General features: G+C 47.5%; 2 protein-coding genes, 2 long non-coding RNA genes and 1 pseudogene across 23 annotated transcripts; 3 read left to right on the top strand and 2 right to left on the bottom strand.

Annotated features, from left to right (window-relative positions):
* The first annotated feature begins 36,308 nt into the window (after positions 1–36,308).
* LOC111178129 (uncharacterized) lies at positions 36,309–78,673 on the top strand. Its single transcript, XR_002645591.3, has 9 exons — positions 36,309–36,842; positions 66,985–69,356; positions 69,923–70,054; positions 71,613–71,684; positions 71,789–71,868; positions 73,016–73,102; positions 73,881–74,017; positions 74,610–74,693; positions 75,498–78,673. It is a non-coding gene; the product is annotated as an uncharacterized LOC111178129 (long non-coding RNA).
* SVIL (supervillin) lies at positions 61,724–367,429 on the bottom strand. Of its 18 annotated transcripts, none has more exons than XM_089906349.1 (40): positions 234,340–234,362; positions 165,197–165,254; positions 159,505–159,596; positions 153,268–153,325; positions 153,002–153,153; positions 149,261–149,936; positions 133,738–133,818; positions 130,340–131,212; positions 129,809–129,979; positions 129,044–129,078; positions 128,401–128,462; positions 128,005–128,144; positions 126,538–126,633; positions 124,733–124,976; positions 123,536–124,112; positions 122,486–122,711; positions 114,299–114,428; positions 110,697–110,744; positions 110,094–110,171; positions 103,566–103,713; positions 99,744–99,833; positions 99,569–99,655; positions 97,705–97,882; positions 94,903–95,075; positions 93,221–93,376; positions 91,170–91,306; positions 89,870–90,017; positions 89,599–89,744; positions 87,869–88,044; positions 85,206–85,350; positions 84,602–84,878; positions 78,119–78,270; positions 75,742–75,847; positions 74,907–75,114; positions 73,365–73,498; positions 70,288–70,443; positions 68,555–68,698; positions 67,146–67,270; positions 65,185–65,340; positions 61,724–65,089 (listed from the first exon to the last, which is right to left on the bottom strand). In XM_089906349.1, exons 4-40 carry the CDS (start codon positions 153,273–153,275, stop codon positions 65,003–65,005), a joined length of 6,726 nt encoding a protein of 2,241 aa, XP_089762475.1. In that variant the 5' UTR covers positions 153,276–153,325; positions 159,505–159,596; positions 165,197–165,254; positions 234,340–234,362; the 3' UTR covers positions 61,724–65,002. The 18 variants fall into 18 exon arrangements, with proteins under 18 accessions (XP_089762475.1, XP_089762461.1, XP_089762459.1 ...); XM_089906335.1 differs by lacking the exons at positions 110,094–110,171; positions 126,538–126,633; positions 130,340–131,212; positions 234,340–234,362 and adding exons at positions 239,061–239,162; positions 261,012–261,110; positions 365,710–365,843; positions 367,239–367,429 and having other exon boundaries at positions 61,731–65,089; XM_089906333.1 differs by lacking the exons at positions 110,094–110,171; positions 126,538–126,633; positions 130,340–131,212; positions 234,340–234,362 and adding exons at positions 239,061–239,162; positions 261,012–261,110; positions 308,459–308,608; positions 308,934–309,067 and having other exon boundaries at positions 61,731–65,089.
* On the top strand, positions 307,393–309,871 carry LOC149749933 (uncharacterized; annotated as a pseudogene).
* Positions 367,430–419,515: 52,086 nt separating the features above from the next.
* On the bottom strand, positions 419,516–432,630 carry LOC149749932 (uncharacterized). Of its 3 annotated transcripts, none has more exons than XR_016391841.1 (3): positions 432,403–432,630; positions 428,028–432,020; positions 419,516–424,385 (listed from the first exon to the last, which is right to left on the bottom strand). It is a non-coding gene; the product is annotated as an uncharacterized LOC149749932 (long non-coding RNA). The 3 variants fall into 3 exon arrangements; XR_016391839.1 differs by lacking the exon at positions 419,516–424,385 and having other exon boundaries at positions 424,392–430,618; positions 430,843–432,020; XR_016391840.1 differs by lacking the exon at positions 419,516–424,385 and having other exon boundaries at positions 424,392–431,771; positions 431,940–432,020.
* Positions 432,631–456,749: 24,119 nt separating this feature from the next.
* LOC111177968 (large ribosomal subunit protein eL15-like) lies at positions 456,750–459,440 on the top strand. The gene is given in 5 exon segments (XM_089908319.1): positions 456,750–456,767; positions 458,720–458,987; positions 458,990–459,033; positions 459,068–459,315; positions 459,317–459,440. Coding segments are annotated over 5 exon segments (702 nt in total).
* Positions 459,441–480,925: the final 21,485 nt, after the last annotated feature.

The raw sequence follows: 480,925 nt of genomic DNA, 5'->3' as shown, positions 1-480,925 counted from the left end.
AGCCACTTAGTCTGGTGGCTAGAGGACAGTGTGTGTGGTGGGGCTTCCTCCCAAGGGGCTGTAAGAGGGCAGGGCTGTCTCTCTACAGCGTCACAAATCTTTGCCTTGAGACGGACAAGTTGAAATGTCTGTAAGGGAGACACCAGAGCAGGCCTCGTTACAAGTTACCCTGTTAACTTTTTCAAGTTCTTTCCACATACGGGGAAAAGAGAATCATTCAAATGGAAATCATTGTCATCTGCTGTAAAGTAACAACAAAATTAAAAGAATAGGCAAATGTGGTTTTACCTGGCTGCCTGGCGAAATGGCTTGAAATGCCAGGGAGGTAAAAGCAGTTGTTCCGTTATTAATGGCACAGTCCATAATACTCAGAAAAATACTGTTTTCAGGTTTAAATTTTAGTGAAGACTTTTTAATGTTTAGGCTCTAAAGAAGATCCTGTCTTTTTTTTTTTTTGGAGATGATGTGATTGAAATGACAAAGTGGTAAATTATGAATTTCAAACAAGGGCACTTCTGTCCTGGCCTCTGAGGAACAGTCCAGAATATCCCTAGATCTAGAAAAATGTGTTGCTTTTATGGACTTCAGGTATTTCTTTAGTTACCCTTCTTCCAAACCCCCAGGGACACTGGCTCAAAGTGTCTCCTCCGGCCTCTGTCTCCCCCCCTCACTCCAGAGGGGCTGAGAAATACAGTCACGACAAGATGTAACTGACACTCAAGGCTGGCGTGTGCCAACCTGGGGAGTTGGCTTTTTCTGGGGTTGGGACCCCCATCACTAGGAAGGTGACGTCCCAGGTGTTCTCTCTTTGTCGGAGGCCCCCTTATCTCCCTCCTCCCTTGATGCTGTGTCTCCATCCTGAAACCTCTTCTTCCTCCCCTCCCCCTGTAGCGTGTAGTGGGCAGGGACAGGGAAGTGGGTCTGGGGTCAGAGGGCTGGGATTCGGACCTGCCATTGTCATGCCAGTTACTGAACCTCCCCCGGCTTCCGGAACCTTGAACTGCAAAATGGGATCACAATGTGCCTTATCCGTTCACAGTTAAACCCACAGAGGAGGCGGGTGCAGTGCTGGGCACAGAAGAGGCGGGCGGGCTGTGTGGCCCCCGTTCCCAGTCTCTGTGGGGCAGGTAATTACCCTGTCGTCTGAACTTGTAGGGGACGTTCAGTTTACACTCCTGCATTACCGAGACCATCCCTGCGGGCAGAAACACCCCCATTCTGCCTCCGGTCCCCACCGCAGTCGTCTTCCCAGCTCCCAGCTGATGCCTGAGCCCCCTGAGACTCTACAGAGACCTTTTGCCTCTGGGTGACAGATGACTCTCTTCTCCTCTGGCCCAGGGAGGGGGACCACCGCTTAATGTTACCGAATGTGGTGAGTATTCAGATGTAGCGACCAAAGCCACTGCCTGGATCAGTTATTTTCCAGGGTTCTCGTGTATTCCCTTCTCTCCTACCCTTTCTTCATAGCCAGAAGGGGTGGAAATTCCCTAATTCATCTGTGCACTTCGAGGAGAATGAGAATGATGAACGCGCCGCGGTTCGTGGAATAAATAGCTCTTGTAAAGCGAGACTAAGTATGTGATTTGCAACACGGATTTTCCCGTCCGAGTTCTTAGAATCTGTTCCGTCAGCACATTCGGGCTCTGTGTCCAGACATGCATCAAGTGAACAGCATCACCTCCAGCCCCGCTCAGGGTGTGGGTAGGGCTTCGGTTTGTCTCGGAAGGCCGGGCTGAGGGATATGCAGGGAGCAGGCTCCGGATGGATGTGTGGGGTCGGAGAGTTGCCCGCCGGCCTCCTGCTGTCTGGAGAACAGAGCCTAGTACCCAGTGGTCCCCAGGCCTCCCTCCCACCTGCATCTAAGTCCCTCCCCTCCACAGGGCTTTGCACACAGCAGCTGTGAACCACCCAGCAGGCCTGCCTCCAGGGGACCACAGGTACCTCTGAGAACTCCCAGGGGACCTGGCCAGCCTGGCTGGGCAGCTGATGGTGGTGGGGGGAGAGGAGAAGTAGACAGGGAGTCAAACACAGCTTGCAATTTTTTTTAAAATAAATTTATTTATTTTTGGCTGCGTTGGGTCTTCGTTGCTGCGTGTGGGCTTTCTCTAGTTGTGGCGAGCGGGGGCTACTCTTCATGGCGGTGCGCGGGCTTCTCATTGCAGTGGCTTCTCTTGTTGAAGAGCACGGGCTCTAGGGGCATGGACTTCAGTAGTTGTAGCTCGCCGGCTCTAAAGCGCAGGCTCAGTAGTTGTGGCACACGGGCTTAGTTGCTCCGCCGCATGTGGGATCTTCCTGGACCAGGGCTTGAACCAGTGTCCCCTGCATTGGCAGGTGGATTCTTAACCACTGCGCCACCAGGGAAGCCTCAGTTTACAAATTCTTAAACAAGAAAATCTGCTATAAAATAGCCCTGCTTGGCTCTACAACAAGTGCCTCTGTAGCTCATTCTAGAATATGTAAGCTATCAAGAGCCAAGCCCCAGAAGGGTGTGGACAGGTGCGTGGGTGCTGCCTCTCCTTGGGCTACCTGCCCATGCGCCCCGTCTCCCTGGAGGGTAAGGCTGGGCTCTGAGCGCGCTGTGTGGAGGCCTCAACCCTCCCACCTTCCTGCCTTATGGGATTCTGTGCTAAGTTGTTGGCTCCATTGGCCAGAGTGTCACGTGCCTTCCTTTGCTTTGAGATGAAATGATGCTACAGGATGCACAGAGCGACACACGTCGTATTGGAAAAGCCACCTGTGACTTGGAGGGTTCAGGTTTGAGGTACCCACTTAATAAGTGACTTGGGAAGCTCACCTTGGACCTCCTGGGCCCTTGCAGGTTCTGCTACAATCCTGTCCTCGGGATCCAAGGCCACAAGGGCACCCTCTAAGCAGGAATATTCTTAGTGTCTCTGGCTGAGGTGCCAGAAGACCCCCTTCCCCTTGCACCACGTGCTCCACCGTCACAGCTACTTGGTCGACAGGTGACATCTGGGCAGAGACTTGGAGGCAGGGAGACGTGTGAATATCTGGAGACACTTTCCAGGAGGGGGATAGCCAGTGCAGAGGAGTGAGCTGACCCGGTGGAGAAGTGGCTGGCGGGAAGCTGGGGAGTGAGCCAGAGGGGTGGCGGGGTCCCACCTCGGGGCGCCTGAGGGCCATCGGAGCGCCACCTGCTTTTACTGGGAGGAAGAGAATGGGTGGGAATCACTGGGGGATTTGGAGCAAAGGAGAGGGCGATGCTCTGAAGACAGACGTGTGGCCTGTGTGCACATTCACACACCGAGGTGAGCACACCCAGGCCTCAGCGTGAGTCAGTCTGAGTCGCAGGACTGCCATCCAGCAGATGTGGCAGCTAAGTGCTACTGAAGGTCACTACTTGGGCACTTAGACAATGGTGGGACTGAGGTCACAGATGAGACAAGGCTGATGGCAGAGAATCCAAGGCACAGATCCACTTCCAAACTGCAGATGGCCAGGGTGGGAGACCCAGGCACCCAGGGGTTTCCCCGGGAAGTGCTGGGCGCCCAGCCTTCCTGTCCGGCCCGGGGCGTCCAGCCCAGAATTGCACCTCCTAAACCACGCCCTTGACATTCATGGCCATATAACTTCATTGTTCCTGATGGCAGTAGTCTGTTTAGTTAACCTTTGGCTTCCTTTTTTCCTGGTACTTTTATACATCTGGTTCTGGTAAAATAAAAAGATTCACTCCATTTACAACTGTACTTCCTGTTCTGGCCTGGGCTTCCCTCCCCCCACCCCCAGCTGAGGTGGACATGACAGAGCCCCTCCGGAGAGACCCTCCAGGGGCGGGACAGCGCCCACTGTGTCCCCCAGGACATCAGAGACTGCCCCTCCCTGGAACCGGCCACCGCACCCCCTTGGAAGTCACCACTTAGGAAGGGACTTTCCAGGACACCACACTGCAACATAGGGTCCCCTCCCAGGTTTTACCGGGACCCCAGGTGGAACAAGGATGCCTCCTGAGAATGTGGGTTCTTGGTCCTGTGTGGGTTTTACACTGGTCCCCCTTTATCCACTGGGGATACGGTCCATGACCCCCGGTGGAGGCCTGAAACCATGGATAGTACTGAATTCCATAGACACTATGCTTTTTCCTATACTTACCCACTACGATGAAGTTTAATGTATAAATACACACAGAGATGAACAAATATAGCTAAAAGTAAAACAGAACAATTATAATAATACAACATCTTATTGTAAAAATGTCATGCCTTCTCCATCTAAACTAAGCATTTATCACCCACTGTGACCGTAACTTTTGCAGTTTGAGGTGCCACAGCAGGACCAGCACGAATTCTCTCTTCCTTCTTCACAATTTCATGAATAGGAGATTTGTTCTGAACGTAGATCTTAGCAACCTCAGCGAGATTTCATCAGTCCTCAGAATGGCATGCAACTTAAAACACATGACTTGTTTATTTCTGGAATTTTCCATTTAATATTTTCTTTTTTAAGTTTTTATTTTATATTGGCGCATAGTTGATTAACAATGTTGTGTGAGTCGTACACCTGAAACTAACACAACATTGTTAATCATTTAATATTTTCGGACCACGGTTGACCGCAGGTAACTAAAGCCTCGGAAGGTGAAACCGTGGATAAGGGGGAAAGACTGTACTTACTGTTTCCTACCAGCTGCCGCGTTTGCTTGTGTTCAAGCAAGATGCAAACTCTTCAGTACAGGGAAGCCTCTGACCTGCAAAGGCTCACAGAGTCTGTATGTAGAAGAACAGGAAGAAGGATGCCAGAAGAAGGAGGGCCCCGCAAGGCCCGGGGAAGCTGCTCAGTGTGCAGGGGCCGGGGCCGGGGCCGGGAATTAGGACGGGGGCTACACACACTGCCCTCTGCACACACATTCCACACAGATACACAACATACACTCTGAACAGACACATGCCAATACAGACACACACACACACACACACACACAAATATCCATGTCCAAAAACATGACAGCAAAGCAAAAAGATCAAAATATTCAGATTGACTAGTGTTCAAAGAAATACAGTTTTTTAAGAAATATGCAAGTGGCCACATTAAACAAAGTGCTGCTCTGGTGTTGAGAGCACAGCCTCTGGCGTCAGGCTGCCCGGCACGAGGTGTCACCTCCCTGCTTACGTGCTCAGTGACAGCGGGCGGGCGAGTGAACCTCTGTCCCTCCTTCAGCTCTTCTGGGATGAGGGCCTGACAGCACCGACTTCCGAGCTGGGGTGTGAGGCTTTAATAAGTAAAAGTATGTGAGGTGCTGAGAACAGAGCCTGCCACGTGGGGAGGACCCCACACGTCCCTCTGTTGTCACCACGGTAACCGTTACGGCTGATGTGGACCAAGGGCCCAGCCTGAGCCCCTCATCCCTACTGGTGGGGACGTCTCTCTGGAAGGTGATGTTCAGACACATCAAATCCTGAAAAACCGTTCCACCACGTGACCCAGTGCCTCCTTTACCCTGAGGACACAGCAGAGAGGTGCCCACAGACTTGTGTTTAAGGATGTTCCCTGCAGCACTGCTTGTGGCAAGAGAAGGAAAAACACAGACTGCCTGAAGTTCCCACACCAGGAGGTGGGTCATGGGCCACCCGCCCGGCGCCCAAGCAAGGGACCTGGACATCACCCTTTGTTCCTTCCTCCCATCCAGTCCTCGGCCAAGCTCTGTCGTTTCCACCTCTTCCCTTAGGGATCTGACCGCTTCCCAGATTCACCCGTTCATGCCTGCGCTGGAGCAGGACTTCCTCAGAGCCACACCCTGCCCACCGAGGATGCCCGGTACACGCGGGGCGACGCTCTGTTCTTTCCCACCACGCTCACCACCTTGGCAATGACCGGATCCCCACTTCCTTCTCCCCCAAGGGCCGGACTGGCCGTCTCACTGAAAATTGTGTCCCCAAAGCCTGGGACAGCGCCTGGCATACTCCATGTTTCCTGACTGAGGAACAAGCCAGTGAAAGAAGGCATGTGATTCAGCCTTGAAGCCACATTCTCAACAAATCCATATGGCAAAATGCTCACCATAGAGTATTAGATGAGGAAAAAGCCTACAAAACTGGATCTGTAGCATGACGTTAACCTCATTATATACAGATACATGTGTAAAAACCCAGATGAAAGGCATTAAATTGTTAGCCGTGGTTATTCCTGGACATTTTAATTTTTTAATATATATAGATATGCCTGTCTTTTCCAGATATTGTGCAATGTCCATTTCCTTTATAATCATGAAAACAGTGGGAAAATAGATGGATACAGCACCGGATCCAGAATTTGGGGCATTAGCCATGATTGGAGTCCAGGACCTGGATGGTTGAGGCAGCCTGCGAAACGTCCACATTTGAACTTGCCCACGATGTCTATTAAAGCATCGTTTCCAGAGCAGCTCTGTACAATCACTGGTGATTCTGCTAATAACGGGCTCCTTCCTTTCTCGTGGGGACTCATTAGGCTGAGCGCATCAGAGGTGACAGGTACTGGTTTCAGAAAGATAACAGAAATGTTTTTCTTCTTCTTAACAGAAAATGTCAGGGTAAATGAGTTTTTTTTTTTTCTTCTTCGTATGTCATCATACTACACATTCAGGGGAATGTGGTCAGAGGTTCTTACAGGAGGACTTGTTTCTACGTCTATGTCTTTGTTTGCAGTAACTGTTGCAAGGTACCAAGGTGACAGCCCCACAGTCGGGCCATCGGAGCATCTCTAGGCCAGACCTCCCCAGGCTTGGGAATCTGCACAGTCCCAGGGACGCAGCACATAGAGAGGTGGCCCTTGGATGGACCCAGGGAGGATGGAACCTCGTGGGAGGGACATGGGTTTCAAGTCTTGATCTGGACCCTGGATTTCTTCTATTGCCAGATTGCTCAGGACCTTGGTTTTTCCATCAGTCAAATTGGAATGTGTGTGCATCTCTCTGAGACAGTTGTAAGAAGTAGTGAAATGTACAGCACTGCCTTTGGGGATATGTCCTCCCGACCTTCCGCCCAGAAGTCTCTCTCGAGAAGATCACCAAATGAGGAATGGAATGGAGAGAAGGAGGGCTGTTCAGCCTGGAGAAGAGTTTTTTTTTTTTTTTTTTTTTTAAGGACAGGAAGTTGGAGCATAAAAGGTGTCATATGTATGCAGGATAGATTTGTCCCATGTGGCGTCCCAGAGCAGAACTGGAGCCTGGGGTGCAAGTAATAGAAAGTAAGATTTCTGCTTCCCTTAAAAAAGAACCTTCTAGGACTTCCCTGGTAGTGCACTGGTTAAGAATCCGCCTGCCAATGCAGGAGACACGGGTTCGAGCCCTGGTCCGGGAAGATCCCACATGCCACGGAGCAACTAAATCTGTGCGCCACAGCTACTGAGCCTGTGCTCTAGAGCCCGTGAGCCAGAACTACTGAGCCTGAGCTCTAGAGCCCGAGAGCCACAACTACTGAGCCCGCACACCACAACTACTGAGCCTGTGCTCCAGAGCCTGTGCTCCGCAACAAGAGAAGCCACCACAGTGAGAAGCCCATGCACCGCAACGAAGAGTAGCCCCCGCTCGCCGCAACTAGAGAAAGCCCGCGAGCAGCAACGAAGCCCCAACGCAGCCAAAAGTAAATAAATTTATATTAAAAAAAAAAGAACCTTCTAGGAACAAAAAGTAATCCAAAGGGCTGTCCTGTAGGGCAGTACTGAGTCACCTGTCACTGTGAATATTTCACTAGGGCTGGTGATCACAGGGAAGTTTCGGGAGAGGGATTCAGCGTTAAGTTGAAGACAGGTAACCGCTAACATTTTTCCCAACTCCAAGAACCTATGTTTCTGCCACTTGGCCTTTCTGATTTTGGAACTGCTTGAAAATAATGTCTAATTCCTCCCAACCATGTTATCTAGGTCCAGCCAGAGCTGCAATGGCCAGAAGTTCCCCCTCCCCACTCGCCCCGGATGGTGGAAATCTGTCATGTTTATTACTCTCTCCCTCTTACATGAAGAGCTCACAATGAGTCCTGCCTTCCCAGAATAAAGGTCAGAACTCGAATTCCCAGCCTTCCCTGCAGGAAGGATAAAGGCTTGACCCCTCAAATGGTCCCATTCAAGACCTGAACTTGGAAGTGAATGACCTGGAGGGAAACAAGGTGAGGGTGGGGAGAGGAGGAGGGAGTTCCTCCTGGGGCCTCCATACTTTCTTAGAAGTGTTCTGGGTGATGGCAGAGACATCCGCCTTTCAGTGGTGGCGGCTGTTTCCCAGACACTGCAAGGTCAAGCCCTGGGACCGGAAGTTCCATTAGTGCTAGCAGAGGTGGCACGTGCACCCAGGCAGGCCTCTGGCATTAGTGGCTCCGAGTGCGGAGGCCACCGCAGTCTATCCTTGGAGCCTGAGGCCGGGATTTGGGAACGCTCCTGGAAGTTCAGCCTCAGCTCTTACCCGCACCCGTCCGTGATGCTGCGTGTTCTAACATCACCTGAGAGAACGGCTAGATGCTCGCCTGAGTCGTTTTCTCTTTGGCCTTGGGCACACACGGGGCTGGGCTGCTGGACTGCCTTTTCCAGGCTTCCCGGCCTTTGCGTGTGGCCACATGACTGTGCTCTAACTAATGGAATGTGGGCAGAAGTGAAGGACTTCCATGCCTGTTCCCAAACACCCCGTCATCCCACCCCCGTGCAGTCCTCCATGCTCTTAGCTCCCAGGATGGGGGAGAGACCCACTGGAAGACGCAAGATCCCTAGAAGATGGTGGAGCCAGGAGAAGTAAAGGAGTCCGGGGCCCTTGAATGCCCCCTCTCTGGACTCTGCCTCAAAATAAGCCTCTAATTGTGTTAAGCCACTTTGATTTGAGTGTTGTGTTAGGGTTAGCCCCTCCTGACTAATACACTTAAGAAATCCATTTTCTGCTGAACTAGTCAAGGTAGATTTATTTTTTATGACCAAGAGCGCTAAGTGTTTCACCTCCCTACCTGGTCTGCCCTCAAGAAGTCTAATGCGAGAGACAGTCACGCCCGCGGGCAAGCATCCCTCCGGCCAGGAGGCACCGGGCTCCACTCTCCTCCCCTGGCGATCCCCACCCTTCCTCTGGCCCAGGCCACAGAAGTCTCCCTGAGAAAGTCGGCTTCTCCTCCGCTGTGGTCTTGCCCCGCGTCTGCGACTTCACACCTAACTCCCTGCCGGACGCGGAGGGAAGTCAGGCATGTTCTTCCTGGCGCCCCTGAACTCGGCGTGAGGAATCCTGCCTCCTCTTTATTGTAAGGCGAAGCTAGCGCTGGGTCAGGAGCCCAGAGAGCCATCCATGAGGAAATTACCCTACGCCGCGTTAAAATCAGGCCTTTAGTCAGCGCAGTAGATGCCCTTTGGCACGCCTGGCCCCTCCCACGCCTTAATTCTCCCCTGCCCGCCGCGGGTGGGGGTGGGCCCATGGCAGCCATGTTTGTAGCATGTGACTGAGTCCTCACCGCGGATTGGGCCAGGGCTGGGCACGTGATCTAAGCGGGGCCAACCGGAGACTTTGTGCCTGAAAGCAGGAAATGCAGCCTCACCTGGGCTGCCCTGAGCCCACCTGTTGAATGGATCGTCGTATGTGCCAGGTAGACTGAGAAAGAGGCCTAGAGGAAGCCAGTCGAACAAAAAGCAGCAGAAATAGAGAAGAAAAGGTGAGTGAAGGAGAAACTAGGAACTTTCTGAGCCTGGTGCATCCTGGGTCCACTAGCAAACCCTCTACCTGTAAAATAAGCTTTCTCTAGTTTGCATAAGCTAGTTCAAGGTAGCCTGTAAAATCTAAACATGAAGGGTCTTAACTGATAAAGGAAGAAGTAGAAAAGGTCACCCCACAGATTGCCTCCTCATGGAAGCCAAGGCACCTGCTGGCTTGCCCTGAACTGGGAAGCCTAAAAGTACTGGGAGCTAGGGAAAATGCGGCAGCTGGAGAGCCCTCTGGGGATTTATCGTCAGCGAAACGTGCCCGACTGATTTTCCAGCCCAGTATTCTCATGTCAGAGCCGAGCAAACGCAGGGAACCCGGGGCCGGGCGGGAGCTCTCTGGATAAGTCAGCACGTGTTGCTAGGCTGGCGACGAGCGACGCGCCTAACTCCCTGGCCCCGCCGGTCCCCGCGCCGCGGAGACGCGCGCTCCCTGCGCACACGTGCGCACTCGGCCGGCGCGGGAGGGGCTGCGGAGGCCTGGCCTCGGGGGAGACGCTCGGGCCCCGCGCCCACCCCACCCCTGCGCGGCGGGGAGGGCCCAGCCCGCCGGGCCTTTCAGAGTTAATTAGCCTTCATGCATATGGATGGCACCGCCGACTGAACGCCGTGGCGGGGTCGCGACCTGACCCCGGCGAGGCGTGCAGAAAGAAAAGACTACACTCTTCCCAGCTCGCTCCCTCACTGAAAGCCCAGCTGCCGGGCGCAGCGCCGGGGTGTGATCGCCGCCGCCCCATTTCTCCCGCAGAAGAAGCGCTTGCGGGGAGGCAGGGGGCGCTGTCCCGGCCCCCATGAGCAGCCATCCCCCTGATCTGTCGCCGTACTGATATCAGCGCTGGGAGTTTACTCCGAAGCTTTCCTTTCCCGTGATGGTTTTCATTTCCTGTCATTTAAAGCTGAAGCCTTTATGGAATATCACATGGTTTTCGTTTACACAGGAAATCAGCTGCAGTTGTGAGATGCCGACTTACTTTTTCTGTTTGTTTGTTTTTTAATCCTTCCCCCGCCCTTAAAAAAATTGAGAGGGAAAGGGAAAAAAAAAGCCAGCTAGCAACAGTTTGTTTTGAAATCGTTTTCCTTTTTGATCCCAAGTCCCTGTTCTCCGCAGTGGTCTGCGAGTGTACAGAAAGCAGCCGTTTCTTTCTGACGCGTGGTAGTCACTTTACGTGAAGAAAGCCTAGCACCAAGAGATGCTTTTGCTTTATCCAGGCCAGGGATGGGGGCGCGGGCGCAGCTGCGCTAGCAGCTCCGCCCCCGGGATGCGCCGCTTGACCCGCCGCGATCCGCCCAGGGAGCCGCGGGCCCGGCTGTGTCCAGGAGCTGGGTTTACCCTCCTGGAAAGGTGGCACGTACTGCCCAGTTACCCATTCTGGGATCCCTCTGCTTGAACCCGAAAGGAGCAGTGTCCTGACCGACCCCGGCCCCCGGCCCCCCCCAAGGACCACAACAGAAGTCTGTCCTCGACCCGGTCCCAACACATCACGCCAGGAATCAGAGAATGGCAGGGCTTCAAAACGGGGATGAGGATGGTGTGGAAGAATTCGCGATTCGTTCTTTAAGCCCCGCCCTGCAGTTACTACTGAGTTAGGAACTGCAGACTAGAAGCAGCCCCGCCCCCCAAGACCGCACTCCCTGGTTACCCTCTGCACGCCCGCCCTGAGGGCAACTAGACGGCCCTGGGCAATAGCGCCACCTGGTGCCCAGCATCCCTCCCAGCGATTCCTCTTATCCCTTTCCAGGATGCTGCACCGCCTGAAGAAGAGATCAAGGGTGCCCAGAATGGGTTCAGAACTACAGGGGAGCTCCCACCTGGGGTTGAAATGGCCCCTGCCTCCTCCCGTCTTGTCCCTGAAGGAGCTTAAAGCACAGGGAACAGGAGGTGCTCCTGTCTCTACAGAGGCACCCACGATAACAGACCCACTCCTTTCATGGAAGGCTGAGCCCTCGATTAAATGGAAAATGCCCTTGAAGAGATGCAATTTAGGTACCTCTTTTAGAGTGAACCAATGTGTTACCTTCTCCCAAGGGTGAGCGGGCATCTAGAGAGGCGAGAAAGCAAAGAGGCAGGAGGCCCACCCTGAGGTCCGGGAGGGCCAGGGCCAGCACTGCGGCCGCCCTTCAAGGGCCCGGGGCATCCCTGCGGTGGGACTGGGCGGAAGGGAGGGACGGCTCTGGAAGGCTGGGTACTGACAGGGCCTGCGCGCACTTCATGGGTGAGCAGGGAGCCTCACAGGACCCAGGTGTCCCTCCGCGACTGCTGCAGCCCTGGCAGCTGAGACCCGTTTAACTGAGACTCAGGCAGCCCGCCCGTGACCGTCCTCACCGCCCCTCCCCCAGCCCGTAAACCAGCAGCCCTCTGTGTGAACATGAGCCCCACGTGTGTACGGGCTGTCTGCGGGGACGAGAAGGGGACAGGGCTTAGTGCTGCAGCCCTTTCAGCCTCCAGGTATTAAGCTGCGTGACGTGACCCATTCTCTGAAACCAGATATTTGCAAGGACACCCGGAAGCCACCTGGGAATTTCTCCGGGCTTCCACGGGTCAGCAGGCAGAGCTCCCCTCTGTTACGCAGGGGAACCGCCCGCCGGCTGTCACCGCCGGCCCCAGATCGGGGTGCGCAGCAAAGTCTGCAGCAGGCCTGTGAGCCCGGTGAAAGGAACCCTGCCCCTTTCCGCAGCAGCAGGCGGCTGTGGTCTCTGTCTGAGGCCCTGAGCTGTTTTCCTCCTAGGAAACTGATTGGCCTCCTGCTGCCTATTACCTGACTGGGGGACTGCGGGAGTCGGCGTGATCCTGCGTCCAGACTCTTCAGCCCCGGGGTGAGCTCCGCTGGGGAGACCAGTTCGTCCCGAGCCAACGCCCTGATTGGGTCCCTTGTGAGATGCACCTTCTTCCTCCATGTCCCACCCAGCACTCCTCTTTTTCCTCCCCTTTCTCTGGAAGCATGGAGTTTATTGGTCTCTGCACGGAGGACCGGCGGGGGGGGGGGGAATGATCTTAATTAAGAAAAGATCCAGCTCTGGCCTGGCTGTTTCGGTTTTAGGGCGGTTGCCAGCGAGTCACGAGGACTCTCATGTGAAACCTTCTCTGCTCAGGGCTCTTTCTGGTCCCCTTACTTGACCATCCGGAAGATGGGAGAGTTTTTGGAGGGAAGTTTGGGCAAGAAAAATCAGATGCGTGAAAGCCTCTTAGCCCCGCAGCTTCTGAGGATCCCCGCATTTCTGGCCAAGAGTGGGTCCTGCTGGCCCCACGCCCCAGGCTGCCTCCCCCAGAGAAGGCCTTCCCGACTCTGGTGAGTTGGCCCCCGGACGCAATTAACATTTCAATATGTATTTATTCCTGTTGCATAAAAAAAAACAAAAAAAATAACCTTCTGGTAAGGTGCCAGAATGAGATATATAATGATGTTGTTTATCCGCGACCGTGTCATTCGCTGTTGTTGACAGTCAAATAAATTAACACAGTAAACACAATTTGCTCAAAAACGGCCAAGGAAAAGCAGATGGTTAGCACATTTCAGCAGGACCTGTTGGTTCAAGTCTGCACGGACGTTTAGACTCTGCGCTGTCTGCAACAGATGCTCGCCTGGGTCCCCACGTGAAGGGCCCAGGCGACGCTTGCGCTGGCCCTTGGGGGCGGGGAGGGCAGCCCGCCCGCTGCGGGGCAAGCACCCGGCCCATTAGCATTCACAGCCCGTGGCCGCCCAGCGCCCGGCCTTTGTGTGCCGGGAACAAGCCAGCTTTCTTCCCCGGGGGGATGGCGCCTAAGCGCCCCACGCGGCTACTGCCTTCGAGCTTTCCAGTGGCTTTGGGGGCCAGAGGGCCTCGCTTGGCACTCAGAGTGGGTGCCCCGTGGTGCTCAAAAGAGAAGAAAAAGTTACTTTTGCAGCAGGAGGAGGCTGTGGCTCGCCGGTGCCAGGGAAGCCGTGGAGTAGTGGTGGGCGGGTCACTCCTGGGAGGGGACGGGACCAGCAGGTCGCTGCCATCCTAGGTCCTGGTGACCAGGCCCTGCTTCCGCCCCCAGCTCCAGTCTGTGTCTGGGGATGCCAGGGCTGTCCCTGGAAAGGGGACACTTACCAGGGCCCCGACGGGCCCAAGAAGCTCCTGGACATGTCGGCACTGCCGGGGCACTTCTGTATGCAGAGCCCCGGGGTGGGTGCTGGAGACTTCAGAGATGGTTCAGGCGTGATTTCCCACGGGAAGGTTTAGAGTGGGAGACGCAGCGGTGTATGAAATCACCAGGAAGAGGGAGGCTCTGATGTAGGGTGGCTCGCCTGACCGCTGCGCTGCGGCTTAGCTGTGTGACGCCGCACAGGGACCCAGAGTCCGTCTCCTCGTTCCCTAAGCGGGATTGTTCTGAAGACGGGGTATGGAGACAGTTGCAAGCGTGCTTAGCACCACGCCCCGCATGTGCTACGTGCCCACCAAACGGCAGCCACCGTTCATCCTGCCGGCAACACGCAAGGCGGCTGCGTGGGAAAGGCAGCACGTGCCCCGGGTCCGGGGTAATTAGGACCTCATCCAACTGTCTGATAACTTCCTCAGACAGAGCACAGCCAAGACTTACCCGTCTGCCGATTTGCTCCTGAGCGGCCCCCGACTGACCCGCCCCTTCCCCTTTGCTCCAGGCAGGATGCAGGATGGACCGCTCGACACCTCTGACCCTGCTCTTGGGCCGGGCTCTCCGGGAAGCCGAGGGGAGACGGAGTTAGAAGGCTCAAGGCAGCGGGGGGGGGGGGGGGGGGGGGGGGGGCGGGGGCGGGGAGGGCCGGATCTGGAGGAGGCAGGGAGAGCCTTCAGACCGGGATGCAGGTCTGACACCTGGGAAGGGAGAAAGGGAGGAAGGAAGATGGGGTCTCAAGAGCCTCAGACACCGGTGCAGCTCTAGCAAGCTCGCCCCGGCCCAGAGGTGCTGTGTGTGAGCCTCGCCTCTGCTCTCCTGGATGGCTTGAGCAAGTCTGATAGGAAAATCTAGTAGGGAGAGTGTTCTGGAAAGCTAGGGGCACCAAGTACCTGGCAGGAATTTATCCCTTATCTAAACATTTTAGGGTTTTTAGTATAACAGCCACTGTGACGTGCTAACCTGCTAGGGAAGGATGAATCAGAACCGACATCCCTTCTCTCTGGGTAGCCTTGAAAATCCTTTAGCCAAAAAGCCTACTTTCATTTTCTAGCCCAGGAGCCTGGCTCAACTGTTGGCAATTTAGTCATTACCAGCGGCCTTAGTTCTAGAACGTTCCAGAAATGTGCTCTGCGACTTTGAGCACTTTGCTAGCATAACTCTTAGGTTATCTTGTGGGGGCAGTGGGAGGGTCTGTCTGTACAAAGCTCTCCTTGCTGACGTTCATGCCCAGTTGTTTCCAGTTGATACACACCCGACAAGCAGCACGGCCCCTAGAACCGTACCCCGCGCCAACCTTAAGCCCCCTGGAAAATCCGATGGTCCCAGGCCCTCCCTCTTGACTAGCAGAGCACCGCGCCGTCAGTACGGCACGTCATCGCCCAATGATGGCAAAAATCTCCATTGGCTGGTGCAGCTGTGGCACAGATGTCCTGCACGGTGGTTAGAACATCGCCGGCGATCGATGAGCGCTGTCTCAGAGACATGGGCCACAAGCACGGAGCCAGAAACTGGGACAGCAAGAGCCGTGCGGACCCTTCGCAGGGAAATGGTCTCAGACTCAGGACCTGCGGCGGGCCCCTCCCACCCACAAGGAAGGCCTGCTTTCAGAGCACGCCGTGATTCAGGTGCTGCGTTTGGCAGGGCCCAGGCTCGAATCTGTGTGCCAAACTAGGGTGTGCACCCCTAGAGTCTGCTCCTGAGGATGGATGCCTGGAGTTTGTGCTAAACCCGAACCCCCCAATTTGTGGTCCTCAAGCCCTGGGTCCCGCCTCTGGCGTTTGTGTGGCAGATGGCTGCCAGGCTCACTCAGTACGCACTGCTTTGTGAAGCCGCTCGGGCTGTGCTGAGCTCTAGCTGTGGTAGGCCGCAGCCAGTTTAAAAGAAATTTCTCCCAACGAGATAGCATCCCTCCAGGGTCCCCAGCGCATGTGTCCCTGCGTTCCTTTCTGCCAGAATAGGCGGCCTTTAGGGATGACGGGCTGCCACGTGGACCCTCAAAACTCACCGAGGTTCCTGGAAGGAGGAGGATGGAGCAGTTCGCCTGCCCGTCAGCAGGAGGCGCTGCAGTCCGCGCCACTGGACTTGAGCCCGGAGGGCACCGAAGAGATGGCCCAGCCGAGCCCTCATTTTGCAGGTGTGGAAACCGGGGGCAAAGCAGCGACATGACTGTCCAAGGTCACACGACCAGAGCCGGACCACAGGCCAGTCTGATGTTTGGGTCTCACTTCCATTCACTGTGTTGTTCTACCCCATCTTTTCTTTTTTCTTTCTTTCTTTATTTATTTTGGTTGTGCCGGGTTTTAGTGGTGGCAGTCGGGCTCCTTAGTTGCGGCAGGTGGGCTTCTTAGTTGTGGCATGTGAACTCTTAGTTGCAGCACGCGTGTGAGATCTGATCCCCTGACCAGGGACTGAACCCGTGTCCCCTGCATTGGAAGGCGGATTCTTAACCGCTGCGCCACCAGGGAAGTCCCTACATCATCTTTTAAATGTAAATCATTGTGTGTATCTGCGGGGGAGAGGGTTAGTACATTCTCAATTAAAGGGAAATTCTTCAATAAAATCTGACATTAAAAAAAAAAAGAGTCAGCACAAAGCCATACCTAGATTCTGAGACCCTGAGTTGAAAGGCTCCTGACCCTGTAACATGGGAAGGACACAGGAGGAGGACGTGAGTTTACAGACGGACAGACTCCAGGGACAGTTGCCCCAGGGAGGAGGAGTCTAAGGCTTTGACTTGGCTCTGAAAGGGCTACGATTCCAGAAAGTCCGGTTTGCTCTGTCCCTGTCTCTTCCGGGGTGAGCAGAATCGCCGTACAAGTCAGAGCGCTGTGCGCTGCCCTGGATGTCGGGGTCTGCGTGGGCGCCCCCTGAGGCTGCTTGCCCCAGGGCCAATCTGAGTCAGGGACGGCCTTCTCAGGGCCCCTCTTCTGGTCCAGACCAGGTGGCAGTGTTCGTTCCCGACCTGGTGCACTCGGACTTGTCTCCCGCGGCTTCTGGTACCACGCGGAGAGCCACCTCTGGACCCCGGCCGATGTCCTGACCCCACCTGCCCCGCTCTGGTGGAAGCCCCCTTTCAAAGTCACCATTTCACTGGCATCGAGCCTTCTTCCAGAAGACATCCAGGTGGACCCTGAGGAGGTCAGGACTGATCACTCACTGGCTGTAGGGGTGAGGAGCCCCCAGCTTTGCACCCCCGAGGTCACCAGGGCCTCATAAACCCTGTCTCCAACAAGGTCCCACAGACAGCAGCGCCTCGTTCATTCTGATGTTTGTTCAATACTCATTTGCACAGTAACTCTTCTAAGGGTCATCCAGTGGGGACCATCCCTCTTAGGGCTCTGCAGCTGAACATTTACTGACATGCTGACACGAAGCTTCCAGGAAAAGAAAGAATTTCAGGACTTTACGGACCAGTGAGATTCTGCACAGTTCTCCATTAAGTTTCACTCTCCCTATTTCAAGGGAAAATCGTTTTCCCAAGTGACTGGGGGAGTCAGTGCCTGGTCTGGGGTCAACCCTTCCAATCCCGGCCACGGTCCCTCTGGCCTCGTGAGCAGCTTTAATGAGCAAGGGAAGCACCAGGGCCCACAGAGCAGCTGCTGGGAGGCGAGGAAGAACGGACACCCGCGTGGGGACGGCCCCCTGTCTGTCCGTCTGTCTTCTCGCTGATGACGGCCCCAGAGCGAGGGGGGCTTGGGCCCCAGTACCCTGCTGGTTGATGCTAAGACTCACGGAAGGCAGGTCTGGGAGCGCCTGTCATTAGACCAGCCTTTGTGGAGCATCTCCCACCTACCAGGCACCGTGCTGGGTGCCAGGGCCACAAGAACTGGGAAACAGGCCGCCACGCCCGCCCTGGGCAGATGCAGGAGGGCAGCTGTTTCTGGTCCATCAGGAAGTGCCCCGGGGCAGGGGAGGTGTGGTGGGCTTTACGAAGAGCGTCCCTCCGGGCAGACAGGGCCGCTCCAGTGAGCCTGGCAGGGTGGTGGATGCTGGCGGGCGAGGACGGGGACAGAGGTGCTGGCTGGGCTCCTCGTCACCCCAGTGTCTGGCCAGGTCTCCGCGTGTGCGCACGCCTGGCTGCTCCTCTAGCGCTGACGTCAGTACCTGCAGGCCCACGGGGCCTGGAGGAGGCCCTGCGCCTCCCTGGCCAGATGTGCCACGGCGGGAACGGCGCTCCCCACGTCAGCACCTGTTCCTCCTGCCCGAGCCCCTCCTGTTGGCTGTGCAAAAGGACACGCCAGGCGCACCCCTGCCCCAGGCGAGGCGCGCATTGGGGGTGTGGCTTTTCAGGCGGGTTAACTGTGGCTGGATTATCACCGTGACCCGGGGCCGGGCCAGGAGATGCAGCGCCCAGCCTTGCCCAGGTGTCTGGACGCCTCTCAGGTTCCTCAGAGTGGCCTGGGGAACACCCCCCCAACACAAGCCTTGTGGATTAACAAACGCCATTTAAGAATGATGAGAAATGATTGATAATTAATTTCAGGAGAGTAGCCCTCGCCAAATAAGCCATTAAACGGGCTCTCGCTGGCTGTCCGTTCAGCTCATTGTCAGGCCTCCAGCACTCAGGAAAAGCAGCACCAGGTTTTAGCCAAAGTTTCCAGTCCGACTCTGCTGTTTTCGGCAGCTTTCCTGATTCCTGGGCCCCCTGATGTCCCAGCAGAGTCCACCCTGGTTCTCTGCAGACCAGGGCTGCAGGGCGTTGGTCTTGCAGGTCATTGGGTGGGGGGCACCTTGGGTTTTTCTCCCAAGTGATCACAGGCAAAGCCCGAGAAATTCTCATTTTTATGTTTATGTCCGTCCTGATCGTTGTTCCCAGTTATCAGGAAAGATAAGGAACAAAGATCCGAGCAGCCAGGACGTGTGCCCTAAGCCTCAGCGCTGGTCCAGGGACAGAGCGGAGCTGAGGCTGCCCAGGGACTGCGGGCCCCTGTCCTCAGGGTTGACAGTGGCACAGGGAGTTCGCTGAGGTGGGTTTGCACCAGTGAGCATCTGGTGAGTGAGGGAAAGAGCTTGGAATGGGGGCGTGTGTGCCAGGGGGGTGGGCAGTGGCCAGAAGGGGGCAGCTGGGGGCGGCTGCATTTTCTGCCTCCTCTTTCCAGGCTGGCCGGTGGCTGGCTGTGCTTTTGTCAGATGCATGGCCTCGTGAGAACAGCCATGACCAGCTCACCTTGGAAGATTGAGATGTGAGCGTGTGGGGGACAAAAGCAACCAAACCCCTATTGACAGTGGCGTGTGGTGTCGAATGAGGGGTTTGGACAATGTAAACCCTCCCGTAAAAGGCAGGAGAGGGAGCAAGCCCTGCCGTTGAGATCTTGGAAATTCTTCACCCAGAAAAGATTTGAGCTGTGTCCTAAAAACACGGTAGGATTTGGAAGAAGGTGTGTGGGGTTCTGGGAAGAGGCTCGGGACAACACAGGTGCATCCGAGTCCGCCGGCGGCGGGTGTGGAGGAGAGTGGGCAGGTCCTGCTGGAGAGCTGGGTGAGGGCTTTGAACGGAAGACTTGAGTGAACTACTGTGTCCACTAGAAGGTGGCAGTAGTCATGTCGTGCCAGTTTCCAAACCCACATCTGAAGACAATGGCAGACTACACAGTCTCTAGGAATAGTCTCTCTGGAATAATGAGCTGTCAGGTGATGCCCTTGACTATCCTGACTGCCATGCTGGAGAGGCCACGTGTAGGGACTCTGGCTGACAGTCTCTGTTGATCCTGGCCTTCCTGCCATCTCCACCTACGTGCCAGCCGTGTGGCCCCCATAGACCAGCCCCCACACCAGCTGAGTGTCACCAACTGACCCAGTGGAGGAAAAAATCATATCACCCAGTGGGCTCCATCCAAGTTTTGGATCCACAAAATTGTGGAAAACAGTAAAAATGATTGTTGTTTTAAACCCCCCAAGTTTGGGGGTAATTTGTTATGCAGCCATAGATAACCGGAACAAAATTTAGTACCTGGAAGTGGGCTCCTGCCCTCACAAAAACCTAACACATGGCCTTGGCTTGGGGATGAAGCATTGGGCAAAGCTGGGAGGACCTTGGGAAGAGCGTTAATAAAAGCCAGAAGAACCTCAAAGAGACTTGATGAGAGCTTGGAGGAAAGTGAGGAAAATATTATTTGGAGGCTGGACAGAAAGCTTAGCAACACTGTCACCCTTAGCAACGTGGAAAATAGGATACGCAATGAACCCAAGGCCCTGGCTGAGGAGACGCCAGGCAGAAGATAGAACACGCCACTGGCTTCTTCCAGCTGCCTGCGATAAGCTGTATGAAGAGACAGATGGACTAGGGAAATATAAAGGGACCAGGGCTTTCTGGGTGTGATAACGAAACTGTGTCTCCTTGCCACTGTCTCCCAGAAAAAGTGACTCACAGTGAGACGTGGCTTTAGGACAAAGATAAAATCCAGGGCACTGTCTGCGCGGCATGGCCTCAGGGTGACCATCCCAAGGTGTGGCTCTAAGACTTCTTTCCAGACCTTAGAAAGATGTAAGGATATACCTTGCAGGGCTTCTAAGAGCTTTAAAGGCAGGCCTTGCAGACTTTCTCAGTTAGACAATGGGGCTTTTAAGAATTTTAAGGGCATTGCTCCCAACAGCTCCTGACTAGGAGCCACTGGGAGCCCCTCCCCAAGAGTAGGACTTGGCTGTAATCGGGGAACCAGAGATGTGGCCTGGATGGGTTTCCAAATTGCCATGGACCAGTTGCTGATACAGGCTTTCTCTCCTCCCTGCTTTGCATGGAGCGTGTTACGTGGAGCTTTCCTACCCTGATATCACATTGTTTGTTGAATGGGTGGGTCACGGCACTCTTTTCTCTGGTTCACAGGTCTTCAGAACAAGAGAAACTGGGCCTGAGTTGCTGTTCATGAGGAAACACCGAGATGGATCTGGACCTGCCTTGGGAAGCGCACTGCGGGACCTCGAGCCTGAGCCTGAGCCGTGATGGGGAGAGAGCTTCGGGGGTCTTTGGGTTCTGTGTGCAGAACGAATGTAAGTAATTCATGCCCGAGGGAGGTCTGTGGAGGGTCAAGTTCTTTGACGGTCGTGCTGTGGGCCTGGATCACAAACTGGCTGGATTTGAAGGGTGTTCACTGGAGGCGACTTTCTATTCCGGTTGAAATGCAAGCGAAAGCACAGCAGGTTCGTCCTTGGGGTCAGCACATCAGTTCTAGAAAGCCCAGGCTGGACTCTGAGGGATGATAAATGGGCGACATTCCACGGGGGGCTGGGGGCCAAGAAGTAAACAGGAGAGACCAGGCTCCAGGTCTGCTTGCCCGTCCGTAGCTTCCATTGCGGCTGTAGAGGGTGCCCCTCGCTGGGGAAGGTGATGCAGTCTAACGGACTCTGCTGTGACCCTCTCAGGGGTCACACGTGGAAGGACAGAGGTGGCAGGGGCCAAGGAGCCCGTGGTGAGATGCGGCTCTCTTGACAGCCCGTGAAAAATGACTTGACTGAGAAAAAGTGAGTTTTCCAGCTCTCTGGGGGTGGCTCCCGAGCTCTTTCGCATGGGAGGTCAGAGTCCCCGGGAGGAGGTATAGCCCAGGGACGGGGTGGCCCTGTGGGACCAGCTTCCACCCCTCTGCACGCTCCCCTTGCATTTTTCTTGTAGCTCTGTGACCACGTCAAGTTTTTTCTGCTCACCCGTTCTCCTGAAGGCACGCTCACTTCTGTCTCCCCAGAAACACTTTAGAAATGATGACTAAACCAGGCCTCCAAGGTCAGGGCCCACGTGAGTCCCACTGCGGGACAGGATGAACAAGTGCAGGAAAGAGCCCCCAGATGCGTATTTCAGGCCCCTCCCAGAAATTCCCTCTCTGCTCTGCATCTGCCAGAAATTTTGCATTTGTGTTCTAGGCTCTTCCTTTAAGTAACTGAACCGAATGGATTCTATTGCGTGCGATCATAATTGCCTCGAGTTAAACCATAAAAAAGTTTTACTGCTCTTCTGCAGTTTGGCTGTTATAAAGAAAGTAAATTGAAGTGTACCAGTTTAAGAGCTTGGAACTAGTTTCCTCTGGGGACAAAAGCGGCAGCTGTCAGACACCTAGCTGCTAAGTCATCACTGTGCTTCCCGTTGTAGGAACTGGGCCACCGGGGCCCGAGGCACTGCAGACAGGGATGCAGGGAAGGAGGACGCAGGGGCTGCTCCCGGGAGCGGAAGGCTGAGGCACACATAAGACCTGGTGCAGGGCTTCCCTGGTGGCGCAGTGGTTGAGAGTCCGCCTGCCGATGTAGGGGACACGGGTTTGTGCCCCGGTCCGGGAAGATCCCACATGCCGCGGTGCGGCTGGGCACATGAGCCATGGCCGCTGAGCCTGCGCGTCCGGAGCCTGTGCTCCGCAACGGGAGAGGCCACAACAGTGAGAGGCCCATGTACCGCAAAAAAAAAAAAAAAAAAAGACCTGGTGCAGGAGTCCAGGCCTTATTTTCTCTTCCTAATTTTTTCCTAAATGAGCAAATGTCCTGCTCTAGAAATGGCAAGCATTTTCCGAACGATGGTCCAGGTAGAGTCTCGCATTCCTGAGAAAGCACTTAAAACCAAACTTCAGGAGCAGATGTCAGCATTTTGGCCTCTCCTGACGTCAGTCGTTGAAGGTGCAGATGGCAGCTGACATGCTGAGTGGGCGGGGCCGGAGCTGGCGCCCTCCCACCCAGAGGCATTGAAAAGCACCATCCCCTAAAATACCCACCAGGGTGATGGGCCAAGCCTGGGAAAGGTGGGCCATACATTGGAAAACACTTGTTTTCACTCCAAGTTACGCGTGGAGCCCATCCTCAGAGGGAACAAATGATCGCAGGCTGCTGTTCAGGACGGCTGCTGATGGGTGACGGGGCCCGGGCTGCCCCGAGAGCCCTCGCCTGTAGCTCAGCCTCGCCCTGGTCTCACCAACCTTCCCGGTGGTGCCCAGGGACCCCAGCCTGGACCACGCTTTCCGGGCCACTGGGCTGCAGGAGCAGAGCTGTGTGGGCCAGCCAGTACCTCACCACACACGCCCCACCCCCCACCCCCCGTGTCCCCCACCACTCGCTGCCTTGGTGGGCTGTCCTGTCCCTCCGGCCAGGCCATGGTGGGCAGCGCGTCCCGCCCGGAGTGGGGGCTGGACTGCAGATCCTGTTTCAGGAAGCAGCTCGGCCTCCCGCCTAATTGTAAGGGTGGGAACAGAAAGGCAGCCACAGGGCTTTCCTTTGCCAACGCAAAGGCCGGAGTTGGGTCCTCCTCCCAGCTTTCATTTCAAAGAAGGTGGAAAAACAATCCGCTCATTTTGCCTGAGTGCTGCCTTCCCAGGGTGAAAGTGGAGACTTTGATGTGTCTCTGCCCGCCCAGCTCTCCAGGCCACCTGCCTCGGGGGCGGCCTCAGGGTGCCTGCCACCCAGTTCCAGGGCCCGGGACAGGACAGTGCAGGAGGCAGGCACCGCAGGGCCTGGGGCAGGGGACGCACTGGACTGTGGCTCCTCCTCGGGAGGGGCCGTGGACGCGGTGCGTGGCCGCCTCCAGGTCTGCCAGGGCCCAGCTGGGCACCTTCCGGGAGCACCGATCTGGGCTCAGGTGGGGCTCCTTTGCATGAACGCTCCAAGAACAGATTTCCTACTCAGGCCTCTGGAATTGGCCATGGGGTCTGATCTGGGGCAGAAGGAAGCCGCTCCTCTCACCCCATCGGCCCCCATGGGGCACGGCTGGGCCACAAGGCCTGCCTGACTAAGCTGGGCTGTACTATCAAAGGGGTGCTTGATTCATTAAAGCTGGAAAATTTTTAAACCCAGTCTTCCTTAAGGTTTTAAGCTCAGCTTTTAACAAATCTCGCATTCATTTTTAACTTGAAACGTTTCACCCCATTTTGAGCTGTCATCTTACCCAGCCGGTCCATTTAAAAGCTTGGAAGGCTTCGTGGATCGTCCATAAGAGTCTCAGCCTTACCCGCAGTTCAGTCCAAGCAGTTTTCCTCTCTGTCTCCCTTTCCATCCAAATGCCCCATTATCTTAAGGGAAAAAGTGACTTGGGAAATTGTCAGTGTTCAGATGTGAACTTTCCTCAAATGTAAATCTGGAGACTTGGTTCTCTGTGTACTCCATTTTGCTATAGGTGCCTTATGTACGTGGCACGTGGATTTTTAGAATCCAGGGCAAGCTGCCTCTTTCATCACTCAGACCAGAACATTTCAGCAAGAAGCCCTCTCTCTGTGTCTCTTCTCTTTCCATCTGGAAGACAGGCTCACGGCGCCCATTAAGGTGGGCTGCTGGCACTGCACACCTTGCCCTCAAAAGCCTGGTGGCCCATCTGGAGCACCTCCACCTCCGTCCATCCCTGAGCTGACCTGAGGGCCCAGCTCCATCCTCGGCCGCTTTGTCTCATCCCAGGCCTGCGGGTAGAGTGAGATACTTGCTCATCTGGGGTGACCCCAACGCCGCCCCAGGCATGTCCTTCCAGACCTCACCTCTAGACCCGAGCTCAGGTCTCTTATTCTGCACCTGAGTCCCATCAGCACGTGGCTAATCTGTTAGGATATCGCCAAGCAAATATTATACATTTCATAAAACTGTTTTTGTATCAGCGGATACTTCCACGGGAAGTGATTTTTCAGGTATGACTTGGAAGAAAACTTTATTGCTACAGAGTTAGGGAACCTTCCAAATTTAAACACACACACACCATGAACTTTGCAATAATAGACTATTAACAGAGTCTTTGTAGAGTTTTCAATGAGTCCCCTTCCCATGTTGTCTCTGGACGATAAGTGATGGTCATTAACAACAGCTGGGGGACTTGAGTTACCGGCTGAAGGCATCCCAGGTGTGCCCCACCGTCTAGGGCCTGAGCCCTACCAGTACCAGAGGGCTGGCCATGAGCAGCCTCGCTTGGCTTGCTGGAAACCAGTAGCGGTGTAACATTCTGACTAGGTAATTGGAAAGTTGCCCTTTGGGATCCATATATTTTAGTTTCAAGACCTTCATTCATGAGCAAGTTTACTCAATGAGGAACAGGCACGGGGGGGGGGGGGGCTTGTGCAGAGCTAAGAAAAATGTCCACCAGGCCAATTACACGCACTGGGGCCCTTTAACAGCTCTGGTGCTGGGGATGTCACGTCTGTAAGAAAGTGCATGGCATGGCGCTGGTTTGCGTGTGTGCCAGTGAGTTGGGATTTCTGCGTTCACTCGGATTGATTTTTCTTTTCCTTCGTAATTTTGCTAAAAAACAAAATCAAACCTCCCGTCAGCCTTCTGGAACTTCTGGGAAGGTCCCTTTGCTGAGGAGCACGGAACCTGTGCAGAGTTACAGGGGCAGAGCCGGAAACCCCTCTTCCGCAGCCCTGTCCGTCCTGGGCTGCGTCTGGGCGCCCACGGGCCCCCAAGGCTGCCGTGGGTGAGCAGGAGGCCAGTCAGCAAAATCAGCCCAACTAGACAGAGTTTCTGTTGGCGGAGGCACGAGAAAACCTCGCTGATGGTGTGAAAGGGCAGCTACATCGCGATGGGAATGAAATTTTCCTCCTCTCCTCTAATTACAAAGAAGAAAAAATACACACACCAAAAAAATGTTTAAAATATCTTAATATCGGTCCATACAACCCCAAGCCACCATCTTAAGCTTTGAAGGCCGAGTACTTTGAGGCGGTTTCCGATTGTAACTCCACCTCAGGGGGAGTTCCAGCGGTCGTGGTGACGATTCTGTTCTGGAGACGTGTCCTGCGGCCCTGCGTGCGGGGCTCATGCTAGGTGCGGAGCCTCGTAAAGACGAAGGACAAACGTGGCTGGGTTGGTTTGATCGGGGAGAAGCCGTGTCCCGGGCCTTCTTCTCCACTAACCACCAGCATGGCCCTGGCTCTGGCTCCGCCCCCTCGTCGGTGTCACAGGGGACACCCCGCGCCACGGCCCTTCGGGGCTCGGACCCAAGGCCTGACCCTGATAGGGCTGCAGGGGCTTGCAGACTCATCCTTCCTCACAGCTCGCTCCCTCGGGGGCTGCTTGGGCCATGGAAGGGGTGCAGACAGAGTGAGACCATTGTGGCCTCCAAGGCCTCCGGACACTGGGCTCTGTGTGGCCCCCTAGGGTGCAAGAACCTTCCACCTCTTAGGAATTCCCGTCTCTTGCCTTTCTGTGTTAACTCACTTGCACTGCCCTCGGCTGGGCCTTGAGGAGGCTGTAGGGGACGGGAGAAGGGACTTCCGTGGACTGACAGGAGGGGGACCTGGGGGTCAGTGGGGGTCATTCAGCATTGGCGCTGGCCTCTTAGGCAGGTAGGAGGTCTTTAAATGGTCCCTCGTGCCTCTCATTTCGGTATCCACGGTCGCCCCAAGGTCACCCAGCGCTCACTTCTGAAGTCCTGCCTTACTGGCCGTTGCTGCCCACGGTTCTCGTCCACACGGGGCGTCTCTGGGGTCTGTGCCGGATCTCCCATCATGTCCTGCCCATCTTTGCCTCTTTCCACCCTGCACCAACTCCCCAGCCTTGTAAGGCCCAGCACAGTTCTCTGAATTCTGAAAGTGAACAAAGCTCTGCTGAATCATTTACTCTTTTTTATTTATTTGATGTATTTATAGCCACCTTTTCTAGAAGGCATTTAAGATGACTCATAAGACACAGAAAAAACAGCTAGATGGACGAATTTATTTTTTGAGTAAATGAATTCCAGTTCTTTCCAGATATGAGAATCTGAGAGTTGACACATACAAGGTCCCTTCTGCATAAAAATACACACATAAAGCAGCAGTCCTGAAACATATGCCCAAAGAAGCGGTCCTGAAACATACACACAAAAAGCCATGGGAGGGACCATATTCTTGAGTCTGTAAAGAAGACCCACCTCCTGGAGACTCCCACCTGGTCATGCAGTGACTGACAGCATTTCATGCCTGTAAATCATTTTTCCTCACTGGAGCATATGGCACTTGAAGAGGGTATGGCCAGCTATGTTTGTGTCCACCAAAGGGCATATGCTAAAACCTAGGCCCGCAGGAGAGGTGTAATCGAAACCTTGGCCTGAATTGAGCCCAGCCCTGGACACAGTTGCCCATAAAGGCTACAGCAAACGATATAACATTTTCCTTACTCACCCCCGTAATGGGGCCAGTTGCTACGTGCCCTTAAGCCTTTTTAAATATGTGTAGCATTTAATGGGATATCCAATCTCTGTACCAATTAGGGCCCTGGATTTCAAGCCCAGAAACTGAAATTTCCTGAAAAGATAGGGTAGCTCACAGAATCTGCAGGAAGCATCGGGAATGAGACTCTGGAAACAAGGGGTCTGGGGGGGCAGGTCATCTATGCGGACTTGGTCCCATTGCTGCTGCTGACTTACCACTAGCGGGTCCTGCCCTTGTCACCCTGGAGTCACAGAACTGCCTCCACCCCCGCATTCTCACCTGTCTCACGGTGTGCCTCACTCCCTCGAGAACTAAGCCCAGGGATCCAGTCCAAAGCAAGTGACTTCACTCTGTCTTCCTGTCCAGATGTCCAGTTCCACTGCAGGCAGCCACGCCACCCTGGAATCCTTGAACCCTGGGCACCCTGAACACCATTCTAGGTAGACCCGGCCCAGTCTCCCAAGCCCTTCCCTCCATGAGCACTTGATTCCGGAGACCCCAGGCCATCATTCAGCTCTTTTCCCACTGTGGTTCAGAACCCCATCTCTGAGCAAGGGAACGGCTCTGCCCTCAGCCGGGCAACAGTCCAGGCTCCTCCCCATTTCCTTTGGAGTTTGCTTACTGGCAACCCGCTCACACTTGGCAACGTCTCCCCTGCTAGACTGTCGCCCTCAGGAAGGCAGACTTGGACTGATTATCCTGCCCATCAGTGTGACACCCTTGGCTAAAAGAATTGCCAGACAAGCAGCAGACGTTGATGAACGTGTTGATTCAATGAATGAATATATGATTTCATTAGCACTCCGCGTTGCAGAGCTATGCTCAGGAAATTCTTTCCTGCAATTCTAAAATCCTCCCTGCACAGCCAAGATTAGCCAAGAGCCACGTCTGGTTTCTTGAAGGGAACAGCAGCATCTGAAGTAGGACCCTTGGCTGCCTCTTAAAGGCTAGAGAGTAACCATCCCCCAGTTGTAACCCTCAGGCCCATCGGTGTTTCACATCAGTGATGGAGCGAGGGGTGGGTTTGATTATCTGAACTCATCCAGCCTAACTTGGGGTGGGGACCCCAGACTGGGGGCTTCTTCTAACTTAGGGTCCTCCGTGAAGCGGATTCAGGACTGGCCTGGACCTATAGAATTAGGTGCAAACTCTTGGGCCTTACCTGCTGAGCGATGGCCTCTGAGTGACCAACTCAGGTTTTTAAGAGGCTCAGGGTTTTGAGTATTTGAAATTGTGATTATTTTGCAGGGCACTGCTTGGAAATTTTTAGCGATAAATGATGGACTTAAGAGTTCTGTTGAGTCTTTGCTGATTATCTTCAAAGCATTGCTTAGAAATTGTCCAGACAAAACCCCCTCTGTTCCGAACACACGGCTTGTCTACGTACAGACATCACAAATAGTGTTCACAGGAGTTTATTTGCTGGTGTCCAGCTCCTCCGTTTCTGGGGCCACTAGTGAGCCGAGTACTAGCCAAGGGAAAGTGATGACATGTTAGTGCATCTGTGTAGAAAGCTGCTTGTTAGTCAAACGGATCACAGCCAGATCTGGAGAGTCTTCGAAAGAGCTGACCTGAAAGGGACCTTCAAGGTCATGCACTCCAACTCTTTTTTAATTGAACTGTAGTTGATTTACAATGTTGTGTTAGTTTCAGGTGACAGCAAAGTGATTCAGTTATACATATACATACCGATTCTTTTTCATTATAGGTTATTACAAGATATTGAATATAGTTTCCTGTGCTCTACAGTAAATCCTTGTTGCTTATCTAGTTTATATTTAGTGGTGCTCCAACTTCTTAACCTAGGAGGAATTGGAGGCCCCGAGGGAGCCTTAAAGGCCTAGACTGGGCTGGCACCCGGTTCGCCCCGCCTTGAGAGAACTTAAGCCCGTCGGTGCTGGTTCTGGCGCGGGAGGCTGAGAAGTGAACGCCACGACCGACCTGACGCCTGAATGTGTCTCAGCACCTGGGGATGTTCCTCGGTGTCTCCTCTTACGCCTTGTTTGCCCTTGGACGTGGCTGGGCTCTCTGGGGCCGAGTCTGCAGCTGGCCTTGGCCCACCTGTTCCCCCGCCTGTTTCCCGGATGCCCTGATGGGGAGGGGGGAGGGGCCCGGCCAGCAGCAGCACGGCAGATGGAATTCATTCCGGGGGAGCCCGGGGCGGCAAGCCCCGCCCGGCCCGAAGTGGAAACTGGTCCTCCACCAGATGGGGGCCAACTCCAGCCGCTCCACGCCTTCTTCACACGAGATGTTCTGCTTTCTTTGGAAAGTAACTTTACACGAGCCCGTCCAGGCTGAGGCGGGGAGTTGGAAGCCTAGCATCGGCCCATGGGGAAGCAGGAACAAAAGTCAAAACGGCACAAGATCCGGTCCTTCTGCCCATTCCAGCCCCGGTCCCATGGCCTCCAGCTGGAATGGCTGAGACAGCTGGGATTTATCAGCGGCCCGACATTAACCCATTGGCTCCGGGAGTTGGGATTTCCTGAACCCAAAGCAGTAATTTCCGCCATTTTTTTGCCTCTCCTCGCTGACTTCTAAGGAAGCAGGGAGCGCGTGTGGGCGAGGAGGCCAGTTTGAGCAGCAGGTTGTTTCAAGTGAGCTCGGCAGCCCAGGGAGGGAGGAAAATGAGCTCCAGTGGCCCTTGTTTATTGTTCCTGTGGGGTCCCCGCGTTCCTGCCCAATGCGGCCTTTCTGTCCCTGGCTTTTGGAAGACAAAACCCTAGGTAACAGGGACCCTCGTCACCCCTCCCTGAACTGATTACATAAACAAACGTGGGGCTCTTGGACCGCAGAGGTGACCCTCCCCCAGCTCGGGGGACGCCGTCGGGTCCCAAGTGAGCTAAGCACCCTCGTTCGGCTGGGCCCGGGCAGCCCGTGGGTGCAGGGGCGACAGAAGGGGCCCACTGCCTATGCTCTCTCACCCCCTCTTCCGAGGCTCGCCACAGGCCCGGCCGTAGCCGGACTGTGAAAGGAAGCCGACGCGCAGCGGGACTGGAGGCCCGCTTCCACCTGGCCAATCAGCTCCAGCCTCCCCACGTGGCGGCCGGGCGGGCGCGTGCGCACACGCACACGCGAGAAGCTTAACTCAGGGCCCGGCGCGGCTGAGGACGGGGTCGTGGCAGCTTCCTGCCGCCCCTGCGATATCTTCTTGGTCTCCTGCTCACGCTGACCTTTCCCCGTGAAGGTCCCCACCAGGTACGTGCGTGTCGGGTCCGCGGCCGAGTGGCTGCCGTGTAGGTAACCGTGCTATTTGCCAATGAGCTGCAAAGGTACGGGACCCAGGGGCCGCGTCTGTGCGTATCGGGCGCACAGTTCCCCAGTCCACTCTGCCGCCCCTCTCCTGCCAGCCCCCCTCTCCCTGTCGGCTGCCCGCCCCAGCCTGGGAGCTCAGAGGCCTCCTTTTCAGTAAGCACGTCGTCTGTGGGACCACAGCACCCTCCAAGCATCGCTCCAGAGCCCCGGGGAGGAGGGAGAGGCGCGGGGATTTGAGAGGAAACAGCTGAGTCACGGTACTGGCTTGTGGAATGGGTGGGGGGGGGGCCTTCATTTCCTCACAATTCTTGGGGCCTTTTCTAAACTGGTATCTGGGGTCTCGGGGCGTCAGCACCAGGGAAGGCAGCCCTCTGGAGACCAGGCCGAGGTGAAGGCAGGGGACACCCTGTCACCTGGCTGCAAGCCAGGGACAAGAAAGCAGGGAGGCCAGCGGTGTCTGCACCAGCGGCCGGGAGAGAAGAGGAGGGCGGCCGGGCACTGCCAGTGGGCCCAGAACAGGGGCTTCCGGAATGTTTCAAGTGCTGTCACAGACGGAACCCCCGACAGGCCTCCGTGCTGCCCTCTGTCTGGAAACGGTAGCGTTTGTTGTCCTAGCTGCATAGCCTTGTGTGCTGTGAAGGGCGAGTTCCCCCAGGAAGGCTGCGCTCTCAGGAGTTTATAGATTGGTCTCCTCCAGGACAGGAGCCCCTGGGCTGTTGACAAGCAGGAGGGAAGAAAGGAGAAGGAGGGTTCTGCCGTCGTATTTGGTTTCCTTTACAGTTATTCCCTGGGTGGCCCAGAGAGGAAACAGCAAAACAGTCTTAAAGAAAAGGAAGTAAATACGAGAAGGAGACGAGGATAACTGATACTCTTTCCCTTAGACCCGACTTTCACTTGCTTACGCACACCCTAAAGACAGCCCAGGTTTATGTAAACGGCCCGGATGATGCGCAAAACAGTGGAGAAGCAGGTGGGACATTGCAGCTCAGGCGGGCTTGGAAACATGAAGGAAACCAGGCTCACAGCTGCAGGGGTGGGGCGAGGAGGGGCGCTGACAGCACCCAATGCCAACAAGAGAAAGGGCACCCTTGTCGCCGGGCCAGACAGCTGCAGGGCGAGCCTTCGGGGCTGCTCCCAGAGCCGCCCTGACAGGTGATGGAAAGGACAGGTAGGGAGTTTTGAGTTTCGGATCAGGCCGCTGCCCGGTGCTCTGATCCCTCGCGGGCCTCGGCTCGTTTGTATGGCGAATAAATGACTGTTAACTGCGTATCACTTGGGTGAAAAGGGCCTGGCCCGCAGGGACTGGGCGCTATGGAAGTGTCTGTGATGGCCAGTTTGTGCCCGGTGGTGGCTCCGGGGCCACCTGGCAAAGGCGGAGCTGCGGGCGTGGTCACCGTGGGCAGCCAGACAGCGCGCCCTGCCGCCGGGGAGGGGGCAGGCCCCCAGGCCCTCTGGGAGGAGGGGGGGGGTCACCCATTTCTCCAGCAGAAGCCAGGCCCTCCTCCTAACAGATGCGTCTGCTCCAGGGCCGCCTGCGGGCTCAGCGGCGGGGCCTCTTCCACTTTGGGTTGGAGGGCTAAGGGGCCGCTTTACCGTTTGGCAAGCGGATGGGCAGGCGTCTTCCTAAGCGGGGTCTGTCGCATCATTTTCTTGTCCTGCTGTCCCTCTGGGCACTGTCTCTAGACCCACGGGCAGCGGAAGCCACAGGCCGCCCTCCACAGCTGGGTGGTACAGACACGTGCCGCAGTCACATTGAACTTTCCAGAGCTGTCACGTCTCGGGGTCCTCAGCGTTTGGAAGACTCTGCTCCCTGGCGTGGGGCATCCAGCCTTGCCTTCACGGTCCCCTTCGGCGTGTCCAGTGGCTCTAGCTCCTGACGTCCGCCACGGGCCGCCAGCGAGCCGTGCGGGGTCAGAGGGGGCCTGCCAGCCGCCTGGCCTCCGTCCCTGGCTCCCTTCCCCTCCCCCCTTCCTCGGTTCAGGATTCCAGCTTCAGGATGGCCAGCGGGCAGCCCCGCACAGAGACGAGACCCAGGCAGGGGCCTCCAAAGGCCGGCTGGAGCTCCGTGGGCCTTGGCACGGGCTGCGGTGCCGGCTCGAAGGGGAAGCAGGGCTTCCCGGCCCTGCTCCCTCCCGGCCTGCAGTTTCCTTCCGCTGGTTTTGTCGTCTCTGTGCCTGGCTAGGCACTTTCCACTGTCTGTGACTTCACCGTGGACACCAGCCTCCGTCAGTTGGCAAGTGGGGACGGAGCCAGCTGGCTTTCTGAGCAGCCTCCTCCCCAGTGTCCTCCGGCGGCATGGCACACTCGGCCGCGGCTTCCCCGCCTGCAGCCCTGGCTCCCGGCAGGCCTGGGGCCCCCTCTGCCGGCGGCCGGCCTCCACGGCACCCGGGGCGGGGCCTCGGGAGGGCGGGCCGCCCGCAGCTCTAGCAGGGAAGCCAGCTCAGAGCTGACCTGCACCTCTCTTGGCTCCTAGGGTAACCGACGATGGGAAGGGAGGACAGAATCGGTCCAGCTGGCCATGCTTAACTGGGGACGCCTGCTTTCCTAGGCTGAACCACCAGCCTTCCGTGTGCGCGTATCGGTTGAGATGCTCTTCAGCAAGGTGGGGCTGTCTGGCCATAATGCAGGGCACAACTTCCCACGATGCTCCAATGGGCTTTATCGCTTTAGGTCAATTTTCTGTTTGCTTCTCACCCCAGAGATCGTCCTGAGATCCAGTGTAGGGCCTGGAGCCCTGCTCCCAGCGGCCATTCGGGTTTCTGAGTACTGTGTGAGTGACTCTATGAACCAGTCGGGGACTGGTGTGTAGCTCTGGGACAGAAAGCTCTGGTCTCCCGAAATGTCGAGGAATGAAAAGGCCTGTGATCTGACAGCCCGCGGGGCCCGTCACCAACGTCTCTCCAAGGCTGTCCAGCCTGGGGCCTCCCACCAGGCTGCCCATCTGCACGGCCCGAGCTCCGTTAACAGCCCACCAGCATCTGCAAGCTGGAAATTTCTAGCATCTTCCTGAACACACGTCGGGTTGAAACTCTGCCCGGTGGACAGTGGTGGAGACAGGCAAGCCTCGGCCGGGCCACGCAGAATAAAAATAGCCCAGAAGGGCTTCCCTGGTGGCGCAGTGGTTGAGAGTCCGACTGCCGATGCAGGGGACACGGGTTCGTGCCCCGGTCCGGGAAGACCCCACATGCCGCGGAGTGGCTGGGCCCGTGAGCCATGGCCGCTGAGCCTGCGCGTCCGGAGCCTGTGCTCCGCAATGGGAGAGGCCGCAACAGTGAGAGGCCTGCGTACCGCAAAAAAAAAAAAAAAAAAAAAAAAAAATAGCCCAGTGGCCCGCAGGGGGTGTTTTCTTTTGGCTGTCTGTCGGGCCGGATTTCCTGAGGAGTGGGAGTGTGAGAGGCGTGAGCCTCTGTCACTCGCCTCAGGAAACCCTGACTCCCCAGATGGCGAGCAGACCCCGCCCCCGTGAGGGCCCCTCTGAGCCGGGCAGAGGCTCGGCACAGGCCCCGCTGGCTGTCCGTGGGAGGCTGGGGGCAGGTGACGGGCCGGTGTCAGGGGCATGTCAGCAACCACGGCCTCTGCGCAGAGCGAGGCTTGGGACCGCCGACCCGCCTGGTGGGCACTGGGCCTGCGGTGCCCACGGCCCCCAGTTCCTCACCCCGGTTTGTGTTCATGGCATCCTTCTTTCCCAGCCCGCTTGTCCGTGGTCGGCGATGACAGCCCCGTTGCCAGGATGACGGTGGCGGCCGGGAAGGCCCTCCTGTTGGCCATGGGGCGCCTGTTGTCCCAGACGGGTCTCTGCGCCCCGGCTCGGCCTGAAGGCCCCTTCATCCCCGCCCCGGCCCAGCACCTGCCCGGCCCCTGGGCCTGATTCCGCCCCGGCTCCAAGCTCCTGTGTCGGCTCCCTGAGGCCTGCGCGGCCCATCTGTCCTCCTGCCCCGCGCGCCTGCCTCCTGGCCTCTGCCTCTGGCGGCTCGTCACATGGCCTTCCGTCCGTCCAGGTTCCCTCGAAGGCTCTGTATCCATCTGTCCTGCCCGATTGGAGCCCCATCTCAACGCCCGCTTTGATGAGCCCCTGTGGCCCTCACGCCCCAGGCTCTGGGCCTGGCTCCCTGCTCCCCATGGGCCTTTGACAAGTTACCCCGCCTCAGGGGGTCTCAAATGGGGGGTAGCGTCGCCCCACAGGGGACACTGGCCACGCCCCGAGACTTTCTTGGTTGTTTGTCACGCGCGGGACGGTCCTCTGCTGGGTGGAGGCCCGGGATGCTGCCGAACACCCCCACCCCCTGCCCCCCCGGTGCACGGGGGAGCGTCCGCCCCAAATAGGGACGACGCATAGCGAGGAACCTGCCTCGGTCTGCCCACCTGTGAGAGAGGAAGGTGGTGGAAAAGGTGCCAGGACGGCCCGCGTGAAAGCAGATGAGACAGTCGATGCTCTTTGCATCCTGCCCTCCCCGCCCCTCCTGCAGTACTTCTTTTGGGGGGGGGCATTGGTGGGAGTTAACAGCCCGCGCCGCACGCGTGCTTGTGTGGGTGAGCCCACGGCGTCCTCCTGGAAACCCAATCGCACGGGGACTAGCGTGGACCCTACTTTCCGGAAGAGGAAATGGGCACTCAGAGCCGCCAGGAAGGAGCCGGAGGGCGCCCGCTCGTGGACGAGGAGGGCTTTCCCAGCCCGCACTCCAGTCCCTGGTCGCATCACCTCGAGACAGCGTCTGGAGCAGCATTCGAAAACGGCGAGACACTGTGCAGGTGTGCTTGCGATTCTCTACCTGTAGCCCCTCCCACAGGCTCGCTGCGGAGACTCAGACGTCCCAGCAGACGAATTCAATGTGCCTGACGCTGGCGGGTCAGGAGAGGCTGTGGTGTGGCCCGGAGGCCGAATCACCAGAACCTTGGAGAGTGCCAGAGGCTGGAGGAGGCTCCGTGGCTCCAGGGGAGCCTGAGACCTAGTGAGGAGTGGCCCCTCACGGCCCACGCCCGGCCTGGCTGGCATCTCTGAGGATGTTCAGCCGCTGACGCTTAAGCGGCACACGCGTGCCACTGGTGGAGGGCACTGCTGACCAGGGCCCGGGGCGGTTTGCCTTGTGGCAGCAGCACAGCAGCCAGGGCAGCGGTGCTCACCCCCAGAGTGGGGGGCGCCCCCAAGCTTGTCGGGGTGGGCAGCTCGCATCACGCTGTGACATCCATAGCACGACTCTGTCTCCTGTAGCAAGGCCAGGTTCTCTCTCGGGCACCAGAGAGAGGTGGCCAAGCTCCTTTGGGGACGCACGTCCAGGAAGATGGAAGGCCCAGCCTCACACCATCTGCCGAACCACAGTCAGCCACTGTCTTCCTGTACGTAAAGGGCAGCTCAAGTCAGGGTGGCTCGCCTCTCGTGACCTGGCCGGCTTTGGGGAGCAGTTGCTCATCTCCGTTATCATTTCCTCTTTGTTTTTCCATTTGGGAAGCAAGAGATTAAATCTGTAGGTGAAAACCTCTTTCCCTGGTTCTCCTCTGAAAATAATTCTGAGGTTAGGGACGGTTACTCCTCTGCTCTGGGCATAATGCCCGTAAGACGAGTGACACTGACAAAACTCTCCGAGCAACACACAAGAAGCAACATAATCCTTCTGGGAAAAAACATCAACCCAATAAGAAGATAATATATTGCCCGCTCCCCTGTAAGTAAAATGGGCCACGTCACCTGCCCGTGAGTGATGACCAGTTTATACAGTGTACGCTGAATAATGATTTTCCGTGGGGGCAGCAGCTCTTATGATAAAGTGTTACTGCTCTAGCTGTATTATTATAAACAACATCCAATTTATGGCGTTAGGAAGCAGTAATGTGCCACCATCGTTTAGAATGAGCCGTAAAATCTAGGGTGTCGTGTGTTTTCTGGCTGCACACTTCAAACAATTAATATTCCTATAACACAGTCCTGATCACAGGACCAATTTAGAAATTACTTGTTCAATATGATGATTAAATTGCAGAGCTGGAGCTTGCCGTGGCCAAAGGTGAATCGCCACATGTGACAAACCTTGTACAGCTTCTCAGACGGAAGGAACTGTTTGAGACATTGGGGATTTGGGGTGAATTTCAACTGAGGTCCCTTCACCTGAGGAGGATGCCACGGTCTTGCCTGCCTTCCAGAGGAAGATGAGTCACTGGTGTTTTCCTGCATCCAAATACCACGGCCGTTCCCTGGGCCTGAGTCAGTCTACGGAGGCGGCAGACACACACCCAGGAGGACCCTTCACCTTGACAGATGGCGGAATCTCTACCCTGCTGTCCCCGAAAGGTCTTAAATAAGGTCATCTTCTTCTTCCCCAGCTCAGGGAAGCCAGACAGAACTGCAGGCCTGGGGGACGCAGAATGAGCCCTAGGAGACATAGAGCTTGGAGAGATGCCCCTCTAAAATCTATGCCACCAACAACTGGGTGGAAAGAGTGACAGGTGATGGGGACATTGTCACTGACTAATAGGTTATTTTAAGTACGTGGGCAGGGCCAGGCCCGAAATTTTCATCCATACTGTGTCAGCAAAAGAGCGTCGTTTTATCATTTCGTTTGCAAAACCTGTTTCAGCATTCTGTTCACATGTAAACATGTCCTACGTTTCCTTGGTCATTTCAGAAGTGCTGTCTTTTGTGTATCTGTAGGTTCCCGAGGATGGAGGTGAATTCCAAAGACGAATTTCCCTGTATTCTGCATGGCCCACTGCATCTAAAATGGAAGAGCCAAGAAGAAACCAGCCACTCACTGGTGGTAAGTGTCTGGGGAAAGGGATGCCCGTACACATTGCTCGGGACGGTACACCCTGTTGGGAAACTCGGGAAAGACAGTGTGGCCATAAGTATCCAGACCTATGTTCTCTGGCCCAGCCATTCCACTTCCAGGAATTTATTCTCAGGAAGAGAGTCAGTGGAGGAGTGCTGAGCACAACATCCCTGCCGCTCCCGAATGCCCAGCGTGAGGGGATTTGTTCAGTGAGCTTGGGATCATCCATACGATGTAGTGGTAAACAGCCATGGAAACCGTGTTATGGAACACGTGGTTGATCTATTGCCCGATGCAAAGCACATCTCATATGACCTCAATTTCATATAAAAACGGATATCTTACACATGCTTGGGGGGGAAGGATCGCTAAAACGTTAACGCTGATTACCTCTGTAGTTGAGAGAGTGAGTGGGTGTCAGTTTTTCTTCTTGGCGCCTGGCTAAATATTCTAGAATAGACACGCATTACATTTGTTATCAGAGGAAAAGAATCCGTGTGATGGTTGAAGCACATTTGCCAGTTGTTAGCAGAATTCTTACAGAGACTGTAAGAATTTGTATGATATACTGTGTCCCGTCAGATCGTATTATACTATAAAGTTCTGTTCGTCACCAGGGGATGGGTCAGGGAACTTCTTGGCAGTTCCATTTATGATCAGATGATCTGGAGAAGAAGTGGGGAAAGGAGACCTGGGGCCTGTTGAACACGGGATTTTCTAAAGAAAATCATTTATGATGACCTCACCTTGGAAAGAAGATGTAAGAAGAGTCCTGGATACCTTTTGGTTTGGAATTCACCATACATTGGAAAGAAAGCGGTCAACTTATCCCATAACATAACTTGGAATCCTGGTAGCATTAAGCTGCCATCCACGTAAAATGGAGCAGTGAAGGCAAGACCAGTCATGCCGCCACCGCTCAGAGTGAGGTCCTGTGCGCAAAGCGCCAATAAGAGAGGAGCCTGGCCAGGGCGGCTGGAGTGGGTCATCGCCGTCGTGGCACCGTGAGAGCCAGCCCTAAGCCTCCAGTTTCCCCAGACGGAAGCCCTGGCGGGGAGGGCGAGGAGGACCGGCCCTGTGTAGGAGCAGCCGTAACACCACCTTCCTTGTCAGCCACAGTCCGTGCACCTGTGTGCGTGCACGCCAGCCAGAGTTCACCCACGTGCTGTGTGTGTGTGTGCACGCGTGCACACCCATGCATGTGTGCCAGCCATCATCCCGACTGTGAGGTCCTGCTTTGTTTTGGCACCAGGGCTGGTGCTGTGGCTGCCCTCGCTTTGTTCTCTGTGTCTTAATAAACAGCCACTTCCTCTTTCCATGGTAGTGAGGGCTAGAATCACGGGGGGAGCTTGTGTAGGGGGATATGTAACTGTATTATACCCTCCAGCACCCAGATTCCCGTCAGCGTTTCTCAACAGAGGTGCTGTTGGCACTGGAGCAACAAAAAAGTGTTGTTGCGTGGGATTGGCCCAACGCCTTGCTTCAATGTCTTTAGTTTTCCGAAAGAATTCCTCCAAAGGAATGCCGTTGGGGCCCTTTCTGACCCTGTGGTCACCAAAAACGCCCTCACCACTCTTCCAAAGCCACTGCAGGAGCCATTCTGAAATCAGAGGTTTACTCCCCGCATAGAGTCGGGTCGATTCTCAAACCTGGACCCTGCTGCTCTCTCCATCTGTGCCCGCCGCTCTGGGAGAGTGGCTTTGCATAGCCACCCGGTTTGTATGATGGCTTTCCTGTTTGTTATTCCTGGCTTTCCAATACCCCATCCCTCTGATGATTGGATGCATGGAACTTGTGGCCTTGACCTATTTTGTGAGGTCATAGATCTTGGAATATCAAAGATGGGTCAGGGCCCTGTATTTCAACTCACTCACTCATTCAGTCTATATTTGTAAAGAACCTACTACTGTTAGTTCCTCTGTTAAGGTACGGGTATACAGTAGTGATCTGAGAAATCAATCCAACAGTCACATGACTGATACGTAGTTGTAGACTGAGATGCATATTCTGAGGAAGGAAAAGAATGAGACTTCAGGGGAATTTGCTCTAAAGGACCCCCCCTAGACCGAGCAGCCAGGGAAGGTTTTTAGTGAAAAGATGCTTGAGCAGAGACCCGAAGGGGATGGCTGGATGGGAGGGGTGGCCGTGCATGCTGGCACTGGATCATTCCGGATGCAGGGAAGAGGGTGTGCATGGCCTGTGCGAGAGCTGCCAGGCCTGGGAGGAGACGCAGAAGCCAGGGTGGGCAGAGCACAGAGGACAAGGGCATCTGAGTAGCGGCCTGGGAGGCTTGTTAGAGAATTGTTTTCTCTTTTTTTAACAATGTTGTGTTAATTCCTGCTGTACGGCCGAGTGATTCAGTTATACGTATATCGTACATTCTTTTTTCCGTACTCTTTTCCATTATGGCTTATCGTGGAATACTGAATGTACTTCTCTGTGCCCTGCACTATGCGTTGCTGTTGATCCGTCCTATATATACTAGTTGGCGTCTGCTAATCCCAACTCCCACTCCATCCCTCCTCCTCCCCCCCCCTGGCAGCCAGGAGCCTGTTCTTTATATCTCCGAGTCTGTTTCTGTTTCATAGATATGTTAATTAGCCTCCTATTTTAGAGTCCTCATATAAGTGATATCATATGGTATTTGTCTTTCTCTTTCTTCACTTAGTATGATAATGTCTAGCTGCATCCATGCTGCTGCAAATGGCATTACTTTGTTCTTGTTCATGGCTGAGTAATACTCCATTGTGTATATAGACCACATCTTCTTTATCCATTCATCTGGCAGTGGACATTTAGGTCGTTTCCATGTCTTGGCTATTGTGAATAGTGCTGCTATGAACGTAGGGGTGCATGGATCTTTTTGAATTAGGTTTTGTCTGGATATGTGCCCAGTAGTGGGATTGCAGGATCGTATGATAGTTCTATTTATAGTTTTTTAAGGAACCTCCATACTGATCTCCATAGTGGCTGTATCAACTTACATTCCCACCAACAGTGTAGGAGGGTTCCCTTTTCTGCACACTTTCTCCAGCATTTATTGTTTGTAGACTTGTTACTGATGGCCATTCTGACCTGTGTGAGGTGATACCACACTGTAGTTTTGATCTGCATTTCTCAAATAGCTAGTGACGTTGAACATCGTTTCATGTGCCTACTGGCCATCTGTATGTCTTCTGCCCATTATTTTATTTTTTATTTATTTACTTTTTTTGCGGTATGCGGGCCTCTCACTGTTGTGGCCTCTCCCGTTGCGGAGCACAGGCTCTGGACACTCAGGCTCAGCCGCCATGGCTCACGGGCCCAGCCGCTCCACGGCATGTGGGATCTTCCTGGACCGGGGCACGAACCCGTGTCCCCTGCACCGGCAGGCGGACTCTCAACCACTGCACCACCGGGGAAGTCCCTTCTGCCCATTTTTGATTGGGTTGTTTGTTTTTTGATGTTGAGCTGTATGAGCTGCTTGTATATTTGGAGATTAAGCCCTCGTCAGTCGCATCATTTGCAAATATTTTCTCATATTCCATGGGTTGTCTTTTTGTCCTGTTTATGGTTGGCCTGGCCCCTCTGCTGTGAGATGGAGGCCTATATGTGTCTCTAGGAAGGCTCTCAGAGGCCCCTGCCCGGGGCCATTGATTAGTAAGATGGTGTTTGTGATGTCTCCCTCCATGTGTGGGGGGCCCCCTTCCGTTTCGAAAGTTTAGACGGCACGGTGAGTTCCGATGCCACAAGCTCCCTGAGTCTCCCGACACAATTCGTTGTTGGGCACTTCGGCTCAGCTCTGACCCTGACACCCCAGCCTCACAGGTTAAGGGCTGCGTCCTACAGGGCTGCTCCCACTTCAAACACCAGTCACAAGTCCTGGGCGTCCGCTACTTCCCACCAGCTGGCTGTCAGTCGGGTTCCTGTGATCATTTGCTAGAACACCTCCGAGAACTCAGGAACATGCTGCACTCCCATTTACCAGTTTATTACAAGGGATGCGACAAAGGATACAAGTGAACACCTATATGGGGAGAAACACAGGGCGAGGTCCGGAAGGCTCCCAGGCGCAGGGGCTTCTGCCCTGTGCCCTTGGGGTGCCCACCCTCCTGGCACATGGCTGTGTCCACCAGCCTAGAAGCTCCCTGAACCCCATGCCATTGGGCTTTCTGTGGAGGCGTCATCACGTGGTGATGATCGGTCATAACTCGGTCTCCAGCCCCTCTCCCCTCTCTTGAGGTTGGGGATTGGGGCTGAAAGTTCCGAGCTTCTAATCACCATTAGGTCTCTGGGGACCTGCCCCACTCTGAGCTATCTAGGGACCCAACAGCAGTTGCCCCATTAGGACAAGAGATTTTCCCATCACCCAGGAAGTTCCGAGAGATGGTTCCAGCGACAAAGACCAAATAGTAGGACAAAAGACACTCCTCTCACCCCATCACTTAGGAATTCCCGGGGGTCTCTGTATGAGGAACCAGGGACAGGGACCAAATACACGTGTCTTCTTATGCTGTAGGTGGCTGGTCCACGGCTGCCCCACCCTGGAGTAGGGCAGGGGCACTCCCGGGGAATTCTAGAACAGTCTGCAGCTGCCACCCATCCGCCAACCTGCCCTGAGCACCACCCTTACCTGCCGGCAGGGGGAGCCCGTCTCCGACGCAGGACCCACCTCTGAGGGCAGCGGAGGCCTCGGGACAGGGAGCGGGGCGGGGTGAGGAGGGGGCCTGCTCACGCCGCGGGCTTGTGCCTCCGGAGTGTGACTGTGTCATGCGGCTGGGACCTCTGCCACCACAGGCACGGGTCAGCCCCGAGAACGGGGCAGCGCTCGCCGCTCGCTGGCTTCTGATCTGAGCAGATCTTACCCGCGTTACTGCTCATCCTGGAGCCCTGCAGGGAGGCAGGAGCAGCCCCATCTTACAGGCTTGAGTAACCGGAGGCTCCCGGACGCCTGCAGACCTGCTCAGCGTCACGGTCTAGTGGCAGAGGCGGGATACACACCCCACCTGGTGGGCGCCAGTGTCTGTCGTGTGCGTTTTCGTGATGGTCGGGGGACAGAACCCAGACCCAGGAGCCGATCCCGGAGGCTGGCCACACCCAAACCACAGCCGGCTGACTTACCCGTAAGCTAAACCAGGGCGCCGCGAGCCCGGAGATGCCGTAGACACTCCCGTTCGCGGCTTGCAGCCTTCGCTAGGCCGCCAGGATGGAGGGGAAGTTCCTCAGCTATTTCCAAGCTCTCTTTCCGGTGTCTCTGGGACCCTATTTGAGAGGCTCCTGTGCATCTTCGTGAATGCAGGCTTTCCAGCCCTGGCATGGGCCCCTCGGGCACCGCGAGTGGGCATCTGGGCAGGACCGGGGAGAGCGCGGCGGCAGTCCACCGCCGCCGTAGGCAAGCCTAAAGCTCCGCGTACAAAGAGCTTGACACCGCCCCCCACCCCGGGGAAGGACGGGCCCGTGCTCCCCACACCCACTTTTCCTGCTGCCTCTCCGACCACTTAACTCACTTTCTTTGGCCAAAGAGACCGGTGTGTGTGTGGGGGAAGCCAAGTTGTGCCTTTGGGGCAACTCCGCTTCTGTTTTCAAACCCGCGGATGCTCCCACACCTGCTGAAGCGCCGTCCTCTCCCTTGCCAGCCTCTCCCACACCTCGCTCCCTCTCCGAATGCCCCCTGACCTTCCCAGGTGCACCATGATCTGTTCTAAACAGCCGGTCCTTAAGCAACTTGTTGGGGGAAAAAGCAAATAACCTGACGAGCGCTTTAAACTGCTTCCACCCCTCCAGGCCCCTCTGGACTCCCGAGGGGGACTTGACGTCTGTTTACCCATCACGGCAAACGGTGTGCACATGCCACCTTGCGACCTCCTTCTGGAAACGTTCGTTTCCGAGGCCCCTCTCCATGTATGGACATGAGCGGCACGCTGGCCGTCTCCAGCGGCTCTGCAGCGGGTCGTGGGGTTGCAGCGTTTCAGGCTTTGCTTAGTCATCACAGGGTGGCTGGGCGTTTGGGTTGCCTCCAGACCGAGGCTATTATAAGTAGCCTTGCTGCCTTCCAGTTGTTTTTTGCACCGAGTCACCCACTGCTTAGCTGTTTAGCTGTTTCCTGGGGAGGGTCCTCCCTCACCGGAGCAGCAGGAATGTGCTTTAATCTCTTGGGTCCTCCCCCCTGCCCGCAGGGGTGCTGAGCCCAAGAAGAGCTTCCTAACAAAAAGAGCCACTTCTTGAGCCTCTGCTCTCTGACAGGCCCCCGGGAAAGCACGTTCTGTGTATTTTCTCATTTAATCCTCAGGGCGTCCTTGTGCAGTAGGGGCCACTGGGATTCTCATTTTATAAATGGGAGAATCAGCACTTAAAGAGATCGGATAATTTCACCAGTCACATAGCCAAGTAAGCGAGCGGCAGGGCAGGGCGTGGATGTGACCCAGGCCAGCGGATCCATACTCCCCTGCTGGGCCCATCCCAGTGAATTCATCTGTGCCCGCAGGCAGGTGAACTCCTGTGCCCTCCCAGTGCGACTGGTGGCTCGTCCCAGGCTGACCTGCAGCTTGGGAAGAACGTTCCTCACATCAGCCCCATGCGGGATCCCGTGATGGAAAGTCAGTGCCTGGGCTGCTAGTTTCAGGTAGAAGCCACCTGCGGGGGTGTCTGCCCGGGATGCCTGTCTGTCCCACCAGGTTCACAGCGAGCTCCGTATCCTCACTCCAGCTTCTGAGCCCCCAGACTGAGTTTTCAGAACAGAAGATGTGGTCTTCCTCGGGTTCCCAGGGGAGAAGGCGGGCAGGAAGGACGTGGGGTTCTGCTCGCGGGGCTCTGGGCACCTCGGGCATCTTAGAGGCAGAGGACCACAGGCGTGTCCCGTGTCTGAGAAACCCCTGAGGGCCCGCAGCAGAGGCCCTGGGGTGAAGGAGGGCTGCAGGGCCACAGCCCCAGGAGAGGAAAGGACAGCAGCTTCCTCCTCTTCCTGGAACTCCTGCCTGGTGGGGCAGCTCAGGGCAGCTGCGGCCCTGGAGCGAGTCCTCGGCGCGAGACATGGAGAAGCACGCGGCCTCCGCCCTCCTCGCCCCTCTGGCCGGCTGGTCCTAGCCACGTATGTCCCTCTCTGAGAGAAGGGGCCTCACCAAGGTGGCTCCTGCGAGACCATCGGGGCTGGAGAAGCCTTTTAGATCGCGCCTGACCCGGCCCGCTGCCTTCAGACAGGTAAGGATCCGTGCTGCCACTCCTCCGCGGAGGCCGCCGCGGTCCAGAGAGGCGAGTCCACGGGCTGGGGGGCTGCTCGAGGCCGCACGTCCCAGGGGCCACGGCTGCGGCAGCACCACAGGCTGCACTGGCACGGCTCCCCAGCAAGCACCCGGCGTCTTTTAAGATAGCATCATTTTTCTTTCTGATTCAAAAAACAGTCTCTCATTTTAGAAACTGTCGAAAAAGGAAAATCAAAAGTGTCCGTTATCTCATCACTTGGCTGCGGTAACCAAGGATGAACACTTGGCTCTATTTTACATTCTTCTTCACGCACACGCTTTTTACATAATTACGTTCACTTACGTAGCATTTTGTGTAGCTTGCTTTTCTCACTTACCATTATCGACATTTCCCCCAGTCATTCAGAGATCTTTGTAAATACGCGTTTCATAACTACATACGTGTCGCTTGATATCATGCCAAACTTTTCTTAACTATTTCCTTAGATAATAGTCGCTCAATTCCAGTTTTCTGCTGTCGTTCGTAATTCTGGGGCTAACATTTTCGGAGTAAGCTTTGTCTGTATTTTTGCGAATTTCCATAGTGTAGATTCCCCAGGTGTGGAATGACTGGGCCCAGGTTCTTGGTAAATTGCTCTCCAGGGCAGGTGTGTCCTTTTATACTCCTGCGGCAGGGCCCGCTTCACCCCTCCGGTCTGAGAGTTCCCATTAAAAAATTTAAAATATGTAATAACGTGATCAAAGCCCATCAACGTCTGCAGTCATGACTTTCTCCACGCCTCAGCTCCGTCCGTCACGCGGCTGATAAGGAGCATGTCCCCTATACCAGACTCTGTGCTAAGTATCTTACCTGCTTTATCTCATGGGATCTTCCCAGCAACCCTGGCCAGGTGCTGTTACTGCCAGTGCTTTGCAGATAAGAAACCTGAGACAACAGAGAGGTTCAGCAGGTTGCCCAAAGCACACAGCTGGTAAGTGGGGAGACTGCAGTTAAAGGGTCTAACTCTTACCTGTCTCCTCCACCCACCCATCCCGAATGCCAGGGCCAAGCTGGGCCCAGGTCCGGACCGCTCTGCCCGGCACGGGTCTTACTGCTGGTTTGGAGTGAGGACCCCACGAGGAGCTTCCTCCCTGGTTGACTTCACGGCGTATCAAGGGCTAGGCCTGTCAGGGTCAAACCAACCGAAGCAGCCGTAGCCGTTCACACTGCTGCCAGACTCAATGCCGTGAAGCGCTGAGCCGTTCGTGACGCGCCGAGTGCTCTGCGGGATGGAAGGTTGGGAGAACATCCTCTTTCCGTCAGAAGTTTACAGATTAGTTGAGGGGTGAGCGGAAATACACAAATGGCCGCTTTATAAGATGGACTACGTAAGGGCCTTGAAAGAGAGATTTGAGGGTCTTGGGTGGTCAGAGAAGGGAGGGGCAGCTGGCTGGAGGGCTCCACTGAGGAGGTGCCATGTAAGCAGCATGAAGGGAGGGAAGAACTTCAGTTGGCACAGGTGGCAGGCGGGGACCCCGGGCAGAAGGCCTCACTGACCCAAGGGGTGGAAGGCTGTCGAAGAAGTGGTGGGATGTCCTGCGTGGGGAGCCGTGAGGGGCGGCGGTCGCAGGCTGAGGCTCTGCTTTTTCTCTAGTTGAAGTCGAGGGGCTTGACAGTGTTGGGTTCATTTCTGCTGCACGGTGGAGCGACTCAGTTACACACATTCTCTTTCATCTTCTTTTCCATGATGGTTCATTGCAGGATGTTGAACATAGTTCCCTGTGCCCTACAGCAGGACCCTGTTGTTTACCCATCCTATGTGTACTAGTTTGCATCTGCTGACCCCACACTCCCCCTCCCCCACCTCCCGCCCTTGGCAACCACAAGGCTGTTCTCTGTGTCTGTGAGTCTGTTTCTGTTTCGTAGATAAGTTCATTTGTGTCATATTTTAGGTTCCACATGTAAGTGATATCATGTGGCATTTGTCTTTCTCTTTCTGACTCACTTCACTTAGTATGATAATCTCTAGGTCCATCCATGTGGCTGCAGATGGCATGATTTCATTTCTTTTTTATGGCCGAGTAATATTCCATTGTATATATGTGCCACATCTTCTTCATCCATTCATCTGTCGATGGACACTTAGGTTGCTTCCATGTCCTGGCTGTTGTAAATAGAGCTGCAATGGCCATTGTGGTACATGACTCTTTTTGAGTTACGGTTTTCTCAGGGTATATGCCCAGTAGTGGGATTGCTGGGTCGTATGGTAGTTCTATTTTTAGTTTTTTGAGGAACCTCCATACTGTTCTCCATAGTGGCTGTATCAACTTACATTCCCACCAACAGCACACGGGGGTTCCCTTTTCTCCACACCCTCTCCAGCAGTTATTGTTTGTAGACTTGTTAACGAGGGCCATGCTGACCGTGTGAGGTAGGCTGTGCTCTCGACGTGGGCTGCAGGACCAGAGGTTGTGTCGCCGCCCAGGGGGACAACACCAGATGCCCGTGGGGCTGGAGGGGAGCTCTTGAATTCAGGCGGGAGATGGAGGGATAGAACAGTGAAGGTGGATGTGAGAATTGGGAGCAGGACACTTGAGAGTCTTTGGAGATGGAGTTGACGCGCCTGGTTGATGGGATGAGAAGGAGTGGCTCATGATTGCCCAGGTCCCTAATTCCTGTCTTTCCTGCCCGCCTCCGCCCCCGCCGTCAATCCTGTTGGTTCCACCTCTACCACACATCCTGGGGGTGTCAGTCGCCCCAGCTCCCCAGCCACCACCCTGGCCAGAACCCCGTATGGCTTGTCTTCACTGCATTCACTTCCAGCGGACCCCTCGGCTTCCACAACGGCTGTGCCCACGCCCCTCCCTGTGACCAGAGTCACGGGGGATCCTGTGATTTGTTGTCTGAACCAGGACACTTTTAAAATTGAAAGGAGGCACGATGATGAATTACACCAGGCAAAAGACACAAACCAGGACTGTCCTGGGCAAACCTGGACCTACGGACTTTCTAGCCAGAGGGGCCATTTGCAAATGTGAGTCACATCACGTCACTTCTCTGCCTGCCGGCTTCAGCTCTGCATGTCGTCACCCCAGACGTCCGCCCAATCTCTGTCCTCCCTCCTCTCTGCCTCTCCCTGTGCTCTGGCCACGTAGGCCCTTCTATTCCAAGAACTCACAGCTGCCAATCCCGATGCCGGAGCCCCCGCCCCCGGACCTTCATGAGGCTGGTTCCTCCCCACTCGTCACGTCTCTTCCACAGACAGCCCTCTCGTGACCGTGCGGTAACTCATGCCCATCGCCCCAGTCAGTTCTCCCGCACTTCATCACCACCCGACAGTAAGTTATTTACTGACTTTTGTTTCCGTACCAACAGGTAAAGAGTTTGGAAGTTCTCACTCCCATCCTTAACGATAAGAAGAAGCGGCCAAACTGAAAATTAACACCTTTTCTTTGACCCATTAGAGCAGCGGCCCCCAGCCTTTTTGGCACCAGGGACCGGTTTCGTGGAAGACAGTTTTTCCACGGACAGGGTGGGAGGGGATGGCTTAGGCAGTCATGTGAGCGGCGGGGAGCGGTGGGGAGCGACGGGGAGCGGCGGGGAGCGGCGGGGAGCAAGGGGGAGCAGCGGGGAGCGAGGGGGAGCGGCGGGGAGCCGGGGGGAGCGGTGGGGAGCGGCAGGTGGAGCTTCGCTGCTCACTCGCCGTTCACCTCCTGCTGTGCGGCCTGGCTCCTAAAAGGCCGTGGACTGGTACCGTCCACGGCCCGGAGGTTGGGGACCCCTGCATTAGAGAACTGAGGTTTCTGGGAAAACCACAGCCCTGAAATCTGCAGAGAGAGAGGCACGGCTGAGAGGTTGTTACCCAAAGCCAAAGCTGCTGGACCCGTGAACTGGTAGGGACACGTCAACGGCCGTTTCAGTGACTTGCTGGAGGCTGAGTATGCACTTGTGTGAGAGCACCCAATTCCTGGGGAGTGCGGCCTTCAGGGGACGCCCCCCCCTTCTTCGAGCTTTACCTCCAGAAACCCCACCGGGTTGTCCTGGCGAAGGTCTAAGGCTATGGCTGAAGTGAAGGAAGAGTGGCCCTTGTGAGATATCCCAGAGTGCCCTCTGTGGCTTCACCACAGCTAGCCTTGTCCCGGGTCTGGGAAGAGCATCCCTCCCCAGGCCTTCCTGCCTCACTACACAAAAAGAAACACTTGTGAAGGTCACAGACAAGAGGCACACCCCCTACAGGGCTGAGATTTAGTTAGAAGATGGCGCTTTTCCCCTCCCCTCCACTTTTCCACACCAACAGGGCTCCCCGTAACAACAATGGGTTGCAGCTGAAAGGGTTACAAGACACCCTCCGAGAAGGAGGATGTAGAGAAGCCCAAGATCAAGAGTGGAGACAAAAACCAGACATGTGGACCCCAGGGGGATCTAAAGTCTGTGGCGCTTATAGCTGCAAAAAACATTAAACAAAGCCAACTCCTAGCCAGATTATCATAAATCCTTACAGAAGAGGCCTCTTTGCCTCAGTTTCTATTACCCAGTGCAGCACGTCCAGCTTTTGACAAAAATAATCATAAGTTTCACCCCCAACCAAAGAAAAACAGTCTGAAGAGACAAAAGACGCATCAAAAAAGCAGACTCAGATGTAACACAGATGGTAAAAATGATCATTCAGGGAATTTAACTGTGATTAATTTGTTCAGGGCTCTAATGGAAAAAGTAGACCACATGCAAGTACAGATGGGAATGTAAGCAGAGAGATAAGGAAGACGTGAAAGGAAATGCTAGGAAGAAAAAAAACAAACAAACAGGAATGAGGAGTGCCTTTGTTGGATTCATCAATACACTCAACACAGCTGAGGAAAGAAGCAATGAGCTTGAAGATAGACCAATGGAAACTTCCCAAACTTAAATACAACAACAAAGAATTTTTTTAAAACATCCAAGGATGGAGACAATTATAAAAGGTGTGACACGCACCTGATGGGAATACCAGATGGAGAACTGAGTGGAACAAATATTTGAAGGAATAATGGCAGAGAACTTTCTGAAATTAATGACACAGCAAACCGCAGATCCAGGAAGCTTGGTACAATTAAACTAGCTCCCTTTGTGTTTGCTGCTTACTGCCTGCCCCAGCCCTACCGGGACCCCACGATCGTGTAGGCTCTCTGAGAGCATCCGTCTTCTTCATTTCTGTCGCTCTGGAGTCCAGACAGGGCCTGACGCACAGTAGGTGCTCAGTAAAGATTTGTTGACTGAATGAAGGAGTCAGGCGGGTTTTGAGACTGGGTGCCTCCAGAGCCTGGGCGTGTGCCCTGTGATCTCCTTGGTTCCTGGTGGTCACTGTGCCACTCCTGGCACCATGGCTTCCTACCTAGATGACAACAGAGGCCTTGGGACCCCTCTGCTGATTCTAGCTCTGTTTCCCTCCAATCCACGGTCCACGCTTCAGCTAGGGTGGTCTCGATCAACAAAAATATCAGTCCTTTCATTTTTCTCATTACAAATCCTTCCGCAGCTCTTTATTGCATTCACGATAAAAAACAAACCAACAAAAAAACCCAAAAACCCAATTCCTGGGCATGCGCACAAGACAGCTCATTATTTTACCTGCTGTCCTGGCCAGTGTACCTGCATGCCCCAGTCCCAGTGTCACCGACCAGGGTTCTTGGCTTCCTTAATCAGTTGAAATTGATAAGAGGCCAGACAAGAAATGCAGGCAAGGGTTTACTGGGGCCCCTGCTGCAGCAGGGGGAGTGAGAACAAGTAACAGGTTCCCTCGCTCGCTCCCCAAGCGGGGAGTCTGGTGCATACCGGGCCCTGCTGCTTCAAAGGCACTGGGAAGGCCTCTGCAACCGCTTCCGCTCGGAGCTGGTTTGGTGCCTTTCATTTCAAAGCGCCCATGCCTCCCACGCGACCTCATTTCTCCTCACAGGGTCCGTGCCAGGGCAGAAAGGGACAGGCATGTGACAGAGGGGACGTGAGGAAACGGACCAGAGGAGACGTGAGGAAACGGACCAGAGGAGAAGAGATGCTGTGGCCCGCCAGGCCCCGGAGGAGCTTGGGCAGGGAAGCTGCGGCCAGACGACCCCCCCACCCACCACCCCATGCTGCTGCTGGGCCCCCTGGGCTGAGGAGGAAGGGGACAGGCAGGGAGGAAGCCGAGCGCTAATTTGAAAATTCTGCCTCGTAGTCCTGACAGGTACAAAATCTATGCAGACCTGTGTTTAAGATGAATTTCCTGATCATGCCTTCTTCTCTGGTTAGTCAGCAAGTTGAATAGATGAGTATGACTCATTCCCCCCAAGCGTGGCTGATTAAATATTTGGTAAATAGAATTTAGCGCTTTTCACCCACAGAGAGCTTTCCTGACATTAACTAATTGCTTCTAAGAAGGGCGTCACCTTCCTTCTGTGGACAGCAAACCTGGCCAAGGGGAGACACTCACAGGAGCCCGCAAAGAAAACGTGTACAGGGGACAGACGCTGAGAGCAAGACGACCCGTGGCCCACGGAACCCCCGATTTGGGGCAGTTTCATTTAACCGTGAAATGTCTCACCGCAGGGCTGGCCTCACGAGGTGGATTTAATTCTGGGAAGGTTCCCTGCGCGCGGGGGCAGCAAGGGATGGAGAGGCGGCAGCAGCGGGATGGGAGCCCCTCCCCTCGGGTCACCGGATTCAAGTTCTCTGTGCTGGAAACAAATTCACAGGCAGAGATGGGGTCGCTCGGGGTCAGATAGGGCCCTGCGGGGGAGGTCTTAGCCCCAGCCCGACCCCGACCCCTGTGTCCAAGAGCGGGCGCTGCTGTAGGGACGGTGACTCGGGGCGAGGCGGGGTGGGGGAGTGGGGGCGGGGCGGCCCGGCTCCTCCGCGTCCGCTGCGAGCGACAGCGCCACCTGCTGGCCTCACCGCTCTTCGCTCCGCGCTGCGGGCCCTGGGCCAGACGTCCTTCTTCTGTCGTTTCCCTACTTCCTCCCCAGGCCAGTCCAGGCTCTGAGTTCTGGCTTTTCAGCCGGAAGAATGCAATTGACACGTTATTTCAAAATTAATATAAATTGGCCATTGGACCATTTGGATATAAACAGCAAACATCTCCCCCTAAGACATCACCCCTGGGTTAAATTCAGTGTTAAAGAAGAAATTTCAGGCTTGACTGGCCCTCGGGAATGAGGTCTCACCTATCCCAGGGGGCGCTGAAGCCCTTCCACCCTGGGGGGCGCTGGGGGAAGCGCTCTGTCTGGCTGTGGGTTTCTGCATAGCGAGCGCTGTTTTCTCCCTTAAGCTGCGCGCCTGCTTGGGGCTGCCGGGGTGGGGGTGGGGGGCCGATAGAGATGGCGGGCTTTGGCGCAGTTACAGGTCTGCTGTGCGAAGGCCCCCCGCGAGGCCTGGCTCCGCCACCCCTCCCGCCCAGGGTCTCTATTACCTCCTCCAAGTGCACAGAGATGAGAAGCCTCTTTTGTTCTCCGAGTTCTGAATTACTCCCCAGACTGACAGGTCCTTTCTCCTAGAAGGCAAGGCGATTCAGCTTCTCCTTCCCCCGCTGCTGCCACGCGGGAAGCACTCGCTGGCACGCAGTCTGTTATTTCCTACAACCTTATGTGGGGTGGGTACTGCCATCGGCAACCCCATCCTGTGGGTGGGAATAAAGCTGGGGCACAGAGAGGGTGAGGAATTTGCTCAAGGTCAACAGCTGTAAGGGGCAGGACAGGGACGGGCACCGGAGAGCCCGGGGCCTGCGCTCCTTGCCTTGGATGACCCCCCCAACTTCCCCCCCCCGCCCCGGGTACTGTGTTTCCAGCACCCACAGCCCCGCCGGGTATCTTAGCCTCCGACATGGAAGGCAATGGGTTTGGGGGACAGGTGGGTGAATTGGGTACTTTTTTTCTTTATTTTATTGAAGTATGGTTGATTTACAGTGTTGTGCTAATTTCTTCTGTACAGCGAAGTCACTCGGTTATACATATGTATATATATACATTCTTTTTTATATTCTTTTCCATTACTGTTTATCCCAGAAAACTAGGTATAGTTCCCTATGCTCTACAGTAGGACCTTGTTGATCCATCCTATATATAATAGTTGGCATCTGCTCATCCCAAACTCCCACTCCATCCCTTTCTGTACCACCCTCCCACCCCCCACACCCCCAGCAACCACAAGTCTGATCTCTCTGTGAGTGCATTTCTGTTTCATAGATAAGTTCATTTGTGTCATATTTTAGGTTCCACATATAAGTGATATCATATCATATTTGTCTTTCTCTGTCTGACTTCACTTAGTATGATAATCTCTAGATCCATCCATGTTGCTGCAAATGGCATTATTTCGTTCTTTTTCACGGTTGAGTAATATTCCATTGTATATATGTACCACATCCTCTTTATCCATTCATCTGTCGATGGACATTTAGGTTGTGTCCATGTCTTGCCTATTGTGGATAGCGTTGCTATGAACATTAGGGGTGCATGTGTATTTTTGCATTATACTTTTGTCCAGATATATGCCCAGGAGTGGGATTGCTGGATCATATTGGCAGCTGTATTTTCAGTTTTCTGAAGAAACTTCATACTGTTCCCCATGGTGGCTGCACCAACTTACATTCCCACCAACAGCGTAGGAGGGTTCCCTTTTCTCCACACCCTCTCCAGCATTTGTTATTTGTAGAGTTGTTAATGATGGCCATTCTGATGATGGCCAGTGTGAGCTGGTACCTCACTGTAGTTTTCATTTGCATTTCTCTAATAATTAGTGATGTTGAGCAGCTTTACATGTGCCTATTGGCCATCTGTATGTCTTCTTTGGAGAAATGTCTATTTAGGTTATCTGCCCATTTTTCGATTGGGTTGTTTGTTTTTTTATTGTTGAGTTGTATAAGCTGTTTGTATATTTTGGAAATTAAGCCCTTGTCAGTCACATCATTTGCAAATATTTTCTCCCATTCCAAAGGTTGTCTTTTCGTTTTGTTCATGGTTTTCTTTGCTGTGCAAAAGCTTCTAAGTTTGATTAGGTCCCATTTGTTTATTTTTCTTTCTGTTTCTATTGTCTTGGGAAACTGACATAAGAAAACACTGATATGATTTATGTCAGAGAATGTTTTGCCTATGTTCTCTCCTAGGAGTTTTATGGTGCCATGTCTTATATATGTCTTTAATCCATTTTGAGTTTATTTTTGTGCATGGTGTGAGGGTGTGTTCTAACTTCACTGACTTACATGCAGCTGTCCAACTTTCCCAGCACCACTTGCTAAAGAGACTGTCTTTTTCCCATTTTATATTCTTGCCTCCTTTGTTGAAGATTGACCGTAGGTGTGTGTTTATTTCTGGGCTCTCTGTTCTGTTCCGTTGATCCGTATATTCTGTTTTTGTACCAGTACCACACTGTTTTGATTACTGTAGCTTTGTAGTATTGTCTGAATTCTGGGAGAGTTATGCCTCCTGCTTTGTTTTCCCCCCTCAGGATTGCTGTGGCATTTCTGGGTCTTTTATGGTTCCATGTAAATTTTTGGATTATTTGTTCTAGTTCTGTGAAAAATGTCATGGGTAATTTGATAGGGATTGTGTTAAATCTGTAGATTGCTTTGAGTAGTATTGCCATTTTAACAATATTAATTCTTCCAGTTCAAGAGCATGGGGTATCTTTCTTCCATTTCTTTGAATCATCTTCAATTTCCTTTACTGCTGCAATTTTATAGGTGCAATTTTATAGTTCTCAGCATATAAGCCTTTCACCTCCTTGGTCAGGTTTATTCCCATGTATGTTTTTTGGGGGGGTGCAATTTTTTTTACATTCCGTTTCTGATATTTCATTTTTGGTGTAAAGAAATGCAACTGATAACTATGTTAATCTTGTATCCTGCTACCTTGCGGAATTCGTTTATCAGTTCTAGTAGTTTTCGTGGGGAGTTCTCAGGGTTTTCTATATATAGTATCATATCATCTGTATATAGTGACAATTTTACCTCTTCCCTTCCAATTGGAATAACTTTTCTTTTTCTTGTCTGATTGCTGTGGGTAGGACTTCCAATACTATGTTGAATGGAAGAGGTGATTGTGGGCATCCTTGTCTTGTTCCAGACTTCAGCGGGAAGGCTTTCAGCTTTTCACCATTGAGTATTATATTGGCTGTGGGTTTGTCATAAATAGCTTTTATTATATTGAGATATGTTCCCCCTATATCGCCTTTGGTAAGAGTTTTTTTTTTTTTATCATGAATGAATGTTGAATGCTTTTTCTGCATCTGTTGAGGTGATCATGTGGTTTTTGTCTTTTTTGTTTATGTGGTGTATTACATTGATTGATTTGTATATGCTAAACCATCCTTGTGAACTAGGGATGAATTCCACTTTGTCCTGGTGTATGATCTTTTTTATGTGTTGTTGGATTCAGTTTGCTAATATTTTGTTGAGAATTTTTGCGTCTATATTCATCAAAGATATTGGCCTGTAATTTTTCATTTTTGGTGGTATCTTTGTCTGGTTTTGGTATCAGGGTGATGGTGGCTTCATAGAATGTCTTTGGGAGTGTTCTCTCCTCTTCAGTTTTTTGGAAGAGTTTGAAAAGGATCAGTATAAGTTCTTCTTTCTATGTTTGGTAGAATTCCGCTGTGAAGCCATCTGGTCCTGGACTTCTGTTTGTAGGGAGTTTTTTTTTTTTTTTTTTTAATTACAGATTCTCTCTCACTTCTGGTGATTGGTCTGTTCAAATTATCTGTTTCTTCTTGATTCAGTTTTGGTGGGCTGTATGTTTCTAGAAACTTGTCCATTTCTTCCAGGTTGTTGTATTTGTTGGCATATAATTGTTCATAGTATTCCCTCGTGATTTTTTGTATTTCTGCAGTATCAGTTGTTATCTCTCCATTTTCATTTCTTATTTTGTTTATTTGGGTTCTCTCTCTTTTCTTCTTGGTGAGCCTGGCCAGAGGTTTGTCAGTCTTGTTTACCCTTTAAAGAACCAGCTCTTGGTTTTATTGTGCTTTTTTTTCTATTGTTTTTAATCTCTATTTTATTTTTTTCCTCTCTGATCCTTATTATTTACTTCCTTCTGCTGACTTTAGGTTTTGCTTGTTCTTCTTTTTCTAATTATTTAAGTGGTAGGTTAGGTTTTTTATTTGAGATTTTTCTTGTTTTTTGAGGAAGGCTTGTATCATTATGAACTTCCCTCTAAGAACTAATTTTGCTGCATCCCATAGATTTTGTATAGTTGTAGTTTCATTGTCATTTGTCTCAAGGTATTTTTAAATTTCCTCTTTGATTTCCTCTTTGATCCATTGGTGTTTTAGTAGCTTGTTGTTTAGTCTCCATGTAATCATTTTTTTCTCATTTATTTTTCTGTGGTTAATTTCTAGTTTCATGTCGTTGTTGTCAGAAAACATGCTTGAGATAATTTCTATACTCTTAAAATTTGTTGAGGCTTGTTTCGTGCCCTAGTATGTGGTCAATCCTAGAGAATGTTCCATGTGCACTTGAAAAGAATGTATATTCTGGTTTTTTTGGATGTAATGTCCTGAAAATATCAATTAAGTCTAACTGTTCTGTTGTATCATTTAGGATCTCTGTTGCCTTATTGATTCTCTGTCTGGAAGATGTGTGCACTGATGTGGGTGGGGTGTTAAAGTTTCTTGCTATTATTGTATTTCTATCAATTTCTCCCTTTATGTCTGTTCGCATTTGTTGTATTTGGGTGCTCCTATATTAGGGGTATATATGTTGACAAGTGTAAAATCCTCTTCTTGTATTGATGCATTTATCATTATATAGTGTTCTTCTTTATCTTTCTTTATGGCCTTTGTTTTAAAGTCTATTTTGTCTGATACGAGTATTGCTACCTCTGCTTTCTTGTCATTTTTGTTTGCATGAAATACCTTTTTCCATTCCCTCACTTTCAATATATATGTGTCCTTTGCCCTAAAGTATGTCTCTTGTAGGCAGCATATCGTAGGTTCCAGTTTTTTTTTTTTAATCCAGTCTGCCATTCTGTGTCTTTTGATTGGAGCATTTAGTCCATTGACATTTAAGGTAATTATTGATAGATATGTATTTATTGCCATTTTAAACCTTGCTTTCGCACTGATTTTAGACTTCTTCCTTGTCTCTTTTTCCTTTTCCTATTGTGGTTTGATGATTTTTTTTTATTATACTTATGTTCTTTTCTTTTTCGTTTTGTGAATCTATTTTATGTTTTTAATTTGTGGTTACCCTGTTTTTCAAGTATGTTAATCCCTTCCTATTATCTACTTGCCTTAGACTGGCAGTCATATAAGCTCAAACACATTCTAGGAAAAAAAAACTTTACATTTTCTTACCCTTCTCCCCCTCACTTTATGATTTTGACGCGTCCTCTTTTACACCTTCGTGTTTGTCCTTCTGCTGTTCATTGTGGTTATCATCACTTTCATAGAAATTTTTTGATTTGATTTTTGTTTTTTTAATCTGTGTACTGGCTCATTTAAGTGATTTTCTTTCCAATTGTGATTTCCTCTTTGGTATAGATTCTTACTTGTTTTCTGTTTAGAAAAGACCTTTCAATATTTCCTTTAGAACAGGTTTAGGAATTGCTGTATTCTTTTAGTTTTTGCTTGTCTGAGAAACTCTTTAACTCTCCTCCTATTCTAAATGATAATCTTGCTGGGTAGAGTATCCTAAGTTGGAGAATTTTTCCCTTTCAGGACTTTGAATATACCTAGCCACTCCCTTCTGGCCCGCAACGTTTCTGTAGAGAAATCAGCTGGTAGCCTTACGGGGGTTACCTTGTAATTAACTCTTTGTGTTTCTCTTGCTGCCTTTAGAATCCTCTCTTTATCTTTAACTTTTGCCATTTTTATTATAATATGTCTTGGTGTAGGTCTGTTTTGGTTTATTTTGTTTGGGACCCTCCGTGCTTCCTGTACTTGGATGTCTGTTTTCTTCTTTAGGTTTGGAAAGTTTTCTGCCATAATTTCTTCAGATACATTTTCGATTCCCTTTTCTCTTTCTTCTCCTTTTGGAATCCCTATTACATGTAGATTGGCACACTTTATATTATCCCATAGGTCTCATATTGCTTTCATTTTTTTTTTTTTAATTTGGCTTTCTGTTGGCTATCCTGATTGGGTGATTTCCATTATTCTATCTTCCAGGTCACTTATTCTTTCTTCTGCATTATTAATTCTGCTGTTCATTGCCTTTAGCTTAGCTTTCATCTCTGCAAATGGGTTTTCTAATTTTTCTTGCTTACTCATTATATCTTCTAGTTCCTTTTTACAGTAATCTGCATTTCTGTCGATAGCCTTTCTTAATTCCTTCAGTATTTTCATTATCTCCTTTTTGAAATTGGTGTTTATTAAACTGAAGAGGTCTGTTTCAATGTTTGTTATTTCTGGGGAATTCTCTTGGTCTTTTCACTGGTGTAGTGGTTCCCCTGCTTCTTCATTTTACTCATATTTCTCTTACTCTGTGAGTTTAGGAGAAGCAATTATCTACTGTGGTCTTGGAGGGCTGTTTATATTTGGGAGTGACCCTGTGTAGCTTGTGTGGGTTTAATATATTTGGCATGGAGGCTGTTTTTTTTTTTTTTTTTTTTTTTTTTTTTGCGGTACGCAGGCCTCTCACTGTTGTGGCCTCTCCCATTGCGGAGCACAGGCTCTGGACGCACAGGCCCAGTGGCCATGGCTCACGGGCCCAGCCGCTCCCGGCATGTGGGATCTTCCCGGACCGGGGCACGAACCCGCGTCCCCCTGCATCGGCAGGCGGACTCCCAACCACTGCGCCCCCAAGGCAGCCCAGGGCTGTTTTCAGTATTGATGCCCTACTTCCTATTGATGTCGCCTACTTCCTCAGCATGTACTGATCACTATCCCCTTGATCGGGGGTGTGCAGATGTGGTGGCTGGTGCCCAGTCCTGGGGTTCTGGGTGGCTGTGGAGGCCCAGGCCTGCCCCCGGAGCATGTGATGGGAGTGGAGGCGGCTCTCGACCACTCCTGGAACCCGTGCAGGCGGCGTCCTGCCCTCTGCGAGTGCGTGCACAGGGAAAAAGGCTACAATCCGGGTCCCACCCCTTCCTTCGTGCACCCCCCAAACAATCGCGCCTGGCCTCTAAGGCGGCCCATGCTTCCTCTGCCCACACCCTCAGTTGCGGTTGCACCAGATGCCAGCCTGCCCGGGCTGCTTCTGCACAGCCAACCCAAGTCCTCTCTCTGGGTCTGAACTCCAAAGCCCGAGTTCCAGCCCCCAGCCCCCACCTGCACCGGCGGACTCGCGCCTCAGGCTGGGGAGTGCAGCGCGGCAGCACTGACTGTCTGTGCAGTTCTCCCTCTGCTCTGGCAGACCGGCCGCCGTGCTCTCCTCTGAGGCTCTGAAGCTCCCCTGTGTCCTGGCTGCTCTCCCCGTCTCCTCTTCCATAGCTTCCTCCCCCGGGCACAGGTCCCATCCCGATTCCTTTCTTCCTTTCTTTCTTTTTTCCTACCCCGGTGTGTGGAGGTTTTCTCGCCCTTTCAGCAGTCCGAGGTCTTCCGCCAGCGTTCAGCGGGTATTCTGTGTGACTCGTCCCACGTGTTGATGCGTCGCTGACGTATCTGTGGGGGAAGGTGAGCTCCGCGTCCTGCAGCAACTCCACCTTCATCGCTCCCCCTGCACTGACTTCTTACAAGTAAAGGAGGAAGCAAAGTAGGGCTTTTTCTTTGGGTCAAATACTGTACCAATATATTCAGTTTCTGATTATTTCAATTTTCAGTTTGACCCTCCATTGTTTGCATTTGAATCATGACCTTGACGTGTTATTGTCCCCCTGACCCTTACTAGTCTCTCACTACACTGCTGATCTGCTTTGCACAGAGCCCTGTTTTGAGGCTTCTGGCCCTGACTCTGGATCTGGACCTCAGATCAAGAGCGGCCTTTGAAAACCAATCCCCAAACCCTCCGTCTGGGCCCTGGCTGGATGCCGCCCACCCTCTGAGGAGCACTGAATGCTGACCTGGGCCTTCACACTGCGCCCCGCGTGACCGCAGAGCCTCACACACAGCCGGTCAACATCCAGAGACCAGCGTCTGAGCGCTACTGCTGATGGGAGCAAATGCAAGTTTTCCCTTGGAAAAACCCCAAACGTGAGCACACATCTCTATGTTAGTTGATGTAAAGAAGAATCTGGAAGACTGTAAATCAAACCACTGAAGTACTTGTATATGGGAAGTGGTGATGAAGACACTGTCTTTGGCCAACTTGAGTCAGGCTACTCTGAGCCTGTCCTCGGGCATGGCCTCCAGGACAGGCCCACATGTAGCAAGATCCTCACCCTTGATGTCTGATCACCCTCGTTATCTGATCGGGTGTCTCCACCATCCCCCGAGGCGGTGTCTGGTCACCCTGACCTGCACTCAGCAAGAGTCCTCTTAGGTTGATATGACCAGATCCCCCCCTTACCCTGATGTTTCCTCTTAGTGATTCTCCATCCACTGATGCCCACACCCCACCTCTGCTTCCTCACTATAAATCCCCACTCTTCCTTCTGTATCTGGAGTTGAGCCCAGTCTCTCTCCCCTTCAGCAGTGGCCCCTACACCTATCATGATTGTTCTGAGTAACGTCTGCCGTACTGTCTTTTTTTGGGGGGGCGGGGGGGGGGCACAGCTCACAGCTTGTGGGATCTTAGTTCCCCAACCAGAGATTGAACCGGGGCCTCCTGCAGTGGAAGCACTGAGTCCTAACCACCAGACCACCAGGGAAGTTCCTGCCTTACTGTCTTGACCAGTGTCATGAGTGATTATTTCTTTAACAGCAAGAATAGCTATGATTCTCCATCCCTAAATTATATATCCTTACAATGCTGACATTTTCCACATAGATCAGTGCTACTATTTTTCTGAAGCAGCACCCTCGTGGCATGATATCATATGCGGTAAAATATACCTACGCGAGTGCCCGGCTCAGTACCTTCTAGTGCTTTTGCAGAGTTGTGCCGCCATGACCAGAATCCAGCTCTAGACTGTTTCCGTCAGACCCCCGCCCCCCAGAAAAGTTCCCTGGGGCTCATCCCCAGTCCCCTTCACTCCCATCTCCATCTCGAGCCGCCACTCATCTGTCTGAATGGGTTTGCCTCTTCAGGAAATTCCATATAAATGGAATTGAACAATATGTGGCCTTTTGTGTCCGTCTTCTTTCATTGAATGACGTTTCTTCCCCCCCCCCCCCATTTATTTATTTAAACGTTATGGAGTGTGGTTGATTTACAATGTTGTGTTAGTTTCAGGTGCACAGCAGAGTGGTTCAGTTATGCATCTACATGTATCCACTCTTTTTCAGATTCTTTCCCCTTATAGGTTATTACAGAGTACTGAGTAGAGTTCCCTGTGCTACGCAGTGGGTCCTTGTTGATTATCTATCCTATATATAGTAGTGGTGTGTGTCTGTTAATCCCAAGCTCCTGACTTATCCTATCCCTTCCCCCCATTTTTCCCTTTGGTAACCCTAAGTTTGTTTTCAATATCTCTAAGTCTGTTTCTGTTTTGTAAATAAGTTCATTTGTATCAGTTTTTTAAAAAAATTAGATTCCACATATGAGTGTATCATATATTTGTCTTTCTATGACTTACTTCATTTAGTATGATAATCTCTAGGTCCATCCAGGTTGCTGCAAATGGCATTATTTTGTTCTTTTTTATGGCTGAGTAATATTCCATTGTATATATGTGCCACATCTTCTTTATCCATTCCTCTGTCGATGGACATTTAGGGTGCTTCCATGTCTTGGCTATTGTAAATACTACTGCTATGAACGTAGGAGTGCAGGCATCTTCTCAAATTATGATTTTCTCCAGATACCTGCCCAGGAGTGGGATTGTGGGATCATATGGTAGTTCTATTTTTAGTTTTTTAAGGAACCTCCGTACTGTTCTCCATAGTGACTTTATCAGTTTACATTCCCACCAGCAGTGCAAGAGGGTTCCCTTTTCTCCACACCCTCTCCAGCATTTGTTTGTAGACTTTTTGATGATGGCCATTCTGCCCAGTCTGAGGTGATACTTCAGTGTAGTTTTGATTTGCATTTCTCTGATAATTAGCGATGTTGAGAATCTTTTCATATGCTTTTTGGCCATCTGTATGTCTTCTTTGGAGAAATGTCTATTTAGATCTCCTGCTCATTTTCTGACTTGGTTGTTTATTTTTTTGACATAGAGCTGTATGAGCTATCTGTGTATCTTGGAGATTGATCCCCTGTTGGTCGCTTCATTTGCAAATATTTTCTCGTATTCTGTGAGTTGTCTGTGTTGTTAATTTACGCTGTACAGCAAAATGATTCAGTTATACATATATTTTTTCATTTTCTTTTCCATGATGGTTTATCTCAGGATACTGAACATAGTTCCCTGTGCTCTACAGTTGGACCTTGTTGTTTACCCATCCTATATATAATAGTTTGCGTCTGCTAATCCCCAACTCCCAGTCCTTGAATGATGATGTTTCTGAGGTCCATGCATGTCGCCGTGTGGACCAGTGCTTTGTTCACTTTGCTGTTGGATAGTATTTCATTGTGTGGATGTACCACGTTTTGTTTATCTGTTTCTCAGCCAATGGACAGGTGGGCTGTTCACAGGTTTGGGTTATTATCAGTGATGCTGCCGTGAACATTTGTGTACTACAAGTCTCTGTGTAGACAGTGTTACTTTTTTTTTTTTTTTTTTTTGCGGTACGCGGGCATCTCACTGTTGCGGCCCCTCCTGTTGCAGAGCACAGGCTCCGGACGCGCAGGCTCAGTGGCCATGACTCACAGGCCCAGCCGCTCCACGGCATGTGGGATCTTCCCGGACTGGGGCACGAACCCGTGTCCCCTGCATTGGCAGGCGGACTCTCAACCACTGCGCCACCAGGGAAGCCCAGACAGTGTTACTTTTATAATCAGAAGGCAAGAAAAACAAAAGTGAAGGGCCAAAACGGATTCTCAAGCTGTTTCTGGAGTGCATCTCCTTTTACCAGAATGGGAGCTCTGCCACAAGTGGGGCTGAAGTTTTAAAATAAGGAGAGAATGAAGCGGGCTCCTGAGCAGTCTTTGACCCTGACCCGGGCACAGCCCGAGGACGACACATTGGGGCAATGGCTCCTGTCCTTTGGAACCTGCTTGTATTTCTGCGGGAATTTTTATTAAAAACAGTTGGTGTTTTCTTCATTTGCTGCTTTTGAACTCAAGGACTTTTAAAGAGGGGAACGGATATCTGGGTGGAGACAAGATGTCACGTGTGTCCTGAGGCTCTGGAGAGGGAGCGGGGAGGCCACAACAGTGAGAAGCCCGCGTACCGCAAAAAAAAAAAAAAAAAAATTACCCAGATGGTTTGCCTTGGAGTGGCACCGGAGAAGGGGTGCAGCCCAGGTGGTTGAGTTGTTGAGATTTAGCATGTCATATGTTCAGGTGGGGTCCTTTCCCAGGATGCAAAGGTCATGTCCTGCTACGAAGGGAAAAGGATCACAAAGCCACATACGAGAGGATCTAGTCCTGCGGGCCAGAGAGAGAGTTGGGAACAGCTCAAGAAAAGAGGCGAGAAGTAATTATGAAATGCAAGACAGGGTTCCCTGTTTACAGAGAAGAGGCGAGAGGCAGACAGAGCACAGCGCTGGGGGACAGTGTTTGGTACCAGTGGATGTACGCGGTTTTAAAGCATTTGGGACAGTTCGGGGTAATGGGTATTGCCGATGACTCTGTGTTATTCATCACACCTACAGCAGGCTGTCCTCTGGAAGTTCTTATCACAGCCCTGGTTACTTTCTGTGCATCTAAGGATCCAGGTGATTTCCTTGGACGGTCACGACGCAGGCAGCCCTGCCTCTCTGACACTCACTGGTTGTCCTCCTGGCTCTGTGCGCCCCCCTCTGCTCCTCTTTGCCTACTACCCATGGGACACACAGTCTGAACCCCTCTCTCTACTTTTCCTTCTACATGTTTTCTTTGGAAGGTTCCACTTGCTTGGGTCGAACCTGTCATTTCTAGGTGCGTGACTGTGTTCCTTAACGTCAACTCTCTTGCTTTCCTAAGTCCACTGCCATGACGGTAACATTGGTAGCAGTGGGGATCTAGCCCTCCTCGCCAAGAATCAATCCTGGGAGGTGGGCAGTTATAGGATTGATTTCTTTTCCTTAAAAAGAGATCGAGGTGGGACAGTTCCATGCCTGCCCAATGTCACACAGTCATCAAGTGGTAGGGCCAGAGCAGGTAGAGACCCCTGACCCGGCACAGTCCTGGGGCATGGCGGGGGTTGGTGCTCATGAGTCAGCGACGGAGTTTAAGGAAATTCTGTGATCGATGTGTGAACTAAGACCAAGGCGGGTGGTGGTAACTCACAGCGGGCTCTGTGGTCTTTGTTCAAAACCAGGGATTTGGGGTTTGACTGACTGAAGTACAGTTGATTTACAGTGTTGTGCTAGTTTCAGGTGTACAGCAAAGTGAGTCGGTTATATATATTCTTTTTCTTTTTATTGGGGTGTAGTTGCTTTACAATGTTGTGTTAGTTTCTTTTTCAAATTTTTTTCCCTTGGACCTAGGAGTTTAAGAACATAAGAGCTGGTGAGGAGTTTTTTTTTGTTTTGTTTTTTTGTTTTTTTTTTTTGGCGGTACGCGGGGCCCCTCACTGCTGCGGCCTCTCCCGTTGCGGAGCACAGGCTCCGGACGCGCAGGCTCAGCGGCCGTGGCTCACGGGCCCAGCCGCTCCGCGGCACGTGGGATCTTCCCGGACCGGGGCACGAACCCGTGTCCCCTGCATCGGCAGGCTCAACCACTGCGCCACCAAGGAAGCCCTGGTGAGGAGTTTTTAACGCTTTCTAAATGCCTTGTGTCTGCAATGTTTTAAAAAAGGCACTGAGCTCTTGAATTTGAGATGCAGCTACAGTTGAGGGTAAAGGGCTTCTGTTGAATGATGACTTGCAAAAATACGTTCTTCGGTGTAGGACTTACAGCTTACTTTACGGGCCGAATGTCTGTCTATTTAGCCTTATAGCCTCGTATTACATCTTGCCCTGAGCTAAATTAAGAGTTTCGGCAGTTAATACTGAATCGTGGAATATTGGTACTAGGTTAACATTTACAAAAAAATATTTTTCAGAAAGGAACTCAGTGTGAACTAATCAATTCATAGTCGTGTTTATTCTGAAGCTTTTATTTTGGAGTCTTCCATCGCCGAATGACACATTTAATTTTTACAACAGGTATTAGAAATTGAGATTCTTTTTAAAATTTCTACCATTTCAGCATAGAATTGTAGATGATGTTCCAAACCATCGTCAAAAAATGCAGAGCAAACTCTTCTGTATATAAACTGTACATAATACAAGGCACTATACATTCGGGGGCGATATTAAGGTAGAAAGGTGGATTTGCACAGATTCTTAAGAGCCTGTGCCTGGAAGTATAAATTCTTTGTTCATCTTAGCACCGGAAGCAGCACTCAGAACGAGTCCAACTTAACGCTGAAGGAGGCGCCTCTGAACGTGGGTGAAGGTACGCGTTGGTGGCAGAACTAATTCAACAGAAGCAACTACCTTTTAATATTATTTTGACACGAGAAAAACCCTTAAAAGTGAATGAATACGTATTGCTTTGTTAAATACATATTTGATTTATACGGTGTTTATATAAATATATATATATTTAGAATCCACAAACTATCAAAATAACAATTTATAAAGGGAGCCGCTTAAAAAGTAATAATAATAACAGGCAGCGCTTAGCAGGACCAGGAGGGCAGTGCCGTGGCCTTCGCTAAGGACCCCCTGCGTGAGCGCGCGTGGGGCTGCGGATGCCTTATAAACATCGTCTGCTCAATCGTGGAAGGTGTGTTTCCAGAGAGTTTTCTGGAACATTTACAAAATGCACAACTCCCAAACAAGCAGGAGAGCTGATTGCTTCAGGTCTCGAAAACGCAGATGTAAAAATATTTTTTAAAGGACTAGCCATACCCCGCTTCCAAAAACAAAACACATCCATTTTCCTGGTCCAACAGTATTGAAAGTGACAACAGAGGTTTCCTCCAGCATCTCATGACTCAGAACAGACCTTTTGCTTTCTTCAGGTTCACCTGCTTCCAGGCAGGCAGTGCATTGTATTCGTCTCGGGTCATGTCTAGTGCAAACTGGAAGGAGGGAAAGAAACGCCCTGAGTGAAAGGACCCTCCGACAAGCCACGCATGCTGTGTTCAAATGCTGTCCCACCTGAAGAAGCGCTTACCTCGAAGTCCTCGTCAGTGAGATAAATCTCCAGCTTCAGAGGGTCAACTCCCTCGGGCAGGGGCCTGGCTAGGAGGTCGGCCAGTGGATAAATGGTTTTGCACAGCTTGGCTAAGACATCCTCCACCAGGGTGATCTGATTTGAAACTTCCGTGTCCTGGAGAAGAGGAGGGGGCAGAGAGGGGGGACCTCCGTGTCCCACATCTGAACACGTTTCATCCTGTGCCTGAAAATATGCCCCCCCCCGGCCCACCTGCCCCGCAGCCTGGAGACCCCGCTCAGGGAGATGAGGCTCTGAGATGCCATCTCACCCTGCACGGCATTTCAGAGACATCAGGAAAAAGTTTAGGGACTATCACACGAGTGAATTAGCCAGAAGATGATTAAATGTGAAGTTGAAACGCTGGAAGCATGCAAAGAATGGAACTTGTTTACAAATATTTAAAAACAGTTAACCTTAAAAGGAATCACCCCCCTCCACCCCCTCAGACCCCATCTCTTAATCAACAGAAAAAGGAGGTAAGAAAATGCATCTAGAATTTGCTGGGGCTGAATTGAGGTCTTTTTTGTTTTTAAACCACTGTGTGCATTTCATCTGAACAGGTTATTCCGGGTGAACGCTCTTCCTCTGTTAAACCTGGGACCCCCCCCCCCCAGTGGGCCACCTCCTTTGGGTGGAGGTGTGTGTGGGGAATGATGTGAATTCAGCTGCACACAGACCAGGGATCGGGGGCGAGTGGCGGAGGGAACGCGTCAGAGATCGGGGCGAGCTTCTCCGCGTGTCCATGCCTCGGCTAGTTCGCCGGTGAAATGGGATAAGAAGCAGCTGGATCTTAGTGGACCCTTGTGAAAATTAAAGGCGAAGCTAAGTGTGGTGTTCGGAGCAGTGCCTGGCACAGAGCGGCCCTTAGTGAATTCTCATCACGACTTGCCCGACGGCAGACTGGCCGATGGCCCGCAGGCTGTACAGGCCTCCCCAGAGCCCCCCGGCCAGCCCCCGGGGGTCTGCAGGGCACACGGGACAACGGCAGTGATTCATGTAATTGAACTTGGACCGCAGCAATGGGGCTCGTAACCCATAGAGCTCTGAGGTGTCCTGGGTCACACGTTCATCATGGATAGAGCCACCCTGCCATGCCTGTCGGCTCCCGGGCGGCCTGAGCCCCCGTCTGTGAAGGTCAAGTCCACTGGGCTCCAGGGAGCGAGCTTAGGGCCACCAGCAGAGATGAAGCAGGCCCTCTCCGTGGTCGAGAAGCGGCACACTTTTTGCTGTTTAAACTTATCCAGACCTCCTATCAAATACCCCTCCACGTCATCTCTGCCAGGGAAGTGGCCCTCCTCCTACACAGTGAGAAAGTCTGAACGGAACAAACCTGTCTCCCGCAACACCAAAAATGCCCTTGGATTGCTACTGCAAGCAGCGTTCAAAGCTCATACACTGAGAAATTCTACATAGCGGCAGTAAGCTTCCTCTTTTCGGTGCAGTTGGAAAGGGTAACGCTCTGGCTCATAATGAGCCATATACCCCTCAGGACGGGCTCACAACACCTCCACTCCCTGACTCAGCCGAGCAGGGACTTCCCCACGGGCTTATTTCGCGTCTCCTCTGACCCAAGGTTAGGGTCTGAGACCCGGGGCGCTTTTGCGGTGCCTTATATGGACTTGGAGAAGCAGCGGATCTTTAGCTATAACAGGAGGAAGAGACGGCCGCTCCAAATTAATTAAATTCACCTTTGCGTTTAAGTGTTTGAACGTAAGCCGTGTGTAGATTACCAAAATATGTCCACTGACTTCTCCTTAGGCCCTTCCTCTTCCTGAGCTGATTCTGCGGAGACTGGTGAACGTGTTGTGACCAAGGAGACGTGTTCCCACGTGAAATGCAATTGGCTGCTTCTCCCAGGTGAGGTCCTCCCACAGTCCGGAAGGCAGGGGGCCCCCTGGACGGGGAAGGGGCGTACTCACCATTTCTGTGATTTCTGCAATGTCTTCTCTGTGCTCCCAGCTGGGAAACATGTTGGTGAAGGTCAGGGGCTCCAGACCGGCGTGGATGAGGTAAGACTTGGGGGGCGGCTTCTTGAGGTTTTTTCCTGCGGTCACACAGAAGGCAGATGTCACAGACCCAGCGTGGCCCCGATGGCCCTGGCTTTTCCCCTGTAATTTTTTCCCTGTTTGCATCTCTTGACTTAAGGGTTAAAATGGAAGTTACGCGTTTGTAGCCCCTCCCCGCCACGATGTTTACAAAAAATGTTAATTTCATGCATGTGACTGTGCATGAAATCGCATGGGATCGACCTGACTTTTTGAACTTGCTGAACCCAACAGAACACATCTGGGTCCCTGGATGGGAGAAAAGCAAGCCTCTCTCTGTGGCGTCTGGGTGCGACCGTCCCTCCTGGACTCACCTGTGAAGTATTCCTCTGATTGCCTAACCCAGCCTTGAGTTCGGTGTGAATTACCAGCTAATGGCAGCATTTTACAAGCTACTTTAGCTTAAACATTTGGTGGGAAGTTTATTAAGTTATTTTTTACGAAAGAGCTTTCCAAGAGAAAATCAGCTGTATATATTCAGTAATACTAATCAATGAAATCTTAAAAATTCAGGTAAGAAATTAATCACTGGCATCTTCGTTTTATATAAAAGACCAGACGTTTCAGGTGGATGGTATAGTAGAAGAGCCATGAATTGACTACAGCTCTTCCTTTTTACGGAAAACACTAAACAGAGTAACAGATGACGGAAAGGTTGCCATTGGCCCTCCAGCCCGCTTGGGGGCGCTCTCTGCTCTCCGACGGGGGTGACACTGCGTGTGGACAGTGCCTGGATGGGGCCTGGTGTCCCACAGCATGATTGACCCTGAGTGCAGAAGGGTTTTAACCAGGCCAGGCATCCCACAACTCGGCCGTTAACCTCGAGGGTGACAGGTTATTCGGCCTCATAATATAAAAGAGAAAAATGATATTCACTAGTTTGTTGAAGGGGGGAGGGGCCAGATAGGGGGAGTGGGTTAAAAGGTACAAACTATTAGGTATAAAATCTGCCACCAGGGTATATTGTACAACACGGGGAGTATAGGCCAATATTCTATAATAACTATAAATGGAGTACAGCCTTTAAAAATTGTGAACCACTACATTGTATACCTGTAACATATAATACTCTACATCAACTCTACTTCAATTTAAGAAAGAGAGAAAAATGAAATCTCATTCATGCTGGCAGCTGAGAATGTACTAATCTCACAAGTAATAAGCCTCAAAAGAGTTCAAGGGAAAGCAGTCGGTTTCAGGGCTGTCTGCCGGCTTTATCCAGGCTGCTGGCACCTGTGGAAAGGGAAGCGTGTATCCGGGCCCCCCCGCCGCCGCGGCCTCACCTCGGCAGTACTGCAGCACCGTCTCCATGGCGCTCTTCCGGTCCGAGGCCCAGCGGATGCGGGCGGAGCCGGTGATCTTGTTCTCCACGGGCCACCAGCCCTGCCAGAGGTACACCTCGTGGTGATTGTCAACAAGGAAAAGTGCTGCGAGGGCGGAGCAGAGCAGACGTCTAGTCAGGGGCTCTGCCCCACACCGAACCGACGCCTCCCTCCCTGCCGCCTCGGTCAGTGCGAGAATCCGCTCGGCAGGTAAACTCGGGGCCACAGGGAGGGTGCCCCTGATGTCTTGGCCCTTTGAACGGTGAAGCAGGAGATGCCTCGAGGCAGAGAGATGGCGTTGATGAGGTGGGCTCTTTCCTCCCTCTCCCCCCATTCCTTCCCCCTTTGCCCCTCCTGCAGCCGCCCTCTGGGTCCTGGCCGGTTGAGAAGAGTGGGACAGATGACACACGTGACCCCCCCAAGGGGTTGTCAGCGCCGCTGATCCCCAAAATGCGTACTGAACGTTGGGGAGTACATCACGCTGGCCCTTGGGTCATCAGTGGTCATGCCCCACGTAGGACTGCTCTGCAGGCGATCTGAGTCCATGGTTCTTTCAGGGAGGAATGGGCTTTGGAAATCGAGTGTTGCCCCCTTTTCCCTTCAGCAGACCGTCAGCCTGACTCTTCCACGTGGTCAAGGGCTCTCACACCCGCCAGCCCAGCTCGCCTGAGTCCTTTCCTAGCCTGCATCTCAGAATTCTGTGATAATCACATGCCTGAAAAGCCCAGCGGAGGCTGCCCCACCTGAGCCGCAGGACGGAGAGGTGGGTAGCAGCCCCTTTTAAGACACCGGCTGATTGATAGTTCCCCAGGATGACCCTGTGACCGCGTGCACCGTCGAGGTTTTAAGGTGGTGATCGGGGCTGCCAGGGTCCGGGAAGTTCCTGGTGCCGCTCCAGGCTCTTGTAATATGAGAGCAGAGATGCCGTGAGGCCGGGGCGGCCGACCTCAGCCTCAACTGTCTCTACTGCCTGGTCTCTGGTGGCTGTGACTGTCCCACGACAAGAGCGCACAGCCTCTGCCTTGAGGTGGCAGTCAAGTGGGTACAGCCCTGACCTTGGAATCAGAAGACACGGGCCTTGGCCCTGCTGTGCAGCATGGCAGACACTGCTCTTTGGCTCACTCCACAGATACTCCCAACCCCCTGCTCCTTGGACTCTTGCAAGGTTCCCTTGCAGCTGGGGGGCGGCCATGGGACAGAGCTCTGGCCAGGGGGATGTAAACGGAAGTCTGCTGGGGGCTTCTGGGAAAGCTTTTGCTTTATCTGGTAAGAGAGAGACATGGCCATCATTATTGCCCTTTTCCCTACTCTTCCTTCTGTTTTGAACAGAAACATGATGGCTGGAGCAGGGGCAGCCACATGGAGACTATGAAGCAGCAAGCTGGAGGGAAGGCTGAGAGAACAGCAGAGACTCATGCCCGACACAGTTGCGCTCAACCTACTCTTAACTGACGAATTTGGGTGAGTTGAGTAACTGAGGGTCAGCTTTTTACACTATAATATGTGACTGATGTCAACTTCCTTTGGGGGGGGGGAGGTGTGAGGATTAAATGAGATAATATAAAGATTAAGTGAGATAATATTAAGTGTACTTGGCAAATTAAAAACTGCTTACTAGATGCAAAAGTAAAAAGCCTTTTGGAAGGCGTGCCTTCTGCTGGCTCAGCACGACTACCCCCTTCTGTGGGCCATACCTGGTTGCGGGGCGCTGTACAGGTCTTCCTGCAAGAAGGGCATAGAATTGACCACGGAGGGGTCGCGGGCTGGATACAGGAACTCGGTGGCTGAGAAGTCGCCGGAGGAGCTACTGAGGATGAACAGGCGGGCTGTGAAGTTAAAGTTTCCAGGATCTTTGAAAGAAAAGAGAACAAACGCTAGAGACAAAATATGCACCGAAGTAAAATCCAGGTGGATTGGAGAATTAATGTTTGTGAGACGTGAAATGATCAAAGCATTGTAAAGTGCAAAAAGAGGTGAGGTTTATCTGAACTTGGAGGTGGGGAAGGCCTTCTTAATCATAATTACGAAAGAAGTATAATTCAAGGAGAAGAGATTTATGCATTAACAACATAAAGATGAAAAATTACATTATACAAAAAGCACCCCCAACCAAAGAAAACTAAAAGGCAAGTGACAAGATGGGGAATATGGAAACCTGTTAATATCCTTAGTAGTCTGTAAAGGAAGATAATAATGAAACAATAAATATCTAAAAAGTGTGAAGGCACAAAGAAAACATTCACCTAAACGGAAGTACAGATGGCTAAAAAATACATATAGAAAGCATTTAACATTCTAATTTAAAACATTAAATTATAACAGTGTTTAGATAGTAATTTCTACCATCAATGTTGGCAAACAGGAAAAAGTAATAAGCCGAGTGTATGATTGTGCTGTGAAACGTACACGTCTGTAAACTGCTGGTGAGAGTGGAATTTGGTGCCAGTGTTCTGGGGACACTTGCTGATCTGTAACTGTAAGGCTTTTATACTAACTTCAGCAAAGGAGATCATGTCTAGGAATTTACCTTAACTAGAAATGAATGCAGTTGATTCTTTTGAAAATTATTTGCAACTTTATTATCGTTAGAGGAAAACTGGAAAGAACTCAGCTCTCCAACTATAGGACACAGGCTAAGTAGAGAGTCGCAGATACACTCATGAAATACCCTGCAGCCATTAAAAGTCTAAATATTAAAATAGGATTTGGGAAATTGTTCACAATAAATTAAGGGGAAAAAGCAGGTTGCAAAACAGTGTGGATAAAGAATGCTATCCAAATTTTATTTTAAAAAATAAGTATTTATTGCATAAGGAAATGTTAACTCTGGTTCACATCTTTGAAAGATGTCATTATAAGGATCTTATTTTCTTTCTTAATTTCTTTGTACTTTCAAACATTTCCCATCATCAATATGCAGTACAGTTAACCCCTGAACAACACAGGTCTGAACTGCACACACAGGTCCACTCAATACATGGAGATTTTTCAACAAATATATTGGAAAAATTTTTTGCAGATTTGTGACACTGAAAAAAACCTGCGGACAAACCGAATAGCCTAGAAATATTGAAAAAATAAGAAAATTTAGGTATGTCATGAATGCATCAAATATATGTAGATACTAGCCTGTCCTTAGATAGGCATGAGGTGATAGTTGAAATAAAATGTGTTTGTTTTCTTACTGTTTTATAGCTTCGCTTTCAGACAATTACATTACCGTACAGTATGCCTCTCTCTAATTGGGAAAGCTGTGTATCAGCCTATCATCACGGGTAAGTGATTTTTATAAAAACGTAACAATGTTTCCAGTACTTTATTATGAAGAGGACTGTAACACCGTATGCCATAAAAATTTTATAACTGTTCATTAGTGTATAGGCTGGGCTGCTGTGAAGCAATTGTATCAGGGACACTGGCTGACTGTAAAGTAATCATATTGCTGCTTCTTTGTTACACCTGTATATAGGAATTTCTTTTTCACGTTATCTTTTCTTTTTTGTTGTTTAACATCTTTATTGGAGTATAATTGCTTTACAATGGTGTGTTAGTTTCTGCTTTATAACAAAGTGAATCAGTTATACATATACATAGAGGGAAGAGATACGGGAACATGTGTATGTCTTTTCACTTTTGATGTCTAGTGTTAGTAATACGTATAACATCTATAGTGTTTTGTATCATCTAAGAGAATACTGATGTAGGTACTGACAAATGATTCATTTCGTAAACAGATGATGTAAATTTACGGTATCGACAGATACGATACGGTAAATGTAATTTCTCTTCCTTATGGTTGTCTTAATAACATCTTCTTTTCTCCAGCGTACTTTATGGTAAGAATTACAGTATTTAATACATATAACCTACAAACTGTGTGTTAACTCTTTATGTTCTCGGTAAGGTTCTCGGTCAGCAGTGGGCTGTGAGTAGAGAAGTTTGGTGGGAGTTACAAGTTACATGTGGATTTTCGACTGTGTGTGTGTGTGTGTGTGTGTGCGTGCGTGCGTGCGGGGTTGGCCCTTAACCCCCATGTTGTTCAAGGGTCAACTGTACTTTAAAAACCTATGTAAAAGTTTGTAAAAGCTGAGAGGCAGTATGGTGGTGCGGTCATGAGGACATCCCACTGTTATCCAACCCGGGCAAGCTGGTTAACCACCCCAGGCCTCAGTTTCCCCATCGGTGACCAGGGCAGCTTGTTGGGTTGTGAGCACTGAGTGAGTGAACGTCCAGCAGGTGTTTAGACAGGGCCTGGCTTGCCTTAACGGCTTAGTAATTGTTAGCTTCTTTCTGACGTTATTCTGCACGTATGTCGATCTGTATCTTGTGTATTTAAAGACAAGACCGACCCACTCTCTCACTTAAACCCCACTATTTCCCTGCACCCTGGGTGCCGGCTACACCGAAAGCGTCTTGTTCCAGAGGTTCACGCTGTGCTCAGCTCGCTTCCTGGAATTCTCCCCCCTCCTTCACTTCTCTCCAAGCCACACCTACACCTCCAAGGCTCCGGTAAGTGCTGTCTTCCATGGAGCCCTGTGTGATTTTTTCCTGGAGGAAGAAATCTTTCTTTTTTAACTCTCCACCTCTGTCACCTGTACCTATTTTCTGACACACACAGCTTTTCCTTGGCATCATGATCAGTCATACGCATTATTTAGCCTCCTTGTCGGCCCCAGAGGAGTCGGCCTGGGTGTAGCTCCCGGTGTGCTGTACAGAGCACGTGTGCGTAAACGCGCACTGAGTGAGCTGGGGCGCCGGGGCCGGGGGTTACCTTGGAGCATGCAGTCGTAGGCCTTCCGGTCTCTCCTCCCCAGAGCGTCCCAGAATCCCAGGGGCTCTGATCCTTCGTCACACTCGTGAATTGTCACTTTGCTGCTACTGTGCAACCCGGCCTCCAGGGGACATCTGCACGGAGAGCGTCCGAGAGTTTGTATCAGGCCCAGAAGTGAGGGCGGCACAAAATTAGATCCCTACTAAATCTGCAGATCGGTTCACCAGCTCGCTCCTACTTTCTAACTAGAACAATTCTTGTAATGAATAAAAACACGCTCTGTAGTATCTGAGTGTGTGCAGCAGGGAGGCGTTGGCTTGGCCCTTAGAGAGAGGAACGTCGGATTACAGAGAAGCCGTGATGAAAACAATCAGTGTTTTTAGATGGCACGTACATACTTCCCGTTCCTCGGCCCGGGGTTGGGTGTGTCGCCTCGCACGGCCCTGGTCCCTAGATCTGTGCGTGACTTCAGGCGGCGGCTCGTCAGTGTTTGTTATTCATTTTGTTTTTTCTCAGGGGTCCAGGGGCGAACCTGATGGGCCTCAGTGCCACGTGAGACGTGGCTGAACCCTGTCTATCATCTAGCTTGCTGGCCCTCAGAATGATGACGGGAGATGAAGCATCTCGCTTCACAGCTGTCCACCAACTGAAAGGTACCCCCCCCACCCCCCCGCCCGCTCTCCACGTGCGCTGGGTCACGTGTGTGCCGTCAGGGGGAAGAGCAGACCCTGACCGCACCGCTTTGGTGCCCAGAGAATGAATTTTTACCAGATGGCACCTGGTGGGATGTGGCCCCGGGAGACTCTTCCTTTCCACCGTACGGGTGTCACCAAGGTCCTCCCAGGTCTCAGCTCGAGGGGGCACTGGGCTCTTTGGCTGCCCGAGATGCCCGTGCTGCCCGGGATGCACAGAGGCACCTGGGCAGGTGGTGGGCGGCACAGCTTCTTCTGGGCTCTCCCCGCCTTCCCCTCCCCAGGGTGGGTCCTCACCTAGCGCTGTCACGGTGTGCTGTCTCTGGGTCGTGGGCACCTGTGGGTGCCTGTCTGGGAAAGGAAGGGACCCCAGCACTCGGGCAGCTGCCTCGGATGCTGGGAAACACACTTGTCCCCGAAGGAGGGGGCATTCCTCAGTCTGACACAGTGGGTGGTCTCCCAGCTGTCTTTGGCTAAATGCCCTTAAACCTTCCACTGCTCTGATACAACCAACTCTGTCCCTAAATATTTGAAATTTGCTCTCTTTAAATAGCCAAGGACTCCAGGTTGCCAATTCAAAAGCCAAATCACACCTTCAGAGAAGCTGCTGGGGGTCCTGTGCCGTTTACGGAGGCAGGTAAGTCCTCAGGAAGCGGGGAGGCCCTCACGGGGGAGAGGTTTGGGCTGGACACGTGTCACATGAACTTGGACCTTCAGGGCCCCTGACCACGTGGGGCTCAGCTTCCCACGTTGAGTCCCCCTGGGCACACGGGGCGTCCACGGGGACCTCAGGATCCTTAGCCTGCACCCAGAAGCCCCTGGGAGAGGTGCTCACACACACAGCACTCACTGTTCCTTGATTTTATTGGCCGCGGTCCTTCCGACCTCCTTCGTGTGGGCCTGGGCTTTGCATCCGTGCCATAGGTAGATGAGGGCTTTGTGGACGTTGAGGACGACCATGGACGTCCTGGACCTCAGGCTGCTGCAGTGACAGGCCACCTCCAGCAAGTTCCCTTCCACGGGCACTTCTCCGCGCACACAGTACAGCCTCCACTCGCCTGCAGGGGGCACCAGTGGCACAGTCAGGACGTGGCGGCGCGGGGAGGGGGCCTGGAGGGAAGGGGAGCCTGCAGGGCGGCCCACGCCCCGCCTCCTTTCTGTGTCTGGAGGGGCAGGTGGAGGCGAGGCCAGGCTGCGGTCTTACTGAGTCCCAGGAAGCCCATTTTGTTGAGTTACAGTTAGAAGCGGGCTGCCCGGAGTGCACGATGCAGAAAAACCAGTTTTACATAATTTATCTATAAAGATCTAGGTAAGTCATAACAGGCATATTTTTTTTAAGAGGCTCTGAAACTATGATTTCTTTTTTGTTTTTTGGATGCTGGTCAACAAAAATCTCATAAGTTAGAAGAGAAGATCACTGGTTTTTTTTTTCCCCCTCCAGGATCCAGTTTAAGGTCGAGTCATCTTGCGGCCTCCTTTATGCAAAGCTGCTTTCTGAAGGCAACTCCATGATAGGAAGGGGGAGGGAGGCACCCAGGAAGCTGATTTATACGGCAGACATCAGGAGGCCTTCGCTGGTCAGGCCGCAGCTACGTGAAGAGAGAGTTACTCTAAAGCCCACGCCTATAAAAATACCTTCCCGGAGAGGAGAACGGAGTCGAATTCCAGCAGCAAAAGTGACTCACTCTGTGTGTTGTCTTCCTCCTCCTCCCGTCTCCCGGAGTGGACCACCATCCCTCCCTGGAAACACTGCAGAAAACAGGGGGGCTCCTTGCCCTGCAGGACCTGGACCTTCCGATTTAAACACATTACAGTGAGCCACGTGGCCTGGTTTTGCGGAGTCATAAAAATAACACATGCCTGCTGTCGAAAATCTGAACAATACTGAGAAGTACAAATAAAAGCCACTGGTACTACTGTGATTTATCGAGAGCGCTACTACAGTTCTGGCGTGTAGCTTTCCTATAATACAAAGTAGTTTTCAGGTATACATTTTTCCCAAATAGGATCGCCGTTTTTTATGTTGCTTTATCCCCAGATTTTCTTCAGCTGACGTTTTTCTGTCGTCACATAAGATTCTTAACATGAATTTTGATATTTTAATGGTAGTGTTCCACGGTACGGATATAACGTGATTAATTTAAACATGTTTTTAATAAAGAAAATCTCTCAGCAGTGAGAATGACTAATCACTGACTTAGTGACTCCGGGGAAAGGAACTGTCTCTTGCAGGCTCTGGTCCACTCACAGGGCCTGTCACTCAGCGGCGCCTCTGTCAGCACAACAGTCACGCATCAGCGTGAGACGCAGGAGAGTAACAGGAACGTGCGCAGGGCTGAGTCAGCTGACTCTCACTTTGCCAAGGTATATCCCCTTAAACGAGGAAGTGCTTACTGAGCCTGGCAGTCGGGGAGCGTTGAAAGGTAGGACACATTTCTCACCATGAGTTAACTTATCAATCTCAGGGCCCCTTCCGTGTCATTAAGAGCCATCCTGTGGCAGTGTTTTCTAGTTCTGCAGTGATTTTTCCATCCGTTGGATTGATTGATAGAAAAAATTAAATGCTCCAATTAGATTAAGACTCAAAACTCTAAGGATGATTTTGAGGGCATGATAAAACATATTCGTTCACAGCCTTTACGAGAAAAAAACAAACAGTTGAAATGATCCACTATGAGGAATAAATTAACAACTGTTTGTTTGTCCCTGAAAGCTATTTGGAAAATATAGTCCATAGTAGAACATCTGCATTAGACACTTTTTAGGGAAGAGGATTGGTTCTTAGGAACCTGGAAGGCTGAGTGAGTGTGGATCTATTTCTGGAGAAAATTCCTCTGCTCTCTTTCCTGATGTTAGTTTTAACTATTCATCCAAGATAGTAAAAGGATCTGCACAGGGTGTTATGGTCCCCCAAACCCCAGAGTTAACTCTTAATTACTGGTAATAAAGGAAGGGACAAAACATTAAAAAGAAATGCTTTCAAAACCTTGACTTGGGGTAGTGGTACCTGCCAGGCGTCATGCAGGCCCCAGTGGGGTTATAACGGTGGGAAAGACCAAGACAGACAGAGTCTCTTTCATGCTCACGGGGAAGACAAAGAATAAGTAAGTAAACAAAATGAATGTTGTTTTACGTAGGTATAAGTGCTATGAAAAAATAAAGCAGAGCAAAGGGACAGAGAAGGACAGGAAAATGGGGAGGGATGTGGATAAAACACGGAGGCGACATTCAAACAGAAACCCGAATCGTGTAAGGTTTCAGGGGGAGTGTTCCAGGCCGGGGAATCAGTGCAAAGGCCCTGGGGTGGGGGGGCGGAAAGAGGTGTGTCTAGGAACTGCAAGGAGGTGGGAGTGGCCTGACCAGGTGCAAGAAGAGGGAGGTTGGAGGGGGGTGCAGGGCTGACCCCCGGAGACCCTCGGATGGTAGTCCGAGTGTGATGAAGGACAAGGAGGGGCACCATCTGACGTGTCCTAGAAAAATCACTCAGGCTGCTGTGAGGAACGCAGGTGATGGGCAGACTCGATGTTTACAGCAGTCCCTGATCTCTCCTTAGGATGGGTTTGTGTAAGCGGAATCACTGATCAAAGTGTATGAGCATCTCAAGGTTCCTAAGCCGTGGTTGCTTTCAGGATGGGCATTGCAGTTTACACTTCTCAGTGGAAGCAGGCACGGGTACCCATCCTACAGAATCCCTGCCAGCGCTGGATCTGTTCTTTAAAAATCTCCGCCATTTGAGGCGTGGAAAATGGCATCTGTTTTAGTTCCTTGATGATCAGCCCAGTGGAAACTTAAGGAAAAACCACCCATGGGCTCTCTGCACTTGTTTTGTGGATTTACTATCTGCAGGTGTACTTTAAGGTCATATGGCGAGAGGTCTGCCTTCCTGTTAAGGGGGTGGGGAGATGAAAGATGAGGCAGACCTTGACACCTGGAGAAGCCAGACCAGGACTAAAGGGGCTTTGGACGATACTGTCTTTGTGTTTAGGGGACCAGGCCACACACCCTCCGGCTCCCGGAAAGGCCAGCTCCCTCCTTTCCGGCGCATCTGCCTCCAGGACTTACCTGGGCTCCCCTTTCCTCGTCCAGCTGCACCGTCATCAGAGCCGACGTGCCCTTCTCACTCACAGTCGACTGCCGGCCTTGCCAGAAGAAGTAGACACGCTTCTCTTTGCCGGCCACCCTGACCGGGTGCTCGCCCTTCTGCCGACTTCCCACTGCGGGCACACACAAGAGCAGAGTGCGGGGTGAGCAGCAGACAAAGCCCAAGGAGAGCCAGTGCCAGCTCAGGCCTCCAGGCCCTGTGAGGATGAACAGTAAAGGCGCAGCGCTGGAGAGAAAAGTCATTCACAGCTGGAGGGAACGTCCATCGTGGCTTCGGAGGAGAGAGAAACGGCCTTTCTTCTAGCTAACGGATCCTGAGCCTCCAAACTGGAGAAAAACGATCTCCAGGGCCCTCCTGATACCCTAAGACAAACACCTGTCATCCTGGGGGAGGTGGCAGACCATCCAAGTGTGTGACAGAGAAAAGTGGGGACGCCAGAGCAGGGTCAAGGGCTCCCGAAGACACAGACGCATTTTCCACATTACACCATCCTTTGGCAGAAGATCAGCTGGGGGAGAAAAGACACTGCAAACGACTGCTGGGCCAGCTTTAAGCACGAAGGGAAAAATGTAGTCTGCTAAGACTATTCTAGTAAAAAAAACCGCTTTGAAGTCTCCAAGTTGTGTCAGAAAGGGGAGAGAGAAATTGCTGACCTATGGCTTTCACAAAATAATCTGGGATTTAAATGATATCGGCCACCAGGGCTGTAGCCCGGATTAAGGGCTGGTTATCCTCACTGTCTGGGACCTCGCGGGCATTGGATACATGTCAGCAGCACACAGAACACAGACCCCACTGAAGGGCAGTCACGGAAAGTTCTTTGGGCAAGTGGTCGTTTCAGATGGTATTTCAGACCCCAAACTGCAACCTTTAGGAATAGATCTCTCTCCAGATTTCTCTCATTTCTTCATTCAGGAGATATTTACTGAGCACCTACTATGTGCCAGGGACTCTTCAGGATACTGGGGCTATGGCGCTGAGCAAGGCAACTTCGGAGGGTGGGAAGTGCCGTGAGGAAAAGACGGGATGTGACACGGGGCGGGGGAGGGCTGCTGCGAGTGCCTGGTGGGGGAAGACCTTTCCGAGGAGGTGCGTGAGCAGAGGCCCGAGTGGCAGCGACCATGGGGCAGAGCCTTCTAGGCCGAGTGGCATCCGGAGACTAAGTTCTCGACTCAGATGCCCGGGTGGCCCCAGGTGGGGGTCAACCCAGGGAGGATGCAGGTGGCTATGGTACCCACGCGTGTTAGCAATCAAAAATAATAACTGGGGCTTCCCTGGTGGTGCAGTGGTTAAGAATCTGCCTGCCAATGCAGGGGACACGGGTTCGAGCCCTGGTCCAGGAAGATACCACATGCCAAGGAGCAATGAAGCCTGTGCACCACAACTATTGAGCCTGTGCTCTAGAGCCCACGAGCCACAACTGCTGAGCCCATGCACCACAACTACTGACCCCACATGCCACAACTACTGAGCCTGTGCTCTACAGCCCATGAGCCACAACTACTGGGCCCGCACACCTAGAGCCCGTGCTCCGCAACAAGAGAAGCCACCGCAACGAGAAGCCCACGCACCGCAATGAAGAGTAGCCCCCGCTCACTGCAACTAGAGAAAGCCCGCGTGCAGCAATGAAGATCCAACACAGCCAAAAATAAATAAATTAATTAATTAAAAAAAAAAAGAACTGGATCCCCTGGTTCTATACGACCTCAGTCCTCCTCAGCTCCAGTCCCACCGACAAAGTCACAGCTGTCTTGAGGTTTGAAGGTAAGAAGAAAGTTCATTGTTTTCAAGTTCTTAAGAGGTCGGGGGCCATACTTTTGTGATTCTTTTTGCGGGGGCCCTTTATCAAAGTCCTCTAGAACAATTTTCACAAATGATTATGAGAATTCTTAAAGGATTCTGACCAAGCTCAGCCCTTAGTGCCTTCTACTGTGAACCTGAAGTGGTCAAGTTTGTGTAGTCTGAAGTGGGCAAAGTGAACAGGAACCATCCATGAATAGATGATACGTGTCCACTGTTAACCTGGAAGCCACTCCATTGAAACTTCCGCTAACTTAGGTAGGAACAAACATTTACCTTTGATTAGCAATCCCGCACTCTCATGTCAACTAGATTACTGGGGAGAGATATGCATGAAACAGATCACAGATCACAGCAGCTGACACGTATCTTGGAATTGGGGAGCACTTTGTGTAAATATACGTTCACGCTTGAATAACCAACCAATGTTTTACATCCTGACATTCAAAAATGGGCTTGTGTGTATATACCTAAAATAGGATATTTCCTTAAAAATATCCCATAAAAGTTTTCATGCATTTTCCTTGCAGTTTTCTTCAGCATACCCCAACTTTAATCCTATGTACAACTTACGTTTTGACTCATTTCTTTCGTTTTAATTTTAGCAAATTAAAGGCTAAGCTATATAGTAACAGCTGCTGGGCTATCATCTTTGCGGCCTGGCCCCGAGGCCGAATCGAGCGTGTCACTGCATCCCGCCGTCCACCCTGCTTTCAAGAGGAAGTTCACCGCCAGCAGCTGCGTTTACGAAGTAACAGAAAACCGAGGTACGAAGAGCGAGCTGCTCTTGGCGCCGTCTTGCAGCCGGACCCCATTTACCGACCCCCTACTACAGGAACTTGGCCCCTGGATGGCGCTCCAGCGTGGCCTGACGCAGTGTCCCTGGGTGTCCAGAGCTGCCTGTCTGCTGACCCTGGGGGGACACGAGTCACACCCTGCAGCGCCTGAGGCAGCCTCTGGGGCAGGACACTGACCACCGGGGCCTCTGGGCTCCCTAGTCTGGGGGCCACAGTTCACTTCCCAAGAGCAGGCTGCCCGGCATCTGCCGAGAGGGCGACTGCGCCGTGTCCCCCGGGACTGCTGTCTGCTGGGCCCGCCCCAGAGGGGCCCCGGGCTCAGCCCCGTTGGCAGGTGCGGCCCCTGTGGGGTCTGAGCAGCGTGAGGGCTGGACCAGCTGACACCGCGGGGCCGGGGCTTCCGTGACGACCACGGGGCAGCTGCGGATGCCATCGGGCGGCCGGCCTGGAATCTGAGCGCTGCCCGGCCTCACTTAATCCTCCGCAGCTGGGCCTGGTCAAAGCTGTCACTTCGCCCGTTACGGTGCTGCTGGATCAGGCCGTGACGTGTACCTTGTGTTCGCCGGGGAGAAATACAGCAAGCATTTGCCTGGGTCAGATCAGCGCTTCTTAGGGGTCTCCAAGTAAATAGTCAAGGAAGACCTCAGAAACCTGAGATCTGTTTTTAAAATTCATTCATTTTCATATCGTTTTAGTCATCCTTTCACTGACCATTACTTCTTGTTTTATATCTAACAGCTGAGGTAAGGAAACGACTGAATTTCAAACTGTAGTGCCCAGCGTGGTTTTGTAAAACACCAAGTCCCTTCACTTCCTGTATCTTAAGGAGGAGAACGCTGGGTGCAGGTCCACGACACCAAAGGTCAGTAGATCTTTCCCCACTAAATTCTCTCTTATCGTCTTTATTGCCAAGCGGTGCAGCTTCGTACTCAGCTTGCCAACTCTGCACACGCTCAGCAGCCTAAACCCACAACAGAGACCCTCTGAGAACTGCTGTCGTTTGGGGTGGGTCCACGTTATCTGTCCGATCTTCAGGTTCAGTGCAGGAACTATGCTTTGGCTGCTGAGAACGTCAGCGATGATGATTTCCTGTAGCCTCACGTAAGTAAGCGGTCGGCTCTGCGCTAAACATCACGCACCAGATCCTAGGACCCTGCGGGCTGGGTCTTAGAAGCTCTGTTTTCCAGGTGAGGAAACCGAGGCTCAGACAGGTTAAGTCACTTTCCCCAAGTTACACAGCTGGCACGTGGGGCCTGAGAGAAGACTGAGACCCAGGCTATAAGGCCTCCTTGGGTAGAAAAAGGGGCTTTTAGTGTCCAGCCCTGTTCTCTCCTAGCCGTGTGACTGCAGGGGGCGTTCCTTAATCTTGGTGTCCTGTTTCTCTTCTGAGAAGTTAGCGAAAGGACAGAACACATCCCGTGGAGCCTCCGTGAGGCACTCACCTAGCGCGGGTGGTGAAGCCCAGAGCGGTGCCTCTAGGCCCGCGGTCCGCCTCCCCACCTGCGATGCCTGCCCATCAGCCGCTGGGCTTTCCCACAGCCACCAGATCCTATTCAGGGAACGGAGCTCTCCTACCCCAGCAGGAGGCAAGCACCTCTTCCATACTTGCCCCCCGTCATTTACACCATATGCTTCTGGAAGGCAGGGCCAGGAATATTTACTGACACCCAAAAAAAGGGTCTTATTCCTTAAACATAAGACCGTAAAACTCCTAGAAGAGAACACAGGCAAAACATTCTCTGGCATAAATCGTACCAATGTTTTCTTAGGTCAATCTCCCAAGGCAATAGAAATAAAAGCAAAAATAAACAAATGGGACCTAATCAGACTTACAAGCTTTTGCGCAGCAAAGGAAGCCATCAACGAAATGAAAGACAGCTATGGACTGGGAGGAAATATTTGCAAACGATGTGACTGACGAGGGCTTAATTTCCAAAATATACAAAGAGCTCATACAACTCAACAACAACAAAAAATAAGCAACCCAACTGAAAAATGGGCAGAAGACCTAAATAGACATTTCCCCAAAGAAGACATACAGATGGTCAACAGGCACGTGAAAAGATGCCCAACATGGCTAATTATTAGAGAAATGCAAATCAAAACCACAATGAGGTACCAGCTCACACCGGTCAGAATGGCCATCATTAAAACCTCTACAAGTAACAGATGCTGGAGAGGGTGTGGAGAAAAGGGAATCCTCCTACACTGCTGGTGGGAATGTAAATTGATACAGCCACTATGGAGAACAGGATGGAGGTTCCTTAAAAACCTAAAAATAGAATTACCATATGATCCAGCAATCCCACTACTGGGAATATACCTGGACAAAACTATAATTCAAAAAGATACCTGCACCCCAATGTTCACAGCAGCACTATTCACAACAGCCAAGACATGGAAGCACCCTAAGTGTCCACTGATAGATGAATGGATCAAGAAGATGTGGTGTATATGTGTGTGTGTGTGTGTGTGTATATATATATATACACACACACACATACATACATACACACATATACATACACACAATGGAGTATTACTCAACCATAAAAAAGAACAAAATCATGCCACTGGCAGCCACATGGATGGACCTAGAGATTACCAAACTAACTGAAGTAAGTCAGACAGAGAAAGACAAATACCATATGATATCACTTATAGGTAGAATCTAAAATACGACACAGATGAACCTATCTATGAAATGGAAACAGACTCACAGACACAGAGAACAGACTTGTGGTTGCCAGGGGGGTGAGGGACGGACTGGGAGGTTGGGGTGAGCAGATGCAAACTAGTATCTATAGGATGGATAAACAACAAGGTCCTACTGCAGAGCGCAGGGGGCTCTATTCAGTATCCAGTGACAGCATATCTACGTATAACTGAGTCACGTCGCTGTGCAGCAGGACCTAACACCACATTGTAAATCAACTATGTTTCAATCAGATACATTTTAAAAGGTGTCTTACCCACAGAGATACATTAGGAAAGAAACCAAATGGCTCTAAGCCTGCAGGTGTTTGATCAGCTAACAGTGGCCTCCGCCCTGTGCCCGGCGGGGCAGCCACACCCGGACGGCAATGCGGCTGGAAAGAGGTGAACAAACTCCCTTGGCAAGTGAATCTCGGAGCCACCGAGTTGTGTCATAAACTGTCTCCTAAATGCGCCGGGCTGAGGGACACTGTGCACTGCCTGATTCGTGCTTTCTTCTTGGCAGGAAAAAGGGATTATTTCTCCCAAATCTGCTGCTGTCCGCCCTCACTGCCTCCAGCGCAGAGCACAGCCGGAGTGTGTTGTTTCGCCACGAAGAGCGCAGCACTCGTGGGAACCACGAGTAGTTCTGACCGTGTCTTTATTCCGCCAGATCCACAGAGCACGGTCAGCGCTCTCGGCCTCAGAGGAAATACGTCTTTCATTCTGAATACGGCTCCTGTGCGTGGATTTACTGTGACGTCATGGCACCCTTTTACTTCAGCTCTGACGCGTCGGCTCTGTGTTACTTAATGGCTTTCATTTCGGCAGCATCCAGCCACGTGGTGACCATCATGTGGGGACAGATCATCACGTTCCTAGGAAACCTCTGGGGACGGGGCAGGGGAGGGGCGAGGGCGGCAGAGAAACCTTAGCACGCCAGGCGGCTTCCTAGAGGGAGACGTCACGTCACAGCTGTCGGCCACGGTGGGGTGTTAGGAATCTATCCACGAGGTTTACGAGGAGGTTCTCAAAGGGAATAGGCCTCGACCGGTCCTCCGCCCGCGGCTGGGGCAGACACGGCGCGCGCTCCGTACCTGGCAGCCACGATCCCCACGCGGGGCTCGAGGGACACGCGAGTGGCTCACTCACCTGCCGTGCTCACGATGAACTTCCACTTGACCACGTAGGCGTCGCCCTCGTGGAACTGCCCAATGCTCTGCTTGGGGAGCCTGCTGTAGTCGAATTCCAGGATGTGCCAGACGTCCACCGACAGGCTGGCGATCTCCAACTGCCTGCGGTCGTCCCCTTGCACCAGGCCGTAGCCCCGGCCCACGTTGACCCCGTCTAGCACGGTGCCGGCTGTCGTCTGGGGCACCGGCACCATCCGCGTCACGTCGTAAGGCTTGACCTCCGCCCGCGGGTCGTCCTAGGAGAGAACGCAGAGATGCTCGGCGGCAGCCTGTCGCACTCCACACTGCTGCACTGGCGGTGGGACGGCCTCAAGTACAGCGCTCAGGCTGTCTCGGGGCACTTAAAGAAAGGCTGCGTTTAGGGGACAGACAGCCACGACTGTGAACGGGCCGCCGATAAACCTGGAGCCGCAAACACGGCTGCTTTCACCTCCTGAAGTCAGAACATGACTGGAGGCCGGTTTGCTGTCCTAGTAAAACCCCAGGAAGGCTTTTAGCATCCAGGCCCCTCTGCCGGGACCCAGACCAAGCCCTGAGGTTGGGGGCCTGATCGTCCCACATACCTTGTGCTGGGCAAGTTCGCTGGCGTTCTTCTCGTTAGGTCTCTTCAGTTCCGTCCAGTCGAGAAATTTCTCTTTGAACAAAATCGTCTCGTTGTGTTCTGTAAGTCTCCCAAATATCGCCCAGTCCGGCCGCCCCTGTCCTTTTCTGTCGGGCGGGTCGGGGAGGGGAGGGGATGGGAAAAGAACCAAGATCAGACAAGTCATGCCGAGCCCGAGAAGTCCAAAACCAACACGTGTGGCGGGTGAGAGGAACGCAGAATACGTAGGCAGTAGACAGAGTGAATGGTTCGCTTTCACTTATGTGGCCCAATCAGTGGCGTTTTGCTATTTTAGCCCAAAGCCTTGCAGGGCTTTGTGTCCTTGGAGCTGATGTGCCTGAATGTGATGTGACCCACGGCAGGACTGGACCTGCCTGGCGTTCCAGCAAATTCTCGTGTTGGGGTCCCCCGGGGGGCAGCACGCTCGGCTGGGAGCTCAGCACAGGCAGGAGTCACACGCGTGTCTTCCTCGCCTCCTTTACGCCACCCGTGCTCACCCGCGGGGGCTCGCCGCGTTTCCGTCAGGTTAGTGAACAGGTGGAGGAATTTATGCTCACCCTGAATCCTATTTTTAAGTCATGTTACAATGGAGATGTCCAGTCTCCAGGAACAGGAAATTCTCCTCTGTTCCCGAAGTGGACATACTCTCGTAAGTCATGAAGCGAATTTGTGCATGTTGATCTCTGGGCCACTGGACGGGACAGCGGGCAGGCAGAGCACAAAGACGGGGAAGGAAGCAGTGTAGCCCAGTCGGGAGGTCCGAACCGCTTCGGGAGCTCAGAGTCTGACGCTGAGCTCGGAACACAGCTCGCTCAGAAATGCGCAGAGCCAAGAAGAGGCGTGCCGAAGGGGGTGAGCCCTGAGGATAAGGTATGGGTATTTCCCATCCTTCCAGACCAACCCTGGCTTGTGGATTGGGACCATCAGACCGAGGGGCAGTGCTTCCTGGGCCCTGCGGTGGCCCCTGACGTGCTTCGTCACGTCCTGTCTGGTCCAGACCACAGTTTCTGGCATCATGGCTAAGGCACATCAAGGGGGGGCTGCCCGTTTCAAAGGGGACTGAAAGGATAAAAGGCACTGTGTGCAAATACTTCCACTGCCAAGGCTCCCGGGACTTAGGAACCAAATACCAGCAACTGTGGAAAATTCAGGGCTACCCTGAAGGCTGTGGTCCTTATCAGAAAATAGCTGAGTGACTGTCTTTTGTATAAATTCCACTCGGCAGACTTGCTAAGGTGCCTATAGAAAGACACTTGGTCTCAGATTAGCAATGCATCTTGGATGTGTGAGGTCAGGGAGCACAGAGGGCAGGTCTGCAGCAGGAGGGTGTGAAGCTGGACGCTCTCTACCTCCGTCCTGACTTACAGGTCTGAGCTGGGCTAGGTCATGACTCCTCGGTGAAGAAGGGCGGGGTGCTCTACCTTGGCTGTACCTTAAAATCCCTGGGGGAGCTTTTAAGATGTACTGACACACAAACCCCACCCCACCCAAACTGAAAACACAGCTCCTGGGCCAGGACCGGCACATGCATTTTTTTGTTTTAAAGCTTCTCCAGTGCTTCTGATCTGGGAGATGTTGAGAGCCAGCGGGTTAGGTGCCCACTCATCTACCTTCAGATCTCGGATGATGTCACGACTAAATATAAATCGTCCGTCACACAGATTTTATGCTTCAGTGTGTTTTTTTCTACTATACCAACTAGAACATTCTTTTTAGTCTTAGCTTTAGGCCTTACAAAACTAGTTGTTTCAGTACTAATTTTATGTTAAATGTGCACTCGCTTGAAAAGGATTTGAAACCTTTTCACCTACACTGACATCCTTTTGAATTGTTTCTATAATGACAATGAATAATAAAATCAATAATTGTATTTTAAAACAGGAAACTAGGTAGGAAGGTTGAAATCTGTCTGTTAGTTCAACTGAAAACATTACAAAGCAGTTTTAATGTGCCATTTGGCGGCACATCAATTTCTGACCCATTATGTGGCATATGCATAGTTTAAACGCACTTCTCTTTCTTCCTGGTAGTTAAGAAATAAAAAACCAATGATCCTTTGCGTGTAAGAATTCTTGTTTTCATGACCGTATTTCTGAGAGTTTTGTGCATCTTCGGCTGATTTGCCAAAATGACTTTTAAAAGTCCAGTAGACTGTCGGAAATATTACAATTACAGCCATTATTTCAATACCGCATCCTCCCTCCCCCCAAAAGCCATCATCTACTGCCAGATAAATGGAATTCAAGGGCTGGGCTGGGAAGCTGTGAAATCAGAAAGAGACGCATTGCTTTTGCACCTTCAGATCCATGGCTGAACTCCAGGACCTGGCAAGCTTTTCAGGTCAGCAAGTCATTTGTTTAAACAACAGATTATATGTGACAACAGCATCTGAATACTGCAGGTGCCGTCGATTTGCTTCCTTCAAGAACTGAAATATAACAGGAGCATCTTCCAGACGACTACACCATCCATATTTCTGTATTTCTTAGGGAAAAGCTAAAGCACTGTTCTCGTTGTGAATACTCGTGGTACTGCACTGCAATCATTTATGAAAACTAAAACCCCTGAAGGGTGATGCCTAAACACTGCGGTGGGAGCCTTGGCTGCCCAGGGCCCCAGCGGTACCTGGGAATGAGCGGGTTGCACTCTCCAGGGTCCAGGGGGTTGATGTCACAGTTCTCGTAGTCAAAGGTTCCATTCCATAAGTGCTTTGCCAGCTGAAAGGCGATTTTCCGTTGTGCTAATGTGACTTCTTTCCCGTGCCACACATAAACTTCGCTCCCAAAATCAAACACCAGGACCTGGGGAAATGGCACAGAAGAACGTGTTCACTTCAAGGACATGTTCTCGTTGAACCAGGGTCTCTAGTGACCGTGAGTCCAACAGGTGATGATTCAAATGCTAACGGAGCATTCAGTACAAGCACAGCCAAGCCAGCCTCTGCCCTGTGGGGATGAGTTCTGTCTTGTGGTCCTAAATGCCCAAGTTAATGCCCCTCCTCCAACACTCGGGCTGCCCAACACTTCTGATTCCTAACAGCTGTTTAAGCAGGTCTTCCTCCCTGGCCCCGCCCTTCCTTCCTCCTTTCCTCCTTTGTCATTCACTCACTTAGCTCATAAGGGCCGCTTCACATGGCACTGAGGACCCAGTGATGTCTTTTCTCCCCTATGCAATTCTAGGGCCCTCAAGGGCAAAGACCATACTGTACTTATTAATGTATTTACCGTCGGGCTCACTAAGTGTTTGGTGAATGAATACATGACCTCAGTGCTCTTATTTACATACCTGTTGGTTTGTTCTACGCTTTCTTCCTAGAATAATTCCTTTCTTCATTTCCAGCATTCCCAATTTTACTTAACTGCAAACTAGGCTCAATTTCACCTTCTCTTTAAAATCATTCCTGATTATTTCTTTTTCTGTGACATTTTTTCTCCATTTAAATTTGTCATACAATCAGTCTAGCTTTGGATTACATCCTTCCTGATATCCTTCTACCCAACGAAATTTAAAGTCCTTTTGTGTCTTCCCGTTTTTTTTCTCAACACTCAGAATACTTAGTGGTGGGACTTCCCTGGCAGTCCAGGAGTTAGGACTCCAGCTTCCACTGCCAGGGGCTCGGGTTCGATCCCTGGTCGGGGAACTAAGATCCCCGCAAGCTGAGCAGTGCAGCCAAAAAAAAACAACACCAACAACAAAAAACTTAGTGGTGCTGGAAATATATGTAATTTTGTAAAAATAAATATGTGCTGGTGTGAGAGGAAAAATGAGCATACTACTTGGCAAACCCATACACTATAGATACACCTACTTTTCCTGAAACTTAAGGACTGAAAGATATTTAACGTTCATACAAAAATCAAGAGATGGGGCTAAGTCATATTTCCATCTGGCCTAAAACAGAAAAGCCTTCAATGACCCATGCCTCCTCTGAACAACATTCGGAATACTGTATCAGCATCTAAGATGGCAGTAACGGTTTGAAATCACAAATCGGTAGATAGTCCTTATAAAGATGTCTCTGCATGTACACACTACTATATTTAAAACAGACGATCAACAAGGACCTACTGTATAGCCCAGGGAACTCTGCTCAATATTCTGTAACAACCTAAACGGGAGAAGAATGTGAAAAAGGATACATGTATACGTATAACGGAATCACTCTGCTGTACACCGGGAACTAAAAAAACACTGTAAATCAACTAGACTCCAATGTAAGATAAAAGTTAATAAAAAGATGTCTGGTGTGCAGCGAGTACCATCCCTGGCTAGCGTCTGTCGGTACTTACTGCCTGTTTTAGCGGGCAGCCCGGGGCCAAGGGCTTTCCTGCCGAAGGGCAGACCACTCACTGTACCTGTCTTGCCTGCAGGAGGGAGCACTTTGGAACCTTCCCCCAGTAGTCGTCATCAGGAACGAGTTTGTCATCCATTAGTCGGTAAATGCAGTTGGTTTCTATTATGGCCGTTTCATAGAGCTCATCTTCCTTTGGGTCTCCAGCAGCTTTGGGGTAAGAACGGGAAGAGGACATTATGTTTCCCACTGGAGGGAGGCTGGTTTGGAAGAAGGAAGCAGGCGAGGAGGAAAGGTAGGCAAGTCTCATTTTCTGAGATGCAGTAAACGCTTACACTGGTAACTGGTTTGGCCGCCCAGAAGCTTCCAGAAGTCTTTGGCTGCATGAGTGTGTGTGTTAATTCCTTCTTCGATAGTTTGGATATAAGTAGCTCTACAACCAAGTTCCCTCTTGGTCTGAATTAAACTTGCGAGTTCTGAGGCCTAAAAAGAGAGAGGAACACGGTTACCTGGGCAGACGAGCCCATGGTCAGATGGAGGGGCAACACTGAAATCAGAGCAGAGAGACAGCGTGTCTGGAAGGAAAACTTGTGACCACAGGGTCCGGGGGCACTGGTGGTTGGGGACTGTGTAAAAGCCAAGAAAATGTAACGAAAGGACTGGGGGTATCCATTCTTTACGGCAACACCTGTCCATCTTCACATTCAAAAGATCATTCGTGAAGCTTTTTAAGAATACCCGTCCCACTACTCAGCCGTATAAAAGAACACAACCACGCCACCGGCAGCAACACGGATGGACCTAGAGATGATCACACTGAGTGAAGTGAGTCAGACGGACAGAGACAGATACCACATGACATCACTTACAGGCGGAATCTAAAATACGGCACAGATGAACCTCTCTACAAAACAGAAATTAACTCACAGACATAGAGCACAGACTTGTGGTTGCCAAGGGCGAGGGGGCGGGTGGGGGAGGGATGGAGTGGGAGTGTGGGATGAACAGATGCAAACCATCATATAGAGGATGGATGAACAACGAGGTCCTACTGTAGAGCACAGGGAACTATAGTCAACAGCCTGTGATGAACTGTCATGGAAAAGAATATGAAAAAGCATATATATATGTATATATAGATATACACATATATGTATAACTGAGTCACTTTGCTGTACAGCAGAAATTAACACAACATTGTAAATCAACTCGACTTCAATTAAAAATAAATAAAGGGGAAAAAAACCCCAAAATAAAAACACCCACTCCCTGGTCTTTTCCCACTAAGTCTCATTCAATAGACTCATTCAATAGATCCATAGCAGGACTTCCTAGACACCTAGGATAAACAACTTGGAAGTGATGGGCCAGTTCTTTTTCTCCACAGAAAGAAGGATGAGCCAGAACTTTCAACCTGGAGGCCCAGGTCAGATTCCTTTTAAAACATCCCCCTTAAGCACTTACTAGGAGCTCGTTTCAGAGACCTTCTGGACAATAAACACGCCTGTCCCCCCTCGCTTGAATGAAACATTGGACGCTTAAGAAGCTTTCTAGGGATCTGGCCACTGGAAGAACATTCTACCTGTGTCTAAAGGAGATGCAAAACGAGACCACTTTCGTTCCTCAGATACCGACCTTCGCCTTCTCTATGACGTTGGCAAACTCTCCGACCCACAGGAAGCAGTGGTGGGGGGACAGCACGAGGAAGCAGTCCCCGCTGTTGAGGGAAGAAGCGCGAGGTTCCACCAGCCGCGTCTGCACGTGTCTTCTTCCTGAGCACGAGGCACAGGGTCACCGTCTCCCCAGAGACGAGCACTGTCCCGCAGTCCCGGCAGGGCCGACCGGGAAGCACCCGGCGTCCGAAGCATCCCCGCCCCCGACTTCCCATCCTGAACAGCCTCATCCGCTCACGTGAGCTCCCATGACCCGGGGCACCTAGAGGCACAGCCTTGTCGATGACCTTCCCTGGTGGCAGGTTCCCAGAGGTCACCATGTTTCCCAGGACCATTAGCAGTGTCCCTTGACAGCACGTGAATGGATTAATTAAGGTTCCCTCCCCCAGGGACACCAGCAAACACCTCCTTTCCCCTCCCCCACTCATCTCCTGGTCTCTCTCCACTCAGCCCACCTCCTACACTTAACAGCCTCTGCGGGCCGGGGCAAGGCGAGGGCCTTCAGGGAGCCTCTGCATCCTTGGGAGTTCTTCTCCAAACCGAAAACTTGAGTCTGGAGAGGACTCAGCTCAGAGGGAAGCACTGCCTTGTGCGGCTTCCAACTCCTCCTAAATGGTTTCGATCTTTCCACAATCACACTGATGGTGTAGTCTCTGCGCCACAACGTAGGAACGGAGGCGGGTGGTGTGCACTTTTCACGGGTCTTTTAAATACACTAGAAAGGACAGTGGCCATGCAGACACACCCTGCAAACCCCCAGCGAAGCAGAGGACAGGTAATGCTTTTCTTGAGCATTAATTTACAGCAGTGCTGCCCGAGGCAGCTAAGTGACTGGGGCAGAGCCAGAGCTCCCCTGGTTGTGGGTTTGGGCTCCTTGCTACAGAGAGATAGGGAGGGAAGGAAGAAAGGAAAAGAGATAGAGGAAGAGAGGGAGAGAGACAGGGAGGGAGGGAGGGAAGGGAGAGAGAAAGAAGGAAGGAAAGAAAGGAAGGAAGGAAGACAGGGAGGAAAAAAGGAAAAGTAGAGAAAGAGAGAAAGAGAGAGGGTGGGAGGGAGGGAGGGAGAGAGGGAGGGAGGGAGAGAGGGAGGGAGAGAGAGGGAGAGAGAGAGAGGAGGGGAGGAGGGAGGGAGGAGGGAGGGAGGGGGAGGGAAGAGGGAGAGGGAGGGGAGGGAGGAGGGAGGGAGGAGGGAGGGAGGAAGGGAGGGAGGGGAGGGAGGGAGGGATGGAGAGAGGGAGGGAGGAGGGAGGAGGGAGGGAGGAGGGAGGAGGGAGGGAGGGGGAGGGAGGAGGGAGGGAGGGGGAGGGAGGAGGGAGGGAGGGGGAGGGAGGGGAAGGGAGGGGAAGGGAGGGGAGGAGGGAGGGAGGGAGGGTGAGGGTGAGGGAGGAGGGAGGGTGAGGGAGGAGGGAGGGTGAGGGAGGAGGGAGGGGGAGGGGAGGGAGGGAGGGGAGGGAGGAGGGATGGAGGGAGGGAGGGAGGAGGGAGGAGGGAGGGAGAGGGAGGGAGGGAGGAGGGAGGAGGGAGGGAGTGGAGGGAGGAGGGCGGGAGGGGGAGGGAGGGTGCTGGAGCCGCTGAGACCCCCTGCCCCATGCTCCCTTGCTCCCTTGCTCAAGGACGGCCCTCTCTCCGTCCCGCTGCCCTAACTCCTGCTGACCCTGGCGAGGAGGACAGATGGAGGGAGCACTCTGGTGGCTGAGGGGGTGCCTGGTGACCGCACGCAGTGTGCGGCCGGGGCCACGGGAAGTGGAGCAGCAGCAAAAGCTGAGGTCCTGGAATCAGACAGACCAGGGTTCAAAGCCAGCCCTGCTGCTCAGCCGCTGCTGGGGCCGCAGGCGTAATGTTTCCCACCTAGTGGGATTTTGTGACGCTGATGTGAGATGAGGTGGCACCCGGTGGGCTCGCCAAAAGCACGCGTTCCCTTCTCCCTTCGGGCAAGTAGGGGGAAGTCAGGCCTCCCGATGTTACCAGACTAAAATCCCTGGTCGTGTGTAATTCTCTCTGCCGCTCTAAATACCTTTAATCTGTAACAGCATCAGCTTTTTGTAGGGCACCGCGCTATTGTTGGAATTCTGTTCCGTCAGGTTGACGCTCCGCAGGCTGACGTTGCTGAAGTTTTCTTTGCTGGCTAATCCCGCCAGGGTGACTTCTGAGAAGTTGGAGCTGGCGGACACTGGGAGGGTCAAAGGAGGAAACACAGTGCAGGGGAGGCAAGACATTCAGGAGAAATGACAGTGTTTACACCCAGCGATCACGCACAAGTGACTCACTCCTGTTTTCCTTTCAAGTTAATCCTGACGGGGAAAACATACTCCAGTCTGATTAACTATGCAGTGAAGCTTGTGTTAGGAATTAAACATAGGATTGAAAGTGTAAATGCTTGCTGAAGAGTGTCACCCTGGCCATGCGGAGAGACAAGAATTGAGTGGCACTGTGGACCAGCCACATCAGTATAAAATCAGGAGCTGGACTCGCGCTGCAATTCCACTAAAGCTGTTATCATTCCTAACAGTGTCAGATGCTGAAAACGCATTCCTAAGGGAGACTGTTAGACATCTTCCATCCAAAGTCTTTATATGCAGAAAAGCAGGCACCTTGTAAGGCACGGTTTAGTTCTCATCTCTCTCTGGAGGCCATCATGATCTCTTGAGATCGCTTGCTCTCAGATTTAAGATTGTAACAAGATGCTGGATTTTCAGTGTGGACCAACAAATGTATATGTGTCCCCCAAAAGTGGAGATACAGTTAAAGTACATAAAACTTGTGCCAATAAACCTTTATTTCTCCAGCTCATTGTTTAAGAAACTATGCATATGCTAGAGAGAAACTCAGAAAATTATTTTGCTGGGATGAGGTTCTAACACTGAAGAAATATAACACTACCTGACAACTCGTATGGCATAGAGATTTTGTAATATCTTATTTAGTAAGCCAGTTATAATGGAAAGACTCAACCACTTCATCCAAAGACTATTTCTAAAAAAAACCTTTAGTAAGTAGGTTTATGAGTGCTACAGGAAAATAAAAATGACAGCAAGAATCTTCAAAATAACAAGATTATGCATGCCATTAGCTCCGCTGGGAAAACCACTCTGAGAACCGGGGAGCCCCACATGACCGGGCAGATAAAAGCCGACGGTTTAGCCTGAAGTGGGATGAAAACCTCGGGCCTGCTCCCACGCTCCTTTCACTGCCCCATCCCAAGTCTCCCGACTCCCCCCAGCCCACATCCCAGCTCCAAGGAGCCCAAGGGTCCTGCCCAAAACAATGTGAAAAGCACCGGTTTCTGCATTAATTAATAATGTAGAAATCTCGGATTAGGCAAAACAGAGATTTGGGACACTTGCCCACGAGAGATCGAATCATTTGCTCTAGAATAAGATCAAGTGAAGAACTGCTGTGTTTGGAAATGGGTTGAATTGCAAAGCCCAGCAACCTCCCTTTCCTCCAACCTCTTGAAAGAAAACTCAACAAAACAGGATAATTTGATGTCAGTGAAGAGATGGGCCACACCGCAAGCCTTTCCGTTCCAAGCAGAGTTTCTGCAGGTGTGCACGTGTGTGTACAGACTTGTTCATTTTTCTTGCACGAGAGTCTCTGGGCGCTGTCATTGGCCTTTGCAAGGCAGGGAAAGGAGAGGACAGAGTCACCTGCTCCCCGGTTCCCGAGCGCACAGCTGGGGATGGCCCTGATACTCACTCTTTTCGACTTTCATACGCTTTGATTCCACGAAGGCCACGTTCAGTCTCTGCTCCGTGTACCCCTGGAGGAGATCTTCCCTTGCCGCCAGCATCTTCAGGGGGTTTTTGGAAGCCTGAACCCGGCGCTTGGGCCTCACCGCACGCTTGTGCTCAGCCACAGAGGATGTCAACCTAAGAGGCAGAGCAGAGCTGGTGTGGCCTGGGGCTGCAGTGTCACCCACGCCTGGTGGCTTACGTGTGTCTGAGCTGAAGCGGCAGGCGCTGCGATTTTAGTTCTTGACTTCGTTATAATCGTACAGTTCCTCCCCTCCCATCACCCCTCCACTGAGGATCTCGGAGGTGGGAGACTGAAGCCCATTTAGTTCCAGATACCAGCCCACGCCTGGAGCCCCGCTCTCACCACGCCCCGTGGTCTCCAGCTGGAGGAGCGGCCAGTGCCTCTGGGGCAGCCCATCCCCCTCCTGGACAGCCCTGAAGGGTGCGGTCCTTCCCTCTCATCGCACCCACAACACGCTGATCACTACTTCTCCTGCCGGAATAGGACCACCTCTCCTCCTTTGGGTTCCAGTAAGCCCTCCGTGGATGGACAGCCAGCCACTGCTTCTTGATTTAACCCTCTCTCCACCAGACTCAGCTTTCTCTCCATGCAAGTTTTCCAGTTCCCTCCCCAAGTTCCCCATCACGAGCCTCCTCTCGACCCCCTCTGGAAAATAAGCACGATTTTGAAAACTATATTGAAATAAAAGAGGCCCACAAAACCAACTATGACCCTCACACATACACTCTCAGCTCTCTGGGGCAGAAGACCAGACATCGGGAGAGGGGTGGACCCAGTCACATGGTTTCCCAGCAGATTCCAGCTGCTTTTAATGTCTTAAGTGCATGGATCTCTGTACCTGGAGATCCTCTTTCATACATAACGTTGTCGTGTGTGTGTGTGTGTGTGTGTGTGTGTGTGTGTGTGTAAACATACATATCAATGTTTAAATTACATGTAACCATGTAAACAATGACATTTGGGTGAGGAGAAGATTGAGCAGTGGTTCACTACCAAAGTATGCAAATACCCAAAATATTACTTAAAGGTGAGGAATGGAAAATTGTTCATTTTCTTAAGGTAGCAAATTGAAAAAAACTGAACACATTGAAAAATGCAAAACAGGTATCAGGAGCGGCTTAAGGAAACATTTATGATAACCACGCAGACTTCCGGAAGAGACGGGCACTGAAAAATTTGTGGGCAACAGATACACGTGGTGGATGGCCGTGGGGTTATCAGCTCACCCAGCACATTCTCCCTGCTTCTCGTAAGAGCTCCTTGACTTTCCTTTGGGGGAACCATCTCCCTCCATGCCCTGTCCCCTACCCTGGCTCAGGAGGGGGATCCAAAGACCACCCACTGCTGGCCAATCAGCATCTTCCATCCCCTTGGCCACAATGATGGCTGTAGGGCTGGATGCAAACCCAAGAAAATCAAGCCTGGAACTTCTTCTGGGAAGGCTGGGCAGGTCAGCTGCCTGCGCTGGTGGTGGCCAAGGAGATGGGATATAAATCCGGAGTGAGGGGTGACCATCTACCACGTGGTGACAGCCTGACTGAGAGGAAAGCCAGCCTAAAGGAACCAGGTGCGAGAGACCTCATTCTGAGCCCCTGGAACCTGAGTTCATGCCTGTGCTTTTCAAGGGGTGAACCTGTAAATCCCTCCACGCCTCTCTTCTGCTGAAGCCAGCTGGACTTGGCGTTCTTTGTGGCAATCACAACCAAGGGAATCCTAACACCATGAACACTCTTTGGTGGTTTAGTCACGTTCCTGCATGAAGAGGGACCCTGGGACATCACTGAGAAAACCCTCAGATCTATTGATCTTATCAATGATTGCAAATTAAGTAACACGTTTCATTGATTTTCTAGTTAGCCGTATTCATTAGAGCCCAGGTGATCCAAACAGTTTGCAAAGTTGAGTAAGAATCTGACATGTCAAATGAAGAAAGGCATAGAAATTTCTGCTAACCAGTGTTCATAAAGTCTGCAAAACAATATTCGAGTGACGTGATAAACACAGTCACTTTGTTTTTATGGACCAGGCATGTGGTGGGGATGCAAGGCTTTCTGCCGGAGGGGACGTCTGTCCTGGGTACGCAAGCTCTATCTAGCCCAGTGTCTGGTTCTAGAGAATAGCGATTTTGAGACGGGCTAGGACCTGGGACCTGAGACCCTTTGCTGCAGGGCTTGCACCTAGACACACGCCTCTTCTCAAGCAACAAAATACAAAAAACGATAAGGGACTAAAAATAACTGTGCATGTGCAATTGGGCCAAATTATGGACAAAGGATACAAAAAGACCAAAAAACCCAACTGCTGCTTCTGAAGAGCAGGGAGCAAAAACAGGGTACCAGGACCCAAAGCAGGGCACTGCCCATGCCCTATACACACACCACCACCAAAGGGGTGGGCAAGCCACCTAAGCCACGCCTCCAGCCTGACCCCTGGACCCACCCCTGCCCTCTCCCCATATAAGCAGCTCAACCCCCTCGGGGAGCGAGCAAGGGAACCTGTTACTCTCCTCCCTGCTGCAGCAGGGGCCCCAATAAAGCCTTGCCTGAGCTTCTTGTCTGGCCTCTTATCAATTTCTATTGATTGGGGGAGGCCAAGAACCCTGGTTGGTGTCAATCCGGCTGTAATGAAGTTCTATCGCAGAAGGACGTAACAGTGAGAGAAGATTCTCGAGGAAGTGCTGTGTGGAGACCAGTGAAGGAATCCGTTCTCCAGGGGTGAAAGATGGAAAATGAAATAACTCACTTGGGGGCATAAGGATCGAAAATGACATCAAAGTCCTCGTCCAGCTCCACGGGGCTTCTCGGTAGAGCGGAATCCATGCTGCGGTAGAACTTGGCAAAGGTTTCCTCATCGTCCGGCTTCATCACCTCTTTCACGGATTTCCCGGTGACGGTGAGGACCGTTTCTTGCATCCCACCAACTACCAACAAACAAGCAAATCAATGACCTGAGATTTGTGTAAAAACATGACTCCAACTATGCTTCACTGAATCTTAAAAATGATTTTCTTCCCGCTAAGGTCCAGGAGTGGAGCAAACATGACAAGGATGTCCAGGGTTCTGTAGATGCTTCCTGGGTATCAGCTGGCTTCTCAGGAGAGGACTTCCCGTCTGAACAGAGCGTGCACTGTGAGTGCTAGGAGGGATGGAGGCTCCAGCACACCGGGAATTTCTGAACCTGCTCTTTTTGCTCTTTTGGACGCAGAACTAGCTCAGCCTCGTTCTAGATCAGGGCTTGGTGAAAACTTTTCCTGCAAAGGGTCACGTAGTAAATATTTTAGGCTTTGCACGGGAGTCTATTTGACCTGTGTTGCCCCTTACATGACCCTGCTGCTATAGTACAAAAGCAACTATTACCAATATGCTAAGGAATGGGCACGACTGTGTTCCAATAAAACTTTATTTACAAAAAGGGGAGGTGAGCTGGATGTGTTTGCCGACCCCCGGGCTAGCTCACCGTTACATGTAGGTAATAAACTCTGACTCGTTTGCATTCTTTGCCTTGCCAGCTTTGTTGTTAATAGTACGCTTTTGTATTTCTGGTTTCAGGTGGTTGTCTGTATTATTTTCAACCTACAGGGGTCACTGTCAATAGTAGGGGCTCCAGTGCTTGGTATTTGATGAATTGCAAGTACTGGACATTTTCATTAAGAGATGAGGCTGTTTCTGCATGTTGCTCTTCTATTATATATACTTCATGGGCTTTTGTATTGAAATCTTTATCTATCCACTAGAAATTTCTTTTAGAAATCAGCTGCGATTGTAACAGCAGCTACTACCTTACTGGAAACTGACACATGCGGCTGAAAGTTCACCAGGCCCAAGTTCACGTCGATTTCGCGTAATAACCTGCTTCCGGGGTTAAGGGCAAAACTACCGACTCTACAGTCCTGACTGGATGACATCCCAAGGGTTTATTTACTTCGTTTTCATAAATTTATTTATTGATTGATTTTATTTTTGGCCACGTTGGGTCTTCATTGCTGCGCACGGGCTTCCTCTAGTTGCAGCGAGCGGGGGCTACTCCTCGTTGCAGTGCGCGGGCTTCTCATTGCGGTGGCTTCTCTTGTTGCGGAGCACGGGCTCTAGGCATGCAGGCTTCAGTAGTTGTGCCGTGTGGGCTCAGTAGTGGCTTGCAGGCTCTAGAGCGCAGGCTCAGTAGTTGTGGCACAGGGCTTGGTTGCTCCGCGGCATGTGGGATCTTCCCAGACCAGGGCTCAAACCCGTGTCCCCTGCATTGGCAGGCGGATTCTTAACCACTGCGTCAACAGGGAAGTTCATCCCAAGGGTTTGGATCCAGGAACAAATGGGTTATTGGGGGCTCCCTACTGAGTTCATTACCAAGTGGATCAGAGTTTGGTAATCTCATCAATGTTGACCAATAACTTCATTTCTTAAAACCTAACAACAAAGATAACGCTTACAGTAGGAACTGGTGACATAATAGAAGACAATTTAGCTGAGGAGAAAAAGCAATCCCACTTGGGATTTAGAGACTCTGAGAGCAGGGCAGGTGTTCCTAGGCTTCCTGAGCTACCCACTGAAACCCGAGTCACACTGGCTACAAGCACATGAACCCAAGCTTCCCTCTGGCTCCTGGCGTGTACCTTTGTTATTCAGCCTTCTTAGAAAGGTTTCCAGCCTGTCCAACTTGAGGTCTGATTCTAACTGCATGTCTGGTCTGGCTTCGATATCTAGGCAAGTAGAAAACACAGGTGAGAGAAGCACGGAGGGCTCTTCTGATCACAGACCTCTTGGCACGTTGGGTGCCTGGTGACTCACCTTCCAGGGGTCTGGAAACTGGCGTGGTGCCCCTCGTTCTACTGCAGATAGGGGACGCTACTGGGGTGATGGCAGTGGGGGACGCCAGACCTGCAGAGCAGACAAAGGAGCTATTGAGCATCTGAGGAAGCTTCCAGAAGTCCCCAGGACCCTGAGGGACGGCCACGAGTCCCAACGGAGATCTAACAATTCACAGAATTTACACACACGCATGGGACACACATATGTGCATCTGGCAGGGACCGTGCCCACACGTGTAGGACACCTGCCAATGGAGACAGGGTATCATTGTTTCTAAGGCCTGCAGCGGCTGTCAGGCTGCCATTCCATACTGAACCACGAAGACACGAAGGCAACCAGAATGTCCTCGAGCAGATGAAACGGTGACGTCTGGAGGCTTTGGGGGCAGTGGAGGTAGCTGAAGAGAAAGTATACAGTCGTCCCTTGGTATCCACAGGGATTGGTTCCAGGACCCCCTGTGGGTACCAACATCCACAGATGCTCAAGTCTCTTATACAAAACGGCATATTTGCATACAATCTACGTACATCCTCCCGTATACTCTAGATCATCTCTGGATGCCTCATTATACCTAAGACGATGTAAATGCTGTGTAAAGAGCTGAGGTGGCAAATTCTAGTTTTGCTTTTGGGAATTCTCTGGAATTAAAATTGTTTTTTGATCACGGTTGGTTGAATTCGTGGCTGTGGAACGCGAGGATGCGGACGGCCAGTTGTTTCCGCACCATCCCCGCAGAGGATGGAGGAGACCGGGCTTGCCACGCTGGCCGGGAAGTGCCCCGCAGTGTCCCTCCCAGCTGAGGGGACATGGGGACAGTCTGGCCTTTGGGGGCGTCACTCAGAGTGTGGTCCTATTAGGCAATAATGCAGAGGGTGCTAAGCTTTGTAAGAAAGGCACAAGAGGAACCATTTGTACTGATTTGTGACTGTTGGAGGATCGTACCCATGTCAGGTGTGGCTGGGAGCTAGGGACATGCTTCCACCTGCATGGATGGGGAATCTTTCAACGGAGAAATGGTAAAAGACACATGAGAGGGAAAGACAGACGTTCCAGCCTGAAGAAGGCATATGATTAGAATAAGAAACCTTAATAAAGACAAAGACGAGTATCCTTCCCTAACCTTAGGAGGGATTCGAAAGGAAAGTAATTAGTTACAAAGAACAAAATGAGACCTTAATATTCTTTGTCTCTGTTTGTAAGAAACGAGAAACCCTTAGGTGACGTTGCCACGTTAAGTATCGCTCCGAGAGCCACAAAGGGAGAATATGTAAATCACTGTCACTTACAGGGAAAAAGAATCACTGAAGTGAATGGATCTGCCCCTCCCTCCTGTGAGGTGGAGAGGGATATGCTACAGCATAAAATTTTTAAGGAAAAATACTGAAATGCAGTTTACAACTTAAATTTTAGGTGATATTCTAGAAGTACTTCTCAACATGTACGTATACTTCCTTAATGATGTCAACAACATTTAAAAAAATTATTTCTTTACCGGAACTGTAAAGGGTTTCTATCAGTGAGAAAGTCAACTTTCTTGAAAGATGCTAAAAGGATAAGTAAACTTTGGTATCACCGGCTGGGGCAGTAAACCATCACCTGCTAAGAGGGTGCGTAAGAGGCATGGGAAGATTTCATGAGCACAGAGGGTCATTAACTCTAAAGCCAATGAAACAGGCCTGACTCAAGCCGATCAGGACACCGGCCCCTCGTGCTGTCGCGGCGCGCCCCGCTGCCTGTTCAGGCTGCAGCGCTGAGCTCCCAGAGGTGGACCAGCTCCTTCCTGGAGAGATTTAGGGTTCATCCATAGTGGCGGAGGGCACACAGATTTAAATTTCACGATGTTAAAGCAAAACAAAGCATTCCCCACACCTCTTTTCAGTGAACTCTACAGGCAATAACCAGTCACCTGCTCTCTTCGGGAACATTTCACATCTCTCTTATTCAAAGGTGCACTTTGAGTACCTTCCTTCCAGGAGAATTCTAGAATACCACAGAAATCTGTGGCATACTCACTGTTATGCAGCGTCCAGGAATAAGAAAAAGGGAGACAGTCCTGGCGAGGCTGGGGAGAAGAGAGTGTTCTGGGGTGAGAGAGTGAAAATCAGGGTACGGCATGCCTCTTGGCAACTCGCAGGTACACGGTAACCCGAGGACATGGGAAACCTTGGTGGCTGCAGCGTGGGGACTACTAATTCTTTGGCGAGTGTAGGACATTGGACGCCCTATCACTGCAAATCCGAAAGAGCGGTGACCGAGTGAAACACATCACTGTGTAGGTGGTAACAGATATTAGAAAAACAGGGCACAGTTTTTCCATTAGATTGAAAGTACAAGAAAATTATTTCCTGAGCAAAGTCATATCGCACCCGTTAAATCAAGATCCCTGATTTATTCAGAAACACGTGAACGCGAGCTCGTCCACTAAGGGAGAGGAACATCTCTGACTTTACTCTCCAAACCTGCCTAAGAGCAAAGCTACTTCCTCTGACACTCCTGTGGACAAGGGCAGCGGTATCTGGTGGTAAGGGCCCGACTTCAAATAAATTACCATCTTTTCAGATGGAAGAGGAAAGAGGAAACCAAAGTTGGGCTAGAAGCTGGCAGGTCTGAGCTCCGGTTCAAGTTCTCAGCTCGAGTTCTTCTTAACCAACGTGGGCCTTAATCTGCTTTAGTTAACATAGGGATGGGGGTCACGTAAAGTATACAGAACATATTCAAATGCCACCTCATTCTGAGAGTAAATTATCTTCTGTTATCCTTGACAATTCCAAGAAAAGAATAAATTTGTTACAAAGGATTTTTCCACCAAGATCTGGGTTCATCTCAGTTCAGGGCTTTTCCCTCCCTCCTTCCCTTCCTTTCTCCCTCCCTCCCTGCCTCCCTCCTTTCCTTCTGCAAATATTTATCATGAGCCTACAATGAGCTAGACACTGTCTTTGAGCGAGGATCCTGAAAGGTTTTGAGGAAAGCGAACTGCAAACCTAGAAAGCAGACGTCAACGTAAGTTAACTCTACCTGAATGTGAAAACCTTTATCACTAAGTTAAGAAATTTGCTTAAGCCACAGCTTAGAAAATGAAGGTACGTGCACGCAGGTGAACAAGGACCCCAGATTTTAACCGTCTCCTACAGGATGTGGAGCCCCTCAGCTCTCTGGTGACTTCTAACCACGTGATGCGTCACTTTCATACATCTTTGGATTCCCCGCTGCAAATCAGTTCCAAGAGCTCAGCTGCAGGGAAACTGCCCATCTGTAGGGAAATCTCACTTCCCTGTGGAAGTGGATCCATCCTTTGGACAGCTATTAAAACATCGCTGGAAATGGGGCTTCTGAAGCCAGGGAACTCTGGTTTGATGGAAAGAGACCTGGGAATTACCCTAAAAGGAAGAAGACAGAAACTCCTCCTTCAATGAGAAAAAGGCTTATTTGGGTGAACTGACTGCCAGATGGCAAGAAAATGGAAATAATTTCAAAGCAATGACAGGAAAGGACTAAGATTTGTTAGCAGATTTGCAAAATCGCTCTTGAAACCTGGGCTCCATCTCCAAATGGCTGTTTTGAAACGTGACTAATTGCATTACGCGTCTGACGTCGAAGATGACGGTGTCGTAGGACAATGCTTTCGGTAGGAATATCTCACAAAACCTACCCAGAAAACGTGTGCACAATTTCAGTGAGAGTGAAAGCCAGAGCGGACTGCGGCCTCATTTTTTACACTGAGCCCTCCCCGGCCACGTCCCCTCCGTGGCGGGGGTGGGGGTGGGGTGGGGGGGGCGACGGAGCGCGCACACGCATCCTGACCTCGCTTCACCATCCTGCCGGCCACGGTAAACTGGGTGGAGTCGTTGGCTGCCCCTCGGCCTCTGGTCTTCCAGGCGTCCTCTCTCACGGTGATGAGATGCTTCCTCTCTTCAATCGTCATCTGGCTCTCTCGACTTTCTGTGACCCGCTGTTTACCCAGAAGAAAACAGGAGAGCAAATCACAGAGACAGAAGCGTTAGCGCGCAGCCCCCCGTGAGCTGAGAAGCAGGCAGAGAGCAGCCGTGCATCGTCCCCACACGTCCCAGCTGTTCTCGCTGAAATAGTCTGGGCTTCCCTATTTCCAGCTTGGGTTAGAGATCGCCACCACCAACGCGGGAACTGTAGGTTAGAACTTTGTTTTTCACTTATTTGTTTGCAACGCTGGAATATCAAAATGATACTCTGTAAAAAGAAACAAAAATAGACTTGTCTTCCTGCCATAAATTTTACAGGGTTTTAAAGTTGCTCTGTTTTACTTATCTAGTTAAACGCAGTTGACTAGGACTCTCTATCCATTATACTCACAAAGAGCACGGTGGGTCTAGAAAATCTTACCCCCTTAAGTTCACGAGGAACGTGGTCAATCATGAAGGAAGGAAAGCTGTTTAGGGGAGGATGTGCTATCAGAAGGCTTCCTGGAACTCGCGTGCTTTTTCCTAGAGCAACTATGTTACATGGGCAGTTAGGCAACCAGGTCAAGCCCATAAAAGTGACTTTTAAGTCACAGAATATCTGACACTGGGGCTGAGTTGTGCTATAGAGATAACCTACATACATAGTAACAGTTCTACCTAAAAAAGGCATTCAAATGCTTCTAATTGGGGTTCTGGAGATAGGTGCCTCTTCAATTTCTAAGCCGTTGGTGACACTCATTTGGCCTAAAAGGCAGAAGCTGGAGGTGGGGGGTGACTTGAGGGAGACCAGGAAAGGAGGGAGATGGGCAGGAAGGAGGCCGAGGACGGAGCCGAGGACCAGTGCAGAGGAAGGGGCGTGGCCGGGAGAGTGGTTGACCGTAGCAGGCTGACACCGGCCGGGAGGTGCTGGAATGCTGGCTGGAGAAAGTCTCCTTTCTCTCCTCCTTCACCCGTCCCTCCTTTCACTACAAAATCCCCCTGGGTAAGGGGGTCGGGCGCACAGGGGGAGGGCAGGAGCCGTGGAAGGTAGTGCAGAGGAAAGAAAAGCATCGTCCCCAGGACAGAGAGAGCTTCTATCTCCAGGTCCTTCCTACTCATGAGTGGTGAGATGACCCTAATTCCAAGTAATTCTCTGAATCACAGGCCCTTATAAACTATGAGGTGGACCTGCTAGGAAAACCTCATCAAAATTCAGAAAAGAGGATAAGTTTTCTTGGAAAATGAAGTTTCAGAAGTGAATTTTAATCAAATCAATAGGACACGAGCCTTAAAATATTTTCAAAAACATATAAAGTGCCAAGAAAGTTTTCTTCTCCGCAGATCCAGACATCAGCAGTGCTATGGTGAGCTCAGCGAAATCTCCAGAGCCCTGGTGCCCGGGAAGTGCGGTTCATGACTCAGAAAAATGGTGTCCCCGGATCAACAATTCCATTTCCCAAGGCACCTGGATTCTCCCGCAGCTCCAGGGAGAACGTGATGCACGGAAGCCCTGGGATGATACAGGTGTCCCAGGATTCAAAGTGTCCGGTGGTTTGCCAGATCTACGTTAAGGAGCACGCTTTTCACTCACCTCTAAATGATGTTGTTAAACATAAACGTTTTTGCTTCTCTAGAAGTTTCACCTTAACTTTGCCACTTAGTAGGGTTGGTCTAGAGGCCCCTGATTCCCCTTATCTGACTTTAAATGGTTCTATAATGCAGTAAGATATATATGATGTGTGTATATATATCTTACATATATGTATATATATCTTGTATATATATCGTATGCGTGCGTTATATGTACAAATATACACAGTTTATTCCCTTTAGAAATTAACAGAATGTATCACAAGTTGCTATTAAATTTTAGAACTCAAAATGTGAAAACAGGCAAGATAGACATCTTCGTCTATGTACTTTTTTTTTTTTTAGCTTAAAACTTCATGATTGTCTTGTCTTGCTTTTCCCTTCGAAGGCTTTCTTTCCTCATTTAGAGAAGGACATAACACATAGTATAGTAAGCACTGTGTCATTTTTCAGGTTTCCCTAGGTTTAGCTGATGGTATTTAGGATTGACTGGGAGAGTAAGGGAGTTGGGGCATAATATGAATAGAAGCCCTACCCAATCTATCTTTTACTCTTTCAAATATAGCTCTCATGAACGTGATGCAGAAAGATGGGGAGGGAGAGAGAGGGAATGAGAGAGAGAGAGAAGGAGAAAAGAAGAAGGAGAAGAAGAAGAGGGAGAAGAAGGAGAAGGGGAAGGAGAAGGGGAAGGAGAAGGGGAGGAGAAGGTAGTGAAACAGTTGGGAGGAAAGGAGGGTCTTAGGGATGGACAGAGACTCGGTAGGACACAGCTAGAAACTGTGCAAAGGGTTGAGCTGCAAGAATGTTTTCAGCTTACCACACTGCTACTGATGGGTTTGCCTCTGTACACCTGAGAAATCACTGTGCAAATCTCCCTAAGCGTTTCTGACACAGGAGGTGATACACGAGAGAGAACTAACATGTGTGACTAGGATTAGTGCAGATCTAAGGGTAAAATTCTTACCCTTAAGTGGTAAGGGGAGAGCTTCATAGATAGAAAATACTGTGATCTGAATTTTAAGTTATTTACCTCTAGTGAAACTACATCACGGGAAGAAATCACAGAATCATGTGTTAAGAGAAATAAGGTACAGTGACAAATCGTCACGTCTCAGTTTTCAAAAATGCTATCACCATTCCGAATCCCGTGCACCGTCAAGGAAATTGAGCTCTGCCATCTCTTTAAGTGATTTCCATCCATCATCAGTGCCCAGAGCCTCACGTGGCCTGAACAAAACATGGAAAAAGATCTCAACTAAGTTTGGACCTCAAAGTGACTATAATCTGACCTTGTCACCCTTTCCCAGCAACTAAGGTGAAAGGAAGGGAACAAGGAAAATCTTATTCTGATACAGCCCTGAGGCATGCGAGGAAGAAGAAAACGTGGGTTGAGGACTGACAAGAGACAAATAGTCCATTTAGACAGAGCTTGTGTGCTGTTTAAATGCTCTGTTTCCCTCTCTGAGCCCCTGCATCGTTGAATATTTATACCAGGACTGCTGGAGGAAAGGATCTCCAGGAACACTGAGGAGCTAGTGCCCCATCACTGGTATGTAAAACATTTATCTGGGAAAGTTGTCCAGAAGTAAAAATACAGGATTTTTAGGGCATTTTAATTTTGAAGTGATAAGACATAGATTGCCTCTGGTGAATGTTATTTTTCTTTAAACTTAAAAATATATGGAGAGATAGTCCATGTTCATGGATGGGGAGATGCCATCTTGTCAAGATGTCAGTTCTTTCCAACTTGACTTATAGATTTGGTGCGATTCTAATCAAAATCCCAGCAAGCTATTTTGTGGGTATTGATGAACAGACAAGCTTATATGGAGGAGCAAAAGACCCAGATTAGCCAACACGATATTGAAGGGGAAGAAAAAAGTCAGAAGACTGACACTCCCCAACTTCAAGACTTACTGTAAAGCTACTACAAAAGTTCCATTACTACCAAGGCAGTGTGGTACTAGTGAAAAAACACACAAATAGATCAAGAGAACAGAGTAGAGAGCCCAGAAATATACCCACACAAATATGCTCAACTAATCTTTGAAAGAAGCAAAGGTAATACACTGGAGAAAAGACAGTCTTTTCATAGTCTTTTCAACAAATGACTGGACATCCACAGGCAAAACAAAAGAATCTAGACACAGGTTTTGTACCCTTCACAAAAATTAACTCAAAATGGCTCATAGACCTAAATGTAAGATGCAAAACTATAAAACTTGTAGATCACATAGAAAAAAATCTAGATGACCCTGGGTTCAGTGATGACTTTTTAGATACAACACTAATTGCATGATCCATGAAAGAAATAGCTAATAAGCTGGACTTCATTGAAATTAAAAACTTTTGCTCTGTGAAAGACACTGTCAAGGGAATGAGAAGACAAGCCACACACTGGGAGAAAATATTTGCAAAAGACATATCTGATAAGGAACTGCTATCCAAAATATACAAAGAACTCTCAAAACTCAACAAGAAGAAAACAACCAATTTAAAAATGGGCAAATGATCTGAACAGACACTTCACCAAAGAAGATGTACAGATGAAAAGATGTTCAACATCCTATGTCATCAGAAAAATGCTACTTAAAACAACAAGATACTTCTACACACCTATCAGAATGGCCAAAATCCAAACCACTGACGCCACCAAATGCTGGCGAGGCTGTGGAGCAACAGGAACTCTCATCACTGCTGGTGGGAGTGCAAAATGGCGCAGCCACTTTGGAAGACAGTTTAGCAGTTTCTTACTAAACTTACTAAACTAAACATACTCTTACCATAAGATCCAGCAATCATACTCTTTGGTATCCAAATGCGTTGAAAACTTATGCCCACACAAAAACCTGCAATGGATGTTTATAGCGGTTTAATTCACAATTGCCAAAACTTGGAAGCAAGCAAGATGACCTTCAGTAAGCAAATGGATAAACTGGTCCATCCAGACAAAGACGATTATTTAGTGGTAAAAAGAAGTGAGTTATCAAGCCATGAAAATACATGGGGGAACCTTAAATGCATATTACTAACTGAAAGAGGCCAATCTGAAAAGGCTACATGCTGTGCGATTCTAACAATACGACATCCTGGAAAAGACCAAAACTGTGGAGGCAGTAAAACTATCAGTGGTTGCCAAGGGAAGGGGTGGGGGGAAGAGGCAGAGCACAGAGGGTTTTTGTTTGGTTTTTCTTTTTTTTTGGGGCCGCACATGGGATCTTAGTTCCTCGACCAAGGATCGAACCTGCACCCCCTGCAGTGCAAGTGTGGAGTCTCAACCACTGGGCCGCCAGGGAAGCCCCCACAGAGGGTTTTTAGGGCAGTGAAAGTACTCTGTGTGATGTTACAATGATGGATACACGTCACTATACATTTGCCAAAATCCAGAGAATGTACGACACCAAGAGTGAACCCAAATATAAATGATGGGCACTGAGGGATGACGACTTGTCAACTGTAATAAACATGCCATCCGGTGGGGTACGCTGATAACGGGGGAGGCTGTGTGGCGGGGGGGGGGGGGCGGTTAGGGGAAGTCTCTGCATTTCCTGCTCAATTTTGCTGTGACCCTAAAACTGCTCTAAAAAGTAAAGTCTATAAAAAAAAGTATACCATATATATATATATATATACACACACGACATGTGTATTATATAATATACATAAGTTATATTTAAAGACTTGAGCAATATATCTTTTCTTTTAAAGTTTCACAATGACTTATTTAGAAGCAAACAGGCATTTCCCCCCTTAGTGATGGAACAGCAGGTTCGCTCCAGATTTCAGCCTCTTTTCTGGGGTGGATCCCAGCTGGCAATGCAGGGCTGGGCTCCCACAGACCCGCATCCCTTACTTCAGAGGAAAGGCACTAAGAAGAGCGAGGGAAAGGCCGCCTTCGGGAGAGAAACGGGGAGTTTCTACTTGTGAAGATGCCAGATGAAGCCGGGAGGACCCACCAGACCCTTCCTCTGGCTGAAACCCTGTGCCTCTCCCTCAAAGACCTGTTCGGTCACCACTAGTCCTAAAGGAACAGAACGGTCACGAGACTTCTAGTTGGAGGCCACCTGAGAGGCGTGGTCCCAGGGCTGGTGAGGAGACAGAAACCCTAAGAGGGGAGTGACCAGCCAGGTCCCACAGACGGAAGGCAACTAGCACCTGGGGCTCGCGGCAAAGGGGATGCAGCCACTGTTTCTAGCTACTTTGACCCCAGGGACATTCCAAGGGGAATAACAAACAATCACTGGTATTTTTAGCTTTAAGCATCATCACATATTATGTACCAACGTATCATATCAGCCCAGGCTAGGTCTCCCTTCTGTGGCGGGGTTCGGACGGGGTGCAGTGGAGGTGGAGAGTGGGGAGGGAGGGCTGTGGTTGCCATGCCAACAGCACCATGGCAGCTAGCTCCCATCAGGACCGCCTCTTCCATCCTGTCTCTTCCACGCCCCAAAGCACCTGGGCCACCTCCTCCTACTTTATCAAGATAGCCCCGGGGTCCTTTCTTGGGCTCCTGACTCAATTTAGGATATAAACCTTGGAGATTAAAATGGGGGACTTTCCTCTTCAACCAGTTACGTGACTATGAGATGAATTAACACCATAGGTCTCCCTAGGGGTCTGAGCGAAAGCTGAGATGTGGGTGACTGACCCTAAATATATGAAGTAGCAATTACATCTGTGCGCGCACGCACGCACACACACACACACACACACACACACACACACACACAGAAATGCAGCAGGAGTTACTTCCCCAAATGAAACAAGTTTCTCCCTGCTGCTCAGAAATTGCAATGAGGCTTCATACGTGTAGGCAATTCCTCACCTGATTAATAGATACAAAAGACAGGTATTTATGGGCAGCAGGTATAGCAGGAGAATAAGTAGAAGCATACACAGGTTCCTATAGAGCAAAGCAAGAGGATTAGAGGTGGAAAGAGAAGATTTATCACAGCGGGGTGGGGAAGGGGGAGGGACAAAAACAAGGATTTCTCTCACAGAAAGTTAATTTACTCATTGCAATTTCAATTCGCTTCCCAAAAGAGTCCGTCCTACTTGTTTAGTTTTTTAGAATGCTAACAGAAATCCCCACACAAGCACAGTAACTAGACCCAAGTCAGCTCTGTGCAGTAATTGAGTTACTGGCAAGATTACTGCCGTTTACGGAAGATATTCCCTGCCATACAGGGGAACCCTGACTTCCATGGACCGTTTTAACATCGAATATAAAATATCTTCTTTAACGTCTTTCAAGTTTTTTCATTCTACGGTTGAAACAAAATTTCAGGAAACAGGATAGCGCTCCACTCTGGATCAAGGTGGCATCTTGCCTCGGGATAAGAAAACCAAACAGAGAGGGGCACCAAGGGGAACCGTCGCGAATGAGAGTCACACGTGGCGAGGAGATCTATGCGAGACTCAGGCTTACCCAGAGCAGATTAGAAACGGCATTATCATCTCTCAATGCTCCTTCTTCCTACAGGTTAAAACAAACAGGAGACGCTGCAGAGGGCTGGAAGGGCGGGGTCGGGCTATGATGTCACAATCATCCTCGAGAACTCTGTGCTGGGTTCCAGGAAAAGCATGCACACGCCCACACGATCGGGTGGCACAGACACCAAGCGAACTCACCACTCGTCAGTGGGATCATAATCTTTAACTTGGGGGCCGTACCAACAGCCTTCCTTGCCCTCTTAGCCTCGTTCCTTCAACTGACTTCACGCTCTTGAATTGTGATTTCGAATTTCAATGACACAGCCAATCAGGACACGAATGTGGCGGACTGATCTTCCTAGAATTTTCAAGGACTTGTTCTGGGGACAGCACAGACCTTAGCTTGATTCACTGACCTGACACACTGATGGAAGCACAGCCAGATTATCAAATCCTGGTCTGTGACTCAGATGTGGATTCGGGGCTGTAACCACAAACTCTACACAGGGTTTTTATTTCCTGAAGAAGTCTGAAACACGATGATTATCTTGACCCAAGGGAACAGGAGTCACGTCTCTGCCTTAAATACTGAAGATGCCAAAATGGGGTTGGAATTTTAACTAATGATTTGGTGCAAATACATAACTGCAATTTAGTTGAAACAAAGAGACTCCTGCCAAATCCCTTTTCTTTCGAACTTGGCTTCATTTCATCTCTCTCACTCTTGGGATGGGATGAGTTACTCTGAAGGAAGCTGTCCACATACCATGCTCCAGTGGACACATTCCCTGCACTACAAGCCTGGCCGTACCTACAAACCAATGGGCTTTGCCATCTTTAGAACTAATTCTATACACTACAAGGGCAAAAATGTGTAAGTCAGGTTAGCAATGCCCTAAACCACGAACAGGAGGAAGGGAAGAGGGGCGGCGAGAGAGAGAAAACCCAAGCTGTTTGTCGTAGGAAACGACAGCGTCCGCCAGGTAAACGATTAGCACTGTTAAGCTCCAAATCGTCAGTCCTGATTTCGGGGGGATAAATTTAGAAAGCAAGGAACTGATGTTAAGTGACATCAGCTCTTGAGACATGACTGATCTTTCAGAAGGGAAAGGAAAACTCTAACTAACCTAAAATCTAACCTCAAATCTATTCATGGACCAAAAGAGTATTTTCTTCCATATAGGACCCCGGTGAGATGCGGGTTAGAGCACCGAAACTTTGTTTTGTTTTGGGACAAACCCTTTGACAGAACCAAAAACTGTTTTAGATTTTCAAGGCACGCTTTACATCATTTTTTTTAACGTGGCCGCATGACAATCTCTAATTACTCGTGTGGCTCGCATTATATTTTTACTGGACAGCGTGGATTTTCACAGGGGAAGTGATTTATATAGAGGCCGGTCTCCATCTCCTGCTTCCTCTGCTTCTCCACAGGCTGTAACTCGTGGGACCCTGCTCACTGCACACAAAAGCTCGAGGAGGCCAAAGGGTAAAATGTTTCGTAACCACGAATATGTGCATTTGATGAACTCAGAAACTGTGCAGGAAGTGATGAGCTGACTGTAAATCTAGTCCCTTGTCCCTTGGTGCAAAAGATGGAAGGTTCCAGGGCCTGTGCCCCTAGCAAGTCTAGCTCCAGCCCAGGCAGCAAGCTCCCATCTGCATGGAGCACGTGTCATGAATGTCCTTCCTTCTCCAGAGAAGCGTCTGGACACCCAGCAAGCCCTGGCCATGTCTCAAGCACCTCCCCCCGCCACCAGCTGCCCCGGGGGACTGTCTTAAGGCAGATCAGGTTCACCGCAGCTCTCCTGCTTCATCTGAGCTGGCGAAGGCGTGGCTGAAATACACGGCCTGCCCTTGGGAAGACATGAAGCTAAGGGCTTATCAGAGGCCATGGGAAAACCACCCGACCTCAACAGAACTTGCGATTTCCCAATGCCTGCTACAAAAACTGAAAATAGGTGGGCTTATTTTAACTTCAAAGAGCTTATTGTCTTGGGCCGAAGTGAACTAGGTCACTCAGCAGGAGAGCGCCAGTGACTTCACTGCTGGTGCAGAACCCGCCGAGTCTGTGAGCCCAAGACACCACTTCCCACTCAAGCCAGGGGCAACCGCAGTCACCTCCTCCCATCTCTCGCCTCCTGAGAACCTCCGCCTAGTGTTAAGGCCATTCTGTTCTCACCCGCTACTCCCAGCCTCGGGTTACCCAGCCTCGGATGATCTCTGTCTCCAAAGTGGGCAGAGCGCTGAAATCGATTCCACTATTCACGAGTGCTCTACCTGGCTTTGTGTTTTGTAGCTTTACTTTTCACCGTGCCGTGCGGGACCTGCTAGGGAAGGTTTCTTTGCATCTTTCGACATGACCAAGAATGAAGCGCTAAAGTTATGTGTGAACCAATGATTTCAAATCAAGTTTTTAAATAAAGTTTGTGGGCAATGGGGATCAGTGATTTGAGGGACAGAGTTTTCTTTCACTTCCGGGTCTCATTCTGGAAATCCAAATTTCCTACATAGGTGCTGTAATATCCAATTAGATTTGAGAACTTTACAAATGGCTGAGCTTTAACTGTCTTTAGTCATTATCTTTAGTGTCACGTCTGTCTCAAAAAAGAGAATTCAGATTGCTGTTTCAGTTTAACCTATGAAAACCCAGAGGTGCCACAGGAAACAGTGTCAGAACTGTCTCCTCGCAGCCCTGTGGACACACCTCCTTTTAATGTAAGTTTCTGAACGCCTGAAGGTCACGTTCCACGGATGCGCATTAAATTGTTTTAGATTAGAAGGGGTCCAGGTGATCATCTGGTTGTTAAGTATTTTGTTTTCCTTTTTGTTTGAAGACTTTTGATCCTAGAAGTTGGCCAGTGGGGGTGTGTTACAGCGTCTACTTTGCCCCCAGCCAGCAGGTGCATTGGCAATCACAGGGCCATGCAGTGGGCAAGTCACCGTCCGCTTTCAAAGTGTGCACTGACTGGTCAAAGCTGGTCATCATTACTAGTAATTTAACAATTACATTTGCCTATGAAGAAATGCTTGCCCGTATCAACAACAGTGTATTACTTTTCTCGAAACTTGTAACATACTTTGCCGTACCTTCTCAATAAAAGGCTTACCTGCTCATCATGAAACACGTCTTCAATTATGAAATAAGTCCTCACCGACCACAATCATGTCCTTCTCTTGTATACTCCCGTTTTCAACCTTGGCATAGGACATTCAAGCCCATATTTTATATGCAACTTAGAAACGGTTAGCGGTCAATGACTGTTTTTCATTCTAAAGACTTTAATAACATTGTAAAGTCAGACTTCATTTAAGAAGGTCTGAAACCAAAGTAAAAGTGCACACTTCCAAATTTAGGAACTTGCCTGCTGATGTATTAGGTACGTGGTGCTGTTCACAGTTCTAGAACATTTCAGGACTTTACCTGGTGATCAACTGAAGCCTCTGTGGGACAGACTTTAAGTGTGGACCCTCGTGGCAAGAGAGTGCTATGCTTCCCGGGGTAGTAACCAGTTAAGTTATGCATGCTCGCCTGGCGGGTGCACGTCCAAGCGTGATGTTAGTTAGAATGCTTTTCCCGTGCACGGACAACGTTACCTTCTTCTTGAGCGACTGTCCCGTTTCTTCGATGTGCAGGCTGCTGGTGACGGACGCTTTGCCATACTCCTGCTTCCTGTTAAGTCTGTTTCTCCAGTCTTCCTCACCACTTTTCTTCAACAGTGCTAATCTAAGGGGAAGACACGCCGACCAAAAAGAGTTCAGCACCAGCCCTTCCTGGTAACAGGACCACAGTTTAAGTCACCCAGAAGTCTTTGCCCAAGAAATGACCACAGCTGCCTAATTTGAATCATTCTGAATGTCACTTATTCTGAAGAAAGTCTGTCTGGAAAAATAGTACAGATGACTATATCATGCAGATTATTATATTTTCTAAGATGGCCCCCACAAACTTAAAATCGGATTGAAATGCAAAGCTGAAAACTGACTTTCCCAGATAAAAGAGGCAACATCATTCTACCAAAGGAATATCTCTGTTTTTTTCCTTGCCTTTGGGCTGAGAGCAGGAAGGAAAATAAAAGTAAACATCCCCAGAGAAAAATGTCTTCGAGCGATCCCTTCTGGTCACTTGATGAATTAACATTTAATGACGAAAGCTGGATAGCAGAAATGGGTTTAAAAATTTAAAGCTATTGACAATCTCTGAATATCACATGTTTTAATTACAGGTAAAAGACGATGCTAAGATGTCCTGTATTCTAAGTCCTGTTCTTTTCTTCCAAATGAACTTGGTCTTTCCAATCTGCCTTCTTAATACAGAAACTTCTCTAGAAACCCATTTTAAAAATGATCATTTCAACTTTCCTCAGGGGAAAGCTATATACAAAAACAGAATCTAATTAACTGAGGTTTTTACCTAACCTACTTTAGTTCAACTATGGTGTGACTTGATAAAAAGCTGCTTGGATGTTAAAATCTATGAAAGGCTATTCTCACGGACATGAGGCTCTTTCAGTCTCGGGCATTTAAGTTGGACAAACCCAGGAAAGGTAAAAGGCACAAAAGTGGTGATCATTAAACTCATTTGAGCTGATGCTCAAACAATTTAAACATTAGGGAAAACAATGACTGGACTCCTTTCCCTTATGGTGAGTCTGCTGGGCTAGGTCTTTTAAACATTCATTAATGCGTGTCCGTAAAGAGTGTATTTTAAGCAACACATCAATGCTCATTTGGCTGTTAACTCCTGTCAAATAACCTGGTCTCCGTTCCTTACTGGTCACAGTGGGAACTGAACTAGATGGTTTCTAAGGGCCCTTCTACCGAGTGTCCTGACTGCATTAAATATTTGAATTGGAGATGGGATGAAATATATCATACTCCACGATAAAAGTTTAGCTAAGCAAATAAGAAAACAGATTTTGCAGTAAATGTGACTCCATGTACATCTACAAATTCATACAGGATCATACTGTATATTTGGATTCGCTCAGTCAAATAATGGAAAGCAAGCTATAAAGAACTCCCCAAGGAGTTCAAGGGGGGCAAGGGCTTCAAACTCTGGACCTCTCCCCTTTCCTGACCTCTTCCTTTTCCTTCCCTTCTCTCCTGCTATGTGACAGCAGTTAGACCCAATGTTCACTCCACAAAGCTGGTATAACGCCGCCTCATTTACCTGTGATATTGTGATTTATAATAAACATATACTTGGTCTTTGCCCCCTTTCCTGGCACAGAGCTACTACAACTTCTGGAATTTCCTGAATGATGAGAGTGGTAATGCTATCTTATGTGGATGAGGTGACTTTTGGAAGCATCTAAGTGTGGGCTTGTTGCCAGGAGAACCAACCCTGTGATCAGAGGGTTGGAACTTTCAGTCGCCCCCCTGCTGACCTCCAGGGAGGAGGAAGGGGCTGGAGATTAACTACATCATTGGCCATTGGTGATTCAACTCAATCAGGCCTATGTAATGAAGCCTCCATAAAAAAGCCAAAAGGACAGGGTTCCAAGAGTTCTTGGGATGGCAGACAGGCGGAGGTTTGGGGAGGGTGGTGCACCTCGTGAGGGCATGAAACTCCACACCATCTCCTCACACCTCGCCTGTGCATCTCTTCTATCTGGCTGTGCCTTAGTTACCTTCTTTGATAATAAACTTGAAGTCTAGTAAATAAATATATTTCTCTGAGTCCTGTGAGCCACTCTAGCAAAGTAATTGAGTGCAAGGAGAAGGCTGTTGGAACCTCCAGTCTGTAGCCGGTTGGTAGGTCAGAAGCACAGGTGACAGTCTGGACTTGCCACTGGTGCCTGCAGAAAGGGGGAGGGGCGGTGCTGTGGGACAGGGCGCTTACCCTGTGGGGTCTGATGCTGTCTCCGGGTAGACAGCAGCAGAACTGGGTGGAACTGTAGGACACCCAGCTGGTGTCAGACAATGGCTTGATGGTGAGGGAAAAAGTCCACACTGGAAACTAGAGTCAGAATCTTGTATCTAAGACCCTACTTGCTCTCAGTTAGCCCCAAAGTCTATAATCTATGACGCTTGGCAATACTCTGCATCTACAAGGGCTGGTTCATGTACTTGAAAACAGATTCTAATTTCCTTTAAGGGTTTCCATCTAAATGTCAGACTATGTAAGGACTAAGATTTATCTTTCCTCCAATTATTCTGAGTGAGTCAGTTATATTCTAACAGGAAAAAATAATCAAATAAAATCAAATCATGAAAAGAAATCATGAGTATTTGCACGCTGCAGTAGAGCTTTCAAAGCGTCTATAAAGGAGACTTCCAAAATGTAAGCATGCCAGTACCACCCAAATGAAGATGTATTTCCAATTCCTCATCTTGTGAACATGGACACTCATCTCATGGATACTCTCCTTACCGCTCAGAACCAGCTCTGACTTCACCCTTGACCTAGACCAGTAGTTATTTATCTTGGCTACCTTACCTTTGTAATCAGATTGGAGTCCAAGTGATTTCAGAGAAATTAAAAAAATCAAATGCAGCCTCAGAAGTTGCATTTATTAACAAGAATGCACTATGGTCTTTAAGGGCATTCTCAAAAATAAGGTCCCAAATGTCTGAAGCCATGCCAACATCATCTAAATAATCACATGGTTACCCTGGTGGCTGCACGGAGGAATGGAAAACTGATTTAGAAAAAGGCAAAGTATGGATCTGTAACCACTTTGTAGCCCACCGCGTACCCACTCTGCTGATCTGCTCAGCAACCTCTAAGAAACTGGATATTGTTGCTCCGAATGAGACATGGGTGCACACACAAGGCCAAGGATGTCACTGACCCAGGTCACCCTGCATGTCACTGAGGCAGGGAGCTCTGGTTCCAATCCCGGCACATCCTGGCTTGTTTCACCAGTTGTGTGGAAGCTGACCAGGCACGTTTTCGCTCTCATGCGTTAGGAACTGCACTGTAATTCTAGCTTTTTTATATATTTCCCCCCTCTCTTGGGATAGCCTTCAAAGAATTCCTCCATTCCGAGAGCTGGAATCTTGCTATTAGATGCGCTGGCAGGGTCATCCTCAGGAACTTGCAGAGACTACAGAGTAACCAAAATAACATGGAAGAAGCGGTGCTTCAGTTGAACCCACCTGGTATTAGGCCCAGCCGGAGCCTGCAGAGTGCAAGTGACGGAAAACAAGTAACACGCACTGAAACATACATGTATTATTCCTGTCCGCTTAGATTTCCGACCTGGTGTTGAACAAGCTGAGGAGGGCGGGTGCCTTCTCTCCTGCAATCTCATGACGCTCCTGAGTCCCCACAGACCACCGTGCACTGCAGAGGGCTGGGGTGGGTCGGGGGGCAAGCGTCTGGTCCTGCACATACCATAAATTACTGCCTAGGCAACTCAAACAGCTGTCAGCACTTTTAACGTCCGCCAAGTCCAAGTGCTATTTGCAGGGCTGGGATGTTGAGAGCCTGGGCATCTGCTTAGTCTGAGGCTGAGAACCCGTGAGTTATTCACCCCGAGGCCTGGCCGGGGCCACCATGATGGGTGCTTGCCAGGCCACTGGGGAAACGGCTCTCCCTCCAGCCACAGCCCCTGCTTTCCCAGCAGGGAATACTGGCCTGAGGCGGGCTGTTTCAGCATTAGTGCTCTGACAGCCCTGCTCGATTGCAACAAGTTTTGCAGGCTCACGGCAGCCAGGGCTGGGTCAGATACGGGCCCGGCAAACTGAGTGCCTCTAAGATGCAGTACTTTTTTCTCCTCCCTCCTTTAAAAAGGCCCCCTCATTTCAGAGAATCACAGACACCACACAGATAAGGCTGAACAGCACGGGTTGGTCCTTAGATCAGATCTTGGCCTTGGCTGGTTTATAGGCTGGAGGAGTGAACTAATATGTCTTTTATATGAGGTCAAATCAAAGATCAGAAAAGGAGGCAGCAAAGGAAAGACACCTCTGTCCGTAATGCCAACACAAATCTGGGGCCCTCCAGGGGCTGAAATCTCTGGGCCGCAAGGTAAGAACCTCGAGTCTGACTGGGTGGAAGGTGGGGCTCGCGGGGAACACAGGGGGACCCCAGCCAGGCCCTATAAGGCAGGAGTCTGCAGGCTCAGCCAGAGGCATGGGCGGCCTCTTCAACATTCCTGCGAGTTCAATACATCCTTACGCTCCATCAATTTCCCGGTGGAAGGACGGCTCTTCTGCCTTTTTTAGTCATCTTCTCCCCCCGAAAATGAAAACACAGAGCAGTTGTTTCAGTAACGGTGGAAAAAAGATTTCTAAAGGCCTGATAAACTTCTAAAGAGGTGTCAAAGGTTTTATCCCTAAATAACACAAAATATATTCGATTTACCATGGTTTTCAAAGACGTGCCCCACAAGGGACAATTTAAAGCCAAACCACGTAGGCAGTTATGAAACAGTGGTTTTATTAATCCAATGGGAAAAGCAAGATATATCCTTAACTTGATATTAGTTATGATCCAAACTTGACGCTCGAGATGTCGGAAAAGATGAAGAAAGAAAAGGACCTTTCAGATATGTTTCCCCGACCGTCAAACATATTCTAAAATAGGAAGGTATGGAGGATTTCCTCTAATTTCTCAGTTGCTACCCTTTCGTAAGTCTTAGTTTATATCTACGAAATGGGGATAGTATTGCCTCCTTCAAAGGGCTGTCTTCAGCCCTCAATAAGGTCACACAGGGGAAATGCCTTGGGCAGCCTAGGAGCCTCGGTGGTCCTCGGTATGGAGGACTTAAGATGCTCAAGTCCTGAGCAGGAAAGAGACAGACGCACAAGATCAAGGAAGGCAGAACCACATCCTCAGGCTGTAGCTGCTTAGAAGAAACGATGAAGGAAATTGACAAAGTCCCGTCACTACTTCCGAAGAGTCTGAAACATGAAAGTGAAATTTGAAACAAGTGATGCCAAGAACACGTGAGTTGAGAAAATTAGTACAGGAGGAGGGTGTACTCTTCCGAGCACTGCTGTCCAGTTAGAATTTCTGCCCTCTAACCGATGTCCCCCCGTGAGAACACACGTCCGTTGCTGAAACGCTGACCTGAACACACGGCAGCCTTGTCACGTGTACTGAGGGGAAGAGTTGACGACCAGCCCCTGGGGGTGGTCCTATTGGCCACGTGGCCCCAGAGGCCACTGGAATTCAACCTCTCCTTCCGCGAAATGAGGCGGTCAGAGGAATTAGAATAAGGTTTAAAAGTTCTGTTTTATATGTCATCTCAGAAAAGGAAAGCCCAAATGAATATAAGAAGAGAGTACTTATTTTTAATGGTCAAGCGTCATTATCTTATTTTAACAGAAGGGAGTAATAGAGACCCCCGCCCTTGGGGAAAAGCTATCGCATATGGACCGTAAAGTTATATAGCTTTAGCAAAGTACAAATAAAAGAACCATCAACATAAGGGGGGGGTGTAAGATCTCTGGCAATATATTTTGTTTTGGCGTAATTTATTACAAACATAAATGCTAAATAAAGTGTCCCTCCTCCTTTGTTAAATGTACAGTTTGACAATTAAACTGAATAGCTGAAAATTTAAGAAGCATTCTCACGATCATGCTTCTGGACAGGATGGGACCAGCAGCCTGTTGGATCTGTGAGAAGCGCTACCTCCCACCAGCCAGGAGGTCCGTGTGTAAGCAGTCGGCTTTGAACACCCCTCCAGGCAGCTCACAGCAACCTTACAGCCACCCTTCATCTCCTCAGACATCTACAAAGCCCGGGTTAGGGAGATGCACCTTTACCGCATCTCGCGTTCTTTAAAAATTACAATTTTACAGCAGGATTAAAACTGTTTTCAGAAAGAGAGAAACTAAAATTCACTAGAAACAGGCAAGTGAGCCAAGAATGACTGCATAGCAGATAGGACATCTGATGAAGTTTTTTGTCTAACAGACAGAATATACCCCAAGATGGGGGAATCTCTTTAAAAGCCTTTGAGAGAAGGGGTATATTATTATTTTCTACTGGAATTTTACCCCAAGGATGTTTTCTGATGGGTAAAGCATCAGAACTTGTGTATAAGTGGATACTTACCATTATTTCCCTTAAATGGTACCTCGTCCTTCTCACCTAACCAGTTATCAATAGTTGGGTCTCTGGAGGGTGTGGAGAAGAAAAGGGAACCCTCCTACACTGTTGGTGGGAACGTAAACTGCTGCAGCCACTATGGAGGACAGCATGGAGGCTCCTCAAAAAACTAAAAATAGAACTACCACATGATCCTGCAATCCCACTCCTGGGCATATATCCAGAGAAAACTATAATTCGAAAAGATACATGCACCCCTATGTTCACAGCAGCAGTATTCACAGTAGCCAGGACATGGAAGCAACCTAAGTGTCCATCGACAGAGGAATGGATAAAGAAGATGTGGTACATATACACAGTGGAATATTACTCAGCCACGAACAAGAATGAAATAACGCCATTTGCAGCAACATGGTTGCAGCTAGACGTTATCATACTAAGTGAAGTAGGTCAGACAGAGAAAGACACATATTATATGATGTCACTTATACGTGGAACCTAAAAAATAATACAAATGAGTTTATTTACAAAACAGACTCATAGAAAACAAACTAATGGTTATCAAAGGGGAAAAGTGGGGGGGAGGGATAAATTAGAAGTATGGGATTAACATATACACACCACTATATGTGAGATAAACAAACCCTACTGTATAGCACAGGGAACTATATTCTACATCTTATAATAACCTATAATGGAAAAGAATCTGAAAAAAATGAACATGTAACTGAATCACTTTGCTGTACACCTAAAACTAACACAATATTGTAAATCAACTATACTTCAATTTAAAAAAAAAAGTGAGGTATCTGGGATCAAACCCTCTTTGAGCCAGTTTCTGTGGAGAGGACTTCATTCCAGAATGGGCCAAACTGCTTCCCTGATCCAAGTGTCACTCCCTGTATTTAGCTCCACCCCTTTGGCCCCAACACCCACGCCTCCTCAGTCTGGTCAGTGCCGCTCAGAGCAAGAAAACTCCTGAACAGTGGAGGTGCTAAGGAGGGATCAGCGTGGCCAGAACCATACTTCTGCCAATCAAATTGGGAAATTCACGAGAACATTCCGGACCCAGTCCTCCTTTCGCTCACATCCTCCGCTAAAGGCTGACACAGGAAATACAACCCCAAATATTTCACTCCGATTCTTTGTATCTGTCCCCTTTATCTCCTCTGAACCCTCCGTGACTTCTTTGAATGAAAGGAGCGTTCAGTGTTATTTAATCCGCAAATGTAGTCTTTCATAGCTATTACCTGATAGGAAATGTCTAAATGCAGTGCGGAAGACTCATCCATTTTACTTTCTGTGAAATAAACAAAACTCAGATTCTAATCCCGAGGATTTCTGTCCTAAATGTTAATTTGTATCCATTCCCTCCACATATAATTTACACTGACAAACAGTCACAAGCAGTGGACACGTTCAATTTCAAGCCCTGTGTATCTGAAAGGGAAAGAGCCCAGATCTCTGCTCCCGTCACCGGCTGGTCAGAGAACCGAGTATAAAAAAAGAAAACAGAAGCACCAACAAAAGAAGCAGGCAAAAGCCTGTTTCTGTTTGTCTCCTCGTCTGAGTCTTGAAGCAGCATCTCCCAGCGTCAGGAAACCAGGCATGGGGATAAACGCGGTTTCCTCTCAGATGCCCTGAGCGCACAGTCCCTCTGGTAGCTGGATTCATGAGTTTCTCTCTTTGCCCATTCCTCAGATCTTTTTCTATAAGTAAGTTGTACGACGCCCTCCCACCAGTAGAGTTCCTTCTCAATCATTAAATCTCGTTACCTTTCTTTAATGGACATGGTTTTGCTGGGAGAGTCGAGGATGCCCTCCGCCGCTGGTGCTTTGATCTCTTCAGCAGCAAACATTGCACACGGACTCCGACAGCGCTTCTCCTGCGGCTGTTCAGAGGGATCTTGCTGCTTCCAGGACACGGGGGTTGCAGTCTGAGCGACCGGTCTCCCAGCAGCTGTGCCCGTCTGCTCAGCAGTGGGATCCATGAACTCTGCCGCTGGGAAGCAACGGAGCCCTGTCAGCACTTACTCCCCTGCGCAAGCATTCTTCGAGCCCTTCACCCCGACCCCGACCCCGGATGACCCGCACTTGGAGTTCAATCCGTGGGCACATGGCAGGCTACCCAATCCACTTGGATTTACGCAAATCTGGGGCATGCTCTAGTCCCTGAGAAAACCAAACTTCCCAGTGGATGACTCCACCCAGCGACTTCTTTTGTGACAACTGGTCTTTTCCTGCGTGCGGCACACAGGAAGTTGGTTTGGACTGCACGCTGCAGAATGTTTCTACGCCTCCAAGACAATACTTTGACATTTCACATGGGTCATACTCCCAAAGCAAAGCCACTATTATAACTGACACACTATCATTTTATGGAAATGCAGAAAGAGAATTACAGTCCCACGCAGCACGGCTTGCCAGTCTGCACGAGAAGGATCTAGGAAGAGAACCTGAAACCCAGAGACTGGGTTCCAGCCCTATCCCCTATATGCTCACCCAGCCCGGGACCTTTGGGGTCACCAATTTCTAAAAGGGGCCAAAAGAGCTAGGGGTTCACAAGGCTGTCGTGTCAGTTAACGTGACAAAAGTCATCAAAAGCCCTTATCAAGATGTGGGGAAGCGCTTCAGGTATTTTTATGGCAGAAACGTTGATGAGCCCGCCAAACAAGTCGGGTCCAAGAGGAGGGTACGATTCGCACTAGACTTTCAATCAACACTTAACACTTAGTTGTCAACTGCCTTCATAATTCAGTTAAAAACAATCCCAAACACATGCGACCCGCCAAGCAGGAAGGAAAGGAGCAGTAAGTGGTAAGCTACCTTTCAGTGAAAACTTCCTCTTCGTGACATTCTCCACGTCCACCTTCTCTTCAAAGAGCTGCCTGTCCTTCCAGTCCGGGCTCCCCTGTGCGGTGCTTTGTGCAGTGGAAAATTCCTTCGGTTCATCACCGAACTGAGCCGCGGGAGGATGGGCGAGCTCCAGGCTTCCCTTTCTCGGAACAGCATAGATGGGTTCCTTATGGCCATTTCCTTCCCGGACTCTGCTAAGCATGGGGTAGGATGGCTCTGCTTCCTCGAAGGACCCGTACTTTGTAACACCACCATCTCCACCTGTCAAGATTCCCTTGCTTTCTGTCTCTTCAAATTCTCTCGACATTCCTTTGCTCCCACCAGCCTCTACCGAAGACTGCCAGCCCTGGGATTTCAGGATGCTTCTAACTGGGGAGTCTGAACTTTCTAGCGAAGAAGGAAACTTCTGCTCAGCGGCACCGGAGCTGTCATCCAGTGGTGGCTTTGTCCGAAGATTCCCTGCGTACATGGGGGTGACGGTAGATGCCGGGGTGGACACAGATATGTTAACAGTGGGGCAGAAAGGGCTGAGCTTGCCACTTTGCACCTGGAAGGACACAGTTCAAAAGGAAAAGGCTGATTTAAAAACACCACCTAGGGAACTCCCTGGCGGTCCAGTGGTTAGGAACTCCGCACTCCCAATGCAGGGGGCCCGGGTGGGGGTGGGGGTTGATCCCTGGTCAGGGAACTAGATCTGCAACTAGACCTGCATGCCGCAACTCAGACCTGGTGCAGCCAAATAAATAAATAAATATTAAAAAATAAAAACACCGCCTATGTAAATACTGCTGTATGGATTGTCACGGATGGAGACACTACACTTGGGGCAGTTTTCCTGCTTCTCTGGGTGAGAAACCAATCCTAGACGTAGATGTACAGATGCGTCTCGTTAACCAAATCATCTGGGTGAAAAGCAGGTCATGCGCCCTATTTTTCTCCCCGAAAGGGACCCAACTCCAGATGATTTCAGCCATGATGCGAACAAGAGAAGAGATACATCCTTGGCATGGTTATATCCTCCTTAAGAACGAAGCTATTACCAAGTAACGACAGGTGACACAGTTTACAGGTAGACTCCCTAACTATACCGCTAACCTCAGAGGGACACCGTGTTCCCATATTTTAAGGACATACGTGCGAACTGGAGCTGGATCACAGGCCACCCACCTGTTCCACCTCTCCAAGCGTGACCGGCTGGGTTTGATAGCGAGCATTCATCCTCCTGTGTCTCACGTCTAATCTGTTCCGCGTTGAAATCGCTTTTGAGACCGGCTGGGACAGTTTGTTAAACAAGGCCAACTTCTCCGCTAAGCTCAGGGTGGAGAGGTCAGGTTCTCCTTGCTCGGCAGAATCTTTGCCCTCATTCGTCTGGTCTCTGGCTAACGCCTTCTGGTGAGCAGATGCCTGCAGTCTGAAAGGGGGGAAAAGTCAACCACACACAGGGAGACAAACAGAAGCCCACTGCTAGGTTTGCCTGTTAACTTTCTTCAAAGTGTCACTTCAATTGGAAAAAGGGCTTATTTTTCCCGGCAGCTGGTTAGCTATTAACAAGACGACAGCGTAGGCTGGGGACCCTCGCATGGTCAATATCACACAGAGCAGATTTTCAGCTCTCAATTATTTCTAAAAATTGAATTGCCTATTTAAGGAATTAAAGTCGCCTTGGTATACCTTATCTTGGAGAGCTGAGCTGTACTGTTAGTATCAACAATAAATACGGCTAAAGGGAGTCCGCAGACATTACCTATGGCATATTTAGACATTATCTAAAGGTGTGGTTCTGCAGGTGGTCTTTACATCTTAAATAATTAGGAAACAACGCAGTCATTCTATCAACAGCGCTATCTACAATGCAGGGTTTTGAGTTTCACTTGCTAAACACAAATAGCTTAATTGTAAAGATTCTCTCCCTCTTTTTAGTCTAGTATTTTCTCTCATGGGTTTCTACCTGTTTCCTGAAAGGTTGTTAAATCTGAAATTCCAGGTAACTTGCAAAGTGAAGGAAATGTCGGGGCTGATAAATCCCTCCCACTTCCAGGTAGAGGAGAAGGCTTCTAGTTACCGGGTCAGTTCATCTTCGAAGGTCTAAGACAATGTCCCTTCTGCCACTGGAAAATCTAATTCTAAATCCAGTGAAAAATATATTCTGCCTCGACTCTGATTAACCAGCGCCTCACAAGTTGTCCCAGGCGAGAGCAGTGTCAGTTTTCCAGGGCACAGTGAGGATGGGAGTAAGGGGACCTGAGTCTTGGCATCTTTCCTGAGGTCCAGCAAAGAACTAGGAATGATGGCAACCCGCTTCCCCAAAGAGAGCCCCACTTCTGGACGAGGCCAGCTCTACTTCTGCACTGTCATTTTCCTTCTTTTAATTTTAGCTTTAGCCTTTGCATTTGGCCCATAATAGTAAAACGGAGGGGATATTTACATGCCTTAAGGACATCATTTTAAAACACCACCATTGAAAACATAACAGTAAAACAGTAAAACATCTAAGTTCAGACACTATAAACTGTTACTGTCCCAATCCCCAAATATAACGGCATTGTCTCTCTATCCATTAGAAACAGGTAGGATTGTTTTTAAACATGTATTTATGTCTAGAAGTGTTTAAAAAAAACCTAGGTATTATCAGACTTTCAACATTCAGGTTAACGTCCTATTTTTCTGTTAATCTTTAGTAAGTGCTAGTGTTTTAGATGAAGAATGAAACTTTTTAGGGATGACCAGGGTTATGAAAAACAAACAAAACAAACGGATAAGTGGGTTAGTGGGATCCGAGTTCCAAGACATAATGAAAGCCCGTGGATGAAATGCTGTCATATACAGGCTGACGTGAAGTCCCCAGGGTGACAAAGCAAAATGCCCCACGTTCCCTGGGACAACTCCTTGTTTGTCAAACAAATGACAGGCATTGAAGACCTGAAGATGCACCTCTGCTCTCAGTGCGACATGCAGCTACTTCTGTCCAGTACCTGGCAGGCTGCCCGGGGCTCTTAGCTACAGTGGGACTAGGATGTCTTGTCATTACAGGGTGGGTGGCCACAGAGCACGAAGCAGGGGTAGGTTCGCTTTAAAAGCAATTGCCAAAGATGGAACATTCATAAGGAGAGAGAAGAAAAGAAGCATTAAGGAAGGTGTAGTTTTCAATTCAGAAACATTAAATCAAAAAATATTGGAACAAAATCCTTTGCTCATTTCTTAGGGAAAAATCACAAAAGAACTTGAAAAGCAATTACAAACTTAGGAAATAAGAGACAGAGGTGACCAAAGTCAGTGGAGTAAGAATAGGTTTTCAGAGCTTGGAAAGGATTTAGAATATTTAGAATAAGTTCCCGGTTTAAAAAAAAAAAAAAAACTTTCAAGAAAGCTAGTATTAACCAACCACCAGCAAAGCAGTAGGTTGTGTCCGTGTTTTACAATGTTGTCCTAAGCTATTTTTAAAGAGTCAGGGTCCTCGTATAACCTATAAGCACATCAAAGTACATTCAGCAAGTCTGACAAGGGGATAATTTTTGCTTATATTTACTGTTTTGCTCCCAGGGGTAGTTGCTTCTTATTTTACAATTGCCGCTCAAATATTAAAAACAAAAACAAAAAACTGATTTGCTAAGAGTTCCCAATGAATACAAGATGTACTTGTCCACAAATCCACAGAGAAGTGAAGGAAGTTAGGGCAGCTAAGTTAACAGCAGGTTCACAGTTGGGCTGTTGATGCCCTCGATGAGATGAACTTCATTTTTTCAGGAAGGGTGTGTATATGTGTGTGTCTGGGGGGAAAACAATTTTTAAAAAAACTGGTAAAAGTTTTCACTTTAATGGAAGCAGTAATCCCTGGATGAATTACTTTGGGAGATTCATTCTGAACACATTGGGACAATGCTCAAAACCTACCTCCCACGGTTTGGAAAGTTATCAAACTTCCAATTAATCTTTAAAAATTCGTGATTATTTAAAAAAAAATCAAGAGAACCCTTATCTTTTTGAGATACAGACTGAAATATTTACGGCTGAAATGATGCCTGGGGTTTGCCAGAAAATACTGCAGCAGGAAGTGGCATGTGGGTGAGAATACAGGTAGAGCAAGGGGGGCCGGGGGTTGTTGGCTGTAGGGACTGAGTGACGAGGACATGAAGGCTCATGATATTACCCCATCTACTCTTCTGATTTAAATTTTCCATTGCAAAGAGATAAAAAAAATGCACAGGCAAAAAAAAAAAAAATTAAACAAAATTCCTCTTCATGTTCTTCTAGGAGATACAATAGGTAACACATCCCTTTACAAAGTTCAGAGACACCGGAGCAAGGAAAATCCCTGAACATCTACTTCTCCGTGGCTTCTAACTGAACCGTCTTCCGACCTCCTCATTTTAAAAGTCTTTAAATCTTTCTTTAAAAAGAAGACCTTACAGCCAAGGCCCAGAGACCCCGGGGGCACTTACGTGGCTGCAATGACCACCTCCTCGGTGGTGACAGGCTGCGTGTGGGATCGGTCCTGCAGACGCCGCAGCCTCTGCTCTACGGCTGCATTCCTGGAGCGGCGCTTCGGGACGTTCTTCTCGTCAAATGACTTTTCCATTTCCTAAGATTGGAAACAGTGTGAATCCTGATAAGTTGGGGGAAAGGGAGTCGGGGCTGCAGAATGTCGCGACTCTGTTTCCCTGCAGGACCTAGAGGAGGGGCACCCCGAGAGGCAGCATCGGCGTCAGCAGTGCACACACCAGCCACACCGGAGGAGAGAAGCGCAGGTGGGCCCAGGGCCGGCGCAGGCAGCAGGCTGGCCGCGGGGCCGCCCACAGAGGTGACGGCTTCTCCAACAGCCCTTCAGCACATCTTACCCTGAAGAGCAGCCTCTTCGCAGCAACGCTCAGCCTGGCTCGCTCATCGACCTTCTCTTCATCTGTAAAAGGTCACAGGTGAAAACTGGATGTCATTAGAAAACGTAGGGAAAGCCTGTGAAAAGTTTCCCAGGGCTGACCTGGAAATCCTCTGAATGTGAGAATTCTTAGATATACTAAAAATGACAACAGGCAATATTTTCCCCTTGGCGGGGGAGGCTATCCTTCTGCTTCTGAAAAGGTACTAGTTCCCATCGCAATTAACCAAACGGAGCTCCTGTCTGGGCCATAATTTTCTACTATAATATTTGACTTAAGTATAGACATTATGGAATTAAGAAGAGATTTTATGGAAGGAACTTCTCTTCTTTATTGTTAAATAGTAACAAGAAAGCAACAAGAAAAATCTGCTTCTTCGATTCAAATCAGTTGTTTTAACATGGTTCACGTCTCAGCTCTCTCTCTTGGAACTAAGGGAAAGTTCGTGTGAAAATCTCAACTAGGCTTTATTGTATTCACAGGAAGAAAACCTGCCAGAAAGAACGCAGTATGTTCCATCATCTCATTCTTTCCAGAAGCAAAAATCTTATTATCTAAATCTAATCTGGGTGAGATGATAAAGAAGAAAAAGACAGATACTTGCCCTCGGCAGCTGGCATTTCTGAATTTGAAGTTGACCTGGGAAAGACATTAGCAAAAAAATAATAACTAACAATTAGCTGGTGGGAGTGGAAGATCCAAGGATCAAATTAAAAGTGAAAATAAAACTGCAATTAAAGTCTCTTAAAGAATATCCCCCGGTAGCAATTCTAGCTGTGGACACGCGTGGACAGCTGTGGACACGCGTGGACAGCTATGGACACACGTGGACAGCTATGGACACCGTGGGCTACGTGTGCACACAGACCGGCTAGGTGTTTCACCTTGTGCAGACAAACCAGGACCAGGTACGACTCATTAAAGACGACTGATCATCACCCTTTGGACGAACCCTTTCATTTCTCTGCATTCGCATACGATAAGATTAAAAACTCACAGACAACACGCAGGTAGACGTTTATAAACTGAATATAAAATCCCTTATTTTCACTGTAACATCTGGTGGACGGTCCATCTGGATTCTAACTTAACAAGGGCATAAAAATTTTATACCCTTAAATGAATAACGTTTCTCACTTCTTACCATTTGAACGCAACTGAAAACTACGTGGTGATACTGTCGTCATGGTCAACATTCTTTAAAGATACATTTACACGAGCCAAATAAATATCCCGTATAGCTTAGATGGGAGAATTATGGAGTCATCACATCCCATTGAAACAGTATCGGGACCATCCCTGGGATAGAAATTCCCATAGGATTTCTTCTAAGTTCCTAGACCAGGGAACTTGACAGACACATGCCTACCTATCTGATTCCTTTCGTTCTGCTGAGGTTATGGGTTGAGTTCTAAATCTCTCAGAAGTCTTTCTACTTTCACCAGGAGAAAAATAGCGTCTTGGTTTCCGGGACCCTCTCTCCCGTTCCACGCTGGTAGGCAAGCCAGCACCTTCGCTTGACCCCTCGACCCGTGAATGGCTTTTATAGTCGTGGGGAGAAGGTAGACAGAAAGGAGACGGGGAGACAGAGAGAGGGAAGAAAGCACAGGTTTATGCATCTCGGTGAGTCAAGGCACGAACACCGCCAAATCCCACTGCATGCCTCTACCATGCACGTCGGGAGATGGAACATTGCGAGACCCGACACTCTAGAGCTCCCCGTTAGTAGGCGAAAGCAGACTGGTAGTCGTGGAGCCATGTCCTGGATGGTCTGCCCTGCACACACTTGTGAGCTAAGCTAGTAAGACTCAAGGCAGGACACCACACAAGTCGAGAAGTGAATTAACTCTGCCAAGGACGTGCAAGTGACACATCGGGGGGACGCGTGGACATCACCTACAGCTCGGGTCTCTTGTTGGCCCTGGCTGACTGCAGGAACACATTGCAGAGCTGGGTGACGGAGACCTTGGTGTCCAGCAGGCCCACTTCCGACTCAGCCTTGGACGTCTGCGGCTCTGGGTCGCGCTTGGAAGCCGGGGCCGTGGCCTTCGCAGCCTGCAGCTGAGGCGGGCCCGTGTAGTCAGACAGCGAGCGGGTGAGGACCTTGCGCTTCCTCGTGGGCTCTGCCTCCTTCCTGTGACCTTGGGACACAGACTCGCTCTGAACATACACAACCATTTCGCTTCGACCCATCCTCTCCGTGGGCTGCTGAGCTGGAGGTGGGCGGGCCAGGCTTTCAGGTTCCTTCTGAGGTTCCGAGGTGACTGCGCTAGCAGCAGGCTTACCCGAGTCCTCGGTTCCAGAGGGGTCTTCCCGGCTTCTCCCAGGCCCACGATCCTCCAAAGCGAAAAGCGTTTTCCTGCTTTTCTCCAGAGCTTCAGAGAAGAGCACATCGTCCTCTGCTTTTGATTCACAAATATGGAGAACCGGGGTATCTCTTCTCTCACCTTCTAGAACCTTCGAGGGGGGAGGCTTTGTGACGGTCTGGGTGGCCGGCTCCACCCAGCTGTGCTCGGATGCGCTTTCTGGGGTGTCCGAGGTCGCCAGCGTGATGGTGTGACTGGGATCTGCCGGCTGGACGTAGCCATGGACGGGCTGTCGTGCAGAGCTGGCTGCCTTGCCCGAGCCCCTATCGAAGGCTGAGTTCTCTGACCGAAAGGCCAGGTAATGGCCTGGCACTGGCTGGTGTCTCCTCTGAGTTAAGGACTCAGGGGCAAGTTCAGGGCTGCTGCGAGCACTCTCCTCTCTCACCAGTTTTTCTCTAACTTTAACTCTTTAAGGAAGAAAAAGGATTTAAGTGCAGTAACTGCTTAAGGGGAAGAGAGCATGTGTGTGCAGATCAGGGATGCCCAGAGGATGGAAGAGCATCTTGGGGGCGGGGGCGGGTGGAGTCAGTGTCAGAAACCCACTACTGTTTGCCAGAGGAAGGAGTCTGAGTTGAGTTTCCAAATGCCAGACTCACCCTTCCTTCTGTAAAGCTAGGAGGGGTCAGATGCTATCCTGGGAGAGAATGGATGCCCTCCGACTAGATGACTACACAGAAGCCACAGAACGCTTCATTAATAGGCACCACAGGTATGCACCAGGGCACGCTGAGGCTGGGCTATGGATTGGTACATGTTCCACATGGACAGGCCCAGTGCAAGGGGCAGGGGCAGCTTCCAGGCATTTACAAGCCTACAGACCATATGTAATTTCATTGTCTCCTGCTCGACCTTGTTTACCGCTCAAAATTATATTTACATTCAGAAAAGCTTGGTGCTTGTTGGTCTGAGGTCTAAGAAAATTTTATTTGTGGTAGTTTTGCATTTATTGAAGATCAGTTGTGTGCAGACCTCCGGTGTGGATATTAAGACTAATTCCTACTTTCAGTAGTTAGCTCTCCACTCGTTTGTTCTAAGCTTTTTGTGGTACCTTAGCTAAATCCCTTTGCCCTAGCACCTATTCCCTCTTGTAAGTTAAAGCACAAACTGTAGGCATTTATGAGGTATGTATTGAAAGTGATATTTCTGTGAGCCCCTTCTATTTTTGTGTATAAATATGATTAATAAAAATTGTAGATTCCCACTGAAAACAAATTTCATTGTCTCCTGTAAATGTCAGAGCATTCGTGATTATTATTATTTTTTATTGAGCTCAAGATATATCAGACGATTACCTCTTTTCAAGCACTCAACAGTCACAAACTTTTTCATGCCATGCAGACTACATTCAATCATTCAGAAAACGTGTGACCAGTTAAGACACCACGACATCTAGCAATTCGAGCGCTAAGAAGAACGGTAGAAAAAAAAGATATTTGTTGAAAGAATTAAGGCACTGAACATTTCCTCCCCTCTGGAATTGCCATTAGGCCCTCAGTTGAAAACTAATCTAAAAAGGGAGGGCTTTGGTTGTTTCTAGAGCTATTTAAATATCTGAGAGCAAAACTGAAATCCATTTCAAGCTACCAACATTTTCTTATGACTGTAGCCAAGAGCGCTGGCTGTGGGTCCCAGGAGACCTCTTTTCAAAGCCTGACTCAGCCAGTTCCAGCTGTATGGTCTCAGGTAACCTACCTGCCCCAGCTGCTTTACCTTTTAAATGGAAATAATGTGATGTCTGCAAAGCACGCGGTTTAGTGCTTAGCGAAGAGTAAATGTCCAATAGTGCAAACTAGTTCTTGTTTTTACTCTTTTAAAATACCACATAGTGAGAAAGAAGAAACCATTCCGACCGCTTAGGAATGGATTCCTTCGTGGGGATAATCTTTAAAAAATAAAGAAATGCTTTTGAAGTGGGAAAAGCGATTTCTTGCGGAATGTAAGACCTTTATTTACTCAAGATTACTCAGCAAAGATAACTGCTTCTGATATTTTTTTTTGGAAGGGACTATCTCCTTAAATGACAAAGGCACCCTGCTAAATCTGATATAAATGCCTACATGTTTTTCAGCGTAAGATGCAAGGTATCTATCTATATTTCATTAAAAAAAAATCAAAGACACCTAAAAGGCAGTTACTATGAACAATTCAGAGGGGAAAGAAAGCATTCTGGGTTGTTACTCTTCCCAGAGACCAGCCAGTGCGGGATGTTTTCATATTTATAATCTTTGTTAATCAAAAGGCGGCTGAAACGTGGTTCAAGTTCTCCAGCGGAATGTGTGTCCTTCTCATCAGAGACAATCTGAACGTTGTCCTTGGCCAAGAACAAAGTGACTGTCAGAAACTCAATATACGGGTGTTTTGTCCGCCCAATGACTTATTCATTCTAACTCCTTCTGCCTCTCCCTGCCCCCAGCCTTAACAATGAAACGAGAGAGGGTTTTGTCTGCTTTGAAAACCACATGCCCTAAATGTAGCTGTGCAAATGAACAGATGGTTGAGGGGCAGGCAACGCGGAGAGGAGGAGGCTGGATGGGCAGGGCGGGGCAGGGGCAGCTGCTGATGAGATAGGACACTAGCCGGTTAGCCTGGCTCAGGGGAGCAGCCCAGAGATGCTGGTTACATCGTCACTACTGCCCCTTTCTGGCAGCACGTGACTGTGGGAAAGGAGAAAAAGCCAGAGGTGTAGCCAAAAGATTTTCCAAAAGAGAAGCTGAGGGAAATACTATTGACATTAGCAGGGATTAGGGCAGGAGAAAGAGAAAAGCAAATGATTGGAAGGTAACTTCCAGCAGCCCCTTTGGAACACATGACTTTTAAAAGCCCTGCCACCAAAAAGAGGGCAAAGAAGAGTTAGTTTCGGTGATGTGCGGGACATAAGGCAGCTGGACCAGAGATGCAGTCGCTAAACGCAGGCCGAGAGCTCGGGAGATACCTGGAAGGCCAGTTGATAAGTGAAGGTGTGTCCCCTTCGGAATCTTTCTGGAGAAACCACTCATGTTTGGGTTTCCCGGTACTATTGTGTACAAAAAACAAAACTTCAGGTAATGTCTATGAAAATGTTGACATATACACAGACTTAATTATTATAATTTAAAACTCTCAAGGCTGATTTTTCTTAAGTAAAGAATAATTCTGGCTTTTGAAGATGTCTAAGCACGTTTTGCCATGGGGTTTCTATTCAGTTCACGGAACTTCTAGGACGTTTGGTTCAGTGCTGAAATCAAGAGATCGACTAAGTATATCTGAAGCCACCAAATAAAGTGTTTTTTGGGTCATTTAAAAGTATCAGGAGTCACACTCTGCCCACAAATAGCAGACAATTCTCTTGTAAGAAGCTGGATTAAAAATATCAATTAATTTATCATCTATAATTGTGTTACGGTACACTGGTAAATAGCGAAATATAAAAATAGCGTCCATGGGCTTCCCTGGTGGCACAGTGGTTGAGAGTTCGCCTGCTGAGGCAGGGGACGTGGGTTCGTGCCCCGGTCCGGGAGGATCCCACATGCCGTGGAGCGGCTGGGCCCGTGCGCCATGGCCGCTGAGCCTGTGTGTCCAGAGCCTGTGCTCCGCAACGGGAGAGGCCACAACAGTGAGAGGCCTGCGTACCGCAAAAAAAAAAAAAAAAAAAAAATAGTGTCCATGCAAAACAGTACATATCAAATAAAGGTAATAAAGAAATTCAATAAGTTCATATCTTTAATTGCTAGTCTATATTTTCCTTTTATATTTGTCATTGAACAATGCAGCCAACATAACAGTTACCAAATACTAATGCAAGTCCATCTGATAAATGCTTACTGAGTTCCAACTATGTACAAAGCACTGAGCTGGGCTCTGAGAAGTAGCAAAGGTGAATCAGTACCATGCCAGCCATTAAAAAACTTACACCGTGCTAGGCAGGATAAAATAGGATTTATACATTCACTCCTCAACGCACAATCGAATATAATGCAAGCCTGAGTGTGACAAAGTAATAACGCCAGGCTGAAGATATCTTACCAAAAAATCATAGGCAAGGAAAACCTTGTGGTCATTATGTAGAGCAAGACACAGGAGGAATACTCAAACCACCGACCTGTACCCTCTCACAATGTAAAACGAAAGCATGGAAATTCTACAGGCTAGTTAAAATGTTTACCAGCTCAAAACCTTGCCAACCTACCTGTAAGAGTCCTTCAAGACCAGGCTGGAAACACATTTCAGATCAAAGTAATTTCCAAAAGAATAGAATAGAATAATAATTAAAATTCTCTTAATTTTCTAAAATCATTTTAATTTGGGTTTGGGTTTGAGCTCACAGGCAAGAACCTGTCGATCATCACTACCGTGCATTTTGCTGCGACCACTGAAATCTGTCACAACTAGGTGTGGAACTAGGTGTTCCCCAGTCTTTCTACACCCAAAGCAATTACCCCTCCACCCCTCCCCGTCTCCAGTATTATAGCCGGGGGTAAATAAAAAAAGTCAGATGTATGGGAAGCCATCTTATTTCCAACAATAAAGGGTCTAATTTCTCGACATTTATTTAAACATAGGAAGAGTCTGGCATATCCTCTGTGGCCCGGAAAGGAGGCAACGGATGTGGCTCAGGATACAGACGAAGAAGTGAGAGCGATGGATGCCTGCTTTGGAAATCATCAGTTAGTAACTCATACGCCTACATCCCAGAGTCATTTCAAGGCTCAAATGCTTTCTGTACGACAGAATGCTTTGCAAACTGTGACAGATGCTATACAACTTTCCGAATATAACCTTCATTGATCAGAATAAACCTTGGTCAGTATCGCCCTAAAAAATTATCAGGCCACGTATGAGACAAATAAGTTGTCAGGATGTAATGTACAACATGGTAAATATAATGAACACCGCTGTATTTTATATATGAAAGCGGTTAAGAGTACATCCTGAGAGTTCTCATCACAAGGAAGAATATATTTTTTCTGTCTCTTTGACTTTGTATCTATAGGAGATGATGATGTTCACACACTCAACTTACTCTGGTCATCGCGTCATGACGTGTATACGTCAACTCATGACGTTGCACACCGGAAACTTACACAGTGCTGTATGCCAACTATATCTCAATAAAACCAGAAGAAAAAAATAAAGATAAAAGCAAAGACAAACAAAAGCAAACAAACTTATCAGGGGGTTGTTTAAGAATATGTTGAGGTCAGCATTTGTAAAATGAAGTCATACCCAGACCTGGGGGATCTGCTGGGATCCATTTATCCATCACAACTTAGATGTGGGACTAGCCAAAAAGCCAAATAACCACTACCATCGTGGTGGATACTCAAAGCTTGACGCTTCACATATGATAAATACACATGTATGTGACAAGATGTAAACGAATGTGAAGACATCACGTGTTGACCGCAGTGAGCCCTTCACGATGCTGGTCTCCTCCTTGCCTTTCCTCTCCAAGACGACACAGCACTGCACATCTGTGAGTTCCTGGTGAGTCACCTCCCACATGTAAGGAGAGTGGGTCCAGCCTGAGTTCTCCCTAAGTCAATTCAAAGCAGGAGGGATTTGGAAGAGCACTTCTCCAAGTAAGGCTTTCAGGACCCTTGAGGTCGGCCAAGGCACTTACTAGGGTGAGGTTTTCTGCCATCAAATCCAGAAAGAAGGTGGGGCAGGTGGGGAGAGACCTAAATTTAATGAAACGTTCACTGTCCACAAGGCTGTCCTGGGCACTTGGTCTGCTCCGTGTCACAGAGTGTGGCTGCTTCTCCACCCTTCTCTGACTCACCCACTGCAGCCGGCGGTCGCCCCCTTCACCTGCCCCTCCTTCACTCCTCACCGTCCTTGTCGACTCTGCCTCCCCGCCTGCCCCTCTAAAGCTCAGGGGGCTCCACGGCTCTGCCTCCCTTCCTCCTCAATAATCAAGGCCGTGACGATCTCACCAGCTTTCACTCCCCTGCGGACCGTCTGCCAGTGGTTTCTCCCCATCCGCTCCCTCCCTTGAACTCAGGCTCTTGGGTTCATTTCCATTTGGGCACCTAACAGACACCTTAAAGTTTACGTGTCCAAACATGAACTCTCGATTTCCCTCCAAACTCAGCTTGTACTGGTGTCTTCCCTATTTCAGCAAATGGCAACGCCCCGCTCTGAGCTGCCCCGGCCAGAAAACCGAGACTCACCTTTAACTCCTCTGTTTCCCTCTTACGTCACATCCAAGCCATCAGCAAATCCTATTGGTTCCCTTCAAAAGATGACCTCTTTTCACGACCTCTGCTGCGTTCACGCAAGTTCAAGCCACCGCCCTCTCTCACCTAGATTACTGAGATGACCTCTTAATTATTCTACCTGTTCTCATGCTTGCCCACCTACCAGTTCCACAGCCACAGTCATCGTCTTAAAATGGGAGGCGGATTGGTCATTCTTTTCTTGGAAACCCTTATACGGCTGCACACATCACCTAGAGCAAAACCCAAAGCCCTCACGATGGGCAATATGTCCCCACTGATCTGCCCACCTCACCTGACACATCTCACCGATGTCACCCCATCACTCCACCCCCCTCCAGGCTCCTGCCTCACTGGTGACTGGGGGTTGCCTCAAACGCTCCACACATGGTGTCCACTCAGGCCTTTGCAGGGGCTGTTTCTCCCTGGAACCGTCCGCCTCCAGAGCTGCATGGCTCACTGCCTCTCTTTATGTCGGTCTCTGCTCCACTGCTATCTTATCAGAGAGACTTTCCTAACCACTTTAATATCAAATAGCAGCCCCAATCGCTTCCTTTTTCTTAATCATGATTTTTAAAAATTTTAATTATTTTCTATTCCTTGAAGTATAGTCGATTTACAATGTTGTATTAATTTCTCCTGTACAGCAAAGTCAGTTAGGTTTATTACAGGATACTGAATATGGTCCCCAGTGCTCTACAGTAGGACCTTGCTGTTTATCCATCCTGTAGGCACTAGTTTGCATCTGCTCACCCCACACTCCCACTCCATCCCTCCCCCAGCCCCCTCCCCCTCGGCAGCCACCAGTCTGTTCTCCATGTCTGTGTCAGTCTCTTCCTTTTGATTAAAGGTATGCCCTGGCTCCCCAAAATGGTGAACTGAAGTGCAGCACTGATCTCGCTAATCCACAGGCTCCCAAACCTAGGGAACATGATGGAAGTTTGGGACCAAGCTTTCCACCACGGAGCTAGGGGAGGCCCAGGCTCAGATGAAAAGATACATCATTTTATTAAGGGACAAAATTTATTTCTGGGGCCTGGGGGGCATTGTTTTGAAGACATAATAATAGCAGGAGAGTGTTTTAAAAGATGAAAAAAAAAAAAGATCACATCTGGAGAGTGGCAATGAAGCCAAGGGTTCTTTTCTCTTTGTTTTTTAAATCTTGCATGGATGTTGTTATTTTATGTCTCTTAACATTATGCTTAACTCTTTTTTAATAATTATGCTCGGTTAACAAGCTAACAGTGGGAAGGATTAGTGTCATACAAACATAATGAGTTGAATATATGACACTACCAGCCTATGTAGGAGAGCTAAGTGAGGTCCTTACAGAGTCAAGAATCGATGTAGGTGGAGAGAGGCACAGCGGTGACGAAACTTTTTCTCTCTAGACAGGGGTAATGCTTACACATTTCCCCAATTCACCAGCCTGTGTCCTTAAAATACTACATGCAGTTTGATGTAAATTATCCCTCAATTTAAAAATATATCACTGTTGGGGCTTCCCTGGTGGCACAGTGGTTGGGAGTCCGCCTGCCGATGCAGCGGACACGGGTTCGTGCCCCAGTCCGGGAGGATCCCACATGCCACGGAGCGGCTGGGCCCGTGAGCCATGGCCGCTGAGCCTGCGCGTCCGGAGCCTGTGCTCCGCAACAGAAGAGGCCACAACAGTGAGAGGCCTGCGTGCCGCAAAAAAAAAAAAAAAAAAAATATATATATATATATATATATATATATATATCACTGTTGGGACATGGAGAACAGACTTGTGGTCGCCAAGCGGGTGTGGGGAGGAAGGAGTGGGAGTGTGGGGTGAGCAGAGGCAAACTATTATGTACAGGATGCATCAACAACAAGGTCCTACCGTAGAGCACAGGGAACTATATTCAATATCCTGAGATAAACCATCGTGGAAAAGAGGATGAAAAAGAATGTGTGTGTGTATAACTGAATCCCTTTGCTATACAGCAGAAATGAACACAACACTGTAAATCAACTCTACCTCAAAAATTTCGTTTTAAATATCTCACCACCAGATTATAGAGTGAAGCTTTCTTGAGTAATCAAAAGGTAGAAATAGAGTCTTCTTGGGGCAGAAGCAAGATAAACATGTGAGATATAACCAATTTCTTCCAGGCTCCCTCGGCGCTAATCTCAGTGCTAAACGCCGAACGCTGCAATCTCGGCCAAGAAAGGGTGGAAGGACGGAGGGCTGAGGGAAGGGTTGAGTCTGCGGCAGGGGCTGGAGTGGCCTTCCGAGGGGGATCAAGTTTCCTGTTCCCAGATCCATTTGGGTTTCCACATCTCCTGCTTGGCTTCTAATGAAGTAACCAAGCAAAGTAATGCAGGGATTCAACTGCCTTGGTCAGAGACCAGCCTAGAATCAGCCTTTCGGGGCTGGAGATTGCATTGACAAGGCCAGCAGCTTGTCAAAGCAGCCAGCGGCTTTTTGGCTCACGTATCACGATCCCCACTCACAGCTGAACAGTACTTATGTGGACTCAAGACCACATATAAGGATTCTAAGCCCAGACAAAGTGGAAAGAGCCTGGTGGTATAAGCAAGGGCTACTCCGAGCCTACTCTGCTGACTGGGGTCACTGGTCCACAGATGAAAGGCTTGGACCAGAATGTAAATGACCATCCCTGAGTCTGCTGTGCAGTTCAGTGGCATCTTCTTCCCAGCACAGCTTTCTTGAGGAAGGAAATGACCCAAGACTTACATTCCTTGCAAGTCCCTTATACGTTGTGGGCTGATAAACCATTTGCAGATTGGCTATTTCAGGTGGCACTGCTATCGTCTCTTGACACTTTACGAAGACATGGAAAACAGCAGAACATTCATTCAGAAATGACTGATGGAGCCCCTTGGTATGTGTTAGATGCTGGGAAGGAGATAGGAAAGTGACTGAGACACGGTATCTACCCTTCCTGTAAGGCTTCTACTAAAGCAATGCTCTCACTGAGATCGTCCTTACCAATCTTACAGATCGACTTAATACCAGATTCAAGGCGCCATGTTTGGGGGACTCCTGACAAAATCGTGAACATCCTTGTCTGGGTGTGTCAGCTTTGTTGTAGAATGTTGGGCATTGAAATGTCCCTCTTCCTGAGACATGAGGTGCAGCTGAAGCTGCATTTGTGAGACACCTCATTTGGTTCCTGAGCTCTTTCTCTCCTCTCCCCCTTTTGGCAGAATCACCATCAACCAGAGGCCAGACTGGTAACACTAGGGCTCCCTGTACCAATTCAAGCTACAGCTTTATAACCGTGCTGGGAAAAGGACAATCTGATAATGAGAAGAACAGACTGCTTTGGGAATCTAAGCACCAGAGAACGTGTAAGAGACTCCCAAAATGACTCTTAGGTTTCTCCTAAGACAGACAAAAGGTTATACAAACTTGGAGAGGTCAAGAAAGCAGGCAGATGGGAAGGTGGACTCTCTGAACGTGCTCTCATAGGTTGATAGCCCAAGGAGAATGAGATCCCCAGATGTGATCTGAGCACTGCAGAGCACAGGTGGACCAGTGCTACCTGTGCTATTGACGGTTCATGTTCATTAATGTCCCCTAAGATTGGACTAGCCATTTAGGCAGTCAAATAAAGGACTTACTGTCAACTAAAAGTTCTAGGTCTGTTTCCCAGGAACCGCTATTAAATCAGGTTTCCCCAATCCTGAACTTGTACACTGATTTTTTTTCCCCTTCTAAATACAGGACTTTCTTAAATTTCATCTTGTTAGTTTCCAGCCATCGTTCCAGGTACATGTGCTCTCTTGCCTCCATGCTCATGTTCTCTCTTCCTTCTCTCTCTCTCACCCTCCCTCTAATCTCTTCTCTCTCCATCCCTCCCTCTCCCCTCTCTCTCTCTTCTGCTATCATCAAATTTATTTACACAGTCCCTCCTCTAGAAATCTGACCACCCTATCACTGGCATCTCCCAGATCATCTAATGAAATGCCAAACAGGACCAAGTTAAGGACGAAGCCCAACCTGGAACCAGAGACTCCATCACCTCATGCCTGGGTAACTGCAACCACCTCTTTAGTGACCTCCCTGACTGGAATCAATTCTCCTTCAGACCAATCACCCCCCACTGCTCCAGCGCTATCTTTCTAAAGTACATCATCGAGCATACTTGTTTTAAAATCCTTCAGACACTTCCCGCTGTACTGTCCACAAGGAGAAGGCCAAATGCCTTGTCGTAAGATGCTCTATGGTTGGTCCCCACCTGGCTCTCCTGCTTCATCCCGTCCCCCTCCTTCTAGGTCACCTGAAGCAGCCTCCCCTCCACGTCTAGCAAACTCACCACATCCTTAAGGACTTGGTTCAACTATGCCCGCTTCTCCAAGGGAGAAGGTTGAATACCTCATCTTGGTGTTCCCATGGCACCCAGCCTTGAGCTGTATAACCTTATCAACCTCACTGTGTTGTAGCTATATCTCCCACACTTAAAAAAAAAATGACATGCCCACCCAAGAGCACAGTGCCTGGCACAAGACAGCTTTCTTAAGCTACTTCAGAGCTGAAATTAACCCATAAATCAAGACTTCTGAGATCTGGGTGGATGGACAGATATCTATTGAGTTTGAGCTCCCCCAGACTATATGTTTTCATTTTGTTTATGAGGATGAGGCTTTTAAATACCTTATGTAAATCCACATAAGTGGTTTCTATAATATCCCTGACCTTCTTTCCTCAAGTTTCTAACCTTCAAAGGTCAAAAACAGCAAACCCTCTTTTCCACTATGATGGAAAATAGAACTGACATCAATAACAAGAGCAGCGTGTCATGGAAAGAACTCTGATGGACTCGGAGACCTTGAATGACCAGATCATGGACTCAGCTATATGGTCTTATATGGACCATATAATCTTCAGAGTTTTTTTCATGTATAAAATAGATTTTTAAACTAAATAATCTCCCGGGTTACTTCTGGTTCTGAGAGTTTAAAGTTCTTTAACATAGGATATCTATTTTGGGGGGTCCTGGGGTGAGCCAGCTCTCCATAGGGCAGAGGTTACCTCTCGGGAGAGGGCTATAGGATCACTGTGGATGCAACGGTGGCCTTGAGTGTTAACAGAACTTTTTAATGATGTGGCAACTGTCTGGCAGAGAACTGTATCACCAAGAAATAAGGATTCACCCAAAGCTGTCAAAGACAGGAGGTGCTCTGGGTTTGTATCCCTAAGTATACAATATGATGACATGCTTTAACTCCCAATAACCCCTAAGAGTTAACAGACAAAAAAGTGCTTCCTGCCACCAAAATGAAGTCAAATCCAGCACAGTAAAATTAGTTTCACCCTGTGGGTGGCCAGCTCTAATTATATAACAGCTCCTAATGATAAAACATGATTCAGCTTAGGAAGAACAGTTATTAACTTCGGCATCTCATTAAAGTTAAAAGTTTATTTGCTGACAGTTGTTTGTTTGTATTCATTAGCAGTGAATATGTATGCTACTATTCATACATGTTATGAATGTGCAAAGGCACAAGCACACAGGCACAATTTTACGTTTAAAAATCTGGCAGACTTTTGCATTTTTAGGACAAACCAGCTAGTATTGGGGGGTGACGCAGTCTTATTTCTTTCAATGGACAGAAATGGATACTTGCCAGTGAAAATAGAATAAAATGGAAAAAAATGGCAATGAGTTAACCATAAAAATAGCCCAAATTTAGAAGAACACGGCAAGGACTGATGTTTGGGGATACAGGGACTGAAAGGTGAAAGCGATCCTGTGCTGATACAAAAATAGACACGTGAGAAGTACCCAGCAGTCTCTTTAGAGAGTAGATCCTCGGAGATCTCTGTTCTTATGACATTCTGCCCTGACGCAGAGTCTCTGTTAGGAACCTTCCTGCCCTGGTAGAGACAGGAGCTGACCCAGGAACACAGATGGTCCAGAGGCAGGTGCCTTCCTCAGCATCTCTCTAATTAACCAAAACAATGAGCTTCAGGCTCTGGAGATGGTTTTTAGATGCAAACCTCTCACTGGGAGATGCCCAAACAATCAGAAATAAAGGATAAAAACTCTAATTCAAAATGATACGTGCACCCCTGCGTTCATAGCAGCACTATTTACAACAGCCAAGACATTTAAACAACCTGTGTCCATCGACAGAGGAACGGATGAAGAAGATGTGGTATATATATGTGTGCACACACACACACACATACACACACACACAATGGAGTATTACTCAGCCTTGAAAAAGAATGAAACAATGCCATTTGCAGCAACGTGGATGGTCTGAGAAATTATCATACTAAGTGAAGTAAGTCAGAAACGGAAAGACAGATATCATATGACATCACTTATATGTGGAATCTAAAATATGACACAAATGAACATATCTACAAAACAGAAACTGACCTACAGACATAGAGATCAGACTTGTGGTAGCCAAAGGGGAGGTGGGGAGGGAGAGGGATGGACTGGGAATTTGGGATGAGCAGAGGCAAACTATTATGTAATGTGATGGATAAACCACAAGGTCCTCCTGTAGAGCACAGGGAACTATATTCAATACCCTGTGATAAACCACAATGAAAAGAACACGAAAAAGAATGTATACATGCATAACTGCATAACTGAATATATGTATATGTATAACTGAATATATGTATAACTGAATGTATAACTTTCCTGTACAGCAGAAATTAACACACCTTTGTAAATCAACTAAACTTCAATAAAATTAAAAACAAAAGAAAACAAAACAAAAAAAGTCTTTTGAATTAAAAAGAAAGAAAGACTGCAGCGTAATCCCCCTTCCTTCCTAGTTGGCCAGAGTCTGCACGCCACAGCGTTGCAGAAACAGATCATTCTGGAGGATATACCCTGGCCTATCTTCCTGGCCAATGCTCCACTGCGAGGGAAGCCCAGTCTGAACCATCAAATCACCAATGGCGGCTGCCCCCGGTCAAATGTCAGCATCAGCTCTGCATGAAACCCCCATGATCGTTTTCTGGCCGCGAACGATACAGTTTGCTACGTGGGAGAAGGTGTGATGGGGATCCCAGTAGAGTAATAAACAAACAAACAAACAAACACAAGGGTTTTCCAGAGCAGGTCACCGCTAGGAGATTAGGTGTGATTCTCTTCCTTCCAGTCACGTAGGGAAGTATAGATGCTCAGAAGAACAGCAGCCGTGGGACGCGGGGCAGTGAATGAGTCCCTTCACGCACGGAAGTAACCGAGATGGTGCATCTTATTGCTTTTAATAGTAAGAGATACGCCAAGGAGCAAATTCAACAAGAGCTTTGAATTTAGGATTTCTAATAGAGCTCAGATTTTTAAATTTTTGAATAATAATTCATAGGCCCCCGATCCCTTTGAATTTTATTCTAAAATTCACAGTGGCTGAAGTAACAAAAGAATGGTTCGTATCAGTAACACCACCTCGTCAGAAAACATAGTTCCTGAAATCCCAGACTTAACAGGATTTGGCAGGATTGGGGGAATGGCGGTTGGGAGGTGTTTTATGCTCTATTACTGATATAATGTAGCATATATACACACACACACACACACACGCACACGCATATATGATGTGGTGTATATATACTGCTCTGTTACTATGTACATTCTTAGTTTGCTACAGAACAATGTTTTCACCCGACTTCCTGGGAAACTAACAGGGTTTCTGAACTGAAGACCCTGTGACTAACATACATACACATACATACATACACATACACACATACACATACATACGTCCTTTACCATATAAACTGAACGTTAAATAATTCTAAAATAAACTTACTACTCAGCTAAACATTGCCCTAGAGATTGTTACTGAGCTTATAATGCTTAAAAACAGTATAGCACAGTGTAAGGACTAATGATTATCCCGTGTGTACATACGTTTCTGCATTAGCACATATGAGAATATACAAAAACTATGCACTCGATATCTGGCTCACATTTGAAATTCAGGACACCACGGGCAGCCTTTTGATGTTATAGTTCATGAGTGATGTATTCCTATTTAATTAATGAAACAAAAAGAGCCTCTTTCTCATGAGCACAAAATGAAACGATGGAATGGGAATGACTTAATTCAGAGATGAATACTTCCAAATCCTGGTAGAGCTAGGTGATGAAAGAGTAAAATACAGCAGTGAGAAAAATACTCCATTTCAGCGATAGGACAAATCCATGATTAAGTATGGTATTCGATTGTTTTGTTATTTGTAGATAATTAGTTTTGGTCATTCCTTAATCTTCTAAACTTCTCTGTCACATATTTCCAGGTCAGACACCATCTTACCTTCACTTATGGTTACTGGGTCACCGAGGGTTCTTTGGTTACTGTTTTAGTTCACAAAGTAATTTTTGTCTTTCTTCTCCCCAGATGGAAGAGAGACAACAATGACCTTCTGACACTTGAATTTCCTGGCTCTAGAGGAAGGACAACTAGCAGAATGTTCATCCATTTAAATCCATCTTTAAAAGGTGAATAAATAGAATCATTGCCAAATAAATCCCAATGCTATTAACATCATACCTGTCACGCATTGTTTTCCATCCTTTTTTAATGTAAATACATCTGAGGTATTTTCCTTATGTGTATGAAGTGATTTGTGTTTCTCTGCCTGTAAGTCATGGAATTGTATGCCTTGAGTGGCTTCAAAAAAAATAAGGCACATGCTTCCTTGTGAACTCCTTTACAAGCATGTGAACTCCTTTACAATTTCTCAATACTTTTAAGCCTTTCTTCCATGAAAGTAAGGTGCTGTCAGGCTAAGGCTTACGAAAATTTCCAGGTAACATGCCTCTTCAAATAATCTAGAAGGAAATGGGCTCTTGAGATTTTAAGTGATATATATTTTTGAATATTGAGATTTTAACTCACAGAGAACTATTAAGAATCCTGTCATTTTACCTGGAATACTCAACATGGTTTTAATTATTATTACAACTGCTTCAAAATCTCATCTACTATATGTGATCTAGACGGTTAACCTAGACACCATGATAATAAACAGTTTTCATGATATGGCACTCAGAAATTAGATTCCTCATTATTTTTTAACCCATGTAATCAAAACTGCGATGTTAAGTTTGTCTGTCCTGCTCACACAGCCCATGAAGAGTTTGCTTTGACAGAGCGTAACTAACGCCAAAACACTGCTTCTTCTACGAAAAGCAAATTTCCCAAACAACAGACTTCCCTTTCAAAGTACGAGACAATAGGTCCCTAAATTTTAAGCAGTTAAGTTCGAAGGCTGAACAAAGGCCCTCAAAATACAATCAGGATCCATACTATTGAATTCTCTTAGAAACTAATATCCCTAAATATTCTAGTATAGATGATCAAGCAAGTGGTGACAGGTCTTGAGGTCAACATACTTCAATAACTAAAATAAGCTGCTTTAGATATACAACTGCCATATGAAGACGACCATATTTACTGCTCCGTTCCAATGTGGAATAAACAGGAGTATTTTCCAACATCCTTTTTTTTCTTCCAGAATAAATTTGCTTTATCTCGGGTTCTCATCCTTCCTCAATTCATCTGCAAAGCTAATGCCTGTTTGAACTGAAAAAATACATGTCGGAGTCTGTCTAGACAATTATCCCAAACCGTTATGTAGGATGTTTAAGTAGATTGCATTTTAATTGGTCATCACACTTATTAGATTTAAATATCTAAACTGAACTTAAATTTAAATTTAGATATTTAAATTGAGAAAGAAACACATATCCTCTCTGGCATCTGACTTTTTGATTTTATTCCTTTTCTGATTTTCCACAGGTTGACCCTATGACACAGCGATTTCTCCTACTGGCTGATCTTTTCAATGAGGTGCTCGTATACACAGCTGTTTTCTTAGCGTGCCAATATACTTACAAAACATATGTTACAGTTATATTCAGCGTATATTACAGTCACACTTCATACCCTAAACTGAGACCCAGTGGAAATTGGTTAGTGGTGTCCTTCTGCTTGGTGACTTTAAATGACTGCAACAAAAACAATCGCCCCAAAGTCTTGGGTATGACCACAGAAAAACAAAGAAAAAGACAGTTGTTAAAGGCGAGCGAGAAACACAGTAAGAAGAAAGGTCATGAGGAGGACCTTCAAGATGGTGGAGGAGTGAGACGTGGCAATCCCCACAAATACATCAAAAATACTTCTACATGTGGAACAACTCCTACAGAACATCTAAGACCTCACACTTCCCAAAAGGCAAGAAACTCCCCACATACCGGCCGTGGGGCTGACAGGGTCTTGGTGCTCTGGCCGGGTGTCAGGCCTGAGCCTCTGAGGTGGGAGGAGTTCAGGACATTGGACCACTAGAGACCTCCCAGCTCCATGTAATATCAATAGGTGAGAGCGCTCCTAGAGATCTCTGTCTCAACACTAAGACCCAGCTCCACCCAACGACCAGCAAGCTCCAGTGCTGGACACCCCATGCCAAACAACTAGCAAGACAGGAACACAACCCCACTCATTAGCATAGAGGCTGCCTAAAATCATAATAAGGTCACAGACACGCCAAAAAACACCACCAGAAGTGGACCTGCCCACCAGAAAGACAAGATCCAGCCTCATCCACCAGAATACAGGCACTAGTCCCCTCCACCAGGAAGCCTACACAACCCACTGAACCAACCTTAGCCACTGGGGACAGACACCAAAAACAACGGGACCTACGAACCTACAGCCTGCAAAAAGGAGACCCCAAACACAGTAAGATAAGCAAAATGAGAAGACAGAAAAACACACAGCAGATGAAGGAGCAAGGTAAAAACCCACCAGACCAAACAAATGAAGAGGAAATAGGCAGTCTACCTGAAAAAGAATTCAGAATAATGATAGTAAAGATGATCCAAAATCTTGGAAATAGAATAGACAAAATGCAAGAAACAGTTAACAAGGACCTAGAAGAACTAAAGATGAAACAAACAATGATGAACAACACAACAAATGAAATTGAAAAATACTCTAGAAGGGTTCAATAGTAGAATAACTGAGGCAGAAGAACGGATAAGTGACCTGGACGATAAAATAGTGGAAATATTGCAGAGCAGAATAAAGAAAAAAGAATGAAAAGAATGGAGGACAGTCTCAGAGACCTCTGGGACAACATTAAACGCACCAACATTCAAATTATAGGGGTCCCAGAAGAAGAAGAGAAAAAGAAAGGGACTGAGAAAATATTTGAAGAGATTATAGTTGAAAACTTCCCTAATATGGGAAAGGAAATAGTCAATCAAGTCCAGGAAGTGCAGAGAGTCCCATACAGGATAAATCCAAGGAGAAACACGCCAAGACACACATTAATCAAACTATCAAAAATTAAATACAAAGAAAAAATATTAAAAGCAGCAAGGGAAAAGCAACAAATGATGTATAAGGGAATCCCCATAAGGTTAACAGCTGATCTTTCAGCAGAAACTCTGCAAGCCAGAAGGGGGTGGCAGGACATATTTAAAGTGATGAAGGGGAAAAACCTACAACCAAGATTACTCTACCCAGCATGAATCTCATTCAGATTTGACAGAGAAATTAAAACCTTTACCGACAAGCAAAAGCTAAGAGAATTCAGCACCACCAAACCAGCTTTACAACAAATGCCAAGGGAACTTCTCTAGGCAGGAAACACAAGAGAAGGAAAAGACCTACAATAATAAACCCAAAACAGTTAAGAAAATGATAATAGGAACATATGACATAGAGAATGGACTTGAGGGCACGGGGAGGGGGAAGGGTAAGCTGGGACGAAGTGAGAGAGTAGAATTGACATATATACACTACAAAATGTAAACTAGATAGCTAGTGGGAAGCAGCCGCATAGCACAGGGAGATCAGCTCAGTGTTTTGTGTCCACCTAGAGGGGTGGGGTAGGGAGGGAGGGAGGGAGACGCAAGAGGGAGGAGATATGGGGATATATGTGTACGTAAAGCTGATTCACTTTGTTACACAGCGGCAACTAACACACCATGGTAAAGCAATTATACTCCAATAAAGATGTTAAAAAAAGAAAAAGGTCCTGAAAGTGTGTCCCCATGACACCTGTTCAATTTATTCTTTTAAAAAAGAACACACCAAGAATTATATAAATCAAAAAGACCAGGAAGCTTTCTGCTTCCGTAGAACCTGTGTTGAGACTGCGGAAATTAAAAAACCATAAATCGCATTATTTCTGCGGTGAGCCCAGACTTCCGCAGAGCGCTGAGGACCCCCAGATCCCAGACACAGCAGCGGCAGAGGGGACGCAGGTGTCCGCAGGTCAGCACTTACCTGGCTCGAGCCTCGGCAGGGAGTGGCAGGTCACCTGTGGAGTGGCTCGGAGAGGCTGGCTGCCCAGGTGACGGGCTGGGCAGGCTGTGCATTGGCTTTGGGGACCTTGGCACTTCACCGAGGGCGCAGTCTCGCCCGGAGAATGGGAAGGATGCGGAGCCGTCCCCCGCGGGGGGCAGGTCTTGGGCTGGCCCGGTGGCACTGGGCTCTTGACCTCGTCTTTGGTTTTCTACGTTGAGCAGCACCTCTGTGTCGGAAACACCAGCGCGCCGGTGGAGGGCATGGTCCTTGGACCCAGCCACGCAGCTCCTGAGCCCCGGGATCTCGGTCCGGGAGTAGGAAGCGCCCGAATCTTTGCTGAACTCAGCAGAGCGGTCACTTTTCCCTCCCCTTTTCTCAGCAGTCTCAGGGTCCTTCCTGGACTTGCTGTACCGAGATGGAGATTCGGCGTCGCCTTCCGGGTCCAGGGTGAGCCCATACTTTTCTGCCAGCTGCCGTCTCCTCTCTGCTTTGTATCTGGCGATCCTTTCGGCTTTGGATTCTAGGCTCTGGGTGTCCATGATGCTGGAACCGTAGGGGGAGTCACCATGGATGCCCGAGGATTCTGTGCAGTGTTTGGATCGAGTCTGCTTTTCTAAGGAAGAATCCAAAGTTTCTTCCTCTTCATTTGATTGGCCTACAAGAAGATCACACACACAGGTTTCAAGCAAATAATAAAATGTGGTTATTCTACTCTGTTCCGTACACGATATGCTCCGAGCGCCCAGGCTGTGAAGGTCCAATTTCTCACTTACGTGCAGCTGCCTAAAATGATTTACCTGGGATGCTGAAGAAGTTTGAGGTCTGCAGTGAAACACATAAAGGCTGTGGCGTTCTATGGGCTGCATAAGCTGGGTCAAGCATGGCCGCAGCTACAGCTCAGTCCCGACAGCCCTCGCTCTAGTTCAGTGCCTATTTCCCCTTATTTACTTTTCTGCTTTTGAGTTTAATGTTTCATGTGTGAGGCCAGAGGACGAGTTCAGACTCCTCTAGAAAAGATAACAGATATTCGAACTGCTGTAATTTGACGAGTGATGGATAGTGCTTTTCATGGGAAACCACACAGGATCTCATGGTAACCATAACAATAATGGTCCATGTCAACATCCGCCAGGTGTGGCTGTGGTTTTCGTTTTGTTTTTTTTTAACAGAAGTGGCTTTTTCCAATTATACTCTGCATGCTTGATGTAGAAAAGGTCTACAGGAAGGTTAACCCCCAAATCACCAATAATCACTAACATACAATAATCAGTAATAAATAAATGGGTAATTTGCTAAACTTTTCTATATACTCTTTCTAGTCTTTTATATATGTGATTTCTTCTTTTTTTCTATATAAAAGAACTCATATTTTATGTAACCTTAATGTCCTGCATAAAACATTTTTCTAAGTGTGGAAATCTTATTTTGAAGACATCATTTTAAGGCTTCATAATATTTCACACTATAGGCATTCCAGAATCAATTTAACCATTCTCATATTTCTGGGCACTGAAGTTGACTCTAACTTTTAATCCATCTTATTTTCTGATTACTATTACAAAAGATAGTTGCATGAAAGTGGAATTGCTTTATCAGTAGGTACATCATTCTAAGACACGTGCTAGACTGTCAAATTAATTTTTGTAGCGCTTGAATCGATTTACACTGGAACCTGCAATGTATGCTCTCACTAACACCGAATGTTAATTTTAAAACTCGCCTTTGAGAATATGAAATAGAATGTATGCATATGTATAACTGAATCACTTTGCTGTACAGCAGAAATTAACACAACATTTTAAATCAACTATACTTCAATTAAAAAATTTAAGAAAGCACATACGTAATATATAAAACTATACATGAGACTATCAAATAATTTATTATCTATCTGTATCTGTCGTACTTCATTTTTATATCTCTATTTTGGATTTATATAAATAGTTCCACTTTTTTTTTTTTTTTTTTTGCGGTACACGGGCCTCTCACTGCTGTAGCCTCTCCCGCTGCGGAGCACAGGCTCCGGACGCGCAGGCTCAGCGGCCATGGCTCATGGGCCCAGCTGCTCCGCGGCATGTGGGATCCTCCCGGACCGGGGCACGAACCCGTGTCCCCTGCGTTGGCAGGCGGACTCTCAACCACTGCGCCACCAGGGAAGCCCAGTTCCACATTTTTAAAAATGTTTATCATGATGTCCTGTTTCTCAAAAAAAATTTTTTTAATTAAATAAAAAATTGCCTTTGATTACTAGAAAAAGAGGATGCATGCATTTTTCAATTATTTAGTAGCCATTTGTATCATTATCTTTCTCTTCTCTGGAATATCTGGTCAAGCTTACTGCTCTATATTCTTTTGATTCACAGTGTCATTTTTATTGTTTTGTGTAAAATTTTATAGGAATATGAGCTCTTTATCTTCTTCACGGATATTTTTAAACTTCCTTAATTTTTTGTGAAGTCAAAGATTTTCTTTGAAGCACAGATGTTAATTATTATGTAGTCAAGTCAATTGACCTGGTCATTGGTGATTTCTACAGCTGTTTCAGTGTTTTGAAAGTCCTTTTCCATTCAGCTGGAACTAAATACTCCCCCTTGTTTTCGTGTTTTTAATTATTCTCTTAAAATTAATCATGTGGTTAATTGGACCTTATTTTTGTTTTGGGTAGATAGTGAGGAGGGGGCATAGCTCCTCCCCACTGCTATCCCATTTCTCCCATTACCAGTTTATTAAATAATTCTTCCTTTTCTTACTAACGCGATGCTTCAATGATCATATAATACATGGATTAACACGTTATATACACTGGGGTTTATTTCTGGCCATATATCTCGGTACCCTGTCTACTCTTGCTTCTTCACGTATGTAAAAAAGAATCTTAGTTCTCTAGTTTTCTGACCACAGAAAACAAGAAACTGTAGAGACAGGCAAACTTATCACATCACGAAGGGAGACCAGCATCTCTCTCTGACGAAGGAACCAGAAAACACCGGATATAAGAGAAGCAACACAGAGCCACAGAGCCGCAGAGCCAGGGACGGGGAGGGCAGGAAGGGCAGCCCCACGCGCGTCACCCTCTCCCGAGGTCACGTGGATTATCTGATGCTACAGCAACGTCTGAGTAACCAAGGAAAAGCTGTCATGTCTGACATGCTGTTTAACATGAAATAGATACACAATGCATTTAAAATTACACCTATTAAAATAACTTAAATAGGATGCTTGTTGCATAAACACACAGGGTAAGAGCCCCAGTCATTCGAGGTCCAGCTTTGCTCTTCCAGGCTCCCTGCCGAGAGCAACGCTGTCCTGTGCTGGGCATCTGGGCATTCTATTTAAACCTACTGTAAGAGATGCCTGTCTTAGCCCTTTCCCAAACAAACCTGAGGGTCTCTGACAGCTGGGGCCCTAAGCGGGTGGAGAGAGAGACACAGTTCCTGCCCTGGGATGGTCTGGGGCGGTGTGTGTGGGGGGTGGAGGTGCGGGAGACAAATGACTGGGCATCAGTTAACCAACTGGGGGGTCATTTCTCACTGCTGTGACACTGGAGGACCACACCTGGGGCGTGTGGCAGAGCTGACACAGGTGTTGCTGCTGGTTTGAACAAACCCACAGATTTAATACACATTTTACATCTACACAATTCATGCTCTTGGAACATCTCATTTTCCAGGAGTGCTGGATAGAAAAGGCTGATGACGGGCCACCAGGCCACAAGCTCACCGACGTGAGGACTGGCTGGGTCTGTGGCGCGCGTGTATCTGGGCAGGTCCTCCTCCAACAGATGATGGCTCACTAAGCCCGTGCAGCTCTGCAAGAGGATGGGCTGCGTGTCGGTTTCGATTCCTTCTAGGCGCCTGGCAATTCTTTCTTTTCTGTGCAAGACACCAGCAAAGGCGTGGTGAGCCACGGACATCAGTTCTCAGGCAACACTGGACACTGCTTTGCAAACTCTTCTACTTCCTAATTATGTACAACGAACGCCTTACCTTTTCATGTCTGAAAATTCTTTCCTCTTTGGTTCAAAGAGTTTTCTTAATTCTGCAACTAAAATGAGACAATAAAGAAGAAAAAGGTAGTCCAGTATTTAGTCGTCATGCGTTCATTTTATTCATTCATTCATTCATGCAACATCTATTTATGGAACTCATGCTTCTGTTCATGGCTCCCATGCAACAGTGATACACAAAACGGACACAGTTCCTGCAGACTGTCTTATAAGAGGGGGAGGCAGATGCCAGATGAATACGTGTACACACACACACACACACACACACACACACACGTCACAGGCTGGTCTAAGAAGTAGAACCATGGAGTAATAAGAGTGAGTTTTATTCCATCCAGGGGAGCCAGAGGAAGCCTAGCCCTGAATCTCTCTCTAGCCAGCACAAATCTCACTACCTGTTTTTCAGTTTTATTAGGTTTAGCACAGTAGTTCAAGCTTTCCATCGTGCAAAACTGCGAACGTGCAAAAGTAGAGACTAAAGTACTATGAACCCCCATGTGCCACCAGCAAGCCCCACCAGTCAGGAGCTCACACCACTCCTACGTCACCCATCACTGACCTGCAAAGATCTGTAACTACCTGGTGGGGTTTCTAACGGTGCATGACTGCACACCTTGATCAACTACAGTTTAGATTAACCCAGTTCCTATGCCTCCCCTTACAGGCTTTCCCTGGAAGGAAATCTTAACATTTGCTTCCTGGCTGTAATTCAGGTGGACGATGGAAAATGTAATGACCCCTACTCTCCCGGCAACGCCGGGAGATCAGACGAGCATCCTACTGATGCTGCGAGGGTCTCCCGTGACACTGGCCACAAAGATATCGCACTGAGAGGCCAATGGTTTCTCTGGAGAAATGGCCAAACTTGGCAGAGAATCGAGGTCTCTCTCCTCGTGTCCTCCTCAATCACGTGAATTCATAAGGGCTCGTCTGACCAGCTCCCACTGAGGTCCTAGGAACAGAGAGCTGTGACAGCCCTGGGGCCCACGAAACATTTGCAAGGCTGAGTCAAAGCAGAAACTCACAGGATAGGGTATGAATGCACAGAATTTAATTTTCAGCTGCTTCAATTTCCATTGGATTTCTTTAAGCGGTTATTTTTATTTTTGGCTCTGCCGCGTGGCTTGTGGGATCTCAGTTCCCCGACCAGGGGCTGAATCCAATCCACGGCAGTGAGAGCCCCGAATCCTAAGCACTGGACCGCCAGGGAAGTCCCTAAGTGGTTATTTTTAGTAGTGAGTCAAAACCTCACATGTGCGTGCACACACGACTTTTATACTGTGCTTTGACTGTGTTCAGAGATACCAGCCATCTTTCTATTTATTAACTTGTTTTTAAATGACGGCCACCTGAACAGTTAGCTGGATTGACTGTTTTCAAAGGACAGTTGGCTTCACAAGTCTGTCTGTCCAGTGGCCTTCACAGGCACCAGTAGCTGGGGGTGGGCGTCTGGCTTCTCGCGTTTGGTGTAAAAGGCAAGGGTTTGGTGATCATGGTACCTCCTGCCTTTGGAGGAAGTGTGGCTTAGAGCAGTGTCCCTGATCATTTACTGGGGAACAAAATAAGGTCATAAACCAAGCTATACTTTAAATGGGCCCGTGAGCTTGTTAATTCTTCGTGGAAATCTACAGTGAGTCTTCTAGGAAAATAAAAACATCCCTCCAGTAAATAAGTTACCTCTCCGTCTATATTCTTTCTAACAAATTAATTCTTGAGGACCAAGACCTGCCTCACTGCTACAGACACGAGACAACAGAGAAAAGAAATGGTGTGGAAGGCAAAAAGAAGGAAGAGAGAGACATCTGGAGTTTGGTTTCCCTTCTCCAAGTCTACCATTTAAAAGCAAACTTAGTAAACACACATGTAACATAATCACTCCGGTACACCTATTCCATGTGAAAACATGTCGGTTGTATAAAAGAGGAGGGTGCTTTATTTCAATGGCTGATGTGTGTGTGCACTTTTTTCATTCCTTTCCAGGAAACAGAACACCTTCATACGGGCACGTGCGGTCCTTATTAGGCACCCCACCTCCCGAGTTTTGGTTGGATTTATTATAAAACACTGGAAAAGAAGCTAATACTAAAAAATCATGGGAATTGCCCCGACTGTGGAAACATGTCATCACTCCATGGATCAGGTATAGAGACCACGGACTCTTCTATCATTGTTATCTTCTGCCAGTCCTGAATATAGTTTATTATTATTTATAATCTCCCAAAAGGTTTCCTTCCTTTAAAATTTTTATATAATTTCAGACTCAGAAAAATTAAAAGACATCTTTCATACGTTAACATTTGTCACTACATTTGATTGAGTTTTTGACCCTCTTTTTCTCTCTCCATATGTATATTTTTGTGTATATACACATGCGTACAAATGCACATATTTACATATTAATCTTTCTGAATCATTTAAGAGTAGGTTGCAGCCTGATGCCCTTTTTACCTCTAAATTTTTCAGTGTCTATTTCCTCAAAACAAGGAATAAGGACTTTTTAAAAATTAGATGCAAAAGCCATAATTCAATTGATGGTATGCTGTGTCATATGTATATAACTAAAACATGGTTCAGAAAACAGTGATATTCATCAACATAAATCCAGACAGAAACTAGCACAGCTGATCTAACTTCTGTTGTAACAAATTTTCTACTTTGCTTTCAAGTGCATCGAGACTTTTACCCTTTATACCTGTGATTTTAGTCTGCTGCCCTTGTCTAACAATATGGATTCTGTGAGTCTAGTTCTTCAGTTATTTCTGCTGGGCCTTGTGTTGGTCATTTTCCAAGTAAGGCAATTTAAGGGACTTTGACATCAGGGCTATAATACTTTATAAAAAATATTTAACTGCCTCATATACTTTGTAATTATATAATACCAATACTCAGGATAATTGGTTCTGTTAGGTGCTTTTTTTAGGAAACATGGTTTCTTCAGTTAGTTCTGAGGACAGGCTTTCTGGTAAAGTTATTGTTGAGTTCAGTCTCCCAAGCCTGAGTAGAGCAGAATCTTCCAAAGAAGTATAAGTGGCAGGGGGACTGCCAGGAACAGCTCTCTCCCTGCCTGCATTTGATACCATAGGCCAGATCCAGAATATTCTGAACACTTCTCTTTCTTCCCCAGGAGTAAATCCCCTTTAACTTAAACATGTGGATGGCAGCCACTAATATAAAGACCAGCAACTTCTAAAATAAGTCATCACACACCTAGAGGAATGAGGGGGAGACCTGATGGCTAAGAGAAGGGGTTTTTTGGGGAAAATAAAAATGTTCTAAAATTGACTCTGCCGATCAATGCACGATTATGTGACTCTACCAAAAGCCACTGAACTGCCCACTTTAAATGGATGAATTGTATGGTATAGGAATTATGTCTCAATGAAACTGTTAAAAAAAAGGAGAGTCATATATTTGGTCCATTTCGTAATTCCTTAATGGAAAATCTATTTTAATATGATAAGTTTTACACAGGTAAAGGGTCTTAATCCCTTGATTACCTGTTTGTGATACATAGTTAAAGGAAGTTCCTTACAGAAAAATCAATGATCATTTTAGAGCTCAATTTCACGGAAGCAAAAATCCCTCACTAAATGAACAGGAAGAGACTTCTGTAAACTTATAAACATACATGAAACTCCATGCCATTAAAAGTCATAATCAATTCCTACTTTTAACCTGCTATTGCTAAGAACCGAGAGAATAACAAACATGGAAGTGGAAAGTTCACTGGTTATACCTGGGTCTTTGCAACCACGCCTGCCCAAATTGATAAACAGTAAAGACTGTAAAATAAGACTATGGGAATTTAGATGAAATTCAGGGGAACAGGGACTCTGACACTTTAAAAGCATGTTTTAAAGGCCTTGTTAATTTAGAAACATAAATCTGGTGAGTACATAAAGTTAATGATCTTTGATTGGTGAAAATCATGATTTTTATTACCAATTATGGTAACATGTTTAATTAAACTGGTTAATAAGCTTATGCATTTTAAAATTTTGATATATGTGGAGTTCCAAGTCATTGAACCTTAAGGAATCTAGGCTCTCATACTGTTCTTAATTTTTATGATCTTAATATTGTCTATTATTCATCAAGGAACTGGGGGCAGGGGAGAGAGGAAGAGGGAAAACTTTAGCTTTATATAACTTTCCCTAATCAGTCAAGTCTAAGCTATTGCTAAAATCAAGTTGTTCATTCTTATTCTTTGCTTTGATCGTCTTCATAGACTTTTACATTTGGCTCAGATTACATTGAGTTTGTCTTTCACAAACAGTCTTAAAAAATCAGAAGGACCTTTCCATTTCATACTTGGGGTTCCAGGTGGGAACCCTTCACGGCATCTGTCCTACCCTTGACTACGTGGCTTATGACCTGACTTGAACAGTTAATGCAGAACGAATGAGATCACAATGCAGTGCATTTCACTTCGACGTACTGTGGACTATCAGAATTTTCCTTCTCCCACAAAATTTCACCCGCCTCCTTGTAATTCTAGACATTCTTCTTACTTTGGCCTCCGGAGCAACATAGAATAAGCCTCCATTTTAGTTGACAGTGTTGTTAAGTACTTGAAAACTGAAAAATTTCCCTGTTTGTTTCCACCGGGCCAGATCCCTGGGGTCCTTCAAGTATCCATCTTTGTCACCCTGTGTCCGGGCATACGACCCACTCAGTTCCTAATGATACATGCAAATTTGCCAGTGGGCCTGTATAAACTGGATTTCGTTTCTGTTAAAAGACTATTTTTTTTCTGGTCTAATTTCTTCTGGGCTTGATCTCATGTGTTTTGTTGCTGCTTTTTTTTTTTTTTTTGGTTTTGGTTTTTTTTCAGAATAGAAAAAAATTATGACTTTTCACCAAACCTGTTTCTTCTTTTCTTAATTTATTTTTTATTGAAGTATAGTTGTATAGTTGATTTACAATGTTTCAGGTGTACAGCAAAGTGATTCAGTCATATATATATATGACTTTGCAGACGCTTTTCTATCATAGGTTACTACAAGATACTGAATATAGTTCCCTGTGCTATACGTCCTTGTTGTTTATCTATTTCATATATAGTAGGGTGTATCTGTTAACTCCAAACTCCTAATTTATCCCCACCCCCCACCCCTGCTTTCTCCTTTGGTAACCATAAGTTTGTTTTCTATGTCTGTGAGTCTGTTTTGTAAATAAGTTCATTTGTATCAGTGTTTAGATTCCACATATAAGCGATATCTGATATTTGTCTTTCTCTGTCTGACTTCACTTCGTATGATAATCTCTAGGTCCAGGCATGTTACTGCAAATAGCATTATTTCATTCTTTTTTATGGTCGAGTAATATTCCATTGTATGTATGTACTGCATCTTCTTTATCCATTCCTCTGTCAATGGACATTTAGGTCACTTCCATGTCTTGGCGATTGTAAATAGAGCTGCTATGAACATAGGGGTGCCGGTATCTTTTTGAATTAGAGTTTTCCTCTTTTCTGGGCATATGCCCAGGAGTGGGATTGCTGGAAAAGCTGTTTCCTCTGAAGTAAGGGTTACACAGCTCATCTGGGATGAAAACAGCTTGTGAGCTGGCACTCCCCTGCGTCAGTGTTACATTTGGTAGAAACGAAGTTCAGGTAACGTTCACAGCATCTCACGGGCAGAACCAGGCACAGTGGGCTGGTGGCTGATGCACGTATGTGACTGCATATGCGTCTAACCCAATGAAAATACGAATTCGCCAAACGTGTGAGTACCTACTTGGGTGAGCAGAGAGATGTTTCCGATGCAGTCTGCACTGCTTGCCCAGTGTGTACCCCAGTTGGGAGCTGAAAGATATCAAGTGTAAGTGCCTTTCCTAGCACTGGAAAGCGTCAGGGGCTGGAAGCAGTGGGAAGGGGTGGAGAAGAAATGGGCAAATGAGTGGAACCCACCACCCGTGGAGAAGGCGAAAGGTAGGAGAGAGATGAGGCGAGGCTGATTCTAGAAGCCCTCTCTCATCCTCTGCACCAGCCTCCAGTGAAAACCTGAGGATGCCTGAAGTGAAAGGAGGGAACTTGTGGAAAGGTGAGGTCTAACCACGCAACAAGAGAGGTACTTTGAGGTTGATTCCTGGAAGAGACAGAAAGGTGCACAGAGGAGAGCAGAGCTGGAGGTTAGCGTAGGGGCCTCCTGCAAGAAAGTCAGGTCACACGACACTTATATGCGCTGTACACTTGTCAACCATCTAGAAGCCTCACCTTTAGGGAGGGCAGCTAAAAGCTGAGCATCGATTCCTCTTTTGTGGTTAGCAAGCGGTTCTTTGTCTTCAAGCAAGAACTCTTCCTGAAAGCTAAAAAGAATTCCATTAAGAAAATGTTTAAAGTCATTTTAAACCCTGGTATCTGATATGAACCAAAACAGTGCAGAACGTAAAAATTATGCTACTGTTATACATAGTTAAACATGTGTGTGTAGATCACAAGTGAAAAGTTTTATTTGGGGGAGTTAACTGGTACCTTTTTTCAATTATTTATGATTTTGCTAATATGATTTTTGGGTGCAGCTAAATAATCACATCAGCATAGGCGGAGGCGTGGCCTAGGGGAGTGAAAACATTGCTGCGCTGGGAGTCCGATGCCTTGGTTCAGACCGACAACCTCTTCAAGAGTCACCAAGAGCTGTGCAAGCTTGGATTACTCATTCAACCTCTCTGTGCTACAGCCTTCCTCAGAAAATCAGCAACTTGTCCAGGTGATCTACATGCTTTCCTCTGGGTTGAAATCAAAGTAACAAATGCCTTCAAACAAACAAGAAATCAAAGCATGGTGAAGAGGTCTGAAAGGTTGATGAAAACTTGTCTGGGAAAAACAAGAACCGAAAAGGGGAGACGAAGAAAGGAACTGAGCGCTTGCTTCGCACTTGCTTCGCACTTGCTTCGCACTTGCTTCGCACTTGCTTCGCACTTGCTTCGCACTTGCCTTCTACAGGAAGCCATCCCAGGTAGGAGCTATAGCTTCACAAGACCCTCTGGGGTGTGACCTCCTGAGCGCTGTGCCGGTGCAAGCTTAATAGCCGACTCCCTACTCCGCCCACCCTGCCCGCAGCCCCGCAAAGCACCTGTTGGGCAGCATTGGCTGGTGGCGTGAACATTCCCCTCCCCTGGCACTGCCACTCTTCCAGCTCCCCCGTGGCTCAGTGACGGGGGCACACTCGCTGGGGGAGGGGTGCGAGCCAGTCCCAACACCCCGGGAACTACTGCCAGCCTGGGCTTCCGGATCGCGAGACCGTTCGAGGCTTTGCTCAAGCGGCAAGAACTGTACGTGAGGCGCACATCTCGCTCAGGCTCCTACACTGTGTGCCGTCGCCCCAAGACTCAGTACCCCCAAGTTCAAGGTCTCCGTGGGGACGTGCCTGGAGCTCGGCGAGACAGAGCTGCTGCCTCGCAGGAAGAAAACGAACCTAGGGAAACAGGAAACTCATCTTCCGCAGCGACACGATCACCTCTGGAGAGGCGGCAACAGGTCTGCAAACACACCCAGCGCGAAGCCGACCTTCCCTGTTGACGGTCCCCTGTCTGTGCTTGTGCCTGGCAAGGGTGCGTGTCCACAGAGGCCCGAGGGGAGACTGAGGAAGTGCTGTGCGTGCCATGTGAGGGGGCGCGTGGATTACCTACATCCCATACGTAAGTTAAATTAAATTTCAAGGATCGCCTGCGCATTCCAAAATATGGCCATCCTGTCTTCCTAGAGCCAAGCTCATCTCAAACCTTAGTTATTGCTTATAAATGTGGAATGGGAATGGGTGATGAGTGCCACGTTCACATCAAGAGTCTTGAGAATGAGTAGTCTTTGTAAACCACACTCCAGTTGGCTTGAAGATCCTAAGATACCTGCTGAGGTCAGAAACTAGGAATTAGCCCTGACTTCTCAAGAGTGAATCGTAACGCAGTGACAGTTCTCAGGGTTTTTATCAGAGGTATGATGTAGTCTAAACCTAAAAATTTAAACAAGTGCAGAAAGGTACCCTACTTGAGGAATGGCACGCTATTTTAACTGACTGTTTAAATGCTTGGAATATCCGGAAGAAGTTCTGTACTGTCTTTGGGAAATGAAAATCTCAGGGAAAAAATCCTGTATTACAATGAAATGATGCAGCCCCTGAAATAGTCAGCTCCTGTGGCCACTAACCTTGGGGTACAAATGTATTATCTCATATTTTCAAAAATAAACATGTGTGCTTCTACTTTTCCCCTTTCATCTGCTCATCAAAAAGCTCAATGAAGCCGCTAATAAAGACTAAGAAACTACCCCCTAGTTAAACATTCTGCTGAACTTTTACAGAGTGGGGTTCACAAGCCATCACCCTACACCCCTGGCTTCACGCGCACTTACTTTCTTGAAACAAACTACAAATGTGTTTGTGCCGATGGGAAGGACAGCCTCTTACAGGTGGTCAGAAACCAGTGGAAAACCAGGAGCACATTAGGAAAATCTCTCCGGCCTCCTCGCGTGGTTCACTGTAAATGCTGTTTCCGTGTGAATTCTCACCTCTCCTGCTTCCTTCCATCCTGGCTGAGTCCTGCTTCTGGTCTGGGCCTCAGTTTAAGGTTGTTTCCTTAAGAAAGAACCCTCTGACCCAGTGTCTGTCCCACCAGAGCCGAGTCTATATTACGCACCTCTGTTATTTTCTCTCGTGTCATCCTGTTTTCCTATTTACAGAACATATTACAAGTGTCTCACTTTAAATTACTGATTTTAAGAATATTTTTAAAAAATCAATAAACGTATAGGGAATGAATGAAGGAATGGCTCCAGTAAAATATTTCAGATGTCTAGTATGACTCGCTCTGAAGTGTTTTACGTACACATTTTATACACTGCTGATGTGATGGGGCAAAGAGCGTTACAAATACTGAGACTAATTAGAAGGGCACGTATTCAATCACATCAGTTATAAGCTTGCTTTCTCCCTCCCTTCCTTCCTTTCTTCCTCTCCTCCTTTCTTCTTTAGAATAACATATAATTGGGAAAGCATCTCTCCTTATTACCTTTGCCCACCTGGCATGCACGTATGAAAATATGTGTATGTTTGCCTGCGTATGAAGTATTCCATTTTTCAAGTCTCCATCTTCGAGCTAAACTTTTCTTATTGGAATCCACATGTCATCGTCACATTTTGTTCTTGCTTCTACTGCCTCTCTCTCCTGTGTTCACCAAACGGCTGCTAACTTCTGAGGAAGTAGATGAGCAGGTCGAACGAATAAGGAGGATGGGTCGGAACCAATGACCCTGACTTGGGATTGTCACAGAGCTGTGACTGACACAAGATCCCCCAAATCGACGTGGAACCAGGTTTTGAAAAAGGTCACGTCTCTGCCCTGGACTTTCGACGCCTGAGGGTATGAGGCAGCAGTGAAAATGCTTGCAAGACACGCTGGTAAAGAAGTATGGACTCTTCATGAATGAGTCACCCCTTCTGATCACCACGGCCGGTGAGACACTTACAAAGGCCGCCCCTACCCCAAAGTCCTAACAGCAAGTCCTCTTGCTTTTCTGAATCAGAGGCACCCAGAGCAGCCTCACTGGTGGGGCCCATCCTCAGCTCACACAACTGGCGACTCCAAACCTAAGCTTCGGATGCTGGGTTGCTTTCTTCCTCATCGTCACCCACCCGGGGACCAGGGGTCTCTGCCTGGACAACCTCTGTGGGTCTTGGTGGGTTGCCACAGCTCCAGGTGGGATCCTTTATTTCAGCATGAAACTATCTCTCCATATATAATGAAGACATGCTACAGTCTTCATTTTTTGGAATTATAATTTAAAAAGCTTCTAGTATGAAGAAACACCTTTAATATGTCTTAGTTACCTTCATCTCCTCTGAAATGGAGCTCACTCTTCATGACTAATTATTTTCATGCTTCTAGCTCTTTCCGTCTGCTTCAGTAATCTAAAAAGAGCTTGCCCTTTGCTTCCATGATAATTTTTTTTTAATGTGTCCCATTAACCTACTTAAATGCCCAGCAATAGCAACAAGGGGAAATTTTATTAAAGTGAGAGCAGGATATTCTGCTGTCATTACCTCCTATCTTTTACACAATGTGGGATACAGTATTACAGTAACTGTTCAGTATCCACACAGTGAAGGGCTCCCCGACATCTGCTCACTCTTCTATTGCAGTTTAAGTTACAAGATAGATGAAATCCATTACCTCATATTCTCACCTCTGGTGTCTGGGTGACTAGATTTCTTTGAAGGAGGCAGGTATTTCCAGCCCAGTTTACACTTAGGAGCATAGCAAGGGGGCCACTGTTTTAATAGGTACACGTGAAATAACACCATTTTAGAACGGCTGTGTCCTCTGAGTCCCTCTCCACTGAAGTGACTGACCTGCATTCATAGTTCATACTTCTCCTTCCCAACTCCCTTGCTGTTGTTCCATTCTCTTAGTCACTTATTAGGTCTATTACAGCTAAACTAACCTGCTAGGGACGTATCGGGAATGAAGCTGCTGTGGTCTGAATGTTTGTGTTCCCCCAAATCCATAGGTTGAAATCCTGACACCCAAAGGTGATAGTATTAGGAGGTGGGGCCTTTGGAAGGTGATTAGGTCATGACGGTGGAGCCCTCATGAAAGAGATTAGCGCCCTTATAAAAAGAAAACCAGAGAGCTCCCTGGCCCATTCCACTAAGAGCAGATATAAGAAATCAGCAGTGGGCAACCAGGAAGAGGACCCTCACCCCACCACGGTGCACCCTGGTCTTGGACTTCCAGCCTCTGGATGTGAGAAATAAATTTCTATTGTTTATCAGCCACCCAGTCAATGGTAGCCTGGACGAACTAAGACATAAGCCTTAGCTTCTATTAAAAAGATGGAGAAGATGAGAAATACGGGAGATTGTGTCAAGCACCACAAGAGTGAGATTTCATGAGTCAAGTAAGACAACCTTACTGATAACTCTGCCTCCCCACCTGACGCTAAGATGTGCACGCAATTCATCAAAGCTTTACCCCGTCCAGTGCGTTCACAAGGCCAATGCTAACATTTTCAAATGCAGAGCCAGGCTCAGCCTGACGAGGACAGTGGTGACACAACTGTTTATCCCGATGCTACTGAAATACAGACTTTTTAAGTAAAGAAACGATGTCTTACGTAACACATTAGGAACAAGCACATCCGTGTGGAATGAGGGGTAGATCTGGGTTGGGTCCTTCTAGCATAATCAAGTGTATGTTGAAAGCCACACCTGGCTGTGTAAGAGATAATTATTTTGTGCCTCTGCTTGAAAATCTCAAAACCTGTTAGGGACAGCGATGTACTAGGAGGCACCTGAGATACAGCTGCCTTGTTTGGTACAAACTTTAATTTTTGTATTATCTCATATCAGTTATGACGTACTGCATCAGGTAAATCAGATTAGCACCCATAACATCCTGCAGCCAATGGAATTGAAGTGCAGAAAGGTTAAGAGACCAGGCAGCAAGAACTCACCTGGACAGGGGAGTTGGGTGGGTGGGTGGAGGGAGGGAAGTAAGGGGAGAAGAAAGGGCAGAAGGAAGGGAGAGAGAGAGGAGGAACAGGCTGGATCCTTTCTTAAAAAATGAAGAGCTCCCTTACTCGAGGGATAGACTGCGAAAAGGACATCCCATGCTTAGAGGCAGGTGTGAGACAGAAAAGATAATAGCCCTTGACAAGTTTGTAATTATAGAGATACCAATAGCCGGTTTTGCAAACAGTTCCCATAAAAAGCATTAAACACAAAAAGAATCTTTGCTAGCCGAGTGCACTAAGTCAGCTCGCTTCGCATGTTTTAACGAGTCAAACTCTGGGGAAAAAAACATTTTTTTTTTCCAAACATTTAAAACTCATGAATTAGGAATGTAGGAGAATAATTCCAAAAGCTCTTACAAATCTTCAAAACTTAAGATTCCTTGAGCAAAGACTACTTTACCTTGGAACTATTCTTTGACGCGGGAATCCAGCAAGGCTTAAGTTTTCCTTGTTCAAATCTAAGGGGAAAGAAATAATACAAGATTGAAATACCCACACAGTCAGTTAAGACCAAAAGAAAACACTCCAATGGGAAAAAAAATTCTTCAGCCTCCCTTTGAGAGCATTTAAGAAAAAGGAAACCATGAACCAGAAATATGAATACAAGAAGGACACCTTTATGAATCAAATTCCACCACATACATTTTACTTAGGCAAGTTTTTTTGGTTTTGGTTTTGGTTAATAGTAGCCAAGATACTCCATGGGTTAAAAAAAAAAAAAAATTCTGGCATAGTTCAATGCTATCATTTAAATTCTCTATGGCTACAAGAGTAACTCAAAGCAATTAAATACTGAAAAACATGGATATTATCCTCAGGAAAAAAAAAAAAAAAGGAGCGAAAAAAATTGAACAATTTTGGTCCAGGTAACCAGGAAGGTTGAAAGTCATCACTGCCTGATCTATTTGAGATGCTTTTAAAGAATGCATGGTGGGGGGCAGGCACGTGAGGGGTTGATGAACGGGGGGCGGGAGCACTTCAGGTGTGTTTTTATTGCCTTCATTAAGATCTAAATAATAACAATACATCGAATTCGCCACTTATTTATTTTTGAAGACAAGACATATATTATGTAAAGACAGCTGGTAACAATCCCATCCAGCAAAAACACACATTGAGTGAGCTGGTTAATGAAAACCAGGCACAGACAAATGTACAGCCAGCCTTGGGTAAGTCATCTGTTTTACAAGTTTTGGCATATAGCAACCGTTTGTCCACCCAGAAAACCACAATTAGACCACTTACAGAAATTCTTTCCCCCGTGGAAATTCCTTTTACTGTTTAATATTTGGGGGCAGAAGCTTGAGGAAAAGGAGGTACAAGATATACCAGATGCCGACATGTCATTAGTCATTAAAATACACCCTGAATCCCGGAATTTGGAAATTCCGACCAACTAGAGAAATACAATAAAATGAAACGTATATTGCCAGTTAAACATCTAGGCTTTTCTGCTAATTACACAAATATCTTTGTGTCGCATTTAGAAAAAGAGAACTCAGTTCGAAAAGCTATCAAAGCACAGGGAGATCAGCTTGGTGCTTTGTGCCGACCTAGAGGGGTGGAGGGAGGTTCAAGAGGAAGGGGATATGGGGACATGTCTATGTGTATAACTGATTCACTTTGCTGTACAACAGAAACTAGCACAGCACTGATTCACTTTGCTGTACAACAGAAACTAGCACAGCACTGTGAAGCAATTATACTCCAATAAAGATGTAAAAAAAAAAAAGCTATCAAATACTGTAGAAGAAAATTCCTGAATCTGATGCCTCAACTGTTCAAATAACCTCCTAATCGTGCATTTGGGCTAGAAAATGCTTTTGTAGACAATGGCTGAATTTCCAATGTGTCATTCAAGATAACCTAAGCATCTCCTTTTGGTTCAATCAGTGAACTGAATCTGAGCTGTCACTTCAGTAGTTACACTGAAAGCACATCTCTTCCTCTGGGGTCAAAAGGAAGCCACTAAAAAGACAACATTTTGTTCCAAACAGTCTCCCATGAAGATTTCGTAAAAAGACAACTGCCTACTGGAAATAATTTAGTAGATATAACATTTGGTTTAGAAAAATATTTTAGCGAAAGTACAGCACATCCAGAACTTAATCCAAAGTTTGGGCATTCCAATTTAATCTGCAGTGTTTCCTCCATAAAGGCTTTAGTGGTTTAGCAATATCTTTAACTTACAACAGAAAAAAAAAAAGTCATGTTTCTCAGCAATCACAAGATAAGCTAACTTATAAAGTCAATGAGACATTTAAGGTATCCTTTGAGAAAACCACAGAACCGTGTAACAGGGGCATCCAAGATAAGATGGAGAATGCAAGACGTTCCCGACGTTATGAAATAGACACTTCAGTGCATTTTGCATTTCTCTTGCCTTACCTTGTTTCTCAGAGAACTTGAAAGCTCCCAAGTAGCTAGAAATCCCTGGGCTTCTGAACATGGTTGCACACAGAAAGTTCAGGGACAGAGCCTGCTCCACAGCTAATTCTCAACCAGCCACGGCCTGCGGCCTGTCTGAGCAAAACTAGGTTGAGCTTTTCCCAGCGCAGGGCTACAGCAATCAGGCACTGGTGTCCTTGACAGTATAGTAAACGCAAAGCAAGAGACTGCAGGCTAGAAGAGCTCAAACCCCGTAATCAGATTACAAGCAGAAATTAGGCCTGTGGATGCTGAAATAGACTGGATTCCAGAGATGGGACATTTATGAGGTTACTACTTCAAAGCCATGGGCAAATCACAGCTTCCACTTAGGAGACAATGCCGTAACCTAACTACCATGGGGAGAGTCAGGACAACTCCTCCCTGCCTTAAAAAGAAACAAACAAAAACAAAACCATACAAAGCCTCTCAATGTACTGGGAAGAAGGGAAGACTCCTAACTATTCCCAGGCCGCTCCGAGTCTGGCTTTGGCTAAGTTCAATGAAATACTTTACCGAACAGGGAGCCAAAATCCCATAGTTAAGAGTTAAGATTATGAACAACATATGAGTGAAATTGTGGGAAAAGAAAGGACAGATATTACTAGAGGTTCAAAAATTTTAATTTGAGACAGAAGCTCTTAAGAATTACTTATTCTACTGACCCTGTTTATTTTACTTTTTAAAAGAACATTTTAAAATTTATTTATTATTTATTTATTTTTGGCTGCATTGGGTCTTCATTGCGGTGTGTGGGCTTCTCATGTTGCGGAGCACGGGCTCTAGGCGCGCAGGCTTCAGCAGTTGTGGCTCGCAGGATCAGTAGTTGTGGTGCACAGGCTTCAGTAGTTGTGGCTCATGGGCCCAGCAGTTATGGCTCATAGGCTCTAGAGCTCAGGCTCAGCAGTTGTGGCACGCAGGCCTCAGCAGTTGTGGCTCGCGGGCTCAGTAGTTGTGGTTTGTGGGCTCTAGAGCTCAGGCTCAGAGGTCGTGGCACACGGGCTTAACTGCTCCCCGGCATGTGGGATCTTCCCAGACCAGGGCTCGAACCCGTGTCTCCTGCATTGGCAGGTGGATTCTTAACCACTGCGCCACCAGGGCGTGAGAACTTCAGTTTTGTAGTAAACCCAAACCTGCTTTAAGGACATTTTTTAGAGCAGGTTTGGGTTTACTACAAAAGCGAAGTTCTCACATACTTCCCACCCCACATGTGCACAGCCCTCCCCATCTTCGACATCTCCCACCAGATGCTGTATGTTACCAAGGGTGAACCTTGGTAACACTGATACATCATAATCATCATAGTTTAACCGCAAGGTTCACTCTTGGTGTTGTACATTCTATGAGCTTGGACAAACGTACAATGGCACGTACCCATCGTTTTCTCTGCCCTCGAAATCCTCTGCACTCTGCCTGTTCATCTCCCTCCCTTGGAGACCACTGATGTTTTTATGTCTCCATAGTTCTGCCTTTTCCAGAATGTCATAGAGTTGGAATCATACAGTACGTAGCCTTTTCAGATCGGCTTCTTTCACTTTGTATGTAGTATGCACTTAAGGGTGCTCCACGTCTTTTCATGGCTTAACAGCTCATTTCTTTTTTTTTTTTTTTTTTTTCCTGCAGTACACGGGCGTCTCACTGTTGCGAACTCTCCCGTTGCGGAGCACAGGCTCCGGACGCGCAGGGTCAGCGGCCATGGCTCACGGGCCCAGCCGCTCCGCGGCGGCATGTGGGATCTTCCCGGACCGGGGCACGAACCCGTGTCCCCTGCATCGGCAGGCGGACTGTCAACCACTGCGCCACCAGGGAAGCCCCTGATTGTCGGATTTTATGGTAAGAGTGTGTTTAGTTTTGTAAGGAGCTGCCGAACTGTCTTCCAGAGTGGCTGCACCATTGCGCCCCCCCCAGCAGCGACGAGCGTTCCTGTTGCTCCCCAGCCTCTCGCCAGCATCGCGTGGTGTCAGTGCTCTGGTTCTGGCCACTCTGATAGGTGTGTCGTGGCATCTTACTGTTGCTTTCATTTCCATCTCCCTGATGACCTATGATGTGGAGCACCTTTTCAAGGGCTTATTTGCCATCTGTATCTATTCCTTGGTGAGGTGTCTGTTCAGGTCTTTGGCCCAAATTTTATTCAGTTGTTTGTTTTCTTATTGTTGAGTTTTAAGAGTCTTTTGTATATTTTGGATAACAGTTCTTTATCGGATGCATCTTTTGCAAATATTTTCTCCCAGTCTGTGGTTTTTCTAATTCTCTTGATATTGTCTTTCCCAGAACCGAAGTTTTTAATTTTAATGATGTGCAGCATATCAATTATGTTTTTCATGGATCGTGTCTTTGGTGTTGCATCTAACAAGGCATCAGCATACCCAAGGTCATCGAGGTTTTCTCCTAGGTAATCTTCTGGCAGTTTTATAGTTTTGTGTTTTACATTTACGTTTATCATCCATTTTGAGTTATTTTCCATGCCGGGTGTAAGGTCTGTGTCTAGATTCTTTTTTTTTTTTTTTTTTTACATGTGAATGTCCAGTTGTCCCAGCACCGCTGGCTGAAGAAACTATGTCTGCTCCATTGTTTTGCTTGGGAGTCTCTGCTCCTTTAGGTAAGTAAGACACGACTCCCTGTATCTGCCTGTATCGCTAATCTTAGAGGCAGTGGTTTGCTCCTCCCAATTCTTACGGACCCAAGAAGAATTGTTGATTTTTCAGTCTGTTCAGCTTTGTACTTGTTGTTGGGATGAAGTGGTGACTTCCAAGCTCCTTACGTGCAGAACCGGAAATGCTGGAGTCTGCTGTTGATTTTTAACCACAACGTGCAGCTGGTGGGGCTAAGCAGTGATAAGGCAACTCCAAGACAAACACGCAATAATTAGGGACTCTGACCATCTGACAGCCAAAAGGAGCACTGAAGAGAGCCTAGGACAATCGTCTCCTTCACAAGGTGAGGAGGAAACAGAGGGCTAGAGAAGCAACTTGTGCTGGGTACACACTTTCTGAGTGACGGAGCCGTAGGGTCCTGAGGGGAGGGGTGGGATGCAGACATGATTTGCCCCCATTCACCGCCACCCCGCTCCAGGAGGCAGCGACCCTGAGTCGGTCCATCTTTGTATGTTTAGTACTGAACACGTACCTGCTGCATAGCTGGCCTGCAGTGGATGTTTGCTGAACGGTCATAGGAAATAATGGAATACTCTTTTCCTAAAGGCTAGAGGTGCCATTCTAAAATGATTTGCGTTGAATTTATATGCTGCTTTCAAGCCAGACTGATTTAAAATGATTTCTAAGCGACAGACTTCACGTGGAAAGGAAGACTTATGCGGCAAATTCATTAAGGCGCGGCAACGGAAGGCACACTGGCCACTCCATGGGGCAGCAGTGGCATTTGGCATTTTCTCTTTACCGCTGATCACTCCAACTGTCCTAAAGTTGGGATGAAATGGCAAATAGGGCAGGTGAAGAAAACTCAGCAAGGAACAACAGAAGCGCTCTGGATAATCGAAGCGAAAACTTTATCGTCAGAGCATGGCTAAAGGAGGAGAAAGAAGGCAAAGGAGCTGTAGGAAAAAGAGGAGGGGGGACTGTAGGAGCAACTGATTCTGAAAATGAATAATTAGATAAGATGGAATAATGTCTGTATTTATAAATAACCCTTGGTAAAGAATTTAATTTATAAAGCACAGTATTTACATTCCTGAAAACTACTCTTCCTATAGTATTCTCAATTAGAATTATCCTAAGTGACTCTAAATGTTTCTTTCGAATTATTATTATGGAATAATTCTGGCTTAAATTTTTTAAATGCAATTCCAGTACAGAATAAAATGAATTTGGATATTCTCTTTAAATTGGTCATGGGAACTTCCTAGGATGACTTACCTCACCCATCAGTTAGGATACAAAGCACACAGATTTAAATACGGCTTCATGGTTAAAAAGAAAAAGCACAAAAGTCTTTATTAAACTACGGATATGCAACTTGACCTATTTGAGTACCCCATCCATATGAAACCAAAAAGGACTACAAAGAAAGCTACATCTTACATCAGTAGAAAGTGGCCATGGAATTTTTTCATTCACTCTCCAATAATTAGAAATAATATTATGAATAATAATATAATAATTATATATTTAATAATTGTTATGTTATTTTAGGCTGGCTCTTTCACACAGGGAGCTGCAAAGTAGGCAACCGTTTCCTTACATCATTTTGTAGGTGAACATGTTCTATTGATCTGAAGAGAAAGCTGTAAGTTGTGACTGTGATTTTCTTAAATTTCAGGGAGAAGATATCTTAATTTAAAACTGTGATGGTGCTGTACAGTAAGCCCCCTACAAACGAGCGAGTTCTGATCTGAGAGTGCGTTCCGAAGTCCGATTTGTCTGTAAGTCCAACAAAGTTAGCCTAGGTACCCAACTAACACAATCAGCTATACAGTACTGTACTGTAATAGGTTTATAATACTTTGCACGCAAACAATACATAAAAAACAACCACAAAAAATAAACATTTTTAATCTCACAAAACAGTACCTTGGAAAGTACAGCAGAGCAGCACAACAGCTGGCACACGGGGGCACGTTCGCATCTTTGAAAGTTCGCAACTCGAACGTTCGTGTGTAGGGGAAGTACTGTATTTCCTTTCCAGCAACATCACTGAATCACTGGTGGTACACGAGACACACACAATTCTCTACCACTAGGTCCACTGAGAAACACTTCTTTTCCTTTTTCAAAGCACTAAAATCTGCAATACTCAGAAGCAATTCTTTATGGAAGTAAAATATTTTATTGGATGTTTTTGAAGTTTTAATCTTGACATTAAAAAGGAATGAAGCCAATGCTTAAGCTTCCGGTAGATGAGCATGCAGAAAAGCTTTGGCACAAGGGGCATCAATGTGTGAATGGGAGGGGCGGAGGGAGGTCGCCATCGCAGGCCTGGGCACGTCGTGTCAAGACGCGTGGGTGGTGGCTGGAGGGGCGCTAGATGATCAGGAAGGACTGCGGATGGGCCACCAAGATGCCGACGTCCCACAGTGGAATCAGTAAGACAACTGAACAGGCCTTGGTAAACCCCAAATCTTGGAGTCTGGGAAAACTGGAGCTGAAGAGGCCTTTCTGATCACTTGCCCTTCTTTTTTATTTTCATTTTAAATTTTAAAAAAATTTTATTGAAGTATAGTTGGCTTATAATGTTGTGCTTGATTTCTGCCGTACAGCAAAGTGATTCAGTTATACATATACACACACTCTTTTTCATATTCTTTTCCATTATGGTTTATCCCAGGATATTGAATATAGTTTCCTGTGCTCTACAGTAGGACCTTGTTTTTCACCCATTCTATACATACTAGTTTGCAACTGCTAACCCCCAAACTCCCAATCCATCCCTCCCCGCCTTGGCAACCACCGGTCTGTTCTCTATGTCTGTGAGTCTGTTTCTGTTTAGTAGAAAAGCTCATTTGTGTCATATTTTAGGTTCCACATAAAAGTGATATCATATGGTATTTGTCTGTCTCTGTCTGACTTACTTCGCTTTGTTGATCATCTCTAGGTCCATCCATGTTGCTGCAAATGGTATTATTTCGTTCTTTTTTATGGCTGAGTAGTATTCCACTGTGTGTATATACATTCCCTGCATCTTCTTTATCCATTCCTCTGTCGACGGACGTTTAGGTTGTTTCCGTGTCTTGGCTATTGTAAATGGAGCTACTATGAACACGGCGATGCATGTATCTTTTTAAATTACAGTTTTGTCCAGATATATGCCCAGGAGTGGGATTGCAGGATCGTAGGGTAGCTCTATTTTTAGTTTTCTGAGGACGCTCCAGGCTGTTCTCCACGGTGGCTGCACCAGTTGGCATCCCCACACCTGCCTTTCTTTTTGCACAACGTTAGAGTACTCTCTCAGGGCCACACAGCTCGTGGTGTGGCAATGCCACGCTGGAAGTCCACACCCTCTCACTCTCCCCAGGATGAGTCCCGCATTAGCCTGGGCACAAAAGAACGGGGGCCACTGCTATGAACTCGTCCTGGACTGACGTCATGGTGTCCCCCAGCCCAAGAGCCCGGGTTGCCTTAATTGGCCAAAAGATCAGTCTGACCCCAAGAAGAGGAGGCAAGCCAGCTGCTGGCTGCTTTTTACAAATCTCACATGATTTCCTGGTCTGGTTTTGGTGCCACAGATGTTCATCGAGACCAGGGCTGTTGACTCCAGACATGAGTAACTAGGGCATATCTGAGACCCAAAGCAAAGACGGAAGCCAGTGTGCCTGGTGTGGGTGAGTGTCACGAACCAAGTAGGCGGCTGGTAAGTCTCTGAGTTCTCCTCCCCTTCCCAAGGCCCTCACCTTACGGCAGAAGGACAAGGTACAGATGTTATTAGCAACTTTGAAGAGTGTATAGAAGAGTGACTCGGGAATTCTACTTCTGGAAATGTACCCAAGGAAGGAGGAGAAGGATAGTTACCACAGTTGTGTTTATACACGTATAAAGCTGGAACCAGCCCACACAGGGGGCCGTGGAGAATGGGTAAACAAATCACACAAGAAAACCAGATCTGAAACTCCACTGGTGATCTGAACATTTTTCATGATATGTGAGATACACACACACACAGACCTTATCAGAAAAACAATAAACATCCCAAAGCATTAATTATCTCCCAACTCAGAGATAACGCTCTCCACGTTTTCCCCTCTCTATTTCCAAAGTTTCCACAATAGGCATGAATGGCTTCTATAATTACCAAAACAATTAAGCACAAATAAAGATGAAGGTAATAGGTCCTTCTGAGATCCCAAGGCTTAGAGCTGGCCTAAAAATCCAGGGCAAAATCATGATGGGAATTGTGCCCATGGGCCTATGGCACAAGGTCAAACCGCCCATTCCTTCTAAGCCTACTGTAAGCATTTCTTGGCTATAAATAAAGCTGACCCAGAGACTGGCCAACGCCCTCAATGACATGCAACACAGGCTTTCTCAAACTTGACCCCGGGTGGGCCCTCCTTGAGACTCCTTCTAAAGTCGTCTTGTCTTTCCTGAAACGTGAGGCTATTACGGGGAGCATGAATATGGGTGCTGGGGGAGACAGGAAGAAAAGGTCCAAGATTCTCCAGGGATGTCTCGTAATGGGAGAACCCAGGGAGATGATTCTTGTTGTACAGCTGTGGACAATGTCACTAGGCGGCCAGGTAAGAAGGGTCACCTCCTCCATTGCCAAGGTCCAAAGATAAGGTGTCGGATGACAAAGGATCAAGGTGGTAAACCCTGAGGGAGTGTGCTGCGTGGTCACGGCTGTGGCTAGACCGAGGGGCCGGCGGTCCTGTGGCGGGTTCTAGCTGAGGACATTCATGCGTCCCCGCAGGACAAGGGGCAGCTGTTCTTTGGGAGTCATCACCATGGTGGACGAAATGGAAACAAAGCCAGTGAAAAGGGAAAGAGCCAAATACCGCAACTGGCAACTAGCCATTTTTCTACCATACCCGGTGGGATGATGGGCAGAAGCTGGGAAGACCTGGCTAGCTTGCTGACAGCATGGTGGGGTGGGCGCAGTACTGAGTGCTCTAGGGCAGCGGTCCCCAACCTTTTTGGTTTCGTGGAAGACAATATTTCCTTGGCCGGAGTCACGGGGGGGAACGGTTTCGGGATGATTCAAGCACATTACATCTATTGTGCACTTTATTTCTATTATTATTACACTGTAATATGTAACAAAGTAATTATACAATTCACCATAGTGCTGACAGGAGGCGGTAACGCGAGCGACGGGGAGCGGCTGTGGATACAGATGAAGCTTCGCTCGCTCACCCGCCACTCACCTCCTGCTGTGCGGCCCGGTTCCTAACAGGCCAGGGACCGCTACCGGTCCATGACCCGGGGGTTGGGCACCCCTGCTCTAGGGCGCTAACTCATGTGGTTCTCTCTAGGAGATCCTACTAGTAACGCCCCCTGCAGATGAGAAAACTGAGATACGGTGTGATCTGGGAGAAATATGCAAGCCTAGATTGACCCTTTAAAACGCATCTCTAAAGGCAAATCAGCCATTCACTGGGCAGGCAGCCAAAATACAGAGGCGAGGTCATGACTCAGCGAGAAAATGATGCGGACGCACCCTGAACACTGGAACATGTTATTTAATCCATGCAGGGATCTACATACTGAAAAGACCTGCAGGTATAGGGCACAGGGCTGTGTGATGGCACCCTGCGTCTCTTACTGTGCTCCCTGAATTGCAACTGGGGCAGCCCCAGACCACAGGAAAGTGACCTGAAATTTAAGGCAATACAGGCCGGTGTGCAATGGTGACTAACAATTGTCCGAATACACACTGTTGTGAGTTATCAGTGCATTTCTAAAATTGAGAAGCGCCACACGATTTTAATGAAATCTACCATAAGCTACTAAATTCGATGGCTGGGCTGACATTCCAAAGTGAAGGATATACTTTTACAGCCTACGAAAGGAGTATTCTGTACGCTAGCAGCAGCTGTAAATGGTATTCTCATCTTCCTTAGTGGATTTTATTTATGTGCACAGACTCTTAATCTGGGGCAGAATTGCCGGCCATGAGGTAATCCCATCAGCGGGGAGACCGTTTGGCCCCTTCCATTTCCCTTTTATCACATACTGGTTATTCATGCATTCCAGATGCCTCATTTAGTGTGCACTGTGAAATGCTCTGTAAATTTTCGTCAGTGGTAATACTTAGGGCAAGTCTGCAAATAAAATTTGGTGTTGTGTGATTATGTAAGGTAATTTAATACAGGCCACGTATGCAGAGATGAAAAGGCAAAAGTACTTTCAACAATAAGAAATATTACCACTCAAAGATATTTCTTTATCAGATGTGTTGAAAGAACCATGCCAGGTCTTGCCATATTCAAGAATTCTTTTTTAAAGAAAAGGCCTATTGCAATCCCTCAAAAGACTTATTAACGCTTTACATTAAACGTTCAAACAAGTAATGTTAACATTTGTTGTGAGAATTTAATCATTTGAACTTCTGGCCGATTCTGAATCTATAGCTAGTGAATCTTGCTGGAAAACGATCCAACGAGCTTAGAGAGGATAATCAACTGTTTCTCAGAGCAAGAGAAAAAGCGACAAAGGTCAGTTTCGTGTTTAAGATACACAGACAGTGGCATATTATTATTCAGCCTTAAAAAACGGCATTCTGACACATGCTATGAACATGCGTCATAGATGTACCTTGAAGACCTCATGTTCAATGAAACAAGCCAGACACAAAAGGACAAACCTTGCATGATGCCACAGAGAAGAGGGAGAAGCAGAAGAGTCAAGTTTATAGACACAGAAAGGAGAGTGTGGTCACCAGGAGCTAGGGGGAGAGGATGCTGGGGAGTTCGTGCTTAATGGAACAAATTCAGTTGGGGAAGAAAGAAAGCCCTGGAGGTGGATGGTGACGATGGCTGTACGACAACGTGAATGTGCTTAAGGCCACTGAACGGTGCCCTTCAAAATGGTTAAAGTGGGGGACTTCCCTGGTGGCGCAGTGGTTAAGAATCTGCCTGCCAGTGCAGGGGACACATGTTCAAGCCCTGGTCCGGGGAGATCCCACATGCCGCGGAGCAACTAAGCCCGTGCGCCACAACTACTGAGCCCGCGAGCCACAGCTACTGAGCCCACGTGCCACAACTACTGAAGCCCGAGCACCTAGAGCCCGTGCTCCGCAACAGGAGAAGCCACCGCAATGAGAAGCCCGCGCGCCGCAACGAAAAAAAGTAGCCCCCGCTCGCCGCAACTAGAGAAAGCCCGCGCACAGCAACGAAGACCCAACTCAGCCAAAAATAAAATTAAAAAAAAGAAAAGAAAAAAAATTTTTTAAAAAGGTTAAAGCATTAAATTTTGTGTTACATATATTTTACCACAATTTTTAAAAATGTACACTGTAGGTAAAGCACAGACAGATACAAGATGTAGGCAGGTGCTGGACATCCAGGGCACAGTTCCCCTGAAGGGCAGGGGACCAAAGACGGATGCTGACCTGGATCGGGGAGACACCAAGGATGTTTCTGACCCATTAGGGCACCAACACACAAAGGGCCCTTACGTGGTGATGTGACGAATAAACAGACACTTAGGTGTTTACTGTATAAAATCTGAAGCTATCTCCTAGAACATCATAAGGTGTAGACACCCTTTCTTCAGAGCAGCAGGGGCCCAAGCCCCATCTCACTGAGGGGACACCCCATCCCGGGGAAGGACGCGGACATGGTTACAATGACCCAGGAAAGTCGGAGAATGCCGATCGCTCAGTACTCACTAGTGGATGGTTTTCACATGAACAGAAAGCTAGGAAACACTGGATCATCAGATGGGAGAATTTTCTAAGAGTCCAAACATCCAGATGGCAGACAAGTAAACATGTAAAATCCATGTTGATATCTGATAGATCCTAACTGTTCAGAGTCATGCCGGAGTGATTTGAGGGAAACAGCTCTGGGTAAAAGAACTTCTGGGCTTCCTTGTCCTCAGAAGGGCCTCTTGATAAAAGCAACACCATGGCCACCTCCACAACACTGAGTGTGAAAACCCAAGAAAAATGCAGCGATCTGCCATTCCCAGCGCCTCTAATGTTTCCCAAAGGTTATGTTACCTGGTACCCCAAAGACCTTGCCTAGAGTCTGAAAACAGGTTCCAATGCGTTTGCTGGTTGATTGGGGCCGGGGGGAAGAGGGGTGTCAGTGACACCTGACTGTTCATGGTGGCTTTTCCCTTGGCAAGAGTCACCGAGAAGGCAGATCCTGTGCTCACACATTGAGTGGCAGTGGAAGGTCATGAGAAAGACGTCGAAGACGTATTCTCCTCTGCTCGCAGAATGCCTACAGATGTACTTGAGTCAGTTTCACACCTGATAAAAGGCAAATGACGCCAAGCATGGGTGCCCTCAGAGTCACGTGGGGTGTTTGTTAAAAATGAAGGCCCTCCCCCATTCCCTGGAGGTCCAGTGGTTACGACTCTGTGCTTCCGGGACTTCCCTGGTGGCGCAGGGGTTAAGAATCCGCCTGCTAATGCAGGGGACACGGGTTCGAGCCCTGGTCCGGGAAGATCCCACATGCCACGGAGCAACTAAGCCCGTGCGCCACCACTACTGAGCCCGTGCGCCACAACTACTGAGCCTGCACTCTAGAGCCCGCGAGCCACAACTACCGAAGCCCACGTGCCACGACTACTGAAGACCGCGTGCCTAGAGCCCGTGCTCCGCAACAAGAGAAGCCACCGCAATGAGAAGCCCGCGCACGGCAACAAAGGGTAGCCCCCGCTCGCCGCAACTAGGGAAAGCCTGCACTCAGCAACGAAGACCCAATGCAGCCCAAATAAATAAATAAATAAATAATCTTTTTTTTTTTTTAAAAAAAAGGCTCTGTGCTTCCAATGCAGGGGGAGCGGGTTCGATCCCTGGTCGGGGAACTAAGATCCCACGTGCTGCGTGCTGTGGACAAAAAATTTTAAAAAAGAAAAAATATATATAACAGAGCTGTAATTATATTTTAAAAAAATAAAATGAAGGTCCCCCTGCCGCAGACGATTCTGAGATGGTCGAAAGTTCGGAAACCACTGGTCCATGCCATTTGTGATATGAGGAGATAGAATCAGAGGACGAGTTTGATGAAGGAAGGTTTCTATACAGTGACTGGTGAGCCTTGGGAGTGGCGAGGAGAGGGCTGGACATGGCAGGAGGAGGAGGGGACAAAAGCATGAGAAATGGGATGAGAACGATGCTTAAAGGAGGTGCGAGCTTAAATGGGGCCCCATCCAGGAGCTGAGAGGGGGCCCCACCAGGCCATTCAGAGGTAGGGGTTGCAATAGAGAGCCTCCTGGATTGGGATAGGGGAATACATGTGCTGTGAAGAAACATGGGAGCTGTCACTGCAGCCCAAGCAGAAAAAGAAATGTCGGGTCCCCTTCACAGCCGGACACCAAGCTGAAATGTCACACTGCACGGTCTGCAGGTGATGAGAGAACAAACCCTCTCTCAGGAACAGAGAGGGGCTGGCCGACATCTCCTAACATGCGGCCTGTGTGCCTCTTAGCATTTCAGCCTCTGAAATGGGACTGTAGACAGTGAAATGCAAAAGCTTCTACAAACCACATTTTGGGGATTAAGAACCTCAGGACTGTGATCCCCTCCCCAACCTGGCTGCCCACAGCGCTCCTGGGGCTTGGTCTGCGTTAGACGTGACCAGCCAGCCTTCACGTCCCAGCCACTTGAAGCCGGTGAGACAGAGGTTTTTAGACCTCTGGTCCCATCTCTTCTCACACAGGATTCACTGAGCAACTACTAGAGGTCAGGCACCAGGGCGTCGGTACCGTGAATCAGTTCACAGTCTGGATGAGGAAATCACCTACTCCATCAAGGGTGGATGCTTGTACATGGCACCACACTCCTTTTCCCCCTGGTATCTCTGACTCTTTGAAAGTTTCCCTGCTTCTTCCATTACTCCCATCAAGTACGTGCATTTGTCTTCCCAAGTACGCTACTCTTCCTGGGTCTAATGAGAGGACGTTCCACGAGCTTTAGACCAACCGAGAGCACAAGCGAAATTGAAGGAAAACAGTGCAGGGGTCCTGCAGGGACTCAGTCCCCATAACAGAGAACCGACGACTCCGTCTTCCTCCTCTTGGCCTTCAAACCACCCAGTGATGCGAGCTGAAGCATTTCCGCTGTGACAGAGCATGTAAGTAAGCACGTAACTGTGGAGCCCTAGACAAGTATAAATTATCATATGGCTTTCTACATATAGACTGATTTGGAGTGAAATATTTACTGTGGCTCCACCGTAGCTAATCACTTATTGAGGTGATCAAGGGATAATCAAACACAGTTGGTTAAAGCAGTATAATCGATGTGAGTCAGTGATTAAGTCATTTTCCTCCTCTTTGAAAAAGGCCAACACTTCCACTTTCCAAAACCAGTGACTATGCCTCAAAATCAAACACCCATTTATCATTAAAGCTATATCCATGTATTTTAAAATCAAATGGGAAAACTCAGTTGCCCACCCGCTAAAATTCTAACTTCCACATTCAACGTAACTAGGATGTCAAAGCTTCAAGCAATAGTCTCGGAACTTACGATGCAGTAGACTTTTGCGGCTTCTAATACAGAGCCTCACATTGCACGTTCTTACGGGAAGCCTCTTCCCTTCTCCCGACACCTTTGTGAGGCATAAAGAAAACATCCCCACTTGAGAGGCTTCTGTGCTCCCTCTCATCCTAGACACAGTTCATCTTCTTCTCTTTAAAATTTGAAGTGCAATATATACAATGGAATATTAGCCATAAAGAGAAACGAAATTGAGTTATTTGTACTGAGCTGGATGGACCTAGAGTCTGTCCTACAGAGTGAAGTAAGTCAGAAAGAGAAAGAGAAATACCATATGCTAACACATATATATGGAATCTAAAAAAAAAAAAAAGTGGTCATGAAGAACCTGGGGCAAGACGGGAATAAAGATGCAGACCTGCTAGAGAATGGAGTTGAGGATACGGGGAGGGGGAAGGGTAAGCTGTGACAAAGTGAGAGAGTAGCATGGACATATATACACTACCAGATGTAAAATAGATAGCTAGTGGGAAGCAGCTGCATAGCACAGGGAGATCAGCTCGGTGCTTTGTGACCACCTAGAGGGGTGGGATAGGGAGGGTGGGAGGGAGACACAAGAAGGAGGGGATATGGGGATATATGTATATGTATAGTTGATTCACTTTGTTATACAGCAGAAACTAACACAACATTGTAAAGCAATTACACTCCAATAAAGATGTTGAAAAAAAATGTGAAGGGCAATCATTTTCCCCCTGGCCAATGAGCTTGGCATCGAGTCCCAGGGTCTTATAACGTCCCGGCAGAGCTCAGCACCAAGCTAACAGGCCCCTTTTTGAAGAGGTCAGAGGTTTATGTATTAAGAAAAGTATCTCAAAGCCACAGCCCATGCCTTGGGGGGCCAATCAGTTAAGCAGTCCACAGAGATGGAAATGGACACTTTAAACAGGAAAAGAAAAAAAAAAGGATTTCTTTAACAGGAAGGGGAAAGTCATTTCACCCTTTTCCTGAAGGACAAGAAGCAGAGGTAAGTCGATGATAACAAGGTCAAACATGCCCTCTGCCCCTGCGGTGAAAGTCCACACACAGGAGCCCAATCTGACCCCAGGGGGAGGAGAGTCCCTTGTTCACAGAGGCGGCCGGTGAGCTCCTGGAGGGAGTCACCTGAGCGGGCGATGGGGCAGCTGGAACACCTGCTGTAGGTGCCTTCCTTCTTGGTGGGTGGTCTAGCGCCTGCATCAGGTGCAGACCGGAGAGAAGGAACCGGCTTAGACCAGAGACATGAACTTGAACTCTCCTCTGGCCAATCCCGCCCCTCCCCGTCCCCCACAGCTCTGGTTCACCAGCTGCTTAAACTCAGGAACGTGAGACACCTGAACAAAAGTTTCAGTATAGAAAAGTGCCGTCTTCCCTACTTTCTAGCTACCGCATCCAGTTTTGGGGGAAAAAAAAATGCAAAAGAGAAAAGATGGACTCAGCGTAAAAAGTTCAATCAAGTTAGATATTTCCCTTGGATGCTGAGCTGTGGCTACCATCCACCAAGGCTCATTAGACCTTATTATTGAAGAGAAACAAAGAGGATGTAAGGAACGTCATTTTGGAAGAGAAATTTCCATGGAGAGGTCATTTCAGAGCTTGTCAGTCAAACCTGCATTTTACAGGGAGCAATGGAAGTGACTGGTCCAAGGTCCTATGCCCGTTTGTGGCAGCCCTAGAACTCAGGTCCCCTGCTCCCAGGACTGTCCTTTGCACGGTGCCACCTTGCTGCCCGGTGACAGCTCCCCCATACGTGACCTCTCCCCTAGAAAGACAATAAAACGCCAGCAAGATTCTGACTTGCCAGAACATCCTGGACTTAAAGGAAACCGTTAAACGTTTCCTGGTTAAGTCCATACTTCATCGAGTAAGTCCTGACACAGGACTCGACAGCACAAGCTTCACAGTAAGTGGAGCACCAGGAAAACGAGCTATGCCCCTCTGTCCTTTGGGAAGTCACCTCCTCTTTTCCAGCCACACCATAAAGTGTGTCTGCCAAGGAGCGTGCCTGTTCTGACATCACTGCCCCAGAATTAATTGAGCAGTACTAGGCCGCGTCTCCAGGGTCTGGGCTCCTTACAGGACGCAGCCCACCGCCACCCGCTGCGCTGGCCTGTCCCCAGGCGCCAGCCTTCTCGGCCTGCTGGTCTGCCTAATGAGGCCGTGTGCAAGTTGACGGGCTGGCTGGCTTTTAGGTCACCTACTGTTCACCGTACAGACTCCGAGGCTCACAAGCAAAGCCAGAGCCTACCTTTGGGCAGACAAAGGGTCACCCTTTGCCAAAGCTCTTAAAAGCCTTGCCAGTTGGTCCATTTACATAATAATAGAGCCTGCTGCCGAGTCTGCCAGCCTCCAGATCTGATGGCTTTCTGGGCTAAAGGAACTTCAGCTGGGCCCTGGGGCCAGGGAGGCTGTGCAAGGGAAACCTCTTTGCCTCTGCCTTCCCCGGGCCCCTCCAGGCTCCATCAGAGAGCGTGCACCGTCTGGCTTTGGAGCAACCTCTGTGGTGTGCATCCTGACTCTCCCAGACACCCCGACTTCAAAAACAGCTGCTGACTGTCTCCAAATAGGTTGCGTGTCCTGGGTCCTTAAAAGGGGGTCAGTGGGTCAGGTGTAGGAACAACGCTTAGCATTCTGGGAAAATAAACTCCTGTATTTTCAAATAAAGAGTGTGAACTGTTAGCCAAGCCACACCTGAATACCAGCATTCCTTACTTCCATTTCTGTTCCGGTCTGGGCGCCTTGGACTCTTACGCATACAAGGACGAGACCGTGTCTGTGTGATTAATGGCAGCACGTTCACCCGTGGCTCCAGTTGCCTTTTGCTTTTAGCCATCGGTCTGTCCTTCAGAAGGTGGTCCACCTGCCGGCTCACCCAAATCTGATACGTCCCCACAGAGTTTCCAACGCTACCAGAATTCCGAGTTTCACCAGTGGACTGCCGATGCGAGATAAAGAGGGGTCAGGGAGCAGGAAACAGCAAACCTGGAGGACGGGTCCCCCCCCAACCACTCGTTCACACGTGAAGCCACCTACACAGCCGAGATGCTGATGGATTACGGCAAAGAGCACTAACCCAACAGCCACATCCTTCCACCCTCCCCCTTGTGCTCACGTCCAACGTGAACCTTTTCCCTGTGAACTTGGCCTCCTTTTCAATGGCTCAGAGCCCCAGTGAACACAGAGCAGCCGTCCTTTTGCTTCTCACAGGAATGGAGTTCGGAGGGGCTGAAACCAGAGTCACGAGAAACGGAGGCCTCGTCCGTGCTAAAGTGCTGGGCATGTAAATATCAGATCAAGTTTTGGTTTCCATGAATCCGGCGTTTACCTATTCAGTCCCCGGGGCGGGGGGGGGGGGGTGCCGGGATTCTCTAACAGAGATATTAGGAAATTCCTGTCTAGATATTCCTGGCAAAGAGCAAGAGGGCGGAGAAGGGTGATACTGAAGACGGAAAGCTTGGGAGCAGCCTTGGAATGCAGAGTTTAAGAAAGGACCATCCACCCCCATCTGGCCCTAACCTGCCTCTGCCCTCCTCGCAACCTGGACTCTGAAGGGACTGGCTCGCTCTCTCCTTTATGGCCTTGAAATCACGCAAAGCAGGGGAGGGCCAGGCAGGGCCAGAGCCTGGAGGGGCGGAGAGCTGCTCTTGGATCCCCGTCACCCCTGGAAAGGGAAGGCAGCCCGAGCTGGCAACCCCTGAACCGCTTGGCTTTTGCGATTACTTTACTCCCGTGAAGCTTAATTCCCATTATTTAAGGTCCAGTGAGAGAGCCAGGCCACTGCTGCACCCACCCCCTCCTCCCTCCAGCGCCACAGCTCTGCGGCTGTCCGATTCCGAATTAGCCCTCCACCAGGGACGAGGCCATGAAAAGAAAAAAGGCGAGAGGCCTTAGCTACCGGCCACATGCTCTGTCCACCGAGACCCCTTGCAGGGAGGACGTTGCAGCAAGAGGCTGGGGTGGCCTGAATCTACCCTGGAAAAGGTTAGGAGGCCACACCTCGGGACGGTCGGAATGATAAACTGAAGGCTGGAGGAGAGAAAAAAAAGAATAAATTTCTCAAATTATCAGCCATGACTACTGAGCCAATCTCACGATTATGCTAATTAAATGTAAGGTCATAATGAGAGAAAATCCCTCCCTCCCTGTTCCTGTGACCCTGTCCTTAACAGTGGAGACACTCCCTGACCTCGCCTCCCATGGGCACTTCTGTCTTCAGCGGGTTGTCCAACGGGTTTCCACACAAGAGGTCTATTCATAGACTTGACTACGTCAGGCGAGCAGCTGACACTCGGTTTTGAAGGTATATATTTAGTCAACAGCCACGTAGCAGAACTAGAACCACTGCATTTCCCCCCTGAAATCAGCAGAGGATGCATTCTTATCAGATCTTTTCTCGTTCAGAAGAGGAAAGAACATTCTCTTTAACATGCACATTACAGCTGTTTTGCTATTAGACCATATATACAATTTGATTGGGTGGCAGAAAGCGATTTGAAAACGATTAAGCACTAAAGCTTCACTTGCCACCTTTTCATAAAATACTTGATTTTTAAGCACATTATCAGGCTATTTTTATGGATATGTTTTTAACCTGGGCACACGCTTATCCCATGTTCAGCTCAAAATATGCAGATATAGCTTTAAACCTCCTCCTGCAGTACTGATGTACTAGTCACAGTTACCCACATCTACAAGTATCAGTTCAAGTACTCACCTCTCTTTGAAAAAGTCATTGAAACTGGATTCCTTAACTGCACTATGTCGTCCCCTAGTGGCCGAAAGGAGTTGATGCACTTTCCCAAGTCAATTTTACAAATACCGCTCTTCGTGGAAAGCCTGAAGTCAGGGCAATTTTGTTTATAGCGGCTTTAATGTCTCTAAGATATGGAAGGCTTAAATGTTAGCAAATTACTTCATTCAATTACTCAACAAATGTGCACTGAGCACCCTACAGACCAAGCCCTGTTCCAGAGGATACAGTGAGAAGGTTCCATTCTAGCAATAAACAACTAAAACCAAGGTCTGACATAATGTCCCACATGCCCAGTGGCCTTTTATTTTAATGTACATGAAACGTACGTTATGTGACCTAAATATCAAATACTCTGAAACGCTACTGGTTTTGTACTGCAGGTTCAACTCCTGGACTGTCCTCCCCACCTGCTTTTACCTCCCTTCTTCCCAGGCAGGCCCAGGACTTTCCACCTGCGACCTCAGTAAGTACCTGCTGAAGAAAATGACTGTGGACCGTAAGTACCCGTATGCAATCCAAACTAACAAGGCTTCGTGATCAGCGAAATAAAAGGGCTTTCACTGTTCCCAGCTCTCCTTATTATCAACTAAAATACCGAGAGCTAGAAAGCTGAGGTAGCTCATAAAAAAGTCACAGGTCTAAGGCAATAACACACCACAATCATATATTCTTTGGTAGATAAACGTTACCATGCCGGGGACACTGGGTCCAGAATCGCACATCTGACGAAACAATCATCATAAATTCCGAAGCGGCAGACGCTACTGCTTTATTCCTTCCATCCTCCTCTTCTTTTAAGCTGGCGGCGTCAGAACAAATGGTCCTAAACGTGTGAGTTCTTACAGAATGCGGGAACACTGGGTGGTACAGGACACACCAGGGCGGCCGAGAGCACGCTGATGCCACTTTGAAACCCAGGTCTTGGCTGTGTGAAGCCCACGCTGACACGGGGTCTTACCCAGCCGCGTGTGGGGAAACCCAGTGCTCTCTGGGTGGCTGCTGGCATCAGCCCTGGGCCCAGAGGGGGGGACGGGCAGGGTACCTGCCACACCACCCATCTCTGCTCCTTTATACCAGTCCTAGGTAGCACTCTAATGCTCAGGCATGTTAAGAGGCTTCTTGGAAACAGTGCTAACGTTTTTAAGTGCCTAAGTGCCACAGACACATATTCTCTTTTTCAACCTATTACATACCTTCAGATAAGAAAATAAAGCCACTTGAATATTTCACGAGGAGCAAGAGAGTCCCTTAGGAGCATAAACTCTCAGAAAAGCTGAGTCCAGGGAGATTCTCACTTCCGTCGAAATCCTACCTGAACTAACCCCAACCCTAACCCTAACCTGTTCAGCTTCTTGCCAAGATGGTTCCAGTGAAGGGTGAGGATGCAGATTTCAACGTCAAGGGGCCCACGGTTCCATCTCTGACACTTATGCAGGAAGGTGGTATTCTGCAAGACCTAACACGTGATCCAACTTAACCACACACACCGACAACCACTGTTAAAATACACAGTGAGTTTTGTTGGGTAAAATGCTGTCTTGGAAAAAAGAGCCAAGTTGATTTTCAAGCGAAATCTGTGTGACAATCACACTGCAAGTCCAAACAAACTTCAAATAATTTACTTAAACGTTTCTTTCATGGCTAAGGCCTAGGTTAAACTTCATTCTACTCACTTTGGATTCTGCCTCGTTTTTTACGGCTATAAAAGGGGTGGCTGGAAATAACGTTGAATTTCAACTCAGTGTCTATCTTGAAAGCAAAAAATCTCCCAGGTTTTAAATGATTGATTTGTTAAACTGAAATTTTAAATAATAGCAGGACTTTGGATATTTGAGGTCACACTGCAAGGCATCAAGTATGGTGATCCAGGCCTAAACATATCTGAAGATTATTTAATCTCTGTGTTACGGTTACGGTTTTCGATCATCTGTGTAGTTAAGAGGCACTTGCGAAAAAGGAGGGGCTCTGTAATTTTAAACTAAAACTGTATTATGATGCAACGTCTCAGAAAAATTTCACACTATTTTAGAAGTACAAACCAGGCACACACTGTGCCCTGGTCCCCTGTGGGCTCTGCCAGGAGCCGATGGCAGTGGGAGGTAAACTGGTAAGTACCTGAAGCTGGTCCTGAAACCTTTCCATGGAGACAGGCTTCTGTCCCTGAAATTCCCGAAGTATTTCAATTGGCAACCTGAGGGCTTCATCTCACGCTCTTCCTGCCCTCCAGGGAGGCTCCAGGGCAAGGGAAGCCATGGCGGGGTGGGGGTGGGGGGGGTCCCGGTTACCTGCCCATCACACTGAGGTCCTCAGAAACCCGGCTGTCTTCACTAACCTCTGGCCAGGCTGGTTATCCAAACCCAGACAAGCCAGACGCCTGCTCCCCTGGCTGCCCTGCTTCCTTTATCACTTGCAGGAATTCACAGCGCTTTTCACCTGCAGCCCAAACTCTCTAATGAAAGAACAATACATTATGGAACTGCCCAAATTAGCAACATGGTATCTTGGACCATGTGTCAAATTGCACTAAGAATATTTAATACCATCCACATATTAAGGTACAGTCAACATATAAATCCTATAGATTTTTTTTTTAAAAGACAGTATGTTGTTAAATGCATTGACTCCAAATCCTACCCCTGGAGATTCAAGAAGTCCTTTTATTCTTAATGCACACCCAGTTCTAAAGAGCTTGGCTGTCTGATACCCCAGCCCCTGGTGAGAAGCTGCTGAGAAGCTTCTGGAAAGTTAAGCCCACACCAGGGAGAGGGGAGGGGGAGCTGGTCGGGTGGGGGAGGACACCCTGGCGTCCCCTAAGGTTTGTCTTTGCTACCTGACAGCAGCTAACCCGGGACGTGAGCGTCGGCGCTAGATGGGCCTCCACCTCATGGATTCTTGCACACGGGGCCCCTGGAAGCAGCCCCCTCCACGCTTCTCGGGCTGAAGCCTGAGGCTACCACAGCTGCCCGGGAAGCAGTGCAGTGAGGTTCACCCAGAGAGCTGGCCGCCCCGGGCTCGGCTGGGCGGGCGTGCAGGGGCAGCCAGGCAGGGCGCCTGGGCTCGGCCCCTCCACGCCGAGGGCACGGGGCCCCGGCAGCACCGACAAAGGATGTTACGATATTTACAAAGGACGGTGACGTCGGAACACACGGGCCAGAGCCGTCCAGTCGAGGGGCAGAGCAAGCGAGTGCCACTCATCCTTCTAACCAGTTTCTTGATGGGGGAAGAAAAACAACTGATGTAAAAACAGAGCAAAACACGTTCTGGCGGGCCGACCTTTTAAACTCATTTTTCAAGACAAAAATACACATGGCAAGGGGGAGGCTACAGCTGGTCCTTGTTCTGCATTTCGGTGCTTCTCTGTTTCTGCCACATGGCTGGGTCTGCGCCCCACCGGGACACATGCATCCTCACGTGCCTGCTTCACGCACGTGACCTGCTGCACCCTTCACGGCCCCGGCCCAGGCGCTCCTGCTGTATCCTGCAGCCATCACCCGGGCCCCTTCACCCGCGCCGGGGCAGAGGCCCCTCGGGCAACGGTGGCTGCCCTTCCCGCCCGGTGGCCCCGTAGCCTGTGGACTCATCCCTGGGCAGACCGTGCTCAGCGAAGGGTCCAGGACTCCCTCTTCTGCGGGGTTAACTGCCCTGTCTTCACAGCGATGGGTCGGGCAGTGGGTCTCACGTCTGAGTGTACACAGGCTGTGCCGTGTGACCCTTCTTCTTGGGGGAGCCCCTCCTCCAGTCAGAGCTCGGCTGTGCTGGGTGCACCCACCTGGCCTCTGTCTTTAGAAAAGTCCCTTCCCGCTGGATGCAGAGCTCACGGTGGGAGCATTTCAGCAAGCCATCGGCGGTGGAGAGGTCAAGGGGTCTGGGAAGTGATGCCACAGCTAAAGAGGTATCGGGGTCCGGCCCACTGGCTGTCCGGCCAGAGGGGGTCACCCCATCCTCTCCCGCACTGCCCTCTTCCCTATCTCCTCACGTCTGGAAACCAGTTCGCACCCAGTGCTCAGCATAAACGACTAACCCCACCGTTTTCCACTGATACGGTCTTTAACTGCAGACACAGTGCTTTCGGTAGCTCATCTCACCTTCGCTGCCCCCAGGTGCACATCACAGTAAAGCGTTCTCTAATTTACAACGTGCTTAAGTGCACCTGCCTTCAGGTGAGCCTGCCGCCACGACGGTGGGTATCCATCCCCATATCACAGGTCACAAAACTGCCCTCCAGATGTTAAAAACACAGCGTTCGTTGAGAGATGAGGGAAACAAACAGTTAACCAGTGGGTTCTGTACATGGTGGAGGGAGCGCTGTGTGGTCCCTGCATTCCAGCTTGAGCTCTTAAAGGCAGAGATGACCAACCTGAATTGCAATCTCTTTCTTTCTCTCTCTCTCTCCCTCCCTTCTCTCTCTTTCCCCCTCACTCCAGCCTCAATGGAGACTTGCAGATACCTCAGAAAGGATGATCCCACGTGTTCTGAAACTCAGCAGCCACTACCTTTGGGGTGAGTGGGCAAAAAGGCCTGCAAACGTGTGTCTGGGGTGAGTGGGAGAAAAACCACCGTTTCTTCTTACGAATCATGTGAAAAGCCTGTTAGGTTTTATTCAAAACTGCTGCTTTGGAGTCTTGGCGATCATGGCTGTGTAGATGCTGGACTCTGACTGAGGAAAGGGAGAAGTGAGAGACAAAAAATTGCACAAGATTCTCACTACATTCTTCTGGTGACAGATTTGGAACATGAGCTAATAAAGCAACACAGCAGCCCAGCCAAAGCTGAAGGAGAACAATACTATCTACGGCTGCCTCAGGGCATCTTTCTGAGCACAAAATTTGCCTCGCCCTACTCCTCTCAGCAGCTTTTCTGTCTTTCTTCCTTTTTTTTTTTTTTTAATTGATGGGAGGGTGTGGATAATCCTTGCAAACCAATATGTCATTCCGTTTAGCTTTAGAAATATTTGATCACGCTGATGTGGCCAAGAAAAAACAGTGCTCTGTAAGCAGGAATATTTCATCTCTGCAATAAGTAGTTTCAGCAAGTCAGGGATGGGCCTCAGGCTGACTGTGAAGGACTGAAAACCCAACACTGAGGACGATGCTTCACTCCTCAGCCTCACTTTGACCCTCAGGCAAACTCACAGGATAATAGCTGTTTTTTTTTTTTGTTTAGCCCAGAAAATTTACAACAAGTTCTGAATCCCAAGAATCTCTGTCGTTTTCTTTTTTTTCCTCCAGTGTTGGCTCAGTCTTTGTTTTAAAATGTTTTTTTCAGTCCTCTGGTGGGAAGCAAAATAATAAAATCAATTCCCAGCAGGTCACATGGACAAGAATTGGGTTTCTCACCAGAGATGAAAGATCCCTGGCCACAGGGCGAATGTAATTTACAGCAAATGTAAGTTGTTAAGCAAGTATAGATCTTATGTGGGGTATTGTTGGTAAGTGTCCTCTTCTGTGTGGTTTGCTATGCTGAATGCAGGCAGGATTAGGATATCATTTACATGTAGCCCAGGAATGAACTGATAAAATGACACTACAAGTGGCAGAAAAGATGCTTCACTACTGAGTACTTCGGGCTAGGCGAGGTTCTTACAAGGATCACTGAGAAATTCAACTGAACTTTGGACATTAGTTATATATGACACAGGCTAGAAATCAGAAAGGGGCAGTCACATTCATTTAGGACCTCGAGGTCAGGTGACCTTTAGGGTTAGTCCTGGCTTTAGAAATCCTCTGGTTTAGTTTCTCCACTAGAGCTGAGGGTGAGACTCTTCCCAGGGTCTGGAGACTTTCCCGCCCCTGCCACACCCAGACTCATGGCCCCAGGATCTCTAGGTGGAACCCAGGCTCAGGGATCTTGTGAGGCACCCCAGGTGACCCAGGGTGCAGCCCAGGGTCAGAACCGAGGCTAACCGAACAGGCTCATTTGATGGAGGAACGTACAGGTTGGCCACGAGGGCAGCAGCAGCAAAATCGAGGCCGTTAAGAACTCAGGTTCTTTTTTTAAACACCAGCATCATTTTCATAGTAAAGTTTGTTGCATGGTGGTGCATTTAAACAAATATTATTAGACAATACGCGATTTGAATTTTATCAGTCCCAGCACTTGAGGGAATAAAGGACCTCACTCAAACATTACGGACTGGAATTACGAAAAAAACACAACCAATGAGTTTCCAGTGAACCAGGGAAAGGAGCGGATGAGACAATTCCAGGTCATCCTAACTAAAATCCCACTGTTGCATTGGCATACAGCCGCCTCCTAGGGCTCCATGCTGTGAGAGCCTTTGAAGGAGCTTTTAATTAGAATAACTGGCTGACCCAAGTTACATTAATGCATACTATGATCATGTTCTGGTTTATTTCTAACACTCAGATGGTAAGCAACTCACTTCTAGAAATCCCATATAATATAACCACAGGACGCAGGGCACCCCTGATATCTGCCATGTTCGTTCTTTAAAATCCCTTTCCCTGGCTCCGTTTCTGTCATTAATATACAGTACTCATGTGCTGACTTGAAAGGTTTATATTTTGTTGCGGTTTTCATCCTCGGTATCTCAGAAACATGTTACTACAATTATATAAGTTTGTCATCCAAGGAAAATCGCTAACAACACCAGCATAAATAAGTTCCCAAGCAAAGGCATTAAAAAAAAAAAAAATCCCCCCTAGAGTTTTATTTGTCCACTTTGTTTTCCAAAACGCCACATGTCATGTTTTAATCTAAAACCAATGCACATATCAGACTTCCCAAAGCCCAGAGTTGGAACTAAAAGCGATTATAAAGATCAAGATGGGCTGTTCTTGATCTGTGAAAAGGATGCTTCTAAACTATTATTAGGGAGAGTTGCATTGTAATGTATTTCTCCTAAAGAGGCCATGTATTCAGGCCCGCCATGCTCTACACTTTCACCCCAGCACGTGGCCCCTTCTGGCCCCAATTTTCGGAGAGCGTTAAGCTTGAAATGTGATCTGCAAGGGAATTATGAAGGTCTTGCCCTTGGCCCATTTCAGGATTGAACCCTCAGCTTTTAGCTCTGGAGAGGTGACCAATGACGTGCCATAGATGCCACTTAATGCAAAGAGCTGCCCGGAGGTTAAGGGTCTGGGCTCTTCAGACGGACAGGAGTTCAAACCCCAGCTCTGCTGTTCCCCAGCTATGGGACTCGTAGGTCAATTATCCCCTCAACGATGGAGGCCAGAAGGTTGTTCCAAGGATGGAGGACGCTCACGTCCAGAACAGAGCACTCGGCTCCGTGGAGGCTGCTGAGGTACCGTTACCTGGTGGCATCACCCACTGCCCCCTGCACACTCCCCTCTTCCCACCCCTCTCCATCTGTTTCTTCTCTTCCCCAACTCGTTTCCGGGGTGCGCGCATGCGCACACAGACTCCTGTCTACTTCACCACCTGTGCGTGTGAGGCCCGCTGGGATCCCTATTCCCCAGTTTGCTTCACACGCTTCTAATTGTTTCTCTTTTCACCGGTTCCCTGCCCGTCAGGCTCACTATAAACTCCACTTAGCCCAAATCAGTGACAGTGCTGGGGATCTAGGTGACGGATTTGGTTGTGTGCTTTCAAAACATGGGGCCCCTATTATTAGCTTCTATTCCACCCTTCTTGCTTTTAACAGTTTATGGAGCTATTAGCAATCCTAAACACCGATGAAAGACATGCTGTCCACGCCAACACAGTTTGGATTATTTTGCGATAACCTACAAGCAAGGAGAACACATTGGGGTGTTTCCTGAAGCGGCCCAGACTGGTACGTCCCCAGCACCACTGCCTTGCCTGCCTTGTCTTTGCCTCCTGCCTCCACCTGCCCAGAAGGGCTGGGAGCATCCATAAAAGGACTGGGGCAGGTTAAACGGTCACCACCAGAATGATTATTGGAAGAAAAAAATGCAAATGTTTCCACTAATGAATATAATATAAATGCTTGTGGGGTCATGCCTCCTAACGGAAAACCTGTAAATCGTGTGAATTTGTAAACTGCAGTTTTCCTAGCTTTGCAATGTAATGTCGAAAGATGCAAACTGTGAAGTCTGAAAGTTGACTAAATCTAACTTTCAAGAGGGGGGGAGAGATACAAAAAAAAATTTTTTTTAATTATTTAAAATATTTTCATTCCTAGTAAGATGACAAGGGAGGATGTCTTAAGGGCTAGACACCTGGGCTCTGCTCAGGGTACCTTCTTGCCCTTCCTTGGATGTGCCCTTCTTTGGACTTAAATAAAAACAAGTGCTGAGCAGGACAGAGTTGCTGACACGAATGGCCTTCAGTCCCAGGTGAAGGAATAACCGTGAAGCATCGCCACCCACCCTGCCCTTCTAGCTCAGTCTCTTACCTCATGCAGAGAATGAAAGCATGCATAAGATTTCTAACCCTCTCCTCCTTACAAAGAAAAAAGTAAATGGAGAGGAGGAGAGAATTTAGTAATTTTGTTTCCAGAAAGACTAAGAAACAGTCATCTTTGTCTTTCAAAGAAGGAGCTCTGTCTGGGGGGGGGGGGTAGTGATGTCAATAAAGTAGGTGCTAATTGGCAGCTTTTAAAAAAAAAATGAAAGGGCGTTCAGCAAGTAAATTCTTGAAGTCTCAACCCAAGTAAAAGGCCTCTGGCTCCAGGCAGGGGAAAAAAAAAACCCAGAATCATGACATAATTTATGGCCAGACAGTTCATTGAATTTCTTCACCTGTAGTTTTGAGACATACGTGGCATTCATATTTAACAGAGCAGCTGGCTGGGCCGGGGGCAGGTGATGAAGTGACAGAGCAATGGGCAAACGGAGCGGCATTCCCCTCAGAACAGTCACAGTATCTTACTTAATGGAAGTACCCATCCAGGGCCGGTCTGACCACATTCTGAACAAAACATATATTGAAAAGCACATTTAGTGGGCACCTGAGGCATATGTTTTCAAATGACCTAACTGTTATTTTTACTCAATTCATATAAAATTATACTGCTAATAGATGTCATATAGAAAGCCAGAACTTGGTCTGCAAAGGTGACTCTGGACTGAGCCCATAGTACAGTCTTTCCAAATCCAGTTTATGTTTCTAATTTCTGCATTCACGTGATTTGAATAAAGCTAAAAAGTGGGAGAAAGTTCACAGTGAAAAAACAGTCAGTTATTAGTTTCTTGTTTGTCCTTACAGGTTTTCTGTGTGCAAGCAAATATAAATAAATGCTTATTTTCCCTTTTATACCCAGTTGTAAAGTACCCTTAGCAATGGCCTCCTGGAGATCTTTCCATAAAGGCACACTGGACAGCCTCCTCATTTGCTACACAGTACCCCAGAACTTACTTAATGAGTCCCCTATTGATGGGCACCACAGTTTCTCATCTTTTGCTCTTTGCACAAATCTACAGTGTATAACCAGGAATGCAAATTTATCTGAAGTGAACGGCCAAATTGCCCCTCCCAGACACTGTATCGTTTTGTAACCCACAGCATGTGATCAAATTCTAGATCTTTGCTGCTTTGAGGTTTCACAGTCATAGTACATTTTTACTTTTCTTACTGAGTGAATGAGGTTGAGCATCTTTTCACGTTTTAGAATCATTTAAATTTCCTTTTTCTTTTTGTGTGTGTGCTGTCCATTTAGAAGTGTTGCTGATTTTTCTACAGTGTTGTTGATTTCTTTTTTTAGGATTTCTGTAAGGTTACATGTTAACATATTATTAGCCATATATCTGTGATAAGAGTTGAGAATAGTTTTCCTAGTTTTTTCCCTCTCTTTGGTGTTTTCGTTTCACAGTGCAAACGTGTCGTTATTGTTTTTAGAATCTAGTTGGTTTTTATCCATCTTTTATGTCGTGGCTTCTGGACTGTAAGCAGTTGGAAAGATTTGCCAAATCCACGGCTATTAAAGAATTCTGTTTTTGAAAAGATGCTCATCATGCTAATTATTAGAGAAAGGCAAATCAAAACTACAATGAGGTACCACCTCACACTGGTCAGAATGGCCATCATTAACAAGTCTACAAATAACAGATGCTGGAGAGGGTGTGGAGAAAAGGGAACCCTCCTACACTGTTAGTGGGAATGTAAATTGGCGCAGCCACTAGGGAAAATAGTATGGAGGTTCCTCAAAAAAAAACTAAAAAATAGAGTTACCATATGATCCTACAATCCCATTCCTGGGCATAAATCTGGACAAAACTATAATTTGAAAAGATACATGCACCCCAATGTTCACTGCAGCTCTATTCACAACAGCCAAGACGTGGAAGCGACCTTAATGTCCATCAACAGATGAACAGATAAGGACGGGGTATATATATACACACATACACAGAATGGAATATTACTCAGCCATAAACAAAATGAAATAATGCCATTTGCAGCGACATGGATGGAACTAGAGATTATCATACTAAGTGAAGTGAGTCAGACAGAGAAAGGCAAATACATGATATCACTTATATGTGGAATCTAAAATATGACACAAATGAACTTATTTACAAAACAGAAACAGACTCACAGATATAGGGAACAGACTTGTGGTTGCTAAGGGGGTGGGGGAGGGAGGGATTGGGAGTGTGGGATTAGCAGATGCAAACTTGTATATATAGGATGGATAAACAACAAGGTCCTACTGTATAGCACAGGGAACTATATTCAGTATCCTGTAATAAATCATAATGGAAAAGAATATGAAAAAGAATACAGATAAATAATTATATATGTATGTATAACTGAATCACTTTGCTGTACACTGGAAACTAACACAACATTGTAAATCAACTGTACTTCAATAAAATAAATTAAAAAAGAATTCTATGTTTTACTCTGGTACTTAATTTTTTTGATTTTGAAAAAACGTAAACCTACACAAAGTAGAGACAAAGCTACAATGAACTCCTTACACACCACTAGATTCAACAATTACCAAAGTTTTGTCATGCTTGCTTCTTCTATCTCTTCTCTCTCCACAACATTATTTTAAAGTAAACCCAAGATATCAAGTCATTTTACCCCTATATATACTTCAATAGGCATTTAAAAACATTATGGACATTTTCTTGCATAACCATCAAGATATTACCCTATGTAACAAAATTAACAGATTATTTGGTGTCATTTAATACTTGATCTACCCTCCAACTGCCTCAAAAATGTGTTTACACAGTTGGTTTGCTCAAATCAAGATGTATCTATGGTTTACTTTTTTTAAACATTTAACTCTGTGAATATTAGATCTATTAGAAATTTATCCTGATGTAATGGTACAATTTATTTAAAGAAATAAATTTATTCATCATTTATTAATTATTCTCTCACGTGGTCACCCAGTTGTCTTAACGTTTATTTAATAGTCCTTTTTTCCCCATTGATTTTAAATGATACTTTTTTTCCATTTCTTTTATTTATTCCCATATGTTCTAGGGACTCTTTCTGGTTTTCTAGTCTGTTCCACTGTCTGTTCACTCACATGCCAGTATCACCTTTTAATTACTGAGGCTTCACAATGTACTTAATAAGTGGTGGCTCGTTTATTTACCTACGTGAACTTTAGAATCCCCTTGCCTACCTTTTTTTCTTTTTTTAAGAGTTGGTATTTTATTGGAAATATGTTAAATTTAATAAAATTAACTTAGGAAGATTGGCGATATTCATGATCTTGAATTATCCTATTCTAGAACACGATGCATGCCTTTCCACTTTTTTTTTTCCAAATTCTTTTTGTATTCTTTAGGTGTATTGTACAATTTTCTACATGCAGATTTTACATATTCCATGCCAAGTTATTCCTTGGTACTTAATCCAAGGCTGTGTTGCCTTAGTAAATGTGCACGTCTCTTCCTCCGAAGCCCTTGCATGGGTCCTTGTTTGGAGGTGTAGCTTTTAAGTGTCAAGGTCTGGCTCGCCGCCTTGGAAGATGCTCAAAAGCCCAGCCTCGCCTGTGCTGTGACAACCAGGCCACACCCCCGAAGCAAAGCAGGGAGCAGTTCAACTCAGGCCAAAGCCTTCCCGTCCCGACTCCCATTCCATTCGTGGGCAGGGCTCAAGGAGCCGGGGATCTGGGGAAAGCAGAAGACGCGAAACAGCCAACTCTGGGGCCTGTGAGATTCCTTATCTCCTGCCAAGCTCGTACAGAAGCTAAACTTTCTCTAATCGGCAACTAAAAATTTGCTCTGTGATTAACTGTGCTGCAAGACAGGCACCTGCCCGATCGTTCTTCCAGGTTGCCAGGGCAGGTTATGAAAGGCCCCTGGCGGTCACCGCACAGCTCTGGACATGGCAGTCACCTCCGCAGCCAAATCCTTCCTGCTCAGGACACGGGGCTCCGTGTGCTTCCTGCTGACCTGGCGGACCTCCATCAGGATGCAGTGGTGGGGATGGAGAAAGTCGGGGCAGCCCTCGCCCTTTTCTCATGCATGTGCTGTGGCTCCCCGCGGACTTGAGGGGGTGGTCCCACATGGCCCCTCCATTCCTGCAGACCTCTATACCCAATCATCCCTCCAGCGCGGCCGTTCCCCCTGCGCCCAGCTCTGGTCCCTCCCTTTTTCTCCCTGGGGCTGTCATCGTAGTTTGGGACCCGCCCAATCCGAGCCGCCTCCTGACACCTCATCCTTCTGGCGGCCACCAGCATCTGCCCTGTCATGATGCCCAAGGTTTCCTGTGGGCAGTAAACACACCCCATTTACCTCGCCATTTAAGGCTCTCCACGGCCCAGTCAATGTCTGTTCCTTCCACCTTCCCTCCTGCCCACCAACCCCCATCGTTCCGCTTATCAAAATCCTCTCCAGGGCTTCCCTGGTGGCACAGTGGCTGAGAGTCCACCTGCCGATGCAGGGGACATGGGTTCATGCCCCGGTCCGGGAAGATCCCACATGCCGCGGAGCGGCTGGGCCCGTGAGCCATGGCCGCTGAGCCTGCTTGTGCAGAGCCTGTGCTCCGCAACGGGAGAGACCACAACAGTGAGAGGCCCGCGTACCGCAAAACAAACAAACAAACAAACAAACAAAAACAACCTCTCCATCCTTTGCATCTAGGAAGTTTCCCCAGACTCCTGCTGCTCTACCCCAGCGCACCCATCAGGCCGTGACCCTTTGTGCGCCTGCCTACGGCTCCCGAGCTGCCTGGGGTAGCTCTGCAGCACCCAAAGCACTGCTTGCTCGTAAAAAACTTCCAAGTTGCATTTGTGCACAAAGTGATCAGCCAGTTCATACTCGCCTACGTGTCTGATCTCTACTTTCTGCTCTTTCGATATGGAATATCTCACTTTCTGCCTTTGGGGATAATACCAAGTCACACTTACAGAACACCCACTCAGTGCCCGAGGGCAAGGCGCATCTCCATCCTTAGTCACGTATTTGCACTGGTGACAATCCACCATCCAGCTGTCTCCTTCTGCCTCGCCTGGATCCCTCTGACCGTAATGCTTGGTGTACTTCCCTTTGGTTACAAGGAAGCTCGTTTACTACCTTCTGTACACTGCTCCTTCCTATCTCTTTTAACGACTCAAAGCACTCAGTAGCCCCTCTTCTTAAAGGCTGTTTTAAATGTAAGGGCTGGACCCTAGGGCAGGTGCGGCTGCTAGGAACTGCGGTGGGGAGGGACCGTCAGTCAGTGTCAAGTGGCTACTCATCCCCAAGTGCCCTCATGCCAGGCAGGATGTGACAAGTCTCTTTTTAGCTCTGGCAGGCGTGTCCCTCTCACATATGACCGTTCAAATGCCACCCCTTGGTGGAGATTAAAAAATTACTTGACATTTTATGACATCCTGGGACGTTCCATAGAGGAACCGGAAGCAAGCCAAGGCCAAAGGTACAGAAGTCCTTGAGTTCAAGGGCCACCTGGAAGTTAGGGTTGGTGACCGTCAGATGCGGCTGCAAGGCGGCGGGTCCCAGGCCTGTAGCATCTTACAGGAGACGAACAGGAATATCTCAGAAGCTGGGCAACTCCTTGGAAAATGGCTGGTCACCACCAGTCAGAACTCAGAGTGAATCCTTCAAGGTGGCTGGAGATGGCTGGCTGCCTGGGACCCCTGCACTTGGGGGCAGCCTAGAGGTTCAAGGGCACTTATGGATATTATAAGCAAAAGGGGCCATGCCAGCAACAAAGGAGAACATGTATCGGTCCACTGACACTGAGCTCCAGGAATTAGTGGGAGGGAAGGGGCTGTGGAAGGGCGTGACATCTGCCAGCAAAACGTTGGTTCGTTTTTCTCCGGAAATATTCTACCTGTCTTAGGGGAAGGTTCAGGTGTTGGCAGGATTCACCTCCTCTGCTATCTATGAAAATATCAATCCTCAGCGCTCCTTCCCATTACAAGCAAAAAGAGAACCTGCTTGGACCTCGGGTGGCATGTGTGTGCCAGGTGGGCAGTGGGGTCACTGGAGCCAAGTTCCCAGGGAATCTGGAGACACAGGGACAGCACAACTCTGGCTACAGGTCCTTAGTGGCTGACAGAAATACATCCCCTTGTTCTAGTTGTTCTCAGGGGAAGATTTTAGAGCATCCTGCTGTTCTTTCACCCCTAGCTTCTCATGCGCCGATAATGACATCAGCTAACAGAGTGACTGAGAGTTCTTTACCTCATACATGACAGCGGTGATGGAGTTGGAAGTGAGCTCCTCCGTGAGCTGAATTATAGTTGAATTACTTGCAAACTGAAACATGATTCCCTACTTGAGGACTCAGGGTCCGGGAGCCATGCTGTACTCCCTTATGAGCTCTGCCCACATATGCTGCAGTTCAACAAATAATTTGCATTTCAAAGGAACTGCCCTGGAACTCTGGATCTAGTAAAAAATAAGAAGAGGATATCCTGCGTTCGCTTGGATTTTAAATGATTTTTTTCTAAGAGATGTTACACACTTAAAAAAAAAACCCACAAAAACTTAGCAAAGGAAAATTCAATTTTCAAAATAGCTTCTGATCCTTTAGTAAGTGTGCTTTTCCTGACCATACAGCTGAGTAGAGCAATGTTGACAAGGGCCCACAGCCGGTGTGTCCATTCCCACACCCGTGGCAGTGGGTGGCACTGGGCCAAGATGCTGCAGAGGGAGGGACAGAAGGCCAAAGGCCGGACCACCCACCGTGCTGTGCATCACAGCACCTGGGGGAGGGTAACAGCCCCGCCCCTCAGTTATGAGTAAACAGGCTGGGGTGGGGCTCAGTAAACCGTATCTGTGATTCTAATGATCATTCAATTTTTGAAAAATCCCCTCGATAAATTAACTATGACCTATTCAAACTGATGCTGATATGACTCTAGCTAAAATATTTTATTTCAGTTAATCCCAAATCTCCTCTGATGAATTATGCAACTATTCACTACAATTTCACATCTGAACCAAAACAAAATTCTCTTATTTTATGTGTTATTTTAAAAAGGAACCCACTAAAGGGTAACAGAATCCAGGTAATCATCTTACACACGAGTTCCAAAAACCCACCCAACTCCACATAAGCAGGAAAGTTTTCCTTTCCCCTGGTGGGATGTGTACGAGTTATGACCAAGGCGTTCTGGGTGTGAACCAGCTACAGAATGCTGGTTAAATGTGACGTACTGAGCACCACCTCCTGAGGAAACTGAGTTTGGAATGATCACCCAGGCATCAGAAGTAGTCATTTTCTATTACTGTTACTAAGATAACACATTTTTAAGCAATTTTTTAAAATTAAAGAATATTAAATAATTTCCCTAGATTTCAAGGGAAACACAGGCTCAAACCACCTACTTTTAACACCAAGGTTACAAAAATCACTGCAATAACTTTTTAGTTGAAAAAAAATCCTTACATGTAAATTGGCACAGCCACTATGGAGAACAGTATGGAGGTTCCTCAAAAATATAAAAGTAGAGCTACCATATGATCGAGCAATCCCACTCCTGGGCATATATCCAGAGAAAACTAATAATTCCAAAAGATCCATGCTCCCCTATGGTCATAGCAGCACCATTCACAATAGCCAAGACATGGAAACAACCTAAATGTCCATCGACAGATGAATGGATGAAGAAGATGTGGTACATATATACAATGGAATACTACTCAGCCATAAACAAGAATGAAATAATGCCATTTGCAGCAACATGGATGGACCTAGAGATTATTATACTAAGTGAAGTAAGACAGAGAAAGACGATATCATACGATATCACTTATATGCGGAATTTAAAATATGACATAAATGAACTTATCTACGAAACAGAAACAGACTCACAGACGCAGAGAACAGACTTGAGGTTGCCAAGGGGGGGGGGCAGGGATGCACTGGGAGTTTGAGGTTAGTAGATACAAACTAGTGTATACAGGATGGATAAACGACAAGGTCCTACCGTAGAGCACAGGGGACTGTATTCAATACCCTGAGATAAACCATCGTGGAAAAGAGGATGGAAAACAATGTATACATGTGTATAACTGAGTCACTTCGCTGTACAGCAGAAATTAACACAACATTGTAAATCAACTATGCTCCAATAAAATAAATTTAAAGAAAAAAAAATCCTTACAGCTTAAGGCTAACATCAAACCTCAGAGTTATCTTTGCTCTAATGAACATTAATAATCATAATCTCTCAACAAACACGGCCATGCTGCAAGCGCTGCTTTAAGTGTCTCTTAACAACCCTATGTGCCAGGCACATTATTGTCCCCATTTTACAGATGAGAACACTGAGACAGAGGTTGAGTTCCCTTCCCATGCTATTACAGGTACGGGTGACGCTTGGGCAACACGGGTTTAAACTGTGCGGGTCCACTTAGATGCAGATTTTTTTTTCAGTAAATACAACACTATGTGATCTGAGGTTGGTTGGTTTCGTGGATGCTGAAACTCGGATACTGAGGGCCACCTATGGGACTTGAGTATCCACGGATTTTGGTATCCGTGGCAGGTCCTGGAACCAATGCCCTGTGGATACCGAGGGAGGACCTTAGTAGCTAAATGTTGGAACTTGAACCCCAGCAGTCTGGCCGCAGGGGCCACACAGAGATGCTACAGTCACACATTAGGTTTGAACTTTCAAATAAATGAATCACATTAGCAAACGTTTGAAGGTAAAGGGCAGCATCTACAGTATTTAAGGAACATACCAATTTTTATACTGCTATTATTAAAAACTACCACATCACGATGATCTTAGCGCGCTGGCTTTAGATTTAAATAAGCCATTTTCCAGACATCGGCCACCTTGTTTTCAACCTTTTAAAATGATCCTAATTCAGTTATTTTTTAAAAAGTTCAAGAGTGTGTTGTCTAGCATATTTCCCCCAGCAACACACAAAGCAAATTCTGCACGGCACTGGATTAAATGACAGACTGGGTTCCAGTTTTATCAGCAGTATCTTCTGGGCTTAATTACTCATTTCGTTTAAAAGCTAAAACCGATTATTCCTCGCTTGTCACAGGCAGTATAAAAACGGAACTGGTTAAAACAAAAACCCGTAATTACCTTCCTTCTGGAGACGGCCTGAATGAGTCAGAAGTGTTAACACAGAAAATTTTCCCTCGGGAGCTCGGCAGGTGAGGACAGCAAGCTCATTCCTCATTCGTGTGTGTGTGTGTGTGTGTGTGTGTGTGTGTGTGTGTGTTTATGTGTGTGTGTGTGTGTGTCCCGCTCATCAACTTCTTCACTGCACAAGTATTTATTGATCACCTGAAGTAACAGGAGCCCTAAATAACAGACACAGCAATACCAAATGTAAGTATAAAAACATTTTCCAAACCTGTTCAGATATGCTTAGAAACACCTGCCACTCGGAAATACCCAATTTTCAGGATAATTAAGAGTTCACCATTTTGACTTAGTTTTTGTGTACCATGTGAGGTTTAGATTCTTTTTGTTTTGCCTTTGGGATATTCAGTTGCTCTAAAATCATTTGCTGAAAAGGCCATCCTTACTCCATTAAGCTGCTTTTACATCTTTGTAAAAAATTAGCTGGGTTCATTTCTGGGTTCCGTATTCCATTCCATCAATCTATGTGTCTATCCCACAGTACCACAGTGTGTTGATTACTGAAGCTCTATATTTCAAAAACTACCTCAAAATGGATCATAAAATGTAAAATGTAAAACTATAAAAGCTTTTGGAAAAACAGGAGATACATTTATTATTTCAAGATCTAGGACTTGGCAAAGAGTTCTTAAATTCGATACCAAAAGCACAATCCATAAATGGAAAAACTGATAAATGGAACCTTTTCAAAATGTAAAACTTTTGCTATTCAAAAAACCCCATTAAATGTATATCAAATCAAAACAAAAAGAGTTCACTGTACTTTCATCAAGTTTAAATCTAAGTGGATGGCTTCCCTACACAGTTTGCAACACCACATCATAGCCCACCTTAATAAGGAGCCTCTAAAGAAGACCAAATGTAGTCGTTGTTTAAATCCTGATCAACTCAAGGTTCTTCCAACATATAGGTTGGTGGCTTATTAGACCTTTTCTATTTGAGGAAACTGTGTTTCTAGCTTTAAGACAAAAACAGGTAAACCTGTTCCATAACTTTGCAGTTCAGGCAATTATGACAAGATATGTGTACAATGTTCTGAAATTAAATAAAATCTACAACAGACTGACCTACAAGACAGATCTCAGATAAGTAAAACCTCACAGAGCAAACCTGTCAATTCGCCATTAGGATTTGCCGTACTGCGTTGATATTTTTTATGTAAAGTGCATGGCAGGTCATGCGTTTCTCTAAAGAACAACAGATTTTATTTTAAGTTTCAAAAAATATGTTAGTAAAATCCTAAAATGACAGTACAGAGGACAGCCAGAGTGCACCCAAGTAATGCCATTCTTCTGTGTGGTCTACACTGAGGCCAGGGTGCTGGCTGGCTCTAGAATCTTCTCTCGTGTGCCAAGGCCCTACACAGGTGTGTGTGTGTGTGTGTGTGTGTGTGTGTGTGTGTGTGTGTGTACGTGCTGCATATATATGCATGCTGTTCTCCACGTTGCTGTCTATTTAAATCTAAGTCAACTGGAGAATTAGCAAGTTCACATTAAGAAATTCTGACCAATTAGGGAGCTATATTCAATACCCCGTGATAAACCATAATGGAAAAGAACATGAAAAAAGAATGGGTACCTTTGTATAACTGGGTCGCTTTGCTGTACACCAGAGATTGACACAACATTGTAAATCAACTATACTTCAACCAAAAAAAAAAAAAAAAAGGAATTTTGTAGGCTTAACTAAAAAAATCTCCAAGAAGTATGTGAAAATAAACTCTTTTCAGAGATTTCTTGGAGGGTTCCTCCTACGTGACCATGACGTGGGGTTTCTGTGTGTCCTCCGAGGTACACAGCATACTTGTTGCCAGTGGGCTCCAGATTCCAATAGGGATGAGACTTTTCTCAAATCAGTGTCTGTGCGGCTCTCCACGGAACGGAGGGGGAAAGATGGCCTGGACAGGCCAAATTTGGTAGCAGATGGGGAATACCTGATTTAGAAGACTGACGCCTGCTTGAATATTGCACAGTCTGGCCCAGATAGAAGAGGTTTTCAAGTCCTAGAACACAGTCAATGTCACAGGCCACGTAAAGTTGGCTCAGTAACCTGCAGACTATACACAGTACAATGACTGGGGCAGCCCACCTGGAGCCCTACGACGGCTCCCAAGGGGCTCGCGTGAGCGCGAGGGCAGCGGGCTGTTCTCCTGGGGGGCTGGCTAATGCAGCCCTCTTCAGGATGCAAGACAGAAAGCTCTAGAATAAGCCCCAAACCCAATAGCTGCACCGGCTCAGGTGAAGATTCAAGACCCCAGTACATAATTCTGAGGGTGGGGAGAGCTGATGGTAGAGTCTGTCATCAGGGGCCTCGGGCAGACTCCTTCTGGATTAGCATCTGCGGGAAGCAGAGTCAAAGCTCAGGCAGACCCCAGCCCCGCACGGCCCTGCCGCTCACACAGACCCACGATGCCCGGCGCAGCCCGGACCCCGTAACCAAACCCACTCGCAGACCCCGGGGCCTCCGTGACTCACGCGTGACCATCCAGGCGCACTGGTCTAGGGAGCGCCAGACCCTCTGCGGCCCTTCTCTTCCAGGTCACAGGCGTGGGCTTTCAGCAGACGCTCTAATGCAGAGCATCTGGGCCCCCGCGTGCTTGAAGGCCCCAGAAGTCTGTAGCGGGAGGGCGGGATTCGTGCTAAAAGCGGCGACTCAAGATACAGGCCTGAACAGCCTAGGATGGCAACCATCACATCCCCCAGGGGAAAGAAGATGAAACAGCCTCTAGAATCTAAACGGAGACTCTAGAGTGACAGATGTCCAAACCAAACTTACGGTTACGAGGGGAAGATCTGGGGAGAGGGATAAACTGGGAGATTGGGATGGACATAGACACACTACTATATATAAAACAGATAACTAATAAGGACCTACTGTATAGCCCAGGAACTCTACTCAATACTCTGAAATGGCCTATATGGGAAAAGAATCTGAAAACGAGTGGATATATGCAGATGTATACCTGACTCACTCTAACACAACATTGTAAATCAACTAGGCTCCAATAAAATTAATTTAAAAAATAATAAACTGAAACTAAAACTAATAATTCTTTGAATTCCCTCCTCAGAGGGCTGACAGAAAGCACTACACACAAAACCATATATATATATTTTTTTTCAGTCACCCATGTTTAAGTTCTTTTATATACTTCATTGGCTTAAGAATATAAATGGAAGGGGATTTTTCAATACCAGAGAAGAAATGTCTTCACATGGATAGTGGGTCACGGTCTGTGTGAGGAAAATGAGGGATCTGGGGTAATTTGCTGGGCTGTCAAACTTTAATGACTCTTCTGACAGAATGATTTTGGTCGGTGAAAGCTAAGACTGTCCAGACGTATGACAAGTGTTTACGATCAGGGTCAAGTGTGTTTACTCTTCTTCGGCGGTTAGCGTTTAGAAGAGAGCTTTGACTAAAGATGAAGTGAATGCCTCCAAAGCTGATACTTAACACTCCTTGGAAGAGTCACCAACTCACAGCCACCGCTTCCAAAGCCCACCGACTCACAGGCACCGGCCGGCAGTGTAGACGGTGAGGTCCATCTTTTCACGGCAACATCTATTTTTAAAGGCCAGCACACGCACACATACAATATGATACGGTTTCCCTTTGAAAGTCATAACAGCCAAATAATTACAACATTTCTAAATTTAAATTTGAGTTAACCAACACCCAAGCAGGAGCTGAGGTTCGATTTTAATTTTCGCTCTACTAAAATTACACTAGACTGTCACGTACTCCCTTGTCTCCTTCTTACCAGTGGCAAACTACATTCTAGACAATGTAAGTAGATACTGTGTGGCTGTCATTCATACACAGCCACACAGACATGTACGATGCATCTATAAACATAGATAACAGGAAAGGAAAGATCACCAGTTCACTCTAACAACAAATGAGAATCTCAGTCCACAGAATATCATGGTGCCTAAAAAATTAGATTCCACGTTTCAGAACATAATGATTTTTGAAAGACCAATTCTCGTATTAGCAGAATTACCAAAGCTATCGGAGCTGTGAAAAGGGAGGGTTTATGTCTATATAAATAGATGTCATATATGTGTTTTTAAAATGATCATGGCACTCCTTCAAATCGGGAAAACTTACAGATATCCATGGCTGCGTTGCTAGTCCTGATTGTTAAGCTGAAGATGAAGAGGAGGTGGGAAGAGAAAAGGAAATATGGGAAAGTGGAAGTAAAATAGGAAGAAGGAAGATGAAAAGGGAAGAGGAAGAAGAAAGAAGAAGGAAGAGAGAAGGAAGGAAGGAAGGAGAGAAGGAAGGAAGGTAGGAAGGGAGGAAGGAAGGAAGGAGAGAGAGAAGGAAGGAAGGAGAGAAGTGGGGAACAGGAAAGAGGAGGGTGAGAAGGCGGCTAACTCTCCTTATATCGTCCCTAAATATTCACCAACTCCTCGAACAAACCAAAGAAGGTCAGCTGGTGACTCGGGTAGTGCACCGGGCTGGTTATTTTAAAGACGTCCATTCAGCGCAACAGCTGAGCTGAATTCTTTTTGATATATAGTCACCTGACCCAATTAAACACATGTATTCACCCACAGCGGACACAAGCGTCCAGCAGGGGCCGTGACGGAGCACCCCGGCCTCTCTGGTCCTGATGTTTAATAACGGACGACCCTACATTCTTCTAAGAAACAGGTACGTCTTGTTGCACTCGTAGAGGGAAAATCACTCTGGTCTGTTTGGATATTCAATGAAAAGAAACGCAGTGGAGACTTAACTGACCCCCCCCGGGTTATTCTACACATAAGGACACCGGTGTTTGCTCTGAGCTGCTCAGATGAGCCCGTCGCTGTGGGAGGGCAACAGGAGGCCCGCTTCACCCTGAGCAGAGCTTCCCGGGGGAGACAGCGAGTTCCCTGTGCTGGAAAGCTGAGGGGGCTGCCGGGGAGAGGCACCCCAGACCGAGGAGAAGAGGATGCAAAGGCAGAACAGGGAAGGCCCCTGGCGCCGGGACGGGGGCTGCCACTGTGGTCGGAGCCCTGGGTGCAGAGGGAAGGGCTCCCCAGGCTCCCCAAGGCCGTCACCCCAACCACCCGGGCTGTGGGCTCATGGGCGGGGCTGAGGGCCACGACCTTGGATGTTGGCTGGCCCTTCTCGACCTTAAAGCATCCTCCAACCCTGAATGTCCTTCCTGCGCCTCCCAAGAGTTCCCATTCTCTTTCGCTGTGGGTTCATTTTAATAGTAAAGGTTCTGGGGAAAAGCTGCACACACACACACAGACAGACACACACACGCTTGAGAGCACAAAGAACCTTAGAGATGGTATAGGTCGACACCTGGGATTTTAGGTGGGAGGCTAGGTGACTTGGGCGGGTTCACAGGGCAGCCTCCATTCTTCCCTCCCCATCCACATTCTCAACTGTCAGAGGTTCACAGGGCGTAGACATTTGGGGGAAGATACACAGTATCATTAGTAGCCAGGTTGGTACTCCAAAGAAACTGTTATAAATGACAAGCATCCGGCATGGTTCGCCAGGAAAGACCAAGACTTCACACAAGCCCTCATCACAGAAAAGTGTCCCCATCACACACAGCACAGCCCCGGCTCCCAAAGGACAGCTTTGGTTTGTATCCCTAAGAGTAAAAAAGTTAAAAGCAAAAATAAACCAAAAAAACTGTGTAACACTAATTTCTCACAAAACTCCATGACCTCAGGCTAAAACACAGACTCAGGAAAGAGGCATGACGCAGCCAGAGGACACGCTGGTGACATATTCGATTACAGCCCCGTCCCCCAGACCACTTCGGTGCTGGACTCGCAGCAAGTCCATCCACGTGGAGCGTTAAGCAAGTGGTGGCCTGTGATATCAGCTTAAGGATTCAATTTCATGCTGTCAGTGATGGTGAGGCTGCAAACACGTCTCTTCGGATACATAGTTCAAAACGTGCAAAGGAACATTTGAAGTGTTCGGGGCCACAAAGAACCTGTAACACCACACCGTGTGTGTGTGTGTGTGTGTGCGCTTGCATCGGGGATGTTTATTTGTGCATTGGTGGGAAGGATGGGGAATCCATAGAAAAGTTTCCTCTGATATAATAAGCTTCAGTTTCTCTTACAAAGCGCGGCATTTTAAATGTTTCCTCTGCAATTCCAGCATCACAAAGATGCACTGAGGTTCTCCAACCTGTATCAGCAGACGCGTAAAGCGCAAACCCGCTTCCCCAGACCTGCGCCGTCCACCACACAGGGCTGTTGCCGTCTGAACTAGCTAAAATCATTCAAGTTGGAAGTTCAGTCCCTCAGTTGCACACACCATTTTTCAAGTGCTCAAAGCCACCTGTGATTAGCGGCTACCCTACAGAACAGCATCCACAGAGAACATTTCCATCAACACAGGAAGTCCTATTGGACAGTCATGACCCAGACCCTCCGGCTGCCCTGACCTTGTTTCAGGGGCTGGATGGGCCACTGCAGAGCTCCAGTTGGGGTCACCTGGAATTTCTGAGAGCCTCACTTTTATACAAATAATCAGAAGGAGACTTTAGTCTCTCTAAAGACTGTGTTTGTTCTTCAGGTTTTGGGAGTCATTAGTCCCTTTAAGAAAAATGCTGAAAATGATGACTCCTCTCCTCTATTAAATGAGTTTTCAAAACGAGGAACATTGTGAGACAGTCTAACCTCCTGAAGCCTGTTGATGCACCTGTTCCAAAACATCTGCTCAACTAAATCACCTCTTACGGTGACCATCTCCAGAAACACAACTTGCCTGCAATAACAATTCTGGTGGCTTCATCCTGTCCTAAGTTATCTACTCGTCAGTCTTTTTCTGTAATTTGAGCTCATTAATTATAAACGTTATCATCAGCTCTCATACTAGCCAGAGAGATACTCTTCATAAAAATTAGCTCTGAGAACTCTCTTCATTCAAATACCAAGGTAATTTGTCCTCCTTGAATCCCAGAGCAGCCATTTACCATCTGATGTGACCACTTTGCTCTGGATACGTTGTGATTCACTTTTAATGACATCATTCTCTGGTGAAGGACAAATGTTGAAATGCTTACGGTCCTACGAACCAAGAACGCCCTTTCCAACTTGTGCAAAATTAAATGTAAAAATAGTGCTAACATACAACGTGAGCAGGAAAGCAGCCTACGTACTAGTTTGTAAACACAGTCAGTTTCACTTGGTGGTAGAGTTGACCAGATGGATAATCTTAGGAAGAAAAATGCACAGAATGTTAAAGTACGGGTTGCAAAGGTTCTGCTGTCAGACAGCTCCCCTCACAGTACAATTCTTACACAATAATAGTTCATCTGTGATGCCCAAGCTCTATTTAAGCTCATTTCAAAGTCTTCAGGTAAAATGACCTTTCTTTTTAAAATTTTTTTCTAAGTTTACTAAAAGGATTCAAGAGACACAAAGTCTGAAAGTAAGAAGTCAAGCTGATTCAATGACTTATTTCTGCAACATCCTGGTTGGATGATATCAATGTCCACCTTTACCTCGGCAATGAATCAACATTTTATAGATAGCCCTTGATGACAGTGGAGGGAACACAGGTTAAAAAAAGAGAGAGAGAGAGAGAGAAAGAGGTATCTGACCTGTACTTGCCTAAACTAAACAAAGTTTTTAAGAAGCTTATGAACTTTATCAGTATAAATTATAGGGGAAGAGAGAATTGCAGAAGATAGAAACTGCAAACAGTAGGCAGATAATAAACCTAAAAAGTACCTCCTTTGGGCTAGAAACAAAGTATTTTAAATTCCATCGTTTACACACTTTAAGGGCACATTTAGGGTTGAAGATGAAGAGTCTCAGGGGACTTGAGCACAATTCCATTAGAACTTAAGCTCCATGACGACTGGGATTTTGGTTTTTCACTATTCTTTCCCCAAAACCTGTACCAGTCCCTGGCACATAGTAAGTGCTCAGAAAACAACTGCTGATAGAGAAAGCGCTCAGCCTACTCCTGTCATGACCAGAAAAACTGGGTCTTGGGCATCCCTCCTGGACTTGGCCGTGACCACACTGGGGTCTCACATCAGGCAAAAAAGTAAAAGCCCTAAAGAAGATAAGACTATGTCAAGTTAGAGAAAAGACAATGTAAGTATTTAAATGAAACCAAGAGAAATGACCAGAGCTTACTCTAAAATGATGGTAGAAACTTCCAGAAAGGACTGAAGACAGAGAATGGTGATCAGGCCAACGGAGAAGGAAGAAATTGGCTTCACATTTCAGAGGCAGCATGTACAAGGAGAAGACACTGTACATACATACGCATCCTCGCTCAAGACATTTCTAACTTGTTCTCGCCTCTCCCATCTTGGACCACCACCTTCCAGATGCAGGGTTTCCTTTCCAGGGAAGGCTGGAATATTTTCAAGCTCTGAAATCTTCAGATTATAGCATCCATGTCAGTAGAAGAGGCTTTAGAAATCATCCAGTCCGGCGCTCATTTGAATGAACGAGGCTCAGAGAGGTTAAGAATGTACCCAAGGTCACATAGCTGGTTATTAAGACAAGCGTTGTCCTCATTTCCTCTGTCATTGCCCCCAAGCACTCCTCAGGGTCACACACCTTCAACGTCTAAATGAGATTTTCTTTGTCCACTCAGAGCAGGAAAAATTTTACCTGGGAGCTCTGGGAGGTGGGCTGAGGGTGGGGAGAGCACGTAGCTGGTTTGCTATCGTTGCTTTCACAATATTTTCCTCCCATGTGTTCCCTGTTCCACTTTCTTCCTGCAGCTCACTTTTGAATATTTAAATATTTAAGAACCGTGAGCTGCCTGCAAGCTCTCTGAAGCCTCCGGAGAGAAGAACGGACACACATCCAAATAAATAAATTCCATCTCCATGGGAGGCTCCTGTACTGGGGCACAAGGCATTGCAGGAGGCTCACTCATCCTGGTCTACTGCGTCACAGCAGTGGTTATCCAGTCACGGAAGTGTAAAATATTCAACGCTTTTGATCAAAAATGTATGAAATCGTAAAGCCAAAGGATTATGTGTGTGTGCCGGAAATGAACTTCTGGTGGAAATTAAGACCGTGAGCATAATTTGGAGAGCCATCTACCTTTTAGTGGCTTGCCCCAGTTTTTTCTTCTAACCTGGTTCAAACGTATGGCGTCATGAGCTGCGTTAGGTATCCGACACAATACTTGCCAACCAATAACAGACATTCAAATGTCATTTGCTTTGGGTTTCATCAGGGCAACTGTTAAAGGAATAAACGAACTGCAGAATTAAATGAATACAGCTGAATTTGGTGACCATCCTAGCACATGGTAAGCTGAAATATCAGCTTCAAGTTTAAAAAACTCTTTCTCTAAGAAAATCTGTATGCAAAAACAGGACTAAAACTTTCAGAAGTTATTTTCCCTTTCATAACTGATTTCTTAATTCCATATATTTTAAGCTATTACTGAAAACCAATTGCTTTCCTACTTGGCTGGAGTGCCCTGTTTGTTGTTGTTGAGTGTATAACGTGTGTCCAAGTACAATACGTGTCTATTTTAAATTTTTGGTTAAATGAGATAAAACTAGATACAGTACTTTCAGAATGTACGAAAAGACCAGGGCGTAGAATACTTAAAGTATTTGAAATCTTAAAAATGTAAAGATATCGATATGATCTTTCTGTCCAGTGACTGTATATATCTGAGCCTGAGATTTCTGCCTACTTTCCATACTCAGAGCCCAACCGAAAAGTCAGAAAGAAACAAGAAGCCTCTCACTAACCAAAACAGAGTTCACCCCTCACATACTGGGTGGGAACGTAAACTGGTGCGGCCGCTATGCAAAACAGTATGGAGATTCCTCAAAAATTAAGAACAGATTTACCCTATAATCCAGCTATCACACTTCTGGGTATTTATCTAAAGAATGTGAAAACACTAATTTGAAAAGATATATGCACCCCTCTGTTCACTGTGGCATTATTCACAATAGCCAAGATACAGAAACAACCTAGGTGTCCATAAATGGATGAATGGAGAAAGAAAATGTGATACACATACACACAAACACAAACATACAATGGAATACTACCCAGCCATAAAAAAGCATGAAATCTTGCCATATGTGAAAACTCAGGTGGACCTGAGGGTATTACACTTAGTGAAATAAGTCAGATGGAGAAAAATACAATATGATTTCACTCCTATGTGGAATATAAAAACAAAATAAATAAACAAATCAAACCAAACAAAAACAGACACATAGACACAAGAACAGAGTAGTGGTTGCCAGAAGGGGAGGAGGGGGGAGGGTGAAACGGGTATGGTGATGGATGGAAGCTAAATTTTTGGTGGTGAGCATGCTATAGAGTATACAGAAGTTGAAATATATCGTACACATGAAACACAAAATATTATAAACCAATGTTACCTCAATAAGAAATAAACTTTAAAAAAACAGTTCACAAATTGGGTCAGACACTCACTGTTCTTCTTCATGCATCATTCTAGCAATACTGTGGATATGGGATATAGACCCTAACATAGCAAGAAAATAAGGTCTGAAATCCAAATGAATATATTCCACCTGAAATGGACAGGTCATGTAATTAACTCAACGTATAACGAATAGCACAAGAATTTTTATCTTAACATGGACCCTAAGAAGGTGAGCTGTACAAATGAAGAGACAGAAAATGATTTAGAAAATAAAGGCAACCAGGGCTTCCCTGGTGGCACAGTGGTTGAGAATCTGCCTGCTAATGCAGGGGACACAGGTTCGAGTCCTGGTCTGGGAGGATCCCACATGCCACGGAGCAACTAGGCCCGTGAGCCACAACTACTGAGCCTGCGCGTCTGGAGCCTGTGCTCCGCAACAAGAGAGGCCGCAATAGTGAGAGGCCCACGCACCGCGATGAAGAGTGGCTCCCGCTTGCCACAACTAGAGAAAGCCCTCGCACAGAAACGAAGACCCAACACAGCAAAAATGGGTGGATTGATTGGTAAACTCCTACCCCTCCCAACATCTTAAAAAAAAAAAAAAGAAAAGAAAAGAAAAGCAAGAGGATGGTCCAAGTACACAGCAGTCTGGTGATGCTTAGTGCTGAGGCCAGAGTCTCGAAACTTTACTACAACCGAGATGGGATCCTCAGAGAGAGCAGCTCAGAAAGAATGCTCAGCGGGGAGCAGCGGGGAGATGAAGCAGGTCTCGGAGAGAGAAAGAGCTCCGTGCACCTGGGGCTGTGGAGGAGTGAATGGGTGGTGAAAGAAAGAGGGGATAGGCTTCCCTGGTGGCGCAGTGCTTGAGGGTCCGCCTGCCGATGCAGGGGACGCGGGTTCGCGCCCCGGTCCGGGAGGATCCCACATGCCGCGGAGCGGCTGGGCCTGTGAGCCATGGCTGCTGGGCCTGCGCGTCCGGAGCCTGTGCTCCGCAGCGGGAGAGGCCGCGGTGGCGAGGGGCCCGCGTACCGCAAAAAAAAAAAAAAAGAAAGAAAGAGGGGATAGCTTGAGGTCAGGACAAGTTTTACTTAGGATGCAGGAAACCTGAGTATGTCTTCAACACGAGGAGAAGGAACCAGGAGAAAGGTAGACGTGGAAACGAGAGAAACAGTGGCAACTGTGCGGGGGGGGGGGTGGGGGGGTGGGGGGGTGGGTGGGGAGGGATGGCACAAAAAGCACGGAGGAGCAGAATCACCTCTTTCCCGGGAAGAAGCCTCCTTCAAACCGCCATCCAACCTGGTTGCCTCCATCTTGAGAGTAGTTTACAACCAGCTACTCGAAGCCGGTCCTCAGACCAGAGGCGTCAGTATCACGTGGGCTCTGGCCTGCTGACTCTCTAGCTACCCCAGACCTATCCAATCACACGTTACAAGCTCTTGCATGTTAACAAGATGGCAGGTGATGCCCCTGAAGTCTGGGATGAGCTGGTTTAAAGCAGTGGTTGTGAACACAGGCATTGAAATGAGACAGATCTGAGTTCAAATCCAGCTCTACCTTGACCCCGTGGTGTGTGCCCTAGGGCTAGCCTCCCCGAGCCTCAGGTTTTTTCCTCTGTAGAACGGGGGTAATGATACTGTTTCTTCTCAGGGGTCTTTGTAAAACTTGAGATCATGTAGGGAAAGAGCGTGGCTTTGAGCCTGGCACACAGTAATGATGTTGTTTTTGTTCATCCCTTCCAGCCTACTCGGGTAACAGCTCTGTTATGTCCACGTCTGAACCCCGGTAGGGAATGAGTTCACCAAGGACGGGAAACATGCATCAGACCGGGAGATCCGCACACAGGTGTGTGATATTGAGGTGAAACACTCAACGCACTACCGTGCTGACGGGGGGCTGGGACACGGGCAAGTCGATGATCCCACAGCAAACAGGAAAGCACTTTCTTCGACTCTATGCATACAAAAGCCGGTTAGAAATAGGTTATGAACTTGCTTGGGATTAACGGATAAACTTTCAGAAGAGAATAAGCAAGTTACCAGGTGAATACACTTTGAAAACCTCCTGCATCAGGGCGTGGCCATGACAAAGTGAGACGGAGATCTCTTTGAACCCACACCCAGGTGCTGCACCCGCTTCCAAGGTCAGCAGTGCAAACCACCCAGAGACGTTTCACCATAGGGATGAAGCTTAATGCTCGGGAAAAGTACCTAAATCAACTCACAGCACGAGACGAGTTTCTTCATTTTCGGCAAAGCTCCAATAATGAAGGGGCTGATTTCATCGCACGCACCTTAATTTCCTCTGTTGGCAAAAGCACATATACAGAAACCCCAGCAGGCTTGTAATAGGAGGACAAGTCTTTCTGCTTGCATTATGAGATATGGGAAAAAAACACAGAACTTATTAACACTGAACACCCACTTCTGTCGTGAATAATATATAACAACAGCAAAAGTATTTTATGGAGCTCAGTTAAGTTTCTCGACATGAAGAATCCACAGGTCATTTCAATGCATTCAACTCTAGCAACTCACATCTGTGGAACAGCCATTGGGCAGTGGGCACGGGCTAGATCCTGGGGTGGCACGGGGGCTGGGACCCAGGTGCCTTGTTGGGCACCCCTACCGAGGAAGGGAGCCTGGGACACGGTGCCAGGACCCTGTGGGCTAAAGCACAGTCAAGGTCCCGGAACCCAGAGGCAGAAGGTCAGAGGAGGCTTCCCGGAAAATCTCATTTAAGATCACTTCCCTGGGGCTTCCCTGGTGGCGCAGTGGCTGAGAGTCCGCCTGCCGATGCAGGGGACACGGGTTCGTGCCCCAGTCCGGGAAGATCCCACATGCCACGGAGCGGCTGGGCCCGTGAGCCATGGCCGCTGGGCCTGCGTGTCCGGAGCCTGTGCTCTGCAACGGGAGAGGCCACAACAGTGAGAGGCCCACGTACCGCAAAAAAAAAAAAAAAAAAAAAAATCACTTCCCTGGCAAGCAAGGGAAGGCAGAACATTTCAGGGAGGGGGGCCCAGCAAAGATAGTGGCATGAAAGGCCCTGAGGGGGAGGCTGGGGAGCTGGGCTTTTAGCCTCTCATCAGTGGGAAACTATGCACGTTTGGCTTTTGCTCCGATCTTGGTTTAGCAAGGTCATTCTGAGGATGGACGGACTGCGGAGAGCCTGGGGCAGAAGGATCCATTAAGGGCGACGCAGTCATCCAGGTAAAGGGACTGGGAAGCTCTCGAGGAGGTGGGGGGCAAGCGCTTCCTTTCAGACACAGACTTAGCAACCTTGGCGACTGTGGGGAGGGTGACAAAGGGGCTTCTGGTTCAGAGCTATAAAACAAAGAAGGCTGGAAGTGCAGGAAAGGTCCCGATCGGGGAATTCTCCTGGTCACAGTGAGGCCCCGAGATCAGTGTGTTGATACAAAACAGCGAGTATCCTAAAAGCCCAGGCCGCCCTGGAGTGAGAAGATGACTTCCTTTGTACACCAGCAATGAAGAGACGCCTCTGGTGGTCCCTCCCCACAGCTCTCTGCAGCCTCTGACCCTGAACGCTGCAGCTCTCCGGACATCCCTGCAAAAGCCCTTTTCTTTGGATACAATTTCTGAATTGTAAAATTTTAAATGACCTCAGGTGTTGCCAAAGGTGTTCATGCTGAATTGAAGTTCAAAATCGTGCAGTGGTGTGGTTACCAAGAAACAGGATGTCCTCCAGTACAAGCAAGGGTATCTGTGTGTGTGTGTTGAGTGCAAGTAATGTAAGCTGGGTGCTTTGACTGAATTTTGCTTGGAACAGTGTGCTCGGGGCACTAGAGTTAGCGTGTCCCCGGGAGATGACGAGCACGGTCCTGGGCCCGACAGGGGGAAACAAGATGAGCCAACGGCCTCTCTCTGCCCATCTGTGCCACCTTCTCAGGGAGAGACAAGGATGATCTCTCCTGGCAGGACACCCCACTGCTTGGCTTCCCAAGACTTCTCCTGGGCTGGTGAGAAGAGGCAACCCTATATGCCTAGTTTATTGATGCTTCTCCCTGGGATCGAGGGAATCACTGATACCCTGCAGTTTTTCTCAGCGGGGGACACCACCAGCATTTTGGCCAGGGCCATGCTCAACCACAGGGGACTGTCCCATATTACAAGGCATTAATAATTTTAGCCACATCCCCCCAAACGCCAGCTGTAGTTATTATGAAAAACAGAATCACCCCAGGCATTTCCAAATGGCCCTAGGGTTGTGGCACGCTAGCTGGTTGAGAACCACGGCAGTATTCACTGATGAGATTCATCTCTATAAATATTCTGTTTTTCTACCTGATAAAAATAATTACTGCCCCTACTGGTCCATCTGACACAGTACGCAGAAACCATCTTTAAAATAAATAAAGAAATAAAAAGAAAACAAAAACAAACAAACAAAAGAAAAAAATCAAAGAAACCATGTTTTTTTCAGCACAAGCAAATCACCAAGCTACATTACAAAGAGACGACAGCTATCTCTAGGGCTTTACAAGAATGATATGACATTATTTTCTTGGAGAATTAAAAATTGAAATAGAGCCCCAAATCTAGAAACTAAAGTGAGATTAAAAAATAAATAAATTCTGGAACATAAGAAGTTCTATAAATCAAGCTTAAGGAATCCGAGTACCAAGGTAAAGAACCCTAAAACAAAGGTCACACAAAAGGATCGCTGGTGATTTACGTTTCCCCGTGGGTTCATAATAGGCGCGAAATAAAACTTGCCCTTCTGAACTTCAACCTAATACCTGTGATACAATGACTGAAGTACTGTGTATTGTGTATAATGCTTTTAATTCCAAGGCTTCAAGTGCTAACATTCAGACAGGAGGCACCTTCTAGATTCTATTGACGAAATTGTTAGTACCAACTTCGCTGTACCATAAAGTAAGTTCTTTTGTTTTTAAGGAAAAAAACCCAATCATTCCAAAACCAAAAAACATGCCCAAGGGTACTTAGAGGAGTATGCAATTACTAGCACATACTTGTCAGGAACATTCCAGTGTTTGAAATCAACAAATCCTTAGGAAGCATGCTCAGACAGATGACACTTAAGAAAAAACAACTGCATTTAGATTTATAGGAAGGTTTTTCACTTACTTCAAATTTCTGTATAATCCTTGTTCCTCTAAGTTAAAGGGGGGGAAAAATCACACTGTAATTCCTTAATTTTCTAATTAAAAAATAAACAAAACAAAACACGTTATATCCTCTAATTCGGCTTTGGCTGTCCTCAAGTATTTTCTTTGCGTCTCCTTTCAATGAATACTACTTTCAAATTCTAAACAAAAAGCAAAACATCAAAAGTTAGCCCAAGGAACACTGTACAAAACCAAGTATCACAATGCAAACAAGGCAACTGCATCTATCAGAAGTGATGATTCAGAAGAGGATAAATATAGAACGGTGCTTTCCAAATGGCGTTTGGGTGGCAAGTGCAGTAAACAGGTGAAGGCTACATCCCAAAAGTTTCTCTGAAAAAAGATCGCCAAAATATTATCAACAAGCGTCTTCTTTTTGAAGCTGTCGGTCCCCTGGTGTCCCTGACACTGAACTTCCGCAAACTGGCCTTGGTGTGGCCATCCATTCCTGGGTAAATCCAAGTAAAACCTGAGGACTCTTCAGCCTCTGAGGACGCCGTCAGAAGCAGTGGAGCAACTCCACATGGGACGGGCCTTTTATGGCCTGAACTGCAGAGCCTTGATCCCAGATCATCTACCAGAAATAGCTCCTGAAACTCAGAGGCGCCCACCAGCTGTTGCAACAGGCCTGGCCAGCAGCAATTTCAAATGCAATGAGAACTGTCACATTGTCTTTCAGCTTGTTTAACAGAAAAACTAAAAATGCACCAGCAATCTCCCGAACGGGCTACAACAATACGGAACTGAATGGGCAAACATTTTTCTAATTCTAGTCTTTGGGGTATAAAAGAACACATAACCAGCTCAGATACAGAATCTCAAAAAGGAAGTAACACACCTATGCATGTATAAACAGTTTGCTATAAAGGCACATGCCTCTTTACAAGTTTGCAAGTTGTGTAGACATCTGTGGGTTTCTTCCCACTTCCAATAAGAAAATTTCCAATAGAAAATGAGTCATCGGAAGAAAGAATTGTGCTGGAAGTAATTTCTCTAAAACAACACAAACGTTTTGCCTTAAAACCAAAGACCACGCTCTGAATGGATGGATCTGTCTTCAGATGGATCTCAGGCTGCTCAATTCACTCAAAGACCAGAAGAAACATAACTAATGGGCAGCGGGGGGAAGAACCATCAAGCACAAGCACTTGTTAAAAGGCTATTTATGTTTTTTAGATACTCAAACTAATGTTGCAACTCTGCTTACAAAAATCCTTACACCTGTGGGTGTCCTTGTCGTTGGGAAGCATAACAGAACGTCTTGATCATCCTGACTTCAATATAAAGCACAAAGTCCAGAACTCTAGGCTGGGCCAAGGCTCTGCACCGCCCCCAGGGGCAGGTACCTGGCTGTTAGCTCTCAGAACACCAGCTGCTTCAGTCAGCAGAGGCCGCCCAAGCAGGATCTGAATTCCGTCATTAATTAACCCTGCAGGACGACGCCTCTTTCTAGACAGACAGTCCGGTGGCCAGGTGAAAGACGGCAGATACCCTGGGCAGCCTTCATGATTAAACACCGGCTTCGTTTTTCTCTTTCTGACTTACTTCACTCTGTATGACAGACTCTAGGTCCATCCACCTCACTACAAATAACTCAATTTCGTTTCTTTTTACGGCTGAATAATATTCCATTGTATATACGTGCCACATCTTCTTTACCCATTCATCCGATGATGGACACTTAGGTTGCTTCCATCTCCGGGCTATTGTAAAAAGAGCTGCAATGAACAATTTGGTACATGACTCTTTTTGAATTATACCATATGCTAACACATATATATGGAATCTAAGGGGGAAAAAAAGGTCATGAAGAACCTAGGGGTGAGACGGGAATAAAGACACAGACCTACTAGAGCATGGACTTGAGGATATGTGGAGGGGGAAGGGTAAGCTGGGACGAAGTGAGATAGTGGCATGGACACATATACTACCAAACGTAAAATAGATAGCCAGTGGGAAGCAGCCGCATAGCACAGGGAGATCAGCTGGGTGCTTTGTGACCACCTAGAGGGGTGGGATAGGGAGGGTGGGAGGGAGGGAGACAAAAGAGGAAAGAGATAGGGGACATATGTATATGTATAACTGATTCACTTTGTTATAAAGCAGAAACTAACACACCATTGTAAAGCAATTATACTCCAATAAAGATGTTAAAAAAAACTAAAAACAAAAACACTGGCTTCATGATTGTTTTGCTCAAGGGTTAGAGACAATTTGTCTATTGTAAATAGAGCTGCAATGAACATTGAGGTGCACGTGTCTTTTTGAATTATGGTTTTCTCAGGGTATATGCCCAGTAGTGGGATTGCTGGGTCATACGGCAGCTCTGTTTTTAGTTTTTTAAGGAGCCTCCATACTGTTCTCCACAGTGGCTGTACCAATTCACATTCCCACCAACAGTGCAAGAGGGCTCCCTTTTCTCCACACCCTCTCCAGCATTTGCTGTTTGTAGATTTTCTGATGCCCATTCTAACTGGTGTGAGGTGAATGTTCACTGCAGCACTATTTACAACAGCAGGTCATGGAAGCAACCTAAATGCCCATCGACAGACGAATGGATAAAGAAGATGTGGCACATATATACAATGGAATATTACTCAGCCATAAAAAGGAAGGAAATTGGGTCATTTGTAGAGACGTGGATGAATCTAGAGACTGTCATACAGAGTGAAGTAAGTCAGAGAAAAACAAATATCACATATTAACGCATATATGTGGAAACTAGAAAAATGGTTACAGATGAACTGGTCTGCAGGGCAGAAATTGAGACACAGATGTAGAGAACAAACGTATGGACACGAAGGGGAGAAAGAGGCAGGGGGGATGGTGGTGTGATGAACTGGGAGATTGGGATTGACGTGTATACAATGATATGTATAAAATGGATGACTAATAAGAACCTGCTGTATAAAAAATAAATAAAATAAAATTTAGAAAAAATTAAAAAAACAAAAAAAAGACAATTTGTCCAAGCCACATTTTTTACTCACCTCAAGCAGACAAGCAAAACTTCACAGTCACTTCCTAATCTCTGTCCTGGCCCTCACCTTATTTTCCCTTTGACCAATTTTGCTTTCTACTCCTATTTAATTTTATTTGATCTTGTTTTATATATTTATATAAGCTGCTTTACATTCTTTCTGGAGCAAGCAGGGTAAAAATAAATAAAAACTTACATGAAACAGTTGACTATCTGGGTCTTTCTTTCGAGAAAAGATAACACTGTTACTGCAACAATGCAGGGTTTTTTGTTTTTTGTTGTTTTCCTAAAAAAGATTCATTCCCACAAAAGAAACATCTAACTTTTGGATGCCTCTGAGGTTATTGGTCCCTGCAGCATCAAACTGGCCTAGCTTAATGCACTGGAGTCTAGTAGAATAATTCTCCTAGGCTGCTTCTTTCATACTTGCTTCTTGTCTTTGTTCAAAGTCCAGTTAATTCTACCTGTGCAATCTGTTTAAATACTTGCCTCCGTTTTTCTTTTTTTGTTGTTATATCCTGAAATCAGGAAACTCTTGTCATACATACTTCTTCCCAAAAACTTGACAGTAATCAGAACTGATATGCGTGAGAGTAGATTTAATGATATGCCCATGAAGAAAATGGAACATCACATTTTATAAATTAAGAACTAGACTTAGACCTCTCGGAGATATTTGATAAGTAACTATTTCTCATTTGCTATTATTTAATACTAGTAGTATAATAACCATATGGTAGTCTACCATTCTTTCTAGTGACTTCATTGTATCAGCTTCAGTATGACTTTTTTTTTTTTTTTTTTTTTTGCGGTACGCGGGCCTCTCACTGTGGTGGCCTCTCCCGTTGCGGAGCACAGGCTCCGGACGTGCAGGCTCAGCGGCCATGGCTCATGGGCCCAGCCGCTCCGCGGCATGTGGGATCTTCCTGGGCCGGGGCACGAACCCGTGTCCCCTGCATCGGCAGGCGGACTCTCAACCACTGCGCCACCAGGGAAGCCCCCAGTTTGACATTTAATCTGGCTTCTGTGGGTTAATCTAGAAACCATGACTACTTATGATATTGATCTCAAGAGAAACTACATTCTATGGTACCTGTTTTATAATAAACAATGAACATGTGAAACCAAAATTAAAACACAATGCTTTCTACAATCGTGACAAAAAAATAGACATAAACTTAACTAAACATATATAGGATCTGTACGCTGAAAATTATAAAAGGCTGATAAAAGACATCCAAGGAGACCTAAATAAACAAATACACATACACTGTGTTCATGGGTTGGAAGCGTCCACATAGTAAAGATGTCAATTCTCCCCAAAACGATCTATAGATTTAATGCAATTTCTATCAACATGCCCGGAGGATTTTGGTAGATAAAGACAAGCTTATTCTAAAATTTATAGGAAGAGGCACAGGTCTTAGAATAGCTAGAGCAATCTTGAAAAAGAAGAATAAAGTGAGAGTAATCAATGTACCCCACGTTAAGGCTTACTATAAAGCTATAATAATGGAATAGAATAGAGAACCCTGAAATATACCACACAAATATACCCAACAGATTTTTGACATAAGGTGCCATTTCAACAAACGGTGCTGGAGCAGATGGACAGACATAGACAAAAAAAAAAAAAAAAACCCAAACAAAGCAAAACAAAAAAACCAAAAACCCTTAAGTCTAATCCTTACAACTTACACAAAAATTAACCAAAGTGAATCACAAAATTAACTGTAAAATATAAAACTATGATACTTTTAGGGAAAAAAAACAGGAGAAAATCTTCACGACCTAGACAAAGTTCTTGGACTTGACCCCAAAAGCACAAGCCATAAAAAATGACAAAGTAGACTCATTGAAATGTAAAACTTCTGTTTTGCAAAAGACCATGTTAAGAGGACGAAAAGATATGCTAGGGAGTGGGAGAGAGTATCTGCAGGTTACATACCTGAGAAAGGACAACTACACAGACCATAGGAAGAGCTCTCAAAATTCAACAGCAAAAAACCCCCAAACAGTCCAATTAGAAAATAGGCAAAAGATATGAAGAGACATTTCACCAAAGAATGAAGGACAGGTGGCAAATAAGCACATGAAAAGATGTTCAACACCGTTAGCCATTAGAGAAATACAAATTAAAACAGCAACGAGGGGCTTCCCTGGTGGCGCAGTGGTTGAGAGTCCGCCTGCCGATGCAGGGGACACGGGTTCGTGTCCCGGTCCGGGAAGATCCCACATGCCGCGGAGCGGCTGGGCCCGTGAGCCATGGCTGCTGAGCCTGCGCGTCCGGAGCCTGTGCTCCGCAGCGGGAGAGGCCACGGCAGTGAGAGGCCAGCATACCGCAAAAAAACAAACAAACAAAAAAACAGCAATGAGATATCCCTATTCACCTCTCAGAATGGCAAAAATGAAAACAACAGTGACCAGACCAAACGCTAGCAGGGAGAAGCTGGACACACATCGCTGGTGGGAACAGAAAACGGCACGGCTACTCGGGGAGACAGCTCAGCAGCTTCTTCAAAAACGAAACCTGCCAAAGCAAACTACCATATGGCCTAGCAACTGCACCCCTGGGTATTTATTCCAGAGAAATGGAAACTTATTTTCATACAAAATCCTGAATACAAATGTTCACGGTAGCTTTATCTGCAATAACCGAAACTGGAAACAAGCCAGATGTCTTCGATGGATGAACAGTTTAATAAACCTGGTGCACCCATACCGTGGAAGGCCGCTCAGCAATAAAACGCAACAATCTACAGATACATGCAGCAACCGGATGAATACCCAGGGAATTGCGCTGAGTGAAAGAATGCCAGTCCCCAAAGTTTAGATGCTGTGTGACTGCACTTGTACCACATTCCTGAAAGATAACATCGTAGACGTGGAAGGCACATCAGAGGTTAGGGATGGGGTGACAGGGTTATGAGAGGCCAGCATGAGGGATCCTTCTCCTGTTCTACTGACACTGCATCAAAGCCAATATCCTGGTGATGATGTCGATTTACAGTTCTGCCAGATGTTACCATTGAGGGAAAATGGGTAAAAGGTACACAGGCTCTCTCTGTAGCAAGTCTTACAACCGCATCTGAATCTATAATTATCTCAAAATTAAGTCTAAACACTAAAAAAAAATCTACTTCAAGTGAAACTTCCAAATGCAACCCATCTGTAACTGGGTTACTTACCATAATTGTACTTTGAGTAAATCTATGTAGATTTGCCTGTCATCAAGGCCATCTTAAGAAATCCAAATTGGAAATGTTTCTTTTCCCCTACAAGAAGGGAAGTCATGGCCCCAAAGTAAAATATTTGATACAGAGTAAGAAAAGGAGAGCATTGCTTTCCAATTAAACATGTTTACTTGGCAGGTTGTCGGGATATTGAAAAGAGCATCTCTAATGCCTGGGGCCAATCAAAGAACAGGATCCCTCCCCTTCATTCTCCGCAGTTCAATCCACTGCCAAACATGATCGACACTTGAGAAACAGTAAGAAAACAACTCTTCAGAAAGGGAAGAGACCGGGTCCTCTCAACATTTCATCCTACTACAAATACAGCAAACAGGTTTTTCAACTCTAGAGTTCTACAGTCTTGGAGGTGTCATTCTTGAAAATAAAAGGACAAGATCAGAGTTCGGCCTTCCAAGTGCTGGGACAGGTCGTCTGAGGATGCTTCAGTATCCTTTGTCCTCTCAGATGCTATAACATAAAACTTAGATCCGAACATCCTGAACTGGCCCTCCTGGGGGTCACTCACGCTGGCCTTTCGTGCTAGAAAGGATCAGCTCTGGGGAAGGCCACGGCAGAGATGAGATGAAGCTTCTCTTCAGTTCACCTTAGGCAGGGAGCACAAGCCCAAGAACACCTACCTACGCTCCCGCCTCTCTCATCTCCGCCCCCAAGTTCCTCCAGCCCACCTCCGCCTCCCAGCCCGTGCCCACCTTCTTCCTCTCTCCCCCTCACTCATCGTCCGTGACCACTGTCCCCTCCGGCCCCAGAACCCACAGGCTCCCGCAACAGGTTTACAATTGGACTCCGGCTCCCTCTGCATCCCAGGACCTGCTCCCCCACCACGGAGCCCGCCGGTGGACTTGGCCTCTGGCCGGCGGCGTCTGACACTCTCTGACCATTTCCAGCGGCACGAGGTCTCTACCCATCCCAGGGTGAGTTCTGCCGCGATCCTCCTGTCTCGATGGCTCCCTTTCTCCTGGCTGCGCTCGGCCCTCACCTCGCAGCCGTGACCACATCTTGCTGCCTGGGGTCCTCCCCGCCTGCCCTCCCCCATCCCTGCTCTCAACGGCCTCTCGCCAGGACTGCTGCAAGAGCCTCCACGGCCCCTCCGTCCTCCACCGACACCTCCCCAAGCCCATCCTCCCCGCGCCTTCCAGACGCATCTCAACCGCCCAGGCTCGGCTGCAGCACGCCCGGCGGAAACCTCCCAAGCAGCCGTGCCCGCAGGTCTCAGCGCGGAGCCCGCTCGCACCGCCCCCCTGGTGCCAGTCCCTTCTCACTGACGGAGGCTCACGGGACAAGCTTTTGCAAGTGATGTTCTTGAGTAGTAAATGTAAGCATGTTCCTGTAAAAGAGTCCCTTTCACCCTCTCGTGTGTAGATGCTCATCAGAAGGGAAAAGGGACCGGGCTACACATAAATACTTGGGCAACTGCACCTGCCCCAGAGATGCTCTCACACGGACCGAGATCTGTGCTGACTGACTGCTACGGACGTACGGCTGAGAGTGGTGTGACGATCAGAAAGGGTTTTCATGTCTTGCTTTATTGCCAACCTCACATTTGGATACACCCAGGAGGCTGTGACATGCGTGGGTATCAGGCGGCGTTCGGGTGCTGGTGACAAACAGAGGGTGAGAATGGCCGGCCTGGTGGGTAAAGTCCAAAGTCCCTACTACCTCTGTGACCTGGCCCCTTCCCACCTCTTCAGCCATATGGCCCACCATCCCTCCCCCAGTAGGTGACCACGAGAAACCGCACTGACCAGGGCTGCTGGGTCCAGGCTGGTCTCGGAACGCCTTCCCTCCCTTGTCACTTCGAAAACCCCTGATCATCCTTTCCCGATGAGCCCTTCCTGACGTGGTCTATGATTTCCAACCTCTAGACTGTTCGTGTCCACAAGGCAGGGGCTCCATCTGTCTCTGAATCCACAGAACCCAGGAGGGTCCGCCACTCCACACACGTAATAAATGTCTGGGACGTGCCCTCAGATCTCTTTTTCTCTTTTTAATTCAGCGACAACATGCGCCTCTTTTTTTCCAGGTGTGACTCATCAATTCTTAATATCCCTCTGAAGTTAGAAAGGGACAAGAAAGTGGCTCCTCAGTTTAGAAGCAGAAAGCGAAGTAGGTGGAGCCCACTCACGTGCTTTTGGGCAGAAGCCCCCTCTTCCAGCTTTCCCTCCGTGAAGCCCCTGTTTCCAAAGGAAGGAGGACGTCAGGGCATCGGCCAGAACTGTCGGTGCAGGGAAAGCAAGACAACAGAGCTCTCCGCCTGACTGCTCCCGCCTCCTGCAAAGTTCTGCTTTCTAAGAGGCAGTGAGCTCGAGCGATCAGGAGACGTATCTGTTTAAGCTGCTCATCTCCAGGGGATAAGAACACCGAGCACGAGTGTCTGAATTCTGTCCTCAACTCTGCTACGATGGCACCAGCCTTGGAATCATTTTCTTTTTCTCCATAGACTTGGGAACCGGACTTGGAATCCTTTTCTTTTTCTTTTTCTCCATAAACTCGGGATTTTGACATCTGCGAGTGAAGACCAGAACGTACCTGATCATCTCCTAACACCTACACTAATACACCCCTGTGAGTCTGAGCTTGGGCTGCCTGCACCATGGACGGATAAATGTTAACCGCTGGGTAGGTTTAAAGAAAGCAAAAGGGGGGATATTATCGTTGGTTAACAATATTTTTCAACCAATAAATCACCCTCCCCCAGACAGTCTAAATCAATCAATCTCTGTCTCTCTGTCTGTCTGTCTGTCTGTCTCTCCCTCTCAAAGCTTAGGGAGAACTTCAGTGGTTTGGATGACAATATTTCGAGCTCCAAGGTCACGTGTAGGTCACTGGCTTGAACACCAGATGAGCAGGCCAACTCTTCTCTCCCAGGCTGCTGCTTCAAGAGCGATGGGTGGAGAACCAACGCTCACAGCACGAACAGAACCGCTGGCCTCAAGATCCAGATGAAATGTGAGTTAGCCAGGGAGGGAGCTTGGCCCGTGTTTTATGAGTCCTGGCTGCAGGGAGGGGATACAGCCTCTCACAGGGCTGGACCAGCATTGCATTCCTGGACACCACGCTGAGTCTTGAGAGTAACGGGAGACGTACAAAGTGTGACATGCTCTGTTTAGGCTGCTACGGATCTAAAAGTATGGGATTGCTGTGAATTCATCGCATGGCAGAAACGCAGAGGTGGCTTCTCAAGTGGGAACACAGGCTTGGAGGGCTCCAGCCGGTGGAGGGAGGTACTCGGACACGGAAGCAGACCCAGACGCTTGATCCTTTCCACGAGGGCTTGACATCACAAAGGTTAGCACCAAAAGTGGTTCCCTTGGCTGACCCCAAACACCAAGAGGGGACAGACAGCCCTGACTCCTGCGTGAAAACACAAAGCTTCTGCGGTCCTCCTGGGGGGCCGTGTAAAGGTGCCTCTCTGCGCCGAGATGCACAAAGGAGAACCAGGGGCAAACTCCAGACCTCAGAGGTACGCTGGCGACAGGAAGGACGGGGGTGCCTTCTCTGCAGCCACAGTCTCCCAGCCTCGACACAGTCCGACACCCCACGCGGCCTTGGGTGGGAGCACAGCGCGTGCAATCTCCCCATCAATGGGCTTCCGTTATCACGTTCGTTCCCCTTCTTTTCCACCATAAACACAATTCTAAGCGATGGCTGCACACTTGGGCCAACCCACAAGAGCCTAATAATCCTGTAATGAAGTGGAACCACAGTACCAATAATTCTATGAAATTGAACCACTACGCGCTGTAGCTTCAAATGTATCTGTGGCTCCCACTGCGGATCCTGAACGCCAGCTCCCTGGCAGCACACGTGGTGACCTCCTACCCTAAGGCCGAGGCAAAGACTCTTGTTTTGGGGGCCGGGGCTACAAAGTTGAGAAGGAGGGCACCGCCTGGGCGGCTGAGTGTGGGGGAACAGGGTGAGTAGGCGGTGCCAGCCGTGCAGGCAGCATAGGCTGGGGGGCTGCGTTCGGGGGGGTGGGGGAGCCCCTGGGGCAGACAGATGATAAAGCTGAAAAGTTTCAAGAAAAGGAAACAAAGGAAGGATATGGGGACCCACTGACTGGGGTCTGAAACACCGACTTCATTTTCTGATACTTTGTCATTTCACGGCTCCAGGTTAAAGCCTGGTCAGTCCAGAGGCCAAAAACTTGCTGCTCTAGCTTGACTCCCACGGTCCCACTGGGTTCTAAAAACCTGAGATTCTGTGATTCTGAGGCAAAGCACTGCGTCACAGTCACCAAAGAAAAAGGGAGAGAGTTAAGAGAAAGAAAAGAAGAGCGCAATACGGACGATGGAAAGGGGTCCAAGGAGAGAGAAAGTGTGTGAACGCCAGGCCTTCCGGAGTGAGAAGTACTAATGAGACAGCAGGGCAGGAAATAACAACACAGGGTCACCCCTCAGCTCCCTCAGATAGAGACTCGGTCTGGAGTGGATGATGCCCTCAAAGACCCTGAAGTTATCTGCCGGACTTGCTATGCCGGTGTGGACTCCTTAGTAGCAGGCATGGGGAACTCCCTTCAGAGGATCTACTGCAAACATCTGGTAACCTCATCAGTGGGATGGAGACCGTGCCCCGCATCAGAGTGAAGAGAGGAAACGTAGCCGCAAATACACCCTCAAAGGACGACACTTATTTAGGAGTCCTTCCAGGTTCTCCTAAGTCCTTGACTCGGCTTTACGCAGCCTACATTCCCCGGCCCCCCACCCCAGAGCCCTGAGAACGTGAATTCCAAGAGGAGAGAGATTTTTGTCTGTTCTGTAGATGGTTGTTAATTTCCAGTGCCCAGATCAGTGCCTAAGACATAGTAAATGTTCAATAAATGTTCCTTGGAGGAAAGGAATAAATAATACCTATTTTACAGGGAGAGCACCCAGAGTTGTTTTAAAAGTAAAAAATTTTTTTCTTTACAGCCCGCCCCCCATTACTCTCTCCGCAGCCCCCAGTCTGGGATCACGGTCCCCGCTGGCTTTGGGAAGAGCATCCCACAAGCCTGAATTAGTTTACCTTCTTTCCACATACCTCTTTGGGGAAGATTTTCCTCATTAGACGGGGACTAATTTCAGTGCTGAGCTCCCGGGCATTCTGATCTTTTAGCATCACTTATGCAAATCCACGGCACCTGGACCAGCGCAGGGAGGGAAGCGAACTGCGTGATGAACCTGGACGGCAGGATCGATTTCCAGAGTCAGCCTCCTAACAGGGCCCTCCCTAAATGTTTTCTGCTGATGGCCAAGTGGCCAAGCTCAGGCCTTTCTACCCAGAAACACGATCCTGCTTTCTATACCGACAAATCCCTAGTGGGCAGTCCAGGATATGGAAATCATAGTAATCTAATCTTGTAGAGGAAGAAGTATGAATCATCATTACACGGTCTGACAAAGAGCTAAGTGATTAATCCCAGGTTGCACAGAGGCTGGGGTCCACGGTGATGGCTCCCCGTGGGCTACCAACCAAACAGTGGGACCCGGCCGGCAAACATTCGACAGGCAACATCACGGCTTTCATCCCAGGGGAGCACCAAGAAACAAAGGGCCATGTTCTCAGGACCATGCTGCAAAGCTCTTGATTCTTTGGAAAACTCTTGACTGTGCGGCCAGAGGAGTGAGAGAATCTGGGGCTCAAAAATCTTGTCTCTCTTCTGACTCTGGTGTCACACGCTTAAGTTCTGAGGGTTACTTTTCAGTAGGAACTGGGAGGTTTGTGGAATAATGGCGTCTCAAAAAGTGACCAGAAACTCCAATCCTCTCCAGGGAAAACAAAAGACCATGCTTAGGAAAAGACACCACCAACAACCCGGATGTGCTCTCCACCACATCAGACACCTACCTCTCTGAAGGAAGGTCTTGACCTTTTCCTGAAACTTGCAAAAAGAACACTGAAGCTCCCCAGCCCCCATCAAGAAACCACAGCCCCAGGCGCACTGGGAAACTTGGTCAGGGCGCCCACAGCCCTGAACCATCACTCGGCTTGGCGCTTTTTTCCCTCCACTTTTTCTCTTGCACAGCTGTGTTCAATTTTCTGTCCTTGGGGTTTTTAAAGGAACATTTATTCTAGGGCCAGGATTCTCCAGTTTTATGGTTATACAACTCCCTCTCAGGGCCAAAGAATGTTTGAAAAGCCTTAAGCCCAGCACAGAGAGTTAGTAAAAGTATCCAAACGAAAGTGAAATGAAAAGTCAAGACTTGTTCCAATGTCGATTCAACCTCTTACTTGATTGCGCTGTACCTTCTGTTTGCCCTGCAAGACATTTGCTACCTACTTTTTATCAAAGTATAAGTATGGTGTGTGTGTGTGTGTGTGTGTGTCTCTGTGTGTGTGTGTGTGTGTGTGTGTGTCTGTTTGCAAGCAGGTAAGGAACAGAGAAGTCCAAAGGTGTATTTATATTCTTCCACAGTTACTGTTTCCTGTTCGATGGTAAATTTTATTTTAAATAAGACCTCCATCTTCAATTGGACTGAATAAAAGATCACAAAGAAAGATTCCTTGAGGATTTTTAAGGGCTTGTTTGTTTTTCCTAGTTAGAGAGCCAGACAGTACTAGGTTTTTGGTAGTAGGATAGCAGTTTAAAAAAAAAACAAAACCCTAGTTTTTACTTAAATGGTGAAACTAATGGCATTGTTAGTTGAAACGCCCTAAGTTCAACATCCAAAAGCACAGACCCACACACACACGCGCCGACCAAAAAGCACGAGGCTCCCACCAGCCCGTGAAATGCTATCCAGGCTTCTAAGTGCAGCCGAATGGAGCTATTTCAGAACGCCCAGCAGTCTCTTACCCGTCCGCTTCTCTTCTCTTTTCCTGTCACCTAGACTCCCACATCTCAAAGAAATCTGCCCAAAGGCTCTGTCTAATACAGGTTCAGGAACATCACTCTTTTTTTGCCCCCTGGAGTCTCCCAAAGGCCATCCGCCTGCTTGATACACACTCCCCTCGATCTGACAGATAAAGCAAAGGTCGGGCGCTGAGGCCTGAGGTTTGTGACACAGCACACAGCACCCACATGAGAGGCCTGGCCGCAGCCCAAGGCAAACAAGATGATTTTGAGAAACAAAGTAATACGCACAGACTCACTCACCCTCGAGCAGAGAAAACTGAATCCGTTTTCCACCACGGAAGGATCTGAAATGCTGTCGGTAGCATCTGCTAAATACAGTCCGATTCTCTGAAAACGATGAGCAGGTACTGTAAACTCACCTTGCGACCGGATCATGATCAGAGACAAGAGGCAGGCTTCCCTCAAGGGGCCGACGTGAGCAGAGCACATGATACCTTTCCCTTTCGACCACCTTCTCCTGCTCTTTTAAGATCAAGATATCGAAAGTGCCCTTTAGCACGGCCTTACAGGCAAAATGACAGGTTAAATGTTCACAGGATTCCTCCCAGATAACCAGACTCTAATTCTCCCGTGATTGGAAGTTGCCGGAAGTTAGTGAACATCTCTAAACCTAGGGCAGGGGACAGCTGAAAACGCGGATTCTGAAGTCAGGGTGTCTTTGAAGTCGGTAATTTCCTCAAGTAGGACACACTTCTAATAGCATCTTCTCATAGTAATCAATTAAAAACCCTGTGGATCTGTGCTCTAGAACAAAGATGCTTCTTTCAGAATAAGAATGTTTTCGTGAAAGTAATACAGAAAAACTCTCCCCTCAAAATCCCCAAACACATGCTCCCTACATGTACAAGGAAACACAGCCAAACAACAATAACCACATAAAAATAATTTTTCAAACCACACATACAAGAAAAAAAAAAATCTTTACAAGAAGCTATAAGCGGGGCTTGAGAAACCAGGATGTTTTCTAACACCATGCCAAGCCAGTTAGAACACACTGGGTTTTAAAAATAAGGTTTTACGATAGCCCGTTTACATTCCATATAAGAAAAGGCAGAAATGTGCGCTGAGAACAGCCAGATACAACTTTAAAAATCTGACTCACTGAAGCGTGTAGGCACACACACACACCCCTTGTAAAAGAGAAAACAAACACCACTTGGGCTCATCCAAAATGTGCGGTCTTTAATCACGGTCTCATGATGTTTACCCAGAACATCCAACGCACTTTATAGCCTAAGGAGCAGTCCAAGTTCTCAACAGAAGGTTGTCACTTGAGGGACCATGTGTCTTGAAGAGCTGTTTTCACACGATCTAAATGAATAAAGAAGCATGGGGGAAGGAATGCACTGATGCAAATGGTAAGACCCACAGTCATCGCACCTTCGAGGCATATGAAATGCATTCCACCTCGAGCATCTGTATGTGTGCCTTTTGAGAAAGTCACCCCCTGTTCCCTCCACCTCGCTTCAAGGACCCGCTGTAGTCTCGGGGGCCCCAATGCCGGGATCCACTGATGTCTGAAGAGATGCAAGGCAATGATGTAGGTACAGCCAGGACTTCACTTTAGAGAGACCTGCACTTCATCTAAAAGCCTGTGGAATGTCTTTTCTCTTTAATCTGATTTCAAATGAAGATTTTATTTATTTCTCTTTAATTTTAAAAACTTTTTATTGAAGTACAGTTAATTTACAACGTTGTGTTAGTTTTTGGTGTACAGCAAAGTGATTCAGTGTTATATATATATATTTGTATTCTTTTTCAGATTCTTTTCCATTATAGGTTGTTACAAGATATTGAATATAGTTTCCTGTACTATACAGTAGGTCCTTGTTGGTTATCTATTTTATATATAGTAGTGTGTGTACATTAATCCCAAACTCCTAATTTATCCCTTCCCCCCCACCTTTCCCTTTTGTAATCATAAGTTTGTTTTAATTAATTAATTACTTTATGGCCGCTTTGGGTCTTCATTGCTGCACACAGGCTTTCTCTAGCTGCGTCGAGCGGGGGCTACCCTTCACTGAGTTGTGCGGGCTTCTCATTGTGGCGGCTTCTCTAGTTGTGGAGCATGGGCTCTAGGCATGCGGACTTCAGTAGTTGTGGCATGTGGGCTTCAGTAGTTATGGCTTGCGGGCTCTAGAGCGCGGGCTCAGTAGTTGTGGCACACGGGCTTATTTGCTCCATGGCATGTGGGATCTTCCCGGACCAGGGCTCAAACCCATGTCACCTGCATTGGCAGGTGGATCCTTAACCACTGTGCCATCAGGGAAGTCCATAAGTTTGTTTTCTATGTCTGTGAGTCTGTTTCTGTTTTGTAACTAAGTTCCTTCGTATCATTTTTAAAGATTCCACATATAAATGATATCATATGGTATTTGTTTTTCTCTGTATTACTTACTTCACTTAGTATGATCATCTCTAGGTCCATCCATGTTGCTGCAAATGGCATTACTTCATTCTTTTTTATGGCTGAGTAATATTCCATTGCATGTATGTACCACATCTTCTTTATCTATTCATCCGTCGATGGACACTTAGGTTGTTTCCATGTCTTGGCAATCGTAAATAATGCTGCTATGAACGCTGGCCTCACTAGAAACACTCACTGCCTGTACTGTTCTTATGCATACCCCTCCTCAATCCACTCTGGTCTGGGGTTCCCACTACCGAGCTACCCTCATCAAGGCCGCCCAAACTTGGGGACCCCGCACTCTCCCCCTTCCTGCCTGGCTGCCTCTCCTCCACCCCACCCCGTCCCGGGCCTCATTAACAATCTCTCTCTCTCCTCTCTCTGCTATCCTCTCCATGGATTTATCTATTACCTACATTCTATCTCCAGTCAGAACCACTCCTCGGAGTTCCAGCCTCACATTCAACTGTCTACTGAACACCTCTATCTCGATATTCAACAGGGACCTCAAACTTACTATGTCCACGACAGAACTCTCGATTCTCAAAGCTGGCCCTCCTCATTAAAAAACAAACAAACAAAGAACAGAAAAGAAAAACGAAACGCAGAAATCCCTCCCCCCCCAGTCTTTCCTCTCCTCAGAAGTTGCTAGAATTTGGGAGTCATGCTTCCTGCCCCCCTTGTCCTCACTCCCCGAATCTCATCCATCACCAAATGCTGACACCTGTACCTCCAAGACACATCCCTTTCTCTTATAACACACAACAGCTTTACCGATACATAATTCGTACGCCATGCAACTCACCAATGTAAAGTGTACACGTCAATGGCTTGTAGTATGTCCGTGGAGCTGTACGACCATCATCGAATAATATACAACAGCTTTACTGGTATATAATTCATACGCCATGCAACTCACCAATGTAAAGTGTACACGTCAATGGCTTGTAGTATGTCCGTGGAGCTGTACGACCATCATCGAATCGGTTTTAGACATTTTCATCACCCCCAAAGGAAACCACACACCCGTCAGCAGTCAGTCTCAATTTCCCCTTGAACAATCCAGTCCTAGGCAAACATTAATCTACTTCACGTCTCTGTAGATTTGCCTGTTCTGGAAATTTCATATAAATGGACTCACACAGTACACGGTCATTGGTGTCTGGCTTCTTCCAGTTAGCCTATCTCCAGTATTCATCTATGCTGCAGGATGTATCAGTGTTCCATTCCTCCTTATAATCAAACAACATCCTGTCATATGAACATACAATGTTTTATTTGTTCATCAGTTAATAGACATTTGGGTTGTTTCTATTCTTTGGCAATTGTGAATAATACTGCTAGGAGATGCAAACTATTATATATAGGATGGATAAACAACAAGGTCCTACTGTACAGCACAGGGAACTATATTCAATATTCTGTGACAAACCATCATGGAAAAGAATATGAAAAAGAATATATATATGTATAACCGAATCACCTTTTTTTACAGCAGAAATTAACACATTGTTAATCAACTAGGCTTCAATAAAATTGAAAAAAAATAAAACTGCTATGAGAAGTTTTGATATAGAAAAGTGTTTTCCTTTCTCCTGGGTGTACACCTAGGAGTGGATATGCCAGGTCATAAGGTAAACTCTATGTTTAACTACGTTAGGAACTGCCCGACCGTTTTCCAAACAGCTGCTTGGCAAAGAGTCTGCATTCCTACCAGCCGCGTAGGAGTTCGAATTTCTCCACATCCTCACCGACACTTGTTACTGTCCGTCTTTCATAGAGGCTTATGAAGTGGTATCTCACTGTGGGTTTGATATGCATTTCCGTGATGGCTGGTGATGTTGAAAATCTTCTAATGTGCTTATTGGCCATTTACATAGCTTCTTTGCCTACTTCAGATCTTTACCTATTTTTGAATTAGGTTATTTTTTTTAATAAATTTATTTATTTTTGGCTGCGTTGGGTCTTCATTGCTGCACGTGGGCTTTCTGTAGTGAGAGGGGGCTACTCTTGTTGCAGTATGTGGGCTTCTTATTGCGGTGGCTTCTCTTGTTGCAGAGCATGGGCTCTAGGTGAGCAGGCTCAGGAGTTGTGGCACGCGGGCTCAGTAGCTGTGGCTCGTGGGCTCTAGGGCACTGGCTCAGTAGTTGCGGCACGCGGGCTTATTTGTTCTGCGGCATGTGGGATCTTCCTGGACCAGGGCTTGAACCCGTGTCCCCTGCACTGGCAGGCGGATTCTTAACCACTGTGCCACCAGGGAAGCCCAAGGTTATCTTTTTATTATTGAGTTGTCAGAGATACAAGTCTAGAATACATGATTTGCAAATATTTTTTCTCATTCTGTAGGTTGTCGTTTCACTCTCTTATCAGTGTCTTTTAATACGCAAAATTTTAAAATTTTTGTTGAAGTCCAATTTATTTTTCTGTTGCCACTTGTACTTTTGGTGTTATACCTTGAAAAATCATTGCACAACCCAAGGTCATGAAGATGAACACCCACGTTGTCTTCTAAGAGTGTTACAGTTTTAGCTCTTATATTTAAGCCTTTGATCCATTCTGAGTTAATTTTTGTATATAGTGTAAGGTGGGGTCCAACTTCATTCTTTTGCGTGTTGATATCCAGTTGTCCTAGAACATGCGTGGAAGAGACTATTTGCCAGTGAATTGTCTTGGCACATTTGTCAAAAATCAATTACCATAAATGTAGGAGTTTATTTCTGGTCGATCAATTCTATTCCAAAAATCTATATGTCAATCCTTATGCCAGAACCCCTGTCCTAATTACTGTATTAAGTTCTGAAACCAGGAAGGGTGAGTCTTCCAAGTCTGCTCTTTGTTAAGATTGCTCTGGGTATTCTGGGTCCCTTCAATTTCATATGAACTTTAGGGCCAGTTTGTCGGTTTCTACAAGGAATCCATCTGAGATTCTGAGAGAGAGACTCTGCGTTGACTCTACAGGTCAACTCAGGGAGCACCGCCATTTTAACGGTAACGTCTTCTGATTCATGAACATGGGATGTTTTTCCATTTATTTGGCACTTTCTTTAATTTCGTTCAACATTTTGCAGTTTTAAGAGCATGTTTTATACTTCTTTAACTGCATTTACTCCTAAGTACAGGCACACCTTGTTTTATTGTGCTTCACTTTATTGCACTTTGCAGATACTGCCTTTTTCATATGAAGTGAAGGTTTGTTGGCAACCCTGCGTTGAGCAAGTCTATTGTCGCCATTTTTCCAACAGCATTTGCTCACTTGGTGTCTCTGTGTCACATTTTGGTAATTCTCACAATATTCCAACCTTTTTCATTGTTCCATTTGTCATTATGATCTGTGATCAGTGATCTTTAATGTTACTACTGAAGAAAGATTATGACTTGCTGAAGGCTCAGATGATGGTACTTTTTAGCAGTAAAGCATTTTTTAATTAAGGCATGTACATTGTTCCTTTAGACCTAATGCCACTGCATACTTAACAGACTACAGACAGTGTAAACATAACTTTTATATGCACCGGGAACCCAGAATATTTGTGTGACTCGCTTTATCGTGATACTCACTTTACTGCGGGGGTCTGGAACCAAACCCGCAATATCTCCGAGGTATGCTTGTGTTTCATTCTTCTTCATGCTGTTGTAAAAGGAATTATTTTCTTAATTTCATTTCAGATTGTTTGTTCTAAGTGTACAGCATTACAGTTGATTTTTGTAGACTGATCTCGTATCCTGCAACCTTTCTGAATGTGTCTATTAGTTCTAACGGTTTAGTGGATTCCTTAGGGTTTTCCATACCCAAGATCATGTCACCTGCAAGCAGAGACAGTTTCACTTCGTTCTTCCCAATCCAGAAGCCTTTCGTATTCTTCACTAACTGCCCTGGCTAGACCTCCCAGGAGAACGCTGAGTAGAGGTAATGAGAGTGGGCATCCTTGTATTGACCCTAATCTTAGGGGGAAAGCTTTCGGTCCACAATTAAGTATGATGTTAGCTGTGGGGTTTTCATAGGTGCTCTTTTTAGGCTGAAGACGTTTCCTCCGATTCCTGGTTTGTTGTTGTTTCATTTATTTATTTACTTATTTATTTTGGCTGTGCTGGGTCTTAGTTGCAGCATGCAGGATCTTTAGTTGTGGCATGTGTGATCTAGTTCCCTGACCAGGGATTGAACCCAGTCCCCCTGCATTGGGAGCACAGAGTCTTAGCCACTGGACCACCAGGGAAGTCCCTAGTTTTTTTTTGTTTTTTTTATCTTAAAGAGGTATTGGAATTTCTCAAATTCCAAATTAGTTTGTGTAACAAATTTCCAAATTTCTCTGCATGAGACACTCCCGTGTGCAATTGTGCTTCCCTCTGTATTCTCTCCCTATACCATCTCCACAGCTCAGTATCACTCATCTTTCCAGGTCTGTACTTCAGGGCAGTGCTGGACCACCCTATTCAAAGTTCCCATCCACCGCTACCTCCTCCCGCGTCAGCCCTCACACAGCCTTCGACGCACTCGTCATTGCTGTTCTCAGTACAGGTTTGCTCACGTTTGCATAGGGTTCAGTATTTGCCAGCATGAATGCATCACTGTAATCCTCACAACAACCTTACTAGGTAGACGCTATTAACACAGTTTCACCGATGTTGAAACTGAACGAGAGGTTAAGTGTCTTGTTCGAAGTCATGCAGTTGATAAGTGGCAGACTCAGGATTCAAACTCAGGGCCCATCACTCCTGAGACCATTGTCTTAAACCTCTGGCTGTCGTGCCTATCAATAATTGCTCTCACTTGCTTCTTACCATATTTTCTATCTAGACACAAGCAGCAATCTCTTTATCGCTGTACTTTTAGCACCTAACACGAGCGTGGCAGGTGTTAATAAATACTTAATGAACAAATGAACACGGGACTTAGGATGCCCTATAAGAAGAGTTCCACAGGACTCTGGTGAGCCCTGCCGACGACACACGTCCATGGAGAGTCACGAGGCTCATCCACTTCTGAGACCCTTCAGGAAGGAAGGTTAACTTTAATGTTTCTCAAACTCACTGGAGCGCAGACCCATCTTCATAGCCCTGTCTCCACTGCACTAACAGTCTAGAGAAGTGTGTTCCATGGAACACACTTTGAGAAATCCTGCCCCAGAGTGGCAGGGCAGATAGCACAGTCCCTAGAAAGGTGCTTCTGTTCCCTTCCGTGCCTGGCTCTGCCCTCCTCTAAAAAGTCTAACTTGGAGTCCCTGAAAGCTCTGTTCAAAAAGGAAACCCCAGTACATTAAGCTTTGCTTTTCTTTCACACGTTGGAACACATGGCTACTAAGGAGACAGACAGATTTTTCCAACGTGTCAGATGACTCTCCCCTCTGGATGCTGGTGGTCCCATAACTTGTCACCGAGGAACCTTTAATTTTCTCAGACCTCTGGTTTGTTGAGAGTGATTTAAACGAACTCATCCTTCACAACGTCCTTTAACCTATTCTCAGAACTGCAGCCAAAACCAATGATGTGTCAACCACAGGACAGTTGTATTTCTTTCTAAATACTTACCGTAATGGTGATGTCTAAATCATGGCTTCTGATAGAGAAGGACTTCGAAACTCTCCCTGTCTCCGCTCTCCCAGTCTTCTAGCTCACGTACTCCAACTCTTCCTGCAAAAGGAGAAAGAAAAATTTCTACTCGGAAATCTGAGAAAGAAAGCAGCAAACAATATAAGACAGCCACATGCATGAGCGAGGTGAGATACATGGCTGTGATTCATCTGCTTCTAAAGAGCTTTTCCCTTTCAATTAATCAGCTTACATCGGTGACTACAAATTATAGGCAGTGGTTAGAATATCTTTTTACACCTCTTAGAAAAAATACTCAATTAAAAATACATTTTTTATAGAGTTGCCATATGATGCAGCAATCCCACTCCTGGGCACATATCCAGAGAAAACTCTAATTCGAAAAGACACATGCACCCCAATGTTCCTAGCAGCACTATTCACAATAGCCAGGACATGGAAGTAACCTAAATGTCCATGAACAGAGGAATGGATAAAGAAGATGTGGTACACATATACAATGGAATACTACTCAGCCATAAACAAGAATGAAATAACGCCATTTGCAGCAACATGGACCTAGAGATTGTCATACTAAGTGAAGAAAGTCAGACAGAGACAAATATCACGTGATGTAACTTACATGTGGAATCTAAAAAATGATACAAGTTAACTTATTTACAAAACAGAAGACTCACAGACATAGAAAACAAACTTATGGTTACCAAAGGGGAAAGAGGGAGAGGGATAAATTGGGAATTTGGGATTAACATATACACACTAGTACATGCAAAGTAGATAACCAACACGGACCTACTGCATAGCACAGGGAACTACACTCAATATGTTGTAATAACCTATAAGGGAAAAGAATTTGAAAAAGAATATAGATATATGTGTGTGTGTTATATATATTTATATAAATTATATATATTTATATATATAAATTCAGTTTATATAGATAAACTGGATCACTTTGCTGTACACCTGAAACTAACACAACATTGTAAATCAACTATACTTCAATAAAATAATAAATAGAATTTTCAAAAAAGAAAAGCAAAAACAAACAAACAAATACATTTTTTCCTTCATCTCAAACTCAGTGAATAAAATCATTTCTATGTGATCGTTCTCCAAAGCTCTGATTTTTCTCTGGTGATGAAATCTGACATCTGATAGCATCAAGATAGCAGAGCTATCTTGAGTAAATATGAGTTCTTTCTATGACACAAATTTACATCAGACCCGAACAAGGGGCTTTGGGAGAGAAGCCTTGTAACAAAGGAAGACTCGAAAAGACAGAGGAGGGTGGGCTGGAACTCATCGAGGAGCTGGATGTGTACAACGAGAGGGAAGCGACAAAGGCCCAGGTCCTTAAAAAAGAGAGAGGCTGGGTAAAGAAGTTGAGACCAGCGTAACCCGTCTAGGGCGTCAGGACTGAGGGACTGACTGGGCTAGAAGCTGGTCTGTGCCATTAATTCCAGGCAGAGAAAATCTTCAGCGTTCATTTCCCTCAAAGGCTGGGGAAACGAGGGAAAACACCACCTGTGCTGGAAGTACAACAGAGTAGGACAGAGGGAAGGATGCACTTCCCTGTGTGATTTTCCTAACTGTGAGTAATTTGCATACAGCATGACTTCCCTGGAAGTACGCTCATTCCTCACCCTCAAAAGGCCAGCTGCCTGTGTGGCACTGCAATGACTCAGCCTGGGAGAGAGGCACCATGCATGAGCAAGGCTCCAGCCTGAGATCCCGGACTAGAGAGGGAAGCCCTAGGTCTGTTAGTTAGTTAATGGTTAGTTGTTTAGCGGTTAGGCTTTGGGAAGTCTTTGGTTTTAGGGGCTAATGAGGCACCTCTTCCTCTCTCTTCCTGATGTCTAGGCAGTACTGGCTTGTATCACCTTTTGAAAACATCATCTTAGGAAAGAGTTCACTCGAGTACAAGAGGCCCTGAGCTGGCGAGCAGCCAGCGTCCTAAAGGTCAGAGCTGGTGTCAGTAGCAGGTTTGGGAAGCACATGGGAGGCGAGCTATCAGAGCCTCTTTTACCTCCTGTAGAGAGAATGGGGTTCATCTCCAGAAGCCCAGGCAGCGGCAATTTACAAGGAAATGAGCCTGTGGGGAGGTGGAGGGGGGGGGACAGTCGACCATTTGAAGTTCCCACAAAGCACAAAAACATTGTTACCACTGCTCCGTGAACTTCAGACAGCCCTGAACTCATGACTTGAAGCCACAAAGACGCTTGTGGTTAACACAGACCGACTATTGGGTTTAAGGAGAATTTTTTGTGCCAAAAAAATTTATTTGCCTTCCTCCCCCCAAAATCTGTTTATTATTAAAAAGCCCTGGAGACTTGGGAACTGGGCTAGACCAATGTTAGCCTGTCCTTCTCCCAAGCCTCTTCCAGGCACCAAACTGGGGAGGAAGTGCCGGCTTTAGGAAGGAGACCCTCTTTCCACACTGGCTGCAAAGGAAGGGAAAATGAACTTATTTCACGAAGAAAAAAGGCCAAGAAAACCAAAAGAAGCCAAGAGACAAGGGCAGGAGAGGACATACTCATCTCTCTTTCTCTTTGGAGAGTACCCCCTCTGTCCTTGGTATACAGCCCCTGGTACCCTCTAGAGCTGGGGTTCTCAATCTCGCATGTACAGAGGGATCCCCCTGGGGCTCTACTACCAGGGGGCGAGAAAGAAGAAAATCTCCAGTGGAGATCATGAGCCCAGGGACGAAGAAGGAGTTTGAAAGTCCCGTACCTGAAACACTTTCATTCTTGGAATCTGCTTTGTCTAAAGACAAAGGGAAACCTTGGTCACTAGATAATAAAACTTCAGAATACAGCATTGGCAGGAAAACAAAACAATGTATCGGCTTCAGTGCACTCATGATAACTTGGGGAAAAAAAAACAAAAGAGCAAGGCCCGCAGTGAGGCAAGGGTCCAAACTAAGTGACAGGCTGAAGTTTAACTAAACTAGTCAAACCTGTATAAAAGCAGAAAAAATTCCAGAGGAGAACAGGGCACTGGAAGAATCACTATGGTTTTAGTGCAGCAGGAAGACACGTCCAGCTCAAGGTCAGATCCCGCGGGCTTGTCCAGTCTCTCCAGGGCTCTCTCCATCCTTCGAAAGCATATCTTCCTGGTCAAAAAGAAACTTTCACTGGATTTCAGACGATTATCTCTATGCAAAAACTCTGACAGGACTCTGTCACTAACTCTAGACCCACTGCATCTGGAGGGGAGATTACGGCAGAGAAAGACAGGCTTTTATCTTAACGTTTCAGAAGACAGGTCTGACAGGAGGTGCGGTGGAGGTGTACACAGGAAAGGGACATTTCGGTGAGTTGTAGGCACACATTACAGTCGGCCCTTCGTATCTGAAGGGGATTGGTTCTGACCCCCTTGGATATCAAAATCCATGGATGCTCAAATGCCTTATGGAAAGTGGTATAGTAATAGATGTGGTACATATATACAATGGAATACTACTCAGCCATAAAAAAGAATGAAATAATGCCATTTGCAGCAACATGGATGGACCTAGAGATTATCATACTGAGTGAAGTAAGTCAGACGGAGAAAGACAAATACCATACGATATCACTTATATGGGGAATCTAAAATGACACAAATGAACTTATCTACAAAATAGAAACAGACTCACAGACATAGAGGACAGACTGGTGGTTGCCAAGGGAGAGGGGGTTGGGGGAGGGATGGAGTGGGAGGTTGGGGTGAGCAGATGCAAACTAGTATCTATAGGATGGATAAACAACAAGGTCCTACTGTACAGCACAGGGAACTATATCCAGTATCCTGTGATAAACCATAATGGAAAAGAATATTAAAAAAAGAATGTGTACATATATATATGTATAATGGAATCACTTTGCTGTACAGCAGAAATTAATACATTGTCAATCAACTACGCTTTAATTAAAAGTTTTAAAAATTAAATTTAGAAAACAGAAAAATGTGGTCTAGTATTTGCATATAATCTATGCGCATCCTCCCGTATACTTTAACTCAGTTCTAGATGACTTACAATACCTAATAAAATGTAAATAGTTGCTGGTATGCAGAAAATTCAAGTTCCGCTTTTTGGAACTTTCTGGAATTTTTCCCCCCCAATATCTTTGATCTTCAGTTGGTTGGATCCAGGGATGCAGAAGCCATGGACACGGAGGGCCAACGGCACCTAACTACCACAGTGTCAGGTGCCTCTGGGTTAGAGTATTGACCAGAGTCTCGTCCCCTCACCAGGCCTCCGAGGGTCCCCTCTTACCGACTCTGGGGATGACGTTTCCCCAGACCCAACTTTCTCTCTGGCTACTTTCTCCCGTCTTTCTCTCCCTGGATGCCTAGAGCAAGAAAGGAGGTTCTTGAAGATATTTTCCTAGAGCCATAGGCACTTCCTCCACGCTCCCCCAACAAACCTCAAGACACCTTCCAGGATTCAGCTCAGAGGGCCTCCGGGTCCTAGGAGGCTTCCCTGACTGCCTCCCTTCCTACTCAGGGACCTCGCTCCCTCCTCAACTTGTGCCAAACACCTGGTTAAAACGACGACTGTAGTTCATTCTCAACCATCGTGGGTTGGTTTAGTCACAGCAATAATAGTAATAATAATAATTTTAAAATAGTAATCATTTTAATTATTTGGACATTTATAAAAAATAAATGTCTCCAAATCAGAAAAATCACGTGCCTATTAGAAGGTGTCCACTGACTGGCACTACGAAAACCTACACACATCTGCGTGGGTCTGTGACAGTGTGGGGACAGCCCAGTTCCATCAGCCCCCAGGCAGGCACTTACAATACTGGTGCCCAAGCCGAGGTGACAATCTGTTAGCGTCAATTCCAGGACCACGCAAGCTGATGGAAAAACCATTAGCAAGTGACCGGACTGGCACGAACAGAAGCCAAGGCTAGAGGCAGACGAGAAATGACAACGGGCGTAGGTGCCATAGGAGGTGAGGCAGCAAAGATGCTGAGGGAGAGCCCCCCCCCCAAAGATCCTGGGCCCCCGGCCGCCTCTAGAAAGAGCGCAGGACCGACCACTGGCAATGACACACTGAGGCTGCCTAGGCTTCGTTTTAATATGGAATTGGGGGTGGGTACAGGAAGCTTGGATAAAGAATAAATAACAGGCCATTTAAAGAGTGCTAACAATGGCCCATTTTATTTGTCAAGTAATTTATCAGAGATTTTGTGATCCTGAACCATTACTCTTGTACTATTTTTACACATTAGGATAACATCCATAGAACATTGAGTATTTTCCTAAATACTGGATTCTTTTACTAAGTAAATGTTGGTCATTTTCACTAAATAAGGGTATGTTAAACGCATTTCGAGGTACAATTTGACTGTGCCAACTTTTTGTCCTCCACTTCTCTTAACGAAGAGAACTTCTTATGTATTTTTTTTTCTCTAAAATGGACTGTGCGTTGTTATAAGCAGGTCTCTGATCTTGTATCTTTGTAGTATTTCACAGCCCCGAGTCCAGTGCTCAAGGAGATGCGGAGAGACGGACAGGAACCAGTGGGCACAGGGCAGCTCACTCCCCTGGGAGGGCGTCTGGCAATCAGCACGCCACCAGCTGCAGGAAGATGCCACAGTCAAAATAGCAGCTGACGTGGGGACACATGAAGGAGAGGGAGCTAAAATAAGCACACAATCCTCCCTGGTGACATCCAGAAACACCACCTCCCCTCTGTCCTTGGGGACACCTTCCTATGGGGACACGCTTCCCACTTCATGGGCTTTATGCTGCCACCAGGTGGGCTTCCCATGTGTCCCATTACAGCACAGGTTCTTAAAAGGTCATGTCAGGTCCTCATGCATTTTCAAATATGCTCCTGTAAAAACCCTGGGAGGTGTTCCGCTCCACAATTCAAAGCATGTACGTGTCATCCAAAACCGCAAGTAGAAAAATTAAGTTAATGGGCTGAATTCTCAATTTTAAGTTCTCTCGTACATTTTTTTTTCAAATTCTTCGGCGTCTCCTACTACTTGCCTAAGAGCAACCACAAAATAAATAAACAAGTAGCAAACAAACCTTAAAGGAAAACTCAGCTTGCTGTTTGACAGATATATGCGCTTGGGAATATGATTTCATATTGTTTATAGCATCCAAATATAGAGCTATGTGTCCCTCAAAATTAATCTGTTGAAATCCTAATCCCCATTGTGATGGTATTTGGAGGTGGGGCCTTTGGGAGGTGATTAGGTTATGAAGGTGGGACCCTCATGATGGGATTAGTGCCCTTACAGAAGAGACATAGAGCTTGCTTCTGCTCTCTGCTCTCCTCCAAGGGAGGACACAGGAAGAAGGCGGCTGTCTGCAAACCAAGAAGGGAGCCCTAACCAGGAAGTGAATCTGCCAGCTACTTGCCCTTGGACTTCCCAGCCTCCAGAATCATGAGAAATAAATGTTTGTTGTTTAAGCCACTCAGCCTACGGTGTTCTGTTACCACAGCCTGATCTAAGACCTATAGTAAGACAGATAGTAAGAGCCACCTTTATATTTATGAATGATATAAATATATATACACACACACATATACACACATATGTATATAGGTATACATGTATATATACACACATCACACATATATTTGTAATTATAATGACACAACATACCACGTGCCAAGTTGCAACACAGAACGCGACACTGCAACATTTCACAGCGTGCCTCAAAGGGTCTGACCATCTCCAAATGCCCTTAAATCTGAACAAACCTAAAAATCCCCACAAGAGCACATCTTCCCAGGCAGCCCCAGGAGGCACCCTAGATGTGCAGCCGCCACAGCAAAAACAGAACTAAGACCCTTCCTAGGCTCACAGGATCCAGCACACACTGTTCCCTCTGCTGGAGACACATGGGGTCTCCCAGTGGACTGGAGTGGGCTCAAAGCAACCACCACGATCACGACCCCTCTTTGGACTCCATCGACCCTTGAAATTCAGCAACTGGTGAGGGCAGATATCTTTTATCACTCTGTTGGCTTTATACGTGCATGTTTTCATGAAAATGAGATGACGAAGCTAGACCTTGCTCTTTCTTTCCTAAATGAACAACAAACACAAATTTAAGAACCTACTGATGTGCAAACTGTATTTGATAAGAAAAATATATACTAAGCACTGGGGTTCACCGTCGAGCATATATGCCCATCAACCGTCATGGCAGGTAAGGAGGTGATGGGTCCTGGTGGACTCCAGGCCACCCTCCCCTCCTCTCTCTCATCTCTGGGTGCCTGTTACAGATGTGGGTCTCAAGAGCTTCAAGTATGAGGAGCCCCCTTTCGACGCCAACATTGCCTCTTATCCGTAGCACGCCAGCAGTTGTGTGTTTAGTAAAGACAAAGTCAAAAGGCTGCTCTGAATTCAGCGATGCATCTCACAGGTTTATATCTTATAAGTCACAGCACTTACGGACATTTAAAGTAGTACCCTTATGAGTCAGGATTCAGCCTGCAGGCGATGCTCAGACCAACACGCAGGCCACAGCAATAAAGTGAATATTGTGATAAAGTGAGCCACACGAGGCTTTTGGTTTCCCGGTGCACATAAAAGTTATGTTTACACTACACTGTAGTCTGTTAAGCGTGCAATAGCATTATGTTGAAAAAGTGCCCATACCTTAATTAAAACATATTTTCTTGCTAAAACACGTTAACCATCATCTGAGCCTTCAGCCAGTCGTAGCAGTGACATCTAAGACCGCTGATCACAGGTCACCATAACAGAGTAATAATGACAAAGTGTGAAATATTGCAAGAATTACCAAATGTGACACAGAGACAGGAACTGAGCAAATGCTGTTGGAAAAAGGCGCCCGCAGACTTGCTCAACGCAGGGTTGCTACAAACCTTCAGTTTGTAAAAAGCAAACACAGTATCTGAAATGCAATAAAGCGAGGACCGCCTGTGAATTCCTCCAGCCTCTGTGGTAACTCTGAAGGGCAGGAGAGAAGCAGGGCTGTGTCCAGGCGGGGCCCCCCGCGGGCAGGCCTGCCGGGCCCACTTGCTGGCTGCGTGCTCGCCCACTGGTCCCTGGGACCACCTGCTCTAGCCCTCAGGTGGTGGCCCCCAAACACAGAGGCAACTTACTGGACCTCCCGAAAGCACAGGTCCCAAAGGGGAAAGCCAAGTCAGGTCTGGAAGAAGTTGCTAAAAGGGCTAGAAGAAACCATTTTTGTATGGAGGTGCCAACACAGAAATTAGGAAGTGAGAGAGAAGTGACTGAAAATCTTGTGTCCAAACTTCCAACCCTGACCTAGCGAGCAAACTGGCGGACTCAGCCCTTCACGTGGAGGACACAGAGGCGTCCTGATGGAGGGGACAGCACTGCTCAGAAACCACACCCTCCCCGAGCTTCCAAAAGTAAAAGAAATAAGCAAGTGAGGCCAGACAACTGAGGCCACTTAACTTGAGCCGCGTCAGCATGGTGAGGATAAGTACACACCTCTGGGGATGATCAGCCACTGCTGGTTACGCCAGGTAATGCCGCGAACTCTGCTGCTCAATCAGTTATACGTATCTCTATTCTTTTTCAGATTCTCTTCCCTTATAGGTTATTACAAGATACTGAGTAGAGTTCCCTGTGCTCTACGGTGGGTCCTTGTTGTTTAGCTCTTTTATATACAGCAGTGTGTATGTGTTAATCCCAGACTAATTTATCTCACTCCCTCTCTGTTAACTGAATTTTAATCATTCTTTGATCAAGTATCTAGAACCTGACATCCGTGAAAGTGTCACACACGCATGAAAAACACACATTTTCAGAGTAGTAGGGGTAAAGTTTAGTTAATAACAATAACAGCAGTGACTAATACTCCTATAGCGTTTAATACCAGCCAGGCATTGTCCTAACCACTACGTACATGTCAACCATTTATCGTCACTCCTCACTACTATTATTATCCCCATCCTACGGATGAAGAAACCAAGGCGCTGAAAGGTTCCCAAGGTCACACAGGTGGTTGGGAGCAGCGTTTGTCTGCAGAGCTCTCACCCTTAACCACTTCGCTATGCCTCAACAGCGATTAAACAATAATGTAAAATCTTTACGAGAAAGAAAAGCCTTCTCACGAGATTCTGCACATTTCATGGCTGGTGTCTCCAAGCTAAATCTATATACCTTATAATAACCACAGATTTGGTTCTGACTTCTCCACCCTTCACCACTGTGGCAGTCCAAACCCAGTTTTATTTTTATTTATTTATTTATTTTTTGCGGTACGCGGGCCTCTCACTGCTGTGGCCTCTCCCGTTGCGGAGCACAGGCTCCGGACGCGCAGGCTCAGCGGCCATGGCTCACGGGCCCAGCCGCTCCGCGGCACGTGGGATCTTCCCGGACCGGGGCACGAACCCGCGTCCCCTGCATCGGCAGGCGCACTCCCAACCACTGCGCCACCAGGGAAGCCCCAAACCCAGTTTTATATCGCACACTTTGTGGTTGATGCCTTACTGCCAGGAGAGAAGTAACAGGAATCTCTCCCTAGGTCTTGGGGTAGGGCTCACCTACCTTGCGCAGATGCCCCATGAGCCTGCTAAAACATGCACCAAAGTCCCACTATGGGCCATCTCTGCCCTGGAGGTCAGTTTAATCTAGTTTATTACAATCAAGTCAAATAGGTGCGTACTTAGTATCTGCTGGGTACAAGGCACTGCACTGGTGCGATAAGGAAAAAGGAAACTCAGGCAACAAGGAAGAGCGGAAAGACTTCTAAATAAAAAGTAACTTAAAGGTCCAAGTAGAAGAAACTGGAACACAGAATTGAGGGGAGAAGAGGGGAGAGATAAATCCCGAGGTTTCTCTTCAAGAAGGCAAAATCCGGGCTTCCCTGGTGGCGCAGCGGTTGAGAATCTGCCTGCCAATGCAGGGGACACGGGTTCGAGCCCTGGTCTGGGAGGATCCCACATGCCGCGGAGCAACTGGGCCCGTGAGCCACAATTACTGAGCCTGCGCGTCTGGAGCCCGTGCTCCGCAACAAGAGAGGCCGCGATAGTGAGAGGCCCGCGCACCGCGATGAAGTGGCCCCCACTTGCCGCAACTAGAGAAAGCCCTCGCACAGAAACGAAGACCCAACACAGCCGTAAATAAATAAATAACGCAAACTGTCAACAAGTAAACATAAATAAACATTATTATAAAAAGAAGGCAAAATCCTCTGGGCATCGACCCTGAGGATCAGAAAGCGGCTCTGGAAACTCCCATACCTTCCCAGTGGGCAGAGAAAACAGCCACTCTGGACATCAGTTTGGCAGGTTTTTATAAAGCTAAACACATACTTACCATATGACCCAGAAACCCCACTCCTAGGTTTTTATTCAGGAAAAAATGAAAATGCATGTTCCCATAAAAACCTATACATGACTGTTATTGGAGTTTTAGTCATAATCACCCCAAATTTTAAACAGTGCAAATGTCCTTCACCTGGTGAATGGATCGGCAAACTCTACGTCCACAGTGGAACACTTCTCAGTAATGATAAGGAACAAGCTACCGATAACACACAACAGCATTGGTGCATCTCAAACAGCGACAGACTGCATGATTCCATTTATAGGGCATTACGGAAAAGGCAAAACCGTAAGGATAGAAGACAGATCAGTGGCTGCCAGGGGTCGGGGCTCAGTGATTACAGTGGGGCATGAGGAACATTTCAGGGGGATGAAAACTTATATTTTGATTATGGTGGTTGCACAGCTGTACACAATACTGAAACTCGTAGCCGTATTAAGAAGAGTGAATTTTACTGAACGTAAATTACGAATCGATACATCCGACTTTTTAGAAGCAGCTCAGAGTAATTATGCTGACAGAATTATCTCATGGAGCGGGGCTCTTAGTATCGTCTACAAGGGTCTACGGACCATTGATCCGCCTTCCTGTACGCACCCCCTCCCCCAATTTCTTCTCATATAATATTGACAGGAGGAGGATTAGCTGCTCAGCGGCAGGAGAAAAAGCTCAGTTAGTCTGATAACGTTTCTTACAGTAACCTCTTAGTGTTTAGATAATTCTGGGAACTCTACTGTACTAAAAATAGACATGAGTATTGGCTCTTTTTTCCTTGTGCTATATACGTGCCTGCTAATCGCTAAGAAGTAAGACTCCAGCGGCTCTGTCCGTGGACACATTGCCACTCTAAAGCCATTACATCACCAGGAAGTCAAGGTCCTTATGTCCACGTGGTACCTGTGTTCCATATGTTGAACTACACTGAAGGTCGACCGAGGTCACTGCTAAGATCTTTAGGCAAGAGCTAAATCTAAGATAGACCCTGATCACTGAATTGGAAACCTTATTAGGGTAGGAAAATCAAAAACATCACTGTCCCACTGAACAACGTGACTGCTCAAAGACTTGGTCTACATGTGCAGACCAAAAGCAATGTGAACGATTCTGGTTCTTTCCTTCATACAATACCCAGCAGATATGTCTTGATTGCCTACGTGTGTGAGGCATGAAAGATACATGTTTATCATCGTAAGTCCCTGTCCTTATGGAGTTTACATTCTCTTGGGAGGGACAGATGAACTATAAATAAGTGAATGGACAAATAAACCAAGTGATGAATCAGTAAGAGACCGAATGTCCGCTACTTAGAGCCAGAAGGAAGGAAAAGCAGGGTAAGAGGCTGGGGGCTTCTCATTTAGATAAAATGGTCAGGTCTCTGTGGCGGTCACCACTGAGCAAAGACATGGAAGAATTGGCCAGAAAGCTGGTGGGTATGTGGAGGGAGAGGGCTCGGGGTGGGGGAGGCAGGGGGAGAAGGAGCAAGTGCAAAGTTTCAAGCTTTGAGATGGGACTAGCAAGGTGGCCGGTGTGGCCAGAGCTGAGTGACGGACAGGAAGGGCGCTGGGCAAGCCAGCAGGCAACGTCCGGCAGACACAGGTGAGCACAGATCATAGAGGCCCTGTGCCAGAGAAGGACCTGGGGTTTCATTCGGCGTTACCGGAAGGCACTGTAGGGTGTGGGCGAGGGAGAGAATGATCTTGATTTAGGTTTAAAGAATCAGTCTAGCTGCTCTGAGGAAAACAGACTTTGGGGGTTAGGTAGATGGGAAGAGGGAAAGCAGAAGCAGGGAACTTGATAGGAGGCTACCACAGCCAGGCAGGCGGAGACAGTCAGCCCCGAACTGAGTGTCAACGGAGGAGGAGATGCAGAGAGAAGGGGCCGACTGCACCCTGGGTGCAGGATGGCGCCACCAACTGAGATAGAAGATGAGGATGCTGATGGGGGAGGTTAGTTCCATACACAAGAGCAGCCGCCGGAGTTGCTAGGAAATGTAAATTATGTTGCTTTCAGGGAGTTCAAGAGGTGAATTAAGATAAAGAAAGGTTAATTTGACCTAAATAACATCGTACCTTATGACTACATAAGCTTTGCAGTGGAAATAACTGACTCAGGACCAGTTTAGATATTAATTTTATCTTGCAGTAGCATTCCCACTGACTAGGTAATTCACTACAGACAGCTAAGGAATGGATTTGTGTAAGAAACTAGATATACCATTAGCGAACTTTCCAGGAAACAAAGATTTCCAGGGAAGCTAAAAGAACTTCAAAGCTTTCTGTAACGTATCACCAAGGCTTTGAAGATCCCCCTTATTTAACCCTTGCTAAAAGAAAAGAACGTCAGCAAGACTGTAGAGTATGGATATTCCTTACTATATTTACGTTACAAAAAAGCTTTGTCTGACGGGAAAGAGAAGTCAAATTATAAGACCCTTTAATGGGTTTACATGTTAAAGCCTTTGGAATAAACACTGTTTGTTAGATGTAATCCACATCAAAACATGTATCTGTTTCACAGATTATTTTCTTCAAGCAGTCCTAAGTTTCTGAGTTTTATGAAGTTGCATGGAACTTAGAAAGAGGCCAGAGACGGCACACAAAGGCACAGCTGGAGCATGTTTGATTCCTGCAAGGAAGAGTGAGGGGCAGGAAAGTCACCAAAGCTTAGGACGCCGTGCACGTCCCCAGAATCACATCTGTTTCATCCAAGACAAGATTCGTGCCTAGGATTCAAAACACAAGGAAAAGCTTAACTTGTTTTGGTTGGAATAACTTAGCCTGCTAACCTCCACAGCGTCTTCCAGGAAGATATCAACTCCCATCTTTTCCATCTTTTCCTCCCTCTTTCCCCCAAGTCAACCTGAAGAGCAACAGCACAGAGCCGGAGGGGGAACCAGATCAAAACACACTTGGGGGCGCCGAGCATGGGGACCTCTGGAGACGATCCACACCCTTTCGATGGATTCCTGTTGGTGAGAAAATGTTTCCATCCAGTTGGAACCACCCACACTTGTAACCATCTTATGAACTTTGTCTGCTTTTGATTTTTTAAGTTTTACTCAAAAGAAATAAGCTTCCCAATGTAACCATACTCGTCCAAGCTCTCTCTCATCAGCCAAGAGAAAAATTTCCTTTTAGTCATGTAGGGCTGGGACAGGTGACCTAAATGGCTTCCCGGTGTCACATTTCTGAAGTTCTTTAATGGTTTTCCAGGTGTTTTCCTACCACCCTGTATCTCTCAAGATATACTCTTGGAAAGATCTCTTCTCCAAAAAATTCACCGTTTTGCTCTGAAGGATTAAGAAATCAAATGAAGAAACTCAAAATCTCTGAATTTAGTGACTTTTCCCACACTATTAGTTATTTTAAAAAATAAATTTATATATTTTATTCATTTTTGGCTGTGTTGGGTCTTCGTTGCTGTGCGCGGGCTTTCTCTAGTTGTGGCGAGCGGGGGCTACTCTTTGTTGCAGTCACGGGCTTCTCATTGCGGTGCCCTCTCCTGTTGCGGAGCACGGGCTCTAGGCGCGTGGGCTCCGTAGTTGTGGCTCGTGGGCTCTAGGCGCACGGGCTTCAGTAGTTGTGGCGCATGGGCTTAGCTGCTCAGCGGCATGTGGGATCTTTCCGGACCAGGGATCGAACCCGTGTCCCCTGCACTGGCAGGTGGATTCTTAACCCCTGCACCACCAGGGAAGTCTCACTGTTAGCTATTAAGGACAGACTTTTTTCTGGCTTGTTGCTTTAAGATGTCAAGATGTATTCTGCTTTTCTAATCTGGATTTGGGATTTCCTTTCACATCGCCCCTCACTGTTACGCTAACCAGGTGCTTCTGCCTCTTTCCAGAGCACAGCCGTATTGAGACTTTACACTCTAGGCTTCTCCCAGGTCATCCATTCAGATAGTTACCTTACTCCTTCCCAATGGTTCCAGACAAATCTCCTTTATTTCCTTTTTTTTTTTTTTCCAAATCCCAGAGTTAAACACACACGTGCCCACACACTGTCAAATCCTCTGCCAAGACTGCTTAGTGCGGTTTTCTCCTTGGACTCGTCTATAATGACCTAAAGATGGATTATATCTGGATTCCCAGAGGTCTGTTCAATATTAACCATGATGATGTGAAATGTTAGACAACTGGGTCTGTCTGAAGCTCCATTATTAATCCAGTCTGCTACTGTTTCTTGGTGAGATTCTATAACCCATTTTGAAACTGTCACTGACCCACCTGTAAAGCTAATGAAACCTATAATCTCCCTCTCCTGAAATATTCTAAAGCAAAACAGTAGCTATAATGGCTGTCCTAGAACAGGGATCAGCAAACTGCAACCCCTGGGCCATATCTAGCCCACTGTCCATTTCTGTCAATAAAGTTTTATTGGCACACAGCCATGCTCATTTCTTTCCATATTCTATATGGCTGGTTTCCTGCCACAAGAGTTGAGTTGAATAGTTGTGACAGAGACAGTATGGCCCCCAAAGCCTGAAATATTTACCATCTAGTCCTTCACAGAAAGTCTGCCCACCTCTGCTTTAAAACCAACAGCTTAGAAGACAATGATTATGAATCCCACTCTGTGATTTTGCAAAGATACTTCATTAGAATATCATTTTTCTCAGGGTAAAAATGAAATGATAAAGTTACATGTAAAAGTGCTGGGACTCAGTAGGCAGTTAATACTTGTCCCTTCTAGTTGCCAAGGTCCTTCTGGACCTTCGGTCTCTTCCTCTCTGCTCTGTTCTCCCTGCAGAGTTGGAATTTTCCTCCTCTTGGCATCACAAATTATTTCAATATTGGCTGTTCCGTCCTCTCATTATCTACACACTTGTCTTTCTTCCCATCCAGAAGGTGGCTTTCTCTGGGAAGTGCCATATCTGAGTTACCTTTGTTTCCCCAGGGCCTGGCACATAGCAAAATCCTAGCAAAGATTTTTATTTTTTTCAGGGAATAAGTGAGTCAAGAAATAGCAAATGAACACTAGAAGTATTCGTAATTCTAAAAGATGCCAGGCAAAGATCATTTATAATAGATTAGTATATAGTACCAGGCTCCCCAAACTAAGTGTCACAAATAACGAGCACTTTGGTGGGCAGGGGGCTGGGGTGTCATGGATTTAAGGCTACAGCTTGCTACATATGACAGCTGCTTTACTGACAAGGCAAAGGGCAAATTAACACTCCTTCCTTGTATAGGTACAAGGAAGTTCCTAGAACCCAAGAAAGCAAAAGTGATTCCTGTTTACACCTAACAACTTACAAAAAAATTCTCCAACCAAACCTCTCATCTTTGAATGACAATGTAAAGTATGATATTCTTTGTCTATAACAAGAGCCTGAATTTAAGATTTCTAATCATAGTGATACACTTTAGCATCCAATAATTCCTTTGAAAAGATAGTTGTTTTGGTTTTGCACGGATTTAAATGAAGAGATTCATTTGTTTAAAAATGAATTTTAAAAATGAACTAGGCAGTGAGGGTATCACAGTGAAGAAATAAAGTTCTTGCCCTCACTTTACTAAAATAAATTAACTTAGAGAGAGCTTAGAATTCATTTTGACAAGACTCTTCTCTGAGTTATTTATCTTCCATAAATTTTCCATTATATTTCATAAATAACTAAGAAGGTCTCACATTTCCAAAGTAGAGACAGGTTTCCGTATTGGATTGTTTCCCATTGCTGCTGTAACAAATTACTATACACTTGGTGGCTTAAAACAACTTTACTATCTTACAGTGCTAGAGGTTAGAAGTCTGAAATGGGTCTCACTGGCCTAAAAATCAAGGTGTCGGCAGGGCTGCATCTCTTCCGGAGGCTCCAGGGGAGAATCCATTTCCTGGCCTTTTCAGTTTCTAGAGGCCACCTGCATTCCTTGACTCATGGACCCTCCTTCATCTTCAAAGCAGCAAAGCACAGAGACTTTATCACATGGCATCATTCTGACACGTACTCTCCTGTGTCCCTCCATCACGTCAGAGGACCCTTGTGATTACACTGCACCCACCTGGATCATCTGGGATCATCTCCTCATCTCAAGGTCAGCTGAGACCTTCCTATTTGCCATGTAACCTAATATATGCATAGCTTCTGTGGATTAGGACATGAACCATGATTCTTTGGGGAGTCACGATTCTTCCTACCACACACATCTTTGTAGCAATCAGTTCAACTAGCCCAGGTCACATGCATGACGCAGTGTGGAAGCTGAACACCACGACCGCTTACCAGAATGTTTCTCCTACCCTCGCGGTTCCCCGGCAGTTGCCAGAAGGGCACCACCTCTGTGCCTCCACCAGTCCCTCCATAGTTGCCATTTCCTCTTCATCAAACCCTGCTCCATTCATCCCCTCCACGCTTCTAAGAATAAAACTGACTTTTCTCCCACCTGTGCCCCCTCCAAGTGAAGGGAAAACCATGCCCTTTCCTCCATCCTTCTGTGCTTGTGAGGGATCAAACCCCCTTGCCCAAGCGTTACACAAAGATTTGTTAATTACAGTAAACATCATTCATATTTGATGCTCCCAGTCTACATCCACCATGTCTTAATGCTCCACCTTCAACCCAGAGAACCCCAAAACACGCAAGCAAGAAGGCACCCCAGAGAGCAGCCTTTCCAGCCCCTTCAGTCTATTAGTGAAGAAATGCTTGTGATCCCAGCAGTGAAGCCAGAGTCTGCTTATCTGTAAGACGACAGGTCTAGAATCTCACCTGAGCCCTGCATTTGTGACTCTGTATGTCAGAGGTAAGCTAAGTCACCGTTCCCTGGAGGAGTTATGTCCACAGGATGCAGCCAACCAACTCTGAGTACGGAGAACAAGCTTTTGTCCAAACAGGGACAACTACACACAGCAGAGGCCTCCAGAGCTGCGTGAGTGTCACGACGCCCTCCTTGCCCTCTGCCCCACCACGGCTCTCCGCTCATACTCAGGAAGAGGGGACCAGGAGCTGATGGGAGGCGTGGCCACCTCCTGGCAGCGGTTTTCACAGCCGCCCACGTGTAAAATGAAAAACACCTGGCCCCACAGGTGTTCGCGGGAACACAGGGATTCTATTGCTCCACTAAACTTCTACTAAAGTCTCAAATGTGGTGACCAACCCACACAGCACCGCCTTGGGAGAAAGGCTGCTGATAAAGCCATCGAAGCTGCTTGAAGAAAGAAGGGCAACCCCGATCTACGTGCCCTGTCTCCCTCTGCATCAGATGGGTCTTCTTTATTAAATACTTTGTTAGAAAAACAGTAACCTAAAATAAAAAGCACCGAGTGTAGGGTGGAAGTCTTAAGAATCAACAGTCAGAAAGCAGACACTTTCTAAACACCCGTGTGTGTGAGGGATGATGTCACAGGCCAGGGATCCAGTCCTGCCTTTATCAAAGTCTGTTCAGCGGAGATTGGTGTCGAAAACACACCACCTGGCATGAATACTCTGAGATGAGTTTTGTCCAGGGCCCCCAGAAGTCCCTCTCCCAACAGGTGCACCTGACCTCCCTTGCTTCTTGGGGGAGGGCCCTGGTGACAGCTTCAGTGACCTGTCAGGTTCAGCCCATTGAGAAGGAAGGGGAAGGGCACTGCAGGCTGTAGGAACAGCGTGTGCGAGGTCGTGAGGTTGAGGCCGCGCCTGGCATTTTCAGAAGGCGTGACTAGGACATGGGACAACCGGGTGGGGATGGAAGCCTGCATCAGAGGGCTCTCTATGCTGGCTGAGACTAGATGTCAGCCCTGAGACTGCAGCCGGAGACTCAGGCGCTAACAAGTGCCCTGAGCATCTCGGGAGGGTGACAGAGTCCAGTGCAAGTGGACAAGGGGAGGGAGAGACAAGGTGGTCGCGGCTGAGGCTCCCGACTCCCCAGCCTGCCGGTCATCACCTGCCGGGCTCGCCCCTCTAGAACCTTCCCGGGGCAGCAGCAGGCTCTGCAGAGCTGCAACCCGGTGGACTTCCTGGAGGCAGGGGCGGGGCAGGGAGCGGGCAGGTGAAATTGGGAAGGGATGACATGGGGAGAATGGAGCGTAAGAGCGTGGAAGGGCTGGAGAGTGAGGCTCAGGGCACACGCAGCAGAGAAGGGAGGAGAAGCTGGTAGTAGGTATGGGTCACAGAGTGAGGACTTCATAAATAGTCGGTGATGATGAGACAGACTGTGGCTACCTTAGCACAGAGCCTGACAGGGGCGGGCTTGACCGTTTCTAAAGTGTCAGCCCAGGGGGGTGTGTGTGTGAGAGAGAGAGAGAGACCGAGACAGAGGGAGAGAGACAGAGACAGAGAGAGAGAGACAAGAGTCAGAGAGACAGAGACAGAGAGACAGAGACAGGGCGAGAGACAGAGACAGAGAGAGAGAGAAGGAGAAGAAGCAGGAGAGGAGGAGCGGGGGGAGGCGCCTAAGGCCTCGGTTCTATTTAGTTAGTATCTCACGACCGGCTCAAAGGTTCCCCCCGCTGACCAGAAGGCAACTCCTGCTGTGCCTGTGGTTAAAGCCTTGGACCTACGATGTCCTTTCCAGGTAAACTCACGTGGCACAGAGGTTCTAGAAGAGTCTGCCTCCTGCCCTCCTCCTTGTGACCTCCCGGGAGGGCGCGCCAACAACCAAAACGGGCCCTCAGGGCAGCTCCTCAAAGATGTCATTCGCTTGGACTTTCCATCCGCCAGACTCCCCACCGGCTGCAAATCACATTCCACGCTGCCTGCGCTCCTTTACTCATTTCAACAGAGGCGGGGCGGGGCCAGGGCCGCCTGAACCCCCATCAGGGACAGACACTGCTGCCACGTGACTCAACCACAGGCTTCCTCTCAGACCCGAGGGCAAGGCTCCGCTGTGACAACCAGCACACGCCCTTCCTGCCTTCGCCTCTCCCCCCAACTACAGCCCATCCATCAGAGACGCTTCCTGGGAGGGGCTGGTGAACACAGCAAGCACGGGCCCCACCAGACACAGCGCTGCCTCTCAGTCCTCGCTTCCCTTCCACATCACGCCTGTAAGCATCCTGGAATCGCCCTCAGGAGCTGACGGCTTAACCCGTGGTCGCCAAGGCAGTGGCAACACAGCGCACGCCTCCCCAGCCCCTGCGAGGGGACCAAGCACCGGTGATCACAGACCACAGACCAGCGGTCAGTGAGAAGAGCAACCGCTGTGTCAGCCCCGCAAGAAGTTCATGGATGAAGGGACGGTCCTGCCCCTAAGGCATCTGGGTCAGGAAGATGCAAATCGTTACCTCATTCAGTAATGTTTATCAAGCACCTTCCTTGTACCAGACACTGTTCCAGGTGCCTGGCGTCAAGTGCAGACAAAACAGAAAGAAATCCTTTTCCTCACTGAGTTAATATTCCAGTGGTAAGAGAGGAAACACCTCTTCCCACATACTTAGTGAAAGGAACCAAAGCAATGACACCAGGCGAGGATCGAGTGGTGCTCATACAGAAAGAAAGAGGACAAAATACTTTCTGCTGGAATAAGGGAGGCTTGAGGAGGAAGCAGGGGCAGAAAAACCTTGTTCGAACACAAATATGCCTTCAGAGGCTCAAACATATAGACATCTTCAAAACAGACGAGCGCACTATGCTTTCCCTTGTCTGTATGGGCCACTGCCCCGCCATTCCCCAGCAGACACTAGCGGTTCAAGGGCGGCAGAGCGGGGTGGGGGGTGGGGGGTGGGGTTTCAAGGGTCATGTTAAGGTCCTCGTAACAGTCAGGTTTATAATCGACTCACATAATCTCCCTCCCAGCCCAGCCAAACCGACACACCCGCTTCTGACAGCTTATCATCTATCACCTTGTCTCACTGCCCACCTGGGTGGATCCGAACTGTCATGCACCCCGATCCACCCCGCTCTCCAGGGCTCCCCAGCTGCACCCCCTGAGGCCCACGTCACACAGAAGAACACCCGCAGAGTCATTCTCTCCCTAGGCAGCCTTTCAGGAAATACGCTCAAGAATCAGAGGTTAAAGAAAATTACCTTTCAGTAGATGTGCAATAATCTAGTTGAATATCTTTGCTCAATTTTTTTAAATTATCCTTTTTTTAATTTAGTTTTTATTTTTGGCTGCACTGGGTCTTCGTTGCTGCGCGAGCTTTCTGTAGTTGCAGAGAGCAGGGGCTAGTCTTCGTTGCGGTGCGCGGGCTTCTCATTGCGGTGGCTTCTCTTGTTGCGGAGCATGGGCTCTGGGCGTGCGGGCTTCAGTGGTTGCAGCACGCGGGCTCAGTAGTTGTGGCTCACAGGCTCTAGAGTGCAGGCTCAGCAGTTGTAGCGCACGGGCTTAGTTGCTCCGCGGCATGTGAGATCTTCCCAGACTAGGGCTCGAACCCGTGTCCCCTGCATTGGCAGGCAGATTCTTAACCACTGCACCACCAGGGAAGCCCCTATTCTTTTTTTTTTTTTTAATTTTTTTTTTTATTTTTTGGCTGCGCCACGTGGCATGCAGGATCCTAGTTCCCTGACCCAGGATGGAACCTGTGCCCCCTGCATTGTAAGCATGGAGTCTTAACCACTGGACCACCAGGGAAGTCTCTATATTTGCTTAATTTTTAAAATATGTGAATTTAAAAGAAACACACACACACACACACAGACCACTTTGCTTCCTTTGGGCCATCAACTGAGAAACTGCTGAATTCCTTTTGTTTGGAACCTAGGAAACCTTGTCCCAAATCCAGCCAGGCTCCTTTCCTGGAACATCCTTGTCAGACAGATGTGCAGTTTCTATAGAAATACCTCCATCAACAGAGGTCCTCCTCCAGGCAGGGCAGCCTGTTCACTAGACAGTCAGAGGTTCAAAAATTCTCCGGATATTTATTTACACCCTCAGCCCATGGGCCCTAAAATTGATTTGGCTTAAAAAAATGTAGATCAATATTAATTTAAAGATGATTTCTTTTTAGCTATAAATCCAATCATTAAGCAGAGCGATCTAAAGAAGAGGGGGAAAATAAATGGACGCGCTGAGAGCAGGAATTGTCACTGTTCATAAGGACCAAAGACTGCCAAGAGAGTTTGGAAAGGCAATCTTTCGGGAAACAGTAAGTGAGCTAACGGTGGTCCTGAGTTTTTGCTGTGAGTTCTGGGAAACGGGAACGAGCGCATCCAGCGAGGACTTCTGGCCGGGAGAGGATACCCAGCTTTAGGATGAGGGGGCTGGGGGAGGGGGCTGCTCCTGGGGTCCAGCCAAAGACAGGGTGGGTCTGGGGTAGGGGGCAGCAGCCGTCGTGGGGCTTAAGTGCCCTGCATCTGGGGACAGTGTAAGGCAGCTGCCGGTGATTACGTTTTATCAAATCTATGTGTGATTAAAATGAGTCCCTACACTTTAGCTGTCTTTCTCTAACTTCTATCTTGGAAATTCTCGCATTCTCTCTCTAAATGTGGGCATGTCACACAGACCAAGCCTGGGAGATGTGCCCAGGGATGCAGTCTAAGAAAAAAAGTAAATTACTCAGCTGGGTCCCACCTTAACGCTCCGGCATACCTACCTGGAAAGCTTATTTTAAAACAATATGCTAAGTTTTGTTTAAAAAAAAAAAAATCCCACAAGTAATCAGAATAGTACGAGTTGGTTTTTGGTGACAGCAAATATCCAAGACTCCTGGTTATCTGTGTGCTGCTTTTGCAGCTGGTCGACACAACGGCATTGCAAACACATTGTGAAATGATCAATACTTACTTTTTATTCTGTGGCTCGAAACTCAAAAAGAATTCATCATCCCTTCCTGGGCTTCTCCTTTAGTTTCAGAAAACGACCAGTCTCCAATGTAGCTAGAATCTGAAAAAATATATATATATATATTTAATTATAGGATGTAACTTCTAAAGCTGAGGAATACATACGTGAGATGGAATAAATTCATTTGCCTTAAGTTAACCTCTGAAAATACTGGACTTCACCCGACTTTATCAATATCCCTCACTCGCATAAGGCCTCGCACAACAGGAAGTGAAACTGACAATTTCTATAACGGTTTTTTTCTACTTGATCATTTTGACCACGACTAAAACTGCCTTGATTAACCTGACTTAACTCGAAACATTTGCCTTCAGCTACTGTAAACAACCAAGTTACGCCCGATTTCAGCAACAAGGAGTTCCCTTTCTTTCTCACTAACCACGTCACCGTTGTGACAAGTTACGTCAAAAAGCATCACAAGCTGTTCACCCGCACACGCAGGCGACCCAACACCCAGAGACCAGAGCGGCGCGAAGAGTGTCAGTTATGCTTTCTTCATCTTGATAAGAGGGAGCAAATCGGATTTTAACGGATGAACAAACTCCTATCCCCCAAGGATGCACTGAAAATCTCCCAGATCTAGAATTAAAATTAAAAGTGCTGCCGCGTTTAACCACGCAACATCCGCTAATTCAGTCTGTGGCTGCCTCACTGCGGTGAGCGAGCACATCTTCTCCTCCCTGCTGATGTCTGGTGGCTTTGTTCTCTGGACCTGGCGCAGTGCAACTTCAGAAGCCAAAGGTCACCAGCACTCCTGGGTGACTGAATACGAGCTGCAGTGTGGCAGGGACAACCCTGCCTCTGAAAACGCATCCAGAACCCGGTTGTGTGTCCTTCCCAGCTTTCTTTATTTACGCCAGACTCCCTGGGATCTCGATCTGCCCTGCTGGCCGCAGCAAAAGCAATGTCCTTCCAGCTTTCCTTGCACCTCCCCCTGCTTCTCTTAGCCAGACCTTTGCCTTAGTATGTTTCTTCCTGTTTACAGTAGCAACTAAAGGCATTTCAGTACCTCAGTGCACACAGAACTGTGCTACCGGGATGAGAAGCTCTTTTTACATAACTGTCTACCTACAGAGATGTCCCCGGTAACATGAAGCCAAAACTCTCTCCAAACTCTAAAGTACAGAGATGCTCCGTTGCCAGGATATACTGGGCAGGATATATTGAAGTATATCAAAACACGTGTACTCAATGGGTTATTATTATTGTTATTAATGGCAGTCACTAGAACAGATCAATGTGAAAAAGAGAAAGATATTAAGATTACAATAGATAGGCAAACACTTATAACCCAATTGAAAAAAGCAGAATTTAAAATTGTTCCAAAGTGCTGATTTATCATCACATATGGATGTAGCTATGGAAATTATTATATATAGATATATATTTATACATCTTATAATTATATATAGATATCTACAAATCTATATTTAGCACAAATAAACTACAAGAAAGAGTTGGTTGATGATTATTAAATTCTAGGACTCTATGAGAACAGAGTGATAAAGCTGTTCCCAGGCTTAAAGTGTGCAACACTGGGCCTTCCTGGTGGCGCAGTGGTTAAGAATCTGCCTGCCAATGCAGGGGACACGGGTTCGAGCCCTGGTCTGGGAAGATCTCACATGCCGCGGAGCAACTAAGCCCGTGCGCCACAACTACTGAGCCTGCGCTCTAGAGCCCGAGAGCCACAACTACTGAGCCCGCGTGCCACAACTACTGAGCCCGCGTGCCGCAACTACTGAAGCCTGCACGCCTAGAGCCCGTGCTCCGCAACAAGAGAAGCCACCGCACCGCAACGAAGAGCAGTCCCTACTCTCTGCACCTAGAGAAAGCCCACGCGTGAAGACCCAACGTGGCCAAATATAAATAAAAAATTTAAAAAGTATGCAACACTTCAGAATCACAGAGTCTTGTCACCAGAAGGGACATTAGCTCAACCTTTTCATTTCACAGATTAGTAAATTATACCAAAAGAAGTTAAGTGACTCAAGCTTTTCATTTCACAGATTAGTAAATTATACCAAAAGAAGTTAAGTGACTTATCCATGGTCATAAACCTACTTCCTGGCAGAACTGAGACCAGCATGGGGAGGTCCCCACTCATGAATCTGCCTTCTCTTCAGAACACACTGCAATGGACTCATGCAAATAAATCAGGGGGTCCCGGTTATCTGAGAGGTCACTGTCCAAAAACCCACGTGGTTAGGAGCTTTTTTAGGGAAGCACACCTTCAAAACTCTACGGTATTTCCTAATATCAAGTCATTTAAATGACTTGAATTCCCACTCAAAATTCCATCCTTGTTCACCGTCAGCATCTTTCCTGATTGCAAATCTTGCCCTCCAAACACAGAATTTCACAAGGTTAATCAAAACGGCATTAGAGAACTTCCCCAATAACAAGTGAAACAAGGGCAAGTGGGGACTGAGAAGGTGGATGTAGCAACAATCTTTAAGAAAAACATTTTAAGTTGGTGGTGAGACAGGGATTTCAATACAGAAAGAGTTTAAGAGTAAGGAATCTAAAGGGCCCAAAGGAAAATGACTAGGACCTCAAATATTCCTGTAAAACTGACCAGCTTGAAGATGTGATGTCAATGTCAAACGGGATTTAAAAAGTACCACGATATACTATCATACAATTTTGTCTAAAAATGTATTCCTCTCCAATCAATCAATCCTTGATTTTTGCATTGCTCATTCTAGGAGTTAGCCATGGTCAAAATGATCTTCTAAATTGTGTTAAATATAAACTAAAAGAATTATTTTCATGATATTCAGAGTTTTGGGCAAGATAAAGTCCCAAAGCTTTTAAAGATTGTATTATGAAATTTTGGTCCCCATTTAAGTGGATTCAATTTAAATGGCCTTTTTCTGGCTCTAATTATCCTCAGATAACAAGCACCTGCTGTAGAATCGTCAGAAATAATTTCTTAAAGTATAAATCAGTAATACGCAGGGTATTTATCTCATTTCAAGCCAAGCACACCTTTTAGGAGCAGGAACTTTAGATCCAGAATATGAAATATCAGGGGACAGTGTGTTTTTAGTTTGCCCCTCTGCCATAAAAAATAATGCATTTTATATTTTATTTTATACAAAATAAAGAGGTTACAAAATTACAAATGACTATATTTGTCTCAATTCCTTTAAAAAGTGCGAAAGTGTAATAACGTATTTACCATTCTGAATTACATAATTAAATTTTACACCCTATTTTATTTGAACATAACCATGAAAAAAGCTACATAAGGTACTTAATAGTGGTTACTTTGCATCCTGTGATTGATTCTGTCATCTGCAATTATCTGTGGTTCTGTATAATTCCTGGTCTGAACTTCAACTGAGAACAATCAAGTTGGCTGAGTTTCCCTGTGCTCAAAATGTTTATTACGCGAAAATGGTTGCTATTCAGGGCTGTTTAACATTCACTCAGATAATAAAAGGGCTTCTAGTATCATGAAAACACAAGGTTTCATTTTAGAAGCATCAATTATTTCGTGGAACGTTTTCTTCTAGAAGAATAAAGAAAGAAAGAGAATCTTTTTTTCCATTAAATAAAACTACAATGTTCTATAGTAGAAAGATATGTTTTTCTTTTATTTTCCAAATCCGTAACAATACTAAGCGTCTAAATAATCAATGACAAACACACCTTAAAGTATGTGGGATAATCAATTTGAAGGATTCCCTTCTTGGAAAGTTTCTAGCTGCTGTGACCGAAATAATAAACAATTCATGATGCAGTTTGTTTACTAATCCTGTCTCAAAGGTCAAGGCCAAAATTATTGACTCAGTCTTGCTGTCAAATTTACTTTGCAAATGAGTACGAATGTATGACTCAGGATTCAGATGTAACTAAAGCTTCCTTCCAGGAAGGACCACAAAGCTCCCAGTTCCCACAGCCATCAGAGGCTGAAGAACAAAGGTGGGGAATACCAGGCAGATGCTTGAATTATTTCACCACTGCGGTCTAAGAACAGTAAAAAGAAACTGCTCAAAATCACCTTCCCAAATACTTGAGACTCATGCTAAATGAATCAGATGAGCCCTCTGCTCTGGTCCCCCTTCCTGGAGTGGAATCAGTGAACTAGCGGAAATTCAAGGACCAAGGGAATCCCTGCTCTACTGACTCAGGTAAGTTACTGCCAACCTCAGGGGAGAAGTTTGCCTGTTTTACTGCTCTAAACAGGAAGTGTTTGTGCAGGGAAGCTTGACCAAACCACAGGAAACAGGAAACCATGGATTGGGCTCCTTATTTTCGGCCAACTGACTTAGAAGCAGGTGTTTGTCAACATTAAAACTGCCTTTAGAAGGAAATGCACCACTAAACTTCCTATCAGCCCTAAGAGATGACGTCACGAAGATGCTAATAAACGTGACTAACCCTCCCCTGTCTGCTCAGCATCTTCTAGCCACAAGGGAGGGAGCATCCTCACACTCTCTAAGCAGGGGGACCAGGTGGGCTCAGGAATCCCACAGATTGCCTTGAAACGCTTCCTAGCTGGGGCACATTTCCTCACCTTGCCAAACCTCTTTACTCCTCTGTAAAATGGCTACAGGAACAAAGTCGTAAGATTCTTACTGGCTTTAAAGTGTCAAGTGTGTGGCACAGTGCTTTGGACACAGAATATTCAGGTGCTTCATTATTCTTCTTTTTCCTGCTACATACAAAATAGAGTACCTTTCTACATTCTCTTGGGAGAAGCTGCCTTAGATACTGAATATTTTCTCTACTTAGAGCTGATCCTTTCCAACCAAAACTGTGACTGGGAATGTCTTTTATTACTGTGAAAATACAGAAAAAGTAATACTTCAGAATGCAGCATTCTAAAATCCTTTTCCCTAACAGTTACTCCGGAAGAGAAAGGACCCTTACGATTTGGGTTTAATGATCACTAACGCTGACATAGCATCAGGCACTATTTTCCATACGTTAACTCATTTAAAATCCATAATATCCCCATTTTACAGATCAGGAAACTGAGAAGCAACTTGTCCACATGCCAGAGCCACACAGGACCTCTGTGCTGTGTATTGATTTGGGGGGATTTGGGGAGGAAGAGTAGGGAGGGAAGGAGGAGGAAAAAAAGCAAAACAGTCTAGAATATTCTTCCCCCCTCCAACACACAAACATAGCAAAGAAGACTTTAATTGTGAAGACATCAAATACCTTCACACTGGCTAGTTCTTCAAATAGAAATTCTTGATTTCTTATTTAAGTATTTTCCTAGAGATGCAGAAACAGGAGGAAAGAGAGGGCTGGTTACCAAGCAGAATGGTGTCAGGTAGCAGCGTAGAGAGAGGGACCCCTGCAGGGCTCTCAAGGTAGGAGGGTGAGAGGGGATTGTTCTAGACCTTACTGAAATCTAGCACCAAATGGCTATGGTTAATCGCAACTGCACACACACAGGACACCTGTGAAATTCCAGCCTGTCCTCCCACCGCTAGAAACCGTCCCCAACGCATTCTTCTTAAATATGATGCTTTCAAATGTGAGAAAAGCCAGAGGAGCGGGAGTTGCTACTGCAAGAAGTATGGGTACATGTGCACGTGGCCTGTGCAAGGTCATTACCAGCATTAGTCAAATCTCCATTCATCATTCGACATGATCCCCATTTTAGCGGCACGCTTAAGAGATGGAGCGTTTTGCCCCAAGCCACCGCAGGCTGACTGATAAGTTCCAGCTTCTAGACGCTACGATGCACTGAGGAGGACAGTGAGGTTTCTGAAAGGCAATCATCGCCCCGCATCGCACAGAGACGCCCCTGGGAATAAAGACGGGTGAACAGTGCACCCCAGTAGGAAGAGGCATACCTACGTAAACAAGGATGGGAATAACAAACATTAATAGTTACAGTTGCTTCGTCCAGTGTTTTGCAAAACACGATTTAATGCTGTCTTTATATAACCACAGGGGAAAAGGGAAACTAAAGGAGAATTTGGAACGTGTGGGAAGCCTCGAGGTGAGAGGTTGACATGAACTGCACGACGTTAGGGACAGAAACGTAAGGAAACTGAGCTTTTGGAAGTAACTGTGGATTCAGAAGAAGAGACGGCAAAAGGGAGAGAGAGGACCAAGGAGCCACTGCAGAGCCAGGTGCCTCTCTCTCCTGCAAATAACCGCACTGCTCATGGCATTTCTGAGGCCAGGAGTTAGGAAACTACTGCATCAGAGTCGGGGGCTCAGAGCACACTTTCCGCTAGACGGTGGGCCCCTGGATTCCACAAAGTGAAGAGAGATTAGGAATGAAGATGCAGCAAAAACCAGGGGGGTCTCCGCAGCCAAGCTCTTTAGAATGTTAATTTAAAATTAAATTAACTCATTTAAAATGCTAATTTGTCATTTCAGAGGGTGAATAAGCTTGATGTCTCCCACCAGAAAACCCCCGCTGCCTGAATCATCTCACTCCCCCCCAAAAGAGGCAAACTTTGAAGGGAAATAAATCCCATCGCTTGTATATAAAAAGCTGTTCAGGTGGCAAGGGGTAGACAGTGGAATCACATCCACGTGAGCAAATGAAAAGTTGCCTGAAGTTTCCCTCAAGCTCCGTTTCAGAATCAAGGTGGACAGAAAAAGTGTCGTTAACAGGTGATAAGGTGGGGAGGCGTCCGGTGCCCGTTTGGCTGCACCATTTAAGCCAAGGGGAGCCGGCCCGGCTGGAAAAGCAGTCATCAAACGACACCATAAGACCACGGATTTGGAAGCGCTCAAGACGGATCTGAACAACTGGTGGATGGGCTGGATTGTGTCTGAGAGCTGAATACAAGAACGGATTTTAATAACTGAACAACGGCTATGGTTTTAATGACAGGGCCGGACAGGCTGAGGCCAAACCGACCGAGGGTTTTTTCAGCCCGATTTGCTAGACTTTTTAGCGAGTGGTATTGGTGGAGGTGGAAACACTGGACGGGAAGCCAAGCAGGGCCAAATCTCCGGGCAGGAGAACGGGAGACAGTTCAAGTCCAGGCCTCGGTGTACCTGGGGTCAGGGGCACCTGCTGCGCTGTTTCCTCTGGGTACGTCGGTGGGTGAAAATGCTAGTCTGTGAAGAGAAGACACCAAACCAAATGAACAGTGGTTTGGGCTCGAAACCCTCCCTTTAGACAAATAAGAAACTGGAGAGTGATTTTCAAAGTTTACACTGATGGCGTCTGAGTGACCAGGTAAAGATGAAGGGAGGCTTCCAAACTCAGGGGAGAACAGCTGTTTTTCTTCAAAAAGGAAAAAGAAGAAAAAGAGGACACGATGAAGAATATAAACACAGATAAAGGAAATTAACTCGCCTAAAATACAGAGGGGCTCAAAATGTCGGCTTCTTTAGCGGATATTTCACCAAGACGGAGTGCTCACCGCACAAGACAAACTGCTGAAATCAAAAGCAATCAAAAGGAGAGCTGGATGAAGGCGGTTCTTGAGGGGACGTCCGAGCTCTACCTTCGTCTGTGTGGGCTGGAAATTCACGGTAAAATGAAGGTCATCCTCGGTCACGTTTTTCACTGAGAGAAAGCCCTTGGATGAGTATTTTCCCCTAACACTCTAACCACCACATGACCCCAGAGGCACCTTCTCACCGAGGAGACATACCTGCATAATCTTTCTGCCAACAGGAGCCTAGGAATGCCACAGGAAGAGCTCTGGGCACCTGCTCCGTGAACCCCCTGCCGTAGCCTATAAAGCAGGGAAGAAATGCATACTATCTCCACGCTTTCTGGAAGACAGCATCTACCTGCTACTCTGTACCGCCCTCAGCCCCGATCATAAGTGCATCCTTCTTGGCTCTTCGGATACTTACATAAACGCAAGTTGGAGAAGCGCTCTAACTGGGCCCACGTAATCCCAAGGCTCCAACAAGCAGCAGGTCCCACTGGGGCTGCCATTTTCCTCTTCTCTATCCTCCATCCCTCAAACACCAGGTGCCCTAACAACAGCAGGCCCGTCTTCCTCCTCTCTCCCACCATCACGCCCCCCCGACCCCTCACTGCAAGGATGCACCCTGCATGGCAGCCGAGCCCTCTGGGTACAGCCATGGGCGCATGACCCAGGCCAAAGGGACTGCTTTCACAGGACCTGATTAAGCTGCACAGGAAGAAAGAGGGTCTTTCTTCTTTCTTTTTGGGTCGAAGCTGTAAGAACCGCCAGCAGCCATCTTTCAGGCCCATCCCCCAGAGGGCACCTGAGCCTCGTCTGAAGCCACGTTCACCCTTGCATTTCCCTAGTTTATAAGCCAACAAACTCCATGTTTTGCTTAAGCTAGTTTGAGCTGGGGGGGGGGGGGGGGCGGGGAGATGTGTAACCCCCAACGTTCCTCAAGAAACATAAGACTGTTGCTTTTTTTAATAGGAAAGAGAAAAATCTTATATCTAATAATATAACCAGTTACCATTTCCCACCCAGAAAGATTCTCCACATTTCAACAGAAAATAATTGTTCTCAAATACACTCGTAAAACAGTCACTTATTTTAGGCAGAAAATTGTTCGAACTTGATGCTTGAAACCTTAAAATTAAATGGTTTAATTATAAGGCTCCAAGTTATCTTTTCTTATATTGTGACATTCTAATAAATTTGAAGGATTGTGTAAAATAGTTTTTAAAGAATTCTGTCAGACAGGATGTGGCGGCATCTTGAAAAACAACGAGCCATGGTGTTTCCCAGGGAACTGTCCCAGGCTAAAGCCTCATAAAGACATCTATAAAGGTTAGAGCAAGTGCTACTTTTGGAATAAATGTCCCATCAAAACCGGAAAAGCTCCTGAAAGAAAAAAAACTGCACACCCAACAGCACAAGCTTCTGTCTTCTGTCTCCCTGTGGCACTCAGACATCCCGGAGGAACCTGAACCAAAACCATCCCTTGGAGACCAGGGGCAGAGACAGTGACCTCCCCGCTGGATTCTGCAGGAGGTGAACTCCTGGATGGGATGGCCCACGGAGCAGCCGCCCACTACAGGCCCAAGCTTCTGCACTTATCCCATCACTCACTCCCTGGACCCCGAGGGAACTACAGCCGGAATCGGGATGTTAGCTCCGATCACAAGTTGATGAGGTTGATCAGATGGGGTAGGAATAATCAATGAAGTTATTCCACTTCATAAATAAGGCCACCCTAATGGGCATCAGTCCAAGATATATTATGGTGACAGTGATAAGAAATCCCTAAACCGACAAAGCTCACAGACCTTTGATCTTTCATGACTTTCCAATGTATTGTCTGTGGACAATCTGACCACCAGACCCATCCCTGGCTCTGAGTGGCTCCTGTCCCTGGTGCAAACCTTCAACTCGCAGCCCGACGCTGACACATTGTTTTCTGCATGTCTGCCCTTCTGGAAGTGCCCAAAACTCTAGAGACGCAGGGATGGAGTCTCCCTGATCTTGCTTCGTGGCACAGATTCTGAGGAATTTGACAGGCTGCCTAACAAATAAATGTTCATTAAATGGATAAACATTTACTTTCACTTTGCTGTTTAAAAAGAAAAAAAAAAACAAAAAAACCAAAACCAAAACCAAAAGAAATTCCAAACTTGGATCTTAGGATCTCAATCAAGATACTCCCAAAATATGAGGGGGCCCAATACAGACTTAGGGGTAATGTGAAATAATCTAGGTGTTTATTTTTAATACAGGAAACAGCATAGTTTTTGTTAAAAAAAATAATAATAAAAAAACAAAGAAAAAATTTCTAACTTTAAAACAGACCCAGGATTCTTCCCCCACTTGCATGTTTTTTTATCAGTCTTTTAAAATTTCTCTGGGTTCGGTTATTGAAGGTCCTAACACTGGATTTGAAAGTAACTCAGGTCAATTCAGGGTCAAATACCAGAGACTGAGCACACCCCCTGCACACGCTGTCTCTGCTGATAGGGAACTGTCAGCCCTCAGCCATCAACACCACCTGTTGTCAGAAACCCCCTCTTGAAAATCGCTTCTTCCACCCCAAATGCATTCCTGTTCTCCACTCATGTGCCCTCCATTCATGATGACTGAAGCAGAGAAAGGGCAGGAGGACAGAACAAAGGCCCCTCTGTTGGCCAGTCCTCAGGGTGCTCCAGCACCTACCGGGGCTCTGGGCTCAGAACAAAGAGCCCAGCGAGGGGCCAGTGGGGCGGACATGTGGCCCTGGGCAGGCGACCTCTGCTAGGGGAAGGGTCCAGACGTTGGTGGCCTCAAAGGGGTAGAGGGAAGCATCAGTGGGCAATCACTGGATCCACCTGCAAATAACAGAGTCCTAAAACATGGGATGTTGCCCATCCCATCTGGAATGCCTCAGCAGCCCTGAAAAACAATCCATTCAGTGGAAAATGCCAAGTCTCTACGGGGAGGTAGCTGTCAGATGTGTCCTTGACCTGGGTGTTTATTGCTTTAGACTGAATGTTTTGTCCCCCACAAATTCATATGTTGAAACCTAACCCTCAGTGTGAAAGTATTAGGAGGTGGGGTTTGGGAGTTGAGTAGGTCATGAGGGTGGAGCCCTCACAAATGGGATTAGTGCCCTGGTAAGAGACACCAGAGAGCTTTCTGGCCCCTTCCACCATGTGAGAACACGAGGAAAAGACAGCTAGCCATCTATGAGCCTGGAAGCGGGTCTTCACTAGACGCCGGATACGCCAGCACCTTGACCTTGAGCTTCCAGCCTCCAGGACTGCAAGAAACACATCTGTTATTTAGGCACCCAGTCTACGGTGTTCTGTTATAGCAGCCCAAACAGTCTAAGACATTTATCAACACAGAAGTTCACTGCTATTTCTTACTTCTGTGGGCTGGGCATGCCCACATTTTACCCTTAAACTGCAACCACTCTTCTCTCAACCAAATCTGTGAATTCCTATTAAGTTTTCCAGTCCACAGAGCTCACGCCACTCTGCAAATCCATAGCATCTCACAAGTGTGTGTGCGTGTTCACTTAGGAACTGAGCATGCACTAACAGGTGACAGAAAATAGGTTGTTTTACAATACTTTGGAAATGTTTACACCATGTCTGCCTCACTAGCAGGGATTATTTTCTCTCTCTTTTTTTTTTAATCTCCAAAGCACCTAACACAGGCCCTCATATAGAGTAGGTTCTCAATTATTTTTTCCCCAAATTCCATCTAGAATTTAATTTCTTTGGTTATTGATCATTTCCCCCCAGTTGTTCATTTCACCCACAACCAAGAAAACCATTTACCGGTGAAACAGAAAAATGAACTATTGTTCACTTTTATTTGAGGGAATAATCCTGGGACACAAACTTTTCCAATAACAAAGCCAGGACAGAAGATGCAACAACTGAATAATATTACCCTGGAGACTCAATCATTCATCCACAAAACACTCAGCTTTGGAGGGACAGTGACAAATGCACTGCCTCTGTCTTGGGAAGGGGAGGGAGGGAAGAAGATGTATGAACAAAAGTACACTGAAGTTCCACACGTGCAGTGAACGTATACACACAGGGCTCTTGCACACACAGCCAGTGCCACCAGCAATGCTCTTCATGGTATGACTGTTCCTTAGATTTCAGATTTTGCTTCAGATGGCGCCTCCTCCAAGAAGCCCTCCCTGACCACCAGTGTAAAGTAGGTTTCTCCCCCCACCCCCTAACCCATTTTCCACACAGCACCCTTCTGAGCACCTAGCACATTTGTAAGCCTGGATTTCTTGGTCCACTGCTCATGTCTGTCTCCCCTTCCAGTCTGAAAACTCCAGGAGGGTAGGGACACCTTGTTCTTTGCATCCCTGCTCAGAGAAGGTGTGTGTGTGACCAGTGGACGCTGTGAGGATACATGTGCCAGGATGGCCAATCCCACCGCCAAGGTCAAAGGTCGAGGAAGTTGGAAAAGCCGTCCTAAATCACAGAGGAAGTTCATGGGAGCAAATCATCACCCCCAGGAGCAGAGGAGACGGGCAGGCCTCAGGGGGAAATCCTGCTCCCTCCTTTTACTCACATAAAATGGGTACAGCCACTGCCAATGGGGTTGTGTCAGCTCCCCTGGCACAGTGCCCGGTACCCAGGACTCGAGCAATTACTGCCACTTCTTCCTCTCTTCTCCGGAACCAGGTGATTTGGAAAAAACCACATACATACAAAGCACGAAATCCTCCTTGGCACAATCTAATGGACCCACGTCCCTGGCGAGGGTGGGAGCCGGGTGGGGGAGAGGTAGGCAGAAAAGAGCGAGGAAGGTTATGTGATCAGAACGTAAGCTCGAGCTCACACTGAATTAGGACTGAACCCCTCCCTGGTCGTTCGGGTAACTGCTCAATTTCATTGCTTCCTCCATCAGCAAAGATAACCCAGAGTGACTCAAGGCCTGGTCTCCTAAACCAAAAGACATGTGCAGATACCTCTCAGGAGTCCTCAGGGGGTGCTACTTTAACTTTTAATACATTTAAGGAAGCAATTTTTAAAAAATTACCCTTCATTTATACACTGGTGTTATATTTAAGTTGAGATGCTTGCAGTGGATCTTTTTAAACCATGTCCATGTGGTACCAATTTTAAACACATTAATACCTTTTGAAACGTCAGGAGAGCAGAAATGAGAGCTTTACAATTATTTTTTGAATGCATGGAACAGAAACCATGAAGTGTTAGACGTTCTTTATCTCTGAATATTGGTAATTAAAGGAAAACATGGCGGGCGGGGGGGGGGGTCATTTTTCCTTTAATTTGCAACTTTCCCAAAGAGATATGCAGTGCAAAGGTAATGTAAGCAGCATAAATATTCATGGTCAGAAGGAAAAAGATGTGTATGGTAAACTGAATAATTGCTCCCCCCCCCCAAGAAAAAAGACATTCATGTCCTAATCCCTGGAAGCTGTGAAGGTTACCTAACACGGCAAAGACTCTGCAGATGTAACAAAGTTAAGGATCTTGAGATGGGGAAATTATCCTGCATTATCTGGGTGGGCCCAACATAATCACCAATGTCCTCACAGGAAGAGGCAGAGGGATATTAACTACAGAAGAAAAGGATACGAGGATGGGAACAGACTGGAGAGATATGCTTTAAAAAAGGAAGACACTAGATGTTGAAAAAGACAAAGAAACAGAATCCCCTTGGGAGGCTCCAGAAGGAACTGGTCCTGCTAAAACTTGATTTTATCCCTGTAAGACTCATTTTGGACTTCTGACCTCTGGGACTGTAAAGGAATAAATCTGCATCGTTTAAGCCATTAAGCCTGTGGTAATTTGTTACAGCAGCCACAGGAAACAGATACAGTGTGATTGTTTGTTACCAGATGAAAAATCTAATTTTAAAAGAATAATTATAAATTCTCACCCCCAAACACATAAACTTCTAAGTTTGACCTAATAAATTCTGGGTGCCTTTCCCTTTGCAAAAGCTAGAGCTCTGTTTAATTTCAGACAAAGACTCCTCCAGCATTATCAAATTCAGGGTATAGCTGGAAATCTGTATTTTATTTCTTGTTCTATTATAAAGGTATGCTTTCTTGAATCTTATAGTGTTAAGTTAGTTCTTAGATATAGTTCTTATCTCATATTAGGATTAAAATAGGAATAAAGGAGACACAATTTTACAGAAATTCACCATACCAAACTTTAAAAATTACAGCTTATCTGCAATCTGCTCTGGTTGAGTCTCAGGCTGTATTTGTTGGCTGAATGATATACACAGAAGTTTGAATGAGAACTCAAAACTTAATAATTTTATACCCATTGCTTTCCCTCCACTTCTGGAAACCGTTACAGCTGTAAAGGGACTACTGCATTGTGACTAACCAACGTCTGACTAATAAAGAGCATGGCATCCCTCACTTAAGAAAATGGGTAAATGTGTTAGCTGACATAATTTACCAAAACCTTACGCTATAACTCAACCTGGAAACATCTGAAGCATTTATAAACAAAATAATAAGGAAATGAAAGAGCATAGCCCCATAGTTGCTTAGGAAGAAGGATATGTAACAGTTTAAAATTCTAACAAAGAACAGAGGAAGTAAATTCAAGTAACTGAGCCACAGGGCTTTGATTGTATACTCTGAATAGGCATCTTCTAGTGATGAAAAAGAACTGCAGGAAGTCATGACCCTTACTTGTAATTTCCTGTTGGCAGTGCCCTCGGAATTGGAATTCAGATACTCTTCTATGTGTATTGCAGGTAGCATAAAGCAAATGAATAAATACACACTTCCTGTTGGAAATCCAGGCTTTCAATGTGGGAAAAGGGAGATGCAAATATGGAATTAGAGAAAAGTGAGGAAGGACCATGTGAAGATGGGTTGGAATGGGAGCATATCAGTATGAACTAACGTTTTTCTTACATTTACTTCCTAACTGTGTCCAATGAAGAAGCCTAGACACTGGGACACCACCTCAGCAAAAAGCACACATGGCACCCAGGTCTTGACTTTTAAGTACACTCCCCAAAAGGAACCAGGCTCCATAGAGAAATGCCTGATTCCAAATCTGCTGCAATGACAGTACAAAGTGAATCCGGAACTTATATTGTCCCTTTAAAAATGGAGCCATTTGATGATTTTCCCGTAAGTGGTCAAGCTTTTGGTTACCTGAAGTGGGATAACCTAATTATACCTGCCTCCCGTTGTGATTAAATGAATACACAACATCACTCTTGGACAAAAGTGTCCAAACTGAAACTCATTATTAGGAAACAATGAGACAAACCCAGAAGGTGGGACATTTGTCATGACTGTAAGTCCAGAATTTGAAAAAAAAGACAGTTTCATGAAAAATAAAGAATGGCAATGTCACTATTCTAGATTAGAAGAGACTAGAGAAGCAAACCCCCCGAAAATGCATGAACATTAACTGGATGTGGGTGGTCTGGCGCAGAGGGCATAAAAAATTTTTTTGGACAACTGGAAAAAAATTTTTAAGGAACTGTGCATTAGATAACATTATTGAGGTAATGGTAATCTTCTTCAGTGTGATAATGGTGTTGTGGTTATAAGGAGGCTGTCCTTATTCTTAGGAAATTCCTGAAGTATTTATTTAGGGATAAATTTCATGATGCTTGCAATTTACATTCAAATGATTCAGCAAGGGAAAAAAATGTATGTGGAAAATCATTGATAAATCCAGGTGAAAAGTATACAAGATTCACTAAACTGCTCTTCACACTTCTCTGGAGGCTTAAACATTTTCAAAATTTAAAAAGTTGGAAGAAAAATTCCAAGGAAAGGAAACTTTAAATGTCTTCAAACCACATGCCATTAATTTTGCCCTAAACTAATTTCTACTAATTACTATGCTTGCTTGTTTGAAGATATTCAGGGAAGTAGTGCTAATAATAACGTCAGCTATAGCAGTTGTAGTAAAGAACCAAAGAAACAGTAGTTTACAGATAAGAAGTGCTCTTTACATAATAATTAAATGGATTCTAAACAATTTAAAATAACATGGCATATTTACAAATGATAATCAAAGCCACTGTGCTAAGTACTTCTCATTATCTCATGAATTATTATTATTATCTCATTTACTCTCATATTAAAACATCTAAGATAGGTACTATTACCATCCCCATTTTATAGATGAGGAAATTAAGACTTAGTAAAGTAATATAAAGTATAGCTAATATGTCTATACACATATACATACATACACACATAGGTAGGCTGTGATTTAAACTCAGGTAGTCTGACCCACTAAATGATGGTAAAAACATCTTTCTTTTCAAAATGTGTAAACTTACATTAGTGAAAAAAGGAATTAGTTATCAGGAAACGAAAGATTTTGACACAGTTTTGAGACAATGAACACAACCATAAGAACATGCAACTATAAAAGAAGAACAGAATGCAGAATGCTTAGAAAAAATTACAATCTGAAACTAAAAAGAACTAATGAAATTTAAAAATAAGGAATACCGGAGACTTCCGGGAAGATGGCGGAACAGTAAGACGCGGAGATCACCTTCCTCCCCACAGATACACCAGAAATACATCTACGCGTGGAACAACTCCTACGGAGCACCTACTGAACGCTGGCAGAAGACCTCAGACCTCCCAAAAGGCAAGGAACCCCCCACGTACCTGGTTAGGGCAAAAGAAAAAAATAAACAGAAAAAAGGATAGGGACGGGCCCTGCACCAGTGGGAGGGAGCTGTGAAGGAGGAAAGGTTTCCACACACTAGGAGCCCCTTCGCGGGCGGAGACTGCGGGTGGCGGAGGGGGGAGCTTCGGGGCCGCGGAGGAGAGCACAGCCACAGGGGTGCGGAGGGCAAAGCGGGGAGATTCCCGCACAGAGGATCGGGGCCGGCCAGCACTCACCAGCCCGAAAGGCTCGTCTGCTCACCCGCCGGGGCGGGCGGGGCTGCGAGCTGAGGCTCGGGCTTCTTCGGTCGGAGCGCAGGGAGAGGACTGGGGTGGGCGGCGTGAACACAGTCTGCAGGGGGCTAGTGCACCACGGCTGGCCAGGAGGGAGCCCGGGGAAAAGTGTGGAGCTGCCGAAGAGGCAAGAGACTTTTTCTTCCCTCTTTGTTTCCTGGTGCGCGAAGAGAGGGGATTCACAGCGCTGCTTAAAAGAGCTCCAGAGACGGGCGCGAGCCGCGGCTAAAAGCGCGGACCCCAGAGACGGGCATGAGACGCTAAGGCTGCTGCTGCCGCCACCAAGAAGCCTGTGTGCGAGCACAGGTCACTCTCCACACCCGCTTCCGGGGAGCCTGTGCAGCCCACCACTGCCAGGGTCCCGGGATCCAGGGACAACTTCCCCGGGAGAACGTACGGCGCGCCTCAGGCTGGTGCAACGTCACGCCGGCCTCTGACGCCGCAGGCCCGCCCCGCACTCCGTGCCCCTCCCTCCCCCCGGGCTGAGTGAGCCAGAGCCCCCGAATCAGCGGCTCCTTTAACCCCGTCCTGTCTGAGCCAAGAACAGACGCCTTCAGGCAACCTACATACAGAGGCGGGGCCAAATCCAAAGCTGAGCCCCTGGGAGCTGTGAGAACAAAGAAGAGAAAGGGAAATCTCTCCCAGCAGCCTCAGGAGCAGCGGATTAAATCTCCACAATCAACTTGATGTACCCTGCATCTGTGGAATACATGAATAGACAACGAATCATCCCAAATTAAGGAGCCTTGTGGATGAAAGGCTTTTGGTGCTACAGCCAGGAGTCAGTGCTGTGCCTCTGAGGTGGGAGAGCCAACTTCAGAACACTGGTCCACAAGAGGCCTCCCAGCTGCACATAATATCAAACGGCGAAAATCTCCCAGAGATCTCCATCTCAACGCCAGCACCCAGCTTCACTCAACAACCAGCAAGCTACAGTGCTGGACATCCTATGCCAAACAACTAGCAAGACAGGAACACAACCCCACCCATTAGCAGAGAGGCTGCCCAAAATCATAATAAGTCTACAGACACCCCAAAACACACCACCAGACGTGGACCTGCCCACCAGAAAGACAAGATCCAGCCTCATCCACCAGAACACAGGCACTAGTACCCTCCACCAGGAAGCCTACACAACCCACTGAACCAACCTTAGCCACTGGGGACAGACACAAAAAACGACAGAAACTACGAACCTTCAGCCTGCAAAAAGAGACCCCAAACACAGTAAGATAAGCAAAATGAAAAGACAGAAAAACACACAGCAGATGAAGGAGCAAGATAGAAACCCATCAGACCTAACAAATGAAGAGGAAATAGGCAGTCTACCTGAAAAAGAATTCAGAATAATGATAGTAAAGATGATCCAAAATCTTGGAAATAGAATAGACAAAATGCAAGAAACAGTTAACAAGGACCAAGAAGAACTAAAGATGAAACAAACAATGATGAACACCACAATAAATGAAATGAAAAATACTCTAGATGGGATCAACAGCAGAATAACTGGGACAGAAGAACGGATAAGTGACCTGGAAGATAAAATAGTGGAAATAACTAATGCAGAGCAGAATAAAGAAAAAAGAATGAAAAGAACTGAGGACAGTCTCAGAGACCTCTGGGACAACATTAAACGCACCAACATTCGAATTATAGGGGTTCCAGAAGAAGAGAAAAAGAAAGGGACTGAGAAAATATTTGAAGAGATTATAGTTGAAAACTTCCCTAATATGGGAAAGCAAATAGTTAATCAAGTCCAGGAAGCACAGAAAGTCCCATACAGGATAAATCCAAGGAGAAATACGCCAAGACACATATTAATCAAACTGTCAAAAATTAAATACAAAGAAAACATATTAAAAGCAGCAAGGGAAAAACAACAAATAACACACAAGGGAATCCCCATAAGGTTAACAGCTGATCTTTCAGCAGAAACTCTGCAAGCCAGAAGGGAGTGGCAGGACATATTGAAAGTGTTGAAGGAGAAAAACCTGCAACCAAGATTACTCTACCCATCAAGGATCTCATTCAGACTTGATGGAGGAATTAAAACCTTTACAGACAAGCAAAAGCTGAGAGAGTTCAGCACCACCAAACCAGCTCTACAACAACTGCTAAAGGAACTTCTCTAGGCAAGAAACACAAAAGAAGGAAAAGACCTACAATAACGAACCCAAAACAATTAAGAAAATGGGAATGAGAACACACATATCGATAATTACCTTAAATGTAAATGGACTAAATGCTCCCACCAAAAGACACAGATTGGCTGAATGGATACAAAAACAAGATGCATGTATTTGCTGTCTACAAGAGACCCACTTCAGACCTAGAGACACATACAGACTGAAAGTAAGGGGATGGAAAAAGGTATTTCATGCAAATGGAAACCAAAAGAAAGCTGGAGTAGCAATTCTCATATCAGACAAAATAGACTTTAAAATAAAGACTATTACAAGAGACAAAGAAGGACACTACATAATGATCAAGGGATCGATCCAAGAAGAAGATATAACAATTGTAAATATTTATGCACCCAACATAGGAGCACCTCAATACATAAGGCAAATACTGACAGCCATAAAAGGGGAAATCGACAGTAACACATTCATAGTAGGGGACTTTAACACCCCACTTTCACCAATGGACAGATCATCCAAAATGAAAATAAATAAGGAAACACAAGCTTTAACTGATACATTAAACAAGATGGACTTAATTGATATTTATAGGACATTCCATCCAAAAACAACAGAATACACATTTTTCTCAAGTGCTCATGGAACATTCTCCAGGATAGATCATATCTTGGGTTACAAATCAAGCCTTGGTAAATTTAAGAAAATTGAAATTGTATCAAGTATCTTTTCCGACCACAACGCTATGAGACTAGATATCAATTACAGGAAAAGATCTGTAAAAAATACAAACACATGGAGGCTAAACAATACACTACTTAATAACGAAATGATCACTGAAGAAATCAAAGAGGAAATCAAAAAATACCTAGAAACAAATGACAATGGAGACATGACGACTCAAAATCTATGGGATGCAGCAAAAGCAGTTCTAAGAGGGAAGTTTATAGCAATACAATCCTACCTTAAGAAACAGGAAACATCTCGAATAAACAACCTAACCTTGCACCTAAAGCAATTAGAGAAAGAAGAACAAAACAACCCCAAAGTTAGCAGAAGGAAAGAAATCATAAAAATCAGATCAGAAATAAATGAAAAAGAAATGAAGGAAACGATAGCAAAGATCAATAAAACTAAAAGCTGGTTCTTTGAAAGGATAAACGAAATCGATAAACCATTAGCCAGACTCATCAAGAAAAAAAGGGAGAAGACTCAAATCAATAGAATTAGAAATGAAAAAGGAGAAGTAACAACTGACACTGCAGAAATACAAAAGATCATGAGAGATCACTACAAGCAACTCTATGCCAATAAAATGGACAACCTGGACGAAATGGACAAATTCTTAGAAAGGCACAACCTGCCAAGACTGAATCAGGAAGAAATAGAAAACATGAACAGACCAATCACAAGCACTGAAATTGAAACTGTGATTTAAAATCTTCCAACAAACAAAAACCCAGGACCAGATGGCTTCATAGGCAAATTCTATCAAACATTTAGAGAAGAGCTAACACCTATCCTTCTCAAACTCTTCCAAAATATAGCAGAGGGAGGAACACTCCCAAACTCATTCTACGAGGCCACCATCACCCTGAAACCAAAACCAGACAAGGATGTCACAAAGAAAGAAAACTACAGGCCAATATCACTGATGAACATAGATGCAAAAATCCTCAACAAAATACTAGCAAACAGAATCCAACAGCACATTAAAAGGATCATACACCATGATCAAGTGGGGTTTGTTCCAGGAATGCAAGGATTCTTCAATATACGCAAATCAATCAACGTGGTAAACCATATTAACAAATTGAAGGAGAAAAACCATATGATCATCTCAATAGATGCAGAGAAAGCTTCCGACAAAATTCAACACCCATTTATGATAAAAACCCTGCAGAAAGTAGGCATAGAGGGAACTTTCCTCAACATAATAAAGGCCATATATGACAAACCCACAGCCAACATCGTCCTCAATGGTGAAAAACTGAAAGCATTTCCACTAAGATCAGGAACAAGACAAGGTTGCCCACTCTCACCACTATTATTCAACATAGTTTTGGAAGTTTTAGCCACAGCAATCAGAGAAGAAAAGGAAATAAAAGGAATCCAAATCGGAAAAGAAGTAAAGCTGTCACTGTTTGCAGATGACATGATACTATACATAGAGAATCCTAAAGATGCTACCAGAAAACTACTAGAGCTAATCAATGAATTTGGTAAAGTAGCAGGATACAAAATTAATGCACAGAAATCTCTGGCATTCCTATACACTAAGGATGAAAAATCTGAAAGTGAAATCAAGAAAACACTCCCATTTTCCATTGCAACAAAAAGAATAAAATATCTGGGAATAAACCTACCTAAGGAGACAGAAGACCTGTATGCAGAAAATTATAAGACACTGATGAAAGAAATTAAAGATGATACAAATAGATGGAGAGATATACCATGTTCTTGGATTGGAAGAATCAACATTGTGAAAATGACTCTACTACCCAAAGCAATCTACAGATTCAATGCAATCCCTATCAAACTACCACTGGCATTTTTCACAGAACTAGAACAAAAAATTTCACAATTTATATGGAAACACAAAAGACCCCGAATAGCCAAAGCAATCTTGAGAACGAAAAACGGAGCTGGAGGAATCAGGCTCCCTGACTTCAGACTATACTACAAAGCTACCGTAATCAAGACAGTATGGTACTGGCACAAAAACAGAAAGATAGATCAATGGAACAGGATAGAAAGCCCAGAGATAAACCCACGCACATATGGTCACCTTATCTTTGATAAAGGAGGCAGGAATGTACAGTGGAGAAAGGACAGCCTCTTCAATAAGTGGTGCTGGGAAAACTGGACAGCTACATTTAAAAGTATGAGATTAGATCACTCCCTAACACCATACACAAAAATAAGCTCAAAATGGATTAAAGACCTAAATGAAAGGCCAGAAACTATCAAACTCTTAGAGGAAAACATAGGCAGGACACTCTATGACATAAATCACAGCAAGGTCCTTTTTGACCCACCTCCTAGAGAAATGGAAATAAAAACAAAAGTAAACAAATGGGACCTAATGAAACTTAAAAGCTTTTGCACAGCAAAGGAAACCATAAACAAGACCAAAAGACAACCCTCAGAATGGGAGAAAACATTTGCAAATGAAGCAACTGACAAAGGATTAATCTCCAAAATTTATAAGCAGCTCATGCAGCTTAATAACAAAAAAACAAACAACCCAATCCAAAAATGGGCAGAAGACCTAAATAGACATTTCTCCAAAGAAGATATACAGAGTGCCAACAAACACATGAAAGAATGCTCAACATCACTAATCATTAGAGAAATGCAAATCAAAACTACAATGAGATATCATCTCACACCAGTCAGAATGGCCATCATCAAAAAATCTAGAAACAATAAATGTTGGAGAGGGTGTGGAGAAAAGGGAACCCTCTTACACTGTTGGTGGGAATGTAAATTGATACAGCCACTGTGGAGAACAGTATGGAGGTTCCTTAAAAAACTACAAATAGAACTACCATATGACCCAGCAATCCCACTACTGGGCATATACCCTGAGAAAACCATAATTCAAAAAGAGTCATGTACCAAAATGTCCATTGCAGCCCTATTTACAATAGCCCAGAGATGGAAGCAACCTAAGTGTCCATCATCGGATGAATGGATAAAGAAGATGTGGCACATATATACAATGGAATATTACTCAGCCATAAAAAGAAACGAAATTGAGCTATTTGTAATGAGGTGGATAGACCTAGAGTCTGTCACACAGAGTGAAGTAAGTCAGAAAGAGAGGGACAAATACCATATGCTAACACATATATATGGAATTTAAGGAAAAAAAATGTCATGAAAAACCTAGGGGTGAAACAGGAATAAAGACACAGACTTACTAGAGAATGGACTTGAGGCTATGGGGAGGGGGAAGGGTAAACGGTGACAAAGCGAGAGAGAGGCATGGACATATATACACTACCAAACGTAAGGTAGATAGCTAGTGGGAAGCAGCCGCATAGCACAGGGAGATGAGCTCGGTGTTTTGTGACCGCCTGGAGGGGTGGGATTGGGAGGGAGGGAGACGCAAGAGGGAAGAGATATGGGAACATATGTATATATATAACTGATTCATTTTGTTGTGAAGCTGAAACTAACATACCATTGTAAAGCAATTATACTCCAATAAAGATGTTAAAATGAAAATAAAATAAAATAAAATAAAATAAGGAATACCAAATAAAAATGTCAACAGATGAGTTTGAGGATAAAGTTATGGGAATCTCCCAGAACACGGAGCAAAGAGATGAGAAATTAAGGAAAAGATAAAAAGATGGAGCACTAAATCCAGGAAGTCTAACGTAGGGCTAATAGCAGTCCTAAAAACCACAGAAGAGTGGGGGTAAAAGGAAGAAGAAATTATCAAAGAAATAATATAAGAAAACTTCCCAGAGCTAGAGAGAGACAGAAATCTTCAGACTTGAAGACTGTGCTGGTGATCACTGCACTGCCTCTTAGCTGCCAATCCGCCCTCCATGCCCTCCTTCCTGATCCTGGAGCTGCACGTGGGAAAGGTCTCTCCTTTGCCAGCTGCCATCCGGCCGAGCTTTGTGAGGGCGCTCAAGGGATGGTACACAAGGAAGGGCTTCCCTGCCAGGTGTGTTCTTACCTGCTTACTGCTGAGTGCCCACAGGCCAGCAGAAGGCGGAAGATCCCAGGGCATCCCCTCAGCAGGTATCAGCAGCATCCTTGCAGGTGGTTCCCAGCCGCTTCAGCGGGTACCCAGTGAGGTGCAGCAGCAGCAAGCCCAGGAGTGTTGCTCAGTGAGAACTTGCAGGTACCCAGCAGGTCCTGTAGGCACCAGCAGGGGCTTCCTGAAACTTCCATCACCACCCCGGGAGGCAGTAGCCCACCCAGAACTGCATGCAGAGCCTCACCCTGCTGCTCCCACACAGTGGGCCACAGAGCCACGCCCTCTTCAAGGGGATCCGACTCTTGGCTCTCAGGTGGATGAGGGGCAGCTGCTTCCACACTGGATCCTGCCTCAACCCTAGAGGCAGTGGCTGCTCCCTGTATCCACCGTCCCTATATCCCTTACAGTTCTCTTTTCCCCTCTGTAGCTAATCCCCTGCTCACCCCTTTGCAGTTAATCCCCTGCTACTAGTCAGTAATTCTTTAAACTTTCCCTGTCCAAATTTCCGTGTGATTTTTGTCTCCTGAACAGAACCTGACCGATACACCCACTGACTACCAAACACAATAAACGAGAAAAGACTCTCGCCCAGACATGTCACTGTGAAATCACTGTGAAACTGCAGAATACTGAGGAATAAAAAGAAAGAAAGAAACTCTAGGAGCCACCGAAAAGGAAAAAAGAGTCAGTTAAAAAGATTCAATAAAAAATCAGACCCACATATGGCTTTTCAAATCAGTAGCAATGAGGCAAGATTTTGACACTGAGAGAAGAATTTATTTTAAATCTATAAATCCACACCAATCGTCGTGAAGAACATTTTCAAACGTGCAAGATTCAGGAAGTTTCCTTCAATCCTAGGAAGTCATGTGAGAGTATATTCCACCAAAGTGAGAGTGAAAAACAAGAAAGGGGAAATGCAGCATACAAAAATGGTAGATCAAAGCCTGGAATTCAGAGAAAACTAACAGGCTCAGGCCCAGAAAGCAATGAGAACTTCAGTGAGTGGGCTACACAAGGACGCAGAAAGGCATTTATTCCACGCAACAAATAAATGAGGTAGAAGCTAGAGGGTCTGAGGGATATGGTAAAGGAGACAAGAGTCTTCCCTCAATAAATATAAAGGTCAATAAAAACTCAAGGGAAAATAAATGGCAAAAACAAAATGCAAGAAAGACATAGTACAAACGTGCCATGGTTTTGAGTGACTGGTGCAATTTAACAGAATGAACCCATCTGTAAATGACACTAGAAATTTTCTCCTTTGAGCAACGCTGTAGTTGCAATACAAGAACTACAGGGAGGGATGTGTATTCATACCATATTACTGGGCCCTGCTGCAGGGCGTATTTCCATTAACACACTCCCTGTCTTGTAACCTTCAAACAACCTACGGACAAAGCAAAGGAAATACTGCCAATTAGAGAAGGCAAACATTACCAACCTCAACAATGCAAAAGTAAAGACAACGCGGAGAAAAGTCAAACGATGGACAAGGGGAAAAGAGAGGCAGACGAAAGGGTGGTGGTACCTAGGATCCTCATCTCACGAAACTTGGCACTTGAAATAAAAGGTAGAAAGTAGATGGAACAAGGTATATAGATTTATGAATATTAAATTTTTTAACATCTTTATTGGAGTATAATTGCTTTCCAATGCTGTTAGTTTCTGCTGTATAACAAAGTGAATCAGCTATACATATACATATATCCCCATGTCGCCTCCCTCTTGCGTCTCCCTCCTACCCTCCCTATCCCACCTATCTAGGTGGTCACAAAGCACCCAGCTGATCTCCCTATGCTATGCGGCTGTTTCCCACTAGCTATCTATTTTACATTTGGGAGTGTTTATATGTCCATATATACACTACCTCTCACTTTGTCCCAGCTTACCCTTCCCCCTCCCCGTGTCCTCAAGTCCATTCTCTATGTCTGTGTCTTTATGAATATTAAATTTTAAATTGCAAAGGTAACCAACAGAGAAATTCATGTAGCGATAAAACTAAGAAGTTGTGCATGCTGTGTGCACACGTGTGGGCTCCATCCATCACAGCCGGCAGTGTCAACAGATGAAACTCAAAGCAGATACATCAAAGAGAGCTGAGCAAATATGTTGTTAGTTATAGAAATAATAAACACTACAGGAGCCATCAAAAATGTGTTGCCTCTGGAGAATAAGACTCCTGTTTTTTCATTATTAGTGCTTCACAACCATCTGACTTTTTTATAATCATGTTCATGAATCACTTTGAGGTTAGGGCAAGCGCTGGCAAACATTTTCTGTAAATAACCAGATGGTAAATATTTTAGGCATTGTGAGCCGTACGGTTCTCCGGAAACTACACAACTCTGCCACTGTGGTGCCAATAGACATTTGTAAATGAGTGACTGTGACTGTGTTCCAATAAAACTTTATTTATACAAACATGTGGCAAGACCAATATGGGCTGCAGGTTGTAGTCTGCAGACCTCTGATCTAGTCCAGTGTTTCCCAGACTATGTACTACAGGATGCTCCAATATATTTAAGGATCTTCCTCCACAGAGAGGGCAGGGAGAGGCTCCATGTTCACAGAGCTTAGAAAATGGTGGGTTAAACGTTGCTAAGCAGTCATCTTTACCCCAGGACTTGAGCTTCTAATATGCCTATGAGCCTGAATACCCAACCCGGAAGCACACAGTCTGAAGTACACACCAGGTCTCCAGTTTTTCTGAAGACACTGGAAAAACATCAAAGGCCACAGTGTTCTGTTAAATGGTTTGGGAAACAGTGTCATAACCGAATTCCTACCCTATAAAGATGAGTAAATAAGACTCAGAGTGGCACATTACTTCCTCAAGGCTACTGGCTCGGTGGTGTCGGAAGTGGGACTGGGAGCCAGCACGGGGCGCCTGCCACCACCCCACAGGGCGTCTGCTCAGATGCCCATGGAACCAACCAGCGCAGAGCTAAGGACATCTCTATCCTGAGCAACTCTAGGGGACACACTTCAAAAGAATGTCACTACGTTGATGCCACAGTAATACTTACACTTCAAGAAATTGAAAACTATGGGCTTAGATTTTATTATTTTCTTTAGAAGCATCATGAGGTGAGCTGAAGTGATCAGGCTCAACCACTGTGAGTCTGTTTCCTCATCTATAATATGGGGGTGGGAAGAGGAGTAGGAAAAAGAAAAAACAAGGAAGAAGAATAATCTTTTTTCTCAACTTTTTAATGATTCGAGGTCATACTATTCAGCGGTACTAAGTGTACTTCGTATCTTACGATGTAAGTCACAAATAGCTGTTGATTAAGCTCTATATGACCCAACAGCAACACAAAGCACAGAACATTGCTTAGGAGATAAAAGAAAGTTGAGGATCAGAGACAAATGAAAAGGGCTTGGGAAACCTAAGGTATAATCACTCATTTTTTGTGAAGATAGTACTAAAAAATGAAACAAAGCAACACAGTCCCAAACATGGAAATGTTCAGGATACAAACTGAAACAAAAGCAGGTGGTCTAGGCAAGGTGGGACTAAACAGAATTGGGTATACCCACTGTGAAAATATCATCCTGGTTCCTAAGGTGGTTTCTGAATTTTAGAATGTTTTTCAAGATCATTCTTTTCTTTTCATTCAAAGCCCAACCATTCCATTTTATTCACGTCTTTCAGGTGTCATTTCATTGTCTGTGATTGTAAATGTAGGTGGAGTTCTGAAAACACTCTTAGCCACCTGAACTACAGGGCAGCTCTCGCCTAACACCCTCATTAATGGTGTGGAAATGAAGCCTGCTCCTTCCAGAACCATGGAAACACTGCCTCTGCTGACAGAATGTCCATCCAACCAAGTTCGGGTGAGATGGAGCCAGAGGTCAATGGTCAGTAGCCCAGGGGAGAGGAAGAACAGTAGCAGTTGACCTACAAACCTTGCTTGACCTTATCCCAAGGTCACAACCCACAAACTGTCCCTGAGGTCGGATCTTCCCCCCTGAGACTTGTCCTAATGGCCTCCCAGTTGGAAGCTGGCCAACCCCTGAGCCATGGTCACTAGATCCCCCTGAGGCATGGTCACCAGATTCTTCAGAGACCACATACTGTAAGACTTCCTCTGTTAAACTCCTAAATCCCTGGGTGAGGTGGGACCAGACAAGGAGGAAGCAGCTGCAGGACAAGAAAAGTGAGGCCCCTTCGGGGTGCTGGTATGAGGTCCCCAGATTCCAATGCAAACAAGCCCCTGACCAGCCCTGCCCAATGCAAGAACCATGGCCACACAAGGCTACTTGAAATGTGGTGGGTACAACAGAGGAACCAAATGATACATTTTAATGAATTTTAATTGGTTTTATCTATTTTTAAAAACTGAAACAGTGTAAAATATTTTTCCATGAAACACAAATATATTACTTTGGTAGGACTCCATTTCTCTTTAAACGCTATATTGCCTAAGATGGTGTTGATGTACTGCAGTGCCTGAATCTACACAGAAACACATCACCGATCTACTTCGTGTGAACAAGATGAGTCCATTTAAATGATTTCATTTCTACACACTGCTGTCCCCTGTAATGTGTTTGGTGGAATATTTTATGCCAATAGCACAGGTGACAGTAATAATTAGGTAAATCCTAATTGGTAGCTAAATCAAAATACTTGTCTTAATTAAAATATTTAATTTAGTTATTCTTCTAATTTATAAAATAAATATGGTCAAACTTTCAAATTTAAAACAAAGTCTTTGTACTGACAAAATCAAGTGGAGATATAAAAGCTAGTACTATGATCACACAGTAAAGGATAAAAGGAACTAAACAAAGTAAGTAAAAAATGTGATTATCAAAGACAATTGTGGGAACCCTCCTGCACTGTTGGTGGGAATGTAAACTGGTGCAGCCACTATGCAGAACGGAATGGAGGTTCCTTAAAAAGCTAAAAATAGAGTTACCAAATGATCCTGCAATTCCACTCCTGGGCATATAGCTGGAGAAAACTCTAATTCAAAAAGATACATGCACCTCTATGTTCATAGCAGCACTATTCAGAATAGCCAAGACATGGAAGCACCCTAAGTGCCCATCACCAGATGAATGGATAAAGAAGATGTGGTACATATATACAATGGAATACTACTCAGCCATAAAGAGAATGAAATAATGCCATTTGCAGCAACATGGATGGACCTAGAGATTATCATACTAAGTGAAGTAAGTCAGAAGAGAAAGACAAATACCATATGACATCACTTATACGTGGAATCTCAAATATGACACAAATGAAAAGAAACAGACTCACAGATACAGAAAACGAATTTATGGCTACCCAAGGGGAAAAGGTGGGAGGGATAAGTTAGGAGTATGGGATTAACAGATACACACTACTATATATAAAATAGATAAATACAAGGTCCTACTGTATAGCACAGAGAACTATATTCAGTATCTTGTAACAACCTATAATGGAAAAGAACCTGAAAAAGAGTATATATATATATATATATATATATATGGCTGAATCACTTTGCTGTGCACCAGAAACTAACACAGTGCTGTAAATCAACTATATTTCAATTAAAAAATAAATAAAGACAATTGCAATTTGCTGTGGAAGAGCAAATTGAAAAAGCTGTTTACTACATCTAGAAAAGCAAAGATAATAAAGCAGACAATATTAAGAGACAGTTTCAGCAAGGGCAGTGCATTTGATGCTCAGTCTCCTTCCAACAGTCACAAAGGAAACAGCCAAAATCACAATTAAATGACCAAGAAAAAATTTTAAATGATTTTTAGCAAAACTTGAGCTTGTAACTACGGCCAGCTATAAGACATCTTAGATTCTTGAATAAAAACAAAGAAGCATTTTTAGATGGAGAGATATGTAATGTAAAATACATTATTATTTAGTTATGGCAATGTTGTTCAAATATTATGAGAAGATAGAAAAGATACTGTTGAAAGAGTGAAGGACTTTCAATTAGCAACCAATAACTGCCCATAGAAAACACGCCATTTCTAGCAATACCAAGACAAATAAATTCAAAATTTGAAAAATCACAAGAATTTTCTTTAGCTTTAGATGAACTATGCAATATCAGAGACATTGCCCAATTAGTACTTTGAGTACGTTTTGTCTCAAAAGACTTCCAAATTCATGAAGAAATGTTGTCAATTCGTAGACTAAGAAAACTGAACTCATGGTGAAGGTACTTTTGAACCTTGTACATCTGCCAAAGAAGGATTTCGGCTAGATATGAAAACAAAAGGTTTCTATCATGACAGACAGTACTGCTGCTATGTTGGGTCAAAAATCAAGACTTAGTAGACTTTTCTAACAAGAGACTGGCATTTCTCCTACTGCTTCATTCTACTGTATGATAATAATTTTTAGTTGACTTTCTAAAGCACAGCCTACGAAAACCATCATGGATATTGTTGTTAAAATTGTTCAGTATAGACACATAAATGCTATGAATTACCACCAGTTTAAAGAACTGCTGGAAGAAATACATGACAATGAATTTAATGATTATGTGTTCTTTGCCAGTGATCTTTGGTTGAGTCATGGAACAGTTTTACAAAGATTCACTGTATACTGAAGCAATTCAAGATTTTCTGTAAACAAATAATAGAGATTAAAAAATTGCTGTGTGGTTTATGTTTTCTCACAGACATTACACTGCATATGAACAAGCTAAATTTAAAGCTCCAAGGAAAGGAAAAGCTTATTTATGACCTAGCTAAAAAGTGTGAGAATTTATATCAAAATTGATACTTTTCATAAATGAAAAATAATGGTTTTATGCATTTTCATAACTTGGATCAATATGCAGAAGATTTGATTGAAATAAAAAGCTTTATATGAATTGCCTACAATCTACAAGAAAAATTTGAAGAAGACTTTATTGAGATTGATAAATTTAGAGTTGGTTTTCAATTTTTATAATATCCCTTTGAATTTGATGTTAGTAATTCTGAGTTGGCATGAGAGTTACCAAATTCACATAACTTGAACAGACTTTAAAACTGACAAGCTTTTAGTTTCAAAAAATCAAATCAATTCTTCTAAAAATATGAACCAGTTTTGTCAACTGAATGGCAAATATTAAAGGAAAAGTATTTTTGACACTTGATTCAGTTATTGGAAAACTTAAGTATGTTTGAAACTTGGTTACACAAATCTACTTTTTCAACTACAAATTTTATGAAATCTAAAAACAGACCCAAGTATTTCAGATGTAGTGCCTGAATTTAGCTATGCTATAATCCTAACATATACACCAAATTTCAAGACTTAGTACAATAAAATAAAGAAGTCTCATTAACATTTTTATACTGTTTACATGTAGCAATGGTAACATTTTGGGGAGATTTAAAGAGTTAAAGAAAATATATTATTAATTTCACCTGTTTCTTTTTAATTTTTTCAATGTGACTATCAGAAAAATTTTAAATTATATACGTGGCTCACATTATATTCTATTGAATAGCTGGAGATGCTGGCTACTCAAAGTAGTCTTTTCCCAGAAGCATCAGCATCATCTGAAAGTTTCTTAGAAATGCAGACTTTTAGGTCCCAGCTGAAACCTACTGAACAGAATCTGAATTTTATTGAAAATCCCTTGTTTGGCCAATATGAAATAACAGGAAACAGATTTAAGCCTTTGCCTGAGACAAGCAAAAACAAATAACCACATCCCCACCCCTACAAAAAGACAGAGGGTGGGGGGAAAGGAAAAGAAACCAGACAAAATATACGAAATAATGGTTTTCAGGAGACAAGACTTCAGGAAGCAAATGAGGTGAGCCTATGAGTATCCCAGCTTATTGCCTTAAGAGATTTCCTGGCCAAGACACAGAGAAAGAGAATCCAAGAAGAGCCCAGGAGATTCCCTGAGTGGAGGATACAGAACTGAGAGTCTAGGAAGACCAAGGCAGCTAGAGTCTGTAGGAAAGAGCAGAGAGCTGCACAGAAAGAAAACTCCAGATATCTGCAAAAGTCACTCTTGAGTATTCAGCAGAATACTGATCACTGCATGTGTGTGGGCAAACTATCCGTGGCTGGGAAACAAATATGGATGGATTAGACGTATCACTGTCTGGTGCTCACACGGGGCCAAGAATAGTACCTATTTCCACCAGACAGATTAGAAAACCTCATAAATCAGCAACGTTAAGTACTCAGGAAGATCTTGCCTCTTTAGTGTGAAATATTAGCCCTAGATTGAGCACTGCTCCAGTCCCACCTAACAAGCCTCAGAAGCAAGATACAAAAGAATTGCTTGTCCCCAACTAATTTAGCTATGGTCCAAAAAGAAGCTCCAGAATATTTATAGTGATACAAAAATATCCAGAACCCAAGAAGATAAAAATAACAATAACAATGTCTGGCATCCAATTAAAAAAAAAAATGCTAGGCATGCAAAGAAGCAAGAAAATCCAACCCATGCGGGGAAATATCAAACAATTGAAACTGACCCAGAATTAAGACAGATATTAGAATTATCAGGAGAGGACACAGATTCAAGATTTTAAATAGTGACATGAATTTATAAAACACAATTAAAACACATGAAATTTATAGAGATGAAATCTACAACATGTGAGATGAAAAATACACTGGATAAGACTAATGGTAGAATAGACATTGCAGAAGAAAAGATTAGTGAACTTGAAGACAGCAATAGAAACATCTGAAATGAGAAAAGAAAGAGAGTTAAAAAAAAAATTAACAGAGCATGAATGAGCTGTAGAGATAGCTCAGGCATTCTGATATACATGAAATTCAAGCCCTCATGGCAGAGGAGGGTTAAAAAATTTTTGAAGAAATAATGACTGAAAATATTCCAAATCTAAGAAAAATATAAGCCCAAAAAAACAAGGAGCTCAACTAACCCCAAGTATAAGAAATAAATACCAAGGCACATCATAAATTGCTCAAAACCAGTGATTAAAAAAAAAAAATCTTAAAAGCAATCAGGTGAAAAAGAACACATCATAGAGGAAGAAAGATAACGATGATAGCCGATTTTATGTCAAAAACAATGTAAGTGACAAGACAGTGAAGCAACATCTTTAAAGAACTGAAAGGAAAAAACTGTCAATCTAGAATTCTACACCCTGCAAAAGTATATTCCAAAAATGAAGGCAAATAAGGACATTATCAAATATATAAAAGTAGAAAGAACTCATTAGCAGCACTCCTGCATAACAAAAAATGTTAAAGGAAGGCCTTTTAAGCAGAAGGAAAATAATACCAGGTAGAAATATGGATATACACAAAGGAATGAAGAACACTAGAAATGGCAATTACCTAAGTAAAGAGATGACTTTTTTTCTTATTATTTAAATCTTTTTAAAAGAGAAGTGACTTCTAAAACAAAAATAATAATTTATGTGGAGTTAATTACACATATAAAAGTAAAGTGTATGACAACAATACAAGGGCCAAGATGGAAGTACACTATTGAAAGGTTCTTATAATATAGGAAAAGTAGTGTAACATCCCTTAAGTGTAGATGATTAAAGATGTATACTGTACACCTTAAAGCAACTACTAAAATAACTAAGCAAAGAGATAGAGCTAATAATACATCAAAGGAGTGAAAATGGAATCGTAAAAAATTCTCAAGTAATCCAAAAGAAAGCAGAAAAACAGGAAGAGAGAATAAAGGACAGGATAAATTTTTTTTTAAAAAAAGGCAAGATTACAGACTCCAAACTAATGATATCAGTAATTACATTAAATGTAAATGGTCTAAAACACCAATTAAAAGACAGATATTGTCAAATTGGAAAAATAAAAGCAAGATCCAAACCCCATACTACCTACAAGAAATGCACTTTAATATAAAGACACAAATAGGTTTGAAGGAAAAGGATGGACAAAGATATACCATGCTAACAGACAAAGGATATTTCAGAGCAAAGATTAGCATCTGGTATAAAGAAAGTCACTTCATAATGAAAAATGTCTGTTTCATCAATAGGACTTAACAATCCTAAATATCTATTCAACTTAACAAGCATGCTTCCAAACACATGGAGCAAACACTGACAGAACTTCAAGAAGAAAGGCCAACTCAAAAGAATAGTCACATATGTCAATACTGTTCTCTCAATATTTAATAGGACAAGTAGACAGAAAATCAGTAAATGTAGAAAAGATTTGAACAAGATCCCCAGGCAATCTGTATGCACATTAAGGTCTAAGAGGCACCGCTCTACCTAATCATAATGGATAGACAGTCCATATTCAGTCAACTTCTAGCCAATTTTTCTTTTGGCTTCTTACTGGTATCCTCATAACTGGCACAGGCATACCTCATGTTATTGCATGCTGCTTTATTGCACTTGATAGATGCTGTGTTCTTTACAAACTGATATCGACGCAAGTGGCAACCTTAACATCAATCAAGTCTATTGGTGCCACTTTTCCAACAGCATTTGCTTACTTCATGTCTCTGTGTCACATTTTGGTAATTCTTGCAATATTTCAAACGTTTTCATTATTATATTTGTTTGGTGATCAGTGATCGTTTTTTTTTTTTTTTTTGCAGTACGCGGGCCTCGCACTGTCGCGACCTCTCTGCTGCGGAGCACAGGCTCCGGACGTGCACGCCCAGCGGCCACGGCCCACGGGCCCAGCCGCTCCGCGGCACGTGGGATCCTCCCGGACGGGGGCACGAACCCGCGTCCCCCGCATCGGCAGGCGGACTCCCAACCACTGCGCCACCAGGAAAGCCTGATCAGTGATCTTTTGATGTTACTGCTACAACTTGCTGAAGGCTCAGGTGATGGTTAGCATTTTTTAGCAAGAAAGTGTTTTTTAATTAAACCATGTACATTGTTTTTTTAGACATAATGCTATTACACACCTAACACACTACAGTATATTGTAAACAAAACTTTTATACACACTGGGAAAACAAAAAGTTCATGTTACTCGCTTTATTGTGGTACCTGCTTTACGGCACAGGTCTGGAACCAAACCTGCGATATCTCCGAGGAATGCCTGTATACTTCTGTCTGGCTTCCAGGCTAACCAGGAGTTAGAGGAGAAGGTAACTTTAGGAAAGCTAATCTTAAAGAATAAATCACAGAACTTAGAGAGTAGAGTTGAAAGAATCTGGATTTACTCACCTATAGACCTAGAAATAACACCAGCTCTACCACTTAGATTTAAGTTTCTTGAGACTTAAGGTACTCATCTGTGGGACTATGTTAAGAGCTACCATGAAGTAATGTATAGACAATGCCTAGCACACAGCCTACCCCAGAATGCATGATCAGTAAACATTAATTCCTTTCCCACCAGCATGGACTAGTCAGTAAACACTCCTGGTACAGAGATTAGCTTTCCAGCTCATCTGCTTGAATAATCTCAGTAAGGATGGGGAAGGTCAAGATCTTCAACAGCAAAGCATGCCAGTATCTCTATTCTGATCACTGGATATCCTGACACACCGCTGAACTCAGCCAATACTTTTCCTTCTAACCCTCAATGAAGAGGTTTACTCTATTTATAGTGGTCACTGACATTCTTCTAACTGCCGTTACCTTCCAACTCATAATGGATTAAGAGTGAAAGGAAGAAACTGAACAGCTTTATAACAAAGTTTTAAATTGTGGGAAATATAATTAAAAATATTGATATTTTAAGTATCTTTAAAAATCCCATTGGAAAATATCACTTGTTACTGACCTAATCAAATCAAGAGTGAAAAAACAGGGCTAAGAGACGACATGGAATCCAGGCCAGATCCTAGTACCTGCTTCCTTTATTATATGAGTAGAACATTTTTCTTTGTGACCCTTAATTTCCTCATCTAGAAAAGAAAGATAGACAAGCCCAGTTCATCATATAGAGTGCAAAAAGAATTTAAATGAGATGCATGTGAAACTATTAAAAAAATACTTAAGTTCAAGGTATTATTATTTTCAATGATCATGGTCATTGACTGTTCCTATTAATATGGAAAATCAAGAGGTAACTGGGGTGCACAAACTGTCAAATATCAAGCCACTATTCTTCTTTTTAGATTTATGCACTCAATATTGTGTCAGCAAGCATAAGTTTTTATAAAGCTCAAAAATTTCCCAAATTACTACTGAAGAGATTTCTCTGCAAGTAACAGGAAGTGCAGTAACAAGAAAAAAAAGTTTGAGTAATTTTTCTAAGACTATATTACATAAAGCCCAAGAAATCAAGAAATTTTGGCTTAACACAGGCCCAAACTTTCACCCAGACCCGTTAGAAAGTTAAGAAACACTGGCAACATCATACCTCAGTAAAGCTATAGAAAGAAAGAAAGGAAAGAAAGAAGGGGAGGGAGGCAGGGAGGGAGGAAGGAAGAAGGAAAGAGAGAAAGAAAAAAAGAAGAAAGAAAGAAAGAAAACAGTGGCAATGGCAGTTGGAGAATGCACACATTAAAACACAGCAAAACGAAAACAAAAAACAGTGCTTTCACTGTGTTGGACACAGATCTGGGACAATCAACATCTTCAGCAAAAAGCAGACAAATACTTGAATCGTATTCTCTAAACCCAGTGTGGACCTAAGAGCACTAAAAACTCCGATCCTACTTTGATAGCTTTATTCTTAAAATTTTACGTTAGCATTGTGCTGTCTTTCCGGAATCTCCCATCACTCGTGTGCCGTTCAGTACAGTGTCTGCCATTTACTTATTACTGGCTTAGCCCACTGGAAGCTCAATGTACCTTGGAGTCAGAAGACCTAGGTTTAAATGAAATCTCTATCCTGTCACCCGCTAGATAAGTGATTCTGACCGGTGCTTCAAGCGGTGGTTATGATTAAGTGACATTAGCAATGTGAAAGTACCCTGCACGTAGAAGTGCTCCCATATGTATAAGCTTAAATAAACATCTCCTAAATTCAAACGATGATTATTCATGTGAGTCATGTTCATAGCACTTTAACTGAAACTTCCAGTATTCACTAACAAGAAGGCATTACCCTTAGAAAGAGCTGTTTGTCCTACCAGACTATGAATGATACTTTAGGGAATAATAATAATAATAGTAATAATAAGAGGAACCCATCTTGAGAAAAAATATCTGAAGAGTCTTTTCATCTTTTAAATTGTCTCCACTCTCCTATCTATACAGAAACTAAAAAAAAATATTAAATCCACAGGCATCCTCATTATTTTTTCTTTTTTTTGCGGTACGCGGGCCTCTCACTGCTGTGGCCTCTCCCGCTGCGGAGCACAGGCTCCGGACGCGCAGGCCCAGCGGCCATGGCTCACGGGCCCAGCCGCTCCGCAACATGTGGGATCTTCCCGGACCGGGGCACGAACCCGTGTCCCCTGCATCGGCAGGCGGACTCTCAACCGCTGCGCCACCAGGGAAGCCCTAAGGTTTTGTTTGTTTGTTTGTTTCCCAAGAAGCCTAGACATTAGCGATGGAACTAATTTGTTCATGGGAAAAAATAAAGTGGTTTCACAGCCTGATGTTTCCTTGCAACACCGGGAGGACCAAGTATAGAAAAAGATGCCACATGATGAAAGCTTTTAGTCTTCTTAAGAAGTGATGAAGTTTTTTTTTAAAAAAACACACAGATGTTGGGTTTACATAAATAATCAACTGAAACATTTTTCTGCTATATAATTTTCTTGTCGAGCATATAATATGCTTTTCTTTTTCCTGGAAATTCAATGTCAGAACTGTAAGACGATGACTGTTTTCCAACAGATAACTGGATAATTCTGGGGTCAGAATAAGAATATAAACATATATATACACACACACACACACACACACACACATCTACATATCACATGTATCTTACTTAAAAGTCTTACGTCAGATTCATTTTTAGGTATGGGAAGGAAACAGTTTAACATTGCTTGAAATAAGTTCCTTATACTTGAGGTCACGGTCTATCAGTTTTTCTAGGAATGTAGGTTCTTAGCCTTATTCTTAGAGCTCTTGGACTTAAAATCCAACAGATTAAAAATCGCAGCTCTTCAAAAAAGAAAGCATGCTGACCTCCAAATTTTCAAGCATGGAGTTTTCCCCTCATGGCACAGAGTTCGGGAACAGAGGACTGTCTTCCCACTTACAGTCGTATTAAGAGCCACATCTGAAACCGGACATACAGACACAACCCTGAAGCAGACCATCCTCGTCCAAGTTTCTTCTTGAGCCCCAGAGTGATCCATCCTGAAAGGCCACCCTGGGTCCCCACAAACTCCCTCTGAGAGAAAGCTGGTCCAGCTTCCCTTTCAAGCCTCTCTTTTTCTCCAAGAATCATAGGTTTCAACAACCTGCCTGGCCACAGTATTCTTAAAATCACAACTGGGATTTATCAGGAATACAGACGCTTGATCCTTGAAAGCCACTGAAGATAAGAGCAGTGCCGTCTACACCGCGCTGGGTGTGAAGATGAGACTTGAGGGCTCACACACAGATATGCTTCTGATGGTGGGAAGTCCCTCTTCCCTTCAACAGGCCTGAAATAGAAGCGCTTTCCTCCCCCAGACACGGTTGAGAACAGCAAGGCGGACACCAGAGGCTGCTGGCTGCGACACACAGCACCACAAAAAGAGGCAGAGTACTGTGGAGTACGGTCCCTCCCGGGTGACAATAAGCCTGGCAGCCAGTTTCTGCAAAGCTTGGCAGAGGGAAAAGGAAGCCTCTTTAGAAATACAGTTGGCAAAACACTGAGTATAAAGGACACTCTGAGAAAATGCATAATTGCAGACTCAGAGTCACTGTCTCGACCAGTACATCCTTTACGGGACAGTGGAGGAAGTCTAGACCCCCACTGGACATCCCGTAACCGCATGGCTCTCCAGGCTTTCTTCTTCCTTCGTTACATGCAGCGGTGCAGATGGACACGGAAGGAAAAGTAAACCTACAAGACATTGACCTGGTGTCTCCTTGACTGAATAAAGTTTATGACTTGGGATCTGAATTCAAACCCAGACCTGACTACTTACTGTCTTCTCTCATTTGAGGTACTTAACCTATCAAGGCTTCAGCTCAGAGATGGTGCTGATTAAAAGACGCCCAGCACGTCAAGCCCGATGCATAGAGCCCGAGGCACGGTCCCAGCCGATCCTCGATGCTGCATCACCACGCCCACCACTGCATCCTGTGTGCCCCGTTACACCTGGAATGTACTTCCATCTCACCTACAACACGTTCCCGTGGTGGCAAAGCCATCTCCGACTGTAAGCCCCATGAGAGCAGGATTCGCTCTGTATTCTCAATGCCAAGCCCGCACACACGTGCACACACACGTGGTTAACAGACGTTTGCTGACCAAACCAATGAATGAATCAACAGTCTGACTGATCACTTTCATGTCTTGTTTTCTATATAATCCCAATTTAAAAAACCTTTCCCCAGGTGTTGTTATAGACAGATTACTAGATTACGTGACCTGAACCTGATGCCCACATCAAGATTCTGCTGGACGCCGATTACAGAACATTTGCTGAAACAAAGATCCCTTGGTCTGGGTGAGTCTACAGGAACATAAGCTCCTATTCCGATGTTCTAAGCAGACTCCCCTATCTACCAGGGCAGAAAAATGGGCTCCCTTTTAATTGGGAAGGTCTAGAAGCAAACTCCATTTTGGCACAGGTAAGCATCCTTTCCCTTTGTTTTACAGAATTAAAAAAAAAAAAAAAAAAGGAGAGCAAGGTGCAAGGGCTCCAGGGCTCATGGGGAACACCACCTAGCAGGGGCTGCACCCCAGACGCTCTCCCTGCAGCCCTGGCTCAAGGTATCCTTCCCCACTGCTTCCCAACAGCCAACCTGTTCTATCCTGGCCCTGAGGATACCCCTCCATGTTCGTAGCTTTGGAGAGAAAAATAAAGAGTCCCAAATCAGGGTGAATCCGTGAAGGATCTCCCCAGACCTCCTCTCCAGCATATTTTCATGGACGAGGGATCACCGCTAGGAAATACCCCCCATGAGCCTCTGGAACAGCACAGACTTGAGATGACCAATCATTCAGAACTTACACACAAGCCAGACTGGCCACACAGTACAAACTCAACTTCCTTTCAAGATCTTTCAGAAATATAATTTGAAGGGGTGGGGGGAGGCAGGGGAAAGCAAGCGTTAATTCTGCTCTGTGTATGTACAATTTCCATTTGCAAGGAAGAGGTTATCCAAAAACAAGCTCATGTTTCAGTGACCTTCACAGCACTGCCACGTGAAAGGAGAGCCAAAATAAATCTCAAAGCCATTACCCCCAAAGTTCAACCCTTTGAAATGCCCTGACTTGACCAGTTTCAAGACTGGTGTTTCCAAGTTTCAATTCCAAGAACCACCCCTTTTTTTTTTTTTTTTTTTACAAACATCTAAATAAAAACTGTGATAGCGTATATAATGTATGTCACGATTATACCCAATGCAGGTGATAGCCAAACAGGATTGGCTTGGGACAAAGACAGAAGGGCCTGCAAAATGTGGGTTTGAAAAAGTAAAGGAGAAAGAATCTACTTCTCAGGAAGCACAGTCAAAGAAGGGGAGGAAGGACTGTCTATTTGAAAGGGACTAAGAAAGTAAATCTTAACAGTGCTCAGCACAAGAAAAAAAGTGTGTCCCTATGTGTGGTGACATGTTACCTAGACTTACTGTGATCATTTCGTGATACATACAAGTACTGGATCATTAGGTTGTAGGACTGAAGCTAGTATGTCAATTACATCTCAGTAAAAAGAATTAAAAGGGTTAAAAAGGGGTGGGGTCGGGGAGGGGAGGCAGGACAGGAACAAAGCCACGTACACACTGGAGGCCTGGGGAAGCGCACACACAAAGGAGCAGCAGGGAGCCCAGAGGAGGGGCTGCAACAGGGCCGCAGAATCAGCGGGAGGAAAAGCCGACAGGAGTCAGCAGCAAGGACAGCAAGGGGGAAAGTCACCCCGTGTCAAAGGGCAGGCTGGCTAGTGGGGGGGAGCAATTAAACACCAATGACAGATGGAGATAAGGGCATTGGAGGCAAGGCGTCCCTAAGACACCTGACACCGAGACTGCGCGGCAACAGACCAGCAGCAGAGGAGGGGCAGGCGTCAAAGAGGAAACACAGTGTCCCAGGAGGAGCGGAATGCTGCCTAAGTTTCGGGGTGCTGTTGGAGGCATATGGGGAGCAAAACCGTGGCTGCACGGGGCACCCGGGGGAGGCCTGGGCCCAGGAGGGGCCTCACGGCTGCACCCCCAAAGCGCATCGGCTTCTTCCTCCTGCAGGGAAGTGGCTGCTGCTTCCAGCCTCTAAGCAGCACGATGCTGAAGGCGTTACCTGGTCCCCACGACCACGGGAGCCAGCTCACTTCCCAACGGCCCCCTGTGAAAAGGAGGACGCAGTAACTCTGACCAGCCGTGAACATCTGACATCCAGCAAGAACTGTGTAGCGTCCAGAGCATCAAACGGGGAGAAATACTTCGATGCAGTTAACATGAAGTCTCCTTCTGAAAGGAGCTGAGCCGGCTGGAGAAGGACAACAGGTCCAGTTACCACGCTGGGCCTCTGCGTGTCTGCAGGTGTGTGTGCACAGGTGTGCACGTGTGTGATGGGAAGGAGGGATGAACAGTGTCAGAAAGCTGGATGGACCTAGAGATCATCCATCAGACTGAGTGACGTAAGTCAGACACAGACAAATATCATACACTATCGCTTAAGTGTGGAATCGAAAAACATGGTATCAGTGACCTTACGTACAAAACAGAAACAGACTCACAGACATAGAGAACACACTTACGGTTACCAAAGGGGAAGGGGAGGAGGGATAAGTTAGGAGTTTGGGGTGAACAGATATACACTGCTATAGATAAAACAGATAAACAGCAAGGTCCTACTGTAGAGCACAGGGAGCTCTACTGAACATCTTGCAATAACCTATAATGGAGGCTAAGCTGAAAAACAATAGACTTATATCTGTCTATATCTGTATCTACATAGAGATACATATAAAACTAAACCGCTCTGCTGTACTCCTGAAACTAACACAACACTGTAAATCAACTACAGTTCAATTAAAAAAATAAAGGGGGAAGAAAAGAGAAAGCTGGCAGCTGTGCTCGAAAGCCAAGACTCGAAAACAGAACATGATGAATAAACAACTATAACGTGCAGAGAAGTGCAATAAGGAAGAGAGTCATCCCAGGGAAAGAACCCAGTGAGGACCGCTGCGGTCGGCGCAAGTACAACGAAGTCTCCAGAAGGAGAGGACTCATCCTCTAGTTTTGAGCAGGCTGACCCTTCCAAGACTTGGCCAGTGAGGGCGCTGAGTTCTGAGGCAGGACCTTGGGATTCCAGTCCTATAGCCCAGGCAGGGTTCTCAACGGCAGGCAGAGCCTGTTTCCCCTTCTGTACAATACACCCCACCCACTCCCGCCCCCGGTCATCAGCCCTGAGAACCAAACAGAGTTCCCGAGAGTCTCAAAAGAAAACGGCAGCTAAACCAACCGAAGGCCGAAACGTGGTCAAAAATCTAAGATTCCTAAGCAAGAGGGATGGAGTAAAAGATATGCGAATGTGTCCATGGCGCCCAGAAGGGGATTAAAGGGCTTAGAATTGTGGGTCTAACTCAGCAACTCTGGGTCGCTGGGTGAGCTGAAGCCACAGCCGTTTCCAGCACAAGAGCCCCTAAGAGTGAGACGAGCATCGGTCTCTGAGGCTTTTGCTCGTGTCCAAGGGATCGGGGTTTACTTTATAACCTCTTCTAGAACAAAGGAATTGAAGCTGACTCAGTCCCTGTAAGGGGCTGGATTTACACTTGTAGCTGCTAGAGGCCATTCATTCACAGGAATTAGGAGGCAAAATGCTTTCGAGGGCTGGGCAGGAGTCAGGGGTCAGGGGGTCGCAGGTAGAGACAGGTGTGTCTACACGCACAGGCAAGGCCTTCTCTTGTTAGTACACGTACTCAACATTTGATCAACCTTATAATGCTTCTTCTGTCTTCCTGTACCCAGACACTCCTCCTCGGCTTTATTTGAGCAGACGTGGTGACAACAGCGATGGGATTACACAGAGAGCTGCCTGAAGAGGCACTTTCACACAAAAAAGATGCTGCCTCTATTACAGCCCTCATATAGTACTTGTTAATGCCTGCTGTTTCTGAGCTGTGAGTCCATCCAGGGCTGGGCCCAAGCCCTTGTTCACCTTCAGGCCTGCTGCCATGTGAACGCTCAACCTAAGATTTGCTGAAGTAAACCACCCAGCCAAATCATCTAAGTAACAGTAACAACTTCTTGGAAACTCCAGTTTCCTCACGGATAAGGTAAGGGGTGTGGGCAAAGCACCTCCTGACTCTAACAAATGCAAAATACCCTAATCTTCTGAAAACAAAAGAGCACTGTCTGGACACCCATTGTAACTTTTACACATTTCAGGCAACAGAAAAACGTATATGATTAACCTTGATGGATACGGCAATTAAAAAAAACACACATTTAGTTTTAATATGAGACCCGTTCCTCTGTTAGTCAATGAAATAGAAAAGCGACCTAGGTTTTAAGTAGGGAAAAACTACATACACATTGGTCATCCTGAAAAAAACTGTATTCGGAACAAAATGTTAATTCTGACATTTCCTTTTAAACCTTCTCCCCTGAGAGGCTCTATCTGGAATAACATTGACGTAACAGAAACAAACAAGACTCTTTATGATGGCTACAGTTGAACAAAGGCATCTGCGGACTGTTACCTTCCTTGGGGACTCTGCTCAAAAGCAGAGAAGGGAGGCACAGTTGTCCCAGCAGCTGGCAAGTTCTCTCCCATATGCGGAGAAGTTGTGGAACAGCTGGGGAATGCAAGATGCTTTTGAACACGCTGCTATGTGATCCAAAATAACGCTGTCTGTTCATCTTCCCGACAATGGTAGCGACAGCCCAGCGCAGGTCTGGCGCATGCCCTACAGCTGCTTCTTTCTTCCGCCCTGGAAACTCAACAAGTAGCTACAAATGAAGCAAGATGCACAAAAGGGGAGAAACCCTGCTGCTAACCCTTTATGTGCCGTCCCCTGCTTACACCGGCAGATCGTTTTGCCATGTGGGAGAAAGCTGCATTTCGAACCCAAACGGAAAATCTATGTTTAGCTTTCAAGGGCAAGCCCTCCCTGGACTCCATGCCATGCCCATCTTGGTGACAACTTTCACGATCGGGTGGCCTTTAATAACATTATAAGGTCTCCAGTGCTTTCACCCTGGGTGATTATTTAAAAGATAAATGCAAAATCGAGAACTAGGAAATAGCAACGTTCAGGGGTCTTTCATCAACAACTTGACGTAGTATATTTTAAAACAGCTATTTCTCCACTTGTTGCTGAACTGAAAAGCTTCCGAGATCTTTTAACATATGAGATAGCTATCCTGGTTGTTAGCTGGTTGCGCAGCTTAACTGGACATAACCAGACCTCTTTATGTCACCTTCCAAATGTTAGTTTGGCAATTTTCAGATCATACACAGGTCACCGTATTTGAGCAAACAGTTCTGAAATGTTATCTCAAACTCTCCTCCCTCCTTCTGTCCATTTCGTGGCTCATCTTTAAACAGGCTCCAGGCAATCTTCTGTTTTCCAAGTAGTGGTCCCACTTGCCAAGGTCGGGCCAGCACAGTTTTCACAGACGCAGATATTCTCTTCAGTGTTGTCAATGGCTAGTGAACGAACAAAGAGAAGACCTGCTTCCTTTTCTCCAGCTTGTTTGGTTTTGAGCTTGCTTTTTTAAGTCCTGTCATCGTGGCTATTAGGATACTGGCTTCAAATTTAAAGGAAAGAGAAATGGCTGGAGGGCTGGCCGCAAAATTACACGGTGGTAACGCTAGGAGGAAAGCCCGGTGGTTCCGGAGCCCCTTGTAAATTCCTTGCGCAACGAGACAAAGTTTTCCATCACTACCACCCCGCCTCCCAACACACACGGACACACAGCACTTGCTGACAAGAAGGAAGAATCGCTAAGTGCATCACACCTTGCTGTATGAACCAAGAAGATGAAGTTCAACTATCAACTATTCTGCCTCTCTAGACGAGGGAAGGGAAGAAAGAAAGAGTCTGTTCTTAAACATCATCATTTTTAGTTAACACTCGTTGGGCGGCTACTACCTCCTAGGCTCTGCGCTACTAAGTACCTTATATGAATGACCAAGTTTAAGCCTTGCAGCTTGAAACCAGGTGGTGCTGTGACTATTCCTGCCCTAAAAGAGGAAAGTGAAGCTCAGAGAAGCTGAGCAACTTGCCCAACGCTACAGACCTATAAACGGTGGAGGCGGCATTCGAAGCCTGCCCTTGATCATCATGCCTCACTGTCTCCACAACTGGCCCTGCACTAGGACATTCTGAGTCAGAACTGTCATTCCAGGCTTTCAAACAACATCTTTCTTTAAGGCAATACACTTTCAGTACATTGAAGACAACACCACCGCCCCATATTATAAACTTGAGCTCAATAATGTCTAAAGATGTGGAGATGATCTCAGATGTCTGAAAGGAATTTTAGAGTCATAACCCATCAGACAGTTAATGAAGGCTGGCTGCGTTTCCAAGGCATTTTAAATACACATTCAGCGTGGTGGCAAAGTCACAGAGCTTAGACAGGGTAGGCACTGCGGCTCCTTTCTGCAGGGAAGGCCCACAGAGCTCCTAGCTACATAGAGCTCCTGACCCCAGGCCCACCTGCCTAATGAGACACCACACAAAGCAAAGGACAGCTGTTTCTGACTCTCTCTGGGGCTGTCAGATAATTCTAAGCGGTTTACTTGTCTTCATTATACCTTAAGCTTTAAACTAAGACTTGGGGGACTTCCCTGGTGGCCTAGGATTCTGGGCTTTCACTGCCGTGGCCCAGGTTCAATCCCTGGTTGGGGAACTGAGATGCCACAAGCTGGGCAGCACGGCCAAAATAAATAAATAACTAAAAAGAAATAAACTAAGAGTTGGTTTAGCTGAGGCCTTGAGCCACAGAAAAGTCAGCCACAGGTGGAAGGTCAATCTAACCCTAATAACGAACATGATCAAACCGAACCTGGGCTTACAGCCTGCACCCTGACTCTTCAATCAGCAAAACCCATAACAACTTTTCAGGAACGTCCTCTGGCATAAAACTGGGGTGAGCAAACATTACCCTTTGGGGCAGGACAGACTCTTGGGCCCAGAAACCTCTTTAAGCCTGTTTCCCCACCTGTGAAATAGAAATCACCGCTCTGGAGGAGGCTGGGAGGTTTCAAAGCGAATGGTGAAGCGCTTTCCCAAGTGGACACAAGATTCTCTCAACAGAAGGCCTTTCCCTACTTCAGAAGGGAGTGGTGGCAGATAAGATAAGAAAACGTGAATTCTATCCACGGATTACCGCGGGATCAGGTTTCACACCAGACCAGAGCGCCCCAGGTTTCTCTTGGGCAGCACCTCCTCTGGGTCCGGCTCCCGGGAAATGTCTGTCGCGCAGGGGAGATGGTGCCCCTGCCATTCCAATGACAGACTCGTGCCTAAGTCTGGGGTTTGCATAACCTCGGGGGAGGGGGAGGGGGAAGGACAGGAGCTCTCTCCTTTCTCGCCGCCGTCCTCTCCCCTTCTGCGGAAATTCCAATGGCAACAAACTGTCAAGGCTGCACCGGAGCTGTACTGCCGAGGCCAGGAGCGCTTAACCCCGCACCTGACCCAGACTGCGGCCTGGACTGGAGTCGCCGGGCCGCTAACTCACAGGAATGCAACCACCGCCTTCTGGAAGTCCCCTCTGGGCGCCCGGGGCCGCCGCTGTCACCCCAGGACTAAGCCCCTCCCTTCCGGGAGCCCGCGGGGAGGGGCGTGGCCCGGCGGGCCGGCTGGGCGCGCGGCGCTGGGACCGTGCGCCCGCGGGGGCCCTGCGGCGGCCCGACCCTGGGGCCCGGGCGGTGGGGAGGGCAGGCCGGCAGTGTCGCGGTTCTACGCACACGCGTGTCGCTCCCCGGGCCGCCCCTCCCCCGCCCCTCCTGCCCGCCTAACCGGCCGCCCCGCTAACTTCCCGAAACTCCGCGGAGGGAAATCCTGAGACAGCCGGTACCTCCGGACGGCGCGCGCCGGCGACGGAAGTGGGTGGGAGCGGCGGCCGCGCCGCGCCTTTGTTGCTGCACCGGGACCCCGCGGGCCCACGGGAGCGCCCCATCGCGGCGGCCCGGGGATCGGTCGCCCCTCCCAGCTCGCCGACCCCGGCAGGACCGCCCGGAGCCCGAGCCTAACTGACCCCTCCTCCGGCCCCCGGAGGAGGGCGCGCCACGGCGCGTCCTAGTGTCTGCCAGCCGGAGCCCGGCGAGGCCGATGCCCGCCCTCGGCCACCGCGCGAAGGGACGCTCCTCACCTTCTTTCCGAGCTTTCCCCAGGCCTCCGGGGGCACAATCGCCGCTCCCCGCCCCACAGCAGCTGGGCAGCCCCGACTCTCGACAGCGCCACGGCCACTCCCTGACTCCCTGCACAGAGTGAGGACCGGGTCCCCCTCCCGGGAGGATTCACCGCTCCTCACCTGGAGCCTCGCTCGAGTCCCCTCCCCTCCGCCGGTCCGCGCGACGACCGGGAGCGGGCGCCCTCTGCCGGGCCTCCCGGCCGGAGCTCCCCAGGCCGGAGTGGGTCGGGAACATGGAGCCCGGCCGAGCGCGGGGACCCCCGCGGCCACCCCTCGGGAGCAGGGGCCATTGCGCCGGGACCGTCCCGGGCCGCCAAGCCCGGGCTGGGCCCGACCTCGGGCCAAGAGGACCAGAGCTGTCCCTGAACCCCGGGGCCACTGCGCGCCCGGAGTCACCACCCCACTCGCGGGCCGGCCGGTCCAACCCTGCCCCCGGGAGGCGTCCCCAGGAACCCGCCATCAATCGCGTGCGCACGGAAAATCAGTTTAAAAGCCCCGGAAAATCAGTTTCACTGTGTGAAAACAAAGTTTGGGTCCTCATTCCCAGTAGCCCTCTTCCGCCCGAATTAAAGGGACGGAGGGGAGGGCAGAGGCCTGTCACACCCCCCGGGTCCTAGGACTTGGAAGACGCTTGGGGCGAGCTTCAGGGACAGTCGCAGCCCGGGTGGAGCCCAAGGTCGGCCGGCGCGTTGCCCCCCAGCCGGGGGGTGTGGCTGGCCCATGACTCGCTCTTTCGCCCGGGTAAACACACTTCCAGCAGGTGAGCCTACCCGCCCCCGCCTCTGCCCTGCGCCAGGTCCTGGGTGCAAGTGTGGAGGGGGACCAGGGGGAGCCGAGAGGACACCCAGGCGCGATGGGCCGCGTCCCCCGCCGAGCGCGTCCACGCGCGCGCCCCGCCTCCCCGCACTCACCTAGCCCGCGGGCTCGCCCACCTGCTGGCCGGCAGCCGGTGCACAGCTCCCCGCGGCGACGACGGTGGCGGGGGACGCACGCTGGTCCCTGCGCGAGCTGGCTGTCGGCGAGGGAGCCGGGAGAGTCTGTCCGGCGCCCCGGCGCCGCAGCTGCCCGAGCAGACAAGTTGCGAGGCGGCTCAGGGCCGAGCGGACGCCTCCGTCCCCGAGTGCGGGCGCGCGAGTCCCGGCGCAGCGGGCGGGCGCCGGGTAGTAGTTGTAGGGCCCCCGGGTGTCGGCCGCCGGGCGTTCTGAGTGGCTCGGACCGCGAGCCAGGCTGGAGGGGCCGGCGCGCCCCACCCCCTCGGCACGCGCACGCGCCGGCCCGGGGACGCGCACGCGCGCGCGCCCGGCGGCTCCGAGGCCCCGGGGCTCGCCGCGCTACCCGCGCTGCCCGCGCTCCAGTCCCGCGTGTTGCCCGAGGGGCGCCGCTGACCTTAGAGACCCCGAGCGGGCGCCCTGAGTGTCCAGCAGATGCAGGGATAAAACCGTCCGACGTGTGCGAAGGTTGTAGCCACAGGCGCTCCGGGCCAGTTGTCAAGGAGACCGTCCTGGCCCCGCGGCTCGCAACTGTGAAAAAGTCACGTCACCCTCCGACCTGGCCGTCTTGACGGGGGACCAACCCCTCTCTCCGTGGTTCTCACACTTCACGCTTTCGCGGATCAGAATCGCCCGCCCACCTGAGACTGGTCACGACACAGAGTGCTAGCTCCTCCCCACTTTCTCATTCTTTACATCTGCCAGGTGAGGCCCAGGCAGCTGTGCAGACTGAACAGCTGAGGTGCGTGAAGTACTTGGTAATCGGCAAAGCAGTGGCTAAGTCTAAACTTGCGAAATCCACCCGTGCTACTTGTCTGTTTCACTAGCAGGTGTTCCCATTTAATCTCCCTCCAATCCCTGCTTCTTTTCCTCCGAGGGTTAAGACTTACTTTCCTGCTAGGAGGCAGCAAGCTTAGGCATGGCAGCCCCCATGGGAGGAGAGAAAGGTGAGCGTGTCAGCTTCCTAGGGCCGCCATCACAAACTACCAGACGCTGCGGCCTAGACCACAGAAGCTTCTAGAAGCTTCTTTTCTCACGGATCTGGAGGCTGGAAGTCCAAGATGGAGGCGTCCGTCAGGAGGGTTGGTTTCTTCCAAGGCCTCTCTCTCCTTGCCTCGCGGGTGGCTGCCTTCTCTGTCTTGGCCTGGTCTTTCCTCTCCATGTGTCTTCTGTGTCTAATGTTCTCTTTTAAAGACACCAGTCATACTGGATGACAGCCCACCCATAAGCCCTCATTTTAACTCAGTTACCTCTTTACAGACCCTCTCTCCAAATACAGGCACATTCTGAGGTACTAAGAGTTAGTGCTTCAACAGATGAACTTGGGGGGGGCGGGGGCGGGGCAGGGCCTGGGGACGCAGCTCAACCCATAACAAACAGGGAGCGCCACTGCCCCGAAGGTCCTGGAACAGAATTTGAGCGTCAGCCTTCCCTCCTCCCTACTTATCCCTGTACCCTCCCCGTAGGCTGGCCTGTGTGTGGACTGACGCACACTGAAAGGCTGAGATTCAAAGCTGGAAGGACTGAAAATCCAGTAACGAAACGGCCCTCTTAGCTCAGGGTCCTGGGAAATACGATCAGGACAACACTGCAGTGTGTGAAATGGATACTGGAGAATGTATCAGCAATTTGGAACCCTGACCCAGCAGATATTTCAGAACCAGCCCATTACAGTTTGTTAATGCCTAAGTACAGAGTCACCCTTACCTTCATCCTGCCTTTGTTGGAGCTATGCCATCTCCAGAAGCCTCCTGAACGAGGGACTGTGTTGAATAAACGCAGTAAAGACGCTTCCCTCCTCCTAGCTCCCTGGGAGAACTCTGGCGGCATCGAAGCTAAGAAAGGCAGGTGGAAGCAAAGACAAGGGCGATTTGCACGGATCCCAGGCTCACCAGACCCAGCTGATCTTCAGCAAGTCAGTAATAACCCTGAATCTGGGGCCTTCCCAGAGCCTCATTCCCAATCCTCTGCTGGTCCCAGCTTTGCTTTGTGGCTTCATCTAACATCAGGCTAGACCGCTCCCCAATCTCCAAATCCAAGTGGCTACTGGATCGGCTTGGGCACTCCAAAGTCGGTGTGTCCATCATTGAACCCTTTCCCCAGACTTTGTCTCCCCGCCTGCACCCTCGATCTGAGCGGATGGCCCAGATGCACATCCGAGACAGGACCTGCTTCAAGCCACCCGCTACTGTGTCCTTGATGCCTCACAGAGGCCTCCCCGCTTACCCATTCCAACCACCGTTGCCCCAGCCAAGGCCCTTCATACAGTTTCTCCTCTGGTTTTCGACACCGGCCCCCCAAATAGACGCGCTGCCCCAGCCTGCCTCTTGGCCAGCGTCACCCACGCTGCTCCTTTAGGGATCTTTCAAAGCCAGAAACCTCGTTATCCTGTGCCCTTCTTAAAACCTCTCAGTGGATTTCCTTTATGTTTCGGGAGAAAATTCAAGCGCCTTTGCTCCCCTCCTCTGGAGGCTCATCTCTGACCATTTCCCACCTGTGTCCTTCGCTGGCGTGATAGAGACCACTCACAATGCCTGCAGACTCGAGAGGGCTCCTGCCCTCAGAGCACAAACCCCTAGGACTCTCTTGGTCTAAGGAGACGGTGTCACTCCTCTTCCAGCGTCCTCCAGAGAGCCTCCAGGTCTAGGAAGCCCACCCACTCCTTCCTGAATTGGGGGGGGTCCCCACAGCACCCCAGGTACATCTTGGTCGTAGCAGTTAGAACATTGGCCATGATTCCTGGATCACCCTTCTGTGTCCTCTGTTAAACCAAGAGGTCCTGGACAACAGGATCCTTATCCATTTTTGTAAGCCGAAGTCTAGGCTGCACTGAATGCTCAAAAAAAAAAAAAGTTTGCTTTAAGGAATGAATTAATTCTTAGAAATTCAGAGGATTTAGTCAAATGTGGCATCTGTTAGCAAGTCCCTTATTTGGAGCAAGCCTCACTTTTTCTGACAATACTTGTGAACACTCTCCCTTAAGTCACTTCCTGTTTGAATTATAGGTTCATCCTTTAGAATCTCTAATTAACTTCTATGCTTCCTAAATACCCAGGGTGCCTCGGGGCTTTTCAAGCTGCTGGTCACGAAATCAGTTTTATGGGTAGAGATGAGCATTTTTTTTTAATGAAACAGAATTAGAATTAAACACATGCATCCTGCCTAGTAAGAGTTAGTATTGTTTTCATAAAACTTTTGTTAACTATAATTCTGAATGGGGTGTGTGTGTGTGTGTGTGTGTGTGTGGTATGTGTGTGTGTACAAGGTTGCTGTGTCGTCCAACTTATCCCTTCCTGTGGGTAATGGTTAAAAGCTGGGGCAACGCTATCTTACAGAGGGCTGGAGTTGTGCTCTCACCAGATGACATATTTTTAGATACGCTGGAAAGGGGGGTCATTAAGCAGAGAACATTTTCTGGAAAGAAATTCTGAGCCAGACTTTTAATCAAGGAATTGGCCAAGTGGAGAGCAAAACACAGGACTCCCTCTGGCACACAGTAGGTGCCCCATAAGTGCTTTGATTGCCTGGTCTATTCATGGAGATGTGTGCGGGAAGTTCTCTTGGCTGGAATCTGTCAAGGAGTAATACGAAATGAGATCAGTGACATGGAGCAGAGGAAGGAGGCCTGGGTTGTGGCCAGACCTTGCCCTGAGGTTTCATGAACAGGAGGTGAAGTGACATGGGATTTCCTAACCCAGCTTCCATCACAAATGTTCCAAGATCAAATGTTATGAAGCAAACCTTTGCTGAAATAAAAATACCACTTTCCCTGGGTTAGAGTGGGAGATGTAAGTGCTCAAGGCAATGAATTCGGATGAGAAGCTGTATTTTCTCATCTCTGATCGTCAACTCGTCTGGAAAGCCTGTGGAGAGAAGGGCCTAAATGAGACAGGATTATGAAATGAGGAGAAGTAACAGGTGGCCCTTATAAAACGATAACCTTGAGAGATCTGCCAAGTATTTCCATCCATATTAGACGCCTTTAACTGAGAAACCGAGACCCAGCCCACAACTATTCAGAAGGCAAGGTCCTCACTCCCTAAAGTTTAGAATCTGCAAAAGAAGGTTGCCGTGTAAATAAAGAACACATATTATTGCTACTATGTTTTTTCATTGCTTAAGTCGTTCTGATTTGGGCAGATGAGAAGAATAAAAACTTGGACCAGGGGGATAGAGATAAGATTTTGGGAGGGTTGTTAACTTAAAAAAAAAAATGTTAGACTTTTTTATTTTATTGCGGTAACACTGGTTTATAACATTATATAAGGTTCATGAACCCAATATTCTATTTCAATTTCAATATACCTTACAGCATGCTCACCACCAAAAATTTAGTTTCCATCCATCACCGTACAGCTGATCCCCTTTACCTATTTTACTCTTCCTCTTACCCCTTCCCCTCTGTTCTCTGTATCTACATGTTTGTTTTTGTTTGGTTTGTCCACTTACTGTGTTTGTTTTTTATATTCCACATATGAGTGAAATCATACAGTATTTAGACAAGATTTTCAAAAAGAGAAACAAATAGGGTGGACCAGAGATAGCCAAAATTATAATGAAAAAGAAATTCTAGAAGACAATTTCTCTGTTCTCTTGCTTCTAAGTAGAAATATACTTGGCCATGAATATTATAGAATTATATCTTAAATTTGAAAGATGGACAAAATCTGAAAGAAATCAGACTGTCACAAGCATGAGTTTTAATAAAACTTTAAAATGGGTTCCAGATTCTTCTTTCAGCTTTTGAAAACACACACACACAACAGGATGGGTTGGCCAAAAAAATGTGGTTTCAAAAAATTCCTGGGGACTGAAATATTCTTTGATATTATTTATAACACTAGCCATGTCTCAACCATCTAAACTACCTAGATGGGTGTTAGTTGAATTTTCCCCCCTAAACACAGAGAAGATTCTTTGACCATATTTCACCCTCCACTCCCAGTTTTGTGTAATTTTACAAGTAATAAACCCTTCTTTAATATCTTGAATATTAGCAGTAGTTTGGGTACCAACAGGAGTATATAAATGAAGGTACTGATAAAAATTGAAAATATAGGTGGGACAGAACTAACTTAGCAGAAGTTTCTCATCTCCTTCAAAGGACCTGCTGAAAGAGGCTATGTAGTTACTTCCTTGATGCTGCTGTCTCTTTTGGAACTGCCAACTTTTTTTGCTTATTCAAAGTGGTAGTAAACCTTCATTCTTTTTTGTTTGTTTGTTTGCGGTACGCGGGCCTCTCACTGTTGTGGCCTCTCCTGTTGCGGAGCACAGGCTCTGGACGCGCAGGCTCAGCGGCCATGGCTCACGGGCCCAGCCGCTCCGCGGCATGTGGGATCTTCCCGGATCAGGGCATGAACCCGCGTCCCCTGCATCGGCAGGCGGACCCTCAACCACTGCGCCACCAGGGAAGCCCCCTTCATTCTTTGTGTAGCTGATTTCTGCCCACTCACTTCTTCACCTGGCACTTCCTCCTTTCGGCCTCCTGTTGGCCGTGGTCCATTTTCTAGTTTATTTACCTGCTTCTCCATCCTCTGAGTGTTGCAGAGCTAGCCTGCTTGGGTTCAAAGCTGTGTTACTTTGGGCCAGTTATTTAACCTCTCTGTCCCTCAGTTTCCTTATTGATAAACTGGGGGTAATAGTCCTCTTGTCCTGAGGACTTTTATAAAGAATTTAGACCATGCGACTGACAAGTTAATATCCAAAATATATAAACAGCTCATACAAGTCAATATCAAGAAAACAAATAACCCAATCAAAAAATGGGTAGAAGACCTAAATAGACATCTCCACAAAGAAAACATACAGATGGCCAACAGGCACCTCAAAGATGCTCAGCATTGCTAATTATCAGAAAAATGCAAGTCAAAACCACAAGTTAGGGCTTCCCTGGTGGTGCAGTGCTTAAGAATCTGCCTGCCAATGCAGGGGACACAGGTTTGAGCCCTGGTCCGGGAAGATCCCACGTGCCGCAGAGCACCTAAGCCTGTGCACCACAGCCCGTGAGCCACAACTACTGAGCCCGTGAGCCACAACTACTGAAGCCTGCCCGCCTACAGCCCGTGCTTCACAACAAGAGACGCCACTGCAATGAGAAGCCTGTGCACCGCAACGAAGAGCAGCCCCCGCTCGCTGCAACTAGAGAAAGCCTGCACACAGCAATGAAGACCCAACACAGCCAAAAATAAATAAAATAAAATAATTTTTAAAAAGCTTTAAAAAAACCCCACAAGTTATCACATCACACTGGTCAGAATGGTTATCATCAATATGTCTACAAATAACAAATGCTGGAGAGGGTGTGGAGAAAAGGGAACCCTCCTACACTATTGGTGGGAATGTAAATTGATGCAGCCACTTGTAGAACAGGATGAGGTTCCTTAAAAAACTAAACATAGAGCCACCATATGATCCTGCAATCCCATTCCTGGGTATATATCCAGAAAAGACAAAAACTGTAATTTGAAAAGATACATGCACCCCATGTTCATACTGCACTATTTACAGTAGCCAAGATGTGGAAGCAACCTAAGTGTCCATTAACAGATGAATGGATAAAGAAGATGTGTATATATATGTATACACACACACAATGGAATACTACTCAGCCATAAAAAGGAATGAAATCACGCCATTGGCAGCAACATGGATGGACCTAGAGATTATCGTACTAAGTGAAGTAAGTCAGACAGAGAAAGACAAATATTATATGAAATCACTTATATGTAGAATCTAAAAAATGATACAAATGAATCTATATACAAAACATAAACAGACTCACAAACATAGAAAGCAAACTTAACGGTTACCAAAGGGAAAGGAGGGGGGATAAATTAGGAGTATGGGATTAAAGATACAAACTACTGTACATAAAGTAGATAAGCAACAAGGATTCACTATATAGAATAGGGAACTATATTCAATAGCTTTGAATAACCTATAATGGAAAATAATCTGAAAAAATATATATATAACTGAATCACTTTGCTGTACACCCGAAACTAATACAATACTGTAAATCAACTATATCTCAACTTTAAAAAAATGCACATACTATGTGACCCGGAAATTCCAGTGAGAAAAATAAAATTTAGGATAATCCCTCGAACATGGTAAGTGGTTAGTAAACAGTGACTGTTGCTCTTAGTTATTGTACATGAAAACTTCACCCATCATTCTCTCAGTTAATTATTTGCACGAGAATCACTTTGGACGTTGTCGATGTTGTCAGCAGTCTGGATACTAGGATGGCCCCTCCACGCATGATCACAAGCATTTCACTTGTCTGTTGCAACAAATTTTTCAGCTCCTCGGGCCCTGTGCTGGACCCTCGGTAGAAAGCTATAGGCCGGCATCTTTGTATTTGAGATAACAAAGGAAACAGTTATTATTTGTAGTCACTGACAGGTGAGGTCTGAAGATGTCCAAGTTATATTTATATGGTGCCTTTCCCAATAGACTGTAAAGCCCTTGAGGGCTGACCCCCACTGTCCTGACTGGAAGGAAATTCGCTTTGCCCTGGGTTTCCTTTCTCACTAACGCCAGGATCCCCAGAGTTGTTTAGATAATACTCTGCCCCTGTCATCAGCTGAGCCCCTCAGGGAGCCCCTCAAAGCTGATCTCCACAACCTCCGACTTCTAGACATACCAGGGGCTGGGCTCAGGAATGGTGCCTTTGTGCTAGGACCCAAGCAGAGATACCAGAACAGAGCTGCCAGGGGGGACCCGCAGGGGCTAAACTCATGACAGAGGCATAGAAATTAGCCAGTGAAGAAAGAAAGACAGAAAACCCCAGGGAGACGGTCTATTCGCATTTCAAGGGTATTACACACGAATTATTAGTTTCATTTTTCTGCCAGCACAAAACCACCTAAGTGACCTTGAAAATACCATCCCTACCTTCTGCCTCATGGGTCTAACGCCAGGTCCCACCTCCACCAGCCGGACCAGAGCTAGTCCGGCCCCTTCGCAGTGAGCCCGGGCTGGGCCACTCCCCACGCTCCAATGGCGGTGGACCTACTAGCATGCAGCACCATCTGTGCTTTTTGGAAAGTTTCTTGAACCCCTTACAATCTCACTCTCACCCAGAGCCCTACGCCTTAACTTAAGCCCTTTGCCTCCAGTTCTATTCCTGGCGAGACAGCAAACAGCCTCATATCGATCGTCGCAGAGATGATATTCCTTTTGAGGGAGCTGGAATCTTCGTGCTTTTGTCCTATCACGTAGCCACTGCAGAGAGGAGATTTTTTTTTTCCCCATTCCACCCCTGTTTATTAAAAACAGCCCTTTTATCCTCCTTATCAAATCTTCCGAACTCTAAACCAGGGTTCTACTTCATGTGACAGGACAAAAAATAAGTAATTCTCCCCTTCACCTTGAACTGGAACAACACAGGAAATAAAAGACTAGCCGCAGTCAGAGGCCTACAGAGCCTTTTCCTGGTATGGGTGTGAATCTAAGATGTGCCTCTGACTCTAACCTGATCTGCCTTGGAGAAGATGATGTAAGAAGAGGCTTCAAGAAACCCAACTCCAGAAAATTAAAGCCAATAGCCTTGCTCAGCCAGGACAGAAAGGATATTGGAACCATTCAGAGGTATCACCCGACCTGATAGAAATCACAGGGTCTCGCCTACCATGCTCGGACACGGTCTGTGTACAAGAGCTGGGCTGGCACACCCAGAAGGCTTGCAGTCATGTTACAGGACTGTCTTATTTCCAGGACCCAGCCCTGGAAATTGCAGCTAAACCCCAGAGGCACATCCCTCAAGAGGGCTCAAAGAGAACCAGCCGGAAATCTGTGCCGAAGATCAAAATCTGGGGTTAATCACCGGTCTTAAGAATAGTGCTTTCTTCCAGACAGTGTAATAGATCTTTCCTAAGAGATTAAGACAGCAGCTACAGAGCCAGCCAGGAACCTGCCCACGTTGCCAGGGCCCGTGGCTGGGTGTTTGGGGCGTGGTGGCCGGGCTGGGTGGTGGACCTTAGGCATCGCGCCCACCTTCCAGTTGCTGCCGCTACTGGGTTCTTGCCCCATCCCCCCCCCGCCGTGATGCTAGTCATCCTGGCTCTGCCCCTCTCCCACTCCTCAATGCCCCTCTTTCCCTCAGTTACCAGGTGGATGGTATTGGTCAGGCTGCTTTCAGCTAAGAGTAATAGACAATCGTCTTCCTGTTAGCTTAAAGAGCGAGGCTCCATTAGGAGTCACGCAGAGGGTTTTAGGATTTGCTCGGTCCGGGGACTTTAAAGTCTGTTTCCCGGCAGGCTTTTTGCAAGCTTCATCCTCAGGCTGGGGGCTAGAAGACGCTGCAGCTGTTTGCAGACCTCATGTGTATGCTTGACAATGTCCACAAAAAGAAAGGAAAAGCCACTCCTGGAAGCTCTTTAAGAAGACTCAGAAATGAATTTCCCCTAAGCCTCCAGAAACTTAAAGTCTCTGTTTGTAGGCCATTGGCTCCAATTACATGTGCTCGTTCCTAAATCAGTCACCAGCAAGAGAGACGGAGCCCCCCTTGAGCAATCGGGCCACCCCTGGAGTTGAGGGTATCGATCCTGTTCGTTCCCCTTGAGGCCCTGTGACTATGGGGGGAAGGGGAGAGGCCTGAACAAAACCAGGGTTCTGTTACCAAAAATTAAGGGATGGAAAGGATGCTGACTAGGTGGTTATGGTGTGCCCTGCCACAGGATATGTGTTTACTATCTTTTTTAATCATCATACATAAAAGCTATGGTAATCATTATGCTTTCTCCCGATATTCTGTCCCTCCTCCTTCTGGGAACACGGTAGCACTGAACTTCTTGACCCCCCCTGTGAGGCTACGTCACCAGATCTGGCCAGTGAGCTGTGAACTGAAGTGATGCGTGTGTCTTCCGGGCCAGAACATTTAATTGCCTGCCCTAGTTTCTCCAGGCAGTTCTTTTCCTCTGCCACAGGGACCAGCAATGGTCCAGATAACAGCTGTCCCATCAGCCTTGTCCTGGAATGAGGACAGTGCAGACCAGGGCCTCCAGGCCACATGCAATGAACAAGTGGCATGATAAAGAAAAAACACACACTTTGATGTTTTGAGATCATTTGTTACTACAGCAAAAGCCCAGTGTACTTCAGCTGATACAGTAGCTTACATCTATGGAGTGTTTCCCGTGTTCCAGGCATGTGATAACACATTATCACTCGTTTTAATGGACAGGAGAAGTCAGGAGTGGTGGATGCCCCTACCCACACCCCCAAGACGACTTCACTCCTAGGCATTTATGCCAATTGGCACTTGCCTAAGGATGTATCTAAGTTCGGGTTGCTCCACCACACAACAGATAAATGTCCTAAGGATTTTGGAGCAGAGAACAAGTGAGTATTGGTGCATGTGAATAGGAGTCATCAGAAAGATAGGAACATTCAGGTATACACGAACGCTGGGACTTCAATAAGAGGAGAAGGGGGAAATATGCCACTGGAATAAAATCCTCCACGGCTCCCTTGTGTTTCTGCACACCTTGTGATCAACGCACTGATCTGCCTTTCGTTCCAACTACCTTGTCAAGGATGTTTGTATAGCAAATAGTTTGCAGGCTAGAGATAACGCTTCCCCCAGAGCAAAGATCGGGTTTGCCTACCCCCTTGGAAGGTAGAGATAGTATCTTTCTCTGAAGTAGAGGCAAGTATACTTACTTTCCAGTATGATGAAGACAATGTCTTGCTTCCCAGCAAAGCAGGCATGCTTAATGCCCATTATAATATGAGTCAGGCTCCTTAAGCACCAGGCTCCTCTCCTGTAATGCAACCCACTTGGTGTGTAGCTGTCATCATTGTGTGCGAATTGATACTTCGGTGCAAACATTCTGATACACTAGTTACTGCTATTGCTGTGGGTAATGGACTGTCCTTTGTCTCTGACCCAGGAATCTTACATCTCCTGGCAGCATTTATGGAACTGTGGCAGGCTAACTTTTTAGCCTGCCAGTAGGGTGAATCTCAGACCCTTCATAATTCCGGGCACATGTGGTTGTTTATGGACAGGTAACATTCCAAATTAAGCATATAGAGAGAAGCCTTTTTTATCTCAGGAATTTGCCCAGAGAAATTGATCTTCTTCCTATTAATATCCATTATTTTCCTTTCTTAAAACTGGTAGATGATTAAAAAGAGAATTTTCTCTAGAACCTTCACATCCACCTGAGAATCTAAGCAACCAGCTTGTGAAAATAAACCAGAATGCTACCCAGGGATATCATTCTCAAACTGCCTGATCGAAGGTCTGCTCTTGCAGCCCCTGCGTCTGTCTTCAAATATCAGAAAACCTTGGCACTCCAAGTTTCCAAATTGGAAGTGAAATCTGCTCAGTGAGGATCTGATTTGAACAGAGTGTGGAATTCATTCTAAGGGTTTGGTATAAGCTTTAACATCTGACTTATAAATGTGTCACCTGCTATGCGCTGAATGAAGAAAACTTACTATAGACAGCCAGGGCTCAGAGAACAATGGATTTTGCAGAGTTCTTCGCGCGCAACTACACACTTCCCCCCGCAGTATTCAGTGTCAAAAGTTTAAGTAGGGCTTCCCTGGTGGCGCAGTGGTTGAGAGTCCGCCTGCCGATGCAGGGGACACGGGTTCGTGCCCCGGTCTGGGAAGATCCCACGTGCCGCGGAGCGGCTGGGCCCGTGAGCCATGGCCGCTGAGCCTGCGCATCCGGAGCCTGTGCTCCGCAACGGGAGAGGCCGCAACGGTGAGAGGCCCGCGAACCACACACACAAAAAAAAGTTTAAGTAATTCCTTATAAGACACCACAGAGTTATGACAGGTCATACAGAAGATAGGGATGCAAGTATGTTTTTACCTTTGCAAAAAACAAAGGACAAAATAAGACCACCTGCATGGAATTGAGACCATCCGATGGATAATCTTTAGACCTGAGTCACTGAGTCAGACTTCACTGATTAATTTTTATAAATGAATCTGCATTGTGTCAAGCCGCCTCTCAATCATAGATTATCTGAGTCTATGAGATGTGTTGGGGAAAACCTCATAGGATAAAAATGAATCATCAGTTTGGCATTTCAGCAAGACCTCAACCCATTTATTTTCCAGTATTAAGTTCGTTCACTGATTAATTCAATCTGAATAATTTCCCGAATGCTTAGTAATGTGTTAGGCTAAAACAGATACAGTCCCTGCCCTTAGAAATGTTCTCTCAAGAAGATTTGACTTTGAAATATGTTAACTGCCATGAAGAAAAAGTAAACAGTGTTGTGAGAGCTTATAATAGGAGCCCTACCCACTTCTGGGAGGCTCAAGAAAGGCTTCCCTGAAGATGGGACACTGGAGCTGAAATCTCAAGGCTTTAAAGGGATTTACTGAGCAAAGAAGTTGGGGATGGAACAGGGGTGACAGGGGGAGGTTAGAAGATTATTCCAGGCTGAGAGAACAGCATGTCCAAAGGCCTAGTGACAGATGCATCCTTTTTACTTTTAGGGCAATGAAAAGGGTCAAGTCCAAAATCTGGGACCATTTGAGCAACAAAATATATAATGATAGCAATAGATTATATCATAGAATAAAATAAATACCCACCAGGCCACAGTGATAATCAACAATCAAATAAATAAATGAACAAGAAGATAAGCTATTCTTGCAGTAGAATTCCAATTAATAAACGTAAAAAGGATAACGGACATAGAGAATCACCATTTGAAAAACACCACAGTAATAATTACTGCATGCAAGAATCATCAATTGGTGATAAAATTGGCAGGTAAAACTATGATGAGAAACATTATACTCACATAGACTCACAATGTCTCTTCTCCCCATCCCTCCAATAAAGGGTAACTTTACGACGCAGACACCGTCTTGGCCAAGGGCTCAAAGTTAACACCACCAGTAATGAGATGTGAATATCATGTACCTCCTAATACGGTACGCTGAGAAGGACACAACATCACTTCTGTGATATTCTTGCCAAATTATTTGTAACTTGAATTTAAACATGAGAGAACATCAGACAAACCCAAACTGAGAATCATGCTACTAGATAACTGGGCTGTGTTCTTCAAGATTTTCAAGGTCATAAACCACAAAGGAAGAATGGGAAACAGCTCCAGACTGGAGACCAAGAAGACATGGCACGCACAGGCACTGAGTGATCACTGGATCCTGAACCAACTGTTGAGATTCAGGTAAGGTGTGTAGGTTAATTAATAGTATTGCATGTTTTGGACAACGAATGTTGCCTGCCATTTCAGTAAACAAAAGATGCTGTTTCCAGCGATCACACTGGCTGTGGTGAGGAAAATGAGTTCAGTTCAAGGCAGGCTGGCATACATGTGGGGAGATCAGAAACAGGTCCCTGCAAGAGAGCAGGGGAGAGGATGCTGCAGGCTTGGTCTAGGGTGATGACAGCGAGAATGGATGAACATGAGGAGACTCTCGAGATACTGAGGAAGTAAAAACATAGAGTGACGTGGGCGTGGAGAAGGACCAGGTGGTGGGAGTCCAGGATGAGTATCCATGTCTGGCTTTGCCCGAAGAGAAACAGAGAAGCTATTCACCAGGAGAGAGCACACGCTGCAAAAAGAAGCCATGTGTGAGTTGAGCCTTGGATACTCTGAGTTTGAGGTCCCTCTGAAGGACCCGGATGGTGATACCAGAAAAGGCATTTGGAGGTTAGGGGAATGAAACTCAGGGGTAAAGTCTGAGGTGGAGATAACAATCGGTCGTTGAAGCAACTTGTCCCAGAATAGTGGGGGAGAGACTTTTAAACAAAGTAGTTATGATTTATTCTAGAGCGTAAAACAATTGGGTTATAAATAAAGATCTGTGTGAGCAAAAGAGAAGTAGCTGCTAACGTCAGTGAGTGAGCATGGCTTTCTCAGAGGAGGTGCTACAGAGACGAGCTTAGAAGGATGGACAGGAGTTTGTTACACGGATGTAGAGGAATCTTTGGACAATCTGCATGAATATTCCTGTTTCTTTAACTAGTGGGGGTCCAGCCCCACAGGTCCAGCTAACAGGAAGTGGCTGTTAGCTAGCTACCTGGGCTCTACAAGTGGAAAGAAGGCAGTGCGTTTGCAGTTGCCCAACTGGTCTTTCTTTGCTCGTTTCCCTAACTGGGCATATTTTGAACTCCATCCATAGTGCACGCACCTCCATAGTTTTCCTCCTTCCCCTCTTCTGCAATGCCCCTCCCGTCAAAAGTCCCCAAACCCTACCTACAGGGCACTACAGACCATTTCCCAGGTAAGGGTTCTTTCAAAAATTACTTGTTGGTTCATGTGTTAACTGTTGGGTAGTGACTGACTTAGGGGCATTTCCATTCTAATGAGGATTGAAGCATTCCCATTGGAACCAGCCTTAAACTGCGGAACAACAGCATTGTAGCAGGAATTGCAGGTTCCAAAGGGCTTTTCTTCGGGGCCTCAAAGGAAGTACCCATATTCCAAATGACCCCGTATCACTCAGGACTGTTTTCCACCTCCCCACACAGAGACATACACTGTCCTCCCATCAATGACTTGGCCTGAGGTCACAGTGGTTATCAGAGGGATTGGAGGGAGGATACCTGTCTGAGGATCGCATATCAGAATCTCCGGTGATTCTGAGAAACTGCCCAGGGGATTCTGAGTTGCTCAGAGGAAGGACTTCTTTCTTCCCTCTTCCCCCAAGCTTGTGAACCACTTTCAAAAACCCTTAATTCCTCTTCCCAGGGTCAGACTAACTGAATTCGTATCTCTAGGTTGGTTAAATTACCCTGCAGGGTCACCTGTGATCTTGGCTAGCTTCTGTCTGAGCCCTTGTTCTTAGGGGAAGCCGTTTCTTAGGTAGAATTTCCAACCATACACGCTTTTCATGAATTTCTTCTGGTAGTTTCCCGAGTGCTGCCGGAGAGCACATACCCTTTGCCCAGTGCTTTCGCTGATGACTAAAAAAAAAAAACAAGGACTAATTTTAGCAGAAAGTCATGTTAAAACAATTTATTAAACTAGCAAGGAGAAGTTACCAATTGAAATGACAATAAACAGTACCATTTACAGGAGCATAAAAACCTCAAAATGCTTAGGGACAGATTTAGCGAAATAGACACAACACCTGAACAGTGAAAACTATACAATGTTTCAGAGAGAAATGAAGGACACCTGAATAAATGGAGTGAAATAGTATGTTCCTGCCCTGGAAGATATTGTTTTCATATCAGTTCTTTCCAAATTGATCTATAGAATAAAGGCACTCTCAGTAAAAATTCCAGCAGGTTTTAAAAATATATAAATTGACAAGCTGATTCTAAAATTTATATAGAAGCGCAAAAGATCTGTAATAGCTAAAAGAGTTTTGAAATAAAAGAGCAAAGTTGGAGGACTTACACAACTGTCCCTTGGTATCCTTGGGGGATGGGTTCCAGGACACCCCATGGATACCAAAACCTATGGATATTCAAGTCTCTTTTATAAAACGATATAATATTTGCCTATAATCCATGCACATCCTCCCATACACTTTAACTCTTCTCTATATTACTTATAATACCTAACACAATGTAAATGCTATGTCAGTAGTTGCCTGGGCATAGCAAATTCAAGTTTTGCTTTTGGGAACATGCTGGAGTCTTGTTTTTTTTTAAAGAATATTTTCAATCTGCGGTTTGTTGAATCAGAGGATGTGGAACCCATGGATACAGAGGGCTGACGGTACTACTTAATTTCAAGACTTAACATAAAGCTATAGAAATCAAGATAATGTGGTATTGGTGTATGAACAGATATACAGATGGAAGAAACAGAACAGAATTCAGAAATAGACCCACACATACACAGACAATTGATTTTTTTTTTTTTTTTTTTGCAGTACGCGGGCCTCTCACTGTTGTGGCCTCTCCCGTTGCAGAGCACAGGCTCCGGACGCGCAGGCTCAGCGGCCACGGCTCACGGGCCCAGCCACTCCGCGGCACGTGGGATCCTCCCGGACCGGGGCACGAACCCGTGTCCCCTGCATCGGCAGGCGGACTCCCAACCACTGCGCCACCAGGGAAGCCCCAGACAATTGATTTTTGACAAAGATGCCAAGGCAATTTAATGGGGAAATGATACTTTTCAGGACACTGGTCATATAAGTCATATATATGTATTGGCAATACAAACGACAAAGTCCTTGTTTCAGAATATTTAAGAACTCTTAGAACTTAATAATAAGAAACAACTCAATAAAAAATGATCCAAAAATTTGAAGAGACACTTAATACAAGAATGGCCAGTTGGCACATGAGAAGACGCTTAAAGTCATTAATTATAGAGAAATGCAAGTGAAAAGCACAAAAGAAACCACCGCACACCCATTAGAATGTCCAAAATTAAAGAGACACACCAAGTCCACAGCCAGTGTTGGCAAGGATGTAAAGCAATGGAACTCATACACTGCTGGTGGGAAAGCAAAACTCTGCAACCACTGTGGAAAGCACTGTGACAGTTTCTTCTAGAGATACGCTTCAAGGGATCCACCCAGAAATCCTATTCCTAATATTTATCCAAGAGAAATGAAAACACATGTCCCCAGAAAGATGTGCAGACAAATGTTCAGAGAAGCTTAATTCATAACAGCCCCAAAGTGGAAACAACCCTAATTTCATCCACAGGTGAATAGGTCAACAGATGGAGGTCTAGTGACACAACAAAATGCTAGTCAGCCATAAAAACAAGAACACACTGTACACAGTGGCACAGATTGTTCTCACAAATGTTATGCTGTGAAAAAATAGCCTGACACAGCAAAGAGTGTGCCCTGTATGATTTCATTTATATGAAATTCCAGAAAAGACAGATCTAATCTATAGTGACAGAAAGCAGATCAGCGGTTGCCTGGAGCTGGGGAGGAAGGACTGAGTGAGAAGCTCTGCAAGGGAATTTTCTGGGGTGCAGCCCGTGATCTCTATCTTGACTTTTCTGGTGCTTATACCTGAGTGTACAAACTTGTCAGAACGCATCACAATGTACACTTTGAAGTCGGTGCATTTCATTGAAGTAAAATCATACCTCAATCAAGTTGATTTGAAAGAAAAAGCATTTAGTGAGTAGAAAATACTATGCTACACAAATATCAAGTTGAGAGAAGGCTACATATAGACAGACAGTGAGAATTCCTGGGAAACCCCAGTCTGCAAAACGCACTCACTTTCTGGGAGACGTCGGTCCTTCTCAGAGCTGCCCCACGGGCTTGGCGTGGGAGCCAGCTGACGTTCATGGCCACCTTGAGACCCTTGCACGTGCTGGGTCATGGGAGGAGCTGGGAGCTCTGTTTCAGCCCTTGCTGGAGGACCTTGCCTGCTCTTGTCAGCTCTGCAGCCACCTTTCCCAGGACTCCCGGGATGTGCAGAAGCTTGCGCCTGCCTCTACTCAACTTTCCACCTGAGGCCCAAGTCTTCTCAAAGTTCACAGAGACAGGCAACACAAGCCTTCTGCCTTCATTTGCCCTTTTTTTTTTTTTTTGCGGTACGCGGGCCTCTCACTGTTGTGGCCTCTCCCGTTGCGGAGCACAGGCTCCGGACGCGCAGGCCCAGCGGCCATGGCTCACGGGCCCAGCCGCTCCACGGCACGTGGGATCTTCCCGGACCGGGGCACGAACCCGTGTCCTTTGCATCGGCAGGCGGACTCCCAACCACTGCGCCACCAGGGTAGCCCATTTGCCCTTTTTTGCTCTTCTTCTCACTGCTTTTTCTTTCTCAGCTCCCAAATCACATCCTATTTCTGTTGGAGTCTCCTAGCATCTCTCTCCCTCCTCAGTTCTTAGTTCCCACACCCTGATTTCGTGTCTCAATATCATGGTGACACAGCCTGTGAGAAGATTCAGGAGTTGCCCTCTGATTTCAGGGGGACCTAAGGAAAGGAATGGATGGCCCCAGGGGAGCCAGCAGCCACCAACACGATGCCTGTCATACGGAGACTTGAGTGAAAGCTTCCTCCAAGGAATGCCAGTTGGCCATTTGTCCAAAAATAGCCTGTTGGAAGGTGAATACACTTTTTTCTCTTATTTATTTATGTTTTTATTTTATATCGGAGTATAGCTGATTAACGATGTTGTGTCTGTTGCAGGTGTACACACACTACATATAAAACAGAGAACCCACAAGGACCTACTGTGTAGCGCAGGGGACTCTGCTCAATACTGTAATAACCTAGATGGAAAACAACTTGAAAATGAATACAGTTTCGATTGTTCTTTATTTCTAAGAGTAGAGTACAAGCTCCTTGGCTTTGCCTGCCAGGCCACCACAACGCGGTCTTGGCGGATTCCTGGAAACCCGGCCCTAGCTTGTCCTCACCCGCCACCCCATCCCACTCGGTAACACTTCTAGCCTCAGCTGAAAAGTGAGCGTGAGTCCCTCCTTGCCCCCCTCTCTACCTGTCTCTGTTACGGCATCCATCACAGAGTCCCGTGGGGACTCAGCTGCCCGGGCCTCTCCCCACAGAAACATCCAACAGCGCAGGTAAGCTTTTGTGACCCCCAAGCCTAGCACTGCTTCGAACCCATAGTAAGCGCTCGAATCTTTATATCGCGGTGCTCGGTGCTGTAAGAGACACGACTGCCTAAGGCTTAGTCTGCATCTCCCGGAGCTCTCAGGCCGGAAGGCAACTGGACAGGCAGAGGCAGCTGCAACCCAAGGGAAACTGACGGGTAAGTGCTTCGTTCAGTGTCGGGCAGGACAAAGCAGCAAGGAAGAAGGCTTCAAGTCCAGCTGTCGGCACAGATGTTTGCATGTACTTAATCATAAGGGCTAATTTGCACTGAGTGGTTTCTCTGCGCCACGGACCAGCTATGCATTTACACGATGTATCAGTTTCCTGTGGCTGCCCAAACCAAGCACCAGAAACGGGGTGGCTGGAAACCTCAGAAGTTTATTCTCTTCCAGTTCTGGAGTCCGGAAGTCCACAATCCAGGGGTCGGCAGGGCCGTGCTCCCTCTGCAAGCTCTAGGGGAGAATCCTGCCTCGCCTCTTCTAGCTTCTGGGGGTTGCTGGCAGTCCTTGACCTCGCTTGGCTTGTGGCTACTTCACTCCGGTATCTGCCTCCGTCCTTCTTCCCCGTGTGTGCATTTATCTGCGTGTTCCCTCCTTTTCTTACAAGGAGGAGAAGACGGGTCTAGGGCCCACCCTAACCTAGTATGACCCCATCTTAACTGACCACATCTGCATTCTGAGGTTCCAGGTGGATGTGAATCGAGGGGACGCTAGTTAACCCACTTCACATGCCTAATCTCCTTTAACTGTGACCATGAACACATGAGGTAAACGTTATTACAATCCCCATTTGATACATGAAGACATGGAGGTATTCAGAGCTTAAGTGGTGGCCCAAGGGAACATTCCAGAAATGCTAGGAATTCTGGTGTCAGAGCACTGCATCACACTGTGATCCTCCACTCTTAAGACTTAACGAAGTTTTAAAGTTGTAAAATATATCGTTCATTTAAAATAGTGTATGTAAAACGAATGTACAGATTAGCGAATATTAATAAAATGAATACCCACGTACCCATCACTCAGCCCATCACTCAGCTTACAAAGCAGGACACTACTGGGGCCTTAGAAGCACAATCCTGTTTTATCCCTCACCCACAGTGTGGATCTGAGATCACCCCCTAATAAACATTCTGCGTGCTGACCTGCTGACGCCCATCTCTGAGTCAGCTGCCCGGGGCCCCGCCCCTGAGGACTGGCACCAGCAGTGGTCTAGGAAAGCACGCATTCTGGTGGGATTTTGCAGATCAGCATCCCACCAGCTGCGGACGATGAAGAGTCCATCCCTGTTGGCTGGTGGGTCATGAAGACCTCTGTGAATTTACAAACGTAGTCTGGTCTCTCTGTGTCTGGGGAAAGAAATCTTCTTTGAGATACTGAATCCTGGGGGGAAGAAGGGGGTAGGACACCAAGCCCACAGTGGGCTATTCGGTCAGTGGTTTTCACCTGAGGCTGGGGGCTCGTGGAGGGGAAGGAATTCCAGGATGGGGGACTCACCTCCCGCAGCCCCAAGTCAACTCTGATCCCCCGCCCCATTCACTCCACTGTCGGCGGCTGGGATGGAGGTGGACAGCGGGGAAAGTAGGCAGGAAGGCTGTTGGAACTAGAAGAGGAGCTTTTCCAAAGGCACGGATGCCCCTTTCCTGGCTGGGAGGCAGGAGCATCACCATCTCGCTTTATCAACTGGCCCTTCTCTTGAATTGGAAAAATCACCTAGGTAACATATCACTTATGTAAGTACTGTAGAATACTTATCACTTAAAGCATTATTATTATTATTATTATCATCATCATTTATTTATTTATTTATTTTTGGCTGCCCTGGGTCTTCATTGCTGTGCGTGGGCTTTCTCTATTTGCGGCGAGCGGGGGCTACTCTTTGTTGTGGTGAGCGGGCTTCTCTTGTTGCAGAGCATGGACAGGCTCTAGGCACGTGGGCTTCAGTAGTTGTGGCAGGTGGGCTTCAGCAGTTGTGGCACGTGGGCTTCAGCAGTTGTGGCACGCGGGCTCAGTAGCTGCGGCTCGCGGGCTCTGGAGCGCAGGCTCAGTAGTTGGGGTTCACGGGCTTAGTTGCTCCGCGGCATGTCGAATCTTCCCAGACCAGGGCTCAAACCCATGTCCCCTGCATTGGCAGGCGGATTCTTAGCCACTGTGCCACCAGGGAAGCCCTTATTATTATTATTTTAAATCCTCTGAAAAGGCAAACATTAACCAGAAATATAATAATTTCAATGGTAAACAGAGGACATTTTTGTTCATTTTATCTTTTTTATTAAGGTGCAATTGACATACAACATGGTATTAGTTTCAGGTATATGACATAATGGTTCAATATTTGGATATATCGCAAAATGATTACCACACTAAGTCTAGTGAAGTAGACTCTAGTTAAGCAGAGAACATTTTTTCGTGTGCGATTCAGTTATACATACATATATATGTATATATTCTTTTTCATCTTCTTTTCCATTGTGGTTTATTACAGGATATTGAATCCAGTTCCCTGTGCTATACCGTAGGACCTTGTTGTTTATCTCTTTTATGTATAGTAGTTTGTAGAGAACACTGTTGAAATATAGAATTAAGGTAAAGGTGTTTTCTCTTGCTAGAGTTGTTTCTGAAGAGGTCTTGGCGCAAACTCCTGCAGTGTGTCGAACCCCATCGTCACACCGTGTACTGTGGATCCAGGCCACGCCAGAGGGCGAATGCTGACTCACAAAGGGAAACCAAGAGAACTGCCAGCCTCTGCTGTATCAGATCACGTCAGCTGTGGACGTGCTTTTCCTCAGTCCCGCGCGCCCAGGCCCCCGGAGGCTCAGGCAGCTAATGAGGCTTCCTCTCTGCGTGTCAGTCGGAGGAAGGGCACAGGGACACCTTGCAGCCTGGCCTCCACCACCACTGACTCACATTCACTCAACACGTGAAAATCCAGTGGAAATAATAAATGGGTGATAGAGCCTTTTACAAGAAACAGAAAATCTAGCAGGACTTTTGAGGATAGGAAAACAAGCTCTTGGATAACGTGGTTTATGTTCCTTTCCCTTTTTTGTTTTTTTGCAGTTTTCTTTTTTCTGCCTTAGGAGGCATTTGTGATTTGTATGTTCTGTAGAAAAGAGGGCTTCCCTGGTGGCGCAGTGGTTGAGAGTCCGCCTGCCAATGCAGGGGACACGGGTTCGTGTCCCGGTCCGGGAAGATCCCACATGCCGCGGAGCGGCTGGGCCCGTGAGCCATGGCTGCTGAGCCTGCGCGTCCGGAGCCTGTGCTCCGCAACGGGAGAGGTCACAATAGTGAGAGGCCTGCGTACCGCAAAAAAAAAAAAAAAGAGAGAGAGAGAAGAGGAGCATGGAAATTCTAAATATGATCCAGGAATTATCAGTGTCACTATTTCTGAAAAACAGAAGCCAGTTTTTAAAAATGATAAATGGTGCTCAAGTCACATTCTGCTTTAAAAGTTTGTAACAAATACAGACGAATTAAAAAGAAAAAAAGATAAATGCAGTAAATGCATTAAAAAATTTCAAATAGTTGAGAAGGATATAAAAGATGAAAATAAATTTTTCTTTTATGCCTCCTCTACCTAAAGATAGCCATTAACAATTTCTTATATATCCTTCCAGAGTTTTCCATGCATACACAACATTGAAAAAAACATACTTAAAAATGTGTATACAATATTATGACATCCTTTTTGAATAATTATTTATTATATATTTAATAATATATTGGCATGCCTTATTTCAACACATACAGATTTACTTTATTATTTTTAATAGCTACATAGTATTCTTTCTATAAATGTGCTTTATATACCAGTCCCCTATTCATGGACATTTAAGTTAGCTTCAGATTTTTAAAAATATTACAATACTGCAGTGAATATTCTTTATTCATATATTTTTGTACACGCACAAATATATCCATAGGGTAAATTCCTAAAAGCCAAGTCAAAGGGTTTGTACATAAAATTTTTTTACAGATATTACCATGGTCTCCACAGAGGCCTTTATATCTGACCATCAATCAATGAAGGGAGTTTCCCTAAATCCTCACCTATCCTAGGTTTTATAAAACTTTTAACCCTTTGCCAACTAATTTGGAAAAAGAAAAAGATGTCTCCTTTGTTTCAATTTGCATTTCTCCCATAAGTGTCTCCATTTCAATTTTTAGCAAAAAGAAGGCAAAACATGCTAGGCTGAGTGGTTTACAGTCGCAGAAGGAGCGACCTGTGACCAGCAATGCTGTGCTGAGCGGTTTGCAGTCGCAGAAAGAGCGACCTGTGACCAGCAATGCTGTGCTGAGCGGTTTGCAGTCGCAGAAAGAGCGACCTGTGACCAGCAATGCTGTGCTGAGCGGCTTGCAGTCGCAGAAAGAGCGACCTGTGACCAGCAATGCTGTGCTGAGCGGCTTGCAGTCGCAGAAAGAGCGACCTGTGACCAGCAATGCTGTGCTGAGCGGCTTGCAGTCGCAGAAAGAGCGACCTGTGACCAGCAATGCTGTGCTGAGCGGCTTGCAGTCGCAGAAAGAGCGACCTGTGACCAGCAATGCTGTGCTGAGCGGCTTGCAGTCGCAGAAAGAGCGACCTGTGACCAGCAATGCTGTGCTGAGCGGTTTGCAGTCGCAGAAAGAGCGATCTGTGACCAGCAATATTTTGCGTCCCTTGACCTAATTATGTCCGCTCTCCAGATATTTTCACGAACCAGGTAGCTTTTGAGAAAATCCAAAAAAGGTAGAGTCAGAGATGGTTTATTTATAAACGAGTCTGTTGGTGAGGAAACACTGATGCCGATGTCCAGGCACAGTTCCGGCTCTGCAGCTCTGCAGCCGCCTGCAGGGCTGCGGATCGCAGGGATGTCGTTGACAGCTGGAACGCTCCACGGTCCAGCACTGACCTGGCCTCAGCACCTGAGCAGAGCCAGGCTCGCTGGAGGCACGCACTCCTAAAGCAGCCCTTTGTTTTCACTTCTGGGGAGCTGGCAGGGGAGAAGCTGTTTAGAATTTCATAAATAAGGCATGGATTAACTCCGCTGATTTTCTTTATCTCACTGCCCCTGCCCCTGTAGTGACCCTATTGGGTGTCACAGCAGGTACAGAATGAGCAGACCCAGGGCAGGGGATCTGTCCATCTGCGCACAGATTTCCAGCTGCTCACCACCTCCCTTGGTCATCTTTGGAGGCCACGCTTGCTTCCTTTGTGACACGGATTGCCACACAACCGACTTGTTGCCACACAATGACTCCAGCTGTATCTGGATGGTTTAAACGTGGCCCATCAGGTCGGGCAGCAGGGAATAGGCACGTTCTAGGTGCTGCACGGATCCTGGCCCCAGAGCAGCCAAGTGGCCGCCTCTTCCTTCCCAGATGCTTTTTCTTGGGCCACATGGAAAAGTCACCATATGGCACAGTGGTTAACACTCAGGTCTTGAATCCCATGTGCTGCGGTTTGAATCTTGTCTCCTCTCATTAATTACTGCGTTGCCTAGAGGAAGCTACTTAACCTCTCTGTGCCTCAGATTCACAGAAGATCATATCACAACAAGACCAGTGCTTGGCCTAAAGTTCCAAAAACTTTGCCTGTTGTTATTACAACCAGCCTGTGAGACTCCAACTCTCCTGATATGAAAAACCTATATTCCATTTTCAGATTGGAGTGGCGGTGAACTAGTAAGTCCAGGATTCATCAGAAATCATTTCTCTTCTTTCGCCTGTCTTGACCTAGTATCTGGTTTATCGCTACACCTAATTTTCACGCAAAGACGCAGACTTTCAGCAGCAGGAGTCATGAGAGAGGGCTTTCGGCCTCAGCTTAGCTGCGTCGCGGAGTTCTGCATTCCGCACACAGCTGTGTTTTCTCCTACACCTCCCACCAAATGTGGTTGTGGACTCAGGGCAGCTATACTCATGAAGGGGCTTGGCATAGACAGTATCCAGATGTGGGAACACAGCTGCATGGAAACACCCTGCTCACTGGTCAGGATCAGACTGAAAGAGATTAAGAGTCAGAGAGAACTGTCTCCAAGATCTAATCTCATGCCCCTTGGCTTCCACACTCTTGCTTGTGGCATTCACGCCACGAGGAAGAGGAGGTAGAAATCAAGGATGCTCTACAGTGATTTGTACGTCCCTCAGCCACGAGACAGTTCATTTCTGATGGGATACCTTCCACCTGGTGCAGAGTTAACCCGCTCCCAGAGGCAGTGTGTGACAAAGAGATAACTACCAGACGTGTGCTGGTTAAATAACAAATCATAAATTCAAAAGAGTTATGCAAACTGGGAACGTGACTGAGGGTGGCTGTTTTGCAGAGAGAACGGGTTCAATACCATTGAAGGGTGAGGAGTGCTGAGGCCTCAGACCTAATTTACAGCTTCCAGGAAGCATAGGGGACAGTGCGGTTAAATTGCCCCAAGGTGCACATGCTGGATCTTTCCTGAAGGTGAAACATCCTGCAGGAAAACTGGCCTGGAATCTTCAAAGTCATCATTATAGGAAAAAATCGGAGAGTGACCTAGGTGAAAAGAGACACAGTTCCCAAAAGCAAGGTGCAAACCTTAATTAGATCCTTGTTAAAAAAGTAAAGGAGAACAACCATAAAAGACGTTTAGGGACAATTGGAGATCCTGAAGGATAGGCTGATTCTTAGGTGGCACTACAGAATTATTGCTAATTTTTCTGGGCATGAAAATGGCCCTGTGGTTACCAGGAGAGTGTTCTTATTCTCGCGAGATGTCTGCCACAGTAATTAGGAGTGAAGCATTATGATGCATGTGGATAACCTTCCAGTAACTCAAGAGTGAGAGGGAGTAAACGCGGCAAACAGGAGAATTGTTGAATCTAGATGGAGGTTGGTCCTGGGAGGGTTGTTCCAGGCTGAATCTAGGTGTTTGTTGTCCTATTTTTTTTTTCAACTTTTCTCTAAGTTTGAAAACGTACACAATCAGAAGTAGAGAGGGGAAGGAGAGCTTACGGATCTAGGGGCTGGCAGCCGTTTTGGGCAGCCTTTGTGGGACAACTCGGCTTAAGGCTGGCAAGCACCTTCCCTTGGGAAGGGGGGAGGCCTTTGATACCATGTCCGTTCTTTAAATTGAGAACTGTCTTGCTGTGGGGGCCTCATCCCCTGATGCCGGACCAAGAGGACACCTCTGCAGAGGCAGCAGCATCTCCAGGCCCCAGGGCTCTGAAGGCCACCATCCTACAAGGGGAGGGTGCGCCAGGCCTATTTCCCCTTATAGAACACACCCTCCATCTGCCCTCAGTTGGTGCAGAAGACAAGGCTAGGTTTCTACATCACCTCCTTTCTATATCACCAGGTAGAAAACAGGATTGTGTGAGAGTTAGATGTCAGATGTTATGTACTTACAGAGTGGAAACTTTGCACGATTGCTCAGAGTACAAGGTAATATCAAAATTTTAAGAAATAATTGAACATTGCGTTGCTCTTGTATCTTATACTTGGACTCCATAATTTAACCCAAGGAAAGAATCTCTAACAGCCGGCCTTTGGGACACAGGCAGTAGAGGAGCTTTGGGGTAAGAAGGCCTTTTAGAAGAACGGTTCAAATCATTGAACCTTGAAGGCAGACCCCCTCCTTGATGAGAGGCAACAGACCATTCTGAGTGACTGGAATTCACTGTGTCTCTCACCAGAAGATAAATCTTTAACCAGCTGTAGGAAGCTTGCTTATCACAAAACTAATGAACCTTAACTGGGTATGGACAGCCAAACATGTTGACAGCAGTGGAAACCAATACCCAAGACACTGTTTGGAGAACAAAGCCAGAACTGTGATGCCCAGATGTTAACATCCAGTAAAATATTTGTAAAAAAAAAAAAAAATCCCAAAGACATTGGAGGATTGGCCAAAGCAATCTTGAGAAAGAAAAATGGAGCTGGAGGAATCAGTCTCCCTGAGTTCAGACTATACCACAAAGCTACAGTAATCAAAACAGTATGGTACTGGCACAAAAACAGAAATGTAGATCAATGGAATAGGCTAGAAAGTCCAGAAGTAAACCCACACACCTATGGTCAATTAATCTATGACAAAGGAGGCAAGAATATACAATGGAGAAAAGACAGACAGTCTGTTCAATCAGTGGTGCTGGGAAAACTGGACAGTTACATGCAAAAGAATGGAACTTTTAGTTTTTCTTAAAGGAACAAATAAAATCTATCATCTGCTTTACCATAATTTCATGAAATGAGGTGCACTTTAATTTCAAACAAGAAGGACATGATTGGAGAATGAAGATGCCTGGGTGGGGGGCCTATATGAGAAGAATAACCAGATGGGTGAAGGCGGTGAAGGTGTTAGCACCCTCGATTAGAATGCTGTCCAAAATAACAGAGCAGAAAAGCATCTAAAGGATCAAAGGAGGGATGATTATGGTCAAAAACGATTCTTGCCCTACATTTCTGACATCTTCTTATGTTGCTGACACTTGATAATAAAATGTTAGACGTTTACTCTGCATCAGAAAACAACTATGCTGCATATATGTGATGATGTGTGTGTATGTAAATCATTTTATATTTTAAAAATGCTATTTAATTCATTTAAACCTCACAACAGGAATATGAGATTCTCACCATAAACTTGGTCATCCTATGTCTCACTTTACATCAGAAACCAAAGCTCCCAAATGAATCCCTGATGAATCAGCAAACGTCCTAAGATTTGTCAAGTCAACTGGCAAATTGGTCTGGATCTGAACCTCGTGGGTGATGCTTGACTAAAGGAATCCAGAGTTTTAAAAATCAGAATCACTATAAATCTTCTTTAATGTGCTTCAAGTACCTTCCAACTATACTTCAACCCAAATAAGCATAGAATCCAAATGAAACAGTCCAGAAGTTAACAGTGGCCATGATACAAGTTAATTCTGGAGACAAAACATGCCTGAAACAGATGTGGAAAAAGAACCCATGTGAGAGGATTAGGTCACCATCACAGCCTTGGGATCCTCTAGAAAGCAGAGGCTAAGGTGGGATCTAGGTGTGGACACTTGTCTGCGAAGAGCAAGTGCAAAGCACTGGGCGGCAGGGCAGCAGGCTGTAAGGTAGGAGGGATGCAGGGCAGCGATGTGGTCCATTGTACCACAAGCCTTAGACGCAGCAGGTCGCATGGGAGCTTGTTCATGGGGCACTCGGGGCTTCTCTGGAAGGGTCTGCAGGGGAGCCACATCTCAGAATGATCCCCGGAAGAGACGCAGGGGTGGTGGTTTCTGCCCGGCTCCCTCCCACCCCCTCTCCCAGCAGCACTATCTCATCCATCCATCCATCGGGACCTTACACCTTACACTTTCCTGTGTGCCAATGGCTACCCGAAAGCCAGATGCCAGGCCCTGGGACTTGGTATTTGGTACAAGTCTGAAAGAAAAGGGACTTGGGGTTCCAACAGAGAGGACGGAGGGAGAGAGGAAGTGGGAGAGAGAGAAGAAGAGAGAGCAAATCTCAAGAGGCTTGTGTCCCGTACAATCAATATCACCTCCTGGTAACTATGAAGCCACTTAGTGATATTCAGAATTCTCTGTGCCAGTTAAGACATGAGGTAGCATGAGGATGGTTTTCAGTGCCCAGAAATACTTTATGAAGGAGCCAGTCAGCAAGAAGACACAGACGCTTTTAAACAGACACGGTTAGATTTTAGTAGGAGCCACGAGTGACCATTTAAAGTCAAACATTTTGCCAAGGATTGAGCATACTGAAAATTACTTAGGTCTCAGGTCTGTAAGAACTAGAAGTTGTTTGATTCCAGCTTAAATATGAATTATCAGAGGCATTTGCATTGTCTAAGATTGGGTTCCTTCAGAAGCTGCCCTGAAATATGAGAATGTGAATACAGGCAGCTTATTTACAAGGCGAAGGAGAGACAGTGGACTAGGGAGGAGTGAGGGATGGAGGGAAGACGTGTGGTTTCAGGCAGATCATCACCCTGAGTAACCGCATATTACACTGCTGGGGACTCTGGGAGCCCAGAGTGAGACACTCTCCAGAGTAATTGCATCCAAGGGGCAAGGGAGCTGGGGTATTTACACACTGGCTTCTGGCAGTGTCCCGCTGAGAGCTTCTCCCGAGGGTTCTTCTGTCTCCAGAACTTCCAGCCTGCTTTGTGGGGGGACAAAATGGTCTCCAGCTGCCAGATATGCTCTCAGGCAGAGATGCAGACGCTAACAACTGGAGGCCAGGCCGTTGCACTGGGAGCAGGGCACCCAGACAACAGGCTGTGGGTGACTCTGCCACCGGTCAGGGTGAGGTGGCTCAGCAGACACCTCCAGAAATTATGCTGCTTCCTAAGTTCTAAGTGTTTAGTATTGCTAACACTAGATCCCTTTCTTTGTGAAGTAGATGCTTTAAGTCCCTTTGAATGCATTCATCTAGAATGCTTTCTTCTTTGCAAAATTAAACTTAAAAAAATTACTGTGTAGGTAGCTAAAATCAGAAAACTTTGAGGCTGGAAAATCTGTGTTTTTCTTTTTCCTCTAAGAGGCATATTCCTACAAAAAAACTTAAGTACTTTTAGAAGCTAACTAATCTTGCCAGTTGTCTGAACTGTGGAGGTAAGAGATGGTTCAACCAGGATGGCTCAAATTTTTTTTTAATAAATTTATTTATTTATTTGTTTGTTTGTTTTTGGCCGCGCTGGGTCTTCGTTGCTGCGCGCGGGCTTTCTCTAGTTGCAGCAAGCGGGGGCTACTCTTCGTTGTGGTGCGCGGTGTTCTCATTGTGGTGGCTTCTCTTTGTTGCGGTGCACGGTCTTCAGTAGTTGTGGCATGCAGGCTTCAGTAGTTGTGGCTCATGGGCTCAGTAGTTGTGGCTCACGGGCTCTAGAACGCAGGCTCAGTAGTTGTGGCACACGGGCTTAGCTGCTCCACAGCATGTGGGATCTTCCCGGACCAGGGCTCGAACCCATGTCCCCTGCATTGGCAGGTGGGTTCTTAACCACAGCGCCACCAGAGAAGTCCCCAGCATGACTAAATTTAACTAAGAAGGGAAGCAGGCTCAGCAGACATGTTGAAAATAGGCGTACTAGCAGAGGACTCCCAACTGCCGTCCAGCAGATGCCACCCCAACGTTCAAGACATCCTGGTCAAAGGCAGATGGAAAATTCTTGGCCACTCTACATGAGCAGAGGATGGTCAAGCAGGTATTGATGAAGTATTAATGCACCTAACTTTTGTTCATCTATTTTATTGCTAGCATGATAAACAGCCACTTTTTCTCAGATGAAACATAGAAAGAATCCAAGCACCAAAATGATGCCCTTGATGTGAAGACCAGCTCTAGGAGGACTCGAGCATAACTGCTGTAGTTTTTATTTTTTCTTAATTGAAGTATAGTTGATATACAATATTATATAAGTCACAGGTGTACAATATAGTGATTCACACTTTTTAAAGTTTAGACTCCATTCATAGTTATTATAAAATATTGACTCTATGATGATTGCTGTAGATTTTGTTGCTGGGTACGTAAAGCCCTCTTGTGAGTGTTCCCAAACCAGGCTTGGGTAAAACCTTCCCATCACGACGACCTCAAGTGAGTGTCTGCAACGCATTCATCTCCGTTCGTAAGGTTTCAAGCTGGGGTCTCACATTTAGAACCCACATTCCCCATGCCAGGGGTTTTCCTGGTTGATGGTTTTTTTAGAGGGTATTAGATCGTTTATTAATTCCACAGGATAATGGATGATACCCAAGATTCATTCCCATCTATAACTTTATCTAGTACCATAATTCAATTTAGATACATTTCACAGGATGTTCTCACCTGGAACTTGCCTGTGTTGAATCCCACCCCATATCATCCTTCTTGCCTGTTTCTGAGTATTCTTCTCTTTCTCCAGTATCCTCTGCTGGTTTGGGGCTTTGTCTTAGGGCTCCTTTCCTATTTCATAAGCGTTTCCTCTACAGTTCTTCAGAGTCTTATGCTTTGTTTAACCATGTTTACATTAAAAAAAAAAAAAAAAACTTTAAGCAAAAGAATACTCCAAAAATGTGGAAAGGTCACCAATTAAGTAAACAAGCACGATTCTTATAAACAAACTCAGAAACAAGCACGATTCTTATAAACACTTCTATGAACTGTATTAAGTTGGAAATAGGTGTTGTAGAAACATCTCGATTTAATTTTAAGACTGTGAAGTCAACAAATGCTTAGAAATATAAGTACTTTCTCCAAAGAATCACTACCCACGTGTCACCAGTCTGTAAATGGACAGCCACAGTGATTCTTTGATGTTTGTGCATTCGTTGCTGAGAATGGATCACACGAACTCTTATCTGAGCCTCAGTGGTTTTTTCCTATTAAATGGGAATAATAATACCTACCTTGTAAGTTTGTTGTGAGGATTAAAGAAGACCATTCATATACAGCACAGCACTGTGCTCAATAAATTATTGTGCTCAATTAGCTATGGTCATGTGAGACATTTTTACCCCTATTCGTAGTAAAAATTGAAGTGATTAAAAGTTCATCTTCTGACCACCACAACCCTCTCCTCTAACTGCCTCCCCAAAGGGCTGATGATGTGACAGACGTCCAGGTGATGCTGAAGGAAGCAGAATGCAGGGCCTCTCCAGAGTCCTGTGCCGATGCCCCACTAGCTGTTCTTGCTGTTTCTTGTTTCTCTTCTTCCTTTCACCTCCGTGGTCAAAAGCGTAGCTGACGAAATAAGTAAAACATCCCGGCATGATGAAGGGATTTTGGGTGGATGGCGGTCACCTCGAGCATCTTGGACAGTCCCCAGCCTCTGCAGTGAAGGCCGGTTGAGTTACTCCAGAACCCAAAAGAAAACAATTAAATAGGCAGAGAAGAATTTTACTTCAAAATCATATTTATGCTTTATTTCATTTTTTTTTGCCATGTTGGGTCTTTGTTGCTGCATGTAGGCTTTCTCTAGTTGTGTCGAGCGGCGGCTACTCTTTGTATTGGTGTGCAGGCTTCTCATTGTGGTGGTTTCTCTTGCTGTGGAGCACAGGCTCTAGGCGCGCAGGCTTCAGTAGTTGTGGCACATGGGCTCAGTAGTTGTGACTTGCGGCTCTAAAGTGCAGGTTCAGTAGTTGTGGTGCATGGGCTTAGTTGCTCCGCGGCACGTGGGACCTTCCCGGACCAGGGCTCGAACCCGTGTCCCCTGCATTGGGAGCATGTAGTCTTAACCACTGCGCCACCAGGGAATCCCCTATTTATTTTTTAATATTTTAATGTCTCTCCTCCATTCTTTTTTTTAAAAAAATATTTATTTATTTATTTATTTTATTTTGGTTGTGTTGGGTCTTAGTTGCAGCAGGAAGTCTCCTTAGTTATGGCTCACGGGCTTCTTAGTTGCAGCACATGGGCTCTTTAGTTGTGGCACATGGGCTCCATAGTTGCAGTTCACCAGCTCCTTAGTTGTTGCATGTGAACTCTTAGTTGTGGCATGCACGTGAGATCTAGTTCCCGGACCAGATATCGAACCTGGGCCCCCTGCGTTGGCACAGAGTCTTAACCACTGTGCCACCAGGGAAGCCCCTGCTTTATTTCATTTTAAATTCGACATTTCCTTTGTGGAGGTAAGAGCAAGCCCATCTCCACTCACTACTTAGACAGTACAGTGGTTTGAACTGTGTCCCCCTAAAAGCATGTCCATCTGGAACCTCAGAATGGGACCTAAGTTAGAACAGGGTCTTTGCAGATGTAATTAGTTAAGAATTCCCAGGGGCAATAATCTTGGCTTCAGGGTGGCCTCTAAATCTAACGACTGGTATCCTTATAAGAATAAGGTGGTGTGAAGATGGAAAGCAGGGATTGGAGGGATGCTGCCACAAGCCAAGGGATGCCGAGGCCACCAGAAGCTGGAAGTAGTAGGGAAGGATCCTCCTCTAGAGACTTCGACGGGAATGTAGTTCTGCTGACATCTTAATTTTGGACTTCCAGCCTCCAGAACTGGGAGAGAATAAATTTTTGTTGTTTTCAGCCACCAAGTTTGTGGCACTTTGTTACGACAGCCCTAGGAAACTAATACAGACCGGAAAATCCCACCTGTGCCCACACTGTGGAAAGGGGAGAAATAATCAAAACTCCTCACCTCCTTCACTCCACCTGTCTCCCCTGCTTTATTCGTCTACACGGTGCTCACCACAATGCAACACATTACTTGTTTTTCTTTGTGCTTGTTTTTGTCTCTCCCCCACTAGCATGTAAGCTCCACGGGGCAGGGGTTTCCTATCCTGGTAACTGCTGTATCCCTGCAGCCTAGAACTATGCCTGCCATACAGTAGATGCTCAGTAAACGTTTGTTGAACTTAGGAATAAGTGAAAGAATGAAACAGGCAGGAGTCCCGGGAATTGCCTAGTGTAATTTTTTTCCTCTTATAACACACAAAAATAAGAAGACTAAGAGGATTCGGGGAGAGGAATCAATAAGGGAGTGAATGGCGGAGGGTCAGGAAGACCAGAGCTGCTGGTCTGATGATGGAGAGTTCAGGGTGAGGATGGAAGGATGGACTGGGGCCTGAGTGTGAAAGGCCTTGCATCTGGGTAAAGAATTTGGACTTATCCTGAAGCAGTGGAAAGCCAATGGGTTTATTTAAAGCAGAGGAGTGATAGAGGTTTTTAAGGAATTGCTTGGAAGCAGTGACAGTGATGAATTCAGGAGGCGAGAGAAGAGTGGCAGGAAGTGAAGTAAGAGATGCCAATGGCCCAAGGGGAAGTCGCCCCATCTGAAGTGTGAGGACAGCCCTGGAGAGGGATCGGAAGGGGGTGGAGAGGGGATCAACCTACAGGGGGCAGCCCAGCATGGCTCCCAGGTGTCTCCCACGGGGGCTGAGTGCCTGGTACTGGACAGCATAAGAGATGGAGCAAGTTCGAGGTGGCACATACAAGTCTGGGGCGCCCATGGAACATTCGAGCGGAGATGTCCAGTACAGGTTGGACAGATAGGTCTGGAACTCAGGAAAGAGGGGAAAAGCTAAGGACCCATCACTGGGAGACACTGACAGAGATGCAGGCGGGAGAGTAGGTGAGACCACCTGGTTGGGCGTAGATAGAAAGAAAGGGAATTCAAGGACAGACCTCTCGGGAACAGGAAGTAAAGATATCTACGTGCAAGCACGCTGTGTCCCAGAGCCTGATCAAAAGCAAGCTCAAAATGCTTACAGCTCTTCAGAGAAGGGCCATCCTTTGGTACTAAGTTAATATTTTTAATGATTCTGTTCTATTTGTCTTTTATCAAGCTTATCAATAATGAACCAACAATACTAATGTGGATAAGATAATAGACTCTACACTAAAAGAAAGATAATTATAACAAGTCTCAATCATCCAAGATAAACACAGGAAATGGGAGTGATGGGCATTAAATTGGACCCAGAACACAAACAGGATTTCCTGTTAGTGGAAGAGGGTAACACAAAGAACCTACAATGTTTGAAAATATCCTTCATCCTGGATGGATGGTACGGACAAAGGGCCATCTACTTCTTTCGTGACCGGCATGGAAAAACTTCATTCGTCCTTCTTTCTGTAAACCTACCCAGACCCTTTTGTGATTCTACAATCACCTATCACCTGTTAACAACCTCCTTGTTAAAAGTTTCATGTAGATGAAGCACGTGAGTTAGTGCTCTTGCGGTCTGATGCGGGGATTTGGGGTTTGGTTTCAGAATTCTTCCCAGAGGAGGGCCACAGAAAGGTAGGAAGAAGACGTGTGTCTGTCTGTTGAGGCGCCCCTCACATCTGCTGTGGAATTCCTTCTACTCACCAGCTGCTTCTCTTTCAACACTGAGTTCAGGTGTCAGCATTTCTGGGAAGCTGATCACTACAAGGCTTCTCACCTCGCCCAACATCTAAACACCCAGAGGCTACATTAGAGCATCTTGTCTAAGACCCTAGTCATCCTCTCTACATATGTCTATCCCTGGAATGTGATTCCGTAACCATCTGTTTATCTGCCTTTCTCCACCACCAGACATGCGTTCCTTGGGACAAGGGATCTGTCTTTGTCATCTTTTGTAGAAACAACACCCAGAATGGTCCTGTCCTAGAGCTCAGAACCAGTGACACTGACCAGCCTGCATTGCCTGATGGCAGCCCGGGGACCTCTGCCCCCGCAGAAGGTGCAGGTGATCTGACCTTGAACCCTGCCATTGGCCTGACTCAACTCTCTGTGTCCAAGTGTCTTCCTCGTCCATCTGCTCTGCCTCTCTTGAATCCGAGGACCAGAGCAAGGAGAATCCAGGGGAGGAAGAAACTGCAAAGTCTCCCCGAGAGAAAGGAGGCACAAGATCTAAGAGGAAATGACAGGCAGCCATGAACTTGGGGTGGAGAGCACACCACACATGAAAAAGAGAGAGAAGCCACTGAGACCGGCTTGGGATGGACCACAAGTCTACCTTCTGCCCTCCAAGAGGTTCCTGATCTTTCCTTTACTTGGAGAGCTGGTGACAGGGGCAGTGAGAATGGGTTTACTGCCTGGACATGTAACTGTTCTTACAGCCAATTCAACCAATGAGAGAGAGGCACCCTCACACGGTTATTCAGTTAGAGCACCCGTGTGAAGACAAGCGCTTCTATAGCAAGACTCTGTTTCCAAAGGGTATTACTGTCCACCATCTTGTTGGTGCTACTAGAATGTGAAATGGTATGACTCTTTTCATTTTTGATTATGGAAAACTTCAAACACAAAAGTAGAGAGTAGACGATAATGCCCCCCCAGAAAGCTCCTTCAACACTTATCAACACTTTGCCAACCCTGTTTCATTTATCTCTACCTCCCCTCTTTTTCTTTTGTATTAGAGTATTCTGAAGCAATTCCCAGATAACATTATTATTTTCACGATGTCACGATCACACCCAACAAAATTATAAATAATTCTTTGATATCATTTAGGGAATAACTGATTGCAGAACTGGTATCCCTACCCCATTATTTTTAATCCACAAAGACAAAAGTGATTAGCCCAAGGTCATGTGGCTGTCAGGAAGGGCACCGCACCCGACCTGGGCTCCTCTGACCTTATCGCCCAACGCACTCCCCACTGGAGCTCCCAAGCCAGAGAAATGGAAGTGGGGAACAGTCACACAGGCTCAGAGGCAAGATCCAGCTGGTGTGTTTCTCGGTAGGTAAGATATTGCAGCTGCAACTCTTTTTTCTTTGGGAGATTTGTTTACATCTTTTCCCAGAATCAACCCAAATGGTGTGTTGTAGACAGAACACACAACCTCCGAGGCTCGACCTCTCTGCAGCCACCCGCATGCGGGGGCTCAGGGGGCTCAAGCTGCTTGTTGGAGCGGGAGGGGCTCCATGTGCTCTCTGGATCTCAGAAGAAGAGTCTAGAAGAGTGACAGGACATCCACGTATTACCAACCTCCCCCTGGAGAGGAAGGACAGCCAAGCTGGAGACTTCCCAGGTAATGCTTCGGTGACCAGATCCTGTTTCCAGGTCAGGGTCCCCAGACCTGTCTGTATATTCCATTCCTTGTATACCTGCTCTGGTTCTTTTTGAAGAAGACAACTGTTGGAAAGTTTCTCCCAGACAGGGGATGTTCAATAATACAGGCAGAAAACGGAGTGAGGGATACATCAGGCTGCACAAGACAACGGGAAAGGATCCTGAAGAAGGAAAAAAGGAAGAAGGTCCAGGATGGGGTGGAGAGGGTGATAGCAGCCTGTGACTGCGGGTGCCGGTGCTACAAAGTGTGTTTATTTCCGTCATCCTGAGTCATCAGCCTCACGGGCTTCCCAGCTGCACGGCTGTGTCACTCCTGATGTTGACATGTGTTTGGGAGGCAGGAAACTTGAGAACAGAGGAAAGGAGGTTTTTAAAAAACAACAACAGCCACCAGCAGCGAGATGGGAACGAGGTCATGGGGCCAAGATTCCATCCTCAGCAGGTCCTGGAACCAAAGGACATTTCAGAGCACAAAAAACAGCCTTACTTTTTTCCTGTCAAAATCCCAGCAAGATTTTTTGTAGATATAGACAAGATTATTCTAAAATTTATACAGAAAGGCAAAGAAAATAGAATAGCTAAAATAATTTTGAAAAAGAAGAATAAAGCAAGAGGAATCAGTATACGTGGTTTCAAGATTCACTGTACAGGGACAGTAGTCAAGGCAGTGGTATTGACACAGAGATAAACACACAGACCAGCGGGATAGAATAGAGCCCAGACATAGGCTCATACAGATGTGCCCAACTGATTTTTTACAAAGATGCAAAAACTGGTCAATGGGGGAAAGACAGACCTTTTGACAAATGGTGCTAGAGCCACTGGGTATCCAAAAGCAAAAAGATGAACCTCATCCTAAGTCTTTAGCTTTATACGAAAATCAACTCCAGAAACATAATGGACTTAAATGTAAAACATAAAACTGTGATTTTTTTTTAAAACATGGGAGTTTTTAAAACTCTTTAAAAACATGGGAAGAATCTTTGGGATTTAGAGCTGGGCAAAGAGTTCTCAGACTTAACAGCCAAAGCTCGATCCATAAAAGAGAGAAATGGATGAATTGGGCTTCATCAAAATTAGAATCTTTGGCTTTTTGAGACACCCTGTTAAGAGGATGAAAAGACAAGATACATACAGAAAATATTTGTAGACCACATATCCAACAAAGGTCTAGTATCTAGAATATAGAGAGAGAATTCTCAAAATTTAACAGTATAAAACAAAAAATCCAATTAGAAACTAGGCAAAGGATACAAAGAGCCATTTTACCGAAGAGTATATACAGATGGAAAATAAACACATGAAAAGATGTTCAACATCATTAGCCATCAGGGATTAACCATTCCGGTAGAATTAAAGGTGTTGCCTAATAAGCCAGTGGTTCTCGATCATGGCAGCAACATTAGAATCACCTGGGGTGGGGGAGGGCCGGGAACGGGTGAAACCCACTGAACCCAAGGGCTTTATTCCAGCTGGACACAGAGGATGCCCACGCTCATCTTCTTGCAGCTTCGGCCTTCCGCAGCTATGGTATTTTTGTGTCTATTTCTGGAGTGGCCTCTGTTTCTGGGGGCTCCTTCCTTCCCAACCGCTCCTCCTTGCATCCCTAGTCTGATCTGTCTTGACTTATCAGCCTGTACGTCTTCCCTTTTCTCATGAATGCTCATCCCCCCTCCATTGGTCCTTACCCATCCCAGTTTTCTTCCTACCTCTACAGCTCCATAGAGCAGGGGAATCTCATATGTCCTTCAACCTTCTTATGTTATGTTTAAATTCTTCTGGGGAGAAATTCTGAACCTGAGTCAACAGGAAAGCATGATGTCTGAAATTGTGGTTGCCTCTCAAGATCTTGGTTGTATGGCCATGATGCCTTATAGAAAACATTTGGTACCCCTCTAGATCCCCTGGAATATTTTATACATATACCTATATCCACATCAATGTATCAATATATTTATATATATTACATATATTTAGATATATTATGGAGTAGAATCCTGAAAGTTTTTTGAAGATTGGAGAAATACAAGTTGAAAAATGTGCAGAAGTCTTCTAATTTATTCAAGATCTTTAGGAAATAATCAAAACCAAGTCAGAACCACTAAAGGTAGATACTGAGTATTCCTAAGACTAACAAGGTTGGTAAAACAAGGAAAGTTTCAAGCTGGTACCTTTTATTATAAGACAGCAAGTAAAGAAGTCTCTGAAAATTTTAGGCCAATCAAAATGTCTTCATACAGAAGAAATATCCAGCCAAATAATCAAAATAAATTCTGGCAAATAAGGTTCTGGGTTCTAACGGTGTTTTATTAAGATGGCTCATGATAACATTTGTTGTAATAATAAATTGTATCAGCCATAGTCAATATATTTCTATAAGGGTCAGTCTTATAATGATGAATAAGTTCTGGTCTTGGATCCATTGTGTATGACACACGAATAACAAGGTGGGAAATGATGCTCCCAGGGAATTATAGCAAGTATGGGCATGGGAGCAATTTCAGAGAGTGACCATGGGAGCCAAGAGAACCCTCCCTCAAGGGGTGGTGGCCGTGTTGTGAGGAAGGGTCTCCAGTCTCTGACTTCCACTGACGGGGTCTTCCCCAAGAGCTGGGAGTCAGGAAACGTGGCTTCAGGCACTGGCTGTGAGGCTGAAGGGCTCGTCGTTCAACATCCATTGACCTCATGTTTTGAATTGACAATGATATTAGCATTACCTTTATCTAGGATATTCTATAGGACAGGGCATTAAAAACTTATCAGCTACTATGTCTAGGTCATGCCACTTTATCCAATGTCTAGTGGCTTCATAGTAAAAATATGTCCCACAAAGGACTCAATACTGTCATTCTTGGCCAGAAAACTCATCAATTTCTTGGCCCTGTGATTTCAGACATCCTCTGAAAGTTCTTCAAGTCCAGTTCCTGACTCCTGGAAGGCTGTTGTGAGTTAAGAACAGGGCAAATCTAAGCAAACACTCACACAACACTATCAAAGTGAAGTGCCTCATCTTGTACCACGAGTCCAGGTGGAAACTAAAAGTGACAAAGAGGTTTTCCAATGATGCCATCCCCCTACAAAAACCTCTGCATTATTTACCTCCAGGGATTCAGACAATTCACCACTTCTAGGAGTTTCCTGGGAAACACCACTCGTGTCCCTCTTCCAGGGTCCTCTGCAATGGGTCTCTGCTTTGGGAGAGTTGTTTTGCCTCTTTTCTACCAGATCTGGAACTTATGTCTCCAAAGTCTTAGCTGAGTTAAAATACTGACTCTTTGTTAAATACAAAAGTAATATCTTTAGTTTCAAATCACTTCCCTTAAAATACTTATTGATTCCAAAGGGGAAAAAAGGGTCTGACAGACATCACCTCATGAAGGGATCAAAGTGAACATCCCCAGTAACAAGACAAACTGAAATCATGAACTGGTAAGACGCAGTGAGGAAAACACAGCATCACTTCTGTGATACTCTTGCCAAATCCACAGTACCTGAATTTCATCATGAGAGAACATCAGGCAAACCCAGACTCAGAGCCATTCTATAAACGACCCGGACTGTCATCTTCAAAGCTGTCAAGTCATGAGAGTCAAGGAAAGCCTGAGGAATGTTCCAGATGCAAGGAAACTGAAGAGACATGACAACAGAAAGCAATGTGTGATTCCAAACTGTCTCCTTTCACTACCAAGAAAACATTAGGATAAGTGGCGAAATTTTAATCGGGCTGAGGATTAGCTGGTAGTAATGCATCACTGTTAACTTCCTGCTTTGCAAGGTTGTATAATGGTTATGGAGGAGAATGGCCTTGCTTGTGTTCGGGGGGGAGAGGGCATCGGATTAGAAACTTACTCGTAAACAGTCTAAGGGGAAGAATTATTTGTACTGTACTTGTTACTTCCTTTAAGTTAGTGATTGTTTTGAAATCTAAAATACATACACATACATGTTTTTAAAAGTATGCCTTACATATCAGAGAGCTAGAAAAGAGGTTTTTTTGTGTTTTTGTTTTTTCTGGGTCCAACCAGGCTGGAAAAAAGTCTTCTTTATTAATGTATCTTTCTCAGAGGTGGCTGGTAATACTGCTCTAAGCTTGGCACCATCTTCAGAGGATGAGTTCAGCTTTGAAATTGAACAGACAAATGTGAAAACATCCAGGACTGTTGGAATTATCAGCCTGGGCTGATAAAAAAAAAAGCTTCATAGAGATTGTATGAGATATTTCAAACCAGGGCCTGGTTCCGGAGCCACAAAATATGTGGTGTCCCTACTCTCACACTGAATTGTTAGAATCTACTCACTAAAGGAAGTCCTTTTCACTCATCACAGTTGTCCCAGGAGAGAGAGAGAGAAAGAGACGCCTGTGTTCCTTTGAACCTGCCCTTCACAACAAAGCACCACCTTTTCCTAATAAGGCCATCCACACTCTCAGACAGAATCAGCCACGCAATATAGTTCAAGCTCACTGTGCATGCAATGTCAGACAGCAAGCAAAACATCTATTTATATGTTTCGTGATAATGATGTATATCTATTGTTCAGTCATTTCTCTACATCTTACAAAAGAAGCAGTGTTCTTGGGCACAGCCCTGGCTGTACCACTCCTGGCCAAACATGGGGGACTTGACCATCACCACAAAGTTGCCTCTACTTACGGCTTGGCTTCCAACTTTGCCCTTTTACCCTTTTTAAGCTGAACAGAACAAGTTAATGAGTGAGGCATAATCTGGAGGTGGAGGTAGCAAAGATGAATTTAATTTGGCCAGAGGTCTGCAACTCAGTCTCTTTCCTCCTGAGAGCGGCGTTCTGTTATGTTCACGGTACATTCCCTCTCTGGTTTGTCCCAAACTAAATGGAGAATGGAATGCGCCGTGGTTCAAACAGAACCCAGCTCGACAATAAAACCAGGGCCAGGCCTGCTGCTAACCTATGGGAGTGTTATTGTCAAAAGTCTTTCTGGAGGAGAAGGGAAAAGCCAGTGTCATCGCTGAGATGTGTGAAAACCAGGGATTGTTCCGGGCCACAAATCACCCCTTCCCCTCCTGTTTCACACAGCTAATGTGAGTGGAGATGCCTGGGGCTGCATCTCCTGGTGGAAGGTGGGGCTTTTGTGATGGGCTTGGAGAAACTCTCCAGGGATAAACTGCTCCAGGAGCAATGGAGGTAAGAAGTGGTTGGGAACAAAAAAAGAGAGAAATGTCACGGAGATCAGTGTTGCAGGAAGCAGTAGGGAAAGTCTCCACGTGGGTTACTGGAGGGATCTGAGAGAGACTCTCTGGATCCAGAGTTTCTGGGCGAAGGATGCTTGTTTCTCCTTTCTTTAAAAGAGACAGGTGTCTTAGGAGGTCTATGGCCTGGGAAAAAGAGGTTTTTTCTCATTCTGAGTCATATGAAAAGCATTCATCCTCTGGGCCAGGTGGGCGATCTCCCAGGAGACAATAAACCACTAACAAGGCTAGGACCCCTCTGTGATCCCACTGGCATGGAGTGACAGAGAAAGCTGACCTGGGCAGCAGGACCCCTGAGTTCCAGCTGCAGTTTTGAGATTAAGCGCTGGTGGGACCACAGAAGGAGCCTTTGAGGATGTGGTGACGCAGTTTCACCACCTGTGTAATGAGAGAGTTGTGCAGGGTCCTTCCTGGTTCCACCCTTCGTGCCTCTGGTCTTGGTGAAGACCCAGCATGGCAAACAGGAGGTGCTATTCCTTCCGGAACCCTGCTTGAGAACCACATCTCCCTGCTGTACCATGGAGACAGAGCGGATCCATGGAACCCAATCGATGCTGTAGGAGGGCAAGACTCAACCCCTGCCCTGGCTGTGACTGCTTCACCAAAAGCCCGGAGAGAAAAGATGGGCTCTCCTTCCCTGGTGGGAACTCTAGCTCAAATCGCACTTGCCTTGTGACAAAGGCTAGTGACATAACAACTAAAACCACGATGCTAATCTTACTAATGATAGCAGGTGACACCTAATGGACACTCACTACGTGCCAGGCCCCTTCCCAAGCCCTTCCTGTCTTTACTCCTGTACCCTCTCTCTACCTTGTTTACAGATGGGGAAACCAAGGCACAAGAAGGCTGGGTTGCTTGAGTTAGGACACACAGCCAGTAGGCTGTGGGGCTGCGATTTGGACTCCGACAGGCAGTGGCCGTCCATGCTGTCCACTCTGGGGCATCTCTTTTAATGATCTCATCATATAACACCTTTGCTTAAACTCTTCAGTGGCTCCAATCACCTAGACTATAAGCTAAAGTCAACCCCCTTGGCAAGGAGCGCCCAGCCCTGCAGGACTGCCCTGGCCACCCTGCCTGGCCTCACCTTGCTGCGCTGTCCACCTGCATCCAAGGCTCCAGATGTGAGGGTCATTTGCCTTCCCCAAGGGGACCACGCCCCCTCCCTGCCCTACTTCTTTTGCTCGGTAACCAGCCCATCACCATGTCCACCTGGCAAATTCCTGGTCAGACATCACGTCATGAACAGGGTGGTCCCTTCTAAGGAGACTTTTCTGGCTCCTCCTGGTGGAATGAAGCGCATTTCCCTTCTGTGTTTCTCCACACTGTGTCCACAGTGTGCACATCTCTTTGTTACAGACCTGAGCTCATCGGAGCAGAGCTGCCTGCTTGCCCTGGTCTGTTTCCCCACTGAACTGGGACTTCCACTGCATCTCATTTAGTTTTGTATTCCCAGTGCCTAGCACACAGCAGACTTGCAATAAATATTTGCGGGATTCAATTACATGACTTGGTAACTTTGGATTCATATGTCTTCCCGAGGCAAAATTTAGATCGTAAATCCTTGGAAGGCAAGGATGGTTCCTTCCCCCACACACATTTCTCGGTGCTGGGGGCATTGTTGGTGCTAAGCAAGTATTTGTTAAGTAAATGAATAAATGAACAACTACCTTGAGGAAAAGTTTTAACATGAAATGAGTAAAAGGGAGATCTAGATCCAGTTATCAGAAGAAACACCAGTTTTCTGGATCTTATCCGCAGAAGTAACCAATGGGGCTAAAAATGGTGGACAGTGGGAAATAAAGAAATTATTTCAGGAACACAGAGCAAGTAGAAGGTCAAGCAGGGAACATAGCTTTTTAGATTAGGAAAAGAGTCTTGTTAATATAACAGTAATTGCTATTTTGTTCCATGGGAAATCTGTCTCCAAATTTTATTTTCCTCTTGATGTTGTACTGTTTACATTAAACCAAAACTACTCTGATGTATTAGTACCACTGACTATTCTTTCCACTAAATACCAAGAAAAAATTTGCTTCCACCAGTCCATAAACAGAAACTCATTTTCTTTATTAAGTCTTTGTTTGCTCTTTGTCCAATTACTTGAAACTAAGCTTTATGCTTCTACAGGGTATGAGGTGATGAGATTTCTGACCATGAGAAAGGAGTTTTCACAATCTACAGATATAAATCTTGGAAACTTGTGCTAAACCACAGAAGAAATATTTCAACAATGACAGATTCCTTTCTTCCTTTTTTTTTTTAAGGATTTAAATTTCTTTCCAGTAATTCTAATTTCCCGCTACAGGTCCTTTAAAAGGAGACCCCAGAGTAAAATTTTACTGTAGACCCCAACTTAATCTCATCACTCCCTGGAAACACTCCACCCTCAAAGGTGGCCTTATAATTTAGGTCGGAGTTTGTTGTTGCTGTTGTTTTTAGGTAGCAACTACCTCTCTGGCCCTTTGATTTACGTCGTACTTACTTCAAAAGATACAGTCTTTGAGGGGAATAAATGAGCAAATCTAATGTGTGTTTAAAGTATTCTCTTGTTTCTGTACGTATTTCTGGAAAGAAGGACATTTTTGGAGGAAGAATGGTCACGAACATTACTGGCAGATACAGGCCATCTGGAAGAGTTTATAAAAATCACAGAGGTTTTGTTCTGGCTGGGGTTGACGGTCTGGCCCTACTTTTTCAGTTGGGGAAACTGAGGCTTCTTAAGGGCCTGGAGGAGATCTCAGATGCTGGCTGAGCGGGGCCCTCATTCCAGGCTTCCCGATGCCCAGTCCAAAAGTGCCAATCACAATCCCACTAACTGCAAAAAGTCCTCCTGGTGACCACGACTCTGAAGGGAATTGTTGGTTAGGAAAATTCCAACACTGGGGAGCATTCTCTGTTACAGAAGATGCCAGATAATGAACCTACTTTACAAGCGTGTGAGCTGTTCCGTTGGAGGAAACAAAGAATAAGGGGCATGGAAGTGAGGCCCGTAATGGGAGAGCACCTGACTTTCAAAAAAATGACTTTTAAAGTTAATTCGCAGCCCTGACTCTGATGATGCTCCTCCCTCCCCAGAAAGGACAAATGGTCCACCCATTAAAAAAGATGATGTACTCTCTGAGTTTTAGAAAGCATAGAAAACTGACTAAACAAATACATCATTAAGTCAGAAGGAAATGATGCATGGGAGATAAGGGATTTTCATATTTGACCTGAATAGTGGAAGTTTAAAGCTTACATTACCATGGAAGGGTTGAAAGGGTTAGAAACAGATAACGTACAAATGGGCAGAAAAAATAAGATACCTGCTCCAGGTAACACCAGGCAGAGATGAGAAGCCCCGCCCACCAGATGTGGGAAGCATGGCATCAGGAATCCTCTGGAGGGCACCAGCCCGTTGGGAGAGGAACAGCCTCCTGCACACAAAGAGCTTCCTGGTGTCACCTGGGGGGATTCAACTCAGCTGCCCTAGGGGTGACCCTGTGGAAAATGGACTAGAGGACAATTCAGCCACACCTATCAATGTGCAACATGAATAGAGCCTGGTTCCAACAATTCAACTGCAAGGGGTTTAGTCTACAGATATACTCACAAATACACACCAAGTCATGTAAAAGGCTGTATTACCGTAGTATTTGTGACTACGTAATAGGGGAATGACCTAAGTGTCCATCAGCAGGAACGGGTCACACAGGAACGTTTGTATGAAAGGCATGAGGTAGAGATACACACGAGCTTCTCTGCATGAGAATCTGTTATCTCGGGTTCCCTCGAAGTCTAAGGAAATCTCAACAATGACAATAACATCATCATCTCTCTCTAGACAGAGCTTACATGTGTTGGCCCCCATTTGTGAACTTTACATGAATTAACAAACTTAATCTCCATTTTACAGACAGGGAAACTGAGGACCAGGGAGTTTCCATAACTTGCCTGAGGCCACCCAGGCTGGCAGTGGAGGAGCTGGGTTTGAACCCTGGCAGTCTGCCTGAAATCTATGCTCTGAACCATTACACTGTGAAATTTACTTTGCATTGTATATCCTGTTTAACTATTTGAATTTGTTCCGTTACCGTATTTATTCATATATGTTTTCAGTGAAAAAAAATTTAAAAAGAGACTGGTTGGCCCCTTCCCTTCTTCTCATTAGAGCCCCAGACCGGTCTTTGGGTGAAAGACCCATAAGAGGGAGGATACAGTGCTGGCAGTGGGTCCAGATGCAGGAAGAGTCCAGGGGACTGAGGTGTCTGCTGGGGCCGCACTGGGGTGGCTTGGGGAACGCGTACGTGGGGGGTCAGGAGAAGCGATCACTTCTCCATGGGCTGCACTTCCTTTCTTTGATCACAACTCTCTATCTCGATTAAAGATTTGCTGTTTTCATCCTGCTGCAGAACATGCAAAACTTTGCCTTACCAGCAACTGTCATTGACTTTTCAACATCCATCATGTTTTTAAGAGTCATAACCAATTTTTATTTTCCTGCAGAGCTGTGGGAGCATCTGACTTTCCCACGCCAAGCAGCGGTTCTGAGGGAGTTGACTCCCATAGTGATCTCTGTACACTTCAGGTGGAGGGAGAGTAGGAACTTGATAAACCAGCCTGAGGTCAGAAGAAAAGCAGGAGAGGGGCCCCAGGTAATGTGTGATGTGATCTCACATGCTCTCAGGATCCAGATTCACCGAGCCAGGCAGGGAGCATGGCTTCTTCCTGGCCACCCGTTTTTCCCAATGGTTCAATGTATTACAGCACTGAATGCAAAATCCTTTTGAAATTTTACAATAAAATACAAGAAACCTTACGTGTGTACTATGACTTCTGTATATGCCTCCCCCTTCCCCGAGCATTAGAGATGATAAATTCACTGACTTCCAGGTAGGGGTAGCCTGGGAAGATTACTGAGAAATGTTCCCAGCCTGCTAATTGGTGGGTTAAGGATGCTAGGGCGGGAAAGGCACGGAGGTCAGAGTCTAGCTCAGGACGAGTGCAGTGGAAACCTTAGGATGCTTTTTAAACCATAGGATGGGGGCTTCCCTGGTGGCACAGTGGTTAAGAATCTGCCTGCCAATGCAGGGGACACGGGTCAGAGCCCTGGTCCAGGAAGATCCCACATGTCGTGGAGCAACTAAGCCCGTGCGCCGCAACTACTGAGCCTGTGCTCTAGAGCTCGGAAGCCACAACTACTGAGCCCGTGCTCTGCAACAAGAGAAGCCACCGCAATGAGAAGTCCGCACACCACAATGAAGAGTAGCCCCGACTCGCCGCAACTAGAGAAAAACAGCAACGAAGACCCAACACAGCCAAAAATAAATAGAATTTAAAATAAATAAATAAATAAACTATAGGATGAGACATGATCTGGTGTATGTTTTTAGCTGCTGTGGAGGGAACACTATCGAAGGAAGAGTGGAATCAGAGCAGGTGGGATGCTGTGGTGAGATTCCAGGTGAAAGACGATGGCGACCACAATGGCGAGAGCTGGGAGGTGGTGAGGAGTGCTGGGCCTGGGGTCTGCTTTGGAGGTAGAGCTGTAAAATTTGCTGACGTGGGAGAGTGAAGCATACAGGAATCCAGGATGACTCAGGAGGGAAGCGGGTGTGGGCTCTGAAGGGTGGCGTGCAGCCTCCTGCCTTATTCCAGGTGGCCTCTGGCAGGGGCAGGGGGGGCAGTCCCTGGAAACAGGGGCCGGGGGTGAGGCAGGTGCTGTTGTGATAAGGAGCCCTGGATCCAGGGCCAGGCCTCCTGGTCACCCCCTGGTCCTGCTGGGCACTAGCTGTGAGGCCTTGGAAACGTACTTAACTGATCTGTGCCTCAATCTCCCCATCTGGGAAGGAAGGAGGGTTCCTGTCAGGATCAACACACGTGAATCACTTAGAAAAGTACCAAACACACAGTACGCTCAGGAGACGTAGCCCCAAGAAGATGGAAAGCAGGAGGGACCTTGCGGGTTTGGGGGTCAAGCCGAGGCCAGTTTCTCCCACGTGGAGCGGTCTTCGCTGGGGTAGAGCTGCCCACGGAACCAGCCTCTAACAGAAACTTCTGGGAAACTTTCAGAGGCTTCAACGTGACTGTTTATCCAGCCAGAAGTGATCTGTGAGGCAAGTTGTTCTCCAATAAACACAGCAATTTGTGAAGTTTTTGGTTTTTGTTCTTGGAAAAGAGTATTGTTGTTATATAGGCTACAGTGAAGAGAACAATTTGTAAGCCTCAAAGCCTTGGCCTCAAAGTTATTGTTTTATTGAACTGCTCTCTGAAATAGTTCTGTTTCGTCTTTTTTTTTTAAAACAGTATTTAATAAACCAATTTGAACAGGAACAGAACCCCTGCAGACGTAAGAGATGGGACCCTCATACAGTAAAAAGATAGTGTTATAGTTAAGAGCTGTTCTCTAGCATTGGGCTGCCTGGGTTTGGTCCTGGCTCTGCCTTAGACCCACTGTGTGACCTTGAGCGAGCTACCTAACCTCTCTGAGCTTCTGCTTGTCTCAGATACGAAATGGAGACGATAACGAAAGCTTACACATAGCTTGTGGTGAGACTGGAATAGGGTAATGTGTACAAAGTAAAGCTCACCATAGTAAACCTGCAGTAATTAGGAATATTATAGTAGTAACACATGATATACAAAGTAAACAAACGTAAGATGTTTAAAACCCCCCACAATGCCCACCCCATTTTCTCACTCCCTATTAGAAAGTATCAGACAGTTTACGCTGCGGTAAGGAAACACTCCGAACCTCAGTGGCTTGGGAGAGGGACAGAGATGGGGGTGGGGCAGGGTTTCTCCCTGGTCTGTGATGTCACTGGGTGGGTGGTGTCACCTCTGGTGGCTGCGTCTGCACCAGAGGGAAGGGGAGCTGGAGAGCCAGGCACCGCCTCTTAAATGTTTCCTCCTGGAAGTAACACGCGTCATCTCTGCTTGCATTCACCAGGCAGAACAAGTCCTGGCCTCGGGGAGCTCCAGCGAAGTAGGGAAGTGAAGTCCCCCCATGGCCGGAAGTAGAGGCTGGACAGTAAGTAGGTCTCACCCACCCCCCAGGGGCCCCGCCAGGCAATATCCCAGCTCAGCAGGAGAATGAGGCTGCATGTCCCCCTGACACAGGGGACTCCATCCCTACAAGGCATCCTCTCAGACCCCCCCAGTTTCCTGCCCTCCCAGCATCAGTGTGGCCCCCTAAGAATATTTTTTAAAGTACTGAGTCCTGCAAACTCATAAAAATGGCTCTAGAAGCCTGTCCAATAAGCACCATGGGACCTGATATTCTAGAATTCCGGGTTTTCACTGTAATTTTGATGACTAGGTGGTCGTCACCATTAGAATTCATAGAAGAAAGGCTGAGAACTAGACACCAGCCACCTCTCATTTAATATTGAAAGCAGAATGTAAAGCGAGATGCCCTAATCATTCACTCTCACGATAAGGTTTAGATTCACCTGAAATCCTCTCAACGTTTAAAGTTTTTACATTATGAAAATGTCAAACATACTGAAAAGCAGAGATGATAGTGGAATGAAATCCTTATACGAAGACTTGGTATCATTTCCCCACTGCTGCTTCTGGGTGTATCTCTAAAAAATACAGACTTTTATTTTTACATGACCACAGCCCATTATGACACCGAGTAGGTCCTGGGGTCCTCTTACTCCCAGCCTGTGATTAAACTCACTCAACGGTCTAAAATTTTTATTTGAAGTTGATTTGTTCTAAATGGGATCCAAATTAGGTCTACAAATAGCTGTTGGGTGGTATGTGTCTCTTTCTTTTTTTAAAAAAAAAAGGCTTTTGTTGATTTATTTGTATTTCTTGGATTACTGACGATGCCGTAACACACTGTCTACCACCTGAAGTTGCTTCTCTGTAAATTGCCTGGTCGGCTGCAATTCTGTTATTTGTGGGTTATTTTCATTTTGCTTGTGGAACGATATTATATGTTCTTTTAATTGAAGTATGGTTGATTTACAATGTTATATGAGCTTCAGACGTACAGCATGGGGATTCCATGTTTGTACAGGCTGTATGTACTCCATTAAAAGTTATTACAAAATAGGTTGTTGTGTCTCCTAAACTAGAGAAGTGCCTATTTCTGTTCCCGCGCCCCTGCGTGCCATGGGCTGACGGCAGACACAGGGTCACTGTCCCGTGGATGCCCCGCTTTCTGGGTTTGTCTGCTCCCTTCCTTGAGGTTCACTTTCTTCTTTTGGGTCCTGTCTCCAGAAGTTAGCTCTGGAGGCATGATTTGGTTTCGACTCAACCGTTCTGGTAAGGAGCTTTCACAGGAGGCGCCGGGCGGCCCAGAGCGCATCCCATCCGCAGGTGCGCAGGGTCCCGTTGCCCACCTAGCGGGATGCTCAGCGAGTCGCCCGTTGTCACACGGACGTGCAGTCGCCCCTTCACGTGCAGATCATTCACTGGCGAGGGCGGCTTGATCAATCATTTCATTAGAGGTTGCAAAAGGCTGTTTTTACAGATTCATTACCTTTTCCCATTCCTTAGTGAGATTCCTTCAATAAAGTGGTTTTCCCTCATCCACTTAGAAACGGGGTCTGTTTCATTACCCTCGAATACAGTTCATAAGGAAGGGCTGGAGGGGAGCCTGATTCTTTCCTTTTAAGGCTCACTTTCAGAGGAAGGATCTTGTGCCCTAGTTACTTCCCGTGGTGTCCAAAGGTTGCGTTTCTTGGTTGGTTGGTTTGGCTGGCTCGCTTGTTTTTTCTTTTTCCCGGTGGGGGATGAGAGCCTCTCTCTCAAAGGATGAGGACGATTATGGTGGTGGACTCATGGGTTTTTACCTATTTAGTGTATTTCAATCAATTGCACTTACCAATCCCTTTTGTTCTTCTATTTCACCCTCTTCAGCCACTGGGAGGCCTTCCACTTTGGCTCCTGCGTCCTTTTCACGTGACCCATCAGTCTCCGCTTTCTTTCATCACAACGTGTCTCAGCTCCTCTCGCCTGTTTCCTGCCTAGACTTGGCAGTAGCTGTACCTCCAAGGAGCCCTGCTTCCTCCTGGTGGGCCTACTGATTGCATCCCAGAACACAAAATACACGTCTCTCTACGCTCATCAGCCTGGGCATGAGAGCTAATAACTGTTCCTCCGCCACCTCCCCCAGAGCCGCCCACTCAGCAGGTCGGCTTTCTCCCAAAGGTCTGGAATAGATGACATTCTGTGGTCCCCTCATAAAGCTTCACTGCATTCCAAATGGGTAAATAATTGCATTCTTAGTATTTTCCCGATGCAGCTGTGAGTCTGAGAAGTGACAGACGCAGTGAGATGTAAACCAAGGCGCAAGCTGGTCAGAGAGCAATGTGGAGTTACACGCAAAGGGGACCCTGAGGTCCAGGGGGCAGTGAGGTGAGGGGGGAGGGGACCAAGACATGAGGTGGCACCGGGTCTTGCCCTGAACATATGTGCCAGCCCTGAGGGACTGGCCTCCTTTCCCTGGGAACATCACCATCTTGAAAAGAGGGAACACAGCTTCCAGAAGGATTCCCTGGGAGCAGAGGAAGAGGAAGGGGACCTCTGACTGAGATCAGTTGGATACACCAAACCATCAATGGTGGGTAGGGGGAACAGGCACCAGAGACAGATCCTGTCACGTCCACACCCACCAGGAACCAGTGACACAGGAGGGGGAGGACGCTGCCCTTTGCAAAGACAAATGAGCAGATCGGATGAATGAACAAGGGAACGTCCATGCCAAGTTCCCTTGAACTTGAGCAAGGAAACTTTGTACAAATTATAACCATCAGTAAACGAACTGCCAATTGAGTTCTTGAATCACTGGCAACTTGGAATCCAGAGGAGAGCCCTTCAGAGACGTGACATGGATTCTCTAGGTACGAGCTGAGACAAAGATCTGATTTAACCACCGGGCCCCCCTTGGAATAGCGTGTTATCTTTCAGAGAAATGCAATGTTGATCTCTTCTCCTCGAGTTTGGCTCGGGACAGAAAGAATCTTCCACTGTGTGTCTGGAACTCGTGGAGACCAGGCATGGAGAATCTAGCTAAATTTACGCTCTGGGCCGCACGCCATCTGCTGAGCCCTGTTGTGCAATTAGCAGACCTCTCCTTTGTAAACCGTGTGGCCTCCTGCACAGCTTGCTTGAGTCCCTGCCATCAAAATAAGTTTTATATGGGCCGTCACTGCTCAGTGTTCTGCAAGTCATTTCCCTCGCTTGAGACCATACAAGGTTAGGGTTTCTGTCCACTTTGTTTCAAGGGTCACCTAACCAGGTCCTGCAGGATTTCACATCTGATTCAAAGGCACCCGGCGTCCTGGTGTTCCCAGGAGAAATGTGGGGAAATAAAACCCATGGCTGACACATGGAAGAGGCTGCTGGGGGTGCTCCGAGAGTTTGTCCAGGTGGGCTTTGCAAAATCCCGTGTTCAGGCAAAGCCCCGGTATTTTAAACAGACAGGAAGCTGGCAGAGAGAGCCTCCCCGAGTGACCAGCCTGTCGATATCATTTTCTGCCTGTCGTGCCAGTCTGTCTCCTGAGGGCACAGAAATAAGTCTGAGGTGGCTTTGAGACAAGCACATTCGGGGTGTGCTGACTCGTGATCTCAGTGCTGCTGGGGACCCCAAATCCAAGGAGAAGCCGCACCCAGAAAGCTCTTGGTGGGCGCGGGGGTGGCTTTGGAGCACTGGGTCCAGCATCTGTTCCTGCTACTTGTACTGTCACCCTCTGCATCCATCACCCTCTTTTTCCGTCCCCCCTCCCCACCCAAACGACCCCCGCCTTGCCAGTGGCCACGCTGAGTAGGTTAATACTGAATTACGAATGCCAACAAATACTGATACTGATATTACCGAATGGAATACTGAGCGTTGGAGCTGAAGCGAGACAGCAGGGGTGGCGAGATCTCACCTGGGGTCTCTCTGGGGAGGGGGTCCCATCCCCGGCTTTGTCCTTTCAGGGATATAATACTTTCGAAGACTACCGGGAAAAGGTTTCAATTTGAAAAGCGTTAAGATGCACGTTCAGCTGGTAGAAGCCGCCACTCTTCAACTGATGAGAAGACACTGAAGAAGTTGGGAAGGGACTTCCCAGGTGGTCCAGTATCCACCTTGCAATGCAGGGGACGCTAGTTCGATTCCAGGCGGGGGAATGAAGATCCCACATGCTGCGGGGCACCGAAACCCGCGACGCAACTGCTGAGCCCGCGTGCTCTGGAGCCCGCGAGCTGCAGCTAAGACCCGATGCAGCCACGTAAATCAATCAGTAAATATCTTTTTCTTAACGTTGAGAAAACTACTGGGAAGCTGATTTCAGGGCTGGGCTTCTGGATCCTTCTCTGTCTTCAAGCAGGCCTGCCAGGGCACTCAGTTCTCAGAGCTTCTATGCAATTCGGGGTGGAGGGCCGCAAGGGAACGTGGGAGGAAGCGGAGACAGGCTTGCTTCAGACTCCCACGGACTGTCAGCGGGGTAAGCATGTGAGGCTCAACGTCAAGTCAGCCCTTAGCGGCCTTGCTCTTCGATCCCCCCACTGAGTTCACCTGGGGGCCTCCCCTGGCCTGGGGGCAGATCTAAGGGCCCGGGGCCCCAGATCCGTGCAAACCGCCGGCTTCCCGGGTGTAGTGTGGGACCGCCTCCTGCAGGGGGCGGTCAGGAGCCCCTCGCCCTGTACACTGGGGTGGCGTGGCCGCGCAGAGGGGGCGGCGCCAGCTCTGCGGGATTTCACTCTGGTGCCAGAGAACAACCCTGTTTTCTCTGCCCATCTTTTCTCTCTCCTGGTCCTGCTACGTAGGGGTGGTTCCTCCTCCCAGTCTGCATCCCATCTTCCATTTTCCTGCCCCCTTCTCCCCCTCTCTTGGTTCTCCTCTTTTCTCCTTTCCTCTACTTGTGGTCTTTTCGGCCTGCATCATCGCCCCCGCCCCTCACCAGTCCATCTAATCAGTCAACTCACCAAGAGCCTGCTGCGTGCCAGGCGGTTCTCCGCACCGGAGATGGGGCAGGTACAAGGCAGAGAGATCCTGGACCTCTAAAATGGACCTGGTGGGCGATGGTGGGACAGACTGATGACAAGGAAGCCGAGGGGTGGATATGGTAATCTCCAGAGGTGAGAGATGCAGTAAAGAAGATATGTTAGAGAAATGAGACAGAAAGTGACGGTGGGAAAGGGAGAACTCTTTTAGCCAATTTGGTCAAAAGGAAGGATTTTTTTGAGAAGGTAACATATACTTCCGACTTGAATACTGAAAAGGAGGTGGCTGTGTGAAGAGTTGAGAGAAGGTTTGGTAAGTGCAAAGGTCCTGAGGCAGCTGGGAGCTGGTGTATCTGAGCCGGGAAGGAGGCCAGTGTGGCCGCAGCTTAGCGAGCCCCAGGAACCGAGGTGGATGAGTAAGTGGGAAAGTTGTAATCTGCAGGAAAGGGTTTGGGTTTGACTCTGGTTTGAGTCAGGAAGACGCTGGCAGTATTTAAGCAGGTGAGTGGTAAGAGAATATTTCTGTCTTAGGAAGCTTCTGTCTGTGCAGAGGGGCAGGGGTGGTGGCCAGGAGGCCAGCTGGGAGGCTTTGCAGTAGCCCAGAGATAATAAGGGCTTAGACCCTCAGTGGAGCAGAAGAGGGGGGACGAGAGGTCAGATTCAGGGTACCTTTGGGAATCCGACTGGCTAAGGCAAAGAGATAAAGAGGCTAAATTTCCTTTCCTCCCCTTTTCTCCCCTTTCCTCTTCAGCTTCCTTCTTCTCCTCCTTTTTCTCAATTGAATGGTGCCGTATATTGAGAGTAGCAGGTTAGAGGTGGGGAGAAATCAAAAGATATACTTTGGCCATGGCCTCAGCTAACCTATAAGGCAACTTGGAGAGAATTAGAAAGGCACCCCCATGGAAGGTACCTCCTCTGCTCTGCGGTTGGAGCCCACACCTGAGCTCAGGGCTTAGGAAGCTGGACATGGGCTGCACGCCCATCGGGCTCCCTTGGCTGGCTGCCCTAGGCAGTACACAAGCTGGACAACGGTCCATGGCGACCCTGGTCTGGCCCGTATCACATCTGAGATACCTGTTAGGCATCCAAATAGAGATGATAGGTAGACAGCTGAATAAGCAGGTCTGAATTTCAGGGAGAAATCGGGGCTAGAGATGTGAATTTAGGAGGCATAAGAAAAGACGGAATTTAAATTCAGGGGGCTGTTTGAGATGCCCTAGGCTGTGAGGGTGAAGGAGGAAGAGAAGCAGGCTAGGAAGTAAGCCTGGGACACTCCATGATGCAGCAGTCAGGAAAGAGGAGGGGAACGCAGCAGAATGACCCAGAAAGAGCTGCTGGTGACACGGGGACAACCTGGGAAGCAATGACCCAGACAGCAAATGAAGAGAGGATTTGAAGAGGCAGAGATGGACTCTGTCAGGTGACGCTGAGGCTTAAGTAAGATGAGTGGTGAGCGGAGCATCTGGTCAGATGGAGACTCGGGTGCAGAGTGCGGGAAACAGGGCAAAGCTTGATTGGAATGGGCTGGGCACAGAGAAGGAGACAGAGGCGACCCTTTGGAGGCGTTCTGATAAAAGGGGGAGAGAGAAAAGCAGGGTGAGTGCGAGCACAGGGCAGGCAGCGAGGTTCAACCAGAGCAGACCAGGAGGGCAAAGAAAGAGTAAGGGAAGCAAGGGACCAGAGGGTGTCTGCAGAGTGATCATTAGAGCATAGGACACAGACTCTTATTAAGAAAAAGAAAACAAAAAAAAGGCCTGAAATACACATAAGGGAATATATATAGTCAAGACCTTTCCTAGCTCAATCGCAAGGGCAGAAAGTATTAATAAGAGGACTAGGTGATGAAATGATACATGTATCAAAGTTACTGTAAAGGAATCTGCAAGCAACGCTTATAAACTGACTTTGAAGCACTTGCTAAGTCCAAGCTCTGTAGTGAGAATTTTATACGCATTATTATTTAATTAATTTACTTATTTATTTTTGGCTGCGTTGGGTCCTCATCGCTGTGCGCGGGCTTTCTCTAGTTGCGGTGAGCAGGGGCTACTCTTCGTTGCGGTGCACGGGCTTCTCATTGCGGTGGCTTCTCTTGTTGCGGAGCATGGGCTCTAGGCACGCGGGCTTCAGTAGTTGCGGCACGTGGGCTCAGTAGTTGTGGTTCACAGGCTCTAGAGCGCAGGCTCAGTAGTTGTGGCACACGGGCTTAGTTGCTCTGCGGCATGTGGGATCTTCCCGGACCAGGGCTTGAACCCGTGTCCCCTGCACTGGCAGGCGGATTCTTAACCACTGTGCCACCAGGGAAGTCCCTATATGCATTATTTTTATTTAATCTCGGTACAATACTTTTTTGTAGGCACAGAATCTGAACTTTCAAGGCTGTGCAGTTAACTAAGTTATAATGCTTCTTCAAACTTGGAAAGGATATTTACAACATATATGACAATTTTAAAAGATTGAATATTCATTAAATATTAAAAGCTCTTATACATCAATAAGAAAAAGAACCACTTAATAGAAAGATGAAGCAAGGAGCCACAAACAGGCAATTCAACAAAAGAAAGAAATACAAGAGGCTAATAATATTCTCCTCGGCATCCCTAAGATATAGGAAATTCAACAATGATAAAAGCCTATTAGTTTAGCAGAGATTAAAAACATACCGAAAGCTGGTACTGTCATACATTTTGCCGGAGCTTATATTGGTACAACCTTTGTAATGGCTAATTTGGCAATATTTGAGGTCCTCTCCTTTTACCCAGTGATTCCTCTTTAGAATTTATTGTATAGAAATCAAGCATGTGTAGATATATGTTCAAATATTTGGTTTACATTATTTATTATAGAAAAAAATCCAAATGGTCACAAATCAGGAACTGGTGACATAAATTATGGTAAACCATGGAATGAAATATAATGAAAAACTTTCAAATATTGAGGTAGAAGCCAAAGAACTGACCTGTGAAAAGTCTACGGCATATTGTTTAGTGAATAAAAGAGATGTATTCAGTGTGTGAACGGTGATTCTATTTAGCCTCATGTCTCCTTGTTTGTGCAGAGCCAAGGTATAGAATAGCATACACGCCATTGTAAAGCAATTATACCCCAATAAAGATGTTAAAAAAAAGAATAGCATACACGGAACTATTCTTCTTTGGGGGGTGCTTTTGGGGAGGCTTTCACTCTTATTTTCTATGTTTCATTGTTTGAGTTATCTTTCACTGAATATATATTATTTTTATAGTCATAAAAAAGGAAATAAAATGTCATATAATTAAGACAACTCATCAGGATGGGAGTTCCGTTTTTTTTTGCCTCTGTCAATCGTTACCATTTTCCCTCTCCCCCTCCCCCTGCCCCCCTCCTCCCTCCTCTTTCCTCTTTCTCTTTCTACTGATTCCAGTTGAGTAGCTGTGTGCCACCCTGCCCAGATTACAGCTGTATCACCTGTGGAGGGCGGGACCCTATCCATCAGGTATTCTGTGCCCGGCACAGTGACCAGCACCCCTCCAAGTGCAGGCAGCTTCAGTTAGCACTTACTGTTGAGCAGTGGGTTCAATGATGGTAACACATCTGCTTTCCACTGTTCCAGTGGAGCAGTGAGGCTGTTACACCTGCTGGACCCGCTGTGAGCAGAGTGCTTATACACCGAACGCTCCAGGTCAGTTTGCTGAAGGGCTCACCGAGAACTCGGGCTGGCTTGAGGTCTACGTTCAGCTCAGCTATTTGCCCTGTGCTTAGCACAGAAGCCACACTGCACGTACTCCATAAATGCTGGATGCGGTGATTATTATAGTTAACACTGCCGTACGGTTACTCGCAAGTTATTCAGAGGGTAGATCCCAAGAGTTCTCATTACAGGGAAAAAAAACATTTTTTTCTTTTTTTTTGTATCTATATGAGATGATGGATGTTCGCTAAACTTGTGATAATCGTTTCCTAATATATGGAAGTCAAATCATCATGCAGCCCACCTGAAACATACAGTGCTGTACATCAATTATATCTCAGTAAAACGCGAAAACATGACTAAGATAAAAAGTAAACATTGAATGAATAAATGTGTGGACAAAAGAATAAATACCGATGTATCTTACCATTTGTGGTTCCTGAAATATTCTGTGTTCAAAACCGTCATACATGAGACTGCTCCTCGAGATGTGGCCTGAGGGCAGCAGCATCGTTTCACCTGGGGCTCATTAGAAATGCAGCATCGTGGGCACCCGCAGACCTGCTGAAACAGATGTGCATTTGGACACGATCCCCGGCAATTCACAGGCGTGTGTGGGGCCTGCTTTAGAGGGGAAGTAGGTGGCTGCTGTTGTTTTAATTTCTGGGTTTAATGTTCTCTAGCTCTTCGGTACTTAATTATGAGACTTTAGAGGTTTCACTGGAGGATAGGCTAAGAGGAGGTGGCCCTGCATAACTGCAGGCTGCGGCCGGCTAGGAGAGAGTTTACGGAGCAACTTTTAAATCAAGGATGAAATGTCTGTGTTCCCACGATGTGGCTAGTCCTCTATTTCCGCTTTAGCCGTGCCTGGTCCCAGCCTCCCCTGGGATGGGCAGGATTAAGGCAAGAAGGCCTCCTCTCTGGGTGAGTGAAGCAAGCTGGCTGTTTGCCCTCCACAGCCTGCGCCTGAAGCCAGGTCAGTGGTCCTATGAAGCCACCCGGCGGTTGAGTGTTTTCCATCTGGGAAGTAGCTCAGAGCCCGGCTCAGCTGCCAGGGACAAAGAAGGCCGTGGCTCCCGCCCTGCTTTCTGCCCACGCTCTCAGAGCCCCATGAAATCAGCCCCCTCCATCCAGCTCTTTACAGACAGGCGGGGTGTCCAGCATTATGATGGAGGGGCCCTGGCAGGCAGGAGTGGAAAACAAGTCCTGATTCCAAGCCCAGGTCCTGGTTATGAGCCCCTCGCTGCTTTCCAGAAGACTGCTGATGCAGGCTGCCCTCGGCCAGGGCTGGTCCAGCCTCCAGAGCAAGGCCCAGGCTGATGTCCACTGTGGGGGGGGGGGCACACCCACTCCCCATGGGGAGGAAGGCGGCTTCACCTGATCCATCAGCTGAAGAGCTAGGAAGTAGCTGGGCTCTCCCTCCTTTCCCTCCCCCCTCCTTCCCTCCCCCCTCCTTCCCCCTCCCCTCTCCCCCTCCTCCCCTCCCCTCCCATATCCCCCTCCCCCTCCTTCCTCCTCCCCCCCTCCTCCATCGCCACCCCAGCCCCACCTCCTGTCCTTCTCTCTCCCTTTATCTGGGGGCAGGCAGGAGCGAGCTGAGCTGGCCTCTGATGATTCTGTCTTTGGCTGCAGAAACTTGACTTTGGGTCAGGATCAAGATTCCAAAAAGACGGCCTCTCTGCCGTCCTGATTTTATCGAAGGCTCCTGCCAGTCTGTCTGAAACAGCAGAGATAAGTATAATCCACTTTCATCGCAGCCAAGGTCGCTGGATAAAGCTGGAATTTGATAAAGAGCTAAACTGCTGTGGAAACACGGGAAAGCGAGCTCTCCTAGCTGCTTCCTCACGCAGAGTGAGCGCGGGGCTCCAGGTCCAGCCAAGACAGGCTCCTGGGCCCCGCAGCTGCTGATTTCGGCTGCTAAAACTTTAGCTTGCTGCTTGGAACTCCCTCACTCACCTGCCGGGAGAATCCCGAGAACTGGCGAAAGCTGAGTCCAAACAGCTCTCGGGGAGCAAAGCGTAGATGGCGGGCCCCCGCCCCCCGCAATGCCTCAGGGGCTGAGAAGGCAGTTCCCATCAGGAGCAAGAAGCATCCTCTCCGTTAGCATTTGCAAGGTGTGTTCCACGTGGCCTCTGCGGCGTGGCAAGCGTGACCGCAGGTGTGCTGGAGGATGGGCAGGTACCGCCCAGGGAGCATTTAACCCCGCCCCTCGCCGGCAACTAAGTTATCCCTTTTGAGTCCCAGCTCCTTTGGTTGTAAAATGGGAACAGCAACGCCCACTACAAAAGTTTGTTGGTTAAATGAGGAAAGATCCGCCTTGCTCCACCGTGGGTGCCAGTAAATATTAGTTCTCTTTATTGGCACCAAAATTCTTGGCGGAGATGTGGGAGAGAGGATTGGGGGTATCACGGTGACTGTTTTTCAACCTACGTACCTCTGTCCCCCCAGCTCCCAGCTGCCTGAGCCGGGTATTCAGATGTCCTCCTCTCCTGCCTTCGCCTCCAGGTCCTTGCAAATCACGGCCACACGCACAAACAACCCCAGCGGGAGTAGGCCTTTGTCAAAGTGCAAATTCTCCTTGGAGGAGAAGCAGGCTGAGTCCCCACCCCCCACCCCGCCCAAGGCCTGAGTGCACGTCTTGGGTGTGCTCTCCTAATCCCCAGAAGTGCTTCAGCTTCAGAAGCAGACCAAGCCGGGGAGGAGAGGGAATGGTGATGGGGGAGAGGTGAGGAGAAGAGGAAAAGACCGGAAATGGGAGGCATAGGCAGCACAACGATGATGCGGGTTCTCGCCCTCTGATGGTAAGTCATTTATTTTGTGGAGGACAAACCTGCTGCTTTTATAGGGGACTCTTCCTACACTGGCCATTAGAGGCAATAAAGATTTTCTACAAGATCGCAGTAGGAATCTGATTTTACAGTGAGCCAGATTTGCACCACGTGACGCCATCTTGAAACGAAATCTGTCCCCAGATATCAGCTTTCAAAGCCAACATTTCTCTTTCATAGACGCAGGTAGAAAATTTTTAAAAATGATTTTTAAAAAAAATCTGCAAATCTTTGTTTTCCATCAAGATGTATTAAATATTGAAGACATTCAAAAAGGAATAAAGAATACTATAATGAAGGTTGTCATATCTCTCAACCAGTTTAATTGTATAGAGTTAAAGACAAAAACACAAAATATTTTCCTAGAATATGTATCAACGAGATAACAATGTGTAAAAAGGGTAGCAAGGGCCTAGTGAACAGACTTGGGGATGGCGGTTACCTTGCATGGGGACATCGAGGGAACAGGGTAGGGGGGACCCACGGCTCGGGGTGCTGTTCAGGTCTTAGCCTTCTTAGACAATGGTGTGAACCAAAGTCTGTTAAATTCCGCCTTCAAAATTCAAAAAACAAAAAGCCCAAGATGCTCAGTGAGAGAAAATTCTAGCTCTTTTCAAAATCACAGGTCTAAGAAAGGACACTGGACTTACTGAAGTGACATATTTCATTCAGCGACCAGGCAATTTGGATTCAGTTCAGATTTGAGCATCGAGCCCACGTTTTTGCTAACGCAGTTTACGCACACAAAACGGGGTGGTGCCTAGCGAGGCCTGTTCTATTTAGGTGACTAAAGAAGCGTTAAACAAATCACACAGAAAGCACAAAATAAAGCCTGTGTGAGCAGCACATATGGAGCTTTATATTATAGACCATTCTCCCTTCTTTTCAAAGGAAAGGCATTTCCATAAAGTGAGCGAATTTACCGTACATCTGGTATCAGACCTATTCAAGATCGCCGTGAAGAGATTTATGACTCAACAGCTACTCTTGTTTACTACATAGATGACATCATCATCCCAATATTGTTACATTACATCAGCCTTTGCCCCACTTTTATTGCCTTTGCTATCAAGCCTGTGGCTCAGGCAAAAATGCCTTACAGAGACGAGCCCAGAGTTTAATAAAAACATGCAATTCCAGCCTTCTCTGAGCCTGAAGGTTTATTCCAGCTGGACCACCCTTGGCCCAAAGAGAAGCCCCCTCTCTATCTGTTGTCTTGAGCATTCGTCCCCCTTAGTGGGAGCATTTCTCAAGGAGGGGCAGAGTAACATCTTCCAGGGGTGCAGAGCCTAACAGGAATATGAGAGCCAGCATCCATTCATCTTCCTCAATAACACCACCCCAATTTCGTGGAGGGAGGATGGAATTACTCCTGTCCTGCGAGATGGATCTGGGAGAAATTGTTATTCATGGCACTATGCCCTCCTGCGGTTAAGAGACCGTCATTTGACACAAGCTGGACCAAATAAGCTCTTCACAACCCAGGACCACCTCTGGATTTTGAATCGTAATCTCCCCTTGCGCACAGGAGGGAAAAACAAGGGGCAGAGGTGAAAAGACAGAAGCCATTGGAGCTCATTTATGTGAGTGGCAGTGCAGTCAGCCCTCGGCATCCACCAGGGATTGGCTCCAGGAGCCCCCTGGATACCAAACTCCAAGGATGCTCAACTCCCTCGTATAAAACGGCGTACTATTTGCATATACCAATGCACATCCTCCCGTAATACTTTAAATCTTCTCTAGATGACTTATAATACCTAATACAATGTAAATGCTATATAAATAGTTGTCTGCGAGTGGCAAATACAAGTTTTGTGTCCTGGAAATTTCCCCCCAAATATTTTCAATCCAAAGCTGGTTGAATTTGCAGACGCAGAACTGGCAGATACTGAGAGCCGACTGTAGTTGGGTTTATTGAAGTAAATTTCTAGTCCCTAGATGGAGACACTCCTGCCCTGGGTGCCCTGACAGCCAATGGAAACTACGCCCTATCTTATAAAAAGGTCCAGGCTTCTGCCCCATTTTGCAGGTCCCTGGATTCTTCCTTGAGAACGGGGACCACCCATATCATGAGGTGTTGAGTAAAGTTTGTTTGTATCACTTACGTTGCTGTCTTTAATCATCTTTAACAGGCTACACAGACGCCAAGTTCTAGGTCCCGTTCCTTCCAATGATTTCCCTTTATCGTTAACTAAGCTGGCGTCTCCGTCTATGGCTTGCAGTCAAAGACTTGAAGCCCAGCCCCTGGACTGCTCCGTAGCTGTGTGGACACCCCAACTCTAGGGACGAACATGCTACAGCCTGTCCTGAGGAGTCAATCACGCAGCCAGCAAATGTGGCAGCCCCAACAGGGACAGCCCTGTGGATGGCGCTCAGGCTCCGTCACACCCACCCTGAGCGCCTCGAGGCTGTGTGCTGTACAGAGAATCAACTCATCCTGCAAACCGAACGCTTACAGGTACCATCAGCTCCTGACGTTGGGTATATCCTCCCCCCACTGGAGAAACAATCGGCAGTAGCATTGCTCCCTCGGGCCCATAAAGGACTTGAATTCTGAGGTGAATCCAGGGGCCGTCCTGTAACTGTCCCCAGGGTTGTTGTTTTCCTTCCCCCCTCTGCCCTCACCAGGCAGCCATTCATCTCCCGGTAGCAGGAAGCTCTGCCTGTCCCCTCATCTCCTGGCAGCTCTAGGAAGCAACAGTGGCAAAGGGTACACGGTCACCAGCACCCCCTTCCAACCCCACTGGGGAGATGTGCCAGGGCCAGTCGCCTTCATGGAAGCCGGGAAGGACCCGAGAAACGAATGCTCTCGTGAAAGGAAACCTGGAACAAACAAGAGAAGCTGGCTGGGAACTGGGCTTGTCCCACCTGGAGTCGTGTCCTGCTGAGGGCCGTCCAGGACACTCGTACCTGGCTAGTCACTAAGCAGTTCAGTCCTTGTCGCTGAACGCTCACTCCATCAGCAGAGCTCTCTGGGTTAATCCGCTTGAAGCACAGGCCCCGAGACAAGCGTTTTGGTTACTGGCGCTGGGAGACACAGCCACTTTATGGCGCTTGCAGATCGGGATGGCGACCCAGACAGGCCCAGCAGGGCTGGCTGGTCCCCGCTCCGCAGCGCCTGGGGCCTCGGCCGGGGCTGACTCCACAGGCTGGGGGCTGGACAGTGGCGGCGGGTGGATGCCTTCTGAGATGGCTTGGTCACGGTCACGTGCATCTGGCACAGCGTAGGGACGGCTGGAGGGCCAAGTCCAGCGGGATTGCAGGTGCAGAGCCCAGTGGGGCAGCCCTGGGAGGTGGACCTCACTGCCTGCCTTGGGTACTCAGCCACTACCTGTTGGTGGAAGTAGCACCACCCGGCCCAGGTTCAAGGGGAGGGTGTCAACGAATTGGGAGCCATGTTTAAAGCGCCTGTGGGCTGGAGAGAGACTGTCCAGGCGGGATGTCGCTGAGGGCATGAGCCCCGGAGAAGCCTGGCCTCGGTCACTGTTTGCATCGCACACCTCTCCCTCCTCTGGGCTCCAAATACAGCTCTCAGAAGACTCCCTGCTGCCCTTCAGCCTTCAGGGTGAAGCGCACGGTCTGAGGACTGAGGTGCGAGGGCAGCACAGCTGACCCACATGCTGAGCCTCAGAGCACCCATGAAGGAGCCGTTCCATCCCTCCCGTGTCGGGATCCGGGTGGGGAGTGATGCAGCGGGGCTGGGCTGAGGCAGGGGTCGTCCTTTCTCTCCCTTGTCCCTCCCCACCAGGCTGCCCTTGACTGTTCCCCCTCCCCGACAATGGGGGTCTGACCCTGACCCTGACACGCAGCTCCAGACTTGGGACTCCGTGGCCTTCATCCGCCTGCCGAGTCTGCAGCCCCCAGAACCTGTGGTCCCTGGAGCCAACTCTGCACAGCCTGAGATCATTCCCTCCTGGCAGCCCCGGGATCCGCGAGCTCAGGTTAGGATGGGCTGGCGGCACACAGGTGACACTGTCTAGAAGGGCCGGCATCCAGCAGAGCTGGGCACCTGCTCCTGTCTGCGTGCGACACGAGTCAGCCCGGCACCAGCCCCGTGCAGGAAGATGCCTCTGCCCACCTGGCTGCCTGACGGGCCGGGCGAGTCCCCGTGGCACTTTAACTGGAAAAGGAAAGAAGGTGTATTGGGGATGGAAGGAGTAGAAAGATGTTACAATCAGAGCTTTCAAAAAAATAAAAATAGTAAAAGTCTCTGCACCAAGGAGTGAAATTCCAGCAGGCTGGTGGGGATACAGGGCGAGGGAATGTAAGAGTCACGTAAGAACCCGGCACAGAGCATGGAGGCGCACAGGTCAGTGTCGCTCAGTCTGGATGGACCCTGGGCCCCCACCACCTCTCGAGGTTCTTTCCCTTCCAGAAAGCACAGTGTGTGGTCAGTCCTGTGGGCTGTGGGCATGACTGTCCCCAGAGGCAGCCCCTGGCTCTTTGCAACTCCCCACATAAAATGAGCTGGACCTTAGATTCCACATATAGATGTTAGCATACGGTTTTTGTTTTTCTCTTTCTGACTTACTTCACTCTGTATGACAGACTCTAGGTCCATCCACCTCACTACAAATATCTCAATTTTGTTTCTTTTTATGGCTGAGTAATATCCCATTGTATATATGTGCCACATCTAAGGAAAAAAAAAAAAAAGGTCATGAAGAACCTAGGGGTAAGACGGGAATAAAGACACAGACCTACTAGAGAATGGACTTGAGGATATGCGAAGGGGGAAGGGTAAGCTGGGACAAAGTGAGAGAGTGGCATGGACATATATACACTACCAAACGTAAAATAGATAGCCAGTGGGAAGCAGCCACATAGCACAGCGAGATCAGCTCGGTGCTTTGTGACCACCTAGAGGGGTGGGATAAGGAGGGTGGGAGGGAGGGAGATGCAAGAGGGAAGAGATATGGGAACATATGTATATGTATAACTGATTCACTTTGTTATAAAGCAGAAACTAACACACCATTGTAAAGCAATTATACTCCAATAAAGATGTTTTTAAAAATTCATGTAAAAAACCAATATTTTAATGAAGACAGTGTTATTTTCATTAAAAAATTATCTTACAAAAAAAGAAAAAAATAATGAGCTGGACTCTCGTGAAAGGTCACGGCCTCTTGCACTGACAGTTTCTACAGGCCTCACTGCGAACCAAGAAGCAAAAACACAGTATAGAACTGAGGCCCAACGGGACATTTATGTTACACACTACGGCCTTGAGTGCCAGGGGGGAGCTCCCCAGCTCTCAGCTTCAATAATCTCCAGGGTCAAGCACAGAGCTCCTCCGGGCTCCTCTGACCAATGTGGAGAGCTACCACCCAGGCTGCCGAGACCCCATCACACACCATTCAGGCTGCGTGCCCGTTTCCTACCTTGCTAGTAGAACAAAGTGTATTGTCTGAGTCTTCATTCTCAACAACCCCTGGACCTGGCTTAACTTTGTGGCTGGCAGAGCGCATCTCTGGATCCTCACATGGTCCACTCGAGCAGTGAGTCCCTCTTAGCCTTTTCACCCATAAGCTCACGCTCTCCTATCTGTAATTGGGTTAGCCTGAACGGTCCTGTTTTTAGGTCTTGCCTGTCCTGCAGTTTGTACCCTGTGGCTGGTTGGGTTGTCCTGATTCTTCACTGTCTCTTCTCATCTATAACCACATCTCCATTCCCTCACTGTGTGAAAGAATTTATAGTACATATGTGGAATCGGCCAAGCAGACATCCTCATCCCATTAATGTTGGGTTTGGGCACCTGACTTGTTTGGCTGGTAGAATGTGTGTGGGGGGGGGGAACATGATGTGAGTGTGTGGGGCTTGGCTCACTCTCTTGTACTCTGGTTCCAGAACAAAATACACAAGAAACTGACATAAACCCAGGCAACCTGCAGACCCAGAAACAGGAAAAGTAAATGCTTGTAAGCACAGAATTTGGGGATTGTTTGTTTTACAGCATGTTCGATGCAAAAGCTGACTGATACAGACCCTGTGCGGGGCAAGGGCCTGCCTCATCGCCAATTTTGTTCTTTCTGATTTTGTGGCTTCAGCTGATGACTTCTTCTCCCATGACCAGCCACTTACACAAGCTGGGTCAACGCTTTCCTCAGTCTCCCCCCCTCAACTCCCTCCCGCCCGGTGGGCTAACGGAGGACCCCAGCCCCTTTGATACTAGGTTACGTAGCTTGTGATAGATGAGGCCCATGGTTCTACAATACTGACCACACAACTGACACAGAACTAAGACCCTCTTGGTCATCCTTCTCCCCTGGTTAGAGATGTCCTAGTGATAGGGAGAGAGCACAGTTATCCCTCCTGGTAGGGGCCAGTGCTGTTTCTTTAAATTGTGGTAAAATATATAAGCACAAAATTTACCACTTTAGCCATTTTTAAGTGTACAGTTCTGTGGCATTAAGTACATTCACATTCTTGTTCAACCATCACCACCAGGCACCCATCTGAAAGTCTGTTCCCATTAAACATTAACTCCCCATCACCCCACACCCCCAGCCCTTGGAAACCACATTCTTTTTCTGTTTCAATGAATTTGACTATTGTGGGTACCTCGTATCAGTGGAATCATATATGTGTCCTTTCATATCTGCCGTATGTCACTCAGCATAATGTCTTTTGGGTTTAACCATGTTGTATTGTAGCATGTGTCAGAATTTATTCCCTCTTTAAGGCTGAAAAATACTCCACTGTATGTATATATCACATTTTGTTTATCCATTTGGCTATCAGTGGATATCTGGATTGCTTCTACCTTTGCCTGTTGTGAATAATGCTGCAAGGTACATGCGTACCAAAGGCTGGTGTTTCTTAACTATGGTGTCTGCAGCTGGAGGGTAAATACCAGTACTTGTACTTTGCGGGGAGTGCTGGGAAAATGAATCAGACCATGATGTCTCCCTGAAACCCCTCTCACTAGGCTCAAGGTGAAAGACAAAGAGGGGAAGAAAAGTGCCTCTGCCTTCCAACAACTCTTTCCAAAGAAACTCTCTAATTTCTAACCTCAAACACTCTCAACCCTTGGCCGGTACAGAGCTAAGGGTTGCATAGAGTCTTCAGTCCTCTCCTTTGCAAATCCTGCACAGGTAGATGTTGCATATCATGTCCATCACTTCCTTCCCTCCCTGGACGTTCATCCTGCTGCACCCCATCAGGAGAGCGGACTCTCTTCCTGCCCTGCCCCTCTCGGTCTGGCCTGGCCCTGCCATGTGCCTTGACACCCTGCACGTGGCGTAAGTGATGCTGTGATAGCGCTGAGCCTCGCCTTTAGGAGGCCTGGCGTCTTCTGCTTTCTTTCCGGGGAAAGGTGAGCAGACCTGTAAGCAGTCCACCACCGGGCCCACCATGCTGCGAGGAAGCCCAGGCTAGCCGTGTGGAGAGGCCACACAGGAGCTCTGAGGACCCAAACTGACGGGAGAATCCAGGCCCCAGCCACAGGGCCCCCCTCGCCCCTTTCCCTGATGTTCTGGGGACGCCAGCTGAGGCCCAGGCATTAGAGGCACAGGTGAGCCGTCCCCTCGATGCCCTGTACAAGTTTCTGACTCAAAATCTGGGGGGAAAATAAAATAGCTGTTTTATTCCTCTGAGTTTCGGGTGCCTGTTTATGCCGCCACGGACACCCGGAGCAGAGATCTCACACTTCACTTTGCAACGTGGGGACACTCGGCGCTTACGCTTTTGTTCTCAGCCCTTGGGCGCCTCGGTAGAAAAGGGGACAAATTCCATTTTAACATCCTGCTACATACATTTCAAGACATTCTGAGAAAACTTAGACGTGGTGCTTTGTTTTTTATATTTTTTTCACTGTAGTAACTTTTTTCTAAGTCCCCGTGGCTCCCCAAGCCCGCGACACCACGGGGCCAATAGCAGGTACAGGCCTTGAGACTGTGAGGTTACAGGGCTCCATACGTGGTGGTACGTTTCCAGCACTGAAATGCACTTCTCCCCCCGCCCCGGTCCTGGGGCGCCGGAAAGGGACCCCCGGGCGGTGGGAGCGCCCCCACCTATTACCCGAGAAGGGGGTTCGACGCGCCAGAATCCCGCCGTTACTGGCTGGAGCACGGCGGGAGAACCCTGCCTCACCCACGCTCCGGCGCCCTGCGGGCCATCACCCTAAAGTTTGAGAAATGGTCGCAAGGGAGGGGCGTGCGAGGGGCCTGAGGCTGCTAGCAACAGTGGCCGGGGTGGGGGAGGGGTGGGGAGGGAGGGGTGGGGAGGGGCTTAGGGGGTGGGCGGGTGCAGAGGGAGAGGGTGGGGGGAGGAGGGGTGGGGGAGTGGGCCGTGGGCGGGTGGGGGAGGGGTGGGGAGGGGAGGGGTGGGGAGGGGCTTAGGGGGTGGGCGGGTGCGGAGGGAGAGGGTGGGGGGAGGAGGGGTGGGGGAGTGGGCCGTGGGCGGGTGGGGGAGGGGTGGGGAGGGGAGGGGTGGGGAGGGGCTTAGGGGGTGGGCGGGTGCGGAGGGAGAGGGGTGGGGGGAGGAGGGGTGGGGGAGTGGGCCGTGGGCGGGTGGGGGAGGGGTGGGGAGGGGAGGGGTGGGGAGGGGCTTAGGGGGTGGGCGGGTGCGGAGGGAGAAGGGTGGGGGGAGGAGGGGTGGGGGAGTGGGCCGTGGGCGGGTGGGGGAGGGGTGGGGTGGAGGGTGGGGAGGGGGAGCGGCTGGGGGCAGGCGCTTACGGGGTGGGCGGGTGCGGAGGGGGAGGGTGGGTGACATCCCCTCCCGGCCCCTCCCCAGGCCCACCCTCCGGCCTGGCTCTCACCGTCCACCTACCTGCGGCTGGAAGTTAACGTGCCCGGAGCCCCGCAGGCCCGGATGCCGAGGATGGGCCCGGCCGGGTGAGCTTGTTGTGGGGCATGGCCTGGGTCCTGTTGGGGTGTAGGTCCCCCACGCAGAGCCACGCCGTGGGGGGGCTGGGGGCACAGGGGCTCTTCTCCGCACTGCTCCCTGCAGGGGGCCGGAACGCGAAGGGACACAAATCAACCGGAATCGGAAACTCCTGGACGGCCCGCAGAACCTGGTCCATCCGCCCAGGGAGCCCGGGTGGCGGGGTTCGGTGGGGCAGCGGGGAGACCTCCGTCTATTGGTTCCTTCCTGGAGTTGGCGGGGCCGACGTGTTCCCTTTTAGCAGCCTGCGGTAAAAGATGCTCTCGTGAGGAAGGAGCCTCAAAAAACCAAAATGCTGGGCTTCCCTGGTGGCGCAGTGGTTGAGAGTCCGCCTGCCGATGCAGGGGACGCGGGTTCGTGCCCCGGTCCGGAAAGATCCCACATGCCGCGGAGCGGCTGGGCCCGTGAGCCGTGGCCGCTGGGCCTGCGCGTCCGGAGCTTGTGCTCCGCAACGGGAGAGGCCACAACAGTGAGAGGCTCGCGTACCGCAAAGGGGAAAAGAAAAAAAAAAAAAGAAAATTTCTGACCATTAGCAATCAGTGGCCCCTCACGATTCATAGCCCGGGGCACGCCATCTGCCTCTTAAAGGCAATGACAATAAGTCAGGCTAACAACTTATTACATTCAACAAAATATGTTCTATCTCCCTGTTGTGACAAAAAAACACAAACCTTCATAACCATCTCGAAGGCCAAGTTCAAATTCAGAATTCTCAACCCTTGGGAATTGGACACTGGAATATAGTGTTGGTGGCCCCTGGGCTTTGTTCCATTGCCGGCCTCTTCCCAGGGTGTCGTGGTCATGGTCCGCATTACCCACTCCGGGCCATGGCAGTAGGCACAGGGCACTGCCAACCAGGGAAGCCTTCCAGGGAACGGGTTTGATTGAGCCTCCATCTCGTACTGCCCACATGGCTGACCTCTAGTCTCCAGCCCCTCCTGGAGTCTCGGCCTAATATCTCCAGAGGTTGGAACTGATACAGTGCGTCCTAAGTCCCCATCGTAGATCATGTTGTCATGATGCGCAGTGGCTAAAACCTTCAGGAAGACAAAGACCCTCTTATTAGGAAGGACATTCCAGAGGCTCAGAGATCCCCTCCCAGTAGCCAGGGCAAAGGCCAGACCTCACTCTAGGTAAGGCTAATTCTTCACCTCACAGGGACCCAGAGTTGGGCCCCTCCTACCTAGGTCAGGGGTGGTATTGATCAGAAACCCTCCCCAGGAGGTGACATAATCCCAGGAGGAGCGACACAGCAAAAGAAGCAGGGTGGCAGCATCACGAATTCTCGGAGGAGCCCACGTTTCAAAAGGGAACAAGGTAAGGAAGGAGAGTCCCAGTCCAAGAAGAGCAGCCCAGAGTGGCCAAGCCTGGCAGGGGTAACGTCAGGAAGGCCTAGATCGAGCTGAGGCTCACGACAGTCACCAGTTGGAACAGCCCTTCTAGCCACATTCCAAAAGCATGCAAAGGACCGCCTGCTCCGGGCACCAGGGGCAGCGCGGCAGATGTGCTCCCTCCTCTGGAAGCGCCAGGGAATGAAAGCTGTCCACTTGTCCAATGAGAAAAGCAAGAAAGCTCTGAGAAAATCAAAGCCAGAGAGAGGGAAAGGCTGAAAGAAGCCAAACTGTTGCATCCCATACTTGGATTCAGCTGGAATCTGAAAAACTCCCTCCTGGTACCTCGTGTGAGGTGAGATACGGAGACAGAGACCAGGTGGCGGCAGGTACAGTCACACCTGGCTCCAGGCCCCTGTGCTCAAAGGTGGACGACTGATCTCACCTGCAGTCACCTCTAACCCTCTGTTTGGGCTCCTCATTTTTATTGTCACCTCGGATCAGGAGACCAGAGGTATTCTTATCACGTAACAGATGACGCGAAGCCAGAGGGGATCCCTGACACCTGAATGGAAGAATCAGGACTGAGAAGGGTTTTGGCAGACCACCACAGCAAAGGAAGTTTAGTGGAGATGACTCTTATATCTGTAAGCTTGAGTTAGAGGAGACCTGGCTTAATAGGAATTCACGTGAAGAAACAGGAGAGGTTTTCAGTTATTGAGAGTCCTGTATGAACCCACAATATGGTTATTCCCAAGTATTAACCGGATCTTAGAATGCATTGAGAGAAAGAAAGCAAATACATCAATGATGTGCTTGTCAGATGGCTTTGGAGGACTTTGCCTACCTGCTGTTTGGGCTTCCTGTTTTAATGATCAGGTCCAGAGAGAAGTGGTTCAAGTGGTGATGACTCTGGAAATCACATCATTTAAAATTGTCTGAAGAAGCTCAGGGCTTTGAGTCTGAAACAAGAAGGCTTAGAGGAGACTTGTTAGCTGTCCTCCAGTATTTAGAGGACCATCACGGGGAAGGGATAATAGATTTATTCTATGATACTCAAGAGGGGGAAGATTAGAAGGAATGAGTGAAGGATACAGGAAGGGCTTCAACTCAACACAGGGAAGACTTTTCCAAAATGAATGTCTTATATCGTAGTTAACTCGCATCCCTGGAATACCCACCTAGGGATATTGCAGAGAAGACTTTTGGAATTCAGGGAGGTATAATATCTGACCAAAATGCGGGATCCCTAATGGTGGAAATCCCAAGCACTGTGGCAGGCTGCAGTGCTCATCAAATTGGACCACGAAAGCAGCTATCTCCTGCCCCTACAGTAACCAAAGGATGGCTTCGGTCCCAGAAGCAGATTACTTTTCCCCTTCGTTTTGAAGGTTGGTCATAAATCAATAGCTTTGTTGTGGCCAGACTGAGGTTCTGGCTTTGCACATTGGCAACAACAGTCTCTCATTTGACTGGAATGCAATTGGAGTAAAATTAACTCACTTTCCATATGGTCAGGTGTGCAAAAAGCCCGTGTTCTGATTCATTTTTCCTGGATTGTGATCCTTTGTATGTTTCAAACATCTGCACTGTTCGAGGTCTCCTATTTATAGCTGATGAGATGCTGAGATGGCCCAGGGGTTGACTTCTTACGCTCTTTACTCTGTAAAACTCACAGCAGCTATAAAAGCTGGCTACTTTCTAGAAATGGTACCTCTATTATTTTTTTGTATACACGATGTGGCACCTGCAAAGACATATCAGGGCTGACCTTGTAGAAGTTCAACTTGGCTTTTCTCTTTCCTGCAGAGCACATCTGATGAAAGTCAGATGGGGTTCAGGTCATCAGTGGGAGTTTGCCAACGGAGCTGTACTTAAAGGGATGGGAAAATAACAATAGATGTGTGTGTGTCCTCAGGCTAACACACTAATTTGGTGAAAAGGACACTTTCTGAGGAAACAGGAGGCTTTATAAATTTACGTAAACTTAGGAGAGCTCTTGGGTGTTTCGAGCTCGCAGGGATGGATTAAAAAATTCCCCCGATAGTTCCAAGGCTGACCTTGCTGAGAATGTGACTCATTTTCCCTAATGTGCGTGTACGTGTGTCATGGCGGCTCTGGTAGACGTGTGCTCCAGCAAATTCCCACAGCTTATCAGACAAGTCAGTAGATTACGGTCACGCTGCCACCTCTGTTCCCAGCCCAAGTTGAAGATGGTCTCGTAGTTTCATCACCTGTTGTTAGCACATCCGAATGGGTGTATGATGCTTGGCAACACGATAAATTATTATGGCGTTTACTTTCACCCACACGCTCTTTTTTTTTTTTTTTTGGCATTTAAAAACGACCTTTTAACGTTTTAAGAATTTCTAACAGTCTGAGAAAAGAAACAACCTCATAGATGCCATATGGAGTGTTTTACCTGATGGATGAGCTTTGGTAAGTACTCACTGGGACATACACTCAATCTTTTCAAAAGGCCAATCAAGAATTAACCCCAGGGCTACAGGGACGCCCTTGCCCTACCTTCTTCATTAAACCCTTGGATGAAAGAAGAGAGGACAGTGACAGCATATGTTGTCATTGGAAGTCGCGACGTGGCCTCCAGGAAGCCTCCAGTCTCTGTGGGTGCAGACCCACCGGTGTGTCGGGGCCAGAGGGTGTGCAGGCGGATGGAGCAGCTGTCCTGCTTGTAAACATGCAAGGGTCCTTGGCTCCTACGCTGTACAGAGTCTGAATTTGGAACAGGAAAGGGTCTTTAGAAATAACCTTGCCGCATGTTAGAATCTGCTGGGGAGCTCTGAAGACAAAACCAAAACGATACGTACTGTCAACTGAAAAAAAAAAAGCACAACCTAGAAGCTGAGAATTATGTTTTATTCGGTAGACTTTCTGAGGACTTAAGCCCAGGAAGCAGCCTGTCAGGTAGTTCTGAGGGACCATCAGAAGAGGTAAGGGAGAAGCCAGGATACATACGGGGTTTTGCAACAAAGACCGGGTGGTCAGAACTTCAAAAGATGACAGTTAATTAAATAAAACCAGACATCTCAAGTTAAGGAATTTAGCACTTTTCTATTTATGGGAAGATGCAAGAATCTGGACTTATTGAAATCATTCCTTTGATGGGCATCTTAAGTAGGGCCAGTATCCTGTTACTTCCCATCCTGAATCCCCTCAGGGTACACAGCTTGGTGGAGGCAGGGTGGGGGGGCACTACAGTGTCTGATGGACATATGATGGCCATATCCTTTGTTTACTGATATGACAGATGACTTTCTTCATCAACACTACCAATGCCTGTGCTATAAACCACTTGAATAAGACTTTCTGGGGATAGGGCCCAGGCATCTGTATTATCTAAGCTACTAGGTAATTCTGACATATATTAAGGCCAACAAAACCCCATTGATCCTGGTCTAATCCCTTTATCTTACATATTGTGGTCACACAGTTAACTAGGGCCCAGACTGGAGACAGATTCTCTGGTATGCTCTCTGAATATCAATAACCCACAAGGGGAAAAGCTTAAAGTTGGTTCTGGTGTCTCCAGTCTTCCCACTCTTCTGTATTTACTTCTTTGGCTATGTCCTCACCCCCATCCAACCCTCTTGGGTTTCTGTGCCCTCAAATTTCTCCCCTTTCCTGCTACCCTTTGGTGCTTAGGAAAGACCCATTTACACTCACGGTGATTGGTGTGTATCATCTCCCTTCCCCGGATATATGCATTTGAACATTTGCAAAGCCTTTAAAGCCACTTCATTCTTCTGGGATTTCAGTTCTATCAGCTGTAGATAGAGCTTGGGGTTCAAGAATAGGGTTCTCACGATAGAATTGTAGATATTAGCGAATGGGTCATTAAGGAATTCTAATTTGAGGAAGAGACCTTCTCTCACCCTTGAAATCACACTCACTTAGTTGCCCACACTCCACATTTTAAGGGGGACCGTCCCAACGTGTGTTCAGTCCACGGCACTGATTTCGTGCCACTTCTGTGCCATCGAGGAACCCACACCATCCGTCATACTACTCCAGCAAAATAAGTTCTTCCATGTTTCTCTGGGAAATCAGGAATTAGCTGTGAGCCACCTAAATGGGAAAGATGGGCTGAAAAAAAAAATTTTTTTTTTTCCTAAAAGGGAAAATTAGAAAAATGGACTAAAGGGGGAGAAAGAAGATTTCTAAAATGTGTGAACAGTGAGTTGACAGATGCTTTCAATGTCTTTTTAAAAAATATAATTGTATAACCAAGTTTTTTATAAGCATGCGTTATTTCTATAATCAGAAACACAAATTAATATTTTAAAAGAACAGACCCATTGCTGGAGGTTTGTGGCCTCCAGGATTGAACATTCAGGCTGTCTGGTTGGCCAGACGCCGGCCTCTTACAGGTCAACTGGTGAAACGCTGACCAGCAGTAGTCTAACCCTTTGACTGTGAACTTGCCAGGGGAAAGTACAGCAGCTCTAGGAGAGGAAAGGTTTCAAGTCTTATGCAGCAGTTACGACGCCGAGCGGCAGAGTTGGTAAGATTCTTCCTTGGGGGCAGTTCCTGGAGGTGATGGTTCAAGGCACTCGGGGCAGGGTGGGGGGCAGGCCCGCAGGCTGCTGGGTCGCTGGTGTTTCATCGTCCTCCTTGAGTTGTGGAACTGCCCTGCCACCTTGGAACTTGTGGGCTTGTGGTCCGAGGAGGTCGAGTGAAGGATGGAGGGAGACTGTGGTCCTCCAGACAGAGCAGTTAGGGAAGTGACGGAAATAGGGTGACTTCCTTCCTCTCTGCACGTGAAGAGAAAGTGGCTCTATTTGTAGAAACGGTTGAGGGAAAGAAGCACGGGGCATATATGCTTGAGGGGTGATCTTTGTGCGTAAGAGACACATTCAATGATTATTTATGGAAATTGCATCTGCGCTAATGCCTGACCCAGGAGCCCATTCCTTCCTCAAGGAACTTACATTGTAATGCAGGGAGGCCGGCGACAAGCAACGATCATGACAAATGAGGACGTGGCGTGGATAGTGAAAGGTGCCAAGTGTGCAGAAAAAGCAAGGGGTGAGGAGGCAGCAGCCCTGGAACCGACCCCACTGGGTCTGGGGAAGAAGTTGGTTCCCGGCTTCCTTCCCAGGTTGGGAGGGAATGGGATGCAGCCGGAGAAGGGCTTGTTGGTCTTGGGAGGACAGCACATTCCTCCGAGGGGAGGGTGGGGGTGCTGGGGGCGGAGGGATGCAGATGTCCAGGTCAGGAGTTCCATTCTTGCGGGCCGAGGAGGAGAAGAAGCGGGCGCGCCCTGTTCCTGGGCTGGATGACCTAATAAGGCCTCTTCCATCTTGCCCGCTGACAGCCGGGCCGCAGAGAGATCTCCCTGTTCTCCCTGGCAGGCGCTGCAGAGGCCACAGTGTTTAGGATTTCTGAGCACCACTGAGTGTTCCAGCCAAAGACTTTCCATGTGACCTTCCCCTGAGCTGGGGGGAAGGGTATGGGAGGGAGGGAGGGAAGGGGGAGGGTGTAGGGGGAAGGGGGTGTAGGGGGGAGGGGGAGGGGGGAGGGGAGGCGGAGGGTTGGGGAGAGGAGCTTCCCGTTTCAGCCTCTGGCATCAGGCTCTCTGCTGAGACCAGGCAGACAGGGAAGAGACGGAGAAAATGCCAGGGCTCCAGCTGTACACGGAAGCTTTTCTAAAGTAGCTGGAGCTGAGAAGAAAGGTAATTGAGAAGGTAAAGAGAATAAAGGCCTGTTGAAGCAGGGGCGTTTGGGGCTTGGAGGCATTTCTGCTGCCTTTCTTCTCGCAGGAGCCCCGACACAGGGCTGGGGCCGCGGGTCACACTTCTTTCCCTGCCTCTTGGGAGATAATTCGGGAAAGGACTTCTCCACCTGGGGAGGGGAAGAGTGGGTTGTGTCCTATCTCTTTCAGACTCCTTGCGTGCTGAAGCTGGAGGAAGCTTCTAGATCACAGTCACCGCGTCACATGCTGGGGCCTTGGCGAGCACCGTACAGGGAGAGCCGTCCGTCCAAGGCCAGGCCCGGGGTGTCATTTCTGCGAGGCCGGTCTCTGATCTGCCTCCATAAATAAAAGCCTGGAAGGGAGGCTTTGTTTGTGTTTGCACGTTCTTTTGCCATTAAAGGCACATTTGGAGACCGGAGGTCCAGGCTGGTGAGAGTAGATGCCCGAGGTCTGAAGGAGGATGCACTTAGGGTTCTCAGGCTAGAGCTCAGGTTTCATGTTAAAGTGAATTTCATCACCTTTACATCGGCTGCACATTGAATGAGGCACGGGGTGTGGGGATTGTTAGCACGATGCGTGAGTCCACAGCCTGCCTGGGTCCTTTGGGACCAGGCGGCGGCCTTCCCTGCGTGGAGTTGCCCCGGGCTGGTGTGTCCTTCGTGGCTGGTGGGGAAACGGGTATGGGCTGTGGAGAGACGTGGAGTCCTGGGCCAGGAGCGGCCCGGGAGAGTCACTGCTCACTGCAATGGGACCTGGCTGAGCCCCTTCCCTTCTCAGGCCCTTTGTTTGCCATCGTTGTGGGGAGGGGTTAGAGGAGACCCGTGTTTCTGGAACTCTGCTGCTCGGAAGGTGAAGGAGGGCTTGGGGCTGGGGGGACAGCTGCCACATGTCCCCATCCACAGCCCTGAGAGCTTTTTTCATGTAATATAGTATGTGGTATGTTAGAACATGTTTAGAATAGAATAGAATAGAATATTACCGTGCTGGACGTCAGGGTAAGCTTGTATTTGCAAGAAGGATTCCGTTACCTGAAAAGTTTAAACACCCCTGCGTCAGGTGACTTCAGAGGCCCCTGGATCCATGATTCTATTACTCCTTAAACAGTCCTGAGCAGAGCCAGAGAAGACTGGCAGTGTTCACGCTGCTTACTTAGAAGCCTGAAAAAATGCCAAGAATTCACAGTCAGAAAAACACCCTCTGATTTCTCATTTATCTGGAGGGCAAAACAAAGTCGCTTGACAGATTGTGTGGTTCTGGTGGAGCAGCACGATGGGAGAAGACCTCGCTGATGCTCAGGACGCTTGCGATTTCCAGCCAATTCGGCGCTCACTGCCCCTGGAACGTGCTTGAGCGCGGGAGGCCCGAGCCCACCCTGGGGCAGGCGGCGGCAGCTCTGGAGAGCATGGGGCCTTTGCCACCTGCGGACGCGAAACTGACTTTTCTCACGGCTTACAGGGAGATGTAAGATCTGTGACGCGTGGTGAGCCTTCGGTCTCCAGAAAGGAGAGGTTGCGCTGTTGAAGGTTAAGTGAAGTGACCGGAGGTGATGGGGGGCTGTCTGAGGGTGGGCTGATTGCCGGTCACCTTGTATGTAAAGCCACAACCGCGAGGGCCTTTGCTAGTCGGTCTCGTTAAGGAAAAATCTGAATTTCAAGCTGCAGGACCAATGCTTGGGAGCAAGTCTCTGGGCCAGCTCAGCCTTGACATCTCAGGGTGGCTTCCCAGTTCTTTACTTCACTCAGCAAATATTTATTAAAAGCCCACCACGTGCCTGGCACTGTTTGAGAAGACGGGCTACATCCGTGAGCAAAACAGATGCAAATTCCTGCCCTCAAGGAGCTTCCATTCTGATGCCCATTCGCATTCACGGCCACTTGCTGGAGGGTGGGGGTGGGGATTAGGACACAGAGGTCAGAGCTTGGGGGTTGGTGTCAGACACCTGGCTTCAGACCCTTTGCCTCTCCTCTGGCTTAGTTCTCTCCTTAAGCAGGTTCAAGGCCCGTGGCCGTTTCCTCATCTGGTAAAGCGGATGGTGAGAGATGTGGTGGGTGGATTAGGCAGGTTGGGGTGGTGCCTGGAGCTTAGTCAGTGCTCCGTAAGGAGGAGGGCCAGCTGCTGTCAGTTCTCTGCCTGCGTCCAGCCTGCAGGGCTTTAGGGACTGTGCCCTTAACCCTCTGTTTGGTTACCATGGGCGCTGTATCCGTGGAGCGCCTCAGCAGGATGCGGTACTGTCAGGTGTGGATGCGTCCTCTGTCGCTGTCAGGCCGGCAGGTGCTGCTGTCCGGGAAGGGAGTGGTCGGCTGTCCCCAGGGCCACTGTGCCCACCTCCCCTGGGCAGATGGCCAGGGGGCCGCCTTCAGCCTCAGGGCAGCACCCACTCCCAGCACTTTGGCTTCTTGGGCAGGGCAGGCCGCCTGTTCTGCGTGAGAAGACCACGCTCCTCCTTGTGGTCGCCGTGCGGCAGGCCCTCTGCTGTCCTGACACCCAGCCCAATGCTGCCCTGAACGGGCTGTGTGACCCGAAGCCAATTGCTTCACCTCTCTGGTCTCAGTGTCCTCGTTGTCAGAACGGAGCTAACAATGCTCGTGGCTGAGGGGCGCGTTGTCAGGTGAGACGAGAAGGTGAAGAACCGTAGAAGTGTAAGCAGGGCGCTCATCCCCCATCAAGTCTCTATTCTGCCCAATCTTTGTCCCCCCAAGCACGTGTGACCTGGCCGACGCTCCCTTCCCTCAGTACAGCCTTTCAGCACGTTTGGCCACCTCTGCCGACTGTGAAGCCGGACTGGACCCTGCGGGCGTAAGAAGCACGCGCTTCTGTTGGACTGAGAGTTTCCTGAAGCAGGGCCAGCTCTGTTCCTCTTTGAGGTGCCCCCTTCCTCTCCCGCAGAGCCGAGCCTGCAACAAGTGCCCGGCACACAGACGTGAGTGCGGAGCTGGCCCCTCTCTCCCGATGCCCCGTTTATTTTGTGTCATGTAAGGACATTGTTTCTGAAACTGTCGCTCAGAGATCTAAATTTAGACTTGCCAGGAGCCATTCTGCCAGGAATGGGTCTGAAATATAGTCCTCAAGGCTTGCCTTTCTTGGGCTCTCAGAGGCACCACCAAATAGCCAAGTCGGGGCAGCGTTCAGCTCGGCGTCTTGGAGGAGGTTCTGGTTGAGCGCGGACTGCTTGTACCACCACCCGGCTGCCTGGGAGGCCTCGCGCCCCGACGATCCCGCAGGCTAGCCGGGAATCCCGCGGCCGCGCCCCCAATGTGCGTGCTTCCTAGCCTACCTGTCCTGCCCTCCTGGCCCTCAGGGCCGCCTAGATGCTCGTCTCAAGGACTGCCGATGACACGGCAGCTCAGATGCGCTTCTTGTATCTGGAGTTGAGAACTAAGGAGGTTTCTCTGCCAACACCTCGCAGGTGAGCCAGTCACAAAAGCCAGCAGAGTCATGGCTATCTTGGGGTCACATATCCAAAGCTCCAACTTTCCCCTGATTATTTGAGTGATACGATGAAGACATTAATACCTAATATAGGAACTAGCCTGCCCGAAGGACCAGATTAATTACTCTAATCCTCCATTGCCCACTTTCAGTGAGGATCTGGTTTCAGTCAATCAGGTAGTAAGTGGCACCAGATTAATCTGGGCAGGGAGAGTAAAATGATACAGACAGAGATGATGGATGCGGAGGGCTAATGAGAAAACAGAGCATTCACAAGTGCCTCTAGGATTTAATGAGACTGAGTCTGTGGGTCAGAGAGGAAATCCGTCTCATCACCCTGGTTTTTGGTTGCCTCCCACGTCTCATTGTTTTAAAGCCAGTCGGTCGCAACATCTCTTCTGGTGACACAGCTGAAGGAAATATTTGCATGATGGCCCACACAGGCTGTTGATAAAATAAAGTCCTCAATAAACCATGCCTTCCAGCATCCATGCCCGTGGGTAGCGCCCTCCTCTTAAATCTGGGCTCGTCCTATAATTTATCTTAACCAGTAAGCTGTGATGGGATTTACACTCTGCTGATTCTGGGCTGTAGCCTTAAGAAGGCCTAGCAGCCTCTGCTTTTGCATTTTTGAATGCTCTGAGCTTCTATGTAAGAGGTCACGCTACCTTAATGGAGACCACTGGAGGGGCATGTGGAGAGGTCATATGGAGGGAGTGATGCCCTGAGACTCTACATAGAGAGAGAAGTCTGACTATCTCAGCATGCCAACGGAGCCCAGCCTGCAGACTCTTTGGACATTGCACATATATAATAACATCTGGGCATTGTGACTCAGCCACATTGATACATAAAATTAACCATCACATCATCTATTGGCAAAAAACTAGTGTTCTTTAATTTCACCAAGAGGGTAGTGTGTGCTTTTTGGAGAAAGAACCTGACTAGGGAATAAGAAGACCTGAACTGTGATTGAACCACTGCCACAAACCGTATCATCAGTGAACCTGTTCATTTCTCTGACCGACTGCCCAGGTTATGCAGCTAGCAACCGGCAGAGCGAGGATTTGAACCCAGGGAGTCTAGATCCAGAGTCACTGCTCTCAACCACTACGCTAGTGCTGAAGTGCTGATTTCAGGCTCTTCTGGGGACCCAAGAATGGAGGGGACCTGTGGCCTGCTTTGCAAGGCAGAGTCCTGGAGTTAGCGCTGTCACACACACGTTGTGCCTTTGTGCCTTGTCCAGGCAGACGGGCCGGGGACAAACTTGCCAAGGGCTCTGTGTGTCTCCCCTGTCCCTGCCATGGCACAGAAGTAGCAGAGGGACCATGACGCTCCCCCTTAATGTGGCCCAGGTGTGGTGCAGGGGCCCAGGGAGGTCACGTGCCTTGCAGCGAGGGTCACCTCTGCAGCCACCTAGGAGGGGTCGTGACCAAGTGTCAGAATGGGAAGAAGGCTATTACAGGAGATGCCTGCCTTCAAGCCTACATATGCCCTGAGTGCCTTGGCACTAAGAAAACCTACTAGAACTCAGACACGACCCCAGGGAAAATGGGGAAACCTTTAATTAATTGATACTCCTCTCTCTGCAAAATTGACTTTTAAAAAAAAAATTAATTAATTAATTTATTTTTGGCTGTGTTGGGTCTTCGTTTCTGTGCGAGGGCTTTCGGCAAGCGGGGGCCACTCATCATGGTGGTGCACGGGCCTTTCACTGTCGCGGCCTCTCTTATTGCGGGGCACAGGCTCCAGACGCGCAGGCTCAGTAGTTGTGGCTCACAGGCCTAGTTGCTCCGCGGCACGTGGGATCTTCCCAGACCAGGGCTTGAACCCGTGTCCCCTGCATTGGCAGGCGGACTCTCAACCACTGCGCCACCAGGGAAGCCCAACTCTTGTTTTTGACAAACCAACCATTCACAATCCCATCAGAGGACTCCGCATAGTCACACTTCTTTTTTTAAGATCAACATTATTGAGACATAATTGAGGTACGATAAAATGCACCCAATTCAATAACTTTTGACAAACGTATACACCCATGTAACCACTACCACAGTCAAAATGTCCAACATTTCCATCACCCTCCAAGTTCTCACATGGCCCTTTGCAGTCGTCCCTCCCCCCAGTACTGGCCCGAGGCAACTGCTCTTCTTCCTGTCATTCTATATTAGTTTTGCCTTCCTAGGAGTTTTTCTTTACAAGTGGAATCATATGTCATCATGTTTTAAGTATCTATAAAATAAATGGGAAAACCAGAGAAATCCCATCAGATGGAGTGGGAACCACTGATGTGAGTCTGCTGGGCCAGCTTGCCGGGTGCTGCCAGGACCAGAGACAACCCACCTCTCAGAGCCAGCATCACTCTGTTCCTGGTCTCAGGATCCTTTCCCTGTGGCTCTCTGTCTTCACGACCACTTCCCCTCCCTCGTTCTTGGAGCTGTATTTCCTTTCTTGGCCCACTTCTGCTGACTGGGAAAGTAAACAGCCAGTGCAACCCCTGGAGAAGCATCTTTGCTGAAGAGTTTGCTCATCTTTGGGGAGAAGCAGACAGGAAGTGTGTGTCCACTCAGCTCTCACCAACAGCCCAGATAACGTAAACTCGTCGTTTCTTCCACAGCTGGGTCAGGATTTGGCCTCTCGGACACAGTGAGGGGACTTTCAGTCTCTCGTTATCAAACAGCTGGAAGCCCCTTGCTCTCCTGGAATCTGGGGCTAGCTTTCCCTCTCCTGTCAAGAGCTTCGATTTGTTTTTTTTCTTTTTCTTGATCTTGTTCACCTCCACACTGAAAAGAGTGTGAGGGAGAGCGATGGTCTAGTGTTTGAATCATTTCCTCCTCTCCCTAAAGCTGTCTGGTTCTTCACTCACGTGAAGAAGATTTTTTACGGCTGAGGAGACAGACGTGGGCTTCTGGAGTCCAGCTAACCGTTAACATGTTGTTGTTATTCTTCTCAGAAAAGGTACTTCCACAAAAGAGTGACTGGTGGAAACCGAAGACGTCTGCAGAAAAGAGATGTATAAACCCAAGAGCATGACCTCCCCTGCATCTCTGTGCATTATCAGTGCAGGCAGGGGATGAGCCTGTGCCTTCCACAGCATGTAGGCTGGACCAGTGGGTCCCAAAAGGTGATCTTCAGACCGGTTGCCTCAGCATCCCCTGATGTATTAGTTACCTGTTATGTGTACCAACTTGCCCCCAAACACCAATAAATCTTTCTTATTTCTCACAGCTTCTATGAGTCAGGAATTTAGGAGCGGCTTATCTGGGAGATCTTCACCCAGGGTCTCTCATGAGGGTGCAGACAAGGTGTCGCCCAGAGCTACAGTCATCAGGGCTGAAGTGACACCTTCCAAGGTGGCTGACTCCCAGGAAGGTTGGCCTTCCCCAGAGTGTGTGACCTGAGAGACACAGAGAGCCAGAACCAGAGACACAGAGAGGAGAGAAGCTGCTGTGCCTTCTAGAATGTTGTCTTGAAATCACACACCATCACATCTATCAGATACACTTAGAAGCAAGTCACTAAATCCAGTCCACCTTTTGCAGGGAGGAGTGTCAAAGAATTTGTGGATGTATGTTAAAAATATCTTACCTGGTTGAGAAATCTTACCTGGCCTTGGGCTGCCCAGACCCCCTGACTCAGAGTCTCTGGGGTTCACATCCAACAATCTGTTCAACAAGCCATCTGGGTGATTGTGATGCTGGGTGAAGTTGGAGAACCACCAGACTAGACCAAAGAACACTGAGAAAACCTCAACTCACTCGTTGGTACCTGGCGTGAAGCCTTATTCACCAAGGCTACCTTCTAGAAGCTGAGTTTTTGTGAATTTGACAAAAGGTATTGGTCTTACTTCAAGGTAATCCACAAGAAAGATGCGGTAGGCAGGATAAGGGGCCCCCCAAAGACGCCCACAGTCCAGGAGCCTGTGAATATGTTACCTAACGTGGCAAAAAGGACTTTGTGGTTGTGATTAAATTAAGACTCTTGAGGCGGGAGATTATCTCCGCTTGTCCCGATGGGCCCAAAGTAATTACAAGGACCCTTGTAAGTGGGAAGAAGGAGGGTTAGGGTCAGAGAGAATCAGAGAAGGAAAGTGCTGATGGAAGCAGGTCAGAGACAGATTTGAAGATGCTCCACTGCTGGCTTTGAAGACAGAGAGAGGGGCCACAAGCCAAGGACTGTGGGCCTCGAGAACCAGGAGATGTCAAGAAAACAGATTGTCTCCTAGAGTCTCCGGAAAAAATGCAGCCCTGCCAATACCTTGATTTCAGCCCAAGGAGACTCATTTTGGACTTCTGACCTCCAGAACGTTAGAGAATTCATTTGTGTTGTTGGAAGCCACCCTGTCTGTAGTCATTCATTAACAGCAACAGTAGAAATCTAACAGGAAAGGGTTCTGGTCTGGGCCTTCCTTTGGGTGGAATAAAGAGAAAAAGAAGAATGGGATGATCTGCTCCCTTAGATGTTTCCACGGGAAGGGTAGACGTGTGTCACTGCAGAGTCTGTGCTTGTATTTTTACCTGCAGAAGAGAAATACTGTAGCACTTCATTGCCTAATATAGTAGCCACGAGCCAGATGTGGCTATAGATAAATTTACATTTCAGTTAATTAAAATTACATAATATAAAAAATTTAAGTTCCCAGTCCTCCAGCCACACAGCAAAGGCTCAGTAGCCAGACATGGGCAGGGGCTAATGTACTGGTCAGCATGGACACAGGATATTTCCAAAATGTTCTATTGACATCTGTAAACGTTCCACTAGACAGCACTGCTCCAGCCTCTTTGATCGTTCCGAGTTTGAAATAAGCTTTTGCAAAAATCTTATTTTATGATTAAATCTTATTCTATGGCTGTGATTTCCAGTCGAGACTATTAGAATCCTTCAGCTCCATCACTTGTGTGTATCTGCATTGCTCATTCCCTAGGTTTTACAACCTCCGCGCTTCAAGGGCTCCTGGGGATTCAGAGATGCTGTGTGGACCAGAACATGGGTGAGGGGCATATCTGTGCGTCCATGTGTGTAGGGGGGATATGGGGACAGGGCCTTCACCCTGGCTTGAGCTAGAGCAGCTGCCCTCGGCTGTGTTTACCTATTGAGCTTATTGTACCGTTTCATTTGGAGAACGGTCCCATGACTTTCAAAAGAAGAAAAGTCTGAAAACCCTGAGTGTGGAAGGAGCGTCCCTACCCCCCCTTCTTTGTCCCCCTTCGTAGTCTCCTGGAAGTCATTTGGACACGATTCCTTCTCACTTCAGACCATGACCAGAGCAATAAATCACTTGCCCCTGGACATTTGCATGGAGTCATCATCTAGAATTTCTGGGTTTATGAAGACTTCTTCAAAAACTTGAACTAAAAGTTTATTTTAGAGGATGCAGTTAATTTGAAAACTAAGTATATTGGGTTGATCATTTTCCTCCTAGGATTAACTCAACTATTTTGTATTTCTATTCTCAGAAACATTATGTTCTGTCCCACTTACAAACACACACGCCCACCCACTCACCCACACAAACACGCATTTTATAGAGCACACTGTCCCTGCCTGTTGTAGTAAAATTTTATAGTGCTTTTGGCCCCAAACAATAAACTAGGGATACAAATGGAGGGCCTTTGGAAGTTTCTTCAAACTGCGTAATTCTCAGCCCCCAAGGGGCTCCTCAGCAGAACTGACAGCCCCTTGGCTCAGGAGAACCTGGGGGACCAAGCAGTGGGAGCCTCACCTTGATAGATGAGGTTGTACAACTTCTTATATTAAACATTAAAAGCGTTTAATACAATGAGATCACACTTCTCGCCTCTGATAATAATTTCACTTTTATCCGATATGACCTTGCATTCAATACGTACAAATCCCCCAGTGAGAGCCAACTTCGCTGGGAGTGGTAAGCGTGCCTGTCCTTCTCCTTCCCCAGAGGAAACACTAAACACTGGCCAAGGTCATTGTCATGGTTCTTGTACAGACGAGTGTCTGTCTCTCTAGCGTTAGCCTGGGCCTCAGTTTTCTCATCCCTGAAAATCCAGGTTTGTAGATTAAAGGAGTTCTGTTTCTTTCCAGCTCTGAAGATCTTTGGTTACGTGATGGATGAAAATAATTAGACTCAAAGAACTCCGTTTTCAGGTAAGAAGTGAAATCTCTCATGTATGATAGTAATAACAGGAAAATTAGGCCATATTTAATAGCAATCATTATTTCCATTTAAAAGATGAATGCACCCGTAGCCAGATGACAATGAGAATAAATCTCATTTAAAAATACCATTGAGCAAGGTGGGGCTGGAGAAGCACTCACCTGCAGCTGTGGAAGATACGGCTTAGGTGCCCCTCATTTCAGTGGGTCCCTGCCACAGCCCTGGGAGGGGACTTTGCAGCATGATTACATCTTCATATATTTTGTAAACCTTGAAAAGTGCAGGCTTTCGGCTGTAATATGTTAAGACTGCCGTCTCCTTCCGTCCACGCTTTCTCCCTCTTGGGTGCAGTTGGGGTGGTCTTGGACACTTGGGGGATCCAGCTAAAAACAGATGAGCTGGCCTGCATTTACTCTGAGCTCAGTAGGATACTTTGATGTGGTTTATTCCGAGGACTCTAGAAAGTCACTAAGAGTTCAGGGTTTTTCCCATTCCCACAAAACCTCTGCTGGAGAGGTTAATGAGTCAAAGCCATTATTAGAATGTAGGAGAACAGGAAGGAAGAGAAATATGAAACAGCCTGAATGAGTAGTTTGAAGAATCAGTCCTGCTTTGTTTTTTTTTTTTTTTGCGGTACGCGGGCCTCTCACTGCTGTGGCCTCTCCCGTTGCGGAGCACAGGCTCCGGACGTGTAGGCTCAGCGGCCATGGCTCACGGGCCCAGCCGCTCCGCGGCATGTGGGATCTTCCCGGACTGGGGCACGAACCCGTGTCCCCTGCATTGGAAGGAGGACTCTCAACCACTGCGCCACCAGGGAAGCCCATCAGTCCTGTTTTACTAACCAGCAGCACTTTGGAACTAGGCATGTTGAGAACAAGGATTTAGAATAAGGTTAATTTCAAGTCTCAACTGTGCCAAGTGTTTACCTTGTCATCATAGACTCAGTATTTTTCTTTGATCTGTTCCCTCCTCCATGAACGGGGAAAGGAATATTTATCGGGGAAAAGAATATTTATCTCCCATGCTTGTTGGGAACTTTCAATGCTGTAAAATAATGTGGAATATTATTCCAAATAGGAATTCCGTAAATTACAGCTTGTTTCTTTCCTTAATCATACCATGGAATGTTCTTGCATGGTACACTTAATTTGAACACCAAACATTCCAAGCAAGAGGGAAGATCTCCTTCAAAGACTGTTGAAGTGGGGAGGGACCTTGAGATGTTTAAGTGAGGACATTGGGGTTTTGCAGAGCTGTGACGTGGACCAGCTCATGCCCCTAGGGAATGGCAAAGCTGGTCTTAGAAACCACCTGTTCTAACTAGGAGTATAACCAGGACAAGCTAGAAATGTGTGTACCTACATGTGGGCCTTCCTTACTGACTGGTATTTGCTGGAACAGTTGTTTAGTTGTCTTCAGAAAAGGACATTCTCATTTGTTGTTGTTAAACTCAGCTGTTTTCAGGACAGATTAGACTGCTCCCTCTTTTGCTAAAGCCCCAGATCCCCCTTGACTAGAGTTCACATCTAAGGTCAGATGTGTTTTGGGGAGAGTGTCAGCTAGACCCTCAGAGACGGGGCTGCTGTCAGGGAAATCCACAAGACAGCATTGAACCTGGCTCTCGGTCAACAACACATATCTGTTGGATGAATAAATGAAGGATATATAATGCTCCTAGCAGAAGAAAACATTGAGAAAATCGCATCTGTGGCTTTAAGAAGAAAGAGAAAGGACTTTTTGGCAACAGCTCCAAGATCCCTTTAAGAATTGGGAGAATTTAAGTGTTCAACAGAGAAGGTGGCAGTGAAATGAGAGGGAAGTTGAGTACGTAACGTGAGTGAGGAGGGAGCTCAGAGGGTGAACAGACATCCCTGTGGATCCCAGAAAAAGGCTGCTTCACATCAGAGCAAAGCACCCTGCTTGATCTCATGATGCCATTTAAAGAAAGCAACATTTCTTTACTGCTTGAATATTGGAGTCGGAGCTTAAATTTTTAAATGCTGTATACAAGGAGAGGCTGTAAGAATTAATACGATACTAAGTTCATATGTGGGTAGGAAAGGAAAGGAGGCAGGGGAAATGACAATTTCATGGCGTGTTCTCCCCCTACCCTTCCCGTGTGCTTTGAGCATCTGGTCCATGGCCACTGAAGCTGCTTTCCTGTCCTGGACTGATGGGGCTGCAGTCAGCGCTGGGTGCAAGGCAGCAGTGAGCATTGCCTGACAGCTGCTTCATTGCAGGAGCAAGAAGTTTAGGAGGAGGATGGATTTCTAATCGACTTGGGCAAAGGAATTTCTCTTCTGGGAGAAGCAGAGTCCCTGAGTCCACAGTGGCACCTGCAGGGAGTGGGCTGGTCAGGGAGAGGTGACGTCACAGTCACCTGGGAAGAGTCGATTGCCAGGGGACCCTCTGTCCATCAGAACTGAGTCAGGGCATTTAGGAAAATCTGCTTATAGGCTGATTGATACTGATTTGCTCAGGGAAATGCCGTCTCCCTTAACTAGGACTTATGCTATCCACTGTGTCCTCGGCTGGTGGCAAGGGTCAGGGACCACGTCACAGGATGTCTGGCCATCACAGGCATCCCTCTCACTCCAGCCTGGGTATGACTTTCCCAAGGGTAAGCGGGTGGGAGAATCAGCTCGGATTGCCACCATCCTTGACAACCACGGTGAGCGCATCCCAGCTCCCTGCTAGCAAAGGAGCCAGGTGGGTACCACAGAAAAGTGGTCAGGGCACTTGGCTGTGGTCTCAGCTATTCTTGGGTTCAAATCCCAGCCAGGGCAGGGACAGGATCCGACAGGGCTGGGATCGGGGTCAGGCAAGTAAGGCTGAGTTCTGCCAAGTACAAGGTCAGATCCTGTCTTTATTTAGAATTTTGATGTTTTGTTCATTACAGATTTTTTCATTCATTTTGATTTTCTAAATATGGCATTTAGAAACACATTCTTTGCCCTGATTACTGAGTTTGGGGCTCCCCTTTACATTTTACACATAAGTTGAGCATCTTACTTGCCTCCCTAGTCCTGACTTTACCCGGCCCAATTGCTCACCAGCCCTGTGAGGTTGTGCAAGTCACTTTAAGCCTTGCTTCGCTAGTCTGTAAAATGGGACCATTCATAGGGTCTTTTGTGTTTCCATACAAATTGTGAAATTTTTTGTTCTAGTTCTGTGAAAAATGCCAGTGGTAGTTTGATAGGGATTGCATTGAACCTGTAGATTGCTTTGGGTAGTATAGTCATTTTCGTAATGTTGATTTTTCCAATCCAAGAACATGGTATAACTCTCCATCTATTTGTATTATTTAATTTCTTTAATTTTTTTCATCAGTGTCTTATAATTTTCTGCATACAGGTCTTTTGTCTCCTTAGGTAGATTTATTCCTAGATATTTTATTCTTTTTGTTGCAATGGTAAATGGGAGTGTTTTCTTGATTTCACTTTCAGATTTTTCATCATTAGTGTAGAGGAAAGCAAGAGATTTCTGTGCATTAATTTTGTATCTTGCTACTCTACCAAATTCATTGATTAGCTCTAGTTGTTTTCTGGCAGCATCTTTAGGATTCTGTACGTATAGTATCATGTCATCTGCAAACAGTGACAGCTTTACTTCTTCTTTTCCGATTTGGATTCCTTTTATTTCCTTTTCTTCTCTGATTGCTGTGGCTAAAACTTCCAAAACTATGTTGAATAATAGCGGTGAGAGTGGGCAGCCTTGTCTTGTTCCTGATCTTAGTGGAAATGGTTTCAGTTTTTTCACCATTGAGGACAATGTTGGCTGTGGGTTTGTCATATATGGCCTTTATTATGTTGAGGAAAGTTCCCTCTATGCCTACTTTCTGCAGGGTTTTTATCATAAATGGGTGTTGAATTTTGTCGGAAGCTTTCTCTGCATCTATTGAGATGATCATATGGTTTTTCTCCTTCAATTTGTTAATATGGTTTACCACGTTGATTGATTTGCGTATATTGAAGAATCCTTGCATTCCTGGAACAAACCCCACTTGATCATGGTGTATGATCCTTTTAATGTGCTGTTGGATTCTGTTTGCTAGTATTTTGTTGAGGATTTTTGCATCTATGTTCATCAGTGATATTGGCCTGTAGTTTTCTTTCTTTGTGACATCCTTGTCTGGTTTTGGTTTCAGGGTGATGGTGGCCTCGTAGAATGAGTTTGGGAGTGTTCCTCCCTCTGCTATATTTTGGAAGAGTTTGAGAAGGATAGGTGTTAGCTCTTCTCTAAATGTTTGATAGAATTTGCCTATGAAGCCATCTGGTCCTGGGTTTTTGTTTATTGGAAGATTTTAATTCACAGTTTCAATTTCAGTGCTTGTGATTGGTCTGTTCATATTTTCTATTTCTTCCTGGTTCAGTCTCAGAAGGTTGTGCTTTTCTAAAAATTTGTCCATTTCGTCCAGGTTGTCCATTTTATTGGCATATAGTTGCTTGTAGTAATCTCTCATGATCCTTTGTATTTCTGCAGTGTCAGTTGTTACTTCTCCTTTTTCATTTCTAATTCTATTGATGAGTCCTCTCCCTTTTTTTCTTGATGAGTCTGGCTAATGGTTTATCAATTTTGTTTATCTTCTCAAAGAACCAGCTTTTAGTTTTATTGATCTTTGCTATCATTTCCTTGATTTCTTTTTCCTTTATTTCTGATCTGATCTTTATGATTTCCTTCCTCCTGCTAATTTTGGGGTTTTTTTTGTTCTTCTTTCTCTAATTGCTTTAGGTGTAAGGTTAGGTTGTTTATTTGAGATGTTTCTTGTTTCTTAAGGTAGGATTGTATTGCTATAAACTTCCCTCTTAGAACTGCTTTTGCTGCATCCCATAGGTTTTGGGTTGTCATGTTTTCATTGTCATTTGTTTCTAGGTATTTTTTGATTTCTTCAGTGATCTCTTGGTTATTAAGTAGTGTATTGTTTAGCCTCCATATGTTTGTATTTTTAACAGATTTTTTTTCCTGTAACTGATATCTAGTCTCATAACGTTGTGGTTGGAAAAGATACTTGATACGATTTCAACTTTCTTAAATTTACCTAGGCTTGAATTGTGACCCAAGATATGATCTATCCTGGAGAATGTTCCATGGGCACTTGAGAAGAAAGTGTCTTCTGTTGTTTTTGGATGGAATGTCCCATAAATATCAATTAAGTCCATCTTGTTTAATGTATCATTTTAAGCTTGTGTTTCCTTATTTATTTTCATTTTGGATGATCTGTCCATTGGTGAAAGTGAGGTGTTAAAGTCCCCTACTATGATTGTGTTACTGTTGATTTCCCCTTTTATGGCTGTTAGTATTTGCCTTATGTATTGAGGTGCTCCTATGTTGGGTGCATAAATATTTACAGTTGTTATATCTTCTTCTTGGATCGATCCCTTGACCATTATGTAGTGTCCTTTTTTGTCTCTTGCAATAGTCTTTATTTTAAAGTCTATTTTGTCTGATATGAGAATTGCTACTCCAGGTTTCTTTTGGTTTCCATTTGTATGCAATATCTTTTTCCATTCCCTCACTTTCAGTCTGTATGTGTCCCTAGGTCTGAAGTGGGCTGCTTGTAGACAGCATATATACGGGTCTTGTTTTTGTATCCACTCAGCCAGTCTATGTCTTTTGGTTGGAGCATTTAATCCATTTACATTTAAGGTAATTATCGATATGTATGTTCCTATTCCCATTTTTTAAATTGCTTTGGGTTTGTTATTGTAGGTCTTTTCCTTCTCTTCTGTTTCCTGCCTAGAGAAGTTCCATTTGTTGTAAAGCTGGTTTGGTGGTGCTGACTTCTCTTAGCTTTTGCTTGTCTGCAAAGGTTTCAATTTCTCCATCAAATCTGAATGAGATCCTTGCTGGGTAGAGTAATCTTGGTTGTAGGTTTTTCCCCTTCATCACTTTAAATATGTCCTGCCACTCCCTTTTGGCTTTCAGAGGTTCTGCTGAAAGATCAGCTGCTAACCTTATGGGGATTCCCTTGTATGTTATTTGTTGTTTTTCCCTTGCTGCTTTTATTTTTCTTTGTATTTAATTTTTGATAGTTTGATTACTATGTGTCTCAGTGTGTTTCACCTTGGATTTATCCTACATGGGACTCTCTGTGCTTCCTGGACTTGATTAACTATTTCCTTTCCCACATTAGGGAAGTTTTCAACTATAATCTCTTCAAATATTTTCTCAGTCCCTTTCTTTTTCTCTTCTTCTTCTGGGACCTCTATAATTCGAATGTTGGTGCATTTAATGTTGTCCCAGAGGTCTCTGAGACTGTCCTCAGTTCTTTTCATTCTTTTTTCTTTATTCTGCTCTGCAGTAGTTATTTCCACTATTTTATCTTCCAGGTCACTTATCCATTCTTCTGCCTCAGTTATTCTGCTATTGATCCCATCTAGAGAATTTTAAATTTCATTAATTGTGTTGTTCATCACTGTTTGTTTGCTCTTTAGTTCTTCTAGGTCCTTGTTAAACGTTTCTTGTATTTTCTCCATTGTATTTCCAAGATTTTGGATCATCTTTACTATCCGAATTCTTTTTCAGGTAGACTGCCTATTTCCTCTTCATTTGTTAGGTCTGATGGGTTTTTGCCTTGCTCCTTCATCTGCTGTGTGTTTTTCTGTCTTCTCATTTTGCTTAACTTACTGTGTTTGGGGTCTCCTTTTCTCAGGCTGCAGGTTCGTAGTTCCCATTGTTTTTGGTGTCTGCCCCCAGTGGCTAAGGTTGGTTCAGTGGGTTGTGTAGGCTTCCTGGTGGAGGGGACTAGTGGCTGTGTTCTGGTGGGTGAGGCTGGATCTTGTCTTTCTGGTGGACAGGTCCACATCTGGTGGTGTGTTTTAGGGTGTCTGTTGCTTTATTATGATTTTAGGCAGCCTCTCTGCTAATGGGTGAGGTTGTGTTCCTGTTTTGCTATTTGTTTGGCATAGGGTATCCATCACTGTAGCTTGCTGGTCGTTGAGTGAAGCTGGGTGCTGGTGTTGAAATGGAGATCTCTGGGAATTTTTCACTGTTTGATATTACGTGGAGCTGGCAGGTCTCTTGTGGACCAATGTCCTGAACTTGGCTCTCCCACCTCGGAGGCACAGCCCTGATCCCTGGCTGGAGTACCAAGAGCCTGTCATCCACACGGCTGCTGTGCGCCTCAGTTTTCCCCTCTGTAAGCTGGCGGGAGTAGGGCAGCCTCCAGTTTATGCTTTCAATGAACATTTTAGCATATCCAAAGAACACTTATTTGGTGTCTCATATAAATATGCCATATTAAAACTGGATAGATTTCATGCTTACCAGTAAAGTTGAAATCATCTCTTTGAAAATTTTGGAAAACTTCCAGACAAGAGATCCTCCATGGACTAGTGAAATTTGTGGACTTGTCCTATGTTTAAGGTTTTAGGCATTGAAAACTTCTGTCCTATTTCCTAGGATAAAATTCAATTCTAAAAGGAATGATAAGGAGAGAAGTGATTGATGAACTTATGATTTCAAACCTCTTTATGACTTGAGATCTGGAAACATCTTGTGTGACAGGCAGAAAAATGGTCCCAAAGATGTCCACGTTCTCATCCCCAGAACCCGTGTTACCTTCCATGGCAAAGGGACTTTGCAGGTGTGGTTAAGTTAAGGATCTTGAGATGGGGAGATTACTCTGGAGTATGTGAATGGGCCCAGTTTAATCATGTGGGTCTTTAAAATCAGAGAACCTTTACCTGCAGTGGGTAGGGGCAGATGTGACTGTGGAGGAAGGGTCAGAGAGGTGCAACTTTGATGGCTTTGAAGCTGGAGGAAGGGGCCACAGGCCAAGGAATGTGAGCACCTCTAGAAACTGTGCGGGGGGGAAGTAATGGACTTTTCCCTAGAACCTCCAGAAAGGAACACAGCCCTGCTGACACCTTGACTGTAGTCCAGTGGGACTGTGTTGGACTTCTAATACACAGCTGAAATCATGTCACTTTTCATTAGTCACTTTTATGACATATTACAGATTTATTAGATGTTTAGAAGCAAACCCTAGCACAGTAATTTTTTTATGTTATTATGTTCATTGCTGGGTTTTCCATCCTAGTTTTCCACATTTATCTCAGGATACCTCAGGAGGGTGCTGATGGACTTCTAGACATGAAAAAAGACCCTGGAATTACTCTCTGGGAAGCTCCTTCTTCCCAACCCAAGAGGCAAGAATGTGGCCGTGCACCAGGACACGCCCAGTGAGAGGAGAGGCTGTAACCGTGGGAACTGGGCCTCTGTAGAACAAGATGTAAATCGTTAAAGTCGTTTTTAATGAAACGTAAACACGGAGTTAGCGTGAGGGCCACAGTTTCTGGGTGGTTGGTTCTAAGTTTGGCAATCAGGATTTAGAGGGAAAATTCAGTTTTAAGGGCCTCCAGATGTTCTTCTGGTTCCAGCCAGAAAGTTTTCATCCTTTATGGTTACTTTTTATTGTCAGCAGCAGAATTTTCTCATAATATCTCCAAATTGGTGGAAGTGGCCGTTTAGTCACCAAAGAAACCCCAAATAATAGTTTAATCTTGGGGTCACTTTAAGTGTCGCATCGCACCCCATTTAACTGATAATTTTTTAATAGTGTAGTGGCCAGAATTTTCAGTTTGTATGACAAGGGACCAAATGAGTGTCTGATGACAAATCAGTCACTGAGCTCGTATGAATACAATGTCCCACTTTAACAACGATTGGTAACTGGCCGATGTTTAGAAGGAGGAAACAAGGATGTCAGAAGGCCGCCATTTTGTGTGAACAAGAGGCAAAAGGTTTATTGCAAATTACAATGAACTACTTTGTCATAGAATTTAGATTAAACACTCCATTCGCATCCGTTGGGAAACATTGAAGCAGTTACTTTTCAGAAGCACTCTTTGGGAAATTCAGGACTTAGAAAAAAAAAGACAACTTCCGTTTTCTAGAGCAAGAATTTTGTGACCACCTACACTTAATAAAACTTGACTCTACAGGGTTTGCTCTGGGATTTGGTTTAAATTACGTGACGTAGTCTAAAAAGAAGTAAATCACTTCTATTCATGCTTCACTTTCCTCTGAAGAAATGAGAAGAATGAGAAGAGCAGTTCACCTTTCTGGAAGTCTCTTCTGAGAACCGCCGTCGACGTGCCGTCTTGGATTCATAAGGAAAGGACTGCATTGGGTGGCTGCAGTGAGTTCTCATACGCTCGTGATGCCACAGCAGGACCTGCTGGAACTGGGGTGAAAAGGCGTTTGAAAAGCCTTCGTTACTTGCCTATTTATAAAGGACTGGCTTTATAACTTGTTAATAAGTCACATCCGGCTTGTCCTGGCGCTTTTATCAAGGGCTTTTATCTCTGCTTATATTCATTTGTGTTGCTGGATAATTGTTGAGGTTGACTCACCAGGGCCTATGGGTTCATGGGTAATTAGGGCCTGGATGATAGGCCCCTCAAGCCACTTAGCTACTGAAGCCTTGTGGCTACTGACGGATAATAGAATCTCTTTGTTTTTACAAAATGGTAATAAATCATTTGACTCTGTACTAAGCCTTTAATCAGTAGCCCCCCACCCACGCACCTAACAGAGCAGTTGGGAGTTTTACTACTTACAGAGAGGAAAGGTCCTTCCAGAATGTTAGAACAAAGGCGAGATGTCACTTCCGATCCTAAATGCACGTGTAGATTTCACTGGGGAAGACTTCTCCCTCCCCGTGTTGTTTCCGTTCTCTTGCTGGTTCGGGGTCCACACAAGCTCTTCCCAGCAGGGAGACGCGGTGGCAGGGGGCCCAGCCCCATCTGGAGGGACGGGCAGGGCACGCAGCTGGAGTGGACAAGATTTTAAAAATACAAGTTTCAGTGTTCATAAATTCTCTCCTCTGCCGGTAAGTACTTTTGAAAATGTAAATCGCAGACGCATTCTTTTAGGACATTTTCCAGCAGGTACTCACTGTAGAAAGTCTTCTTAGACTACCCCTGGCCCCCTTTGAAGCCCGAGGCTGATTTCCAACATCTACAATCTCTACAGGGCCCTATAATTACCAAGGCAATGAGCGTCAGTCCCCGGTGGTCTGCGGAATCCAACCCTCTCAGGCAAGGAAAGGCATCCCTTTGCTAATTGGAGTCCTGGATTTTTCCTCCTTAAAATCAGCACGTGTGATATGATGGGTCACATGTGTGATGATGTGACGTGATCACATGAGGGGTAATGAGAAAGAAGTTCTGCTCTAAGACGATGTGTCACTTCATCTCCTCCACTCCCTCCCCCATCACATTGTTGAAAATGACAGCAATGAGAACAAATACAACAGCAATGAAGAGAGCTAGCATTTGTTAAACCTTGATTGTGTATCAGACACTCTGCCGAGGGTACAGCCTTCGTTGTCTCCTCTAATCCTCAGGACGACCTACGAGCCAGGCACCATTAGTATGTTTACCCTATTTTACAGATGGCCCTGGAGCGGCTAAGATACTTGACTTTGGGGTCAAGCATTGAACCCATTCTTCTCTTGCTTTTAAAATGTATTATCTGTTCTTTTAACAAAGATGTATTGAGCACCTTCTGTGTCCCAGGCCCTGTTTTAGCCTTAATACACTCTTGGGAAAGATGTAATGAGCTCAACAAACCCCTTTGTTGTTAGAGAAGAAAGGCGGTTTTGTAAGAGCAGTGGAATTCAGAGGAAAACGAGGGAACTAACCTCAAAGTTTACTGCCTTCCTACTTCTGCCTCAAGCGACAATAATAAGAGCCTCATCTCACAGGTGTGTGTCTGTCATCCTCACCTTTTCACCTGGGTGGGGTGACTGTTATCTGGGGAATGTGAAACGTTCTTCCTCCCAGCTTTCTGCGAAGTCTGCTGGGGAGTTTAGGGCCCAGAAAGGTCGGGGGAGTGTCCAGGTCTGAGAAAACTCACCGATGAACTTAGAATCCTGGTATCTCTGTCTGAAAGGACCCCAGAGGCCCTTGCGTCCAGCCCTTAAACCAAGCAAGATTCCCCCCTTGATAAGGGGTCAGAGCACCTCCATTTGCATACTTTCTGGGGAAACTGGGGAGCTCTCCCTCATGAGGCAGCCCATTCCGGCGCTGAAGGCTGTTCTTCATCCTACTGAGCTGACACCTTTCTCCTCATCACCTGCGCTCGCTGGTCCCAGCTCTGCTCTCTGATGGCGTGCCCAATACATCTAACTCCTGCCTCATAGGGATGTAGTGCCCTTAAGTGTCTAAACTCAGAGATCTCATCCCCACTAAGACTTTCTTGCTGCTTCAGCCTTCTCTTATGCGCTACGATTCCTAAATCCTTCAGTCTCTTAGCCGGCACGAGAGAGATTGGAAATAAATGGGCTGAACTAACTCAAGCCTCCCTGGGAAGAACTATTAATCAACACACACTTAAGTGACAAGAGGCAGTGAAGGAGGTGCAGGGGGGGCAGCCCCTCTGGCCGTGAAAACAAGGACAAAGTGTCTTTAGGGTCGAAGAGGCCTCTGAGGTCAGGACTCATCTGGCTGGTACTTGAGCCCCTGAATAACGCTTAGGACACTCAAAGTCGTTTTTAGAAGACCAGGCTGCAGAGTCTGGTATACTAGGATTGGGAAGCAAATCTAATGTTTCTAAGAGCATCCTTGATCCTGAAGTTTATGCAGCTGTCTCTGCGGGGAGTTTTATTTACAGGAGGAAGGGGACGGGTGGAGTTAAAGCTACGGATGCGCTAAACTCGCTTGGAAACGACAGCTACCGTGAATCCCAGTTCCTTCACCCGCATAAACATTTTCCCTATCTTTTGTAAAGAACTGAAATTGAGAAAAGGTCCCCCATGGCACCATAATAACGCCCACTCCACCCAATGACGTCATGGACTCTAAGAGTGAGTAAGGGCTTCATTTTTTAAGGTTGCTTTTCAGTGATAAAACCAAAGGAGCTAAGTGTAGGTCACGTAGGCCAATCCGGTCCCAGTAATAGAAACACATTTTTTTCTATTTATATGACGGCAAATTATTTTGTTGTTTGCCTTGCTGACATTGTCGGAGGAATTTGTCTTGGGTGAGCACATGAAGCTTGGTTACAACCTAATGTGTAGGTTCAAAGCCATGTTGATGTGAGGCAAGTGTCATTTTGTCCTAATTTCTTCCGCTTAATAGAATGACGCTGCTTGACTGTTAATTGTGGCTACACGTTGCCAATAGTTCCAGTGATGATGACAAGGCCTCCGATAGGAGGGTAAATAGTAGTAGCTCCATTTCGCAGGTCAGGTAAGCTGAGGCTGAGAAGAGTTCAGTGATGTGCCCCTGAATAACAGACCCCAATATTCCAGTCTACTGCCCAGTGCTATTTCCCTTGCAGAATTCTCCAGAACATGTGCAAACTAAAACGGAGGTGTGAGCATTAAATCCACAGAGGTGCATTCCCATTCCAGACCAATGGAAAATGCTGGCGACATCCATTAGACCTATCCGTTGCACAATTAAAAAGAAAATAAAACTTGATCGTTATGTCCTAAACAAAATCAGCAAAAGGCAAGTCTCTGCATCTTTGAAAGTCTTAACGAGGGTAAGTTTTTAAAAGACGATGGTCTCCCGTGGCATGTAAGCCACGAGGTAGGGTAAGCACTTGATCATCCTAGATTCTCTAGATACATAGAATTTTCCTTCTCTCCATATCTGGGCAGTCTTTTTTGGAGTCTGCAAAGAGTAAGGCACACAAACTGCTTTAATTAAAGAAAATGTTTCGTGGTCAAAAGATGAATATACCAGAGATAGAAAACAGGCCTGTCACTGAGGTTTGGTGATTGCTCCACCAAAGCCACAGATCTGGCTACCCTCAAAGTGGTCTGTTAGTTAAAGAGTAAAATTTAAGGAGAGCTCGTCTAATTCTTCGGAGGTTTAAGATAAGCGCTTGTCAACTGGATACCGTAATCTATTTCTTTGGGAGTAACTGGAAATATTCTTTTCACTTTTATGTAAGATATGTGTTAATATTGGCTCTGAAGGAGAAATTTGTATCCAAGATTCTCAAGGAACTCTTCTGAGATTAATTCATTTTGGACAAGCATAACTTACTTGCTTCCATTTCGCAGAGATTTAAATGAGTCCTGGCAGGGGAATGTTCCTTTTCCAAGGAAGGTGTCATACATTAGAGGCTGAGCTCTGTTATCCTCCTAATGGATACTCTTCCGCTTCATTTTGAAACAGAAGAGTGTTAAGACCCACAATTCACGTTAGGAACATAAATTTTACATATTGATGCCATACTTACATAAAAGAGGTATCTACTCAGTTACTGGGGCTAATGCCTTCATCTGACCACCTACCACCCACCCATCCATCCATCCATCTTCCATCCACCATCCAGCCAGCCAGCCATCCCTCCATCCATCAATCCATCCATCCACCATCCATTCATCCACTTTTCATCCATCCTTTGATTCATTCAGCATTGGGTAATGGTAAGTGCATGCAGTCCGAAGCCTCACCGCAGATCGTCTGACTTTTAAACGTTTGCACTTAACCAGCAAGGCAGGACGGCTCTAACCCAGGTACAAGGCAGGACGGCTCTAACCCAGGCACAAGGCAGGACGGCTCTAACCCAGGCACAAGGCAGGAAGGGTCCTTCTGGAGCAGGGTGGCCAACCATCCCAGTTTGCCCGGGACTCTCTTGGTTTTAACACTGAAAGCCCTCTGTCTGGGCAAATGGGATGGAGGGTCACCCTAACCTGAAATTACTGTTGGCAGATAACTTGACAGGAACAGTGTGGAACAGACGGCCTGAGTGGTATGCAGTGTGTTCACCTCTCTTAAACCTATTAAACTTTATTTAGGATTACTTAGCCTGTTTATTATTTATTTAAACAGCAGAGGGGTGTGTGTGTGTGTGTGTGTGTGTGTGTGTGTGTGAGTGTATTACACAGTTCTGGTCCCTGTAGAATTATTTTCATGGAGATTCCCTTTTTCAAGATGCTCAGGGTCTCCACAGCGGGGGGCGGGTGTGTGTGTGAAGAGCCCTGGGAAGCTCACATATGATTCCCTGTATGGGTATCATTGAGACCTAATTCTCTACGTTACGCTGTGTTGCCCTTCTGAGGACCCTGGGGGCAGTTTCAGGACTGGGGAGACCTCAGAGTCCCAGCTGCTGGGAAGGTGGTTCTCTCTGTGGCTGTCCTGGAACCAGTTGGGGTGAGTTCTTCCTGATTCGTCTTATTTTCCTATATTTACATCTAGAAATGGAATGAAATTAATTGACGTTTCCGGCCCTACCTTACCTGCGCCGTGTGCTGTGATGGAGGGAGATGTGTCAGCTTGTCTGCTTGTGGTCAGTGCCACGGGGACCCTCTCGGGATGGTGACGGTAGGTGGCTGAGTCCCGACCCTCAGAGAAGGGCTCAGAGAGTGGCCATCAGTCTTCGGAGGAGCACCTTGCAGTGATTCTGTGCAGATGGAAGGAAGTTATGTAGGAGAATCATCAAGAAACCCACGTCAGGAACCTTCTACCGGGGCTGAAGTGAGAGACTCATGTCTTCAGGCAGGCAGCAGTGGGATAATGCTGTGAACTGGTCCTTAGTCTTAGACCCCATCTATCCACAGCGGAGAGCGAGAGAGTGACACAGGGGGGATGTAAGGCGTGTACAGGAATGTTTGGGTCTCAAGCAAAGTGGGTCCTACGCTCTGCTCTCCCCAGGCCTACGGAAGGGGAATGACAGATCTCGGGGAGTCAGCTGGCAGAGGGGTCCTGGGTCTCAACCTCTCCTGGACCCAGCTCTGGGAAAGGGACGAGATCCCCAAGTGGAATGAGCCCTATGAGAACCTCCCAGGATGCCCACGCAGGTCGTGGAAGAAGCTGGAAGAGACCTGGGCCTGAAGAGGTGGCAGCTACCTGTGCACTGAGACCACACCTGGATCTCTGGGGTTGCGGACCAGCCCCGTCCCCAGCACCTTGGCTGTGTGGAGGTCAACCCTCCTCCAACAAGGAAAGGAGGTGAGGCTGGATCGCCAGAGATGCATTTTCCTCCAAATGGGGGCTCGAAGTAGACGCTGAATTCAGTTTTAGAAAAATAAAGTTACATTTCCTTGACACCTGACCTTGTGGACTGAGATGAGAGTCGCTCGGGTAAAAGGATGATGACAATGGTCACGGCGGAGACCCTGAGAGCTGATATCTGTGGAGCATTTATGACGGGTCTTTACCTGGATTAATTCGTGAAATCCTTACAACAGTTAGGTACTACTTAGTTCCCACTTTGGAGGAAACTGGGGCACAGAGAGGGTGAGGAACTTGCTCAGAGTCACAAAGGAGGATGCAGGATTTGAACCTGGGTCCTCTCCACAACCCTTTAGCGGCACACTCAATGTTCACAAACCAAGTGGTCAGAAATTCTTCCCCAATCTCCAACTGAAGCCTTCTTGGGGGAGTGTAAACCACTCCTTCGTGTCTTGTTCTTAACAGAAAGCGCTAATAGTTACTCACGTGATCCATATCTTTTCTCCATTTCCTCTTTTTCAAGCCAGATGACCTCAGTTGCCTCAGCCTCTCCGCAGAGTGGCTGTGACCCGAGGCTGTCGCTGCTGTGCTCACTGCTTTGGTGTCTGAGCCTGAATTGGAACAAAGGTTAGTACCTGAAGAGTATTCTAGGAAGACTGCATCTTTCCGATTCCCAAATCAATACATGCTGGTGTTGGATTTAACAATTTCTTTCAACAGGGACAGATCACTCCCGTGGTCTCCCACGGTCCCGGCCTGAGCCTGCGGTGCTTTTATGAAGATGCCCTAAGTCTTTCTCCAGGGCTTCTGGGAAACAAGCTATTTGGCCTTACGGATGTGGCCGATTGCCAGGCCTGTTCTCTGTCTATCTAAATTATGATGGCAGAGAAGATAAAAATACAAAGACCAAAAAGTCATTTTTCTCCCCCCAAAACACCACAATTCTTTGAGCCTTTCATTTTCTTCTGCGTTTTTTTTTTGCTGATAACAATGAATAATGGTTTCTGCCTCTGCTTTTATTGGCTTAGCATTTGGGGTTATAAGAATGTAAATGTTTCCCCAAGGAGAAATACATTTGGGGGGATTAACTAGATTGTTTCTTTTATTTTTAAAATTTTAGTTATAAAAGGAAGAAAGAATCTGCTGAACTGAACCAAGTCACGACCCCAAACAGGAACTGGAGAGCAGAGGCCACCATTCATTTGGGTCGGTCAGCTCTGGGGGTCCCATTTTAGTTGGCATGCCTTGAAACAGTTCTATTTTAAATCCAATGACAGTCATCTTTAAACATATTCATATTTGGGTCAGATCACGTGATGATAAACCTGATTTCGTTCAGCATTTTATCCCTTTAACTGACCGTACCACCTGATTTCCACAGCAGCTCTTCAATGTGGGCGTATTTAGCAAATGGTTATTACGTTTTTCCTCATCACCTATTTTCCCCTCGAGTCCCTCATAAGCTGTCATTTACCCTCACCCCTCTATTGAAACTGCGCTCTTAGAAATCAGCAAAAACCTCCTTTAGGTCAAATGGAAAGAACTCGAGCTCTTTTCTGTTGCTCTACCTGAGCCCGTCAGCCCTGTTACCCCTTCTCCTTCAAAGCTCCTCAGTCCTCGGCCTCTTTGATACCATGTGAGTATTCCTTCTCTGGGGAAGCGTCCATCCTCCCTGGAGCATCCTCCAAGGCTTGGCACCCGTCTCTAGACTTCATTTTCTCTGTGTTAATCTTAGCTTAGGCTCCTATCTTCAGCTGTCAACATTATTTATGTCATTCCCAGGTCCACATCTCCCACCCCGCGTCTCTGAGCTCCCAAGCAGCATCTCCATCAGCTTCCGAACAATTTCATTTGTTAACTTGCTTTACTCTGGCACCTGAAACTCAGCAGACTGCCTGCCCAAATCATCTTCCCTCTAAGTTCACTCTTCCTGAATTCTCTCCCAGCAGCACCATCATTTCGTCTCTGAATCAGTGGTCCTTGTAGACTCCTTTCCCCAGACTTTAAGCTCCAAAGGGAGCAGAGGTTGTTCCCACCGTTTTCACCACCACCCCCTGGAGCCTGGCACAGTGCTTGGTGCATAGTAGGAAATACAGTAGGTCTTTTGTTGTTTATCTATTTTATACATAGTAGTGCATATCTGTTCATCTCAAATCCCTAATTTACCCTTCCTCCCTCCTTTCCCTTTTGGTAACCATAAGTTTGTTTTCTATGTCTGTTATACTTCAGTTCTGGTCGTAAAGGGAGGGAAATAATAATACCTACCTGTGTGTGTTGACGTGAGGATTAAGTGAGGGAATGTTTATTAAATGGATATAGTAAGTGCTCGATAAGCTTTCTGGATGATGGTGATGTTGGTGATTATGATGGTGGTGATGGTGGTGATGGTGACGACGGTGATGGTGACGACGAAGGTGGTGATGGTGCTGGTGATGCTGGTGGCAGGGGAGAGGCATAAGCTGGGCCTGGTGAGGTTTGGAAGCAAGTGAAATGCTGTGAGGAAGGACATCATGTTAGGGTGTGGGCAAGCAACTGCAGCAGCTGCCAAGGTCCAAGGTACGTTCAGGGCAGAAGATCAAGAACTCTGACGGGCATGAAAAGCGGCTGGAGAAAAGGCAGAACCGAGCAGACTCAGTAGGGAAGTGGGCTCCAGCCGTGCTCCTCAAGGTCCTGGGGTTTTCTTGGAGGGTCTCAGAGACTCTGTGGGTGGGAACAGGGACGGGTAGGGTGGCTGAAGGATTAGGCACTAAAACATACAGGTGGGGGCTGACTAGAGGGGGAGAATGTGCTAGACGTGTGCAGACCTGAGCCAAGCTGCTCTGCTTTTGTTTTACCTCTTGGCTTTCTAAGATCACCTTTGAAGGAAGAGTCTTGCTTCTTTATATAAAAAAGTGAGAAAATCACCGGTGTGGGCCTTGAAGGCGAGCTGAGAAGTCTGAGCTTTCTATGTTTAGCACTGGGGAAGCTGAGATTTGGATGGAAGAGTAGCAGGACCAAAGCGACGCTTTGTCAAAACTCTTCTTCTTCCAATTCATTCAGTGGTGGTGGTGTAGCTAGCTGGGCAGGGGAATGAACACATTACCCAGGCAGGAAGAGCCACTGTGAGACTGATTCTCCCTCCAGAACACCTGCTGTCTGTCCCCTGCTGGGCGTTCTCTTGGGCAGCAGTGCGGTGCGGTCCCAGCATCCTGCTGAAGCGTGGCAGCCGCCCCCTAACCCTCTGCCTCGGACTCTGGCCCCCCATCCAGGCCAGCTCGACAGAACTCCCATCTTGTCGTTCCATCCACGTGCCAAAGCCCCCCGTGGTTCTCCCTTGTTTGTTGGAGAAAAAGCAAACTCCCTTGCTTGGCATTCAAGGCTCCACGGTGGAAAGCATTCTGTTGTTTGAGTCCTCTCTGCTACTAGCTGGTGAAACCTTCTTACAGCACCGATACCCCCAAACACAGGGTGTTTATTTTCTCTTGTGCATTTCGTGCCATGCCCTGGTCCTGGGATGCACCCCCATACACACACACACACACACACACACCTGTACTTAGTTTTCTATGCTTGTACTTCACACACATTCCCTCAGCCTTCCTGACCACACTTGGTCATAACTGTCTCTCCCCATGTGAATTCTCAAAGGATCCCTGCCTCTTAAATGCTCATTCTGCAGCCATCGGTAGATTAGTGGTTCCAAGTGTCACCTAACATTGTGCTGAGCTCATTGCAGACCGACAAGCCTCAGTGACTTCGTCCACTGAAGGGGGAGCATCCCCGATTCCTTCACTCCTTCTCTGCCCGAGGCCACCTCATGCCCCGCCCACCCCCCTTCATGCAGCACCTCTTGCCCTAGCCTGACATCCTCCTGGGTCTCAGGACAGGACTGCTCAGGGATTTTGTGCAGCTGCCTGTGTTTTTAGAAGTGGCTTGATTCCAGCCAGCATTCCTTCCCAACTGGGGCTTTTTATGAAATGTCTTCTCGAGAAATGTCGGCAGATTGGAGATTCACCACACTGTTCATCAAAGGAACCAGAGCCCTGCCCGACAGACCTGCTGCTCCAGGCTCTCTCGGCCTGCATGTTCTAGTCAGAAGCCATTGGGAGAAGCTTCTGACCAGGCAGTAGAGGCCCTTCCCCTCCCCACAGGCAGGAGTGACAAGAACAATTTCAAGACACGCAGTTGAGGCAGAGAAGAAGCATTTCCTGTTCTGCACTTGGCCAGGTCCTCATTTGTCAGCCCCCAAGCAGTACAGCTGCATCTATAAAAAGCATCCTTTGCCCCGAAAGTGCCAGCGTTCTAGTGACAGACAGACTCATTATAAACCTGTGTAGCCGGCTTCCTCTTTCAAGACACAGGAACCATGGCATGGATGGCTTTGTTGTCATTGATGGACAGCCCCCAAGGACTCCTCTGGCCTGTGCCAGGGATGAGACATGACAGGTATGAGATGTGCCGGGTTCTGCTCTTCAAGGAGCTCCAAATTAGGAGGGGTGATGGGAGCTGCCAAAGAGAAAATAAAATAACAACAACAAAGTCAATAAAATAAACAAAATAAAGTTTCTGGCTCGCTCAGGCTGAATGCCAGAGCAGTTCAGAGAGGGTTGCAGGAGATAGAAGGGGACACACGCCATGGACGCTTTACCAGCAAAGGGTCCAGGAGCAAAAGACAGGACGGACTTGGGCTTGAACAGCCTGAGGTGAGAAGAGGGAGGAGAGGAGGCTGGATTCTTCCCCAGACGCTGTGCCCAAGGTTAGGAAGGGGACTCAACCTGCTTGTAGATGCAGTGCATTTCTCCTCCGAGCAGAGAAGGAGCATCTTTCCCTCCAGGCAGCCCCGCTGTGAGGTGTCAGCTTTGCAGAAGACAGGCCCGAGGGCCCCATCAGAGGACAGCAGAAAGGGGACAGGGGAACGTCCAGGCTTCTCCTGGTCACACCACATGGCTTTGATTTCTGGCCACACTTACCCCTGCTCTGGGGTAACCCAGATATCAACGATGAGGCCAGATATCAGGAATTACCATCTGAGCCTCAAGTTAAGATGGGCCTACTTCACCTGAGCTGTCACAGGTGGGACAGGTAAAGGAGGGTTACAGGTGACAATATATGAAGGGCCACCAGCCTAAATGACAGAAGCATCCCACCTTAGTCGTCTTCTGTGCAGGAATCCCGTATTTTTAGGGGAAGCTCAGACACAGCTCTCAGTGTTCCCACCATGTGGGCGAAGGGAGAAGCATGGAGAAATTCAATCCATGGACAAATCTCAGTCCCAAGTGTTAGTCCTGGTTTCCAGCATCTTCCTCATAAAATCTTTGCCTAGAGCCACCACAAAAAGGACAAAATTGTCTGATTTCCACATTGTCTTTCTGTCTTCCGTCAATAAGTTGGCTGACCTTGAACGAGCCCATTTGGTGCTCACTCTTTCCGGTTGTATAATGAGGATGGCGTTGGTCTGGGAGCACAGAGGTCACTGCCAGCACTAATGCTTTACGGTTGTCTCCCAGCAACGCTATTCCCTCTGCCGGGCTGGGAGATGGGGATAGCTGAGCAGGCGGCAGTACTGGGCAGTGGTTAGAGCTTTGCCTCTAGAGTGGGAGAGACTTGGCTTAGGTGTTGGCCCCTCTCCGGGCTCAGAGCACCTCCTGCTCTGATAGAGGTCGGCTGTGACATTAAACCAGCTAGCTGGCCTCCATCAACCAGACCTACACACCAGGTCAGGCTTGAACTGAGTCAGCACAAAGATTGTCTAAGGGATTTGGGACAGCATCATGACCATGGCTCCATCTCAAAATCAGGAGAAAGTCAACATTCTTATCAAAACAATCTATTGTAAAGACAACACAAATCAGAATGAAGCCTTTCCGATGTGGACCCAGCTGCCAGGAGGGATGAGCACTGGCCGGCCTGTGTGGTGACCCTGGGGCTCATGGTGTAAGAGGTCAGGCTTGGGAGGAAGCCAGCACCTCTCAGCGGCCTGAGGGTGGGCGAGGGCCCTGTGTAACCGTCCGTCCAGCTAAGGAGGGGCTGGGAGGCAGATGGGTGAGGGGAGAAGTCCTGCACGAAACCCTTTCACTTTTCTGTAGAGCGAGGACCCTAATGGTAAAAAGTGAAAATAATCACTTCCTTTTCCTCAGGCAGAGGGTGACACCTTTTAAAGAGTTTCTCCTAACTGTTCCCTCGGGGACTAGATCCAAGGTCCCTTTTGTGCTCCCTGTTTAGACTTGATGTTTTAATTGGGAACTTGCAAGCACGGGGAATTTCTGATCGCCCACTGTACCTGAAAGCTGAAAAAGCAACTCTATTCCCAGCAAGCCCGAGGCTCTGGCTCCATGATGGAATCATGCAGCTGGACTGTGCAGGGGCCGGGGAGAGACGCAGATCCCTTCCTCAGGCCACAGGCACATCTGTTTCCCACCGAATGGCCCAGCCCCGGGGGTCCTTTTTCAAAGGCTGCCTTATTACTGGGGCTCCCTCCTATTTTGTAGGGCAGCCACTCCGCCCTGGCCCGTTCTTCCACCCGCAAAGCACATCCCCTGCTCTTGGTGAGGCTGTTCTGTCGAGCAATAACAGATGCCCCTTTTCATTCCCAAGGGGATGGGACGAAGCACAAATGAATTACAGCCATGAAGCCTTCAGTCGGATTTTCTTGTCCAGTACGCTTCACATGGATGGGGGACTGTGTTTCATCTAAGAAGCAGTAAACAGGGGAATGAGGTTCTAGAGACATTTAAAGGGAACCTAGAGAGTTCTGACATTCCTGAGACGAGGAAGCATTTCGCTCTGAAGTTTCCGGTCACTAAGCAGGGCTGAACCCCAGGAAGCTGACGCTGGTGGGAATGTCCTGGCAGAAGGACAGGAGCCCCAGGCTGGTCCGACACTCCTGCTACTTGGCTGGGAAGCCGGGCACTGGGAAGACAGCTCATTACTTATGTCTCTATTACTTGCCTCGATGTGGAGGCCCCGTGATGAGTTGCACTGACATCAAGAAAAAAAGTTGAGGGGGAAATATACCGGATAGTGACAAGCTGGGAAGGCTGGAGGACTGGTAATGTTCGAAATGTTCACTAGAGTTTTCCTGAAAATGAGGTTGGGTGGGAAAAGAGTGGCCTGTCCCCTGGCTTGGCTCACTGGCCAGGTGGGCTCTGGGCATCGTCAAGGCCACCAGCAGCAAGGTTTTCAGATGTCCTACAGAGCACGTGGCGGTCCTAGGGCGTCTCAGAGATTCAGATCCAGTAACTCCAGTATCCGCCCAGGAAATGGTCTTCTCTGCAAATGCACCAAGCCTGAGAGCTGGACATAACACGCCTATCGCGTTACAGCAAGTTCAGGACCAGCTTATTTCTATCAAGTTCAGGAGCATCTTCTGGTCCTGCAAGTTTTCAAGGAATGGGACATAAATGGAGAGGCATGTGCCTCTCACCCACTCAGGGTAGGTCCAGGATTTGTGGGACCAATGCTTATTCAATTCAGAAATAAGGGAAATAGTACCACATCGTCAGTGCAAAATCAGGGACAGGGCCTTGGAAGGGACTTGTACATGGCAGAGACTCTGAAGCTTAAGCACTTCTAACTTCACAGTACATTATCTCTGTCCCCTGCCATGGTTATCAGCAAAGGGCAGTTAGGTTACTCACCGCAAACTTACCCTCTGGTCATGGAGTCACAGAACATGGCGACAATGGCCCTTGGTGGCCTGAACAGGCTTTGGTTCCCCCCAGCAACTAAGGCACCTCCTAGAATCTCTGTTACAGAAGATAAAGCCAAGAAGGCGTGCGTCCCATGTCCTCCAAGCGCACATCATGCTCCCCAGGGGACAAGTTTCTTGCACCCTTGCCTCTCCCGGGGCCTGGCCGAGTGCTGGCACAGAGCCAGCTCATGGCTGAATGGATGCTGAAGTGAAGAATTAAATTGAAGGCAAAAACCCAGATCCCCAGGTGAGAGTGAAATTCCCAGACTGGGCTCAGAGGTGAGGGGCAATTCCCTTCCTGTGCCTACGAGACAAGTGCGTTCCTGCTTTGCCCACAGTGGGATGATAAGCCTCTCCCTGTCTGTCGAGGAGGGGGGTTCTTCTGGGTCGTGTCCAGGGCCCCCAAGGAGCCCTTAGGCCTGGGCTTCCTGGCACGTGGGAATTTCTCTCTCCAGAGAAGGTGGTGCTGGAGAGGCTTGCAGACGTAATCCAGCTGTCGTCCCTCGGCTTCCAGCCCCTCACCCTTGGCTCTCCTGTTGAGTTTGGACAAGCAGGCCCCTTCCTGCTCTTCCTTGAGATGGTGCCTGGACCAAGTGCTTTCCACCGTGGGAGACGGAAAGATGAAGGTCTCTGCCTCAGCCTATGAGCTGACAGGGCTTCGAGCCAGAAGGCAGTGCGTGGAAGGAAACCTCGTGCAGGGTCAGGTTTCGTCTGGTAGAAATTGGTACGATGTGGGGCGGGGGGAGCCTTGACGTGGGGGTGGAGGTGCTGTCGACAGCAAAGGCTTCAGGCGGGGCTAACCTCTGTCCACAGGCTGGATGAGGGAGGGCCTCACCGTGTGCCGAGCCCGAGTGATGGGTGAAGGAGAGTGTTCCACGGGACACTGACGCAAGGCGCCACTGTGCCGGGAAAGAGGGTCAAGTGGGTTTGGGGAGCGGCAGATGCCATCGCCTGCTGGGACATCTGTCGTGTGTGTAGCGTATTAACGTCCGAAAAGGCTTACAGCTGAATAAGCAAAACAAAACAACGTTCACTCTGCCAGCATTTCCCAAGTGTGCTGGTCACGGCACCCTTGTTCGGGTCACACCACGGACATGCCACGGGCGACACTGGAACTGAATCGAAACCCAGCTGAGGCTGAAGACGGGACTGACTGAGCGGGAGGGTGGCCCCGTGTGGCTTCGGCTGGATGGAGGGATGGCGTGGGGTGTGCAGAGCACTCATTGAACCTTGATGGTCAGGACTCTGCCCTGCAGTCAAAGGCAGGAGTCTGTAGGGGAACCTTTGGGAAAAGGTGGGGCAGAGAGGGTAAAAAATAAAACACACCCTCAGGCAGTAATGCATATCTTGCTTGGGCAAGAGATATGGGGGAAACAGGGTCCCACTGTATGAGGTCAAGAGAAGGGATCCCACGGGGAGACTGAGAACCTGCTGAAGAAGATCTACTAGGATGACAGGTGTTCCCACGATGGGTGTTATTAGGGTGAGGGGTGTTAATGATACACCTAAAATATGACCATGATTATTTACTATATTTACTACCATGAGTGGTGATACTATGAGTGGTGAAGCTTTATTGTTTGCAAGGTTATTTAAATCTCCTTGGATCCACAGAAAAACTCTGTGAGACGGATGATGGTCCTTAACGTTATTCACTCTTGGGGTGAGATAAGTTGAGTAAGTTGCTGACTTTCACTTAAGCAATAGATGCTGGAGCTTGGACTCAAGCGCTGGGCTCGAAGTTTCTGGTCCTTTCTTCGGGAGGAGCCAGCAGTCCTGTGGCCCTTCTTGTGGGACAACCCGCAAGAGGGGGCCAGGGCCCCGGGATCCCTTTGGGGAGGATAAGAGGAAAGGCTGCCCGGGTCCTTGGTGCTTCAGCTGCCATGTTGCCCAGAGCCAAAGGCACAGAGATGGTAGGAGATTGTGCCCTGTAGAGGTTCCCCTAAAAGTTGGGGATGGCCAGGGTGCGAGGCCAGAAAGACAGCTCTTTTCCCTCACGTTTACCTCTTTGGTCCCTGCTAAGCCAGAAGAAGAAGTGAACAGGGCTCCGGCCTGTGCAGGGTTCTCTAGCTTTGGAGGAAAGGCACAGACATCTGCCCTAATTGTATAGCAGGCTTCTCCCCAGATTGGAAAGGCGGAGTGAGGAAGCCTGGATCCATTTTCAAGCTGTCTTATAGGCTTGTTCTGGGGTTCTGAGACCCGAAGGGGACCAGCTGATTCCAGGTATTCAGCCCCAGGGCCCTGAGCTGCAGGTGCACCCGGGGCGAAGGGAGGAGTCCACATGTAATCCCACCCCAGCCTTGGGTCATGTGTGGATCTCGAAGCCAACCTGGGAAAGCTGTGGCTGTAAAGACCACCTGGAGATGATCCAAAGTCGTGAATCACCCCCAGAGAACAATAGGCCTGATCCACAGGCCACCTGGTGCATGTTCAGATGCTCCGAGCGAGGGATGTGGTCACAGAGCAGAGTGAGGCGCAAGCCTCAAGGCTTGGAGGAAGGTTCAGAACACAGAAGGGCTGAAAGCAGAGCCCTTCGGGACAGTGGGAAGCAGCCCGGCGGGGGTGGGATTGCACCGAGAGGGGCTCAGTTGGAGGGGAGGGACCCAGGGCCAAGAAGTGCCGGGGGTGGGGAGACAGCTGAGTGCGCTCGGGAGGAGAGAGAGAGCAACGTGTGAGCAGAGGACCAGCGAGGCCAGGACTGTGGGCTGAGATGAGACAGAACGAGTGAGACAGGCAGGCGGAGGCACGGTGGGGGCGATGGAGTGGACGCCCCGGGTAGCCCCTCCTGGGCACCGTGCTGGCAGGCTTGAACTGCAGCGGTGGTTGGTACCGCGTATGGAGGGGGGGCAGAAGGGAGGAACAGAACCAGGAAGCGGGCTCGGCGTGCAATGCGAGAGCCTCGCGGGCTGCACTCCCGGCCAGGGAAGGCTCGTGGGTCACGGCCAAGGCGGGAACAGTTTGGCCTCCCGTCACCATGAGCGATGGGGCAAGGTGTCGTGAATGCATCTTCTAGAACACCCAGTCCACTTGATGTCGACCCGCACCCACTCCTCAGGCCACAGAAGGAAAAGTCTTGCGGGTGATTCCGAGTGTCCTGCCTGGGGAGCTCTGCACCCATGGGCTCCCGGGTCAGCACACAGCCTCCTCGTCAGCCCTGACGGCCCAACTTCTCCTCCAGGAAACCGTGCAGACCCCCTTCCAGCGGGAACTCCCTTACGAGGGCACCCCTACCGTGTCTGTACCTTCTCAGCCGCCTTGCATCCCATACCAGGCTCACTGCCCCAAATCCCCTTCTAATTGTACCACCTGCCTGCCTGGAAACGCAAAGTGATCCACAAGGTGAAAATAAGGCAAAGTAGAGATGCGCGTCCTTGCGGTGTCATGCTGGAGCCTGATCCAAAGGCCCTTCCAAGGATGGTTCAAAACCCATGCCTTTGCTGGCCTAACCATTTGCTACAGATCAGGACCTAAATTCACTGAAGTTACTTGGAGATTTATGCCAGATAGTGATGCAAATTATTTCTGTCGGATAGAAAAGTCAACCCCAAGCGGTATGGCTATATGGACATAAACCAATTTAGAAAACTCTAACCTGGTGTCTAATTCCACACGCTTTCTTCAGTGGCTGTAAATACTGTACTTCAAACGCTCTTTAAATCAGCTCGTCTGTTTGTTTCCTCATTAAGGAGTTAAATAAATCTTTGACACAGGTTTATTCTGTTTTTATGCATTTGTGTTTTTAACATTTGGGAAATTTGACACTTTTAGATATTGTTTCATAGAAAGGCCCCAATGGGCTTCCTTGTTGAAGCCCATTAAACTGTGTCGCCCCCAGAAGGGTCCCATGTTCTGCTTGGTCCCAGGCATGCGCTTTCCTGGGTCCCAAAGTCAGTCTCCAGGAGCGAGAGAACGCTGTCTCTGGTGACTCTCTGGTTTTCTGGGGTTTCTTGGATTTTTGGTTTTAATATTTCAAATTCTGATTCTATGTTTCTGCTTTTGTTTCTGGTCTGTGTAACAGTCTCTTTCCACTGCCCGTTCCAGTGAAACCAGTTTTTATCTTGGGTCACTAGTTGGCCTTGACATTCTTCTCATGTGTCAGGAAACTCTGGGTCTGGGTCACACTGTCTTCAAGACCGGTGGGTATCTGACCGCTAGGCTGGTCTCCACTGCATGGGGAGAGAACACCCTGTGTATTTGGTCTGTGCACAGCTGCTAAGTTAAGCCTCCTTGGTGAAAGCAGGGATTGGAAATCTGCCTTTATGGGCTGATCTCTTGGTGACCCGTTATGGTCTGTTGGGCTGGGTGGATGATGGGAGAATCTAGTTTGTTAATTTTTTGTTGTTTGTTTATCTATTAGGAATCAAATCGATTAAGAAAATATTTCACGCCCACTGGAACGGAGAATGGCTCTTTGAGAACTGGATGGGTGAGTTTCACTATTTCTGTGATTACCTTTGACCTGCAGCTCAGCGTATAGAACTACAACTGCAAGTTCTTGGTGGTTCTGTACATCTGTCATTGAGAACAAACTCTGTTTCTCGTTGTTTCCGTGTGAAATATATTCTGGAGAATATTAATAAATGTGAGGATATAAATTTGATGATGTATTTTCTAAAAGAAGTTCTATTCAGATTGGTTTATAGAGAATTGTAAACACTTACCTGTATCTAATATTCCCTGAATTTCTAGAAAATAAAGAAACTGAACTTCTAGTACTTTAGATGTTCTGGTCTTTTAAGGAAAAAAAAAGGTCCTCTTACAGAAACTGCTAGTTCAGAAATCTTTTAATTAAGAATCTCAGTTCACATAAGCAAGGTGAATTGTTAAATAAATCAAACTGGTTTAATAATTTTGGTTTAAAAACCAGCTGCATGACTTTTCCTCGATTTTATAAGCGTGGACTATAATACAAGGATACATTTTACTTAAAGATTTGGATTTGTTTTCTCATAAGAGACTACTTATAATGTAAGCTTCCTGAGGTGTTTTTTTTTTTTTTTAACTGGTTTCCTGGTCAGGTAAACTGACATTACTTCTATGTAATGTTTAAATTAAGAAAAGTATAAAATTACATGTTCAACTAATTTGAATTCTAGTTCTGACAATTTTTATATCAACTTTTACTATATTCTATAGTGTATCAGCTTAAATATGTCTCAGAATCCTTAGTTAACCTAAAACCTTGAATTAATATTAAATCAAGGTAATTAATGGACAGTTTTTGGACGCCTGAACAATTTTTTAAATAAGATAGACTGTTGAAACACTATAATGTAGAATATACGGCCTCCTTTTAACCAGGATAAATTAGGCAAAGTAATTGTGCAACCAAGGTCATGCCTGGAATGTCACCATTAAAAATTTTTATTTTATCAGATATGTATGTATATATATCTACATAATTTCTATATATATATATATATATATATATATATATATATAAATTTTTTTAACGAGGAGCCTGTATTTTCATTTTGGACTGAGTTCTGCAAATTATATAATCAGTTCTGTATGTATTTGTGTGAATGTACATGTGTGTACATACACATATATGTATTCATATCTTTGCTTGTTATTGTTACATATAACAATATATATAAGCTGTTCCTTTGGGTTTTACTTATCAAACATGTTCATTTTCTGCCATTTTATAAACATGTGTAAGGATGTAGGTAGCTGTAGGGGATCCTAGTACGTGTGTTTGTGAGATTTGCGAATCTGCTGAAATACTTGTGTAGGACAGAGAATTTTCAATTACTTACCTTTAAGTTTTCTCTCTGGTTCAAGTTATACTTTATATGAATATATAATCAATATAATATGTTTATCTGAGACTGTATGAGGAATAATAATGGCAAATAAACACAACTGTATGTGCAAAGTAATAAAATGTGTTTTTACTTTTCAAGAGAGAAAGAGGATAGCTTTGTATTAAAGTGTCAGGTGGCTCCAGAATGTGGAGGACTTTAGTAAAGGGTAGAATGCTAGTGGCTGCAGCACCTGTGGAAGGTGTGGGTGGAGGTGATTGATTTGCCTTGGATTATAATACCTGGAAATAACAAATCTAAAAAAGTGTAAGAGTGTGTCTGAATTTGCCAAACTCTACTCAGTTCTCATGGGTTTATCCGTAAGATAATTTTATTAAAAGTTCTGTGACTCCCTTCCTGGTAATAGACCCATGTAAAACTAGAATTTGGTTTCCTTTCTGTTAAAATGACTATAGGTCTTAGAATATTTTATCTGCTCATAATAAGCAGTAGCAAAAGACCTTTCTTTACCTTTATCATAATTTTCCTAGGCAGGTGAGATGCCATATGTTAGGAGTAACTTTTTGTGCTTCGTGCTGACTTTTATCTTGATTACTTTTAAAATTTCAAAGTTCCTCACATCTTAAAGAACTAAGATCCCTACCTAACAGCTGTGTTATCTTCTCAGTGTATTTTGAAATATCATATTGTCATTTTGATGAATAAGTAGTCAAGCTAAAATCACATTTTTCCTAGGTAACTATGATCCTTTCAAAACCCCCTCTAATAACTTTAAAACTTAAATGAAAAATTAAATGTTGCCCCCCGCACTGTTTAATATTTTTTAATTTCAAAATAGATTTTACACCTAAACTATATATGTTATTTCCCAGAAGGTCCCTGGGCAATTACAAAGATTCATTCTTTCATATTATATACAGAGGGATGATAGAAATGATTGGGTTTGTTTGTACGTTGTCTGTTTGGTAAATAGGTCAACACTAACAAGAGTTACACAGGAAGACAGTCAAGTGAAAAGAGAACTCAGGTTGCCCAAGTTAAATTTTCACAGGTAGTATGTTATTAATATAAATATATTTCAGAGATTTTACGTTTGACAGGAGCTCCTGCAGGTCTGCCAGCGCTCTCACTGCCTATAATACATCCCTCCCTGAAGGTAGCCACCAACCAGAGCCTTGTGGACCAGTGAGGTTATTACACTTAGTAACTGTAATAAATTAACCATCACTATTCAGAGTTTTTCTCAACAGGTGGTTTTTGCTTTCCCCTCGTATTTGCCGGAATTTTCTATAATATCCAGGTTAGCAATTGGATCTTTAACCAAGGATAGTCTCGAAGCATTAGTGGAAAGGCTTATAGCAGGTGGGCTAAACTATTGATTCTTGGCAAAATACACTCATGCGTACAGGTTTGGGAGTTTAATCAAGGTGGCATCACTTACACAACTCTGACAGCTTGTATCAGACAAGAGTCACGTTTCTCAGCTCTCTCCAGTCCAAAAGCAAATAACTCTGCAAAAGCAGTTTGCTGACCCATGAGCCAGTGGTACAAGAATTAGTTAAAGAGAACTGAACAAACAGATGAAGGAGATTTAATTGTGTGGGGTTTTTTAAGGATTATTGAAACTGTTTTTAATATTTTATTAAAATAAAATATTTTATTTAAAATAATTTTTTAATAAATAATTTAAAAAATATTTTATTTTAAATAAAATAAAATAAAAAATTTGATGTCTGTATGGGGGAACTCTTCTTTTTCGTGGTAAAATATATATGGCAAAATAACCATGCTAACCATTTTAAGTGCACAACTTCATGGCATCAAGTACACTTAAAATGTTGTGCAACCGTCACTACCATCCATCTGCAGAGCTTTTTCATCATCCCAGACAGACGTTCTAGACCTGTTAAACAATAACTCTCACCACCCCCCATCCCAGCCACTGGCACCCACCATCCTACTTTCTGTGTTTGTGAATCTGACTACCCTAGGTGCCTCATATAAGTGGTATCATACAATATTTGGACTTTTGTGACGGGCTTATTTCACTTATTTCACAATAAACCTTAATGTCCTCAAGGTTTATTCATGCCGAAGCATGTGTCCGAATTTACTTCCTCTTTAGGGCTGAATAACATTCCATTGTATGGATAGGCCATGCTTTGTTTATCCATCCAACTGTCTGTGGACTTTTGGGTTGCTTCTTGCTTCAGGTTCAGAAGCCGTCTCTTTCCCCATCGTTCTGACAGTTTAGGCAGGCTTGTCTTTTCCATAATCTATGAAGGTTGTAGATTTCCTTTATCTGCCAGGGCCGGCTCTACTGGGGTTTACATAGCTTGCACCAATTTCCAAGCTCACTCATCCTCAACTCATAGAATGTTAGAGCTCAGCGGAAGGCCTGCCTTCCCTCAGTTATAAAGAGAAGCTGAAGCTGAAAGAGAAAAGGTTTAGGTAGATATGATAGAAATACTGTAATTTATGTCTGGCCGTGTATTGACATACGATCTCTTCCTGTCCATGTATCTTTTTTCCGTATGTTTGCGTCTTAGACTGTAAGTTCCAAGGCTATAAGGACCATATGTATGATTTCTCTCCCTGCATCTTTACTGTTTCCCCAGAGGTGAACGGGTATCGTGTAAGTACTTTTCGATGGGGATGAAACAAAGGAAGAAATGTTTCTGGAAGCAGACATTCTGGACACTTCCAGAGAACTCTGTTCAGAGGTCAGAAGGTGACTATTCCTCTGTCTGAAACTGTTTTAACGAACCCTCCCTCCCTGGGGAGATGATTCAGCTCATCCCTGTCTTTAAGCTCGGCCCAGATGCTTCCCTGAGGCTCTGCTTGGGGAAGTACTATCAGTGTCACTACCTAGGAAGATTTTTGCTTGGAGAAAAAAGTTTTGTTACTTTTGGCAGATATAGCTAGAGAATGGCCAAGAAAGGATGTGACATGAAAATTCAGCAATTTAATTCTGAAAACCCCGTGGTTTCAAGGCTGTTCATTTCTTGTTAGAGCTTTGTTTTTCCTCTCTGCTCTTAACAAGTGGACTTCCAGGGGAATATTTCTTCTTACAAATTAAGGAAATTTTCAGAGCCAAATTTCAGGTCTTTCCTGATCTAAAATAAAAAACAATGAAAGGATAGTGGGCTTGGCTTTGAATAGTAGCCAGGGACACTACCCAAAAGGATGACTGTTATCACACTTCCTAACAAAGCAATGCTATTTTTGAAAAATAAATTCTTTTGTTATTGAGGAAAATCTAACACTTTTATGGAACCTCTACTTGGAGGTTCTCGTAAACATAATTCTAACTTTTAGAGGAGATGGGAATGGCACAGTGCAGGGAACAGATTTCTTTCTAAAGCAAATTTGGAACCAAAGCTAGAGATGCAGGTATTACGGTATTTGACCCCATCCTCCTTGAGGTCTCCTGGTGTAACGAGCTTAACCCAGTTGTCCTTGACTCCTGGCTCCTTGTCACCAAGGGGAAAGTCACCGCTTGAGCCTCAGCTTCCTCTTTGGTGAGATGGGGTCGTCACACCAAACTCACTGAAATGCTGGGAGGATCAATTAAATAGGAGGTCAAGAATAGGTAATATTTGGGCTTCCCTGGTGGCGCCGTGGTTGAGAGTCCGCCTGCCGATGCAGGGGACATGGGTTCGTGCCCCAGTCTGGGAGGATCCCACATGCCATGGAGCGGCTGGGCCCGTGGGCCATGGCTGCTGAGCCTGCGTGTCCGCAGCCTGCGCTCCACAACGGGAGAGGCCACAGCAGTGAGAGGCCCGCGTACCGCAAAAAAAAAAAAAAAAAAAAGAATAGCTAATATTTTTTGAGAGCTTACTATGTGCCAGGCACCTATGTAAGGACTTAACACATCAATAATTTAAGGACTTAACACATATTCTATCACTGAATCCTCACGACAGCCTCCGATGCAGAAACTATTTTTCTTCACCATCTTACAGACCCCTATCTGTAAGACTGAAGCACAGAGAGGGCAAGTTACTCACTCAAGGTCTCACAGCTACTAAGTGGTGGAACCCATGGTCAAATCCTGGCTATCCAGCTTCAGGACTGTGTACCCAGACGCTGGGCCATGTTCCATGCCCAGACTGCACGCGTGGATGTATCTAATACAATGTCAAATATAGTGAGTATTCAAGTAATTTCAATCTCGTGCTTACAGATACCACAGTCCGTTGGATGCTGTGTTGTGCCCCCAAGATGTCCCTTTGGAGGAGGACTCACTGCCCAGCTGCTGGCAGTGCCCCTGGGGGCACCCCTCAGCTGTTGGCCACCTTTGGTGATTGGCTCTGCTGAACTGAGCTACCTTGTCCAAGGTCATGGTTCCTTCCGGGGATGGGCCACAGCCAAACGATGACTGGCCTGGGGATGTAAAGGCCTGCCTGGCTGCTTCCCCACACTCAGGACAGCTTTGCAGGCTCATCTCGTCTTCAGAATCCCCGCAGCCCCATCTGAGGCCACCCCTAAGACTGCACCGCCGCTTGCCCTCCCCCGTTTGATCCTGCTTCCAGCCCGTCCCTTCTCTTCCGCAGGTGTCGATCCTAAGAGCATGTGTCCTCAGAATCTTCTTCTGTGCAGAAGTGCACCCCAGCGGCTGCCTCTAGAACCCAACCTGTGACCAGAAAGCATTTCCCAAACATATTGGAAACGGAATCTTCATTTCTTTGAAACACCTACCCCCTGGGGAACATTCAAGAAGACAATCTTGGGAAATGTAAATCCAGCAGAGGAAATACTTGCAACCCAAAGAACTGATGTGTATTCAGACTTGTCTGTTGATTGGCTATTTTGATCTTGATCAAGCTTCCTATTCTGCGGGAGCTTCAGTCTATCATCGTAAAATGAGCACAATAAAATCCACATTCCAGGAATGCGAACAGACCTACCAGTGCTGAGGTGATCTGTCCAAAAGGCTCCACGAAGCAGGCATTTTTGCCTGGTTTATATACTACTATGTCCCAAGTGCCTAGAACTGTGTCTGGTACGTAATAAGCGTTCGATAAATATTTGAATTCATTAAGTAAATAACACACATCGAACCTTGAAAGTTTTTATCGAGGTATATTTCCAGTCCATATTGTTGAATCGGTCATTTATGAAAAGAAAAACTGAAGATTATTTTCAGAAGATCTGCTTGCTGACATTTCCCGTACTGACTGGGGAGCCATAAAAATATCGGCACCATTACTGCTGAGGTTTCGTGGGCAACGTCCCACACACCTTTAAGTGCAGCTACCCATTTAGTTTGCTGACCCTTCCTGTAATTTTTGGTGTAGGTCATATTCTCAAGCAAATAAGCCAGAGAGTCACTTGCATTGACAATTGTATTAGAGTAAAGCAAGCTTCATAAAGTCCCAGTGAAATGAATTTTGAAGGCTTATTAATTTGAACTGTAAAACCTCTTGAAGCTTACTGAGAAGAATCAAAATGCCATGCCATGCTGGCCTGCTGTAGCATGAACAGGACAAAGAAATTCCAGCTTCATTTAGCACATCCCAAGGCTTATGTGGTGAGGAATTTCCTGCTGGCAGTGGCATCAGAGAGCCACAGTGAACAGAATTCTTCAAGGCGGCATTGTCTGAGTTGGACTTTATGCATGATTTTGCTAAAAGACATAGTCTCGTCCCAGAGGAAGACTTTCAGCTAACAGCAACAGGAGGTCTAACACCTTCTAGAACCAGGAAAGGTTTGGGGTCTTGCTCTTGACTCTGAGGCATAATTTCGTGGGAGAAAAACACACCACCACAAACTTCTAGAAGAAGAACAAATAAAAGATCCCATCAAGTAGAAAAGGGACCAAGAAGGAGGCTACTAATTGTAGCCTGAGCTTGGAAAGACATCTCGAAGAAGCTGTCACCTGAATTGTGTCTTGAAGACTAAATATGATTTCTGATGGAGGGGTCATGAGGGAGGGGCATTCCAGGAACAGTACAAAGGGTACAAGCTGGAAACCGATCGAGACAGGATACTGGCGCCAAAGGCTAATATGATGGGCAATGAGAATGCACCGATGGTGCTGGGAATTAAAGACTTACGAACATTTCATTACCTGTGATTGGTCACTGAGTTAGGAATGATCTCTTCTAGTTCTCACAGTGTATCTCATGCCCCAAGTCTTCAGCCAAATCTTAGTTCTTCTGTTCTTACTCCGTGCACTGGCTGGACTCAAATGAGAGCTTTGCTCACCTTGCCTGCTGGGCGTTGGGCACTCGGGCCAGGACGTTAACACAGGGAGAGTCTCCAGGAACCGTACACGATTGCCAAGAGGCCGGCAGGGGAGGGCGGGGCCAGCAATGCAGACATGTGTCTACAGGACGCACTGCGCACGCTGGGCCACATCTTAAACCATAAAGAGGATGCGGTCAGTGTCATAAGAGTGTCCCCGAGTTGATATGACAGGCTGAATTCCTTCATTCAGTCCAAGTACCTTCCATAACCAAAACATCGGGAATGACGTGGGGATGATAGAGATGAATGTGACACTTGTTTTAAACGGAGCTGGCAACAAGTCGGGCACTCTACACACAGCTAGGACATTTTCCATTCAAAACAGTCAAAATGAGCAAAAGTTTGAGTCATCTGAAAAGAAAGAAAAAAAACTTGCTTGCGGAGGCTTATTTCCCAGCCTTGTGGATAAGCCTCATGGACGGCTTATTTCCCAGCAGCATTTCACGATGAATCATCGGATCTGCTGCGCAAGGCTAGGACCAGGTGCTCATGGGTTGATTGCCAATTGAATGGGTTCTGCTTTGCTTTTGTTTTGCGCAATAAAACGGGTAAGCACCGTTTTTTCCTCCATTGGTAACTCAACTTCGTCGCAGAGAACGGGTGCTCCCTCCCCATTCCCTGTTCCAACTCCTGGCACTGCCGTCCTGAGCCTTCCAGACTGGAAATGGGGGGCGTCTTCAAGTACGTGGGCCTCTCACTGCTGTGGCCTATCCCGTTGCGGAGCACAGCCTCCGGACGCGCAGGCTCAGCGGCCATGGCTCACGGGCCCAGCCGCTCCACGGCATGTGAGATCTTCCTGGACCGGGGCACGAACCTGTGTCCCCTGCATCGACAGGCGGACTCTCAACCACTGCGCCACCAGGGAAGCCCTCAAACATACTTTTTTAAATGTAGCCTTTCCTGATTTCTCCTGATGCCACCTTTGTCCCCTGCGAGTGTCTCTGTTGTCTGTCGCCCTAATCACTTTTTAAGGTCCTCGAGTGAGAAACCTGTCACCCTGGGCATTACGTTATCATTACCTAGAAGCCAAGCCCAGAAGCAACACCATTCACTGCTCCTGGAGGGGATCCCCTCTGCTATGGGCTTTACCAGTGCGACGCCCCGAGCCCATGAGGGGCAGGTCTCCACAGGAAAAGCTCATTGCAGCTGGTTCCTGGAGAGTAGGGGATACGTTTTTTCTCTGAGGTTTTTGTTTTGTTTTTAACAAGGAAGCTCTGGTCACGACGAATAAGCCCTTTAGAGGACACTATTTCTTTCCTTCTCTTTCTCACGTCCCCCAAAAAGAAGGCGGAAAAAAACCCCTGCAGGGTGAATGGAAGGTTTACGAAGATATTCAATTTTTCAGAATTTTCTAAAGCAGACCACAAATCAGCCTAACTGATTCCAGTCGTGGGCTGATGTGAGTCTAGGTTCACATGTTCTCTGCCAAGCAGACTGGGTCAAGTTTTAGCCAAGTCTGCATATGGCTGGTGTTCGGTACATATTTGTGATGGATTGACTGAGTTCTGTGTGCCAAATCCAGTCGTTTCCAAAGTGAAAAAGAGCTAACGATGGCTCTCTCTTTTCCTGTGTGAAGGAGTACGATGTGTACAATATTCCGTAGGTCCCTGGGACCGGCCTGAACGTCTTCCAGTGTATTCAGATCCCTGATTTGTTCACACTTAGAGGATGTGGTAGGAAAGCAGAAGATAGAATTTCTCGATTCGACTCTCAAGCGCTAATTAGTCTCCGTGAAGCCCGTGGTTTCTCCTGCCTCCTTGTTACCAGTAGGCTCTTTAGAAAGGGAGGCCCTGACCTTCACAAGTGAACACATGTCCCCTGCAAGTCAGTGCTCGTAAAAGGAACCGGCTGCATAAGCAGAAGTGGGATTTGCTGAAAGTATACTGGGAAGCTGAAAGAATTGGAAAAGCTGGGAATCAGGTTCAGGGACGCCATTGCCACCCAGAAACATCTCATCGTGGACCAGCCCAGGGTGAGACCCACCATCTCTCCTGTGGGTCTGGGGTCTCCACTTGCTCCGCCCTCCTGGCTGGAGCTGTGATCGCTCCTCTGCCCCCGGAATCTTGCTCAACGGCCCCCCGCTCCAGCGACACTGGTTGCCTGGTCCAGTGTGGAGAGTGACTGAAGGGCGAGGCCAAGGTCACAGGCCCACACTCTTAGTTGGCACTTGAGGACGTGCCATTCTCGGGGGATCTCACTACTCACAGTTTGGGACGCGGAGGAAAACGTAAATCCGGCATCGCCTGGCTCCCACCAAGACCCAGGGCCGGGGAACCTCGCTTCACACAGGGAGGGGCTCGGACGCAGAGTCGCCAAGAAGAGTGACGATGTCCGGACTCCTTGACCAGGTACGCAGCACTCACTACGATATATGTCCGTGCTGTTTGGTCTATGAAACTCCTTAGGGAGCAGCTGGGAACAGGATGTGAGGGGAGAGGCTGAGGTGACTCCCAAGCACGTTTTGGGGCCCCCCATGCAGTCCCAGCAGTTAAGGTGCCCGAGTGCCCACGTTGTACCCAGCATGGCAGGAGGGGACCCTCATTCTGTGGGGCTCTTTGTACCCCTGGTTGGGAGAAACAAGTCCACCTCTCAAACCAAATGGAGAATTAGGACGGCATCGCAAATTTTGTACCAACCTCCTGGGGACCTTGTGAAATGTGCAGATTTAAGGGTTGAGGCTGGGATCCTGCATTTCTGACAAGCTCCCGGGCGACGCTAGTGCTATAGTTCGTGGACGTACCTGGAACAGCTGAGCACAAGAGGACAGCATGTCACGAGTGCCACAAACCAGGAGAGCATTTGGATGGATCACAGCGCCACGGACCTTCTCAGAGGGGAGATCCCAGCCTTGACAAGCAGGCAGGAATTCATTAGGTAGCCTGGGTTGGGCCTGGATGTGTGTTACACCAAGTCCTGGTTTGCCCTGGACTGTCCTGGTTTAAGTGCCGAAGGCCCCGTGTCCTGGGAACAAGTGACGTGCTTCTCTGATATCTGCCTGGTAACACCAGCCAAAGTCACACAGTCACCACGTGTTATTTGCTTGACAGATTGGCCAAGTTTACACTCTGGAGGCTAAAGTCACAGGGAGTCTGTTTCACTTCTGGTCTTAGTAAAGGCTCGGAAAGGAAGCACTGATGCTTTTGATATTTTTTTCCTTAATATCATTGTGATATCAATGCTCACATCACTGTTTTACAGTAGTAGGGTTCTTGAGGCTTTCTTTTATTACCGAGAACATTTTAAATTCCTGTGCATATATTCCAACATGCGTATGAAATGTCAGCACCACTGTCGGAGGCCCCAGAAAAGGCAGTCTCAGTGCTGCCTGAACCATGCCGCCACAGTGCAGCGAATCAGCTGGGCCGGGGCATCCGAAGCACCTGAGCAGCCACAGCCGCCGAGACCCCGCCACGTCCCCGGGGTCACAGCTCAGTGCACGGGTTCAGGAAGCCGGCTTGCTCGTCACCTGGAGAGAGGCCCGTCCCACGGCTGAGGCTTGTCCTCAAGAAATGGGTTTATTTGCTATGATCAGTTTCCTCCTTACCCACAAGCATGTTTTCCATTCCTGGTGAGCCGGAAAGATGCTCATTAGACTTGACATCTAGGTTCCCTGCCCCAGAAACCCAAGCAAAGTCCAAGAAAGACCAGCTGCCCCTTTTCACGGAGCAGATCCTCCAGCCAAGCTGATAAGCACATGTGACCTGCGCATGGGCTGGAGGAGGCGAGGGGTCACCTGCACAAGCAGCATCCAGGTGCTGGTCCTGCAAACAGTCCCCTCCTGCGGGAACGCACTCCTATTGGAACGTGGAAGCCCCTGTTTCAAGAGCACAAGTCAGCCTGTTCTTCCTCTCCTGCCCCCTTCCCTTCTCTCCACCTCCTCTTCCCTCTCCCTCCCCCTCCCTCCTCCCCATCTCCCTCCCCTCCCCCTCTCCCTTCTCCCCTCCCCTCCCCCTCCCCTTCTCCCCTCTCCTCCCTCTCCCTCCCCTCCCCCTCCTCCCTGTCTCCCTCCCCATCCCCCTCCCTCCTCCCCTTCTGCCTCCTCCTCCCCTCCCCTTCTCCCCCTCCTCCTCCTGCCCCTCCTCTCCTCCTCTTTCCTCCCCCCACTTCCCACCCCTTGCCCCCCTCCCAGCCTCTCTCCTCCTCTCCCCCTCTCACCCCCCACACACTTCTCCCTTTTCGCTTTCCTCCTCCAGAACCTTGAGGGTGCCAGCTCCAGGTCTTGAAACTGTCACTATCTTTTCCAAGCTTGATCCCCCCGCGGAGCTGAGCGGCCTGTTCCGGTCCATGCATGGCTTGTGGTTTGAATCCCTAACGCTCCGAGCCTGTGGCTGCATCAAGTCCTAACCTGCAACCCGATCGCAGAAATCAACGTGTCTCCACGGGACCTAATTGTGACACGAATCCCACGGTTCACTGGACTCCCTCCTGGGCTTAACTCCTCTCCGAGCTACTCAGGGAAGTCACCCAAATTATTTTTCACCGATTTTTAGAAGATGGTGGGCAAGATTGGGGAATAAGCCGAGGGCAAAGGAAGGCTACAAATCGACCTTTGTCTGGGGAACATGCTGTGCTTTGGGAGCTGAATGTTAAAGAATTTGGGTGCATCTGAGACTCAGCGCTTGCTACAAAGATTAATCCGTCAACTCTGCTCAAAGCCCAGCCTCCCCCTGGATTCCTTCTCCTATTTGGCCCCGGGCTCTGACCACTATCCCAGGAGCACCGCCTTGGCTAACGAGCCTCACCGGCCTGGGTGGCTGCTGGACCCTGCACTCAGGGACTGTGACCCTCCAGTGGCTGCAGGGACCAGGGTGTGGATGGAGGGGCCGGCGAGGTCGTGGCGAGTGTGTCCCAGACTCGGGCTGGCCCCGCACCGTTTCTTCCCACCTGGAAGCCTGCAATTTCTGCTGAGTTCTTTCAAATATACACAGTTGTCTTTCTGTCTGATCTTGTTAGAAGTTGCCATCCCCTTCTCTCTGGGGCCGCTGTCACCTTTGTGACTGGGTTGGGGCCCCTGAGCTTTCTGTAGGAAGGGTTACTGCTCGATTCAGCAGAATCTCGCCATTGGTGGCGGTGTTGAGTGTTAAGTGCCCAGGAGAGCGGGGTCGTGGGCCTGCCGTGGGTTGCCACACCCCAGGGCGGGTCGGCAATCCAGGAGGCAAGGGCTGGAAATCTGGCAGCCCAGCCCTGCTGGGACTCACGGCGCCCCTTCAGGACACTCTGCCAGAGCCATTCCCGCTCCGTCCTGGGGCCCTGGGCAGGCCTGGAGAGGCTGGGGGAGCAGGCTTAGAGGAGCACAGGCCTCCAATCTTGACCCGAACGCGCATTAGCTGTGCAGCCTTGGTCAAGGTAGGCACCTCTCTGGGCCCACATTTACTCCTCTGTAAACTGGAGCTTATAGTCTCTCCTTCTGGAGGGTGATTGTGGAGATCGGATGACAGCCTCTGCACACTTCCTAACCTAGGATCTCGTCGACGGTTGCAGTAATTGCCCAGTAACGGACTCTTGGCTTAGAGAGCAGAAGGGAGAAAGAGGCAGGAAGCAGTGAATGGCGGCGAGGGAACGGCGAAAATATCAGAACAAATGCAGGAACTGACCCTTAACCTCGAGCCTTAGGTATGGTGTCTATTTGCATGAGGGATGTAAGCAGAGACAGCTTGCTGGAGCCACCGGGGGCATCAGGAAAACCACTCCTGAAAGCCGGGGCAGCTCCGCCTACAGCAGTTAGGAATGAGGGCGCTTGATTTGCACAAAGGACTCGAGGCCCTCGTAGGGGAGATGCCAGCCACCTCCTACATACAGTGCTCGTGGCTGACTTCTCCGAGACAAATAGCAGTTTTCTCAGTTTAGAACTTGGAGCTGATGGCTGGGAATGACAGGGGCCTTTAAACATTTTTCTCTCCCTCGATGGAACATCTGTCCCCATCTCAACTCACAGGCTCCTCTAGAAGCGTCCAGCCCTCTTGGAATTTCTCGTTACAATTCCAATCATCCCAGCTGTCGCTTCCAAGCACCACTATTTTTGCTAACAAGGGTCTGAGTGCCTGGGGACCTCTTTCACGTTGAGTCCACACCCTTGTGCTGGTTACACAGTCGCCCTGAGCTGAGTCAGGCCTGCAGAGTGTGTGTGTGTGTGTGTGTGTGTGTGTGTGTGTGTGTGTCTGTGTTGGGGTGAGGGCGTTGACCCAGCTCCAGGCCCCAGCATCACCCTCACCCTGCTCTGTCCCCATCTAAGAAGGTAGCTTGGGGCTTCGAGGTAGCTTGGAGGACAGAGATTTGGCCTTGAAAAGCATTTCCTGTCCATTAGTGAAATCTCTCCACTCTCTCCCTCTTTCTCCCCCAGACCCAGTGTAGCTTTTTTCAACTGATCTCAACCAGGAAGGCTGAGTTTTAAGTCTACTCATTTATTTTCAGACAGATTCCTTTATGGATGCCTCCTAGTGGTTTAGAGAAGGCGCGTTCTTGCTAAAGCACTGTCTCTGGGCAGGGTGTGGGGTATCAGCCTGAAAAGAGGTGATGGGGTAAGCGTGCACATGGCTGTGCATTAATCACCTTCCTTCCCCTTTCCCTTCCGCGAGGCTCTAATTTTGTGTCTCAGAACGAAGATAGAAGAGGGCGTGGCAGACACACACACACCCGTGTCTTCTGTTGAAAATTCTCTAGCACAGCGCCGCTATTTTTAAAGGGCACATGGATCTCTGCGGTGGCTGAACAATGCAGGGAGCTATTTGCGTCTAGTCCCGGCTTAACACAGGCCTGCCTGGGATGCCAGCGTTTTCAACTCCAAAGGGAAAGTACGTGCTCACCCGCAAATGCCTGCCTGGGCCGGGGGAGAGCTCCAGCTGCAGGGGAGTTAGCTACGTGAGCTCCGACCTGGAGGAGTCTTCTCTTGGCAAATGGGAGGCCACGGAGGGTCACTGGGCCCCGCTGCAGGCTCCCGAAGACAATTAGGGAAAGGAAGCAGGATGCGACACCCATAGGATGGAGGTCCTGGGGGGCCCTGACAGCATCAGCCAGCATTTGCTCCTGTCCTGTTTCCTGCTTTTCCCTCCCATCCCAGCCTCTCTGCCTCACTCTGAGTGAGAATGTCTTCAAATAGACCGTCTCTCTCGCTTCCCATTGTTTGACATCCCATCAGAAAAGCACAGGGGAATCGTGTCAGTCTGTTCGGGCTGCCGGGACAAAACACCCTGGAAGGGGAGGCTTGAACCGGGGACATTTCTTTTGTCAGTTACTGCAGGCTGGAAATCCAAGGCCAAGTGTCGGCAGGTTGGTGTCTGCAGCAGGCTCCCTCCCGGGCTTGCAGACGGCTGCGTTCTTGCTGTGTTCCCCCCGGCGTCTGTGCCGCCCTCATGACCTCATTCAACCGTCATCACTGCCTTAAAGGTCCTACGTCCACACACAGTCACACTGGAGATTAGGGCTTCGGCATAGGAATTCGGGGGGAGCACTATGCAGTCCAGCAGGGGTGTTCCTGAACTCACACGTGGACACAGCACAGCCCACAGATGCCCCGTGCCCCCTGCGTGAATGTTGGCATGCTCCCACGGAGGCCCTAGCACACCACGACAGGGGCACACGGGCCCAGGGACAGGGCCTGCACTTACACAGTCTGAGGCGACCAGCCGGGGGCACACGCGGTAGGACGTCCAGGGATGCCAGCACTGGGCAGGACCCAGAAAGGGCACCTTTGCCCTTTAACCGGAACCCTGAATGGCCTGGAGGTTGGGTGTGGAGCAGAAGGGCCAGCGAGCAGATGTTCCCGAGCTGGACGGAGTGGGGACAGGAAGGGTCAGAGCCAGGCCAAGCCAATCCTGGACCTCACCCCTGCCTCCTCCCAAGGGCTCCGTCTGTCCTGAACGGGCAGCCGAAACCCTGAGGGAGGGGACGCCTTCCTGAGGCCTCAGGACTGGGCCCCCCGCCAAGTCAACGTGGGCAGCCCCATCCCTGAAGGCACCAGCTCTACGGGTACCGGGGGATCCCGGGGAAGCCTGCCTCGCCCCCTCCCCTTGCGGGAGGGGAGCCTGGAGTTCAGCCGCCCCGCCCCACCGCCGTCGGGGATCCGAGGAGAAGCCAGGAGAGGCACTGCCTGGAGCCTGTGGTCAAAGACAATCACCTGGCCTCGCCCTGCAGAGCTGCTGCCCTTGGGGGGAAGGAATCAGATGGAAAGAAATAGAGTCCTGCCCCCTCCCACCCTACCGAGCGGGGTACCCCTCAAGGCTGGGGGCTCAAGAGAAACTCCTGGCCTGCGTTACCGCTGACGGCCAGCAGGGGGCAGTTCCCGTTTGCCTGAGGGCTGACGGGCAGTGAACTTTCTGGACATCACATCATCTCCTGCAGGGAAAACGGTAAAATATTGCAGAACATTGAAATAGCCGTCCTAGGAACAGAGTCTTAAATGCTCCCGTAAGCCTCTGAGAATCTCAGGATGCTGCGGAGGGTTACGTTCCCTAATTCTTCTTGTTTTCTCCCAGCGTCTACCTCTTGCATTTCCAAAGATGGAGTCTAACGGAGCTCCCGTTATGGCTCAGAGTAAACGCCGAAGTCCTCCTAAAGGCCGCAAAGCACTGTCCTGGAGCATCTCTGAGCACATCCACAAGGACCCCCGTGGCCCACCCCACTCTAGACCCTGGGTCCCTGCCGTGCCCGAATGGCAGGTGTACATCTTCCCAGGGCCTGTGTACTTGCTATGTCCTCTCCTGGGAGCCCCCAATCCCAGATGTCCACACGGCTTCCCCCTCCACTCCCTCAGGTCGTGGTCAAAGGTCTGCTTCTCAGTGGCGCCCCTGCCACCTGTCTGAACTCTCACTCAGGCTCCTGCACCCCCAGCTCCTCTGCAGCACTTCCCGCACCTAACACCTCTGCATTTTCCTTATTTATCGTGAGTCTTTTCCCCATTAGATTCTAAGCTCCACGTCTGGTTGGTTCCTCGCAGCATCTCCAGGGCCCAGCATAGTGGCTAGCAGATGCATAAACAGTTGTTGAATAAGAATGCATCCTTTTAACTTAAAAGCCCATTTCTCTCTGTGATGGATGCAGAAGGCCAACGTTGTTGGAAGGACTGCCCTGTGGACTGGGATTGTTACTGAAAGTGGGTCTGGGCGCTCAAAAGCCAATAAAGAAGCAAGGCTGGTGGAAAGGAAAGTTTGCTTTATTTTGGAGGCCGGTAACTGGGCAGGGGAAGGGGACAGGGGTGGACCCCTGTCCAGAGGCCAACTCCCCTCCACACACACCCTGACAATCAGGGGGCAAGACCTTTTATAGACGGAGAGAGGGGGTTCCGTGCAGCTCTGACGGTCATATTGACATTGGTCGCGCGGTGGTCTGACCAGAGTCATCTTGATCGTTTAAGTACATTTAGTCTTTAGTTCTAGGGTTGGTTTGTTCCCATTTCTTGGAGGCCAGCTCTTGGAATTGTGGCAGCTTCTGTCATGGCTACGGTCAGGTCATCATGTGGTTAACTTCTCCCACCTGGTGGGGCTTCAGGACCTACAGGACAGCTCACAGGACATGGCTCAGAATATATGGTTCCTGGGCTTCCCTGGTGGTGCAGTGGTTAAGAATCCACCTGCCAATGCAGGGGACACAGGTTCGAGCCCTGGTCTGGGAGGATCCCACATGCCGCAGTGCAACTGGGCCTGTGAGCCACAACTACTGAGCCTGTGCATCTGGAGCCTGTGCTCCGCAACAAGAGAGGCTGTGACAGTGAGAGGTCCACGCACTGCGATGAAGAGTGGCCCCCGCTCGCCGCAACTAGAGAAAACCCTCACACAGAAACGAAGACCCAACACAGCCAAATAAATAAATAAAATAAATTTATAAAAAAAAAGAATATATGGTTCCTCCTTGAGAAAGAACTAAAGGTCCTTGACTCTGCTTAAAGACTAAACTATTATTATTTGGTCTTATTTGAGTGCTGTCCTTTGTTTCTGCATCTTCTCCCTTCTCTGATTCAACTTATTCTTCGGCCAAAATTTGTCCACAGACAAAAGGCAGGCAGAGGACGTGGGGGAAGGACTGTAGGGTGCTGCTTTGTTTCAGGATGACCTTGGGAACTCCTTGCCTCCAGGGTGGATGGTGACTCCCCAGTGATGGAGCTCGTGCAGACCTTGCAAAAATCAAAGTATGCAGAAGTACAGTGCTTTCCATTTGTCTACATATCAACTTGGTTTCTGCTTCCAGATCACATCCTGCTGGGACGATGGAAACTCCCCCTTTCTTTCCCCTGAGGTTGTGGCTTCTATCACCCAAGTTCCAGGGGGCTGACGTTCCACCAAGGAGCCAGGTGGTGGGTAGCATCTGGCCAAACTCTCATCTGCTCACATCATCACCCCCTAGAATGTTCAGCATCCGTCTTGGCCTTTGACCTTGGTCCACACAGGTAGTGCGGTGAGATCCTTTGCTCCCCTTCACGTGCCGCGGCGTCCTGGGGGCTGTGTTACTTCCACACGCACCTTTGCTCCCCTTCACGTGCCGTGGCATCCTGGGGGCTGTGTTACTTCCACACGCACCCAAGGTCACAGAGGCAAGTTGTTGTTTCTGCTTCGTGCTGGATGAGCGTGACAGAGGCCCAGGGTTGACCCACTGCACGGACCGCTGTTCTGCTCCCAAGGGCTCTGCCTGGAAAGCAGGGGGCAGGATGTCACCCAGCTTTCTGAGACCTGCCGGGGTCCGATAATCTCATAACTTGTCCTCTATAAAATCAGTTTCCTCTGGCTGGTGGCAGAAGAAGTCACAGAGATTCAAAGCACAAAGAGGAGGCCACGTATGCCATCGGTTTTGAAGATGAAGGAACAGAGAGACCCCTCAGTGCCCAGCTGCAAGGACCTGCATCCAGCCAACGACCTGAAAGAACTCAGGGTGGATCCTCTCCAGAGGCCCCAAGAAGAGCCCGCCTGAATAACACCTAGATCTCAGCTTGGAGACCTTGAGCAGAGCGCCCAGGGGGACCACGGGACATTTGCCCTGCAGGGCTGGGAGTCTGTGAATGGCGGTTGTATGAAGCCCCTAAGTCTGTGATGACCTGTGACACAGCAACAGAAAATGAATATGGGGACAAAAGTCACCGTGCCTGATGCTGAGAAGGCACTTAGCAAATTCCACGTGATTTCCTCTCCTTTTTGCTTCTTGATGTTTTGTAGATAGACTGTGCAGCCACAGGGCTCAGCAACGGATTCTTCAAGTGCATTTCTCAGCCTTTCTCGCCACTCGGATGAGGCCGTGTCATTAACCTAGGCCCGTGGACCAGAAGTGGAAGTGATGGGTGTGCCCTTTCTGAGCTGAGGCGATTAAAATTGGGTGCTTCGTCGCCTCTTTCTCCTACTTTGCTGGGGAGCACGTGCTCCAGACGGTGCAGCTCCCAGAGCCCCGGCTCCATCCACCAGACCCCGAGTGTCTGCATGGAGCTGAGGGCCTGTCCACCTGTGGCACTCGTGCTTTACATCTGTCATGCTGGCACCACAGCACGTAAGAATCTGTGCTGCTTCTGCCGTGACCGCTTCCCCCTTCATCTCAGGACACAGCTCTCTGTCACTTACCATCCCTGAATCCTGTTGGTATTTTTCCTGTTCCCCAAACAGACCTCAGGGTGTACGTGCGGTTCCCTCTGCCCAGGGTTTTGGGCCTAATGCCTTCTGCCTAAACCCTCCCTTAGGCGCTTGAAATGGTCCCACTCCTGAGAGGCCACCCTCACTGTGGTACGTCCACCATGAGACACACTGTCTGTTTCAGCCTCTGATCTGTTTCTCTCTAGTCACTCTGACAATTCAGATTACTTTGCTTGGTTACATGTGTCTTTCTTCCTCCATCAGAATGTAAGCTCCGCGGGAGGCTCAGAACGCCGAAGGGGCTGAGGTTTTACCCTTCTCACTAGCTAACTGGCTGGCCTGCCCCAGCTGAGTGGACGCTGGCAGAGGACACGAGACTCCTGGGTCAGAGACAGAGATGCAGCCGCTCCGGTGGCAGCAGCAGCTTCAGGCTTGACCCTCAGCTCCCCTCGTCCGTCAGGTTCAGGTGGACGCTGCACAGGCAGGGCTGGCGTCACAGCTCGGGAACCCTGTGCTTAAGGAACCCCAATCATTTATCGCGGGCTGCAAGCACACCTGACCTTGGCCTCGGAGAGACTCATCTTTATTATACGGGATAGTACAAACCGCCCTTTTCTCTAAAGGGAGGTGCTATCTCTATTTTCCGAGCTGTCTGCAACACAAACATCCTTGAGGAGACGTTGCCTCTGCTGGCAGGGGTACAGAGATGTGAGAGACCACGGAGAGCCGTCTCCCTGCAGAGGGCAGAGCTCACGAAAACGCTGGTCGCTGCTCTGGCCCGTCAAACCAGGGGCCACTCTCAGCTGTCAGCCACAGAAATGAAGCCACTGGGGCTGCGTCAGCCCAGCGGAACCGGTGCCATTTTCAGTAACACTGAAGAGCCATACAGGCTAGCGTTAGTCCTATGAAAATCACCTTCTTTATTGCTTTCCAACACCTTGTAATTCCATTCTGGAATTTGTCTTGGCTTGCTCCTGCCTGGAGAATGAGATAAAGTACTGTTTAAATCTGACATAGACGTGATGGGACAGAGTTGTCTCCGGGAGATGCTTGAGTATTCTGGTAGAAAATCATGATTTTAAAGATGACTTTTGTTTAGGAAACTCCAAGATTAAGCAGACACTGTATAAGGAGGGAGGGTGAGCGTCCACAAAAGGAAATAACTGGGTGAGTGTTTGCGGAGGGCAGTGGCTACAAATAGAAATGGTGTTTATCTCTGCTGTCTGTAAGCATTCAGAACCTGGGTTATCTTCCTGGGGAGGTCATCGGGCATGAGCGCAGAGGCTGACTGCAGAACTCTTCCGGACACTGCAAGTCCTACACCTAATCAATCACGAAGGCTGGTCTTGTGTTCCTTCCTGTCCCATCCCCGTGGCCCCTACTCGATTCAGACCATCTCAGACCACCATTGCATCATTTCTTCACCCTTCTGGTAGGTTTCCCTGCATCCAATCCACACCTCTGCCTTGGAGATCTTTCTAAAATGCAATTCTGATCTTGTCATTCCCCGTCTTAAAACTTTTCAGTAATCTCCTCTTGCCGTAAGGATAGAGCTCTAACTGAAAAGGGCTCATGAGACCCTCCCTCTGGCGTGACTTCTCCCCCCGCCCACCTCATTCGGACTGTCTCTCCCCCTCTTCAGCCACAATACAAGTGTTCCCTTGGGCAGGAATGCCTTCTCCGCCATTCTTGGGAAATTTATGTTTTTCAGAATCCCAAGAAAAATCAGTCCGGGAATCAGGAAATGATCATCTTACAAGAATTAAGGCTTAACCATCAACATAGGAATGTTACCAGTTTGGAAGCATCCACTACTACCAAGTGGAAAGTGAGAGCAGGAAAGGCTGACACGTAGAATCCAGAGTCAGAGTCACATCGCTGGGGACCCCAGGACAAGAGCCAGCCGGGGAGACGTGGTGGAAATCGCTCGGTCTTGCTGGCAGCCGTGGCCACGTGAAAAGTGTGCTTATGGCTCTATCTCCTAATTAACAGTTGATTAATTCTTGCAAATTAAAAAAATTAATTACTTTATATACATAGTATACCTAACACAAATCTTACGAGTAGCTTTCCGAGAAATAACGAGGCAAAACAACAGATGTCCCTGACATGTCTCCCCATCCTTCATGTCTGGTTAAGGTCTGTTCCTCCAGGAAGTCACCTTGAACTTTAAACCTGGGTTCCTTGTCCCTCCAGTGTGCTCCTACTGCTCTCGTAGTATTTACATCAAGTGGAGGATTATTACTTGGTAGTCCCCAGAAGAACCGCGCCTCCTGCTTTGCATAACCTTACGTGGCCCCTCCCACACTGACTGTGGGCGTGGTCGTGTGACTTGCTTTGGCTGTCGGGTCGTGAGTCAGAGTGATACAGGCAAATAATTGATAGGACCTCTATCCTGGAGCTTGTTTCCTTGGAACGCTCCTTCTTGGAAGGCGGTCACCACAGCCTCAAGTAGCCCAGGCTAGTCTACTAAATGACGCGAGACCCTGGGGGATGACAGGCCATCTTGGACCTTCCAGCCCCGCACTCCACCCCACCCCCAGGCTCCCAGCTGAATGCAGCTGCTCCAGAATGTGGAGCAGAAGAGCTGCCCAGCTGAGCCCCGTCCACCCAGAGACTTGTGAGAAACGAAAAGCATCTTTTTTCTCTTTTAAAGCCCCTGAGTTTTAGCATGATATTTGACACAGCAATAGAAAACCCAAACACCCTGTGTTGTCATTACCTGTTACTTCTCCCTTTGCAGATAAACTATAAGACCTAGGAAGATAAGTTCAGGCCTGCCTTGCTTTAAGTAGAGGCTCATTATATACTATCGCAAGGACCGTTCCCTAGCCTCAGGTTAGTTCAGACGCAGCAGCACTGCCAACTCAAGCTCAGCTGCATGAAACAGGGTGTGATTAAGCACTTTGTTTCTACTTGCACCAATGTTATTTAAGAGTACAGTCTGACTTTCTGTATCTCGTGCTGAAGCTAAGTTATGACATCAAGTGAAGAAGCAGGATTACTTTAGGACATTGCTACTTTGTTGGGCTTTCTTGTTGTTCTTTGGAAGCAAGTTTAGACTGACAACCCTTCTTAGAACGTTGCTTGGAAAACACCTCTACTTCCAAACGTCCGGAGGATCTGGGGGGAGGAGAATGGAAGGTGGTGAAAGGAGAAAAAAATAGTTTGGACTGAATCCAGGCTACACTTTTTAATCAAGTCCGCCTCTGACTCAGCACCGGTGTGAGGCAATCACGCTTCTTCTGAGCTCCTGGGAGGTTTTTATCTGGACCATCTGGCAAGTAATCACGGCGCACCCTGTGGTCTCCTCCTTTGTCTTCTTTGCACTGGGTCCTGCCATTTCATTTTTCACAGGTTTGTGCCCGGCCTCTTCACTGAGTTCCCACAGAGTCCAGCACATTGTAAGCACTCAGTACATAGGTCCCAGGGGTTGGTTTTGCTCCAAGCAACCCTACCAAAAACTGGATGGGAAGGACTTTGAACAGCCCAAGGTAAGATTGCAAAGATCCACCAGGGCTGGAGTGCACTGGTGTTCAGAGGGGGTGAGTGTCAGCCTGGCACTGGGAGAATTGTACCCGATTTGTATCTTGGTCTTTGGAGACATCCGACCCCAAACCCGAGGATTTCTCAGCCTTAGGCTGAGGGATGGATGATTCATTGTCTCTCTCTGCCTCTGTGTCTCTTTCTGTCTCTTTCTCTCTTATCTGTGAATCTATGAATCATTTCCTATGCCTTCACCGAGGTTACAAAAAGATGAGGATTTCAGTCAAACAGAGTCTGTCCTGCCGGCTAGAGATACCAACCTGGGTAATAGGGTCTCGGGGCAGCAGGAGTCTCTTTCCAAGGATGTCTTCAAAGAAGAGAGAACTTCTCTGCCGGCTGGCGTGATGTCTGTCTGCATCCAGTTATCGATTCCTCGCCCTCTGATGATACCACACGTCTCAGGAATAGACCTGGACCCACATTATCCTGAGAAGCAGCAGCAAAAGCAACATCTCTCCCCCAATATACAGTCTTTCTTTAAAAATGACCAACACATCCATGATTCTAAAGGAAACTCAGGAAATAAACCTGGCTGGGGCTATTCTGGCTTTAACCCCAAAGCTCTTCTCACGCTATGGAACTTCCTAGAAGCTGGGGAGGTCTCAGAGCCTTATGCTGACTGTCAGTAGCCCAGCCCTTTCCCCTCCCTGCCGGCCTGATGCTCTGAGCCCATTTCTCCCAGGCCACATTCTAAGTTCTCTAAGATGGACCGCAAGATCCTGCCCCCTAGTGATCACATGCTATATAACCCCCTCCCCCAAGTACAGGATGAATAGGATGGCTGGCCTCTTCCTGGCTAAGGTTATATCCTACTGGCAAAGCGACGGGATGATTTGGTCACATTCTGTATATCACATATTATGTGCCCTTCATAGCTGGCTGAAGGGAGATTTGAATGGAGAGCCATTCTGCTGGCTCTGAGCATCCCTGTTGGGGGTGGTCAGAGGCTAGGACCCAAGGCGGGCCTCTAGTAGCTGAAGGTGACCCTCCATGACAGTCAACAAGAAAACGGGACCTCATTCCTTAAAAAGCCATATGATCCAGCAATCCCACTCCTGGGCATATATCTGGAGAAAACTATTATTCAAAAAGATACGTGCACCAATGTTCATATGTTCATATGCACCAATGTTCATAGTAGCACTGTTTGCAGTAAGCCAAGACGTGGGAACAGCCTAAGTGTCCATCGACAGAGGAATGGTTAAAGAAGACGTGGTCCATGTATATTACACAATGGAATATGACTCAGCCATAAAAAAGAACAAAACAATGCCACTTGCAGCAAATGAATAGACCTAGAGATTATCTTACTAAGTAAGCCAGACAGAGAAAGACAATCATACGATATCACCTATAGGTGGAACCTAAAACACTGATACAAATGAATTTATTTACAAAACAGAAACAGACTCAGACATAGAAAGCAAACTTATGGTTACCAAGGGGGCAAGCGTGTTAACACACACACACTGCTGTATATAAAATAGACAGCCAGCGAGGACCTACTGTAGAGCACAGGGAACTCAGCTCAAGATCTTGTAATAACCTACAAAGGGAAAAGAATCTGAAAAGGAATATATGCATATAACTGAATCACTTCGCTGTACATTTGAAACTAACACACGTTGTAAATCAACTATACTTCAATAAAAACAAACAAACAAATAAATAAATAGAAAGAAAACAGGACCTCGTCCTACTCCTGAAAGGAACTGGATTCTGCTGACAACCAGTGACCCCGGAGGGGGCCCTAGTACCCGGATGAGCTCGGAGCCCCTGTGGACACCTTGATTTCAGCCTGGGGACACCGTGAGCAGAGGCCCCAGCTTTGCCGGGTCCGGACTCCTGACCCACAGGCCCTGTGAGATGAAAACTGTGTGTTGTTCTAACCTCTCTGTGTGAGTTGTTGCCCAGCAGAGAGGATGAGCCTAACCCTCTCCCCTCATGGCAGCCCTCAGCCTGCTTGGCCACACAGCGGCCCTCGACCAGCGATGGGTAACTGGGCAGTGTTTTTGCCCTGGGATACCTGCTTTTGAAGAGGAAATGCCTTCAGTCTCCTCCATTTTGTACCATCACCCCCTTTACCAGACCCCAAACGTTCGGTGGGCACCAGGCTACACCAGGAGTTCTCATACCCACCGCGAGGCCCCCGGAGCCTCACAGCCATGCTGCCCTTGGGGCCTGGGGGACACTGCGCCCCCAGAGACACTGCCTTCCTGCACTCTTAACACCCAGACAGAAGGGAACACAGAGACTGGAGCCCAGGTTTTCCCAACTCCGAATTCCATGCTGCTTCCACTCTGCACACTGTGGAACTGCAGACGATTTCTGAAGGCTTGAGGAGGGATGTTGGAAAGGGGTGGTTTTCCAAAATTACAAACTAGACCACAGTGCTAGGACCCTGGGCGGAGGGGCCTTGCCGGAGGGAAGAGCCGGGGAAGGGCCGAGTGCCCGAGGCATGGTTTCTGCCTCTCCGTGGTCCTTATCTGTCCTCAGTCCTCCCCAGAACATCACACACTGTCCAGGAAATTTGCTTTCACTTTGGGAGTGGCTCTGAGGCTCCCTGAGAATCCTCTGGCCTCTGCTTCCCTTCCTGTGATGCCATCTTTAAGTGTGACGCCTGGAACAGTCCTGCCTCAGCAGGTGGGAGTGATCTCCCTGTTCCTGGAAGGCAACAAGCCCAGAGAGGAGAATAGGGGGAGAAAGCGGGGTACTTCCTAGTAATCTCTTCCTTCACCACTGATCCCTTCAAAAAGCAAGTAAAGGGTGGAGTGGGGTAGAAAAAAAGGGTTTCTGCCCTAAGCGCCGATAGGGACAGATTTTAGGGGGGTGAAAAAGGAACTTTCCAATAAGTGACAAGTTCCAAACACCAGTCAGCATTATGTCTCCATTATCGACCAATCACTGCCCGTGTGGGCAAACCGTGTTCTATTTATTTATTTATTTATTTATTTTAGTGATAAGAAGAAATAACAAGCAAACGGTCATAGTTCAGAATCTGTGGATTCTTCCTGAAAAATGCCGAAACCAAGTTAATGAAGCTTTAATTCCCAGAGAGATTAGCCTCTGGTGCTGGCTCCGCCACTATCTCTCCTTAACACAGCTTGTCTCTGCTGATAACGTGGGCTAATCTCTTGTGGGGTAAGGGGTACATTTGTGCTTTTCTCATTGCCTCTTTTTCAGGTGTTTGTTTTGTCTTCCCCAAAGCTGGAACAGGAAATTGTCTTTTGTTTCCAGCAGTCTTTCTGTCTGTCGTTGCCATAGAAATATTCCTGGATATCATAACATGGTCCACAGGACGCCCCAGTGCCAGCCCTGCGTCCTTGCTTCTTTCCGATGCCCAAAGGGTCCTGAATTATGAAGATGCCTGCTCTCTTCTGCTCTGCTCGTACATGGCTTTTCCCTCCAACATTTTATTATGAAAATGTTCAAGCATACAGCAATGTAGTAAGGAGTTTTAACGGACACCTACCACCCAGATTCTACAATTAACGTTTTCCCATACTTGCTTCATGCCCTGTCTGTCCAACTCTGTTACCCACCCAGCAAGCTTCCTTGTTTTAAATAAGGCAGTGCCAAGTAAATTACAGTCATCGGTACACCATCCACTAGACATTTTAGCATGCATGTTATTAATGAGGGCTCAATGTTTGTTTGTAGTTTTTCCTTTGGATGTAACATTTGCATATGATGAAATGTGCACATCTTCCGTGTCACTGGCTGTGTTTGGGGGATGTGCATACACTCTTGTAACCTAAGCTCCTAGCAAGATAGAGAGCTTTACCTCGCCCGCCATGGGGACATTGCTCTGTGCCCCTTCCCAGTCAATTCCTGTCCCTACTCTGCCCCCAGAAGAGCTTCTTTTCCGATTTTCCACCATAGATTAGTGTTTTCTCTTCTAGAAATCTGTAATTGAGAATACTTTCACGTAAAGCTTCTCAGCACAATGACTGTGAGCTCCATCTACATTTGTCCTTTCTTTTGATCGCTGAGTTGATTCTCTTCCATGAATATGCTTCAGCTTGTTTATCCATTCTTCTGGTGTTTCCAGGTTGGGGCTACTCTTTATATGTATTGAAGGGAAGACCAAGTTGAAATCGCAAAAAATTAAACCAACAACAATAAAAATTAAACAAAAAATACCTGACACACACACATTCATGAAGTCTTATCTCTGGGCTAGAATTTCATTACTTTTTCTTATATACAGTTCCTAACAGTATATATTTGTTAACACAATTTGTACACTAGAGAGTCTATTCGGATAAACAGACTAGGATTACAGGCCATGAGCACGTTATTTAGTTACATAAAAATGGGTACAAAATGGTAGAAACCAATTTGTTTTTCCTAAGCCAGGCTGGCATTTTAAAAAATACAGCTCAGGACAATGGGAAATGATCATCAATTTCTAATTATTGAAGTCTAAATGGACTATAGAGGTATAGAGTACTATCCTCTAGTCTAGAAACGGGATTCTAGGGTACGGTTTTATAGCTATTGGTCCTTCTATGCGTTGAACAACATTTTTCCAAGTAAGAGGTAGTGTATTGTCTTAGAAAGAGTATCACATGGGAGGAGTCTAGGCTGAACCCCAGCTCTGTGGTCTGGGGACACCACTTACCATCTCTGGGCCTCAGGCATCCTCTTAAAATGAAGAGATCAGAATGGATGATCTTGAGGGTTCTTTCCAGATATATATACATGCTGATTTTATGGTATTTTTAGGTGCTTTTTGTCAAGGTCTGTTGATTTTAAGGAACCAAAAACCTACAAGAAATTATACATTGGAATATAACTCAGCCATAAAAAGAAATGAAATTGAGTTATTTGTAGTGTGGTGGATGGACCTAGAGTCTGTAATACAGAGTGAAGTAAGTCAGAAAGAGAAAAACAAATACCGTATGCTAACACATATATATGGAATCTTAAAGAAAAAAAAAAGGTTCTGAAGAACCTAGGGGCAGGACAGGAATAAAGACACAGACATAGAGAATGGACTTGAGGACACAGGGAGGGGGAAGGGTAAGCTGGGACGAAGTGAGAGAGTGGCATGGACATATATACACTACCAAATGTAAAATAGCTAGCTAGTGGGAAGCAGCCGCATAGCACAGGGAGATCAGCTCAGTGCTTCGTGACCACCTAGAGGGGTGGGATAGGGAGGGTGGGAGGGAGACGCAAGAGGGAGGGTATATGGGCATATATGTATACGTACAGCTGATTCACTTTGTTATACAGCAGTAACTAACACAACAATGTAAAGCGATTATACTCCAATAAAGATGTTAAAAAAAATTATTCAAGAACAAAGAGGGGAATTAACATGACATTGTAAATCAACTATACTTTAATAAAATAAAATTTAAAAAAAAGAATAAAGGGGGATTTATCGTAAGGCCAAAGAGACAGCCTCACAGCCCTCCAAAGGCCGGCCGTCTGGTCCCCTGGGTCTTCCCAGGATGATCTGGGTCCTGGTGGGTTGGGACCCAGGACTCTGTTCCCAGGCATTTCCCACAGGATCTGCGGTCCATGGACACAGCTCCCCTTCCTCCCGGATGTAGACCTGCCTTCTCTTCGTCCTCTGCTCACACCACCTGTCACCACCACCCTCTGCTTCAAGTCCCGCTGCCAAATTTTATTGCTCCACAAGTGCTTATTTGAATGAAGAAACCAAATTCATTAATTTCCCATGTATAATTGCTGTTGCCCTTGGAAACTCTTATTCCTTTGTGGGGATGTGACTTGGACACCCTTTCAGGAACTAGAGTGGATTAAGAGGAACCCCACTGGGATCTTGCCAGTTGGGACTGTTTGGAGTGCTTGATAAGAAAAGGTCAATGAAACAGGTGATGTGGGGCTTAACGAATCAATAAAGCGTAGCTGTTCTGATGATTGTAAAAAGGATCACTGTTCACAATTCACAGTATCATCTTCAGAGCACCTGTTTTAGATAGGAGGGGGAGTTTTGTTAGGGGGAGTTTTGTTAGTTGGAGTGGTTTGGTTTTTGATGTTTTTGAATAGAGTAGAGAGCAAAGGCAGTCCATCTAGGCTAAATAAAGCTTAATTTAGCAAATATTTTCACAGCTTGGTGCCATGTTTATTTGGAAAGATGTGGGTTAATCCCACCAGCTTTGGTGACAAGGGTTTCCAGAGTTCAAGCTCACCTGGCTTCCACAGGGCCCTGGAGTTTGTACTTGCGTCTTTTCTAGGAGCCTAAGATGCCACCCGGTAATGGCGGAAACATCAGCTTTCTTCTCCCAGGCTGGGGAGCTGGGGCAAAGAACTTGTCCTGGGGAGCTGGTGACAGACAGCCCCCCGTGGGCTGAGGCTTCCCGGGGCCTGCTCCATTGTCCCATCAGACTTTATTTACAAAATACACATTCGAAACTAAAATCTAACCATCAAATTCATTATATGAAGGGCATTAAAACCCAAATGTCGGGCCCTTCTGAGCACAGGGCCCTGGACGTCTGTACTTGTGGCTAGCCCGTGAGCCAGCCCTGTCACTTAGGGACACTTGACAAGAGTGGGGGGACCCCAGCACTCACCACCGCATCTGCCCCACCTCGGCTTGGCCGATTCCCTGCCGGGCCTCTAGAAGGGTCTGGATTGCAAGCCCTGGGTTCAGCCTCTACAAGGCAGGGACAGCCTCACACTTTGCACTCTTCAGAGTCTGGCCAGGCGCTGGCATGTGTCTCACAGGCTTGCGACAGTGTTTGCTGTGTTTAATTGGCTCCTACGCACGGGGCTCCAGCTTGTCCTGTCTCTCTGGCCCCCTGGTAGGTGGACGGCCTCTCCTTCCTTGATCCGCCTACCTGGGCCACTTCTCAGGAGTTAGCCTGAGAAGCCCCCAGGCAAACCGTCCTGCACGCTCAGAGCTTTAGTCAGTGTGTTTTCCTGAAAAAGGGAGATTAGGGGATATCTAGCAGTTTTAGGGGGAGCCTGGTAAAGAGGGCTTCCACTACAGTGGCAAATCTGTAAAAGATGTAGTGAAAACAGAGAAGGAGGGTTTCTGGTCCAGCGTGCAGGCAAACAGTCGACACACAGCTGGAGATTCCTTTCCTGCCAAGTCGCCCAAGCTGCACATCGGGCTATTATGAAACCATTTCCATGAAGCAAATTTTCCAGTGAGGCAGGGTTGTTGACGATCCCAGGAAAACCACTCCCCTTGCATTCAGGTTGGTTGGCGACATGGCCTTGGTGACCGCCGGCTGTGACCAGCACGCTTCCGCGTGCCCCTCCCATCCCTGGACTTGTTAGATCCCACCTCCTCACTTTGCTCTTTGGAAGGAAACCCATTGGGATAGGACAGAATTTTCTGGAGTGACGCTAGTATAGTTTTCTTGTCCAGCGTCTTTCCTGGTCAAAGCTGGGTGGAGAGGCAGCCCGGGATTATCTTGGTTTTGGTTTGAACCTGAGTATGTTCTTTTTTTAAAATAAATTTATTTATTTATTTTTGCCTGTGTTGGGTCTTCGTTGCTGTGCACGGGCTTTCTCTAGTTGCGGCGAGCGGGGGCTACTCTTCGTTGCGGTGCGTGGGCTTCTCATTGCGGTGGCTTCTCTTGTTGTGGAGCACGGGCTCTAGGTGCGCGGGCTTCAGTAGTTGTGGCACGTGGGCTCAGTAGTTATGGCATGCGGGCTCTAGAGTGCGGGCTTCAGTAGTTGTGGCTCTCGGGCTCAGTAATTGTGGTTCGCGGGCTCTAGCGTGCAGGCTCAGTAGTTGTGGCGCACGGGCTTAGTTGCTCCGCGGCCTGTGGGATCTTCCCGGATCAGGGCTCAAACCCGTGTCCCCTGCGTTGGCAGGCGGATTCTCAACCACTGCGCCCCCAGGGAAGCCCTGAACGTGAGTATGTCCTGAACCTCCACAGGTCCACTTCTTCATCCCATGTGCAAAGGACCCCAGCGGTATTTCAGTCTGGACGCGCGAGCCCCGTGCTCCCAGCCCCACCCTCACCTACGTGTCAGCTCCCCTCCACCGCCTCAGCAGAGCCCTCCTCACACCCTCCAGACACACAGCAAGAAAGTAAATCTTTCTTAGGAGAAGATAAATCTTCTCCCAGGAGTTACTGCCTGACAGAGTCTGACGCAAGCTTCAGGATAGGCTACCTTCTCCTAGAAGGACGTTCTTCTTGATTTCCCTGCCTTGTTACCTCCAGTATCCGATACTCATGAAATCCTGTTAGCTTCACCTCAGAAGTAGAGGGGATTTGACTGCGTTCCCTCTACCCACTCCCCGTGACTCCCCCTCACTTCCAGCCCTCGTCACCTCTCCTCTGGACCATCGCCAAGGCTCTTAGCTGGGTCTTTTGCCTCTAGACTCTTCTCTCCCCACCCCTTTCTTTAAGAGACTCCAGATGCAAATTCGCTCATGTTACTTTCCTGTTCGAAATCCTTTACAACAAATCAGAAAGTGCACGGGATAAAGCCTAAGTTCCTTGACCTGGCACACGGGGCCCTCTAAGATCTGGCCTTGCTTTACCTTTGCAATCTTCCGTCCTGTCGTCTGAAGCACAAATCACCAGTCTCACACGGTCCAGATAGTCAGTTTCACTCGTCCTCCGAGATGGTTTCCAGCCTCCATTTTCTGAGAAACCTCCCTCCCTGTACCCGTCTGCCCTCAGCCAGGACTGTGCCCTGCTCTGGGTCTGTCATAGCACCGATCACAGTCACTGTGACCATCTGTCTTCTTCTAATAAATGGTGAATACCTCCTGTGTCCAGGGCACATTGTAGAAATATTCAGATTAAAGCACTTACTTATTCAGAAATATGCATGGAAATGTTGATTGGGACACCGTCAGACATTTGAAGACAACCCCAAAATATATATTTCTTAATTTGGCAAGTGGTTTATTTTGAGACAGCTATAAGTCGACATTTTTGTTTTTAAAGGCTTACATATTGTAAACTAACTATACGTCAAAAAAATAAAGAGCTTGTATATAAAAAAGGCCCAAAGACTGTTTTTAAAAGAGATGCGCCCCAGTCTTTCAAAAACGTGACCGCTGAAGCAATGCAGTGTTGTGAAGTCTTTCACCTTCTCCAAGGATGCCCAGAAAATTATCTTAGATGGATAGATGCAAGAAAAAATGGACAAGTCAAAGTGGAGTATGATCTTTCAGCCTCCTTAGCAATATGGGGGAAGGAAGACTGGGGAGCCCCGCCAAGGGTCAGAAATAGAAGCGTCTTTCTGTGCTAAAACCACGAAAGCTGGGGCAAACTCAGAGGCAACATTCGTTTGCCTGAGAAGCCTTAGTGACTGTCAACCTTCCAAGGAGGATGACGCTGTAGGAGTGGGTAGAATTACGTCGTATTCCTAGAATAGGGCAGCAAAAGTCCCTCTGTTGAGCAAAAGTCACCATGCGGAGCTGAAGGAGTCTGCTGGCACAGGACAGAATGTTCCAGCACAGGGATAGCTATGTCGGAGCACAGGTTGTGAAAGAGGTGAGTGTCTTCTATGGGGAACAGCTCACTGTTACCTACAACACCAGGTAAAAGGCTACCATGAAGCCGCCTTATTGAGTCTGGGGTCCCACACCCGCAGCTGTCACGGATGCCATGAGTCTGAGGAATTTCCCTGTGAGTGAACCAGGGAAGTCCAAGGCTGATGGAGACAAGGCAGGCTGGCCTGGACAGAAGCCTGACTCCTGCCCTGCAGAGGAGACACCAGCTGTTGTCACCTCACCCCCGCCTTGGAGGGTCGGCATGCTTCCCTGGGCCTATTTGAGAGAGGTGACCTGAGTCCTGGTGTCACGAGGTTCTTGATGGACAGTTTGCCCTCACTTCCTCATGCAGCTTCAGGCTGAGCAAAGTCAGGCCACAGCCGCGGCTGAGGTTTCCCTGGAAAGCATCCTCCTTTCCCTCTGCCGTCCCTTCGGGCTCCTGCCCCCTCTGGGTTTGAGTGTGTTTCACGGACACGGGCCAGCAGCTTGCCAGGATGCCAAGGTCAGAGCCTGTGGGAACTGCCCTCACCTGCGGCTGTGGGTCTGAGAATAAACGTGAGGTCCAGAAGTGGTTCTGGTTAGGGCTAGGGTAGGGTTAGGATTAGGGCTAGGGCTAGGGGTAGGGGTAGGGTTAGGGTTAGGGCTAGGGGTAGGGGTAGGGTTAGGGTTAGGGCTAGGGTACGGGTAGGGTTAGGGTTAGGGTTAGGGTTAGGGCTAGGGTAGGATTAGGGTTAGGGTTAGGGTTAGGGTTAGGGCTAGGAGTAGGGTTAGGGTTAGGGTTAGGGTTAGGGTTAGGGTAGGATTAGGGTTAGGGCTAGGGCTAGGGCTAGGGTTAGGGTTAGGGCTAGGGTACGGGTTAGGGTACGGGTACGGGTACGGGTTAGGGCTAGGGTTAGGGCTAGGGGTAGGGGTAGGGGTACGGGTTAGGGTTAGGGCTAGGGGTAGGGTTAGGGTTAGGATTTGGGTTAGGGTAGGATTAGGGTTAGGGCTAGGGGTAGGGTTAGGTTTGTGTTAGGCCTAGGGTTAGGGTTCAGGTTAGGGTTTGGGTTAGGCAGAGTGCTTCCTGCCATGGTGGGATGGGTCTAACCCATGTGAATTTTTCACAAATTTGCCCAAGTTGCCCAAAGTTCTTATCGTGGGAAGCCCCTTAGTCCTAGGCAAACGGGGATGACGGCTCTCCCCTTCAAAGCCCCCAGGGTTTCTCAAATCATCATGCTTTTCCTGCGCTGTTGAGCTCTCCTCCTTCTGGCTTCTTACAGGAACGCACTGTAGGTTCCTCTTTGCAGTGAGCATGGTTAGTTGCTGCATCGCCCTAACAAACACGCACGGGGTCATGTGATGTCTTTAGTGTGTTATCTTTCTCCTGCCAGCCTTTTTCTCTGTAGTTTCCCTTTGGCTTATTTTAATACTTATTGTACATTGTACGTCCTTTTGTTTGATGGTCTATCTGAAAGACCTACATATTGTTAGTTCCCCCTCAAATCTCTTGCAGGAAATCTTTCCTAGCTGTCCAGGCGCTCATCTGAATGCCCCAGCCTTGGCCTGGAGGCACAGTTATAATAAAATCCACCTTATTGGGCATATGGAGAAGAATCACTTTTCTTTTAGTGTTTCTTGCTACATACAGAGCTATTTTCAAAAATGCCTCGGCTTGGGAATTCCCTGGTGGTCCCGTGGTTAGGACTCAGCACTTTCATTGCCAAGGGCCCAGGTTCAGTCCCTGGTCGGGGAACTGAGATCCCACAAGCCACGCGGCTCTGCCATCAACAACAGCTGCAACATAAAATGCCTGAGCTTAAGAAAGATCTTAAGGGTCCATCAACGAACAAATGAATGCTAGAAAATGTTGTGTATATATATGCAATGAAATCTTATTCAGCCACGGGAAAGAAGGAAATCCTGCCGTTTGCCACATGGATGGCCCTTTAGGGCATTTTGCTAAGTGAAATAAGTCAGACAGAGAAAGACAAATACCATATGGTCTCACTTACGTGTGGACTCAAAAAAAAAAATAATGATAATAATAAACAGAAAACAGCTCACAGATACAGAGAACAAATCGGTGGTTGCCAGAGACAAGGGACGTGGGGTGCTGGGAAGCAAAATGGGTGATGGGGGGTCAAAAGGGGGATGCAACATATGGCACGATGACTGTAGTTAATCATACTGCCTTGTATATTTGGAAGTTGCTAAGGCAGTAGTTCTTAAAAGCTCTCAACACAAGAAAAAAAAAAGATTTGTAAACTCTACGTGCAGAGAGATGCTAAGTGGATTTATCGTGGTGATGATTTCACAATACATACAAATCTCACAACATTATGTGATACACCTGAAACTAATAATGTTATATGTCAATTAGACCTCAATAAAAATAACTAAAATACAATTTAAAAATTAAAAAAAAGAGAAAGGATACTTAGTCCTCCAATTGTGCTCATATCCTGAACACGCCTGCTAATTCGTTCTGCCGTGGCAGCAAGGTGAATGAGTCCAGCTGTTACCCCGAACTATCACTAGCGTGGTTCCCGTGCACTGATTTCTCTCTAGTTGGAAGACGGTAGATTTTCCCGCATGGGAAGTTCTAAGTACAGAACTACTGTTTAGGTTTCTTGGGTTGGGCCGAAGGAAACCAGCCCAGTGAGGCTCTGGGAACACCAGGCTGTGTCTGGATGGACGCTAGGGTTGGTCTGGCTTTGATGAGGTGTGAGGAACACAATTCCACTGGCCACAATGTGGCTTCAAGGATGGGCCTTCCAGTCACAGTGTTACAATTCTTTGTCCCGGCCGTTCGGGCTCTCAGTCTGAGGGGTACTCTTGGGCTAATGAACCCCTCCTTTGGCACTTGTAGAACGAATCCAGGCACCGTGGGGCAAAGGAATTTGGACGTTTCTTAACTGAGTAGGATTTGGACATGGGATCAGCAAATTTAGGAAAAATCACTTAGAAAATACGTCCTAGGTGTGTTAGTGGCAATCAGCCCCCTTTTCGTGTACCTTCACAGAAATTCACTCCCTGCCTCAATCCCATTCAAATAACAAGTTCATCTTTAGATCTGAAAAAACGTGGGCTGTGGTCTCCGTGCACCGTTATCTGAATTGTCCAAGTGGCCCAAGGAAGAATGGAGGCACATCTGACTGAACCCTCTGACTTCCCAGAAGGTTTATGATTCATTGGGAAAATGTTTCCTGTGGTTCTTAGAGCATTTTCGAGCCACAGCCATAGTGAAGAGGTCTCGGGCTATGAAGACCAGATACTAAATGACACGTTATAAACCCTGTTGCTGGGCAAATGTCTTCATGAAACCTGAAACCTCAGTTAGCTCTGGGTTCAAACCAAGCAAAGCACTTTAGCTGATTTCACCAAAATCTCTCCCAGACCTTTGACGTTTATTAGAAACCATACTATGAGGTCTATGCCCCACTCAAAAAATGTACTTTTGTTTTCTTCCCATGAAACATTGTGGTTGTACAGAAAAACTTGGCTGAGGTACCAGGTTTATGTTCAGTTTAAGATAACTGTGCCCAAGACGATACATTCAACATGATACGTGGTTTCCTTTTCTTGTGAAATTTCAGTCACCAGACCTTCCCAATTAATCAGAGCACCTGAGCTAAACCAAAATCCCTTTTGGGGTTTGGTGTTCCACTCTCCTCGTGGTTGGGACCTGCCCGTAACACAATGGGACAAACTCTTATAACCCCGCCAATACCCCCTAGATGAAAACTACTCAGTCCAAATACAGTCCATGCCTTTGCCCAATGGAGGTCCATGGGGCTCTGTGGCTTTGTCAGGGAAAGGAGAGAGTGCCTAGAAGGTCACCTTAACCCCATGAAAGAAAGGCCAGGAAGAGAGGCATCATGTAACATGCAGAAATCCTGGCCGGTTGTGGTGGCCAGTAATGTCCTCCCCCATGTTTACAGAGACCAGGATCCTTTTAGGAAGTGTGTGCAAAGAATGTCACCTGCCATTTCAGTAAACAAAGGGTGTTCAGGCCATCAAGCCATCAGCCATGGCAGCGCCCCTGATGGTACGCCCTCTGGGGAACTCAGGATGGAGAAAAACGAGATACTGGCCCTAGAGAGCTAAGATGCTTATCAAAGGAATGATTTCAATGAGCCCAGACTCTTGCATCTTCCCATACACAGAAAAGCACTAAAATCCTTAACTTAAGATGTCTACTTTTTTATGATTAGCAGTGATCTTTTGATGTTCAACTACATTTTTTCCCCCAGCAAAAACTCCTATATAACCTGATTCCTCCCTGACCTCTTTGGAACAGTCCCTCGGAGTGATCTGAGAGGCTGCTTTCCTGGGCTATAGTTCTCAGTAAGGTCCCCAAACAAAACATAATTCTCAACTTTTAGGTTGTGCATTTTGTTTTGTTTTGTTTTTAGTTGACAGAAGAATCAAAAATTAGATTCACTGTGGTAGGAGGTAGTACTACACACATACTTTCTTGGGAAGCTGAGTGGAGGGAAAGAAGGAATTGAAACATGTTTTTGGTGGATAAATTCCCAGAATTATTCTCCCAGATATGGAGCAATGATGAGGGGCATTAGAGTAGTTGGGGGTGGGAGAAGAATTTGAGAATTTGAGAGAAGCTGTTACCCACTTTGAAGGCAAAATAGAGTCACCATAGCACAAGATTTTTGAAAGCTCTGTGCAAGATTGATTTTAATGGTACCATTTCACTACATCTTAACACAACATCTAAACTCTCTGCACCTTCCAAATTTCTGTCTAATTCATCCCTGAGCTATGAAATTGTTACAGATTTCATCCCTGAGGGGTTAGGGAGCATCTTCCCATTGTAGAGATAAGTAAAGCAAGGTTCTGTGGATTTTGTTGGTTTGTCTTCTGGAGAAGAGACCTCTATTCTCTCAGGTTCATACACTGAAATTTTTGCCAGCATTTGGTTGGTATATAACGTGATTTCGTTTTCTTTTCCTTCTTTCTCTTGGAAACGTGGGCCTGACACCGTCCTTCACCGAGGACTGCTGGCAGATGAATATATTGAAAGGCGATGAGTACAAAGGAACTTGACCGCCAACCACTCGGCATAGTAAAAGGCTGAGCACGTAAGATGTGGGTGGATTAGAACTGGCTGGGGTTTTCTGACCCCCGAAGTTGCAGTCTGCCGCGCAGGGACAAACACGTGCCTTCCACAGCCCTTGGTGTAAACGGGGTACTAATCGGGCTGTGACTCCGTGTGCTGGGAGCAGATCAGAGCTCAGTCCAGACCAAGGCTGCGTCCCCTGCCCTTGGTGCGTATGGACAAGTCCTGGACCAGCAGCTGTGGCCACTCTCAGGTGACAAACAGGGTGCAGCTGGAGGGGCAGCGGGCAGCCTAGGGCCTGGGCTCTGTCCCTCGGGCCTCCTTGTCTCTTTGCTTTACTGGGATCCTGGGAACGAGGTGTGGTGGCCAAGGAGAAACCAGAGCCTCCAGATTCCTTTTCTTACAAACCTTTGTCCACTTTATTTAAAACACAAGCAGGGCATGGGTAGGCCATCCAGCCCTGGTCTCACATTACATCACACACTGCTATGTGTCAGCAGCCCACCAAATTCCTGAAAAACCAGGTAACTGTAGAAAATCTGTCACGATTCCTTTCAGGGTCATCAAGATTATAATAAATATTTCTAGAGGGGACAGCCAAACACTTGTCTTTAATATAATAATTATTTTTAATATATTTATAAATTTATAATTGTAACAATAAATAATAAAATGTCATAATCGTAATAAAGCATAATGATAAAATATATAATTATAGACTTATACTAAATTAAATTATAGTAATAAAACATAATAATTATATACTTATAATCAATTAGAATACAAATAATATAAATAATTTCTAAATATAAATGTAGAAATGCATATTTTAATAAATAGGCGTATGTTATATTCAGTGGGGTATGGTGTGTATATGTAAATATATACATATATTTATATTCAGTTGTTGTTGAATTTATCAGCGCCCACCTCGGCCTGCACCTCAAACAGCAGAAGGGGATCAGAAAGCTGGGGGCTCCCTTGCCGTTCGGCGGCGGCCGTCCGGTGAGCCGCGATGGGCACCTGTGCGTGCACCCGGGAGCTGGGGCCGAAGCAGCCATCGGACGCGATGCGCTTCTGCTCAGGGGGCGCCGCGGGCAGCACCCCAGCTCTCAGCGCTGCGCCGCCCCGCGCCCCGCCGGCCCGACAAGGCGTGGCTGGGCTGCGAGGCCAAGCAAGGCTACGTCATGCATTGGCTAGCGTGTGGCGCGGTGGCCGCAAACGCCCGGTCCCTAAGTGTGCCTGCCACCTACGGCATGCCTGTCCACCATGGCGTCACCTACGGCACGCCTGTCCACCATGGCGTCCACCCGCTCAGGTTCGCTCGAAGCCTCCCCTCTGCTGCAGAGGAGCCAGCTGGGCGCCGCTCTGGGGCCAGGAGGGTCCTGAAGCCTTACTGGGTTGGTGAAGATTCTATGTACGGATCTTTGGAGGTTGTCCTCATTGATCCATTCCATAAACCTAAGAGAAGAAACCCTGACACCCAATGGATCACCACACCAGTCCACAAGCACAGGGCCGGCGCCTGCAGGCAGGGAAGGCCACGGCCTCGGCGAAGGCCACAGGGTCCTCCGCACGTCCGGTGGTTCTCGCCGCGCAGCCTGGAGAAGGCACAGGACTCTCCGGCTCCACCGCTACCGCTAGCGCAAGTAACGCTTGTAAAATTCTTACCTAATGAACAGTTTAGGACACCCGTGTCTAATCTGTCTGTTAAAACTAGTTGTCTGCGGATTGTCTCACTGAATGCATTGTCAAGTTCTGAAAGTGCAATCATGTTTGAAGACCTTAAGTGATGGGGTATCTTGTTTCTAATAAGGGAAATGCCTTTGTTTTTGATTTATTAGGGAGTTGATATGTCCGTGTTTAAAATGCTGTTTGGTACAATAGGTGTAAAATTCTGGAAAAGAGGAGCGCAGAAACTAGCCGTGTAGATTTGTTGGTGCATGTGATGAAAGCTACAGCTTTATTGGGGTGAGGCAACGCTCTGCTGGTTTACTCTAAAGTGGCTGTTTTATGGAGTTTGGCAAGGACAAACTTTCAATTGGATTTTCCTTGGAAATGTGAAGGGTGTCGTGATCCTTTATCGTAATCATATGTAGAAAGATAAAGTTGACTAGAGCCACATTTTTAGACTGAATCTGCTATCCCGTGTATGCAACCGCTGCTTCCAAAAGGCGAAAAGTAAAGGAGTGCCACCATTTTAAAAGAGAATTGAATAAACCTGTTGCAAGATGGTTCTCTTACCAACTGAAACAAATCCTGGTTAACCTAAATTAAATTGCCTTGGCCTCAATGGTACCACTGAAGTTCACACAGAAGGTGCGAAGGCTTCCCTGGTGGCGCAGTGGTTGAGAGTCCGCCTGCCGATGCAGGGGACACGGGTTCGTGCCCCAGTCCGGGAAGATCCCACATGCCGCGGAGCCACTAGGCCCGTGAGCCATGGCCGCTGAGCCTGCGGGTCCGGAGCCTCTGCTCCGCAATGGGAGAGGCCGCAGCAGTGAGAGGCCCGCGTACCGCAAAAAAAAAAAGTAGAATTTCCAGCAGAATGCAAATGTCGGCATTTTAAAATAAAACAGTTCATCACTCTTTAAAATATATCTAATGAAAGGGAAAAGATACAGTGATTTTATGTCTACTATCATGCATTTAAAAAACATACCAAATTCTCTCCTCTAGGTGTTGGAAATTTATTATCTTTAAATTGTATTTCCATTCCTCTTCCATACAGGATCTTATTCCAAGAGAAAATATTTTTATGATTGAAAAATCTTTCAGGGAATTCCCTGGTGGCACAGTGGTTAAAAATCCGCCTGCCGATACAGGGGACACGGGTTTGAGCCCTGGTCCGGGGAGATCCCACATGCCACGGAGCAACTAAGCCTGTGCACCACAACTACTGAGCCTGTGCCCTAGAGCCCGCGAGCCACAACGACTGAAGCCCGTGCGCCTAGAGCCCGTGCTCCGCAACAAGAGAAGCCACTGCATTGAGAAGCCCACGCATTGCAACGAAGAGTCGCCCCCGCTCGCCGCAACTAGAGAAAGCCCGCGTGCAGCAACGAAGACCCAACGCAGCCAAAAATAAATAAATAAATTTATTTTAAAAAAAGAAAGAAAATCTTTCATTGATTGCCCACTCTACTTCTTTGTTACAGAAATATGAACAAAAGTGGAAATTAAAAAATTATTTCTTCCGGATTTAGTTATCATTTTAACATTAATCTACATGTGATCAAAACAAATACATTGTAATAAGCTTCGATTAAAATAATTATTAACTATAAGAGGTAAACATTTTTGGAAAAGTCTCTTTGATGAGATGGTAGGGGTGTCGCAGTGCCGTCATTAAAAGGCATCTTGCTGATGCCAGTATTCCTAACTGTCCCTTCCTTTGGTACCCAGTACGGCAGATAGACCCTAGGGTGGCCTCCGCTTACGCCACTTCCTGACGTCCACACACTGCGTAGTTCCCTCCCTGAATGTGGGCGGGGCCTGTGACTTACTCCTAACTTGTGAAATATGGGAAGGGTTTTGGGGTGTCAGTTTTGTTACATAAGCTTGCAACTTCCATCTTCCAGAAGACTCCCTCCCTCACTGGCTTTAATGAAGCCCACGTGGCAGGGAACACAGGGCAGCCTGCAGGCGACAGCCAGCCGGGCTCTGAGGCCCCCAATCCAACAACCCGCAAGGAACCGAACCTGCCAAAACCCTCAGGAGCTTGGAAGTGGATCCTTCCCCAGCTGAGCCTCCGATGAGAACCCAGCTCCAGAAGACACCTGAGTGCAGCCCTGAGCAGAGGACCTAGCTAAGCCACACGGGGACTCCTGACCCACAGACACCGTGAGATCATATACGTGTGTGTTAAGCCACTAAGTCTGGGGTAATACTTTATGCAACAAGTGCCCCACAAGTGCTCCACAAGTGCCCACGTCCTGAATTAAGGGCTCTAGCTTTCTGCCCGCATTGCAATGAGGGGGGTGAGGCAGGAGGGGGACACCCTTGTGACAGCCAGGAGGAACTCCTTGCTCTTGCGAGAGATAAAGACCTTTGAGTGCTTTCGTTTATTTTGCTATGAGTAGAGCCGATCTCCCCGACAGGGTATGGGAGGGAGGGTTCTGGAACATATTCTTGCCTCCTAGGGGTGGGAAACTCTTCCAGGATGTGTCTGGTCTGCCATATGGCAGAGAAACCGAGCCCAGTGGGGCACTGGATGACTTGGAGTGGGCGGCCGTCCTGGGCAGACATCCTGGGATAGGAATTCCAAGGGGTGGATCTAATCAGATTGCTCCTTCCCAAGAAAACAAGGCACTGGTGGAAAGTTTAATTACAATACCGACCAAACAACATCAAAGATGCCACAAGGCAGTGGGTAGATCCCAGAGAGGGGGCAGGCAGTGGGGCTTGGGGACTCAAGGAGAGGGGAGGGCTGCGGTGGGGTTAGTGGTCAATGGGGTTTCTGGGGTTCAAGGGCAGTTGAGAGAGACGGGTTAGGCCCCCTGGCTAACTGCAGAGAGCCAGGTCTGTGGAAAGCCAGACTAACTTCTGAGGAAACCTTTAAAAGAAGCAGGAATCAGGAAGATGATTCCAGCCAGAACCCCTAGGATTTCAGCCCAGGACAGGAGAAGCCCTGGCCGCTGGGAAGGTGCTGACTTCTCACAGGATGGGCCCGTTTCCTCCGTGGAGCGTAAGTCCCTGAAGCTTGGCTGATGGACCACATCGTGTACTCCCTCCATCACGGCTGAGAGGAGAAACCAGGCCGCAGGATGTCATGCTCAGACGTGGAGTGGAAACCAGATGATGAAGCCTGTAGCCTGTGGCAGGCGTGAGGGATGCTCCCAGGTACCAGTTGCAAGGTTGGGGGTTTGTGAAATGACTCTGTGCTTCTAAGCCCCATCCAGTGGCCTCTTCAACCCCCTCCAACAGCCTTCTCTGCCTGGTCCCAGCTGTCAGCACACAGGTCAATTCTAGTGCTTGAAAGGTGATCTGTCAGTGAGGCCGAGCAAATGGAAGCATTAGATGTTGGTGAGACTTGCGGCGGAGTTAGCAAAGGTGGCCAAAGCAATGTGCCATGACATAGTCAGATATGCTTCCAGAGAAATTCTCCGAAAAGGCTCTTTGGAGCCTGGGTAGAGAATAGCCATTTAGAGTGGATCTAGAGAATAAAATGCTTTATTCTCTTCCTCCCTTCCAAGCGGAATCCACCCTTGTGTTCATTTATGAATCCATTATTATGGTCGTGTATGTATTTCTTCTCAGTGTGCACCAAACTTTTTTCAGTGTGCACTGAACTTCGTTGGCCTTGTGAATATTATAGTACATTTTACTGGCATTTGTAAGCATTGCAATAAATTAGACATTTTAAAAAAATACACATCTCTGAAAATAATTACTGGAGTTCTGGCTAACGGAGAGGTATCCCCAAGGGAAGCATCAATTTCTTTTGTTGGAGAAAAGGCAAATATTTTTATGAAAACAGTGCTCACTCCACATAGCGGTAGATGTGGGAGTATACACAAGAGATGATGCAAGTTCTTTTCCCACGCAGCTGAATTGAAAAACAAGACCAATATTTGAACAGCTTATATGTCAAGGAGACATGTGCAGACTCCACTTGTTAAAATAATAATGGTATCACGGTGCACTGAAGTGGCGCTTTCATCTTCAAAGCAATTTATGAACGTTCATGAATTGACTCGGAACAAAAGATCAGAAATTGGCGGGAGGTCCTGGGTATATGATTTTAAGAAGAATGGGTGGGATAGAGATCAAAGAAACAGCCCTCCACCCCCGAGGCTTTGTTAAGTGTCCCTTGGAGCCTAAAAGGAAGCCTGTGATTCTGCCCTGGGGGGTGGTTTCTTCTGCCTGTGGAAGCTGACAGTTCAAAGGCAGGAAAAAAGGTTGTACCCGTTTTTCACCAAATCCCACTTCCCTAGCCCCGTGTGGTCATGGTCCTAGAACCAGGGTGGGCCAGGAGACACATTCCCCACTAGGGTCCCAAGGACCACCTCACACCCAAAAGAGGGAAGAAATTTCAGCTCCTGATATGGCCTCTACCTCCCTCCCATCTCCTTGGGCCAGGATGGGCCGTACAGCTTGGATCCGATGTCATAATAGTGATTCTGGAGGCAGGTAGGGGTGGGAAGGATAGATTGGGAGTTTGGCATTGACATGTACACACGGCTATATTTAAAACACATAACCAACAAGGACCTACTGTAGAGCACAGGGAACTCTGCTCAGTATTCTGTAATAACCTAAATGGGAAAAGAGTTTCAAAAAGAATAGATACAGGTATATGTAGAACTGAATCACTTGGCTGTACACCTGAAACTAACACAACATTGTTAATCAATATAAAATATTGATACTCCAATATAAAATAAAAACGAAAAAAAGTAGTGATTCTATTTACTGAGAGCCTATAATGGGCTAGGCCCATGTCACTCTTCACTTGGATCAGCCGTTTAATCCACACAACTGCTCTTTGAGGCAGGCACTCTAATTGTCCCCATTGTTCAGTTGGAGACAGTGTGGTTAAGTAACTTTCCGAGGTCAACAGCTACAGGCCGTGGAGCTGGGACCCATTTGCTGGCAGTCAGCCTTCAGGCTTCATACCAGCAGCCCTGCACCACGATGCCTCCATATGACAGAGAAAGAAAACTCGAGTTTTTAAGCTTCAGTACTCTGTACACAATAAGCTTGTCAGAACCTCAACTCTAGGTTTGTATTCGATTGTTAGGCTGTCCAAGGTTATTCAAGAATGTTGATGCAAAGGGCAAAAAATCCTAAGTGGCCTTTGGTACATCACATACCAGGGGTGACAGGGAGTTGAGCAGTAGACTTTTTTTTTTTTTTTTTTTGTGGTACGCGGGCCTCTCACTGTTGCGGCTTCTCCCGTTGCAGAGCACAGGCTCCGGACGCGCAGGCTCAGCGGCCATGGCTCACGGGCCCAGCCGCTCCGCGGCATGTGGGATCCTCCCGGACCGGGGCACGAACTCGCGTAACCTGCATCGGCAGGCGGACTCTCAACCACTGCGCCACCAGGGAAGCCCGAGCAGTAGACTTTTGATCTTGACTTGCTGGGTCAGGAAACAGTAAGAAGAAATCTTTGAACTGGCCCTCGGTAAAACGTGTGCCTGCTCCCCGGTCCCGAGCCGGCTGCCTGCTCTGTTCGTCCCCAGAGCTGTCCTGCTTGTCCCTGGGCCTGGGCTTTCTATTTGTCCTCTTCCGTTCTGCGCAGAGCTGTCACCATTTGCCCACCTGTCTCTGGGCTGAATGACTCTCAAGGTCCCAGTCACCCTCACTTCCTTCCTTTTTTCTGTTAACCTCACCTAATGATGGTGCCCGGGGGGCGGAGCTGATTCCATGGGCACCCCGTGCCTGGATTTGTTTCCATGTGTCTTTAATGGAGTGTTTCCGGAGTCCCTACTCTGTGCTGGGCCCCTTGCTGGGTGCTGGGACCATGGTGTGAATAAGGCAGTGTTGTCGTGGCCTTCATGGAGCTTCTGGTCTCAAGGAGTAAAACATCCCACGCGTGAATGAGCACTAATTTATCAGGGGAAACGCGCCCTATGCGTGACGACTCCAGAGAGCCAGGAGAGCCAATAGCAGGAGGTCCTGACCTCATCTGTGGGTCAGGAAAGGCTCTCTTGAGACGATGTTTGCGGAGGACGCTGTGGAATCAACCGAGAGGAAAGAGGGGTGGGGTGGGGGGAATCCCGGGAAGAGGCAAGGCCTGAGGTGGCGGGAGCCAGGGAGCCAGGGGGACTTTACAAAGGTTAGCGTGGCTTGAAGCCAGGGAGGAAGAGGCAGTGGGAGAGCGAAGGGGGGCTGGGCCAGGCCCTGCAGCGTTCTGGGGGTCATAGGGCAGACTTGGGTTTTAAGCCGAAAAGCAGCGACAAGTCAACAAAGGATTTTAAGTAAGAGGGTGATAGCATCTGATTTACATTTTTAGAAGATCACCCTGGCTTCTATGTAGAAACCAGCTGCACAGGGCGGGGGAAAGGGATGCCTGAGCAGGACCCCACTGTAGCCGTGCAGTGGGAGAGGGTGGGCTTGATGAGGGGTGTCAGAAGGGATGGAGGGCACTGGAGGGATGTTAATTTCTACAGGCTCAAGAGAGGGTGTTTGCATATATTCTCGGTCAATAATAAATGTTTTACAAATGTCAACCATCATCATGGTTGTTATTGGTCCACGTATTTGGTTTGGAAATACATAAAGTAACATAACCTCATTAAGGGAAAGAGCATTCCAGATCAAGAGTTGGCAAACCACAGCCCATCTTGTGGGCCAAAGCTGGCCCACTGCCTGCTTTTGTAAATAAAGTTTTATTGGCACACAGCCATGCCCACTTCTTTCCCTATTGTTTATGGCTGCTTTCACCTGGCGAGTTGAGCAGTTGTAACAGAGACCACATGGCCTGCAAAGCTTAAACTACTTACAATTTTACAGAAAAGTTTGCCAGTCCCTGTTCTAGATCTTTATGCTTCCTGTTGATGAAAGCTGGATTTCTTAATACTTTCTCTCTGGCTTTGCCAGTCCTGAGAGCTATGGGCTCCTCTCTCACTTCTGCCCTTGAGGTGAAGGCAATTGTCAGTCTTCCTGGGTAAAAGGAGAGCTGTAGATAAGTGCATACACTAGTTATAATTCTATGTCTTCTTATTTAACAGAATAAATAAAAATATAGAAGGAAGGCCACTGGCCCTGGTATTTTATTTTAGGTTGATGTTATGGGTAAACATACTTAGAATATTTTGACCAGACCCTACAAAAGTCCAAGTTGCTGGTAGGCACTTTAACAGAGGGTCTGCCCCATGGCTGCTGTCAGAAGCTCCTGGTTATCCAACAGGTGGGAAGCAGTAGCACACCTGTGTCTCACGAAGTGTTTTTAACATTTTTGCCCCTAATAACAGGCAGGTTGAATAGCTCAGGTTTGAAAACCTTTCTCAAAAAAAAATGGGAGGATGGGTAGCTACCAGAGAGTTTTACATGTCCATGTTCCATGAGGCTTAAACAGACAAATATATATACACAAATGCATCCAATCACAGACGTATTTTATTTGATTTTCCAAGAAGCAATGACCATCAACAACTATGGTCAGTGGGAAACTTCGAAGGGCAGAATCCTCAGCCTTATGTGACCATAGAAGGAATTAGAGCGGTGGCCTGGGGACAGCACAGGATTTAGAGGGGACAGAGCAGGATTCACCGCTCGCTGACTGCATGAATTGGGGCCATTAGCGAATTCCTCCAAAACCTTAGTTTCCCCACTTGTAAAATAAGGATAATGACAGCACTAACCTCATAGGGTTGTTTCAACGAATATTCATTGGATACCTACAAGGTTCTAGGGACTGTCCTTGTTTTGGAGACTACAATGTGAATAAACCAGATAATGTCCATGCTCCTGGAGCTTCCAGGGCGAGAAGAGGCATCAGTAGTGCCCAGCAGGGACAAAGCGCTGTGTAAATGAAGCTGGTACAGGTACGAGGGTTACCCATCCCACCACATCATTACCCGTCATCACCTGGACCTTGGTAGTAACCCAAGCTTCCAGGCTTGTTGCCATCTGAGAATCGTACACAAACTCAAAGCCGGACTAGGGTGAGGGAGAGGCAACCATCTCAGATGCAAACTTTAAGGAGATCCCAAAAAACTCCAATTAATGAGACATCATCAAAATAAAAATTAATGCAGGGGGCAGAGTCAAGATGGCATACTAGGAGGACGTGGAATTTACAAACAAAGCAACTGACAAAGGATTAATCTCCAAAATATACAAGCAGCTCAATATCAAAAAAAAAAAAAAACCACAACCCAATCCAAAAATGGGCAGAAGACCTAAATAGACATTTTCTCAAAGAAGATATACAGATTGCCAACAAACACATTAAAAGATGTTCAACGTCACTAATCGTTAGAGAAATGCAAATCAAAACTACAATGAGATATCACCTCACACCGGTCAGAATGGCCATCATGAAAAAGTCTACAAACAAGAAATGCTAGAGAGGGTGTGGAGAAAAGGGAACCCTCTTACACTGTTGGTGGAAATGTAAATTGATACAGCCGCTATGGAGAACAGTATGGAGGTTCCTTAAAAAAATAAAAATAGAACTACCATACGACCCAGCAATCCCACTCCTGGGCATACACCCTGAGAAAACCATAATTCAAAAAGTCGTGTACCCCAATATTCATTGCAGCTCTGTTTACAACAGCCAGGTCATGGAAGAAACCTAAGTGTCCATCGACAGATGAATGGATAAAGAAGATGTGGCACATATATACAATGGAATATTACTCAGCCATAAAAAGAAACGAAATTGAGTTATTTGTAGTGAGGTGGATGGACCTAGAGTCTGTCATACAGAGTGAAGTAAGTCAGAAAGAGAAAAACGAATACCCTATGCTAACACATTCATACGGAATCTAAAATAAAAAATGGTTCTGATGAACCTAGGGGCAGGACAGGAATAAAGAAGCAGACATAGAGAATGGACTTGAGGACACGGGGAGGGGGAAGGGTAAGCAGGGACGAAGTGAGAGAGAGGCATGGACATATATACCCTACCAAATGTAAAATAGATAGCTAGTGGGAAGCAGCCGCGTAGCACAGGGAGATCAGCTCGGTGCTCTGTGACCACCTAGAGGGGTGGGATAGGGAGGGGGGGAGGGAGACGCAAGAGGGAGGGGATATGGGGATATATGTGTACGTATAGCTGATTCACTTTGATATATAGCAGAAACTAACACAACACTGTAAAGCAATTATACTCCAATAAAAATGTTAAAAAATAATGAATGCAAAAGAATCCATGACGAACAAACCATCGAAATTTTAAATAAAAATGGAATCACCTTTGCTGAATTTTCCTTTTGCCTCAGGGTCCAAGATGGCTTGGCCCCAGCTGCACAGACTCACAGCCACAAGTCCGAGTGCATTGTTCTGCTCTTGGGCACGCACGACCCTGTCCTGGGCTGCAGGCACGTGTCCTCACTTCTTTGTGAAGCATAACCATTAGATGGAACTCCGATGGCTGAGCGTTCCGTGTTCTGACACCCTCTTTCCCTTTCCCCTCTTTGGATGCCTCGGAAATGGAGTTTTGCTGTGTTTTGTTTTGCTTTGTCGACGTTTGCCAGAACATAAACCAGAGAACTTCCAGTCGTTATTGGCTTGGCCTAGGAAAGTAAAAATATAAATAATTGAAATGGCACCCCATCAATCTAGAGACTCAGCCTCAGAGAACTACGGGCCCGGCAGGGGGGATGCACAGACCTCACAGTCGGGTGGGAAAGAACCCAGCCTTGAGACCTGAAGCAGGAGTCTTCTCCTCTCAGGTTCCCGGGCGTCCTGTGAGTCTTCCTCGTCTGTAACACACACACACTCACACACACATAGACACTCACACATATTCCCACACACTCTCTCACACAGACATACACAGACACACACATATACCCAGAGACAGACACACTCACACACAGACACACACTCACACACACACAGAAACACAGACACACACACATCCATGTTGGCTATTTAATTATTTGTGTTTGCCAGAAAATTGAAACTCACCCTTTTAGGGAGTTAAAACAGCAAAAGTTGAAATGATTTGTGTCACAGTCAGTATATGTATTAATGCAGAAGACTGAAAAAGTAAATTGTGTGTGCATGTGTGTGTGTGCGTGCATGTGTGTGTGCATGTGTGTGTGTGTGCGTGCATGTGTGTGTGCATGTGTGTGTGTGTGTGTGAGAGAGAGAGAGAGCAAATCCTCCCAAGAGCACTGAGGACCCTGATGATGTCATCCAGTGGCTATCGCGGTGCAGACGTGGGGTTCAGGGCCGAGCCCCTCGCGGCTGCCGCAATGCCGGGGTTACAGCGAGCAGCCCCACGTGGATGCTGACATTGGGAGCAGCCCGGGCGTGGCCCGGCTTCTCAGTAACCCGGCCTGCGGACCCAGTTCACCAGAAGGGGATGGTAGGTGTCCAGCGCTTTGCTATAGATTTTGCTTCCAGGCGCGAGGCCTTCTTTGTTGCAGGCGGGAGAAAGTTCGATACATCACGTCCAAGAGGAGCCCCATGGTGATGAAAGATGGTCCAGCAGGTGAGGGGGCGGGAGGGAAGACTCGGCTTGTCTGCCTTCCCAGGGATGGAAAAGCGCACCTTAGAAATCAGTAGACGGTGGGGGTTGGTCTATTCATCTCGGAAAATTACCTGTTCATCACATGTTCATTACAGCCACTTGTGGTTGGTAATAAACTCAGGAGAGAAACATCCAGGAAGGCTTAGGAAAGTCACCCTATCACCTTAGAGGCAAGTTACATGTACAATAGTGAATAGAAGAGAGGCGCTTGCTTTTTATGAGACACTGGGGAAAAGATTCCACAGATGGGCCACAGAAGACACCCCACCATTAAAACCAGAATGTTAAATCTACAGGCACAGTGGAGTATGAAAAAAGAGGAATTTTAGGATAGAAATTCTCGAACTGATCAAATAGTCTGTTTGTAATATCAATTTCTCACATGACAGTATTTTTACTTTTTTATTGTGGCAAAATATATAGAAAATTTGCCATTTTTTTTCATAAACACACTTGTCTGAGTACTTTTTTTTTTTTCTTTGGCTGCGTTGGGTCTTCGTTGCTGCACACGGGCTTTCTCTAGTTGCGGCGAGCGGGGGCTACTCTTCATTACGGTGCATGGGCTTCTCATAGCAGTGGCTTCTCTTGTTGCGGAGCACGGGCTCTAGGCGCGTGGGCTTCAGTAGTTGTGGCACATGGGTTCAGTAGTTGTGACTCGCGGACTCTAGAGCACAGGCTCAGTAGCTGTGGCGCACGGGCTTAGTTGCTCCGCGCCATGTGCGATCATTCCCGGGCCAGGGCTCGAACCCGTCTCCCCTGCATTGGCAGGCGGATTCTTAACCCCTGTGCCACCAGGGGAGTCCCTAAATGTCACCATTTTAACCATTCTAAGCGTGGAGTTCTGTGGCATTAAGTGCATTCACATTATTGTGCAACTGTCACCACCATCCATCTGCAGAACTTTCTCATCTTCTCCAGCTGAAGTCTGTACACACTCAATACCAACTCTCCCCCAGGCCCTGGCAACCACCATTCTACTTTGTCTCCATGAATCTGACAAGAATTTGACGAGTCTAGGTACTTCATATGAGAGGAATCGTACAGTATTTTTCTTCTGTGACTGACTTATTTCAGTTAGCATAATGTCTTCAAGCGCATCCAGGTTGTAGTGTGTGTCGGAATTCCTTCCTTCTTAAGGCTGGGAGATATTCTGTTGTATGTCTCTACCACATTGTGTGTATGCATGCATCTACCGACGGACAGTATTTTGACTTTCAGTCTCCTACATGCTAACTATGTGGAAAGGTGGAAAATAAATGAGGCGTCTGTAATGCACTTTGCATAGCTGGAAGGGAGTCATTACCCCAGGCGGTGAGTCACTGGGCAAGCTCATCCCAGATGTCACTGCTCACGGCTGGCTTGAGAAGCGATGGAAAAAATGCGACCTAAATGTCCATTCGTAGAAAAACAGATATGATCAGGGTAATGTGAGTGGTGATGTCAGCTTTTCTGTCAAGAAGCTCCCAGCAACAGCGTCTTGAAACACCAGAAACAACGGCACCATGGTATGCACTTATCGGATAAAGGTTTACATGCCTACACTGAGCCTGCGTCCACTAATAGTGATGACGGTGATACTTAGTGTCGGGGTTGATGATTCTATTTTCAAATTAGTACTGTGTTTGTTTCAGAAGAGCTAACCGTCTTTCTAAGTGGTGTATCAACGCTTTTAGGACGGAAATGTTCAAAGTGCTAAATCATTGGGGAAGGAAACTGCAGTTTTGCTTTCTCCTTTGTTCCAAAGTCTGCCTTATTAGGGTCCTAGTAAAGAGTTAAATTTCTGTTCAACTAAAAGGGAAGCCAGGAAACGGGGGCTACCAACAGGCTGACCATCAGTGGGCAATGGCTTGAATGTGTCAATCAATAAACAAGAAGCATCACTGTCTATCGGCCTGCGATCCTGTCTCTGAAACATCCCCATTGCCTCTTTTGATAAGAAACAGGCTGCCCCCAGACCTCGCCGCCCTTGGTCCCTCACACACCAGCTTCCCTCCCCGTTGGCCCCCGTTGCAGACTGGATAGGATGCAGGTGTCGTTATTCAGGGTCTGCTTACTCAGCAGAATGGAAGGGGAAAAGAAAAGTTCAGCTCCACATGTGCAAGGAAGCAAATGGCTCTCCAGGGGGGAGAGAAAACCCCGGCCAGCAATTGTGTAGGAAGAGCTGTGTGCTGGAGGAATATTTCATTCATATGAGCTAGTGAGGAAGCAAAGGGGTGATTAACATATTATTCACCTCAAATCAGGAACCTAAGGGAACCAAGAGAGGTGAATCCCTTTCCACCCCTCATGGGACCCCCCCAAAGAACAGGTCCTGTCGTTTTCCTTTGTGCCTCTATGTTTATTAATAAAGAACTGGACCGATGTAGACCTTTCAGGTGTCTTACTCACCACATCTGGGCTGAGCAGGTGAAACTATTCAGGGTTATCCCCCATCTGGGACAATTTCAAGCACATAACTCATGGAAGTCTACACCCTTCACAAACTGACCCCATGCAGATCCTGGTGCAATGCAGTGGGAATGGCACACATCACCAATGTGGTGTCCTAGTCCCTAGAAGCAAGAGTTGGAAGAATTCCTTTAGAAAAGCCCATAGTTGAAGAATGCCAAATGTCCTGCTTCACTTTGGGGGACTTGAAATTCCCACCCGGCTATGAGTAAAGACATCCCATGCTCTGTGCTTTCCTGTACACTGTTCCTTCCTGTAGAAAGTTCTTTCCTCACTTCTCCCCCTAGAGATCACTTGCTCACTGTTCAAAATGCATCCCAAACTCTCTGCTCCTCTGGGAAGTCTCCGTGGGCCTCGCCAAGCATTGAATTGTGTTATCTCCCCTGATTCCAAATCCATTTATTTATAGATACCTCTACTCTGCTGCTTAGAATCTGCTCACGGCACTGAAATTCTCTCTGCCCCTCTCTTTGTCTCTCCGTCTCCGCCTCTTTCTCAGAAGACGTTGAGTGCCTCTGGCCTGGGGACTAACTGCGTGTTTGGCAGTAAATCACCATATGCACCTCCAGAAGGCCATGTGGAACTGCAGAGCTGGGACACAGAAAGGAACAAAGCATCGATCCACCAGCTTATCAGTTCAGTTGGCTGCCACCTGGTACAGAGCAGAGACCTGAAAAAATGGGATTTAATCAGAAGGGAGGGACTTTAGGCCTCCCAGTGCCTGGGCCCTACTGCTTTCTCTACCTGTCATGCTCGGATGAGCCCGCCGGCAGTGGGGTAAGGACACGCAGTCACCGGTTTACAGGTGTTTCCAACACACGAATGTCTGCACCACATGTTTTGGGATCTCCGGGAAGCTCAGCCATCAGACGTCATGCCGCGTTCTGTTCTTGTCTGTCCCCACCGTGGAGAATCCAGCCCTCCCCCAGCCCCTCTCAATCCGTCACTGCCACCTTCCCCGCCCAAATTCACCCCTCAGCCTGGAAGCAAGCGGTTTAGCACAGAGCAGGGAACGCCTGAACTACAACAGACTTGAGCTAGAATTTCCTACTTGAGGCTTCTGGTGGCCCCGCAGAGGACCGCTATTCGGGAATAATTCTGTGTTGGGCAAAGACTAGGGGGTCCCCGATTTGTAAACGGGGACTCTTTCCTCAACCCCTTGAGGATGTCTGGACCCAGCAACTGCTGCTCCGGGGATGGGGAGGAGAGGATCGCTGAGGACCACTGTCAGCTGCGGAGCGTTAAACAGTCGCACGTGTTGCACACGCACATCATCACGGCCACACACGCACACGCAGTGCGCGCACGAGGAACGCGCTCACGTCACACGGGCGCACGGCGCACCGCGCACACCCAAGGGCTGCCGAGAGCTGGCTGGGCTCTTCCTACAACTGGCCAGCAGGGGGCAGCATTGCGAAGGCTGGAGGTCAAGGACTTCGCGTCAGAGGCGGCGAGGATTAATTAACCGGACAGCCTGCGTCCAGTGCGTATGTGCCAGGCCCTGAGCTGGGTGCTTCGGAGCCCGCGATGAAGAAAACGGGAACACCTCACCTTCCTGCCAAACCTCTTTAGAGTGGCCTTCATCCAGAGCCAGCCATGTGGCCGCCTGGCTGAGGCAGGAAGGGTAGGGGAGTTGCTGCCTTAGATGCAGACGCTGGGTTTGTGATGCTGGGCGAGCACGTCATCCCTGCCCTTTCCTGGAACACGTCGTGGCCGACAGAGCAGCATCACCCAGTAGAACCGTAATGTGAGCCACATAGGCAAGCCGCATTGGTGACTTTCAGAAAGGAGAAGAAGCAGGTGCAACTAACTTAGTACTGTGTTCTATTTGACCCAATATACTCAAGTAGTATTTCCATGTGTAATATACGAATACCGAGCTATTTTGCATTTGTTTTTTGAAGCCTTCAAAGCCGGGGCGTAGCTTACGCTTTGACAGCGTACATCCCCTCGAGGACAGCACACCACAGGGGCTCCTCTGTGTGCAGCAGGCCTGGCGGCCGTGGGAACCCGCTGGGCACTCGCCCAAAGCCCCCGAGCCTGGGAGCAGGGACGAGAAGCCGCTCTGTGCCCAATCCCCACAGTACGAATCTGGTGTCGTTCAAGACTTGTCACCAAAGGACCCCATGCCAGCCAAACCCATTTCTTTTCCTCTTTCCAGTGTGCTCCCTATACCCTCCTCTGCACACACGCACAGGTACACACACACACAAATACACACAGACACACACACACAGACACACACACAAAATGTTTGGAACCTGCAGTCCGAGTTTCCTCAGAGGCCTCTTTTATTAAAAAATATACAACAAAGGGACAGAAGGGTGGCCACTGTGCAGAACACGATGGAGGTTCCATTAAAAACTAAAAATAGAACTACCATATGACCCCGCCATCCCACCCCTGGTCGTATAGCCAGAAAAGATGAAAACTCTAATTTGAAAAGATACCTGCACCCCAGCGCTCATAACAGCACTATTTACAGTAGCCAAGACATGGAAGCACCCTAAAAGTCCATTGAGAGAGGAATGGATAAAGAAGATGTGGTACATACATACCATGGAATATGGCTCAGCCATAAAAAAGAATGAAATAACGCCATCTGCAGCAACATGGATGGACCTAGAGCTTATTCTATTAAGTGAAGTAAGTCAGACAGAGAGAGACAAGTATCATATGACATCACTTATATGTGGAATCTAAAAAAATAGTACAAATGAACTTATTTACAAAACAGAAACAGACTCACAGACATAGAAAAGAAACTTTTGGTTACCAAAAGGGAAGGGAGGAAGGATAAATTAAGACTATGGGATTAACAGATACACAGTACTATATGTAAAATAAACAACAAGGATTTACTGCATAGCACAGGGAACTATATTCAATATCCTGTAATAACCTGGGAAACAAACAGTAACTTGAAAAGATATCTGCACCCATGTTCATTGCAACATTATTTACAATAGCCAAGATATGGAAACAACCTAAGGGCCCATAAATGGATGAATGGAGGAAGATACTGTAATAAATAAATAAATAAATAAATAAATATATATATGGAGAGAGGTTTGGAGGAAATACTGTTTTTAATTAGGTAATTAAACTTTCCAGATGTCTCCTCTGATGTGTGTTAGCTGGCTTTGGAAGTATCTCTAAACTTCCTGAACCTCTGTTGCTTCACCTGTAAAACAGGAATAAAAGTATCTGCGTACCTGGCTCGCAGGAGTGTGGTGAATAAGGGTTTCGGCTTTGGCTGAAGAGGGTTCAGGACTGTGAAGGCTCTGAGGTCGCCACCCGCCCTGTAAGTGAGGCTGGCCCGGTGTCACAGACGGCGGCAGAAGACAGAAGCATCCTGGGCCGGGAGGAAGGGCTGCGCAGCTGTCAGCAATGGCACTTAGCGGGGTGCCAGTGTTTTCTTGCCCCGGATCCAGATCCCTAACCGCCAATCGGCAGAGGGCGGAGTGAAGAGGGCCAGGTGACACCTGCCGCGGGACAGGAGCCCTGCGCTTAGGAGACGCATGTGGTCGGAGGGGCGCTCAGCCTGAGCTTGGGCCCCGAGGGACACGGTCTTCATCCCGCTGAGCCGTCAACAAACCTGCCCTTTGCCCGGGTGACAGACACTGTCTCTGTCTTTCCAGACTGTTCGTTCTGTGAACATCCTTGGAAAGCTGGTCGAGAGCAAAATCTAGAACAAGAGCCGTCGGCAGAAGGGCAGGGGGCCCGCAGAGAGCTGTCCCCCGATACAAGCGCCACGTGAGGTGTGGGTACTGGGCGTCCGTCTGGTGTCCTTGCTGCAAGGATGCTGACAGCTGTCCCCTGTGAGGGGCGGGGCCGGGACGACCCCACTGTGTTGCTTATGCGGATGCGGAGCTGTGGCAGGAAGAGGTGAAGCAGTTGCCCCAGGCCGCCTGGCTACCTGGTGAGTCGCGGAGTCTAACCCTGAGAAATCTGGCCTCCGGGGCCCCTGGCAGGATGATCTCTGATGTCACTCGATCCCCATTCATCCCCACGACAACCTACAAATTACAGCGCCGGAAGCACTCAGCAGTCACTGCCCTTAGAAGCTTCGGAAGCTTCCGAGACTGAGCACCTATGAAAACAGGTGAGAGGTGTGCTGAATAACTGGGCTGCGTCCCGGTCATCGTGCTTGCAGGGGTGGCAGAGGGCTACAAGGGCACTCAGGACACCCAGAAGCAATCCGGACCTGGAGCTGCCCGGGCGATGGGGCTGAGCCTGGCTGCGGGATGGGGTGTGTGTGTGTGGGGGGGGGGTTGGTGGTCAGCCAGCCGCACTCATGCCTGCACGGCCGGAGCTGCTTTGTCCCCCAGGGATCCGTACCCGAGGGGCAGTTGCTATGCAGTGAAGGTGGCCAGGCTCGAGAGGTCGAGGGGTCTGGCCTGAGGTCTGTCTTCGTGCTTCAACAGGTGTCGGCAAGGGGCTCTTGCCCGGGAAGCGGGGAGCAGGGTGCCTGCAGGAGCCCCAGTTCCTGCCCCGTCTCCTCCGGGGCTTGTGCTCGGCCTGGCCTCTTCTCCAGGCCGCAGCGTGACTGCTGATGAACTTTGATTGAATAGGGCTTTGCGAAGCTCTCCGCGCGCGTTATTTTATCTGATCCTCGTGAAACCCGCTCTGTGACAGCATGCTAGAGTCACACAGTACGTGACAAGACGCCTATTCGTCCAAGGCCCCAGTGGCTCTAAGGCCTGTGTATGCTTTTCACAAAAGGTTTCTGGTTATCTGCATATTTTCACAAATCAAGTCCGGGTCCATCAGCAGAATCCCTTAAGAGCCTTTCTTTCGTGCCGGCCCATTGCAGCAAAGTACCTCAACCCAGATCTTAGATGAGTAGGTCTGGGGGTTCTGTTGGCGGGAAAAGCTGCCGGCCTTCCCCGCAGCCCCAAGGGATCAGATGCTCTGGACCAGCTCGCTTCTCGGCATGAGCCGATGCTGCCCTCTGGTGTCTGAACACCGGTTGGACACCTCCTCTAAGGATGCTCTGGACGGCGGCCCCCGTCATCCCTGGAACCACAGAAGAGAGCCCACACCTCTGAGCCCTGAGCAGTGGGCCACTTCCCGGCGTCTGACCACACAGACAGCCAGACGCTTCCTGCAAATCCCAAGCACGCCTGGCCTGAGCGGGGCTGCCAGCACTCTCCAGCAGGCTCTGCTCCACAGAAGGGCTTTTTTCTCTGGTGGGGATTTGGGGACACCCTTTGCCACAGTCGGTCATCCCTGAAGGCGTTTATCCCAGTGGCCAAGGGCCAGTGTTGATATTTGGCTGGAATGCCAACTCGGATTCCATGACCCTCAAATGTTCTGCATCTCCTAGTCTCTCCCAAGTGACCATCCCTTTAGAAACCAAGGATATTTCCAAAGACATGGATCTGAGCACTAAGAAACACAGCAGCTCCTTGTGTGAGGCCTTTGGAGAATGCCCCCAAAGCACAGATACCTCTCATGATTTTTAGCCTTTGAAGAAGGTCAGAGGAAGGCTCCGAGGTCAACTTGACCCTCAGGTATAAACGGGGCGGGTGAGAGGCGAGATATCCCAAGGCAACCAGCCCAGGTCAATCTAGCACTGATGGTTGCCAGGCAGGCATAGGGTCAAAGGGCAGAGAGCCAATCTCTTGAGCACACCCCTCTCCGGGTGATTCTTCGTATCCCTGAAGGCCCTGACCTCAGGCATTTGCAAGTTATAAAAAGTCGTGGATGCCTTGAGAGTGCACGATTCTCCCTGTAAATGCAGCTGCATATAATGAACGATGGAATTTGCCCGTGTCCCAGTCAGCAGCTTTGTCACCGTCATGCTGTGTCAACAAGAAACCGAGAACATTTCAGGAACACGCACAGTGAGCATTGGTTTCTCACTCACACTTCTGTGGGTCAGCTGAGATGACCCTCTGTCAAGCTACAGGTCTTTGGATTGACTGGGGTAAGAATGCCATTCATTTTTCCAGAATGAGGGGCTGCTGAGGTGTATTTTCATGGCAATGGGGGTCATCCAAACATCACACCCTGTGGACCCCAATGTGCCTTTGAACTAATTGGTGGGTGGAACACACAGAGCTGTGGGGAGGCCCATGCTGGGCTGGCTCCCTAGTCAATGATGTACTGAGACCCCCCAGCTTCAAACCGGAGGATTTATGTGCAACCTCAGAAAAATGACCAAATGCCACTTTTCATAAATATCACTCAAGAACAGACAAAACTGTGTAACCAACTCGGCAGAGGCTGAGGAGCGGCCCAGTCTCCTAGGACTGGGAGTCTCCGCCCAGGCAGGCGCTCGCTGTTGTCATTGTGGGGTTGCCTGTGGAGATGGCCGCTCCGTGGGAATCGTGGTTCTGATCCCAGAGCTCACTCGAAGCAGGTGGCCCAGCGGAGATTCTTCGATAAGCCATGAGCAAGGCATATTGAAGAAACCTGCCCCAGACAACCACCTGTTATTTTCATAAGAAGATGTTTTCTCTCTATTGCATGTGATGGCAGGATCTAGGCAATGATTCTGTGACTTGAAACGTCTCTGGATAAAGAAAAAAATGAACCCCTTCACAGACACCATCCATCGGAGGTAACCAAACTTAATAAAGATGATCTATTGTAAATGAAATAAATTCTGCAAACTTTAGCTTGTTATCCTTCATAGTACAATCTTACGTATGTGGATTGTATCTGAACCAGATATGATATGGGCATGATTATAACTTTGACAGGGGACCCTCTGAGAGTAACAGACACTTATAATAAAGAGAGTCATTTTAAAATATTGGTATAACCTGTGTGGCACAATACTGGTGTGACTCAAACACAGAGTTCTGTCCAAGTTCATCCCTGTAGGGCTTCCCAAAGCAAAGCAACTCTCCTGACAGCTTGTATACAAAAAAGGCAGACCCTATGGTAAAATTACAGAACTCTCAAAATGAATCCTCCCAGGACCCATCTTACATTTCTTATTCTTTCCCCAATAGCCATCATAAGTTCCCCTTTTGCTTTCACTTGTAACAGAACCCTGATTATATTCAGATTCATAATGGTGTCCAACTTAAAGGATTACATTTCCCAGCCTCCCTTGCAGCTAGTTTGACCATGTGACTAAGTTCCAGCAAATGGAATAAAAGCAGAAGAGTGTAGGACGTCCTGGAAGTCTCTTTAAAGGAGGCTAACCTGCCTGGGAGGAGAAGTCTTCCTCCTGTCAGCTACCTGGAAAGTGTCCGAGATGGCTGGCACTCTGGCAGCTGTCTTGGACCATGAGTTTACCTCGAGGATGGAAGCCACCATGTGAGGATGCTGGAACAGAAAGACGTAAGGAGCCTGGCTCCCCATTTGCCATGGAGCTGAGACGCTAGCCCTGGACTGCCTGCCTCTGAACTCCATGGAAGTGTGAGAGACATAAGCTTTTATCTCATTTAAGCTATGTTGTTTCCAATTTTCTGACATAAGCAGCCGAGCCTGATTCTAACAGATGCATTTAGTATGGTAAGATGTTACCTTTGAATTTCCTGACTAACTGGAGGATCATTCTCTCGTCCTCCTGGGATGAAGCAAGCTAAGATGAACAGCATGCACTTTGGGGTAAAGAAGTAGGTTTAAACCCCTCCCCTGCTGCGAGCTGCATCTGTAAGCAATTACTTGTCTTCTCTGTACCTGTTTGTCTTTTGTAAAGCATTGTACATTCAATTAATGCTATAACCTACCTGGCACACAGTAGGGACCCAGTGATGTTGGTTTCCTTGTTTTCTTCCATCCCATGTTGAGCATTTAATTTTAAATACTCAGAAGAAACTCCAGGTAAATGCACTTGAGTTTGTTTCTACACGAGCTGACCCTGCTGTGATAGCCTTTGAAACTCCAGTGGGGTGAGGCGAGGTAAAGACAACCACAGTTAATGCAGCAGGAAGCACAGGACAGAAGGAGGAACCACGAGAAGGAACAGCAAATAGAGCCTCTACGTGATCTGGTACAAACCTCCTCTACGTCAAAGAAGACCTGGGCTCTCCCGCTGAATCCAGACGAAACACCTACTGGGCCTGGGAGGAATAACGCTCAGTTTTCCACGGAGCTCTTGTCCCCCAAATGCCGAGCGATGGGGTGACCGACAGCATTTCCAGCCTGTGAAATACAAGCTGAGCATCTGGGGGGAGATTTATGCTCGGGGCAGAAGCGGAAAGGCCGACTTAGCTGGTGAGACACAACTTCTCCCAACCTGCGTGCATTGAAATCGTGAGAAAAGAAGGCTACTCAGACACTGCGGATTAGCGCCTTGGACTGACAGCCAGGCTCATAAACATCCCGGTGCCCTGCTCTAACCTAAGAAAAATGTTTGGGAGAATTCAATGTTGTCAGTCTCTTGGCTGGCCCGTAACTATGGCAGAGGAGAGAGAAGCATGATAAGTTATTGGAAGAGGCAAGTGGACCACCCCGGTGAAAGGATAAGTGGTGGCCGGGCTCCCTACCCCAGCAATGACCCGGTCCTCTGTCATGCACAGCCGTAATTTTCAAATTATTTTACTCTTGGACTGTTCTAGCAGGGCAAAAG

This window comes from Delphinapterus leucas, chromosome 2, assembly GCF_059928025.1.
Source record: "Delphinapterus leucas isolate spDelLeu-1000000601 "Yukka" chromosome 2, BTC_Dleu_Yukka2, whole genome shotgun sequence".
Classification (NCBI taxonomy): domain Eukaryota; kingdom Metazoa; phylum Chordata; class Mammalia; order Artiodactyla; family Monodontidae; genus Delphinapterus; species Delphinapterus leucas.
Note: the sequence above shows the minus strand (reverse complement) of the source record. Positions and strands in the feature narration are given on the sequence as shown.

What these genes read in the sequence shown, in the direction of transcription:
- SVIL (XM_089906349.1), bottom strand. An exon ending in CCCAGCCAGTCCTCACGTCG is followed by an intron (nt 149,937 to 153,001) that starts GTGAGCTTGTGG and finishes ATCTTCTTGTAG; the next exon opens with GCCAATCAAATGAAGAGGAA. An exon ending in AGCCCCGGGCAGCCTGCCAG is followed by an intron (nt 124,977 to 126,537) that starts GTACTGGACAGA and finishes CCCCCCTTTCAG; the next exon opens with ACTGCAGGCATCTGCTCACC.